Source organism: Symphalangus syndactylus, chromosome 4 (assembly GCF_028878055.3).
Source record: "Symphalangus syndactylus isolate Jambi chromosome 4, NHGRI_mSymSyn1-v2.1_pri, whole genome shotgun sequence".
Taxonomy (NCBI): Eukaryota; Metazoa; Chordata; class Mammalia; order Primates; family Hylobatidae; genus Symphalangus; species Symphalangus syndactylus.
Window position 1 is genome coordinate 101,006,824 of NC_072426.2, and position 541,924 is coordinate 101,548,747.

General features: G+C 41.7%; 5 protein-coding genes, 1 non-coding gene and 3 pseudogenes across 23 annotated transcripts; 7 read left to right on the forward strand and 2 right to left on the reverse strand.

Annotated features, from left to right (window-relative positions):
* The first annotated feature begins 8,152 nt into the window (after nt 1–8,152).
* On the forward strand, nt 8,153–8,433 carry LOC134736332 (non-histone chromosomal protein HMG-17-like; annotated as a pseudogene).
* A 10,632-nt stretch (nt 8,434–19,065) lies between these two features.
* On the forward strand, nt 19,066–291,619 carry LOC129481027 (calcium uptake protein 1, mitochondrial). 6 transcript variants are annotated; one of them, XM_055275813.2, is made up of 14 exons: nt 19,096–19,197; nt 80,322–80,483; nt 84,059–84,227; nt 95,826–95,988; nt 117,672–117,715; nt 126,639–126,650; nt 141,623–141,628; nt 142,755–142,869; nt 174,320–174,402; nt 176,270–176,467; nt 233,602–233,739; nt 249,329–249,437; nt 283,586–283,675; nt 290,603–291,619. In XM_055275813.2, exons 2-14 carry the CDS (start codon nt 80,323–80,325, stop codon nt 290,761–290,763), a joined length of 1,449 nt encoding a protein of 482 aa, XP_055131788.1. In that variant the 5' UTR covers nt 19,096–19,197; nt 80,322; the 3' UTR covers nt 290,764–291,619. The 6 variants fall into 6 exon arrangements, with proteins under 6 accessions (XP_055131790.1, XP_063493648.1, XP_055131786.1 ...); XM_055275811.2 differs by lacking the exons at nt 126,639–126,650; nt 141,623–141,628 and adding an exon at nt 118,300–118,467 and having other exon boundaries at nt 19,080–19,218; XM_055275810.2 differs by lacking the exons at nt 126,639–126,650; nt 141,623–141,628 and adding an exon at nt 118,300–118,467 and having other exon boundaries at nt 19,080–19,197.
* On the reverse strand, nt 86,621–86,840 carry LOC129480389 (cytochrome c oxidase subunit 7C, mitochondrial-like; annotated as a pseudogene).
* On the reverse strand, nt 265,938–266,043 carry LOC129481377 (U6 spliceosomal RNA). The gene has a single exon (XR_008657387.1). It is a non-coding gene; the product is annotated as a U6 spliceosomal RNA (small nuclear RNA).
* A 12,955-nt stretch (nt 291,620–304,574) lies between the features above and the next one.
* On the forward strand, nt 304,575–383,078 carry LOC129481039 (arf-GAP with GTPase, ANK repeat and PH domain-containing protein 11-like). Of its 3 annotated transcripts, XM_063637479.1 has the most exons (17): nt 304,575–304,809; nt 314,120–314,297; nt 315,703–315,848; nt 318,037–318,222; nt 318,339–318,418; nt 333,282–333,470; nt 336,586–336,725; nt 358,573–358,760; nt 359,131–359,199; nt 361,495–361,563; nt 364,205–364,239; nt 367,805–367,905; nt 370,510–370,543; nt 373,758–373,811; nt 374,431–375,971; nt 379,454–379,505; nt 380,136–383,078. In XM_063637479.1, the coding sequence occupies exons 1-17, from the start codon at nt 304,575–304,577 to the stop codon at nt 381,684–381,686; spliced, it is 4,848 nt and encodes a 1,615-aa protein (XP_063493549.1). In that variant the 3' UTR covers nt 381,687–383,078. The 3 variants fall into 3 exon arrangements, with proteins under 3 accessions (XP_063493549.1, XP_063493552.1, XP_063493551.1); XM_063637482.1 differs by lacking the exons at nt 304,575–304,809; nt 314,120–314,297; nt 315,703–315,848; ... (5 more) ...; nt 379,454–379,505; nt 380,136–383,078 and having other exon boundaries at nt 356,666–358,760; nt 374,431–376,459; XM_063637481.1 differs by lacking the exons at nt 304,575–304,809; nt 314,120–314,297; nt 315,703–315,848; ... (8 more) ...; nt 367,805–367,905; nt 370,510–370,543 and adding an exon at nt 367,916–369,595 and having other exon boundaries at nt 373,760–373,811.
* Nucleotides 383,079–398,618: 15,540 nt separating this feature from the next.
* On the forward strand, nt 398,619–403,042 carry LOC129480309 (protein FAM25A). Of its 2 annotated transcripts, none has more exons than XM_055274038.2 (3): nt 398,619–398,722; nt 400,643–400,705; nt 402,855–403,042. In XM_055274038.2, exons 1-3 carry the CDS (start codon nt 398,650–398,652, stop codon nt 402,986–402,988), a joined length of 270 nt encoding a protein of 89 aa, XP_055130013.1. In that variant the 5' UTR covers nt 398,619–398,649; the 3' UTR covers nt 402,989–403,042. The 2 variants fall into 2 exon arrangements, 1 of the variants encoding a protein (XP_055130013.1); XR_008656983.2 differs by lacking the exon at nt 398,619–398,722 and adding an exon at nt 399,741–400,039 and having other exon boundaries at nt 402,855–402,927.
* A 3,160-nt stretch (nt 403,043–406,202) lies between these two features.
* LOC129481041 (annexin A8-like) lies at nt 406,203–422,443 on the forward strand. Of its 5 annotated transcripts, none has more exons than XM_055275842.2 (12): nt 406,203–406,442; nt 410,438–410,528; nt 411,682–411,776; nt 413,071–413,184; nt 413,944–414,034; nt 414,693–414,772; nt 415,261–415,320; nt 415,866–415,959; nt 416,197–416,292; nt 418,239–418,297; nt 419,046–419,168; nt 421,527–422,443. In XM_055275842.2, exons 1-12 carry the CDS (start codon nt 406,422–406,424, stop codon nt 421,584–421,586), a joined length of 984 nt encoding a protein of 327 aa, XP_055131817.1. In that variant the 5' UTR covers nt 406,203–406,421; the 3' UTR covers nt 421,587–422,443. The 5 variants fall into 5 exon arrangements, with proteins under 5 accessions (XP_055131817.1, XP_055131816.1, XP_055131820.1 ...); XM_055275841.2 differs by having other exon boundaries at nt 406,233–406,442; nt 411,583–411,776; XM_055275845.2 differs by lacking the exons at nt 413,944–414,034; nt 414,693–414,772 and having other exon boundaries at nt 406,238–406,442.
* A 24,543-nt stretch (nt 422,444–446,986) lies between these two features.
* On the forward strand, nt 446,987–448,098 carry LOC129480145 (heterogeneous nuclear ribonucleoprotein A1-like; annotated as a pseudogene).
* A 10,576-nt stretch (nt 448,099–458,674) lies between these two features.
* INTU (inturned planar cell polarity protein) lies at nt 458,675–531,360 on the forward strand. 6 transcript variants are annotated; one of them, XM_055275847.2, is made up of 16 exons: nt 458,675–458,923; nt 469,255–469,790; nt 476,311–476,396; nt 483,063–483,266; nt 488,692–488,810; nt 493,848–493,937; nt 497,959–498,036; nt 501,207–501,396; nt 514,644–514,697; nt 518,859–518,921; nt 520,232–520,453; nt 521,141–521,623; nt 523,210–523,307; nt 525,536–525,725; nt 528,537–528,694; nt 530,919–531,360. In XM_055275847.2, exons 1-16 carry the CDS (start codon nt 458,778–458,780, stop codon nt 531,028–531,030), a joined length of 2,829 nt encoding a protein of 942 aa, XP_055131822.1. In that variant the 5' UTR covers nt 458,675–458,777; the 3' UTR covers nt 531,031–531,360. The 6 variants fall into 6 exon arrangements, with proteins under 6 accessions (XP_055131822.1, XP_063493588.1, XP_055131825.1 ...); XM_063637518.1 differs by having other exon boundaries at nt 488,695–488,810; nt 501,270–501,396; XM_055275850.2 differs by having other exon boundaries at nt 458,677–458,923; nt 501,270–501,396.
* Nucleotides 531,361–541,924: the final 10,564 nt, after the last annotated feature.

Sequence of the window (541,924 nt, forward strand, 5' to 3'; positions counted from 1 at the left end):
TATTATGAATATGACTAATAGGAGGATAACACTTCCTATTTGAGGTTTGAAAAATATCCCAAAGCCAAACTCCCCAAGAGCCAAGATTTAACCAGTTAAATACATCAACTGATTGTGCCTTTCCAAAATGTTGTAATATTTGGGTCTGATCTAAAGGATCAAAATCTCTAAGATTTTGGGCTATAATTCCTGACTTATTAATAGAGAAACAGCATTTTTTTTCTTTGATAGGAGCACAAGCTCCTCCTTGAGCAGTTAGGGTATCACAAACTCTCCTATTCTAGAGTACAGCTAAAGCTAAACTACTCACGGATTCTATTACTTGAAAGTAAATTAAGATATCATTAAAACTCTTTTTGAGAGTTATAGAAATACTGATAAGTGATTTTTCTAGTTCAGAGACTCCTAGTTGAAGGAAGAGTACTCCAACAAAAGGATGAAATCCAGAGCTCATGCGTATAACTGGATTTCAAAGCTCATAAAAATTTTTTTAGTGGGAGATTACTTTATGTACAAATGATCCCAAGTTAGTAACTTGACTAGTATTTAAAAAGTCGGCCAGGCACGGTGGCTCACGCCTGTAATCCCAGCACTTTGGGAGGCCAAGGTGGGTGGATCACGAGGTCAGGAGTTCAAGAACAGCCTCGCCAATATGGTGAAACTCCATCTCTACCAAAAATACAAAAATTAGCTGGGTGTGGTGGGGCGGGCCTGTAGTCCCAGCTGCTTGGGAGGCTGAGGCAGGAGAATCACTTGAACTGGGCAGGTGGAGGTTGCAGTGAGTCGAGATTGCACTACTGCACTCTGGCCTGGGCAACAGAGCAAGACCCTGTCTCAAAAATAAATAAATAAATAAATAAATAAATAAAATAAAATAAAAAAGTCATATTTGGTTATTTGGGGTGAGAGATATCCTGTACCATAGCATCTAGATCATTCGGGTAGGAAACCTTTGTCCATGTATCTTATTACAACAAAGAATGAATAACGCAGTGTCACTGATGTAAAGTTATGGTGGATCCCATTACCAAAAAACCGGATGCGATACAAAAATCACGATTACTTTTAATCATGTTGTCATCTGTGCATTCCTAGTTTGAATGACCGTGGTTTAAACTAGGATAGGAGAAAAAGACATTTCTATGGCTTGATAAAGTAATCCATGTGTACCATTACCAATTAGGTAAGACTGGTTCTGTTTCCGGATGCGACCTGAATTTTGATCTATCAGTATACAAAACTGTTGGTAACCTTATATAATGGTATTAGAGAGGCATTTAACTTGCCTTTAGAGTTTCTATTAAACCAATGCATGGTTTCAGTGACCTCTTTAATAGTGTGAATGAGGGTGTCATTGCCATTTTCTGTTTTTATATCTGTCTCATTATATATGAGTCCAGCCTCTACCATCTGAATCAAACCAGAGGGTTTGATTACAGGAATCTGGGAGCTCACCTAAGTCAGGCCCAGCATCATTAAGTATTTCTATGTGTAGAGAGAAGTTACCAGTAACAAATTTTTTAGTATTTATGGGCCATACTTTGGCTTCTAATGTTTCTTTCCTATGCCAAAACAGTTGGCCATAAGTATTAGTTAAATGATTTGATTTGCTAGCAGAAGGATGCCAAACCTTTTTGCAAAGGCATTTTCCCAAGTTTATCACCCAAGTGTGTATGGGGGCTAGTTCTAGTATTAACTGAGATTCTTCCCAAGCATTTAAATGGTGATATAACCACCATCACTCTGGTTAGTAAGGAAGGCTATATGCTTAATAGTAGACTCTAGTGAGTGTTCAGCCTGTGTGATGAAGGCCTCTAACCAGGAGTAGGAATATGAGTTTAATCATTTTGTCTTAGTTTGCAAAGTAGCAGGATTACAATAATTATAATGGAAATAGAAAATCTTGACAAAATAAAATAAAATCCAATGGGTTCTTGACCCATGTTCTTTAGTGGAAGCTGTCAACCTCATGTTGTCATCTGCTTCTGGGGAAAACATTTCCCTAGATATCCTTAATTTTAAGTCAGCTGTAAGTTAACAGGTCCAGGACTTTGTGAGAGTTTTGTTTTTTTTTTCAGATGGTGTCTCGCTCTGTTGCCCAGGTGGGAGTGTAGTGGCGCGATCTTGGCTCACTGCAACCTCCACCTCCCAGGTTCAAGAGATTCTCTTGTCTCAACCTCCTCAGTAGCTGGGATTACAGGCACACACCATCATGCCCAGCTAATTGGGAGCTCTTTTTCATCAAGAAACATGAACCCAAGGTTCAATGAGTTGCAACTTGCTGTGTGTGAGGCTAAAAGAACCTGATAAGGTCCCTTCCGGGAAGGTTCAAGTGCAATTTTCTGTTGATTTTTTTCCCGGAATATCCAGTCACCCGGTTCCAATGTGTGGGGTACAATGTCCTTGAGGGGAAGAATGCCTCTGAAGGCTCCTTGTACCTGGTGGCAATAAGCTTTTGAATACTGCATTAGTGCTTTACAATATTGGATCATATCAGAGTTTACAAGAGTTGATGAACATGGGGTTCTATCATTAAGGGCATAAGTTATCCAGTGACAATCTCATAAAGGGTTCATTTATGTTTTCCAAAAGGTAGAGATCTTATTGATATAAGAGCTAGGGGGAAGTATTTTAGGCCAGGGTAGTCCTGTTTCAGTTAGTTTTGCTAATTTTAATGCACCATTGGTTCTTTCTTTCTACCTTTCCAGAAGATTGGATGTAATGGGGCAATGGTAATGCCATAATGCTTGAATGGCCTTAAGATTTTGACTTGTTTTATGACTTTTTTAGTGAAGTGTGTCCCTCCATCATTTAAAATTTTGCTGGAAATTCTCCAAAGTGGAAAACTGTTCTCTAGTAACTTTTTGGCTATAGTAATTGCACCAGTGCTTTCAGCAGGGAAAAGCTTCTACTCATGCTGAGGAGATACAGACTATGATAAGTATATACTGATAACCCATAGAGGTGAGCAACTTAATGAAGCCCATCTGTGGGTATTCAAATGGCCCTGATGGTGGGGCAGTTATTCCAGGGGCCACTTTAATGGTTTTTCCAGGGTTATGGGTTTCATAAGTCAGACATTGATCATAGACTTGTTTAGCTGCTTTTGAAAAGTTTCCTCATCAATGCTTTGTTACAATCTGAATAATTTTATCCACCTCTTGGTAAGTAAAAAAATTAAATGCTCAGAGGAATGGCACTTTTGAAGGATTTGAGAAGTAATAAGCAGCCACCTGGGCCCTCCCAGAATCCCTTAATTATCTTGCATCCTTTATTTCCCTAATTTTGTTTTTCAGTGTCTGGGGCATTATTCTGTCATTCATGTAAATGTTGGATTTCTTTAATGTCTTTTGAATGAATCTCATTCAGAGCATACAACTTACTTTCACTGGGTGGCAGGTTTAGTATGAAAATCAGCCATAGTGGCTGGGTATGGTGGCTCACGCCTGTAATCCCAGCACTTTGGGAGGCCTAGGCAGGTGGATCACTTGAGCCCCAGTTGTTCAAGACCAGCCTGGACAACATGGCAAAACCTCATCTCTACAAAAAAAAAAAAAAAATTAGCTGGATGTGGGGTGTGCACCTGTAGTCTCAGCTACTCAGGAGGCTAAGGTGGGAGGATCACCTGAGTCTGGGAGATCAAGGCTGCAGTGAGCCATGATCATGCCACTGCACTGCAGCCTGGGCGACAGAGTGAGACCCCGTCTCAAAAAGAAAAGAAAAGAAAATGAACTATGGCATTTCCTTGATATTTAGGGTTGGTTTTAAGAGTATGAGCTTCAGTTTTTTTTTTTTTTTTTTTTTTTTTGAGACAGAATCTTATCTGTCTCCCAGCCTGGAGTGCAGTGGCAATCTCATCTCACTGAAACCTCCACCTCCTGGGTTTAAGTGATTCTCGTGCCTCAGCCTCTCGAGTAGCTGGGATTACAAGCATGTGCCACCACACCCAGCTAATATTTTGTATTTTTAATAGAGATGGGATTTTGCTATGTTGGCTAGGCTGGTCTTGAACTCCTGACCTCAAGTGATCTGCCTGGCTCAGCCTCCCAAAGTGCTGGGATTACAGGCATGTGCCACCACACCCAGCTAATATTTTGTATTTTTAATAGAGATGGGATTTTGCTATGTTGGCTAGGCTGGTCTTGAACTCCTGGCCTCAAGTGATCTGCCTGGCTCAGCCTCCCAAAGTGCTGGGATTACTATGCCTGACCAATTTTTTTTTTTAAATATAGAGATGGGGTCTCACCATCTTGCCTATGCTGGTCTTGAACTCCTGGCCTCAAGTGATCCTCCTGCCTTGGCTTCCCAAAGTGCTGGGATTACAAGTGTGAGCCACCACACCTGGCCGAGCTTCAATTTTTATAATAATTGTTGTAATCATAAGGCCATTATAATTGTAAGTTATAATTGTAAGGCCATTAATTTGTTTGCCTGATGATTCCTTTTTTGGCCATGCACCAGGGGAGAAAAGAGAGAAGACCCTAAGAACTTTCAGAGAAAAAAACATTTAAAAGCTCAAGAAACAAAATTACATTGTACTTCTTGAAACCAACACTGGAAACTAGAAGACAGTGCTGCAATATCTTGAAAATCCTCAAGGAAAAGTATTTCTAATCTGGAGTTCTATTCCTAGTCATACTATCAGCTAAGCACACAGCTGGACTAAAGACATTTTCAGACATATAAGATCTCAATCGTCCTGTTGCCCAGGCTGGAGTGCAGTGGCATGATCTCAGCTCACCACAACCTCTGCCTCCCGGGTTCAAACGATTCTCCTGCCTCAGCCTCCCAAGCAGCTGGGACCACAGGCGTGCACCACCATGCCCAGCTAATTTTTGTATTTTTAGTAGAGATGGGGTTTCACTATGTTGGCCAGGCTGGTCTCCAACTCCTGACTTCGTGATCCGCCTGCCTTGGCCTCCCAAAGTGCTGGGATTATAGGTGTAAGCCACCAAGCCCGGCCTATTTATTTGTTTATTTATTTATTTTTTTGAGATGGGGTCTCACTATATTGCCCAAGCTGGTCTCAAACTCCTGGACTCAAGCCATTCTCCTACCTTGGCCTCCCAAAGTGCTGGGATTACAGGCGTGAACAACCACACCTGGCCAAAAGGGGTAGCTTTTCTGATGAGTTTGAACATTTTATAAGAAAATACATTCATTCACAATGAATATTTATTGAGTACCCACTTTGAGTCACAAACATGGAGCCACTTTCAGGGAGCATTCATTCTAGCAGGGGAAGTAAGATAATACATAAGCAAACTGTGTAACATATTAGAAGGCAATAAAGGCTGTAAAAAAAGACAAAGTAAAGCAGGGGAAGGAGGATTAAAACTGCTGTAGATGGGGAGGTGGTAGAGTGTGTATTACAGCTTTAAATAGGATGGTCAAGATAGACCTCATTGTAAAGTAACATTTAAGCCAAGACCTGAGGGAAGTTAGGCAATTAGTCATGTGGATATATGGCAGAACTTTCTAGGAAGAGGGAACTGCCAGTAAGGGTGAAGAAATATAAGAGGTAGAGATGCAGGAGCAAAAGAAATGAGGTCAGAGAGGTACAGGGTAGGGGGGATATGTCAGATCCTGTGGGCCTTATAGATGACTGTAATAACTTGCTTTGCTTCTGAGGAAAATGGAGAGCTGTTATAGAAGTGAAACAATTAGCATACATTTTTACAAGGTTCACTCTTGCTTCCATTTGAGAATAGACTATTGGCAGACAAGGGTGGAAACAGAGATAATAAAGAAGCAACTGGATTGCCTAATAAGGAAGAAATTATCCCAATAATTCAGACGAAAGATGTTGGTAGCACAGACTACAGTGATACATCTGTTAAAGAGTTGAAGGAAGAATTAGTGATAGACACAGAGAAAACTAAGCAAAGTAAATAAAGGAATCAATTACTAAGTGTAGATAAACCAGGAAATGGCATAAAGAAAGACAATTATAGCAGTCCACATGAATCAGTTGTGAATAACATTTACCTAGTGCTATGGTTTAGATATGCTTTGTTTGTCCCCAGAAAACTCATGTTGAAATTTGATCCCCAACTTGACAGTGCTGGGTGGTGGGGCCTAGTGGGATGCATGTGCATCATGGGAGCAGATCCTTCATGAATGACTTGGTGCTATTCGGTCAGGCAGTTAATTTTTGCTCTTGAGAAACTGTATTAATTCTCTCAGGAATGGATTAATTCCTGAGAGAATGGGTTGTTATAAAGTCAGGATGCCCTCAGGTTTCCCTCTCTTCACATGTGTCTACTTCCCCTTTAACCGTCTCCACCATGTTGTGAGAAAACCCTGGATAAGGTGGGGAGTGGTGGCTCACGCCTGTAATCCCAGCACTTTGGGAGGCCGAGGTGGGCGGATCACCTGAGGTCAGGAGTTCAAGGCCAGCTTGACCAACATGGTGAAACTCCGTCTCTACTAAAAATACAAAAATTAGCCAAGCGTTGTGGCACCCACTTGTAGTCCCAGCTACTCGGGAGGCTGAGGCAGGAGAATCGCTTGAACCTGGGAGGCAGAGGTTGCAGTGAGCTGAGACTGCATCATTGTACTCCAACCTGGGCAACAAAAGTAAAACTCCATCTCAAAAAAAAAAAAAAAAAGGAAAATTAATACCTCATGGAGATGTCACATTTTTACCTAACCAGATTGGCAAATATACAGAATTTTTATAATACATTATGTTGGGGAGGATAATGGGTAAACAGACATTCTCTTACATTGCTTGTGGAGTATAACTTGTCATGTCCTCGACCAGCGTGGTGGCTCACGCCTGTAATCCCAGCACTTTGGGAGACTGAGGCAGGCAGATCACAAGGTTAGGAGTTTGAGACCAGACTGGCCAATACGGTGAAATCCTGTCTCTACTAAAAAAATACAAAAATTAGCCAGGCGTGGTGGTGGGCACCTGTAGTCCCAGTTACTTGGGAGGCTGAGGCAGGAGAATTGTTTGAAACCAGGAGGTGGAGGTTGCAGTGAGCCAAGATGGCGCCACGTACTCCAACCTGGGCGACAGAGTGAGACTCTGTCTCAAAAAAAAAAAAAATAAATAAAAATAAATAAAAATTAACTTGTCAGGTCAATTTAGTAAAATTATAAAAATTAGAAAATGTAGATACCCCTTTCCAGAAAGATCTTGTTGCCCCAGCTGCTAGGAGTTCTGTCAGCAGACAGTCTTCATTTGTCAGCCCCTTCAAGTTTTGCCTCAGCAGCAAAGAGCTGTCTCACCCAAGGATATGCTTTTCTGTGGCAGCCCACATCCAGTGACTGATATAAAGGCCTTGCCATTTCCCCCCAGTGCAGGATAACTCTGCTGAGTCATTTCAGCTCCACAGCTTTCCTATGGGGTTATCTTAGGCTACATGAGTGCATCACAGGCCAGCTTCCGCTTCTGCCAAATTCCGTCTCCCTTCTCCCTTTCATAGCTGTTGAACCCAAGGATACCTCCCAATAAATGTCTGGAACTCTAAATTTCTGTCCCAAAATCTGCTTCCAGGAGAAATCAGTCTGTGAAACTCATGGCTCCACAGTTTCATTTCCAGGAGTTTACACAGACTCACACATAGGCAAAAATGGTGTATATTTAAGGTTATTTATTGCAAAACAATTTTTTGACACAGGATCTTACTCTGTAGCCTAGGCAGAATGCGGTGGCATGATCATAACTCACTGCAGCCTCCAATTCTTGACTCCAGTGATCCTCCTGCCTCAGCGTCCCAAGTAGCTGGGACCAAAGGTGCGTGCCACTATGCTGGCTAATTTATTTTTATTTTTTGTAGAAATGGGGGTCTCTCTGTTGCCCAGGCTGGTCTTGAACTCCTGGCCTCAAGCAATCCTCCCGCCTCAGCCTCCCAAAATGCTGAGATTACAGGTGTGAGTCATGCACATGACTTATTACAGATTATTTGTAAGAGCAAAAATTGGAAATAAATGTTTGATTACATAAATCAGGTGACTGATTAAATAAAGGCATATGTATACAATGAAATATCATGTCACAATATAAAAAGCAGATAGCTGATTATATAATGATAGGAAAAGATCTTCAAAGTGGAGCAGTGTGAAGAAGAGGCGAGAACGACCCCCAATTGACCAAAGCCTATGTGCCCTGCATCCCTGCAATCAGTGCCTATGTCCCGCCACCATGGTTACCAAGCCCAAGAGAAGGGTTGAAGGGTATGTTAAAGGAGATACAGCTAAGGTGAAGGACAAACCTCAGAGAAGGTCTGAAAGGTTGTCTGCTAAATCTGCTCCTCCAAAGCCAGAGCCCAAGCCTAAAAGTGCCCTGTAAAGAAGGGAGAGAAGGTACCCAAAAGGAAAAAGGGAAAGGCTGTTGCTGGCAAGGAGGGGAATAAACCTGTGGAAAACGGAGATGCCCAAACAGACCAGGCACAGAAAGCTGAAGGCACTGGAGATGCCAAGTGAAGTGTCTGCAGTTTTTTTTTTTTTTTTTTTTAGACAGGGTCTCACTCTGTTGCCCAGTCTGGAGTGCGGTGGTGTGATCTCGGCTCACTGCAACGGTTCAAGCGATTCTCCTGCTTCAGCCTCCCCAGTGGCTGGGACTACAGGCACCTGCCACCACACCCAGCTAATTTTTGTATTTTTAGTAGAGAAGGGGTTTCACCATGTTGGTCAGGCTGGTCTTGAACTCTTGACCTCAGGTGATCCATCCACCTCGGTCTCCCAAAGTGCTAGGATTACAGGCGTGAGCCTCTGCGTCTGGCTTGCATTTTTTTTTTTTTTTTTTTTTTTTTTTTTTGAGATGGAGGCTCGCTCTGTCGCCCGGGCTGGAGTGCAGTGGCGCGATCTCGGCTCTCTGCAAGCTCTGCCTCCCAGGTTCACGCCATTCTCTTGCCTCTGCCTCCCGAGTAGCTGGGACTACAGGCATGTGCCACCATGCCCGGCTAATTTTTTTGTTTTTTTTTTGTTTTGTTTTTAGTAAAGATAGGGTTTCACCGTGTTAGCCAGGATGGTCTCAATCTCCTGACCTCATGATCCGCCCGCCTCGGCCTCCCAAAGTGCTGGGATTACAGGCATAAGCCACCGCGCCCGACATGGCTTGCATTTTTTATAACTGTGTACTTCTGGTGACTATACAGTTTGAAATACTATTTTTAAGGGCGGGTGCGGTGGCTCATGTCTATAATTCCAACACTTTGGGAGGCTGGGGTGGGAGAACTGCTTGAGCCTCAGAGTTCAAGACCAGCCTGGGCAACATGGTAAAACCCTGTCTGTACAAAAAAAAAAAAAAATTAGCTGTGTGTGTCTGTGTGTGTGGTGGCACATCTCTGCAGTCCCAACTACTCAGAAGGCTGAGGCAGGAGGATTGCCTGAGCCCAGGAGTTTGAGGGTGCAGTGACCTGTGATTGCACAACTATACTTCAGCCTGGGCAACAGGGTGAGACCCCATCTCTTAAAAAAAAATGTGTGTGTGTGTGTTTGTATATGATTGAAAGATGCATTAAAACTGTAATTGGTTGCCTATGAGTAGATTTGGGTGTCTCAGGAACAAAGGTGGAAGGGAGGCTTTTCTTTTTTTTTCCTTTCTTTCTTTCTTTTTTTTTTTTTTTTCTGAAATGAAGTCTCACTCTGTTGCCCAGGCTGGAGTGCAATGGTGTGATCTTCGGCTCACTGCAACCTCCGCCTCCCAGGTTCAAGTGATTCTCCCTGCCTCAGCCTCCCAAGCAGCTGGGATTACAGGCGCCTGCCACCATACCTAGTTAATTTTTGTATTTTTAGTAAAGACTAAAAATACAAAAATACAAAAATTAGCCAGGCATGGTGGCGGGCGCCTCTAATCCCAGCTACTCGGGAGGCTGAGGCAGGAGAATCGCTTGAACCTGGGAGGCGGAGGTTGCAGTGAGGCAAGATCGAGCCATTGCACTCCAGCCTGGGCAACAACAGTGAGACTCCATCTCAAAAAAAAAAAAAAAATATTGTATAGAATGAGGGCCAGGCATGGTAGCTCACACCTGTAATCTCAGCACTTTGGGAGGCTGAGGCAGGAGGATTGCTTGAGGCCAGGAATTTGAGACTAGCAACAAAGTGAGACCCTATCTGTATATATATATACACAACACCTGGCTGGCTATTTTATATATATTATATATATTATATATATATATTAAGGTTAAACAAGGGAGAAAAGCCACCGCGCCCGGCATGGCCTGCATTTTTTATAACTGTGTACTTCCGGTGTACTTCTTTTATATATATATGTACTTCTGGTGTAGATATATATACAAGTACTTCTGGTGTACTTCTTTTTTATATATATATATATATATATATATATATATATATATATATATATAGTATAGCCAGCCAGGTGTTGTGGCATGTGCTACTTGGCAGGAGAATCGTTTGAACCCAGGAGTTCAAAGCTGAAGTGACCTATGATCTTACCACTGCACTCTAGCCTGGGCAACAGACTGAGACTCTATCTCTAAAATAAAAATAAAAATAATGAAAAAGAACCTATTGTACAGAACTACTCCCATTTGAAAAAAAACTGTGTAAATAAACAGATACATACATTGATATAAGCACAAAGAGTTTAGAAGGATACAAAAACTTGGCCTGGCGCGGTGGCTCACGCTTGTAATCCCAGCACTTTGGGAGGCCGAGGCGGGCGGATCACGAGGTCAGGAGATCGAGACCACAGTGAAACCCCGTCTCTACTAAAAATACAAAAAATTAGCCAGGCGCGGTGGCGGGCGCCTGTAGTCCCAGCTACTCGGAGAGGCTGAGGCAGGAGAATGGCGTGAACCCAGGAGGCGGAGCTTGCAGTGAGCCGAGATTGCGCCACTGCACTCCAGCCTGGGAGACAGAGCGAGACTCTGTCTCAAAAAAAAAAAAAAAAAAAAAAGAAGGATACAAAAACTTAATAGTAGTTATCTCTGTGGGTAACATTAGAGTGTTAAAATATAACACTTATAATAAATAACTTTTATTTATTTATAACTTTTATATAATAAAAAATAACTTTTTATTTCTAATGCTCCTTAATTGTTTGAATTTAAGCATCTGCATACCTTTGTAATAAAAAGGTTTAAATTTATAAGAGACAAAATTTAAAAATAGGGAAAAAACCAATTTAGCAATTCTTTTAGAGGAAACTTTAGATGATGCTTACAGGAAGCCGAAAACTAATCGCCTAAAATAAGAAAACTGGAACAAGTATACTAACTTTGCTTTTTCTCCCTTGTTTAACCTTAATTATTCTGGGTAATTGGCTCAACTAATCAATTTCTTAAAACATCTAGAATTAAATTTTAGTTGCAAATAAGAAAAGTTCCTGTAAGAGGGATTGGGAAATGTTTTGGTCTTTTGTAAATTCAGCAGGTTTTCTTCTTATTGGAAGTATATAATCAACTAAAATTATAAAAGATAACTACCACATGACTTTACTAATAAAAGTGGAAATAAAATAACTAAAATCAATTAAAGAGTTGATGATGAATGTTCTGTCCCACTCTGGAATAATGTCTAAGACAGCAATTATTTTAGAGGAAAGTTTAGATGATGCTTATAGGAAGCTGGGGAGCCGTTGACTTTTTTTTTTTTTTCTTCTGAGATGGAGTTTTGCTCTTGTTGCCCAGGCTGGAGTGCAATGGCGCAATCTCGGCTCACCGCAGCCTCCACCTCCTGGGTTCAAGTGATTCTCCTGCCTCAGCCTCCCGAGTAGCTGGGATTACAGGCATGCGCCACCACGCCTGGCTAATTTTGCATTTTTATCAGAGACAGGGTTTCTCCATGTTGGTCAGGCTGGTCCCGACCTCCTGACCTCAGGTGATCCACCACCTACCTAGGCCTTTCAAAGTCTGAGATTACAGGTGTGAGCCACCGCACCTGGCCTAACCTTTTTCTTTACAAAAACTATTTAAATTTATAGAAAAAAGTGCAATAGCAGAGAACTCCTGAATATCATTTCTTTATATTCACCAATTTCAGACATTTTCTTCCATTTGCTTTATCATTTTCTCCCTCTGGATATTTTGATTTATTTTTTTCTGAACCATTTGAGAATAGGTTGCTTATGGCATGCCCCTTTCCTCTTCATACTTTAGTGTATACTTACTAAGAAAAAAGATATTCCTTTTAATAATCACCACAGTTGTCAAATGTAGGAGCTACTTTTTTCGAATCTGTGGTCCACATTCCAATTTTGTCAATTGTTCCAACGGACATTTTATAGCATTTGCCCCCTCTGGTATAAGTTCCAATTTAGGATTATGTATTGACTTTTTTTGGTCAAGTCTCCTTAGTCTCTTTTAATATGGAATAGTTAGTTCCTCTGCCGTTTTTTTCCTTTCATGATGGTTATTTCACAGAATGCTCCTCAATATGGGTTTGGTTGATATTTCCTCATGATTAGATTCAAGTGATATTGTGTCCTTCTCAGAGTATTATATCATAGGGATCAAAGTGTTGCATAGTTTCTTTATTATATAGTTACCATTTCCTTTTGTAAAAAATATAAAATCTGTGGGGAGATGCTTTGAAACATAAAAATATCCTGCTTCTCATAAAACTCCCTGCCCAACCCCTGCCAGATTTAATTGATAATGTTTGCCCAAACCAATCTTTACCATGATAGTTGCAAAATGGTGGTTTTCCCAACTCCACCACTCTCTTTGGATTTATCAGCGAGAAGTCTACTTTAAGGAAAGCCACTGTCTGATTTCCCCATTTCTCTTTCTCTCATTAATATAGATTCTTGGATTCTTATTTTATTCAGTGGCTATAACTTGTTACTGTTCTTTTTTTTTTTCTTTTGAGACAGTCTCGCTCTGTTGCCAGGCTGGAGTGTAGTGGTGCGATCTTGGCTCACTGCAACCTCTGCCCCCGGGGTTCAAACCATTCTCCTGCCTCAGCCTCCCGAGTAGCTGGGACTACAGGCACGCACCACCACGCTCAGCTAACTTTTGTATTTTTTTAGTAGAGATGGGGTTTCACCACGTTGGCCAGGATGGTCTCAATCTCTTAACCTTGTGATATGCCAGCCTCGGCCTCCCAAAGTGCTGGGATTATAGGCGTGAACCATCCCGCCCAGCCACTTATTACTGTTCTTATGTTGGTACTCCAATTATCCCAGATTTGGCCAGTGAGGGGCCTTCAAGCTGGCTCCCTTTGACATGTCCTCATTTTATTTTCTGAGTGCTTCCTTACTTTTGGACACAACAAGTTGTTCCAGGTCATCTTGTACATTCCTGCCGTAGCCCTGAAACCAGCCCTGTTTTCAAGAAGACTTAGTTCCTTTTTGTGGAGAAAGGTATCTCAGAAATCAAGATCTGGGCAGAGACTCTTTAATTTTGAAGTTAGTTGCAATCATAAAATCAAGGAGAATATGTTTCAATTTTTATAAATCATCATGTTTATGCCATCCTCCCACCTCCTAGTGGTAAAAAGCCAGGAAACATTTAAGCTTTTTAAAAAAATTTTTCATATTTACTTGAACATAATTAATTTTGGCTATAATTATTAGAGAAGAATACTCAGTGCAAGAACAACTATGGGTCATAAGTCTCTAGATAGCTACTCAAGTACAAAATAACTTCAAAAAGGCTGGGCGTGGTGGCTCATACCTGTAATCTCAACACTTTGGGAGGCCAAGGTGGGTGGATCTCTTGAGCCAAGGAGTTCGAGACCAGCCCGGGCAACATAATGATATGTTGTCTCTACAAAAATTACAAAAAATTAGCCAGGCGTGGTGGTTCACACCTGTAATCTCAGCTACTCAGGAGGCTGAGGTGGAAGGATCACTTGAGCCTGGGAGGTTGAGGCTGCAGTGAGCTGAGATGGTGCACTGCATTCCAGCCTGGGCGACAGAGTAAGACTCTAAGACTCTCTGTCTCGTTGTTTCTCTGTCTCTGTCTCTGATATATATATATATATATTCTCAAAAGGAGTTTGTGATGGACAACTGCATAGGTTTTGAGATACCATAATCTATGGAACCCTGAAGATAAGTGTAATAAAACAAAGACCATCTCACTGAATTCATTTTAAAGAAACTGAATGAAAGCTTTAGAAAATAAACTTTTTGTAGTCTGATACTTGTTGCAAAAGATGTTTTGTTTTTTACAGTGGTCTGATATGTTGGAGACTGCTGTGGTAACACATTATTATTTTAATGTGATAAAAGCAGATGAACTATAAAATGTTTGACATAAGGACACCAATTTCTATTTTTAGTGAATGAAATTAAATACTGTCCCTTGATAACACAGATCTTTCAACACAACACACTTTTGAAATACTGAAGATGAAATAAATAAACATTATATTTTACATATGATAGTATTATCATACGTCCTGGGGGTAAAGATCAAATCTATTTATTGGTCAAGTATACAGGACTTAGTATTCATTCCCAATCCTATCATTGCAGGGGAATCACCTGGGACTTTTATTTATTTTTATTTTTTTATTTTTTTATTTTTTTTTTGAGACGGAGTCTCGCTCTGTCACCCAGGCTGGAGTGCAGTGGCGCGATCTCGGCTCACTGCAAGCTCCGCCTCCCGGGTTCACGCCATTCTCCTGCCTCAGCCTCTCCGAGTAGCTGGGACTACAGGCGCCCGCCACCACGCCCGGCTAATTTTTTGTATTTTTAGTAGAGACAGAGTTTCACCGTGGTCTCGATCTCCTGACCTCGTGATCCGCCCGCCTCGGCCTCCCAAAGTGCTGGGATTACAAGCGTGAGCCACCGCGCCCGGCCTCACCTGGGACTTTTAAAATCCAGATTCCAGAGCATCACCTTGGTTCACTGAAACAGTGTGTCTCATTAACCAAGAATCTGTATTTTAAAAATCTCCTCAGATAATTCCCAGGCATTTGATCACCAGACTGGTTTGGGAACTACTGAACTTGTTAAAAAATACATTTTTACAGTGGTGCAAGTCTCATTATAGATACAAGTTGCCCAAGGGCAGGAATCGAGCTTATAAATTTTTACAAGCCCAGCACTAGTTGTGAGCATTACATATATTAATAGTAGGCATTCAATATATGTCTGTGAAAGAATTTTGACTTCAGATTTTATTGGTCACCAGAGGAGTCTTATTATTAGTTTGTACAGGAGATATAAACCTTCATTAGTGATATCATACATTTATGTGACTCGGAACACATTGCATAGCATCCTGAAAAACAATATTGAATTGATGGACAGATTTCTAATGTAGAATATAACCGTGTTTGGTTATGACCTTGAATTCTGCTAACTTACTCTATACTCTTGGAAATGAAGAAAGAGCTAGATGCGGTGGCTCACACCTGTAATCCAAGCCTTATGGGAGGCTGAGGCGGGTGGATCACGAGGTCAGGAGTTCGAGACCAGCCTGGCCAAAATGGTGAAACCCTGTCTCTACTAAAAATACAAAAATTAGCTGGGAGCAGTAGCGGGCACCTGTAATCCCAGCTACTCAGCAGGCTGAGGCAGGAGAATCACCTGAACCTGGGAGGTGGAGGTTGCAGTGAGCCGAGATTGTGCCACTGCACTCTAGCCTGGGTGACACAGCAAGACTCTGTCTCAAAAAAAAAAAGAGAAATGAAGAACGAATACTCACATCTCATATTTATTTGTATAAGATTGGCCTAGTCTCTGTTTTGTAAATTGTCTCTGTCTTGTTCTCCTTTCCATTAAATGTTCTACTTGATGCCAAAATGACTAGACAAAATATACAATAGCATTTAACATTTGTATGGTTTAAAACAGTGGTTCTCAAAGTGTGGTCAAAGACTACTCGGGGTTTCCTGAAACCCTTTCTAGTAATCTGTAAGGTCAAGACTGTTTTCTTACTAATACACTGTTATTTGCCTTACCGCTCTAATTCTTTCTTGAGTATATGGTAGAGTTTGCCAGAGGCTACATGATGTGTAAGAGTGCAAACATTTAATGCAGAAAAGATACAATAATCTGTCTTCTATTAAGCCAGACATTAAAGAAATTTGCAGCCGGGCACAGTGGCTCATGCCTGTAATCCCAGTACTTTGGGAGGCTGAAGTGGGTGGATCACGAGGTCAGGGGTTTGAGACCGGCCTGATCAACATGGTGAAACCCCGTCTCTACCTAAAAATACAAAAAAATTAGCCGGGCGTGGTGGCATGCGCCTGTAATCCCAGCTACACAGGAGGCTGAGGCAGGAGAATCACTTGAAACTGGGAAGCAGAGGTTGCAGTGAGCCAAGATCGTGCCACTGCACTCCAGCCTGGGCGACAGAGTGAGACTCTGTCTCAAAAAAAAAAAAAAAAAAAAGAAAGAAAGAAATTTGCAATAATGTAAAACCATGCTACTCTGTTTTTTTGAAGTTGTTTTTCTCAAGAATACATTATTTATGTCAACATATAATGGATCTATTATTTTTAAATGACTAAGTACACATTAAAATAATTTCAATTTTAATTTTCTTTCTTTTCTTTTTCTTTTTTTTTTTTTGAGACCGAGTCTTGCTTTGTCACTCAGGCCCAGGCTGGAGTGCGGTGGCGTGATCCTGGTTCACTGCAACCTCTGTCTCCTGGATTCAGGCGATTCTCCTACCTCAGCCTCCTGAGTAGCTGGGATTACAGGCGTGCGCCACCATGCTGGGCTAATTTTTGTATTTTTAGTAGAGACAGGGTTTCACCATGTTGGCCAGGCTGGTCTGAAACTCATGACCTCAGGTGATCTGCCGCCTCTGCCTCCCAAAGTGCTGGGATTACAGGCGTGAGCCACTGCACTCGGCCTCAATTTTAATTCCTCATATGCTAAATTAAAAAAAGTTTATAGAGACAGGTTCTTGCTCTGTTGCACAGGCTGGAGTGCAGTGGCATGATCATAGCTCACTGTAGCCTCAAAGTCCTGGCCTCATGTGATCCTCCCATCTCAGCCTCTCAAAATGCTGAGATTATAGGTATTAGCCTCTGCCTGGCCGAATATGGTAAATATCGATAGGTATAACGCACATAAATAAAAGTTATTTTGAGTCCTCAATAATTTTTAAGTGTATAGGGGTCCTAAGACCAAAACGTTTGAGAAACAATGATTTATGTTTTTAAATGTTATTTAATAGCTAGTTTGATGATTAGTTTTATATACACAAATGTTGCCTAAAATTAGAATTGAATTTCAGCAAATCTTTTTTTTTTTTTTTTTGGGATGGAGTCTTGCTCTGTCGCCCAGGCTGGAGTGCACTGGCATGATCTTGGCTCACTCCAAGCTCTGCCTCCCGGGTTCCCGCCATTCTCCTGTCTCAGTCTCCTGAGTACCTGGGACTACAGGCGCCCACCACCACGCCCGGCTAATTTTTTGTATTTTTAGTAGAGATGGGGTTTCACCGTGTTAGCCAGGATGGTCTCGATCTCCTGACCTCGTGATCCGCCCGCCTCAGCCTCCCAAAGTGCTGGGATTACAGGCGTGAGCCACCGCGCCCGGCTTGAATTACATCATTTAAGAGTAGAAGCCTCAGAGGCCTTAGGTCAGGTCTATGTCCCGCTACTGCATGTACTGCATTATCTAGGGGTGTTAGCCCGCTTCCCTACCTGCAAATGAATAAAACAGTATCCATCCTAGAGTGGTTGTAGACAAACACTGGGTTGTATGTAAAGCGCTAGCACAGCGCCATGAACACAGTCATTTATTGTACTTAGGTTAGTTGGGTCTGAGAAGAAATGGAGAAAACAGAGTTGATTCTGCTTACTTCACAATTTACCCCAGGGATGGTTTTGTTGGCTTTGTTTCAATGGTTGTTGCCTTTTCCACAGCTCTGCTACGTAAATTCTTGAAAAAAAAAATTATTTGAAACTTCTCTGGGACCGGCGCGGTGGCTCGCACTTGTTAATCCCAGCACTTTGGGAAGCCGAGACGGGAGGAGTTTGAGACCAGCCTGGCCAACATGGCGAAACCCCGTCTCTACTAAAAATACAAAAATTAGCCGGGCGTGGTGGGACGCGCCTGTAATCTCAGCTACTCGGGAGGCTGAGGCATAAGAATCACTTGAACCTGGGAGGAGGAGGTTGCAGTGAGCATCACTGCACTCCATCCTGGGTGACAGCGAGAGACTCCACTCCGTCTGAAAACAAACGAACAAACAACCAACAAACGCGCCCCTGACCCCCCCCCACCCCCCGCAAATTCTCTGGTATTATAGTCATATTTCCATCCTATTTCCACAGCAGGGGTGAGGATCCTTTCCTATCCCATTTTTCTGATAAAAACACCTTCTTCAGCTGGGCGCAGTGGCTCACGCCTGTAATCCTCGCACTTTGGGAGGCCGAGGTGGGCGGATCACCTGAGGTCGGGCGTTCGAGACCAGCCTGACCAACATGGAAAAACCCCGTCTCTACTAAAATAACAAATTAGTAGGGCGTGGTGGCGCATGCCTGTAATCCCAGCTACTCGAGAGGCTGAGGCAGGAGAATCGCTTGAACTTGGGAGGCAGAGATTGCAGAGAGCTGAGATCGCTCCATTGCACTCCAGCCTGGGCATCAAGAGTGAAACTCTATCTCAAAACAAACAAACAAACAAAAAACACATTCTTCAAGGGAAAACATATTTTTTTAGTGGCTTCTAGAGACTATAAACTCTGCAATAATATTAGTCTGCAAATAAAACACCTGAAAAACTCATCCAGTAGAGGAAGTGGTGAAGGTTTCTAAATCCAAAAAAGGCTCAAGGTTCTGAAACAGGAACATTTAATCTCTGATAAAATTTTATCTCTGATAAAACCTAAACGGAGTTGGAAAGAAACAATTTCCAACGCACTGTAGTCCAGTTTTCTTTTCACGAACTCCTTTTTGCTTAGCCAACACGAAAACGGGTACCGACAAGGTGTTACAAGCCACAATAAATTTCTCAACAGATTCCTATGACCCTTGTGGAGGGGAAAAAAAACAGAAGAAATGCCCGAGAGTTTCTGGGAGCGATCCAGCTTTCCCGCCTAAACGCTGAGGGGAGTAAGGGTGAGTGACGGGGCTAGGGCGGGGCCCGAGGCTGGGGCGTGGCGCGTTGCTTTCCTCGCCCCTCCCCATTCCTTTTCCTCTGTGCCCCTCCCACACGCCTGTCGCCACGATCCCGACAGGCCCAGCGGCTAGGAGAGTCACGTGAGAGTGGGCGGAGGGGGTGGAGGTTTGTCTCGGCTGTTTCATCTCTATGGCTGTCAGAGGTGGGCGGCTTTGACCGAGAAGCTGCTGGAGCTCGTGTTTGGACGCGTGAGTCTCGGACTCTGGAGGGTATGAGGAGACAGCAATTTAGGGAAGGCGAAGGGGAAGGGGGTTGGCGAGACAGCCTTAGGGAACTGGGCTCCGAGGCTGGCCGTTTGTCCGCCCCGGGCATCCGGCTACTTCTCGCGTCTGGCGGGATACCTGTCTCTCCCTGATGCGCTCAGCTTTTGGTGATGAGAGGAGTCCGTAGTCTTGCTTGCCTCCCGTCCTCCACTTTCCTTCACCCCAACCCATCCCTTCTCCCGTCCCGGGAGAACTTCTCCCAGTGCCGGGTTCCCAACTTGGCGCCGACGCCCCCCTCCTCACAGGCGACTGGGACACTCTGGTAGCCTTGACCGGCTCTCCTGGAATTTGTGATGTGGTTGGAAGTGGGTGCGGGAGTTCACAGATGGATTTCTAATACGGGGAAATATTAACCACTGAATCGAAATAACTGGAAAATCAGTGAGGACTCAAAGGAGCGGGCTACTCGGACTGTTCAGTTTTTATCTTTCCCAACGCCTTTCCGTTTTCATTACGTTCTCCCTGTTTTCTTTTCACCGTCCCATTCTGGCCGGCCATAGGCTGTTTTGAGAAAGAGCTAGATGTTATTGACTCTATGTGAATGTTGGGAGAACAGTTTAAAACAAACTGAGTAAAATATTTTGTTCTCCCTGTGGTACCTTAGAAACGCCCATTTTCTTCCTATTTATCAATAAATGTTTCTATCGCACTTGTTTGGGTGGCTTCTTTGATACGCCTTTGTTTATATTAGAACATCACTTTGGGGCACGTAGGGAAGTGATCGAGCAGTATAAGAAAGGAGTTTGCGTTTCATTAGTTGAAACAAGTTCGGTGTTGATAGCTGTAGGAGAGTTTAGGTTTCATTGGACCATATGACAAATAATAAACGTCAGCATCTTGAGACAAAGGTGTTGGCCAGAATGACCCACCTACTGTGTTTCTGGTGTGGACCAGGTAATGACCTTTTTGAATATTGCCTTATCCTAAAAACTTTAGAACCCATTGCCACTTGTCTGTAAGAAGGTGGCTTTTGCCTCAAGCTACTCTTTGTCCCCACCGTTGGTTTGTCCCTGATTGTCTCTTCCACTTAAGAACATCACTCTGGCTACCTAATATATCAAGCAAGTGTCTCTGACATCTTCTGAGTGTCCTTACTGAGAGTCATAAAACATAATATTAACAAAAAGTGAATATTCTGGAGTGGCTTGTGTGCCTGGGGAGAAAGGGAAAGAATGATAGAAACTAATAAAAGCTAATAAATGCAAGAGAACAAAAGTGTTTATTGCTGTCTTCCTTTATATTTACTATATTCAGTAGATTGTTTACATTCCTAAGAAGTGCATCTTGAGACTAACTTTCCTGTATTTAAGAATAAAACAGGCTGGGTGTGGGGTCCCAGGCCCATAATCCCAGCACTTTGGGAGGCCAGGTGGATCCCTTGAATCCAGGAGTTTGAGACCAGCCTGGGCAACATGGCAAGACCATCTCTATAAAACACAAAAATTATCTGGGTTCATGCCTGTAGTCCTGGCTACTTGGGAGGCTGAGACAGAAGAATGGCTTGAGCCCTCGAGGTTGAGGCTGCAGTGAGCAGTGATCGTACCATTGCACTCCAGCTTGGGCGACAGAGCGATACCCTGTCTCTTAAAACAACAACAAAAGAATAAAACGATATGAAATTTCTCCATAATGCAATATTATGCAAAATAATTATAATTGAAATATTTAACTGACCAACTCCTTCAGATCTTATGCTATTCGGAGTTATGGGACTAATATAATTGATAAAGCTTTTTTGAACCCAATTTTGCCACTTTCAGTCTTTAAAGTTAGCTTTATCTCTTGAGCCATTTTTACAATGGCTGCAGCACTTGCTGAACATTAACCATTTTTTCCATATACAGTTGTTTAATGTATCCCTTTTAGAATGAGAACCAGTTTTTAATTAATTAATTAAATGGAGATGGGGTTCAGCCATTTTGGCGAGGCCAGTGCTTTTGTTGGGGGGTGGGGTCGGAGTCTCACTCTGTTGCCCAGGCTGGAGTGCAGTGGTGTGATCTCGGCTCACTGCAACCTCTGCCTCCTGGGTTCAAGCAATTCTCCTGCCTCAGCCTCCCAAGTAGCTGGGACTACAGGCGCGGCAACACATCCGGCTAATTTTTGTATTTTTAGTAGAGATGGGGTTTTACATGATGGCCAGGCTAGTCTCGAACTCCTGACCTCAGGTGATCCACCTGCCTCGGCCTCCCAAAGTGCTGGGATTACAGGCCTGAGCCACCACACCTGGCCTGCCCAGGCTAGTCTTGAACTCCCAGACTCAAGCGATCCTCCTGCCTTGGCCTCCCAAAGTGCTGGGATTATAGGTACAAGCCACCATGCCTAGCCACTAGAACCAGTTTTTTTAAAAAGGTTTACTCAACTGTTTTTTCCACTCATATTTTCTTTTTTCTTTTCTTTCTTTCTTCTCCCTCTTTCTCCCTCCCCTCCCCTTCCCTTTTATTTTCTTGTCTTTTTTTTGAGATGGAGTCTCGCTCTGCCTTTCTTGTCTTTTTGACGAGTTTCACTCTGGTTGCGCAGGCTACAGTGCAATGGCGCGATTTTGGCTCACTGCAACCTCTGCCTCCGGGGTTCAAGCGATTCTCCTGCCTCATCCTCGCAAGTAGCTGGGATTACAGGAGTGCGCCACCACGCCCGGCTAATTTTTGTATTGTTAGTAGAGATGGGGTTTTACTATGTTGGCCAGGCTGGTCTCGAACCCCTGACCTCAAGTGATCTGCCCGCCTCAGCCTCCCAAAGTGCTGGGATTAGAGGTGTTTACATTATGGAAAATACAATATTGAAAGTCAAAGTCCTAATTTATCTTTTCTCTTACTACCAGGTAACCACTAGTTCCCTTTGCATATTTGGGATTCAGTGTGCAAAAGTAATTAAGGCTCTGGAGTCAGATTCCCCGGGAAAGATTGTAATACCAGCACTAGGCTTACTTCCTTCAACCTCAGAAACCCAAGAAGAAAGAGAACTTCCCTTTCTCTATAGTTCTAGTGCACCACTGTATGGTAGTTTCATTGACCTAACTTGGGTCTTTGCCCATCCTAGAGGCAGTCCCTGTGGCCAGAGTGATGGAATGCTTTGTGTGGCCAGGCTTGGAATTTGTCCCCAGCCTGGAGTGGGGAGGAGAGGGATATAGTTTGAAGCCATTTGAATTAAGGTGGGTGACAGTTCCTAAAGAAAAATTGAGGTGATACTTTCTGGAGAAGAGAGATTGGTTGCTGGACAGGCAGAAACAACAGATGTTCACTAAAATAATTTTCATGGTTTTTTTTTTTTCAATTAAGAGAACTTGGGGCCAGGCGCAGTGGCTCACGCCTATAATCCCAGCACTTTGGGAGGCTGAGGCTGGCAGATCATGAGGTCGGGAGATTGAGACCATCCTGGCTAACATGGTGAAACCCCGTCTCTACTGAAAAAAAAAAAAAAAAAAAAAAAAAAAAAGCCGGGCGTGGTGGCGGGCACCTGCAGTCCTAGCTACTCCGGGGAGGCTGAGGCAGGAGAATGGCATGAACCCCGGAGGCGGAGCTTGCAGTGAGCCGAGATCATGCCACTGCACTCCAGCCTGGGTGACAGAGCAAGACTCTGGCTCAAAAAATAAATAAATAAATAAGAGAACTTGGTTTCCTTTTGTAATATAAAAAATTGTATTTACAGTTTGTATGTTGATTTTTTCTGTTTTTAATGCCTATTATTATAATAACTTAAAGAACTTGAAAAAATTTAAACTCTTCCAGTGTGTGTATCTGTACTGTTATTACATGTTTAGTACCTCTGCTCTGGAATATTCAGGTTTTATAACTTTAAATATATTATGTATTGGCCAGCTTGTTAAAATAAATTCTTGATATTTTTATTACTGTGGGTGAACTTGATTAGTAACTGCAGTTAATAAATAGTAAATAAAAATGTTTTAAATATTTAAATACATGTTGCAGATATGATTAAATGCTTGGTTCTTTTCATTATTTTATGTTTAAAAATCTGTTAGTATAGAGACCACCTTATTTTTTTATTATTATTTTTTGAGACGACACTTGTCGTCCAGGCTGGAGTGCAATGGCACGCTCTTGGCTCACTGCAACCTCCGCCTCTTGGGTTCAAGCAGTTCTCCTGCCTCAGCCTCCCGAGTAGCTGGGATTACAGGCACCTACCACCACGGCTGGCTATTTTTTTTTTGTATTTTAAGTAGAGATGGGGTTTTACCATGTTGGCCAGGCTGGTCTTGAACTCCTGACCTCGGGTGATCTGCCAGCCAAAGTGCTGGGATTACAGGCGTGAGCCACTGCGCCCATCCAAAACCACTTTATTTTGGACGTGTTATGTAAAATAAATTACCATAATTATAACTAATTGTTGTTACTGGGTGTTAACTTTAAAATTATAGTTAACACTAGTTTTGTATCTTTATGCCTTATTCTGATGGTTTATCATTAAAACAATTTTTTTTTTCTCTAGAAACAGGGTCTCACTATGTTGCTCAGGCTGGTCTCAATCTCCTGGGTTCAAGCATTCCGCCTGCCTTGACCTCCCAAAATATAGGGATTATAGGCATGAGCCACCATGCCTTGCCAGTCATGCTTTAAGAGCACGACAGAGTGGATACCTGTAGATAAGATACCTGTGGGTAAAACAGGTAACAGAATGTTAGTTGAAAAAACAAAAAAAGGTAGCTGTGGAATTGGACAACTGTGAGAAGTGATTGACATTAAATATAATAACCTGTCGTTGAAAAGTTAAATATTGCCACATCGTGGGAGAGGTGTTTTAGTTCTGTTTATGAGGCAAGAAATGGCTAGAAGTAGACTCATCTTTTTTTCCCCAAACTAACAGGGTGATCAATTTTTTGCAGATCATAAATGTTTCCTAGACTAATATTAAGTTCAAGATGGGTTTTACTATGAGAAAAGTAAAACTTTAGTGTAATATTTGAAAAAGATATCCTCAACAGTTAAGGATACACATAATGCTTGCATTTCTCTTCAAAGTGATTTAATGTTGCTTATTTAAAACTTGAAGTGCTTGGCCAGGTGCAGTGGCTCATGCCTGTAATCCCAGTACTTTGGGAGGCTGAGGCGGGAGAATCACTTGAGGTCAGGAGTTCGAAACCAGTCTGGGCAACATGGTGAAACCCTGTCTCTACTAAAAATACAAAAAATTAGTCAGGCATGGTGGCACACTCCTGTAATCCCAGCTGCTTGGGAGGCTGAGGCATGAGAATTGCCTGAACCCGGGAGGCGGAGGTTGCAGTGAGCCGAGATGGCACCACTGTCCACCAGCCTGGGCGACAGAGTGAGACTCCATCTCAAAAACAACAAAAACTTAAAGTGCCTATTCTAATAACCTTGCTTGGACAGTTAATTTGGATTTGGTGTCTGTTATAAGCAAAATTTATAATTTAGAATTTGCTTTTTAAAATTTGTTCTTTGAGTATGGGAATTAGCAAGCTTTTTTTTTTCCTTTTTTTAAAAAAAGTAAACATGAGTACTTTGCCTACCATCCTAAGAAGATTGAGTCAGCACTGTAATACAGCACAAAAGGGTATTAGAATCTAGCTCTAATGTATCCTTCTCCCCTTTTTACTCATTTTCCCATGTTCTAGTCAGAATGAGACACTTTTTGCTCCCCGTGTTCGCCGTGTCTTTTTGTGTCTTTATGCCTTTACATAGGCTATTTGTTGTTCTTGGAATGCCTCTCCACCGTTCTGCCATCTCCCAACTGGTGAGCTGCTGTTCATCGTTAAGCTAGATTAATGAATTATTGTTCAGTATGTAGAACCTCCCTCTACCCTCAGGTGGTTATTTTCCTTGTTGGTTCTTATAATTTACTTTATCTGTTTAAAGTAGTCTTCTTACTTTGTGGAGCAATTGTATGTATTGTCTGTTAGATTGAGTGATTCTTGATGCCAGAAACTGGGTCTTATTCATCATCATATCCTGAGTACATAACAGAGTCTTTGTCAAATATATAAGCTCAGAGCATGTTTGGTGAATAAATGAGTAAGTAAGATATTTCATCTGCTTTATTTATTTATTTATTTTTTTGAGACAGAGTCTTGCCCTGTTGCCCAGGCTGGAGTGCAGTGGCACATTCTCGGCTCACTGCAAACCCCGCCTCCTGGGTTCACACCATTCTCCTGCCTCAGCCTCTTGAGTAGCTGGGACTACAAGTGCCTGCCACCACGCCCGGCTATTTTTTTTGTATTTTTAGTAGAGACAAGGTTTCACCGTGTTAGCCAGGATGGTCTCGATCTCCTGACCTTGTGATCTGCCTGCCTGAGCCTCCCAAAGTGCTAGGATTACAGGTGTGAGCCACTGGGCCTGGCTAATATTTCATTTGTTTTAAAAGTCAGAATAGAAAAAGGATATAATCCAACAAAGTAAGTCTGTACTTTGTAACCTTTATCAGTCTGATATATTTAGAGAATTTATCTGGACACATCTAGAAAATTCCATCCACATATTCTACCACATATCAACAAACAGGTTTCTAATATGTATCGAGACACTGAAAGGAGAGATGGAAATATGTTCTATTCTTCAAGGACCTTACAGCCTAGTGGGGGAAAACAGACAAATGAACCCATAATTACAATTTAAATTTAAGCTCTTTAAAAATAAAATAAAAAATTCAGTTTCTCTTAGTTTTACCAGACATATTTCAGATGCCCAGTACTCACATATGGGTAGTGGCTATTGTATTGAACAGCACAGATACAAAATATTTCTGTCATCACAGCATGTTCTACTTGACAAGAGCTGCGATGGAACATTATAATTAAACGAATCTGCATTCTCTAGTTTGAGATGATAGTTAATTTCATTTCAACCAAGTTTCTTGTGCTTTTTCAATTAAAATTCACTTTTAGATTTGAAAGTTGTATTTCTTAAAATTTTAGGCAGATTTTATTGTAATATATTTCAAATAAAATAGCATTATTATTTTTTTCAGGTCTTTGACCTGTAATAGCATTTAAATTAAGCAATCTTAGAATTTGATTTTCAATTTAAGCATTGATATTATCTGATATTTTATGCTAATAAGTCGTGAGATGGTATTGAAGCATAATGGTTAAGTGCAATGCCATTGGGAGCCAGGGGCAGTAGCACACACCTGTAGTGTCAGCTATTCTGGAGGCTGAGGTGGGAGAATTGCTTGACCCCAGGAATTCAAGACCAGCCTGGGCCACATAGTGAGACCTCATTTCAAAAAAATAGTAAACATACACAATTATTTTTAGAAAACAATGTGTTTGTGATCAGAGAAACCTGCCCCTGCCATGCTATAACCTTAGGCAAACTGGTAGTTGTGTTTTGTTTTTTTTTTTTGAGACGGAGTCTGGCTCTGTTGACCAGGCTGGAGTGCAGCGGTGTGATCTCGACTCACTGCAGCCTCCACCTCCCAGGCTCAAGCGATTCTCCTGCCTCAGCCTCCCTAGTAGCTGGGATTACAGGCATGCGCCACCACTCCTGGCTAATTTTTGTATTTTTGGTAGAGATGGAGTTTTACCATGTTGGCCAGGCTGGTCTCTAACTCCTGACCTCAAGTGATCTGCCCACCTTGGCCTCCCAAAGTGCAAGGATTACAGGCTTGAGCCACTGTGGCCAGCCTAGGCAAACTTTTTAACAGATTGGAGCTTTGCTGGTTTTTTGTTGTTGTTTTGAGTTGGGGTCTCGTGCTGTCACCCAGGCTGGAGTGCAGTAGTGTGACCACAGCTTACTGTACCTTCAAACTCCTGGGCTCAAGCAATCCTTCCATGTCAACCTCCTGAGTAGCTAGGACTATAGGTGTGTGCCACCACGCTTGGCTAATTTTTAACTTTTTTGTAGAGACACAGTCTTGATATGTTGCACAGGCTGGTTTCAAACTCCTGGCCTTAAGTGACCCTGCCGCCTCGGCCTCCCAAAGTTCTGGGATTGTATTTTTAGTAGAGACAGGTTTTCTACATTACAGGTGTCAGCCCCCATGCCCAGCAAGCTTTGGTGTTCTTATCAATGAAATGGGAGTAATAATATTTACCCCAAAGGATTACTGAGGATTAAATAAGGTAATGGATATCAGGTACTTAGCATAGTACCCCTCACAGAGTAGTGTTTATTAAATGCTAGGATTAAAAAGAATTTAAACTATCAGTTGTTCAATTTTTTTTAAATTGAGGAAATTGGAGTATGGACTGGTGTTAGATCATACTAAGGAATGGTTAAATTTGTTGAGTATAACTGACATGATTATGTGGGAAAAAAGTCCATATTTTTGGAGAGACATACAAAAATATATAGCAGTGAAATGATATAATATTTGAGTTGCCTTAAAATAATTCAGAGAAAGAGATGAATAAAAGGGACAAAAAAAATTGGTCTTCCATTTCTGGTGAAGAAGTAGTAACAGGGACTAGGTTTACCTTCCTGCCTGAAACAGCTAAAAAAGCAGACAAAAATGTGTAAAACAGTGGTTGTCTAGATTTTGAACATTGTGCAGCAAAGGAGAGTAATCCCTGAAAGATAGAAATGAGATGAGGTATATGATTGCTCTGGCTTGCTGCCTAGACAGTTTTCCAGCTGCAGAACAGGGACAGGGAACCCAGGCAGAGCACAATAGTTTCCCTTAATTGAGGGAGTCTGGGGAGGCCAAAGTATCTGGAGTTTGCAGGGCAGAAAACTGGAGATAGCTGCAGAGAGGGAGAACTTCAGAGAACTGCAGAGGATCCCTCTCAAGTATTCTGCTGAGAACCAATCAGTGGATATATGTGAGGAAACTTTCTGAGGCTAGGAAGATAGTCACTTGAAAAGATCAGATAAAACAATGCTTGCCAAATTAGGAATAGTGGTGTTTTTTTTTTCAGCAACCAGAGTGGAAACCATCCTTACAGGTCATTACATTATGTAGAGTCTTTTTTTTTGAGACGGAATTTCGCTCTTGTTGCCCAGGCTGGAGTGCAATGGTGTGACCTCGGCTCACCGCAACCTCTGCCTCCCAGGTTCAAGTGATTCTCCTGCCTCAGCCTCCAAGTAGCTGGGATTACAGGCGCGCACCACCACGCCTGGCTAATTTTGTATTTTTAGTAGAGATGGGGTTTCTGTGTAGAGTGTCTTAAGGGTTTTGCCCTAACAGTGGGTAAATTAGCCTTGAACTAAATGCATCTCCAGCCCAGGCTGACAAAGATTAAAAGCAAGACCTGAAAGGGCCAAAACTGTTCCCTACTAATTTAATCATGGCCCAGAAGAAAGCTTAAAAACAGTTATAGGAATACAAGAAAGCACACAAGGTGAAATTCACAATGTCTGGCATCCAATCAGAAATTACTAGGCATGCAAAGAAGTAGGAAAATGTGACTCATACCGATGAGAAAAAAATTAGAAACCAAAACAGAAGTGACACAGATGATAGAATTAGTAAAGAGGGATTTAAAACAGGTTTTATAAGCATATTCCATATGCTCAAGAAACTAGAAGAAAGATTGAACATTTTTTTTTTTTTTGAGATGGAGTCTCGCTCTGTTGCCCAGGCTGGAGTGCAGTGGCACAGTTTCGGCTCACTGCAAGCTCCGCCTCCCGGGTTCATGCCATTCTCCTGTCTCAGCCTTCCGAGTAGCTGGGACTACAGGTACACGCTGCACGCCCGGGTAATTTTTTGTATTTTTAGTAGAGACAGGATTTCACCGTGTTAGCCAGGATGGTCTCGATCTCCTGAGCTTGTGATCCGCCCTCCTCAGCCTCCCGAAGTGCTGGGATTACAGGCGTGAGCCACCGTGCCTGGCTAAGACTGAACATGTTAAATAGAGACATGGAAGGTATAAAAAGACTCAAATTGAACTTTCGGAGATGGAAACTATAATGTCTGAGATGAAAAATACATTTAATGGGATTAATGGCAGGTTAGACATCAGAGAAAAAAGCCTAAGCCCAGACTCATGAAATATAGAAAATAATCTATGCAGAATTCTTGCCAAAAATACTTAATTTGACTGTGATCTAACCTTTAGATGTAACTTCCAGTTTACAGGGAAAAAAAGGAATAGAGAAAGATTTAATACCACAGCACAGTGTGCCGTGGTGCTGTTGCTCACACCTGTAATCCCAGCACTTTGGGAGGCCAAGGCGGGAAGATTGCTTGAGGTCAGGAGTTCAAGACTAGCCTGGCCAAAGTGGTGAAACCCTGTCTCTACTAAAAATACAAAAATTAGCTGGGCATGGTGGCACATGCCTGTAATCCCAATTTCTGGGGAGGCTGAGGCACAAGTATCACTTGAGCCCAGGAGGCAGAGGTTGCAGTGAGCCAAGATCATGCCACTGCACTCTAGCCTGGGCGACAGAGTGAGACTCCATCTCAAACAAACAAACAAAAAACAAAACCACACCACAAGGAAGCAATCAGACAAATCCACAGTGTGAAAAATGCTGCAATATATTTGCCCTTTTCAGAAATTAGGGTTGTGCTGTGATTGTACAACATGGTGAGTGTATATGCCACTGAATTGTATGCTTAAAAGTGGTCAAAATGGTCAATTTTCTGTTATGTGTATTTTAGCACATCTTAAATATTTACCATTTTAATAATTTCTAAGTGTACAGTGGCATTAAGTACATTCACATTGTTACGCAACAATCACTGGCATTCATTTCCAAAACTACTTCCCAAACTGAAACCCCATACTCATTAAATGCTCATTCCTCATTTCCCTCTCCCTGAAACCTCTGGCATCCATCATTCTACTTTCTCTCTCTATGATTTGACTATGCTAGGTGCCTCATGTAAGTGAAATCACAAAGTATTTGTCTTTTTTGGATTGGCTTGTTTCCCTTAGCCTAGTATTCTTCAGGTTCATCCATGTTGTAGCATATGCTAGAATTTCCTTCCTTTTGAAGGTGAAATGGCATGATGAAATTTTGCCATGATTAAGAAAAAAGAAAGGCTGAATAATATTCCTTGTATGTATGTGTCACATTTTATCTATTCATCCATCAGTGGACACTTGGGTTGCTTCCACCATTTGGCTATTGTGCACAATGCTGCTTTGAGCATGGCTGTACAAATATCTATTCAGGTCCCTCCTTTAAATTCCTTTGGAAATATACCTAGAAGTGGAATTGCTGGATCATATGGTAATTCTATGTTTAATTTTTTGAGGAGCTGCCATACTTTTTCTATAGTGCCTGCACTATTTTATATTCCTATCAGCAGTGTACAAGGGTTTCAGTTTCTACACATCCTTGTCAACACTTGCTTTTTTTTTTTTAATTTAAATAATAGCCATTTGAATGAGTATGGGTACATTTTGTATTATGCATTTTTTTGTTTTGTTTTGTTTTGTTTTTTTTTGGGGGACAGAGTTTTGTTCTTGTTGCCCAGGCTGGAGTGCAATGGCGTAATCTCGGCTCACTGCAACCTCTGCCTCCTGGTTCAAGCAATTCACCTGCCTCAGCCTCCTAAATAGCTGGGACAGGCGCCCGCCACCACGCCCAGCTAATTTTTTTGTATTTTTAGTTGAGACAGGGTTTCGCCACGTTGGCCAGGCTGGTCTTGAACTCGTGACCTCAGGTGATCCCCCCACCTCAGCCTCCCAAAGTGCTGGGATTACAGGTGTGAGCCACTGCGCCCAGCCTATTATGTATATTTTAACACAACAAAAACTAGAGTTGTAAGGGGAGAAAAAGGTCATGTATGAGGAACTCTTCTACATTAAGAGAGACTGTCTAGAGAAAACCAAAGATAATGTGTCATATTTGTATGGATCCTGGTTTGAAAAATCAGCTGTAAATTTTGGGGAAGTTTATATGTGTTCTAGTATTAGAAGATATTAGGTAATTATTATTTGAATAAATTTGATAATGTAGTTATGTAGGAGAAAATATTATAGTTGTGTAGGAGAATATTAAAATATGTAGGGGTATAGCCAGGTGTGGTGGCTAATGCTTATAATCCCAGAGCTTTAGGAAGCTGAGGTGGGAGGATTGCTTGAGGCCAGGAGTTGGAGACCAGCCTGGACAACATAGTGGGACCATGGCTCTACAAAAAATAAAAAAAAATTAGCCAGGCATGGTGGCACATCCCTGTAGTTCCTAGCCACTCAGGAGGCTGACACAGGAGGACACTTAAACCTAGGCGTTTGAGGCTGCAGAGTGCTATGATCATGCCACTGCACTACAGCCTGGGTGACAGAGCAAAACCCTGTCTCTAAAAAAAAAAAATTAGGGGTAAAGTGTTTCTCCTAATGATGTCTGTAATTTACTTTGAAATGATTCAACATAAAAAATAGTTTGATGACTAGCTATATAGATAAATAGATGAAGCAAGTATATCAAAATGTTAATTGTTGAATTTAAGTAATGCACATAGGGTGTTAATAGTAGTCTGAAATTTCCTGCGTGTTTGAAAGTTTTAAAATAAGCTATAAAGGTTTGATGTTAATATTTTTTTCTGAAAAAGAGGCCATTTAAACAACTTGCTTTTTATTTTTATAAATAATTACTTTTAATCTTTAAAATTTCTAGTTTTTCTTTATATTATGGATTTTGTCTTATAGATACTGCATCTTTTCTCTCTCTCTTTTTTATTCTTTGTATGTCGTTTGTATGCATTTTAGGAAGTGAATTGTGTGTTGTCTTCACCAGTGGAGTATGCATTCTTCATATATATATCCCAACTTTTTTTTTTTGAGACAGGGTCTCACTCTGTCACGCAGGCTAGAGTACAATGGTGCAATCATAGTTCACTGCAGCTTCAAACTCCTAGGCTCAAAGGGTCCTCCTGCCTCAGCCTCCTGAACAGCTACGACTACATGCATGTGCCACCTTGCCTGGCTAATTTTTTAAAATTGTTTTTTGTGAGACAGGGTCTTGCTATCTTGCCCAGGGTGGTTAGGAACTTCTGGCCTCAAGTGATCCTCCTGCCTCAGCCACCCAAAGCTCTGGGATTATAGGCATGAGCCACTAAGCCTGGCTATATTCCAACCTTTTGAAGGAGCAATTTGACTGTCAAAGCCTTGGCATGACTCCCATTACTCTTTTAGCCTAGAGGTTTTAATTTCATGCTCTATAGGAAAATGGCTTCTAACTCATTAATAATTTCCTTTTCGACTGCATGTTGTCTTTAGGCTCAGATTAAAGTCTGGTCAGCTCCTGAAATACTTTGTGTACTGTGTTAAGGTTCACGAAGTGTCATTTTTCTTTGGTTAAGAAAATAGATGGCAGACTCTAGTGCTACTGTGGGAAATCTGGAGTTCTACTATAAGAAATTAAACATTTTAGCCTAATGAGTCTGGGATTTTATTTATTTCTTTAAGCCTGTTTACTAGTTGATTTTCCCAATATTAAGCACATACACAGATTTCTTTCTGTAGCGTAGTTTGATAGGAAGACAATTAGGAAAGGAGTTACCAAATCTGGTTTCAGTTTCCAGTGTCACTATTATCTAGCTTTGTGATTTTTTTTTTTTTTTTTTTTTTTTTTGGTTTGGTTTTTAAGAGATAAGGTCTCACTGTGTTGCTCAGGCAGGAGTGCAGTGGCTATTCACAGTCACTGTGTAGCACTGTAGCTTCAAACTCCTGGCCTCAAGCGATCCATCTGCCTCATTTTCCCAAGCAGCCGAGACTATAGGGACACACCGCAGTGCCCAGATAGCTTTGTGACAGTGATGGAGCTGCTTATCACCTCCCTGGCCTGTTCCCTCTCATACTGAAATTTTGAAAAATGTTAAGGTCTCTTTCAGCTGTAATATTCTAGTATATTACTCTTTTAGTCTTTTATTCTCAGTATTTCAGAGTATTGGGGCAGACCATGTACCTGTCATCAAAACTGGGTTTTTTTCTTTCTTTCTTTTCACTTTTATCTTAATTCTTAACGCAGGACTTTCTTTTTAGGGTTTTCTTTTTCTTTTTTTTGAGATAGAGTCACTGCAGTCTTTGCTACCTGGGTTCAAGCAATTCTCCTGCCTCAGCCTCCCGAGTAGCTGGGATTACAGGCACGCACCACCACACCCAGCTAATTTTTGTATTTTTAGTAGAGACAGGATTTCGCCATGTTGGCCAGGCCGGTCTCCAACTCCTGACCTCAGGTGATCCGCCCGCCTCGGCCTCCCAAAGTACTGGGATTATAGGTGTAAGCAACTGTGCCTGGCCTTTTTTTTTTTTTTTTTTTTTTTTTTTTTTTTTGAGAGGGAGTCTTGCTCTGTCGCCCAGGCTGGAGTGCAGTGGCACGATCTTGGCTCACTGCAAGCTCTGCCTCCTGGGTTCCCACCATTCTCCTTCCTCAGTCTCTCGAGTAGCTGGGACTACAGGCGCCCGCCACCACGCCTGGCTAATTTTTTGTATTTTTAGTAGAGATGGGGTTTCACCGTGTTAGCCAGGATGGTCTCGATCTCCTGACCTCATGATCCTCCCACCTCGGCCTCCCAAAGTGCTGGGATTACAGGCGTGAGCCACCGCGCCCGGCCTTGTTTTTTTTTAAACAACAAAAATCTTAGTATTTTAATCCAGTTACTTGCCTACTTTTTTGTGGCAGCAGGAAGTTTTTCTTTGTACTGATAAATATATTTATTACAGTTTTTCCTTTGGCTAGTAAAGTAGAAATACAAGGTAAAGTAATGTATCATGTTGTATTACATAGTCTCCATTTGCCCCTCTGTATTCACCCTCTAACCTTCTCCACTCAGCTTTATGCTCCAAGAGGCTGCCTTTTGTAAACTACATCCATAAACTCTTTTCCTTTTGTTATCCAATAGGGTTTGGCAAAGACAGAAGGTGGGAGGACAGTAATGCCTGAGTGTGTATTTCCCTGGCTCCCTCCTTGTCAGTTGGTAATAATTGTATTCCTCTGCTGAAGGCCACACAGCTTCTGTCAGCTGTTTCCCAAAGCTGTAGCTACAGTTGACTGAGTTCTGGTAATTCCAGTACTACCTTCCCTGGCCCACTAAGGCCCACTAAGGCCCACTGTCTTCCCACTGTTTCTTATGTTCAGAGTGCTTTACTATCTCTTGTTGGTTTTTGTTAACTCTGCTTGTGTCTTTGCAAACCGTCTTTTTAGTAAATTCTCTCTAATTACACCATCCTTGGCAGTTTTTGTCTCTTAAAATTTTAAATCTCAGATAAATGATGAATCAGTTGCCATATTCTACATAATTTGGACTAGATATATTTTTCTTTAAAAAAAGTGTCATAAAATATATATAACATAAAATTTACTTTTTTAACTGCTTTTTTTTTTTTTGGAGGGTATGTCACTCTGTCACTTATGCTGGAGTACAGTGGTGTGATCATAGCTCACTGTAGCCTCAAACTCCTGGACTCAAGTGATACCCCTGCCTCAGCTTCCCGAGTAGCTGGGACTACAGGTGTGTACCACCATGCCAAACCAAGTTTTAAAAAATTTTTGTAGGGATGGGGTCTCACTGTGTTGCCCAAGCTGGTCTTTTTTCTTTTTTCTTTTTCTTTTCTTTTTTTTTTTTTTAGATGGAGTCTCGCTCTGTCGCCTAGGCTGGAGTGCAGTGGTGCGATCTTGGCTCACTGCAACCTCCGCCCCTCCAGGTTTAAGCAATTCTCTGCCTCAGCCTCTGGAGTAGCTAGGATTATAGGCGCACACCACCACACCCAGCTAATTTTTTGTATTTTTAGTAGAGACGGGGTTTCACCATCTTAGCCAGGCTGGTCTTGAACTCCTGACCTTGTGATCCACCTGCCTAGGCCTCCCAAAGTGCTGGGATTACAGGCGTGAGCCACCGCGCCCGGCCACCTTTTTTTTTTTGAGACGGAGTCTGGCTCTGTTGCCCAGGCTGGAGTGCAGTGGTGCGATCTCGGCTCACTGCAAGCTCCGCCTCCCGGGTTCAGGCCATTCTCCTGCCTCAGCCTCCCGAGTAGCTAGGACTACAGGCGCCCGCCACCATGCCCGGCTAATTTTTTGTATTTTTAGTAGAGACAGAGTTTCACCGTGTTAGCCAGGATGGTCTCGATCTCCTGACCTCGTGATCCGCCCGCCTCAGCCTCCCAAAGTGCTGAGATTACAGGAGTGAGCCACCGCACCTGGCCTTCAAGCTGGTATTAAACTCCTGGCCTCAAGTGATCCTTCCCATCTTGGCCTCCCAAAGGGCGGGGATTACAGATGTGCGCTATCATGCCTGGCATGACCACTTTTTAATGTGTACTTCATTGTCATTAAGTACATTCAGCGTGTCATGCAGCCATTGCCACTATCCATTTTCAGAACTTTGTCATCTTCTCAAACAGAACCTCTGAACCCATTAAACAATAACTTCCCATTTTCCCTCTTCCAAGCTCTTGGTAACCATTAGTCTACTTTCTGTCTCTGAACTTTTACTATTTTAGGTACCTCATATAAGTGGAATCATATGGTATTTGTTCTTTTGAATCTATCCATATTGTAGCATATGCCAGAATTTCCTTACTTTTAAATGGCTGAATAATATTCCATTGTGTATACATACTGTTAAAACACTTTACACAAATTAAATTTAACAGAGCTTAATTGAGCAAAGAATGATTTGTGAATTGGCCAGCCCTCAGAACCAGAATGGATTCAGAGCAACTCTGGGGCTGCTTCATGGTCAGATAACATTGATAGAGAGAAAACAGGAGTGAGGTCCAGAAATGGCTGAATTGGTTACAGCTAGGAGTTTGCCTTATTTGAACTTGGTTTGAACAGTTGGGTGCCTGTGGTTGGATGAGACTTGGGTACTTGTTACAAGAGTAGGTGTATTTATACATCGTTAGGTTATAGCTAAGTATGGAGAAACATTTAGGCCAATCTTAAAATATGTACGGAGGCAGCTTTAGGCCAAACTTAGTTCGACTAACAATAGCTGCATTATTTTACATTCCCATCAACAATGCACAAAGGTCCCAATTTCTCCACATTTTCTCTGGAAAATATTCTAGTTTTTTGATAATAGTTACTCTGTTTTGGGTGTGAGTAATACCTCATTATGGTTTTAATTGGTTTTGATTTGCTTTTACCTAATGACTGATGATGTTGAGCATCTTTTCATGTGCTTATGGGCCATTTGTACATCTTTGGAGAAATGTCTATTCAAGTCCTTTCCTCATTTTTTGACAAGTATTCAAATGGTATTTAGATTAGACAAAAAGAAGCATTTCGGCCAGGAGAGGTGGCTCACACCTGTAATCCCAGCACTTCGGGCTGCCGAGATGGGTGGATCACTTGAGGCTAGGAGTTTGAGACCAGCCTGGCCAACATGGCAAAACTTTGTCTCTACTAAAAAAAGTACAAAAATTAGCGGGGCTTGGTGGCACATGCCTGTAATCCCAGCTACTCGGGAGGCGGAAGCAGGAGAATCGCTTGAATCCAGGAGGTGGAGGTTGCAGTGAGCTGAGATCACACCACTGCACTCCAGCTTGGGTGACACAGTGGACACCCTGTCTCAAAAAAAAAAACAAACAAACAAAAAACAAAAAGTTTATTTGATTAGAACAGTATAAAGGAAAAAACAATCTGCATAAGAAAAACAAAATTTTCTTCCTCTCTTTTTTTTTTTTTTTTGAGACAGAGTCTCGCTGTCGCCCCCGCTGGAGTGCAGTGGCGCGATCTCGGCTCACTGCAGGCTCTGCCCCCCAGGGTTCACGCCATTCTCCAGCCTCAGCCTCCCCAGTAGCTGGGACTACAGGCGCCCGCCATCTTGCCTGGCTAATTTTTTGTATTTTTAGTAGAGACGGGGTTTCACTGTGTTAGCCAGGATGGTCTCAATCTCCTGACCTCGTGATCCACCCGCCTCGGCCTCCCAAAGTGCTGGGATTACAGGCGTGAGCCACCGTGCCCGGCCACAAATTTTCTTCCTCTCTTTACTCTCACTCATAACACGTAGTCACTCAGCACTTCACTGCCTACACCAGATGTGTGGATTGTTTCCCACACTAACCAATATCTGATACTAGTTGAATGTCCTACAATTCAGTTCAGTTCTGGTACTAACTAGAGTTAGTGTAGACCCCCCCACAGGTTAATGGTTAGGTCTCACTAAACTGTTCCCCCTTAGATGCTAATCACGTGCAGTAGGCTCCCAAGTTACCCAGTTCTGTCCAACCTCACTGCGAATTGGAGGTTCCCACAACCTCCTTCTTGGGTTTGGTCATTTGCTACAGCAGCTCACAGGACTCAAGAAAGCACTTGACTTACTATAACTTGCTTATCTTTTTTTTTTTTTTTTTGAGACGGAGTTTTGCTCTTGTTGCCCAGGTTGGAGTGCAATGGTACGATCTTGGCTCACCTCAACCTCTGCCTCCCAGGTTCAAGCGATTCCCCTGCCTCAGCCTCTTGAGGAGCTGAGACTACAGGCGCACCACCACGCCCACATAATTTTTTGTATTTTAGTAGAGACGGGGTTTCACCATGTTGGCCAGGATGGTCTCGATCTCCTGACCTCGTGATCCACCCGCCTTGGCCTCCCAAAGTGGTGGGATTACAGGTGTGAGCCACTGCGCCCAGCTCCCTTTTTTTTTTTTTGAAACAGAGTTTCACTCTTGTTGCCCAGGCTGGAGTGTAATGGTGCGATCTCGGCTCACTCCAACCTCCGCCTACTGGGTTCAAGCTATTCCCATGCCTCAGTCACCCGAGTAGCTGGGATTACAGGCTTGAGTAATGACGCCTGGCTAATTTTTGTATTTTTAGAAGAAACAGGGTTTCACCATGTTGGCCAGGCTGGTCTTGAACTCCTGACCTCCTGTGATCCGCCCGCCTTGGCCTCCCAAACTATTGGGATTACAGGCGTGAGCCACCGTGACCGGCCTATAACTTGTGTATCCTAAAAGGATAAAACTAAGAAACAGCCAGATATAAGAGTTGCATAGGGCAAGGTATAGGGGAAGGGACCTGCCAGGCTCCTTATGCCTTCATGAGTTCACCAGCCTGGAAGCTGTTGGAATGGTCCTTTTAGGTTTTTATGGAGACTTCATTATGTAGGCATGATTGATTAAGTCGTTGGCAAGGATAATGTGCTCAATCTTCAGTCTCCCTCCTTTCCCTGGAGGCCAGGGCTGAAATCCCACCCAGACTGAAAGTACCAACTTTCTAATCACATGGTTGGTTGCACAGGAAACCAGCCCTCTCATCTTGGGATTATTTAGAAGCCCCCAACCCCACCATCAGTCGTCTCATTAGGATAGAAAAAGACACATCACTTCAGAGGTTTCAAAGGTCTTAGGTGCTGCCAGGAAATGGGATGAAGACCAACATATATATTTCTTATTATAAATCACAGTATTACAAATAGCAAGGATAGGTAAGTTCATGATTAAGTCTTACTTAAAGAAAATTTTTTTTTTGAGGCGTCGTTTTGCTCTTGTTGTCCAGGCTGGAGTATAATGGCGTGATCTCAGCTCACTGCAACCTCTGCCTCCTGGGTTCAAGAGATTCTCCTGCCTCAGCTTCCTGAGTAGCTGGAATTACAGACGTCCACCACCACACCCGGCTAATTTTTTGTATTTTCAGTAGAGATGGGGTTTCACTGTGTTGGCCAGGCTGGTCTCAAACTCCTGACCTCAGGTGATTCACCCACCTCAGCCTCCCAGAGTGCTGGGATTACAGGCATGAACCACCGTGCCTAGCCTTACTTTTTAATTTTAATTAAATATTTGCATTGAAGGGAAGATATTTAGGTTTACATAGTTATGTAACATTTTAGTGAAATTTCTTTTTTTTTTTTTTTTGAGATGGAGTGTCGCTCTGTCGTTTAGGCTGGAGTGCAGTGGCGCAATCTTGGCTCACTGCAACCTCCACCTTCCAGGTTCAAGCGATTCTCTTGCCTCAGCCTCCTGAGTAGCTGGGACTATAGGCATGCGCCACCATGCCCAGCTCATTTTTTAATTTTTAGTAGAGATAGGGTTTCACCATGTTGACCAGGCTGGTCTTGAACTCCTGACTTCAGGTGATCCACCCACCTTGGCCTCCTAAAGTTCTGGGATTATAGGCGTGAGTCACCACGCCCAGCCAGTGAAAATTATATTACTTAAATTATACAGTAGTTCCATGATATCTGTGAGGATTGGTTCCAGGACCCCCTCGGATACCAAAATCCACAGATGCTCAAGTCATTTAGATAAAATTGTGTACTATTTGCATATAACCTATGCACATCCTCCTGTATACTTTAAATCATCTCTAAACTACTCATATCTACTACAGTGTAACTGTTAGGTAAATAATTTAAATTATTATCACCATCAGCAGCATTCTTTCATATTACCTATTACCTTTCAAACTATCATAGGGCAAACCCCACAGTTGGGATTCAACCCAGGAGGCCATGTGGATTCTTGGCTTTGCCCAAGAAGGAATTCAAGAGCAAGCATAGAGTAAAGTGAGCAAGTTTATTAAGAAAGTAAAGGGATAAATAGGTGACTACTTCATAGGCAGAGCAGCCCTCATGGGCTGCTGGCTGGCTTTATTCATGATTATTTCTTGATTATATGCTAAATATGGAGTGGATTATTTATGAGTTTTCTAGGGAACTGGGTGGGAAATTCCTGGAATTGAGAGTTCTTCCCCGTTTCTGACCATATAGGGTAACTTCCAGACATTGTTGTGGCATTCTTAAACTATCCTGGCGCTGGTGGGAGTTCCTTTTAGTATGCTAATGCATTATATTTAGCGTATAATAAGCAGTGAGGATGACGTTAGGTTGTTTTCGTTGTCATCTTGGTTTTGGTGGGGTTTGGCTGGCTTTACTGCATCCTGTTTTATTAGCGGGGTCTTTGTGATCTGTATCTTATGGAACCAGTCCTGCCAAACTTCTCAAAACAAGTATTCATAATTTGCTGCATGTTAGGCATTGTACTCAGCATTTTACAAGTATTATTGCATTTAATTCTCATTATGGTCATTTGTGATAGTGTTATCATCTGTTTATGAAAGCACAGAGTTGCCATGTCAGGAATAAAACACACTTCTGATTGACTGCAAAACTGGTGGCCAACAAGAGGTCAAGCTGGTTACGATCTGGTATCTAGAAATGATTAGCTAGATTACCTAGAGTAAGACACTCAACTTTCTGAGCCTCAGCTTATTGAAACAGAACAAAACAAAATCTAACAACAGCAACACATATTTACCTATATGTTCAGTAGCACTTTCATTTGTGATCTTCTAATTTTGCTTTAAGTCCCAGAGTTTAAGACAACATCTTCAAGTAAGCAAGGGAGATTCTTGTTAAAAAGTACTTGAGCAATTAGAAATTGGAGTAAGTGTTAAAAAAAAAAAAAAGGCAGAAGGCCGGGCACACTGGCTCACGCCTGTAATCCCAGCACTTTGGGAGGCCAAGGTGGGCAGATCGCCTGAGGTCGGGAGTTTGAGACCAGCCTGACCAACATGGAGAAACCCCGTCTCTACTAAAAATACAAAATTAGCCGGGCATGGTGGTGCATACCTGTAATCCCAGCTACTCGGAAGGCTGAGGCAGGAGAATTGCTTGAATCCAGGAGGTGGAGGTTGCAGTGAGCCGAGATCACACCATTGTGCTGCAGCCTGGACAATAAGAGCAAAACTCCGTCTCAAAAAAGGAAAAAAAAAAAAAGGCAGGAAAGTATCCTGTGAAATACCTAATGTTGTTATCAAGCCATGAACCTAGGTTTGTTTCTAGAGAGACTATAAATATAGATTGTTACAAAAGAGTATCTATAAAGATGTCTGTTGCTTTGAATGCTAAAAAAGTTCCATGGAATTTTTATGTATATAGGAAGAGACTTCCTTTAGCAGATGTGTGTGTGTGTGTGTGTTTGTGTATAAAATCCTTACAGATTGGCCCATACTACTAATTAGTTATTTGCTGTTAAATGAGACTATAACATGTCATCAACTCAGAGTGTTGAATTTCTGCCACAGAACTTAACTCTTTCAACCAATTGCCAATCAGAAAAATTTTAAATCTACCTATAACCTGGAAGCCCCTGCTTTGAGTTGTCCTGCCTTTCCAGATCAAACCAGTGTACACCTTACAGGTGTTTTTTGTTTGTTTGTTTGGTTTTGTTTTGTTTTTGAGACAGAGTTTCACTCTTGTTGCCCAGACTGGGGTGCAATGGCATGATCTCAGCTCACCACAACCTCTGCCTCCCAGGTTCAAGTGATTCTTCTGCTTCAGCCTCCCGAGTAGTTGGAATTACAGGCATGTGCTACCACACCCAGCTAATTTTGTATTTTTGGTAGAGACGGGGTTTCTCTATGTTGGTCAGGCTGGTCTCGAACTCCCGACCTCAGGTGATCCATCCAAAGTGCTGGGATTATAGGTGTGAGCTACCGTGCCTGGCCGACTTACAGGTATTGATTGATGTATTAAGTCTCCCTGAAAAGTATAAAAGCGAGCTGTACCCTGATTACCTTGGGCACATATTGTCCAGGCCGCATCCTTAACTTTGGCAAAATAAACTTATTTATTTATGTACTTTTTAATTTTTTGAGACAGAGTCTTGCTCTGTTGCCCAGGCTGCATTGCAGTGGCGTGATCTCGGCTCACTACAACCTCCATCTCCCAGGTTCAGGCTATTCTCGTGTCTCAGCCTCCCGAGTAGCTGGGATTACAGGTGTGCAACACTGTGCCTGGCTAATTTTTGTGCTTTTAGTAGAGACGGGGTTTTGCCATGTTGACCAGGCTGGTCTCAAACTCCTGACCTCAGGTGATCACCCACCTCGACCTTCCAAAGTGCTGGGATTACAGGCGTGAGCCACTATTCTCGTCCAGGAACAGAGTCATTGGTGTGATCTCAGCTCACTGCAAGACAGGATCTAATTTGCTGTGACTCCTGGATTCACACCATTCTCCTGCCTCAGCCTCCCTAGTAGCTGGGACTACAGGCACCCGCCACCACGCCCAGCTAATTTTTTGTATTTTTAGTAGAGACGGGGTTTCACCGTGTTAGCCAGGATGGTCTCGATCTCCTGACCTCGTATCCACCTGCCTTGGCCTCCCAAAGTGCTGGGATTACAGGTATGAGCCACTGTGCCTGGCCGCAAAGTGGCATTCTTAAGTATTGATTCTTTCATTTTGTCTTCATATTTTTATTTCTAAATTACAGTAGGATTTAGAGCTCTTATTTAAAAAAGGAAGTCCATAAGGTATTCTGCATGTTCAATGGTATTTATAATGTATTATTGTTGATTACTATTTTATATTTACCTTATTTCTTTAAAATTTTCTCTTAGAGTCAATCTCAGTCTTTGAAGAGCTTGGCTTAGTTGAAACTTTTTTTTCCTGTACATTCCTAGGTTAAAGCTTTATAGACAAAGCATATTGTATCCCAAACAGACATGATTAGCAAATCATAAATGAAGATATTTACATAGGCCATTTAGGTTTATTCAGTTGTATGATTTTTTTTTTTTTTTTTTGAGACAGAATCTTACTTTGTTGCCCAGGCCGGAGTACAGTGGTGTGATGTTGGCTTACTGCAACCTCCCCATCCTGGGTTCAGGCGATTCTTCTGCCTCAGCCTCCCGAGTAGCTGGGATTACAGGTGTGCACCACCACACTCGGCTAATTTTTGTATTTTTAGTAGAGTTGGGGTTTCACCATATTGGCCAGGCTGGTCTTGAACTCCTGACCTGAAATGATCCACCCACCTCAGCCTCCCAAATTGCTAGGATTTGGGAGAGAGCCACTGTGCCTGACCTGTTGTATGATTAACTCATCCTAATAACAGCTTTTGTATGGTGGTGTGTCATTAAAGAAATTTAAAATATTACGCCAGGCGTGGTGGCTCACGTCTGTAATCCCAGCACTTTGGGAGGTCAAGGTGGGTGGATCACGAGATCAGGAGTTCGAGACCAGCCTGGCCAATATGGTGAAACCCCATCTCTACCAAAAATACAAAAATTAGCCTGGCATGGTGGCACTCTCCTGTAGTCCCATCTACCCAGGAGGCTGAGGCAGAAGAATCGCTTGAACCTGGGAGGCAGAGGTTGCAGTGAGCTGAGATCATGCTACTGTACTCCACCCTGGGTGACAGAGCGAGACTCTGTCTCAAAAAAAAAAAAAAAGAAAAAGAAATTTAAAATATTTTATATATTGTATACAGTTATATTCCTCCACAACTGTCCACTCTTCATCAAATTTGGGCATATTAATACACATGCTTTCTTGTTTCTTCAGCTCCTCATTTCCTTGTGAGGACTCCTGTGTCACAGAAAAATTATGTTAAATAAATTTATATGCTCTTTTGTTGTTAACCTGTCTTTTGTTGTAGGGGCCTCAGCCATGAACCTGGGATAGATGGGGGAAAGATAAATTTCTTTTCCTACACATACAGAGGGAAGACTACATGAAACATATATATATATATATATACTTTTTTCTTTGTTTTTTATTTATTTATTTATTTATTTATTTATTTTATTATACTTTAGGGTTTTAGGGTACATGTGCACAATGTGCAGGTTTGTTACATATGTATCCATGTGCCATGTTGATTTCCTGCACCCATTAACTCGTCATTTAGCATTAGATGTATCTCCTAATGCTGTCCCTCCCCCTTCCCCCCACCCCACAACAGTCCCCGGAGCGTGATGTTCCCCTTCCTGTGTCCCTGAGTTCTCATTGTTCAATTCCCACCTATGAGTGAGAACATGCGGTGTTTGGTTTTTTGTCCTTGCGATAGTTTACTGAGAATGATGTTTTCCAGTTTCATCCATGTCCCTACAAAGGACACGAACTCATCATTTTTTTTTTTTTTTTTTTGTGAGACGGAGTCTTGCTCTGTCGCCCAGGCTGGAGTGCAGTGGCGCAGTCTCGGCTCACTGCAAGCTCCGCCTCCCGGGTTCACGCCATTCTCCTGCCTCAGCCTCTCCGAGTAGCTGGGACTACAGGCGCCCGCCACCGCGCCCGGCTTATTTTTTTTTTATACATTTAGTAGAGACAGGGTTTCACCATGGTCTCGATCTCCTGACCTCGTGATCCGCCCGCCTCGGCCTCCCAAAGTGCTGGGATTACAAGCGTGAGCCACTGCGCCCGGCCGAACTCATCATTTTTTATGGCTGCATAGTATTCCATGGTGTATATGTGCCACATTTTCTTAATCCAGTCTATCGTTGTTGGACATTTGGGTTGGTTCCAACTCTTTGCTATTGTGAATAGTGCTGCAATAAACATACGTGTGCATGTGTCTTTATAGCAGCATGATTTATAGTCCTTTGGGTATATACCCAGTAATGGGATTTTCTTTGTTTTTTCATTCATTCTTTCTTTTCTTTTCTTTCCTTTTTTTTTTTTTTTTTTTTTTAAAGACAGGGTCTCATTTGCTCTGACTCCTAGGCTGGAGAGTAGTGGCACAAACATGAAACACTGAAACCTTGACCTCCTGGACTCAAGTGGTCGTTCCACCTCAGCCTCTTGAGTAGCTGAGACCACAAATGCTCACCATTGCACCTGGCTAATTTATTTTTAATTTTTGTAGATACAGGGTCTCCTTATTTTGCCCAGGCTGGTCTTGAACGCATGGGCTCAAGCAGTGTACCCAATCTGGCCTCTCAAAATGTTGGGATTACAGGTCTGAGCCACTGCACTCAGCCTGTATGTACACTTGAGGAATAATTATAAAAGTGAACTTTATAGATACCCATCATCCAGGTCCAAAAAGAACATTTCCTTCACACCAGAAGTCCCCTGTGCACCCTTTCCTGATCACAGCTTCTTCTTCCCCTGAGGAGATAAATTACCATCCTGACTTTTGGTAATAATCATTATCTGTTATCACCAAACATAATTTAGTTTTGTGTGTTTTTGAACTTGAATAGATGAAATTATGCTGTTTACAGTAGTTCCCCCTTATCTACGGGGGGATATGTTCTAAGACCCTCAGTGGATGCCTGAAACAGCAGATAGTACAGAACCTGATTGCTGTCAATGGAAACATGTTTCTGTTTGTCTTCTACTCACAGATTTAATGCTTTTCACATTTTAACTAAGCACTTATCATGCATGGTGGCCATGATGTTTGCAGTTTAAGGTGTGACAGCAAAACTAGCATGAATTTTTTTCTTTTTTTTTTTTTTTTTTGAGACAGAGTCTCTCTGTCACCCAGGCTGGAGTACAATGGCATGATCTTGGCTCACTGCAACCTCCGCCTCCTGGGTTCAAGCAATTCTCCTGCCTCAGCCTCCCGAGTAGCTGGGATTACAGATGTGCGTCACCATGCCCAGCTAATTTTTGTATTTTTAGTAGAGATGGGGTTTCATCATGTTGGCCAGGCTGGTCTCGAACTCCCGACCTCAGGTGATCCGCTCACCTCGGCCTCCCAAAGTGCTGGGATTACAGGTGTGAGGCACTGTGCCTGGCCATAAATTTTTCTTTCCTCACAATTCCACAGAAAGAAGACTCATTTTTATTGTAGATCTTTTTTTTTTTTTTTGAGATGGAGTTTTACTCTTGTCACCCAGGCTGGAGTGCAATGGCATAATCTTGGCCCACTACGACCTCCCCATCCCGGATTCAAGCAGTTCTTCTGCCTCAACCCCCAGAGTAGCTGGGACTACAGGCGCCCACCATCATGCCCCGCTAATTTTTGTATTGTTGGTAGAGACGGGGTTTCACCATGTTGGCCAGACTAGTCTTGAACTCCTGACCTCAGATGATCCACTGGCCTCAGCCTCCCAAAGTGCTGGGATTACAGACGTGAGCCACTGTGCCTGGCCATGAATTTCTTTTTCTTTCCTCACAATTCCAGAGGGAGAAGATTCATTTTATTGTAGATCTTAGCAGCCTCGGCATATGATTCTTTTTCTTTTTTTATGAAGTCAAAAACTTCTATCTTTCCACTTACAAGAAGCACTTTAATAAAGTCTAATGAAGTCTACCAGGGCATTATCACTTTGTTTGAGAGTGTGTGTTTGTGTGCATAGGCGGGTGATAAACTTGGAGAATGAATTTCATACATTGGTATTGTGGTACATAATAGAAGTTGCCAATGTAAGTAAGAAAGAGAGGAAGGAAGGAAGAAAGAAGGCAGGAAGTAAGGAAGGAAGAAAGGGAGGGAAGGATGGAGGCAGGTTTTGGGTGATGCTAGCTTTACTGTTTCTCTTTAACAAATCTGAATTGCTATCATCACTACTCTTGGGCTTTAGGGCCTTTATTAAGTAAAATAACATAAGCACTGTGATGCTGAACAGTTGATCTGATAAGCCAGAGGGCTCCTAAGTGACTCTAAGGGGCGTGTAGTGTGTAGAGCATGGATATGCTGGGTAAAGGGATGATTCATGTTCCAGGTGGGATGGAGTTGCATGGTTCAGGGTTTCATCTTGCGACTCAGAACAGCGCCTGATGTAAAACTTATCAATTGTTTATTTCTAGGAATTCAAATTTAATATTTTAAATATTAATATTTAAATGTTTGCATTTAATACTTTTTAAATTCTGCATTTAATAATTTGAATTTAAGACTTGTAAGTCCATTGTGCTTCATTGTTTTACACATTATTGCTCTCTTCTCTCTTTTGGTGTTTAGGAATGCTTTGTGTTAACATGAAGGCCAGGGTGAGAGCTGCAAGCCAGGGAAAGATGAACCGAGGCATTTGGATTACCACCTACATTGGCTTGCCAAACAGAAGCTCTGCCTGGGGATAAAGATGAGGATAAACATAAGGCATTTGGTGTTTCCTTTGTGTCCTGACTTAGAAATCTGACCATGGACGATGGAACAGGAAACTCACATTTTAGGGTGTATTAATAGCTCTCTTTAGTCTTGAGAAATATCAGTGAGGCTGAAAGTGCCTTGGAATGACTTTGCAGGTTTAAGATATGAATAGGAAAAAAAAGAAAAAGGGAAGAAAAGGAGTAAGGAGAAAAGAAAAGGAGGGATTGGGGTTACATTTCATGGGGCTGGTAGAATGCTCTGAAATAGTTTTTTCCAGACCCTAATATTTAGGAATAAATTTTAAGGTAGTATTATTTTTGTATTTCATTTTTTGGGGTTATTCCTCGTTTAGGATCTAGTAAAAATAATCCTGACCTTTTCACATAACCATTGTCAGGATTTCCTCTTGTAAGTGATTATATGCACCTCAGGAAAACATTAATGGTTATTCTCTTTTTGTGGATATATTTGATTAAGCTAATCTGTAGGGGATAGCAGAGACAGCTTAAGAATATATTTTGAGGCCTGGCACGGTGGCTGACACCTGTAATCCTAGCACTTGGGAGGCTGAGGCGGGTGGATCACTTGAGGTCAGGAGTTCAAGACCATCCTGGCCAAATGGTGAAACCCTGTTTCTACTAAAAATACAAAAATCAGCCGGATGTGTAGGTGGGTGCCTGTAGTCTCAGCTACTTGGGAGGCTGAGGCAGGGGAATTGCTTGAATCCGGGAGGCAGAGGTTGCAGTGAGCCAAGATCATGCCACTGCAATCCAACCTGGGCGACAGAGCAAGGGTCCCATCTCAAAAAAAAAAAAAGAATATATTTTGAAAGATGAAGTTTAAGTAGCTCTACCTCTCTTACCCCAGTGATAGATATGTTATTTTTATTTTGTTAATTCCTCTATTCTTTACACAAAATAGGAATGTGATGACGAATAGTATTAGCTACTTTTAATGCTTTTAGTTCTGGTTAGTTTTTCATATCTCTAATAGTAATTCTCAACTGGGGTTTCATGTCTGAACCACAGAGTGCAGGGAATGATTTCAGTGGTTATTTTCACATTTCTCCTTGGATTGGTACATAACTACAGATTGAGCATCCTTAATCCAAAAATTTGAAATCTGAAATGCTCCCAAATCTGAAACTTTTTGACCACTGACATGATGCTACAAGTGGAAAATGCTACACCTAACCTCATGTGACTAGCTGCAGTCACAAAGCAGGTGCACAACACACAGTTTATTCAGTGGCCTCAGGGGAACGGAGACCAATCCAGCCTCCTTCAGCTGCAATATATCTTTTGTGCACAATGTACTCAAACTTTGTTTCATGCAAAAATTACAAAAAATGTTGTATAAAATAACCTTCAGGCTATATGTATAAGGTATATATGAAGCATAAATGAATTTCATGTTTAGACATGAAATTTTATCTGTACACTTCTGAACCATACACTTAAAAATGATTAACACAATAAATTTAATGATATATATTTCATGTTCTATTCCTAAGTTATCTCATTATGTATTTACATATATTCCAAAATGCAAAAAAACTAAAAGTCCAAAACACTTACGATCTCAAGCATTTCAGATGAGGGATACTCAGCCTGTAGTACCGTTCTAGATGCATAAGCCCAAGAATGCCTTAAGTCTCTCATGGAACCCCTGTTGAGAAAAGCTACAAGATGTCAGTAGCCATGCTTTGCGGTTGACTCTCCACTATAGCAACATAGGGATGACATATACTGAAACAGATGAAAGATTTCAAGTAGGAAGGATTATGGGAATTTTTACCTATTTCGTACTGTTTTGGAGAACAGTGTGAGCAATTGTGGGTGTAATTGAGTATTCCTCAAGGAATATGAAATACGTATATTCATTGTGATAGAATCTGGGTAAATGATGTTTATAAATGGAAAATGCCATACAGTGTGAAAAAAACTTTTTTAAATTAATAGACTTTTGGGGGAGCAGTTCTAGGTTTATAGAAAAAACTGGGCAAAAAGTACAGAGTTCCCACATACCCCTTCATTTCGCCCCCCAATTTCCCCTATTTTTATCTTGTGATACATTTATTAAAATTGATGAGCCAATATTGAAACATTATTATTAACTAAAGTCCATAGTTTACATCAGGGTTTACTCTTTTTGTTGTTTGTTCTTCGTGTTGGTTTTTTTCTTTTCTTTTTTTTTTTTTTTTTGAGACGGAGTCTTGCTCTATCACCCAGGCTGGAGTGCAGTGGTGCCATCTCAGCTCATTGCAACCTCTGCCTCCTGGGTTCAAGTAATTGTCCTGCCTCAGCCTCCCGAGTAGCTGGGATTACAGGTGCCCGCCATCATGCCTGGCTAATTTTTGTATTTTTAGTAGAGATAGGGTTTCACCATGTTGGCCAGGCTGGTCTCGAACTCCTGACCTCAAGTTGGTCCACCCACCTCGGCCTCCCAAAGTGCTAGGGATTACAGGTGTAAGCCACTGTGCCTGGCCTGTTGGATTTTTGTTTGTTTTTGGATTCTTATTGTGATAAACATATAACATTAAATTTATTGTCATAATCATTTTTAAGTGTGTGGTTCAGAAGTGTTAAGTATAGTCACATCTTACAGCAGATTTATAGAACTTAAGAAAATCTTTTTTTGAGACAGGGTCTGTGTGTCACTCAGGCTGGAGCACAGTGGCATGATCAGGAGTCCCTGTAGCCTTGACCTCCTGGGCTCAAGCAATCCTCCTGTCTCAGTCTCCAGAGTAGCTGGGATTACAGGTATGTACTACCATGCCTGGTAATTAAAAATGTTTCAGCTGGGCACAGTGGCTCACGCCTGTAATCCCAGCACTTTTGGAGGCTGAGGCAGGCAGATCATGAGGTCAGGAGTTCGAGACCAACACAGTGAAACCCCATCTCTACTTAAAATACAAAAATTAGCTGGGCGTGGTGGTGGGTGCCTGTAATCCCAGCTACTTGGGAGGCTGAAGCAGGAGAATCACTTGAACCTGGGAGGCAGAGGTTGCAGTGAGCCGAGATTGTGCCACTGCACCCCGGCCTGGGCAACAGAGCAAGACTCTGTCTCAAAAAAAAAAAAAATTTTTTTATTGTGGAGGCACAGTCTCACTGTGTCGCCCAGACTAGTTTTGAACAACTGGGCTCAAGCGATCCTTCTTCCTCAGCCTCCCCAAGTGTTGGGATTATAGGTGAGAGCCACTGCACCTGGCCTAGAATGTTTTCATCCAGAATTTTAAAAAAGCCTCTATGGGAAAGGGAGCTAACCAGTGGTAGTGTGTGAGAAGATAATCTTTTCTAGAAATTGAGATATCTTCCTTTAGCTTGTCCAGACCTTTGTGGCATACTTCACAGGTTTATTTAAAGATAGCAAAAAGTTATTGCCTACAATTAGCGGGACCAAGAGCTTTGTTTTTGTGAGGAAAGTAGTCAGAAGTGTGGAAGAAGTGGTTATTTAGATTGGCATGAATGAAATAGCTATGTTAGCCATTTTTCCAGATTCTGCCTGTATTTCTGCTTATCATTTTGGCATTATTCCTCCAAATACTGCTCTTATCTTTGATGTATATGATCTTTTTTTTCTTTTCGAGACAGAGTCTCTGTCGCCCAGGTTGGAGTGCAGTGATGCGATCTTGGCTCACTGCAACCTCCGTCTCCTGAGTTCAAGTGATTCTGCTGGTTCGGCCTCCGGAGTAGCTGGGACTTCGGGCATGTGCCACCCTGCCCGGCTAATTTTTGTATTTTTAGTAGAGATGGGGTTTCTCCATGTTGGCCAGGCTGGTCTCAAACTCCTAACCTCAAGTGATCTGCCTGCCTTGGCCTCCCCAAAGTGCTAAGATTACAGATGTGAGCCACGGTGTCCAGCCTGATGTATGATCTTATGACAGGCATGATCATTTCTCCCACTAGGTCTCTATTCTTGGATTTACACACGGAAAAATACAGAATTTCAGCTCGTTTCTTTATAAGGACAGTGTTCATAAATTTATATGGATCTTCTTGTTGATACTTCAATATGCTTATATAAATGTATCATACCTAAGTCTTGTATTCTATTTTCTTTTTGATGTTTTCTCATTTTTCATTGGTTCCTCTTCTTTTTTTTCGATTGTACTTTTTTTGAGACAAAGTCTCACTTTGTCACCCAGGCTGGAATGCAGTAGCACAGTCTTGGCTCACTGCAGCCTTAACCTCCTGGGCTCAAGTGATCCTCCCTCCTCAGCCTCCCCGGTAGCTGGGACTACAGGTGCATCATCATGTTCAGCTAATTAAAGAAAACATTCTAAACATTTTTTGTAGAGACAGGGTCTTGCTATGTTGACCAGGCTGGACTTGAACTCTGGGCCTCAAGCAGTCCTCCTACCTCGGTCCCTGAAAGTGCTGGGATTGCAGATGTGAGCCACCACACCTGGCTATCTTTTTACTCCGTTGATAGTGTCTTTTGATGCATAAATTTTTAAATTTTCATGAAGTCTAATTTGTCTATTTTTTTCTTTTGTTGCCTTTGCCTTTGGAATCATATCCAAAGAAATCATTGCCAAATCTAGTGTCATGAGGCTTTTTCCCTATCTAGGTTTTCTAGGAATTTTATGATTTTAGGTGTTACATTTAGGCCTTTCATCTATTTTGAGTTAATTTTTGTATATGGTGTTAAGTAAGGGTTCAGATTTCTCTTTTGCATCTAGATACCCAGTTTGTTCTGCACCATTTATAGTACTTTCTTTTTATGTGGATCTTCTTGTTGATACTTCAGTATGCTTATATTTGTCCTTTCCCTCATTGAATGATCTTGACACTTGTCAGAAATCATGTGACCACGTATGTGAGGACTTGTTTCTGGACTTCATTCTATTCTATTGGTCTATATGTTTGCCTTTCTGCTAGTACTACACTGCTTTGGATTGCTCAAGCTTTGTAATAAGTTCTGAAATCAGGAAGTGTGAGATCTCCTTATTGTTTCTTTTTTTCAAGCTTATTTTGGCTATTCAGTCTCTTGAGATTCCATGTGAATTTTAACATGGGTTTTTCTATTTCTTCAAACAATGTCATTGGGATTTTGATGGGATTGCATTGAATCTGTAGATCACTTTGACTAATATTGTATCTTAACAGTATTAAGTCTTCCAATCCACGAGCTTGGGATATGTTTCTACTTATTCATATCTTTAATTTCTTTCAGCAGTGTTTTGTAGTTTTCATTGTACAAGTTTTTTACTTCCTTGGTTAATACCTAAAGATCTGATTATTTTTGGTGCCATTGTAAACGGAATTGTTTTTGTAATTTCCTTTTCCAATTGTTTATTACTAGTGTATAGAAATGCAGTTCAGTTTTGCATATTGACTTTGTATCCTGCAAAACATCTTGCTGAATTCATTTATTAGTTCTAACAGTTTTTTGGTGCAATCTTTAGGATTTTCTACATATAAGATCATGTCGTCTGTGAAGAGATAATTTTACTTCTTCCTTTCCAATTTGGATGCTTTTTGGTTTTGTTTTTTGTTTGTTTGTTTTTTTTTTTTTTTTTTTTTTTTTTTGAGGCAGAGTCTGACTGTCGCCCAGACTGAAGTACAGTGGCACGATCTTGGCTCACTACAACCTCCATCTCCCAGGTTCAAGCGATTAGAGCCAGGGTTTTGCCGTGTTGGCCAGGCTGGTCTTGAACTCCTGACCTCAAGTGATCCGCCTGCCTAAGCCTCCCAAAGTGCTGGGATTAGAGGCGTGTGCCACCACGCCTGGCTGCTTTTTGTTTCTTTATTGCCTCCCTAATTGGTCTTGCTAGAACTTAGTACCATGTTGAATAAAAGCAGTGAAAGTAGACATCCTTGTCTTGTTCTTGATCTTAGAGGAAAAGCTTTCAGTTTTTTACCATTGAGTGCGATGTGTGCTCTGGGTTTTCCATATATGGCTTATTTTGAGATAGTTTCCTTCTCTTCCTAGTTTGTTAAGTGTTTTTATTATGAAAGAGTGTGGAATTGGGTGGGCATGGTGTCTCATGCCTGTAATCTCAGCACTTTGGGAGGGCGAAGTGTGTGGATCACCTGAGGTCAGGAGTTCAAGACCAGCCTGGCCAACATGGTGAAACCCTGTCTCTACTAAAAATACAAAAGGAATTAGCCAGGCATGGTGCCAGGTGCCTGTAATTTCAGGTACTTGGGAGGCTGAGGCAGGAGAATCGCTTGAACCGGGGAGGCAGAGGTTGCAGTGAGCTGAGATTGCGCCATTGCTCTCCAGCCTGGGCAACAAGAGTGAACTCCATCTCAAAAAAAAAAAAAAAAAAAAGAAAGAAAAGAAAGTGTATGGAATTTTGGGAAATGCTCTTTCTGCACAAATTGAGATGATCATGTAGATTTTTCTTCATTCTGTTAATGCTGTATATTATTGCATTAATTAGTTTTCATCTGTTGAACCATCCTTGGATTCTAGGAATAAATCCCACTTTGTCACAGTGTCTAAGTGTTTTATTATGCTGCTGCATTTGGTTTGCTAGTATTTTGTTGAGGATTTTTACACCAGTATTCATAAGGGATATTGGTCTATAGTTTTCTTGTAGTGTCTTTGTCTGGCTTTGATATTAGTGTAATGTTGGCCTCGAAGAATAAGTTAGGAAGTGTTTCCTCTTCTGCAATCTTGTGGAAATGTTCTTAGTAGGATTGGTGTTAGTTTTCCTTTAAATGTTTAGTAGAATTCACCAGTGAAACCATCTGGACCAGGAATTTTCTTTGTTGGGAGAGTTCTTTTTTTTTTTTTTCCTGGAAACAGGGTCTCAGGCCGGGCATGGTGGCTCACACCTGTAATTCCAGCACTTTGGGAGGCTGTGGCAGGCGGATCATGAGGTCAGGAGTTCGAGACCAGCCCGACCAACATGTGAAACCCCGTTTCCACTAAAAATACAAAAATTAGCCGGGCGTGATGGCAGGCGCCTGTAATCCCAGCTACTCAGGAGGCTGAGGCAGGAGAATCGCTTGAACCTGGGAGGTGGAGGTTGCAGTGAGCCGAGATCGGGCCACTGTACTCTGGCCTGGATGACAGAGTAAGACTCTGTCTCAAAACAATACAAAACAAAACAAAAAAAAACAAAAACAAAAACAGGGCCTCACTTTGTCGCCCAGGCTGGAGTCCAGTGTTGAATGTTGGCTCACTGCAACCTCTGCCTCCTAGGTTCAAGCAATCCTCCTGCCTCAGCCTCTCAAGTAGCTGAGATTACAGGCGCACGCACCACGCCTGGCTAATGTTTGTATTTTTGGTAGAGATGGGGTTTAGCCATGTTGCTCAGGCTGGTGTGCTCAAGTGATCCGCCTGCCTTGACCTACCAAAGTGCTGGGATTACAAAGGTGAGCCACCACGCCTGGCCTTTATTGGGAGAATTCTGACTACTGATTTAATCTACTAATTAGAGACCCTTTTATTCTAATTTGGGGTGATTTAATCATGGTGGTTTCTGTGTTTCTAGGAATTGGTCCATCTCATCTAGGTTTCCCAATTTGTTGGTATGCAGTTGTTCATAGTACTGTCTTATAATCCCTTTTATTTCTGTAAAATCTGTAGTAATATCCCCACTTTCATTTCTGATTTTGGTCAGCCAAGGCTTCTCTCTTCCTTCTTAGTACATCTAGCTAAAGGTGTGTTGATTTTTTTGATTTTTTTCAAATAACCAGCTTTTGGTTTTATTGATTTTTCTCTATTTTTTTTTCTCTTTTTCATTCTTTTCTGCTCTAATCATTATTATTATCTTCCTTATGCTAACTTTAGATTTAGTTTGTTCTTCTTTTTCTAGTTCCATGAGTTGTAAAGTTAGGTTGTTCAGCTGAGATCTTTGTTGTGCTTTTAATGTACTCATTTTGTACCTTTAAATTTCCCCCTTAGCACTGCTTTTGCTGCATCCAACATGTTTTGTTTTTGTTTCATTCATCTCTAAGTATGTTCTAGTTTCTTTTGTGACTGCTTCTTTGATTCATTGGTTAAGAGTGTATTGTCAATTTTCACAAATTTATGAATTTTCCAGTTTTACTTTTGTTACTGATTTCTAACTTTATCCTATTGTGGTCAGAGAAGATAATTTATAAGTAATCTATGTTTCAAAATCTATTGAGACTTAATTTGTGGCCTAACTTTTAGCTTATTCTCGTAAATGTTCCACGTGCCCTCGAGAAGAATGTGTATGCTGTTGTTGGGTAGAGTGTTCTGTAGGTGTCCGTTGTATCTGGTTGGTTTACTGTGTTGTTTGTCTTCCGTTTTTTTTTTTTTTTTAATTTTTATTTTTTTATTTTTTGAGACGGTCTGTCTCCCAGGCTGGAGTGCAGTGGTGCGATCTCAGCTCACTGCAACCTCCGCCTCCCAGGTTCAAGCAATTCTCCTGCCTCAGCCTCCTGAGTAGCTGGGATTACAGGCACACCCTACCATGCGTGGCTAATTTTTTGTATTTTTAGTAGTGACGGGGTTTCACCACACTGGCCAGGCTGATCTCGAACTCCCGATCTCGTGATCCGCCCGCCTCAGCCTCCCAAAGTGCTGGGATTACAGGCGTGAGCCACCGCACCCAACCTGTCTTCTGTTTTCTTACTTATCTTCTACATGGTTGTTCTATCCATTATCGAGAGCAAGGTTTGCAGTCTCTACCTATTACTCTAGAACTGTCTATTTCTACCTTCATTTCTGTCAGTTTTGCTTCATATTTTGATGGCCTGTCATTAAGTGTATAAATGTTTATAATTATTATATCTTTTTGCTGTTTTGAACCTTTTATTGATATGTAATGTGCTTTTTTGTCTCTTGTAAACTTTTTTGATTTAAAGTCTATTTGTTTGATATTAGTATAGCCACGCCTGCTCTGTTTTGGCTACCATTTGCATGGAATATCTTTTTCCATCTTTTTATGTTCAGCTTCCTTGTGTCTTTGGATCTAAAGTGAGTCTGTTGTAGACAGTACGTAGTTAAGTCATGTTTTTAAAAAAAATCTGTTTTGCCAGTATGTCTTTTGATTGGAGAGCTTGAGCCATTTATATTTAAAGTAATTACTGATAAGGAGAGACTTATATGCTGATAGATTTTTTTTTTCTTTCCGACAGTATCTCACTATGTTGCACAGGCTTGAATGAGGGGCTGTTCACAGGCGTTACAGTGTATTGCAGCCTGAAACCCAAATACAGTGTGATAAACTAATAATTTTTTGAAATGCATTAGTCTTTTAAATTGTGTAGGAGACAAAATATGGCGTTAATAAACCAAAATTACAAGAGCACTAGCTTTTAGTCTAATGATCGTTTAAAAATATTGGTTATTAAAAAAATCTATCTTTGCTCCTATGGTTTTATCATTTATCAAATTTCTTTATGTATTTCAGTCTATTTCTGGTCTTTCTATTCAGTTCCATTGACCTGTTTTTGTATTCATAAATATCATAGTTCCCTACTCTTAATTAGAAGGGCCTTATTATATATTTTAATGTCTTATAGGGCTATTCCCCACCCCCATTCTCTAAGGGTTTTTTTTTCCTTCAGTATTTTTCTGGCTATTTTTCCATGTTTGTTTTTCGTATAAACTTGTTTAACTCCATAACAAATAAAGCATATTGGTATTTTTACTGAGACTACATTAAATCTATACATTTGCTTAGCAAAAAGGGTTTATGATGTTGAGTTACCTTGTCTAAGTAAAATGTAGGCTCCATTTGAGTCTTCAGAAGAAGCATTTCCTCAGTTAGAATTGTTTATTCCTATTCGATCTAATGTGTTGCTGTTGTAACTGCAATTTCCACTACCATTATGTCCTTTTTTTTTTTCCCTGAGACGGAGTTTCAGTCAGTCGCCCAGGCTGGCGTGCAGTGACGCAATCTCGGCCCACTGCAACCTCCACCTCCTGGGTTCAAGCAATTCTCCTGCCTTGGCCTCCTGAGTAGCTGGGATTACAGGCGTCTGCCACCACGCCCAGCTAATTTTTTGTATTTTTAGTAGAGACGGGGTTTTACCATGTTGGCCAGGATGGTCTCAAACTCCTGACCTCAGGTGATCCACCCACCTCGGCCTCCCAAAGTGCTGGGATTACAGGCGTGAGTCACCGCGCCCAGCCCATTGTGTCCTGTAACAGGTTATTGTTTTTATACATGAAGGCTATTGATTTCTCTACATTAATTTCATGTCTTGCCATCTTAGCAGGATTTTTTGTTGTTTGAGTTAGTTTTACAATGAATTCTTTAAGGCATTGGCTCAACCTGGACTGATTTTTCCCCCAAGGGGAACTTGTTAATGTCTAAAGACATTTTTGGTTGTCATAACTGGGTGGAGATGGTGCTGCTGGCATCTAGCATGTGAAAGCCAGAGGTGGTGCTAAACATCCTACAATGCATAGGACAGCCCCCCACAGCCAAGCATTATCTCCTCAAAATGCCAATAGTGCCGTGGTTTGGGAAACTGTGTTTTCCAGGTTTACTATCATATCATTTTCGAATAGGAATAGTTTTACTTCCTCTTTACCAATTCTTATGTCTAATTGAGTTTTCTTGTCTAACTACACTAACCAATTCCTATTATATTATGTTGAGCAGTGGTGGAAATAGTGGCCATACTTGCATTGTTCCTTTTCTTAGTGGAAATGCCTTTGGTATTTCTTCATTAAAGAAGATACTGGCTTTAGAGCTAAAGTATGTGTAATTGGGGAGAAAATGTAAGTTGTTTTTTTCCTTTCCCTCATAGATTCTTAGTTGAGACATTCTATTAGTCCATTCTTGCACTGCTATAAAAAAAAAAAAAAACCTCAGACTGGGTAATTTATGAAGAAAAGAGGTTTAATTGACTCACAGTTCTGCAGGCTATACAGGTAGCATGGCTGGGGAGTTCTCAGGAAACTTTCAATTACAGCAGAAGGTAAAGGGGAAGCAGGCTCGTCTTCACATGGCCGGAGCAGGAGAGAGAGAAGGTGAGGGAGGTACTACACACTTTTAAACAGCCAGATCTCATGAGAACTCACTCACTGTCACAGAACAGCAAGGGGAAAATCTGCCCCCCATGATCCAGTCACCTCCCACGAGGCACCTCCTCCAACACTGGCAATTACAATTAAACGTGAGATTTAGGTGAGGACATAAATCCATACCACATCACTCTCCAAAACAAAAATCAGATTAACAAGAAAAAGACAGAAGTTTATTGACCCATGCTATACCCATCACACAGGAGAAGCCTCAGTTTAAAAGTGTTTTGCTCTCAAAGAAGTGGCTTAGGGATCTTGCTTAAATAGTATTTTATTAAATTAAAATTTTATTTATTTATTTATTTATTTATGATAGAGTCTCACTCTGTCGCCCACGCTGGAGTGCAGTGGTGCGATCTCAGCTCACTGCAACCTCCACCTCCAAGGCTCAAGCCATTCTCATGCCTCAGACACCCAGGTAGCTAGGATTACAGACGTGCACCACCATGCCCAGCTAATTTTGTTGTTGTTGGCGTTGTACTTTTAGTAGAGACAGGGTTTCACCATGTTGCTCAAGCTGATCTCGAACTCCTGGCTTCAAGTGATCTGTGTGCCTTGGCCTTCCAAAGTGCTGTGATTACAGGTGTGAGCCACTGTGCCTGGCTTTTTTTTTTTTTTTTTTTTTTTTGAGACACACTGCCACTCTGTTGTCCAGGCTGGAGTGTAGTGGCATGATTCCTCACTGTAACCTCAAACTCCTGGGCTCAAGAAATCCTCTCACCTTAGCCTCCTGAGTAGCTAGGACTACAGGCACACACCACCATGCCTGGCTAATATTTTATTTTTTGTAGATGTGGGGTCTTGCTGTATTGGCTAGTCTTATACTCCTGGACTCAAGCAATCCTCTTACCTCAGTCTCCCAAGGCACTGGGATTACAGACACTTTTGATAAAAAGTATTTTCAGAGTTAATGTAGACTTACTTTTACTTGAGATACTTTTCTATTAACCTTAGGCTCTATTGCTAGTTCTCTTCTTTATTCTTCATGACATTTTTCTCAGTCTGCCTTTGCTCACTGCCTTTGCTCAAAGAGCCTTGAGGTGAAAGGTGTAGAGGAGGAGCATGAGAGGCCATGCCCTGAGATTTGGTGCTTTTTCTCTTTCTGCTTAGTATTATTTTGAAGTTTAGGCATCCTGTCTTCAAAACATGCTAGGGATGTGGTTTTCACGCAGTGTTATTTTCCCCTTACGGTTTTTGCATTGTTTTTGGAGAAAATAATGGAAGAGAGAGACATAGGCATGTGCCATAGTCTTCAACTATACCTGTTGTCTTTCTTTCTTTTTTTTTTTTTTTTTTTACCTGTTGTCTTTAAAACACACACATTTCATAGAAAAACCTCAACCAAACAAACTGATTTCATATTTTGGTTTGATGATTAAGATTTAAATTAATATTCCAGGAGGCTTTAGGTCTAGGAAATCCCAGGTGAATAATCAAATACAGTCAGCTATTCATATCTATGGGTTTTTTCTTTGAGATGGAGTCTTGCTGTGTTGCCCAGGCTGGAGTACAGTGGCACGATCTTGGCTCCCTGCAACCTCCATCTCCTGAGTTCAAGTGATTCTCCTGCCTCAGCCTCCCGAGTAGCTGGGATTACAGGCATGCACCACCATGCCTGGCTAAATTTTTATATTTTTAGTAGAGATGGGGTGTCACCATGTTGGTCAGGGTGGTCTTGAACTCCTGACCTGAGGTGATCCACCTGCCTTGGCCTCCCAAAGTGCTGGGATTACAGGTGTGAGCCACAGTGCCTGGCCTTTATCCATGGGTTCTTTATTCATGGATTCAACCAACCATGGATTAAAAATATTTGATGCTGGGCATGGTGGCTCATAACTGTAATTCCAGAACTTTGGGAGGCTGAGGTGGGAGTGTGGCTTGAGCTTAGGAGTTTGAAACCAGCTTAAGCAACATAGCAAGACCTCATCTCTACTAAAAATATAAATAAAAATTAGCTGGGTGTGGTGGTGTGCACCTGTAGTCCAAGCTACTTGGAGGCTGAGTCAGGAGAACTGCTTGAGCCTGGAAGAGAGAGGCTGCAGTGGGCTATGACCATGCCACTGCATTCCAGCCCAGGCAACACAGCGATACCCTGTCTCAAAAAAAAAAAAAAAAAAAAAAATTGAAAAAATAACTCAAAAACAATACAATGAAAAGTAATACGAATTAAAAATACAATGTATAACAACTATTTACATAGTATTTACATGGTATTAAGTATTATAAGTTATCTAGGGATGGTTTAGAGTATATGACAGGATGTGCATAGTTTGAATGCAAATATTATACCATTTTACATAAGATACTTGAGCATCTGGGATTTTGTCTACGAGGGTCCTGGAACCTATCCCTTGCAGATACTGAGGGATTACTGTATTGGTTAACTGGTTAACAGCACCTTATTGGATTAACCCTGTAGTAAGAGTTGTTTAAACAGAAACATTTAAAATGAATTTTTTTTTTTTTTTTTTGAGACAGAGTCTCACTCTGTCGCCCAGGCTGGAGTGCAGTGTCAGCCAGGCTGGAGTGCAGTGGTTCAAGTGATTCTCCTGCCTCAGCCTCCCGAGTAGCTGGGATTACAGGCACACGCCACCATGCCTGGTTAATTTTTGTATTTTTAGTAGAGACAGGGTTTCACCATGTTGGCTGGGCTGGTGTCGAGCTCCTGACCTCAGGTGATCCACCTGCCTCGGCCTCCTAAAGTGCTGGGATTACAGGCGTGAGCCACCGTGCCCGGCCTAAAATGATATTTTATGTTATATACTAAGATTCTGTCACTGCTGATGTTGCTACAAGGTATACAAAGTGAGGATAAAATGTTTGAACTCTAAAACAGGGTTTGAAGTTGAAATGTATCTTAGCTTTAGATAAAAAATGAACTTACTAAAAATACAAAAATTAGCTGGGCATGGTGGTGGGCACCTGTAGTCCCAGCTGCTCGGGAGGCTGAGGGGTGAGAATTGCTTGAACCAGGAGGTGGAGGTTGCAGTGAGTGAAGATTGCACCACTGCACGCCAGCCTGGGGGACAGAGGGAAACTCTGTCTCAAAAAAAAAAAAAAAAAGAACCTAAAACCAAAGATGTTTGAGAGAGGTGGAGAGTAAAAAATGGTTTTCCACAAATGCTTTCTTCCAGACTATTCCTCTGTCCTTTTGCTTCTACCCACCCTGACCTTTTCCTTGTGCAAGTCAATACTTTCTTGGCTCTAATTTCCTTTGGAGTGGTGTTTAAATTTTCCTTATTGATAGCTCATTTTTTCATCCTGTAGTTTTTTAATGGCTCTTAGGTACATTAAAAAGTATTTATTAGGCCCAGTGTGGTGGCTCACACGTATAATCCCAGCACTTTGGGAGGCTGAGGTAGGCAGATCACTTGAGCTCAGCAGTTCAAGACCAGCCTGGGCAACATAGTGAAACCCCAGCGCTTCAAAAAATGGCCAGGTGTGTGGCATGTGCCTGTAGTCCCAGCTACTCAGAGGCTGAAGTGGGAGCATTGCTTGAGCCCAGGAGGTGGAGGCTGCAGTGAGCCATCGTTGCACCACTGCACTCCAGCTTGGGCAACAGAGCGAGACCCTGTCTCCAAAAAAAAAAAGTATGTATTAACTATTAAAGCTCTGTAGCTACTTAATTTCCAAGACTTGAGCTGAAAATCAAATTGAAGATGATATTTTATGGAAATTTTACATATTGAAACCTTATTTATGATCTGAACACATTAATACATTACAGAGGTTTTAGACATCATTGTTTCTGTAATTACCTGAATGGTTGGTTTTTGCTTTAAATAAGTGTATCTTTGATTGATTTATTTTTTCTTTTTCTTTTCCATATTTTGTTTTTCTGTGCAGTTATTTGGAAGGGCAGATTTTCACCCTTTACTACTTCTTCCTTCACCAGATGTAAGTTTCAGGTTTTATTGTCGCAGTAAAAAGGCTGTATGGTGTTTTAAGAAGGTGAATCATGGAGGTTCTTGGTGGATAAAGGACTGTTTCAGAGAGTATCAGAAGGTGAAGTACTGTGGAATGTTGACCTGCTTTTTGATAGCATCTTTCCTTAACAGAACATGTGCAAAGCTTCTGTCTCAAACCTAACATTTCTGTGAGATGATTCTTGTTTCTACAATTATCACTTTATACTGTAGAGACTTGTGTAACTTAAATTAACTTTACATTCTCATCCAGATCATTTAAAATAGCTTTCTCTGCTGTTGGAAGATATTCGCTTCTCAGAACAGGCTTAGCTGGTGTGAGCTTTTCTCATTTATTGTGTCACTAATGTCACTTTAAGCTATGAAATATATCTTTTCTGGACATGAACTTTAATCTCTACTGTATTTTGGCAGTCATTCTAGTGTCTTCAATGAAGAACTTGCAATATTCATTTCATCTAAAAAAATCTATAGAGATGTTTAAAAAATGATTTGGCATAATTAAAATCTAATATAGTGTCATGTTTTGAGCAGTATCTTAGTTGTACAGTACACATTGTATTTCTAGTAGCTTATCCCATTCCTCGAATAATTTCACATATGTATTATCATCTAGCAATAAAATGTTAGAGGGCTCTAAGGTAATGCATTCAGGCCAGGTAAGGTGGCTCACACCTGCAATCATGCCTTGGGAGGCCAAGGCAGGCGGATCACCTGAGGTCAGGAGTTCAAGACCAGCCTGGCCAACATGGTGAAACCCCATCTCTACTAAAAAATACAAAAATTAGCCAGGTATGGTGGCACACACTTGTAGTCTCAGCTATTTGGGAGACTGAGGCAGGAGAATCACTTGAACCCGGGAGGCGGAAGTTGCAGTGAGGTAAGATGGCGCCACTGCACTCCAGCCTGGGCAACAGAGGAAGACTCTGTCTCAAAAAAAAAAAAAAAAAAAATGCATTCAGCTAAACTATTTTGTGAAGAATAGTTAGCGCTTTCCTACCCTAAGTAAATCTTCCTTGAAGCCTATGTTGAGCCCTTTCCACTTGCCAACCTAATGTAATTGAATCCCTGTTAATATGTTCTTGTAGCCCTTGCTTTTTTTTTCTGCCTTGTATGACGGCTATTTTTGTTTTTTCTTTTTTGTTAACAGACAGGGTCTCGCTACATTGCCCAGCCTGGACTGCAGTGCTGTTCACAGGCCCAATCCCACTACTGGTCAGCATGGGAGTTTTGGCCTGCTCTGTTTCTAACCTGGCCTGGTTCACCCCTCCTTAGGCAACCTGTTGGTGTTACCATATTGACACTGAACTTATTGTGGACACCCGATGGGCATGTAGCACACTATAGCCCAGAACACCTGGGCTCAAATGATCCTCCTGCCTCAGCTTCCTGAGTAGCTGGGACTACAGGCACGTGTCGCAATACCCAGTGGTTCTTTTTTTTTGAGACAAGATCTTGCTCCATCACCCAGGCTGGAGTGCAGTGGCATGATCATGGCTCGCTCACTGTAGCTTTGACCTCCTGGGCACAAGTGATCTTCCCACCTCAGACTCCTGACTAGTGGGGACTACAGGCTTGTGCCACCATGCCCAAGTAATTTTTTTAAATTTAATTTTAAAAAGCTAAATTTCTTATAGAGACAAGGTTTTACCATGTTGTCCAGGTTGGTCTTGAACTTGAAAAGGTTCAAGATTGCTTGAGCTCAAGCAATTCACCCACCTTGGCCTCTCAAAATGCTGGGATTACAGGGCATGAGCCATTGCTCCCAGCCTCATTATGGTTATTTGAATAGTTATTTTATCTTCACTACTAAATTATAAGGTGTTTGTGGGCAAAGACTATGTCTTGTTCATCTTTGTGCCTCTTGCTGTGTCCTCGCAAAGTACTTTGCTCAATAAATAATGATCTGAATGAAATAATGACAATTCGACATTTTAGATTATGATTTGCTTAAATGAATGAGACTAATATAGGATACTGTCTCATTAAAAACCACTCAGGGCTGGGCATGGTGGCTCACACCTGTAATCCCAGCACTTTGGGAGGCTGAGGCAGGCGGGTCACCTGATGTCAGTAGTTCAAGACCAGCCTGACCAACATGGTGAAATCCCATCTCTACTAAAAATACAAAATTACCCAGGCGTGGTGGCGCATGCCTGTAATCCCAGCTACTAGGGAGGCTGAGGCAGGAGAATCACTTGAACCTGGGAGGCAGAGGTTGCAGTGAGCTGAGATCGCACCATTGCTCTCCAGCCTGGGCAACAAGAGTAAAAACTCCATCTGAAAAACAAAAACCAAAAAACAAAAACAAAAACACTCAGGATGACCTTGTTTCTCCAAAATGTACAAAGTACCTTTATATTTTATTTTTGTGAAATGAACTTTTAAAACTGGAAAAGGACTTAGAAAGTCTTTTTCTAAGACAAAATAAAAAGATGCACCAGTGCCCTGCATCTTCCAGAATATAGTCTCCATGAAGAAGGCTTTTACTGGTCACATGGCTGGCTGGTAGTAGAACTAGAATGATAAGCTAAGTTTTTTGTATTTACTCTAGTGTAATTGAGCAGTAACTCTTGTTAGTTCTGTTGGTAGTAACTTCAGATGCATTAATTGGCACTGGGAATGCTAAGAAACCTAAAGCGAACTTTATATCTGGGGTGTGCAGTCTCCTTTGGCAAGTTGGCAGGTATTCTTAAAAATGGCTTAATAAGCAAGGTACCATAATAGTGGCACAAAATGTTCTACAGAAATTCAGGGGAAGAAATCAACAGTGGTAATGACTTTATATCTTCTATGGATGAGGTGAGATATCAATTAAATCTTAAGGAGAACTGGTTCTAGGAATAGTATAGAAAAAGAATAGTGTTTGTCATGTTGCATATCTAAGGGATGCACCTAGAAGCAGTGATAAAACCAAGCCAGAAACATGATTTTCAGTTTTCATTCCCAGTCCTATAATCTATTTATCATATACTTATATTTAAAATTATTTAACATTATTAAACTTGGTATATTTCTATTTTTTATTTTTATTTTAAAAACTTTTTTTTGTGTGTGTGTAGAGATGGGGTCTCACTCTGTTGCCTAAACTGGTCTTGAATTCCTGGCCTCAAACAGTCTTTCCATCTCAGCCTCTCAAAGTGTTGGGATTACAGGCATGAACCAATGCACCCAGCCTGTATTTCTATTTAAGTCAGAAAACATTTGAATATCTTTAATGCTCAAAGCATTCTATTAGGCTTTTTGCCTTTTACAGTACTCATGCTTCAGCTGTCATCAGATACTTAAGCCTAGTTTAGTGAGCTCTATAGAATATAAACTCTTGGGTATGAAATCAATTATGAAAATATGTCAATTACAATAATTATTATTATTTTTTTTGAGATGGAGTCTCGCTCTGTCGCCCAGGCTGGAGTGCAATGGTGCAATCTCGGCACACTGCAACCTCCGCCTCCTGGGTTCCAGCGATTCTCCTGCCGCAGCCTCCCAAGTAGCTGGGATTACAGGCACCCACCATCATGCCCGGCTAATTTTTGTATTTTTGTAGAGATGGGGTTTCACATGTTGGCCAGGCTGGTCTTGAACTCCTGAACTCAGGTGATCCACCCACCTCGGCCTCCCAAAGTCCTGGGATTACAGGCTTGAGCCACCGCGCCCGGCAATTACAATGATTCTTATAGGTTGCACATGGAATCTTGGCTGGCCAATTTGAAAGTCCTTAAATCTGCTCTTATAAATCACATTGTCTTTTTTTTTTTTTTTTTGAGATGGAGTCTTGCTCTGTCGCCCAGGCTGGAGTGCAGTGGTGTGATCTTAGCTCACTGCAACCTCCGCCTTCCAAGTTCAAGCGATTCTCCTGCCTCAGCCCCCTGAGTAGCTGGGATTACCGGCAGGCACCACCATGCCCAGCTAATTTTTGTATTTTAGTAGAGACAGGGTTTCACCATGTTGGCCAGGCTGGTCTCAAACTTCTGACCTCAAGTGATCTGCCCGCCTTGGTCTTTCAAAGTGCTGGGATTATAGGTGTGAGCCATTGTGCCTGGCCTCATTAAGTCTTAAATACAGGCATAACAGATGCTAACTTTTTTCACTTTTCTCCTAGGTTCATGGCAGCTATTGTTATCATAGATGGCAAATGTTTTGTGATAACATACGCCCTTTGCAAAAAAGCAGCATTGCACATATCAGTGAAATAAATGCATTTGTTTATGTTTGCACTATTGCCTAGTGTGTATTTAATAAGTTGTTCTAGGTTGCAGTTTTAATAAAATAGATTAAGAAAAAGTGCATCCATCTGTGTTGTGGAGCACTAAGGTAATTATGTTACTACTCCTCAGTTGAATTGGGCATACTGTAATTTTTAGTATGGAGTTTGGCATCTTGTTTGCTATTGTAATTCATTCAGATTTTCCGTTGTCTTTTTTTTTTTTCTGTTTTCAAAGGTAAATGTGGCAGAATAATAATTATGTTTTCCAGTAATTTGTGAAGATGAAACTTCTGGAATATTTTTGAGAACCTTGTTGCTGTTTAGATTAAATCATTGTTTTCCATAGTGAAATGAATGGATAATTTATTCAAGTATTTTGAAAGTATAGTCAACCATTAGAAAGCAAAAGCTTGGCTGGGCACAGTGGCTCACGCCTGTAATCCCAGCACTTTGGGAGGCTGAGGTGGGTGGATCACCTGAGGTCAGGAGTTCAAGACCAGCCTGGCCAACATGGTGAAACCCCGTCTCTACAAAAAATACAAAAGTTAGCCAGGTATGGTGGCGCACGCCTGTAGTCCCAGCTACTCAGGAGGCTGAGGCAGGAGAATCACTTGAACCCAGGAGGTGGAGGTTGCGGTGAGCCAAGATCGTGCTGTTGCACTCCAACCTGGGTGACAATGTGAGACTCTGTCTCAAAAAAATAAATAAATAAGATAAATAAATAAATTAGCAAAAGCTTGGATGAAAATCTTCCAGTCAGTAGTGGTAGAGCTCAGATTGAATTGGAAAAGTATTGAAATGGTTTAAGTTGAGAATGTTTTAACCTTTTCTGGGTGAGTAGAGTGGGGTGGGGTTGTTTAATAAAAATAACGTTCCACTAAAAAATAACATTGGATGGAATAGTGGGTCTTACATCATACCTAGACATATTATTTTACATTGAAAACAATGTCCCACTTTTTACAATGAAGAAAAGATGATGCCTCAGGGCTGGGAATAGACTGGAATTAAGTAAAATAAATATAACTGAATATTCCAGTAGCTCTCATAACAACAGTGATAAACTCTTGAAAAATAAAGATTGTAAAATTCTCTTACTAAAGTGAATATACAAATTAATTTAGATGTCATTTTTTAAAATCTATCATATAAATGGAAAAGATTGATGACAGAGGTTGATTATCTTTTATTTGAAATGCTTGGGACCAGAAGCATTTAGATTTTTTTTTTGATTTTTGAATATTTGGATATACATAATGAGATGTCTTGGGGATGGGACCCAAGTCTAAACACAAAATTCATTTATGTTTCATATGCATCTTATACATATAGCCTGCAGGTAATTTTATACCATATTTTTAATAATTTTTTTGCACGAGACAAAGTTTATATACACTGAGCCATCAGAAGCATAGGTATCACCTTGTTATCATGAGATTGCATCCACCCATGTGGACATTCTGTGGTTGTTTGGCATAACCATTGTTGCTGACTCTGAATTTATATGCTACCAATTAGCAATCATCTTATGCTTATTCACACATATGTACTTAATGGTAAAAAAAAAAAAAAAAAGACATGCTATTAATAAAATGAAAAAAATGTGTCAGGTATGAAATTTTCTACTTGTAACATCATGGCAGCACTCAAAAAGTTTTGGATTTTAGGGTATTTCAGATTTGTGGATTAGGGTTGCTTAACTTGTATCTAATACAGGAACAGGAGTTCACTCATACACTGGTGGAAAGTGTAAATTGTAATGTTGGTATTGAAGGAGATTAGTGCTCTTTAAGAGGTCGAAAGGCACTGCCTTGCCTCTCCCACCAAGTGAGGAAGCCATGATAAGCCTGTGTCTATGGGGAACAGGCCCTTACTAGACACAGAATCTGCTGGTGCCTTGATCTTAGACTCCCTGGCCTCCGGAACTATAAGCAATAATTTTTTGTTGTTTATGAATTACCCAGTATAAGGTGTATTGTTACAGCAGCCAGAACAGACTAAGACAATGTACAATATTATTTATATGTAAATACATAGAAAAATTTCAGGAAAGATGTATACTAAACTGCTTTCTGAGGTTACTTCTAGGGAGAGTGATGGTATTTTAGGTATAGGTGTACCTTATCGCAGGTTTGTTCCAGACCACTGCCATAAAGCTAGTGTCACAAAATAGCAAGTCGTATGAATTTTTTGGTTTCCCAGTGCATATAAAAGTTATGTTTATACTATAGTGTAGTCTATGAAGTGTGCAGTAACATATCTAAAAAACAGGCTGGGTGCGGTGGCTTACACCTGTAATCCCAGCACTTTGGGAGGCCAGGGTGGGCGGATCACAAGGTCAGGAGTTCAAGACCAGCCTGGCCAATATGGTGAAACCCCGTCTCCACTAAAAATACAAAAATTAGCTGGTTGTGGTGGCAGGTGCCGGTAGTCCCAGCTACTCAGGCGACTGAGGCAGGAGAGTCGCTTGAACCTGGGAGGTGGAGGTTGTAGTGAGCCAAGATTGTACCACTGTACTTCAGCCTGGGTGACAAAGCGAGACTCCGTCTCAAAACAACAACAACAGCAGCAAAAAAAATGTGTACATGCCTTAATTAAAAATACTTTATTGGGCCAGGCATGGTGGCTCACACCTGTAATCTCAGTACTTTGGGAAGCCGAGGCAGTTAGATCACCTGAGGTCAGGAATTCGAGGCCAGCCTGGCCAACATGGTGAAACCCCGTCTCTACTAAAAAAAAAAAAAAAAAAAAAAAAAAAAAAAAAAGCCAGGCATGGTGGCACACGCCTGTAATCCCTGCTACTCTGGAGACTGAGGCAGGAGAATCACTTGAACCCCAGAGGCGGAGTTTGCAGTGAGCCAAGATCGCGCCACTGCACTCCAACTTGGGCGATAGAGTGAGACTCCGTCTCAAAAAAAAAATATTTATTGCTAAAAAATGGTAATAATCATCTGAGCCTTTAGCAAGTGACCATCCTTTTGCTGATAGAGGGTCTTGCCTCCATGTTGATGTCTGCTGACTAATCAGGGGTAGTGGCTGCTGAAGACTGGGGTGGCTGTGGCAATTTCTTAAAAAAAGACAACAATGATGTTTGCAGCATCAATAGACTTTTTCTTTCACAAAAGATTTCTCTGTAGCATAGGACACTGATTGATAGTGTTTTACCCAGGTAATTTCTTTCGAAATTTTTTCAAAACTTGAGTCAGTTCTCCCAAACCCTGCTGCTGCCTTATCAACAAAGTTTATGGAATATTGTAAATCCTTTATTGTCATTTCAGCAATGTTCACAGCATCTTCACTGGGAGTAGGTTTCATCTCAAGAAACCACTTTATTTGTTCATCCAGAAGAACAAAGTTCATCCATGTTGATGGCTGCTGGATGAACATGGATGAACTCTTCATCCATTCAAGTTTTGCGATGAGATCACAGCAATCCAGTCACATCTTCAGGCTCTACTTTAAAAAAGATTTTTTTAATTGAAATTTACAAAAACAATTTTTGTTTTTTTGACGCTAGCAGGACTCAAACTTGCAACTTTTGAATTAGAATTCCAGTGTGCTATTTAGGCTCCACTTCTAATTCTAGTTCTCTTGCTGTTTCCTCCACATATGCAATGACTTCTTCTACTGATCAGATGAGATTGGGTGCGTTCAGGGTAGTATGGCCGTATACTTTTTTTTTTTTCTGAGACGGAGTTTCGCTCTTGTCGCCCAGGCTGGAGTGCAATGACGCGATCTCAGCTCACCACAACCTCTGCCTTCTGGGTTCAAGCAATTCTCCTGCCTCAGCCTCCCAAGTAGCTGGGATTACAGGCATGTGCCACCATGCCTGGCTAATTTATATTTTTAGTAGAGACGGAGTTTCTCCATGTTGGTCAGGCTGGTCTCGAACTTCCGACCTCAGGTGATCTGCCTGCCTCGGCCTCCCAAAGTTCTGGGATTACAGACATGAGCCACCATGCCCAGGTTTCAATATGTAGTCTTTTATCCCTCACTCCCCTCCTACCTGTCCCCCCAGAGTCCATTATATCATTATTATGCCTTTGTGCCCTCATAGCTTAGCTCCCACTTATTAGTGAGAACATACAATATTTGGTTTTCCATTCCAGAGATACTTCACTTAGAAGAATGGCCTCCAGCTCCATCCAAGTTGTTCCAAAAGCCATTATTTCATTTTGTTTTATGGCTAAGTAATATTCCGGGGTGTATATACGCCACATTTTCTTTATCCACTTGTTGGTTGGTGGGCATTTAGGTCGGTTCCATATTTTTTTGCAATTGCAAATTGTGAGATATAGCATAATTCTTATGGATCCTAAGGATTTTCAGAATGATGAACGCGCGTTGCCTTCAACTTAAAGTCACTAGGTACATTAGCCCCTAACGAGAGAGTCAGCCTGTCCTTTGAAGCTTTGAAGTCAGGCATTGACTTCTCTGTAGCTGTGAAAGTCCTAGATGGCATCTTCTTCCTAGTAAGGCTGTTTTGTCTACACTGAAAATCTCTTGTTTTGTGTAGCCACCTTCATCAAATGATCTTAGCTAGATCTGGATAACTTGCTGCCTCACCTTGCACCTTTTATGTTATGAGGACAACTTCTTTCCTTATACCTCATAAACCTGTGCTAGCTTCAAACTTTTCTTCTGCAGCTTCCTCACTGCTCAGCTTTCATATAATTGAAGAGAGTTAAGGTCTTTCTCTGGATTAGGCCTCGGCTTAAGGGAACGTTGTGGCTGATTTGATCTTCTGTCCAGACCACTAAAATCTGCCTCACATTAGCAGTAAGCCTGATTCACTCTTTTATTCTTGTGTTCATTGAAGTAGCACTTTTAATTTTTTTCAAGAACTTTTCCTCTGCATTTGCAGCTTGGCTAACTGCTGTAAGAGGCCTAACTTTTGGCCTATCTTGGCTTTTGGCTTTTGACATGCCTTCCTCATAAGCTTAATCATTCCTAGCTTTGTTTTTTTTTTGGTGTTTTTTTGAGATGGAGTTTCACTTGTGTTGCCAGGCTGGAGTGCAGTGGCACGATCTCAGCTCACTGCAACCTCTGCCTCCCGGGTTCAAGAGATTCTCCTGTTTCAGCCTCCCGAATAGCTTGGATTATAGGCTCCCACCGCCACGCCCAGCTAATTTTTGTATTTTTAGTAGAGATGGGGTTTTGCCATGTTGGTCAGGCTGATCTCGAACTCCTGACCTCAGGTGATCCACCCACCTCAGCCTCCCAAAGTGCTGGGATTACAGGTGTGAGCCACCGCGCCCGGCCCACTTCTAGCTTTTGATTGAAAGTGAGATATGTGAAATTTGTCATTTCACTTGAACGTTCATTTAGAGGCCCTTGTAAGGTTGGTTGTTAACTGGCCTAATTTTAATATTACTGTGTCTCAGGGAACAGGAAGGCTTGAGGAAAGGGAGAGAGACGGGGAAATGACGGGTGAGTGAAGCAGAACATACACAACAGTTACCAATTACGTTTGCCATCTTTGGGCGTGGTTTGTGGTGCCTCAGAACAATTAAAATAGTAACACCAAAGGTCACTGATCCTAGATCATGATAACAAATATAGTAATAATGAAAAAGTTGGAAATATTGCAAGAATTACCAAGATGTGACACAGAAACACGAAGTATGTGTATGCTGTTGGGAAAATGGCACCAATGGACTTGTTTGAAACAGGGTTGCCATAAACCTTCAATTTGTGAAAAATGCAGTATCCATGAAGTGTATAATAAAGTGAGGCACAATAGAATGGGGTGTGCCTTTATTTGAAGAAGACTTACTCTTTTTATGTGCTTCTGTATAACATTTTAGACAATGGAAATTTATTTTTATATTATTTGTACAATTAAATCTATTAAAAATGTAAAAAAATACAAATGTTTGTGAAAGTTACAGATATTAGGATGAAACACTTTTGTTAGATCCAAACAAAATAGGGCAATGAAGGCCACAGACAGAGGAGACTGCTGCTTACATGTGTGAGATGAGTGTTTCCAAAAAGTTGGGCATGGTGGCTCACACCTGTAATCCCATGGACTTGGAATGCTGAGGCAGGATGATCGCTTGAGACAAGGAGTTCAAAAGTAGCCTTAGCAATACAGCAAGACCCCATCTCTGTAAAAATTGAGAGAGAGAAAAGAAAGAACCATTTTCAGGAGCTTTCTAAAAATCCCACAAGAAACTTTGACATCATCTGGGCATCTCCTATTTTGACAAGGTTTATTACTAGACATTCTTTACAACTAGTAATAAACCTAGTCCTTTTTTTGAGCGTACTTGTCCAGTGCTCTCAAAAGAACACTTGCCCAGTCATGGCATCTTCACCAGTGAACTAACAACAACAATGGCTTTGGGCCTCTGGAACAAGTGAACTCTGTTTCTAAGCAGCTTAAGTGAATCTCTGCCTTTTTCCTAATAAAGCTTCCCTTTATCCTTTCCTCACTGGATACACTGGTGACTTGCCATCCCATGCATTCCAGATTATAATTCTCATTTCTCATTCCTGAATAAACTCAACATATTTGGGGATAATTTTCCTTAGTGTCTTTTTTTTAGACTGACATACTCTTCTTGCTTGTGCCACACAAAAACCTGTATAATGCCCAATAAATCATTATTATCATTATTATCTCATTATTTCCCCATCTTTATTTTTTATTTTATTTTATTTTTTTGAGATGGAGTTTCACTCTTGTTGCCCAGGCTGGAGTGCAATGGTACAATCTCAGCTCACTGCAACCTCCGCCTCCCGGGTTCAAGCGATTCTCCTGCCTCAGCCTCCCGAGTAGCTGGGATTACAGGCATGTGCTACCATGTTTGTATTTTTAGTGGAGATGGGATTTCACCATGTTGGTCAGGCTGGTCTTGAACTCCTGACCTCAGGTGATCCACCCACCTCAGCCTCCTAAAGTACTGAGATTACAGGTGTGAGCCACCACGCCTGGCTGACATTTTATTTAACTGAGTTCTCACTTTAATTGGTGGCTAGATTTGGGTAGATCTCAGGTATGTTTCTTGGCCACAGAGTTAGCGGGTGCTGCTTTCAACAACAGTGTCGGGTAATAGTTGGTTAATAGTACAGGAGAGGTTTATTTAGGCCAGTGCAAGGATTGGAAGAGCCAAGCAGTCCTTCTCTAAATGTGCAGTTGTCAGGGGTCAGAAATATAAGGGGGTAAATCAAATATAAAAAGGCAAGCAGAAATTTTAAGTCAGGATAAGGATATGGTCTGGAATTGTAATAGTTTGCTAATTTGTGTAAGAATGTGCCAGTACTCAAAATAAAAGGATATGAGCTTGATTTACATAAGGTTTATCTCACTAGGGAAGCTTGCCATAATGTGCCTTGATTGTTGAGACATTATTGGGCCTGAGCTCAGTGGTGGGGCTGGTAAGTGACAGTTCTTGGCTGAGGGGAATGCAACAACTGCCTTCTGGGCCTGCCTTTATTTTTACTTAAATGAAAAAGTTTAAATAAAATCCCTAGGGGAGCATTAAATTTTATTTGTCTAATTTAAATTTTATTTATAAATAAAAAATTAACTATGCGATTATATATTTTACAAAGTTTAATTGGCATGTGCATATTACCTTATATTCTTCCTTTAAACTTAAATGAAAATGCTTATATGAAATACTGTACATTTGTTTGCATGGATAAATACATAAATTTTGTTTCAAATGAAATAGCATATCATAAAAATCTCTCTGTATGTTATCTTATTTCCAACTCCCACCAGCACCACTACTATTACTTTTTGTGAGTGTGTTGTTAGTTAATAAGTACATATGCATTCTTATTTTCTCCTCTTTTTATATGAAAGGTGGCATACTGTATGTGGTATTCCACATGTTGCCTTAGTTTTTTTTTTTTTTTTTGTAGTGTTGGGGGTCTCACTATGTTTCCCAGGCTGGTCTTGAACTCCTGGACTCAAGTGACCCTCCCATATTGGCCTTCCAAAATGCTGGGATTACAGGCATGAGCTACTGCGGCTGGCCTATTGCTTTTAAAAAGATAACACTATGAACTCTTTTCATGTTTTTACATAAAGTTTTCTCATCCTCTTTATTGCTATGTGGTATTGCTTTATATAGATTTATCATACTTGAACCAATCTCTCTTGGTGAACATTGGGGTAGTTCTTAGTGTTTTGCTATTATAAACTATGATATAATAATTATGCACCATATACATGTGCATAATTTCACAAGTGTGCAAGTACATTAGTAGGGTATATTATTAGAAGTGGGATTTCTAGGCCAGTATATGCAGATTATATGAGTAATTTTAATGCAAATTACCAAATTGCCCTCCATAAATTGTACAGATTTGCATGTTCATCAGTAGTGTCATTCTGCAACATTGTCAACAAATGTGTTTTCAGACTTTTTGATTTTTGCCCGTTTGATGGGTGAAAAGAAGTATCTGAGTATAGGTTTAATTTGCATTATTTTATTATGAGTGAGATTAAGTATCTTTTCACAGTTTTCAGAGCCATTTTTATTTATTTTCCAACTGTCTTTTTATATCTTTACCCAACTTTCTGTTGGTTTGTGAAGTAATATTTTAATAATATTTTATTATTATCATTTTTAATATTTACATTCCATTCCATTATGTTATTATAGCATCGTTTATTTTTCTGTAGTTGGGCATTTGATCTACTTTTAGAGTGTGGCTGTTATATTTTTTCTGTTGAGAACAGTTATTAAACAGGTTTTTCTCATTAAGTTTATTTGGGAGTCAAAAATGCAAGGATCTGTTATAGGTTTTTGTACTAATTAGCTATGAGGAAATCACATAACTTATCTGGGTCTGAGTTGGTAAAACTCAGAACTTTCAAAGTTTGAAATCTGCTAGAGCCATAGCATATAGAAATGGATTGCCCAAACTAATAAATCTTGAATACTTAATATGATCTTAGTCTTTTCCCCTAAATGAAATTAATTAATTTTTGTTATAGTGTTTTCTACCAAAGATATGAGAGTGCTAAAGAGATGAAAGGAACCCTAAGCTCACCTACGCAATTCTTTCATTTTACCAGTGGGTGAGCTTTTTTCCCAAGGAGGAGGGATGAGCTTCTTTAGTATGTACAGCTAGCTGTTGAGTAGTACAGTTGAGACCAGATCTTGGATCATTGGATTTCTACCATACTACTTAGTGTTTGTTTTTTTTTTTTTTTTTTTTTTACCATACTACTTAGTGTTGTTATTGTTTTAATTTTTCTCCTTTTTATCTTCCATATCTCCTGTGCAGTTAGATATTAATATGTGTTTGATACTGATGTCTTTATCATTTTTTTTTTTTTTAGAGGTGGGGTTTTACCATGTTGCCCATGCTGGGCTTAAACTCATGGGCTCAAGCTATCCTCCCACCTCAGCCGCTTTAAGTAGCTGACATGTGCCACCATGCCCAACTACATTTTGTTTTTCTTTGGAAATTTTTTGTTTGATTCTGTTTTTTATTTCTACACTTATCATAATCTAGGCACTCATCACTCAATACCTAGCTTATTAATGCCTTCTGGCTGTACTCGTCACTTTCCTGTCAGCTCTCTCTGCCTTTGCTTTTTTGCAGTTTATTCCATGCACTGCTGATAGATAGACTGATATGCTTTAACCCATGTCTTTACCATCATCTCTTCCTATTAAAGAACTTGAGTGGCTTCCTATTTTACATATGCTCTAAATTCTTGGTCTGGCATTCAAAGGTTCTTCTCAAGTGATTGTGGCTTACTTAGTTGATCATAAGTCTAGCTGTTCTCTACATCTGATCAGATGTTGTAAATTTATCATCCAGGCTTATATACCCCTTGCCTGTTAGAACTTTTGGCTTTTTGAGGTAGGATCTTACTCTGTCATCCAAGCTGGAGTGCAGTGGCACAATCTCGGCTCACTGCAACCTCCGCCTCCTGGGTTCAGGTGATTCTTTTCCCTCAGCCTCCTGAGTAGCTGGAATTACAGGCGCCCGCCGCCACGCCCAGCTAATTTTTGTAGTTTTAGTAGAGACAGGGTTTCACCATGTTGGCCAGTCTGGTCTCGAACTCCTGACCTCAAGTGATTTGCCCGCCGTGGCCTCCCAAAGTGCCAGGATTACAGGTGTGAGCCACTGCACCCATCCTGTTCCAACTTTTGAATTGGCTATGTTATTTATTTTAAATATTGAAAACTTCCAAGTGTCTGTTCTTTCTGTTGTCAGCGATGAATAATGTTTCCTTCAGATATGCATGTTTTAGTTTAGTGCTCATTTTTGCTGTAGTGAAGAGCAGTGCTATTTATGTGAATGTACATGTGGATTTGAGAAATGTTAATTTTGAAATGAACCAAAAAAAAAAAAATCAGAAGTTGCCAGACAGGAAGAAAATATAATAGACAGCCTCCTGGGTGCTGGATTTTGCTAGAGTATGTGCAATAAAATGAGATGATTTCTGGGATTGGGGAAGGATGTAAGAATTGTGTTACTAAAGCTTAGGTCATGGAAAATAGGAGAAAAGATTAACAGTTTTTCCATTTTGTCTATATGAGGGCAGGATTTAGGTCCAATTTTGAAATTGGACCTAGATTGGATGAAGGGAGCTAGGAGCAAAGTTTACATAAGAGATTATAGGTATAGGTCCCAGGGAAGAGTTAATAGTAACCAGCTCATTGATTTTAGGAGATACCTAAGTAGTCTAACCTGACTTGAATCCAAATAATAGAAGACAGTTTTCTAAGTAAATTAGGAACTTAGAGTATACTTAAATGTTAGGAGCAAGTACCTGTATAGTTTGTACACAGACATGTGAAAGTAAAATGGTTAAGTATTTAAGCACTAATAATGTAACAAGTCCTGTGCTAGACTATGTGTTTACAACGTGAAAAAAAAATAATAATTTGGGCCTTGGGGCAAGGGGAGAAAAATTTACGTATGCCATAGGAAGATATGTACAAAGTACAAGGTAGTTTAAATTAGGAATCAGTGGGCTGGGCATGGTGGCTCACACCTGTAATCCCAGCACTTTGGGAGGCCAAGGCGGGCAGATCACTTGAGGTCAGGAGTTCAAGACCAGCCTGGCCAATATGGTAAAACCCCGTCTTTACTAAAAATATAAAATTAGCTGGGCATGGTAGCACACGTCTGTAATCCCAGTAACCTGGGAGGCTGAGGCAGGAGAATTGGTTGAACCCAGGAGGTAGAGGTTGCAGTGAGCAGAGATCATGCCACTGTACTCCAGCCTTGGCGACAGAGCAAGACTCCATCTCAATACGCACACACAAAAAGTTAGGAATCAGCAAACTGTGCTTTGAGAAAAATCAAAGGGCATGGATTCTTTGTATCATTTGAATGAATTACCCCTACAAAAAAGTGGAACTGTAAAGAAATGCCTCTTCTTCCCTCAGCCCATCTGGTGTATTAAAACAGTGAGGTACTATACTGAGCCCTGAAAGTCATAATCTAGAGGGAAAAAAATCATTTACATTAATTCTCTGGATGGAGGTGCCTGAAATGATCCTATGGTTTTGGGGGTGTCTCTTGACATTTCTCTGACTTAATCAAAATTTTACACCATTCTGAGGCTTAAGACTAAACAAAAGCTTTTGCTGACTAACCCAGTCTCAACTTAATCTTTTTTATTTGTAGTTTTCTGTCATTTCTATCATAATATTTTTATACTTCAAGATATAATTTTAGGCCACGTGCAGTGGCTCACGCCTGTAATCTCAGCGCTTTGGGAAACTGAGGCAGGTAGATCACCTGAGGTCAGGAGTTTGGGACCAGCCTGACCAACATGATGAAACCCCATCTCTATTAAAAATGGAAAAATTAGCCAGGCATCATGGCATGCGCCTGTAGTCCCAGCTACTCGAGAGGCTGAGACAGGAGAAATGCTTGAATCCGAGAGGCAGAGGTTGCAGTAAGCTAAGATCATGCCACCACACTCCAGCTTGGGCAACAGAGCGAGACTCCATCTTAAAAAAAAAAAAAAAATATGTATATATATATATATATATATATATATATGATTTTAGAAATGTATTGTTTTAAAAGTGTTTTATATTTATCTTGTTTAATTAGAACGTAGATAGTTTTTGGCTTTCTGGGTCTCACATAGGGCTGTACATACAGTATGAATTTAATAAATTTTTGTTGAATAAGAACTTCCCAACCAGGCGCAGTTTACAGGTTCATGCCTGTAATCCCGGCACTTTGGGAGGCCAAGGCGGATGGATCACTTGAGATCAAGAGTTCGAGACCAGCCTGGCCAACTTGGTGAAACCCTGTCTCTATTAAAAAAACAAAAATTAGCCAGGTGTGGTGTCGTGTGCCTGTAATCCCAGCTACCTGGGAGGCTGAGACAGGAGAATCGCTTGAACCCGGGAGGTGGAGGTTGCAGTGAGCTGAGATTGCGCCACTGTACTCCAGCCTGGGTGATAGGGCAAGACTCGATCTCAAAAAAAAAAAAAAAAAAAGAATAAGAGCTTCCCAGTAATTATCTTGGATGCTGAATTAGTTGGCTTTTGATGGGGCAACAAACAACACCCAAATCTTTGTGGCTTACAGTAACACACATTTATTTCTCACCAGCATTCTACAGGTCAGCTGTGCTCAGCTGGCTCAGCTGGGCTTGACAGTGGTTTATTCGAGGCTGAAGTTTGTTCATTATGGATGCCAGTTTGAAGGATCAGTGTCTCTTTGGGACATGGTCTTCCCTCGGTGGAGTGCAGGAACACAAGAAAACTAACAGCAGCACCTCCTAAAAGCACTTCTGGAACTGGTCCACATTCCATTGGTTAGAGCAAGACATATGGCAAGACATACACCAAAAACTTAAAGAGAAGGAAATTTATGACCTGGTATTCGTATGCAGAAGGGGAAGAAAAAAGTAGAAAAGTAATTTTGCCTAAGGGATGGGGGATGGAAGAGTATTTATTGAACAGTAATATGCATTAATACAGATGTTTCAGATTTAAAACAAAATATTAAAAGAATTTTTTTTTAAGTGAAGTTTGAACTATAGAGAATCTGGTAGGGAGGAGGGCTTCCAAGGACCTGGGTGTGAAAAAGATTTAATAAAAACTTCAAAGCAGTATCAGCATTATAAGGTAGGGGCAGCAAAGTCTCCCCTCCTAGGTTGAAGTCTTCCCACCTAACTCCGAGACATTGAAGTATGGAGTTAGTCCTCCCTAGATTCAAATTCTAGATCCATCACTTCCTACCTTTGTACTCTTGAGCAAGTTATATTTTAGATCTGTAAAATGTGGGTACCAGTTGTCTTTTTTCATTTCAGCTCTAAACGCATCTTTCATTGTCCCGTTTGTGATACTGGAAGTGTTTCCCTTGCCAGTTACTGTTAAACTTTGTCAGTAGAGAGACTAGAAGGACCCTGGAGGAGGGGTGTTTCTTGCTGAGTCTAGTGTGCCCTTTGTGGCTTGCTTCTATAGCATGCAGGAACTGGTGGGACACTCAATGGCACCCAACTCCTAAGGAGTTTCAGTGGCAACTCTCATATGCAATTTCCTAGTGAAACTGCCTCCTCATGGGTGGCTTCCCCTGGCATCGCAAAGGTCAGCTTCCCAACAAATTCCACTGGCATGAGTTGTCCAGTAGATGACTTGTTCTGGCATCACAGAGAGTGGCTTTCTAGTGCATTTTGCTGGCATGGCACCTTAGTAAGTTTCTCTGACGTACATAGCTGTGCCCTCTCCACACAGTCTGATCTCTGCCTTGTGAGTGAGAGTAGACCTTTTATAGACTGGTCTTTTCTTGGTGCTCTGTGTCAGATCTAGAATAGTAACTGCTCCCTATATCTGCTATTTCTTTAACTTCTGAGTAGTAAATTTCCTGTTGTAACTAATAATTTTTTATTTTTTATTTATTTTATTTATTTTTTTGAGACAGCATCTTGCTCTGTTGATCATAGCTCACTGTCGCCTCAACTTCCTGGGCTTAAGTAGTGCTCTCACCTCAGCCCCCTGAATAGCTGGGACTACAGGTGCATGTCACCATGCTTGGCTGATTTTTTTTGGTAGAGATGGGGTCCTACTATGTTGTCCAGGCCGTTCTTCAACTCCTGGGCTCAAATGATCCTCTCTCCTTGGCCTCCAGAATGCTAAGATTACAGGCATGAGCCACATACCTGGCCTTAATAATGTTTTATATTAAAAGTTTCTTACTCAAATTATCATGTGGTTTCTGTCTTCTAATTGTACTTTGACTAATATATCAGGTTTATAAGTAGTACTTTTCTCATAAGATTATTCTGAGGATTAAATGGGATAATATAAGCAAATTGTTTAGAATAGTGCCTGTCATAGAGCAATTACTTTAGTGTTTATTAGAAATGTTGGTAGGATCATCATCATTGTCATCGTAACTACCACTAGCTAAGAGTGACATTTCTACTTATTGTCCACAGGATGTTTCGTCTGAACTCACTTTCTGCTTTGGCAGAACTGGCTGTGGGTTCTCGATGGTACCATGGAGGATCACAGCCGATCCAGATCCGGCGAAGACTAATGATGGTGGCTTTCCTGGGAGCATCTGCAGTAACTGCAAGTACTGGTCTTTTGTGGAAGAGGTGAGTGTTATCCAACCATCTTGTTCTTGCATATACTTTTATTCTTCCAGTCATCTCTGTTGTCAGAAAGCAGTTGATTTCTGGCTTAACTCTGTATCAGAATTTCTTGCCCAGATCATTTGGTATTATTAATATTCGTCTATGAAATAAGATGTTTCAAAGAATTCAACATGCCAAGGCAATACTTAAGAACACTGTGCTTCAAGGTCTGCCTGTCTCCTCTGCTGAACATTTTAAATAATGGGATAGGGATAGCAATAGCAGCTTTAGAAAATGAATGCTTTCCGGCCAGGCGCGGTGGCTTACACCTGTAATCCCAGCACTTTGGGAGCCCAAGGTGGTCGGATCACTTGAGGTCAGGAGTTCGAGACCAGCTTGGCCAACATGGCAAAAACGCATCTCTACAAAAATACAAAAAATAGCCAGACACAGTGGCGTGAGCCTATAGTCCCAGCTACTTGGGAGGCTGAGGCAGGAGAATTGTTTGAACCTGGGAGGCAGGTGGAGGTTGCAGTGAGCCAAGCTTGCGCCACTGCACTCCAGCCTGGGTGACAGAGAAAAACTGTCTCAAAAAAAAAAAAAAGAAAATGAATGCTTTCTGAGACTTCACAATTTGGTGACCCTGTGAAATTAACTAAGGAAACTTGGTACTTTAGTGTCCCTGATAATTTTTTTCACTAGTTATGGAAACTTCCTTGGAGAGAAGAGAAAATGTAGCGAGCCACAGTCTTCTCTTTCTTAAAATACATAGGTACTGTTTTTCTGACTCTGTCACTCTCTGTTTTTCATTTTTGTTTGTTTTTTGAGATGGAGTCTTGCTCTGTTGCCCAGGCTGGAGTGTAGTGGCATGATCTCAGCTTACTGTAACCTCTGTCTCTGGGTTCAAGCAATTCTCAAGTAGCTGGGATTACAGGTGTACACCACCATGCCTGGCTGGGATTATAGGTGTGCACCACCATGCCCGGCTGGGATTACAGGTGTGCACCACCATGCCCAGCTAATTTTTTTTTTTATTATACTTTAAGTTTTAGGGTACATGTGCACAATGTGCAGGTTAGTTTCATATGTATACATATGCCATATTGGTGTGCTGCACCCAGTAACTCATCACTTAACATTAGGTATATCTCCTAATGCTATCCCTACCCCCACCCCACAACAGGCCCCGGAGTGTGATGTTCCCCTTCCCGTGTCCATGTGTACTCATTGTTCAATTCCCACCTATGAGTGAGAACATGCAGTGTTTGGTTTTTTTGTCCTTGTGATAGCTTGCTGAGAATGATGGTTTCCAGCTTCATCCATGTCCCTACAAAGGGCATGAACTCATCCTTTTTTATGGCTGCATAGTATTCCATGGTGTATATGTGCCACATTTTCTTAATCCAGTCTATCATTGTTGGACATTTGGGTTGGTTCCAAGTCTTTGCTATTGTGAATAGTGCTGCAATAAACATACGTGTGCATATGTCTTTATAGCAGCATGATGTATAATCCTTTGGGTAATTTTTTTTTTTTTTTTTGTATTTTTAGTAGACATAGGGTTTCACCATGTTGGTCAGGCTGGTCTCAAACTCCTGGGGTCAAGTGACATGCCCACCTCAACCTCCTGAAGTATTGGGATTACAGGCGTGAGCCACCATGCCCAGCCTCTAGAGCTAACTTAGCCCTATTAATATAGCATGATCTTTCTGGGATGTTACTAAATGCCTTGGGTGTTCAGTGAGGTTCCTCTAGTCTGACTTGGTAGAGCTCGATTGTTTCCTGCTTGTGAGCTCTGGAAATTGACTGGCCTGTGGCTCCTTGGCAATTATTTTGTGTAGTTTCATCCTAAGAATGCACTGCTTAGTGTTGACTTAATACTCAAGAGTGTTCTGTATACATTTTTGGAGCTCTTTCTCTGTGTGACTATTTCCTTTTGAGTCCTCTGCCTCACCAATTCCAGGCACCTCAGGTTTTCCAAACTTTGATCTCTGTCACTTTAATTTAGCAAGATCACTGTATTTGGCTTGGGATCCTCTTTGTGGTCTAGAAAATATTTTCAGACAGAAATTCTGGGCAATTACAGGCCTCCATTTTTCTTTTCTTTTTTTTTTGAGATGGAGTCTCACTCTGTCACCCAGGCTGGAGTGCATTGGTGCAATCTCAGCTCACTGCAACCTCTGCCTCCTGGATTCAAGACATTCTCCTGCCTCAGCTTCTCAAGTAGCTGGGACCAGGCAAGCACCACCACACCCGGCTAACTTTTGTATTTTTAGTAGAGATGGGTTTTTGCCATGTTGGCCAGGCTGGTCTCGAACTCCTGACCTCAAGTGATCCACCCACCTCGGCCTCCCAAAGTGCTGGGATTACACGTGTGAGCCACCACGCCTGGCCAGGCCTCCATTTTCTTAGAGAGTTGCATACTGTGCAGTGTCTGAAAGCAATCATTTGATATATTTTGTTCAATTTTCTGTATTTTTGCCCTGGTGGGAAGTCAGATCTGTTATCGTTTGCTCCATTACGGCTGTAAGCAGAAGTCTTCTTTTGTACATCATTGTATTTCATCAGTTCTGTAATATTTAATTAATTTAGTATTATATCATTACAGCAATGGCTTCAACTACCAGAAATACTTATATTATTTTTTAAAAGAGAAATACTTGTATTATATTATTTTGGTCCCCTATTCTTTATTTATGTTCCTTTTTATTGTAGTGAAAGGTGCATAACTTACATCTTAACCATTTTTTTTCTAAAGACCTTGATATTCCACCCTTTCAGTTACAGTTGGGACAAGGGGAGAATGAGAATGGGAAGAGTTGGAGTGAGATGAAGAACAAGGAAGGAGGGGCTTTATGGCTGGAAGTCTAGTCCATTTAGTTTTTGTGCTGGAAGGGCTCATCGTCTCTGGTTTCAATGAGAAGATGTGTGGATGAGGGCTTCTGTCACATGTCTTCACCATTTTAAAATATGCAGTTCAGTAGTTTAAAGTGTATTCACATCATTGTGAAGCAGATCGCCAGAACGTTTTCATCTTGCAAAACTGAAACTCTACTCATTCAAGAGCAACTTCCTTGCTTCCCCTTCCCTCAGCCCATGAAAACCCCCCTTCTACTTTCTGTTTCTGTAAATTTAAATATTCCAGGTAACTCATGTAAGTGAAGTCATACAGTATTTGTGGTTTTGTGAATGGTTTATTTCAGTTAGCATAATGCCCTCAAGATTCATCCATGTTGTAGCTTGTGACAGGATTTCCTTCCCTTTTAAAGCTGAAAAATATTCCATTATCTGTATATACCACATTTTGTTTATTCATCTGCCAATGGACTTTTGAGTTGTTTCCACCTTTCAGCTATTGTGCATAGTGCTGCTGTGAACATGGACATGCAAATATTTATTTGAGACACTTTCATTTCTTTGGAATATATAACCAGAGATCATGTGGAAGTTCTATTTTATATTTTTTGAGGAACTTCTTCATGTAGAATATTTGACAAATTTCATTGCTGTTGCTCTGCTAAGCTGTATCTTTTTCCTTATTTGTCTAGTATGATGGACGTTCAGGATTAATCCAGATTTCTTTTTTGCATATCCAGGGCCCATGCAGAATCTCCACCATGTGTAGACAACCTAAAAAGTGACATTGGTGATAAAGGGAAGAATAAAGATGAAGGGGATGTTTGTAACCATGAGAAAAAGACTGCAGATCTTGCGCCTCACCCAGAAGAGAAAAAGAAGAAACGTTCTGGATTCAGAGACAGAAAAGTATGAAACATAGTCTTATAAGTTGATCAGAAGTATATCTTAAAGTAGAGTAATGCAGTTCAATCTTTTTAATCATGTTTCAGATGATTCCTCTTCACTTTCCAGTTATCACTTCTTTGCTATTTTCCATCATGTTCTAAGCCAAAAGTACTCTTGGAATGTGAAGTTAAAGGAGGTAGTTAAAAGGATCTGGGACCAATAACCACAATTAGCATATTTTTTCTTAGTTCTTTCAGTTCAACTGCCTAAGGTGATTCTTTTTTTCTGGATCTTCCTGATGCTAAATGTTATCATATATGTTAAGTTGGGTCTTTGTGGTATTTCTGATATCAAGTTGTAGAGAGAGAATAAAATCTCTTTGGAAACATAACTTCTAGAAGACCAAGTAACTTTGAGGACAGCACAAACTTCAAATGACTATCAAGATTTTATGTAATTAGGCCCCACACAGTGGCTCATGCCTATAATCCCAGCACTCTGGGAGGCAGAGGTGGGCGGATCACCTGAGGTCAAAAGTTCAAGACCAACCTGGCCAATCTGATGAAACCTTGTCTCTACTAAAAATACAAAAACTAGCCTGGCATGGTGGCATGCACCTGTAGTCCCAGCTACTCAGGAGGCTGAGTCAGGAGAATTGCTTGAACCCGGGAGGTGGAGGTTGCAGTGAGCTGAGATTGTGCCACTGCACTTCAGCCTGGGTGGCAAAGCAAGACCGAGTCTCAAAAAAAAGATTTTATGTAATTAACACAACCCGCTGTTATGTAGCTTTGCCTCAGCGAAGTTTCAATTCCACTACAGCAGTTCCTATGATATCAGGTATTTGAGGTCAGCAAACATGAGTGATGAACAATGAAAAGGATGGATTTCTTAGATATTTTGCATGTCAAGGTTAAAATTCAGGGAGTTGCCTTCAATTGCTAAACTATAGCTAATAATGCAACAAGATAATTTGAGTTATTTTTGTGTTTTGTGTGTGTGTGGTTCGTGTATTTGCAAGAAGAGTTCTTTGTAAAATCTGGATCTTCTGTCTGGTTTCATCTGTTAGATGAAGTTTTTTTTTTATTTTTGGAGACAGAGTCTCCCTCTGTTGCCCAGGCTAGAGTGCAATGACACGATCTTGGCTCACTGTAACCTCCGCCTCCTGGGTTCAAGTGATTCTCCTGCCTCAGCTTCCCAATAGCTGGGATTACAGGCATGCACCACCATGCCCCGCTAATTTTTGTATTTTTAATAGAGATAGAGTTTCACCATGTTGGCTAGGCTGGCCTCGAACTCCTGACTTCAGGTGATCCGCCTGCCTTGGCCTCCCAAAGTGCTGGGTTTATAGGCATGAGCCACCATGCCCAGCCTAGATGAAATTATTAAATGTGTTTTCTCTATACCCAGATTCATTTCTGATAGAGGTGAATTTGAACAAAAGTTATGCATCACAAGTCAATTATCAAGTGTCCTTGTTTTTCTGTCAGGATACATTTATTTATTGTTTTTCCCTGAGTGAATTCAAAGAAAGCACAACTTTACTCTGTGCCAGCAGTTTCATCTACAGGCCAGTCACACTTTCCATTTTGCAAAATACAGCTAAAATGTCCCAAATAAACATTTATTCTGAACTTCCATTTTCTACTCCTGCCTTCTGCTCAGCAGATGAGCATGTCTCATACTTCATAGAAAAAATTAAAGCTATCCGTGTGATTTACTCAAATTCCAACCCTTATAGTTAGAAAATCTATCTAATCTGTATTTGAAATAATTCTTATTTCTTTCACTGAAGTTTCAGAGGAAGAGCTCTTTTCCCTATTCAAGGATAATTGTTTTAATGTCTTTCTGTATCTCTAATAATCTATTTCATCACTTATTCTGTCTTCATTCTGTTTTTTCAGTCATTCTTTGTATATTCATTCTTTTACATAATCTATATAGACATGTTAAGAATTTATCTATAATTTAAGAAATAATAAACCACATTTTTATGCCATAAGTTTTGTGTTTTGTTTGTTTGTTCATTTTGAGACGGAGTCTCGGTCTGTCGCCCAGGCTGGAGCGTAGTGGTGTGATCTAGGCTCACTGCAACCTCCGCCTCCCGGATTCAAACGATTCTCATGCCTCAGCCTCCTGAGTAGCTGGGATTACAGATGCCCGCCACCATGTCTGGCTAACTTCTGCATTTTCAGTAGAAACGGGGTTTCACCATGTTAGCCAGGCTGGTCTCAAACTCCTGAGCTCAGGTGATCCACCCACCTTGGCCTCCCAAAGTGTTGGGATTATAGGCATGAGCCACTGTGCCTGGCTTATGTCATAAGTTTATTAAAAACATATCTATTATCCTATGTAAATTCAAGGGTTTGGTTTATTTTTCAGAGTTTGCACCTCTTAAAATGCTCTTCATATCTGTTTCATGGATGAATTAAACATCCGTGTTTCTTAAGCAGTTGGTGTCTTACTGTAAAGAAATGTGCATAAAATCCAGATCCAAAGTACAAAGTCATTATAATTAGTAACCACCACTTATTTTCTACTGAAAATAGCATGTTCTTCCCTGAGCCCTCTTTATAGTGCCTCATGCCTCCTGTGGACCACAGAGGTTGTGAACCTCTGGATGCCCTGTTCCAACATGATGCTATTGGAAGTTCAGTGAGAGGTGCATAGACTGAAGGCAGGAGAGATGGCAGCACCACACCAAGTCCTCCTTAAACTGCATTTTATAATCCCCTTTTTCTTCTCCATTTTGATCATGTATTTTTCTCTTGCTACTTTCCCATTAATTTTTTTCCCTCTGGTCTGGTCCTGTGATGTCTACATCAGCAGTCCCCAACCTTTTTGGCACCAGGGACTGGTTTTGTGGAAGACAGTTTTCCTGCAGACAGAGTGGGAGGGGATGGTTTGAGGAGAAACTGTTCCACTGCAGATCATCAGGCATTAGATTCTCATGATGCACGCTACCTAAATCTCTTGCATATGCAGTTCACAATCGGGTTCATGCTCCTATGAGAATCTAATGTTGCCTCTGATCTGACAGGAGGCGGAGCTCAGTCAGTCATGTTCCACTGCTGCTTACCTCCTGCTATGCAGCCTGGTTCCTAACAGGCCCTGGACCAGTACCAGTCCATGGCCCGGGGCTGGGGACCCCTGCTCTACATGTTGTCCTTCACATTCTCACTTTTCTTTTTCTTTTAACTTTTTTCTTTTTAAAAATTTTATTTAAAAAAAATTTTATTCATTGTAGAGGTCTCAATATGTTGCCCAGGCTGGTTTCAAAATTGTGAGCTCAAGCAATCCTCCCACCTTGGCCTCCCAAAGTGCTAGGATTACAGGCATGAGCCACTGTGCCTGGCCCTCTCATTTTTCATTTATACTTTTGTTCTTTTATGTTCTCTTAATTTTTATTTAATATTTCAAATATTCAGAGAAAAAATAGAGAATAATGTTTTTATATTTTATAAAATTATATAGTCTATAGTTTATAAAATTTATATAAATTTTATAATTTTATAAACACCCAACAGTCAGTTTTATCAAGTTTTAATATTGTATTTACTTCAGATTGTTTTTTAAAAAAGAAATGAGTATTAAAAATACATTGCTTTTATACTCCCCTTCAGTCCCTTTCCTCCATCTTCCATCTTCTTCAGAGGTAAACTGGTATCCTAAATTTGCTTTTTTGTTTTTTATGGGTTTTTTCTTGTTTTTGGAGAGAGAGTCTCGCTCTGTCACATAGGCTGGAGTGCAGTGGTGCAATCATAGCCCACTGCAGCCTCGCACTCACAGGTTTAAGCAATTCTGCTGCCTCAGCCTCTGGAATAGAGAGGACTACAGGTGTGTGCCACCATGCCTAGCTCATTTGAAAAAATAAAATTTGTAGAGTTAGAGTCTTGCTCTGTCACCCAGGCTGGAATGCAATGGCATGATGAAAGCTCACCGCAGCCTCGAACTTCTGGGCTCAGGTAGTTCTCCTGCCTCAGCCCTATTAGCCAGGACTACAGGCATGCATCTCCATAACCAGCTAATTTTTTAAAAGATTTTTTATAGAATGGGGTCTTGCCCAGGCTAGTCTCAAACTCCTGGCCTCAAGAGATCTTCTTGCTGCTGCTCCTTTTTGTTTGTTTTGCTTACTTTTTCCTATTTAGTGCTTGAGTGGCTGCTTTCTCTCACTGGCTAGGTTTTTTTGTTCAGAAGTAGGCCTTATATTCATAGCTCTGTGCTTCATTGTATTGAAGATCCAGTCACTGAACCCAACAACAGTTTGGCAAAGGTTCTGGGGCAAAGCTGCGGAAAATGCTCTAAATGAGCATTTTCTCTAGGTAGCAGCTTACTAAAACTTTACCCTCCTTTCATGGTCAAGAGAAGCCCTGCCATAGCTTCTTCTGGTTTATTCAATGAATTTAGCTCTGGTTCATGCCTCCTTTTCTGCACACTTACTGCTCTTCATCTCATGTACTATGAGCCCCTAATTGCTTTGCCTGTTTTCAGACTGAAGCCCAGAAGCCTACAACTTCATTTCTTCCTACCACAGTATGTTTCTATGTAGTCTCTGATCCACAGAGATGGTGGCTTTTTTTTGAATTGGTTATGCCTTTTAAATTTTTCTCAGCTTTAGGTTTACCAATGATTTCTGTATTTTTAGAGCACAGGCTCAAAAACCAGAAAATTCTAAGTTTATTGAAATCCCACTGTCATTTCTGTACTTTTCAGATATAAAATTGCTCTTTGAATTGTGGGATCCGTTTACAGAAAGTGTTGCTGTTTTTTAGACTCTTGCTTAGTAAAGATCTGGTTTGTTATTTTTATATTTCTGATAGCTTTGCCTGCATAGTTGTTTCTGAGCTATTTGTTTGATTGAGACTATGTTTAGTAGCATCTTCATTTTAAAAAGCCAAATTATTTAGTTCAATTTGTTGTAATTTTAAATTGATTGATAGGAAAACATGAATATTAAAAGATGTAAAATGTGCTATATATGCCAAACAAAATGCTGAAGAAAGTAGTCTGCTGCTGGACACTCGACTCAGTTTACTTATTTACAAACAACAGAATGAATAGAAAAATGGAAGGAAACTATTGAGCATTTTCTGTGTGCCATAGTATATATTTATATGAATGCATCTATATATGTATGTATATCTATGTTTGTGTGAGTGTGTATGTAGACATTCACTTATATACATATATAGTTTATTGTGTGAAGGAATTTAGTAGCTTGCCTAAAATCATACAACTGGTTACTCATAGAGGCAGGAATAAAATTTAAGTCTGTCTGACATCAAAACTCTTGCTCCTTATACTGCATTCTTTTAACATTATGTCTTCTGGTCACAAGACTTTGTTCATGGTTTAACCTTGGTCAGTTATTGTCGTGTCATTTCAGTGATCTTAGGATTTCTAAATGTGATCTTGAGCCTTGATTTTTCACTGTATCCCACTGTGGTGGAGATTGCTAGTTGTCCAGTGAATGGAAGTAATTTGAACCACGTCTAGGCCTGGCTCCTGAGTGATTTGAGCCACTTCTGGGCCTAGCTCCTAAAGCCCCCACAGGGTTTTTCAATGCACTTTCCCCTTTTCCTGAGAGCTGGAATGGTAATGAGCTGAACTGACCTTGGAAGCCATATGTTGGCTGCCTTGAGCTGAGTACATGAAGGAACTTATCAATTCCTGCCAACCAGGAATGTGCACTGTGGATTGTATCTTAGTGAGAAAGACAATTTCATTTTATTGGAGATATTGTATTTTGAGGTGTATTTGTAATAGCATTTTAACTTACCCTAACTAATATGCTTGTTTTAAAAGAAAGGCCAAGAATCAAGGCCATAGAGATTTTTCTTTTTCTTTTTTTTTGGGGGGGATGGAGTCTTGCTCTGTCACCCAGGCTGGAGTGCAGTGGTGTGATCTCTGCTCACTGCATCCTCCGCCTCCTGGGTTCAAGTGATTCTCCCTGCCTCAGCCTCCCAAGTAGCTGGAATTACAGATATCCGCCACTATGCCTGGCTAATTTTTGTATTTTTAGTAGAGACTGGGTTTCACCATGTTGGCCAGGCTGGTCTCGAACTCCTGACCTCAGGTGATCCACCTACCTTGCCTCCCAAAGTGCTGGGATTACAGGCGAGAGCCGCCACGCCCGGCCAAATTTTTTCAACATGGGCAAAATATGTTGGAGAAGAAATTTTTACAGACATGCTTTTACCATCAGTAAGATACAACAAATGAAAAAATATATTATTTAGTAATTTGGGGACTTATTTTGACCAACAGTTAAGAACGTTAATACGGGGCTGGATGCGGTGGCTCACACGTGTAATCCCAGCACTATGGGAGGCCGAGGTGGGTGGATCACCTGAGCTCAGGAGTTTGAGATCAGCCTGACCAACCTGTGAAATCCCATCTCTACTAAAAATACAAAATTAGCTGGGCATGGTAGCACATGCCTGTAATCCTAGCTACTTGGGTGGCTGAGGCGTGAGAATCACTTGAACCTGGGAGGCGGAGGTTGCAGTGTGCTGAGATCGTGCCATTATACCGCAGCCTGGGCAATAAGAGTGAAACTCTGTCTCAGAAGAAAAAAAAAAAAAGAATGTTAATATTGGAACTTATGTATATTATTACTATTACTGCCAAAAATTAATTTACTTTATTAATTTACTTGCTGAGATGAGTGTCGTAGAACTTGGAATTGCATAGAACCTTAAGAGGTCATCCTATGACAGATGTTCATTATTAAGGATGGCCAAAAATTGACTAGCAAAAGGAGAGGGAGTCTCGAAAATGGAGGACAACTGTTAGGTTACAGATTAGGTTATGTCACCTCTTGAGAGAGAGTGTGCCGGCCACATGATATATTTACAAAACCTTTCTGCCTTCTACCTTTTCCAGGTGTGGCCTCAGTGTGCATCCCATGCCTATGCATTATTTCTGACATCAGGGTCCACAGGGATTTACTGTCACTTGCATTATCTTGGGCTCAAGACATTATATCCATGGTTTTCCTTGGGCATGCTACCAAAATTAAGCCATAAAACTGGTATCAGGACCAAGGGAAAATATGTCCCTTTTAACAATAGAAAGAGCCCATTCTTCCCCTATCCTCTCCTCTTATTTAATTTGTAACCCAACTGAAACAGACAATTAAATATAGACCTTTGAAACAGAGGCCTGTGGTGGTGATATGGACTACCATGCAAGTAGAGGCATCAGTTGCTCATCTCATCTAATCTTCTATCCATGGTCAAAAGATAGGTAATCCTTTGCAGGAATGTGGTTGATGATGGGAGCAGTGTAACTCCTCTTGGACCATCTATTAACTGTGTGTGGTGTCATTCAAGGAGCAAGCCCAGGAGTAGTTTTAAAGCGTTGTTTGAGTGAGTGAGGTACTCATCACAGTCAGTACTACCAACTTGGGTAGACTCATTCTTTTTATATTCCTTTCCCCTTGCTTCTGCCATTAAATATGGAGGAGTGGTGACATTCACCACTGTCCATATCACTTAAGTTGTCAAATCACAGAAAAAATTAACATTTTTCTTCCTTAAGATTTTTTTTGTATAGTTATAACAATGTACTTTTCCTTTCTAAAACTGAAGTCTCAAGCTGGGGCTTACTTTTTATTGGTTGGCCTGCTTTTTTGTTTTGTTTTGTTTTGTGAAGTTAAGTAACAGTAAAAGATGACAGCATTTTGTAAACACAAGATTTTACAATGATCCTCATAGCCCCTCTTTCTTAGGGGAAATAATTATGATAATGACTTTATGTTCTTCTTCATCTTCCCCTTGCTGGGGAATTATTTGCTTCATTTTGAAATACTATTCAGAGTTCTTCCTCACGAGTCTAGTTTTATTGTTCAGCATCACATAGAATGTCTGTTTTTTTGTTTGTTTGTTTGTTTTGGGGTTTTTTTGTATGTTTTGTTTTGTTTCGAGATAGAGTCTGTCTCTATCACCCAGGCTGGAGTACAGTGGCACGATCTTGGCTCACTGCAACCTCTGCCTCCCAGGTTCAAGAGATTCTCCTGCCTCAGCCTCCCCAGTAGCTGGGATTACAGGTGTGTACCACCACAACTACCTAATTTTTGTATTTTTACTAGAGATGGGGTTTCACCATGTTGGCTGGGCTGGTCTCGAACTCCTGACCTCAAGTGATCCACCCGCCTTGACTTCCCAAAGTGCTGGGATTGCAGGCATGAGCCACGGCGCCCTCGAAGTGCTGGGATTACAGACAAGGTTAACAGGCCAATGTCTGTATTTGAAAAAAAAAATTGTTTTACTGTTGTTTTACACAGATATAGGAAACCTAAAATGATTTTTACAGTAACCATTTCTTTTTGTTCTTCATAGTTTTTTTACTCCAATGTTTATTCCTAGACATATAGTTTAATCTTGCTTATTTTGTTTGATGATTTATCTTTAAAGCCTCTTAATCTACAAGTGACAGAATGCAGGCCATTTAGCCCATAAAGTTTCCTAGAGCCTAGGTTTTACCGATGCTTATTCTCAGTGCAATTCAGCATGTTTCTCTTTTCTCTATATTACCTAAATATTGGCAACTGGATTCTGAGGCTCTGTCAGACTCAGGTTTTGATCCCTGCAGCAAGATTAGTGGTGGTATTATGTTATTTTATCATAAGACACCTAATGTCTAGTTGCTTTTTTTTTTTTGCAGTATTAACAGCTATTGATGTTCATTGCCTATATCTGTTAATTCATTGAAGTTGCAAAATGATATTCTAATTTTATCAAATCTTTTTCATTTATTAATTGGAATATTTTATAAACAGACACTATCCCTCATCTACTATTTGGTTATAAATTCTCTTTGGCTACTCGTTGATGCAGTTCATGTAGGAAAAATAATGCCCAAATTTTGATCCAATTAAGTCTAGCAGTATTATTGAAGACAGATGTCTTAATAATGCTCAAGAAAGTCTTATAAGGTATATGACTGAATGAACCATCATAATTCTCTTAGTATATCTTTTCTCAGGCTAAACATCCCAAAATCCTTCAACAGTTTTCTATATATCTCTGCTTCCAAGCCTTTGTTATCTTGGATGCTATATTCTGAACTCTTTATATGATAGTTTGTTGTTCTTTTAACCAGGCTAAGATACAATGCTAAGTGGAAAAAAAGCAAAATATATACCATACAATAGGTCTATACTAAATTCTACCAATGTGGGAGTATACTAAGTCTCTTAGTTTCTTTGATCTATTATTTAAAAAACGAATCTGGTTTTGTCTTAAATTCTTGATTTTTAAGTTCTTATTTTTCTACCTTTATGTATATGATTGACTTAAATTTTTAATTCACAAAGTCACAAAGTCCTCATTGGTAGTAATTGCTGCTCATATACCCCAAACATTCCAAATGGTTTCTTTTTTGTTGTTGTTGTTCAGAGGAAGAATAAAAATACAGATGGCCTAAAGAAAAGTATTTCTGGCCGGGCGCAGTGGCTCACGCCTGTAATCCCAGCACTTTGGGAGGCCGAGGCAGGCGGATCATGAGGTCTGGAGATCAAGACCATCCTGGCTAACACGGTGAAACCCCGCCTCTACTAAAAATACAAAAAATTAGCCGGGTGTGGTGGTGGGCACCTGTAGTCCCAGCTACTAGGGAGGCTGAAGCAGGAGAATGGTGTGAACCCGGGAGGTAGAGCTTGCAGTGAGCCAAGATTGTACCACCGCACTCCAGCCTGGGTGACAGAGCGAGACTCTGTCTCAAAAAAAAAAAAAAAGAAGAAAGATTTCTTTTGTAGCCATTATTTCCCAGCAGACAGTTGTTGTGTAATATAAAATGGCTTTAAAACTTGTAGCTATGTCTGAAGGCTGCTGAGAGGTTGCAAAACTCTTTACTGTGTTTGCCACATGCGCAATCTTTTGATAAAGTCTCCTGTGAAATCTATTCAGATTGTGTTACAAGTTAGCATTGAAAAAATTCCTATCATATGTGGTTACAAATTTGCAGTCTTTTCTCAGTTGCTAAAATCACATGTGGTAGTGGAATTAAGAGCCTTGTTAAACAGCTGCTGCCAGTGACTTCAAAGTGACATCTTGCCAGGACTGACAGTTATAGTAATTGCCATGTTAATGTGGCAAATTTAAAATATCAATAAAGGCTGGGCGTGGTGGCTCACGCCTGTAATCCCAGCACTTTGGGAGGCCCAGGCAGGTGGATCACTTGAGGTCAGGCATTCGAGACCAGCCTGGCTAACATGGTGAAACCATCTCTAGTAAAAATACAAAAAATTAGCCGGATGTGGTGGCCGGCACCTGTAATCCAAGCTACTTGGGAGGCTGAGGCAAGAGAATTGATTGAACTCGGAGGTGAAGGTTGCAGTGAGCCGAGATCACACCATTGCACTCCAGCCTGGGCAACAAGAACAAAACTCCATCTCAAAAAAATAAATAAAAAAAATAAAATAAAACATCAATAAAGTTTTTCTTAACATTGGTAAATTGCTTTATGGACATGAAACTGATGAGATTATAGGTTTTATTGCCTTGACACATTTTCTAGCCAGTTATTTTTAAGATACTATTTATTGTTGGCTATTTCAACGTGTAAAATTCAGGTATGAGATAAATTATTTTCACTAAAATATTATGTGGCTGGTGTAGTATTTTGTATGTTCCATGTACAGAATGGGGGCTTGTATACCAGATAAGGGAATGAACTTTCATGTTAACTAGACAGCCTTTTAGTTAAATATATGCCATACTTGATTTTGTTGCTATTCCAACACTTGCTTGTGTGATTCCCAACTTTGCTGCTTTCTAAATATGCCATATGTAAAGGATCTCTGGCAGTTTGCTTAATTTTATAATCAAAAGTCTGTTGCTTCAGACCTGTTAATAATTGAGTTTCCATGATATGTAATTTTATTTTTCTATGCCATCATTGAATGTCTTTGAAGACCTACTAGCTTTTGAAACCTATGAAATCTAAAGTCTGTTTTGTTTTAGGAATTAGGAAATTGCATAGAAGTAGAAACTGTAAAATCAATCCCTTTGTAAAAACTTGGTATTCAGGCCAGTTGCAATGGCTACTTCCTGTAATCCCAGCACTTTCGGAGGCCATGGCGGAAGGATCACTTGAGCCCAGGAGTTTGAGGCCAGCCTGGACAATGTGGCGAGACCCTTCCTCTACAAAAATAAAGATCATTTTTAAAAAAGAGAATGTTAAAAAAATTCTTCTGGGAAGGATTGTAAAAAATAGAAAAAAAGACTTGGTATTTGAGAACCTATAGGTTGGCATATATATGGCATTGTACCCTATTACTGAAATCTTCTGAAATTTCTTATGACATTTAAAAATTTTGCTAGCCTTCAGTGATTTAAAACATTAGAAAATTCTTCAAAAAAAGTTTTAAACAAAAGTTACATGAGGATTGCCTCAACTGGAATATGAATGGTATATTGCAAGAAATAAAAAATTCCAAGAATATTAAAAGTTTTTGATATTCATTTGTAATATTAAAAAACTAAGTATAGAAAAAAAGATAGAATTTCTTCCCAAAATAAGATGGAAAATATATGAGAATTGATGAGCAGTGATAATAATATATGAGCATATGAGCATTGCTTAATATAGTAACACTTTCTAAATTTCTAACTTTAGGTGATGGAATATGAGAATAGGATTCGAGCCTACTCCACGCCAGACAAAATCTTCCGATATTTTGCCACCTTGAAAGTCATCAGTGAGCCTGGTGAAGCAGAAGTGTTTATGACACCAGAAGATTTTGTGCGATCCATAACACCCAATGAAAAACAACCAGAACGTAAGTTGCTAAAGTGAAATATAAGACTGTGATATTTATTTTGTTATAAGCTACTTTGTCTCTTTCTACATAGTACTGAAATCTTACAGGTCCTTGTAATAATGATATGAACAGTGTGGCTATTGAATATCAGGCATTGTGCTAGGCTTTAGGAGTACAAAAGAGAAGCCTGCAGTCTAATGTGGCAATCTGTAACCAGGGTAAGAGGTTGAGGAGATTGTCCCCGTCTGGTTGAGATTCACTGCCTGTAATTAGAATGTTCTTGAAGGCAATACATTACACATATAACTGCTGTCAAGTCACTCTTTAGTGAGGAAAACCAGAAAACTTATAAAGTTTGAAATTAACACACTTTTAAACAACCAATGGATCAAATACATAATCACAAAGGAAATTAAAAAATGCTTTCAGTTGAATGAAAAGGAATACAGAACCTCCCAAAACTTATGCAGTACCACAAAAGCAGTGCTCAGAGGGAAATTTATAGTTATAAACACCTATGTTTAAAAAGAAGAATGATCTAATCAATATTCTAACTTTCACACACATAAAACAAAGTTATATATTGATTGGTTATGAAAATGTTGTGACCATAGTCTCAAAGGAGCTTAACCCTGAATTTCCCCAAGAGCAATAGGTTGATATTCACTAATTCATTGTCCACAGTGACTGTATAGAACATAACCACAAATAGCAAGAATTGATTGTACCGTCATGGGCCACTTAATGATGAGGATATGTTCTGAGTAATGTGTCCTTAGGTGATTTCATTATTGTGCAAACATCATGGAGTACTTAATGCAAATCTAGATGGTATAACCTACTACACATCTAGACTATATGGTATAGCCTATTGTTCCTAGGCTATAAACCTGTATGGCATGTTACTGTACTGAATACAGTAGGCAATTGTAACACAATGGTAAGTAATTGTATATCCAAACATATCTAAACATAGAAAAGATATAGTAAAAATATGGTATAAAAGATGGAAAATAATGCACCTGTAGACTTTATAAACGTTGTACACTTAGACTATACTAAATTTATTTTAAAAATAAAATAGTTGTACTACGATGTTATTATTGGTACAAAGTCACTAGGCAACATGACTTTTTAGCTCAATTATACTCTTATGGGACCACCACTGTATATTCAGTCCTTTGTTGACCAAAACATCATTAAGCAGCACATGACTGTATATGGTATAGGAGTAGGATATAAAGAAACTAATTCTTTTTTTTTTTTTTTTTTTTTTTTGAGATGGAGTTTCACTCTTGTCACCCAGGCTGGAATACAATGGCGCAATCTCAGCTCACTGCAATCTCCACCTCCTGGGTTCAAGCGATTCTCCAGCCTTGCCTCCTGAGTAGCTGGGATTACAGGCATGTGCCACCATGCCCAGCTCATTTTGTATTTTTTAGTAGAGATGGGGTCCGACCATGTTGGCCAGGCTGATCTCAAACCCCTGACCTCAGGTGATCCATCTGCCTCAGCCTCCCAAAGTGATGAGATTACAGGCGTGACCCACTGCACCCGGCTAAGAAACCAATTCTTTAGAGAGTATATAGGAAGCCATCCTAAATGGAGTGCTATTTGATTGGGTTTTGAAAAATGAATAATAGCTCATTATATAGAGGAGAAAGAGAAGGCATCATTCAGAGTGAGTAAATTATGTGGTCAAAAATACAGACAGATGGGCCAGGCACTGTGGCTCATGCCTGTAATCCCAACACTTTGGGAAGCCAACGCAGACAGATTATTTGAGCTCAGGAGTTGAGGACCAGCCTGGGCAACATGGCGAAACCCCATCTCTACGAAAAATAAAAAAATTAGCCAGGCACGGTGGTGCGTGCCTGTAGTCCCAGCTACTTGGGAGGCAGAGGTGGGAGGATGGCTTGAGCCTGGGAGGTGGATGTCACAGTGTGCCGAGATGACAACACTGCACTCCAGCCTGGGCAATAGAGCCAGACCCTGTCTCAAAAAAAAAAACCAGACACATGAAATAACAAAGTGAGCTTAGGGAACCAAAAACATTTATGTCATTTTCTAACCAGAAAGTTCATAATATTTTGCCCACATTATTAACATTCACATACCTCTAGGTCAAATAAAAACTATATAGAACCATCACCCCTCCAAAATGTATGAAATTTGCTATTTAAAATTTTTGTTTGTTGGCCAGGTGCAGTAGCTCATGTCTGTAATCCCAGCACTTTGGGAGGCTGAGGCAGGCAGATCTCTTGAGGTTAGGCGTTAGAGACCAGCCTGGCCAACATGGCAAAACCCTGTCTCTAATAAAAATACAAAAATTAGCTGGGTATGGTGGTGCACACCTGTAATCCCAGCTACTCGGGAGGCTGAGGCAGGAGAATTGCTTGAACCCAGGAGGCGGAGGTTGCAGTGAGCCAAGATTGTGCCACTGCACTCTAGCCTGGGTGATAGAGTGAGACCCTGTCTCAGAAAGAGAGAGAGAGAGATAAAAATACAATTTTTGGTTGTGGAAATTTTCAAACATGAAAAGTAGAAAATATAATCAACCCATATGTACACATCACTTAGCTTCAACAATTATAACACATGGCCAATCTTGTTTCATCTATAACCTCTTTTACTTCCTTTCCTCACCCCAGATTGTCTTAAAGCCAATTCAAGACATGCAGTGCAACCTGTAAATACTTTTGCATGTGTCTCTAAAATATAAGAACTTTAAAAACAATAATACTTTTTAAGTATTGCAATTAAAAACAGCAGTTATTCCTTAATAGCAAATATCCAGGCACTGTTCAAATTTTCCTATCTAAAAATAACTGTTACAGTTGGTTTGTTTAAACCAACCTCTACACTGCATTTGATTGATATGTCTCTTCAGTCTTTTATCTACCGTTTTTTTCGCTTTCATGTTTTTTTATTGCCATTTATGTGAGACATATTTTATGCCTTGTCTCACATTTCTCAGTCCACCTTTTTTCTCAGGTTGCTGCTGCAGCAGTTAGTTGTACAGTGTTGCAGCCTGACAGGATGAAACCTCAGCTATGTTGTGTATCTGTTGCTTTCTCCTATAGGGCATCTCTGCTGCTATAGCATGGGACACCTGTACGAGCACACTCAACCATGTTGGCACATGCACACATTTGGAGATACAAAGGCATTAACACTTACTGCTGAGAATTGGTGGATACCCTCTTCTCCATTGTCTTGGATGATCAATTCTGATATACAAACTACATGGTTTCTCAGATGGGCCAAGGGGAGTTGAGCTCTGGTTGTCTACAGTGGTAGTCAACTTAATAACATACCCTTGAATTGGCTTTTTCTACTGACCTGTTTCACTTTTCTTAGTCCTTCCACACTGATACCTTGCTTTTAAGGAAACGAAACTAGACACCATTTATTTGTGAAAGAATGTAGGTCATTTGTATTATAGAATTTTCCACATGCTGGATTTTACTGATTGCATCCATAAGGTGTTGTTTAACATGTGTCTCTATCCTTTGTGCTTCACCCATATGTAAAATACATAGAAAGTAACTTATTACCAGAAATTATTTTATTCTTCTTTGTACGTTTATTTTCTAATAGACTTTATATATATATGTGTGTGTGTATATATTCATTCAACATGTATTGATTGATAGTGATGAGTTAGAGAACATTCTAGGTGCAAGAAATACAGTAATAAAATGGACAAAAAGTCCTGCCCTCATAATCTTTTATAATTAGAAAGAAATTAAAGGTATATAAAACTTCTCATTAATTGCATTGAGCTTTTAATTCAGAGCATTGGCTGGGTACTGTGGCTTAAGCCTGTAATCCTAGCACTTTGGGAGGCTATGGCAGGAGGATCGCTTGAGGCCAGGAGTTCAAAACCAGCTTGAGTAACATAGTGAGACCCTGTCTCTATAAAAATAAAAGTAAAAAAATTAGCTGAGGCCGGGTGTGGTGGCTCACGCCTGTAATCCCAGCACTTTGGGAGGCCGACATGGGCAGATCACGAGGTCAGGAGATCAAGACCATCCTGGCTAACATGGTGAAATCCCGTCTCTACTAAAAATACAAAAAAATTAGCTGGGCATGGTGGCGAGCGCCTGTGGTCCCAGCTACTCAGGAGGCTGAGGCAGGAGACTGGCGTGAACCCAGGAGGTGGAGCTTGCAGAGAGCCGGGATTGCACCACTGCACTCCAGCCTGGGCAACAGAGCAAGACTCTGTCTCAAAAAAAAAAAAAAAAAAAATTAGACCAGCGTGGTGGCTTGTGCCTATAGTCTCAGCTACTTGGGAGGCTGAGGTGGAGGGATCACTTGAACCCAGGAGTTTGAGGTTACAGTGGGCTATGATCATGCCACTGTACTCCAGCCTGGGCGACAGTGTGAGACTCTGTCTCAATAATAATAATAATAATAAATTTAGATCCCTTTAAATTAGCTTCAGCACCTCCTTTTGTGATATTGAAGGAAGAAAGTAAAGAAAGCTTGCATGTAGATAAAATCTTATTTGCGTTAAGAGAAAAACTTTAGGTAAATTTAACTGAGTTTAATTGAGCAAAGAACAATTGGCAAATCGGGCAGTCCCCAAATCAGAACAGGTTCAGAGAGGCTCCAGTATAGCCACATGGTGGAAGATTTATGGACAGAAAAAGGAAAGTGATGGACAGAAAATGGAAGTAAAATACAGAAGCAGCCAGATTTGTTACGGCTTGGAGTGTCCCTTATTTGAACATGGTTTGAATAATTGGCTACAACTTGATGATTGGCACAAGAATATGTTACACATACGCAGTTAGGTTACAGTTCACTATGTACAGAGGAAGCTTTAGGCTGAACTTAAAATATATAAGGAGGCAGCTTTAGTCTAAACTTAATTTAACAATTCTCCTCTTTTGGTCATCTCAATGGAGAGATTGACCGAAACTTTAGTCATTGATGTCACTCTGTCATCATTTGCTCAGACAAAGGAAAAAATGGTATAAGTGAAGCTCAGTTAAGACAAGAAAAGTGCACCAGCACTTTGGGAGGCCTAGGCGGGTGATTGAATGGACCCCTCCCCTTAGCCAAAGGGATTCCAAAGATACATGAGAAACTGGTTCAGGCCATGATGGGAAGGGGGTTTGGACATGCCTCATTATACTCTTTTGCTGGAAGTCAGGCTTAACTGATTAGCACTAACATTAAAACAGATATTTAAGACTGACAAAACAGACTCTTTGTAGCAATAAGATACCACATTCCAGCCTGACTAATATAGCATCACATGACAGAGAGCAGGCCCTGAAAGAAATCAAAGTATTTTACTGCAAAATATGTTTATTTGACACATTTTGAAATGGCCCTGCAAAGCTGTCTCTTCTGGGGGAAATTTACATTCTGTAGAGAATCGCTTTCCCTTTTTCTGGTCTTTGTCTGATCCTGAGGAAATTAGCTGAGAGTCTAGCAGCTTTTAAAGGCTTGAGTAGGAAATTATTTGCCATCTTTTGTCCCTAGCAGCGGCCACCTATGAGACTTTATTTACATAGTAAGAACCTTGGTTCTCCGCAACCCCTATCTTAACCCACTCCTTTCTGTTGACTCCAGATCTTACATAATAATTTAACTCTTTCAACCAATTGCTAGTCAGAAAATCTTTGAATCTGCCTGTAAGCCCTTTCCCTACTTCAGATTGTCCTGCCTTTCTGGACCAATCCAGTGTATACCTTACATGTGTTAACTGATATCTTATATCTTCCTAAAATATGTAAAACCAAGTTGTAATCAAACCACCTTTGGTACATATTCTCTGGACCTCCTGAGGCCGTGTCACTGGTTATGGTCCTCACATTTGGCTCAGAATAATCTCTTCAAATATTTTATGGAGTTTGTTTTCTTCATCAACAGTAATCATGAGGAAAGTCTGATATATTGAAATGAGATTCAGTGGGAAATTTGGCTTCGTTTTCATTTGCTCATGAACAGGAATTTCCAGAAATGTTGATGGAGCAGAAATAAAAGATATATTATTCCTATGTAGGTTGAGATAAGGAAAAAAGTGAGGCTGTAGATTTTTTGTAGTTTGAATTTCTATCAGAAATGGCTGGACTCTAGCCAGTAGCTCATATTTCAACTTTATTTTGTTGTATTTTTCACACATACTGTATCCCAGGATACCTAACAGATCTAAATTTGTAAGTTTTACTTTTAGAACAGTTCAAAAATAATCATGAAGCACAGACTACATGAAGCCCTAAAATTAAGCAGTTTTAAAATGAATAGGGAGCAGATGAACTTTAGAGTGCAAGATGAATAAGAATTCTTCTGTACCGAATGTCAAGAAAGTTTGGAGTAATAGTTGAGTAGGACAGACATTAAAAGGAAAAAAATATTCTGTATGATTTGAATATGTCCCATCTCCCTCTCTGTGAAGTCTCAATGTTATTGCCATCCCTAGGTATAATGAGATAGATAGTTGCTTCAGGCTCTGGGCTTTGAGTGGTGCTTGCTATTGTAGTAACCAGCTCTGCATAGCTGGCCAATTATTTGAGGCAACAGTGGCATGGGGAGAATTTTTAAAGTTCTATATAGAAAAACTTGAGCTTTCCTTAGAGCAAAACAGCGTATTGCAAAGAGGATCCCTATTTTCTTTCCACCATATCCAACTGGCTGACCTTATTATCTTGATGTGATTTCATCTTCATTGGAGATGAAAAGGGTGTAAAAGAGGGAAACACAGATCATATAGTGATTTACTTCTCCTGGACTCCATATTATCTCTAGGATGACCCCTTGTAGCAGGACATGCCGCAGACAAAACCCCTCAGACACCGGGTTAAAGAAGGAAGAGCTTTATTTGGCTGGGAGCTTTGGTAAGACTCACGTCTCCAAAAACTGAGCTCTCCGAGTGAGCAATTCCTGTCCCTTTTAAGGGCTTACAACTCTAAGGGGGTCTGTGTGAGAGGGTCGTGATCAATTGAGCAAGCAGGGGGTACGTGACTGGGGGCTGCATGCACCGGTAATCAGAACAGAACAGAACAGGACAGGGATTTTACAGTGCTTTTCCATACAATGCGTGGAATCTATAGATAACATAACCGGTTAGGTCAGGGGTTGATCTTTAACTACCAGGCCCAGGGCGCAGCGCCGAGCTGTCTGCCTGTGGATTTCATTTCTGCCTTTTAGTTTTTACTTCTTCTTTCTTTGGAGGCAGAAATTAGGCATAAGACAATATGAGGGGTGGTCAGCATAAGACAATATGAGGAGTGGTCTCCTCCCTTAGCCTAAGTATCCTTTTTTTTTTTTTTTTATTTTGAGATGGAGTCTCGCTATGTCGCCCAGGCTGGAGTGCAGTGGTGCAATCTCGGCTCACTGCAAGCTCCACCTCCCGGGTTCATGCCATTCTCTTGCCTCAGCCTCCCAAGTAGCTGGGACTACAGGCGCCTGCCACCATGCCTGGCCAATTTTTTGTATTTTTAGTAGAGCCAGGGTTTCACCATGTTAGCTAGGATGGTCTCAATCTCCTGACCTCGTGATCTGCCCACCTCGGCCTCCCAAAGGGCTGGGATTACAGGCGTGAGCCACCATGCCCAGCCCTAAGTATCCTTAATAATAATCTTACATACAGTACTTGATTGATTGATTGATTGATTGATTGATTGAGATGGGGTCTCGCTATGTTGCCCAGGCTGATCTGGAACTCCTGGGCTCATGTGATCCTCTTTCTGGGCCTCCCAAAGTGCCGGGATTATAGGTGTGAGCCTATAGGCCCTATAGCCTATTATAGGTGTGAGCCATGCCCAGCCCCTTAGAGCAATTTTAATTTGGTTAATAATTTTTCACATGGTTATATACATGGAATATATTTTAAAAACATTTTTGCACTAATGTTTTTTTCCAAACAAGATAAGTACCTTCAGTAAAAGGTCCTTGTGTTCTACCGATAGCAACAAGAGGCAGAAAAATTCTAGGCAGACAGGGGCAGGTCCCTGACAAAACCCCACCTTCAAGCCGAAAAGCCTGAAACCTTCTATTCCAGTGGCCCGCTCAAATGTTGCCTTTCCTAAACTACCCATGGCCCACCCCCATCCTGTGCCTATAAAGACCCCAGACTCAGAGAAGCAGCTGAACATTGGAGAGAAGTGACTTGACTTCAAGGGACAGCTTGATGGCTTGACTTTTTGGTGAAGAGTCCAGCCAGAGACAGCTGGACTTGAGAGGAAGATTACCTGCCCATCCCATCCCTTTTCCAGCTCCCCTTCCTGCTGAGAGCCACTTTCATCGTTCAGTAAAATCCTCTGCATTCACCATCCTTCAGTTTGTTCATGCGACCTCAATTTTCTTGGATACCAGACAGGAGCTTGGGAGCCAACAAGTGCAGATACCAAAAAAAGGCTGTCACACTGGCCCTTTGCCCTTGCTGGCGGAGGGCAGCTGTCCCACATGATGAAGCAAAGGGCCCACTGAGCTGTTAACACTTAAGCCATCTGTGGATGGCAGAGCTAAAGGAGTACTGTAACCACCCTCTGGGGCTTCAGGAATCGCAGGCACCCCCATCCAGATGCTGCTGCATGGCCCGTACGGCGTTTGCTCCTGCTGGCACCCAAAAGCAGTTGGCTGGTTCCTGCACTTGCTTGCTCTGGTTCCTGCACTTGTTCGCTTGCACACTCCCTCCCGCAACGGGTAGACAGGGGCAGGCTAAGCAAACAAGGCACCCCTGTCGTGAGTCCTGTGAAAGGGTCAAGATGATATCCTGCTTCACTCCTTTTGTTTTTAATCCTCTGTAGTGCTGCTTAATACAGAGCAGGGATTGGCCATCTACAGCCAACTGCCTATTTCTGTATGGCCCATGAGCAGAGAATGGTTTTTACATTTTTTAAATGGGTGAAAAAAAATCACAAGAAGCAGCTTTGTGAAACTTGAAAGTGACATGAAATTAAAATTTCAGTGTCCATAAAAGGAGTTATCTGCAATCCCATTTCACTCCCATTCTTATTAGAGATAACCAATGTTATTAATTTGGTGTTTATCATTTTTGTTGAAGACTATAACATCATGTATATTCATTGTCCTTCCCTAGGGGATGATTATATTTATTATTGCAGCATGACTACTACATTTCCCTTACTTTTGTATAAGTTTTATAAGTTTCCCTTACTTTTATGTAAAGAACAGGTAGCTGTTCTTTTATTTTCACTGCTATAAGTTGTGGATATTATTTGTATAAATTTATACAAATATGCCAGTATATGATTTATTAGTCAGTTATTGCTATGTAACAAACAACTAGAAAATGTCAGTGGCATAACAAGCATTTATTTAGCTCATGCTTCTCTGTAATTGCCTGACAAGTTCTTGTTGCCCACTGCACAGATAGAGCTGATTAACTGAGACAGCAGTATTGCAGTAAAGAGAGTTTAGTTAATGCAAGGCCAGCCAAGTAGAAGGACAGGAGTTTATTATTCATCAAGTCAGCCTCCCTAAGGACTGAGAGGCTAGGGTTTTTATGGATAGTTTGGTGGGCAGGGGGCTAGGGAATGGGTGCTGCAGATTGGTTGAGGATGAAATCACAGGGGTGTGGACAACAGTCCTCATGCACTGAGGCTGCCTCTATGTTTGGGCCACAGGATGGGTTCAGTCATGAGTCATGGGTCTGGGTGGGGTCATTCAGTTGCCAGAATGCAAAAGTCTGAAAAATATCTCAAAAGATCAATCTTAGATTCTACAATAGTGATGCTATTTATAGAAGCAGTTGGGGAAGTCACAAGTCTTGTGACCTCTGGGCACATGCCACCTGAGTTGTAAGGGATTAGAGAAACTATGCCTACATTTTAATGGAATTCAGGCCTCTTCCATAATCCTAATCTTGTGTCCTTTTACTAGTTTTACAAAGGTTGCTTTGGTCCCTGAGCAAGGAGTTTTGGGGAGGGACTATTAGCATTCTTGCTTTCAAGTTAAACTATAGTCTAAATTCCTCCGATTCCCAGGCTTTTGCCCGGGAATGAGTAAGGACAGCTAGCCTGTGAGACTAGAAGCAAGATGGAGTCAGCCATGCTAGACTTCTCTTGTTGTCATAATCTTTGCAAAGGCACTTCATCTGAAGATCCCATGAAGTGCTCTCTGCTGTTCTCAGCTGAGCTCTGTAGATAGGCTAGAGGTTGTCTAATTAAGCTAGGATAGCTCTGAAAGTTTGTCAGCAGATTTGTCAGCCTGCTTTATGCGTTTATCACTTTTTAGACCACTGGCCCATCCAGGATATATTTTTCTTATAGATGGCCAAGATATAAGAAAGAAAGCCAACCTCAGAAGTCCATTTTAAGGATGCTTATGTCCCATCTGTTAATATCCCATTGGCTAAAACAAGTTACACAACAAAGCCCAAAGTCAAGGGCTTTTCCATAGAGGTCAATGAGAAGGAAGTAAATATTTGAGATCAGTAATCTAATCTACCATGCCAGTTTTTTGTTTTGTTTTGTTTTAGAGACAGGGTCTTGCTCTGTTGCCCAGGCTAGAATGCAGTGGCATGTTCATAGTTCATGTAACCTTGAACTCCTGGGCTCAAGTTATCCCCCACTTTCACTTCCTGAGTAGCTAGGACTACAGGTGTGTACCATCACACCAAGCTAATTAAAATTTTTTTTGTAGAGACAAGTGTCTCACTGTGTTGCCCAGGTTGCTCAAACTCTTGGCCTCAAGTGATCTTCCCACCTCAGACTTCCAAAGTGCTGGGATTATAAGTGTAAGATACCACATCTGGCTCCATGTCAGTTTTTTTTTTTTAATCATTACCATACTGCACTGAATGTTCTCCTATATGTGCCCTGGTACATATTTGCAATAAGTTATTTTCTTCTCTTTTCTTTTTTTTTTTGAGATGGAGTTTCACTCTGGTTGCCCAGGCTGGAGTGCAATGGCACAATCTCGGCTCACTGCAACCTCCATCTCCTGGGTTCAAGTGATTCTCCTGCCTCAGCCTCCCAAGTAGCTGGGATTGCAGGCATGCACCACCATGCCTGGCTAATTTTGTATTTTTAGTAGAGACAGGGTTTCACCCTGTTGGTCAGGTTGGTCTTGAACTCCTGAGCTCAGGTGATTCACCTGTCTCGGCCTCCCAAAGTGCTGGGATTACAGGCATGAGCCACCATGCCCAGCCAAGAAGTTATTTTCAGCATATACCTGGAACTGGACTTGCTGGCCCATAGAGTATATTCCTCTTCACATTTGCTAGACATTGCCAAATTGATTTCCAGAGTTGATACAGTAATTTATCTTCTCTCCAAGAATATATCAGTTTCTTCCTCTGCATTCCTGCCAACACTTGGTATTATCAGATTTAAATTTTAACAAACTTATGAAAGTAAATTATTGTCTCTTTTTGCTTTTTCTACTCTCTATCTGCTTTAATCTTTATTATTTCCTTCCTCCTACTAATATTTAGTTGAGTTTGTTCTTGTTTTTCTAGTTCCCTAAGATGCAATATTAGGTTGTTTATTTGAGGGCTTTCCTCTTTTTCAGTGTAGTGTTTATTGTTATCAACTTCCCTTTTAGAATTGTTTTTGGTATATTGCATAGCAAAAACATGTTGTGTTTCCATTTTTGTCTCAAGAAATTTTTTAAATTTTCTTTTTAATTTCTTCATTGATCCATTATTCAGGAGCATATTGCTTGATTTCCACATCTTTGTAAAGTTTCCAAAGTTCCTCCTGTTATTTATTTCTAGTTATATATCATTGTGGTCAGAAAAGATACTTGATACAGTTTCAGTCTTAAATTTGTTAAGACTTGTTTTGTGGCCTAACATATGATCTGTCCTGGAGAAGTGTTCATGTACAGGTGAGAAGAATGTGTATTCTGTAGCAGTTGGATGGAATGTTCTATAAATCTCTCAAGTCCATTTGGTCCAGAGTACAGTTTAAATCTGATGTTTCTTTATTGATTTTCTATCTAGATGATCTGCCCATTACTGAAAGTGGGATGTTGAAGCCCCCTACTATTATTGTATTGCAATCTCTCTCTCTTTTTAGATCTATTAATATTTGCTTTATATTTAGGTGCACTGAGATTGGGTTCATATATATGTACAATTGTCATATCTTCTTAATGAATTGACTCCTTTATTACTAAATGATACCTTCTTTGTCTCTTCTTACAGTTTTTGACTTATACTCTATTTTATCTAGGTATAGCTACTCCTGCTCTCTTCTGGTTTCTATTTCCAAATATCTTTTTCCCTTTACTTACTTTCAGTCTGTTTGTGTCCTTACTGGTGAAATGAGTCTCTTATAGGCATCATATAGTTGGGTCTTTTTAAAAAAAATTTATTCAGCCATTCTATGTTTTTTATTTGGAGAATTTAGACCATTTATAGTCACTGTTATTATTGATATGTAAGGACTTTATTATAGCCATGTTGTTCCTCATTTTCTGGTTGTTTTGTAACCCCTCCCTTCCTTTTTTTCCTTTGTTACTGTCTTCTTTGTCTTCCTTTGTGGTCATTTTCTCTGGTAGTATATTTTAATTCCTTGCCTTTTATTTTTAGAATATCTATTACAGGATTTTTCTTTGTGGCTACCGTGAGGCTTACAAAAAACATAACAGATTATTTCAAGCTGATAACAGCTTAACTTTGATCACAGACACACAAAAACTCTACACTTTAAAGTGTTTTAAAGATTTTTCTGGTTTTATTTTACATTTCACTAATGACTAGTGAGGCTTATCATCTCTGCATGTTATTGACTACTTACATTGCCTTTTCTATGAATTGCCTGTTTATAGTCTCTGCTCATTTTTCCATTTGATTATCCTTTTTAGTAAAGTAGTTTATATATTCTCACTGAAATCTGTTATATACATTGCAGATCTCCTGTCCTAGTCTGGGGCCTGTCTTTTTATTTTGTTTGTGGTGATTTTTAATGCACAGAAGTTGTCAATATTGATATTTTCAAATGTTTCAGTCTTCTCCTTGATAGTTTGTACTGTTATTTTTAACTGCTTTATTAAGATATAATTAACATAAAATAAATAGCACATATTTATAGTGTTTGATGAGTTTTGACATACTAGTCATATGTATATTCTAGTGAAACCATCGACACAATTAATATAATGACAAGTTTATCACCCCATGAGTTTCTTCATTCCCATTTATAATATTTCTTTACATTTTTTTCCTGCCCTCAAAGTCCCAGGCAACCACTAATCTGCTGTCTGTCTTCCATATCCTAACTGATTCAGTCTACTTTCTCTATCAATTATTGAGAGAAGGGTGTTGATTTCTGACTTTAATTTTGGATTTGTCTGTTCATACTTTCAGTTCTATCAGTTTGGTTTTTTTTTGGTTTGTTTGTTCATTTTAGAGATGGGGGGCCTCACTATGTTGCTCGGCTGGAGTGCAGTGGCTGTCAATAGACATGATCATAGTATACTGCAGCCTCGAACTCCTGGCTCCTGGCCTCAAGTGATCCTCCTAGTCTCAGCCTACCAAGTAGCTGGGACTACAAGCACATGACCCTGTGCTAGGCTCTAGTTTTTGCTTCACATATTTTGAAACTCTCATATTAGGTACACACATTTTTAGGATTATTAATATTGTTTGGTGAATTGACCCTCTTATCATTACATAATTGATTCGCTTTATCCATGCGAATTTTTTTTTTTGCTCTGAAGTCTACATAGCCTGATATTTATATAGCCACTCCAGTTTTCTTCTGATTATTTTTTTCATGACACCTTTTTCTATCCTGTTACTGTTAACCCCCTTATTATATTTTAAATGGGGGTCCTTAGAACTTGAGGATAAATTCAAATAATACAAAATAAAATAGGGTTCTTGTGGACAACCTGTAGCCAGATCTTGTTTTTTATACAGTATGATAGCCTCTATCTTTTAATTACTGCATTTATTGATATGCTTGAATTTAGGCCCACCATTTTATTTGTTTTTTTCTTATTTCTCCATCTTTTTTATGTTCTTCTTATCCCCTTGCCTGCCTTCTTTTTGGATTATTTGAACATTTTTTAGTATAGTGAATTTGAATTAATCTTTTGAGTTAACAATATTTCTTTGTATATCTTTATTCTACTTGTGTCTATAGATATTGTAATATACATAGTTAACTTTTTACAGTCTATTAAGAATTTATATTTTACCACTTTCAGTGGAATATAGATAGATATCTTATCACCATGTAGGTCTCTCCTAACTTTATGTTGTTGTGTCCTATGTATTATATCTACACACATAAAAAATTCTACTAGACATTGTCTTGATTTTCTTAGTAACTATCATACATAAAGAACTTGCAAGGAGAAAATATTATATATGTCCAGATAGTAACTATGTCTGTTGCTCTTTTTAAATTTTTTTAAGTTCCTTTGGTGTCATTTTCTTTCTCCCCGAAGAATAAAATATCCTTTGGAGCAGGTCTCTTGGTGACAAATTCTCTTGTTTTCCTTCATGTTAGAATTTTTTTTATTTTGTTTTCATTCATGAAAGCTATTTTCACTTAGATAAAGAATTCTGGGATGAAATTCTTTTCTTTCAGCAGTTTAAACTGGCTACTTCAAAGATTTTTAAATATATTTTAAAAAAATATTAAAAGGTTTTTTAAATGAAATTGCTGAGGCAAACAGCATAACTGAGGAGAGATGGGATCCAAGGATGAAATTCTAAGAAGTGCACATATTTAAGGGATAGGTAGAATAATCATCAAAGGAGTTTAAGAAGAAGCAGACAAGACTATAGGAAGATAATTATGAGAAACTGGAAATACAGATATATGATCTTAGGCAAATTTTTTAACATCTCTAAATCTAATTTTCTCATTTGTAAAACTGAGATAATAGCAACTAATTTGTATGGTTATGAAAATTAACTCATATATCTATTATGTACATACTTCTTCATGGCCTACTTCATTTCAGTATTTGCTTATAAAATGACAAGAATTCTCAGTAAGTTCCAGGCTGTACTCCCATGCCCCTTGCCCTGACTTTTTTTTTTTTTTAACTATAATGAAGATATATAAAGCATCTATTACAAGGCCTACAAAAATGCTCAATAAATAACTTATTACAATGATTATTAACACAGAAGATAAAACCAAGTGGCTTCAATGTCTCTCATATGTGATACACTGGGACTATACTTTGTTTTGCTAGCTTACATTACCTTGCATTGCTGAAAAATATAAACATTTTAATACATTTTTAGATAAATTTTAGTGCTAAACACATGTAGAATAATGAAACTGGATCTTCCATCTCTCACCTTATATAAAAATCAACTCAAGATGCATCAAAGACATAAATCTAAGATGTGAGATCATAAAAATTATATAAGATAACCTTGGAAAAAATCTTTTGGACATTGGCCTAGGCAAATAATTCATGACCAAGACTCCAAAAGCAAATGCAACAAAAATAAAGAAATGGGACCTAATTAAACTAAGGAGCTTCTGCACAGCAAAAGAAATAATCAGAGTAAACAGATAGCCCATAGAATGGGAAAAAATATTTGCAAACTATGCATCTGACAAAGGACTAGTATTGAGAATCTATAAGGAAGTCAAACAAACCAACAAGAAGAAAGCAAATAATCCCATCAAAAGGTGGAAAAGGATATGAATAGACATTTCTCAAAAGAAGATATACAAATGGCCAACAAATTATGAAAAAATGCTCAACATCACTAATCATCAGAGAAATGCAAATTAAAATCACAAAAAGATACCACATTACTCCTGCCAGTAATTAAAAAGTCAAAAAACAATAGATGTTGGCATGGATGTGGTGAAAAGGGAACGCTTTTATACTGCTGGTGGGAATGTAAATTGGCACAACCTCTATGGAAATCAGTACGGATATTCCTTAAAGAACTAAAAGTAGGCTGGGTGCGGTGGCTCATGCCTGTAACCCTAGCACTTTGGGAGGCTGAGGTGTGCGTGTCACGAAGTCAGGAGTTCGAGACTAGCCTGGCCAGCATGGTGAAACTCCTTCTCTACTAAAAATACAAAAATTAGCCGGGCGTGGTGGTGTGCGCCTGTAGTCCCAGCTACTTAGGGGGCTGAAGCAGGAAAATCACTTGAACCCAGGAGATGGAGGTTGCAGTGAGCCGAGATTGTGCCACTGCACTCCAGCCTGGGCAACAGAGTGAGACTCTGTCTCAAAAAAAAAAAAAAAAAAAAGAACTAAAAGTAGATCTACCATTTGATCCAGCAGTCCCACTACTGGGTGTCTACCCAAATAAAAAGAAGTCATTATATGAAAAAGACTCATGCACATGCATGTTCATAGCAGCACAATTCACAGTTACAAAGATACGGGCCAGGTGTGGTGACTCATACCTGTAATTCCAGCACTTTGGGAGGCTGAGGCGAGTGGATCACTTGAGGTCATTAATTAAAGACCAGCCTGGCCAACATGGTGAAACCCCGTCTCTACTAAAAATACAAAAATTAGCCAGGCGTGGCAGTACGTGCCTGTAATCCCAGCTACTCAGGAGGCTGAGGCAGGAGTATTGCTTGAGCCCAGGAGGTAGAGGTTGCAGTGAGCCGAGATCACACCACTAGACTCCAGCCTGGGCGACAGAGCAAGACTCTGTCTAAGAAAAAACAAACAAACAAACACAAAAAAAACAAAGATATAGAACCAACATAAGTGCCCATCGACCAATGAGTGAATAAAGAAAATGTGGTATGTATACACCATGGAATACTACTCAGCCATGAAAAGGAACAAAATAATATCTTTTGCAGCAACTTGGATGGAGCTAGAGGCCATAATTCTAAGTGAAAAGTTAACTCAGTTGTTGAAAACCAAATACTATATGTTCTCACTTATAAGTGGGAGCCAAGCTATGAGGTTGTAAAGACATACAGAGTGAGATAATGGACTTTGGGGACTTGGAGTTAGGGTTGGAGCGCAATGAGGGATTAAAGAGTACATATTGGGTACAGTGTACACTACTTGGGTGACGGGTGTGCTAAAATCTCAGAATTCACCACCGTAGAACTCATCAGTGTAACCAAAAACCACTTGTACTACAAAAGGTATTTAAAAAACTTAGTGTTAACAAAAAAAGAATCTCTAAATTTTGAGAGATAGCTGGGACTTCTTAACTACAATTATTCAGTTTCCATTTACCTAAATTCTAATTTGTAGATCTTGAAATGACATATTTGATTCATTTGCCCTTGTGTCTTTTGACAAAATGAGTTTGACAAAGTCAGTTGCCATTGTCTTTAAACAAGTCTTTTAAATGTTCACTCTGAGGCTTAAACTGAGACAATTCTTAACAGTATGTGTGTACTTTTATACATACTCTACTTTTACACACGTTTATATTATTTTGGGTGTGGACTCAAGAAAAGAGGCAACTGCCATAATTAGAAGATTATTAGAGTTAAAATAAAAAAAACAGTCATTTAACCTTCTGAACATTGGCTTTCTTATCAATAAAAAGGCAAAGGTAGTGTTTATATCACACTATGAGCATTAAATGAAATGACTGAAAGTTCTTTGAATAAAAGTTTAAAAACCATAGGAAACATCTCAGTGAAAACAACATAGCTATAGTCTGGTGTTTCTAAGCTGGGACCAAAGGGTTTGGGTAGCAAACTGAAAGGGAAATGTCATATGGAAGTCACCTAAGTATTTTTAAACTACACATGCTATTTTTTCTCCTTTCATTCTCCATGCTCTCCTTGCCCCCAATAATTGGGCCTATTTGATTTTCTAGAGGAGTAGTTAGGGACAATAGCTTGAATTACTTCATCCGTCCACATTCTCCACACTCCACTTCCAACCATTTTAAGAACTGATCTAATCCAACCATCTCCTTCATTTGGCAGGTAAATAAATCAAAACATAGCAAGGTGAAATAATCATTTCTTTCAACCTGAAATCGTGAAACTCTTGGCCTACTTCATGTCAGTATTTGCTTATAAAATGACAATAATTCTCAGTGAGTGCCAGGCTGTCCTCCCATGCCCCTTCCCCCTCACCATTTTTTTAATATAATGAAGAGCATAAAATATAAAACATAAATATGTTCCATCTTCTCCATCTTCACAGTTCATGTCACAGAAGTAACCACCTTTAAAATTTTAAGTTAACGTTTTGAGTTATTCTGGGTATTGCTCTGATAACCTAAAATCTGTGCTATCTAATACAGTAGCCAGTAGCCATATTTGGCTACTGAGCACTTGAAATGTGGCAAGTCTGAGTTGAGATGTATTATAATTACAAGATACACTCCGATTTTGAAAATACAGTATTAAAAAATGTAAAACATCTCATTAATATTTTCTCTTGATTACTACTTAAAATGATACTATTTGGATATATTCAGTTAAATAAAGTATTAAAATTAATTTCACTTGTTTCTTTTTGCCTTTTTAAAAATTTAACGTTATTTTTGTCCGGCACGGTGGCTCATGCCTTTTATCCCAGCACTTTGGGAGGCTGAGGCGGGTGGATCATGAGGTCAGGAGATCAAGACCATCCTGGCTAACAGGGTGAAACCCTGTCTGTACTAAAAATACAAAAAAAAATTAGCCAGGCATGGTGGCATGCTCCTGTAGTCCCAGCTACTCAGGAGGCTAAGGCAGGAGAATCGCTTGAACCCAGGAGGTGGAGGTTGCAGTGAGCCAAGATCATGCCACTGCACTCCAGCCTGGGTGACAAAGCGAGACTCTGTCTCAAAAAAAAAAAAATTAATTAATTAATTAATTAACCTTATTTTTAAATTGACATAATAATTGTACATATTTATGGGGTACATAGTGCTGTTTTGATACATATAATGTATATAGTGATTAGATAAGAGTAATTAGCATATCACCATCAAACATTTCTTTGTGTCAGTGCCTTCCTTCTAGATATTTGAAACTGTATAAATATTGTTGTTAACTCTACAATGCTATAGAACACTAGAACTTATTCTTCCTATCTAGGTGTAATTTTGTATCCTTTAACAAATCTTTTCTAGTCCCTCCCATTTACCCTATCCTTCCCAGCCTCTGGTATACCCTGTTCTACTTTCTACTTTTATGAGATCAACTTTTTCTGGCTTCCACGTAGGAATGAGAACATGCAGTGTTTAACTTTCTGTTCCTGGCTTATTTCATTTAACATAATGTCAACCAGTTGTATCCATGTTGCCTCAAGTGACAGAATTTCTTCCTTTCTACCTTTTTAAAGATGGCTGTTAGAAAATTTTAAATTACACATGTGACTTGCATTTGTTATTCACACTATATTTCTGTTGGACAGTGCTGATGCAATTAGTAAGCATATATCTGCCTTAGTTGATGTACCAGGTTTTACTTGTGAGACATCTGATTCTATTCTGATTCTCATGCTTTTGTAAGGAACCAGGAAGATTTTTTCCTGAAAATCTTTAGGATTTTTTTATCCTTGGTATTCTGAAATTTCACAAGCATACACTGAAGTGTGGGTAGTTTTTTTTGTTCAATATGCTTAGAACACTTGGTAAGGTCTTTTAGTTTGTCTCTCTATAGTTCTGAGAAAGTTTCTGCTAGTATTTTTTGGATTATTTTCTCCCTGTTTCTGAATGAGAAAGGTCCTGTAGGATACTAAACCTCTTGGATTGAGTCTCTGTTTTCTATAATTCTGTCTTATATTTTCTATTTTCTATCCTGCTGTCCTTTGGCAGTAGTTTGGGAGGTTATCTTATCCTCATCTTTTGACAGTATATTAAAAAATAGGGCTGGATGCGGTGGCTCATGCCTGTAATCCCAGCACTTTGGGAGGCTGAGGCGGGTGGATCACCTGAGGTTAGGAGTTCTAGACATGACCTTGTAGCCTGGCCAACCTGGCAAAACCCCATCTTTACTAAAAATACAAAAATCAGACAGGTATCGTGGCACACACCTGTAATCCCAGCTACTCGGGAAGCTGAGGCAGGAGTATCACTTGAACCCAGGAGGTGGAGGTTGCAGTGAGCCAAGATCGTGCCACTGCACTCCAGCTTGGGCGACAGAGCAAGACTCTGTTTCAAAATAAATAAATAAATAAAATAAAATAAAAAATAGGGGGAGACAGGCAATCAAAGTTTTAATTGTCTAGAACTCTTTCTTGTTCTCTGTTCTTTTATCAGAAGCCTGTTCTGATAAATATCAGCCTTTATGACTTACACTCTCTTAAATATCTGTCAGGTTGCAAATTAAAATTGTTTCTAACATTTCTTTCTGTGTCATAAATTATCTGTTTCTTTTATAGTCAATAGTTCAGTTTGTTTAGGGCTGGCTTCTGGAAGATGAGGCACATTTCAGATAAGAAGAATGTATAACCAAATGTTTAAATTAGAAATGCAAAAAGCTTTTTCTGGGAGCAATGATAATCTGATGATTGTAATACTGTGGGCATAGTGAGGTAAGGGCCTAAACTAGTGACAACTGAAAGAAAAGAACTGAATAATTATGCAAGAAAGTAAGTGTAACTGAGTACTAATTTCTCCACTCTCAAAACTCCCACAGCACCCTTTTATTGAACTAATTGTATGCTCCCTTGTAATGTTAATTATTATATCCGTATGTCTTTCTAACTAAATTGTGACTTTTCAAGGCAAGGACTGTTTCTTATTCATTCATTCTTTTACAGATATTTATTGATCAAGCACTGTTCTAAATGCTGGGGATAAAGCTATGTGCAAAGACAAAACTATCCCTGCCCTCAATGCCACCGAATATACTCACTTAATTTTTCACTGTGCACAGAATCCAAAGCTAGGTATTCCCAAGTAAATTTTTAAATTTGACCCAATTTTAAAAGGTCACTATTCACAATAGCAAAGAGTTGGAACCAACCCAAATGTCCAACAACGATAGACTGGATTAAGAAAATGTGGCACATATACACCATGGAATACTATGCAGCCATAAAAAATGATGAGTTCGTGTCCTTTGTAGGGACATGGATGAAACTGGAAAACATCATTCTCAGTAAACTATCGCAAGGACAAAAAACCAAACACCGCATGTTCTCACTCATAGGTGGGAATTGAACAATGAGAACTCATGGACACAGGAAGGGGAACATCACGCTCCGGGGACTGTTGTGGGGTGGGGGGAGGGGGGAGGGACAGCATTAGGAGATACACCTAATGCTAAATGACGAGTTAATGGGTGCAGGAAATCAACATGGCACATGGATACATACGTAACAAACCTGCACATTGTGCACATGTACCCTAAAACCCTAAAGTATAATAAAAAAAAAAAAAAAAAAAAAAGGTAATGTTAAGATGGTCTGTTTGTGTCTGTTTAGGTGTATAGCAATAGTTTTTTTTTTTTGGTATTTAATTATTTTCTTTGAACTTGATACAAAAAAAATTATGCATTCAGATTAAACTAACATTCCTTACCTTAATGAAAAGTAATATAGCACCTTGACATAATGAAAAGAGCACCACCTTGGGAGGAGTCCAGAGTTCTAACTGGACTCTACTGTTGAATAGGTTTGCACATTTTTACCTTCTTAGAGCCTTACTTTTCTGATATGTAAAATAAAAGGATTGGTATCTCTTAGCACTCACACTTTAAATCTGAAAATGGGGCAAAATATTCATTCCTGCGGCCTTTGAATAAATGTTTTGTACTTTTAATTGAATGACTGGAAACAAAACCAAGAGCTGTCATTTTATATATTTCACTTGAGTTATAATCAGTAGCTAAATGTTTTTTCCTTTTCTTTTACAGACTTGGGTCTGGATCAATATATAATAAAACGCTTTGATGGAAAGGTGAGCAAACTATGACACTTCTATACATATATCCTATCATTTACTAAGAAGATTTTTAAGTTCCTCTATAGTTATGTGTGAGAAATCACTGAATACCTGTTTATCTTATCAAAAGAGCATGCTTAGGGTTAGGGGGTCTGTGCCTCCACATACCTCTACAGAAAGAGGCAAAAGGTTCTGTATTTTTCCATGTAGGGTAACTCTCATGTATTGCCTGCTGTTTATATTAAGGGCTAATTCAGTGTTTGTTGACTTTTGAATGTTAACTCAATAGTCATCATAAAGATTAATAAGCCCCCCAATACTGTATTGGCATTTCTTACAAAACGCTTCCCTGATTTGACCTTTCTCAGGCTTTATGATAGTGTCTAGCAATAATCTTAACTAGAAAATTACAAAGGTCCTTGTAGTGCTTTTGTAATAATTATGAAGACCACTCCAGATTTGCCTATAAGTTTGCACTGTACTTATTTTTAATTATTTATACCTGAATAAATAATATAACAAATTATTCTTAGGTATAGAAAATGAGACTTTCAGTTTTATTATCTCATAAAGCAGTCAAACATGTTTTTTCCTTTCAGGCCAGATTCTCCAAAAAGAAAATATTACACAGGGTCAGAAAGAAAAGTAAAGGGTCAATTTTACAGAGGAGGAAGAAAGCACTTCAGAAAGAAGAAAGAGCCAGGCATGGTTCTACAAAGCACAATGAACAGGAAGTCAGAAGGAAAATCATGGAGTGGCTGGAAAAGGCAGGATCACAAAAGAGGGTCTAGATGGGGAGAGGTCAGAGTTAGTAGAAACTGATTTTGCAGAAATATGCCAATTCCTGCATTATTACATAAAACTCCATATCCTGGTAAGGTGGAGAGATAAGTGTTGAGCTCTTTTATACAAGTGAAAAGAATGAGTAGCTGCCTTAAGATTTGAGAGAGATCTCAGCTAAGGCCACCTGCCTAAAAGTTACCTTTCCTATTAAGGTGGCACAGTGCCTAAAATGCCTCCATCTGTGAATATCCTCTTTTTAAAGTCACATATTCTAAAAGAATGATCAAAAAGGAAAGGTGCTGAACTAGATGTTAGGAGACCTTGGCTCAAGGTCCTAACTCTGCTTTGGGACAGCTTCATCTTTTCTCTGATCCTTGTTTCTGCTTTATCTATAGTAAAGTACCCTATCCAATGTGAGGACTTACTGCAACATTTCTGATTTCAGAGTCTTTGGAGGGTCAGGTCCCTGTCTTACCTGTTTTTGTGTCACTCAGAGTCCAGCATGGGCCTGGCACACAGGAGGCAAACAATAAATGTTTAATGACTTGCAAAAAATCAACTACAGTAGTCAATCACATATTCCTTGATGGAGGTCTGACTCATTAAGTCAGTAATAACTTACAGCAAATTCATTTTAATAACTTTTTTTTGTTTGAGATGGAGTCTCGCTCTGTCGCCCAGGCTGGAGTGCAGTAGAGCAATCTCGGCTCACTGCAAGCTCCACCTCCTGGGTTCACACCATTCTCCTGCCTCAGCCTCCCGAGTAGCTGGGACTACAGGCTCCCACCACCACGCCCAGCTAATTTTTTTGTATTTTTAGTACAGATGGGGTTTCACTATGTTAGCCAGGATGGTCTCGATCTCCTGACCTCGTGATCTGCCCGCGTCAGCCTCCCAAAGTGCTGTGATTACAGGCGTGAGCCACCACGCCCAGCAATAAATAACTTTTTTTGGTTATTTGGAGAATCACTTGAACCCAGGAAGCAGAGGTTGCAGTGAGCCAAGATTATGCCATTGCACTCCAGCCTGGGCAACAGAGCGAGACTCCGTCTCAAAATAAAGAAAGGACTAAAAAAATAATAATAATAAAACCTTATGTAATGAATAAATTCATTTATTGTTTGATCAGTTTAAAAGTTTTCCATGTTTTTTCGTTATGTATGAAGTCTTTCGCTTGATAATTGTAACTGTCAGTACTTTCTCAACTGTCAGTCTTTTCATTTTTCTTTCTTTCTTTTTTTTTTTGAGATGGAATCTCACTCTGTCGCCAGGCTGGAGTGCAATGGCACCATCTCAGCTCACTGCAACCTCCGACTCCCTGGTTCAAGCGATTCTTCTGCCTCAGCCTCCTAAGTAGCTGGGATCACAGGCATGCACCACCACGCCCAGCTAATTTTTGTATTTTTACTAGAGACGGGGTTTCACCATGTTGGCCAGGATGGTCTCGATCTCCTGACCTCATGATCTGCCCGCCTTGGCTTCCCAAAGTTCTGGGATTACAGGTGTGAGCCACCATCATTTTTCTTTAGATCTTCATGACTCTTTTGTTCTCTCATTCAGAAAATCTTAATTCTTAAGTAGCTGCTTCTAGAATATATGAATTCTAAGACAATTTTCTGTTAAAAAAAAAGATGTGTGTAATGATATTATAGTAATTTTATGCATTATGGCCAGAAATGTAGTTAGAAAGCTAAACACCTAAGAGGAATTTCCTTTTAGACTTGGTTTGATTTTTAAATGGATAATTTTTTTCCCTCTCCGTTTTTTTTTAATTTGGAAGATAAACTATCTATTAAATGCTTAGAGAAAGAATTATTTACTTCTATTGTCTTAGCCCCCATTATCTTAACTTGTAGCACACCATTTAACAAAGTCCAAAATTTGACCAGTAACAAACACTAGCTTATAATTGAATTAAACTTCAGCCTTTTTATCATTGAAAGAACAAATGTAAAAATAATATTTTCCTGGGATGTTTTAAATTTGTACCCGAATAATGGAACCTCCAGATGCAAAATAGGAAAGAGTGGCCCAACTGATATTGACAAATTATTGGGTCGTTATTTCTTGTTTTGCTAAAATCTTTTTTTCCTGATCTGTTTAATTAACTAGAAGGTTCCCTGTAAGAAGTAAATGAGACATTACTATTTCAAGTGATAGTCAGTGAGAACTGAATTTAATTAAGCAGCTTTTGAATTTGTAGTTGAATCTTTTTCCAGAGCCCATTATTACTTTATGTTAATGGACGCTAATACTTTCAGAATACTAGCAATTTCCCTTGTAGGAAAGTTATGAAATACATTATTATTGGCACTTGCATAGTCTATTGCATTTCCAAACCATCTACTATCATAGGTCTTGTATAAAGAATGGTAACAGCTATGGTTACCACTGGTTTTAAGAATATGTTTCGTAGATAAGTGATATTATTTTGAAAATATGAGATTAGGTTTAAAAGTTTAAAACTTCAAATCTTGAAAGAGTTCGGATTTTCTCTTAGAAGACATTTGAAAATTATTATCGCTTATTAGCATTATTATAGAGATGGTAATACAAAATATATTCTGGCATTATTATTATTATTATTATTATTATTATTATTATTATTATTTTGAGATGGAGTTTCGCTCTTGCCATCCAGGCTGGAGTGCAATGGCGTGATCTCGGCCCACTGCAACCTCTGCCTCCTGGGTTCCCAAGCGATTCTCCTGCCTCGGCCTTCCGAGTAGCTAGGGTTACAGGTATCCACCACCACGCCCGGCTAAGTTTTTTTGTATTTTTAGTAGAGACGGGGTTTTACCATGTTGGCCAGGCTGGTCTTGAACTCCTGACCTCAGGTAATCTGCCCACCTTGGCCTCCCGAAGTGTTGGGATTACAGGTGTGAGCCACCATGTCCGGCCGGCTTTTGTTTTAATGTAATATGTCATAGATTCTTTCTAAATGCACCTTCCTGTGTTGAATCCTATTTGTGGAAAAAAAAAAGCACCTTCCCCTAGTATCCATGTATTCTGCTAACAATTTGTCGATACAGTCATTTCATGAATTTGGATTATTTATTTAATGAAAACTATATTTTTTCTTTGTTTCATTTATCATCTTTTATGATTTTACCATCTAGTTGGCCTATAAAACAAAACAATTATTTCTAAGTGGAGGCTTTATTTTACATTATTGTGAAATATTTCTTTCATGTCATCATTTAGTTGCTCTCTTTTATTTGCATGATTTATTTCAAGTGGTTTGTAGCCTTCTTTATTTTCCCATTTTCTCTTACCCCTTTTTTCCCCTCAGCAAACCAAAGATAGAAATTGTATTTTGTATTTCCTGTTTCTATTGCATGTAATAGACAACTTTCTCCACATCAAACATCACTGTGTTTTCTTATAAAGTCACAGAATAAAATTTCCTGGTATAGATAAAATTGTTCCTTAAGCAAGGAATACCAGTTTCCGCAATGTTGGATACAATCCTCTTATGTCTTCTAAAAACTATAAAGTTTATACCCTATTTTCACGCAATAAAGTTGTCTATTGAAACTAATTATTCATTATCATCATACCACTATGTATTTCTTTTTTAGAGAATAGATTTGTTATTCTTTCCTACCTATTGATTCCCCTTTCCCCCAACCTCTACCTGAAAGTTTCAGAAATGCTGCCTCTGAATTGAGTTTTTTCCATTATTTGTAACTGCAGTCCCCTCAGAACCTTGACAATCTCTCAAACTTGGAAGAAAAAATTAATGTGTATTTTATTTCCACCTCCTTTATGTTATCTACAAGAATATTTGTTTACATGGAACAAGAAAACATTTTACATCAAATAAAAATGAAATATTATCCACATTTATCTGTAAAGAGATAAAAGTATAGTCAAAATCAAGAAAGGGAAGTATTGATTATAGTGTTTATAACAGACAATATGATTAGTAGAGGAACAGATGGAAGTCATAGTTGAAAATCAAAGCTTTAATATTACTACATTCTCTTTTACTAGGTGAAAGGTCTTTTTGAAAATATTAACAAATTAACTTTAAAATACCATTCCTTTTGGGGGAAATTGTTGGTTCTTCTAAAGAGAATATGAACACATTTTTTCCTATAATGTAATACTTCTTGGTGCTTTATTCCAGTTCTGATTGTTTATTTCTCAGATAAAATAAGACCCTAGAATAAGGTCAAGTGTAGTTTTACTCCTTGACATATATAGTAAGTTAAGAAATTTTCTGTCTTTTAAGAGTTAAATGTATTGAAGATTGAGGAAATGTAAATTAGGACATAGGGTACTAAAAGTCTCATGGGACAGGGTTTGATGAATTCTCCACATTTATTTGAACTACTCTAGTCAAATTTAGATAACAGGTTATAATGTGACATGTAATTCTGCATTGTTAATTAGCCATGTCTTTCTTTCCCTCTCTCTCTTGGCTTCCGGAGACCTGAAACCACTCAAGTGGAAATTCTTGGTTGATTAATATATTTATCCAGGTTTTTGGCTAAATATGAATATGTAAATATAATTTTGTTAGTCTTCTTGTTATCTGTGTTTTCATTTGCCCTATCCCATTTTTAAAGTAGGGTATATAGTTTATGTTTTCTTTTTCTTTATATAGGGAAATTCTTGCCTTAAAAATACTGTAACAGATGCCAAGGGAATAAAAGTATTTCTTTGAAGCCAGAAGTTCCTCACAGATATTTCAAAGTCACATGTTACTTTGGGCATGATGACTGGGCCCTTTTTTAAAACCCCATTTTCACTCATTGGTTGTCAGTGGTTTTTTTTTTGGTTTAAAGTGAAATTTCTGGGCTAGACCCAGAGGCTCAGGCCTGTAATCGTGGCACTTTGGGAGGCCGAGGCAGGCGGATCACTTGAGGTCAGGAGTTCGAGACCAGCCTGGCCGATATGGTGAAACCCCATCTCCACTAAAAATCTAAAAATTAGCTGGGCATGGTGGTGCACACCTGTAATCCCAGCTACTCGGGAGGCTGAGACAGAGAATAGCTTGAACCTGAGAGGTGGAGGTTGCAATGTGCTGAGTTGGCATCACTGCACTCCAGCCGGGCAACAGAGCAAGACTCCGTCTCAAGAAAGAAAAGAAAGAAAAGTGAAATTTCTAGTGCTTGACTGTATTTGTCTTGTGGGAATTATCGCCAATAATAACAAGCTTTTTGAGTGCTTATTATGTTCCAGGCTTACACATAATTACTCATTTAGTGCACACAACCACTATCTTAAGCTGTCTATTTTTATCATCATTTTACGGATTGAGAAAATAGGGGCTGGGCATGGTGGCTCACGCCTGTAATCCCAGTGCTTTAGGAGGCCACTTGAGCTCAGGAGTTCTGGACCACCCTGGGCAACATGGCAATAGCCCTTCTCTACAAAAAGTACAAAAAGTTGCCAGGTGTGGTGACGCATGCCTATAGTTTCAGCTACTCAGGAGGATAAGGTCGGGTGACTGCTTGAGTCCAGCAGGTAGAGGCTGCAGACTGCGCCACTGCACTTCAGCCTAGGCGACAGAGTGAGACCCTGTCTCCAAAAAAAAAAAAAAAAAAACAAAGAAAAGAAAAAGTACAGAAAAGATAAGTAACTAGCCTAAAATCATATAGCTAGGATTCCAAATTCTCTTGAACACTATGTGATGCCACCTTCTGAATGTCTAATCCAGTTGTCTATATGACCTTTTATTAAAATTTTACTGCCTTAATACTGTTTGCTCAAAAAAAAACCTTGATGTTTCAGTTTCTTTTTGGTAAGAGTTGAAGTTAATCTTTTCTGCTTTGACAAAGTACAGCTAGAAATTCATACTAACCTGAGAAACCACATAACACTTCATTTTATAGAAAGAAAATATGGGATATATACATTTTAATACCTGAATTTAAAAATCAGAATATCAATTTTACTGTTATTGGCTCCATTATTGTTTCATATACCATGAGCACCACTTGACATTTTCAGAAGTGCTTTCTTTTTTTTTTTTTTTTCTGAAGCCATTACTCTTAAAGTAAGCACTGTCACCTGTATTTGAAAACTTGGATCTTTGCTGATTATAATCAGGGTTTTTTTTTTTTTGAGCAAAGAGTATTAGGTAAGGTAGTAAAATTTTTAAGAGGTTGTATACACAACTGGATTAGGCATAGGAAAGGCGGTATCATGTAGTGTTTAAGACAATTTGGAATCCTGTCTCTACAATTTACTATTATAAACTAAATAATTTATTAACTCTTTCAAATATTGATTAATTTTATGTTAAATATAGCATCATTTGAATGGAGCTGCCCATTATAGTCTTTAGACAAGCAAAATTTAGGATGTAATTAATTTACTGGCCGGGTGCAGTGGCTCATGCCTATAATCCCAGCACTTTGGGAGTCCGAGGCAGGCAGATCACTTGAGGTCAGGAGTTCGAGACCAGCCTGACCAACATGGTGAAACCCTAACTCTACTAAAGATACAAAAATTAGCCAGGCTTGGTGGCAGGCGCCTGTAATCCCAGCTACTTGGGAGGCTGAGGCAGGAGATTCACTTGAACCCGGGAGGCGGAAGTGCAGTGAGCCAAGATTGCACCACTGCACTCCAGCATGGTCAACAGAGTGAGACTCTGTCTCAAAAAAAGAATGTAATTAATTTACAAAAGTGAATTGAGGAACAAATTCAACATTTCATATCCTTTCACACCTGCTGGAATTTTCTGTTTTATTTTTAGTTACAGATTTTGCCGTCTTCCTTCTTTCCCATCCAAAGTTCTTTAAATTATTTTAAAAACATTTACTCAGTTTTAGCTCCTCTTTCAAATTAGCAACTTTAGTTCTTTTCTACATACCATAACCCTAAAAAAAAAATATCTGGCTTTGGTATCTGAAATATTTTCCAAGCCATTTCCATTTTGAGTATCTCAGTACTCTGTTTGGCAGCTGTGTGTAAATGGTTAGTAGATGTTATAAAGTATGCTGAATTGGTATGAAAAACATAGTCTTGTGGATTGCTGAACTTCTTTATGTGTACTAGAGTGGGATGAAGAGTGTGGACTTTGGATATAGACAGTCCTGTATTTAAATATAGGCTCTCCCACATAGTTGATGGGTAACCTTGAGCAAGAGACCAGTTAACCTGTCAGTTACATTCTCAGTAAAATTGGGACAATAGGTAAAGTATCTAGCTCTACAAATTATAGCTATTTTGCATGACTTTGAGCCCTTTACTCAGTTTATGAAAGGAGTTCTCTGCTATCATATATATGATTTTCTTTCTTCGTTTACGTGAAAAGCTGCAGACTAGTATTTGTTCTCTCCACTGTCCTTTCCTTCCCAGTTTAATTAGCTATAAAAATCTCCTGTGCTATCTCTGTAATGAGCAACTAGCCCAGGTTAAATACCAAGTCCATTAACTAAAGAGAGGCCTCCAGTTCGATTTCACATATCGGAGTTGTCCTGTGTTCACAGTGATTCATCTCATTCCTGTGCCGTAAAATCCCTTGGGCTCTGTCACATAAGTTCCAGCTGTAGGCTTGTAAATTGTTAATAGCATCTATTTTTCAGTCAAGAAATTTTACAATGCTATTCAGTGTGGTTAGAATAGGATGGTAAATATAGGTCAAATTTTATTTCCTGGTCAGTGAAGTTTATTTATTGAAAAAAATCTTTAAAACCATTTGCTATTTGAAAATAGTTTGGAGTGGTACCCAGCTAAATTAGCTAACAACAACTGCTTGTCCAAATGCCAGCCTTCAGGATGACTGTTTTTTTTTTTTTTAATACCAGTGTGGATATCACTTTATTTAATGCAGCATAATTTTGGAGGAGATCTTTTTCTAAGGAGCCATTCTGTACTCTTTCTTAAGTAACTAATTATCTGAACTCATCCATATTTGATTGCCTATATTAGTATGAGTGGCAAAGCAACTATTTTGCCATGAAGTTAAAAAAATATTAAGAACTGGTAATGAGACATCCTTGTTTTGTTTTGTGCCTACCAGATAATATCTAAAACATTTCTATGTATTCCTCATTTCCTACTTCCAGGTGTTCAGTGATATTATTACAGGTTTTAACTGTTTCTTTGTATATTATGTTTTGTGACATGTATATTTGATCGGTTTGTTCATATAATCAAACAATGTCAATGTTTTTTCTTTTTCTCATCTTCTGATTAGGATTTCTGGCAGGTACTGACTCAGCAGCATGTGCTTTAAATTACTTAATGCTCCAAAATCCATAGTAATGCTTCAGGAACAAAGGTTCAGTGCATGATGCATATGTCCTTGCCCTGCTCCCTTCAGAATGATTTCGTTCCTGTCACTTTAAATTAACATACTTTATCTTTAATATGACAATCCAAGCACTGCACAAGTCCTTGAGAATTTGATACGCAGCATGATTTAAAAGGAAGTTTTAATGTTATATGTTACACAAAAGGTTAAGAAATTTTGTTTTAATCACTCTTATTAAGTATAAGAGATACTTAATTAACTGAGTCACTTAAATAGTCTTACTTGGAGGCTAGGTCTGGTGGCTCATGCCTGTAATCCCAGCACTTTGAGAGGCAGAGGCAGGAGGATCGCTTGAGCAACCAGGAGTTCATGACCAGCCTGAGCAACATAGCAAGACCTCATCTCTATGAAAACATTTAAAAACAGTAGTAGTCCTAGCTACTCAGGAGGCTGACGTGGGAAGATCGCTTGATCCCAGGAGTTGGAGGTTATAGTGAGCTAAGATTGTGACACTACTCCAGCCTGGGTGACGGAGTGAGACCCTGTCTCTAAAACAAAAACAAAAAAGTCTTATTTGGGATATTATGTTCCTACTTGAACTGTAACAGGACTGATGAAACAACAGTAACTTCAAGTTAAAAATTAATCTTTTTTTCTTTTGAAATTTCTTACATAATAAATACAAATAAGCAGTTGCTTGGTTGCACTTTGCTCAGTAAAATGGCTTAAGGGGAAACAAATGGGACACCTAGAAAGACTTTATTATTTTGCTTTTCTGAGCTAATCAATGACTTTAACTTGGAAAAGCAACTAAATATTTGGAGAAAACCATGAAAAGAATATATACTTACAGGCTGGCCAAGGAGATCTTCAAGGACACTCCTAAAGGTACTTTTTAAATTGATCTTTGAAGGCTTGGGCTCTTTAATGGTAGTTTATAAATTATTAAAATTTATTCATTAAAATATTACTCTCATTTCTGGTGGTTGGCAGTCCTAAAAATATAAATTAAACTGAGTTGTAATTAAATATAAATTAAGCTGAATTATAAACATCTTTTTGTTTAAAATAACTAATACAACTAACGAAGACCATAGGGTGCTCTTTATTTTTACAGTACATTTTTTCTATACTCCTTTGTTTGAAAAATGGGGTGTAATTTTTGGTAGTCCCTCTTACCAAACCCTCAAATTAGGTATCTTATTATTGGTACAATAGATTATCTTCCTAAATACCTTTACCTTTAACTGCATTCTGAACCAAACCAACAAATACATTAAAAATTATGTCAGAATAATGTATGGGCGATTCCATTATCAATGTTTCTAATCCTGAGAATTCGATTTTAGAACAGCCATGGAACAAACATCATACAGAGTACCGAGTAGATCAGACGAGATACTAACACCTGTGATTGAGGCCAGCCACTTCCAGTTCTCTAATTATGGTAGGACAGTTTGTAGCGGGTAGCTAAAAACTCTTCCTCTCCTTTAATAATTGTATGGCTTACGGCTGGAAGATTTAAAATGGCTGGACTTGGTTAGGTATCCTTACTAATTAGGAATAGATTAGAGAGGCAGGAGTTGGTAAGTGCTTAAAAGTCTCTGGAATCTGCAGCATTAAGTAGTCAACCACATTAGGTGACAAAAGAGCACCAGTCTTCTTTAAACTTTCACTATTTAAGGTAATGTCCTTGGTTGATCAGGGATTCAAAATCAAGCTTTTCTGCATTCTTAAGGCTATCTTATGAATAAACTTTTTACATTAAAGAATAATAATAAACCTTTTTCTTAGGTAGTGGGAGAATTGTTTACCTACATTGTGTTCTATGAATATCACTCATTTTGGTGACACTAGTATGAATCCTTTAAGCTTCCAAAGGTCAATGAACAGTTACTTTGTAGAAGAGGCATTTCTTGCTTGCTTCTTTGCAGTGACTTGTTCTTTGCATGCTAAGTTTCTATTGCCTGTGGAAAGTCTGGGATCATTTTGTTTTCCTGGTAGCATAGAATGCTGTTCTTCAGATGCAGTTTATTAATGCTGTCAAATACTTAGACTGCTGTGAGGAGTATCCATAATGTCTCTTTCCAGTCTCTGAGTTCCACCACTACTAAAGTTTGTTAATCTAACCCATGTGTTTGATTATTCAAGTTGAGAAAATAAATAATAATGCAATCATTAAGTGTGCCAAAGGAGGGTGTAGTTTTACTTAGTTGTCTCAAATATTCAGACGCCTATTAAAATATCTTTAAATCCATTTTTATTTTAGATTATGTTGTATTTGAATTTGGGATCAGTGAACCCATTTGATCTATCATTGTTGATTTGAAAACATAAACATGACTAACCATTGCATTTCTTACACCTTCATCTTTAGCTTTTTCATCATAAAACAAGATTCAAAAATCACTTTGCTATCAGAGAACTTTCCTTAGTTCCAGGCCAACTTCTTTTTTCTTACATTTTGGCACATTCTAGCATGTTTAAGGTCACACAAATAAAGTTCTATAAGAGTATACTAAACAAGTTATTTCTTCTTCTATTCTGGTAAAACGAGTTCTCAACTTAGCCTGACTATCTATTTATAATCTTTGGTTGTAGGGAATGTGTGAGGATAGTCCTTTATTTGCATATTTGTTTTTGGCATGATGTATTTTTTAAAATTCTAAACTTGAATAAAAAACTTCACCAATTACAGATTAATCTAACATTTGTTAATTAAAAATTATAAAGAACATTACACTCTTGAAGTGATGCACATTTCAAAATGATTGAAATATGCATTTGAGTAAGTGAAAGCCTTAAAAAAAATGTGCACCTATATCATTGGCTTGGACTTTCCTCTTCAACTTCAAGTTAACTTAGTGAATACAAACTAAGCCCCAAGGTAAATATTTTATGGTAGTGTACTATTTCAAAAATATTCAGTCCCGATTAACATTTTCCAGAAATTGTGAACAGTATAGATACCCAGTGTGTTCCTGTGCAGTTGATACAATGTAACATATAATGATTCATGACATGGGCTCTGGAGTCTCCTGCCACTTAATGGTATTGTCACCTTTGGCTACTTATGTGACTTCTCTAACCCTGAGTTTTCTTATCTATAAAGTGCAGATAATAATATGCAATGAGGACTTAAAGAGATAATGCAAATATAAAGTACCTAGCACAGTGCCTGGCATTTACTAAAGAGAATAAATCAAATGAGATGCTGACACCTGTAATTGAGGTCAGCCACTTCCAGTTCATATACTTCCAGAATATGCGAAGTATAATGCTTAAGTTTTTCATGGTCTTTAATGGTGTCTTTAATGGTCATTGGTGCTTAAGGGATACCTGTAAATGTTTGTTTGCTTTCAAAATTGCTTTTAAAATCCTTCATCAACACAGTTTCTTGGGAGGTGATAGTTACTAAAGCAGTTTAGATCAAGGTTGTGAACGGTGATCCTCAGAGTGAAACTTTAATTTTTGTTCTTATGATGCATTTTTTTCTTATACAAATTTTTTCTAAGTGAAAGAAGGTGAAATCACTATATTGACTTATTTTTCAAGATTTTTACTTGAGATTGTTTTTACATTAAGTGGTAGAGACACCTTTTGTAACCCAAGTGACTAAAACCAACACTGCTGCTGATCTCAGGGCGTTCTTTTTAGCACCGATCCATTTGAGTGGCCAAAGTTCAAAATTAAATTCTTAGATTTACATAGCAGATAATCAAGTCATAAAACATAGATTCCCCTGCTCAAAGCTGCTTTGAAGCTAGTATGCAGAAATAACATGCTAGAGTTGAAGATTTTCTCCTTCTAGAGTTTTGATAATACCTCATTCAGATACTGAGGATTAAAACAAACCTTTTCAGTAAAGTTGTATCATTTCCTTAAAGTTAATGCCATTCCAGTAGACTTTTAAAATGTTTTATTATTGCTTTTTAATCAAATCATCTGCCACTGTGTTTTAAAAACATCTTCATTTGTACCATCTTCTCTGAAGCCATCTAGTTAATGAGATAAGAAAACCTTTGCATTCCAGGTATTTGGAATTGTTCTCACAGCTGAGGTGGTTAGAATTGGGACTGAAAAGAGAATTGCTTTCTGGCATAGTGAAGTTTACAGTATCTTAAGCATTCACCTTCCAGTTTGTTGCACAGTAATTTATGTATGTTTGCCTCAAATGCGATACTACCTTTGAAAAGCTTAGAAGAAAATTTGAGTCAGAAGGAGGAATCATAAACTACTTCAAATTAGAAACATTTTGATTTCATTGTTGTCTGATATATCCCCAAATTCTACCCTTCTTCAAGTTCAGAGATGGGGTGGGGAATGAGAATAACATATTTTAGCCGTGCAACATTTTTAATTTGATTGGAAATAGTGTGATTGTTTAAGATTGATGTTTTACCAAGGCTTTGGCATCAATCCATGCACCAACTAGATAATGAAGTGAAAGCATTAATTGCATGGGAATATTGCTGAATTTTCTCTTCCTTTCTAACACCCCACCACATACTTTGACCCCAACCTTAGATAGAAATACTATTTGTCATTTGGAAATGATATGCCAAAATTGTATTTTCCAGAAGAAGCATATTATCATTAATTTGTTTTTGATGTACAACCTCAAATATTACTCAAGGGATTTAGATAGACTTTGAATGTATTTCAGCAATGTAGTGAAATATTAATACTAAAATAATCCAAAGATTTCAGCCCCATAAAGGATGATGCTTTAATTTAAATAGTAAAGCTGTGTTCTTCATCAGATTTTCTATATGCCAAAGATGTTTTGAATTTCTGGATGATATGTAAACATTGATTTTGCAGACATAGTCCATTAACTTCTATTAACTAGAAAAAGCTTTTTTGAACTTTATAACTTGAAAATTAGATCTTAACTAGAAGAAATAAGTTTCTAGATGTGATTTTTCTCTTTGGCTTCATATACTTGAGTCCCAGAAGGCAAAATTACTAACCATATTTTGATCCACCCTGTAACTAGCTAGGATTTACTGTTTGAGCACACTTAGCACTCATGAGTCTGGAAATCCCAGTCCCAGTGCCCCTCATGGCACTGGCAACTTTAACCATGTATTTTATAAGTTTATATGATTGGTCAGAAACTAAAGTGTGAGTGCTTCTGCATAAAGTCATCTGGTACAACAATCTAGGTTTTTGACTCACTGTGAAGCGTACCAATTACACATGTGTAGTGTATAATTTGCTATATAATAAGTTTACTTTCAAGTCTTTCTGCTTATCTAAAAAATGAAAATATCCAGGATATGGTGCAGTTGAGATCAATACCAGAAACCTATAATAATGTCCATTTGCCTTTACTTGAGATCAGTAATTTGAATGGGTTGGTGATACTGTACCTATAACTACATTTTAAATTTTGAAATAAATAAGATCTAAGACTAGGTCATATCAGTGAATAGTAAAACAGTTATATTTTGTTAATTTAAGTTAGTGAGCACATTGCTTTAAAATATTTTGCATAATTTTCTTCTCTAAGAAGAGGTAACATTGGTCAGTAAATTAAATAGAAATGCTATTCTTGTCATTTGACCTGCATTCTGCTTCCATACCCTTAATTTCAGAGATTCAAGTGATTGGAATCAAGTTTGAAATGTAACTTCTAAGCTGCATAAAACAACATAATGTATACTGAAGGACTGCTAGAGTCTTACCTCAGGAACTTGAAGGTGAAACAAATTTCTCACAGACCCTTACTAAATTTTTTTTAACTGAACTGATAATTTATTACCTAATCTCACATTATATACCCTTACAATAGAATTGAAGTGTGTTCTATTTCTTTCAACTTTTATATTAAAAAATTTCTTTCTTATAGTTTATTATATTTGAATTTACTACATATATTGAATTAAATATAAATTCTTAGGTTATACTTTCTAGTAAAAATTACATATTAATATGTGTATTAATAACAAAAATTTTTTAAAAAAAGAAAACACACCAGGCACGGTGGCTCACGCCTGTAATCCCAGCACTTTGGGAGGCCAAGGCAGGAGGATCACTTGAGGTCAGGAGTTTGAGACCAGCCTGGCCAACGTGGTGAAACCCTGTCTCTACAAAAAAATACAAAAATTAGTTGGGTGTGGTAGCACATGCTTGTAATCCCAGCTACTCAGGAGGCTGAGGCAGGAGAATCGCTTGAACCCGGGAGGCAGAGGTTGTGGTGAGCTGAAATCTCACCGTTGCACTCAAGCCTGGGGGACAGAGCAACACTCCATCTTAGGAAAAAAAAAAAAAGAAGAAGAAGAAGAAAAGAAAACAACAACAACAAAGTAACAAAAAATTAAAATAACTACTTCTGGGGCAGTGAGAGAAAATGAACATTATTACCAGTCTGATAAGATTATGTTCTCCTTGGAATGTGCCTCCATATCACCCCTGAAGTGTATAAGTGGTGTTTGCTTAGGGGAAAGAATGACTTAAAATTTAGTAAAAGATTAAACACCATCCAAAAGATTAAATGAAGGATCATTTTACTTGACATTTTCTTTCTTTTTTAAAAAAAAAAAAAAAAAGTTTTATTTCCATAGGTTTTTGGGGAACAGGTAGTATTTGGTTCCATGAGTAAGTTCTTTAGTGGTGATTTGTGAGATTTTGGTGCACCCATCAGCTGAGCAGTGTACACTGAACCCAATTTGTAGACTTTTATCCCTCACCCCCTCACCCTTCCCCCCACCCCCAAGTCGCCAAAGTCCATTGTATCATTCTTATGCGTTTGGATCTTCATAGCTTAGCTCCCATTTATGAATGAGAACATACAATGTTTAGTTTTCCATTCTTGAGTTACTTCATTTATAATAATAGTCTCCAGTCCTATCTAAGTTGCTGCAAATGCCATTAATTCGTTCCTTTTTATGGCTGAGTAGTATTCCATCGTATACATATTCCACAGTTTGTTTATCCACTTATTTATTGATGGGCATTTGGGCTGGTTCCACGTATTTGCAATTGTGAATTGTGCTGCTATAAATATGCGTATGCAAGTATCTTTTTTGTATAATGACTTCTTTTCCTTTGAGTAAATACCCAGTAGTGGGATTGCTGGATCAAATGGTAGAATCAGGTCTTTGGTTTTAAAACACCAGCTAAGAAGCAGCCATAGGCACAGAATAATCTAAAAGTTTGTTTTCTAGTAACTCCTATTTCCTCCCAAATTTTGACATATTTATTTGATGTTCTTCCTAGCTTTGAGTAACTTGGATCAAATTTGAGGGTTTTATGATAATTTTTGTGTCTGTAATTACTATGTCATGAATTTTGTAAGAATCTTCCTCAGAGTTTTGGATACTCTATAAATTCACTTATAAATTCTTAAGAGTTAGTAAATAGATACATAATCCTAAATTTACCTGAACCACTCTTTAACAAGAGCATGCCTCTGAAAACATACAAGTAACTTCTCTCCCTCTCTACTTCTTTACCACCCCAACTGCAAAAGCATGGAAGAACAATGTAGACCTTTTTACTAAAGAATTAGAAACAGCACATCACAAAACGACATATAGACCAATGGAACAGAACAGAGACCTCAGAAATAACACCACACATCTACAACCATCTGATCTTTGCAAAACCTGACAAAAACAAGCAATGGGGAAAGGATTCCCTATTTAATAAGTGGTGCTGGGAAACCTGACTAGCCATATGCAGAAAACTGAAATTGGACCTCTTCCTTACACCTTATACAGAAATTAACTCGAGATGGATTAAAGACTTAAATGTAAGACCTAAAACCATAAAAACCCTAGAAGAAAACCTAGGCAATACCATTCAGGACGTAGGCATGGGCAAAGGCTTCATGACTAAAACACCAGAAGCAATGGCAACAAAAGCCAAAATTGACAAATAGGATCCAATTAAACTAAAGAGCTTCCACACAGCAAAAGAAACTACCATCAGAGTGAACAGGAAACCTTCAGAATGGAAGAAAATGTTTGCAATGTATCCATCTGACAAAGGGCTAATATCCAGAATTTACAAGGAACTTAAATAAATTTACAAGAAAAAAATAACCCCATCAAAAAGTGGGTGAACGATATGAACAGACACTTCTCAAAAGAAGGCATTTCTGCGGCCAACAAACATATGAAAAAAGCTCATCATCACTGGTCATTAGAGAAATGCAAATCAAAACCACAATGAGATGCCATCTCATGCCAGTTAGAATGGCAATCATTAAAAAGTCAGGAAACAACAGATGCTGGAGAGGATGTGGCAAAATAGGAACGCTTTTACATTTATTATATATTTTAATTTTGTAATGATCAGAATGAAATACTACTCAGCAATAAAAGTGAACTACTGATGATTACAGTGTGGATGAATCTTCCCCACATTATGCTGAGCCAAAGAAGCAGGACACCAAAGTATATACTAGTGATACCATTTATATCAATTTCTAGAACAGGCAAAACTCATCTATGGTGAAGATATGGTAGGAATTTATTATGGAGGGGCATAAAAGAACTTTCAGAAGTGATGGAGATGTTCCATATCTTGATAAAGACGTGTATTATACATTAGATTTTTGCGTTTCAACATATGTAGATTTTCCTTAAAAAAGTAACAAATGTTGAACTCTAGATGATATAGTTTGTTTTCTGCAGAGATGGGATTAGCAGTTGTGAAACTACTTTTTGTGTATTCTAAGCTTGAATAAATATATTGATGATAATGGGAACCAGGTTTCTCATTTTTGGAGAAGGTAGTAACAAGTGTATGAGGGATAAGACTAAATTGTATCCTAGAAAGGAATTATAGGTATCAACATGAATTCATAGTTTGTGATAGCTAGATATGAATCTAATCACAAAGAAACATCAGCCTAATTCAAAATGAGAGATATTCTACAATATAACTCACCTGCGCCTTTTAAAACTGTCAAGGTTAAGAAGTACAAAGAGATAAAAAATGACACAGCAGGGAACTCCAAAACCACATCCCGCCATTAAACCAAAAATTAAGCTGCCAAAAACTGTCAGTCAACTTGTTCAGATCTCTAGAATCTAATGAAAGACTTGAAACAACCAGGAGAATGCTTTAAAAGAAAGAAGCTGCTAAAATTTGTTCACAAAAGATTGCATTTTAACATACCTTGTGGCCACCCCAACTCCCCAGTGCAATGGCAGCCATAAGGATGGCGGCCCATGTTCCTGACGGAGCTTGCTTGTGTCAGAACGAGCAATGTGGATCATGTTCTTGGATGACTCTGGATGTGGGCATCAACCTGTCTGGTGGCTCCCTAAGGAATCAGCTTTGAGGCTTGCCTTTGTTTCACCTGCTTCAGAGCTTTTAGGGGACTGGGGCAGCATTTGTCAGAAAGATTTAAAGGTAAATAATACTCACTGTAGCAGCTGGGACAAGCAGCAGACAAACCAAATAGCCTGGGAAGGAAGAGGCTTTGTAAGGAGATACATGGGAGAACAAGTGATTTGAAATGCTTCACCATATACAGGGGGGTCTAGAAGGCTTAGGGTTGAATGAATGTTCAGAAGAAACCTTAGAAGATACTGAGCTTTCATGTCTGGCTGACATTTAAGCCCCATGCAAGCAGGAATCTTAAGGCTAAGAGAGAGTTGCAAATGGTCTTGCTAAGTAAGCACTGAAGAAATGCCCAATAGAGAGCCAATCTGAAAAGATCCAGAGAGCATTTTTCCCCCTTTGGCTCCAGGCATTTAAGGAAACCTGTCAAATCACTACTTGCTCACTAAGGTGAGCAGAGACTAGAGTGACGACCTATGACAAAGGTCACAGGTCTTTACGAGAAGAGTTTAATAAAGTCATTAAACAAACAACTGCAACCCACAGTAAGTAGCAACAACAAACCTGAGGAAGGGGAAGAATGCGATTTTGAGAGTTAACCACATTATAATATACAAAATGTCCAGTTTCAACAAGAAATTATGCATACATAGAAACAATAAATTACAGCCCAATCACAGAAAAAAAAAAAAATAGGAAGTATCCTTGAGGAGACAAAGACATTATATGTACTACTCAAAGACTTTAGATCAACTGCCTAAAGTATAGTTAAGTAGCTAAAAGGATGATGTATGAACTAACAGAAAATTTCAATAGATACATAGAAATTATTTAAAAGGTACCAAATAGAAGTTCTGGAACTGAAAAGTACAAGAGCTGAGTTGAAAAATTGACTAGAGGGATTCAACCAGCAAACTTGAGCGGGCAGAAGAAAGAATTAGTGAACTTAAAGATACAGGTCAATTAATGTTATCTAGTCTGAGGCAGAGAGGAAAAATAATGAAAAAAAGATGGACAGAGCTGAAGAGACTTATCCTTTAAAATGTTTATAGTGGTAAATTTTGTTATATGCATTTTACTGCAATTTTTTTTAAATTATAAAAATGTAAACGATGTGGTACTGGCATAAACACAGACAATGGGAGAAAATTGAGAGTCCAGAAATAAACCCACACATCTATGGTTAATTGAATTTCAACAAGCATGTAAGACAGTGGTAAAAGGTCATACCATTTCAACCAATGGTATAAGGTCCACTAGATATTCACATACAAAAGAATGAAGGTGAACCCCTTACTTCACATTATATACAAAATTTAACTCAAAACGGATCAATAACCTAAAAAAGAAGAGCAAATGCTATAAAACCCTTAGTAGAAAAGTAGGGGTAAATCTTCGTGACCTTGGATTGGTAATGAAATATTAAACATAACATCAAAAGCACAAATAATAAAATAGGTAAATTGGACTTCAATATTTAAAACTTTTCTGCCTCATAGGACATTATCAAGAGTGAAGAGGCAACACACAGAATAGGAGAAAATATTTGCAGATATATCTATGATAAGGATCTAATATCCAGAATATATAAAGAACTTAGATTAGAACTCAACAGCCAAATGAGAAATAACAAATTCAAAAATGAGCAAAGGATTTGGATAGACATTTCTCCAAAGAAGATATACAGATGGTCAAAAAGCACATGAAAAGATGCTGAACATCATTAGGTATTAGGGGAATGTAAATCAAAATCACAGTGAGATACCATGTCATATCCATGAGGATGGTTATAATTTTTTAAAGAAGAAGAGGAAGAAGTATTGGTGAGGATGTGGAGAATGTGGAATCCTCTTACATTGCTTATGGGAATGTAAATGGTGCTGTAATCCCAGTACTTTGGGAGGCTGAGGTGGAAGGATTGCTTAAAGCCCAGGAGGTCAAGGATGCAGCCTAGATCCATGATTGCGCCACTACATTTCATCCTGTGCGACAGAGCAACCTCCTCCTGTCTTAAACAAAAAACCAGCTGGGCATGGTGGTTCGTGCCTGTAACTCCAGCACTCTGGAGGCTGAGGCATGCAGATCACTTAACTCCAGTAGTTAAAGACCAACGTGGGCAACATGACAAAACCCCATCTCTACAAAAAATACAAAAATTAGCCGAGCATGGTAACATGTACCTGTAGTCCCAGCTACTGGGGAGGCTGAGATAGGAGGATCACCTGAGCTGAGCCCCAGAGGTCAAGGCTGCAGTGATCCAAGATCATATCACTGCACTCCAGCCTGGGTGTCAGAGTGAGACACTGTCTCAAAACAAAACAAAACAAAACAAAAACCAAAAACATAGAGCTGCCATATGACCCAGCAATTCCTCTCCTTAGTACATACCAAAAGAATTGACAACACGTACTCAAACAGATACTCATACATGAATAACCAAAAGGTGGAAATAACCTAAATGTCTTTGAGCATATGAATAGATAAACAAACTGTGGTATATACATACAGTGGGGTTTGGATCATAATCTCAAAAGATACGATCCCAAAAGATCAAAATTCCTTACCTTGTTATCTTTATTTGGAGTTAAGTATGGCTTAAGGAGCTGTGAATGGGGGCCAGGCGTGGTGGCTCACGCCTGTAATCCCAGCACTTTGGGAGGCCAAGGTGGGCAGATCATGAGATTAGGAGATCGAGACCATCCTGGCAAATATGGTGAAACCCCATCTCTACTAAAATACAAAAAATTGGCCAGACGTGGTGGCGAGCACCTGTAATCCAGCTACTTGGGAGGCTGAGGCAGGGGAATCGCTTGAACCTGGGAGGCAGAGATTGCGGTGAGCAGAGATTGTGCCACTGCACTCCAGCCTGGCGACAAAACGAGACTCCGTCTCAAAAAAAAAAAAAGAAAAAAAGAAAAAAGAAAGGAGCTGTGAATGGATGCCAGATTGATAAGGGATGAACTTGTGGACTTAATTTTAGGTATCAGTAATTTTAAATGTCAACTTGACTAGATTAAGGAATACCTAGAAACCTGGTAAAGCATTATTTTGGGTGTTAGGGTGAGGAGATTAGTGTGTGAATCTGAGTGGATTTAGATGGGGACGGTCTGCCCTCAATGTTGGTGGGCACCACCCAATCAGCTAGGGATCTGGAGACAACAAATGGGTCTTTCTGAGAGCTGAGGCAGACTTTTCTGCTGCTGCTTTGGATATCAGAAATTCGACTTCAGGAAAGTGTATTATCACAGTATTGATTGTGTGTAAGCATTGTGCGTTTATGTAAAAACATTGAAACTTCCTCAATAAATGAAGAAATGACCTTTTTTGTACTTCTGCATTTGTGAAAGATAAAATTTCTCAAGATCTCAGCTCTTTGGGCAACTATGTATGCAATAAGGACCCATTGTGGTTTTTAATTGATCTCATGAAAAAACTTAGGTTTGTTCTCAGGGTATTTCAGATGACTGCCGTTACAACTGGGGCATATATAATTACTAACTATAGTGATAGGTGTTTATACATTTCCCCTTTGAGCCATTTTTTTATGAACATGGTTCTTCTGCTCAAAGTGTTCTGTCACATTTTTATGTTTCTCAAATCTCCTTTAAAAATGTAAGCAAATGTTTTTAAAGAATTTTTATGTTTTCCAAAATTAGGATTTTAGACTTTAGGGATTTTGATCTTTGGGGATTTCAACATTCGGGAATGGTGTTCGGTGTATATTTTGGGGGGATTATGATCAGCATCCCATACAGTGGAATATCATTTGGCAATAAAAAGGAATTAAATATTGATTCATGCTACAACATGGTGAACCTAAAAAACATTATGTTCAGTGAAAGAAGGCAAACCTAAAAGGCCCACGTACTGTGTGGTTAAATGGTTAAAATGGTGAATTTATCACAATCAAAACCAATAAACCTCTACAGGAAAAAATAAAGAAGGACAAAGAAAGGCTGTTCCCTATTAATGGAGACTAAAGAGACATGATAATAAATGCAGTTTATGATTGTGGATTACATCCTTGATCAGGGTGAAAATAGCTATAAAGGAAATTATTGGGACAGTTTGCTAAATTTGAAAATGGACTGTATTTGGCTGGTCACAGTGGCTTACATCTGTAATCCCAGCACTTTGGGAGGCCAAGGTGGGTAGATTACCTGAGGCCAGGAGTTCAAGACCAGCCTGGCCAACATGACAAAACCCGTCTCTACTAAAAATACAAAAATTAGATGGGCATGGTGGTGTGCATCTGTAATCTTAGCTACTCAGGAGGCTGAGGCTTGAACCCAGGAGGCAGAGGTTGCAGTGAGCTGAGATCACGCCACTGCATTCCAGCCTGGGTGACAGAGTGAGACTCCATCTCAAAAAAAAAAAAAAAAAAAGGACTGAATTAGATAATAGTATGTGTATCGATACTAAATTTCCTGGTTTTATTAAACATATACTGTACTATAAATTATGTATCAGAATTACATTTTGGGGATTTTAGGCTTTAGAAATTTTGATCTTTGGGGATTTCAACGTTTGGGATTATGGCATTTTGGATTGTAAACATTAGAGAATGTCTTTGTTCCTGGGAAATCTATGCTGAGGTACTTAGGTATAAAGTGGCATGATGTCTCCAATTTACTTTCAAAGTGGCATGTTGAAAAAATACAAGGCAAATTGTGTAATATGTAAACTGTTGGTGAATTGGTAAAAAATATATAATAGTACTTTATACTAATCTTTCAACTTTTCTGTGAGTTTGAAGTTATATCAAACTCAAATTTTGTTACCAACAAAATTAGATTTGTCCTTATGTTACCTTCTCAGCATCAGTATGGCCTGGATGATTTTTAGAAAAATAATGTTAAGTTTGCTTCTTTGGCTTAGCTTCCTCATTTCACGCTATCCTTAGACTTTTGTCTGTTTCTCAACCTGTGGCTTCCACTATGTTATTTATTTTAATTATAGCAATTTCCCCATAAGCTTATTACATCATTATTATTAAGTATTAGCTTCTATACACATTTATTGTCATGGCTGGTAATGGTCAGCCTTTGGGGACCTATTCTCATTTTGTGTATTTTTTCCTGTTCACATACTTTACCTTTGCAGTATCTTGGGTAACGTAAAAAATGCAACTTTTTTTTCTTTTTTTTTGAGAAATTTAAATATTAACTTCCTAGTGGAGGGCTTTGCTGTTCCAATTCTCATCCGGTAGCTTTTCTGGTCTGAAATTTCTGTTCAGTCTCTTGGTAGAAGATCAAGTGTGGTATGAGATCTAACCTTAATAACATACTGGACTATACTCATTTTTGTTGTCAACTCAAAGAAGTAATCTCTAAATGCCATCAAGCAGGACTATGCCTCTTGTCAGCCACAAAAGAAGTCAGCAAAGTTCTCCTAAGTAGAAGCGCCATCAAAACCTAGTACTGTGTTATTGGTATTCACCTATGGACTTTAATCTGTCCATAGCTACTGTTTCTTATGAACAAGTAAATATCTAGTGGAGGCTATTTTGAATGAGTTTATTGAGAAGATCAAACAAACTGACTTCACAATGATTCGTGTGGTACTTGTATTTTCTGTTGGTTAACCAGTTTTCTTTCCTTTGTGGTTTATGATGGGATCTCCACTAGACAGAGGTAACCCATTGGATAGTTGTGTAACTGGATGCTGGTGTGATGGTGCTTGTAGTTTTCATGATACTCCTCTTGAAGTTATGCCTGCAATGCTTTCTCTTACTTTATGCTTGCATGACATTATTACTTTGATTGTGCTTTATTGGTTTGGGTTTTTAAAATCTATTTTTTTATACTCAGAATAATTCCTTAAATATTTTTGGTGGTCTAGAACTTGTGGAAATTAGTTTCAAGTCTAACTTTTTGGTGGATCCTTTTCAGTTTTTGAAAATATGTTCAATATCACAACTAAGTTTATGCTTTGGCTAAGAATTCAGAAAACGGAGTAAGTTTTTTTAAACACCCAGGAAGAGAACCACTTGCCAGGCAGACAATTACCAAAGCTGAGAACTAACTTTCTTTGTGAGATTTATAGATTAAAGAAAAGAAATATATATTTAGAGTAAAAACTAAGTTGTAGGAGACAGTTTCATCAAATAGCTGACATTTAGGAGCCTCCATTAAAGTAACAGTAGATATGATTAAATTGTGCCGAAAGTGTGTATGACTGATTTGGCATTATATTTCATAGATGCTATTCACTCTGCATATTGTTCTGTATTCTGAAGCTAAGATTCTTGGGGTTATAAAGTAAAATTAGTTTTTCAGAAATTAGTTTTCTGAGCATTTGTATAGGCCTTGGAAATAGTTGCTCACTTCTTTCTTTCTAATCACTATCAGTCTAGGTTTTCTTGGACAAAACTGGTTTCCTTTTAGTTTTTTCATGTGTTTGTTTATTTGTTTACTACCACTTATACCTCTGTAGAAGAAGGTGGATTGTTTTTCAAACTAAGAAACAAAACCTGTTCTAAAGTGGGCCTGTATATGTGCAGTGGCAGAGGGTTCTAACAATGAAATTATTTTCCAATGTTCATACTGAACTAGTGTTGAAATGAAAACATAATTTTTGTCTTGAAATTTTCATCATCTTGAAAACTGTAAAGGATCCATTGATTTTGAATGGCCATGAGAGAAACGCTTATGATAAATAGCATAAAACTGTCAGATAAATGGTGATTCATCTCTTACTATTTATATTCTAATTCACTTATATATTTTTGTCTTTTGGTGGGACCCATACATTTTATAGAAAATTTCCCAGGAACGAGAAAAATTTGCTGATGAAGGCAGTATATTTTACACCCTTGGAGAATGTGGGCTCATATCCTTTTCAGACTACATTTTCCTCACAACTGTTCTTTCCAGTAAGTATAAACGTTTTCTTTTTCCATTTGTAGAGCGGATACAGGACTATAAACATAATTGTTTATATGTTTATAAAACAAGACATATTGGTAGAGTTAATGAATTATAATGAATTATAAGTTACATAAAATTTCATTTGTTTTTAATTTACTATAACTTGTGTATAGAACCACCTGAGAGAGGCAGAAAAAAGAGAAAACTAAAGTATCAAAGTAAAGTTGAAAACAAAACAAAACGCCCGGGCACAGTGGCTCACACTTGTAATTCCAGAACTTTGGGAGGTCAAGGTGGGCAGATCACTTGAACTTGGGAGTTCAAGACCAGCCTGGGCAATGTGGTGAAACCCCATCTCTACAAAAGCGTACGTGTAATCCTAGCTATTCAGGAGGCTGAAGTGGGAGGATAGCCTGAACCTGGGAGGCAGAGGTTGCAGTGAGCTGAGATGAGGCCACCACACTCCAGCCTGGGCAACAGAGTGACACCCTGTCTCAAAAACAACAGCTGCAAAAAAACTAAGAAGTGACATCTACCTTTAACTGTCTGTCACTCTATATTCTGTCAAGGTGAGTCATGCATTGCCTACTACTACATCCTTCATTAACTTACTGCTTCTCCAATAAAACATATTTTGATCTATCATTTCCTCCACTAAAGAAGAAAATTGGCTTGGTTGACCTAATTGAGTTGAATATTTGTTTTTTAACCTTGGAGGAGTACTTCTGAAGACACAAAACTCAATTTTGACTCACTTAGAGCATTGAGGAGTTTCTGATTTTTTAAAACTATCAATAGCTTTGTTGATTAGTATGCTACTCTAAGTGATTTTAAATTTTATTACTTTTTGGTGTGACTTTTTTTAACCATTCAGAAAAACTAAACAAAATGTTATGTTCATAGCTCTCCATGTGTAGTCTATTAAAATCTACCTAAGGTGAACCAGAGTTCAGATTTGTATGTTTGAAATAAGTGATTTTCAGTTTTTTTTTTTTTGGTCTGGGACATATCAAACAAAAATAACCCTCTCTTTTTCACCTTCTCCAAGCCAGCCATTTGTAAACATAAAGCTACCAGAAGATAGTTTTTAATAAGTGGCATATACATGTCCTGCCATGACTGTGACCACTTTCATTCTTATTCCTCTGTGTAAGTGTGTAAGGATTGACAAGGAAATTATATATATATATATATATATGCCTTGCCACAGCTGACTTTGGGGCACCAAAGTGTCTAAATAAATTCATACGGTGGAGCAGTACCCTGGCAATGAAAACACACATTGATTTGTTATGAAAATCCAAAATAACTCCAACAACATACAACTTAAGATCATAATGTGCTTTTAAAAGCATCTCTAGTTCAGATCCTAGCCCAACCATTTCTTAGCTTGTGATTTGGGGGAAGACAATAGATTTGTTCTTCTGTTGTGTCTGTAAAATGAAGAGGGCAGTAATATCAAATCCAAATTATTTATTTGAGAATGATGACATTATGAATATAAAGTAGCTATTAATAGTTTAGTGCCTAATATTTAGTGGAAATCTGTCTTGGTTTTTATTTTTTTATTCCGTCACAACATGTTACTTTGTGTCTGATTTTTAAAGATCCATAAACCTTATCTTTTTAAAAAAAATGACCCAAATTGGTGGGAATTTTTAAAACATTTTTGTGACTTTGGACAGAATTTATTATACAGCAAATAGGCGTGATGTAGCAGAAAGACTATGGCATTAAATGAAGAGAACTGCATTGGTATATAATGTATACTTGTAAGTAGTTCTAGCAAATGTTTGTTGAGCTGAAATAAGCTTTGAACGTGTATCCACTGCTTAGTCCTGTTACCTTCATATCTTTCCAAATGTCAGAAGGAACACAGAACAGAACCTTCAGAGTATCTGGTACATCGCGTAGCTCCCTTAACCACTTAAAAGCATGTTTTTAAAAAGTCACAATGACCCTTGGGTTCTAGAAACCCCTCCAAGTAGCTCTGCCATTCCCAGCACATTTACTTTATGGTGCTCAATTCCTAGTTTGAATGTGGTGAGTGATTTACAATAAAGTGCTTACTTTGTAAGTTACTTTCTATGTTTGTCAGGAATGAAGAAAATAGAATCAGGGTATGATTTTAAGACTCTCTTTATCACTAGTTTTTTTTTTTTGCTTGTTTTTTGTTTTTATAATTTCAGCTTTTATTTTAGATTCAGAGAGTACATATGCAAGTTTGTTACATGATATTGGGTGATGCTGACGTTTGGGTATGAATGATTTCATTCCCAGATGGTGAGCATAGTACCCAATAGGTAGGTTTTCAGCCCTTGTCTCCCTCCCCCTCTACCCTCTGTAGTAGTCCCTAGTGTCAGTTGTTCCCATCTTTATGTCCACATGTACCCAGTGTTTAGCTCTCACTTATAAATGAGAGCGTGCAGTATTTGGTTTTCTGTTCCTATGTTAATTCACTTAGGATTATGGCCTCTGGCTACATCTATGTTGCTGCAAAGGACATTATTTCATTCTTGTTCATGACTGTGTAGTATTCCATAGTGTTGTGTACCACATTTTCTTTATCCAGTCCACCAATGATGGGCACCTAAGTTGATTCCGTGTCTTTGCTATTATGAATAAATCTGCGATGAACATACCAGTGCATGTGTCTTTTTGGTAGAACGATTTATTTTCCTTTAGGTATGTATCCAGTAATGGGATTACTGGGTCGAATGGTAGTTCTGTTTGTAGTTCTTTGAGAAATAGCCAAACTGGTTTCCACAGTGGCTGAACTAATTTACGTTCCCACCAACAGTGTATAAGGATTACCTTTTCTCTGCAGCCTCGTCAGCATCTCTTTTGTGTTTTTAATAATAGCCATTCTGGGCTGGGCATGGTAGCTCATGCCTATAATTCCAGCATTTTGGGAGGCCAACGCGGGCAAATCACTTGAGGTCAGGAGTTCAAGATCAGCCTGGCCAACATGGTGAAACCCCATCTCTAATAAAAAAAAATACAAAAATTAGCCAGGTGTGGTGGTGGGCGCCTGTAATCCCAGCTACTCAGGAGGCTAAGGCAGGAGAATCACTTGAACCTGGGAGGTGGAGGTTGCAGTGAGCTGAGATCACACTCCACTGCACTCCAGCCTGGGAGACAGTGCAAAACTCCATCTCAAAAAAAAAAAAATAATAATAATAATGATAGCCATTCTGACTGATGTGAGATGGCATCTCATTGTAGCTTTGATTTGCATTTCTCTGATGATTAGTGATATTGAGCATTTTTTCATGTTTGTTGGCTGCTTATGTGTCTTCTTTTGGGAAGGATCTGTCCATGTCCTTTGCCCACTTTTAATGGGGTTATTTGTTTTTTTGCTTGTTGAGTTATTTAAGCTCCTTATAGATTCTGGATGTTAGACCATTGTCAGATGCATAGTTTGTGAATATTTTCCCCCATTCTGTAGTTTGTCTGTTTACTTTGTTGATGGTTTCTTTTGCTATGCGGAGACTCTTTAGTTTAATTAGGTCTCACTTGTCAATTTTTGCCTTTGTTGAAATTGCTTTTGGGGAATAACTCATAAATTTCACCCCAAAGTTGATGTCTAGAATGGTATTTCCTAGGTTTTCTTCTAGGATTTTTATAGTTTGAGGTCCTACATTTCAATCTTTAATCCATCTTGAGTTAATTTTTATATATGGTGCAAGGTAGGGGTCCAGTTTCATTCTTCTGCATATGGCTAGCTAGTTATCTCTGCACCATTTATTAAATAGGGAGTCCTTTCTCCATTGTTTATTTTTGTCAGCTTAGTTGAAAATCAGATGGTTGTAAGTGTACAGCTTTATTTCCGGGTTTTCTATTCTATTTCATTGGTCTATGTGTCTGTTTTTGTACCAGGACCATGCTGTTTTGGTTACTGTAGCTTTATAGTATAGTTTGTAATGTGATACCTCGGGGTTTCCTCTTTTGCTTAGGATTGCTTTGGCTATTCAGGCTCTTTTTTGATTCCATATGAACTTTAGAATAGTTTTTTTCTGATTTTGTGAAAAATGACATTGGTAATTTATTAGGAATAGCATTGAATCTGTAGATTCCTTTGGGCAGTATGGTCATTTTAACAACATTAATTCTGCCAACCCATGGGTATGGCATGTTTTTCCATTTGGTTGTATCATTTCTGATTTCTTTCAGCAGTATTTTGTAGTCCTCCTTGTAGAGATCTTTCACCTTCTTGGTCATGTATATTCCTAGGGTGTATGTGTGTGTGTGTGTGTCTATTGTAAATGGAATTGAGTTCTTGATTTGGCTCTCAGCTTGAAAGTTATTGGTGTGTAAAAATGCTACTGATTTTTGTACATCGATTTTGTATCCTGAAAGTTTAGTAAAGTCATTTTTCAGGTCTAGGAGCCTTTTGGCAGAGTATTTTGGGTTTTCTAGGTATAGAATCGTATTGTCAGCGAAGAGATAATGTGGCTTCTTATTTTCCTATTTGGATGCCTTTTATTTTTTTCTCTTGCCTGATATTACCACTGGTTTTAAACGTTTGATTATAACATGCCTTTAGGATTTCTCACTCTTAGCACTGTTGATCTTTTGGGCAGATAATTCATTATTGTGAGGGCTGTCCAGTTCACTTTAGGATATTTAGCAACATTCCTGACCTCTATTTGCTAGATGCCAGCAGCACAGCCTACACCCTCCCCCAGCTATGACAAGCAAAACTGTCTCCAGATATTGCTAAATGTCGTCTATGTGCTGGGGGTGGGAAAGAATCATCCCTGTCTGAGAACCACTCGTTTATTTTTGGCACATGTTCTTTTTAATTATGATGTGCCTTGATGCAGTTTTCTTCATGTTTCTTGTCTTTGGGTTCATTGAGCTTTTTAGACCTGTGCCTTTATATGTTTCTTCAAATACTTTTTCTATGATCTCCCTTCCTCTCCCTCTGAGACTCCAGTGACATATTTTCCTCAAATCAACCCTATAATGTTTATGCTATTGTTACTTTCATTTTACAAATGAGGAAATTGAGGCATACAGAGGGTTAAAGAACCTGTCCCTAGACCCACAGTGAGTAAGGAGACAGTTTAGGATTTGAACCCAGGCCAACCCCGGCATCTGGGCTCCTGTCACTTGACATTACTGCTGTGGTCACATATTCAGCAGTGTTAAGCTATAACTTTAGTGCTGCTTCTTTCTCTAAGGCTGAACTACGGAAAGGCTGGTCACAAACTCTCCTATAGATAATGGGCAGTTCAAGCATCCTTACAATCTGAGTTTTGCACACTGCATTGTCTACTTTATCTATTATAACAAGATGGGGAGAAATATGAGAAATGACACTGAGATCAGTTCTTTCCCATGTTCAGATTGCCGCTAGGATGACAGGAAATGAGGCACTCAGTGAATCTCCTTTCTTGTGGGTAACAATGGATCATTACAGTCTAAATACACTAAATGGTTCCCAAGTCATCTGTGAGAGGGCACCCAATACCCTAAGGAAAATCTTTGCCAGGGAGTGGCTTGGGAATAGGGAAAGTATATTAGCATATGCATTCGTCTGTTACTCTGGTGGATAGCAGGGCCACAGAAAACCAGCTAGAACAGTGCGAAGGGCTTCAGCCAGATGCTGTGGGACCGCCATATTTCTGAGGAGCTGTTTTCATTCAAAGTTAACAGACTCAGGCTGGGCACGGTGGCTCACGCCTGTAATCTCAGCACTTTGGGAGGCTGAGGTGGGCAGATCATTTGAGGTCAGGAGTTCGAGACCAGCCTGGCCAACATGGCGAAACCCCATCTCCACTAAAAAATACAAAAATTAGCTGGGCATGGTTATACATACCTGTAGTCCCAGCTACTCAGGAGGCTGAGGTAGGAAAATTGCTTAAACCTGGGAAGCAGAGGTTGCAGTGAGCTGAGGTTGTGCCACTGCACTCCAGCCTGGGGGATAGAGTGAGACTGACTCAAAAAAAAAAACAAAAAAAACAACAACAACAAAACAAAGTTAATGAACTCATAGGTGTTCAAGAAATCGCCATCATTTTGAAGAATATGAACACTGTGCCCTAATGGATTGAACTTGAATCCTCAAAGTAGCTTATGAACTACTATGTGGTCTAAAATAAAAGTCAACAACTACATATAGGAAATCATCTGGGTTTTTTTCTCGACTTAAAAATAAAATTAAGAAAGCTGTTTTTCTTAAGAAAGCATGTTATGCAATATAATTTCTTCCATTAGAGTTAATTCTTCTTATTTAAACTTTCGGAAGTTTGGTTTTTCTAAGTAAGAGTTTCTAGGACACGTATCCAGAATAACAATCAATCTGGCAGAAATATCTTGTGCTTACAATGAGCAGTGGCATGAATTTCTTACTCTTCTCTGTACGTGATTCGGGTAATGGGCCTTCCTTGGCCAACCTACACGTTTAAACACCTTTTATTCCATTTCACTCATACAACACACATCTCCTAAACCTCTTTCTTTATTTTTTCTCCTTGGCACATATCACTATTTAACATTCCATATAATTTATATTTTATACTGTTATTGTCCATTTTCCAATCTAGAATATAAGCTGCATGACTGATTATAAATTTGTAATGATATTCACTACAGACATATCTATATTAAGCATGGTGGCAAGGTAACAGAGCAAGAATATAACATATGTTGTTTTTTTCATTTTATTAAAAAAAAAAAAACTTTAGCAAACTTAAGACTCTACTTTGCTGTTGATATCCTTATAGCTATTGATGTCTTCAGTCTGTACCCGGTACCAGTGAAATGAGGAAAATATGTATTTTAATTAATCTATTCCCAAACAAGCTTGGTTTCTTATAATTCAGAATTCATATATTTGTATCCCCTTTTTACTTCTAACTCATACATTCTATTGCTTTAAACCCTATCTGTCTAATCAGCTTTGATGAATTAACTTGAAGAATTTTCAGCATGAGCCATAGCATCCATATTAAATAGAACATTAAGTATTTACTAGATAACTACTCATTAATAAAATGAATTCATATTCATTCTAGGCAACATGAAGAGACGGTTAATAATTATTATTAAATAATTTCCAAGGACTGCTGATTCTTAAAGTAAGTTAATAAGAATTGAGTGGGAATAAACAAGCATGGTTATAAGTAGCTTACTTCTCTGCACTAACCAACTGGAACATTAGCTGATGGTCTTAAATTTTATACACAGAAGTCAGAGATTTTTCTGCATAACTAGATATAGAGAAGGATTATCAGAATTTCTTTGGAATGCTAAATATTATTTATTGACTTGGATCATTCTTACTAATGCTAAGATTCACTAGGTAATGGTAATATAACTTAGAATTTGGCCCTTGGCCATTGACAATTATGAAATATTTTTGTGTGTTCTTTGTCTTCATATATGTTTGATCTAAAGTTATTAACCCTGTGGGCTAATAACATGAAAACAATTCTAGATAGCTTGATGGGGAGGCAATAATAAAACATTTATAATTGGGCACAGTGGCTCATGCTTGTAATCCCAGCACTTTGGGAGGCCGAGGCAGGAAGATCACTTGAGGTCAGGAGTTGGAGACCAGCCTGGCCAACATGGTGAAACCTTGTTGCTACTAAAAATACAAAAATTACCTGGGTATGGTGGTGAGTGCCTATAATCCCAGCTATTTGGGAGCTGAGAAACAAGAATCGCTTGAACCCGGGAGGCAGAGGTTAGTGATCCGGCAGTGAGCTGAGATCACGGCACTGCACCCCAGCCTGGGCAACAAAGCAAGACTCTGTCTCAAAAAAAAAAAAAAAAAAAAATATATATATATCTATATATATATATGTATATGTATATACTAGTATATACATATACATGTATATGTATATACTAGTATATACATATACATGTATATGTATATACTAGTATATCATTAAGCAACTTCCTTACTGTTTACTATTAATCTTTGAAAAGCTCCCAGAAAAATCAAAGCAAAAATGTTTGGTACCCAGGGCTTTAAAGTTTGGAGGCAGACTTAATGAAAATCTGGCATAATTCATTGTATTCTCATTTTGATTATCTCTTTAGATTTCAGAGAATCAGTGGAGAAACTGAAATTAAGTGTTTTCACAGTAGCCAGATTTGATTTACTGAAAATTAAGCTACATCCTCATTATGATGCATCTTTCTCACAAATATACAAGCCTTTTGAGATATTACAATAGCATTCAAGTGAAGTTGTATAATATCTTATTTCTCTTGCCATGCTGAAGTCAAGAGCAGATCACAAAGTGTATGTGACTTGGAAAGTGTGGTGCCGATCAGTGCCATTCCATCTAATGAAAATGTTATAAAAGTTTTCGATAAAAATAAGTTTTTCAGGTCGAGTGATGTATTGAAAAATATGGGCAAGGCCTAACAGCTGAGATGTATCAACAGGTATAAAGCAGTTACACATCCTTCTTACTGGGACATCAGAGTTGGGGAAGTTACACAGAAAATTTGGTTTAGCTATTATCTTCATAATTTCTATGTCTGGAAATTATCTGCCATTGCTAAATTGATGTTATGAAGAATAAGATTAAGAAGGTGAAAGGCTGATCTTTTTCAGTGTTATTTAAGCCTATGAGAGGTGCTTAGAATTTCTGAAATACTCATTTGCATATTGTAAGGCCAAAAGTATTGCAATGTGTTATTTACCAATAACTTCCTTCTCTGGCATAACCTGTTTCTGTGGTTAATTCATTGGTTTTTTGATAATGCAGCTTCTGTCAAAACATTAAAATAATGCTTTGAAATATATCAAGTTATTTATAGATGATGTTGAATTCATTCAAGCAAGAAAGAAGTGGCAATTGTGTTTAATCTCTCAAATCTGCTTGTGACTATTCTAGAATGTTTAAATATTTTTTAATCTGAAAAAGGAAATTTATCCTTTGGGAATAATTGCTTGTGATTTGTTCAAGGCTAAGTAGAGAACAGAGAGGGCAAAGAAGCAAATTTATAAGAAAAATAAGATCTAAATGTATTTTGACTGTATCTTGAGGGAGATTTTATAATTTTTTACCCTTGAAGTTCTCCTAATTAGCCTTTCATACTTGTATTTTATTTGAATCAGTCCAACCTAATTGTTTTAAAAATAACAATAATGTAATAAAATTCTAATATTCATTAAAATGTTGTGGAAATATAGTTACAGACACGTGATTTCTGGAGCCCTACCCTTTTAATACAAATAGTCAAGATGGGGCTATGCTCTAAAAAGAAAGGAGTATGGAACGAGGTGGTCAGGAGTATGCTATATGGGCTGATACTGCCACCAGAATTATGTCTGCATAAATTTCGTCTTCTCTTGAATAGCATATGTCGCCCTGTAAAGCTTTCTGTGATTTTTCCATGGAATCAATTCCTTGTGGTATCTGAGGATCAGATGGGAGATACAGAAGAGGGGAGGTTTGCCCTTGGTTCTCCTTCTCTGCTCCTTAGGCTCTCAGAAAGGAAAGCCTAACAGGAAAGCAGGGAGTAAATCCCAAGCCTTCTTTCTTTCTTTTTTGATACAGAGTCTTATTCTGTCACCGAGGCTGGAGTGCAATGGCGCTATCTCAGGTCACTGCAACCTCCGCCTCCCGGGTTCAAGCCATTCTCCTTCCTCAGCCTCCCGAGTAGCTGGGACTACAGGCACGCGTCACCACACCTGGCTAATTTTTGTACTTTTAGTAGAGACGGGGTTTCACCATGTTGGCCAGGCTGGTCCCGATCTCCTGACCTCAGGTGATCCGCCCACCTCGGCCTCCCAAAGTGCTGAGATTACAGGTGTGAGCCACTGTGCCCGGCCCAAGCTTCCTCCTTTCTTAGGCCTCATTTATCAGTGGGAGAAGGTAGATGGAGCAGGAAAAGTAAAACTTCAAAACAGGCTGAATTTTCTGCCTTCTAGAAACTGACCTAACATGTAAAAGTATTCCTTCTTCTCATCTGACTTGTCCAATCAAAATTATCCTTCTCCTAGGATATCTCAACTAGGATTTTATTTTTTGTCATAATTTAAAAGCAGTGTTCACATTAAATCATGAATGAATGATGGTGTCCCATAACAGCTACAGAAATATTTACATGAAAGTCCTTGTTAATTCAAAAGAATCTCTAAGTAAGAAGAAAACTTAGGCAGTGGATAGGACATCACTAAATAATATCTTGAAGTGGGAACTATGTTATATGGCTTTGTATTTCCAGCATTATTGTATTTAGCTAGTAGTAATTCTAAAAATATTTGAATGAAAGCATATTTGAAATGTGGCTTCTCTGAGTTCCTTCTAGGTAGAAAGGAGACCCAGGTACCCATCTATCACTATACCATTGATTACAGTGTGAAGTGGACCTCAGTGGGCCTTTCTGCCATAGTCTCCCCTTCATTACCCTAGAGCAAACTGTGGAGACTTGCCCTCATCCCAGTTCCTTAGAACTCTTCTCACTTATCCTATCTTCGTCAGCCTCTGCTCTGTCCTGTTTTTCTTCTACTGATGGTTGGGATGGCTCTGAAGAAATTTAGCCCTCAATAATTGATGATGTTTAAAGATGATGTTTGCTTCTGGTCTGTGAGCCCCACATTTTCACATTGTCTGCCTCTTAGAAGCGAGACTGGAATCAAATGTATTGGTCCATCTGTATAGCTGGACCTTTCATTTTAAACCCTCAGCTTAATAGTGTTTGATTATGCTTACGTCTTATCATGGTGTTGCTTACCTGCTCCTGGAACAACTTATAAAGATGCTTATTTGGGCTGGGCGTGGTGGCTCACTCCTGTAATCCCAGCACTTTGGGAGGCTGAGGCGGGTGGATTATGAGGTCAGGAGTTCAAGACAAGCCTGGCCAAGATGGTGAAACCCCATCTCTACTAAAAATACAAAAATTAGCTGGGCGCAGTGGCATGTGCCTGTAATCCCAGCTACTCAGGAGGCTGAGGCAGGAGAATTGCTTGAACCCAGGAGGCGGAGGTAGCAGTGGGCTGAGATGTGCCACTGCACTCCAGCCTGGGAGACAGAGCAAGACTCCATCTCAAAAAAAGAAAAAGAAAAAAGAGAACTCTTATTTGTTTTGTTGGGGAATTTAAAGGGTACACAAAGGGAATCAAGGCAGGAAATAGTGGTTGTCATTGAATGGTTTGCCTGATTACTGCCTATTTTGGAGAAGATATTGAGGTATGGATACAGCACATTGTCTGGCATATAGTAAGAATTCCATATATATTTGTTGGCTAAATAAATATCTGAGAATTTTTCTGGCCGGGCACAGCGGCTCACTCCTGTAATCCCAGCACTTTGAGAGGCCAGAGCAGGTGGAACACTTGAACCCAAGAGATTGAGACCAGGCTTGGGAACATAGTGAAACTCTGTCTCTATTAAAAATACAAAAATTAGGCCAGGCACGGTGGCTCACGCCTTAATCCCAGCACTTTGGGAGGCCAAGGTGGGTGGATCACCTGAGGTCAAGAGTTTGAGGCCAGCCTGGCTAACATGGTGAAACCCAATCTCTACAAAAATTAGCTGGGCAGTCAGGCATGGTGGCCCACACCTATAATCCCAGCACTTTGGGAGGCCAAGGCAGGCGGATCACTTGAGTTCAGGAGTTCAAGACCAGCCTGGCCAACGTAATGAAACCCCATCTCTACTAAAAATACAAAAATTAACCAGGTGTGGTGGCGCGTGCCTGTAATCCCAGCTATTCAGGAGGCTGAGGCAGGAGAATCGCTTGAACCCAGGAGGTGGAGGTTGCAGTGAGCCAAGATTGTGCCATTGCACTCCAGTCTGGGTGTCAGAACAAGACTCTGTCTCGGAAAAAAAAAAAAAAGGAATTAGCCAGGCGTGGTGGCACTTGCTTATATAATCCCAGCTGCTCAGGAGGCTGAGGCAGAATAATTGCTTGAACCTGGGAGGTGGCAATTGCAGTGAACCGAGATTGTGCCACTGCACTCCAGCCTAGGCGACAGAGCAAAACTCCAATTCAAAATAAATAAATAAATAAATAAATAAATAAATGAATAAATAAGCCTGGAGTGTTGGTGTGTGCCTGTGGTTCCAGCTAATTGCGAGGCTGAGGTGGGAGGATCGCTTGAGCCCAGGAGACAGAGGTTGCAGTGAGCTGAGATCACACCACTGCACTCTAGCCTGGGTGACAGAGGAGGACCTTGTCTCAAAAAAAAGAAAAAAAATTCCAAATGATGACTTACTATGAATACCATAATTTGCCATAATTTTGTATTGCTCCAGGCATCCTCAGCATCCTGCCTAGCATTTTTAAATGTCTTAAGGGACTAGTTATTCTCTATGTATGTATACATGATAAAAGCTGGAAAATTAGACTATCTAAATTTTTCTGTTTGAACACTAAATTGAAAACAGTTTTTGGGTGAATGCCAAAATTAGTCACATGTAAAGAGCGTCCTTCAAATTAGCATAGGTTAAGTAATAAAAATCTAATTTCTTTATTACAGTAGCTAGTTGTCTTTTTTTTTTTTTTTTTTTTTTTGAGACAGAGTTTCACCCTTGTTGCCCAGGCTGGAGTACAATGATACAATCTTGGCTCACTGCAACCTCTGCCTCCCAGGTTCAAGTGATTCTCCTGCCTCAGCTTCCAAGTAGCTGAAATTACAGGCACCTGCCACCACGCTCAGCTAATTTTTGTACTTTTAGTAGAGACCAGGTTTCACCATGTTGGCCATGCTAGTCTTGAACTCCTGTCTTCAGGTGATCCACCCACCTTGGGCTCCCAAAGTGCTGGGATTACAGGCGTGAGCCACTGCACCCAGCCTAAAGTAGCTAGTTCTAAGCATCTATGCAATAAATTGCATCTTGGCATAAGCCGTCACTTTGGCTATTATTGAGAACATGGTATGAAATAAAAAACCACATAAAATGAAATGAAATTCAAGCAGATTTTTTTTTTTTTTTTTTTTTTTTTTTTTAGATCTCTGAAGTTAGGGATGGGGGTCTATTATGCAGACATATGTAATATGGGCATAAGATAGTAACATGAATTTGAAGAAAATATATTCCTAAAGTAGAAAAGCACTGGCTTGCCTTCTAGAATCTCTCACCCAGGAATTCTTGGGAAATCCAAGCTTTTTGACATCGCTGATATTGAATAATCTTTCTATAACACAACTGTCAAATAACCGTGTAAGGAAAACCAGTTTAAATAAAAGACTGTTTCCGGCAGCTCCCTGAAAGTCATCTAATAACTGAGGCTGAGATAAAGCTCATAGGCTATATACTGTGAACTAGAAACATCAGATATTTCTTTTCTTTAGATGTGAAATTATACATGGTTTTGTTTTTTTTTGTTTGTTTGTTTTTTTAGAATCAAGGCTGAAGTGTATTTTCTGGAAAAAATGTAAATGAAAGAAAAACAGTTGTTAGAAGGAATAAATGCCTGTACAGCCAAAGCCTTGCTGGAGGAATTCAAGAAAAGTCTCACAATCTTCTTATGAAATTTTAAAACCCTTTTGTTGTTGTTGTTCTTTTTTTTTTTTTAATTTTATTTTTGGGTTCTTAACATGTAGTATTTCATATTATTTAGGAAAACTTGCCAATTGCCATTAAATAGATCACACTGATAACGAATAAAGAGCTCTTTTTAGCCATTGCAGAGATAATATGTAATGATAATAAGCTCATAGTAACCATCCTATGTAATTTCATTGTCTTAGGATTTTCAAACACTAGCAAGACTGAGTTCCATATGAATTTTAAGTCTGTTTGGAGAATATACATTTATAAGTGTTTTTTCTTTATGTTCAGGATTTACTCGAGTAGAAACATGGGTCGCCTGACTAGATTGTCCCTAGAAGTCTGCCAGAAACGGCAACTTAACTGCCTGCCTCCTATTTTAATGGAGACTGACTACCCTTTGACTGTCTGTGGACCAGAAGATCCCAGGGCATGGGCTTGTCTAAGAGCTATGTGAAATGCTAGCATTCTGGCTCTATCTTATGTCTTAGGCAGCTTTACCCCCAGGTCGGCCCTAAGGTTAAATTGTCCTAGAGTTGTGCCCATTCCCCACAACTGTATGAAGTAAAGTCTTTCCTAAGCTTAGACCACTCCCAGAGGTCTAAAGAACTCCAAGAAACTCAAATAAAGATTAGGATTGATTACCTCTTTGAAGAGGCAATTTTCCTCCTCTCATTCCACTACCAAATTTATAGTGTTCCCAAAACCATTTGTATGCCAGGATTAACTATTGGAATTGGCCCTTAAATTTAATTAACTATATAGTATTGGTGAGAGCATAAATTATTGGCAAAACCTTTTCAGAGTCTTGATGGTGTTTACCAGACACTTTCAAATTTTGGTCCAGCAATTCCTTTTCTACATGTTTAGGCTAATAAAATAATCACATGTATAATGATGTTGATGGTCAAAAAATAAACTAGAAAGAACTCAGGCCAGGCATGGTGACTCACACCTGTAATCCTAGCACTTCGGAGACCAAAGCGGGCAGAACGCTTGAGCCCAGTAGTTCCATCAAGACCAGCCTGGGCAACATGGCGAAACCTTGTCTCTACAAAAAATACGCAAATTAGTCAGGCGTGGTGGTGGGCACCCGTAGTCCTAGCTACTCAGGAGGCTGAGGTGGGACAATCACCTGAGCCCAGCAGGTCAAGGCTTTGATAAGCTGTGATTGTGCTACTGCACTCCATCCTGGGTGACAGAATGATACCCTGTTTCAATAAAATAATAATAAAGTAAAATAATTAGAAAATACACACATAAAAATAAACTAGAAAGAACTCAAATATCAAACAATGGCTAAACCAGTTAAAATAAATCTATGCAATGACATTTTATATAGTTCTTAATATAATGTATGTAATGCAGAGATTTATTAGCATAGAAAAATATTCATAATGATGATTCAAAACATACCTATTATTCTGTTTTGGAAAGTGGGGGAAAAAGTGTCTGTGTGTGTGTGATGTGTGTGTGTGTATACACATGTACATGCATACATATACATCTTATTATTTTTTGAAATGGAGTTTTGCTAATTACTGCTATTTCACAATACTAGTTAAGGATGTTTGGGGGGTGGGTAAGCAGGCTGGAGTACAATGGCACAATTTTGGCTCACTGCCGCCTCCACCTCCTGGGTTCAAGTCATTCTCCTGCCTCAGCCTCCCGAGTGTCTGGGATTACAGGCACGCACCACCATGCCCGGCTAATTTTTGTATTTTTGGTAGAGATGGGGTTTCACCATGTTGGCCAGACTGGTCTCAAACTCCTGACCTCAAGTGATCCGCCCACCTCGGCCTCCCAAAGTGTTGGGATTACAGGCGTGAGCCACCACACCTGGCCCATATACATTTTATTTTATTTTATTCTTTTTTTTTTTTTTTTTTTTGAGACGGAGTCTCGCTCTGTCACCCAGGCTGGAGTGCAGTGGTGCAATCTCGGCTCACTGCAAGCTCTGCCTCCCGGGTTCATGCCATTCTCCTGCCTCAGCCTCCGGAGTAGCTGGGACTACAGGCGCCCGCCACCACACCCGGCTAATTTTTTTTTGTATTTTTAGTAGAGACGGGGTTTCACCGTGGTCTCGATCTCCTGACCTCGGGATCCGCCCGCCTCGGCCTCCCAAAGTGCTGGGATTACAAGCGTGAGCCACCGCGCCCGGCCTTTATTCTATTTTTATTTTATTTTTTTTGAGACAGAGTCTTGCTCTGTCACCCAGGCTGGAGTGCAGTGGCGTGATCTCTGCTCACTGAAGCCTCTGCCTCCCGGGTTCAAGCAATTCTCCTGCCTCAGCCTCCCGAATAGCTGGGATTACAGGCATATGCCACCACACCCAGCTAATTTTTGTATTTTTATTAGAGACAGGGTTTCACCATGTTGGTCAGGCTGATCTCGAACTCCTAACCTCAGGTGATCCATCCTCCTCAACCTCTCAACGTGCTGGGATTACAGGCAGGAGCCACTGTGCCCAGCCCATATACATTTTAAAAATAATCTTATTAATTGTATTTCCAATCTGTCAGCAAAATTGTCATTTCTACCATGAAGTAATCCAGAACCCCACCATTTTTCACTACACTCGCTATTACTACCCATGTCTAAGACATTCTCATATCTCTCTTGGATTATTTCCGTACCCTCCTGATTGGTTACCACTTTTTCCCCCTTGCTTTTCTAGTCTACTTGCAATACAGCAGAGAGAATGATCTTGTTAAATTTAAATAAGATCATTCCACTGCCCAAAAATCCCTCAAAGACTTCCAGTCTGTCTCAGAGTAAAGCCAAAGTCTTTATTTGCAGTGGCCTACAAGGACCCATCTGTTAGTCTAACCACCATTCCTTTTAAGAAAAATCATATACTGGTGGACACTAGAATTGACTATGCTGTTTTCTTTTTTCACTTAAACACAGTGAAAAGAATAGCTACTCTAATTACTGCTAATTCACAATACTAGTTAAGGATGTTTGGAGGGGGGTAAGCATAGTTTATTAAGCCTCTCTAATGGTTTTTTAAACTTTTATATCTTTTTTTAACACCTCATAAAGTTAATTATTTTTTAGTGTTTGCAAAGCCTATCTTTTAGTCACGCCTGTGTTTATGGTACTGTAGAATTCCAAAAGTTCATTTTACTAGTATCTCAGTACACAGAAATTAAAAAAAAAGGAAAGAATATTAGATTCTTACAATGAAGAAACATAGTGATTTAGAGTTACACTTGAATGTATGTATGTACCTAGAGTACCTCCATGGGCTAAATACTTTGAATGGCTAATCTGTTATATAGGACCAGATCAGTTACATTAACTCTCGAACTCCTGGCCTCAAGTGATCCACCTGCGTCAGCATCCCAAAGTGCTGGAATTACAGGTGTGAGCGACTGCACCTGACCCAAGTTACATTAACTCTCTAAGGCCCCTAGACAATTACATAATTAATGTTAGTCTTTCTGTGCTCACTTGTCTGTCACAGAGTTGCTTTTAAGCTGGGTGAATATGAATCCATGGGAGAGAGGATTTTGAGTGCCTCCTTTTAAGAAAAGCAATGGTCCCAAGTTCAGATATATGAAGCAGGTAAATTCAAGGGTAATTATTTTTCCACAGACGGAGTCACTGCAATGTTTTCTTAAATATTTTCTTTCCAACTCTAGGCTATGTGTAAAGTAATATTAATATTTAACTGTATTTGATTCTAATGAAAAGAAATTGGCTTACAGACTTAGGAGAATAACAAATTATCTATTGGGGCTTATTGTAAAATAAGTGAATCATCCAACTTGTCTCAGCACCCAGAGACGAAACTGTTTAAAGCATTGAGCATTGTTTTATCTTGACCACATTGGTCTCACAGACAGGGTCATCGGTCTTCTTGTTCTATGGTAAATTGATCAGGAAATCCTCCTTTGGCCTTTTATGGGACTGTCCCGGTTCATAATTCTGTTTGGTGTTTGGCTCCTTAGGCTTTCCATTGGTGGAACATCAGTGAAAAACACAGGCTTCCTTTGGGGTCTTTCCACTAATAGGAGGAAGCCCTCAGATCTGGACGAAGACAAATTGAGGGGAAAAAACGGGTCCTTGGTGAAATGTCAAAGGAGATTAAACTCGCTGCCTCCTAGGCAATTCTTCATCTAACAAAATTACTTGTTCCCGTTTGTTGTGCAAAGGGCACACGGACACACATACCATTGGTACGGTGTAGTGTAAACACAATCTAAAATAAGGTCTAGAGGGGAACTCACAGGCAGAAAAGCAGCAAAATTGCCCAACCCCCATCCTCTTGCCATTGTGCAGGAGAGTGTGCTTAGTTGGGTCAGACAAGCTAGAACACATCATGGAAAGGACCCCCATAACTCTCTCTGTAATTACAAGGACAGGAGGCAGGAAACATCCAGGAGTCTATGGAACAAAGGGAACTTTGTGGGTGACAATGTGGTCTTGTTAGAAAAAGGGACCCTCCAAAGCTCCACAGGTGGTATCAGCCTCTTCTTCCATTGAGCTAATTCAGATCTACAGTGCGAACTTTTTGCTGAGGTACCAAAGATACATCTGTATTTATCTGTTCTCACTCTTCCTTCCAGATATTTTTCTTAGCATTATGCTCTACTTGACATCAAAATCATGTGTCTAAAGGGAAAGTTTTGGAATAAAACTGATTTGTTTTTCCCTTAGTTCTTTCACCTACATCTTGTTCAGCAAGTAATAAATATGTGCATACATACATATACATACATACATATACATATATATATGTAGAGCTGCTACAGTCCAATGGAGGGGAGGAGGCATATAAAATAATGATTGATAGATTTTAAAAGTGCATCTTAAGTCCTGTGTGTAAATGAGTATTGTCCTCCTCATAGTAATTTCTTCCTTTCCCACTATTTGGTCCCTCCCTGCAAACACAAGGCATTTAGTCAAGGACTTAAAGGCAGCTTTACATACTAAAAAATACCAACATTCTTCAACTTCCAAAACTGTCTGAACCAATCATTGGTTTCATGTGGTGTTTTTTGTTTCCAAGAAATTTCGGAAAGATGACTTCCCAGTTGTATTTATGTACACCATATCTCCCAGATGTGGCTTAAATTTCTCAGTGATTTATCTTCCTATTCTTCAAGCTAATCATTCAAGTATATCTTTTGTGTTGATTGTGGTCATGGCAGTAATCATTTAATTTAACAAGTCCTGGCTTTTTTCTATTGTTGAGGATTTCACATTTAATTCTGATTATTAGAAAAACATACAGGGTGGAGACCAAATGAAAAATGTACCTGAAAGCAGAACTGAAAATGAGGGGTGGACTGATGGGTCTTAAATATAAAAATGAGTTTTATATTCAAGAGACTTAAGTTTGCAAAGTTGTAAACTATCTAGCCTTATTGTACCCTTTTGTAGCAAAGAATATCCCTTTTTAGTTAATTCAGCCTGTTATGTATGTGTTTCATCCTGACAGCCATTCATCAGGGCTCTGGATCCATACCACCGGTGTTCATATCCCAGCTCTACCATTTATTGGTCATGTAAATAAACCTCAATTTCCTCATCTGTAGTATTACTACAACTATCTACCTTATAGAGTTGTTATGAGGATTAAATGGATTAAGATATATAAGTTACTTCCTTTCTCTTTTTTTTATTTTTGTGTATGTGTGTGTGTGTGTATGTGTGTGTGTGATATAGTCTTGCTCTGTCACCCAGGCTAGAGTGGTGCAGTGGCACCATCTCAGCTTACTGCAACCTCTGCCTCCCAGGTTTAAGTGATTTTTGTGCCTCAGCCTCCCAAGTAGCTGGGATTACAGGCATGTGCCACTATACTCAGCTAATTTTTTATCTTTTAGTAGAGATGGGGTCGGGGTTTTGCTATGTTGGCCACGCTGGTCTTGAAGCCTAACCTCAAGTGATCCACCCGCCTTGGCTTCCCAAAGTGCTGGGATTACAGGCATGAGCCACAGTGCCCGGCCTTGTAAGTTACCTCTAAGTAACAGTGCCTGACCCACATGGTGAGCCCTAAGTAATTGTTAGTTATTATTTTTAAATTAATGTAATATTTCTAAGAACCCTAAATGATTATTGCATGAAGAGAATAGATCTTTTTATCTGGTATAGTCTTGGGCTTGAACCCATTTCAAATCCTAATTCCTCCATACTTTCTCAATAACTCCAGACTTACCTTGATCTTGCCTCAAAAAACATTTTATTTTGTCAATAGAAACTATAGGCCAAGAGGGAAGAGGAGTAATTAGGAAGATGCTGGTGCAGCTTATCGAGTATTTTAGTTTCCCAGTTTAAAATCTGTTACATCTCCCTTGACTGGAGCAGTGCGGAAAAAAAAATCCGTTACATATGCATTTTATAACTGAACCTGTTACTGCTATTAGCAATTCTGAAAGCTTTGGTTCATTTTCTTGGATTTTTTAGCAAGACATTTATAGTATCTGCAAATAATGATAATATAATATTTTTCTCTTTCTAACATGTATACTTCATTATATGTTGCTTTGGCTAGAACTTTCAATATAGTAGCAGTAGTAATGACCATACTGACTTTGTGGATTGTGTTAAAATAAATGTGTCTGGCATTTTTCAGTTAAGCATATGGTAAATCTTAGTTTCAGATAAATATTCTTTGCCATATTACAGAAGTACTTTTTCAAAAAGTGCTCTTAAACTTTTTAATAAAAAGATATGCAAGTAGGAACTTATATATGTTCAATTTTTTTTAATTTTTTTTCTTTTTTTTTTTTGAGATGGAGTTTTACTCTTGTTGCCCGGGCTGGAGTGCAATGGCGCAATCTCAGCTCACCGCAACCTCTGCCTCCTGGGTTCAAGCAATTCTACTGTCTCAGCCTCCCGAGTAGCTGGGATTACAGGCATGTGCCACCACGCCTGGCTAATTTTGTATTTTTAGTAGAGATGGGGTTTCTCCGTGTTGGTCAGGCTGGTCTCGAACTCCTGACTTCATGTGATCCACCTGCCTTGGCCTCCCAAAGTGCTGGAATTACAGGTGTCAGCCACCACATCCAGCCTTTTTTACATTATTAACTGAAGAAAAATGGATGCCCTTTACAGGTATTTTTTAAGATTAAGAAACAGAAAGAAGTCAGAAGGAGTAGATCAGGACTGTAAGGTGGATGTCTAATGACTTCCCATTGAAACTCTCACAAAGTTGCCCTTGTTTGTTGAGGAATAAGCAGGACATTGTTGTGGTAGAGAAGAACTCTGGTGAAGCTTTCCAAAAGGGTATTTTTCTGCTAAAGCTTTGGCTTTCTCAAAACATTCTCATAAGGAGATATTATCATTCTCCTTCAGAAGAGATAACATCTCCTTTGGCCCTTCAGAAAGTCAGCAAGCAAAATGCCTTGAGCATCCCAAAAACTCCGGCCATGACCTTTGCTCTTGACTGACCCACTGGTCTTCGGCTTGACCACTTCCATCTCTTGGTAGCCATTGCTTTGTGCTTTGTCGTCAGGACACACTGGTAAAGCCATGTTTCATCTGTGGTTACAGTTATTTGAAGAAATGCTTTACGAACTTGATCCTGCTTGTTTAAAACTTCCATTGAAACTCTGCTCTTGTCTGTAGCTGATCTGGTTGCAACGGTTTGGCACTCATCAAATGGAAAGTTGGTCAACTTTAATTTTTCTGTCAGAATTGTATATGCTAAACCAATTGAGATGTCTGTGGTGTTGGCTGTTGTTTGTGCTGTTAATCATCATTCCTCTTCAGTCAGTGCACAAACAAGATGAATCTTTTCCTTGCAAATTGATACGGATGGTCTGCCACTGTGGGCTTCATCTTCAACATCGTTCCGTCCCTTCCTAAAACAAGTTTTCCCTTTGTAAACTGCTGATTTCCTTGGGGCATTGTCCCCATAAACTTTTCATAAAGCATCAATGATTTCACCCAAGCTTCACCATAAATTTGATGTTTGTTCTTGCTTCAATTTTAGCAGAATTTATATTGCTCTGATAGGGGCTTTTTTCTAACTGATGTCTTCCCCTTCTTAGTGCTTCAAATTAGATCCTATTCAGACATGTTACAAGTTAGTATGAGTTTATTTTGGTGCAAATTTTTTTTTAAATCCGTGCATAGGTTTTTCATAATATGCATTTTCCATAAACCTTTTGAAGACCCTTTGTGCACGTGTGTATGTGTATATTAAAAATTAGGCTGTGCTCAGTGGCTCATGCCTGTAATCCCAGCACTTTGGGAGGCCGAGGCGGCAGATCACTGAGATCAAGAGTTTGAGACCAGCCTGATCAATATGGCAAAACCCCATCTCTATTAAAAATACAAAAATTAGCCAGATGTGGTGGCTCACGCCTGCAATCTCGGCTACTTGAGAGGCTGACTCAGGAGAATCTATTGAACCCAGGAGGCAGAAGTTTCAGTGAGCCATGACTGCACCACTGCACTCCAGCCTGGGCGACAGAATAAGACTCTGTCTCAAAACAAAACAAAACAAAAAAACAAATTGAACTGTGGTCAGTATTTATAAACTCTCCATGGTCTCATTAAATTTTCTACAAAATATGTCAAAAACTGAGATAGTAATGTTAGTCAGTTTGTCCTTTATATCTAACTAATGTTTTGTTGCATATTTTGATGTATTGTGCTGGTCCTAAAGATACATATTTGTTGTATTGCCATATTCCTACTGGCAATCAACAATACTGAAAATGGCCTTTGTTCTTATTAATCCTTATGCCTTTAGTTCATTTCCACTTGATGCTTATATTACCACCCTGCTTTATGTTTTAGTTTTCTTGTATTTCCCTTATTATTATCTTCTTGCATTTTATTTTTGATATGTTTATTATAAATAACATAATTTGAGGAACTTAGTTTACTTGAATTTGGGGAGATTTATTTGGTCTTCTTTTACCTTATTTTATGTTTTTTATGCTTCTTTGTCACTTTTTTTTTTAGGTCTTTTGCATAATTTATTTATTGGGTTTTTCTCCCTGGTAATTTCAACTCTATTAATGGTGACCTTTGAATTAAATTCACACATAGGGTGTGTGTGTGTGTGTGTGTGTGCGCATGTGTGTGTGTGACTGACCTTTTTACCTCGGATGAAGCCATCCATATCTTTGGATGTCTCCTATTGGAAGTTGAAAATTTTAACTTCCTTTCACTTTCTTTTCCCCACTCAGTTTTTACAATGCCTCAATCTGGCATTTTTTATTCCAAGTTCTCTTTATTTTTAAATAATTTTATGTTATATATGTTCGCTTTTAAGAAGTATTTTCCATACTTTATTATTTTATAACCATTTTGGTATAATAGCTAAGAGTGCCTGCTCTAGTAGACTATTTGGATTTGAATTCCAGCTCTATGACCCTGGACATACTCTCTACTTTAGTCTTCTCTTTTTTTTTTTTTTTTAACTGGAGACGGATATTAATAGTACCGACGTCACAGAATGGTTGGGAGGATTAAGGGTTATATATATAATCCTGGTTATATATATAATAACAGGTTAATTATATAATCCTGATTTATAATAAGCATGTCATAAATGTCAGGTGCCATTATTATTATTGTATTAATAATGATTATTTGGCCAGGCAAGATGGCTCACACCTGCAATCCCAGCACTTTTGGAGGTCGAGGAGGGAGGATCACTTGAGCCCAGGGAATTGAGACCAGCCTGGGCAACATAGCAAGACACGGTTTAAAACAAAACAAAACAAAACGATTATTTAAACTTAAGACTGTTTTACTGATTTTATTTTATTACCTAATTTATTGCTCACATCTTAATTTACCTCATTTTCCTGTCTTTATTTCTTTATTTTGATTAATTTTTCTTCTTCTTGGCTGAATAATTTTCTCAGTAGGATTGGCAGACTTTTTCTTAAAGGGCCAGATAGCAAATATTTTAGGCTTGTGGGTGATAATGTCTCTGTCACAACTACTCAATTCTGCCCTTGTAACTCAAAGGCAGCTATAGACAATACATAAACAAATAGCTAGCCAGCAGGTTACCAACCATAGTTTACCAACCTTTGTTCCAGACTTTTGTTACTGTTTCTTGTGGAATTTTTATTAGGAAGGTTATGTGGATTATACAATTTCAAAGTCCTTGCGTGTCTGAGAATATCTTCTGTTGCTAATGTGGGTAAATGATGACTTCACTTTTGAGGGGGGGACTAGAAGTGGGGAGGTAGACAGGGTCTCGCTCTGTTGCCCAGGCCGGAGCACAGTGACATGATCACAGCTCACCACAGCCTCAACCTCCCAAGGCTCAGATGATCCTCTGACCTCCTGAGCTCAAGCAGTCTGCTTACCTCAGCCTCCCAAAATGCTAGGATTGCAGACATGAGCCATTGCACCTAGCCTGACTTTCTTTTATGGAATTCTTAGATTACAGTTGTTTCCCCTCAAAACTCTTTGGAACTTGCTCTGTAGGTTTCTAGTGTTGTGGAGAATTATGATACAACCTAATACTTTCTTCTTCCTGATAACTAATTTCTTTTCCTCCTGGATGACTGAGGATTATTTTTTTTTTGTCCTTGGCATTCATCATTTCACCAGGAGAATTTTTTTTTCAATTCTGTGTTAAAGGAGCAGGGCTAAGAAGAACTAGATTAATGCATTTACATATCATTAATTTTAGCTACTTTAGATTGCCTTATTGTCTTGTTCTCCCACTAAGGAAATTTCTGGATATTGTATTCCGAAAGTTAGCCATGGAAACTTCTTACCATTTTATCATTTCAAATTGCACATCATATGGGAAACTAGATATTTTAAATGGCAGAATGCTGTTTTACATTATATAGTCTGGTCCCCCTGTAGCACAGTTTCATGGGAGTATATAGCTGCACAACCACAGAAAGCATATTTAGGAAGTAGTCTAATTTACTCTTGTTTGAGGATATTAAATCACTAAATGGTTTGAAACTAAAACTTATGGTATAATCAAAACATTGTTAACAGTGTTTTAAATTATAATTGTAGCACAACCAGAAGAAAGAACCTTGATTTTAATTTTATTGAATAACACAGTGTCTTTTGTAACCAATTACAGTCTATGTGGGTTTTTTGTTTTTTGTTGTTTTTCTGAAGCAACAAATCCACAATAGGTGACCTCAGTACTGGGGCTGTGCACAGCAGGATGTGGGGCAATAGCCCAGCAGTAAGCCTCCCAGGGTTCAACTGTACTAGTCCGCTTCCCTGCAGTGGCCTTCTTTGCCTGAATATAGCTCTGCAGGTGACAACCACAGAATCAGAATCTTCTGGGCGAGCACATGACTGTCCCACCATGCCCATCCTCCTCCTAAGTTCCTGAACCAGCCCTGTCATGGCCGCCATGCTTCCTCCATGCTTCCTCAGTGGCTGGCTTACTAAGCAATATCAGAATTACACAAAGTCCTGAATAATCACCTGGATAATGTGGTTGATCTCCTGTTCCAGCTGCTTTTCTGCCTTAGGGCTTGGAGAGCAAGCAGCATTGGGATGAAGCATTCTAGGTGCAGTTGACCTGCAGCCCCCGGACAGTGGCACTGGAGCCCAGCCATCCTCCCAGCACCACTAGCAACACAGACAGAAGGCACAGAAGCCACACATTGACCAGAAGCTGGACGACCAGGAGCCAGCAAAGCAAGATGCCCTCCAGCCATCTGCTTCTGGCTATTCAATGGGTTATTGAGGCTATTGCTAGACCCAGCTGGGGTCTCCTAGAAGTGGGGCAGTTTCCTTGTCTTCATGGCTAAAAGGACCCAGTGGCTCCCTGAGATGACTGCCCTCTTTCTGTTTTATTTTAGAATTAGGGAAAAGGGGCCAGGCGTGGTGGTTCATGCCTGTAATCCCAGCACTGTGGGAGGCCAAGGCGGCTGGATCACTTGAGGTCAGGAGTTCGAGACCAGCTTGGGCAACATGGTGAAACCCCATCTCTACTAAAAATACAAAAATTAGCCAGGCATGGTGGCGCATGCCTGTAATCCCAGCTACTTGGGAGGCTGAGGCAGGAGAATCGCTTGAACACGGGAGGCGGAGGTTGCAGTGAGCCAAAATCACGCCACTGCACTTCAACCTGGGCGACAGAGAAAGACTGTAAAAAAAAAAAAAAAAAAAAAAAAAATATATATATATATATATATATATATATATATATATATATATATATAGTGCATTTATGGGGGCATTGACCATTTAAAGTACCCCCCAGAAGAGGGCTATTATGATGTTGAAGTTTTGGAAGCAAGTTCTAAGAAGGCTTTTTAGAGACATGATAATAGTTTATATGTATTCAGAGGGCCATCATATAAATGAAGAAGCAGATTTATTTCTCTAGAAGATTAAACTATGACAGTTTTTAGGAGCTACACAGAGTAGATTTGGACTGTGAATGAGGAAAAAAAACAGCTCATTTAATATGGTCAACAATGTTTACACCTCAGAAGTGGTGACCTCCCCCTCAGAAATAATCAGAGGCTGTGTGATCATCCTTACAAATTCAGTGGAAAGCTCATCATTGAATAGAGGAACATTCTGGAAGTTTTTTTCAAAACTCAGATTTCTCTGACATTGCATATCAGTTACCTCATTTATCTTCTAGCATTCTAAAACAGGAATGGGACAGGTAAGAATTCTTTGATAGGAGAATCAAACCAATAGAAAATAAGAAACTTGTTTAGAATCTAACCTATTCATTTTTTCATCATTCCATCAGTGCTACCAAAAAATAATGTAAGGCGGCAAATGACTCATTAGGTTACTGGAAAAGCCAGAATTAGAACTTTAGTTCAACCATTCCTGCCCGTACCATTCCTTATGCATTTTCTATTAAAGAACAGTGAGAGAAATAGCCATGAAATCAACCAGTGAAAGTCTCAGGACAGCTAGTGTTTATCTGATTATGTGACTCAATACACATAGAAAAAGATGTTTTTTCTCCTTACTAAAAACAAAAAATATGCTTCAGGAAACAGTGTAGAGTTGTCATTATTATTATCATGATTGTCAATGGTGGAATAATACTGTAGAAACAGACTTGTAACCAGAACAGACCTAATGTAGCTCTGTATCCTAGTAGCAAAGATTGTTAAGGAAATCTAAGTGAAAGGTGTATAGAAATAAACTTTGTGTAGGGTCTTATTGTTCAAATCAGTTTCAACACTTGTTGAGACCATTTTGGAAATCGTGTAGAAAGTAAATTATGCTGTTTTAGCAGGGGGGAAAGCCTCACTCTTCACTCTAAGTAGCCTAGCATTCAAAAGAATTCCTCTTTCAGGCTGGGCACCATGGCTCACGCCTGTAATCCCAGCACTTTGGGAGGCCAAGGCGGGTGCATCACTTGAGGTCAGGAGTTCTAGACCAGCCTGGCCAATATGGTGAAACTCCGTCTCTACTAAAAATACAAATACTAGCCGGGGGTGGTAGTGTGCTCCTGTAATCCCAACTACTTGGGAGACTGAGGCACGAGAATCACTTAAACCTGGGAGGCGAAGGCTGCAGTGAGCCAAGATCGTGCCACTGCACTCCAGCCTGGGCAATAGAGCAAGACTCAGTCTCAAAAAAAAAAAACAAAACAAAACAAAAACCAGATTTCCTCTTTCAGAACCTTTCTATGGAAACAGGTTATGAGTTAGAATAAACACAGGATACCATAAGTTTTCCAAAACAACTAGACTTAAAAATTGCCCTGAAGGCTACATTTGAGAGGAGACAAGTTTACAAGAGAATCGCTTGACATCATATTCTGTGTAGCATGTTTCACTTAAAGCAAGCTTGTTTTCGGCTTGTTTGTCCCATATGCTTTGACATGATCAGCAAATGAAATTGAATAGGCTGAGAGCTCTTTCCAGAAAGACTGGCCCTGAGAGGCTGGTGAGGCCCAAGTGAGCATGTCCAAGGCTGCAGCCCAGCTTGCCTCAGCAGTGGCCCAAGCACAGGTTCACGGCCTCTGTGGTGTCAGCGCATGTACTTTAACAAGCACTCTCAGTCACTCCACATAAAGCCAGTACTCTGAAAGTAACCATACCAGGATAAAAAGACAGAGAAACCTCAAGCATTACAGGGTATACTTTGTTTGGTAAAATGTATTTAACCTTAGTTGTAGGAGGTGATATTAACCATAATTTGCTAGAATAACTCATTCAGTTATTTAAATGATCTGGGCACATGCCTTCATGGAACTCACAGGACAGTAAGACTACAAGATCCTGATAAAGCTGAATTTGTAAGCAGTCTGTGTCACCTCTGTAATTGTGGAGAGAGGGAATGGGGATACTGCTTTAATTCATGTATGGGAGCATATTGACTTGGCTCTTACCAAATGTTTTCCTATTTCTTTTTTGAGACGGAGTCTCTCTCTGTCGCCCAGGCTGGAGTGCAGTGGCGTGATCTCGGCTCACTGCAACCTCCGCCTCCCGGGTTCATGCCATTCTCCTGCCTCAGCCTCCCGAGTAGCTGGGACTACAGGCGCCTGCCACCACGCCCGGCTAATTTTTTGTATCTTTAGTAGAGATGGGGTTTCACAGTGTTAGCCAGGATGGTCTCGATCTCCTGACGTCGTGATCCACCTGCCTCGGCCTCCCAAAGTGCTAGGATTACAGGCGTGAGCCACCGCGCCCAGCCAATGTTTTCCTATTTCTATTAATTTGGGCTGTATTCCTCCTGATATTGTGATGCCGCTTCCTCTGTCACTGCTTCCTTTCCTTTTCATTGCACTTTAAACATTGGCTTCCACCTGCACTCTACCCTTTTCTTGACCTTCTCCTCACTCCTCAGTTCTGCATGGGCAACTTCCTTTCAGGTTCTTTGCAGCTAGCCACTTGTATGCCCATAAATCCTAGCTTAGACCTCTCTTGCTGAGCTTTAGACCCATATTTCCAACTGTCTCCTGAACATCTTCATCTGCATAAGCTGAGACCCCTTGAATTTAGCAGATCCCATCTGAAATCATTTTATTTCTCAAACCTTTTACATCTATTTGCTCTTTCTTCATGCCATGCAAGCTACACAGTAGTCTAAGCCAGTCATGCTGTCATTCCTTTTCACTCTCAACTCATCACAGCTAACTAATCATTAAGTTCTATAATTTCTGCCTTCTTTGGGTATCTCACATGTGTTCCCTCCTCTCCATTACCACTGCCATCACTGCAGTTTGCATTTTCAACATTTGCAAGAGCTTCTGATCTTGTCTAAAGCTGGCCTTTCTTTTCCAACTCATTCTTCACGCAGTAGCTGGAGAAGTCCTTTATAATTGCTTGATTGTGTCACTCTCCTACTTAAAACCTTCAGTGGCTTCATACTTTCTGCCATTGTTACATTCTCGAGTATCTACAGGAATTAGGCAAATAACATATATGAGTGAAGTGGGCCAAGTGTGACACAATAAGGAAGAATAAGAGAGGACATTTCTGCCTGAAGAAATTTATAATCAGAAGTTTAAAAAACATGACAAACCAGCCGGGTGCTGTGGCTCACACCTATAATCCTAGCACTTTGCGGGGCTGAGGCAGGAGGATCATTTGAGGCCAGGAGTTTAAGACCAGCCTGGGCAATGTAGTGAGACCCCATCTCCACAAAACATAGAAAAATTATCCAGGCTTGGTGGCACGCACCTGTAGTCCTAGCTACTCCAGAGACTGAGGCAGGATTGCTTGAGCCCAGAAGTCTGAGGTTGCATTGAACTATGACTGCCACTGCATTCTAGCCTAGGTGACAGAACAAGACCCTGTCCCAAAAAACAAAAACACATGACAAACCTATCAGAGAGTTTAATGTTGCCTGTGGATCTTCCATTTACCACAGTCAAGCCTAAACTCCCGAGCATAACACAGGCAGTGTTTCTGTGATACTGGTTATCTCCTTGAGATGATCAACTTGGAATGTTCAGCTTTTGCAGAGACTGACATAACCAGTGAGTCATGTTTTGTTGCTTAGTTTTTAGGTCAAATCATGTTAGCATGAAGAGTGTGCGTTTATCATTTTAAGTACCTCTATGTTCACATTAGAGGCCGTGGAACATAAGGAAAGTTTGTAGGCTTTGGAGTCAGTGTTGACTTAAGTTCTATTCCCAGTTCTGCCAAAAAGGATCTGTGTGATTTTTGAGCTAGCCATTTAACTGCTTTGAGCCCCAATATCCTCCTCTGTTTAAAAAATAAAGAAATGAAAGTTTTCAAGATTGAGAGTATGAAGTCAAATGATAAACACCTCCAATTATCTAGCTCAATGCCTGCCACATAGTAACTCCTCAGTAAAATGTAACATTCAGACAGATAGCAAAAATTTGAGAAGTGACAATAAATATACAAAACTAATTCCCCCAGCTGCATCCTTCCCAGCAATTGAAGGCTGGGTATGGTGGCTCACACCTGTAATCCCAGGACTTTGAGAGGCCAAGGTGAGAGGATCACTTGAGGTCAGGAGTTCAAGACCAGCCTAGCTGACATGGTGAAACCCTGTCTCTATGTGGCCTAAAGGAAAGCAAACCTATTGGAAGTCAATATCAAGTGAAGCAGACAATTGGAAGCTGACACACACATGATTTACCCAGGCCACTAAAAACCAGGAGTTTCCAGCCTAGCTGCCTAGCTACCTGAAAATGGAATTTGAGCCCAGAAAGTGTTGCTGTTGACAAATTCATGAGCAGGATGGGAATATGGCCTCTCTAACAATTATGCATAATATACAAAGTTCATTTTACTTTTTTCTCTGCATAAAATCTTTACTTTTTTCATGTAAATGATATTAACTGAAATTTTAATTCAATAGTATAAGGACACATAGAATATTTATTTTGGTTTATTCTCTAGAGCTGTATAAATTTGAAGCACCAAAGGAAGGAAGTAAACAACTTAATTTTCTTTACCAGAACATTTTGTGTGGTAAGGGAGGAGGGTTATTGAGTTTATGTTTTATTTCAATGCACAGAGTATATTAATGATATTATGACTGATCTAGGAACACTAAAGAAACCTTGAAGAGCTTTCATCATTAAGGGAAAGCTTTGTAAAGCTTTGCGTTTTTTCATTTTGTTATTTAAACTTCAGCTTAATTTTACCATTTAATTATATTTAGTAATTTGTGTATGCAGCTGACATGATTGAAATAGGGGACTGAGGCCAGATGCGGTGGCTCACACCTGTAATCCCAGCACTTTGGGAGGCCAAGGCGAGTGGATCACTTGAGGTCAGGAGTTCAAGACCAGCCTGGTCAACATGGTGAAACCCCGTCTCTGCTAAAAATACAAAAATTAGCCAGGTATGGTTGTACATGCCTATAATCCCAGTTACTCGGGTGGCTGAGGCATGAGAATCACTTCAACCCTGGAGGAGGAGGTTGCAGTGAGCCAAGATGGCACTACTGCACTCCAGCTTGGGCAACAGAGTGAAACTGTCTCAAAAAAAAAAAAAAGAGGGGGTGGTGGCTGAGTACCTTACAGTATACTTTTCTGCCTTACCATAGAGCTGTAGTGATAATGAATAAACTAATAAAAGAAACCAACTTGAAATTATCCATGTTGGCAGGGTGACATGCCCAGAACTCCTGACTGTACTTACAATAAAGAGACTAGAAGGAACAAAGTAGAAAGCTGGCTTGTTGTGAGGGCAAGACTAAGATGTAGTGTTTCAACTTCTTACTTTGCAGCAATATGTCTCACCCTAGACACACTTTCTTGCCCAGATAAGTAATACCATATTCAAGCAACAGAACATTAATATTACACAGCTAAGAAGATGGTGTCTCTGAAAGCAAAGCTAAACCATTTAAGACAAAGAATGTTTAAACAAAAAGATAGACAAGTGCCGTCTTTACTGACCATAGTACTACTCTTCTTCGGCTTCAAGGAGTATTCCTAAAAGGGTGATCTCAATAAAGCAGTTTCATTTTCCATTTATTGAGACTTTGACTCAGTCACTTTTATGGTGACTTTGATATTACATTTTAGTGTTTAGCCTTTTGTTTTTCTTTAAAAAGGGATTTATTTTTGGTCAATGCCTTTTAAATATTTTTTTTCTCTCCTCTGCAGCTCCTCAGAGAAATTTTGAAATTGCCTTCAAGATGTTTGATTTGAATGGAGATGGAGAAGTAGATATGGAGGAGTTTGAACAGGCAAGTTGTCCTGGAGAGTTCCTCTAAATACATTAATATTTAAAATGCATTTTCATGTGCCTTGGAGTTACCTTAGCCTTGGTCAGTATACTCAGAGGCTATTCCAATTTTTGAAGTACCTAAAATGTCATTTCTCAAAATAATTCTTTGAACAGGTGGGTTGGTTTTATTTGTTTGTTTTCACTCTAAATGTAATGAATTATTTGAACATACCATTAAGGTCACGGTTGCTCTGATTCTCCAACATAAATTAGGTTATAATGCCTCTAGCTGGGAAGCTAAATTATGGCAATTCAACATTTACCAAAAAGCTGCTATGTGCTAGGCAGTTCCAGAATACAACGACTACATATTTTCTTAAAGGATTTCTATAAGAGAAGGAAAAATGGTGCCATACCTTTGACTATAGTAGGTGACAATTTCTAAATCCTAGGAATAGATTACATTTCCATAGAACTTCTGCCATTGGGGAACCATGGTGCTTCTCCAGATACAGTTATTATGATTGCCAGAAGTGGTCTCAAAACAGAAAAACTGTATGTATAGGAAAAAGCATTTTTTGTATTCTCAAAATGAGGAAAGGGGCAAATATTCCAAGAAGTGGGAGAAAGTATCAGGTACATTATATAAGGTAAGAAACTGGGCTGGGCATGATCACTCATGCTTATAATCCCAGCACTTTGGGAGGCGGAGGCGGTGGGGGGACCACTTGAGGCTAGTTTGAAACCAGCCTGGGCAACATAGTGAGACCTTATCTCTACAGGGGGAAGAAAATTAGCTGGGATTGGTGGTATGTGCCTGTAGTCCTAGCTACTCTGGAGGCTGTGGTGGGAGGATCACGTGAGCACAGGAATTTGAAGTTGCAGTGAGCTATGATTGCGCCATTGCACCCCAGCCTGTATGACAGAGCAAGATCCTGTCTCTTTTTTTTTTTTTTTTTTGAGATGGAGTCTCGCTCTGTCACCCAGGCTGGAGTGCAGTGGCACAATCTTGGCTCACTGCAACCTCCACCTCCCGGGTTCAAGTGATTCTCCTGCCTCAGCCTCCTGAGCAGCTGGGATTATAGGCACCCACCACCATACCCGGCTAATTTTTGTGTTTTTAGTAGAGATGGGGTTTCACCATCTCGGCCAGGCTGGTCTTGAACTCCTGACCTCAGGTGATCCCCCCACCTCAGCCTCCCAAAGTGCTGGGATTATAGGCATGAACCACCACACCCGGCCATGAGAGAGTTTTTGAGTCTCCAAAACAAATGTTCATCCTTTCCTGAACAGAGATTTTCTAAGAGGATCCCAATTATAAAGTTGTCAGGCTGTCTGTGTTAGAACCCTAATTCTGCTACTTGCCAGCCACTTGACCTTGAGCAAGTTATTTAATTCTGTGTGCTTCAATCTCATTTATAAAATAAGGATAATAGAACCTATAAGATTATTGTAGGCTGGGCGCGGTGGCTCACGCCTGCAATCCCAGGACTTTGGGAGGCCAAGGTGGGAGGATCACTTGAGGTCAGGAGTTCAAGACCAGCCTGGCCGACATAGTAAAACCCCATCTCTATTAAAATACAAAAAGTTAGCCAGGCATGATGGTGCGTACCTATAGTCCCAGCTACTCAGGAGGCTGAGGCACGAGAATTGCTTGAACCTGGGAGGTAGAGGTTGCAGTGACCTGATTTTGTACCACTGCACTTTAGCCTGGGTGACAGAGACAGACTCTGTCTCAAAAAAAAAAAATTGTTGTAAGCGTTAAAAGAGATAATTATAATACAGAGTAGGCAAACAGTAAACAATAGTTCTGATTCTTACTTTTCTATGTTTATGTTTTTTCACTTCCTAATATTTTTCTGGATGCGGGTTTGATTCTGTATTAGGTTCAGAGCATCATTCGCTCCCAAACCAGTATGGGTATGCGCCACAGAGATCGTCCGACTACTGGCAACACCCTCAAGTCTGGCTTGTGTTCAGCCCTCACAACCTACTTTTTTGGAGCTGATCTGAAGGGAAAGCTGACAATCAAAAACTTCCTCGAATTTCAGCGTAAACTTCAGCATGATGTTCTGAAGCTCGAGGTAGGTCTTCCTTAGACTTAGTAGATCCATCACATGTGGAACTGATGGGCAGGAGGGCCTGTACTATAGGCATTCTTTCCATTTACCTCCAGCTGTGAGAACTGATTGGTTTGAAGCTTATCAGTGATTTATAAACTGACAGCAGATAGGAAACAACATGTTCTGTGAAAATGTCATGAAGTGAAGTATTTCTGGAATCGAAAACCAAAAACCTCTAAATTGAAAATCTTAGCTGTCTTTGTATGCTCCGTTTGTGGAGAAAGAAACTCAGGGGTCACAGCAGTTCTCAATCTGAGCATATATTCCTGCTTTTTTGTTTATTGTATGGAAGACACCAGAAGATGGAGATGAAGAAGGATGGATAATTGCAAAGGTAGTAAGAGCTGGAAACACACAATGTCAGAATAAAAATATGTGTGCTTAATATAAAATATATGTGCTTAACCAGACACAGTGGCACACACCCATAGTCGCAGCTACCCGGGAGGCTAAGGTGGGAGAATCGCTTGAGCCCAGGAGTTTCAGAGCAGCCTGGGCAACACAATGAGATCCTGTCTCTTTAATTGTTTAAGGCAATGTTGCTGAGATTTGCAAAGGTATCTTACTGTGTTTGGGGATTTACAAGTTTACTTTTCCATTTAAAGTTTAGACTATCATGCTATTCTAGCTATTTATTCTATTCCATTCAAAACATTGATCAAATGCCTTCTATATGTATTTTTGTTTGGAGACAAAAATCTAGTCTCTAATTTCTTGACATTTTTAAAAATTCTCTTACACTGGTGTTTCCCAACCTCTTTTTCTTTTTCTTCTTCTTCTTCTTTTTTTTTTTTTGAGACAGTCTTACTCCATCAGCAAGGGTGGAGTGCGGTGGCATGATATGATCTTGGCTCACTGCAACCTCCGCCTCCCAGGTTCAAGCAATTCTCCTGCCTCAGCCTCTCGAGTACCTGGAATTAGAGGCATGTGCCACCACACCCGGCTAATTTTGTATTTTTATTAGAGATGCGGTTTCACCATGTTGGCCAGACTGGTCTTGAACTCCTGACCTCATGTGATCCTCCTGCCTTGGCCTCCCATAGTGCTGGGATTACAGGTGTGAGCCACTGCACCCAGCCTCTCTTTTTCTTTTAACACATGCCCTACCTTAATATTATTTGGAATTTCAAAACATTAAATACTGTAACTAAAACAGGTGAAAATATTGGAGAAAGGTGCTATCTGCTTTCCCATGTTTCCCCAAGATTCTTATATAGGATTTCACCTTTTCCACCCACTTGTCTCAATTGTGTTGTTTCGTTCAATGTCATTTTGTTGTAACAATGATGAGCGGGAACAAATCGATTTCCCCCTAGAGCCACTGTCTGTGCGGAGTCCCCTGTCTGTTTGAGTTTTCCCTGAGTACTCCAGTTTCCTCTCATATCCCAAAGATGTACATGTTCCGTGCACTGGAGTGTCTAAATGGTCCCAGTCTAAGTGAGTGGGTGTGTGAGAGTGTGCCCTGAGATGGAGCGGCATCTTGTCCAGGGTGGGTTCCTGCTTTGCACCCAGAGCAGCCAGGATAGTCTCTGATCATCTTCCATCCTGAACTGGAATAAGCATGTTAGAAAATGAAAGAATGCAAATTATTGTGAAATAAACTCATAAAGTAGATGATAAACAACACAGTGCAAAAGCTCTCAGTGAGCCTGCCGTATTGGTTATTGTTTATGTTTGAACTTCATGGTAGGAGGAGGTACTTATTACAGTTTTCACTTTACAAACATTTATTTCTTGATTTAACCCACCACCACTATGACCACCGACATCTAATCACTAAAAATTGGGTAAACGACTATCTTACTTGTTTTTATCAATCTTTCTTAGATCTATATATAGCTCACATTTATTTCAGTGTTTACTATTAGAAGTGTTTTGGGTCTTTATTTAGAAATTTGATGATGCTTTTGTTTTCATTTTGAGATGGAGTCTTGCTCTGTCTCCCGAGCTGGAGTGCAGTGGTGCGATCTCCACTCACTGCAGCCTCCACCTCCCAGGTTCAAGCGATTCTCCTGCCTCAGCTTCCTGAGTAGCTGGGATGACAGGCGTGTCCCACCACGCCCAGCTAATTTTTGTATTTTTAGTACAGTCAAGGCTTTACCATGTTGGCCAGGCTGGTCTCAAACTCCCAACCTCAGGTGATCTGCCCACCTCGGCCTCCCAAAGTGCTGGGATTACAGGTGTGAGCCACCACTCCCAGCCATGGTGATGTTTTTGTGACCAGAAATATGCCATAGGAAATTAACTCTCATCTTTATCAATTAGCCTATGGTAACATTGGTTTTGTTATGCATTGTTTCACTTAAAGTCTCAGTTTCCTAGAACCTAGTGAAGACTTACTGTATAATAAAAGGTCAGTAAATGTTTGCCATGTTCAAAAGTTTTACAGCTTCCCTATTCCTTTTTTTCTTTCTTTTTTTCTTAACTAAATATTGTATAGGATTTTCTTTTTTTCAATACCTTTACATGAACCAAACACAGCTTCCCTATTCTAACTTCCTTTGCACAGCTGGATAGATAACTTCTCTGTCTAGTGAAAAGCTCAAGGCCAAGTAAGTATCAGGAAAGGTTAAGTGCTTAGACTTCAAAGGGTTTTTTCTTCATCGCATACAGAGGAATGTGACACATCAGCCTAGAAAATCACTTGAAAAGATTTCAACAATAATAGAAGCAAAAGACATTATCTGGTCAGCTCTCAGTAAACCAGAAAATTAGTCATAAATTAATCGTAATACCTCAGTTTCTAAATATTCTAGTTAGCGACATTTTCCTTTTGTCTAGTTGTACATAGAGGGCCCTATCTTCAGAATAACCACAGTACTCTTATTTTTTGCCAGTTACCTTGCCACAGTAAACTGTAGCAGATCATGGAGTTCAAAATATAACTTCACAGAATGAAGAAAATGTATGTCCAATAGCATTTAAGTATTATGCTTCCAGAGCTTTATTTGGAAATGGTAACATTACTATTTTTACCCTAGGAAAACAGATACTTCTGAGGCAGTGAATTTTATTTTGTTCACTGATTTATATTGGGTATTTTTATATATAAAATATACTAGATATGTTACAACAAATACACACATACACACACACACACACACACAGGCATAGTGTTTACCTTTGTGAAATTTGCATTCTTATAGGAGTGTTCCAGTATACTCCTCAGAGTACAGAAGAAAGAAGTAGACCTCATCTAACAATGTTTATGTAAGAGTTAGTATGTACTAGGCTTCAAGTCATATGCCTTGCCTTCTTAGTATGCATATATACCCAGACTGGTCTTCTTTGGGAGTATTTGTTTTTTTTTTTTTTTTTTTTTTTTTTTAATTATACTTTAGGGTTTTAGGGTACATGTGCACAATGTGCAGGTTTGTTACATATGTATCCATGTGCCATGTTGATTTCCTGCACCCATTAACTCGTCATTTAGCATTAGGTGTATCTCCTAATGCTGTCCCTCCCCCTTCCCCCCACCCCACAACAGTCCCTGGAGCGTGATGTTCCCCTTCCTGTGTCCATGAGTTCTCATTGTTCAATTCCCACCTATGAGTGAGAACATGCGGTGTTTGGTTTTTTGTCCTTGCGATAGTTTACTGAGAATGATGTTTTCCAGTTTCATCCATGTCCCTACAAAGGACACGAACTCATCATTTTTTATGGCTGCATAGTGTTCCATGGTGTATATGTGCCACATTTTCTTAATCCAGTCTATTGTTGTTGGACATTTGGGTTGGTTCCAACTCTTTGCTATTGTGAATAGTGCCGCAATAAACATACATGTGCATGTGTCTTTATAGCAGCATGATTTATAGTCCTTTGGGTATATACCCAGTAATGGGATGGCTGGGTCAAATGGTATTTCTAGTTCTAGATCCCTGAGGAATCGCCACACTAACTTCCACAATGGTTGAACTAGTTTACAGTCCCACCAACAGTGTAAAAGTGTTCCTATTTCTCCACATCCTCTCCAGCACCTGTTGTTTCCTGATTTTTTAATGATGGCCATTCTAACTGGTGTGAGATGGTATCTCACTGTGGTTTTGATTTGCATTTCTCTGATGGCCAGTGATGAGGAGCATTTCTTCATGTGTTTTTTGGCTGCATAAATGTCTTCTTTTGAGAAGTGTCTGTTCATGTCCTCTGCCCACTTTTTGATGGGGTTGTTTGTTTTTTTCTTGTAAATTTGTTTGAGTTCATTGTAGATTCTGGATATTAGCCCTTTGTCAGATGAGTAGGTTGCAAAAATTTTCTCCCATTGTGTAGGTTGCCTGTTCACTCTGATGATAGTTTCTTTTGCTGTGCAGAAGCTCTTTAGTTTAATGAGATCCTATTTGTCGATTTTGGCTTTTGTTGCCATTGCTTTTGGTGTTTTAGACATGAAGTCCTTGCCCACGCCTATGTCCTGAATGGTATTGCCTAGGTTTTCTTGTAGGATTTTAATGGTTTTAGGTCTAACATATAAGTCTTTAATCCATCTTGAATTAATTTTTGTATAAGGTGTAAGGAAGGGATCCAGTTGCAGCTTTCTACATATGGCTAGCCAGTTTTCCCAGCACCATTTATTAAATAGGGAATCCTTTCCCCATTTCTTGTTTTTGTCAGGTTTGTCAAAGATCAGATAGTTGTAGCTATGCGGCATCATTTCTGAGGGCTCTGTTCTGTTCCATTGATCTATGTCTCTGTTGTGGTACCAGTACCATGCTGTTTTGGTTACTGTAGCCTTGTAGTATAGTTTAAAGTCAGGTAGCGTGATGCCTCCAGCTTTGTTCTTTTGGCTTAGGATTGACTTGGCGATGCGGGCTCTTTTTTGGTTCCATATGAACTTTAAAGTAGTTTTTTCCAATTCTGTGAAGAAAGTCATTGGTAGCTTGATGGGGATGGCATTGAATCTATAAATTACCTTGGGCAGTATGGCCATTTTCACGATATTGATTCTTCCAACCCATGAGCATGGAATGTTCTTCCATTTGTTTGTATCCTCTTTTATTTCATTGAGCAGTGGTTTGTAGTTCTCCTTGAAGAGGTCCTTCACATCCCTTGTAAGTTGGATTCCTAGGTATTTTATTCTCTTTGAAGCAATTGTGAATGGGAGTTCACTCATGATTTGGCTCTCTGTTTGTCTGTTATTGGTGTACAAGAATGCTTGTGATTTTTGTACATTAATTTTGTATCCTGAGACTTTGCTGAAGTTGCTAATCAGCTTAAGGAGATTTTGGGCTGAGACAATGGGGTTTTCTAGATATACAATCATGTCATCTGCAAACAGGGACAATTTGACTTCTTCTTTTCCTAATTGAATACCCTTTATTTCCTTCTCCTGCCTGATTGCTCTGGCCAGAACTTCCAGCACTATGTTGAATAGGAGCGGTGAGAGAGGGCATCCCTGTCTTGTGGCAGTTTTCAGAGGGAATGCTTCCAGTTTTTGCCCATTCAGTATGATATTGGCTGTGGGTTTGTTGTAGATAGCTCTTATTATTTTGAGATACGTCCCATCAATACCTAATTTATTGAGAGTTTTTAGCATGAAGGGTTGTTGAATTTTGTCAAAGGCCTTTTCTGCATCTATTGAGATAATCATGTGGTTTTTGTCTTTGATTCTGTTTATATGCTGGATTACATTTATTGATTTGCGTATGTTGAACCAGCCTTGCATCCCAGGGATGAAGCCCACTTGATCATGGTGTATAAGCTTTTTGATGTGCTGCTGGATTCGGTTTGCCAGTATTTTATTGAGGATTTTTGCATCAATGTTCATCAAGGATATTGGTCTGAAATTCTCTTTTTTGGTTATGTCTCTGCCAGGTTTTGGTATCAGGACGATGCTGGCTTCGTAAAATGTGTTAGGGAGGATTCCCTCTCTTTCTATCGACTGGAATAGTTTCAGAAGGAATTGTACCAGTTCCTCCTTGTACCTCTGGTAGAATTCAGCTGTGAATCCATCAGGTCCTGGACTCTTTTTGGTTGGTAAGCTATTGATTATTGCCACAATTTCAGAACCTGTTATTGGTCTATTCAGAGATTCAACTTCTTCCTGGTTTAGTCTTGGGAGGGTGTATTTGTCGAGGAATTTATCCATTTCTTCTAGATTTTCTAGTTTATTTGCATAGAGGTGTTTGTAGTATTCTCTGATGGTAGATTGTATTTCTGTGGGATCGGTGGTGATATCCCCTTTTTCGTTTTTTATTGCATCTATTTGATTCTTCTCTCTTTTCTTCTTTATTAGTCTTGCTAGCGGTCTATCAATTTTGTTGATCTTTTCAAAAAACCAGCTCCTGGATTCATTAATTTTTTGAAGGGTTTTTTGTGTCTCTATTTCCTTCAGTTCTGCTCTGATTTTAGTTATTTCTAGCCTTCTGCTAGCTTTTGAATGTGTTTTCTCTTGCTTTTCTAGTTCTTTTAATTGTGATGTTAGGGTGTCAATTTTGGATCTTTCCTGCTTTCTCTTGTGGGCATTTAGTGCTAAAAATTTCCCTCTACACACTGCTTTGAACATGTCCCAGAGATTCTGGTATGTTGTGTCTTTGTTCTCGTTGGTTTCAAAGAACATCTTTATTTCTGCCTTCATTTCATTATGTACCCAATAGTCATTCAGGAGCAGGTTGTTCAGTTTCCATGTAGTTGAGCGGTTTTGACTGAGTTTCTTAATCCTGAGTTCTAGTTTGATTGCACTGTGGTCTGAGAGACAGTTTGTTATAATTTCTGTTCTTTTACATTTGCTGAGAAGAGCTTTACTTCCAACTATGTGGTCAATTTTGGAATAGGTGTGGTGTGGTGCTGAAAAAAATGTATATTCTGTTGATTTGGGGTGGAGAGTTCTGTAGATGTCTATTAGGTCCACTTTATGTAGAGCTGAGTTCAATTCCTGGATATCCTTGTTAACTTTCTGTCTCGTTGATCTGTCTAATGCTGACAGTGGGGTGTTAAAATCTCCCATTATTATTGTGTGGGAGTTTAAGTCCCTTTGTAGGTCACTGAGGACTTGCTTTATGAATCTGGGTGCTCCTGTGTTGGGTGCATATATATTTAGGATAGTTAGCTCTTCTTGTTGAATTGATCCCTTTACCATTATGTAATGGCCTTCTTTGTCTCTTTTGATCTTTGTTGGTTTAAAGTCTATTTTATCAGAGACTAGGATTGCAACCCCTGCCTTTTTTTGTTTTCCAGTTGCTTGATAGATCTTCCTCCATCCCTTTATTTTGAGTCTATGTGTGTCTCTGCACATGAGATGGGTTTCCTGAATACAGCACACTGATGGGTCCTGACTCCTTATCCAGTTTGCCAGTCTGTGTCTTTTGATTGGAGCATTTAGCCCATTTACATTTAACGTGAATATTATTATGTGTGAATCTGATCCTGTCATTATGATGTTAGTTGGTTATTTTGCTCGTTAGTTGCTATAGTTTCTTCCTAGCCTCGATGGTCTTTACAATTTGGCATGTTTTTGCAGGGGCTGGTACCGGTTGTTCCTTTCCATGTTTAGTGCTTCCTTCAGGAGCTCTTTTAGGGCAGGCCTGGTGGTGACAAAATCACTCAGCGTTTGCTTGTCTGTAAAGTACTTTATTTCTCCTTCACTTATGAAGCTTAGTTTGGCGGGATAGGAAATTCTGGGTTGAAAATTCTTTTCTTTAAGAATGTTGAATATCGGCCCCCACTCTCTTCTGGCTTGTAGAGTTTCTGCTGAGAGATCAGCTGTTAGTCTGATGTGCTTCCCTTTGTGGGTAACCCGACCTTTCTCTCTGGCTGCCCTTAACATTTTTTCCTTCATTTCAACTTTGGTGAATCTGACAATTATGTGTCTTGGAGTTGCCCTTCTCGAGGAGTATCTTTGTGGCGTTCTCTGTATTTCCTGAATCTGAATGCTGGCCTGCCTTGCTAGATTGGGGAAGTTCTCCTGGATAATATCTTGCAGAGTGTTTTCCAACTTGGTTCCATTCTCCCCATCATTTTCAGGTACACCAATCAGGCGTAGGTTTGGTCTTTTCACATAGTCCCAAATTTCTTGGAGGCTTTGTTCATTTCTTTTTATTCTTTTTTCTCTAAACTTCCCTTCTCTCTTCATTTCATTCATTTCATCTTCTATCAGCGATACCCTTTCTTCCAGTTGATCGCATCTGCTACTGAGGCTTCTGCATTCTTCGCGTAGTTCTCAAAACTTGGCTTTCAGCTCCATCATCTCCTTTAAGCCCTTCTCTCCATTGGTTATTCTAGTTATCCATTCTTCTAATTTTTTTTCAAAGTTTTTAACTTCTTTGCTATTGTTTTGAATTTCCTCTCGTAGCTCAGAGTAGTTTGATCATCTGAAGCCTTCTTCTCTCAACTCATCAAAGTCATCCTCCATCCAGTTTTGTTCCGTTGCTGGTGAGGAACTGCGTTCCTTTGGAGGAGGAGAGGTGCTCTGTTTTTTAGAGTTTCCAGTTTTTTTGGTCTGTTTTTTCCCCATCTTTGTGGTTTTATCTACTTTTTGTCTTCGATGATGGTGATGTACAGATGGGTTTTTGGTGTGGATGTCCTTTCTGTTTGTTAATTTTCCTTCTACCAGACAAGACCCTCAGCTGCAGGTCTGTTGGAGTTTACTAGAGGTCCACTCCAGACCCTGTTTGGCTGGGTGTCAGCACCGGTGGCTGCAGAACAGCGGATTTTCGTGAGACCACAAATTCAGCTGTCTGATAGTTCCTCTGAAAGTTTTGTCTCAGAGGAGTACCCGGTTGAATGAGGTGTCAGTCTGTCCCTACTGGGGGGGTGCCTCCCAGTTAGGCTGCTCAGGGGTGAGGGACCCACTTTAGGAGGCAGTCTGTCCGTTCTCAGATCTCCAGCTGCGTGCTGGGAGAACCACTACTCTCTTCAAAGCTGTCAGTCAGACAGGGACATTTAAGGCTGTGGAGGTTCTCGCTGAGTTTTTGGTTGTCTGTGCCCTGCCCCCAGAGGTGGAGCCTACAGAGGCAGGCAGGCCTCCTTGAGCTGTGGTGGGCTCCACCCAGTTCGAGCTTCCTGGCTGCTTTGGTTACCTAAGGAAGCCTGGGCAATGGCGGGCGCCCCTCCCCCAGCCTCGTTGCCGCCTTGCAGCGTGATCTCAGACTGCTGTGCTAGCAATCAGCAAGACTCTGTGGGCATAGGACCCTCCGAGCCAGGTGCGGGACACAATCTCCCAGTGTGCCGTTTTCCAGGCCCGTTGGAAAAGCGCAGTATTAGGACGGGACTGACCCGATATTCCAGGTGCCGTCTGTTTCCCCTTTCTTTGACTAGGAAAGGGAACTCCCTGACCCCTTGCGCTTCCGGAGTGAGGCAATGCCTCGCCCTGCTTCGGCTCGCGCACAGTGCGCTTCACCGACTGTCCTGAACCCACTGTTAGGCACTCCCTAGTGAGATGAAACCGGTACCTCAAGCAGAAATGCAGAAATCACCCATCTTCTGTGTCGCTGGGGCTGGGAGCTGGAGACCGGAGCTGTTCCTATTTGGCCATCTTGGCTCCACCAGCTCTTTGGGAGTATTTGTAACATATTCTGGGAATGTAAGTGATTTACCTTATTAATTATATAATTACAATTAAACAGAGTATAGGTCCAAAAAATGTAGTTAAAGAAGCACAAACTAGGGTAATACTTTTAGCAAAAACAAAAACAAAGAAATTTAAAAAAACAATAAAAACAAACAAAAAAACTTTTAGCAAAAACATACAGGGTCAACCAGAGCACTGAGCAGGTGCCAGCCTGACCACAATCTAAACCAACACTTATTCCTAGAAACACAAATGAGAGCCTAGAGAAACAGAGCATAGGACTTTTGTCTTGCATACTGAGATGCTATAGAGTTGAAAGCCCACTAACATATTGCGTAGAAGGCCGGGTGCAGTGGCTCATGCCTGTAATCCCAGCACTTTGGGAGTCCGAGGCGGGCAGATCACAAAGTCAGGAGATTGAGACCATCCTGTCCAACATGGTGAAACCCCGTATCTACTAATAATACAAAAAACTAGCTGGGCATGGTGGCGCGTGCCTGTAGTCGCAGCTACTCGGGAGGCTGAGGCAGGGGAATCGCTTGAACCGGGGAGGTGGAGGTTGCAGTGAGCCAAGATTGTGCCACTGCACTCCAGCCTGGTGACAGAGTGAGATTCTGTCTCAAAAAAAAAAAAGGAACATATTGTGTAGCATGCCCATGAGGGAAAATATTATAAAGCAGATTAGGGGTTTCATACATGTGTTCCTACACATAGCCTACACCCAAATGCAGAAGAAAAGAGATGTAAAAGGCAGTCGTATCTAAGATACTTACTCTAGAAGCCTCTCTTTTGTTTGACATTGATGTGGAACTATTTGTAGGCTTTGGACCAAGACGTGCTAAGACTGTTCCTTTTGCCAGTCAGCAGTTCGTCATGTGAGGAGACAAATAGACTCTTGTGAAAGAATGCAGCTTAACATGTAGTTAAGTGTTCTGTAAGTGGCTAGTAATACTGAATCCATTCTTCCCATATCATGGTGTAAGTCTAGTGCTATGGTTTCATTATACACCACCCCACCCCCCCCAACCAAAGTTCATGTATTGGAAATTTAATTGCTGTTGTATCACTGTTAAGAGGCAGGGGCTTTAAGAGGTGATTAGGTCATGAGGGCTCTGCTATCATAAACGCATTAATGTCATTTTCATGCAAGTGGCTATTACTGTGGTAGTGGGCTCCTGATTAAAGGGTAAGTTTGGCCCCCATTTACCCTCTGTCTTACATGTTTGCTTGGCCATCCACCATGAAAGGACCCCTGCCAGATATTGGTGCCATGCTCTTGGACTTCCCAGCCTCCAAAACCATGAGCCAAATAAACTTCTGTTCTTTATCAATTATCCAATCTGTGGTATTCTTTTATACCAGCAGAAAATGGACGAAGACGTCCAGTAGAGTAAGTACCTTCTTATTGACGACCTCCTTATATAAAATTTTATCAGTCAGTACTGTGTCTTCTCAACTACATTTGTACTTCTTTGAGGAAGCATGACTAGCAGCAAGAGTATAGGCTTTAGTGCTAATGAGGCCTTGGTTAAAATTTTGGTTCCACCACTTACTGGCTATGTGACATTTGATTAGTTATTTATTCTCTCAGAGCCTGGCTCCTCATTTGTAAAACAGGGCAATGGTTAAGTGAGATGATGTTTGTAATGGGATGAATTGTGTCCCATCAAAATTCCAAAATTCCTATGTTGATGTCCCAACCCCCAGTATCTCAGAATATGACTTTACTTGGAGATAAGGTCTTTAAAGAGGTGATTGCATTAAATGAGGGGTAAGAGTGGGCTCTAATCCAACCTGACTGGTGTCCATATAAGAAGAAGAAATTTAGGCATGACAAAAAGACCCAAGAGATAATCATGTGAAGAGGCAGCCAGAAGGCAGTCGCAGTCAGAAGGCAGTCGCAGCCAGAAGGCAGTCGCAGCCAGAAGGCAGTCATCTGTAAGCCAAGGAGACAAGCCTCAGAGGAAACCAACCCTGCTGACCCTTTGAACTTACACTCGCATAGCCTCCAGAACTATAAGAAAAAGTCCCAGTCTGTAGTATTTTGCTATGGGAGCCTTAGCAAACTAATAAAACATTTCATACCTAACACCACCTGGCATGCACTGTGCCTTTAATAAGTGTGTTCACCTTCCCATTTATACCCACTGCCACCTAGTATGGCAACAGGCATATAAATAGGTCATCTCTCTTGGATGATTGAAAGGCCTTACTTTGATTTTGAAATAGTTTTCTGATAAAACATCTGGAAAATGGCAGCAATTTTTGTTTTTATGAAACACTTTTAATTTCACTTTTCTAAGTTTGGGTAATTTCTCCTCTCATTGAGTATGAAATATAATCTCATCATCACAGCCAAGAGGAAAACAGAAATGATTAATAGTATCTTAATAACTTTTGTATGGGTTTTATAATTCCACCATTCTTTCTGTCCATCTCTCACTAGCTTCATTTCATTACTTACCTACTTTAAAACTTCAGATCCAGGAGATTTATTGTTCCATTTAGTTATTGCTGTCTTTTTCTCATCACAGTAGCTTTGAAAGTGAAGAGAGTGCTATTTCTCTCTCAAACTTAATTTCCAGAGGGGTCAGAGAAAAGGGATAAGTTCATGATCATTTACTGAGTACCTACTATGAGCCAGGCACTTTATATACATTACATGCCTTCTTTATTTTAATTCTCAACAACCCTGTCAGGTTTAGTGATGTTTTACCCATGTTCTGGTTGTAGAAACTGAAACACAAAGAGGTAAAAGTCACAGGACTATTATATGGTAGAACTAGGATTCCAACTCGGATCTACTTCACACTGTCTTTCGGACTGAACTATTTCTGTTCTTTGTCTGATTAAGTTATTACTTTTAGTCTGAAATGGCATTTCTGTACCTGATTTATTTGGGACTCTAAAGAAAAATAAAATTTTCTGAATTTTAGAGACAGAAAAAGACCAAATTTCTGGAATATGTACAGTCTACCTTCTTCAGAATCATCTTTTACCAATTTTTTTGCCACTCAAGTCTTACGACTGTGAAGAAATACACCGTTCTTTTGTGCTTGCAAGACACTACCTAAACTAGCCATTTAATTATATTTAATCACAAGAATTATTAGGTGCTGGATTTTACAGCTATTTTAATGCTCTTAATTCTGATCTTTTTTTTTTTTTCATTCTACCCTTTTTTCTTTATTTGGGAACTCAAAAAACAGGTTTAAGAGAATGACTTAAGAATATGTTTGGTTTTTAAAATTCTCTTTTAAGGTTATTAAAAATTTCATCTAAGGCTATTGAGAACTATTGAGTTCCTTGGAGATAGGTGCCACATCTAATTCCAGTTAATATATTCATTGATTTCTTAATAAGTGTAGCAAGTAGGATGTCAGTCAAAACTGAAAGGTATTAGAAAATTATTTGAAAGATTATAGGTTAATTTTAATTTGAGAGGGGTAAGGGGGGAAAGGAGCTGTCATGTCAAAAAAAAGCAAAAACTAATTTGTAGAAGAAAGAAGCAGCCAACTCCAGAATATAAGACAAGGACACTGAAAAGGTATTATCTAATAGAATTCCAGTCTGTAGCATGATCTTGCTTATAAGCTGGGATTCACATGCTTATCAAATAACCAATAAAATTGTTATATTTTGGCCGGGCACAATGGCTCATGCCTGTAATCCCAGCACTTTGAGAGGCCAAGGCAGGCAGAATAACCTGAGGTCAGGAGTTGGAGACCAGCTTGGTCAACATGGCAAAACCCCATCTCTACTAAAAATACAAAATTACGCAATGTGGAGGCACATGCCTATAATCCCAGCTACTCGAGAGGCTGAGGCAGGAGAATCACTTGAACCCAGAAGGCAGAGGTTGCAGTGAGCCAAGATTATGCCATTGCACTCCAGTCTCATGCCACTGCACTCCAGGGCGACAAGAGAGAAACTCTGTCTCAAAAAAAAAAAAAAATTGTTACGTTGTAAGAAGCATGAGTGTCAATTATCTAAAGGTAAATCAGGTATGATTCGGAGGATAACAGTAACTGATTTATATTTCAGTCACTGATTATATTTCAGTCTTCAAGAAAAAATATTGAGGTTAACTAGATTTGTTCAATCAGAAAGAAAAAGAGAGATATAAAGAACTATGTTAATTATTCTCATCTGTCAATAAGAATAGAGACAAGGCCGGGTGCAGTGGCTCACATCTGTAATCCCAGCACTTTGGGAGGATGAGACGGGCAGATCACCCGAGGTCAGGAGTTCGAAACCAGCCTGGCCAACATGGCGAATTCCTGTTTCTATTAAAAATACAGAAAATTAGGCTGGGAGTGGTGGCTCATGCCTGTAATCCCAGCACTTTGGGAGGCCAAGTAGGTGGATCACCTGAGGTCAGGAGTATGAGACTAGCCTGGCCAAGATGGTGAAACCCCATCTATACTAAAACTACAGAAATCAGCCGAGTGTGGTGGCATGTCCCTGTAATCCCAGCTGCTTGGGAGGCTGAGGCATGAGAATTGCTTGAGCCCAGGAGGCGGAAGTTGCAGTGAGCCAAGATCGCACCATTGCACTCCAGTCTCGGCAACAGAGTGAGACTCTGTCTCAAAAAACAAAACAAAACAAAAAAACAGAAAATTAGTCAGGCATGGTGGCATACGCCTGTAATCCCAGCCACTCGGGAGGCTGAGGCACAAGAATCGCCTGAACCCAGGAGGTGGAGGTTGGAGTGAGCCAAGATCGCATTACTGCACTCCAGCCTGGGCGACAGAGTGAGACTTCGTCTCAAAAAAAAAAAAAAGAGTAGAGACAAAAAAAAAAAAAAAAAATGAAGGTATTAAGTTAAATATCAAGGAGCTTTTTTAAAAAATTATAACTACAACTAAATGATTAAAAGTACCTAAAGAGATTCTAGAATCACCCACCCTTTAAATCATCAAGTTGACATCTTTCTACCCATCTTTTTAAAGTGCTAAGGTAGAATTACATCTGTCTGATGCAACAAATGACCATATCAAGGGACATGCCTCAGCTCCTTTCCTGGCCAAAATATTATAGAAAAGGAGACCAGAAGGCAAGAAGGCTTTCAATCAAACACTTGCTGGAACTAGAACACTCTTTGGCAAAGTAGGTTTCTTTTTGCACTGATAGCCCAGTTTTGTTTGTTTTGTTTTCTGGGGAAGTGTAAACTAAATGATGAGACCTGACTCTTGACTTAATTAAATCCAAGAAACAAAATGATATGTTCAATGACATTTCCTTTAGTTTTGTACTTCCACTTTGCCTCTACAAAGCAGAATGTGGGTAGTTTCTTATTCCATCCTTAGAGGTTTCCAGTTTGACTTTTCCAAAAATTGGAAGAGTTTGTTAAAGAGTACAGTAGTCCTCCCTTATCTGCAATTTCTCTTTCTAAGGTTTCAGTTACCTGCCGTCAACTGTAGTTCAAAAATATTAAATGGAAAATTCCAGAAATAAACAGTTCATAAGTTTCACATTGCATGCCTTTCTGAGTAGTGTGATAAGATCTCATGAGGTCCCACTTGTTCCGCGGGGACATGAATGATCTCTTTGTCAGCATATAGAGGCTGTCTGCACTGCCCACCCCTTAGTCACTTAGTAGTCATCTCTGTTACCAGATCGACTGTTGCAGTGTTGGAGTGCTTGTGTTTAAGTAACCTTTATTTTATTTACTAATGGCCCCAAAGCACAAGAGTAGTGATGCTGGCAATGCAGATGTGCCAAAGAGAAGCTGTAAAGTACTTCCTAAAAGGTTGAAAGTTCTCAACTTAATAAGGAAAGGAAAAAAATTATATGGTAGAGTTGCTAAGATCTATGGTAAGAAAGAATCTCCTAGCTGGGAAATTATGAAGAAGGAAAAAAAATTATGCTAATTTTGCTGTTATATCTCAAACTGCAAAAGTTATAGCCACAGTGTGTGATAAGTGCTTAGTTAAGATGGAAAAGGCTTTAAATGTGTGAATGAAAGACCTGAACAAGGGCCAGGCATGGTGGCTCATGTCTGTAATCCCAGTACTTTGGGAGGCCAAGGCAGGCGGATCACCTGAGGTCAGGAGTTTGAGACCAGCCTGGCCAACATGGTGAAACCCTGTCTTAACTAAGAATACAAAAATTAGCCAGGTGTGTTGGCGGGTGCCTGTAATCCCAGCTACTAGGGAGGCTGAGACAGGAGAATCACTTGAACCCAGGAGGCGGAGGTTGCAGTGAGCCAAGATTGTGCCACTGCACTCCAGCCTGGGTCACAGAGCGAGACTCTATTTCAAAAAAAAAAAAAAAAAGACCTGAATAGAAACATGTTCCATGTGATGGCAAATGGGTTCAGTACTATTCTTGGTTACAGGCATCCACTGGGTATCTCAGAATGCATCTCCCAGGGATAAGAATGACAGCCATACTTGTTTCTTTTGGGTATTTATAACTTCAGTGAGCCAAATATATGTTTAAAGGTTTTACAAAAAAAAACAAAACAAAACAAAAAACAACTATGGGCTGGGCATGGTGGCTCATGCCTATAATCCCAGCACTTTTGGAGGCGAAGGCAGGAGGATCACTTGAGGCCCGGAGTTCAAGCCTGGCCAACATGGCAAAACCCTGTCTCTACTAAAAATACAAAAAATTAGCCAGGCGTAGTGGTGCACACCTGTAGTTCCAGCTACTTGGGAGGCTGAGGCATGAGAATTATTTGAACCCAGGAGGTGGAGGTTGCAGGGAGCCAAGATCACACCATTGCACTCCAGCCTGGGCGACAGAGCAAGACTCCATCTCAAAAAAAATTTTTTTTCTTCAGGAGTTTTTATGTCAGTCACCCATGTCTTGATATCAACATTCTTTGAAACTAATTCTATTTTCTCTATATATACACATCATGCGGTAGGTCCAATATCTTGCCCTGATGAGATCAGGTTAGCTCTCAGGGTGAGCTAGTTTAATGAGAAAATGTATAAAATCCAAAGCCAAACTCTGATTTAATTTCTTGCAATTACCTTTATTCTCTCCAGCTCAAGTTTGCTATCATTTGTGGCTTATAGGTTCTCTGCTTGTAAAGTCAAACTGAGAATACTATATAGTTATGTATCGCTTAGTGAGAAATGCATTGTTAGATGATCTCGTCATTGTGCAAACATCATAGAGTGCATTTACACAAACCTGGATGGTATAGCTATATGGTATATAGGTATACCATAGGCTATATGGTATAGCCTATTGCTCCTACGCTACAAACCTATACAGCATGTTACTGTACTGAAATACTGTATTTTACTAGTACAGTATTTTTAGAAAAACATAAAGCATTTAGTCAACATGTACTGCTTTCTCCTTGTAAAAATCCGGTGAGGAAATGCCACAGCAAGCATTATTTAACCTAATGTGTATACGTATGTGTGTATTGTATACGTGTGTGTGTGCATGCGAGCACACGTGCATGTGTATAAAAGAACTGTAACAATTCTTTTTTTTCTTTTTTTTGAGACAGAGTCTCGCTCTGTCACCCCGGCTAGAGTGCAGTGGTGCAATCTCGGCTCACTGCAACCTCTGCCTCTTGGGTTCAAGTGATTCTCCTGCCTCAGCCTCCTGAGTAGCTGGGATTACAGGCGTATGCCAACACGCCTGGCTAATTTTTGTATTTTTAGTAGAGACGAGGTTTCACTATGTTGGCCAGGCTGGTCTTGAACTCCTGACCTCAGGTGATCCACTCGCCTCAGCCTCCCAAAGTGCTGGGATAACAGGCGTAAGCCACCGTGCCCGGCCAACAATTCTTTACAAAACAAGGCAATTGTAAAACAATGGTAAGTATTTATGTAAGTAAACATATCTAAGCATGGAAAAAGCAGAGTAAAAAGATGGTATAAAAGATAAAAAAAAAAAATGGTACATCTGTAAAGGCACTTACCATGAATGGGGCTTGCAGGACTGGAAATTGGTTTGGTTGGGTCAGTGAATGAATGATGATGTGTGTGGTCTAAGACATTGCTGTACCTTACTGCAGACTTTATATACACTGTACACTTAGGGTATACTAAATTTATAAAACAAAGTAACTGCATTGCAACCTCACAACATCACTAGATGTTAGGAATTTTTCAGTTCCATGATAATCTTATGGGAACGCCATTATATATGCAGTCTGTCATTGACTGAAATGTCCTTATGCAGCACATGACTGTATATGGTTGAATTTCCATGGTTATGTAAAGTTCCTTTGTAAATGCAACCTTGATAATATCTTGATAATTATTCAGTAAAAGTGTGCCAAAAAGTGCTTTTTTGTTTCATACCTTTCGGAGAATGGAGGAAAAATTTTAAGAGTGACGCTTTGTAGCTTAAATATATTATGTGGGCAAAGTTTTTTAAAGGCATTATCACTTCTGAATCTGACCTTTCAGATGGATCATTAAAAGTGCGGCCGGGCGCCGTGGCTCACGCCTGTAATCCCAGCACTTTGGGAGGCCGAGGTGGGCAGATCACCTGAGGTTGGGAGTTCGAGACCAGCCTGACCAACATGGAGAAACCCCGTCTCTACTAAAAATACAAAATTAGCCGGGCGTGGTGGCACATACCTGTAATCCCAGCTACTCGGGAGGCTGAGGCAGGAGAATCGCTTGAACCCGGAAGGCGGAGGTTGCGGTGAGCCGAGATCGTGCCATTGCACTCCAGCCTGGGCAAGAGTGAAACTCCGTCTCAAAAAAAAAAAGTGCAGAAGACTCATAGAGATTGATATTTTTCTTTGATTTGCAGATAGCTTTGCAATTCCAAAGTCAATGATATGTTAGTGATGCCTTTGTAATATTTGTCAATCCCCAGGATTTTCCTGTTATCAGATATCTTTAATGTTACATTTTAAGTTCATTTTAAACTGGCCACAAGATAAAAGGAGCTCATAAATAAGTCATGAAGCTTTGATTTTTCTCCATGGAAACTTTTCCTCAATCAGTCTTTCAAATAGTCTTAGCAACATCTTTTTAGTAGAACCCAGGTGCTTCTCAACTTATGAATAAGCTCTATACCAGTGTATAAAAAGTTCTTAGGTCATTTATTTGGAATTCAGAATGCAGGAATAAATTTTTAGTCTCACATACAACAGAATATTCAAGGTACCACAGAAAGGTAATACAGTAAAATGAAAAGTAGTATAGAAGAAGGTGATTACAAATTTATAGTTCAGTGTTTCATCTATATATACACTTCCAGCTACAACAGTCCATGGCTACAGACTTCTGTCAGTCTCGAGCATATGTGTAGCATATATTCAAACAAAAGTTTGAGTACATACTACATAATAAAAATACTAGCTAGCACTTCCTGAGAGCTTACCATAAGTCAGACACTATTCTAAGTGCTTTATGTACAGATGCTCCTTGACTTATGATGATATTTCAGTAAATCCATCATAAGTCAGAAATGCACTTAACCAGCTACTTGGGAGGATTAGGTGGAAGTATTACCTGAGTCCGAGGAGGTCAAGGCTACAGTGAGCTGTGATTGCCCCACTGCACTCCAGCCTGGGTTAAAAAAAAAAAAAAAAAAAAAGAAAAGAAATACATTTAATACCCCAATAAACCCACCATAAAGTTAAAAAATTGTTAAGTGGGACCATTGTAAGTTGGGGGCTGTCTGTACGTTGTTTCATTTGATCTTCACAATGCTATGAGGTTAGTATTTAATAAATGAGGAAATTGAGGTACAAAGAGGCTAAATAACTTGCTCAAAGTCTCACACATGATAAAGGTGGAGCTGAGATTTGATTCCAGGCAGTCTGGCTCCAGAGTCTTTTTGTTGTTGTTTGTTTGAGATGGAGTGTTTCACTCTTGTTGCCCAGGCTGGAGTGCAATGGCATGATCTCGGCTCACTGCAACCTCCGCCTCCCTGATTGAAGCGCTTCTCCTGCCTCAGCCTCCCGAGTAACTGGAACTACAAGTGCCCACCACCACACCCAGCTAATTTTGTGTATTTTTAGTAGAGACAAGGTTTCACCATGGTGGCCAGGCTGGTCTCAAACTCCTGACCTCAGGTGATCCTCCTGCCTTGGCCTCCCAAAGTGCTGGGATTACAGGCACGAGCCACTGTGCCCGGCTCAGAGTCTTTTCTTAACTACTAATAATTTACACTAGTTTTCCAGGAACTGTGCTAAATGCTTAAGATACAAAGATGAGAAAAACATTGTTCTACTTTCAAGAAGCTTATAAAGGTAGGATAAATGAACAAGAAATATTTGCACAGTGCATAAGTAAAGTACAGTTGTAGAGATATGTATATGGTACAATGAGAACATAAACTGGGACATGTGAATCAGTCTGTGAAGTAAGAGATCAGGGGACTGCTCAGTTTTCTCAGAGGTGGCATTATTTGAGTCAATTCTAACTCTGAAATTGATTCTGTCTAAAGATCATGTAGTGGATTTTCATTTGCTCTTTGTTACAGTTGTGGAATACCCAAGAAGAGGCATTAGAGCACTCAGTAAACTCTGGGACTGGAGCCAAGAGACTGTGAGAGAGAAATGACCTTTCTTATCAAGTTTGTCCCAAGCCAGGCTTAAATTGATGTATTGTCTAGGTTTTCTGATGCTGGTAAAGAGACTCTGTGCCTCAGGGCCAGGTCTGTAAAGATCATTAAGAAACAGATTAAAATTAGGGAGCAAGACGAGACAAGAGAAAGTTTCTTTAGGTTCTCCCAGACCTTTCTGGGCCTATAGGCAGATCAAATTTGGCCTCTAGATCAGCTTGGACAAAATGATGTCCACGGTATCTGAGTAGGTCTTTTCGTTTTTATCCCTCTTATAGCCATCTTTAGCTGCAGGTGCCTTTTAGAGTTACGGTCTTTGGAACTTAGGGACATTTTAAAATAAAGAATGATTGCTCATGATGACTGTACTTAATGAGTGGAAAGAAGCTTGCTTTTTTTTCTTCTTTTATCTAACTTAGCCTCAGTTAACTAGTAGATGTAATTTTTTTTTCTTTCTTAGAAGAAAAAGATTAAAAAAAAAAATAGATCTGGCCTCTGGCTTGCTACCCAGCCTTGGAGGAGTCTAGGAAGTTTAGACAATGTCCTAGGAGCCAGAGCCAGCTCTGCAGTCATTTGTGAATGAATTATGTATCATATGCAGACTTTTGAATTCATACTTTGAGCAAATACCACTTTAAAGGGTCATAAATTACATCAGGTTATTATCCTCTGAATCATTTAACAGCACAGAAATGAATATTTGTCAAGTCTCTTTTATTTCTCATTATTTTTCTTACTATTGGATGCCTTTTCTCCCTCCCCACCCATAATCTCTGTATCTGTTTTGTATCAATCTACCACACATTAACATGAATGTTTTTTTTTATTAAAGCTACATGACTAATGAAATATAAACTAGTTCAGTCATTTCTAAGCATGAGAGAGAGGGAGAGAGAGAGAGAGCTGTGCAAAATAAAAACAAAAGTACATTCTAGGTTACAAGCTATCTTTTTAAATAAATAAAAGTGCATTCTAGGGAAATAGAGCAACCAACGCAAAGAAGGAAAGAAAAAGATAGTGCTTTTGGGAAACAAAAACAAAATGCAATAGCCAGGTCATGAAGTGTTTTGAATGGTGCACTGCAGATATTTGGACACTTTATCCTAAAACCTACAGGGAACCATTGAAAGGTATAAAGTGAGAAGTGGCATGATCAGATTTGGTTTTTTAGAAAGATCACTCTAGCAACACTGTAAAGTATGGATTAGCAAAGAGGGAAAATAGATAGTTATTGCAGTTGTCTAAGGAGAAAATCATAAGGTAGAGGAGTCTTAGGAAAGGGGAGAGAGAAAAGGGAGTCGATTTGGCAATTGGCCGTTTGGCAATTAGTATGAAAGAGTAGAATTCAGGTAATCCCATTCACTGAGATAGAGAACATAGGAGGAGAAGTAGGTTTGCTTAAAGAAATGTTGAGTTCTCTCTTGGACATTTTGAGTTTGAAGTATTCATGAGACACCTCAATATCTTTCTCTATAGGCAATTGGATATATGAATTTGGCAATCAGTGATGTGGGTGGAACTAGAGATATGGTATTATTAGAATTAGAGATATGGTATTATTAGCATATAGGAGTCGGTTGATACATTGGGAATTGATGAGCTCACTCAAGACAGTGTATAATTTACTTGAAGCCAAAAAGAAAGTGAGGGACAGAGTGCTATCCTTATATTTAAGTTGTACAGAATAAAGTAAATGAGCCAGGATGGGCCAGAGATCAGAATGATGGGTCTCAGCCAGATCACTCTCATATCCAGCTAAGGACGTGAAGCACAAGGGTAAAGAAACAGGAAACTGCTGGTATTGGTGAGATAAGGTTGTAAAGAGACAGCTGTAAAAAATGTTTTCAGGAGTAAGTGCACAATAAGTATTTGTCAAAAAACTAATCAATATACAATAAGGTTATTTGTTGTTTTGGTTTTTTGTTTTTATTTTTGTTTTTGAGATGGAGTCTCGCTCTGCCGCCCAGGCTGGAGTGCAGTGGTGTGATCTTGGGTCACTGCAACCTCCGCCTCCCGGGTTCAAGCAGTGCTCCTGCCTCAGCCTCCCAAGTAGTTGAGACTATAGACGTGCGCCACCACGCCCAGCTAATTTTCGTATTTTTAGTAGAGATGGGGTTTCACCATGTTGGCCAGGCTGGTCTTGAACTCTTGACCTTAAGAGATCCACCTGCCTTGGCCTCCCAAAGTGTTGGGATTACAAGCGTGAGCCACCACTCCCAGTCTAGGTTTCTTTCTTAATGAAGGCTAGGTGCAGTGGCTCATGCCTGTAATCCCAGCACTTTGGGAGACCAGGGCGGGTGAATCACTTGAGCTCAGGAGTTTGAGACCAGCCTGGGCAACATAGGAAGATAATGTCTCTACAAACAAAATACAAAAAAAAAAAAAAAAATGGTAGCTGGGTGTAGTGGCATGCACCTGTGGTCCCAGCTACTTGGGAGGCTGAGGTGGTTGGATCAGTTGAGTCCAGGAGGTCTGAGGCTGCAGTGAGCCATGATCGTGACACTGGACTCCAGCCTGGGCAACAGAGTGAGACCCTGTATTTATTTAAAAACAAAAAACAAAAAAAAAACAGGAACCGAATTTGAATTCTTCTGTGACCCTGGGAGTCTTATTAGGAGAGGAGTTAAGGAAGAATCATTGACCCATACCTCCTGGCATCTCTGTCCAGTCTTAATACTGTTTGCAGCTTTCTACCCTTTAAAGTTTGAAAGTCTTCCAGAAAATTGCCAACTTCACAATCATCATGTTGATCAGAGTTTTAATCCCAAAGCAGTGATTTCCAGTATACCCAACTGGAAAAATAAATGAGGTATATATATTAAATTCATTGTGCTGGATTATATTGATCAGTGAGATGTTTTGATAATATTTTCCAAGTTTCCATGTAGATATATTATGGAGCGCATGTCAGAAATTAAGGAAGAAACTAAAGTAGTTTCCTTGAATGTAGGATATTGGTCATGTTCTCTTTATTGGACATCATATAACATTAATACAGAGTGTTGCAGTCATCATTGCTAAGTGTTAATATGCTGTTATTAATATTATTATGCTATTATTTTCTTTCCAATATAGAGATGCTTTTCTTTTCTTTTTTTTCTTTTTCTTTTTTTTTTTTTTTTTGAGACAGATTTTTACTCTTGTTGCCCAGGCTGCAGTGCATGGCATGATCTTAGCTCACTGCAAACTGCCTCCCAGGTTCAAGCGATTCTCCTGCCTCAGCCTCCTGAGTAGCTGGGATTACAGGCACGTGCCACCACGCCTGGCTAATTTTTGTTTTTAGTAGAGACAGGGTTTCACCATGTTGGCCAGGCTGGTCTCGAGCTCGTGACCTCAGATGATCCACCCGCCTTGGCTTCCCAAAGTGCTGGGATTACAAGCATGAGCCACCGCACCCGGTCTAGAAATACTTTTCATGGAATTTCTTTGCTATTAAGGTTGGGCAAACAGCAAACTGAGAAATTTTGGAAGCAGATTATTTGCTGTAGTGGAATTACCGTACCCATTGGTGTTTTTTTGTTGTGGTGGTGGTGACTATCTCTCTCTCTGTCTCTCTCCCCACTCTTTCTCTCTCTCCCTCTCCCTCCCATCCCTTTTTCTCTGGTAAAATGCTATTTGGGATGAATTAAAGCTAATAGGGTTAATTGAACAGTTGTACTTGTTCAAGATAATGTGGCTCATTCTGTGACCCCAGCTTGGTGTTGGTGTTGCTCCTCCTGCTCAGGCACTAGTGGTTCTTAAAAGTAGGAAGCAAGCCCTGGTGTGATGGCTCATGCCTGTATTCCCAGCACTTTGGAGGCCAGGGTGGGAGGATCACTTGAGTCTATAGAGTTTGAGACCAGCCTGGGTAACATAGTGAGACCCATCTCTACTACCAAAAAAAAAAAAAAAATTGGCCAAGCACGGTGGCATATAACTATAGTCCCAGCTACTTGGGAGGCTGAGGCAGGAGGATTGCTTAAGCCCAGGAGGTTGAGGCTGCAGTGAGCTGTGATTGCACCCTGCACTCCACCCTGGGTAACAGAGTAAGTCCCTGTCTCTTAAAAAAAAAAAAAAAAAAAAAAAGTAGGAAGTAAGACAGTTTCTAACCCACTCCTTCTAAATTAGAGCTCTACAACTGTATTAGCAACCTATTATTGCATAAGAAATTACCCTAGGCTGGGCGTGGTGGCTCATGCCTATAATTCCATCAATTTGGGAGGCTAAGGCAGAAGGATCGCTTGGGCCCAGGAGCTTGAGACCAACCTGGGCAATATAGTGAGATCTCGCTTCTACCAAAAACAAACAAAACACACACACACACACACACACACACACACACACACACACACACAAAATGAGCCGGGCATGGTGGTGCGTCCCTGTAGTCCCAGCTACTTGGAAAGCTGGGGTGGGAAGATTGCTTGAGCCTGGGAGGCTGAAACTGCAGTGAGTTGTGATCGTGCCACTGCATACCAGCCTGAGTGACCGAGCAAGACCCTGTCTCAAAAAAAATAAAAAGAAAGAAATTACCCTAAAACATAGTTTAAAACAGCTAACATTTATTATATCACATAGTTTCTAAGGGACAAGAATCTACAAGCAGCTTAGTTGGGTAATTCTGGCTATCTCTCATGAGATTGTAGTCCTCTAAAAGCTTGACTAGGCCTCTTCTAAGCTCACTCACATGGCTGTAGGCAGTAGGCTCCAGTTCCTCCCTTAGTGAACCTCTTCATAGGGCTCTCATGACCTGGCAGCTGGCTTCCCACAGCACAGCCAACAGGGAATCCACACTGTCTTGTATAATCTGATCTCAGAAGTGGCATTCCATCACTTCTGCCTTATTCTTTTGGTCACAGACAGCTTCTGGTCCGTTGTGGAAGGGAATTACACAAGACTGAATGTTAGGAGTAGGGGAACATTGGGAACATTCATATACAGGTTACCTCCTATACATACTCACCGCCTTCTTCAGATTATAGGATTAGCTCAGGAGGGCTGTGTCAAAACCAGTTCCAGCATCATAGTGTTAGACTCATTGCAAAGACCATGCCAGCAGTTTATCTTGCTACCCAGTGGTGATTTTATTTCAGACCTCGTTGCCTTTCTCAACCCACCGGTGCTGTTCAAAGTCACCACAGTCCTCCCCCACATGATTCATTAGCTTTGAGTCTAGTTAATAGAGAGTTGCAGCCTCATTCCCTTCCTTCCCAGAAGACACTTGCTTCCTCGTAGTATTCCAGCACTGTAGATCAGTAGTTTCTCCCTGTGTCACCAGTGCCCAGCTGCATATTCTTATGATAGAGACTATCCAATGCTTGCTGTTTTCCAGTCCCAGTCCCTTCCATCTCCAGAGAAATGTGTCCTCCTATGCAGCTTTTGAATTGATGAGGAAAGCTCCTAGGATTGCTTTTTTTTTTTTCAGGATATAGAGGTTTAGTCCCTATTATGCTATGCACCATGGTTTATTGTTGCCATTAGTAGCAGAAGTATTGGACGTTTTAAATGTCATTTTACAGCCAGAAAGATATTTTATGTTTCATTTCTAGCTTGTAATTTGTTCCCTCAATTTGAAACAAATGTCTGTTAATATCACTTGGAAATTTAGTATCCATCATGGCAGTATCTTGTAGCTTATTTTCTGTGATACTTTATAATAAACTTGGGAAATTCCCACTGTGATACATTGATAGTGTGTAAAAAACTTAATAGATTACTTTTTACTCCAGATTCAAGGATTATATTCTCATGATACATAGAACACATAACATATAAAAACACTTGAATAATGTATCACTTAATGAGAGCCCTCTGGGTGTCTGAAGTTTTTATTTCTTTGGTCTAATGAACTTTTATCTTTTTTTTTTTTTTTTTTTTTTTTTTTTGAGACAGAGTCTCGCTCTTGTTGCCCAGGCTGGAGTGCAGTGGCACCATCTCGGCTCACTGCAACCTCCACCTCCCGGGTTCAAGCTTTTCCTGCCTCAGCCTCCTGAGTAGCTGGGATTACAGGCGCCCACCACCACATCTGGCTAATTTTTGTGCTTTATCAGTAGAAACGGGGTTTCACCATGTTGGCCAGGCTGGTCTCCAACTCCTGACCTCAGGTGATCCACCTACCTCGGCCTCCCAAATTGCTGGGATTACAGGCGTGAGCCACCGCGCCTGGCCAAACTTTGATCTTTTTATCAGAAACTTGCTACTGTTTGGTTATCTTCTTAGCTAATTTCCAAGTATTCACTTAGGTGCAAACTCTGATCTTACTCATCTCTGATACTAACCAAAGTAATTGGAACAAACTCTGAGATCTGTTAGGTATTCCCTTATCAGCTTATACTGAACTAGGTTTTTCTCAAAACTCCTAGCATTTCTCACTCAGTAGATGTATATCAACTTGAATTTGATTGTGACTAGTTTTTGTTTATATTTTTTATTTATTTATTTTTTTTAGATGGAGTCTCGCTCTGTCACCCAGGCTGGAGTGCAGTGGTGTGATCCTCAGCTCACTGCTACCTTTGCCTCCCAGGTTCAAGCAATTCTCCTGCCTCACCCTCCTGGATAGCTGGGACTACAGGGGCACACCACCATGCCTGGCTAATTTTTTTTTTTTTTTTTTTTTTTTTTTTTTTTTTTTGAGACGGAGTCTCGCTCTGTCGCCCAGGCTGGAGTGCAGTGGCGCGATCTCGGCTCACGGCAAGCTCCGCCTCCTGGGTTCACGCCATTCTCCTGCCTCAGCCTCTCCGAGTAGCTGGGACTACAGGCGCCTGCCACCACGCCCGGCTAATTTTTTTTGTATTTTTAGTAGAGACGGGGTTTCACCGTGGTCTCGATCTCCTGACCTCGTGATCCGCCCGCCTCGGCCTCCCAAAGTGCTGGGATTACAAGCGTGAGCCACCGTGCCCGGCCTGTATTTTTAATAGAGACGTGGTTTCACCATGTTGGCCAGGCTGGTCTCAAACTCCTGACCTCAGGTGGTCCACCCGCCTTGGCCTCACAAAGTGCTGGGATTACAGGCATGAGCCACCGTGCCCGCCCCACGACTACAGTTTTTTTGTTTGTTTGTTTGTTGTTGTTTTTTTTTAATGTGAAACGGAGTTTCACTCTTGTTGCCCAGGCTGGAGTGCAATGGCATGATCTCAGCTCACCACAACCTCCACCTCCCCGGTTCAAGCAATTCTCCTGCCTCAGCCTCCCGAGTAGCTGAGATTACAGACATGTGCCACCACACCTGGCTAATTTTGTATTTTTAGTAGAGACGGGGTTTCTCCATGTTGGTCAGGCTGGTCTCGAACTCCTGACCTCAGGTGATCCGCCCACCTCAGCCTCCCAAAGTGCTGGGATTACAGACGTGAGCCACCACGCCCGGTCCACATGACTGCTTTTTAAATTTGAATCTAAAGTAATGTTGGGGCCGGGCGGGGTAGCTCACGCCTGTAATCTGAGCACTTTGGGAAGCAGCAGCAGATCACCTGATGTCAGAAGTTTGAGACCAGCCTGGTCAACATGGTGAAACTCCATCTCTACAAAAAATACAAACATTAGTTGGGCATGGTGGTGTGCACCTGCAATCCCAGCTACTCAGGAGGCTGAGGCAGGAAAATCGCTTGAACCAGGGAGATGGAGTTTGCGGTGAGCTGAGATCACACCACTGCACTCCAGCCTGGGTGACAAGAACAAAACTCCATCTCAAAAAAGAATAAAAATAAAGTAGGCCAGGCGCGGTGGCTCACGCCTGTAATCCCAGCACTTTGGGAGGCTGAGGTGGGTGGATCACTTGAGGTTGTGAGTTGGAGACCAGTCTGACCAACATGGTGAAACCCTGTCTCTACTAAAAGTACAAAAAATTAGCCCGGCGTGGTGGTGCAAGCCTGTAATCCCAGCTACTTGGGAGGCTGAGTCAGGAGAATCGCTTGAACCTGGGAGGCAGGGGTTGCAGTGAGCCAGGAATGTGCCATTGCACTCCAGCCTGGGCAACAAGAGCAAAACTTCGTCTCAAAAATAAATAAATAAATAAGTAAAATAAAGTAATGTTGGGATTTTTCCAGTGCTGTGGAAATTGTACTGCTTGGTTTACTGATCTTGTCTTATGCTGGCTTCAAAGAGCCCGTGAGTCTTTTTTTCTCCACCTGGAAAGGTTAATTAAAACTCTGCTAGTATAATAGCTCCACAGCTTGTCATAGAGAATATTGTGGTATATTCTTGTGCTAACTGTGGATTCGAATTAAGTTTTATAGTTCACTTTTAATATATATCTCATCTGACAGGGTTATGATAGCTGGGGGAACAATATCTTTGGTTTTCCTCACTTGTGGGTATGTATAACCTCAAAGGTGATGTTAATGTGGTTTTGCATTCAACTTCTGCCAAAGAAAAATAATAAATTGTGGAGTTGCTTGATCTGGTGAGTAGACTAAGCCCATTTATTTGCACATGTAATCATTTATTCCCTGAAGCTAATCACATTTTACACACACTTTGTCAGCTGGGCCCAGGAGCCTCCTCTGCCTAGTGAAACATAATTAATTTCAAACTGGCATAATGGGACACACACCCTTCCAGTCTCCTCTAGATCTGCTTTATAGAGGTCATCCGAAAAAGACTCACCTTCCCACTCAGGTTTTCAGCAGTCACTAGGTCCATCTGTCAGACGACTCGACAGGGCAGATCCTGAGAGGAGAGTAACAGTTATATGATTTTAGTAAATGAATACTGCCAGGCTATAATTAATGTATGTCAAACCTTATTTATGAGATAGCTTCAAATACGTATGCATTGCCTGGCAATGGGGATACATTCTGAGAAATGCATCATTAGGCGATTTCAGTGTGCAAACATCATAGAGTGAACTTACACAAACCTAGACAGCCTGTTGCTCCGAGGCTACAAACTTGTCAAGTATGTTACTGTACTGAATACTGTAGAGGGCAGTTGCAACACAATGGTAGGTAATTGTGTATCTAAACGTATAAACCATCATCTGTGCAGTCTCAGTGATCAAAACATTGTTATGTGGCACATGACTATTTGAAATACCTGCCTCTCTCTGCTGGAATGTGACAGAAGAATGTGCCATTTCCTCATTACGTTACTATGGTGGCATCATTTTTAGTGTATTCAGTTAGGTAGCTCTGATTTAAAATACTGATTAACTTCCCTGCCTCCAAAATAAAAACAATGTGATATATAATCTTGGCCTCATGTTTTTGTGGCAGTCTTCTCTGGTATGGTAAGGCCATAGATAGCATGTATCCTCCCTAGATGATTTGGGGCTTGTTATTGCCTCCCAGCTTCCTGACAGCTAGAGGAAGAAAAGTGAGTATTCGAATTGTAGTGAAGGGATGGAATTGAAAATAACTAACTGGCCAGGTGCAGTGGCTCATGCTGGTAATCCCAACACTTTGGGAGGCCGAGGTAGGCAGATCACCTGAGGTCAGGAGTTCAAGACCAGCCTGGCCAACATGGCGAAACCCTGTCTCTACTAAAAATACAGAAAAAATTAGCCAGGCATGGTGGCAGGCGCCTGTAATCCCAGATACTCAGGAGGCTGAGGCAAGAGAATGGCTTGAACCCAGGTGGCAGAGGTTTCAGTGAGCAGAGATCGTACCACTGCAGTCCAGCCTGGGTGACAGAGAGACACTCCATCTGAAAAAAAAAAAAAAGAAAAAGAAAATATCTAACTAATGTTAATATCTTCGGCCAGGCACAGTGGCTCATGTCTGTAGTCCCAGCACTTTGAGAGACCAAAGCAGGAGGATTCCTTGAAGCCAGGAGTTTTAAGACCAGCCTGGGCAACAAAGCGAGACCCTGTCTCTATAAAAAATTTTAAAATTAGCTGAGTACAGTGGCAAGTGCCTATAATCCCAACTACGTGGGAGGCTGAGGTGGGAGGATCCCTTGAGCCCAGGAGTTCAAGGCTGCAGTGAGCTATTATGGTACCATACACTCCAGCCTGGGTGAGAGTGAGACCCTGTCTCAAAAAACAACAAAAAAGAGTATCTTCATCTTCTGTGTTACATCTAGTTCTTCAAATCTGATACTCTTGAAGGTAGATGTCTGCTGCCTTTGAGAGCTATGGGAGATTTTGGGAACAGCTTCTTTAATAGTTGCCACTGCCTCTATTATCTTATATTGGCCGTTCACATTGATGCATCAGCTGTTGCAAGCCTATTAGGACCCCAAGAAGAGATGATATTAAAAACAATTTAAAGATTTAGGCCAGGCATGGTGGCTCACGCCTATAATCCCAGCACTTTGGGAGGCTGAGGCAGGCAGATCACAAGGTCAGGAGATCGAGACCATCCTGGCCAACATGGTGAAACCCCATTTCTACTAAAAATACAAAAATTAGCTGGGCATAGTGGCACGGGCCCATAATCCCAGCTACTTGGGAGGCTGAGGCAGGAGAATCACTTGAACCAGAAAGGCAGAGGTTGCAGTGAGCTGAGATCATGCCAGTGTATTCCAGCCTGGCAACAGAGTGAGACTCTGTCTCAAAAAAAAAAAAAAAAAAAAAGATTTAGGGGACTGGGCACAGTAGCTCACACCTGCAATCCCAGCACTTTGGGAGGCCAAGGCAGGCAGATCACCTGAGGTCAAGGGTTCAAGACCAGCCTGGCCAACATGGTGAAATCCCATCTTTACAAAAATTAGCCAGACGTGGTGGTGCACACCTGTAATCCCAGCTACTTGGGAGGCTGAAGCGGGAGAATCGCTTGAACCCGAGTGGTGGCAGTTGCAGTGAGCTGAGATCGCACCATTGCACTCCAGCCTGGATGAGAGAGTGAGATTCCATCTCAAAAAAAAAAAAAAAAAAAAAAAAGAATTAAAAAATAAAGATTTAAGGAAGTATAATTTCAAACATGAGAATATTCTGCTAGCACCAGCCAGAGAAAGACCTACAAGGCAGAAACGAAGCATGATCTGACTTTCTTTTAGTAAAGGTTTAAGATTAGCAGTAAGAAAGCCATGCAACCACAGGCTTTGCAAGTTGTTAGAGTTAGTTCCCCGGAATGTGTATGAAGCAGAAAAGAACCTGTTTGGCACTGATACCTTCAGTCACCTCCATTCCCACAATCACTGTCAGAAACATCTCATCTGACCACCTCTCTCTGTCTCCACCACCATTCTCGTCTTTTGCTTGGGCTACTTCAGTTGCCGCCTAACTACGTGATTCATCTCATCAATCACTCTTAACTAAGAGCCTTTGCACCACTATTGATTTCCCTGGAGCTCTCTTCCTTCTTCTTCACCGAGTTACCTTGTTTTTATCGCTCAGAGCTCACTTAAACCTCACTCATATCTTTTCCTGCTTCACCACCTCTCCACCCCAAATTAGATCACATTTTTGTTACACATTTCCAAAGGACTCTGTACTTTTTTTTCAAATCACTTAATTACATAGTCATTTCATTGTTTGTTAAATACCTGTCTCTCTGCAAACACTCCCTGAGAACTTTCACGAGAGTGTTGGGCCCACCATTATTTCCTTAGTGCTTGGCAGACACAGAGCACAAACCAGATTTTCAGGAAATAGTGTTGAATTAGTAAATATCAGATGTGGACGAAAGCCTGGCAAAAGTACACATACATGTTGATGCCCACTCCCTCTCCTGCTCTCTGTGGCACCTTATGGTCTAGTATATTAGGCACATTTTGGGGTATCAGCCCTGCTTTCAACAATTCCGTCTTCTCCAGGATTTTGCCCACTCCACTTCCCAAACATATGTGGGAACTCCTAAAAGCCATGTTTGTAAATGTGAAGTTCAATCTAGAGACAGACCAATATACTTAAGCATGAAACATTCCTCATTAGCTGTTTTTTTTTTTTTTTTTTTTTTTGAGACGGAGTCTTTCGCTGTCCCCCAGGCTGGAGTGCAGTGGCGCGATCTCGGCTCACTGCAAGCTCTGCCTCCCGGGTTCACGCCATTCTCTTGCCTCAGCCTCCCGAGTAGCTGGGACTACAGGCGCCCGCCAACACGCCCGGCTAGTTTTTTGTATTTTTAGTAGAGACGGGGTTTCACCGTGTTAGCCAGGATGGTCTCGATCTCCTGACCTCGTGATCCGCCCGCCTCAGCCTCCCAAAGTGCTGGGATTACAGGCTTGAGCCACCGCGCCCGGCCCATTAGCTGTTTTAAAAATGAAAAAGTACCACAAAATTGAGAAGTATTGTTTATGTCTCTTAAGTTGCGTTTAAAAAAAAACCTAAAGAAAACCTTAATTAAGTTGATGACCAGAAAGAAAAAAATAAAAAAATAAAAAAACGCTTTAGTGCTGCAGGATTTAAAACATAACCTGACTTAATGGTCTCTCTGTGGTACTCTAAGAAACTTACCAGGTGCGGTGGCTCATGCCTTTAATCCCAACACTTTGGGAGGCCAAGGTGGGAGGATTGCTTCAGCCTAGGAGGTCAAGACCAGCCTGGGCAACATAGTGAGACCCTGTCTTTACAAATTTTTTTTTTTTTTTTTTTTGAGACAGAGTCTTGCTCTGTCGCCCAGGCCAGAGTGCAGTGGTGCAATCTAGGCTCAGTGCAACCTCTGCCTCCTGGGTTCAAGCAATTATTGTGCCTCAGCCTCCTGAGTGGCTGGGATTACAGGCACCTGCCACCATGCCTTGCTAATTTTTGTATTTTTGGTAGAGACAGGGTTTCACCATGTTGGCCACACCAGTCTCAAACTCCTGACCTCATGTGATCCGCCCGCCTCAGCCTCCCAAAGTGCTGGGATTTCAGGCATGAGTCACCATGCCCAGACTAAAAAATTTTTTAAATTATCTGGTCATGGCGGCAAATGCCTGTAGTCCCAGCTATCCCGGAGGCTGAGGCAGGAAGATCACTTGAGCCCAGGAGGTCGAGGCTACGTGAGCCATGATAACACCACTGCACTCCAGCCTGGGTGATGAAGTGAGACCCTATCTAAAACAACCAAAACAAAACGAACAAACAAAGCTTAATTGTCTAGCAAGGGACAGCTAAACTTATAATTAACCAATAGGTTACAGCACTGTAAAAGAAATCTTGCAGATTTTCTCCCTAGCTATTTTTTACAATTGTTATCATTAAAGGACTTCATGGTTTTCCTGTTCTTAAGGGGGAAAATATTTTCTTTTTTTTTCCTTTATGAAAGGAGAATGATAATGATACAGTGTGGCCTATTAGACCCTTTGCCATTCACCTGCCTGTGTTTGGACTGTTCTCACTTTGTGTATTAAAGCTTCCTTAAGCTACATGTTTCTTAGCCTCAGTCTCCCAGTCTTTATTGCATTTTTCCTAATGCTTGTCAGTCAACTTAATCTGAATTCTAATTTCTATATATTGTGTTCCGATCTCTAGCTCTTCCTCTTCTAAAAAATGGGCACTTTCCAATGTAATGTTTAGTGTATTAAAAAATATTAACTTGGCCAGGTGCGGTGGCTCATGCCTGTAACTGCAACACTTTGGGAGGCCAAGGTGGGCGGATCACTTGAGGTCAGGAGTTCCAGAACAGCCTGGCCAACATGGTGAAACCCTGTCTCTACTAAAAATACAAAAATTAGCTGGGCATGGTGGTGGGCACCTGTAATCCCAGCTACTCAGGCGGCTGAGTCAGGAGAATCACTTGAACCAGGAGGCGGAGGTTGCAGTGAGCCTGGGCAACAGAGCAAGACTTTGTCTCAAAAAAAAAAAAAAATACACACACACACACACACACACACACACACACACACACATAAACTTTTTCCATGGTGCCCAATGTGAATGAGCTCATCACTTATGCAATGGCTTTCTGAATGGTGAGAATTAAAATGGATGATAAGATTAAGCCAATCAAAGAAGGGGTGAGTCATTACAAAAAGTGAGATCAACTGGGATTTGAGCTCTGGATACCGAAGAATAATGTGTTACTAATTTTACAGATAGTGTCCTCAAAATGTAGGTTTTTAGTGTAGGCAGAAATTTGAGAATATGCAACTTCATAATTTAGCTTAGTTCATCCAGGTAAAAGCAGATACAACCTTAACTGTTTTATCGTTCTAATATAATAGACCTCTGTTCCTCTCAGTTAAACTCTCCAGCTTTTGTGGAGCATAGCAAGACTTTTCATGATAGATTCATTGAACATGGCCATTTTTCTAACTGATGCACAATTGATTTTTTCATATCTTTTTTTTTTTAACTTCTGCCAGTACACCAATGATTTTTTCATATATTGCATCTGTGAAATTGTTCCTATAGAAAACTTCAAGTAGTAACTATTTTTAACAACATTGCCTCCTGGTTATAAACTAGCAGTTTAACATATAATTGCCTACCTAGGTTTTCTTTTTCTTCTTTTTATTAGGAATAGATATGTATACTTACAGTTAGTCTGTAATCATGGGCTTGTTAAGTCATTCATAGAAACAGTAATATACAATTTTGTCATGACTATAATCATGCCAATAATATATATCCATATAGAGTAATTTTAAAACCCTCTAGCCTGTATCATGATCTTGGTGTTATCCTATTATCTCTTCAAATCCTAGGTCCCTCTAGGCAGTAGCTATTATGCCTACTTCAAAGGTTATTATGAGACTCAAATGAGAGAGTGAATCAGAAGCATTTTGTACATTATTATCCCTCAACCTATTTGTGCCCCATACGTAGTAACTTCAGGCCTTATAGTTTATCCCTACTGCTCCTGTTTCCATAAACCTTTGCAGAAATCTGGTTTTTACAGGGAAAGAGAGTTTATAATTCAACTTTCCATGCTCTAAGCATAGTTCCAGTCTTGCCCATCTCTTTTATTTCTCTTCTTACAAACATGCAAAATGTGCATGTGAAGAGTAGAAAGGAGAGGATTAAGAGAATTACTTACTTATAGTTTTTCCTTCCTTTCTCAATCTTATTTTTTGTTGTCTTTGTAGAAGACAGAAAGTTTATTTCTCTTTAAATAGAGCTGAAGTTAACAGAAGCAAGTGTGACCACAAATGTATTACTTGTAGCTTTTGTTCATTGTTCTTACTATCATTATTAATAGCAGCCAACATTTACTGAGCTCTTAGTATGTGCCAGGCATCCTACTGCCATATTTCATTGAATCTAAAAGAAACATTGGTTTGAGACACTATTATTTTATTAATCACTAAGAAAAAAATGCTGTTGAGCAAACCATGACAAAAATGCTTTACACTAAAAATATTTAGTTAATATCTATTAAAATACTCCATTAGGGCTGGGCATGGTGGTTCACACCTGTAATCTCACCACTTTGGGAGGCTGAGGTGGGTGGATCACTTGAGGTCAGGAGTTCGAGACCAGCCTAGCCCAAAAGGTGAAACCCCGTCTCTACTAAAAACCAAAATTAGCCAGGCACGGTATCAGACACCTGTAATCCCAGCTACTAAGGAGGCTGAGGCAGGAGAATCACTGGAACCCGAGAGGTGGAGGTTGCAGTGAGCCGAGATCACACCACTAAACTCCAGCCTGCTGGGCGACAGAGTGAGTGACACTCCATCTCGAAAAAACAAAACAAAAATACTCCATTAGGCTTAGATTTTTATTTTATGGCATTCTTGTACATACATATAAACAAAATAAATAAATTGGTCTAAAATTTCTTCATACTCAGGATCCAACTCTTCTGAATTTTTTTTGACTCTGAATCATGGAAGTCTATGTTTTTCCATACAATATTGTTCTCAGAGCCATCAAGAGCATTGGTGGTGCAGCGTTTCTGAAAAGAATAATCCGTTTTTAGCTGATATTTTTTTCCAAGCTACTGACACTCATTCTGCAAGCTCTGACATACTTGTACAGTCAGTGAAAACAGTGCCAACTGCTCCTTAGCCAATAGCAATTTTAAGAAGCATACAGATTTCAGAGATACTAAAATGTGAAGAAAAAAAAAAGTAAATGCATCTTAAGAAAGATGAATTAGGACAACAGTTAGTCCTTGGTTCTTATCTCCTAAAATTGGGGCTTTTATATGGTTTCACATCTATTATCTAACTTTACCCTCACAGTAATCCCAAGAGGGAGGTACTGCTTTTATACCGATTTTATAGATGAGGGAACCGAGGCTTAGAAAGGTTAAAAATTGCCCAGAAGTACACAGTTGGTACATAACCAAGGAAAAAAAACCAAACCCAAGTCTGCCTAACTGCAAATCTTATATTTTTGCCACTGTACTAGCTTCATTTATATTCCCCAAATAATGAACAGCCTTGATATGGATGCAAGAAGAATCCCCCAATCTTTCCAGAGAGCCAAAACAGGGAATATATCGTGCTGCAAAAAGTATTAACCAGAAGCTACCAAGCTAGAATTTTAGTGAGTGAAGACTAAATGAAAGGATTCCTACAAATATCAGCTGAGTATGGATCCTTCAATTCAGATTTCTAATTTAGATGAGTGGATCCCTCTGTGTTTTGATCAATATTCTCATTTTCATAATGGGCTAAAGTGTGACTATAATGATTTTCAGACGTCTACCCTGATTTGAATTTTATGAAAATTGAAGATACAGTAGAGTTTTCTAAAATCAAGTGACAGAAGAAGGGCAACCTTACTGATAAGATTTTTTGGTTTTCACTTGAATAAATAAATGTACCTACAATTTTTACCTAATTTATCCTTCCAGCATAGTTTCAGACCCTGGGTACAAATTGTTTTGGCCTACAAAGTCTGACGTTGCCTATCCTGCCTGCATGCTTCTTGACTCACTTACCTGCTTTTTTTTGTTTCTTTCAGTCTTTTAGATGTGAGCTGAATATTATTGAGAACTTTATATATAACTGGACTCAGGCAAAGGAGCAAATGGAGCTTTGTAGCAGAGCCCACAGCCTATCATATCCTGGAAAGTTCAGGAGCAGCTTTAGGATTTTCTCCTCTGGGAATAATTACCAATTCTAATGAAGTATCACAGTCTCTCTGTAGGTATTTAAGAGTGTAGACTGGAAAGTGTGTCTTGTGCTTCTATTAGATGATTAATACAGAATGGGTAGGTGACTTTCTAACGAAGCAGAGATTTAACCAGTCAACCACAATTATTTATTGAGCAAATGCAGTGTGGCCCAGCTCTGTGTGCGACACAGACACAGTAAACAATGCAAGGCTGCTGGGCATGGTGGCTCACGCCTGTAATCCCAACACTTTAGGAGGCCAAAGCAGGTGGATCATCTGAGCACAGGAGTTCAAGACCAGCCTGGCCAACATGGCGAAACCCCATCTCTACTAAAAATACAAAAATTAGCCAGGCGTGGTGGTGCACGCCTGTAATCCTAGCTACTGGAGAGGCTGAGACAGGAGAATCTCTTGAACCTGGGAGGTGGAGGTTGCAGTGAGCCAAGATTGCACCACTGCACTCCAGCCTGGGGGACAGAACAACACCCTGTCTCAAAAAAAAAAAAAAGGCAAAGACTCTCACATAGAAGTATATAAGGTAAGAAAGAGAAAACTATTTTCAAAAAACAAAGGACAGGCCAGGCACTGTGGCTGATGCCTGTAATCCCAGCACTTTGGGAGGCTGAGGCAGGCAGATCACCTGAGGTCAGTAGTTCGAGACCAGCCTGGCCAACATGACGAAACACCGTCTCTACCAAAAATACAAAAATTAAACGGGTATGATAGCCCGTGCCTGTAGTCCCAGCTACTCAGGAGGCTGAGACAGGAGAATTACTTGAACCCAGGAGGCAGAGTCTGCAGTGAGCCGAGATCACACCACTGCACTCTAGCCTGGGTGACAGAGCAAGACTCCATCTCAAAAAAATAAAATAAAGGACAATATAACGCAAAGCATACTCTTCTGTTAGGTCTAGACCTTACCTACTGTAATAGCACTGAAAACTGAGGAAAGTTTAATATGATTTGGAAAAATCAGTAAGTAGGGCATTTGTACAAATAGATGAAGGGGAACAACATGCCAGGCTAGGAAAATGACATAAAGAAGAGCACAAATGCTTAGCATAAAACAAGTCGTCTTTTAGAGCCAAGTCTTGTCCAAACTCATGAAACTTTCCTTTGGAATACATGTATAAAATAGATTGGATTCTCCTTACTGTAGAAGGTCTTATGTTTATATTTTATTGCTATGAAAATTGGCCGGGCGTGGTGGCTCACGCCTGTAATCCTAGCACTTTGGGAGGCTGAGGCGGGCAGGTCGCCTGAGGTCAGGAGTTCAAGACCAGCCTGTCCAACATGGTGAAACCCCATCTCTACTAAAAAATACAAAAATTAGCCAGGCATGGTGGTGTGCGCCTGCAGTCCCAGCTACTCGGGAGGCTGAGGCACAAGAATTGCATGAACCTAGGAGGAGGAGGCTGCAGTGAGCCAAGATTGCACCTGGGTGACAGAGTGAGACTCCATCTCAAAAAGAAAAAACATTAGGCACATGATTATAGTTTATATTGCATATTTTAGTGAACCGATGACTAATTTGCTTCATGCTGGAGCCCACTGAAAATGGATACCCTCTTTGCCTCTATTAGACAGGTTTCGATATTCTAATCATTAGGTTGTAGTCTACTGACTTAGAGAGTTTTCTGCTTTTACCAATAAAGGTGACAGATGAAGAAATATTTGCCTCTCTCAAGTTGCTTTTTAAAGATATTGACTTGAGACCGGGCGTGGTGGCTCACGCCTGTAATCCTAGCATTCTGGGAGTCCAAGGTGGGCGGATCATTTGAGTACAGGAGTTCAAGTCCAGCCTGGACAACATGGTGAAACCCCATCTCTACTAAAAATACAAAAAAATAGCTGGGCGTAGTGGCGCATGCCTATAGTCCCAGCTACTTGGGAGGCTGAGGCACAAGAATCACTTGAACCCAGAAGGCAGAGTTTGTAGTGAGCCTAGATCGTACCACTGCATTCTAGCCTGAGCAACAGAGTGAGATTCTGTCTCAAAAAAAAAAAAAAAGAAAAAGAAATTAAAAATAAGTGAATAAAGATATTGACTTGGTTTTTCATTTTTATTTTTATATACTTTAAGTTCTAGAGTACATGTGCACAATGTGCAGGTTTGATACACAGGTATACATGTGCCATGTTGGTTTGCTGCACCCATCAACTCATCATTTACATTAGGTATTTCTCCTAATGCTATCCCTCCCCCAGCCCCCCACCCCCCAACAGGCCCCGGTGTGTGATGTTCTCTGCCCTGTTCAAGTGACCTCATTGTTCAGTTCCCACCTATGAGTGAGAACATGTGGTGTTTGGTTTTCTGTCCCTGTGATAGTTTGCTGAGATGGTTTTCAGCTTCATCTATGTCCCTGCAAAGGACATGAACTCATCCTTTTTTATGGCTGCATAGTATTCCATGGTGTATATGTGCCACATTTTCTTAATCCAGTCTATCATTGACGGACATTTGGGTTGGTTCCAAGTCTTTGCTATTGTGAGTAGTGCCGCAATAAACATACGTGTGCATGTGTCTTTATAGTAGCATGATTTATAATCCTTTGGGTATATACCCAGTAATGGGATTGCTGGGTCAAATGGTAATTCTGGTTCTAGATCCTTGAGTAATCGCCACACTGTCTTCCACAATGGTTGAACTAATTTACACTCCCACCAACAGTGTAAAAGTGTTCCTATTTCTCCACATCCTCTCCAGAATCTGTTGTTTCCTGACTTTTTAATGATCACTATTCTAACTGGCATGAGATGGCATCTCATTGTGGTTTTGATTTGCATTTCTCTGATGACCAGTAATGACGAGCATTTTTTCATGTGTCTGTTGGCTGTATAGATGTCTTCTTTTGTGAAGTGTTTGTTCATATCTTTTGCCCACTTTTTGATGGGATTGTTTGTTTTCTTCTTGTAAATTTGTTTAAGTTCTTTGTAGAGTCTGGATATTAGCCCTTTGTCAGACGGGTAGATTGCAAAAATTTTCTCCCATTCTGTAGGTTGCCTGTTCACTCTGGTGGTAGTTTCTTTTGCCATGCAGAAGCTCTTTTGTTTAATTAGATCCCATTTGTGTATTTTGGCTTTTGTTGCCATTGCTTTTGGTGTTTTAGTCATGAAGTCCTTGCCCATGCCTATGTCCTGAATGGTATTGCCTAGGTTTTCTTCTAGGGTTTTTATGGTTTTAGGTCTAACATTTAAGTCTTTAATCCATCTTGAATTAATTTTTGTATAAGGTGTAAGGAAGGCACCCAGTTTCAGCTTTCTACATATGGCTAGCCAGTTTTCCCAGCACCATTTATTAAATAGGGAATCCTTTCCCATTTCTTGTTTTTGTCAGGTTTGTCAAAGATCAGATGGTTGTAGATGTATGGTGTTATTTCTGAGGCCTCTGTTCTGTTCCATTAGTCTATATATCTGTTTTGGTACCAGTACCATGCTGCTTTGGTTACTATAGCCTTGTAATATAGTTTGAAGTCAGGTATCGTGATGCCTCCAGCTTTGTTCTTTTGGCTTAGGATTGTCTTGGCTATGCAGGCTCTTTTTTTTTTTTTGTTCCATTTGAACTTTAAAGTAGTTTTTTCCAGTTCTGTGAAGAAAATCATTGGTAGCTTGATGGGGATGGCATCGAATCTATAAATTACCTTGGGCAGTTTGGCCATTTTCACAATATTGATTCTTCCTGTCCATGAGCATGGAATGTTCTTCCATTTGTTTGTGTCCTCCTTTATTTCACTGAGCAGTGGTTTGTAATTCTCCTTGAAGAGGTCCTTCACATCCCTTGTAAGTTGGATTCCTAAGGTATTTTATTCTCTTTGTAGTAGTTGTGAATGGGAGTTCACTCATGATTTGGCTCTCTGTCTGTTAATGGTGGATAGGAATGCTTACGATTTTTCACATTGATTTTGTATCCTGAGACTTTGCTGAAGTTGCTTGTCAACTTAAGGAGATTTTGGGGTAAGACAATGGCGTTTTCTAAATATACAATTGTGTCATCTGCAAACAGGGACAATCTGACTTCCTCATTTCCTAATTGAATACTCTTTATTTCTTTCTCTTGCCTGATTGCCCTGGCCAGAACTTCCAACACTGTTGAATAGGAGTGGTGAGAGAGGGCATCCTTGTCTTGTGCCAGTTTTCAAAGGGAATGCTTCCAGTTTTTGTCCATTCAGTATGATATTGGCTATGGGTTTGTCACAAATAGCTCTTATTATTTTGAGATATGGTCCATCAATACCTAGTTTATTGAGGGTTTTTAGCATGAAGGGCTGTTGAATTTTGTCAAAGGCCTTTTCTGAATCTATTGAGATAATCATGTGGTTTTTGTCATTGGTTCTGTTTATGTGATGGATTACGTTTATTGATTTGTGTATGTTGAACCAGCCTTGCATCCCAGGAATGAAGCCAACTTGATCGTGGTGGATAACCTTTTTGATGTGCTGCTGGATTTGATTTGCCAGTATTTTATTGAGGATTTTCGCATTGATGTTCATCAGCGTTATTGGTCTAAAATTCTCTTTTTTTGTTGTGTCTCTGCCAAGCTTTCATATCAGGATGATGTTGGCCTTATAAAATGAGTCAGGGAGGATTCCCTCTTTTTCTATTGATTGGAATAGTTTCAGAAGGAATGGTACCAACTCCTTTTTGTACCTCTGGTAGAATTCAGCTGTGAATCTGTCTGGTTCTGGACTTCTTTTCGTTGGTAGGCTACTAATTATTGCCTCAATTTCAGAGCCTGTTATTGGTCTATTCAGAGATTCAACTTCTTCCTGGTTTAGTCTTAGGAGGGTGTAAGTGTCCAGGAATTTATCCATTTCTTCTAGATTTTCTAGTTTATTCGTGTAGAGGTGTTTATAGTATTCTCTGATGGTAGTTTGTATTTCTGTGGCATCGGTGGTGATATCCCCTTTATCATTTTCTATTGTATCTATTTGATTCTTCTCTCTTTTCTTGTCTTGCTAGCAGTCTACCAATTTTGTTGATCTTTTCAAAAAACCAGCTCCTGGATTCACTGATTTTTTTGAAGGGTTTTTGTGTCTCTATCTCTTTCAGTTCTGCTCTGATCTGAGTTATTTCTTGCCTTCTGCTAGCTTTTGAATTTGTTTGCTCTTGCCTCTGTAGTTCTTTTAATTGTGATGTTAGGGTGTCGATTTTAGATCTTTCCTGCTTTCTCTTGTGGGCATTTAGTGCTATAAATTTCCCTCTACATGCTGCTTTAAATGTGTCCTAGAGATTCTGGTACACTGTGTCTTTGTTCTCATTGGTTTCAAAGAACATCTTTATTTCTGCCTTCATTTTGTTATTTACCCAGTAGTCATTCAGGAGCAAGTTGTTCAGTTTCCATGTAGTTGTGCGGTTTTCAGTGAGTTTCTTAATCCTGAGTTCTAATTTGATTGCACTGTGGTCTGAGAGACAGTTTGTTGTGATTTCTGTTCTTTTACATTTGCTGAGGAGTGCTTTACTTCCAATTATGTGGTCAATTTTAGAATAAGTGTGAGGTGGTGCTGAGAAGAATGTATATTCTGTTGATTTGGGGTGGAGAGTTCTGTAGATGTCTATTAGGTCCGCTTGTTGCAGAGCTGAATTCAAATCCTGGATATCCTTCTTAACTTTCTGTCTCGTTGATCTGTCTAATATTGACAGTGGGGTGTTAAAGTCTCCCATTATTATTGTGTGGGAGTCTAGGTCTCATTGTAGGTCTCTAAGGACTTGCTTTATGAATCTGGGTGCTCCTGTATTGGGTGCATATATATTTAGGATAGTTAGCGCTTCTTGTTGAATTGATCCCTTTACCATTATGTAATGGCCTTGTCTCTTTTGATCTTTGTTGGTTTAAAGTCTGTTTTATCAGAGACTAGGGTTGCAACCACTGCTTTTTTTTGCTTTCCATTTGCTTGGTAGATCTTCCTCCATCCGTTTATTTTGAGCCCATGTGTGTCTTTGCACGAGATGGGTGTCCTGAATACAGCACACTGATGAGTCTTGACTCTTTATCGAATTTGCCAGTCTGTGTCTTTTAATTGGGACATTTAGCCTATTTACATTTAAGGTTAATATTGGTATGTGTGAATTTGATCCTGTCATTATGATGTTCACTGGTTATTTTGCCCATTAAATTATGCAGTTTCTTCATGCTAATCAATGGTCTTTATAATTTGGCAAGTTTTTGCAGTGGCTGGTACCGGTTGTTCCTTTCTATGTTGAGTGCTTCCTTCAGGAGCTCCTGTAAGTCAGGCCTGGTGGTGACAAAATCTCTTGGCATTTGCTTGTCTGTAAAGGATTTTATTTCTCCTTCACTTATGTAGCTTAGTTTGGCTGGATGTGAAATTCTGAGTTAAATTCTTTTCTTTAAGAATGTTGCATATTGGCCCCCACTCTCTTCTGGTTTGTAGGGTTTCTCCTGAGAGATCTGCTGTTAGTTTTATGGGTCTCCCTTTGTGGGTAAGTCAACCTTTCTGGCTGCCCTTAACGCTTTTTCCTTCATTTCACCCTTGGTGAATCTGACAATTATGAGTCTTGGGGTTGCTCTTCTCGAGGAGTATCTTTGTGGCATTCTCTGTATTTCCTGAATTTGAATGTTGGCCTGCCTTGCTAGGTTGGGGAAGTTCTCCTGGATAATATCCTGAAGAGTGTTTCTCAACTTGCTTCCATTCTCCCCATCACTTTTAGGTACACCAAACAAACGTAGATTTGGTCTTTGCACATAGTCCCATATTTCTTGGAGGCTTTGTTCGTTTTTTTAGTCTTTTTTCTCTGACCTTATCTTTTCGCTTTATTTCATTAATTTGATCTTCAATCACTGATACCCTTTCTTCCACTTGATTGAATCAGCTATTGAAGCTTGTGCATGCGTCACGAAGTTCTCGTGCCATGGTTTTCAGCTCCATCAGGTCATTTAAGGTCTTCTCTACACTGTTTATTCTAATTAGCTATTCATCTCATCTTTTTTCAAGGTTTTTAGCTTCATTGCGATGGGTTCGAACATCCTCCTTTATCTTGAAGAAGTTTGTTATTACCGACCTTCTGAAGCCTACTTCTGTCAACTCGTCAAAGTCATTCTCTGTCTAGCTTTGTTCTGTTGCTGGCAAGGAGCTGCCATCCTTTGGAGAAGATGCGCTCTGATTTTTTAGAATTTTTAGCTTTTCTGTTCTGGTTTCTCCCCATCTTTGTGGTTTTATCTACCTTTGGTCTTTGATGTTGGTGACCTACAGATGGGGTTTTGGTGTGGATGTCCTTTTTGTTGATGTTGATGCTATTCCTTTCTGTTTGTTAGTTTTCCTTCTAACAGTCAGGTCCCTCAGCTGCATTTCTGTTGGAGTTGGCTGGAGGTCCACTCCAGACCCTGTTTGCCTGGGTATCACCAGCGTAAGCTGCAGAACAGCAAATATTGCAGAACAGCAAATATTGCTGCCTGATCCTTCCTCTGGAAGTGTCGTTCCAGAGGGGCAGCTGCCTATATGAGGTGTCTGTCAGCCCCTACTGGGAGGTGTCTCCCAGTTAGGCTACATGGGGGTCAGGGACCCACTTGAAGAGGCATTCTGTCCATTCTCAGAGCTCAAACGCCATGCTGGCAGAACCACTGCTCTCTTCAGAGCTGTCAGACAGGAACATTTAAGTCTGAAGAAGTTGTCTGCTGGCTTTTGTTCAGCTATGCCCTACCCACAGAGGTGGAGTCTAGAGGCAGTAGGCCTTGTTGAGCTGTGGTGGGCTCTGCCCAGTTCAAGCTTCCTGGCTGCTTTGTTTACCTACTCAAGCCTCAGCAATGGCAGACACCCCTTCCCCTGCCCAGCTGCAGCCTCACAGTTAGATCTCAGACTGCTGCGCTAGCAGTGAGCAAGGCTCCATGGGCGTGGGACATGCTGAGCCAGGCATGGGAGAGAATCTCCTTGTCTGCCGGTTGCTAACACCTTGGGAAAAGCACAGTATTTGGGCGGGAGTGTCCCGTTTTTCCAGGTAGTCTGTCACGGCTTGGCTACGAAAGGGAAATCCCCCAACCCCTTGTGCTTCCCAGGTGAGGCGACACCCCGCCCTGCTTCAGCTCATCCTCCGTGGGCTGCACCCACTATCCAACCAGTCCCAATGAGATGAACCAGATACCTCAATTGGAAATGCAGAAATCACTCATCTTCTGCATCAATCATGCTGGTAGCTGCAGACCAGAGCTGTTCCTATTCAGCCATCTTGGAATGCCTCCCACTTTTTTTTTTTTTTTTTTTTGAGACGGGGTCTCACTGTGGCCCAGGCTGGAGTGCAGTGTCATGATCATAGCTCACCACAGCCTTGAACTCCTGGACTCAAGTGATCCTCTCACTGCAGCCTCCCAAGTAGCTGGGACTACAGGCACATGGTACCATGCCCAGCTAATTTTTAAATTTTTGTAGAATCAGGTCTCACTGTGCTGCCCAGGCTGCTCTCGAACTCCTGGCCTCAAGCAGTACTCCCACCTTCCCTCCAAAAGTGCTGGGAACCCAGGCATGAGCCACCATACCTGGCCTTTATTTCTTCATTTTTATTTTTATTTATTCAGTTACTCACGGTGATGAGGAGATAATCAACTATGGATTACTAAGCCCAAAGTAAATCCTATGTCTTAATTATTATCATTACATCCTAACAGCTTTTCACATTAGTTACTGTTTTCCACAATTTGCCACATCTTTAGGAAAAATCAGCCTATCAAGCCTGGTATAGGGGTCTTTAGGTGTTGAGTATATGAACAAGCTAAATTTCCAGCTCTCTTATGAATGCTGATAAGCTGTCAGCAATGCTAGGACAAAAGGAGTGTGGGAATGTGTTGTATTAATATTTTCATCTAAGCAATAGATCCCAGAGTGCTCTTTGATGGAGTTAGAGGAAAGCAAACTGGCACTTAGGTGAGAGAAAATAGCAGTTCGCTTTCCTACTACAATTAGTCCTTGGTTCTTAACTCCTAAATTTGGAGCTGTTATATTTTGTTCTAACAGACAGTCTCTCTGTTTCCAAAACTCTTAACAATCCCATATGAAAAGAAGAACGTCTTTGAACTCTGAATAATGTTGGGCCTCCTAAATCTCAGAGAAGTATGTAACACAAGACTAGGGTTTTTTCATGTTATTGAAAGCAGAAATTGGATATAAGAAGATATTCTGCTTGCTGAAGAGTCATCAAAAAGGAAAATGGCATGAAATTTTTAGCAATTTCATGTGGAAACATTAACTGCATAGATTGGTTGGAATATTAAATAGCAGTTAATTCTGCCAGAGTTTAAGGCTTGTTCATATTGATCAAGGTCTGAAGGAAAGATAACCAACAAGTTTTATGTAATTTAAAATGCTCTGTGAGTTGATGGAAAGCACTTAGTATAGGCTCTAGTACATAATAAGTGCTATGTAAATGTTTGCCATTATAAATGATAGAATATGGATTGTTCTTTAACCATCTAGAGAATTTTCCTAAGTAAGGAAAATGGCCCGTTTAGGCCTTCTTTGCTTTGGAACTGAATTACTATTTCCCACTTTCTCCATCTCTCCATACCTAATGACATACATTTCAACTGGTTAAAAAAAAAGAAAAGTTAACTGGACTGGATTTACTCAAGATTATTCCCTCCACAAAGGGAATGTGATTAAATTAGACGTAAATGCCCCCATTCTATTCCAAATTCCCAATTCAGTAAAGTTAAAGTCAGGGTACTGGAGGACTTTTTAAAACAAACTGAGCTGATGATCTGCTGTTTTGTTCCAAGGATTTAATCATCATCATTGATGGATATTGAGGAATATGTTTTAATATTTTAAGTTATGTTTCCTTGTTTAAAATAAAGAAACTGTAGGTCAATATTTAATTACTTTCTTATCTAATGAGGAAAGATTCCCTAGAATATAAGCCAATGAAAAAAGTTGTAGGCTGGGCACGGTGCCTCATGCCTGTAATCCCAGCACTTTGGGAGGCTGAGGTGGGTGGATCACCTGATGTCAGGAGTTCGAGACCAGCCTGACCAACATGGTGAAATCCTGTCTTTACTAAAAATACAAAAAAATTAGCTGGGTGTGGTGTCAGGCACCTGTAGTCCCAGCTACTTGGGAGGCTGAGGCAGGAGAATGGTATGAACCTGGGAGGCGGAGCTTGCAGTGACCCGAGATTGCACCACTGCACTCCAGCCTGGGCAACAGAGCAAGACTCCATCTCAAAAAAAAAATACAAAAATACAAAAATTAGCCAGGCATGGTGGCGTGCACCTGTAATTCCAGCTACTTGGGAGACTGAGGCAGGAGAATCACTTGAACCCAGGAGATAGAGGTTGTAGTGATGAGCCGAGATTGTGCCACTGCACTCCAGCCTGGGCAACAGAGCGAGACTCTGTCTCAAAAAAAAAAAAAACAACAAGTTGCGAAGAAAAAGATCCACAGGCCAGGCGCCAGTGGCTCACACCTGTAATCCCAACACATTGGGAAGCCAAGGCAGGAGGATGACCTGAGGTCAGGAGTTCAAGACTAGCCTGGCCAACATGGTGAACCCTCATCTCTACTAAAAAATACAAAACAGTAGCTGGGCATGGTGGCGCAGACCTGTAATCCCAGCTACTCGGGAGGCTGAGGCAGGAGAATCACTTGAACCTGGGAGGCGGAGGTTGCAGTGAGCTTAGATCGCATCACTGCACTCCAGCCTTGGCGAGACTCTCTCAAAAAAAAAATAAAGGAAGAAAAAGATCCACACATTTGACTACAATAAAGATTTTAAATTTCCACACATAAAACAGACCTAAACAAAATTAACAGATGGGCAAACTGAGTGATATGGTTTGGATATTTGTCCCTTACAAATCTCATGTTGAAATGTGACCCCCCAATGTTGGAGGCTGTGCCTAGTGGAGGTGTTTGGGTCGTAGGAGTGGATCCCTCATGAATGGCCTGGTGCTGTCCCCATAGTAATGAATGAGTTCTTGCTCTCGTTCACATGAGAGCTGATTTTTTAAAACAGCCTGGAACCATCCCCCCTCTTTTCCTCACTCTCGCCATGTGATATGCCTGCTCCCACTTCAACTTCCACCATGCCTGTTAGCTCCCTGAAGCCCTCACCAGAAGCAGAGGCTGGCACCATGCTTCCCCTACAGCCTGCAGAACCAAAATAAACCTCTTTTCTTTATGAATTACCCAGCTTCAGGTATTCCTTTAGAGCAATGCAAATGGACTAATACACTGGGCAAAAAATTGGCAGGCATGGTGGCTCATGCCTGTAATCCCAGCACACTGGGAGGCCGAAGTGGGAGGATCACTTGAGGCCAGGAGTTTGAGACCATCCTGGGCAACAGAGGAAAACCCTGTCTCTACAAAAAGAAAATTTAGTTTTTATATTTATTTGTATTAAATTTTTTAGAAACATAGCTGGGCATGGTGGCACACGCCTGTAGTCCTAGCTACTCAGGGGGCTGAGGTGGGAGGATTGCTTGAGCCCAGGAAGTTGAGGCTGCAGTAAGCATTGATCACACCACTGTGCTGCAGCCTGCGTGACAGAGTAAGACCCTGTCTCAAATTAAAAAAAAAAAAAAAAAGCAATACATTAACAAAAAGCAAATATTTTTAATCTTAAGCTAATGAGACAAATATCAGCATTGCTATTTTTAAAAATAGACAAAGAACATAAAAAATTCACAGACAAAGAAATATAAATGACCACTACATATGTTAGAAAAATGGTCAACCTAGTAATCAAAGAAATACTAATTAAAATGAGTTGTCACTTTTCCTCTAGCAAAGATTTTTTATTATGTTTGATTTTGTTAAGGATACTAAGAAATGCATATTCTCATATATACTAGTGGGATTGCAAATTGATACATCTTTCTGGAAATTAATTTGGCAGACTACATTGGGAGCATTAAATAGTTTATCTCTACCATTTTTAGACCGAAGAGACTGGCAAAAAATAAAAACCGACAATACCAAGTGCTGGTGATGATGCAAAGCAGTGGGCACTCTTATACATAGCTGATAAAAAGTGTTGGTGAGATTATTTTGCAAAATGATTGGGCATTATCTTGAAAAGCCAGCAGTTCCACTTCCAGATATATACCCTAGTCTCAGAACTCTTGTTCTTCTTTCATCAGCACAGTTATCTAAGAATGTTCATAACAGCATTGTTCCTAATAGCAAAAAGCTGACAATAATTGAGACATCCATTTATAGGAAAGCTGATACGTAAATAGTGGTAGAAGCTGGGCACGATGGCTTACACCTGTAATCCCAGCACTTTGTGAGGCCAAGGTGGGAGGATCACTTGAGGCCAGGAGTTCGAGACCAGCCTAGGCAAGATGGCGAAACCCCATCTCTATTAAAAATGCAAAAATTAGCTGGCGTAGTGGTGCTCGCCTGCAATCCCTGCTACTCAAGAGGCTGCGGCATGAGAATCACTTGAATCTGGGAGGCAGAGGTTGCAGCGAACCAAGATCACACCACTGCACTCCAGCCTGGGTGACAGACCAAGACCCTATCTCAAAAAATAGATAGATAGATAGATAGATAGATAGATAGATAGATAGATAGATAGATAGACAGAGGTATATTCAAAGCAGTAGAAATCTGTAACAGTAAAAATGAAAGAAGCACAGTTAAATGTAACACGTAGGAATCCTTGAAATATAATGTGGATTAAAAAAAAAATTGCAAAATAATATATCCACTGTGATACCATTTTATAAAGTTAGGAAGCAAGCAAAAGTAAGCAATATATTGTTTAGGAATACAAGGTTTTGTTTTAAACTATTGAAAATAATAAGCCAGGCACGGTGGCTCACACCTGTAATCCCAGCACTTTGGGAGGCTGAGGCGGGTGGATCACCTGAGGTCAGGAGTTCGTGACCAGCCTGCCAATGGAGTGAAACCGCGTCTCTACTAAAAATACAAAAATTAGCCAGGCATGGTGTCGCATGCCTGTAGTCCCAGCTACTCAGGAGGCTGAAGCAGGAGAATTGCTTGAAACTGGAAGGTGGAGGTTGCAGTGAGCCAAGATCACGCCATTGCACTCCAGCCTGGGCAACAGAGTGAGACTCTGCCTAAAAAATAATAATAATAATAATAATGTACTAGAAAAGGGAGGCAGGGCATGGGCTTCAAATGGAGTGCTGATGCTTCCTTTCTCAGGGTAAGTGGGAGGCTCGTGGTGTTTGTTTTATTATGCTTCATAACTTGTCTGTTATATGTATTATTATGTATATGTCAAATATTTCACAATAAAATTTTAAAGGTTCCATAATTTATATTTCAAAATTTTGTTTCTAGGGATCAATTCCTAAAATAATGATGAAAAATTAAGTTCAGCAAAAGTTTATCAGAGTGGTATTTATCATAGACAAAAAATGAAACAGCCTAGATGTCCAATACCATTTTTTAAAATCTTGCGTTTTTCAAGAAGGGATTTCAGAAAGTCATAAAAAGTACAGGCAGTGAGACAAAAGTAAAAACTTGCTGAAAAATTAAAGTTAAAAGAAAGAAGAAAGCAAAAGAAAGCCTAACTTTCTTTTAAGAAAAGTTAAGTAAGGTTAGTATGAAAAGTGTAAGTCATAACGTCTCCTATTCTAGAAGAGGCCCACAAACTTGACTATAAGCTTTCCAGTAACCAGGATAAAAAGGAAAACATGATTCATGTTGACTTTAAAATAAGAACATATCAACTGTTCTGATACTGAGACCAGAGAGAAATTTCTCTCCACATTAACTGTGTGGGCAAGTTATTTCACTTTTCTCTGTCTATGAAATAGAATCATACTATTACCTATTGATATAGCATTGCGAGAATGATCAAAGGTTAGTTCCTAGGACGGCACCTGGCAAGTATAAGCACTCAGATATGTTACTGATTAGCCAAAATGAGTGGCATTCTCAAGACTATCCTTATAGAAATCAATATCATGGAGGTAGATATTAAGAGATAAACATAGAGATATTCCTTGCCTTCGACAGGAAAGCCTCCCAACGATAGGACAGAAGTGTTGTGAATTTTCTGGTGTTTTGTCTGTGTTCATTCAATACATGTTTATTGAGCTCTTTATGCCAGGTTTTCTGTTTTATAATTACGGCCAGGGTACAGGTTATTAAGTTGGTGTTCTGCTTCAAGCAACTGTAAGTAGTTTAATCTTGAAGTCATTCTAATTTGTTGAATAATAAATAAAATTAATTGCTACATTTATTGAATTTTTTTCTTTTTTTTTTTTTTTTTTTTTTGAGGCAGGATCTTACTCTGTCACCCAGGCTGGAGTGCAGTGGCACGATCTTGGCTCACTGCAACCTCCACCTCCCAGGTTCAACTGATTCCCTTGCCTCAGCCTCCCAAGTAGCTGGGATTACAGGCACACACCACCAGATCCGGCTAATTTTTATATTTTCAGTAGAGACAGAGTTTTACCATGTTGGCCAGGCTGGTCTCAAACTCCTGGCCTCAAGTGATCCTCCCACCTTGGCCTCCCAAAGTGCTGGGATTACAAGTGTGAGCCACTGCGCCCAGCCCATTTATTGAATGTTAACTGGGCCTCAAATTCTGTACTAATTTCTTTACATATATTATCCCATTTAATCCTTACAACAACACGTTGAGGTCACAAATATTATCTCTATTTTTTGGTAAGATTTGAACCCTCGGAACGGGCAAGCCACTTCCTTGAAGTCACAGCCAGCAAGTATGGGTTCAGGCCAGAATTTGGATCCAGGCCTTCCTGATTGTAAAGTCCATATTCTTAGTCACTTCAGTATATTACCTTCTGTGGAATGAAACTGAAACATATCATACCTTGAAACCTTTTGTTCCAAATCTAAAATATTTTTCCCTGACACCCTCAGTCAAATAGTTCCTGATTGTTATTATCTTGTAATAAATTCATGCATTAATCTTATTATCTTCGTGGTTTTGGCTGTCAGGCTGGAGAGTTAATCTTTCCCTGGTCTGACTGTTGTGATTGGTACTCATCATTTAGTCAGTTGATTTGATCACCAACCTGAAATGTTTTCTTAAAAACCATTTTTAAATGGAAGGAGGCCAGGTACAGTGGCTCACGCCTGTAATCCCAGCACTTGAGGCCGAGGCGGGTGGATCACCTGACGTCAGGGGTTCGAGACCAGCCTGGCCAACTTGGTGAAACCCCATCTCTACCAAAAATACAAAAAATTAACTAGGCATGGTGGCGAGCGCTTGTAATCCCAGCCCACTCGGGAGGCTTAGGCAGGAGAATTGCCTGAACCTGGGAGGCAGAGGTTGCAGTGGAGATCGTGCCATTGCACTGCATCCTGGGCAACAAGAGCAAAACTCCATCTCAAAAATAAAATAAAAATAAAATAAAAGGGAAGGAATGTTTGGATTGGAAGTAGAAAGCTCTAGCAGTTGAATTTGGTAATCTATAATCTTATGGGCCAAGACTCTAATGACTTGTTTTGGCCCCTGCTGAGGGCACTAAACTGTGTTGCCTCTGTTCCAGATTGTGAACCTTCTTCCTCAGTTTGCCAGCTAGTCAAAAGACAACCTTGTTAGTGTTTGCAATAAAGCTGCCTCTTTAAAGATCAAGAAAAGTCAGACTCCTGACAGTCTGACCTGGGCTCTTGAGTGTCCCTTGTCAATTGCAGTAATATAGATTGCAATTCAAACTATGAAATGTGTATGTCATGCTTACCAGGTAGGTTTACAGTCGAGAACTTTGCCTGTAATCGTTTTCCTTCAGATGGGCATAACACAGTTATTCTGAGACTCCTGATAGTAGCGGCAGTGGCATGGTTAGGACCTCAAAAGCCACATACTATCAGATTAAAAAACACAGATGTGTTCAGCTCAGCAGCTTGAGGTGACTATGCAGTCTTGCATTGCACAGTTCAGAAGCCTATCAAGAAATTTATCATTCTTTTATATATATGTGTATTTTAGAGATGAGGTCTATGATGCTGAAGCTGGTCTTGAACTCCTGGGCTCAAGCGATCCACCCATGTCAGCCTCCCAAAGTGCTGAGATTACAGGCATGAGCCACTACACCTGGTCCCCAAAATTTATCATTCTGAAAACTTGTATGAGGAGAGGATTTACTCTGGGGGATGGACAGAGTCTCTTGAAAGATAGAATGAAAGAGAAGAAGGCTGAAGTTTACATTTGTTGGATACATTAACCTCAAAAGTCTTCAATAAATGAAGACCCACTTGCAGATACTGATTTCTTTTTCCTTTTACTATGCTTCTAACCTTACTTTTGGCCTTTGTTCATAATACATGTTTTCTTCCTTTCCTGGCTTCCCATTCTTAAGTCATTTCATCTAGATACGTGTAGACCATCTGTCCTTCCAAAACGACAAGGGACAGGGGTGGGAACAAGAGGTGCAGTGTGAACAGAAAGCCAGGAAAAACCTTGCAATTTTTTGGCTCCTCTTTGCCTATCCTGCAGCCCCCTGGTGAACAAGAGGGAAACAGCTTGTATCCATTTGAGAAAGTGGCAATGGCTGCAGAAGGGGAAATGTGAGGCTGTTAAGCTCTCTTCCTAGACACGGAAAAACAATGCAGATGGTGGGTGGCGTGCTGGAATACACACATGCTGTGCCTCAGAATCAAACACAGTGGAGGCTTTTAATTTTCATTGAAGTAGAACATCAGACGTTCCAACATTAGTGGAAAATAGGTTGGGTGAAGTAAAATATAAGCCAGTAATTTCAATTGCTTCCAAATATGCAATTAGAACTTTTCTACATTATGATAATTTTGTAATAACCTGTATCTTTCCTCAAAAGATCCTCCCACAACCTTGGGGATTGATTACATGTATATGGCACTCCAGGAGTGCACCCACAGGATTGCCCCAGCTTAAGATGGCGGTTGAGTATCCCTTATCCAAAATGCTTGGGACCAGCAGTGTTTCAGATTTTGGAACATTTGTGTTACACTTACTGGTTGAGCATCAGTAATCCAAAATTCAGGCCAGGTGCTGTGGCTCACACCTGTAATCCCAGCACTTTGGGAGGCCTGAGGTGGGCAGATAGCTTGAGCTCAAGGGTTTGAGAACAGCCCAGGCAACATAGGGTACCCCCATCTCTACAAAAAATACAAAAATTAGCCAGGCGTAGTGGTGCATGCCTATAGTCCCAGCTACTCAGAAGGCTAAGATGAAAAGGTCACTTGAGCCCAGGAGGTCGTGGCTGCAGTGAGCCATAATTGTGCCACTGCACTCCAGCCTAGGTGACAGTGCAAGACCCTGTCTGAAAAAAAAAAAAAATCCAGAATGCTCCAATAAGCATTTCCTTTTTGCATGATCTTTGAGCAACGTGTTGGTGCTCAAGAAATTTTGGATTTTGGGCCAGGTGCAGTGGCTCACGCCTGTAATCTCAGCACTTTGGGAGGCCAAGGCAGGCAGATCACCTGAGGTCAGGAGTTTGAGACCAGCCTGGCCAACATATAGTGAAACCTTGTCTCTACTAAAAACTACAAAAATTATCTGGGCATGGTGGCACATGCCTGTAGTCCCAGCTACTTGGGAAGCTGAGGCAGGAGAATCACTTGAACCCAGAAGGTGTAAGTTGTAGGGAGCCAAGATCATGCCACTGCACTCCAGCCTGGACAACAACAAAAAAAGTCGCTCAACAACAACAAAAAAAGTTTTGGATTTTGATGCATTTCAGATTTGGGGTTTTTGGATTAGCAATGTTTAACCGTGCATACACTTGACCCCTGTAGCCACATGATGTCTAGCTATTGCCCTTGAAAATTTAACCCTAATGAAGGTCCTTGAGATACTACCTTCAAAGTTCCCTAGCCTTAGCATAGTGGTCTTCAGTGAATAAATTTTGAACAAATAGGACATTAGTTCAAGTCTGTTTCCATTAGCTGTTTTGTGTGTAAAGAAAAACAGCTCTCCATGGCTCCCTCAAGCCGTGTTTAAGACCTCAGAAATAAGGGGGTCCTGCCTCAGAAGAGCCTAAAAACCTAAAAGCAGAGGTGCTGCCCAAAATCAAATTACAGAGCTGAAGTAGTAAGCTTCGAAGTGGCCATATGACTTGGACAAGCAGAAGTTGATTGTTTTTAAGCCCTTTCAGATTCCAGTCACTTAAAAATAATCATAATAGAACCCATTACCAAAAGACAAGTCTGAGTTTTCAAAGAACATTAGTAAAAATGCTAATCTGAGCATTGGAATGGTTGCTTGGGCATCTGCACTGGAAATTGACCTTACCGTCTGAAACAAAACAGAGGCGAGGCCTCGTGCCCCTATGGAGAACAGAGAATAAAGGCCTTTTGTAAGCCTTGAGCAAGCTGCAGCTGCTGCCAGTGTTACAAACAAGAAACTTTTCAACCATGAATCTACCTGGTGAGATAAAGCTGAAAATTCATCTAATTCCAACATATGGGATTGCCCCATAGCTGTGAAACCTCCCAGATAAGAGTAGAATGAACACTCTAAATCATTAAAGTTGGCCCTGGAGAGCAGGGAGCACAGCCTTGTTTCACATGCCTTGAAGAAGCCCATAGGTGAACTTTTACCCAGGTTTCAGATTTCACTGAAAATCTGATTTAAACGTTGCAAAAAGTATGCCCATTTAGAAGATTTTGTCAGGATAGTAAATTGTTTCAGGATAGTAAATTGAGTCATAAATCACACTTAAATTGAATCCTGAAAACTTTTGGTATTGTCAAAAATTTATCAGCTCTGTAGAATGATGGTGTGACAGACATCAAATATTGAGTGGCAGTGTTGAAAAAGAGGCTTTCACCTAATATTGATGATGTTGATTTCTTTGGACATAGTTTTGTGTCTCATTTAAATGTGACTAAGCCCCATGGCTGTATAAGTTTATCCAAAACAACACAGTGCTATTCTACAGGAAGCGAATGTACTACTGCTCAGAAGTAGGAAATGGTGTGGTGTTGAGAGATAGTCTTTGGACCCAAATAGGGCTGAGTTCAAATCCCAGCTCTGTCACATGTAGCTGCATGTTACCTCAGTTTTCTCATCTGCAGAGTGGAGCTAATAGCAGCTGCTCCATAGGCTGTTATAGTGACTATATGAGGCCAGACACAGTGACTCACAGTGACTCACACCTGTAATCCCAGCACTTTAGGAGGCCAAGGCAGGCAGATTGCTTGATCCCAGAAGTTCGAGACCAGCCTGGCAACATAGCAAGACCCCCATCTCTATTTACAAAAAAAAAAAAAGGTAATTAAAAAAAAGAACATAACGGTGAAGTACCTGGCCCATAGTACATACTCAGTAAATGGTCACTGTTAGGCCAGGCATGGTGGTTCATGTCTGTAATCCCAGCACTTTGGGAGGCCGAGGCCAGTGGATCACCTGAGGTCAGGAGTTCAAGACCAGCCTGGCCAACATGGTGAAACCCTGTCTCTCCTAAAAATACAAAAATTAGCCAGGCGTGGTGGTGCACGCCTGTAATCCCAGCTACTCAGGAGGCTGAGACAGGGGAATCGCTTGAACCTGGGAGGTAGAGGTTGCAGTGAGCCAAGATTGCACCATTGCACTCCAGCCTGGGTGATGAGTGAAACTCTGTCTTAAAAAAAAAAAAAGGGAAAAAAAATGGTCACTGTTATAGGTTGATACAAAAGTAATTGTATTAAAATACAGTTCTATGTCTTGCTCATTGACACAGTCCCACTACTGAGGAAACAAATTTAGGTCTCTGTCAACTTACTGAGCTAGCTGAAGAAATGAGATCTGAAAGAGAAATTCACTCTTAACTTTATTTCGTGTCTCATATGTAAGTCCTATCTCTTATCAATGTCCTAACATTTTATTGCTATTTTGGGGAAACTTGAAAATATATTACTCTTCTTTAAAATTATGCTCTCAGACCTTTATGAATTTTTTAGAAGAGTAATCAATATTATTATCTTTAAAGCAAAATTAGGAATGCTTCCGTTCACAAGGTATCAGGATATCGGGACATTGCTGAGTCTGGGTCTGATCAGTAAATGTTATCAATCTGTTCCATTAACCATAAACATCTAGAGGCTAGGAATACCTAACTTCCTGGGAATGCAGCCCAGCAAGTCCCAGCCTCATCTTTCCTAGACCTTACTCAAGATGCTGTTGCTCTGGTTTGACTGTCTCTGACAATAGTAAGTGGCAGATCTGGGATAAGAACCTAGATCTTCTGTTTCTTAGTTTTTGAAGCTCTTACTGAGAATTGTACCTCAAAAATATAGTCCCAGTCATCAGCTGTTTTCTGCCATCAAACACAGCTGATCATCCCATGTTCCATGTCAAAATACTTTTCCGTTGACCCCAGGAACATTCTTTCTGTTTCCCTCCCAGTTTGAACGCCATGACCCTGTGGATGGGAGAATTACTGAGAGGCAGTTTGGTGGCATGCTACTTGCCTACAGTGGGGTGCAGTCCAAGAAGCTGACCGCCATGCAGAGGCAGCTCAAGAAGCACTTCAAAGAAGGAAAGGTAGGTAGCTTTGGCTGGAGGAAGAAAAGAAACCGTGGGAATGTATGGTTATTATTTAATATGAAGGTATTAACATAATAATGAGAGTATTTCATGAACCAATGATTACACCTAATTCATTTCTGGTACCTGAGGTCCAAAGGGAGAAAAGAAATAAGCAATGGGTGAGGAAGAGGACAGCGTCCAGAATCACCCCAGGTTTCTTGTTCAGGAAAGGATGGCACCAACTGAGATTGAGAATTTTAAAGGAGAGACTGGTTTAGATGGGAAAATAAAGAATTCAGTCATGGGCATCTTAAATTTAAGATGCCTGTGGACTATCCAAGTAGAGATAGTTAGCAAGCAGCTGCATATTCACATTACCTTAGAGGTCTGTGATAGATTTGGGAATCATCAACACATGTTAGAATTACAACCAGAAGAACAGATGAGATTACCCAACGAGGGTATTTTACAGAAAAGAACTATGGGCCAAGGACAGAATCCAATGGGACACAAACATTTAAGCAGCTCAGGAAGCAAATCTAGAAGAAATGGTTAGAGAATACCTAAAGAAGCCGGGTGCAGTGGCCCACACCTGTAATCCCAACACTTTGGGAGGCTGAGGCAGGTGGATCACTTGAGGTCAGGAGTTCAAGACCAGCCTGGCCAACATGGTGAAACCACATCTCTACTAAAAATACAAAAATTAGCTGGACATGGTGGCGCATGCCTATAATCCTAGCTACTCGGAGGCTGAGGCACAAGAATCACTTGAAACCGGGAGGCAGAGGTTGCAGTGAGCCAAGATTATGCCACTGCACTCCACCCTGGGCAACAGAGTGAGACTCCATCTCAAAAAAAAAAAGGAATACCTAAAGAGAGTAGTGAAATCAAAGCCAAGGAAATAGAGGGTTCAAGAACTGAGGGGTCTACCATGTCACATATAACAGCGAGGATCCAGTAAGCTAAAGGTGGTAACATCCATTGGTTTTGGTGAAATGCCAATAATTGGGTGACCTTTGAGAGGGCTGTTTCATTAGAGTGGTCTAGTTGGAAGGCATATTCGATGAAAAGTACAGAAGCAGAGAAAGGAGAGAGGTGGAAGAGGAAGCTCTGGAAAGTGGGGAATCACATAGGCAAATTCCAAGGGGCAGTGTATTAGCCTGCTGGGGCTACTGTAACAACATACCACAGACTGGGTGGCTTTAACAAGAAAAATTTATTTTCTCACATTCCTGGAGGCTGGAATCCTGTGATGAAGGTGCCAGCTGATTTGGTTTCTGATAAGAGCTCTCCTCCTGCCTTGCAGGTAGCTGCCTTTTCAATGTGTCCTCACACAGGCTTTCCTCAGTGTGTGTACATGAAGAGAGGGAGAAATCTCTTTGTGTTTCTTCTTATAAGAACACTAATCATAGCAGATTAGGGCCCCACCCTTGTGACCTCATTTAGCCTTGTTATTTCCTCTAAGGCCCCATCTCCAAATACAACCACACTGGGCACAGTAGGGGTTAGGGAGGGCTTCAACATATGAATGGGGTAGGGGGTGGGGTCAGTCCATAACAAGCAGGAAAAACAAACCTGGCATGTGTGAAGAACTGAAAAGGGACTAGTTTGTATAGAAGGTTCTGAGCAAAAAGGAGAGTGGCCTGAGCTGAGCTCAGAGAGAGATATGAGGAACAGAACATGCAAGACTTCATAGGAATGGAGGGAGTTTGGAGTTTACTCACAGTGCAATGGAACGCCATTAAAGAGTTGTGAGTAGTGAAATGACATGGTTGTATCTACGTTTGAAGAGACAATACTTTCCATTGTCTGTTTTATGTTTTTTGGAAAATAGTTTTTTTTTGTTTTTTTTAATGGAAGATAGTTTTATGGAAGATAGTTTGGAGAAGAGCAAGCATAGAAACAAAAAGACTGATGATAAGGCTATTAGAATTTAGGAGATGAGTTAGAGTTTTTTGAGCAGCCTTGAGGTTAGAGACCATGGATTTGTGGAACACAAGCAACACTGCTCTCTGGTACCTTTCAACACCAGCTGCCCCTGGTACAAGGAAAGAAAAGATGGTGGCTGCGCACGGTGGCTCACGCCTGTAATCCTAACACTTTGGGAGGTCAAGACATGCAGATCGCCTGAGGTCAGGAGTTCAAGACCAGCCTGGCCAACATGGCAAAACGCTGTCTCTACTAAAAATACAAAAATTAGCCAGGCGTGGTGGTGGGCGCTTATAATCCCAGCTACTCAAGAGGCTGAGGCAGGGGAATCGCTTGAACCCGGGGAAGTGGGGGTGCAGAGGGAGGCAGAGGTTGCAGCGAACCAAGATTGCACCACTTCACTCCAGCCTGGGAGAAAGAAAGAAACTCTATCTCAAAAAAAAGATAGAGAGAAAGAAAGAAAAGATGATAGGACTGAGTCAGTGAGATGAACAAACGGAAGCAGAGACCAGTTAAAAGGTCAGGCCTCATCGGGCATGGTGGCACATACTTGTAATCCCAGCATTTTGGGAGGCCGAGGCAGGAGAATCAAAGTTTAAGACTTGCCACAATGTAAGACGTGTCTTTTCTTTTTATTTTTCTTTTCTTTTTATTATTATTATTATTATTTGAGACGGAGTTTCGCTCTTGTTGCCCAGGCTGGAATGCAATGGCGCGATCTCAGCTCATCGCAACCTCCGCCTCATGGGTTCAAGTGATTCTCCTGCCCAGAAGATCAAGACCAGCTTGGGCAAAGTGGTGAAACCTTGTCTTCACAGAAAATATAAAAACTAGCCAGGCATGGTGGCACATGCCTGTAGTCCCAGCTACTCAGGAGACTGAGGTGGGAGGATCACCTGAGCATGGGGAGGTTGAAGCTGCAGTTAGCTATGACCATACTACTGCACTCCAGCCTGGGTGACAGAGTGAGACCTTGTCTTAAAAAAAAAAAACAAATCCAGGCCTCTAAGAGAACACACACACACAAACACACAAAGCAGTGCTAAGGCTAGAACCCAGATCTTCTCATTCCCAGCCCAATACTCTTCCCACTGGACAATGGCTACCATCTGACCATGACCAAAAATCTAACCTGGCACTAAAAGTGTTCCATGAGAGATTTCCAAGTATATTAGTCCATTCTCATGCTGCTAATAAAGACATACTGAGACTGGGTAACGTATAAAGGAAAGAGGTTTGATTTCACAGTTCCACATGGCTGGGGAGGCCTCACAATCATGGCGGAAGGCAAAGGAGAAGAAAAGACATGTCTTATGGCTGGGCGCAGTGGCTCATGCCTGTAATCCCAGCACTTTGGGAGGCCTAGGCGGGCAAATCACCTGAGGTCAGGAGTTGGAGACCAGCCTGACCAACATGGAGAAACCCCCTCTCTACTAAAAATACAAAAAGTTAGCCTGGCGTGGTGGTGCATGCCTGTAATCCTAGCTACTCAGGAGGCTGAGGCAGGAGAATCACTTGAACCCAGGAGGCGGAGGTTGTAGTGAGCCGAGATTGCGCCATTGCACTCCAGCCTGGGCAACAAGAGCAAAACTCCATCTCAAAAAAAAAAATGAAAAGACATATCTTACATTGTGGCAGGCAAGAAAGAGAGCATGTGCAGGGGAACTCCTTTTTATAAAACCATCAGATCTTGTGAGACTTACTCACTATCACAAGAACAGCACAGGAAAGACCTACCCTCATGATTCAATTACCTTCCACCAGGTCCCTTCCACGACACATGGGCATTATGGGAGCTACAATTCAAGATTTGGGTGGGGACACAGCCAAACCATATCACCAACGTAGTGTGGCATGGTAGGCATGAAGATGGAAAACTTGAGATCAACTTCTGCCTCAGAGGTTTCCATAGTCATTAGACAAATCACTTAACCTTATTGGCCTCATGAATTGAGAGGCTTATCCAAGATGCTTGCTGTAAGGGCCCTTCTAGCTTTAAAGATTCAATAATTGAAAATAAGATAGAGGATTGCTAGTGCTTGTTCCAGTTTTCCTAGTTAGTCTTTGTGCAAGAAATGTTGCATGCATAGCATTGCCCCAACTTGGTGGAAAACCATTCTTATCAGCCAGACTTTTTCCTCCTTGTCTTGGATATTGAAAAGTTGAAAGGACCTCTGAACCAGGCTGTGGGCTGAAAATGAAGGCAGGCTGGCTCTGAGAGGAAGTGTCAGCTTCTCTGAACTCAGTCCAGCCTTTTCCCACAGCAGGTGTTCTCTTGGCTGTGGGGAAAACTCATCATTAATGGAAAGTGACAGAGAAAAAACATTTATCTCCCATAGAGCACTTCTGCACTACCCAATACTTAGCTCATATCTGTTGGAAATCATAATTTCAAAAAACTGATTACGAATGTATAGGTGGATTTTTTAGCCCCTATCCTGGAAGAATAGTGTTTACATTCAGATATGCTCGTTTATTTAGACCACGCTTATTTTTAAAGGTTGGTCCAGATATTGATTTGACTTTAATTATCTATCATAATAGGTGAATTCATATTTCATTATGAATTTATACTTAAAAGCAATAAGGGGCATTGGAGGCATCTCCCTTGAAGGAATAGAGTATTTGAGCATTGACAGGAGTTAATTTAGGATCTGAAGACCTTGCAAAAGAGCTCTAAAATGAAAGGACAAATTTTGTCAGATGATGAAAATCTGCGGTGTTAAATTACTTTTGGCCCAGAATTCCTAGCCTGTGTTAGCAACGAGATTAAGATTGATTGTCTTCTCATGTTGATTAAATAGTTTGTGAACATAGCAATTAACTGAAGTGAGTGTCAATGAAGGGCCTTTGCTCCTAAGGTTACGAGTCCATCTCTCTAGGGCCATTTCCTATAAAAGGGGAATCACCATCTGCTTTCTCGTTGCTTCTTTTATTCCACTTTGGATTTGTTAACATGAAAATGTAAGTTTTCATTTGGCTGACATTAATCAGTTTCTGTGTGAGGTTCTATATCAAGATATCAAACAAGACCTAAGAGATTGAAGGTCCTAGTGGTGGTATTAAATTTTTGTATATAAATTAATGATCATGCAATGTTTCACAGCCATTTTTCTCTTTCTTTCTAACAGCCTTGTTAGACTGTGCTTTTGAGAATATAGAGACAGAGAAGTTAATAACCCATTCAGAGTCTGGTCTAAAATCCAAGGCTTCCTATTCCAGATCTTGTCTTTTCCATAAGAAAGTGCTGTTTCTCCTAATCATACTCTTCCTGTAAAGCAGAGCTTCCCTACAATAGGATCACTTGAGGAATTTTTAAGGAATGTGGTTATTTGGGCTCTCTTCAAATCAATTAATCAGAGGCTCAGTAGGTGGGTCCGGGCATCAGTGTTTTGGGGTTTTCTTAACCCTCTGCATGAGAAATTCCAGAAGTGTTTCTTAAAGGGTAATATGGTTTGGCTGTGTCCCCACCCAGATCTCATGTTGAATTGTAGTTGCCATAATCCCCATATGTCCTGGGAGGGAACAGGTGGAGATAATTGAATCATGAGGCAGTTTCCCCCATCCTGTTCTCATGACAACAAGTTAGTTCTCATGAGATCTGATGGTTTTATAAAAGGCTTCCCCCTTCACCAGGCACTCATTCTTCTTCCTGCTGCCATGTGAAGGATATGTTTGCTTCCCCTTCTACCATGACTATAAGTTTCCTGAGGTGTCCCTAGCCCTGCAAAACTGTGAGTCAATTAAACCTCTTTCCTTTATAAATTACCCAGTCTCAGGTATGTCTTTATTAACAGCATAAGAACGGACTAATACAAAGGGTCCTCAGGTAAATCTAATGTGCAGTGAGACTTGTGAGCCACTGCCCTAGGGATGCAATGCTCCATCAGTGTCTCTAGCTGTTTTATCCCTAAGTAATAGTTTGAAGAACTGGGGAACCTGCCATGCTCGACAAAAATTACTCTATTGATGCTCTGAACAACCACCATGCTTTTATTTAACAAGGAGTTTTCTGAGACTTCATAAATATAATTCACAGTGGTGATCCTCTATGTTTATGAGTGCAGAAGCTACTAACTAGTAACTTCTTAAGGATGAAATTGAAAATTATAACTCAGTTCAATGGCAGACATTGCTGTGTGCAAGACACTAAGCCAGGTGCTGTGAAAAAGACCATCCCTTATCCTTACAACTATATATATATATAATTATATATATTATATGTAAAATATATATAATATATAATATAAAATATATATTATATATTATATTATATATATAATATATATGTTTAAATTATATATATATATATTTAAAAATATATATATATATTTTTTTGAGATGGAGTCTCGCTCTGTTGCCCAGGCTGGAGTGCAGTGGCCTGATCTTGGCTCACTGCAAGCTCCACCTCCCGGGTTCATGCCATTCTCCTGCCTCAGCCTCCCGAGTAGCTGGGGCTACAGGTGCCCACTGCCACGCCCGGCTAATTTTTTTGTATTTTCAGTAGAGACGGGGTTTCACCATGTTAGCCAGGATGGTCTCGATCTCCTGACCTTGTGATCCACCCGCCTTGGCCTCCCAAAGTGCTGGGATTACAGGCGTGAGCCACCACACCCAGCACAACTATATATATTTCTTAAGTCTGTAATAATCTAGTAAGAGAAAAATATGTATGCAAAGAACTCTATAATTCTATATTCACATGTATATTCAATATTTATTGAGCACCCACTATGTGCCAGGCACTCTTCTAAATACTGGGAATGCAGTAATGAGCACACCAGTATCTGCTTCATAGAACTTAGCATTCCTACTGGAACAAAACAGATTTTAAGCAAATATAAAGCAAGGCAACTCACTTAGCTTTGAGCTTCTTGAGAGCAGTGCCTTGTTAATCTTTGCATGTCCTCTGTATGGTGGTGGTAAATGCTTGTCAAATGTAATGATAAATGTGTTGATTACTCTATTAAAGGTATGAGATCTTTTTGAATCACTAAGGAGGAAGATTAGAGCCAGCTGAAGAGACCGAGTAAGATTTCTTGGAGGAAGTACAATTTGAACTTGGCCTTAAACGTGGAGTAGGATTTTGACAAGCAGAAGCTTATAAAGACATTTGCTTTTGCTAAGTGTTTCCCGTCATAGCCCTATCCCCAACAGCCTTCTGTGTGTATGATTGCTTATTAATTCTGCTACTAGCCATTAAGCAGTTAGTACTTATCAAACAGTTCTAATAAAACTATTAGATGATTAAGTTTTCATATCATCTGTGGATAATATATGTGAGCTCTCTTTTTTCACTTATTCTCAGATATTTGAACCACATTAGTCATCTGTGGAATATCAGATTCTAGAAATTGCTAGCATACCCCTTGAAAACTCACTAACTCCAAATATTAGGTGCCCACCAGTCACTATGTAGTATAGCATGTGAAATGTGGCCATAAAACTAAAAAGACTAGAACTCTTCTTTTTTTTTTTGTTACTAATTAGCTTTGAAACCTGTACTTCCCCCAAAGGAGTACTAAGCTATGAATTACTGTAGGAGATTTAGTTTTATGAGTTTTCCCTCTATTATTTTCCCGTTTTTTCCCCACAATGAATTTCATTTACATCAACTTTTCCCCTATTCCCTATCCCTCAAGATCCTACACATTCCAGAGAAGACAGCCTACTTCAGAGCTTAGTAGAATAAATTCATTATCACTAGTTCTGTAGTAATGAGCCTGCCAAATTACTAAGGACTCATACCTACCACTTACTGAGTACTTTCTGTGTACTAGACATTTTACATGTCTTTTCTGTCTACCTGCTTGGTAGATACTAGGTAGAATTATAATTTTTCAGATGAAAAATAGTCCTCTGAGCCTTAGTTATTAACCTGAGATCAACACTGTCTTAGGAAGGCGGCACCAGGGTTCAAAGCTTTATTCTTATTCCAGAGTCCATAGCCTTCCTACTAATCATCCTGTTTGTTGCCACTCCTTATTCTCCATGGCTTAAATAAGCACAAGTTTTTAGGCAAACAAAACCAGTGTTGCCAGATGCCAGCCTAAGATTCTTAGGAAGATAGCTAAAAAGGTTAAGTTATGGAAGCAGATGGTGGAAGACCGTAAATCCCAGGCTAAGAAGTTTGGGGGTTTACCCAATTGACAGTAGGAAATCATGGACATATTGTGAGCGGAAGGGATGAAGATATGAAGAAAGTGATGTTTCAGAAAGATTAGATACCTGTAGAAATATAAGTAACAGAAATGGTATAATTTCCCCTGCTGCCAGGCAACAGTTGAAGAGAAGTCTGGGGTTTGCAATAGGAATATGCTTTATTAGAGCAAGACAGGCATAGTAATACCTCTGAAAGTTACCCAAGAAATAGGTAACATGGACCACATGTAGGACAGGGTTCAGAAAGAATTGCTTTGTACCTGGTATAAAAATATTAATTGAAATTGTTTTAAAACTAAGCAGGAGAGGCTGGGTGCAGTGACTTACGCCTGTAATCCCAGCACTTTGGGAGGCCAAGGTAGGTGGATCACCTGAGGTCAGGAGTTCAAGACCAGCCTGGCCAACATGGCGAAAGCACATCTCTACAAAAAATACAAAAAATCAGCTGGCCATGGTGACAGGTGCCTGTAATCCCAGCTACTTGGGAGGCTAAGGCAGGAGAATTGCTTGAGCCCGGGAGGCAAAGGTTGCAGTGAGCCAAGATTTGCTCCATTGCACTCCAGCCTAGGCAACAGAGCGAGACTCTGTCTCAAAAAAAAAAAAAAAAAAAAAAAAACTAAGTAGGAGATTGAGCAGAGGATACATGACAAGAATGGTGAGAGGCATGGGATATAAGGAAGGAAGGAGACTGTTTTTTTCAGTGGGCCATAGACAGAACTTGGGCAATTAGATTGGCTTCTGGTAGATGGATTTGCTATGACTGATTAAAAGGCAGGATGAGGGAATCATCCGTTACAGTGTGTTTGCACTCATCATGGCCTGTCAGCATTAGGTATCTTGCTTTACAGCTGACTCCAAAGGAAGCTACATTTTCCTTTTCTCATCTACTCTGACTGCTTCGTATTTTTTAACAACTTTTTTGAGGTATAATTTATATATCATAAGTTATCCATTTTAACTGTACAATTCAATGATTTTTAGTAATTTTAGTGAATTTTAGTAAATTTGCAGTTATGCAATTATCACTGCCATTCAGTGTTAGAACATTTCCATCACCCCAAAAAGATCCCTCCTGCTAGCTTTCAGTCAATCCTCATTTCTACCCTACCCCCAGGCAACTATAAAATGGCTTTCAGTCTGTATAGACTTGCACTTACTGGACATTTCATATAAATACAATAATATAATAAGGTAGTCTTTTGTGTCTGGCTTCTTTTACTTAGCACAATATTTTTAAAGTTTATGTAGATGCTTACATTAATAGTTCATTATTTTCTATTGCAGAAGAGTAGTATTTTATTGCTTGGATATACTAAATTTTATTTATCCATTCACATTTAGATTGTTTCCAGTTTTGGGCTATTAGGAATAATGCTGCTGTGAACATTGGATACAAGTCCTCCTGCAGACCTGTGTTTTCATTTTTGTTGAAGATTCCTAGGAGTGAAATAGCTGGGTTGTATGGTAAATTTAATTTTTTGAGAACCTGCTACACCGTTTTCCAAAGTGGCGGAACCATTTCACATCTCCATGTGAATGTACGAGAGTTCCAGTTTCTCCACACCCTCATCAACACCTGTTATTGTCTGTCTTCTTTATTACAGTCATTCCAATAGGTGTGTAGTGGTATATCATTGTGATTTTAATTTGTATTTTCTAATGATACTAAGCATTGTTTCATGTACTTATTAGCCATTCACTTGTTTTGTTTGGTAAACTGTCTATTCAAATCTTTTTTTAAATCAGGTTGTTGGTCTTCCCATATATTGAGTTATAATAGTTGTTTATATAATTCTGGATACAAGTCCTTTTTTTTTTTATTTTTTGAGACAGGGTCTCCCTCTGTCACCCAGGCTGGAGTGCAGTGGCACAATCTCAGCTCACTTGAACCTCTGCCTCCCAGGTTCAAGCAGTTCTCCTGCCTCAGCCTCCTGAGTCGCTAGGATTACAGGTGCCCACCACCACAGCCTGGCTAATTTTTGTACTTTTGGTAGAGACGGGTTTTCACCATATTGATCAGGCTGGTGTCAAACACCCAACCTCAGGTGATCCGCCCACCTTGGTGTCCCAAAGTGCTGGCATTACAGGCATGAGCCGCTGCGCCCGACCTGGATTCAAGTCCTTTACCAAATATATGATTTTCAAGCATTTTCTCCTAGCTTGTGATTTTTCTATTTTCTCATTATTTTGAAGCACAAATTTTTTAAATTTTGATGAAGTCTAACCAATCAGTTTTTTTTCCTTTATGGATTGTGCTTTGGGTGTCATCCAAGAACTCTTGCCTTAGTCAAGGTCATGAAGATTTGCTCCTATGTGGTTTTTTTTGTTTTGTTTTTATTTTTGTTTTTGGTCTTTTTTTGAGACGGAGTTTCACTGTCGTCCAGGCTGGAGTGCAGTGGCACGATCTCGGCTCACTACAACCTCCACCTCCTGGGTTCATGCAATTCTTATTCCTCAGCCTCCCGAGTAGCTGGGATTACAAGCACATGCCACCATGCCTGGCTAATTTTTGTATTTTTAGTAGAGACAGGGTTTTGCCGTGTTGGCCAGGCTGGTCTCAAACTTCTGGGCTCAAGTGATCTGCCCGCCTTGGCCTCCCAAAGTGCTGGGATTACAGGTGTGAACCACTGTGCACTGTGCTCAGCCTCTCCTGTGTTTTCTTCTAAAAGTTTTATCCACTGCTTTTTTTTTTTTTTTTCTGGAGACAGAGTTTTGCTCTTGTCGCCCAGGCTGGAGTGCAATGATGCGATCTTGGCTCACTGCAACCTTCGCCTCCCAGGTTCAAGCAATTCCCCTGCCTCAGCCTCCTGAGTAGCTGGAATTACAGGTGTGTGCCACCATGCCCAGATAATTTTGTATTTTTAATAGAGACGGGGTTTCACCATGTTTGGCCAGGCTGGTCCCGAACTCCTGACCTCAGGTGATCCACCCACCTCGACCTCCCAAAGTGCTGGGATTACAGGCATGAGCCACCACACCTGGCCCTGCTTTTAGTTTTGAAAGACAATTCTATTTACTTGCTTAACAACTTTCTAATGTTAAATTCATTTTTCTACATCCTAAAGAAATATCGCTGTTGTCTACAAACTATTATTAATCTTATCTTCTTTTTATAGTCACCTAGTGCCCGGTTTATATAAATCTGTCTTTCCAAAGGTAGATAGATAACCAGTTTGTTGAACAATTAGTCACAGTAACTCCTCTAAGAGACAGTTCCTTTTGATTATTATGTCTGCAGTTCTAGTCACCTGCCAATAGATTGTTTCATAAGCTGTAGCCTTCTTGTCCAAACAACTCAATTTGCAATAAGCATATCCTTTCTCTTTCCATCTTTCCAGCCACAAAGCTCATGTTATCATCTTACTCTAGCTTTCTTCTAATAGCCCTCTAGATTTTTACCATAGTAGTTACCAAAAAAATAAGAATTTTGTGACTGACATCATCTTCTCTTTAAGGAGGCCTATCTAAATAGTAAGCTCCATAAAATCAAGGCCTGTGTCCAGTGCAATTTCCCTCACTGTTCTTGGCATAATGCTAAGTGATTAGTAAGTGCTCAATAAATTTTTTTATTATATCTTCATGATAAAAGTATAGTGATGTATATTTAGATTTAATAGTTATATAATGTGATTTGCAGCCCACTGTTTTCCTAAATCACCAAATGAATAGCCATTCAGTTTAGATTGTTCTCTCTCTCTCTGTCCTCAGATAATTCTCAGCATAAGCACTCTGGTCTTGAACTGTAGTATTTGATGTTTCAGAGTGTTTGTTAGAAACTAACAAATTTAGAGGTTGTTTATCATCAGAGTGGGACACATTTCCTCTACCATGCCCTAACTGTTTTTAGGAATTTTATGTTAACCTTTTAGCCTCAAATACCCTTTCAATAACTTAGTCCCCTCTCTAACTCCTACAGGATTTTATACCTTAATAAGAAAAGTAACTGTAATCCCAGCACTTTGGGAGGCCGAGGCGGGTGGATCACGAGGTCAGGAGATCGAGACCATCCTGGCTAACACGGTGAAACCCCGTCTCTACTAAAAAAAATACAAAAAATTAGCTGGGTGCGGTGGTGGGTGCCTGTAGTCCCAGCTACTCGGGAGGCTGAGGCAGGAGAATGGCGTGAACCCAGGAGGTGGAGATTGCAGTGAGCCGAGATCACACCACTGCACTCCAGCCTGGGTGATAGAGTGAGACTCTGTCTCAAAAAAAAAAAAAAGAAAAGTAAAAGAGCTTTAGCATGTTGTGTGTGTGTGTGTGTGTGTGTGTGTGTGTGTGTGTGTTGTGTGTGGTAAAATACACATCTATTTCCAGAACCCGTTCACCTTCCCAAACCGGAACTCCTTACTATTAAATAATAGTTCCTCATTCTTCTCCTCCCAGCTCCTGACAACCACCATCTTTGACTACTCTCAGTACCTCATTTAAGTGCAGTCATATAGTATTATCTTTTGTCCTTTTGTGGCTAGTTTATTTCACTTGGCATAATGTCTTCAAGGCCCATCATCCTGTAGCTTGTGTCAGAATCTTCTTCCTTTTAAAGGCTAAACAATATTCCATCGTGTGTATATGCCACATTTTGCTTATCTATTCATCCATCAGTAGACTATTGGGTGGCCTCCACCTTTGTGTGTCTTTTGATGGTGGGGAAAGGAAGATTATTAGTGTGTCCATCCACAAGCAATGATATTGTACAACCTGTACTTCTAATCCTATGGGATTCTCTTCTAAATTTGATTCTAGCTAGTGCCTACATTAAATAGCATACTATGGCATCCATAATGAGACCTAACTCTGGGTGCTCTAAGGCAAAGCCAAGAGAGTGACCTCAAATTAGGGAAAAAGCATATAATATAGGCCTTCCAGTCCACTACCAAAAATTACAACACTTGGTACATAGTAGGTACTCTATAAATGTTTTTGTTTTTTGGTTGTTTTGTTTTGAGACAGTTTCCCTCTTGTTGCCCAGGCTGGAGTGCAATGGCGTGATCTCAGCTCACCACAACCTCTGCCTCCCAGGCTCAAGCGATTCTCCTGCCTCAGCCTCCCAAGTAGCTGGGATTGCAGGCATGTGCCACCATGCCTGGCTAATATTTTTGTATTTTTAGTAGAGACGGGGTTTCTCCGTGTTAGTCAGGCTGGTCTCGAACTCTCGACCTCAGGTGATCTGCCCACCTCAGCCACCCAAAGTGCGGGGATTACAGGCATGAGCCACCGTGCCTGGCCAGTACTCTATAAATGTTTGAATAAATGCTAAGTACAGATGCACCACTGTTCATAATTGCCAAAAATTGGAAACAGCCCAAATAGAATGGATAAACAAATTGTGGTATAGTCACACAATGAAATACTTTACAGCAATAAAAATGAATGAACTACAGATACACACAAAAACATGAACAAATCTTAAAGAGAGAAGCCATATATAACAGAATGCCTACTGCATGATTCCATTTCTACTGTTCCACAACAAATAAAATTAAGCAACAGTTTTTGTAAGTATGCTATTTACATATAAAAATGCTATTTTTTTTAAAAAAGGAAATGAATTCCCTAAAAGTCAGAATAGTGGTTATTGTCAGTAGGGGTTGGTCAGGGGCTGAAGTTTATGATTAGGAAGGGACATGTTGTGGGGAGAGAGGAGGCTTCTGAGATGCTGATAATAGTCTGTTCCTTGACCTAAATGAAGGTTCTGTGGGTGTTCACTTTGCAAGAGTTTGATAAGTTGTACATTTATGTTTTATGCACCTTTCTATATAGTCATCATATTCCACAATAAAGTTTTTTAATTTATATGATTCTAAGGAAAAAAAATTATAAAAGATCATACAGTCTTTTTTGTTGTGTTTTGTTTTTGAGACAGCGTCTAGCCCCGTCACCCAGGCTGGAGTGCTGTGGCATGATCTCAGCTCCCTGCAACCTCTGCCTCCCAGGCTCAAGCGATCCTCCCACCTCAGCCTCCCAAATAGCTGGTACTACAGGCACATGCTACCACACTCGGCTAACTTTTTAAATATTTTTTGTGGAGATGAGGTTTCGCCATGTTGCCCAGGCTGGTCACTGAGCTCAAGTGATCCTCCTGCCTTGGCCTCCCAAAGTGCTGGGATTACAGGCATGAGTCACTGCACCCAGCCTCATACAGTCTTTTAGCTTTCAGTTTGATAAGACGAGAAACATACAATTGACCCAGTTTGGAGAGTACCGGGAAAGAACTGTAGATTGTATTAGGATTTCCTTATTACTGATTTCCTGATGTGAGTTCCTGGGCTCTGTAGTTTGGGAAAATGAAAATTGCAGGAGGAGCAGCACTAAGTGGAAGCCAGTCTACATCTGCAGCCCTTTAAGGACCTGATGCTTCATTAAAAGGTATTAACATCAGTGTCTGGGATATCTAGGACATTTCCCAGTGTTTTCCCTTCTTAGAAACTGCATTCATTTCCATCACAGCATGATGTGTGGGAAGCGGGGAAAAGGCAAATAGGACAAATCTTCCCCCCTATAAAGGAAATCACAGTGGCCCCTATTTCTATAACTACTTTTTCTCGATGCATCATAGAAAGTAGAATTAGAGATCAGCAAATCTTTAAACAGCTTTTGAAAAAAAAATCTTCATTCACAGAATTTCATTAGATTAAAGTTAAGTGGCAAATTACTTTGTGAGTAGCTTTTAAATTGAGATGGCGAAGAGCTTCCCCATTACTTGGGTTTTGCTAAATACCAACACCCTTCCCCTGTATATCACTGACTTTGGTGATTCTTTAATTCGCTTAAGCCTCAAAAAGCTCAGCTGGCCTGTGAGCAGACTATTAAACTGGAAGTCCTGACTCTGATTTTACTTCTTAAGATGTATAACAGGTCAAGTAGCTATAGCCCAATTAGGAAGTGTCATAATTGATAGTGTGTCTAATTGGAGAGCACAGTTAGAAATATTTTCATTAGGCCAGGTGTAGTGGCTCAGACCTGTAATCCCAGCACGTTGGGAGGCTGAGGCAGGTGAATCACTTGAGGTCAGGAGTTCGAGGCCAGTCTGGCCAACATGATGAAACCCTGTTTCTACTAAAAATACAAAAATTAACCAGGCGTGGTGGTGCACACCTGTAATCCTAGCTACTCGGGAGGCTGAGGCAGGAGAATTGCTTGAACGTAGGAGGCGGAGGTTGCAGTGAGCCAAGATCATGCCATTACACTCCAGCCTGGGTGACAGAGCAAAACTCCGTCTCAAAAAAAAAAAAAGAAATATTTTCATTAAGATATTCAGCCATCACTGTAAGCAGCTTTCTCAGATTTTACATGTGAGAGGGAAGCAACTAGCCAGTTTGCCTTTCTCAGGGTAGAATTCAAGAGTTTTGTTCCCCTGCTATTTATGAATTTGACATTCCTTGACTAATGTATTCAGTTTCTGTTCTAGACATGAGCATGAATTTCTGATTTGCAGACGTGAATCACTGCCTATGCATATCGTGCTGCTTTTTGTTACAGGTCCTGCCTTACCTTGCTCTCTCTCCTCTTTCAGGGTCTGACATTTCAGGAGGTAGAGAACTTCTTTACTTTCCTAAAGAACATTAATGATGTGGACACTGCATTGAGTTTTTACCATATGGCTGGAGCATCTCTTGATAAAGGTAATGAAACTCAAAAAGTGTTTTTTTTGAAGGTATGAACATTGGGTCTGTAATCTCTTAGTGACTGCCCCTCCTGAACAGTAAAAGGTAAGTTTTTCTTGGCATCCTTGAAATGTGTTTTGATTTGTTGACATTGTATGAGCCTTGCATTTTACCCTGAGATGCCAAGTTCAGTGAATATATTTTCTTGTGCTAAGGCCGTAGTCTGGGCAGGTGCCCATCTTTAAATGACTAACCTTGAAAATAAGCATCTAAGCTGAGGCACAGGGCATGAAGCTGCAGAACTTCCCCTATCTGAGCCAGAGTCATTATATATACAATGTGAAGCTAAAGTCACTATACAACTTAAGTTACGTCTTTGATGAGAAGGAATACTTTAGTTTATTTCTTATATTAAGACTTTTTTTAAGACAGTATGACTCTGAGAATAGCACCCCGCTCCTTTGGCTTACTTCATAGAAATTCAGTTACAGTTTGTACAGGCAACGTGAGAGCACGGAGGAATTGAAAGCACAATTTTTCCCTCAACATTTCATTATGAAAATTTTTAAACATTCAGAACAGTTGAAATAATTATCTAAATAACATCCACATATTCAGCTCAACTGACATTTTGCTATATTTGCTTGATCGTATGACTATGCATATTTTCATCTCTCTAAGTAATCATCAATCTTATTTGACATGTTCAAAGTAAGTTGCAGATGTAAGTATACTTCACTCCCAATTACTTCAGTATGAATATTAACTAAAGTTCAAGATTCATTTAAAGTTCTTTCAGGCCCCTTCACAGTTTTTGCCCCCACTCACCAAGAGGCAACCTTTGTACTGTATATTTTTCCACCATAGATTAATTTTGCTTTTTCTAGAACTTCATACATTGGAATTATATAAATGTACACTCCTTCTAAGGTTTCACTCAATGTTTTTGAGATCCATCTCTGTTGTGTGTCAGTAGTTTAATCCTTTTTTATGATGAGTAGTAACCCATTGTATGAATATAGTCAGGCATGGTGGTTCATGCCTGTAATCCCAACACTTTGGGAGGCCGAGGCAGGTAGATCACCTGAGGTCAGGAGTTCGAGACCAGCCTGGTCAACATGGCGAAACTCCATCTCTGCTAAAAAAGCCAAGCGTGGTGGTGTATGCCTGTAGTCCCAGCTACTTGGAAAGCTGAGGCAGGAGAATTGCTTGAATCTGGGAGGCAGAGGTTGCAGTGAGCCACGATTGTGCAGGATTGCTTGAGCCCAGGAGTTTGGGACCAGGCTGGGCAACAAAGTGAGACCCCATCTCTCTTTTTTTTTTTTTAATAAGGGGTATATGAACATATATGAAAGTCCTGAAATGTCAGCTATTGTAAATGCTGCCAACTTGGTCTTCTTTTTCAAGATTACTTTGGATATTCTAGGTCGTTTGTATTTCCACATAAATTTTAGAATCAGCTTGTCACTTTCTACGCCAAAAGAAGTGGAATTGTGATTACAGTAACATCGAGTATGTAGATCAATTTGGGAAGAATCAACACCTTAGTGTAATATAGCATCTTATAATTCACGAGCATAATATATCTCCCCATTTTTTAAGGTCTCATTTTCTCTCAGCAGTGGTCTTATAGTTTTATTAATACAGGTCTTGCACATATATTTTTAAAATTTATGCTTAAGTATTTTATGGTTTTCGATCCCATTATAAATGGAATTGGTTTTATTTTATTTTCTAATTGTTTGCTGCTAATATTAAAATATAACTGATTTTTATATATTAATTTTATATTCTGTAATTTTTCTAAATTCACTTATTCTTCTAGTTGTTTTGTAGATTCCTCAGGTTTTTCTATGTAAATAATCCTATCATCTTAAAACAGAGATAGTTTCATCTCCTTTTTAAAAAAAAAATTTATGGCTTTTTTTTTCCTGCTTTATTGCACTTGCTTACCCCACCAATACAATATTGGATAGAAGTGGTGAGAGTGGACATCCTTGGCTTCTTTCTGAACTTTAGAGAAAAGTATTCAATATTGTACCATTAAATTGGATATTAGATTAGATTTTTCATAGTTGCTCGTTGTCAGATTAAGAAAATTATTTTCTCTTATTTGAAAAGGGTTTTTGTCATCAATGGCTCCTGTATTATGTCAATATTTTTTCTATATATATTGAAATGGTCATATGGCTTTTCTGCTTTATTATTTTAATATGGTAGATGACATTGACTGTTTCTTATCCTGAAATAAACCTAATTTGTAATGATGTATTAGCTTTTTTAATGTATTACTAGACTTGATTTCCTAACATTTTGTTAAATATTAAGAGATATTGGTCTGTAATTTTATTTTTTTTTTGTAATGTCTTTTCAGGTTTTATATCAGAGTATTCTATCCTCATAAAATGAGTTAGGGACCGGGCACGGTGGCTCACTCCTGTTATCCCAGCACTTTGGGAGGCTGAGGCAGGTGGATCACCTGCGGTCAGGAGTTCGAGACCAGGCTGGCCAACATGGTGAAACCCTGTCTCTACTAGAAATACAAAAAATTAGCTGGGCATGGTGGTAGGTGTCTGTAATCCCAGCTACTCAGGAGGCTGAGGCAGGAGAATCACTTGAACCTGGGAGGTGGAGGTTGCAGTGAGCCGAGATCACGCCATTGCACTCCAGTCTGGGCGACAAGAGCAAAACTCTGTCTCTAAATAAATTAATTAATTAAATTAAATAGGCCAGGCATGGTGGCTCATGCCTGTAATCCCAACACTTTAGGAAGCTGAGATGGGCAGATCACCTGAGGTCAGGAGTTCAAGACCAGCCTCGCCAACATGGTGAAACCCCATCTGTAACTAAAAATAACAAAAAGTAGCCAGGCGTGGTGGGACATGCCTGTAGTCCCAGCTACTTGGGAGGCTGAGGCAGGAGAATCACTTGAACCCGGGAGATGGATGTTGCAGTGAGCTGAGATCGTGCCACTGTACTCCATACTGGGTAGCAGAGCAAGACTCCATCTCAAAAATAATAATTAAATAAGTAAATAAATAAAATGAGGGAGTTTTTCCTTCTCTATTTTCAGAAGAAGTTTCTGTAAGATGAGTGTTGTTTCTTTCTGAGCTGTATTTGATAGAATTCATCAGTGAAACTATCTGGACCTGCCAATTTCTTTCTGAAAAGGTTTTGATAATTTAATTTTTTAAGTAAATATGTAAGGTTTGTATTTTATATGAATTTTAGGTTATATTTTTGAATAATTTGCCCATGTCATCTACGTTATTGAATTTATTGACATGAAGTTGTTCATAATATTCCATTATTATCCCTTTGATGTCTGTAGAATCTGAAATTCCTTTTTACTCCTACTGTTGGCAAATTATGACTTCTCATTCTTTTTTAAAAAAATATTTCTTACTCAGTCTACCTAGGGGTTTAGCAATTTTGTTAATCTTTTCAAAGAACCAATTTTTGACTTTGTTACTTTTCTCTATGGTTTGTTGCCTATTGAGTTGATTTCTGCTCATACCTTTGTTACTTATTCCTTCACTTATTTTCAGTAAATATTATTTTGTTTTTCTAAGCTTCTTAAGATGGAACCTTACTTACCTTTTCTAAGGTAAGCTTGTGAAGCTATAAATTTCTCTATAAACACTGCTTTAGTCTGGGCGTGGTGGCTCACGCCTGTAATTCCAGCACTTTGGAAGGTGGGTGGATCACTTGAGGACAGGAGTTCGAGACCAGCCTGGCCAACAGGGTGAAACTCCATCTGTACTAAAAATACAAAAACTAGCCAGGCAAGGTGGCACGCACCTGTAATCCCAGCTACTGGGGAGGCTGAGGCAGGAAAATTGCTAGAACCCAGGACGCAGAGGTTACAGTGAGCTGAGATCTTACCACTCTACTCCAGCTTGAGAGACAGAGGAAGACTCTGCCTCCAAAAAAACAAACAAAAAACACATAACCAAAAAATAAAAAACACATACACTGCCAGGCGTGGTGGTTCACGCCTGTAATCCCAGCACTTTGGGAGGCTGAGGTGGGCAGATCACGAGGTCAGGAGATCGAGACCATCCTGGCTAACACAGTGAAAGCCCGTCTCTACTAAAAATACAAAAAATTAGCCGGGTGTGGTGATGGGCGCCTGTAGTCCCAGCTACTTGGGAGGCTGAGGCAGGAGAATGGCGTGAACTCATGAGGTGGAGGTTGCAGTGAGCCGAGATCGCGCCACTGCACTCCAGCCTGGGCAACAGAGCGAGACTCTGTCTCAAAAAAAAAAAAACACACACACACAATTTTGGTATGTAGTATTTTTTATATCATCCTGTTCAAAATATTTTCTATTTATTAGGTAAATTCGTGGACTATTTAAAAGTATGTTGTTTAACTTCCAAATATTTTGGTTTTAGCTGCATGTGGTGGCTTACACCTATAATCCCAACAGTTTGGTAGGTCAAAGCAGGAGGATCACTTGAGGCCAGGAGTTCAAAGCCAGCCTGGGCAACATAGCAAGACCTTGTCTCTACAAAAAATTTAAAAATTCAAATTAATTTTTTTTTTTTTTTTTTTTTGAGACAGTTTCACTCTGTCGCCAAGGCTGGAGTGCAGTGGCGTGATCTCGGCTCACTGCAACCTCCGCCTCCCGGATTCAAGCAGTTCTCTGCCTCAGCCTCCCAAAAGCTGGGATTACAGGCGCCCACCACCACACCCGGCTAATTTCTTTATTTTTAGTAGAGACAGGGTGGCCTGTCTCTCCTACCTGGGTCACCATCTTGGCCTGGGTGGTCTTGAACTCCTGACCTCATGATCCACCCACCTCAGCCTCCCAAAGTGCTGGGATTGCAGGCGTGAGCCACCGTGCCCAGCCCCAGCTCAAGTTTTTATGTAGTATCACTTACCATCAATCTGAAGAACTTATCTTTATTTGTTTATTTATGAGACAGGCACCTCAGCTCAAAATGGTGCCATCTTGGCTCACTGCAGCCTCCATGTCCCAGGTTCAAGCAATCCTCTCACATCAGCCTCTGGGTTAGCTGGGACCACAGGCTCATGCCACCACGCCTGGCAATTTTTTTTTATTTTTTATAGATAGTTTCACCATGTTGCCTAGGTTGGTCTTGAATTCCTGGGCTCAAGCAATCTGCCTGTCTCAGCCTCCCACAGTGGCTAGGATTACAGGCATGAGCCACCATGCTGCCCAGCCGAACTTCCTTTATCATTTCCTGTAGTGCAGATCTGCTAGCAATGAATTCTTTTACTTTTTTTTTTTTTTTTTTGAGACGGAGTCTCGCTCTATCACCCAGGCTGGAATGCAGTGGCCCAATCTCGGCTCACTGCAAGCTCCGCCTCCCGGGGTTCACGCCATTCTCCTGCCTCAGCCTCTCCGAGTAGCTGGGACTACAGGCGCCCGCCACCACGCCCGGCTAATTTTTTGTATTTTTTAGTAGAGACGGGGTTTCACCGTGGTCTCGATCTCCTGACCTCGTGATCCGCCCCCCTCGGCCTCCCAAAGTGCTGGAATTACAAGCGTGAGCCACCGCGCCCGGCCAATTCTTTTACTTTTTGGGTTATCTAAAAATGTGTTTATTTCACTGTTGATGACCACAATGTTTGATTTTTCAGTCTTTCCAAAGCACTAAGATTTTATCAATCATTTTTTGTTTTTGTTTTGTTTTGTTTGTTTATTTGTTTGTTTGTTTTTTTTTAATATACCTAGAGTTTATCTGGGCCAAGTTTGAAGACTGCAACCTAGTAGCATGGATTCAAGTTGCCCTGAATATACACTCCAGTTAGCAGCAGTTACAAGTGGGTTTTTAAAGGAAAAGAAGAGATAGTTTCTAATTTGCTTACCAAGAATTTACATTAAAATAACATAAGCTATTGATTGTGTATACATTGTTCTTTGTATCACAGATTCCAGGAACATGAAACTAACAGGTAAGGCAGCTAGTCAGGAACAAAATGCCTTTAAACAATTGTGCCTGGCCATGGAATCGGGGACAGGGTTGTGACTGAAGTTCCATACTCCTGTCTCTGGGCTTGATAAATTGTGCACACTTCACATACCTCAGGCTGTTCTGAGTATGTTTCTTTTCTCATTCAGCCACTTTTTTTTTTTTTTAATCAGAAATCTTCCCATGGAAGCATTGATCAATCTCAGCTTATGAGACTGATAGACATTCTTCATCCCTGGCACTGGGAAGACTCATTACCAGATGGTCCAGTCCTGCTGGGGGCTGGGGAAGATATAGAACAATCTTGCTTATTCAATTTTTTTTTAGCGGATTCCTTAAGATTTTCTAATACAAGATCATGGTTCTCACTTATATATGGAATCTAAATAGAGTTGAACTCATAGAAGCAGAAAGTAGAATGGTGGTCCCCAAGGGCTACAGGAGGCAGGGAAATGGGGAGTTATTTTGTTCAAAGGGTGCAAAGCTTCAGTTAGGCAGGATGAAATAGTTCTAGAGAGCTAGTTTACACTCTGGTGACTATAATTAGTAATCCTATTGTACACTTGAAATTTGCTAAGATCTTAAGTGTTCCTTACGATATACATACACAAAAAGGTAACTATGTGAAGTGATGGAAATGTTTTGTTTTTGTTTTTGTTTTTTTGAGACAGGGTCTCACGCTGTTGCCCAGGCTGTAGTGCAGTGGTGCAATCTCTGCTCACTGCAACCTTCGCCTTCCAGGTTCAAACGATTCTCCTGTCCCAGCCTCCCAAGTAGCTGGGACTACAGGCAGGTGCCACCACACCTGGCTAATTTTTGTATTTTTAGTAGAGATGAGGTTTCGCCATGTTGGCCAGGCAGGTCTCAAACTCCTGACCTCAAGTGATCTGCCCAACTCAGCCTCCCAAAGTGCTGGGATTACAGGCGTGAGCCACCGCACCTGGCCTGAAGTGATGGAAGTGTTAATTAGCTTGATTGTGGTAATTATTTCACAGTATATACATATGTCAAAATATCACATTGTATACTTTAAATATATACAGTTTGTATTTGTTAATTACACCTCAGTAAAGCCAGGAAAAAAATACAAGATCATTCCATCCACAAATAGAGATCATTTTACTTCTTCCTTTCTCATCTCAATGCCTTTTATTTCATTTTATTAATCCATATAACTTCTTAAAATAGCATCTGTTTGTTTAAATTAGTACTTCCAAGCTGGGCTCAGTGGAACACACCTGTAGTCCCAGCTACTCAGGAGGCTGAGGCAGGAGGATATCTTGAGCCCAGGAGTAGTTGAAGGCCAGTCTGTGCAACCTAGCAAGACCTCATCTCTAATAATAATAATAATAGCATTTCCACTGATCTTTGCAGAATCTTTTGAAAAACAAGTTAATATCATATAGGGCATGTGTGTGTGTGTGTGTGTGTGTGTGTGGGTGTGTGTGTAGCACCACCAGATCATTTCTCTAGAATAGCTTTGGTTTTACTGCTCTTTCACAAAACAAAGTTTGACAGCATCTGCAAATCCAAAGATATAAGATTTGAAGTCGGCCGGGCGCGGTGGCTCACGCTTGTAATCCCAGCACTTTGGGAGGCCGAGGCGGGCGGATCACGAGGTCAGGAGATCGAGACCACGGTGAAACCCCGTCTCTACTAAAAATACAAAAAAATTAGCCGGGCGTGGTGGCGGGTGCCTGTAGTCCCAGCTACTTGGAGAGGCTGAGGCAGGAGAATGGCGTGAACCCGGGAGGCGGAGCTTGCAGTGAGCCGAGATTGCGCCACTGCACTCCAGCCTGGGCGACAGAGTGAGACTCCGTCTCAAAAAAAAAAAAAAAAAAAAAAAAGATTTGAAGTCTTTATTTATGTATTTTTTAGATGGAGTTTTGCTCTTGTTGCCCAGGTTGGATTGCAATGGCACGATCTCGGCTCATTGCAACCTCCACTTCCTGGGTTCAAGCGATTCTCCTGCCCCAGCCTCCCAAGTAGCTGGGCTTACAGGTGCCTGCCACCACTCCCAGCTACTTTTTGTATTTTTAGTAGAGTCGGGGTTTCACCATGTTGGCCAGGCTAGTCTTGAATTCCTGATCTCAGGTGATCCGCCTGCCTTGGCCTCCCAAAGTGCTGGGATTACAGGCATGAGCCACCACACATGGCCAGTCATCATTTACTATAAAAACAAAATTAATAAGCTCCTCTTTATTTTTGCATACCTTCTTTTTGAAAAGCCCAACTAAAGACAACAAAAGTTCATTAAAGTACAATTATATAGGATGAATCACTGTCTGTGTTAAAGTTATAGGGCGTACAAAATAGAATGATTCAGGGTAGTGTTAGCAAAGGGAAATTGCAACCTAGTGATTAAAAAAAAGAAAGAAAAAATGTTTCTTTCAAATGACTTCAGGCCATTTGCTGGAATTTGTAGTCTCCATGTAGTTCATGCCTCATTATCCTTGCTAATAGAGGCAGTGGTACAAATTGCACAGCCATATCTGACATCCAGAAATACATGTGGCTTTGAGATGTATGTTTGGGGTTTGTTTTTTGTTTTGTTTTGTTTTATTTTTGGTAAATACGTACATACATTTAATTTTGTACTGAGTTGGAAGGGGGAAAAATCTGCCTGTCGATCTTTTTGTTCAATTTATTCTTTTTTGTTTGTTTGTTTTGAGATGGAGTTTTGCTTTGTTGCCCAGGCCGGAGTTCAGTGGCGCAGTTTCAGCTCACTGCAGCCTCTGCCTCCTGGGCTCAAGCAATTCTCCTGCCTCAGCCTCCCAAGTAGCTGGGACTACAGGCACCCACCACCACACCCCGCTAATGTTTGTATTTTTAGTAGAGACGGGGTTTTACCATGTTGGCTAGGCTGGTCTCAAACTCCTGACCTCAAGTGATCTGCCCACCTTGGTCTCCCAAAGTGCTGGGATTACAGGCATGAGCCACTGCACCTGACCTCAAATTTATTCTTTTTTTTATTTTTTATTTTTTGAGATGGAGTTTCACTTTGTCACCCAGGCTGGAGTGCAGTGGCGTGATCTCAGCCCCCTGCAACCTCTGCCTCCTGGGTGCAAGTGGTTCTCCTGCCTCAGCTCCCCAAGCAGCTGGGATTACAGGCACGTGCCAACATGTCTGACTAATTTTTGTATTTTTATTTTATTTATTTGTTTATTATACTTTAAGTTCTAGGGTACATGTGCACAACGTGCAGGTTTGATACATAGGTATATATGTGCCATGGTGGTTTGCTGCACCCATCAACTCATCATTTACATTAGGTGTATCTCTTAATGCTATCCCTCCCCCAGCCCCCCACCCTGCAACAGGCCCCAGTGTGTGATGTTCCCTTTCCTGTGTCCAAGTGATCTCATTGTTCAGTTCCCACTCTATGAGTGAGAACATGTGGTGTTTGGTTTTCTGTCCTCGTGATAGTTTGCTCAGAATGATGGTTTCCAGCTTCATCCATGTCCCTGCAAAGGACATGGTTTGCATATGTTGAACCAGCCTTCCATCCTAGGGATGAAGCTGACTTGATCTTGGTGGATAAGCTTTTTGATGTGCTGCTGGATTTGGTTTGCCAGTATTTTATTGAGGATTTTCCCATTGATGTTCATCAGGAATATTGGTCTAAAATTCTCTTTTTTTGTTGTGTCTCTGCCAGGCTTTGGTATCAGGATGATGTTGGCCTCATAAAATGAGTTAGGGAGGATTCCCTCTTTTTCTATTGATTGGAATAGTTTCAGAAGGAATGGTACCAACTCCTTTTTGTACCTCTGGTAGAATTTGGCTGTGAATCCTTCTGGTCCTGGACTTTTTTTGGTTGGTAAGCTATTAATTATTGCCTTAATTTCAGAGCCTGTTATTGGTCTATTCAGAGATTCAACTTCTTCCTGGTTTAGTCATGGGAAGGTATATGTGTCCAGGAATTTATCCATTTCTTCTAGATTTTCTATTTTATTTGTGTAGAGGTGTTTGTAGTATTCTCTGATGGTAGTTTGTATTTCTGTGGGATCGGTGGTATATCCCCGTTATCATTTTTTACTGTGTCTATTTGATTCTTCTCTCTTTTCTTCTTTATTAGTCTTGCTAGCAGTCTATCAATTTTGTTGATCTTTTCAAAAAAACGGCTCCTAGATTCATTGATTTTTTTGGAGGGTTTTTTGTGTCTCTATCTCTTTCAGTTCTGCTCTGATCTTAGTTATTTCTTGCCTTCTGCTAGCTTTTGAATTTGCTTGCTCTTGTTTCTCTAGTTCTTTTAATTGTGATGTTAGAGTGTCAATTTTAGTTCTTTCCTGCTTTCTCTTGTGGGCATTTAGTGCTATAAATTTCCCTCTACACACTGTTTTAAATGTGTCCCAGAGATTCTGGTACGCTGTGTCTTTGTTCTCATTGGTTTCAAAGAACATCTTTATTTCTGCCTTCATATCGTTATTTACCCAGTAGTCATTCAGGAGCAGGTTGTTCAGTTTCCATGTAGTTGAGCGGTTTTAAGTGAGTTTCTTAATCCTGAGTTCTAATTTGATTGCACTGTGGTCTGAGAGACAGTTTGTTGTGATTTCTGTTCTTTTACATTTGCTGAGGAGTACTTTACTTCCAATTATGTGGTCAATTTTAGAATAAGTGTGATGTGGTGCTGAGAAGAATGTATATTTTGTTGATTTGGGGTGGAGAGTTCTGTAGATGTCTATTAGGTCCACTTGGTGCAGAGCTGAGTTCAGGTCCGGGATATCCTTGTTAACCTTCTGTCTCGATCTGTCTAGTATTGACGGTGGGGTGTTAAAGTCTCCCATTATTATCGTGTGAGAGTCTAAGTCTCTTTGTAGGTCTCTAAGGACTTGCTTTATGAATCTGGGTGCTCCTGTATTGGGTGCATATATATTTAGGATAGTTAGCTCTTCTTGTTGAATTGATCCCTTTACCATTATGTAATGGCCTTCTTTGTCTCTTTTGATCTTTGTTGGTTTAAAGTCTGTTTTATCAGAGACTAGGATTGCAACCACTGCTTTTTTTTTTTTTTTTTTTTTTTTTTTTGCTTTCCATCTGCTTGGTAGATCTTCCTCCATCCCTTTATTTTGAGCATATGTGCATCTTTGCACATGAGATGGGTGTCCTGAATACAGCACACTGATGGGTCTTGACTCTTTATCCAATTTGCCAGTCTGTATCTTTTAATTGGGGCATTTAGCCCATTTACATTTAAGGTTAATATTGGTATGTGTGAATTTGATTCTGTCATTATGATGTTCGCTGGTTATTTTGCCCATTAATTGATGCAGTTTCTTCATAGCATCAATGGTCTTTGCAATTTGGCCTGTTTTTGCAGTGGCTGGTATCAGTTGTTTCTTTCCATGTTTAGTGCTTCCTTCAGGAGCTCTTATAAGGCAGGCTTGGTGGTGACAAAATCTCTCAGCATTTGCTTGTTTGTAAAGGATTTTATTTCTCCTTCACTTATGAAGCTTAGTTTGGCTGGATATGAAATTCTGGGTTGAAAATTCTATTCTTTAAGAATGTTGAATATTGGCCCCCACTCTCTTTTGGCTTGTAGGGTTTCTCCTGAGAGATCTGCTGTTAGACTGATGGGCCTCCCTTTGTGGGTAACTTGACCTTTCTCTCTGCTGCCCTTAACACTTTTTCCTTCATTTCAACCTTGGTGAATCTGACAATTATGTGTCTTGGAGTTGCTCTTCTCGTGGAGTATCTTTATGGTATTCTCTGTATCTCCTGAATTTGAATGTTGGCCTGCCTCGCTAGGTTGGGGAAGTTCTCCTGGATAATATCCTGAAGAGTGTTTTCCAGGTTGGTTCCATTCTCCCCATCACTTTCAGGTACACCAATCAAACGTAGATTTTGTCTTTTCACATAGTCCCATATTTCTTGGAGGCTTTGTTCATTTAACTCTGTTTTCTCTAACCTTGTCTTCTCGCTTTATTTCATTAATTTCATCTTCAATCACTGATACCCTTTCTCCCACTTGATTGAATCGGCTATTGAAGCTTGGGCATGCGTCATGAAGTTCTCGTGCCATGCTTTTCAGCTCCATCAGGTCATTTAAGGTCTTCTCTACACTGTTTATTCTAATTAGCCATTCGTCTAATCTTTTTTCAAGGTTTTTAGCTTCCTCGTGATGGGTTTGGACAACTTTTAGCTCGGAGAAGTTTGTTATTACCAACCTTCTGAACCTACTTCTGTCAACTCATCAAAGTCATTCTCCATCTAGCTTTGTTCCATTGCTGGTGAGGAGCTGCGATCCTTTGGAGGAGAATAGGCACTCTGATTTTTAGAATTTTCAGCTTTTCTGCTCTGGTTTCTCCCCATCTTTGTGGTTTTATCTACCTTTGGTCTTTGATGTTGGTGACCTACAGCTGGGGTTTTGGTGTGGATGTCCTTTTTGCTGATGTTGATGCTATTCCTTTCTGTTTGTTAGTTTTCCTTCTAACAGTCAGGTCCCTCAGCTGCAGGTCTGTTGGAGTTGGCTGGAGGACCACTCCAGACTCTGTTTGCCTGGGTATCAACAGTGGAGGCTGCAGAACAGCAAATATTGCTGCCTGATACTTCCTCTGGAAGCGTCCTCCCAGAGAGGCAGCCGCCTGTATGAGGTGTCTGTCAGCCCCTCCTGGGAGTTGTCTCCCAGTTAGGCTACACGGGGGTCAGGGACCCACTTGAGGAGGCAGTCTTCTGTTCTCAGAGCTCAAATGCCATCCTGGGAGAACCACTGCTCTCTTCAGAGCTGTCAGACAGGGACGTTTAAGTCAGCTGAAATTTCTGCTGGCTTTTGTTCAGCTATGCCCTGCCTATAGAGGTGGAGTCTAGAGGCTGTAGGCTTGTTGAGCTGTGGTGGGCTCCACCCAGTTTGGGCTTCCCCGCTGCTTTGTTTACCTAATCAAGCCTCAGCAATGGCGGATACCCCTCCCCCAGCCAGGCTGCTGTCTCACAAATCAATCTCAGACTGCTGCGCTAGCAGTGAGCAAGGCTCTGTGGGCATGGGAGCCTCCAAGCCAGGCACAGAAGAGAATCCCCTTGTCTGCCGGTTGCTAAGACCTTGGGAACAGCACAGTATTTGAGTGGGAGTGTCCCGTTTTTCCAGGTAGTCTGTCATGGCTTCCCTTGGCTAGGAAAGGGAAATCCCCTGACCCCTTGTGCTTCCCAGGTGAGGCGACACCCCACCCTGCTTCGGCTCACTCTCCGTGGGCTGCACCCACTGTCCAACCAGTCCCAGTGAGATGAACCAGATACCTCAATTGTAAATGCAGAAATCACCCATCTTCTGTGTTGATCACGCTGGGAGCTGCAGACCGGAGCTGTTCCTATTTGGCCATCTTGGAACGCCCCTCTCAATTTTTGTATTTTTTAGTAGAGATGGGGATTCACCATATTGGGCAGATCACAAGGTCAGGAGATCAAGACCATCCTGGCTAACAAAGTGAAACCCCGTCTCTACTGAAAATACAAAAATTTTTGAGATGGAGTCTCACTCTATTGCCCAGGCTGGAGTGCAGTGGCACGATCTTGGCTCACTGCAAGCTCCGCCTCCTGGGTTCATGCCATTCTCCTGCCTCAGCCTCCCGAGTAGCTGGGACTACAGGCACCTGCCACCACGCCCAGCTAAATTTTGTATTTTTAGTAGAGATGGGGTTTCACCATGTTAGCCAGGATGGTCTCGATCTCCTGACCTCGTGATCTGCCTGCCTCAACCTCCCAAAGTGCTGGGATTACAGGTGTGAGCCACCGTGTCTGGCCAGATAGTTAGGTTTCTAAAAGAAAAAAAATCAGGCTGTTAACAGATAGTTACATTGTCTTTTTCTTTTTTATATTTATTGTTTATTTTAAAAAACAGAGATGGGGTCTCACTGTTGACCATGCTGGTCTTGAGCTCCTGGTCTCAGAGGATCTTTCTGCCTTGGCCTCCCAAAGTGCTAGGATTATAGTGGTTGGTATTGTCACAGTTAAATTCACATTTTTTGTTTGCTTTTATTTTTGTAGACTACATATGGGTGGTTTTTTATTTTATTTTATTTTTTGATACAGTCTTGCTCTGTCACCTGGACTGGAGTGCAGTGGTGTGATCTCAGCTCACTGAAACCTCTGCCTCCTGGGGTCCAGTGATTCTCCTGCCCCAGCCTCCCCAGTAGCTGGGATTACAGGCATGTGCCATGACACCTGGCTAATTTTTGTATATTTAGTAAAGACAGGGTTTCACCACATTGGCCAGGCTGGTTATGAACTCCTGACCTCAAGTGATCCACCTGCCTTAGCCTCCCAAAGTGCTGGGATTACAGGGGCCCAGCCTCATATGGGTAATTTTTAATTCTTGGTTGCTGTAGTGGGTTAAGGTGGCCCCCAAAAGGATATGTCTGCATCTTAGTCCCCAGAACCTGTGAATGTGACCTTGTTGGACACAGGGTCTTTGCAGATATAATTAAGTTAAGGTCATTGAGATGAGATCATCCTAGGTTATCCAGCTGGGCTCTAAGTCAGGCGTGATTACAGGCATGAGCCACCATGCCAAGGCAATAGATGTTTATTAATTGAATTACTCTTCAAATATTCAGGAGCTCAAAAAAATAGGCACTATCAGCTGGGCTCTTTGGCTCACACCTGTAATCCCAGCACTTTGGGAGGCCAAGGTGGGCAGATCTTGAAGTCAGGAGATCGAGACCATCCTGGCCAACATGGTGAAACCCTGTCTCTACTAAAAATACAAAACTTAGCCGGGTGTGGTGGCGGCAGGCACCTGTAATCCCAGCTACTCAGAAGGCTGAGGCAGGAGAATCGCTTGAACCAGGGAGTCGGAGATTGCAGTGAGCCAAGATCATGCCACTGCACTCCAGCTTGGTGACAGAGCAAGACTCTGTCTCAAAACAAACAAACAAACAAAAAAATAGGTACTTTCCTTTATTCCTTAATCTCACTCACATATTTATTTCTTCAATAAATCCTTGACTTTACCTCCAGAACATACCCTGCATCTGCCTCCTTTTCTCTCTCTCTCCTACCACAGCCCTCGCCTCTTTACTGACTGTGGCTTTACACAGGGCTACCTATGCCATGGCCCCTGTATACTCTCTGAGTTCATAAAATATCGTTTTTTTCCCAGTTCACTCCACTCCACATTGTTCTTTTTACATTCCAAATACACCAAGCTCACTGAAGGCCTTGGCTATTGGAGTTAGTTAAGGCCTTTGTAGTGGTTCTTTCTACCTCAGGTGCTCTTGCCTGGGATCTCCATGTATTTAGCTCCTTGTAACTTAAGTCTGGTAGAAGTCATTTCCTCGGGAAGACCTTTTCATTCTAAAGTAGTTCCATCATCCTGTATCATATTATCCTATTTTTTATAGCATTTATCACTCCCTGATATTTTCTCAGGTTTATGTGTTTGCTTATTATTTGTTGCACCTTACTAGAACGCTTATCTGTCTTGCTCATGCATGTATTCCATGTGCCTAGAACAACACCTGGGATAGAGGAAGAACTCAATAATTATATGATCAACAAATGAATGAGTGAATGAACGTATTGATATATCTGAACAAGACATAAACCTCTACCCTTCTACCCTTCCCAGCAGCCCAGGGAACAAACTCATCATGTTCTTCTGTAACCCCCATCCTTGGACTTGACATGTGTTTCTCCTTCTTTCATGTTAAAGAGGTGATGATAGTAGTAATTTTAACTGTTCACCTGCTAAGGTGTGCACAGAAGACTAGCATGCGCTCAGCTAGCCTTTCCAAGTCCTCCCATGCTCCCAGATGTCCCTGTCTCTTACAAGCTCTCCTTGGGCTCTGCCCAGGCCTTTGCTTTTAAACCTCCCTCCTCCTGACCAGGACTAGTGATTTTTCCATTGGTTTGAGTTCTACATGAATGACAGGCCTCTCCTCCTTGCTCCACAGAACCAAGGAATTTTACTGCTGAGATGAATCTTAGAAAAGAGGAAGAAATATGTAGTGGTTAAGAGCAGAGGCCCCGAAGTCAGACTGCCTGGATTTGAACGTCTCCATCATTTACTAGCTGGGTAGCTTTGAGCAGTTTCTGAACTTAGTTTCTGTGTTTATTTTATTTTTATTTTTATTTTTTTAATTTTTTTGAGACAGGGTCTCACTGTGTCACCCAGACTGGAGTGCAGTGGTACGATCTTGGCTCACCACAACCTCTGCTTCCCAGGGTCAAGAGATTCTCCTGCCTCATCCTCCTGAGTAGCTGGGATTACAGGCACATGCCACCACACCTGGCTAATTTTTGTATTTTTAATAGAGACGGGGTTTCACTATATTGGCCAGGCTGGTCTTGAACTCCGACCTCAAATGATCTCCCACCTCGGCTTCCCAAAAGGCTGAGATTACAGGCATGAGCCACCGTGCCCGGCCCTCTGTGTTTTTTAAATAAAGATAAAAATAGTTGTCCCTTGGTATCTTCAGGGGTTTGGTTCCAGGACCGCCTCCACCCCCCACCTCCCCACCACACACACACAGAGTTAAAAAATCTTTGGGTGCTCAAGTCCCATATATGAAATGGTTGCATAGTATTTTTGTATATAACCTGCACATATCTTTCCATATACTTTATTTCTTTATTTTTAAATCATCATCAAAATATGGAACACTTCACGAATTTGTGTGTCATCCTTGCACAAGGGCGATGCTAATCTTCTCCAAATCATTCCAGTTTGAGTATATATGCTGCCGGACGAGCACTAGATGCGGGTGACCCTTGAACAGTGTGGGATTAGCTGTTTTCACCCCACACAGTTGAAAATCTTAGGATAACTTTAGACTCCCCAAAAACTTAACTACTAATAGCCCACTGTTGACCAAAAGCCTTACTGATAACATACAGTCAATTAACACATAAACTAGTATCTATATATTTTTTATGTATTCACTGCATACCCTTTTCCTAATTTTTTTGGTACTTCTATGCTGTGTGGTCCATCTATGAGGTTTTTCCAAATTGTCGTAAGTCTCCAAAAAGTTTTCCAATGTAATTTATTGAAAAAAAAATCTGCTTGTAAGTGGACCTATGCAGTTCAAGCCTGTGTTGTTCCAGGGCCAACTGTACTTTAAATTATCTCAAGATTACATATAATACCTATTACTATGTAAATGCTATGTAAATAGTTGTTATGCTGTATTTTTTAATTTGTAATAGTTTATTACTGTGTTGTTACTTTCTACTGGTTTTCTTTTCTTAAATTTTATTTTATTTATTTATTTATTTATTTTGAGATGGAGTTTCGCTCTGTCGACCAGGCTGGGCTGGAGTGCAGTGGCGTGATCTCGACTCACTGCAACCTCCACCTCCCAGATTCAAGCCATCCTCCTGCCTCAGCCTCCCGAGTAGCTGGGATTACAGGTGCCTGCCACCACGCCCAGCTAATTTTTGTATTTTTAGTAGAGACAGGGTTTCGCCATGTTGGCCAGGCTGGTCTTGAACTCCTGACCTCAGGTGATCCACCCGCCTTGGCCTCCGAGTGTTGGGATTACAGGTGTGAGCCACTGCATCCAACATTTTCTTAAATATTTTTGATCTGCAGATGGTTGAATCCATTGGTGTGGAACCTACACATATGAAGGGCCAACTGGACCCACCTCATAGAGTTGTGAGACTAAATCTACATAAAGCACTTAACTTTGTGGCTGTCATGTGGTGAACGATTAGTCAATGTCAGCTGCTTCTATTATGAAGTTGATAATTTAAACAAAATTTAGTGTGGCTCAAGTATTTATTCACCCAAAAGTAATAGGTACTGTAGTAGGCACAGGGTTCCACCCTCAAGAAGCTCAGAGTCTAATGGGGGAGAAAGGTAAGTGTAGAAGCAGTTCCAGTTGGGTGTGATAAGTGCTAATTAGAATAAGAGGATCTAGGAGCTTAAAAGTGGGGGCCCTAATTCATACCAGTGGTTGGGAAAGAGTGAGGCCAGAGTAGAGATGGGAGTACTTTTTGTCTGGCTTCTCCTGTGAGTCTCAGCTGTCTTCATTTTTTCCCAAAAGGTTAGAACCTTCAGAAATTGGCACCTTCTAGGCCCTGGCACTGTCTCTTCCTTGGCTATTTTAGAGGTTACAAACCAGTCTTTAGGCATAATTTAGCACAGAATTTCCCAAACAGCATTGTGAAGAACACTGTATACTGCAATATGATGATGGTTCTGTGGATTTAAAAAGAAAAAAAAAGTATTCCATGGTTCAAATAAGTTTGGAAAATGCCAGAGTTATATAGAATTTCTTCCTGCAGGCCGGGCGCGGTGGCTCACGCTTGTAATCCCAGCACTTTGGGAGGCCGAGGCGGGCGGATCAGGAGGTCAGGAGATCGAGACCACGGTGAAACCCCGTCTCTACTAAAAATACAAAAAATTAGCCGGGCGTGGTGGCGGGCGCCTGTAGTCCCAGCTACTCGGAGAGGCTGAGGCAGGAGAATGGCGTGAACCCAGGAGGTGGAGCTTGCAGTGAGCCGAGATTGAGCCACTGCACTCCAGCCTGGGTGACAGAGCAAGACTCCATCTCAAAAAAAAAAAAAAAAAAAAAAAAAGAATTTCTTCCTGCAGCACTCCTGCTGCCAACTTTTTAATATGTGAATGTGCATTATTAATCTCCGGAAGAGGGATATAGTTTACAAATTTGATTTACCCCAGACCATCTTTTAATAACTTACAGAGTTAATGTTCCTCGGAATAATCTGAAAGATCCAGGCAGGTGGCCACTGCAGATTTACCGTATTAGAACATAGTACAGTTCCTCCAGAGTAAAAAATGTCACATTTCTTTTTTTTCTTTTTCTTTTTTTCATTTTTTCTGTTTGCCCCTCCTACCATTTGCAAAAAACATCAAATTTAATTGAGGCTATTTCTTTAGTTCTGCATGACCCATGTGAGAATAACAACCATCAGGTAATAATGAAGCGTTTTCAATGAATTCTAACCATCTGAAGAAAGAACCTTTCTCCATGAAATACTGTGTGTCTCCACTATCAGGCGTCTCTTTGTTTAGCACTTAAGAAGAACTGGTTCTATTACTCATTCGCACACACACTGGGCATAAAATTAGATCTATGACCCCTCAGCGGCTGGCTGATTGATTTAAGTGGTCTGCTGAAGAAGGTAATGGAAAATTGAACATGACTCCTTTCCCAATGGCTTCCTATGATGAAAAAGTTAGAAATTATTTGAGCTGGAGCTCTAGAGTGAGCTTCAGCCCGTATAACTCAGAATATTCCAATTTTTGCCAGGAGAATAAAAGATTTCCAGGTACAATAAAGCTCCACTGTAAAGCATCTCAGGATAGTACAGACGCAGTAAACCTTGGGTTCAGTTACGTCCTCGGTGTACTTTGAACTATAAAATCAGAAAATAATCACACAAATAGAGTCCCTGGTCTTTACTATTCATGCCCCTGCACAATTCTACTTACACTGAAAATTATAATTTATGGCATAGTTGGCCTTGATTCTTTGTAGTTATTCTATACGTGCAGTTTACCTTATTCTCTGACAAGCCAAGAGAACAAATAATAAAATCTATGGCATAACTCCCACAGGAGCTTTCTGCAACCCCAAGTATTTTTTCTGAAGTTTTAGTCACATCTTCAAATGGTCTCAGTTTCTTTTTTTTTTTTTATGTGTTTTTTTTAAATTATTATACTTTAGGTTTTAGGGTACATGTGCACAATGTGCAGGTTTGTTACATATGTATCCATGTGCCGTGTTGGTTTGCTGCACCCATTAACTCGTCATTTAGCATTAGGTATATCTCCTAATGCTGTCCCTCCCCCCTCCCCCCACCCCACAACAGTCCCCGGAGTGTGATGTTCTCAGTTTCTTTTGTCTCTGGAGAGACAAGGATGGCAGAGATGACCTCTGAGAACCTTTGCAGCTTTCAGATTCTTTGAGTCTAATAATTGGAATGAGTAAGGGAGCCTCAAGTCTTTTGTCATTTAGGCTCTGACTGGATTGTTGGGGAAGTCAGAAATTACTGATGGAGTCAGCAATTTCTAGCACACAACAAACTCTTATATTCTGAACAACTCTCTTTGACAGACAAGCTGCCACCCACTCCTGAACCCTAACAATCCGGTAGCACTGTCCTATCAAGGACTGTGAGGCCATCACACATCTGGAGCACTAACAGCAACTCTCATTTCATAGTAGTTTCTCTGTAGCAGGCACAATGCTTAGTGCTTTATGCATGTTATCGCTTTTAATCTTTAAAACCTGAATTATCCTCATTCATCTTCACTTTATGGATGAGGAAAATATCAAATGAAGCCACTAGATCATGGTTACCCAGCTAAGCGGCAGAAGAGCCAGGATTCAAGCTCAGGTCTCTCTAGTTCCAAGTCTGTGTTCTTTCCACATCATGTTGCCTTCTCAGTATACTTCACAATTCTGTTACAGTCTGAAAATCTTTGCTGAAGCACAATCCAGGGGGCACTGTGGCTTTACCATTTCAAACCATGCTTCACAGTAGCATTGGGAAGACAGACTCTGGGCTACTTTTTCCCAGTCGCTTTTGGCTAAGAGTTGACCATTCTTAGGGTGAGAATAAAGTCCTTTTGATTAACTATGATGTTTTGGAGATAGTGCCCTTCTCTTGAATATGAAATGTGACCTTTTTTTCCCCTACAGTTGTCTGTTCTGTTCTACAGCTCAGACACAGACATCCATAGCCCTTACCTTACAGTAACAGACTCTTGGAGTTGTCTAATCTAGATTCTCGTCCTGCATAGGAATGCCTTAGTAGACACATCTGTGATCTTTACCCTTGGAACCATATTACTTTTCACTGAGGAAACCAATACACAAAAGCCTAAAGTCACTTAAATAAAGTCACGCAGCAGGAAAGCTGATATCCTTTTAAGGGATACCACAGACCAGAAAAAGGCATGTATGCTAAGCTGCGCTTTTCTCAACATCAAAATACAGGATATAGATACACCTTCCAGTGACCAAGGTGTTCCTCACCACCTCCGCTCATTGGTAGACCAATGCTCTGTTGCACTTTTAGATACTGTTCTAACATCTAGCATTTATTGAGAGTTAACTATATGCAAGAAATTGTGCTGAACATAAATTTTGGTTTTAAGTTAAAACCTGAGTTTGAATCCCTGCTATTCACTAGTTTTGTGACCTTGAACAAATTCCTTAAGTTCTCAAAGCCTCGGTTTTCAGATCTGTAGAATGGTGATAGTAGAATACTTGTTTCAGGGTTATTGTGAAAATAAAAAGAGGTAATACTATATTAATATACTAGGTTGACATTAAAATTATACCAAACTGCCTGTTCTGGTTTTCAACCCATAGGTGCTGGCTTTCTTCTGCCTGTTTATCTTATTAGGGGGCTGGAAACAACCTATACCAACATGGCAACATCATAAAAAGTTTTTTTTTTTTTAATCACCCTTTAAAAAAAAAGCACCAGATAAGGCTCTTTGTTCTCTGAGGAAGTGGAATCTACTGCTTTTTTTAGTCACTTTTGACGTTTTTATTAGCTTAGAAGTTCTAAGTTGTTTATACTCATTAATGAGGATTGAAGCTTCTAGGTTCTCCTAAGTTTCATCATTCATCCAAAAATTATTGGTGTCTCTGCCTTCAGAAGGCTTTATTTAAAAAGTTCTCTGTTCCTAGGAATATCTAACCCCTATTGATACATCTCGTATCTTCAGCATTCAACGGCGAATTCATTAGACTGTAAACTCTCAAAGACTTGAACCATGTTTTCTATATCTTTGTGTCCTATTCAGAGCCTAGAACAATTCTTTGTATAAACAGATGCTCGTTTATGTTATGTAAATGAATTAATTCTAGACCTTTCCAGATCCTGCAAAGGATGATGAAATACTCAGTAAGAGCGTAGGGTGAGGGGAAGAGTGTTAGGACTGTAGCACCTTCCCATGTCATTAATTTCCTTTGACTCCTTGAGGAGGTCACTTCTCTGACCCTCAGGTTGGAGTTGTAAGTATCTCAAAGGGTTCATGCAGATTTGAAATTGTATGATTATAAGTAAATCAGCTTTTTACTGAATGAAGTAATGTTTTAAGTGACATGTCATTGCCTAAAATTATATCCAAATCTATGGCCTCACAGAGACTGTTAGCCCAACTTGTTTATGTGAAATCTTTGTGAAAGTGAACTGACTTATAATTGTCAGGTACATTTGAAGTAAGAGCAAGACTTGAATTCCCAAAAGAAGTGTGGCAGTTTTATTTCCTTGTTAGGAAATGTACAACTTAATTAGACCTTGGCTGGTTTCCCTGTAAGATCTAATTTATGGAGTTTGGTATAGTAGGTAAAACAGAATGATGGTTCTGTAAAGTGCACCCTGTCAAAAAATGAGTGCAGGCCAGGCACAGTGGCACAACCCTGTAATCCCAGCACTTTGGGAGGCCAAGGCGGGTGGATCAGGAGGTCAGGAGTTTGAGAACAGCCTGGCCAACATGGTGAAACTCTGTCTCTACTAAAAAAAAATACAAAAATTAGCCAGGCATGGTGGCGCCCACCTGTAATCCCAGCTGAAACAAGAGAATTGGGAGGCTGAAACAGGAGAATTGCTTGAACCCAGGAGGCAGAGGTTGCAGTGAGCCAAGATCGTGCCACTGCACTCCAGCCTGGGCAATAGAGCAAGACTCCATCTCAGGGAAGAAAAAAAACTGAATGAGTACAGGCTGGGGGCAGTGGCACAACCCTGTAATCCCAGCACTTTGGGAGGCTGAGGAGTTCCAGACCAACCTGGGCAACATAGTGGGACTCTGTCTCTACAAAAAATACTTTAAAATTAGCCAGGCATGGTGGCACACACCTCTAGTCCCAACTACTTAGGAGGCTGAGGCAGGAGGATCTCTTGAGCCCAGGAAGTTGAGGGTACAGTGAGCTATGATCATGCTACTGCACTCCAGCCTGGGTGACAGAATGAGACGCTGTATTGAAAAAAAAAAAAAAAAAAAAAAAAGGTGGCGGGGGAAGAGGGATGAGTGTGGCTCTATATAAAGTAGAAGTTGAGGAACTTCAAAAAGACATTCCCTCGTCCGGGCAAAATGGCTCACGCCTGTAATCCCAGCACTTTAGGAGGCTGAAGCAGGCAGATCACCTGAGGTCAGGAGTTCAAGACCAGCCTGGCCAACATGGGGAAACCCCGTCTCTACTAAAAATACAAAAATTAGCCTGGTGTGGTGGTGGGCCCCTGTAATCCCAGCTACTCACAAGGCTGAGGTGGGATAATTGCTTGAACCCAGGAGGCAGAGGTTGTATTGAGCCAAGATCACGCCACTGTACTCCAGCCTGGGCGACAGAGCGAGACTCCGTTCCCCTCCAAAAAAAAAAAGACATTCCCAATCATAAATGCCTTCCCCACTGGCCAGTTTCTGTGATTCAGAGTGTGGGCACAGCATAGCTGGGTTCTCTGCTCAGGATCTTAACAAGGATGAAACCGCAGTGTTGTTGGGGGGCCTTCATTTTCATCCGGAGTTCAGGGTCCTCTTCAAAGTTCTTTCCTGCTGTTGGCAGAATTCAGGTCCTTTCAGTTGTAGGACCAAGGATTCTTTTTCCTTGCTGGCTGTTGGCCAGTCATTGCTCTCAGCAGGTGACTACAGCTCCTTGCCACCTGGCGCCTCACAGCATGGCAGCTCACTTCTTCAGAGCCAGCAACAGAATCTCTCGCCTCAGTCTGCTAAGATGGATTCTTACATAACATAGTTATGGGACTGACTAGCCCATCACCTTTCTCATATACAGTAACCTCATCACAGGATTATCGTAGTCACAGGTTCTGCCCACCTGAGGAGAGGGGATTACACAGGATATGTGGACCAGAGAGTGGGAATACTGGGCGGGGGGCACCTCAGAATTCTGCTCAGCACACCAGCCATCATTTTAGAAACCTACACCTTCGGTTTTATTAATCAAGGGCTTCTGAAGATAGGGACATTTTAACTGATTTAAATTTTAGGGCTGGAAGATAACTTAAAAATCATTTTGTTTAAACCCTTACTTTGTTTTTTTGGTTTTTTGTTTGTTTTGTTGGTTTTTTTGAGACAGAGTCTTGCTCTGTCACCTAGGCTAGAGTGCAGTAGCGTGATCTCAGCTCACTACAACCTCCGCCTCCTGGGTTCTAGTGATTCTCCTGTCTCAGCCTCCCAGGTAGCTGGGATTATAGGCACGTGCCACCACGCCCAGCTAATTTATATATTTTTAGTAGAGACAGAGTTTTACCATGTTGGCCAGGCTGGTCTTGAACTCCTGACCTCAGATGATCTGCCCAGCTCGGCCTCCCAAAGTGTTGGGATTACAGACGTGAGCCACCGTGCCCGGCCTGCTTGTTTTTAACATTCATGAAGGGAAATGACTTGCTGAAATCACAGACCAGAAGTTCAGGTTCAGCGACTTCCACACTAGGGTTCTCATTAGTACCCTGGCACCTACTGCTGCTAGAAGGACCTAGAGAATTACATCGAGGACTCAATGATTTTATGTGATGCCAGAAAGTGGGGCAAATTCACAGCAAGAATGTAGGGAGAGCATCCCCCAGACAGCCAAGACATGGCAGGAAGGCAGGAGTGTCACAAAGACATGTAAGGAAGAGATTACAGCAGGAAAAAAGCTCCTATTTTATAAATTAAACTTTGTGGGAGGCAAGCTCTTGCACTTCAGTTCATCATTACATTTGGTAAAAACATTTATATGTGAAGAGGAGTGTTGGCCAGGATTCCATTCCTTTAAGACAGAGTCATCAACTTTTAAAGCAAAATTATTCATGATGTAGGCAAGGAAGCTCAAATTCTGAAATAAATGTTTGCTTTATGAGGCATTTTCTCTGCAGAGACCTGGTTTATTTTCCCAAATTTGAAGTCACTTAGCAATTCTAAAGATTGATTCTGGCTTATGATCACTTTGACTATATTATGATTTAGTAAAATTAGGTAAGTGCCTTAAGGAGGAGGAGAGCTGCTTTAGGTTTTCTTGATTACCATCATGAATTACATCACAAAGAGAAGAGATGGGGGTAGGATAAACTGTTAAAGCATCCACATAAATAGATAAGGAAAGACAAAATCAGCCAACATTACATCCCACTGAGAAAAAGATCAGAAAAAGAATGGTTACTAGAATTACATCAATATTGGGAAAGTGTAGAGAGGAGCCTTTATTATAAGCATTGCTTCTTTGGGGGTTTCAAGGTTTACTACCTTGAGAAGCCTGGGAAGGTTTAATAAGACACTGTGGCTGGGCCCAGTGGCTCATAGCCTGTAATCCCAGCACTTTGGGAGGCCAAAGTGGGTGGTTCCTTGAGCCCAGGAGTTCAAGACCAGCCTGGGCAACATGGTGAAACCCCGTCTCTACAAAAAAACACAAAAATTAGCCGGGCATGGTGGCGCGAGCCTCTAGTCCTAGCTACTTCCGAGGCTAACGTGGGAGGATCATTTGAGCCCAGGATGTTGAGGGTGTGGTGAGCCGTGCCCTCACTACTGCACTCCAGCCTGAGCAACAGAGCAAGACCCTGTCTCAATTTAAAAAAAAAAAAATTTTAATAAAAATTTTTAAAAATGCAAAAACTAGCCAGGTGTGGTAATCCACACCTGTATTCCCAGTTACTAGGGAGGCTGAGGTGGGAGGATCAGGAGCCCAGGAGGCAGACGTTGCAGTGAGCCATGATCTTCCCACAGCACTCTAGCCTGAGCAACAGAACCAAGACCCTGTCTGAAAAAAACAAATAAAAAAGACACTTGTAAAGGTGACTAGTTAGTCTTTAATTTCAACAAACGGAGTTTAAATACATCAGTTGCTCTCAGTTTAGCCATCAGAGATTCAGACTCTGTTATAGCTGACCCCCACAGACCACAAAGGAAATAATTCTTTAAAGAGAAGGGGAAAAGGTACCTTCTTCTCAAGATTGAGATAAGAATAAATAAGGAACTGGTTAAATAAACAAGTAAATTATGATCCATCCTGTCAGTGGAATACTGTGCAGCTATTGAAGGAAGCTGCTCATGTCCATCTGGAATTATTTCTAAGATATGTTTTAAGTGAGTAAAACAAAACAATATTTAGTACACCACCATTTTGTGGGAAAAGGGAAGAAGCGAAGAGTACATATTTGATTTTCTATCTACAAAATATTTCTGGGGAAACTAGTGATATTGATTGTCTCTGAATGGCTGGGTGACTGGGGTATAAGGTTGGGAGAGAGACTTCACCCCTTTTGTACCATTCAAATTTTGAAGCAGATGAATATATTAGCTAATCAAAAACATCTTTTTTTTTTTTTTGAGACAGGGTCTTGCTCTGTCGCCTAGGTTGGAGTACAGTTTTGCAGTCACAGCTCACTGCAGACTTGAACTCCTGGGCTCAGGTAATCCTCCCGCCTCAGTTTCCCAAGTAGCTAGGACTGCAGGAGCGCACCACCGTGCCCAACTAATGTTTTTTAAAATTTTTCATAGAGATGGAGTCTTCCTCTATTGCCCAGGCTGGTCTCATTCTTGGCCTTCCAAACCACTAGGATTATAAGCATGAGCCACTGCACCTGTCCTAATTAAAAACAACTTTGTTTTTTATTTTATTTTTATTTATTATTTATTTTTTATTATTATACTTTAGGTTTTAGGGTACATGTGCACAATGTGCAGGTTTGTTACATATGTATCCATGTGCCATGTTGGTGTGCTGCACCCATTAACTCGTCATTTAGCATTAGGTATATCTCCTAATGCTGTCCCTCCCCCCTCCCCCTATCCCACAACAGTCCCCGGAGTGTGATGTTCCCCTTCCTGTGTCCATGAGTTCTCATTGTTCAATTCCCACCTATGAGTGAGAACATGCGGTGTTTGGTTTTTTGTCCTTGCAATAGTTTACTGAGAATGATGTTTTCCAGTTTCATCCATGTCCCTACAAAGGACATGAACTCATCATTTTTTATGGCTGCATAGTATTCCATGGTGTATATGTGCCACATTTTCTTAATCCAGTCTATCGCTGTTGGACATTTGGGTTGGTTCCAAGTCTTTGCTATTGTGAATAGTGCCGCAATAAACATACGTGTGCATGTGTCTTTATAGCAGCATGATTTATAGTCCTTTGGGTATATACCCAGTAATGGGATGGCTGGGTCAAATGGTATTTCTAGTTCTAGATTTTTGAGGAATCGCCACACTGACTTCCACAATGGTTGAACTAGTTTACAGTCCCACCAACAGTGTAAAAGTGTTCCTATTTCTCGACATTCTCTCCAGCACCTGTTGTTTCCTGACTTTTTAATGATGGCCATTCTAACTGGTGTGAGATAGTATCTCACTGTGGTTTTGATTTGCATTTCTCTGATGGCCAGTGATGATGAGCATTTTTTCATGTGTTTTTTGGCTGCATAAATGTCTTCTTTTGAGAAGTGTCTGTTCATGTCCTGTTCATGTCCTGACCTGAGGTCAGGAGTGCGAGACCAGCCTGGCCAACATGGCGAAACCCTGTCTCTACTAAAAAAAAAAAAAAAAATCAGCTGGGCGTGGTGGCAGGCGCCTGTAATCCTAGCTACTAGGGAGGCTGAGGCAGGAGAATCACTTAAACCCGGGAGGCGAGGTTGCAATGAGCCGAGATCGCACCACTGCACTCCAGCCTGGGCGACAGAGCAAGACTCCGTCTCAAAAAACAAAAAGAATTCAGATCGAAAATGTAACTCGTACCAAATACACACTATTCCATTATTTCCCATATGTGTATATTAATATATCTGATATCTATCTCTTCTGTGTTTCTCCATCTTAATGTGTGTGTGTGTGTGTGTGTGTGTGTGTGTATGTGTGTGTGTATAGATGTATATATACACAGTCTCCTCCACTAAACTGTGATTGTCCCATGGGTGTGTCCGCTGAAATCATTGACTACCTAATGGTGCTTGCAGAAATGCTAGCCCTTTGTGGAAAAAATGTGATGGGGATTTTTAATAAACCCAGATACAATACTAGACAATGGCAATAAATCTTACTGCCAAGTTAGTTTGTACCAAATTAAGCGTGTAAGCCCATTGAAGCCATCATCTGGGATGATGCTCTCAGGCTCAGAAAACAGATCTTCTCCGTAGTGTGTCCTGGAAGTTAGAAGCTAGGACTAGCCAGCATCACCTCTGACAGTCAGGCAGCCTGAGTACACAAGGGGTCAACGGGCATAGGGCCTAAGAGCACCGTACAGAACAAGGAATTGTTATCATTTCCATTACTCATAGACTGCATTGCTCTTGGCTCCTTAAATTGCTAGTTCTCCTAAATGTTGTCCTTTCCCCTCCCCTCACCCCGGAACCAGGTTAAAATGTGCATTTGTATTAACAAAAGATCATGGAAGGAGACACAAAAGACAGGACACATGCTCTTTAAGGAAATATCCTCCCCCTTGTTCCACCCAAAGCCATCTAGGGATGGACTTAAGAAAACAAGACATCTGCATCAGCCTTTCCAGGGCTGAAGCAGAACCATCTCCCCTCACTTAACCTTGGCCGTCACCAGCCAGCTTTTTTGATTTTCTCCACTGCAGTCCGGTAAGGCAGGAATAGTACATGGCCACACAGCTTAGAGACTGTCAGCCCAACTTGTCGTACCAGCTTTCCAAACACCTCTGCATTAGGAAGAGGCAGGTAGCTCACAACTGGGTCATGCTGCCTAAAGCTGTATCTGTGCATCAGAGGCAGCAGTGGAGAAAAACTCCCAGGGCCACATTTGTTACATGTGCTTTTCATTGGATTGCTGTTGAATACACTTTTTAAGTTGTCCCTAAAATTGTCGGCATGAGTTCCTAGGGAATACTCAGTGTCTTCCACTGTAGGGGGTAGTCAGATCCACGGCCAACCTATAATTAATGCTGGTGCCTCACAACTCCCAGTTATTCAATTGTTCATCCGTCACCAAAAGGACTTGAGTATTTCCCATGTGACTTTTCTTTAATCTAAACCCTTTCTCCTTAGGGTGACAGATTCATGGAGGAATTGATATTGTCCATATATGGAAGGGATGGTGTGGACCCAGTGTGTATAAGGAAAGGGCACCAGCCAAAATCTGAAACCCAGCTCTGTTACCATCTAGCATTGTGACCCTGGGCAAATTATTTAACTTCACATTTCCTCAGAGTTATCTTCCAGTTCTAAGATTCTCTGATTCCAAGTGGACATTTGGGCTCTCATCACTCCAGAGCTCTTCTGTTTAACTATTGTGAATAGATTTATGTATGTAGTTTCTGATATTATATCACACAAACTCAGAGTTTCTTTTTACTGTTGAAACGGCCAGTCATGAATCATGCTGGAGAGTAAATTGGGGACCTGACACAACTCGGATTCTGCCTGGACTTTGCAAAAAGCCAGATGGTGCCAGATTTTTGAGTACCAGTTGAGCCCACTTCTACAAATTCTCTCCCATCCCAATCTAATAGGAATCACCCAATCGCACTTAAACCCATTGTTCAGGCAGCTGGGCCAGATTTGTACAAAAATACATAGTATTTAGAAAGCTAGGCCTTCGCTGGGGTGCCTTCATGCTCCCTGTAGACATCTTTCAGATTGGGAGCTGGAATCCCTACCATCAGTCAGCATCATCAAATAGGGAGGCCAGAATTCCAGTACCAACAACTGGTCTGCATAGAAAAGTCGAGATCTGGGAGGAAAACTTGTTCTGCTTGCTGTGATTATGACCGGATTCAGAGATATTGGAAGCAAATATGAATGAACCAACTCTCAGGACCAGCTGTCAAGCACTTGGCTTGTAATCTGCCGTCATCCCACTCATCCCAGGTGCTCCTAGTTTGACAGCTCACCAGCTAGTTAAATGTTGGCTTCCGGTACGACTCTGACTCATACCCCAGGGGCCTATAATGAGGCTCTTGTACCAGGAAAGGGGACCCCAGCTAGGCTGTTTGCTGGCTAACATCCCAGTGGTTTGGGCTACAATAACTTAGCAGCCCTAGTTCTTCCTCCTATGGTAGGAAGGACACCAGAGCCCCCTCCATGTGAGATGGAACATAATCTATAACTTTCTGTGAAGAGATGGCATCTGTAATGAGGCATTCTTGCTGGCGGCCTCCAGAAGTCCCTATTCTACAACCACTTAATACCAATTTAATGAGCCTCTCACTAGAAATTGTCAAGAGCTCTCACTGACATCCTTGAGTATTATTTAATTAATGATTTATTTACAGGAAAGGGCACCATCTTCATGGGGAGAAGCTGAGTACTTGAAATATCAAGACAATTGCAGAAGGCTGTGCCCTGAGAGAATGGAAGAACTGGGAAAGAGAAAAGGAAGTTAGAAGCTTAAGGTTGATGTGAAATGCAGAAAAAGGAATGGTTAACAGAAAGTGTTCATGTTTATCTAATACAGAACAGGTTCTGATCCCCTTCTCAGGACACATTTCTGTGGCAGTGAAGAGTAAAGCTGTAGGCAATCACAGTTTAAGTGCTTCCAGTTCCTTCTGATCTCATTCTGTTTTCACTGAGTCATCTTTTGAGGTTAATCTTCTGAGGTGAATGGAGTTTCCTTAGTAGCTTTCCTACTGAGAAGTATAATGACCAGCTGTCATCATTGTAGTTCTCTTAACAGTTACTATTCTTATTGCAAATTGGCCTGATTTCTGTTCCTTCTGTGGACAGTTTAGTTAGCAAGAATAAGTTCTTCCTGAGCCAAATCAAGTATCTAGATTTGTGAGGCTAAATTTCTAAACTCTAGAGCGCTACAGTCTTGTAGATTTCCCAACATATGTCTCATGAATATCCACCACAATATCTTATACTTCAGTCTTTTAGTACCAAGGAATGTTAATTTCTTCTTCACCGTTAACTCAGATCCTGGGAGAAAAGATGGTATATTTCCACCCCATCCTCACCCTCAGATTCTAGATGACACCAATAAACCCTTCTTTGTGCTAGTAAGCCGCCTCAGCAGTTGTCTGGTAGCATCCCTCCACTTGAACGTGAGAAAATTAAATCTAAAGAGATCAAGTGACTCCATCCGGGTCACACAGCATGTCGGTGGTGGGGCCAGAACTGGAGCCCAGGTCCCGTTACTCCAAGTGTTGTTTTCTACCGCATTACCTTGCTCCTCTGCATTGCTCCGGTGTTTGCATCTGCTGACATTGGGGGCACTGTGGTGATGTATTAATTAATTCTTGCATTGCTATAAAGAACTACCTGAGACTGGGTAATTTACAAAGAAAAGAGGCTTAATTGGCTCACAGTTCCACAGGCTGTAAAGGAAGCATGGCTGAGGAGGCCTCAGGAAACTTATAATTCTGGTGGAAGCCGAAGAGGAAGGAGGCACGTCTCACATGGCCAGAGCAGGAGGAAGAGAGAGAGGTGGGAGGTGCCACACACTTAAACAATCAGATCTCATGAGAACTTGCTCATTATCATGAGAACAGCAAGGGGGAAATCTGCCCCCATGATCCAGTAACCTCCTACCAGGCCCCTCCTCCAACACTGGGGATTACCATTTGTTTTTGGTTTTTCGGGTTTTTTTTGTTTTTGTTTTTGTTTTGTTTTTATGAGACGGAGTCTCACTCTGTAACCGAGGTTGGAGTGCAGTGGCACAATCTTAGCTCACTGCAACCTCCACCTCCCAGGTTCAAGCAATTCTCGTGTATCAGCCTCCTGAGTAGCTTGGACTATAGGTGCGCACTACCACGCCCAGCTAATTTTTGTATTTATTTTAGTAGAGACAGGGTTTCACCATGTTGGCCAGGCTGGTCTCGAACTCCTGACCTCAGGTGATCCACCTGCCTCGGCCTCCCAACGTGCTGGGATTACAGGTGTGAGCCACCACACCTGGCCTGGGAATTACAATTTGACATGAGATTTGGGTGGGGGCACAAATCTAAACCGTATCAGGTGAATATATAGAGGTGATAGAGGCAAAGTGAAAGATCAAATGCAAAAAAAATGACAAGATGGGCCGATAATAGGAACTGAAATTATAGGAATGCAATAAACAAGGCACAGTGGTTCTAGTTTAAGTTCACTTGGTTTCTGGATGAATCTAATGTGATGATTATAGAGAGCTCTTCATTACTAGCATAAATGGAAATTAATCCTTTTCTGTCCCTCATATTTTACCTCACTTAAGAATGTGTCCAGAAGCAATAACATGATTTATAAGTGTAGCTAGACCAGGTCTGAGGATAAATGAGAGAGAAGGCAGTGGAAATTGCCTAGTCCTTCCTGTCTTGTCTTTCATGAGAACCCAATTCTAACATAATTGCTAGTGTTTGACAGTAAATGTCAGGGAAAGAGAAAACAGCAAAAGAAAAGTGATTTTTTGCTAAGGTCTAAAAATATATATTTTTTTAAAGAAAGATATGCATCCTGGACTATTGGCCGGGCACACTGGGTGTGGTGGCTCACGCCTGTAATCCGAGCACTTTGAGAGGCCGAGGTGGGCAGATCACCTGAGGTCAGGAGTTCGAGACCACCCTGGCCAACATGGTGAAACCCTATCTCTACTAAAAATATAAAAATTAGCCAGGCGTGGTGGCGGGCACCAGTAGTCCCAGCTACTCAGGAGGCTGAAGCAGGAGAATCATCTGAAGCCAGAAGGCAGCGGTTGCAGTGAGCCGAGATTGTGCCACTGCACTCCAGTCTGGTGGACAGAGTAAGACTCTGTCTCAAAAAAAAAAAAAAAAAAAAAGAAAGATATGCATCCTGAACTATTAAGACAAGGGCCAGTGCATATCCCAATGGGCTCAGTTGGAAGAAGTCTGGTGCAAAACCAGTAGGGAGCAGGGACAGAGCTGGGCAAGGAGGGCTCACTGTGCAGGCACTTAGCTGTCATTCAGCCACTGAGGCGTGAAGCCTTAGTGTACTCACACCACAGACAAGCCTCCTTATTCCCACCACCCATTTATATATTTCTATAAATATATGTATACTATATTAAAATATATATGGTATAAAATGTGCCATTATAACCATTTTTAAATATACAAGTCAGTGGAATTACATTAATTACATTCACAATGTTGTACAACCATCACTATTTTCAAAATTTTTCTATCACCCCAGACAGAAATTCTGTATACATAAAGCACTAACTCCCCATTCCCCTCAGCCCATGATAACCTCTAATCTACTTTCTGTCTATAAATTGAATATCAGGCACTTCTTATTTTTTGAGACAGTGTGTCACTCTGTTACACAGGCTGGAGTACAGTGGCGCCATCTCAGCTCACTGAAACCTCTGCCTCCTGGGCTCAAGCTATCCTCTCACCTCAGCCTCCCAAGTAGCTGGTGTGCACCACCATGCTGGGCTAATTTTTTGCAGAGACAGGGTTTCGCCATGTTGCCCAGGCTCGTCTCGAACTCCTAAGCTCAAGCAATCTGCCCCCCTCGGCCTCCTAAGTGCTGGGATTATAGGCATGAGCTACAATGCCTGCTATAGGCATTCTTTTTTTTTTTTTTTTTTTTTGAGACGGAGGCTTGCTCTTGTTGCCCAGGCTGGAGTGCAATGGCACAATCTCAGCTCACTGCATCCTCTGCCTCCCATGTTCAGGTGGTGATTCTTCTGCCTCGGCCTCCTGAGTAGCTGGGATTACAGGCACCTGCCACCATACCCAGCTAATTTCTTGTATTTTTGGTAGAGACAGGGTTTCACCATGTTGGCCAGACTGGTCTCGAACTCCTGACCTCAGGTGATCCGCCTGCCTGCGCCTCCCAAAGTGCTGGGATTACAGGTGTGAACCACCACGCCTGGCCAGCCTTGGCATTCTTAATTAACTATATATACCTCCTAAAGTGTAGCAGCAGTAGAAAGGAACAGAACTGGAGGTGAAAAGCAGGGAGGTTATGAATAAAAACTCAATTATCATTTTCTTTTTTTTTTTTGAAACAGAGTCTCACTCTCCCAGGCTGGAGAGCAGTGGCGTGATCTCAGCTCACTGCAACCTCCACCTCTCGGGTTCAAGCAATTCTCTGCCTCAGCCTCCCGAGTAGCTGAGATTACAGGCACCTGCTACCACCCCCGGCTAATTTTTTGTATTTTTAGTAGAGACAGGGTTTCCCCATCTTGGCCAGGCTGGTCTTGAAGTCCTGGCCTCAGGTGATCCACCCTCCTCGGCCTCCCAAAGTGCTGGAATTACAGGCGTGAGCCACTGTGGCCAGTCTAACTTACCATTTTCTTAAATGTGACTTAAATGCAGTTGAAAACTTGTATTATGACTGAGTCGTTTTATCCCCTGAATCAGAGAAAGCAAAATGAAAGTCCCTCTGCTGTGCTAATGCACCTCTTTCTTTTTTCAGTGACCATGCAGCAGGTGGCCAGGACAGTGGCTAAAGTGGAGCTCTCAGACCACGTGTGTGATGTGGTGTTTGCGCTCTTTGACTGTGATGGTGAGTGGGGCCCTCTGGAGCCGGGAGGGGAAACAGCCTGGCTGCCCTTAGAGGCCCTGTGTATAAGGAGCCTTGCAGACAGCATCGGTGAACCAGCCCATCCTCTTCAAGCTACCCACCTTTCCCACATCAGCAGCTCAGCCCTTGGCATGATGATACTGAGAAATCGAACCCCTGGCCCTGGCTTCTGTTTTCCATTTCTTCTTCTTAGAATTCCAATATGCCTATAGGCCTAAATTAATTTATGACCATAAGCATCTTAAAAATGGAAACAAAAATGTCAGACTCAACTTGCTACTTAGCAGATACGGAGCACTCAAGTATCTGAGTGTCTTTAGAAAGAAGACAGTACTGATCTCTCCACCACCCAGGGCACATTCCAGCCAGTCACATTTCATCTCCATAGCATTCCAGCTCCACACAGTGGTCTGTTGTGTCTGTGGCCACTCTGCTCTGTCATTTATCCCATTCAAGAGATCTGGTTCTGGTTTGACCTTGGCATTACTTTTTAGGTATGGTAGCTGATATACTAATAACGACAATAACAATGGATGCTTACACTTTTTCGATGCTTACTATGCGCCAGAAAGTTAATCTGCTCATTTAATCTTCTGACCTAGGTATTGTTATTGACCACTTTTTACTGATGAGAAAGCTGAGACTCAGAGAGGTTAAGTAAATTTCCTAAGGTCACAAAGATAATAGTATTCAGGAGGCTGAGGCAGGCGGATTACCTGAGGTCAGGAGTTCAAGACCAGCCTGGCCAACATGGTGAAACTCCATCTCTATTAAAAATACAAAAATTAGCCACGCACAGTGGTGCGTGCCTGAAATCCCAGCTACTCAAGAGGCTGAGGCAAGAGAATCACTTGAACCCGGGAGGCAGCAGGGAGCAGAGATCGTGCCACAACACTCCAGCCTGGGCAACAGAGCGAGACGCTATCTCAAAAAAAAAAAAAAAAAAGATAATAGTAGATGGCAAAAGCAGGATTTGAACTAAAACTGTACTGCCCCCTCTGTTTTATTTACTATATTACCACCCTCTCTTACCCCACAGCCAATATTTGTTGTTCATCATCCTCCAGAAAGCTGGGCTAATGGAATTCAAGAGCCTGCTCAAAAGCTCCAGCCTATGGACCTTCCCTTTTAGTCCCAGCATAACAATCACTTCTGGGCTTTTTTATTCCTTAACCTGGTTCCCTGAGCTTTTTAAGGGTAGTTGCAAGTCCTTTTCACCTTCCTACCCCCCATAGGACCTTGGATAGTACTTCTCACATAATAGGTGTTCATTAACTTGAATTATTTATGTTATTAAGTTGAACTTGAGTTATTTAAATCTCTAGCCTTGGCCTGGTGTGGTGGCTCATACCTGTAATCCCAGCACTTTAGGAGGCTAAGGCAGGAAGACTGTTTGAGCCCAGGAGTTTGAGATCAGCCTGGGCAATATAGTAAGACCTCATCTCTACAAAAAAATTTAAAAATTAGCCAGGCATGGTAGCACATGTGTGCCTGTAGTCCCAGCTACTCAGGAGGCTGAAGTGAGAGGATCGCTTGAAGCTGGGAAGTCAAGGCTGCAGTGAGTCATGATCGCACCACTGCACTCCAGCCTGAGTGACAGAGTGAGACCCTGTCTCAAAAAATACAATTAAATAAATAAAATAAATCTCCAGCCTATACCCACAAAACCAAGGTTGAACTCAAAGGAAGCCCTAGGGCTAGGTTAAAGAGATGGCCTCACTCTCAGTTAGGGGCGGGTTTATTCTCTAGAGCTGCCCTGTCCACAGTATGATACAACCAAGGCACATGTGGCTATTAGCTACATTTAAATTTAAACTAGCTAGTGGCTACTGTATTGAATAGCACAAATATAAAACATTTCCCACATCGCAGAGAGTTCTAATGCACAGCATTGCTGTAGACATATATTAACTTTCTCCAGACTTTTCTTTTCACTCCAATCACTTCTAGGTGGTTTAAATTTTTTCCAAAAAAACATTTATTTGTATTATTTTTATAATTTTTGAAGCCAATATCCAAGAGCTGGTCTGTGAAGTAAATATGGGAATAAATGCAACTAGCTTCTCAAGTCCCCTGTTTTCCCTAGAAGTCCTGGGAAATGATGTTTGATTTTCTAGCTTTTTAGAAAAAGGCTCTGTCAATATCTGCTTAAATCACCTTTGGAAAATTATTTAACATCTCTGAGATTTATTTTCTTAATCTAGAAAGAAAAAAGTATACTTAATAAAAAGCCGTTGTTATTTTTACCACTGCAAGATCTTAGGTCAAAATGCCAAAGGAAAGCCTGTAGAATGGCTCACAACCGTAATCCCAGCAACTTGGGAGGCTGAGATGGGAAGATCGCTTGAGGCCAGGAGTTCAAGACCAGCTTAGGCAACATAGCAAGATCCCATCTCTACAAAAAACAAGTTTAGCCAAGGTGTGGTAGTGTGTGCATGTAGTTCTAGCTACTGGAAAGCTGAGGTGTGAGGATCACTTGAGTCCAGGAGTTTGAGACTGTAGTGAGGTATGATCCTAGCACTGCACTCCAGCTTGGGCAACAGAGCAAGACCTCATCTCAAAAAAAAAAAAAAAAATGAACAAACAAAATAAAGTGCCAGGGGATGGAGAATTCGATTTTCAAATAGACTTCTTCATCACAGATTTTAGAATTGAACTCACAAATCACACATGCATGCCAATAACACAGAGTTATAGACCTGGTCCATAGTAACAAAATCCACTCATAGTGGTCATGTGGTCATCTCTGTCCTTACGGAAGCAGAAGGTAAACCCATAGTAGTTTGAATGAAGTGACTTCATATTTTTTCATTTTCAAGCTTCTTTTTCTTTTTCTTTTTTTTTCTTTTCTTTTTTTTTTTTTTTTGAGGCTCACTCTTATTGCCCATGCTGGAGTGCCACAGCAACAGCACGATCTTGGTTCACTGCACCCTCTGCCTCCTGGGGTCAAGCTCTTGTTGCCCAGGCTGGAGTGCAATGGCATGATCTCGGCTCACTGCAATCTCCACCTCCTGGGTTCAAGCGATTCTCCTGCCTCAGCCTCCCGAGTAGCTGGGATTACAGGCGCCCACCACTACGCCCAGCTAATTTTGTTTTTGTATTTTTAGTAGACACAGGGTTTCACCCTGTTGGCCAGGCTGGTCTTGAACTCCTGACCTCAGGTGATCCACCTGCCTCAGCCTCCCAAAGTGCTGGGATTACAGGTGTAAGCCACCGCACTTGGCCTCAAGCTTCTTTTCATACAAAGTGTAAGAATCCTGTTTAGAACTTTCTGTTCTCTTAATGACATTTTTTTTTAATTTGTTTTTGTTTTTTGTTTTTTGGTTTTTTTTGTTTGTTTGTTTTTTTTTTTGAGACGGAGTCTCGCTCTGTCACCCAGGCTGGAGTGCAGTGGCGCGATCTCGGCTCACTGCAAGCTCCGCCTCCCGGGTTCACGCCATTCTCCTGCCTCAGCCTCTCCGAGTAGCTGAGACTACAGGCGCCCGCCACCACGCCCGGCTAATTTTTTTTTTGTATTTTTAGTAGAGACGGGGTTTCACCGTGGTCTCAATCTCCTGACCTCGTGATCCGCCCGCCTCGGCCTCCCAAAGTGCTGGGATTACAAGCGTGAGCCACCGCGCCCGGCCTGTTTTTGTTTTTTTAGAGAGAGGTCTCACTATGTTTTCTAGGCTGGCCTCAAACTCCTGACTCAAGTAGTCCTCCCTTCTTGGCCTCCCAAAATGGTGGGGTTACAGGCGTGAGCCACCGCACCTGCTCTGTCACCTGGCGGGAGGTGGTGCGATCATAGCTCACTGTAACCTCAAACTCCTGAGTTCAAGTGATCCCCTCACCTCAACCTCTCGAGTAGCTTCGGAGGCACATGCCACCACACCCAGCTAATTTTTTTTTTATTTTTTTTTAGAGAAGGGGTCTTGCTATGTTGCCCAGGCTCGTCTCAAACTTCTGGCCTAAAGCTGTCCTCTTGCTTTGGCCTCCTGAGTTGCTGAGATTACAAGCATGAGCCACCACACCTGGCCTACATTTCTTTTTTCTTTTTTTTTTTTGTTGAGACAGCATCTTGCTCTGTTGCCCAGGCTGGAGTGCGAGGGCACAATGTTGGCTCACTGCAACTCCCGCCTTTCAGACTCAAGCAATTCTCCCACTTCAGCCTCCCAAGTAGCTGGGACTACAGGCACCTGCCACCACGCCCAGCTATTTTTTTTTGTATTTTTAGTACAGACGGGGTTTCACTGTGTTAGCCAGGATGGTCTCGATCTCCTGACCTCATGATCCACCCGTCTCGGCCTCCCAAAGTGCTGGGATTATAGGCGTGAGCCACTGCACCCAGCCCAAGCAAGGCTATTTTTTAACTTTTTATTATATTGCAATATAATATACATATGGAAAAGTACGATTTTTTTTTTTTTGAGACAGAATCTCACTCTGTCACCCAGGCTGGAGTGCAGTGACGCCATCTCTGCTCACTGCAACCTCCACCTCCCAGATTCAAATGATTCTCATGCCTAAAGTACAAATATCTTAAGTGTACAGCTTGGTAAATTTTCAAAAAGCTGAACACACTTGTATAACCAGCATTATTTAGAAACATCACATTACCAGGACCACAGAGCCCCACTTGGTACCTCCAGTCACTTCCTTCCCCAAGAGTCACCACTTTTCTGACTTCTGGTAACACAGTTTTACCTTTGTACTTTATATAAATAAGCCAAGGGTTTTTTTTGTTTTGGTTTTGGGTTTTGTTTGTTGGGTTTGGTTTTGGGTTTTGTCTTGCTGTGGGGGTTTCCTGTCTCTGAGGATGCCCATACTCTCTTCAGCCAGAAAACATGAGCCAGTTTAGGTTTTAGGTACTCTACAGAAGTAAACCATTTATTCTTTCTTTCTACACTCTTCCCAGACCAATCATGAGTAGAGGTAGGTTTGTGGGTTTCCTGCTATCTTATCACCACCGGTAATGGGTGTCATTCTTTTAATCAACAGGCCCCCGGGTGTCTTGCAAAGGGTGACTATACTTCTGCTATTACAGTGGTTACTGTTCTGCGTGGCTTGGGTGGTTTCTAATTAAAACAGATGCTCTCAGCCAGGCGCAATGTCTCACGCCTGTAATCTCAGCACTTTGGGAGGCCAAGGCAGGCGGATCACGAGGTCAGGAGATTGAGACCATCCTGGCTAACACGGTGAAACCCGTCTCTACTAAAAATACAAAAAAAATTAGCCGGGCATGATGGCGGGCGCCTGTGGTCCCAGCTACTTGGGAGGCTGAGGCAGGAGAATGGCATGAACCTGGGAGGCGGTACTTGCAGTGATCTGATATCGCACCACTGCACTCCAGCCTGGGTGACAGAGCGAGACTCCATCTCAAAAGAAAAAAAATATATATATATATATACAAAAATTAGCCGGGCATGGTGGCACGTGCCTCTAGTCGCAGCTACTCGGGAGGCTGAGGCAGGAAAACCGCTTGAACCTGGGAGGCGGAGGTTGCAGTGAGCTGAGATCGCGCCACTGCACTCCAGCCTGGGCAACAGAGCAAGACTCTGTCTCAAAACAAACAAACAACAACAACAACAACAAAAACAGATGCTCTCCAAAGTTTCTTCCAGCCTTCTGACACTGAAGAGGGTGGCTTGGGAAACCATGAGAAAATGGGCTCGATCCAAAGCCAAAGTCTGATTTTGGTTTTCACCACAAAACCCCCTCACCATCTCTCCATTACAGCAGAAAGACTATTGCAGCAGTCTCCTAACTGACCCCCATATTCCAGGTGTGCCACCTTCCAGTCCATCCTCACACAGCCAGCCAGAAAAATCTGTCCAAAATGGAAATCTGCCTACTTCTTACTCCCCTGCTTCCAGTTTTTTTTCTGATTTTCCATTGCCTGGAAGAGAAAGTGCCAGCCCTTTAGGAGCAATACAGACCCTGGGGGACCTGTCTCCTCCCCACCTCTTTTTTTTTTTTTTTTTTTCCAAGAGACATGGTCTCACTGTGTCACCCAGGCTGGATTGCAGTAATCATCATAGCACACTGCAGCCTTGAGCTCCTGGTGACTGCTGCAATCACCGAGTGTTAATCAAGCGATCTTCCTGCCTTAGCCTCCCAAGTAGCTGGGACTACAGGTGTCCACCACCATGCCCAGTTAATTTGAAAAAAATTTTTAGAGACTGGGTCTCGCTATGTTGTCTGGGCTGGTCTTAAACTCTTGACCTCAAGAGATCTTCCTGCCTCAGCCTCCAAAGTAGCTAAGAAATCAAGCACAAGCCACCACACTCAGCTCCCTGCCTTCCTCCTTAGTTTACTTCCCATACACCTGCTTCTTTAGTGTCCAGCAATACCTAACTGCCTACTTGCAGTTCCGTGGCAGCCATGCTGTATCCTGCCTGTACCCATGCTTATGCCACTTCTCCTCCCTGGAATGCCTCCCCCATCTCCCCTTAACTTGGCCAATTGCTGCTAATCCTGTGAGATTCTACTCAGGAGTCACTTCCAGGAAGCCTTTACTATCTATACTTGCATTACCCTCAGCCAGGGTGGGAGATTCTTCCTCTGTGCCCCCATAGCATCCTCTGTTTACCCCACACTGTGGTATAATAATTTGTCTCTCCTACAACCTGGGAGTATTTCAAGGGACAAAGCACAAAGCTCATTTATCTCCTTGTTCCAAACACTTGGCACAAGACCTGGCATATACTGTATTTTCATTCAACTTTTGTCACACTACACTGAACTGTCACTGAGTTGCAGTCAGAAATATCGAGGAAGGAATAAACTAATGAACTCTAAGATAAGAGAATTGAGTTTGGCTGTTGAGAATGTCTGGGCTTTGGAATCCACTTTGTGTGGACAATGCAATTTTCTCAGTGGCATTGTTCCAAGGCCAACACTTATCCCTGTTGTGTTTGCCTCTTCCTCTAGGCAATGGCGAGCTGAGCAATAAGGAATTTGTTTCCATCATGAAGCAACGGCTGATGAGAGGCCTGGAAAAGCCCAAAGACATGGGTTTCACTCGCCTCATGCAGGCCATGTGGAAATGTGCACAGGAAACTGCCTGGGACTTCGCTTTACCCAAACAGTAACCCCACACTGCAAGAGGGGACCTCTCCACCCTCAGTACCCCAGACCCCCTCCGCAGAGTCTTGGCAGAACCCTTTGTGCTGCTGCTTCTGGAAGTAGTCTCCCTTCCTCCCGGGACGACCTCAGGACTCTGTCGGTTTCCCGTCTTTACCCTTCCCCGTCCCCGTGTTCTGCTGGGCTCTGATTCTGCCCAATGAGTATCCCCATAGGTTCTCAAAAACATGAACAAGTCTGAAAAGCTCAGACATTTGTCAGCCTCAACAGCACTACCCATTCAAGCATCCTGTGGATAAAGAATGCTGGGAACCATCCACACACCTGCCAACCCTGGGAAGCATCCAGTTCTCAAATGGTTTTTGCTATGGATTTATATTAACAAGAACATTCCGTGACTTCCCTCCTGCTGGTATTTTAAAGCCACAAGTAGGGAAGATATCTAGCAGGCAGAAAGAAGTCTGTGATGATAAATAATGGTGAGGATGACCTAGGCACCCTACGCTAGTGTGAGAAGCCTGCGCCCCAGGAAGGATCTGTGTTAGTCCCTGGGATGGCTCCGAGGCCTGCTCTAGGAAGGCAGTGTGCTCAGTGGGAACACAGCAAGATTCAGAATTTAAAGTAGTTGCTTCATGGCTCTGTGCACTCCCTTTTCTTCCTCGCAGCCTCCCTAAGATGACTCTAGTGTGACCCTGTGCTTAGTGAGCAATAGTGATTGAGCTCATGTTCCCTGCCAGTGCCGTTTCCCCTCCAGGATGGGCCTCTAAAGCTGAGGCCTGGCTCAGAGCCTGTTTGCCCTCTGTCTTAAACAATTGTAAAATATCACTTTAATTATAACCATTTGCAATAAACATCCCCAAAGTTCCCTGTCTCCTTTATTTTAGGGTCCTCTAGGCCCTTTTCATTTCATGTCCCCACTGGGTTTGGGATCTTGCTAGAAGCAGACCTGTTTTCTTTCTACCAGAGTCTGGTTCTTTCTGATGAAGAGCAACTTTAGCCACAGACAAAAAGTGAGCTTTTGGAGGTTAGTGGTGGCATTGTCCCCACACAGTTTGGTTAGCATTTCATTCTGGGCCAAGGTACACCGTCCTTGCTTATTCATGCCCCACAGTAAAGAACTAAGATGGGGAGTATGTGAGGAATCATCTAGTATGGTGGACCTAAGTTGTGTGGGGTGTTTTGTTTTTGCTTTTGTTTTGAGACAGGGTCTCTCTCTGCAACCCAGGCTGGAATGCAGTGGCGCAATCCTGGCTCACCACAACCTCTGCCTCCCAGGCTCAAGCCATCCCCTCACCTCGGCCTCCTGAGTAGCTGGGACTATAGGTGCACACCACCACACCTGGCTAATTTTTGTATTTTTTGTAGAGACAGAGTTTTGCCACGTTGCCCTACGCATTTCACCATGAGGACCTAAGTTTTAAGAACCATAACAACCGGCTGGGCACAGTGGCTCTCACCTGTAATCCCAGCATTTGGGGAGGCTGAGGCTGGCAGATCACGAGGTCAGGAGTTTAAGACCAGCCCGACCAAGATGGTGAAACCCTGTCTCTACTAAAAAGCTGGGCATGGTGGCATGTGCCTGTAATCCCAGCTACTCAGGAGGCTGAGGCAGGAGAATCACTTGGACCTGGGAGGCGGAGGTTGCAATGAGCCGAGATCGCACCATTGCACTCCAGCCTGGCGACAGAGCGAGACTCTGTCTCAAAAAAAAAAAAAAGAAGCATAACAACCAGTGTTGTATGGTGGACCCAATTTTGCCACTAACTCAGTGTGGTCTTGAGCAAGTCATTTCCCACCTGTTTCCTCATCTATAAAATGACAGCTAGGGATGGGCTAAAGGAGCCTTGAGGTTTCTTCCAGGTCCCAAAGCCTCTGCTTCAGCTCTCCTCCAGAATGCCTGCAGCCCCCAGAACCTCCAGGTAATGCTTCCTGGCATGTCTCCTTGGCATGGCCAACATCATAGAACCACCACACCAAAAACTCGGCCCTTCCTGTGAGGCGGCAGCTCTGAATGTGTTAGTAGGGAGTGCTTGTCAGCCAGAGAAGAACAGAGGCCTGGCTCTGCACCTGTGGCTCCACTGGGAAGGTACTAACCCCAGCATTTACAAAGCAGTTTAAGAACCTCCTTTTTTTTTTTTTTTTTTTGAGACAGAGTCTTGCGAGTCTTGCTCACTCTGTTACCAAGGCACGATCTTGACTCACTCACTGCAACCTCCGCCTCCTAAATTCATGTGATTCTCCTGCCTCGGCCTCCTGAGTAGCTAGGATTACAGGTGTGCACCACCACACCCGGCTAACTTTTGTATTTTTAGGAGAGGTGGGGTTTCACCATGTTGTCCAAGCTGGTCTCAAAACTCCTGACCTCAAGTGTTCTGCCCACCTCGGCCTCCCAAAGTGCTGGGATTACAGGCGTGAGCCACCACACCAGGCCACAACCTCACTTTTAACATCCTTTCTGGGATATTAGATTATCTCTCAAAGGAGCTGGCCACTCTCCTACTTTATCTATCTGCCACCTTTTCCCTCTTGGGGTGTCCCTGGTATCAAAGCAAAGGCTTTGCTCCTCTCATTGCTCCAGGCCTGGGGCATAAGCAAAATGTGAGCTTTTCTTAAATTTGTCCCAGAATCCTAAAATCACTCTTTCCTTTGACCCTCCTTTCTCCAGCCTGAAAGAGGAGTCTCATTCACGGCCTTTGTGAGACATTCATTTCCCTACAAGAGAGCTGCTGATTGGCCTGGGTTTGCTAAAGCTGAAAGCTGGAGCATGGCAGGAGAGGGTCAGGATCTCACATGCAACATCTTGAAACCCAGGGTCAAGGGTACCTATTACAGGTACGTGGAATTCCAAACGAACTCCACCAGCTCCTAGGAGTGCCTGAGGAAGCAGAGGGTGGTCCAAGTCCTCAAGAAGATGTGACAGCCGCACTTTGGCACAATAGGTTAAATGTGCAGGTGAGAGGTACAAGCTAAGTCACCCAGAAGAGACCAAGTTCCCCCAAGGAAAAAGTCCTCGGGCAAGGTGACATGTGAGCAGCCGGAGACGATTTTAGTAGGCAGAGTTTTTGATGAGCTGGGGAGCATATGGGAACACACAGGGTTGATTTCTGCTTCGCTTGTTATTCAGATTGTTGCTTCTAACCTAGATAGAATAAGCCTCCCCTCCTCCAAGACTCAGCTCATCCAGCATGGTGGCTCACATCTGTAATCCCAGCACTATAGGAGGCCGAGGTGGGAGCATCGCTTGAGCCCAGGAGTTTGAGCCCAGGAGTTCGAGGCGACACAGCGAAACCCCATCTCTACAAAAAATTATAAAAATTAGCCAAGTGTGGTGGCACACACCTGTAGTCCCAGCGGCTGAGGTGGGAGGATCACTTGAGCCTGGAGGCGGAAGTTGCAGTGAGCCGAAATCACACCACTGCGCTCCAGCCTGGGCGACAGAGTGAGACCCTGTCTCAAAAACAAAGAATGTGTATACACAATCTTTAAGTGCCCCGCCTAGTTTTAGTTCTGGCTAGAGCATATGCTCTATAACCCTGTTGGACTCTAAGGCAAAGGAGAGGTCCAGGCAATGACTGCATCCAGGCAAGGAAGCAGGCACGGCAGCTTGGGAGCCAGGAGTCAGGCCCGGCGGCGAGGGCATCCGACTGCAAGCCTTAGCAGGGCCCAAGCAGGGTTATGTGCCCTCTCAAGAAACAGAACAGGAAAGAGGAGGAGACAGAGTCTGGTTTAGCTTTCAGGCTTCAAGTGCCACCTGCTGGCAAGAAGGCTCAGTGCAAGGACTCATTGGCCCAGAGCCAGGGAAGGGGAGGCTGCGCCAGTCCAGCCTAGTAGACCCAGCCCTACTCCAGAGAATAGGCCTCCCCAGGGACCTGAGTCGCATGGAGTGGAGTGGAATGAACGGCCAGAGACGGATCATAACCATAAAGAGTGACACTATTGGGAGGCCGAGGTGGGCAAATCACGAGGTCAGGAGATCGGGACCATCCTGGCTAGCACAGATTAGCACAGACTCTATTAAACTCTACTAAAAATACAACAAAAATTTGCCGGGCATGGTGGCACATGCCTGTAATCCCAGCTACTCGGGAGGCTGAGTCAGGAGAATTGCTTAAACCCGGGAGGTGGAGGTTGCAGTGAACCGAGATCCAGCCTGGCGACAGAGCAATCTCAAAAAAAAAAAAAAAAGAGTGACACTAGGGATCTGAATGTAATTGCGCAGAGGAAAAGAGCTATTTATGCCCATGAGGTATTGTTTGTTTCCTGTGTCCTAAGAATGGGAATTCTTCCTAGGAATTAAGAAGGTATAATTCACTCTCTTCATTCTACAACTCTACTGATCGCCTACCACGGACCCAAGCACTAAGCAAGGTTTTCAAGGAGTTTGCATTCTAGTGAGGAAAACAGAAAATAAGCCATAAAGTTAAGTACAGGCTGCTACAAGAACACTTAGAAGAGCAGGAGCCAGGTGCAGTGGCTCACACCTGTAACCCCAGCACTTTGGGAGGAGTTCAAGACCTGAGGTTAGGAGTTCAAGACCAGCCTGGGCAACACAGTGAGACCCCTGTCTCTAAACAAACAAACAAAAAAAAATTAGCCAGGCATGGTGGCACACGCCTGTAGTCCCAGCTACTCAGGAGCTAAGGCAGGAAGATTGCTTGAGCCAAGGAGGTTGAGGCTGCAGTGAGCCAAGATTACACCACTGCACACCAGCCAGGGTGACAGAGCAAGACCCTGTCTCAAAGGCCATCTAATGCAGACTTGGGAGTTCAAGACAGGCTTGCAGAGGAAGTGGCTTGGTTTTGTTTATATAAAAAAGTGGCCGGGCGCCGAGGCTCACGCCTGTAATCCCAGCACTTTGGGAGGCTGAGGCGGGCAGATCACAAGGTCAAGAGGTTGAGACCATCCCGGCCAACATGGTGAAACCCCGTCTGCACTAAAAATTAGCCAGGTGTGGTGGCGTGTGCCTATAGTCCCAGCTACTCAGGAGGCTGAGGCAGGAGAATTGCTTGAACCTGGGAGGCAGAGGTTGCAGTGAGCCAAGATTGTGCCACTGCACTCCAGCCTGGAGACAGAGTGAGACTCCATCTCAAAAATGATAATAATAATAATAATAATACTATGAACTTTATACCAATAAATTTGAAATTGATTGTTTCCTGGAAAATATAATTTACCAAAAAAAACACAAGGCAACAAAATCTAAACAGACTATAATAAATTGAATCAGTAGTTAGAAATCTACTTACAACAAAAAGTACCTAATTCAGATGGCTTTATATGAGGGAGAAAAAAAAAAAAAAGAATCAGATTCTGTAGGGCCCTGTAATCCCCAGTGAGGAATTTGGACGTTTATCTTAATGATAATTATAAGCCACCGAAGGGCTTTAAGCAGGAAAATGACATAATGAGCTTTGATTTTTAAAATGATGGCTTTGCCTGCATCCAGGTTGGCATGTGATCCAGGCTGGAGATTTATAATCAGTTTTAAAATGCTGAAAGCGGCTAGGTTTGGTGGCTCACGTCTGTAATCCCAGCACTTTGGGAGGCCAAGGCAGGCGGATCACCTGAGGTCAGGAGTTCAAAACCAGCCTGCCAACATGGCGAAACCCCGTCTCTACTAAAAATACAAAAATTAGCCAGGCGTGGTGGCGGGAGCCTGTAATTCCAGCTACTTGGGAGGGTGAGACAGAAGCATCGCTTGAACTCGGAAGGTGGAGGTTGCAGTGAGCCGAGATCGCACCACTGCAGTCCAGCCTGGATGATGGAGCAAGACTCCATCTCAAAAATAAAATAAAATATTAAAATGCTGAAAGCATTGATTAAGGCACTGCCTGCAGAGCTGGAGGAAAGGATTTAGGAGTTGTTTAGGTCTGAGTGATTTGGGCTGAGGGGTAGGCATGAGGGTAATAAATTGGAGGATGATGAAGGGAGAATGAATAATTTAGGATGAAACCCAGGTTTCTGTTTGGGTAACTACGTGTATGGTGGTGCTCTTCAGTGGGACTGGGAAATTGGGAGGAGAGCCAAGTTTCAATAGATGATGAGGCCATTTTTCGCTTGTTGAGGTGCCAAGAGACATCCAGTGGAATTATCTGGTAGGTAGACAGGAGGGTCTGGGCCCAGGAAAGAGGTCTAGGGGGAGATATGGTTTGGGAATCTCCTATAAAACCTGGGTTTTGGCCAGGCACAGTGGCTCACACTTGTAATCCCAGCACTTTGGGAGGCCAAGGTGGGCGGATCACCTGAGGTCAGGAGTTCAAGACCAGCCTGACCAGCATGGTGAACCTGTTTCTACTGAAAATACAAAAATTAGCTGGCGTGATGGCAGGTGCCTGTAATCCCAGCTATTCAGGAGGCTGAGGCAGGAGAATCGCTGGAACCTGGGAGGCGGAGGTTGCAGTGAGCTGAGATTGCACCACTGCACTCCAGCCTGGGTGACAGAGCGAGACTCCATCTCAAAAAGAAACCCCAAAACCTGGGTTCCTTCAATTTCAAGGTCAACTGACCGTGAAGACATGAAATATCCAGATCATTTTCCCAACTGTAAAATATTAATAATACCAGCTCCATCTCCTCCCCCAAGGGAAACTGGAAATAGAAATCATTAAAGTGCAAGGACTTTAACCAAAAAGCCTGTACTTGATGGGATATCCAGGAGACAGACCAGGTTCGGTACAGAGGGCTGTGGTTGGCCTGTGCCCTTATCTCTCCAGTGTCTAGCCTCTGACTCTCCCTAGGTATAGAAGGCTTCTTCTCCAGGGAGGAGGAGAGAGCAAGGGACTAAAGTGGGGGTCCAGAGGTGCAGTGGGGGAATATTCACATGTTCATTCAACAAATAATTTATTGAAGCTCAAAGTGAAAATCCAATTACCTATCAGTTATTCAGTCTTGGGTGAATTATTTTCATCATCTGCAATGTGAGGTTTAGCTTGGTTGTTTGTTTGTTTACAGTTTTTAAAGAGGTAAACATCCACATAGTTCCAGAATCAAATATTGGGAATCCACCGGCATTTGATTCCAGAATCATCCACCGAGTGCGGAGGCTCATGTCTGTAATCTCAGCACTTCAGGAGATCAAGGAGGAAGGATCGCTTGAGCTCACAAGTTCAAGACCAGCCTGGGCAACATGACAAAACCCCATCTCTACTAAAAATACGAAAAAATAACTGGGCGTGGTAGCATGTACCTGTGATCCCAGCTACTTGGGAGGCTGAGGTGGGAGGATCGCTTGAGCCTGGGGAGGTTGAGGCTTTAGTGAGCTTTGATTGTGCTACTGCACTCCAGCCTGGACAACAGAATGAGACCCTGTCTCAAAAAAAAGAAAAGGTGTATACATTGAGGTCTCATTCTCAGCCATCCCCACAGCTGCATGGTATTCCATTATATACCATAGCCTAGTCGAAAGGGTAGTTTATTGAGGGAGAGATTTTGGAGCCTGGAGTTTTTTTTTTTTTAAAAAAAGAGGCCTTGCAGGGTCACATTTGGAGGCAGAAAGAGACACTGGGGAGCCAGGGAGTAAAAGACCAAAGGCCATGAAGTGGGGCATATTCCACCGACTTGGCCATTCTTCCTGAAGCCTTAGGAAGGAATCTAGCCCCCTGACTTGCTCAGGGGAGCTCTGGATAAAATATGTGAGGACAGAAAAACCTGTCTGTGGGATTCACTTATTCTATTCATTTAACAAATATGTATGAACCTCTATTAGGTATCAGGCCCTGTGCTCGGACCATGGGGGAACACGGGGGCAAGATCTCCAAATTGGTTTAGCTGGAGACAGAATGTAAATAAACTTGCAAGCAAAGGCAGTGAAAGTGGGAGTCCATGGAGGGTCTGGGCTTAATAAGTGCTATGGGAATTCAAAGCAGGGGGAGTTCCTGAAGAAGCCCCTTTCTCAGCCTCAGACCCTGGCTCACATGTCATCTCCCACAGGAAACCTTTCCAGTGCTACACACATAACTGACAACTCTGTCTTCTGAGTCGCTGGAGTTTACACAGTCCCACTGTCCTTACCATAGTACCCTGTCATTCTTTCCAATCTGTTTCCCTTACTAGACTGTGAGCTCCCTGATGGCAGGTTCTGTCCTTATTCATGGTGCATCTCTGAATCCCTAAATCTCTGCACAGTGCCTGGCTTTCCGTAGAGACATATGACGATTAAATTCTCTCTCACACAGAGGAGATAGGGTTTAAGCCAAGCCCTAAAGAATAAATTAGATTTGGACAGATGGGAAAGAATTAAAGCCAACAGGCATATAGATAGGAGTGAGGTGAAGCATTAGCTCAGTAAAGATGGGGAAGGTGCAATGGGAAATAAAAGCATGTTAAAAAGACAGATTGTGAATTCTTGGTACCCCCAGAGGAGAGAAATCTAGAGGCTGGTGGTCACCCAATACAAAGGTGGTTTTAGGTCTAGGAGCAAAATGAGGAGATGCTGAGATTCATTGGTAGATTCCTTTTTCCAGTGACTTCTGGATGTCTGTGAAGGTGGCAATGAAAGGTTTTGGGTTTTTTTGTTTTGGTTTGGTTTTTTTAGAGACTGTCTCTTCCGTTTGTTGCCGAGGCTTGAAAGCAGTGGTGCGACCTCGGCTCAGTGCAACCTCTGCCTCCCAGGTTCAAGCAATTCCCGTGCCTCAGTCTCTCAAGTAGCTGGGATTACAGGGTTGAGCCACCATGCCCAGCTAATTTTTATATTTTTAGTAGACACAGTATTTCACCATGTTGGCCAGGGTGGTCTTGAACTCCTGATCTCAAGTGATTTGCCCACCTTTGCCTCCCAAAGTGCTAAGATTACAGGCATGAGCCACAGCGTCCAGCCTTTGTCTCTCTTTTTAAGCCTCATCCACCCACAGATACCATGATCCCAGCTAGTCAGAATGGATGTTTCCAGTTTTTTTCCCTTAGATCAAAATCATGACATCTTGATTTCAAAGATCATCAAGGAGAGAGTGTAATTTCAAGTCATCCCCAGCATACCAGCTCCATGACCAGGGACTATAATGTTTAACATGAACTGAGTGGGGTGGGGGCAGGTGTCTCTCTTTCGTGGCCTTTGGACTGAGAGGGACCCATAAAAAGTCAAATTAGCCTCAGGACCAAAAACAAGAGAGCCAGTGTGACTTAGATTTGTAAGAAAGGCAGGGGCTCCTTAGACCAGCCTTCAGGGTCAGTTCATAATCCCTTCTGAAACAGCACAGCCTTTCCGAAAATAGACAGCTTAGGGAGGCCCTGTGTGGCGGCTCACACCTATAATCCCAGCACTTTGGGAGGCTGAGCTGGGCGTATTACTGGAAGTTAGGAGTTCGAGACCAGCCTGGCCAACATGGTAAAACCCCTACTTTTTGCATTTGGTTAATCTCTACTTTTTGTATTTTGTGGAAATACAAAAATTATCCAGGCATGGAGATGTATGCCTGTAATCTGAGCTACTTAGGAGGCTGAGGCATGAGAATCGCTTGAACCTGGGAGGCAGAGGTTGCAGTGAGCTGAGATCGTGCCACTGCACTTCAGTCTGGGCAACAGAGTGAGACTCCATCTCAAAAAAAAAAAAAAAAAGCAAAAGGATACAGCAGCCAGGCACGGTGGCTTATGCTTGTAATCCCAGCACTTTGGAAGGTCAAGGCAGGCAGATCACCTGAGGTCAGGAGTTCCAGACCAGCCTGACCAACAAGGTGAAACCCCATCTCTACTAAAAATACAAAAATTAGCCGGGCATGGTGGCGTGTGCCTGTAGTTCCAGCTACTCGGGAGGCTGAGACAGGAGAATTGCTTGAACCCGGGAGGCAGAGGTTGCAGTGAGCCGAGATCGCACCACTGCACTCCAGCCTGGGCGATGGAGCAAGACTCTGTATCAAAAAAAAAAAAAGAAGAAAGAAAAAGAAAGAAACAGCTTAGGGACCAAGCTGAAAAGCAGAGGGGGGCAAGGAGAAGAATGCAAAAATACGGCATAAAGGGCCCCTACCACAAGCAGCCCGCTTCTCCACATCCTTACTGATCTGGACCCTGCCAATCAAGCCAAAGCACTGACCCACAATTTAAATAAGACTTTGTCATTTTATATGAATTGTAGGAAAAGAGGAGGGCTCACCCGCCAGTAGTTGGCCAATCACAATCCAGTTCCCTAACACAACAAAATGACAGACTTTCTTTTCTACTTGAGTGCCTTCTTCACAGTGTGAAGTACAGTCATACACCACATCATAACATTTTGGTCAACTACAGACGACATATATGACAATGGTCCCATAAGATTATAATGGAGCTGAAAAAGTCCTATTGCCTAGTGACATTCATAGCCATCATAAGGTCATAGCACAATGCATTACCTTTTCTAGGTTTAGATACACAAATACTTCCCATTGTATTCGGTACAGTAATGTTCTGTACAGGTTTGTAACCTAGAAGCAACAGGTCATACCTTAAACCCTAGGTGTGTAGTAGGCTATACCATCTTAGGTTTGTATAAGGACTCTATGATGTTCGCACAGTGATGAAATCACCTAACAACACTTTTCTCAGAACATATCCCCCTCATTAAGTGACACATGACTGTATCTTGTAGTCAGCAGGAGAAGACAGGCCTCATGATAGGAAATGGAAGAGAAGACTTCATGATTCTTAGCAGGAGACAGGAAGATAGAAATTGTCGTGCTAGGTCAACAAACCTCAGAGAGGCTGTTTGAAAAGGATCCCAGCATTTATCCGTGGACACATTAGGGACCTATCATTTTGTAGAGAATTTAAATTTCTCCAAGTGTAGCACTAGGACTGTCTTATCAAGGAGGGTCTGTACCAGGCCAGCATGGAGTCGTAAGGGTTTGCATTGGAAAGGGAAAAATGGGAATGGAAAGGAAGGTTGGATGTGAAAGAATTTTCCAAGGAGCATGTATAGCTGAGGAGGCCATAGCCTTGCTTCTTTCTTATGTGTGTATTTATTTATTGAGACAGGGTCTGACTCTGTGCCCAGGCTAGAGTGCAGTGGGGCAACCATGGCTCCTGGCAGCCTCGACCTCCCAGGCTCATAATCCTCCTGGGTAGCTGGGACTACAGGTGCATGCCACACACCTGGCTAATTTTTGTGTTTTTTTAGTAGAGATAAGGTTTCACCATGTTGGCCAGGCTGGTCTTGAACTCCTGACCTCAGGTGATCCACCCACCTCAGCCTCCCAAAGTGCTGGGATTACAGGTGTGCACCACTGCGCCCAGCCACCTTTACTCTCTTGAATCCATTCCTGTTGGGTTTTCACCCCTGACACACACTAAAAGCAATTTTATGGCCAGGCACAGTGGCTCACACCTGTAATCCCAGCACTTTGGGAGGTTGAGGTGAGAGGATCACTTGAGCCCAGAAGTTTGAGACCAGCCTAGGCAACAAAGTGAGACCCCATCTCTAAAAAAAACTTAAAAAAAACTAGCCGGGTGTGGTGGAGCACTCCTGTAGTCCCAGCTATTCAGGAGGCTGAGGTGGGAGGATTGCTTGAGCCCAGAAAGTTGAGGCTGCAGTGAGCCATAATCGTGCCACTGCACTCCAGTCTGGGTAAGAGTGAGACCCTGTCTCAAAAAAATAAAATGAAATAGATAAAAGCAATTTTGTCAAAGTCAACACTGCCCTCTACACTGCCAAATCCATTGGTCATTTCTCAGGCCTCACATTGCTTGGCCTCTCCACAGGATATGACAAGTTTGACCCCCCTCCCTCCCTTTTTTTCTAAAAAAACTTTTTGTAGAGACAGGAGGTCTCATTATGTTGCCCAGGCTGGTCTTGAACTCCTGGGCTAAAGCAAGCCTCCCACCTCAGCCTCCCCAAGTGCTGGGATTACAGGCATGAGCCACCACACCTGACCTACTCATTTCCTTACAACCTGCTTCTTCACATTCTCCTTTCCTGGATTTTCCTCCTCTTCCAGATCTTTAAATGTTGGCATTTTGTGAGGCTCAGTAATCAGACTTCTGCTCTTCTCCATCTACACTCACTTCCTTTGTGCATATATATATATCACAGCTCACTGCAGCCTTGACCTCCCGTGCTCAAGTGATCCTCCCACCTCAGCCTCCTGAGTAGCTGGGACTACAGGCGTGTACTACCACACCCAGCTAATTTTTTATTTTTTTGTGGTGATGGGATCTCACTCTGTTTCCCAGGCTGGTCTCAAACTCCTTGCCTCAAGTGATCCTCCCACCCCTGGCCTCCCAAAATGTTGGGATTACGGGAGTGAGCCACTGTGCCTGGCCCCACAATTATATTTCCAGCTCCTTTTTGCCTAAACTCTACATATGTACAACATCCTAGTCCATATCTCTGCTTGATTCTAAAAAGCATCACAAACTGAATCAAACACTTAATATTCCCCCACCAAACTGCTTTTATAGTCTTTTCCATTTCCTTGTTTTAGTAAATAGAAATTCTCTTCTTCCAGTTATCAAGCCAAAAACATTGGAATCATCCTTGAATCCTTGCTCTCACAGCCCACATCCATTGCGTCATTCTGTCTTCAAAATATATCCAGAATTTTACTACTACTCACCACCTCCGCCATTACCCTTATCCAAGTTACCATTAATTTTCACCTGTATTATAATAGTAGCTTCCTGACTCTCATCCGGATTACTGTAGTAGCCTCTTACCAAATCCTGCCCGAAAGGCCAAGCAATGTAAGGGCTGACAGATGACTAGGGGATTCGGCAACGTGGAGGTCACTGGTAACCTTCACAAGATTGCTTTCACTGGAGTGATAGCCCTCGAAGAACGGGATAATGATAGAACTGGATTACACTCTGTAGTAGAATCTTTTTTTTTTTCTTTTTTTTAGATGGAGTTTCGCTCTTGTTGCCCAGGCTAGAGTGCAATGGTGTGATCTTGGCTCACCGCAACCTCCGCCTCCCAGGTTCAAGCGATTCTCCCGCCTCAGCCTCCCGAGTAGGTGGGATTACAGGCATGTGCCACCATGCCCGGCTAATTTTGTATTTTTAGTAGAGACGGGGTTTCTCCATGTTGGTCAGGCTGGTCTCGAACTCCTGACCTCAAGTGATCCGCCCGCCTCGGCCTCCCAAATTACTGGGATTACAGGCGTGAGCCACCGCGCCCGGCCTGTAGTAGAATCTTTATGCTCCCTAGAATGTATTCGCCTTCTTGATCCTGTTATAACTCACCAAGAGAATTCCCTTTTCAGAGCCTTTGCACTTGCTGTTCCTCTGGCCTGATCACCCTTCCTCCAGACAGTCACATCTACCTGTTATCATTCCTGAATTCTGGTACCTGTTAATGACAACTTCTGAGAGGTTTCTTTTATCGCGCTGTTTAAATTAGCGCCTCCCACTCTCTATCCCTGTGTTTTCCATAATTTTTCTTCAGAGCTTTTATCACTATCTGAATCTATCTGGAGGGCTCCCCCAGCCTACACACACTGGAATGTAAGCTCCATGAGAGCAGGGGCTTTGTTTTGTTCATCCCTGTATCCCCATCATAAAACCATGCCCACAAACAGTGGGCACTCAGTATCTCTTCAGTGAATAAATAACCTTCATCTGAAACGTATATGGTTACATTACGTAGATAGATTACCACTTAGTAAACCGTCTGGGAATAACAGGCACTCCGAAGGCCCCAGTCTCATCCCTACGGCTACCACGTGACCTTCCTGAGCTTGGGTTTCCTCCTGGGGAAGATTAGAGGGTTGGCGCATACTCAATTCTAAGACCTCCGGAACATGGAATCTGGGCGTGCACCATTATTGACACCTACGCCAGCCGTCCCTTTCTTAGAAGACATACGGTAGCGCTGCCACCCTCGCTCAAATCTCGGGAAAGGAGGGGCGGAGGGTGGATGTCATCACTCCGCGCCCCGCTGCCCGCGGCGCGCCGGCGGGTGGTGCAGCCGTTCGCTCGCCCGGCCTCCCCCTCCCTGGTTCCGCGCTCTGGTTCCGCCATGGAATCCAACAAGGATGAAGCTGAGCGCTGTATCAGCATCGCCCTCAAGGCCATCCAGAGCAACCAGCCCGACCGGGCGCTCCGCTTCCTGGAGAAGGCACAGCGGCTGTATCCGACGCCGCGAGTTCGCGGTGAGTGTGAGGTGCCGGAGAGACTGGGGACATTAGAAATGATGGGGGGAACACGGGAACGGACCGACGGGAGCAGTTGGAAGAGGGGGAGGGGTGGCGAGGCGCGGCTTCGCCTGCGCACTGAGGCGCGCGGTGGCTGCTGGGAGGCGTAGTTTTTCCCTCGAGCTCCTCTGCGGGATGCGAGCCGTCTGGAGACTCGGGTGGCCGGGACTTCAGCTTTCGGGGTGCTGGCGGAGCTCCCTGGGGTTTGAGGTCTCCGAGAATGAAACGCGCTGGCAGCCGGGACGAAGGGAACTTACCTGGAAGTGAACTCGAACTACTTTTCCTAAGGGGCCGTTCGGTGGCCCAGGCCAGTCGCCGGCCTGGGAAATATTATAGTTCAGGAAAATAAACATTACTCCTTTGAGGGGGAGAATGGGCGCTAGACAGGGAGAGACTTCTGTCCTTCGGGCGCCAGGGAAAGGCGCTTCTGTATCTTCACTCCCTCTCACGTCTCGGGCTGAGGGTCAGGGACCACTCTCCCAAAATGCGAGCCGTCCTTTGTACCCACCCCAGTCCGCCGCCTCGGACTGTCCTGAGGCCGGGCCCCTCACTCCTGCCGATGATGAGATTCGGAGCGGGTAGCCTGGTGGGAGGTGCTGACCTCAGCCACCGCCAGTCCTCCATCGCCCGCAAGAGTCCAGCGGCGGCCGGCCATGTGGACGCCGAGGCTGCTGAGTGGCCCTGGACAGGAGCCTCCTGAGCCAGGGAGGGAAGAGTGAAGCTGGCTTTACAACTCATCACCTCGCTTCACCCGGGAGCCCTTTGTTTTTTCTTTAACCTAAGTTTTCCAAGGAGTTTTTCTTAATCCACGCTAGAGAGGAGAGAGACACCGGGTGGTGCTTGTGACCACCACTTAGTAAACCGTCTGGGAATAACAGGCACTCCGAAGGGCCCAGTCTCATCCTGACGGCTACCACGTGACCTTCCTGAGCTTGGGTTTCCTCCTCGGGAAGATTAGAGGGTTGGCGCAGATAATGTGATTGGCAATAATGGTATTTTGGGCTTTGCAGTTTAGGAAGCTCCTTCGCCTGTGCCTTCTCACTTGAGCCTGCCAGTCAGGGAAGCAGAGCAAAGATCATTATCTTTATTCTATGGGTGAGGAAAATCTCTGAGGTAAGGGATGCCCAAGATGACACAGCTAGAAAGTGGAAAGTTCTGTGACTCTGTAAATGTTTATGAAAGAAAAGAAATGAAATTGAGGAACAGCAGTCAGCCTCCTAACCGGCCCTGCCTGCCTGATGAGATTGAGAAGGCAGAACGCTGGCGGAAGAGGTAGCCTGGACTGCTGAACTTTCCTCCCTCCGGACTCTTGCAGGTTGATCTTTGGCCTGTTTGCCTCCCCTTGTTGAGGGTTTCGGGCTGTATTTGCCAGGACGCCTGAGGTAACCTGCTCGAGGAGCCTCCCTGTGAATTAATTCGTATTCGGTGGTGGGGTGGTATCCTCCAGCTGTCAGAATTCTGCCTGACACTGATGCTGCTGCGGGCTCAGGAGCAGGCAGCCAAGAAAGGATGGGCCACAGGGTCTCGGGATCTTTCTGTCAGCAGGTCCCCTGCACCAGTTCAGGAGCTTGAAGGAGTGTCCTCTCTGGGGCTCAGGCTCTGGAATTTGTTGAGACAGAAGAATCACTTGCCTGCATATTTGTCATATTTGTGCTTTTCTGGAAAGACCATGAGACTATACGCCTTATGCATCCATGTAAACTTTACCATCTGCAGCCCTCCACTGAGCTGACAAGACCTGGGATTAGTTTAGGTCTGGGACAGGGAAAGATTTTACTTCAAAAATAAAAGGCAGGGCTACCCACTGGGCTACCTGCCTCCCCAGGGGAGTAATACAGATATATTAGGTGGCGGTCTATGGCTTTGGGTTTAGGCTCATCCCAGATGCTCATTCAATGCAGCAGACTTTTGTTGAAGATCATTTATGTTTTGTTTGCAAAGTCCTCTGCTTGGTGCTAGCAAGACTGGTAAAATGTGATCCCTCATCTCGAAAGAGCTTATAATCTAGTGAAAGAGACAAACTTACAGAAACAAATATTACAAGACAGAACCGTAATTAAATAAAAAATAAGCCCAAGGTTAGATGCTGAGGACTTAAGGACAGGCATGAAAAAATCAGTCCCCATCATCCGTGGGTTCACAGTCTGATGGTGGGGAGGAGGTGTGGAGGACAATCTCCTGAACATTAAATTATAAGCAGTGTAGTGAGTGCTGTAGCAGGTGCATAAAAATAATGTTTTCTCACAGCAAGGGAATTCTTTGGGGACGACAGGAGTTAGCATTTGAACTGTGCTTTGGAGGAAGGTGTGAGACTTGAGGAAAGGCATCCTGGAAGAAGACAGAGGACCTGAAAGTTGTAACGTTTGGGGGAAGAGATCAAAGTATAGCAAGATTTAGAGGCAGTGGAGGTGGTAATTCGTATACAGAGAGGATTAAGTTTGGAAAATAAAATGGGGCCAGATCATAGAAATCCTTTTCTACCAGGCCAAGATATTTTTACCTTATTCTGTAGTTAGTGAGGAAACCATTGAGGTTCTTGATAGCAGGAATAAAGTACGGGCACTGTTGTTAAAGGAGAACAGCATGAAAGGTTAATGAGAGGCAAGAGAGACTCAGGACAGGAAGCCAATGGGAGAGAATTGCCTTGAGCAGGTTGGATATTCTGAGAGCCTGGGACAAGGCAGTATGGATGAGGCTGAGGTCCCTGGAAAAGAGGCGCCAGGCCTGTGTGAGAGAGAGGTGCAGAGCAGAATCAGATGGGATGCTGGGGAATCAGAATCGAAGCCCCTGTGACCAGGAAGAAACCAAGCTGAAGAACTGGGATGGGAAGAGATGAGCAGAGTGGGAGGTGCCAGTGGGACAGTCCAAAGGAGCTATCAGCCTGGAGCTCACTGGAGTTGTGCATGGCTGAGGTCACTGTGGGAAAGTACAGACCATGGAGAGAGTTGCTGCAGGCACAATGGCAGGCAACACCTGCCCTGAGCCCACAGGCAAAGGCAGAGGAAGCAACAGATTGAGACAGAGCAACGAGACAAGGCAGTCTCCGGAGAGGGCAGCGTCCAGGTAGCCATGGAGAGGTAATGGCAGCAGGTGGTGAGCAGCCCTGTGTGACGCTGCAGGCACCGCGTGGGAAAAGGACAAGTTAAGAGTTGAAAAGGGAAGGATTGAGAGCATGGGCAGAGGATGGTCTTGGAGAGGTGGAAGGGCAGAGAGGGGAGAGTCAGGAGAGAGGGGAGGCTCAGAGCAACCTTGAAAGGATGAGGGACCTCACACTGTTGGCCTTTGCAGCAAAAAGGATGTGAGGGGACTTGAAACTCCTGCTGCAGGAGGTGGACAAGGAGGCACTGAGTTAAACTGCAAAGCAGTAGCTGGGCCCTAAGCTGGGAGGTCACAGGCTAGAGCTGGTGGAGCCAGTCAGTCCCTTTCTGGGAGTTTGTGTCCAGCAGCTGGCAGGCTGGTAGCCACTGGCTTTGACTCAGGCTTTGTAACAAATGTGGAAGGTGCCAGATTTCCCAGCGAGCTCACGAGAGCATTTGTAGGCCTCAGTTTCCCCAGCATACAAAGAGAGGATTGGCCGGGATGATTCTGAGGTTCCTTGCGGCTCAGGCTATCAGATGTTCTGTGAAATGGTTGACTCTGGGCTAAGTCAGGAAGGCCAAGCTGGGAAGGCCAGCCCACAGGAAAAGGAGATGGGTTGCTGAGGGATTCCGCACTCAGAGTCCAGGAGTGAGAGATGTTCTGGTGCTGGCGAGGTCCGGGGTGGGGTTGTTCCCTTCAAGTCAGTCAACCTTCATGAGCCCCACTGTGCACTTAGCCCCCTTCCATTCACTGTATTTCACAGAATCTTATTTACCTCTCAGAGCACTCCTATGAGAGCAGAGATCGTCTCTCCACTGAGGAACCAGCTAACCTGGCAAGGCCACATGGCTAGCCAGCAAAGACGCAGAACTGTCCATCTCCAATCCCAGGCCCTTTTCTGACTCACTGTAGGTACACAGAGCCCAGAAACTCAGCTACTCACTTACTAACAAAGTCACAGTCAGAGACAACACTGTATATTTGTTGGGCATTGGGCTGAGTTTTTTGCTGGCATTCACTCATTTCCTCTTTTAGCCTGTATGACGGAGATAGAGTTTTGCACAGATGAGCTAAGTTACCTTGTCCAAGATGACCCTTCTAGCAAATGGCAGAGCTAGGTTTGAACCCATTGGGCAGTCTAATTTTTTTTTTTTTTTTTGGGACAGGGTCTCACTGTGTTGCCCAGGCTGGAGTGCAGTGGTGCAATCACAGCTCACTGCAGCCTCAACCTCCCAGGTCCAAGTGATCCTCCCACCTTAGCCTCCCAAACAGCTGGGACCACAGGCATGCGCCACCACACTGGGCTAATTTTTTTATTTTTGTAGAGATGGGGTCTTCCTGTGTTGCCAAGGCTGGTCTGGAACTCCTGGGCTCAATCCATCCTCCTGCCTTGGCCTCCCAAAGTGCTGAGATGACAGGTGTGAGCCACTGCCCAGCCAAGTCTAACTCTAGTCTGGGTTCGGTGGCTTTGGCCATAGAAATCCTCTCAGCTCTACCTCAGGTGCCTCTCCACCGCAGCTCTGTTCTCTTCTATCAAATTCCCTTCCTTTTCTAAGTCTGCCAGCTTTACTGAGAAGGGACAGAACCAAGGTAACATTAAGCTGTTCTGTCTCCTTTTGTGACATTGCCTGTCAGCCTCTGTGCCATGAGGGATGTAAGCATGAAGCTGTCACATCCCCCAGGCCAGAAGAGAGACCCTACTTGCCAGCAACCGGAAATCTTTAATTTCCAAGTCAAGCAGAAAGCTTCCATGTGACCCAGGGCACCCCCATTCTCCTTTGGGCTCTCTTTCTTTACTGTAGGGAAATTAGAGTGGCTGATTCCCTGTAACTGCCCTGAAAAGCTTCCAGAATCTTCTCTGAGAGGTACGAGAGAGAGCCTGTCCCATCTCCTGGCTAGTGCTCCTGCTCATCTCTGGCAGTTGAATAACTGGTTATTTTGCCCTTAGGATCTGCCAGGCTCAGCCTGGGCCACCAGAACTTCCAGAGGAACTGAAATAAAGAGCTTCTTGAAAAGCTCTAGGAAACAGCATACTGCCTCCTCCTCCTGCCCCATCTTGACCAATATCTCTTCATCTTTTGGTTTCTCTTGCCATCCCCTTGGTGGCTGGCATGGACCTGGTATCTGGGATGGCCTGAAATCTCATGGTTACTACTGGTTCCAGAGTCTGCTGAGCGCTGAGCCTTTGCCTTCCTGAGCCTTGGAGCTCCCCGGCTACCCAGCCCTCCTCCTCCCCACCCCCCACCACAGGTCCCCTCACCTCCCTGGCCAGCCCACTTCCGTGGCCAGACACTTCATCAGCCTTGAACCTTCACTCTCTGTCAGACTCGGCACAGGTGCTTACTCACATTATCTCATTTCATCCTCCACCACCGTGAGGAAACCAGGGTTCAGAGAGATTTCATAGATCAGCCAGGGTCACACTGCTAGGAATGGCACAACTGAGATTTGAATCTGGGCCTTTCTGAATTTGATGTCTCTTCTATGCTTTTGCTTGGATCCCTGTCCCCAATCCCCACCCCCACCCCATCAGACATGTGCAGCCCAGGATAGCAGCATAGTTAAGAGCATGGACCCTGGAGCTGGACGTCCTGGGGTTCGAAGGCCCCTCTGCCTCCTAACCAGCTGTGTGGTCATGGCAGGAGTCTGCCACAGTACCCTCTTCCTACAGTGGGGTGGGGTAGGTAATGAGACCTACCTTCTAAGGCTGCTGTGGCAATTAAATGAGCTAATGCAGATCACTGTGAAAGTACCCACCTGACACACATCACTGGGTAAGAGAAATGATTGTTGCTATTGCTCCTCCCCAAGCACCCTCCCATGGTTTGCTACAGGAGCCCGCCTCCCTTTTTCAGAGCAACCCCGGCTGTGAGCTCCTGTGTTTGGATTTCCCAATTGAAGACTCAGCAAGATCACACAAGCGCTCAGTGCAGAAGTAGTGGCCCAGGGCACAGTGCTCCACTGGAGCCCCATACTCTGTTCCCAGTGAGACTGGCTCTCAGCCCGTTGGGTCAGACCTCAGTGCATCGCACTGGTGGGTGTGGCACCCAGGATGGCGTCTTCAGGCCAGCAGGCACCTGGCGTGTTTGAGGGAATGTGCTGGGATGTGCTGCTGTCCTTCCTTAGCACAGAGGGATGCTGCGTCCCTGCAGTGATCCAGATGCCTGTTTCCCAGCTGGTCAGCTTGTCAGAGGCTTTAGGATTTTACTACCCGGGGCGCTGGGGCCCAGGCCTGGCTGAGGTTTCTGAGAGCTGGTTTTGTGCCTGGAATAAATGGACACAGGGACCTGCTGCCAGAGACTTGGGCCCTTCCTCATTTAATCTGCAGGAACCACAGGCTTGTTTTTGCTTGCTTTTGCTTTTTTGAGACGGCGTCTCGCTCTGTTGCCCAGGCTGGAGTGCAGTGGCACGATCTCAGCTCACTGCAACCTCTGCCTTCCGGGTTCAAGCAATTCTCTGCCTCAGCCTCCCGAGTAGCTGGGATTACAGGCACCTGCCACCACGCTGGCTAATTTTTGTATTTTTAGTAGAGATGGAGTTTCACCATGCTGGCCAAGCTGGTCTCAAACTCCTGACCTCAGGCGATCCACCCGCCTCAGCCTCCCAAAGTGCTGGGATCACAGGTGTGAGCCACCACGCCTGGTGGGCTTGATTGTTTTTGTTTTTTTGAGATGGAGTCTCATTCTGTTGCCCAGGCTGGAGTGCAATGGCATGATTTCGGCTCACTGCAACCTCCGCCTCCCAGGTTCAAGCCATCCTCCTGCCTCAGCCTCCCTAGTAGATGGGATTACAGGCGCCCACCACCACATTCGGCTAGTTTTTGTATTTTAGTAGAGATGGGGTTTCACCATGTTGGCTAGGCTGGTCTTGAACTCCTGACCTTGTGATTTGCCTGCCTCAGCCTCCCAAAGTGCTGGGATTACAGGCGTGAGTCACTGCGCCCGGCCAGGCTTGGTTTTCAATAACCATGATGCTGCCAAGGGTGATAGTTAATGTCCTGTATAGACTCCAGACATTGAATAGGACATTTGGCATGGCCAACCACTTGCATTAGAAAAATGTGAAAAATAGCAAGTAGTGAGCACAGCAGATACTTCTTTTGGTCTCATACCATCCGTGTCCCCCTTGGGCAAACTCATTTCCCCCATTCCTCTTTACAGCTAAGCAAAGGCCTCCAGGAAGGCTTCCTGACTGATCCCACCTGAAACAGATGGTCCTGCTAAGTGGGGTCCCCTTTGCAGGGTACTTTGCCCAACTTGGCACTCAAAATGCCAAGTCTGTTAAACTCACTACTTTGAGATCCTAAAAATCTGAAGGGTTGACTGGGTGCAGTGGCTCACGTCTGTAATCCCAGCACTTTGGGAGCTGAGGTGGGTGGATCACTTGAGGTCAGGAGTTCGAAACCAGCCTGGCCAACATGGTGAAACTTGTCTCTACTAAAAATACAATTAGCCCGCATGGTGGTGTGCACCTGTAATTCCATCTACTTGGGAGGCTTGAGGCAGGAGAATCGCTTGAACCTGGGAGGCGGAGGTTGCAGTGAGCTGAGATCATGCCATTGCACTCCAGCGTGGGCAACAGAGCGAGACTCTGTCTCAAAAAAAAAAAAAAAAAAAAAGCCGATGGTAAAAATAGGGAATAGTGCAGTGGGTTGAATATTTTACTTATTCAAAATGTGGTGCAATGCAAACATATTTGCAGATTTGAATGAGTTCAGTAGAAAAAATGGATTCATAAGTTGGATTCATAAAAGCAAAAAGCAGAGTAAAACCAAATACATTGAAAGAAATAGCAACTAAAGTAGTATTAAATGAACTCTAGCAAGGCACGGTGGCTCATGCCTGTAATCCCAGCACTTTGGGAAGCCGAGGGGGGCAGATCACTTGAGGTCAAGAGTTCGAGATCAGCCTGGCCAAGATGGTGAAACCCCATCTCTACTAAAAATACAAAAATTAGGCCGGGCACGGTGGCTCACGCCTGTAATCCCAGCACTTCCGGAGGCCGAGATGGGTGGATTGCTTGAGGTCAGGAGTTCAAGACCAGTCTGGCCAACGTGGTGATACCCCATCTCTACTAAAATACAAAAATTAGCTGGGCATGGTGCTGGGCGCCTGTAATCTCAGCTACTAGGGAGGCCGAGGCAGGAGAATTGCTTGAACCCAGGAGGCAGAGGTTGCAGTGAGCTGAGATCATGCCACTGCACTCCAGCCTGGGCAAGAGAGCAAGACTCCATGTCAAAAAGAAATTAGCCAGGCGTGGTGGCACGTGCCTGTAGTACCAGCTACTTAGGAGGCTGAGGCATGAGAATCGCTTGAACCTGGGAGGCAGAGGTTGTAGTGAGCTGAGATCGCACCACTGCACTCCAGCCTGGGCAACAGAGTGAGACTGTATCTCAAACAAAGAAACAAATAAACAAAAAATAACTCGAAATAAAGTACTGTAGGGTTTATTAATAAAACCAAGTGGGCTTTTGGAAGACTATCAGAATATCAGAATTCTGCCTAAATTTATTAAGAAAAGAGATACATGTATAAGTATACTATCTGAAAAATAAAGCAATTACTACAGATTTATCCGTGAGTTATGTAAATTTTATGTCAATTTTTATTAACAAAATTAATTTTGTTCATATAAAAAGAAAAAGACCTCTATCCTGCCTACTTTTTTTTTTTTTTTTTTGAGACAGAGCCTCGCTCTGTCGCCCAGGCTGGAGTGCAGTGGCACAGTCTTGCTTACTGCAATCTCCACCTCCTGGGTTCAAGCAATTCTCATGCCTCAGCCTCTCGAGTCTCTCGAGTAGCTGGGATTACAGGCACCTACCACTATCTCCAGCCAAATGTTTTTTGTTTTTTGGGTTTTTTTTTTTTTTTGTATTTTTAGTAGAGATGGAGTTTCACCATGTTGGCCAGGCTGGTCTCAAACTCCTGACCTCAGGTGATCTGCCCGCCTCAGCCTCCCAAAATGCTGGGATTACAGGTGTGAACCAGCGCGTCCGGCCTATCCTGCCTACTCTTAAGGACTGTGGCTTTCAAGAGAGCAGATGACTGTGCCCCCAGCACCCACAGGCCTAATCAGGGCAGGAGCTGGTGGCTTTGCTGGGAGGGGAAGCGAGTGGGAAGCAGCGGGCCGCCCGGCGAGGCACGCAGCCTGCTGGAGCAGGAGCTCTGAATGGTTTCCTTGCCTTGCACAGCCCTGATTGAGTCCCTCAACCAGAAACCACAGACTGCCGGTGACCAACCCCCACCCACAGACACAACCCGTGCCACCCACAGGAAAGCAGGTGGGACCGATGCCCCCTCGGCCAACGGTGAAGCTGGAGGAGAGGGCACCAAAGGCTACACTGCAGAACAGGTTGCAGCTGTGAAAAGGTAGACGGGTGGGCAGGGGCTGGAGCCTGGGGAGACTGGGGACATCTAGAGGCTTCCTGGAGGATGGAGAAGCTCCAAGTGTCCAGGCTCACCAGGACCTCTCCTTATTTCCTTCAAGGCCCAGGAGTACAGTGTGGGAACTGGGGCTCCACCACCCCTCCCGCCAAGACAACCCACAGCAGAGCCTGGAAAAGCTGACACTGCCGGCTTCCTCTGCCACTGGCCAGGCAGGCCCCAGGCCTCTTTACACAGCTCTGTTTGTCAGCAGAGATAGAGCCTTGTCTCCCCTTCCACATTCTACCCCAACCCACACCCTAGCACCCAACAAAGACCCTTTTAGATCAGAGCCTGCATGGGGTAGAATGGAGACCAGAGGCAGAGTTATTGCCCCATGGCTGTGAGCAGGCCCCACGCAGAGTAGCTCGCTACCAGGCCAGAGACCACCCAGCCAAGGCTCCTCAGGCTTAGACGTTCCCAGCTCCCATTTCTCCCCAGGTCTCCCAGCAGCTGGCCTTGGGAATCCCCCAGGGTCATGCCACGCTCCTGGCAAGCTTCAGGACCGAGGCTGCCTGTGTGAGACTGAGCGTGACTGCTGTTTGCCATAAAAGTGTAGGCGAGATCTGTACTTCACTGACTCGGCAAGGTCCATTGTAGGCAATAGAAACTGATGTATGAGGGATTGGGAAGGCCTAGAAACGGCCAAGAACCAGGAGGTCTCCAGGGGCACGGAGAGGAAGAATTGGTGAAAGAGAACCAGGGTCTCTTTAGGCCCTGTGCTTGGGGTGAACAGTCACCTGCCACTTCTGGCCTTCATGTTACCCACTCAAGACTCAGATTGGGCTGGGCATGGTGGCTTATGCCTGTCATCCTAGCACTTTGGGAGGCTGAGGCGGGAGGATCCCTTGAACCCAGGAGTTTGAGACCAGCCTGAGCAATTAGAAGACCCTGTCTCTATCTTTAAATATTTAAAATTTAAAAAACTTTTAAAAATTAAAAAACAAAAGACTCAGATTGCCAGGAGAGTCGGTTGGCTGAGTTTGGGAAACCACTCTGGGTGATGGACACCGACAGTCCTCCTGAGCTCATCCCATGGGGAAGCTGTCAGCAGAACAGGGGGAGATAGATAGATACTGGCCTGGTGAACCCCGCATATGCCCTCCTAAATCCAAGAATCCAGACAGTGTTCTTCTGTTTCCCGTGGTCCTGCCCAGCTCTGCATCACATTTGGTGCCCACTGTGGCTCCCTTGTCCCTGGTGTCACACAGCTGACCCAAGGAGCTGTCAGCCTTGCCCTGTTGGTCCCCTGCAGCCTGCCCAGAGCTGTGAGCCCCACACGGCCTGTTCCTCGCCCCCCTCACACAGACCCATGTAGAGCACCCCCTATCACGGTCTCCTTCCTCCCCAGGGTCAAGCAATGTAAAGATTACTATGAGATCCTGGGGGTGAGCAGAGGGGCCTCAGATGAGGACCTGAAGAAGGCCTACCGCAAACTGGCCCTCAAATTCCACCCAGACAAGAACCACGCACCTGGTGCCACTGAAGCTTTCAAAGGTAAGCTGGCCCTGCTTTCCTAGCATTTTGGTGTGTTCATCTCCTGTCTATGGCAGGGAATAAGGGACCAAGACAGCTTTCCCAGGAAGCGGGGAGCAGGAGGAAGTGGCCTCGGGCCCAAGTTGCCCAGGCTTGGGAGCCGCTTCTTGGGAAAAAGGTTCTAGTAGCCACCTCTAGCTATGTAGAGTTTGTCAGAGCTCAAATAGCACCATTCCTGCGCCCGCTTCCTCTGCATTTCCTGGGGTTACAGTAGTAGAGCTGAGGCAAGAAAGTTCTAGTAGCTTCTCCAAGGATTCTCAGTGATTGAGTGACTCACCGTGTGCGCTTCCCTGTCTTAGAGTCTCATAGCTGCCCACTGGGGTAACTGTTTCCCTGCTGAGGGGCAGGGTAGCCCCAGGTCAGGGGCCTCAGGCCTGGTGGCCACCTCAATACCAGCAGCCACAGCCAGCTCCCCCGCCATACCTATACACCTGGGGCCTGCAGTGGGGACATGGCAGTCTCTGGCTTCAGGGCCCACTGGCTCAGGGATGGGTGCTTCATTTCTGGCTGAAATCGTAAGCTGCCCTTTATTCATTACATTTTCATTTAACCTGTCAGGCGCTCATGTGTACTGACTCTGTGCACTGCAATTTCTCATTGCCCCAAACATCACTGCCTTCTCTCATTTCCACCAGGTCCTCCTTCTCTCATTCCCACTTCATCCACCTCCTTGGGAAATAGCATGGTGACTAGCCCGCACTGGCCTGGGTGGGGTGCGTGCTGTGCTGCACCCACAACCATAGCCAGCTGGAGAGCCTGTGGCAGAGCAGACTCCGAGACCTGGTGTGCAGTGTCCCGGGGCCCCGGAGGAGGAGAGTGGGAGTGGGGGGAGGCAAGGTAGCCCTGTTGAATGTTTCTCCAGCCCCAGCCTCTGCCTGCAGCCTGCTCCAACTGTACTGAGAGGCCAGCTCTGGCCTCTGTTCAGAATTGGCGGAGGAGAGGATTCCACCCTCCTTATTCCCAGGGGTTTCACGATGGGAATCAGATGTGGCTTGGACCCACTCCTTGGAGTCAGTGGCAGCTTGAGGAGAGGGAGTGAGAGACTGAGGAAGTCAGAGCTGGGGTCCTTCAGGGCATAGCCGTCCCGGCCAGGGGACCCTGGTGGGAGGCTTCAGGCCCAGATAGGAAATAGCGGTTGGGGCCTGGACCCCAGAGAGTGGGGGACTCATCCCGGCCGCATCACCAGGAGTGGAGGAGTCTCCATAGAGCCCCGAGATTTGGCCCTTCCCCACAGCTCCTGCTGCCTTCCAGTTCACAATAAGGATATTGTGTGTCTGTCTGGCCTGCATGTGAGACTAAGACTTCAGGTTTACAGAACCTCCAGAAAGGGACGCCCATCCTATTGGGCACCTCAAGAGAGAATGAGGAAAGAGGTTTTTGGTGGTTTTCATAAAGTCGGAGAGAGAACTTGAAGCAAGAGACACCTGCTTTTGTTTGACTCCCGGCTCTGTAACATGTTAAAGCTGTGTGAGCTTGGGCAGTCACTTCTCTGAGCCTCAGTTTTCTCATTGGTGAAATGGAGATAGGGTTGCTCTTAGAGGTAAATGAGTTGACCTGGTGTGGTGGCTTATGTCTATAATCCCAGCACTTTGGGAGGCCAAGGTGGGAGGATCCCTTGAGCCCAGGAGTTTGAGACCAGCCTGGGCAACTTGGCAAGACCTCATCTCTACAAAAAATACAAGAAATTAGCTGAGTGTGGTGGTTCACACCTGTAGTCCCAGCTACTCAGGAGGCTGATGGGGGAGGATCGCCTGAGCAAAGGAAGTTGAGACTGCAGTGAGCCACAGTTGCTCCACCGCACTCAGCTTGGGTGACAGAGTGAGGCCTTGCCTCAAAAAATAAAATAAACAAACAAAAAAGTAAATGAGGCCACGCTCCTAGGAGGCCTGGCACATTGACAAAGTTTGACCATTGTCTTGAGGAGAGCAAGGGGCCTGCGTTACCCTCCACCCAGCCAGGCTGCCCAGATCCACTGAGGGGTCTTCCTGCATGCCCCCTCCTCACACTGGCCAAGCTTCCTGCCCACCCCAAGGACGTCTGCTTCCTAAAGCACGGCTTGAGTACCCGAGAAAAGTGCGTACTCGGCTGCCATGGGAGCCTCCCCCCGCACCCCTGGATCCTCAGGCCTGACCTTTCCCCTCCTCTCCAGCCATTGGCACAGCATATGCGGTACTCAGCAACCCGGAGAAGAGGAAGCAGTATGACCAGTTCGGCGATGACAAGAGCCAGGCGGCCCGGCACGGCCATGGGCATGGGGATTTCCACCGCGGCTTTGAGGCCGACATCTCCCCTGAAGACCTCTTCAACATGTTCTTTGGCGGCGGCTTCCCTTCTAGTAAGTTCCCCACCCTCCCCACAGCCAGGTATCCCTGGGGTGATGGTGGGGATGGCATGCCAGCCTCTCCCTTTCCCAACAGACCTGGCTCCTGACTCAGCCCCTCTGACCCCCAGGTAACGTCCACGTCTACAGCAACGGCCGCATGCGCTATACCTACCAGCAAAGGCAGGACCGCAGGGACAACCAGGGTGACGTGAGTGAGGAGGGCGCCCGGGACAGTGCGGGGAGGGCACCAAATCCACCCCAGGGAGGGGGCTTGGAGGAAGGAGTTCCCTCCCACACTGTCCATTCTGGGACCAGCAGAGTCTCCACAACTCTCAGCCAAGGAGCCCTCTGGGCCTCCCTTGCCATTCTGCTGAATGATACCAGAGGGCGCTACAGGAGGGAGCCGTGCTCCACATTGCCGGCAGGAGCGTGGCTTTGCTGGCCTGGCTGGAGAATGGAACCAGAAACCCCACCCGCAGCCAGGTTTGAGTGTGAGGCTTCCATGCAGGCCACTCGCTGGTAAGGCCAAAGTGGCATCCTCTAAGCAATGGAAAGTTACACTTTTTGAGAGAAATTTATTTTTCATTTTTTTCATAGGTCTCAGCTATTTTCTCTCAACTTTGTGAGAGAACTTTTTTTTTTTAAATTGTGATGGAGTCTTGCTCTCTTGCCCAGGCTGAGTGCAGTGGTGCAATCTCGGCTCACTACAACCTCTGCCTCCTGGGTTCAAGCCATTCTCCTGCCTCAGCCTCCCGAGTAACTGGGATTACGGGTGGGTGCCACCACGCCCGGCTAATTTTGTATTTTTAGTAGTGACGGGGTTTCACCATGTTGGCCAGGCTGGTCTTGAACTCCTGACCTCTGGTGATTCACCCTCCTCAGCCTCCCAAAGTGCTGGGATTACAGGCGTGAGCCACTGCGCTCTGCCAGTGAGAGAATTTTAAAGGATGACAGCATAGGTGCCGACTCTTCTTGCTAAAAAGCCAAAAGATACTTTTAAAAAGATATTTACAAAAATTTGGGAGGCCGAGGTGGGTGGATCACCTAAGGTCAGGAGTTTGAGAGCAGCCTGGCCAACATGGTGAAACCCCGTCTCTACAAAAATACAAAAATTAGCTGGGCATGATGGTGGTGTGTGCTTGTAATCCCAGCTACTTGGGAGGCTGAGACAGGAGACTGGCTTGAACCTGGGAGGCAGAGGTTGTAGTGAGCTGAGATTGCACCACTGCACTCCAGCCTGGGTGACAGAGCAAGACTCCATCTCAAAAAAAAAAAAAAAAAATTGTTCTGGCTGGGCGCAGTGGCTCACACCTGTAATCCCAGCACTTTGGGAGGCCGAGGTGGGTGGATCACCTGAGGTCAGGAGTTCAAGACCAGCCTGGCCAACATGGTGAAACCCTGTCTCTACAAAAATACAAAAATTAGCTGGGCATAATGGCGAGTGCCTGTAATCCCAGCTACTTGGGAGGCTGAGGCAGGAGAATCGCTTGAACCTGGGAGTGAGCCGAGATGGTGCCACTGTACTCTAGCTTGGGTGACAACAGCAAGATTCCATCTCAAAAAAAAAAAAATTAACTGTGCTTATAAATGGGAGCTAAATTAGGAAAAAAATAAAAAGTAAAAAGAGAATGAAAATGAAAATTTTAAAAATATATTAACAAATTAACTGTACTAAGGTAGGATTCTTTTTTTTTTTTTTTTTCGAGACGGAGTCTTGCTCTGTCGCCCAGGCTGGAGAGGAGTGGCACAATCTTGGCTCACTGCAGCCTCCACTTCCTGGGTTCAAGTGATTCTCCTGCTTCAGCCTCCCGAGTAGCTGGGATTATAGGTGCCCGCCACCATGCCTGGCTAATTTTTGTACTTTTAGTAGAGATGAGGTTTCACCATGTTGGCCAGGCTGGTCTTGAACTCCTGATCTTGTGATCTGCCTGCCTCCGCCTCCCAGTTTTGGGATTATAGGTGTGAGCCACCACACCCAGCCACTAAGATAGGATTCTGATCTCACCTGTATGTTATTTATTATGCCTTTCTTTATCTTCATTTTAAAATAGAGGTCAGGTTTTTTGTTTTCTTTATATATAAAGAATGGCACATTCAGTTATTCATCATTCAAGATGCCTTGCCATTCAGCTCTGTTTAATGATGTAGACCACCCTCTAGAAAAGAAAATCTTTATCCTATCTTGAGCATTTTGCTTTTGAAACTTTTAGATCAATTGTAATTTCAGTATGGTGTTAGAGGATAATAAGAAAGGAAGTGTAAGGTAAAAATTGGGGCACATCTATAATGCTGTTAAAAACAGACATAACTGAAAAATACACCAGAGAAGCAAAAAGTACCTTCTCCTTGAGCATTCTAGAGGTGTTGCAGAAGAAACAGACTTTAGGTGAAGCATATATGTGAGTATAGTTATGTTGCGCTTGCTTCTTAGTGAAAGACATGTCAGTGAAGGACTAGGCACAAGGTAGAGATGCTGATAATGTTGAGTCAGCTCAGGAAATTGGACCTGAAGTAAGAAGATAGAGATTCTTTAGGATGCCTTGACCCTCAAGTAGCAATATCCAAATAAAAATGGCTTAAAGGAAAGCCATAAACCAAGATAACATTATCTAACAAGAAGTCTGAAGGCAGGGCTTTTCCATTGTCAGTCCAAGGGCTCAGTGATACCATCAGATACCTACTCTGCTCTTCTCTCTGTTACACATTCAGCAAGTTTGTGATGTCTTTCCTAAGGGTTGTAAGATGGCTTCAGCAGTTCCAGGGGTCACATGTAGCCATAACTAAGTTCTATGGAGAAACAGCAGTTTCCTCCTGTGCATATCCTGGTATTAGTGAAGAAACCTTTTCCAAAGGCCTGCCAGCTACCTTCAACTCTCTTAGACCCTAGTAGCTAGGGTTGGGTTGGTTACATGCCACGCCCTGGTTGTAAGGGAGGCTACAAGGAAGACTTACTGGCACTTTTGGCCTCTGAAGTACAGGCAGACTGTGCCAGCCAGGAAGAAAGGTAGAAAAGGAATAATTGGTTTTGTTTGTTTGTTTATTTGTTTGTTTTGAGACAGAGTCTTGCTCTTGTTGCCCAGGCTGGAGTGCAATGGTGGGATCTCGGCTCACTGGAACCTCCACCTCCTGGGTTCAAGCGATTCTCCTGCCTCAGCCTCCCCAGTAGCTGGGATTACAGGCACCTGCCACCACGGCTGACTAATTTTTTGTATTTTTAGTAGAGACGGGGTTTCACCATGTTGGCCAGGCTGGTCTTGTACTCCTGACCTCAGGTGATCCACCTGCCTCAGCCTCCCAAAGTGTTGGGATTAAAGGCATGAGCCACTATTCTCGGCCAGAAGGAATAATTGTTAGACAATTCACAGTGTCTGCCATATTTGCCACAGAAAATAACTGACTTGCTCTCTGCTGTCTTACTGTGATAATATATTTTTTTAACGCAATTTACAAGAGAGGGGGAACATTCTTAAATATGAAACTAGGAATTGTGATATTTGCAGTTTCATATTGTATACAGTAAACAGTCTAGTTCTCCTTGAGATCTTACACAATGATAACAGTTTTAAAATTATGCCTTCTGTTTTTTGAACAGCTTTTTACTATTGACAGCTTTTAAGGAAGTAGTTTTCACGTTGTCATGTTTACTCTCTTACTAGACAGGAAGAGAGAACAGAAATCCATCCTCAACTGGGGATAATCTGAGGATTATAATGAAATATCAGGTGCTTAAATGATTTCAACAGACTTTCAGATGAAGTTGCCATTAGCAACTTGTTATCATCAATGTAACACACAGGCAAGTGGATTAAAATAAGAGGGCTAAACTGGCCTTTATGTTGAAATTAGAAGTTTCGTTGTCCTACAGGCAGAAATGACAGTTTCATCGGATTCTCTATGTTATAGTAATATATCATCAGAAGGATAGCTTGGGATGAGACCATTTTGAAGATACATGGGGGTGGATATTCAAAGTGCCCTTTACATAGTTACTGTCCTTCACAGTTTCCCCATTAAATGTGGAATCCTTGTGATTGCATTCTTGGAGGGCCATCGAAAACCAGTGAAGCACAGACAGACTAATTTTTTTCTATAGATATTAATCTAAAGCAATAATTGGCAAAAAAAAAATATGAGATTTAAAATGTAGGATAAAGGCCAGGTGCAGTGGCTCATGCCTGTATTCCCAGCTACTGGGGAGGCTGAGGCAGGAGAATTGCTTGAACCTGGGAGGCAGAGGTTGCAGTGAGCCGAGATCTTGCCACTGCACTCCAGCCTGGGCAACAAGAGGGAAACTCCATCTCAAAAAAAAAAAAAAGAAAAGAAAAAAGAAAAAAAACAATATGGTGCTGTGCTATGGGATAACGGGGAATACCTACTTTATATAGGGCGTTCAGAGAAGGCTTTGAAAAGAAACATTTAAACTGAAATTAAAGGCTGAGTTGAAGCAACGTATTAAAGAGCTATGGGAAAGGCATCTTAAGTGAAGGAAATGGCGTGTGGAAAAACTGTGATACAGAAAAGACCTTGATATGTTTTAGGAATGGACAGAAATCCAGTGTGACTGTGGTTGTCCTAGTGGAGAATGTTGTGATTTTGGACAGGTGGATCATATAGGCAAGTGCTTTACATTTTACCTTTATGTGCAGTGGAAAACCCAATTGGAAGTATAGTAGGCATAAATTTTGTAGACTACAAAGATGTAATTTTCTTTCTTGTTTTTTTGTTTTGTTTTGTTTTGTTTTTTTTTGTTTGTTTGTTTTTTGAGACGGAGTCTTGCTCTGTCACCCAGGCTGGAGTGCAGTGGCGTGATCTCGGCTCACTGCAAGCTCCGCCTCCCGGGTTCACGCCATTCTCCTGCCTCAGCCTCTCCGAGTAGCTGAGACTACAGGCGCCCGCCACCACGCCCGGCTAATTTTTTGTATTTTTAGTAGAGACGGGGTTTCACCGTGGTCTCGATCTCCTGACCTCGTGATCCGCCTGCCTCGGCCTCCCAAAGTGCTGGGATTACAAGTGTGAGCCACTGCACCCTGCCGTTTTTTTTTTTTTTTTTTGAGATGACTTTTTTTTTTTTGAGGCAGTCTCACTCTGTCATCAGGCTGGAGTGCAGTGGCGCAATCTCGGCTCACTGTAAACTCTGCCTCCTAGTTTCAAGCAGTTCTCGTGCCTCAACCTCCCAAGTAGCTGGAATTGCAGGTACATGTCATCGCACCTGGCTAATTTTTGTTTTTTGCTTTTTTGAGACGGAGTTTCGCTCTTGTTATCCAGGAGTGCAATGGCGTGATCTTGGCTCACTGCAACCTTCTCCTCCCAGGTTCAAGTGATTCTCCTGCCTCAGCCTCCCGAGTAGCTGGGATTACAGGCATGCATCACCACGCCAGACCAATTTTGTGTTTTTAGTAGAGACGAGGTTTCTCCATGTTGGTCAGGCTGGTCTGGAACTCCGGACCTCAGGTGATCCACCCGCCTTGGCCTCCCAAAGTGCTGGGATTACAGTCTTGAGCCACTGTGCCTGGCCTAGAGATGAGGTCTTGCTATGTTGCCCAGGCTGGTCTCCAACTCCTGGGCTCAAGTGACCCTCCCACCCCAGCCTTTTAAAGTACTGGGATTACAGGTGTGAGCCATTGTGCTTGGCCAACTTCATTTCTAAATAACTAAAATTTCCTCAGCTCTGTTTCTACTAGGTAATAGAGAACAACCCTGCTAAACAATCTTGCTGCTTTAGGATAAAAAGTCAGTAGCTTCTGGCTTAACTAAATTAATTACATGTTACTCTAAACCCTTGATAAATACTTGGTCCTTTGGATAAATATTCAGTTTCCTCATAGAGCCCACCCCTTCCCTTTTATTTCCTATGGTAGATGGTATTGGCAGAGAAATCTTATAATTTTTCCTGGCATTAAGGGAGAGTCATCTTATCTTTGTGCTGTCCTCTGTCCTTCTGAGCCATTGCAAATGACTGTCTTGGTCTTGAATGGGATTGTCTGCCTCTGCCACTTCTGAGGATGATGTCGCTGCTACTACTGTAGCCCCTGGGCAACACATCTGTGCATGCTGGGTCCTCCTTAATCCCAGGCTCTTTTGGGTATACTGGCCCAATGGTGAGTGCTGATATGCTTGGGACCCTAATAAAGCAGCTTTTCAGGAATATGGTTTGGGCATGTCATTGGCTATTATGCCTTTAGCAAGGCATGATACTGTATTAGGTGCAAGGTTTTGCTAAATGGCTACAGTCCCTGGACCATAACTTGGGAAAAGGGAAACACAATTATTTCCCATTCTGGATCCTTCCCCACAAACACTGGAGATTTTTCTTACCCTTCCGCAAATAGGATTTTTTTATTTTTTTGAGACGGAGTTTCATTCTTGTTGCTCAGGCTGGAGTGCAATGGCTCGATCTCAGCTCACTGCAGCCTTTGCCTTCTAGATTCAAGTGATTCTCCTGCCTCAGCCTCCCGAGAGCTGGGATTATAGGCGCTTCTACCACACCGGGCTAATTTTTTGTATTTTTGGTAGATACAGTGTTTCGCCATGTTGGCCAGGCTGGTCTCGAACTCCTGGCCTCAGGTGATCTACCCTCCCTGGCCTCCCAAAGTGCTGGGATTACAGGTGTGAGCCACCTCACCTGTCCCCTCAAATAAGATGTAGCTCCAGATAGGACAGGAGGTAAAAATTCTAAATTTACATCCACTCTTTCTTTTAACTCTTGTTTTTCTTTGAACTCCTCCCCCAAGTTTTTATGTCATCTTGATCAGTGTGAGAGAACTGTACTTATGTCATCACCTGCCTTTCCTCCGTGCTGGAGTTTACATGACAAACTCTGCCATGAAAGTTTTCTTTATTTGGTTGGTGATAGTTAAAATCACAGTTTTAGAATTTAAAAAGTTATCTTGGCCGGGTGCAGTGGTATGGTTCTGAGGATTAATTTTATATACATACATATAAACACTCACACACACATTTGAGTTCGGAATGTATGTTACTACATTTTACAAAGGAATAAGTAATTTCATAGATTCTATATCAATATTAAATCTTGGCTGGATGCAGAGGCTGATGCCTGTAATCCCAGCACTTTGGGAGGCTGACACAGTTAAGATCACTTGAGCCCAGAAGTTTAAGACCAGCCTAGGCAACATAGTGAGACCCTGTCTCTACAAAAAATACAAAAATTAGTTGAGCATGTTGGCATACACCTGTAGTCCCAGCTACTCAGGAGGCTGAGGTGGGAGGATCGCATGAGCCCAGGAGGTTGAGGCTACAGTGAGCTATGATTCTACCACTGCACTCCAGCCTGGGCAACGAGAGAGAGACCCTGTCTCTCAAAATAAATAAATAAATAAAAAGTTCTCTTTTGGCTAGGCACAATGGCTCATGCCTGTAATCCCAGCACTTTGGGAGGCCGAGGTGGGCGGATCACAAGGTCAAGAGTTCGAGACCAGCCTGGCCAGCAGGGAAACCCTGTCTCTACTCAAAATACAAAAAATAGCCGGAAGTGGTGGCGGGTGTCTGTAACACCAGCTACTCGGGAGGCTGAGGCAGGAGAATCACTTGAACCCGGGAGGCAGAGGTTGCAGTGAGCTGAGATTGCGCCATTGCACTCCAGCCTGGGTGACAAGTGTAAGACTCCATCTCAAAAAAAAAAAAAAAAACAAAGCTGTCTTTTCTCTTAAGCCTGTAGGTCTTATAACTGAAATTCTGAGCTTTCAAGAATTATCATTTTAATGGATCAAAGACCTAAATATAAGAACTGAAACTATAAAACGCTTAGAAGAAAATGTAGGTTTAAATATTCATGAACTTGGATTTGGCAGGTTTCTTAAATATGACTCCAAAAGTGCAAAAGAACAAATAGATAAATTGGACTTTATTAAAATTAATTTTTTTTTTTTTTTGGTGAGATGGAGTCTTGCTCTGTTGCCCAGGCTGGAGTCAGTGGCGCCATCTTGGTTCACTGCAACCCTGCCTCCCGGGTTCAAGCGATTCTCCTGCCTCAGTCTCCCAAGTAGCTGGGACTACAGGCGCGCACCACCACGCCCAGCTAATTTTTGTATTATTAGAAGAGACGGGGTTTCACCATATTGGCCAGGCTGGTCTCGAACTCCTGACCTCATGATCTACCCACCGTGGCCTCCCAAAGTGCTGGGATTACAGGCATCAGCCATTGCGCCTGGCCCTTAAAATTAAACATTTTTTTAAAGTTTTTATTTTTTTGAGACAGGGTCTCATCATGTTGCCCAGGCCGGAGTACAGTGGTGCCATCATGGCTCACTGCAGTTTCAACCTCTCTAGACTCAAGCAGTCCTCCCACCTCAGCCTTCTGAGTAGCTGGGACTACAGGCATGTGCCACCACATCCCACTAAGTTTTGTATTTTTTGTATTATAGAAATGGGGGCCAGGCACAGTGCTTTACTCCTGTAATCCCAACACTTTGGGAGGCCGAAGTAGATAGATCACTTGAGGTCAGGAGTTTGAGACCAGTCTGGCCAACATGGTGAAACCCCCTCTCTACTAAAACTACAAAAATTAGCTGGGCATGGCACGCCCCTGTAATCCCAACTACTTGAGAGGCTGAGGCAAGAGAATCTCTTGAGTCTGGGAGGTGGAGGTTGCAGTGAGCCGAGACCGTGCCACTGCACCCCAGCCTGGTTGACAGGGCAAGAGTCTGTCTCAAAAAAATAAAAAAGAAAGAAAGAAAAAAAAAGAAGTGGGGTTTCACCATGTTGCCTAGACTGGTCTTGAATTCCTGGGCTCAAGCAACCTGCCTGCCTTGGCCTCCCAAAGTGCTGGGATTACAAGTGTGAGCCACTGCACCTGGCCAAAATTAAAAACTTCTATGTTTCAAAAGACATCATTAAGAAAGTGAAAAGACAACCTACAGAATGGGATTAAATATTTGCAAATTGTGTATCTGTTAAGGGTCTAGTATTTAGAATATGTAAAGAACTATCACAGCTGCATAAGAAAAAAGCAAATAATCCAATTTAAACAATGGGCAGGCCATGTGCGGTGGCTTACACCTGTAATCCCAGCACTTTGGGAGGCCAAGGTGGGCGGATCACGAGGTCAGGAGATTGAGACCATCCTGGCTAACATGGTGAAACCCTGTCTCTACTAAAAATACAAAAAAATTAGCTGGGTGTGGTGGCAGGCGCCTGTAGTCCCAGCTACTCGGGAGGCTGAGGCAGGAGAATGGTTTGAACCCAGGAGGCTGCAGTTGCAGTGAGCAGAGATCGCACCACTGCACTCCAGCCTGGGCGACAGAGCGAGACTCCATCTCAAAAAAAAAAAAAAAAAAAAAAGGCAAAGAATTTGAAGAGATATTTCTCCAAAGAAAATGTACAAATGGCCAAATAAACACATGAAAAGGTGTTGAACATCATTATTCATTAGGGAAATGCAAATAAAAATCACAGTGAGGCCAGGTGTGGTGGCTCATTGCCTGTAATCCCAGCACTTTGAGAGACTGAGGCAGGAAGATCACTTGAGCCCAGAAGTTAGAGACCAGCCTGGGCAGCATAGGGAGATAGGCGTGGTGGTTTGTGCCTGTAGTTGCAGCTAGTCGAGAAGCTGAGGTGGGAGGATCTGCTTGTGCCTGTGCCGTTGAGGCTGCAGTGAGCAGTGATGGTGCCACTGCACTCCAGCCTGGGCAGCAGAGCAAGACCCTGTCTCTAAAATAATAATGATAATAATAATAATAATAATAATAGAGATACCAATTCACACCCACTAGAATGACTATAATAACTTAAAGAAAATTTCAACAAAAAAACCCCAAAAAACAAAACCCCAACAACTGTTGGTGAGGATGTGGAGAAATGGGAACCCTTATAGGGTTCCTTACTGATAGGGATGTAAAATGGTACAGATGCTATGGGAAACAGTCTGGCAGTTCCTCAAAAAATTAAACATACAGTTGCCATATAACAGCCATATGACACATATGCCATGTGACACATATGACACATATAAAACAGAGCAAGACCTAAATGTAGATCAGCTGATGAATGGATAAACAATATGTGGTCCAGCCAGGCGTGGTGGCTCACACCTGTAATCCCAGCACTTCGGGAGGCCAAGGCAGGTGGATCACCTGAGGTCGGAAGTTCAAGACCAGCCTGACCAACATGGAGAAACCCCCATCTCTACTAAAAATACAAAATTAGCTGAGCATGCCTGTAATTCCAGCTACTTGGGAGGCTGAGGCAGGAGAATTGCTTGAACCCGGGAGGCAGAGGTTGCAGTGAGCCGAGATCATGCCATTGCATTCCAGCCTGGGCAATAAGAGCGAAACTTTGTCTCAAAAAAACAAAACAGATACAAAAACCAGTATGCGGTCCATCTGTACAATGGAATATTATTCAACCATAAAAAGGAATGAAGTATAGATTTATGCTGCAACATGGTAAACCTTAAAAACACTATGCTGAGTGAAAGAAGCCACGAAAGATCACATATTATGTGATCCCACTTATATGAAATGTTCAGAACAGGAAATCCATAGAGATAGAAAAGAGATAAATGGTTTCTAGGAGATGGGGAGGGAGGCAATTGGGAATGACTGTTAATAGGTATGGGGTTCCTTTTAGGTGACAGAAATATTCTGGAATTAGTGTAGATGGTTGCAAAATGTGAATACACTAAAAACTACTGAATTGTATACTTTGAAATGGTAAACTGTATGCTATGTGAATTTTATCTCAATTAAAAAAAATTACAGGCCGAGTGCAGTGGCTCAAGCCTGTCATCCCAGGCTTTGGGAGGCCGAGGCGGGTGGATCACTTGAGGCCAGGAGTTCAAGAACAGCCTGGCCAACATGGCGAAAACCCATCTCTATTAAAAAAACAAAAATTGGCTGGGCGTGTTGGTACATGCCTGTAATCCCAGCTACTGGGGAGGCTGAGGCACGAGAATTATTTGAATCCAGGAGGTGGAGGTTGCAGTGAGCCAAGATCACACCACTGCCCTCCAGCCTGGTCAACAGAACGAGACTGTCTTGAAAAAAAAAAAGATAAATTTTTAATGATGGTTCATCATTATCCATCCAACAAACATAAAAGGAAAACTGTTTCCACTCACACACTTCTGACACTAAATGTGTGGGTTTTCCACACTAAGCAGTTCTCCAGTTCTCTGCAGATACAAACTGGGTGTCCTGCAATTCACTTCTGAATTGCCATCAACTGAGATCATAAGACTGCTGAGCAGTTGATTTGAGAGGGTAGATTCTGAGTTCTGTAGGGCATATCACTTTGGAAATGTCCATTAAACATCCAAATGGATATGTCATGGAGGAAGCTGGAGTTCAGGTTAGAGGTCTGAGTCACTGATAAAACTTTGGGAGTTGTTGGCAAATGATAGCGTATTGGTCAGAGTCCAATTAGGAAAGAGAAGCTACACAGTCATTTGAACAGGAAAAGTGTACGTAGGGAATTGTTAACTGCAACAGGGAAGTCGAGTAACCAGGCACAGACTAGTAGGAAGTATAGGAGGAACAGCCACTAGTCTAGGGCTGAGGTAGAGAACTCAGGAGAGTCCTCCCCTCTTAGTGCCCTGCCCCTGCACCTCATCAGAGGAACCCAGCCATGGCCCTCTGCTTGTCAGGAGAGTCACCGGTGCTACACCACTGGAACTTACTAGAAATACTTCCTTAGGTGCTGGGGAAAGGAGCGGTGTCTGAGAAGAGTTACTCTATAATAAAACTGCCTGGAGCTGGTGGGAGGAGTGGGACCTGCTGGGCACTGGCCACTGTGTCCCTGGAGAAATCAACCACCTGCAGGAGCCAGGCGAGGGAGCATAGGAGAACCAGTAGCAAAGACGGCTTTGACCTACAAAGTCTCTCCATTGCTCTAGATAGGAGGTGGTGGTCAGAGTGGGATACTGTGAGGGTTGCAGTCCTTGGACCTGACAAGGTCTAAGGTCTGATCATGGAGGGAGGGGGAAGCTGAGATAGGGCAGAGGACAAGAATGGACTTCATGAGACCAAAAGGATGTTAGAAGGATTATTTACCCGGATACTGACATCTCCAAGAAGAGGCCTAGTGTGAAGAAGTTACAACATCCTAAGCTCTTCAGGGATAAGGGAAGCATGTGCCACGTGGGTAGCCTCCCTAGTCCAGCACCCAGTATATAGCCTATGCAGAGTGAATACCTGGGGGCTGCTGGGGGTGAAAACAAGGTCCCTGTGACAGGACCTGAAGCCTGGGGGTCTTGGTGACAGGAGTGGGCCTAGTTTTTTGGTGTAGAATTGAGCCTGGCATGCACCGGTGGGATCATATTGAAAAGAAACCCTGCAAGACTAGAGGAAGATGCATCCTCTGAGAATGTACGCTCTGTAGGCGTCCCAAGTAGCTGGACTGGGGGTTAGATGTGTTCCAAGGCATTTCCTTGGGTGGAAATGGGCGGATCCCTGGGAAAGCAAAGCTGTGCGGGAAGAAAATGGCAAGATGCTACATTCCCTCAGGGAAAGCCCTTTTCCTGGGAGCAGGGAAGGCGAGGCAGTTTAGGCTGGGTCAGTTGGTCCCTGCCCTCAGTCTGTTGGTCCCGAAAAAAGAGGGCCTTATTTTATTTATTTATTTTTCTTTGAGACTGTCTTGCTGTCGGCCAGGCTGGAGTGCAGTGGCTCGATCTCAGCTCACTGCACCCTCCGCCTCCCAGGCTCAAGCGATCGTCCCACAGAGTAGCTGGGACCACAGGCGCCCGCCACGACGCTGGCTTTTTTTATTTTTATTTTTGAGAGACGTAGCCTCCCTATGTTGCCCAGGTTGGTCTTGAACTGCTGGGCTCAAGCAGTCCTCCTGCCTGGGCCTCCCAAAGGGCTGGGATTACCGGCGTGATCCACCGCTTCTGGCCAAAAGAGGGCTATAGGGCCCCCCCAGAACGCGAGATCTCCCTCGTCTGTCATCTTTACAGAGGAAGTGGACTCCCAATCCAGCCATAGTCCATTCGTCCCGGGCCCGGTGAGTCCGGGGCGGCCAGAACCAAATGTGTCTCCTTGTGGCTTTTGCACGGCATCAAGTAACCCGCGCCAGGCCGCACAGCTGCCCTGGCTTTCAGCGAGTACTCTGCGAGCGAGGTGCAAGCTGCTCGGGAGTGCCACCGCAGGAGTTGAGGCAGCGGATTCCGAGGGCGGGGTGGGGCTGAATCGGGAGGGACGCGGACCCGGTGGAACGCACGCCGGCGCCCGCACTCAGCTATTGACGAGTCTTCCCGCTCTCCCCTGAAAGTCGTGCAGGCAGCGGTCTCTTTTTTTCTGCCTTTTTGTTTCCCTCCGGCCAGTCGGCGCGAGGGTGAATTTCCGTTTCCGGCGGTGTCCAAGCAGACCTAAGGAGTCGCAGTTGTGAGCAGGTTCGGTGCCGCGGGCTGGGTTAGGCGGCGGTGGGGTTCCGTGGCTCTAGGGCACTGGGAAGATCGCGAGACGTGCGCATGGGAAGGCCCTCCCCCGGTCCTCCGGGTCATCTTTGCTCTCGAGGAGCAGCATATTTCGCATCTGCCTGAGGTGTGCCCGGGGGTCGTTGGGAGAGTGACGGGATGAATCCCTGCAGAGAGCCCGGACTGGGAGGGAAGGTGTCGGGGAGACGTCGTTTCCTGGCGACCTGGTCCTGGCAGGCGACTTAGACCTGAGCCGAATCTGTTGACCCCAAATTGTGCTTTTCCCACCAAGAAGAAAAGGGAGAGAAACATTAGTACAAGTTCGGCAGTAAAATATAGTAGAGAAGCAATATAACCTCTGAAATCACACAGCTATTCAGTTTCAAAGCGTTCCTAGTGCCCACCTTTCCTAACTCCCGGCCAGTGTTCCTTGACATTATGGTGATATATAAAGACTTTCTGTTTCCGCTCGTGTGTGTGTCTGTGGGAAGCCTCTGACACCTCTGTGCTCCAGTAGCACCCTGTGCAGCCTTGCAATGTAGCCCTTATTGCATGGCACGGAAGATACTAGTTTGGATTTCCTCTGCAAGTCGGATCATAGCTATATCCATTTACTGGCACAGTGGCTAAGCACATCATAGACAGACACAAACACTTATTTTATTTTATTTTTTTGGAGACGGAGTCTCGCTCTGTCACCCAGGCTGGAGTGCAGTGGCACGATCTTGGCTCACTGCAAGCTCTGCCTCCCGGGTTCACGCCATTCTCCTGCCTCAGCCTCAGCTGAGTAGTCCCAGCTACTCAGGAGGCTGAGGCAGGAGAATGGTGTGAATCCGGGGGGTGGAGCTTGCACTGAGCCGAGATCGTGCCACTGCACTCCAGCCTGGGCAACAGAGTGAGACTCCGTCTCAAAAAAAAAAAAAAATTGGTCTTATCTGCTTATATCTTCTTATAGACTACCATTCATCATAATCTTACTGTTTTTTTACTGAATTCTAAACTGTTAGCTGTTTAAAATATTTCTGAGCAGTTGAGTTATACAAATTAACGTACAAGATAGAGGTTTCCATTGCATACTTCCCAGCAAAAAAACAGATTTTTTGTTTTCTGTGAGGAGATTGAAAGAAGAGATTGGTTTTCTGTACCTATTTAATATATTTCATTGATTATCACTTTGTTCCCATTCTTTGGATGTCAGAGACCTGTTATTTGGCTTAAAAATACGTTACAGAAAACTTCATTCCTTTAAATTAGGATTTCTTAGGTAAGGGCCAGGTTAGACCCAGCCTTTTCTGAGTTACTTCTCATGCATTAGAATTCTTAAAATGGAAGTTTATATCCTAATGGTCATTGTCTTATGGTTGCCTTTTAGAGCAAGTCAGAGGGTGGTGGTTTCTCTGTCTGGGTATTGCCTGTGTAGTCATTTGATTTAGTCTGCAGTAGGACTTTTCTTTCGAGGGCCAGGTAGTGAATATTTTTGGCTTTGTGGACCATATCTTTTGCAGCTGCTTAGCTCTGCAGTTGTAAGTGCACAGGCAGCCATAGACGATGTGTAAATGAATTAATGTGGCTATGTTCCAATAAAACTTTAGTCACAAACACAGGTGATGGGCTGGATTTGGCCCGTGGGCCAGTTGCCAACCCCTAGTGTAGGTGGTCTGTTTTGGTAGTTTCTTTGAGAAATAATGTGTTCTGCTTGTAGGTACTGATGCTTATAGATGCCAGCTTTGGGTTTGAAATGGAAACGTTTGAGTTTCTAAACATCTGTGAAGTACATGGCTTTCCTAAAATTATGGGAGTTCTCACCCACCTCGACTCCTTCAAGCATAATAAGCAACTGAAGAAGACAAAGAAGCGATTAAAACACAGGTTCTGGACAGAAGTTTACCAGGTAGGAAGAGAAATAATTGTTAGAAACTACAGTATAATCCTTTTAAAGTAGACTGAAGAGGCTGGGCACAGTGGCTCATGCCCGTGATCCCAGCACTTTGGGAGGCAGAGTCGGGCGGATCACTTGAGGCCAGCGGTTTCGAGCTCAGGGCAATATGGCCAAACCCTGTCTCTACTAAAAAGGCAAAAATTAGTCGGGTGTGGTGGTGTGCACCTGTAATCCCAGCTAGTAGGGAGGCCGAGACGTGAGAATTGCTCAAAGCTAGGAGGCAGAGGGTGGAGTGAGCTGAGAGTGTACCACTGCACTCCAGCCTGGGTGACAGAGTGAGACTCTGTCTCAAACAAACAAACAAACAAAAAGACTGAAGAGATGTTACTAAACGTCTCTCTAGGAATTGCCTCCTGAATTCGCTTTGTGTATGTGTTCCCAGTCTCTGGAAGGTTTCCCTCAAGAGAGTGGTTATTCTGGGCCTCTTGGTGTATCTCATTTGTCTCCATACCTGCTGCACCAGGCAATGCCTGGGTGTTTTGGGGTCGGGACTTAATAGAGTACATCAGAAGTTTCTCCCAGGTACAGGACCAGGCACTGCCCCTTCCTTTCCATACTGCTCTGGTCCATCGGCCACAGAACCGTTTCTGTGCTCAGATGCCTCACCTCCCTCTCCTCACCATACTTAGACGGATGCCCTGGCTCGGCTGCAGAGCAGTCTGCCTCTGTGGGTTCTAATAAGTCCTGAAGGAATCCAGCAAGGCTCTGGAAGCCTCAGGACAGTGGCTTTGCTGGAAGTCTCCCTTCTTAGGATTGCTTCTTGTTTGGAGCTTTTATTTTGTTGCAGTATTGACGAGAATTTAATTGAAATTTAATTTTTAATTTTCCTTTAATGTTTATGTTGCCAAGCTGTTCTACCTTTCTGGAATGGTGCATGGAGAATATCAAAACCAAGAAATCCACAATCTGGGCTGTTTTATTACAGTTATGAAGTTTAGGCCTCTCACATGGCAAACTTCTCACCCTTATATCCTGGCACACAGGTAAAAGGTGATTGTAAACTTTTTCTTCCTGGGCCATATATTTCAAAGCTAAAAAGGCTAGAAAAAGAACAGTGATAGGATTTATTTTGTGCCTCTTTGAATAGTGCGGGTAGAAGTGTAGTTGATGGAAAATGTCTACTTATATCATTGCTCAAAGATGCTGTGCCTTTGGGAGTAAATAAATTATGAGATGTTTAGGAAAATGGGAGGACTTGGAAGCATTTAAGGCTACAGGATGTGGCCCCATCCTACGTTCCGCCTCAGTTTTCAGTGATGCTGCCTTCGTGCTCGGGTGCTTGAGTTCTTCCTGTGTGCCTTGAGTTTCCTTCCTTTGTGCTCTTCTTTGTGCTGTGGTTTTCTCAGCCTGGAATACTCTTTTTCCACCTGCCAGCATGCAAGCCACAGTACAAATCCCAGAGCACAGGCTCTCCCTCTTCCAGAAATGGATTTTCTGAATGTGTTCTTTACTCTTCCCTGACCCCAGGTGGACGTCATCTCCCTGTCTGGTGTCTTATGAAATGAATGTCACTTTCAGCCTAGAGACACAGTTGTGTGCCTGCCCCTTTTCCTCTGCCGGATGGTGAACAGTGTTTCCTTATTTCTGCATTTTCTAGTTTCTAAATGATGTGCTTAGTGGACAAGAGTGTGATGAGTCATTGACACATGAAAGGAGGTATAGGAACTTTGGCATTCATTTCTGCTGTATGATTGAGTTTATTTTTCTAGGATGGAAGATTTGACAAACCCGGAGGATATCTGAACACGCATCAAATGTGACCGGCAGGTGTCACTTTATGGTTATTTAAGAGGAGCGCACTTGAAAAATAAAAGCCAAATTCACATGCCAGGTATTCTGTTGTTGTAGAACATACTAGAATTACACATAGGATTCTTGGGATGGCTTCATTTCTCAGGAAAACTGAAAAATGACCAAACAAGGGAAGATGGCCTTGCTGGAGGTTTTAAAAGTAAGCCAGCTATGTGTAGGCCTGCAAAGGTGTTACCGAATCCCTCTTCTCTGACCTCTTGTCTTGTAGCTAGAGGGCCACTGTTCCAGTGTGGCACAATGCCCTTCTTTAGGGTCATGGGTTAAGCCCTTGGACTGTGGATCGTTTTTAACCCCCTAGTCAACAGTAGATAGTTACTGACTTCTTGTCACTTGAAGCTGGCTTTTTGGGTCCTGTCTTCCAGGGGTAGAAGATTTTGCCATGAGTGACGTCAGTTTCCTCCCAGACCCTTGTGTTCTTCCTGAACAACAAAAGAAGTGCTGTTTAAATAAGGAGCAGCTGGTTTATGCGCCTCTTTCTGGAGTTGGGGGTGTGCTGTATGACAAAGACGCTGTCTATGTAGACCTTGGTGGCAGCCACGGTTTTCAGGCATCAGTGAGGCAGGAGTCAATGCCCTGAATTCTCATTATTCTTTTCAAATCTATTTTTTAATCAAAAAAGTAATGTAGTCAGCTTTTATATATTGAAGATTTTTCTCTTGTACTTATAATAAAGGCCCAAATGCATATTGTCAATATGTAGAATAAAAAGAATACCTTTTTTTCATTGTACCAAGCAGAAGAGTCCTGTCCTCCATGCCTCCTTGATTCGTGGCCCCAGCAGGGGCACTGCTGCCAGTGTGGCACCTGCACGGCTTATTTCTGTTTCTACAAAATCAGTGTGCTTTCCAGCGCTCGTTTGTCTTTTTCTTTTTCTCATTCACAGTGGTCTCCTCATTATTTTAAAGTGGATTTCCAATATTTATTTCTTAGTTCTGTAGTTGAATTTTATTGGGTTAAAAGCAGGGTTATTTAAAAATGTTAGAAAAGCTAGCATTGTTGTAGCACTGGAACTGAGGTTTTTCTAGCTAGGTGTTTAGGTTATCAGGTTATATACTCACTGAGCTTTGGAAAAGTTTAATGAAGATGGGGATCCATTTCAAGCTTTGTTGTAAGGATTTTCTTCTCTGGTTTCTGTGGCATTAAGAAAGGTTCTCAGGAAATGTGTCTAAGATAATTTTGAGAAACTGAGTGAAACCAGTGTCTCTCCAGGATCTTTGTGCTTTCCTCACGTGCCCTTTCTTGGTGGCCTTGACAGGACGAGGTGGGGCCCAGCCATGAGCTGGTCCAGAGTCTCATCTCCACCTACTCCACCATTGATGCCAAGATGGCTTCAAGTCGAGTGATGCTGTTTTCCGATTCCAAACCACTTGGGTCAGAGGCTATAGATAATCAAGGGTAAGTCTGCTTTTTTTCTATTTTTAATAAAAAGATATATTACAGAAGATCATATCACCCATGATTCTGCCATTATAACACAATTTGGTGGGATTCATTCTATGTTGTTTTGTTTTTCTTTGTGTGTGCATGTGAGGGCTCTTCACTTACCTGACATTACGAGGGAGTCTTATCTTAAAAAAAAATACAGGATGCATTTTTCAACAGACCTCAAATATTCCTCAAATACGATGCCATCTTCCATAGGTTGCTTTTTTGGTTTTTAAGAGACCTGATGCCACTTGACTTCTTTTGGTGGCCAAAACACTAGAGCAGAGTCAGGGAGTTTGTGGCTGCCCAGAAGCCACATGCCTTGTCTCTGAAAGTTTTATTTAGATTATGTTGTATTATCTCCCATGGGTAGGTTTCCACTGATGTGTGGCTTAAGTGAATTATTTTTCAGCCTGGGTTGGGAATTTGTATACTTTTATGCTTAGTGGATGTTTGCAAAACATTGATTTTGTTGTATTGATTTATGACTCCCAGTAAAATTTATCTGAATATTTTGAGATAACGTAGTATGTAATTTGTTACAATGTGCATAAACTGCCTACCACAGTGCCTGACATAATGAGTGTTATTAGCTATTTTCATTTTTGCATATCCTTCTAGTCATCCTTGTCTACAAGAATACTCTCTTCTAATATAGTTACAGGTAAAATACATAATTTTATTTCTATATTCTGAGCATTTTTTTCTATACAGTCTTTATGTAGTCATGATTTTGTTGTTACCAATTTTTTTTGTTATTGTGGTTTCTTTGTTTTTGTTTTTGTTTTGAGATAAGGTCTCACTTTGTCTCCCAGGCTGGGGTGCAGTGGCGTGATCTTGGCTCACTGCAGCCTTGAACTCCCAGGCTCAAGTGATCCTCCCACTTCAGCCCCACAAATAGCTAGGACTACAGGAGTGCACCACCACTCCCAGCTATTTTTTTTTGTTTTGTTCTAGGGATGAGTTCTCACTATGTTGCCTAGGCTGGTCTTGAACTCCTGGGCTCAAGCAATCCTCCCGACTTGGCCTCCCAAAATCCTGGGATTACATATGTGAGCCACTATGCCTGGCCTGTCATTCCTGTATTCTAACTTATCCATCTCTTATGGTATGATTTTTAGTTTTTTCTAATTTATGTTTTGATACTTTTATCTACTGTGCTACGTTAAAAAGCTTCGTATAGTTTTCTTTCATCCAGTGATTTTAGCTCCCTGATGATCTTCTCTATCAGTTATGGCACTGGTGACTTAAAATGGATGTTATTCCTCTGTCATTCCTTCTACGTTTTTTACCTGGCATTTTTAACAAAGAGCTTTCTCTTCTCTCCTTTATTCTGGTATCACTGCTGACTAATGCACTTGCATTTTATTCCATGGGTTATTTTCCATCACTGTCATCGTTCTTTCTGATGCCTATGCTGTCCCAGATTCGGCTGCAGGAGCCTTCAGCCTGTCTCCTGTGTCCTTTCAACTGTCTCTGTTAGTCTTTGAGCATTTCTTACTTTCTGACAGAACAAGAGGATCCAGGCTCATTTTGTCCTCTTCCTGCCTTAGGCCTGGACTCAGCCATTTCTCTTAAGGATCATGTGTTTTTAGCTTAGAAATTAATCAGCTTTCCAGAAGATCTACAAAACACTAACTTTCCTTTTCAGCAATTTTTTTCTAAAATTCGATTTTTTTTTTTAAGGGTTATTCCTTTATTCTCTCTGTAAGTTCTTTTGAAGTGTGGTGTTAGAGAACCATGCCTGAGTTTGCTTATTAACTCTTCCAGTGTTTATCAGATAATTTTTTCCCTATGCTACGTCATCTTAAACATTTCTTTTGTATTTTCATTGACTATATTGCCACTTCTAGATTAGCTGATTAATGTACAAATTGAATTATTTTGCATTTCCTTGGTAATATAGGCTGTTGATGCCAAAGGAGGAAAAACAAATGGACTTGAAAACTGGTCGAATGCGTCGGAAAGCCATTTTTGGAGATGATTCTGTGCAAACGTCTTCTCTCCTTTCTTGATCTCTTAATTTTTTTTCTTACCCAAATATATACCAGTTGATTTTGTCTTTCTAGAAGATCCAAGATCTTTGGTTTAGAGCTATATTCTTTTAATGTTAACTGGTATTAGAATACTCTTTTCTGTATTTTATTTCAATACATTTAAAAATAGAAATGATTGTATTTTCTTTTAACTTGTGAAATAGAGCATGGCATACAAATGTTGTATTCTCAGTATTTCAAAAAATTTCCTTCTTAGTGTACAAGTTGTATTCAGCATATAAAGTCCATCCAGCTTTGTTGTAGATGCAGTGCGATTATTACATGTTGATAAGGTGTGAATTGGAGATGGGATCCAAAAGTACTGTACTTACTGTAATTTTTAAGCTAATTGTAGGTTTGGTGGTGAATATTTTACTACTGCAAAATGAAAACAGCATTTCATCAGAAGTCGTTTTATGGTCTTTCAGGCATTTTATTTTATATCTTTGGCGCTTTTTGCCTATGAAGTATCTCTTTTGTGTGTGTGTGTGTATGTGTATTGATCTGCTGTAAGTTTCACAGCGCTCATTGTCAGGGATCATCAGAATCAGGCCTAGACAGAGAGCTGAGCGGTACTCTCAGTACGTCTCTGTGTCCTGGTTGCCACATTATCTCTGTTGTTTATTTGTAAATTGGAGAACTCTCTGACCTGTAACAAAGGTTGGATAGATCAGAGACAATTGGAAGAGGAATCCTTTACTCTATTGTCACCTCTTCTTTTTCTATTCACACATGTCACATAGAGACATGCGTGTTGTAAATTATTTTGTCAGAATGAAAGCCTGGCAGATTAAATGCTTTCTTCTTACTGTATTTGATATCGATCTCTTATTCATTTCTTGATAATATGTTTGGTAATTTTTGTTTTCATTGCTTTTAGTGTCAGAGATGGCGTTAGATTCCCCGTTCTGTGTGCTCCTGTCTGGCTCCTGAACCCAGCTGGAGATGTGTGTCAATCCCAACTGGTGAAGTACTGAGAGGAAGCTACACAAAAGGCAGCAAGGTATTAATAAAGGTACCTCTGACATTTTAACCATCTCTGACTTTTCCATGGAATAGACAAGTAGTAGTCTCTGTCAGAGCTATGTTTTAAAGGAAAAAAAGAAACTTGAAGTCGTAAACTGTTTATTAATTTATGCTGTTACTTTGTGTTTGCTCAACTCATTTATATTGATTTGTAAATTAGTAATTTATGAACTACTATTCATCAATTCATTGCCTACATGTCAGCAAACAAGTTTTCTTCTTAATAAAGAATCCAGTGGCTGGGCACAATGGTTCACACCTGTAATCTCAGCATGTTGGGAGGGCAAGGCAGGAGGATTCCTTGAGGCCAGGAGTTCAAGACCAGCCTGGGCAACATAGCAAGATTTCATCTCTACAAAAAAAATGAAAACATTGGCTGGGCATGGTGGCTCATTCCTGTAGTTCAGACTACTCAGGAGCCTGAGGTAGGAGGATCACTTGAACCAAGGAGTTTGAGGCTGCAGTGAGCTATGATCCTAACACTGCTCTCCAGCCTTGGTGACACACCGAGACACCATGTCTTCAAAAAAGGAATCTAGGGGCATCAGTGTGTGCACACAGCGTGACTTGTGAATGCGGAAGTGCCTGTGTGCATAGTTGTGCTCAAGAATGTGCTGATGATTATACCTTCTTAGAATTAAAAAAATTCTTTTTTTTTTTTGAGATGGGGTCTTGCTCTGTCACCAGACTGGAGTGCAGTGGCGCTATCTCAGCTCACTGCAACCTCTGCCTCCCGGGTTCAAGTGATTCTCCTGCGTCAGCCTCCCGAGTAGCTGGGACTACAGGCAGACATCACCACTCCTGGCTAATTTTTTGTATTTTAGTAGAGACGCGGTTTCACCATGTGGGCCAGGATGGTCTTGATCCCCTGACCTCGTGATCTGCCCACCTGGGCCTCCCAAAATGCTAGGATTACAGGTGTGAGCCACTGTGCCTGGCCTGAAGGTCACTTTTATAAAGATCTCTCTACGTCTTAGATTTGATTCTTCCTTTAAATATTTTTCTCATTGACATTTGAAAGCACCTGACCATATATCAAATGAAGAATTTTCATAACTCCATAAAAGGAGAATTATGACATCATCTACTATTTCTTTCTCGTCTCTAAATCTAAACCATCAACATGCTTATTTTTGTATACTGTCACATTGTGTATTCCCTGCATTGAATGCCTTTCTATTGACATTGTCTATAAAAATTGTGGGAAGTTTTCTGCACCCTAAATTTTCTGTTATGGGATTAAATATCCACTATCCAATTTTTTTCCAAGTCTTAGAGCAGAAAGGGTAAATATAGCCCTCACAGCAGCCTGTTGTTTGTCCTGCAATTGTGTTTCCATCACTTTACACAAAGCCTCTTTGTCTTCGTGGTGGTACCCTACTAATAAGTTTTTTTTAATTATGTAATGTGTGTATATACAAATACCTATATGTATGCGTGTACACATACAGCTGATATCTGCTGAGATTATGTATGCATGAACTATAGAATTAGCTTTTAATTTTAAGAAAATAAATTATTTTGTAAAGATAAATCTCATGTTTAAGAAGGGGAATTACGATTGAATCATTTAGGGATGCCTCAGCCTAAACATAATATGGAAAAAGCCATAACCAAAAGTCATTTTAGAGTACTGCTAGGTTACTCAACCTATCATCACATTTAATTAAAATGTCAGTTTGAACCATGGCCAGTCTATTTTCGTTAATATGTTATTTAAATCAACTTGTGAAGTCTTCATTTTAAATATAGAATTTGTGTTAATGAACTGGAAAATAACATTCTATTGCTTGGAAGATGTGTTAAAGCCTAAAGATTTATGACTTTGTAAAAGAAGAAAACCAGCTGGTGATCAGTTGGCATTAGTACATGAGGATGTACTCATATTTGGTAATAGCCATTTTTTTCTAACTGGAGTAAGGGAGTTGGGAATGGGAGGCAGAAACAAGGACACAGATATATAAAAAATCGTAGAACAAAACTGTATTGAGTTCTGAGTATGGGTCTGTGATCCATGGTTCAGTTTGAGAGGTTCGTGTGTCCCTTATGAGAAGGGACAGGAAAGCCAGGAGGACAGGAGTATGTTTGGGACTGTGCCTGTGCTTCCACCACAGAAGTCAGCAGCTCTACCTTTCTCTTTTCTCCTCTTTATCTAATAATTGTCTCCTCTTCAAATTTGGGAAATGAGCTTAATCAAAGATTTGTTGTGTTTTTTGTTTGTTTGTTTTTGAAATGTGGCCTCAGTGTGTTTGCCCAGGCTGATCTTAAACTCCTGGGCTCAAGTGATCCTCCCTCTCAGCCTCCTGAGTAGCTGGGACTACAGGCATGTGCCACCACACCCAGCTAAGTTAGTGCTAATGTATAGTTTATCTGCTTCAATTTTGAAGGGCAGGATATATATATATATATATATATATATATATATATATATATATATAGTTGCGTGTGTGTGAGTGTGTGGTGGGGGGGTAGTGTGTGTGTGTGTGTTTATATATATATTTATATATTACTAGTCCATTGCTGCTACAACAAACTACCACCATGTCAGGGTGTAAAACACATTTATTATACTCCTGTATGTCAGAGTGTGATGTGGATCTCACTGGGCTAAAATCTAGGTGTTGGAAAGGCTACCTTCATCTCTAGAGGCTGTAGAGGATCTTTTTTCTCGCCTTTTCCACATTCTGGAGTCTGCCTGCATTTTTTGGCTTTGGGCTTTTCTCCACTCTCACCATTAGCAGCCTTGCGTCTCATGGACCCGTCTTCTATGGCCACATGTCTCTGTGGCTCTTTCCTTCCCCCTTCTCTTCCATTGTTAAGGACTCATGTGCTTACTTAGTCCTGAATGGAGACACCGTCATCATCCACATGAGCCCACTGTCCTAATCCATACAGGCTGCTACAAGGAAATGCATTAGACCAGATAGCTTATAAATAACAGAACTTTGTTTCTCACAGCGCTGGAGGCTGAGAAGTGCAAGGTCCAGGTGGCGGCAGTTTTGGTGTCTGGTGAAGGCTTGCTTTCTCATAGAGGTTTCCTTCTTGCTGTGTCTTCACATGGTGAGAGGAACAAACAAGCTCCCTTGTGCCTTTAATAAGGATGCTAATCCCAGTCATGAAGGCAGAGTCTCCCGTAAGGCTTAACCTCCTAATACCATCACCTTGAGGGTTAGGATTTTAACACATGAACACTGACGGAACACAACGTTCATTCCACAGCACCAGAGTAGTCTCCTCATGTCAGGGTCTTTACCTGAATCACATGCATGATGTACCGTTTTCATGTAAGGTTCTAGGAATCTGTGGACACCTTTGGGGGCCATTATTTTGCTGATCACATATTACATATATTTTAATATTCTAGACTAGTATGAAAACAATGCTACTTCCATTGCTTTATATATGTATATATATACACATTGTCTAATGCTATAATTAAAAAAAAAGTTGTAGACACAAATATACCCATTTTTTAAAAAAAAAACATTTTTTGCTATTTTACTTCATACTGCCAACTCCTTTTTCCTGAAACTGCTTCAAGTCTGGAATTCTTTTTTGTTATTAGTTTTATTTTATTGAAATATTCATGAATGAGCATACACTTGTATATGGATTTAAAATTCACAGTAATGTTCTCATGAATTCATCTGTGAATAACATTTTATAGACAAAATGTCTCCACTAGGACAAGAGAAAGATTATAATTCCCTTGTTCTAAGGTACCGCTATTCATTGTTATTATTTTAAAATAGGAGTGTTGACTGATGTTAAAACACAAAATGGGGCTGGGAGTGGTGGCTCCCGCCTGTAATCCCAACAATTTGGGAGACCGAGGTGGGCGGCTCACCTGAGGTCAGGAGTTTGAGACTAGCCTGGCTAACATGGTGAAACCCTGTCTCTACTAAAAATACAAAAATTAGCTGGGCATGTGTTGCACGCCCATCATCTTAGCTACCTGGGAGACTTGAGTCAGGAGAATCGCTGGAACCTGAGAGGCAGAGGTGCAGTGAGCCGAGATCACACCAGTGCCCTCCAGCCTGGGTGACAGAGCGAGACTCTGTTCTTCCCCCCACCCCCCAAAAAAACACAAAAAGGGATAATTGGCCGGGCACAGTGGCTCACGCCTGTAATCTCAGCACTTTGGGAGGCTGAGGTGGATGGATCACCTGAGACCGGGAGTTTGAGACCAGCCTGACCCACATGGAAAAACCCCATCTCTACTAAAAATACAAAAATTAGCTGGGCATGGTGGCACATGCCTGTAATCCCAGCTACTCAGGAGGCTGAGGCAGGAGAATTGCTTAACTCTGGGAGGTGGAGGTTGCTGTGAGCCAAGATCACACCATTGCACTCCAGCCTGAGCAACAACAGCAAAACTCCATCTCAAAAAAAAAAAAAAAAAAAAAAAAAGACAGATTTATAACTGGGCACTGGAATTGAAAATCATTTAAAAAAGTATCCAAAATACCTAAGGAACTTGTATAAATAAATAGGAAAAAAAAGAGAAAAACATCAAGAAGCCCACAAAAAAGCAGATTTGTAAATGGGCAATGGATTTGAATAGACATTTAGCCAAAGAAGACATCCAGTTGGTGAAAAGGCATATGGAAAGGTGCTCAACATCACTAATTATCAGGAAAATGAAAATCAAAACCGCCATGAGTGCTTTAGACCGTAGCGGCATGCATGAAAGTTTTCAGGCCTCCAGTTGTTAGGAGTGGCTGAGGAGACTGGGGAGCTTTTGTCTGAGTTGGAAGAGTGGAGTCTCAACAGGAACCAGTGTATTCTGGACATGTGTGGGCCCTGGAGTGTGCATGGCTGGATGCCTTGTCTGCCTGTGCCTTACAGAGTGACACCATTGTGGTGTGGTCGATCAGAGGGGCAGGTGGCTTTCAGAGGGAGTGGAAAGTGGTGGGGCTTGGTATGTTTGCCCATGGATGACAGCAAAAGTGAGTTGGCTTCCCAAGAACTTTTACCAGTAGCCTGTTTTGCTACAATTCTAGACCCAGACTGGGGTCCCAAGGCATCATAGCCCACAGCTTCTTAGCAAGTGCATGTTCAGTTGGATACCCCAGCTCAGCCTGGGTCATCCCCACCTTCTGCCTCTTGGGCCATGCATAGCTCAGCTCTGCACTGAGCCATCATCCCATGGTGAGCAAGACCCCATTCTTGGGCTTCAGTCTCTTTCCCTGCAGCATGCAATCAAGGTGGTGGCTGGAAGGGGCCAAGGAGCCACATCTCACAGTGCCCTGCTGCCTGAACAAGGACCAGAGGCCTGTGGAACACATGGCTCTCAGATTTCTCCCGTTTGATGACTCATCAGCTGCCCCCACATGGCTTTCTAGCTCACAGCAGATCTAGCCTTCTCTGAGCAGTGAAGATGGGATGTTTTATGGTCATTTTCCCTGGTGTGCAGAGCCCAAGTGGAGTTCTTCAGCACACCCTAGACCATCCCCTCACTAACACCCCCACCTGTCCAGTCTTACCTGCCTTCATATCAAAAGCACTCAGGTAACCCAGAGGGCTTCAGCCCTGCCCTGCCTGACTTTCTGGGAAACCTCCCTCTCTACCCACCCTAATCAGACACTGTCTGAAGGTTCCCCCTCATCATTGTAAAAGTGAGAGGTGACAGCGTGCTGGCAGTCCTCACAGCCCTCACTTGCTCTCGGCGCCTCCTCTGCCTGGGCTCCCACTTTGGTGGCATTTGAGGAGCCCTTCAGCCCACGGCTGCACTGTGGGAGCCCCTTTCTGGGCTGGCCAAGGCGGGAGCCGGCTCCCTCAGCTTGCAGGGAGGTGTGGAGGGAGAGGCGCGAGTGGGAACCGGGGCTGCACGTGGCACTTGCGAGCCAGCTGGAGTTCCGGGTGGGCGTGGGCTTGGCGGGCCCCTCACTCGGAGCAGCCAGCCGGCCCTGCCAGCCCCGGGCAATGAGGGGCTTAGCACCCAGGCCAGCAGCTGTGGAGGGTGTACTGGGTCCCCCAGCAGTGCCAGCCCACTGGCGCTGCGCTCAATTTCTCGCCGGGCCTTAGCTGCCTTCCCGCAGGGCAGGCCTCGGGACTGCAGCCCGCCATGCCTGAGCCTTCCCCCGCCTCTGTGGGCTCCTGTGCAGCCCAAGCCTCCCCGAGGAGCACCACCCCCTGCTCCACGGCGCCCAGTCCCATCGACCACCCAAGGGCTGGGGGTGCGGGCACATGGCATGGGACTGGCAGGCAGCTCCACCTGCAGCCCTGGTGCAGGATCCACTGGGTGAAGCCAGCTGGGCTCCTGAGTCTGGTGGAGCTGTGGAGAACCTTTATGTCTAGCTCAGGGATTGTAAATACACCAATCAGCACCCTGTGTCTAGCTCAGGGTCTGTGAATGCACCAGTCGACACTCTGTATCTAGCTACTCTAGTGGGGCCTTGGAAAACCTTTATGTCTAGCTCAAGGATTGTAAATACACCAATCGGCACTCTGTATCTAGCTCAAGGTTTGTAAACACACCAATCGGCGCCCTGTCAAAACAGACCACTGGGCTCTACCAATCAGCAGGACGTGGGTGGGGCCAGATAAAAGAATAAAAGCAGGCTGCCCGAGCCAGCAGTGGCAACCTGCTCGGGTCCCCTTCCACACTGTGGAAGCTTTGTTCTTTTGCTCTTTGCAATAAATCTTGCTAGTGCTCACTCTTTGGGTCCACACTGCATTTATGAGCTGTAACACTCACCTCGAAGGTCTGCAGCTTCACTCCTGAAGCCAGCGAGACCACGAGCCCACTGGGAGGAACGAACAACTCCAGACGAGCTGCTTTAAGAGCTGTAACACTCACCACGAAGGTCTGCAGCTTCACTCCTGAGCCAGCGAGACCACGAACCCACCAGAAGGAAGAAACTCCAAACACATCCGAACATCAGAAGGAACGAACAACTCCAGATGTGCCACCTTAAGAGCTGTAACACTCACCGCGAGGGTCCGCGGCTTCATTCTTGAAGTCAGTGAGACCAAGAACCCACCAATTCCGGACATAAAAGGAAGAGAAATTTTTCTGACACAGAGGTTCTGGTGAAGTGGCCAGCTCCCACATCACAGGGTGATGGCGATTTGGGCTGGACCAGGATCAGACAGTGCTGTCCTGGGGCTGGCTGGCTGATAAGGGGCTCCAAAAAGGGCAGTGGTGGACCCCTGGGAGGCTTTCTGCTCTCCTGATTGCAGGTTTTTGGTGAGAGGACCTATTGGCCACTAGAGTGTCTGCAGGTGTGTGTGTGTGTGTATATGTGTGCGTGTGTGTGTGTGATGTGTGTTTACTTGGATTGACTTCTTTCAGCGTGAAGCCCACTGTTGTGCTGAATGTATCCCACTGTTTCCTGAAACTCAGTACATTGAGCTGGCTTAAGGGTCCTGGGACCTCGCTGTGTCATATTTGCACAAGCCTAGTGTCTGTGCAGACTGTACACTGGAGTTCAGTTGTAAGACCCTTTTGATCCCTTATTCTGTTCCTGTAATAGAAAAGCCATTTCACTCAATGGAATAGAAACCCAGATCTAATGGAGAGATGTTCTAATCTGCCATACACTGGGGCAGTGGCCAGTGATTTGGACTTTGTGGCACAGATGGAAATTTCCAGGTTCTCTAGGTGGTAGGCAGAGGCCTCACTTTTTTATTTATTTATTTATTTATTTATTTTTTTAATTTTTTTTTTATTTTTATTATTATACTTTAGGTTTTAGGGTACATGTGCACAACGTGCAGGTTTGTTACATATGTATCCATGTGCCATGTTGATTTCCTGCACCCATTAACTCGTCATTTAGCATTAGGTATATCTCCTAATGCTATCCCTCCCCCCTCCCCCAGCCCCACAAGAGTCCCCGGAGTGTGATGTTCCCCTTCCTATGTCCATGAGTTCTCATTGTTCAATTCCCACCTATGAGTGAGAACATGCGGTGTTTGGTTTTTTGTCCTTGCGATAGTTTACTGAGAATGATGTTTTCCAGTTTCATCCATGTCCCTACAAAGGACATGAACTCATCATTTTTTATGGCTGCATAGTATTCCATGGTGTATATGTGCCACATTTTCTTAATCCAGTCTATCGTTGTTGGACATTTGGGTTGGTTCCAAGTCTTTGCTATTGTGAATAGTGCCGCAATAAACATATGTGTGCATGTGTCTTTATAGCAGCATGATTTATAGTCCTTTGGGTATATACCCAGTAATGGGATGGCTGGGTCAAATGGTATTTCTAGTTCTAGATCCCTGAGGAATCGCCACACTGACTTCCACAATGGTTGAACTAGTTTACAGTCCCACCAACAGTGTAAAAGTGTTCCTGTTTCTCCACATCCTCTCCAGCACCTGTTGTTTCCTGATTTTTTAATGATGGCCATTGTAACTGGTGTGAGATAGTATCTCACTGTGGTTTTGATTTGCTTTTCTCTGATGGCCAGTGATGATGAGCATTTCTTCATGTGTTTTTTGGCTGCATAAATGTCTTCTTTTGAGAAGTGTCTGTTCATGTCCTTTGCCCACTTCTTGATGGGGTTGTTTGTTTTTTTCTTGTAAATTTGTTTGAGTTCATTGTAGATTCTGGATATTAGCCCTTTGTCAGATGAATAGGTTGCAAAAATTTTCTCCCATTCTGTAGGTTGCCTGTTCACTCTGATGGTAGTTTCTTTTGCTGTGCAGAAGCTCTTTAATTTAATTAGATCCCATTTGTCAATGTTGGCTTTTGTTGCCATTGCTTTTGGTGTTTTAGACATCAAGTCCTTGAGGCCTCACTTTTTAAGAAACTCCCCCACTCCACCCCTGCCAATGAGGACGTTGCTTAGAGATATTTCTATCAGTGTTGAGTAGAAGAGATCATTTCTTGATGTTGAATTTCAGGTAAGGATGCCAGCTTCTGCATATCAGGGTGGTGATGCTTGGGCTGAGACAGGTCTAGACGGCACTGTCTGAAAGGGGGCTCAAGGAAGTAGCTGTGAAAGGCTCCTGGGATGTTTTCTGCTCCCCTCTCTGCAAATTCCCTGGAGGGAGATCCTGTTAGTCACTATGGGGTGTGTGTGTGTGTGTGTTCATCACTTGTTGCTTCGGGGTGGGAAGAGACAACAAAAGCCTACAGAATCTATAGTTCTCAGTTCATCTCCCATCCTAGTCCAATCATGGCCTAACATCCTTAGCTACTGATCGCAGAGGAGACTCTGCGCATTTGTCTTCATGTGGCCTGGGATGTTGGCAGATTCAGATTGGTGCCCCAGGCATCTGTGCCTGTAACTGCAGTTTCAGCAGGCTCAGGACCAGGCTAAAGGGCCTCCAAGCTTCCTCCAGTTTCCTGGTGCATGCATGTGCAATATACTCCCCTGGCCTGGGTCTTTCCTGCCGCTTCTTGCCAGTTGGGTCAGAACTAGCTTATTAACCAGTTTTTTCTGAGCTTTAATCGAACTGGCTCCAACCAGTTGGGGACTTGAAAAGGGCTACATGATAGTTATAGATTTTTAAAGATATATTATTATTTTAGAGTAGTTTTGAGTGTACAGTAAAATGGAATGCAGAGTCCAGAGATCTCATATGCCCTCAATTCCTGTACACTCTCGGGTCACTCCACCAACAACCTCCTATACCAGAGCCACTTTGAAACATTAGAAAATATATTTGAGCATCAGAAATGTATAAACTAGGCAGCCCCAGACTGCAAGCAGCTCAGGGGTCCAACAGAGAGGCTTAGGGAGGGTGGGGGAAGAATTTTATATGGTGAACGTGGAAGAAAAAGAAAATACTTGATTGGGTAAAGTGGAGCAGTGGCCTCATTTGGAACGTTACAGTGGAAAGTCTCTAGTTAGATGTTAGTTGGTGGTTTCTGATTGGTTAAGCTTAAGTTTCCTTTTATTATTTACACTGAGTCAAATTTTGGTTTATTTAAGGAGGAATTGAGTGCACTGCCACCGCCTCAGCCTCATGGCCACCTGTTTATTTGATTATTTTTAACAGAGAAGATCCTTTTAAAAGTGTCTGTTGCCCTGGCTGGAGTGCAGTGACGTGATCACGGCTCACTGCAGCCACAACCTTCCAGCTCAGGTGATCCTCCCACCTCAGTGCTCCCCACCCTGAGTAGCTGGGACTACAGGCATGTGCCACCACACCACCATGCTAGGCTAATGGTTTGTATTTGTTTGAGAGTTGCAGTTTCCCTAAGTTGCTTAGGCTTCTTTCAAACTCTTAGACTCAAATAATCTGCCTGCATTGGTCTCCCCAAGTGCTGGAATTACAGGCCATCTAAATCTTTTATCTCAGATTTGCCTTGTGACAAAAGGAGGGGTACTTTTTCTGACATGATGAGGCTGAGAAAGGTGAGGTGGGCGCATCCTGTGCATATTATTTTCTCAGGTGATGAGAATATGGTCGGCTCTTGCCTAATGGGATATATATTCTCTTTGAATGATTTGGCAACATATCAGATGAGAGAAGTTGAATAAATGTTAGAAGAACATAGAAAAAATAGGTTATACATGTTGGGTTTCTGAAGAAATGATGTCATTGGAGAAACAAAACTTTTATTGATTTCTGGAAACATTTAGGGCCAATTTTTGTGTAAGTAATTTGAATTTATGATGATATCTCTGACCACTTTTTGATATTTTTTCTGGTTCAGCTGAGTGGTGTCATTGAGCAAACACAAAGTGGGGCTCATCCAGGGATGAGATTTTGCCAGAGAGAGGACGAGCAGCAAGTCAGGGAGCTTAAGGTAATTATGAGAAAGTGACTATCTAAAATTGCTTAGGTAGAAGGAGACAGATTAGATTTTTGTGTGTTTGGTATTTTGGGTAAGAGGGATGTGGGTGTGTACGTGAGATGTGTTGTTTATTCTCTCTCTCTTTTTTTTTTTTTTTTTTGAGAGGAAGTCTTGCTCTGTCGCCCAGGCTGGAGTGCTGTGGCACAGTTTTGGCTCACTGCAACCTCCGTCTCCCGGGTTCAAGGGATTCTCCTGCCTCAGCCTCCCAAGTAGCTGGGATTACAGGCACCTGCCACCACACCCGGCTAATTTTTGTGATTTTTTTTAGTAGAGACGAGGTTTCACTATGTAGGTGAAGCTGGAAGCTGGTCTCGAACTCCTGACCTCAGATGATCCGCCCACCTCGGCCTCCCAAAGTGCTGGGATTACAGGCGTGAGCCACCGCGCCTGGCCTGTTTATTCTCTTAAGAGAGAAAATGAGGGGATTAATGGACTGTAGTTCTGGACAAGGTGGAAAACAAAGTGGAAGTATTGGGGCAAGGGCTCTAACAGGCTAGGATGGTGCAGTCAGTCCCTTCACCCACAAATCAGTAGAATGTTAGCAGTTCAGACTCAAACCTTGTGAAAAACAGGTGGTGGAAAGGAAATCCCTTGCAGCAACTGGCACCATAATCAAGACAGAATGTTTGCAGAATAAATGGAGTTACCTGCTTTCAGCCCCAGGTAGTAGCTATTGTCTGCCCTGATGATATGTGATAATAATTTGTGATCCTGTTGTCTTAAAATGGGGTCACTCATCTCCAGTAGAATTAAGTCCACAGTGAAGTTGTCCCCCGATCCCCAAAAAGATAAACATATATGAATGAACTCACGTGATAACAACTACTGCTGCCTGGGATCATGAGAGACCTGAACTGAACTGATAGGAAGTGAAAGGTGGCTGAGATAATGAGAATAGACCCATCTGCAGAGAATCGTAAAACCAGCAAAGACAAGGTCTTGTCTAAGATGCCTTCACAAGCTTTGTCCATGAGAACTCTAAGGATTTCTCCCGACCTCTTGGCTGCTGCTGTGATCTCTGCCCAAGAGGAGCCTCTGACCAGCATCCAAAGGGCTTCTGGACCCACGGGACTCTTCTGGAGGTACATTGGTCTCCCGAGCCATGGCTGTGGTTTTTTACTCCCTTTATCACTGCCTGTGTGTAGAATGATAATTGCATAATTGATAGTGTGAAGACCTCTTGATAAATGGTAAATCTGAGCATATGTATTTGGCTGACATGTCATTGTGAAACCTCACAGCTTCAGTCAGTGTCAGCGCAGCTAGGGAGCATGTATCTAATGCACATGTCACTGGGCATAGCCTACAGGCATCTAATAACTCAGGTACCTTAACTGTCACTAATGAGTGTATCTCCAAGGACTAAACAATGGAAGACTGTAGAAGATGCCGTTCATTAAGATATCTCAAGAATATGGAAGATTATTATTCGCTTCTATTGGGACAGGACTTTATATGGCACCTGAAAAAATTCCCATGAAAAATCACTTTTACAAAATGTCAGGTTATGATATCCAAGATGAAACCAATAAGCCACAACATTCGCATAATACACTGTACAACCCTGATCTCTTGACTGTCATCAAATGTTTCTTACCTCTAAACCAAAGTTTCATTTTATAATTTGTTTTTTCTGTTCTCTTAGCTTAAGAAAAGATCATTACAAACTTTTTGTATGTTTTTCCTATATGCTTGCAAAGGGTTGTAAGACTTTATTGTGATTATTCTTGCTTTAAGCTGAAACTTCCCTAATCTTTTTTTAGAGATTGTGGCATAGCATGTTAGTTTCTTTTCCATATCCAGTTGTTTTCTGTAATGAATACAGAAATACAGGCACTATTTTGTAACTTTAAATAGACATCATCTCAAGTCTACAAGAATTATCCAAAATGGTATTTAATGACATTTCTAGGTCTTCAGACACTATTAATGCAGATTGTAGCCTCTAGGTCCTGAAGATTTTACTAGATACTGGTTACTGAAACTGAGCTTTCTTGAATTCTTTTACCTTCCACTGTGGTTTCCCGCATTTCAACATATCACCTATTTTTGTCCTCAAATGTTACTTAAATTTTTTCCACAGAATTAAATAAAATATGAATCATCCCTCCTCTGATTTTCGAAATGACCCTTTGCTTCCTATGATGATGATTCTTCTGGTCCGTTTTGTAGTTATATGTTAGAGTTTGTAAATATTCACACATTTTGCAACTGCAAATAATTTTCTTATTATTTTTTCCTCTTCCTCTAAAGTTGCTGTTATTTCTTTTAACTTCTTGTGGGAAAAGTAAAACCTATCTTTCACTTTGTTGATATACTTATTTATAATTGAACTCCTTGATTTTTGCTCAAATTGCTTTTTAAGTTACCCACTTTTAGAGAAGACATTGTTTGGGTTTTGTTTGGTGTATCAGGCTTTTTTTTAGTTAGTTGTATCAAGAAGTGTAGACTTTTCTATACATAATATCCTTTTTCCCACAGTAGTTTTTTTTTTTTTTTTTTTTTTTTTTTTTTTTAAAGTCTGTAGCCGGGCGCAGTGGCTCACGCCTGTAATCCCAGCACTTTGGGAGGCCAAGGCAGGCGGATCACGAGGTCAAGAGATCAAGACCATCCAGGCTAACACGGTGAAACCCCCATCTCTACTAAAAATACAAAAGATTAGCTGGACATGGTAACGGGTGCCTGTAGTCCCAACTACTCAGGAGGCTGAGGCAGGAGAATGGCGTGAACCCAGGAGGCAGAGGTTGCAGTGAGCCGAGATTGTGCCACTGCACTCCAGCCTGGGTGACAGAGCAAGACTCCATCTCAAAAAAAAAAAAAAGTCTGTTAAAATAAAGGTCATCAAAAGATCTTTTCCTAAACCTTTCCTTTACCAGAAATATCTCTAGAGTCACATGGTCCTTTCTCCCTTCTTGCTTTTGTAGGAGTCTAAAGCTAATCTGTCCCTGATCTGGATTGCATGCACCTGTGCCTTTTGGGGCCCTTCTGCATTCATTCTTCCTTCTCTTATAACCTCAAAAATGTGTTTTCTCCGTTGGCTCTTTCCCTTTAACATAGAAGTTTACTCACACTTTTGTTGAATCTTGGAATAAAAGGCTTCCTTTACCACATATCTCCCTTTAATACTACATCTCTCTTCTCAGCCAAATACTTGGGAAAAGAAGCCCTGAGTTTGTGTCATTGTTTTCTCACCTCCAGTTCACTACTTTACCCACTGCCTGACATCTAGCTCTCTCACACACACACACACAAGCCCAATCACTAAGTTGCCATAGCTGATTTGTAGCTTTCCTGCCCTCCTGGCAAAATTTGACTCTGCGTTGGGATAATACGTGTTGAGTACCCATTGAACAGGCACTGTGCTAGGTGCTGCTGTTATAGAAATGAAAAGAAGGCATCACCTCCTTTCTGACAACTCACAGGAGCAGCCATTCCTGATTCATACACGTCTCTTGACTCTCAGTGCTCACTTTTGCAAGCTTCACTTAATGCCGTGTAAATCACCCTATTCTCTAGGTCTTCTTTCTTCCCAGTTCTCCTTACTGTACACAACTTCTCAAGGCAGTCACCTCCACGCCCATGGCTTCAGTTGCTTTCTCCATTCTCTGAGAACAATAGAATTTTAAATGCTTTTTTTCATGTATTAGCTTTATTTTATACAAGATGCCTCACTTGCTATAACCATAGATTCAAAGTTGCTCCATGAAAGTAATAAATGAAAAATGGTGACATTTTTAGCATGTAAATTTTAGGAAATTTCCTCAGTTACTCTTAATGGCTTGATTTAGTATGTGTGTTATTTTTGAAAACATATGTTGGGATGTCACAAATGGGCTTAGCCTACAGAGGTTTATATTCAACTTTTGACCAGAGAGTTCCATTTTAATGTGACACTGAGAGTAAAAAATTATCTTTTCCTCCTTACCCATTTCTCTTCCTACATTCTCTGCCAGGAGGAAGGCACTGCTACATACCCAGTCTTCCCCAGCAGAGCCTGAGCAGCTCTGTTTTCCCTCTACTTCCTGTCTTCTTTCACATCTCATGACCAAGCACTTCCTATTCTGTCTCCCAAATGATCACAGACTTTTCCTCCACTTTTGTCACTGCCACTGCCCTTAGCATTACTCTGCCTTTAGAGAAAGTCTCTTAATTGGTTTGATTGCTTCCTTCAGTCCTTCCTTGTTATACAGACCACTACACACACATCTGACAGAGACTTTTCACCTTTTTATGGTTCAATGACTCAAATTCCCAGAATAAAATTAAAACCACCCCAGGATCAAATTTGAGGTCAAATAGAGGTGGGTTTGTATCCCAGGTTCATATACTGTCCAGCAGTATGGTCTCAGAAAACTGACTTCCTTAAGCTTTTGTTTGTGTATCTGCCTACACTCATTGAGAGTTGGGACTATTTCACACATACAGTGTGTGGCATGTAGAAGGGACTTAATCAGTGTTGAAAGAAGGAGAGGCATTTTAAAATCCACATCAAAAAAAAGTTGTTCTGTTCGGGAGTGGTGGCTCACGCCTGTAATCCCAGCACTTTGGGAGGCCAAGGCAGGTGGATCACCTGAGGTCAGGAGTTCGAGATCAGCCTGAACAACATGGTGAAACCCCATCTCTACTAAAGATACAAACATTAGCTGAGCATGGTGGTGGGCTCCTGTAATCCCAGCTACTTAGGAGACTTAGGCACTTGAATGAGAATCACTTGAACCCAGGAGGTGGAGGTTGCAGTGAGTAACGATTGTGCCACTGCCTGGGCAACAGAGTGAGACTCTGTCTCAAAAAAATAAAAATAAAAAAATATGAAAAATTCTTTTAAAAATATACTAATCTGGCTGGGCATGGTGGCTCATGCCTGTAGTCCTAGCACTTTGGGAGGCTGAAGCGGGTGCATCACCAGCCTGACCAACATGGAGAAAGCCCGTCTGTACTAAAAATACAAAATTAGCCAGGCATGGTGGTGCATGCCTGTAATCCCAGCTACTTGGGAGGCTGAGGCAGGAGAATCACTTGAGCCCGGGAGGCAGAGGTTGTAGTGAGCCAAGATTGCGCCATTGCACCCCTGCCTGGGCAACAAGAGCGAAACCCCATCTCAAAAAAAAAGAAAAAAAAATAGTGTTCAGCAAGGCTGAAGCATAAAAGGTTAATAGAATCATTTATCACTTGTATTTCTATACATCTGCAAGACACCATCTGAAAATGAAATCAGAGAAACAATTTCATTGGGTAACAAGAGCAAAACTTCGTCTCAAAATAATAATAATAATCTACAATGTCATCTCCCTTCCAAGCTTGACTTCCACCTTTACTTTCTGATATGGTTTTGCCGTGTCCCCACCCAAATCTCATCATGAATTATAATCCCCATAATCCTGATGTGTCGATGGAGGGGCCTAGGGGGAGGTGATTGGATCATGGGGGCAGTTTTCTTCATGCTGTTCTTGTGATATTCAGTAAGTCCTCATGAGATCTTAATGGGTTTTGTTTGGTTTGGTTTGGTTTTGTTTTTTGGGATGGAGTCTTGCTCTGTTGCCCAGGCAGGAGTGCCATGGCACGATCTTGGCTCAGTGCAGCCTCTGTCTCCTGGGTTCCAGTGATTCTCCTGCCTCAGCCTCCTGAGTAGCTGGGATTACAGGCATGCACCACCACACCCAGCTAATTTTTGTATTTTTAGTAGAGACAGGATTTCACTGTGTTAGCTAGGCTGGTCCCAAACTCCTGACCTCAGTTGATCCACCTGCCTTGGCTTCCCAAAGTACTAGGGTTACAAGTGTGAGCCACCATGCCCAGCTGAGATCTGATGGTTTTATACATGTTTGACAGTTGCTCCTTCACATGTTCCCACTCTCTGTGCAGCCACCATGTAAGTCGGACCTTCCCTTCTGCCATGATTGTAAGTTTCCTGAGGACTTACTGCCCTTCTGCCATGACTGTAAGTTTCCTGAGGACTTACTGCCCTTCTGCCATGATTGTAAGTTTCCTGAGGACTTACTGCCCTTCTGCCATGATTGTAAGTTTCCTGAAGGACTTACTGCCCTTCTGCCATGATTGTAAGTTTCCTGAAGGACTTCCCCTTCTGCCGTGATTGTAAGTTTCCTGAGGACTTACTGCCCTTCTGCCGTGATTGTAAGTTTCCTGAGGACTTACTGCCCTTCTGCCGTGATTGTAAGTTTCCTGAGGACTTACTGCCCTTCTGCCGCGATTGTAAGTTTCCTGAAGGACTTCCCCTTCTGCCATGATTGTAAGTTTCCTGAGGACTTATTGCCCTTCTGCCATGATTGTAAGTTTCCTGAGGACTTCCCCTTCTGCCGTGATTGTAAGTTTCCTGAGGACTTACTGCCCTTCTGCCGTGATTGTAAGTTTCCTGAGGACTTACTGCCCTTCTGCCGCGATTGTAAGTTTCCTGAAGGACTTCCCCTTCTGCCATGATTGTAAGTTTCCTGAGGACTTACTGCCCTTCTGCCATGATTGTAAGTTTCCTGAGGACTTCCCCTTCTGCCGTGATTGTAAGTTTCCTGAGGCCTCCCCAGCCATGTGAAACTTTGAGTCAATTAAACCTCTTTCCTTTAAAAATTACCCAATCTCAGGTATTTCTTTATATCAGTGTGAAAACAGACTACTATACTTTCTGATAATCATGCTTAAGGAATTAGGGAATTCAGACTACCTGAGATCAAACTGTGGCCCCACCCTTAGCAGTCGTGTGACCTTGGGGAGGTTACTTACCTTCTCCATCTCAACAACTTCTGTAAAATCTGTAAAATGAGATTGTTTCTGAGGGTTAAAAGAGCATAGCACAGTGGGGACACTGTCAGGCACACACTACTTGCCAGATGTTGAGTATTCATCTTTATTGAAATAGGACTGTGGTAACCCACTTTATGGTTCTCGATTTTGTATGACAAAATCATGCTTAGTGCCTTGTTAGTAAAAGAAAGAAAATCTGAAAGTCCCTGCCATGGAAGGAAGAAATAGCGGGGAGAAAAGGGAGTTGGTAAGTTTCAGCATTTCAGAGCTTGGAGGGACAAGTTAGGTTTCTATTTTATGGAGAAGGAGGTGGAGGCAGGATGGGTCATTCAAGACACACAGCCATAACTCTTTATTGAGAGTAAGTTAGGGCCCCAGGGATTGCTGTGGTTAAATTGCAGACAAAAACAACCACTCACTGGAAGACAGGAGAGGAGTGTTTACTAACAAAAGCCGTCAGCAATTCAAGGTTATTTATATTCAGTCAGCAAATAAAAGTTGTTCAACTTGGTTGCTAATGGGACCCACTCTACTGAGGCTTTGTATAGAACTCATAGAGGAAGATGGCTTCAAGTAGTGAACTACCCTGTGCTTTTCTTAGAACTAAAATCTCAGGAAGCTGGTGATGAATGAAAACCTTAGTCCCACTGGCACTGCACGAGGGGCCAGGAGAGCAGCAGCATCATAAGGCACAGGGTGGGGCAGCCCAGGCAGGGGCATTCTGAGCTGTTGGGGGAGGGGTGGCAGTTAGGGTGGGGCATTGTGAGCTGTCAGGGAGGGCATTGTGAAGTGTGAGGTGGGGCATTGTGTGCCACATGCCTGGGCTCCCACCTGGGCCAGTGGGCTTCAGTCTGTAGGTGACTACAGAAGGAGGAGGAGCTCCGTCTGTTCTCTCTTCAGGCAGTTGTTGTGTCTCTCAGCGCTTGTTGGGTTCACAACCTATTAAATAAGCCGGCTGGTCTTCACCCTCCCAGACAAGCCAACTCAGGGGAGGCGGCAGGGTGCGGGCCTTGGCCCACAGCCCTAGCCAGGGCCGGGGCCAGGGCCGGTGCCCGGGCCGGTGCCCGGGGCCGGGCTGTGAGGTGGGCAGGCAACAGCGGGCAAGACCATCTCTGCAAGTGCAGCATAGCCTCGGCCTAGGACAGCCGGAGTGCGTGGCCAAACCTGTGAGCAGAGGCACAGGTGGTGGCAGACAGTAGAGGCACCCCATGGGGAACATACTGACCTATCGTGTGCGCCCCAGGGTCGACCTCGAGTTTGACCAGCAACAGGGGTTGCTGTGTCCCTCTGAATCTGAGATCTATGAGGCAGGAGTTGGGGACAGGTTGGCAGGAGCGCCCATGGCTGCTGCTGTACAGCCTGCTGAGGTGACTGTTGAAGTTGGTGAGGACCTCCATATGCACCACATCTATGACCGGGAGATGCCTGAAGGTAAGGAGGTGACAGGTGCCATCTGCCCTCGGCTTGCCTCTGGCTGCTGCTGCCCCCAAGGTTCCCTTTGAGGCATCCCCCACTTCGAGCTCCTTTCTGCCTGTAGCCAGCTTTCCTGGGGGCTGGCCAGGAACAAAAAGCTGGCTCCACCTTGCATTCCCACCCCTTAGTCTTTCCCCACTGAGTCCAGTCAGTTTCTTTTCGCCTCCCCTCCCAATCGCCCAGTTCTTGCTCTCTCATCTCATTCTCCCAGGCTGGTATGGGACCATTTATTTATGGCTCTTGTCGAATAAGCAGCAGTGGAATAAACGAGTTGATAAATTTTTATAAATGATTACATCTTTTTTCTTTTCTGCCTCTATACATATAGCTTTGGAGTTTAACCCTTCTGCCAATCCAGAGGCAAGCACAATATTCCAGAGGAACTCTCAAACAGATGGTGAGACAACATTGTCTGTAGCTCTATTTATTATCCTGTGGGACTTTGTTTAGGCTTCTTTGGACTATTCCTTTTCTCAATGAAAACTCAAATATCCCAACTTTTCAGTACCCATCTTATTTTTTCTTTGTACCTGTCCAGATGGTACCTAAGTGAAGGAACCAGGTAAATGCCTAATTGTTTCCTTTGTTAAAGTAGCTAAATCTCAGGACAGTTCATATTCAAATGTTTGGGGATTTCTTATTTAAAATCAGAATAGAGGTTGCCATGGGAGAGGCTATATGGTATTCTTAATGGGCTGCTTTAAGTCACCTTAATAGAAGCTGCTTAGTTTCTTCTAACTGTAATTTGAACACAGAAGGAAAAAGAAAAAAGGAGAGTGCTTAAAATAATTGTGAAAGGTGTGAAATGGCACAGCCAGGGCTGCAGATAAATGGTTGTGTGTGTGTGTTTGGGGTTTCTCAAAGGAGTTTACCCATGAGGCTCTTTAGTAACTCTGGTTACTTTAAAATTCTTACTTTAACAGAAAATGTGTCTCCAGATTTATTCTGGTGACTTAACAGACTTTATTTACCTCCTTGTTCTAAAAGAGAGGTGGGGATTGGTTCATGGTCAAAACTTTCAAAAGACATGAAATGTCAGTGTAGACTTTTAATGTGTAATATGAAGATTGCAGGTTAAAATGTCAGACCTTCCCTGTAAGAGTGTTTGTTGCCATGGCTCCCCCTTTGTCCTTTCCCCTCCTGACAATAGCATCTCGTTCAAAGATAAGAAAGTTAGAGTTTTGGCCGGGCTTGGTGCTCACGCCTGTAATCCCAGCACTTTGGGAGGCTGAGGCGGGCGGATCACCTGAGGTCAGGAGTTCAAGACCAGCCTGGCTAGCATGGTGAAAAGCTGTCTCTACTAAAAAAAAAAATACAAAAATTACCTAGGTGTGGTGGGGCATGCCTGTAGTTCCAGCTACTCACAAGGCTGAGGCAGGAGAATTACTTGAGCCTGGGAGGTGGAGGTTGCTGTGAGCAGAGATCACGCCAATGCACTCCAGCCTGGGTGACAGGGCGAGACGCCGTCTCACAGAAAAAAAAAGGAAAGAAAGTTGGAATTTTTTAGTCTCTACACTGCTGGGAGAGGTGGGGGATGGGAGGTGGTAGAAAAGAGAAAACAGTTAGTTGGTTTGCCTCTAAAATTTTGCAAAGAGATGAATCTAAGTAAAAGTAATTCTGGGTAATAATATGGTTCTTGAATAAAAACTAAAATTTTCAAAATAGAAAACATTGCATCATAAACATATTAAATCCAGTTGGCTTATTGGTTTCATTTAAATGCCAGAGATTTCATTACTGTAGAGGAAATGTCTTATAGCTCTTCTATTTAAACTTTGGGCTCTTACTTTTTAAAGAGGTAGGATAATTAAGACTCATTATGAGTGTGATTTTGTAGCTTGGAAGTACTATCCTCACTTTTCAAGATATTTAAGGATTGCTTTAGAATAAACAAATATATTATGTGAATTAATTGATTATACCTTTATACACAAAGTGTGTAAGTACTTGTGTAAACTTATACTCTGCTTGGTGATGTGAGGAAAGCCTCTGAGTGATGTTACACACCAGTTAGTAGATGGGTAGTGTTGGATGAGAGCCCAAAAATGACTCTTTATTGTCATTCTTTAGGATTACAACACAGTTTATGTATGTCTCACTTGGCCCTTTCCAATACAAATAAGGCCAGTGTATGTTCTCCCTGTGTATTGCTAATGAAGAAGTGAAGACTTAGAGATATCACATGACTATGGAAGACAGCTACTTAACAGAACTAAGGTTCTGTGTCCTCAGAATGACATGGAAGTGACAGATATGCTGAATTTACTTTTTAAAAATTTTAAAAACTCTAGAATACATCTTATATTTTGCCTATAAAATAGACCTGTCTTTTAAAACTTACTGCTGTCTTGATTTATTTTATGCAAAGTTGATTTTATACAACTCAAAGCCAACATTTACCTCTACATTTTTTTTTTTTTTAAATAAAGGAGGGTGTCATTATGTTACTCACGCTGGCCTCAAATTCCTGACCTGGGTTCAAGTGATTTTTCCATCTCAGCCTCCTGAGTAACTGGGACTACAAGCATGTGCCATCTTGCCTGGCTCTGTCTTATGTCTATACATTCATTTCAATGGATAAGAATAAAAGTAGAGATAGTGAAATAGCCTAAATGCAGCAGTCGAATAAACGAGTTGATAAATTTTTATCAATGATTACATCTTTTTTTCTTTTCTTCCTCTGTGCATATAGCTTTGGAGTTTAACCCTTCTGCCAATCCAGAGGCAAGCACAATATTCCAGAGGAACTCTCAAACAGATGGTGAGACAACATTGTTTTTTCCGTCAAGAGAAAGAATAAAAGCTCTTGTTTGATCAGGTTATAGAAAGTATTTAGAAAAACTCATATTAGTTTAAATTTGTCACCTTTTCACATGTTCACTTGTCTTATTTTAATGCGTGATATGCTTTCCTTTAGGTGTTATGATGTTAGTGAAAATGTGTAACCTTTTTGTTTATACATTTTGCCATCTTTTTATCGACACAATTAATTTGTCATGTGATGGAGGAGTCATGGATTTCTCTTTATAATTCTTGGATTTATCTTTATTTATAATTAATGGATTTATCTTTATTTATAATCCCCTTTCCCTTGCTCCAAAGAGTACATTTTAAAGATGAATGATAGAACTTAGGCTTCAGCTTGGTTTTCATTTAAACAAATTAAAAAACATAGTTGTTTATCATCAGGGATTGAATCTGTGATTTGGGCCTCCTCTTACACAGTCCTCTGACCACATTCATTTACCTCATCCAAGTTTATGCTACTCAAAACTTTTGGGTTATTAACCTTTTCATTTGATGTAATGTAAATTTAAACATGCCCTACTCCTGCTTATTTCCCTTAATGTTATGTTAAATCCTCATTTATTTGCCAAGAAGCCATACACAGCCAAGTTTTCCAGTTGACTTAAACAGCAAGAATACAAGTGAGGGTTCTATAATAATATGCGAAGTAATGCAGCACAGTAAAACATGGGAGTTTCTAACCTTTGTTTTTATAGTTTGAGTAGACTTTGCCCATCTTGAGTCAGTTATTTCTGGTTCGAATTTGTCTTCATTTTTTACATTACTATAAAGAGATACCTAAGGCTGGGTAATTTATAACAAAAAGAGGTTTAATTGGCTCAAAGATTTTCAGGCTGTACAAACATGGCTTCAACATCTGCTTCTGGTGAGGGCCTCAGCAAGCTTACAATCATGATAAAAGGCAAAGGGGAAGCAGGTGGTTCCACACAGTGAAAGAGGGAGGAGAGAGGGGAAGGGGGAAGGTACCACACTCCACACTCTTATTTTTTGAAATGGAGTCTCACTCTGTTGCCCAGGCTGGAGTGCAATGGCGCGATCTCGGCTCACTACAACCTCCGCCTCCCAAGTTCAAGCAATTCTCCTGCCTCAGCCTCCCGAGTAGTTGGGACTATAGGCAGGCACCATAACACCTGGCTAATTTTTGTATTTTTGGTAGAGACGGGGTTTCACCACGTTGGCCAAGCTGGTCTGAAACTCCTGACCTCAAGTGATCTGCCTGCTTCAGCCTCCCAAAGTGCTGGGATTACAGGCTTCAGCCACCACACCCGGCCAGTACCACAGTCTTTTAAATATACCATAATGAGAATTTGCTTATTACGGTGGGGATGGGACCAAGCCATTCATAAGGAATCCACCGCCATTACCCAAACACCTCCCACTAAGCCCTATCTCCAACATTAAGGGTCACATGTTCACATGAGACTTGGAGGGGAAACATATCAAAACATATCAGAATTGTATTTCCCAGTTCCTTCCAGAGCCATGGGCTTCTCACACCTAGAGAGCGTGGAAGCAGTAAAAGAGAAGCTACTCCATGTCCCTCAGTCTTCAGTGGTAGGAACTTTTGCCTACAAGGCCCTTCCAGCATCAAAGGCAGAGGCAGTGTCGGAAACAAAGCATGGTCCAAGTCCCTCTTGGGGCTTTTATTATTCTGGCCTTTTTTTAGGGAAAAAAAAAATGATTTTTTGTGCTGCAGACACCATGTCCAATTAGGTTTGTATACTCATTTTAACATTAAAATTTAGGCCAGGCTCTGTGGCTTACGCCTGTAATCCCAGCTCTTTGGGAGGCTGAGGTGGGTGGATCACGAGGTTAGGAGATCAAGACCATCCTGGCTAACACAGTGTAACCCCGTCTCTACTAAAAATACAAAAAAAAATTAGCTAGGCATGGTGGCACATGCCTGTAGTCCCAGCTAGTCAGGAGGCTAAGGCTGGAGAATCGCTTGAACCTGGGAGGCAGAGGTTGCAGTGAGCTGAGATCCTGCCACTGCACTCAAGCCTAGGTGACAGAGTGAGACTCCGTCTCAAAAAAAAAAAAGAAAAAAGAATTTAAGATAGGTTACTTTCCAGTTGTGTAAAGACCCTTTTTTAATTTTGTTTTGTTTTTAGTGACATATTAGTAGATAACCACTAAGTGTGGTGCAAGATGCTTACAGGGATTCTGTTGCATCTAGAGATAGGTGCCTGGTCAGGAAGTAGTTCTTAGAGCTGTTAGCTCTTAGAGTCTGATAATTAATGTAAATGCAGAATGAGAGAATACTAATGGATCATGGCTCATATATGCAAGAGTTAAACGTTTTATTAGCTAAATTTTTCATCTGGCCTAATTTTTTTGCCCTTTTCTTTTGTACATGAGGATTCTTTCATTTGTATGTAATAGAAACAAAAAGTAAACTAAATGAAAAGCTAAGTTTTTAGATTTGACTTTATGAAATTAATCATGCCAGATAATTTAAATTATAAATTATTGAAAATTATTTTTTAATGGAATTTTGTTTCATTTTATATAGCAGTAATCAGTAAAATGTTAACAACTACTTTTATTTTATGGTATTTGTATCAGAAGTGACCAGTTTTTTTTTTTATTCTTAGTTGTAGAAATAAGAAGAAGCAACTATACAAACCATGTAAGTAAACACTCAAATAGTTAAGAAATTGATATTTTGACATAAAAGGATGTCTCTCTTGATTTCTTTAAATTACAATGTGGACCTGGTGGTGGTAGCATGGACCTCTTTTTGTGGATTTTCTAAATCTCTTCTACTTTCCTAAGTATTAAATTTATCCAGAAAAGTCTTTAGCTTAGTGTGTCCACCTTTTAAAGATTTCTGACTTTTATGGTTTCAGGTCATAGATTTATGTCCTTGATCCATCTTGAGTTGCTTTTTGTGTAAGGTGAGAGTTGAGGATCCAGTTTCATTCTCCCGCATGTGACTTGCCAATTACCTCAGCACCATTTGTTGAATAGGGTTTACTTTCTTCACTTTATGTTTTAGTTGGCTTTGTTGAAAATCAGTTGGCTATAGGTATTTGAGTTTATTTCTGGGTTCTCTATTCTGTTCCATTGGTGTATGTGCCTATTTTTATACCAGTACCATGCTATTTTGGTGACTATGGCCTTTGAAATCAGGTAATGTCATGCCTCCAGATTTGTTGTTTTTGCTTAGTTTTGTTTTGGCTGTGCGGGTTCTTGTTCGGTCCATATAAATTTTCGGATTGTTTTTTCTAGTTCTGTGAAGAAGGATGGTGGCATTTTGATGGGAATTGCATTGAATTTGTAGATTGCTTTTGGCAATATGGTCATTTTCACAATATTCATTCTACCCATTCATGAGCATGCGATGTCTTTCCATTTGTTTGTGTCCATGACTTCATTCAGCAATGCTTTGTAGTTCCCAACGGCATATCAGAAAGATAATCCACCCAGGCACGGTGGCTCACACCTGTAATCCCAGCACTTTGGGAGGCTGAGGTGGGCGGTTCATGAGGTCAGGAGTTCGAGACCAGCCTGGCCAACATGGTGAAACCCCATCTCTACTAAAAATACAAAAGTTAGCCGGGCATGGTGGCACTCACCTGTAATCCCATCTACTCAGGTGGCTGAGGCAGGAGAATTGCTTGAACCTGGGAGGCGGAGGTTGCAGTGAGCCAAGATCACCCCACTGCATACTCCAGCCTGGGCAACAGAATGAGACTCCATCTCAGAAAAAAAAAAAAAAGATAATCCACCATGATCAAATGAGTTTCATTACCAGGGATGCAGGGATGGATTAACATACACAAGTCAATAAATGTGATACACCACATAAACAGAATTAAAAACAAAAAAATCGCATGATCATCTTAATAGATGCAGAAAAACATTTGACAAAATGCAGCATCCTTTTATGATTAAAACCCTCAGCAAAATTGGAATACAAGGGTCATAGCTCAATGTAATAAAAGCCATCTATGACAAACCCACAGCCAACATAATACTGAAAGGGAGAAAAGTTGAAAGCATTCCCCCCGAGAACTGGAACAAGACAAGGATGCCCATTCTCACCACTTGTATTCAACATACTACTGGAAGGCCTAACCAGCACAATCACACAAGAGAAAGCAATAAAAGGCATCCAGATCAGTAAAGAGGAAGTCAAACTGTTGCTGTTTGATGATGATATGATCATAGACCTAGGAAACCCTAAAGACTCCTCCAAAAAGCTCCTAGAACTGATAAATGAATTCAGCAAAGTTTCAGGAGACAAAATTAATGTACACAAATCAGTAGATCTGTTGTACCCTAGAAGCGACCAAGCTTAGAATCAAACCAAGAAATCAACCCCTTTTCTGATAGCTGCAAAAATAAATTAAACTAAAATAAAATACTTAGGAATAGACCTAACCAAGGAGGTGAAAGATGTCTACAAGGAAAGCAACTTTAGTATTTTTAATGGGTTAAAATGAGAGGCAGCAGGTACAGCAGGAGAAGTCAGTGGGTGGGCATCGGCATCCAACGGGTACTGCACCTTTGATGGTAAGGCTTTGGTTTTGACTTACTAAATTAGTAGGTACGATTATTTTCTAGTTTTTGTCATTAAACCTTAAAACTACTAAGTAACCCCTTCCATTTCTTGTTAAATATCGTAAAATTTCATACTCTGATTTATGCTGACTGACGTTAGATTATTTGTTTCTATTTGGTGACTACCTTAAATAATACCTATAAACAGTAAACTGTTAGTAGTGTTTTTGCTGTAATTAAATGTAGTAAGACTTATCTTCCAAATGATAACTGAATTGTCAAACACTTGTCAAAGTTTTGGATTTACTCAAAATTCTATGCTCAGCAGCTGGAGGTAGGAAGAGTAAGGGCCCTCCCTTACTCCTATGTAGAGGCATACTTTCTCATGAGGGGAATCCTCTGCAGGAATTAGTATCTTGTAAGCAGTGGTGAGTTCAACTAATTAGTGTACAAAAATACATTTTTTGGTGTGGCTGCCGACAAAGAGATCCAAGAGGGTAGCTGGAGTCAAGCTTGCTGAAGCAAGGAAAGAGAAAAGCAGTATTCCAGGCAGAGCGCAGGGGTAGAGCAGGAAAATGGCTAGGTGCAGGTCAGATGATCTATAGAATGAAATTGATCAAGTTTTGAAATGAATGCAAAGTATACTCTGAGAGTCTCATTTGAGTCATGTCATGGCAGTCTTATTTAAACATGAAGTGAAAGTTAGATTTTTTAAGTTGTCATTTGTTTTCAGGGTGTGAGAGAATATTTAAGTGATACTCTTTTTATCCTCCACATAAGAAAATAGGACTAGAGAAACCTGTGGCTTCCTCACTTGTTGGTGGCCTAGCAGCCCTGGCACACAGAGCCTCTGAATCTGAAACACTTCTTTTGTAACAATATCACCTGAAATAATACATTTAGGATTAGTAATTTAGTAAATGCATTAGTCTTGTATTCACTGCAATAAAATGCTCTTGTAGCAGGATTATTTAATACATTACATTTTATCATAGTAAATAAATAATAGAAGGGCCGGACGCAGTGGCTCACGCCTGTAATCCCAGTACTTTGGGAGGCTGAGGCAGGCGGATCGCGAGGTGAGGAGGTCGAGACCATCCTGGCTAACACGGTGAAACCCCATCTCTACTAAAAATACAAAAAATTAGCCGGGCGTGGTGGCGGGCGCCTGTAGTCCCAGCTGCTCAGGAGGCTGAGTCAGGAGAATGGCGTGAACCCGGGAGGCGGAGCTTGCAGTAAGCCGAGATTGCGCCACTGCACTCCAGCCTGGGTGACAGAGTGAGACTCTGTCTCAAAAATAAATAAATAAATTAATTAATTAATTAAATAATAGAAATTCTCGGCTGCTTTATATAGCTGTAGAAAAAAACAATGAAATCTTATTTTAAACTTTATTTTTTTTGAGACAATGCGAAGCCGACTTTTCCCATTATTTTTAACGGTAATTCATAAAATCCTTGTTAGGTTTGATGACAGGTACCATATTAAGGGCAACATTTTATAACCCATATCTTAAACATCATCTCTGGAAGTTGAGAGCCTCCAATGGGTTTTCTATAGAGTGCACATGATACCACTCAGGCAGTTCATAGAGTGTGAGAAATATCTTAGTGCTTTGTCATTTGACATTTTAACTGAGAAAAAAATACACTTTGGTAAGTTTGACTTATACTTCCCTTCCCATTCAGGTATCTACTGAGCGTTTCAGTCAAAAATGCAGCTCGTGTTTGACAATATTCCTTGATGACAGCACAGCCAGCCAGCATTATCTTACAATGCCAATAATATCGTGAGTACAACTATACTGCCGAGGGACAGATTCCTTTATTCTAAAATTATTTCAGCCATTTGGTTGTCCTCTTCAGCAATCAGTTTAAGAAATTGGAATCAACCATATATTGATATCCAGATTCTAAATAGTAAGTATCAGTTTCTCTTTTAATCTTAGCCGTCGTGGTGGAAGGAAAAATCAGTTAGCAAAGAAGCAATCCCAGAAACAGTGTATCTTTTTGATGCCTTTATGCCTTTAGACAATGTTGAACACAGTGAGAAGGGTAGGTTCCCTTTATTGAATGTTTTTTGTGAAAACTTAGTTTTTCAATGCATTATAGGCCTAAATCAGTGTGCACTACTTTGGACATTAGCCTTGGAAGAAGGAACAGCTTTTCTTCTTCTGGCACCACAGTGTATCTGCATTTGAATTTCTCCCATTGTGCATGAGCACCTCGTGGGCCACAAAGATGCGCTTTGAGAGCACCCTGAGATGAAGTTTATTTTAAAAGGAACAACAACCAACACCACCACCAGCTCCATAGGGGCTGTCCAGTGTACATTATTCTCATCTCCTTGGGTTATTAGTCTTGATTTTTAGAACACAGTTTGGAAAGTGCTAATTTAGAATATTATTGTCTTTATCTTTAATTTTACTTTTCATTCTGTAAACGTAACTAGCTTATAAACAATTTTGTTTCAAATGCACTAGCCTTTTTAGCTAATTCAATTGTCAATAACTTTTACTTCAATTAAAAGTGGCAAGTTTACACTCATAATAATGTCACTTTCCTCCCTCCGTTTTAACAATAGTTGAGAGGAAATTGTGTTTCGAACAAAAACTGAACTCAAACTCTGTCTCAAGTCCTGAGCTTTGGGACCTATTGAGTAATCACTAAATGTCTGTAGTCAGCCAAGTCTCTTAAATCTTTGAGCACACATACACAAAAATTACTTTGACTAGAGTCCCTGGCTTCTTTTGACTTCCAAAGATTTTGATATGTTAGCATACAATTCAAAAGCAGCTTTGAAGATTAATTTTGCTCAAACAAATTTCGTGCTTTTTTCCTGATTATTCTACTTTTTAGAAGTCTACTTTTGAAAGTATAGTAAGTTTTAATTTGCCATCAGCAAATTTGAGAAATAATCATTTGGTGTATTCACTATTGGTGAAATAAAGGTTTATTGAGCAAATTAATAGGGCAAATTGGCTTCAAGAAAATATTTTGTAAAATGTTTTTTCATGAATCAGTAGTGCACTGTTGTCAGTGGGATAGGTAGAACTCACTGAGATCACTTATGCAAGGTTTTTTTTTCAAAATACAGGTCTGCAAACACACGTATCTTCCCATCTCCACTTTCCCTCTATCTCTAGGCACTGAGAAGACTTTCAGGAAAATAGGGATGGATGTGAGGCATCTTTCTGTGAAGAAAAGCATCCCAGAAGATTCTGATTTTCACCCCAGCTCAATCATTCCAAACTTTGCTGCACATTGAAATCACCTGGGAAACTTTTACCAACAACCTTGATGCCCAAAGCCATACCCAATACTAATTAAATTAAAATGTCTCATGTTGAAGATGAAGCACATATTAAAGCTTCTCAGGTGGTTTTAATGTGCAGCAAAGTTTGAGAGCCACTGCTTAATTTGAGTTTAGGATGAGAAACTGCTCCTATTTGGTGGGACCTTGGGCAAGTCAGTTTTAAGGTTTGTTTCCCTGATCTGTAAAATGAGTGTTGAATTAAATGTCACATAAGGTCATTGTTCCTTTCCAGCATGTAACTTTAAATTCTGTGATTTTAAACTTATTTCAGAGATGAAAACTACTTGAAGCACTACAGACATACCCGTCTTACATGCTAATGTTACGGGCTTTTTAAAAAGTGCTAATATTGTGTAGACCTATTACTAAAATTGAGATTTGCCTTCCCTCGGTTGTTTTGAGCCTCACTCTACAAAATTAGCTGAGTGTGGTGGCACATGCCTGTAATCCCAGCCACTTGGGAGGCTGAGGCAGGAGAATCTCTTGAACCTGGGAGGCAGAGGTTGTGGTGAGCTGAGATTACACCATTGCACTCCAGCCTGGGCAACAAGAGCAAAACTCCATCCACCCACCCACCCCGCAAAAAAAAAAAAAAAAAAACAATTACCTGGACATAGTGGCGCAAACTTGTAGTCCCAGCTTCTTGGGAGGCTGAGGCATGAGAATCGCTTGAACCTGGGTGGTGGAGGTTGTGAGGAGTCAAGATCGCACCACTGCAGTCGAGTCTGAGCAACAGAGACAGACTCTGGGTCAAAACATAAATAAATAGATAAAATAAATCGCATGGGACGAAAGGTTTCGTGGGTAGAAAAGCATATAACGGAAATCTGTTATTATTTATATATTATAATCACCAACAGAAACACGTCTTCTAATGGCATATTTCCTCGCATTTTGGTTCTCATATTTTTGTGACAAACGAAGAAATGAAAACAAAGTGCCCTTATGGTACTGTTCTGATCCAGAAAATTTGAATTTCAGGGCCACTAGGAGAGTTTCCTCTGCCCCCCTTTTAAAAAATGTCTTCAGGCCTAAAAATGATAACATCTATTGTTATGAATTTTTTTTCCTTCCACAGTGTGACCTTGGAGATACCTCATCATATCATGCAAAGCTGAGCTTTTTAGAAACCTGTCTTGTTATTCTAGCTAATTACTTTGCAAGATATCAAGCTCAGTGTTAGGTCACAGCTTTAGACATCATAAGCTGTATTGTGCCTACTAAAATATCAAAGCAAATTATTTGTCTTTTCTTTGTTCCTTAAGACTCTTAATTGTTAAATGATTGAGAATCTCAAAGAGTATGTGTTTATATTGATTATATTGATATTTACTGTGGTAGAAATATACAATTGAAATTTTTTTCAAAATCTATTTTTCGTTTAGATTTCACAGCCCTACCACTGTTGATATTATGGGCTAGATAATGCTTTGTTGTGAGGACTGGCTTGTGCATTGCAGAGAGTTTAGCAGTATTCATGGCCTCTACCAACTAGATATCAGTAGTAACCCATGACGCAGGTTGTAAATATTCCTTGAGAACAGTACTGTTAACAGAAATTTTTCTTTGAAAAATAACTTTTCTACAACAAAAAGTTGAGTAAAAAGTGTGTCATGTATTTATATTATTTAAAGTCTCTCATGTTGAGCTTAATAGGAGACAAATGGATTCTCTAGAGCTTTCTTTGCAATTTACTTTAAAGAAGCAATAAGAGGCTGGGTGCAGTGGCTCACGCCTGTAATCCGAGCACTTTGGGAGGCCGAGGTGGGCGGACCACAAGGTCAGGAGATCGAGACCATCCCAGCTAACACGGTGAAACCCCGTCTCTACTAAAAATACAAAAACTTAGCTGGGCATGGTGGCACGCACCTGTAGTCCCACCTATTCTGGAGGCAGAGGCAGGAGAACCGCTTGAACTTGGGAGGCGGAGGTTGCAAAGAGCTGAGATCATGCCATTGCACTCCAGCCTGGGTGACAGAGCAAGACTCTGTCTAAACAAACAAACAAAAAAAAGCAATAAGCTGGTGGGGCGCGGTGGTTCACACCTGTAATCCCAGCATTTTGGGAGGCCGAGGTGGGCGGATCACTTGAGGTCAGGAGTTTGAGACCAGCCCAACCAACATGGTGAAACCCGCCTCTACTGAAAGTACAAAAAATGGCTGGGCATGGTGGTGCATGCCTGTAGTCCCAGTTACTTGGGAGGCTGAGGCAGGAGAATCACTTGAACCTGGGAGGCGGAGGTTGCAGTGAGCCGAGATCTCGCCATTGCACCCCAGCCTGGGTGACAGAGGGAGACTCTGTCTCAAAAAAAGAAAAAAAGAAGCAATAAGATGACCTCACCTTATGCAAATATGTAGTTGGTAGAAGGTATATTTTTAAAGTTTTCAGACAGTTGTGGGTATTTGTTAACACTAAATCAAAACTTCACAAGTGGTGGTTTCTTAAATTAGTTACAGTGGCATTTTACATATTAATAAGTTTATTCCATCAGTACTCATTGATCTTTCTTGCACAGTAAATGGATCTCTTGCTCCATACTTGCATTTATAATATCATGCATTAATTACTTGGAATATATTGGTTTATGTTTTATTGTGTCAAAAATCACTTTTAGTTTAACCACCAATCTTACTTTAACACACCTTTAAGTATTGAAAAGCTGTCAAGCCTACAGTAGAAGGAACAAGTTTTTCAAAGTCCTCAGGAAAGCTTAAATTTTATCATTGGGAACAAATACATATTTCCCTTGAAGTGACCACCTCTCACTTCATTTATTTTTGAGAATGATAATAGAACTTGTTTTTTAGACCGAGTTTCACTCTGTCACTTGGCTGGAGTGCATTGGCATGATCTCAGCTCAAGCAATCCTCTCACCTCAGGTTCCTGTGTAGCTGGGGCCACAGATGCGTGGCACCACGCCAGGCTAATTTTCTTGTATGTTTGATAGAGACAGGGTTTCGTTATGTTGCCTAGGCTGGTCTCGAACTCCTGAAGGAGCTCAAGCCATCTGCCTGCTTTGGCCTCTCGAAGTGCTGGGATTCTACAGGCGTGAGCCACTGCGCTGGTCCAGTTGTACTTTTAAATAAAAATGATGTTCTGTGAAAAAAGTGATTTTTCAGTTCACAATTAAATCACGAATTCTTTAAAAACAACAAAAAAAGCGCTTCTCGTTAACTTTCCACTTATTCAGAATATTAAAGAGACATGTCAAGATTTAAAAACATTAATTTTTACTGCTTCATCAAAGACATTCTTAAGAAATTCAGGCTATGTTTTTTTAACTGTAGGGGACAGTGAAGAATAGAATGACTACTAATATAATTGGTACCACTGCCTTGATTTATGCTGAGAAACCAGCCGTTGTACCCACTTTTGCTTTTATACCATCATGGCAAGTGTCAGTGAAAAAGCAGGCAATGACTTTGTATTACTTTTACAAATTTTTAAAATTTTTCATCAGCTTTCTCAGGTTTAATTAGTATTATTCAGAACAGTGTTGGCCAGGTACAGTAGCTCAGGCCTGTAATCCCAGCAGACTGGGAGGCCGAGGCAAGTGGATCACCTGAGGTCAGGAGTGGTGGCAGGTGCCTGTAATCCCTGCTACTCGGGAGGCTGGGATAGGAGAATCAGTTGAATCCGGGAGGCAAAGGTTGCCGTGAGCCGAGATCGCACCATTGCACTCCAGCCTGGGCAACAAGAGTAAAACTTGGGTCTCAAAAAAAAAAAAGAACAATTATGACCTCAGGCCTTCTGGAAGGGGTCTTGGGGATCCCGAGAGGTCCACAGAGCACATTTGGAGAACCACTGGTTTATACACAGGCACAATGCATTAGTTTTACAAAGTTTAAAGTTCATCAAAGACTGGCCTCTTAAAAAGGCAGATGAGTTTGTCATTCAAACAACAGAAAATACATAAATACATCATGAGTGTATACTACAGAGAGCTAAAGAGAAAGGCAGCTAGGAAATCTGAATCACATTTACATTTATTAAAGTTTACTACTACTGCTTTGTAGAATATTCTTGTGTTTCAATGTGTGGTTAGAAAAGTGAAAATATATTTGGTTTATTGCCATTGCCTGTTAGGGAGAGTCAATACTTATGGGCATTTCTGACTGGTTATCGTATAAAAGACTTCACGGTACAGGCCATGATGTGCTGAGAAAGAATAAGGCAGGACACCCTCTGCAAGTCAGGATCCAGGAGGAGAATTTGTAAAAGCTGCTTTGGTAAAGTAAACACCAAAGCACACAGGAGGCAGTATTTTACTAAACAAATATGCTAAGATATTAACAGTTTTTAAAGTAATGCACATTCTTATTTTACAGAGATGCAGATAGATCTTTGAGCATATTGGATGAACGGTTATGCTCATTTACGGTAAGTGGCACTTTTATTGAGGTTGTATTTTCATCGTACACTTATATCTGTTTCATGCTGAAGTCAAAGTCATCTTTTTTTAAATCTTCCCCATTTCATGTTGCATTTAGTCATCTTAAGTGTTGTAAAAAGAATGAGCTGGAATAAGAACTGATCTGCAGCTCTGTTAGTGAGCTAGTATGAGTAAATATACTATCCAAACAACAGAAAATGTATCTTTTTTTTTTTTTTGATGGACTCTCTTTCTGTAGCCCAGGCTGGAGTGCAATCGTGGGATCTTGGCTCACTGCAGGCTCTGCCTCCCAGGTCCCTGTTCAAGCAATTCTCCTGCCTCAGCCTCCCAAGTAGCTGGAATTACAGTCATGTGCCACCATGCCCAGCTAATTTTTTTTTTTTTTTTTTGGCAAAGACAGGGTTTCACATGTTGGCCAGGATGGTCTTGAACTCCTGATCTCGTGATCCACCCGCCCTGGCCTCCCAAAGTGCTGGGATTACAGGTGTGAGCCACCGTGCCTGGCCCAGAAAATGTATCTTTTTAAAAGGTAATTGTGAGCTGTCTATAGGACCCTGCAAGTCACTACCCAATTTTCAAAGCCATTCCTCCTTCTGTTCCACACAGGTTTCCACCGTGCCCATTACCCAGACAAGAAATGGAGGTGGGAGTTTAAATAACTATTCCTCCTCCACTCCATCGACTCCCAGCACCAGCCAGGAGGACCTTCACATCAGTGTTCCTCCCACTGCCAACACACCCACGTCCGTTTGCAAGAAGTCCGTGCGCTGGTCCAACCTGTTTACATCTGAGAAAGGGAGTGACCCAGACAAAGAGAAGAAAGCCCCGGAGAGTCATGCTCACACCGTCGGGAGCGGCAGAGCCATCCCCATTAAACAGGGCATGCTCTTAAAGCAAAGTGGGAAATGGCTGAAGACATGGAAAAAGAAACATGTCACCCTGTGTTCCAATGGCATGCTCACCTATTATTCAAGCTTAGGTGATTATGTGAAGAATATTCATGAAAAAGAGATTGACCTTCGGACATCTACCATCAAAGTCCCAGGAAAGTGGCCACCCCTAGCCACATCGGCCTGCGTGCCCATCTCCAGCTCTAAAAGCAGTGGCCTATCCCAGAACATGAACGGTCTACGTACCTCAGCCAATTCAGACACTGGGCTGGGTGACTCCATATGCATCAGCCCCAGTATCTCCAGCACCACCAGCCCCAAGCTCAGCCCACCCCCGCCTCCTCATGCCAATAAAAAGAAACACCTAAAGAAGAAAAGCACCAACAACTTAAAAGATGATGGCCTGTCCAGCACTGCTGAGGAACAAGAAGAAAACTTTACCATTGTGTCCGTCACTGGCCAAACGTGGCACTTTAAAGCCACGACGTATGAGGAGCGGGACGCCTGGGTCCAAGTCATCCAGAGCCAGATCCTGGCCAGCCTGCAGTCATGTGAGATCAGTAAAGGCAAGTTCCGGCTGACCAGCCAGAGCGAGGCCATGGCCCTGCAGTCGATCCAAAACATGCGTGGGAACTCCCACTGTGTGGACTGTGAGACCCCGAACCCTAAGTGGGCCAGTTTGAACTTGGGAGTCCTCATGTGTATTGAATGCTCAGGAATCCACCGCAGTCTTGGCACCTGCCTTTCCCGTGTGCGATCTCTGGACCTGGATGACTGGCCAGTTGAGCTCATGAAGGTTATGTCGTCTATTGGCAATGACCTAGCCAACAGCATCTGGGAAGGGAGCAGCCAGGGGCAGACAAAACCTTCAGCAGAGTCATCAAGGGAAGAAAAGGAGCGGTGGATCCATTCCAAATATGAGAAGAAGCTCTTTCTGGCCCCAGTACCCTGCACTGAGCTGTCCCTGGGGCAGCACCTGCTGCGGGCCACCGCTGATGAGGACCTGCGGACAGTCATCCTGCTGCTGGCACATGGCTCCCGTGAGGAGGTGAACGAGACCTGTGGGGAGGGAGACGGCTGCACGGCGCTCCATCTGGCCTGCCGCAAGGGGAATGTGGTCCTGGCACAGCTCCTGATCTGGTACGGGGTGGACGTCACGGCCCGAGATGCCCACGGGAACACAGCGCTGACCTATGCCCGGCAGGCCTCCAGCCAGGAGTGCATCAACGTGCTTCTGCAGTACGGCTGCCCCGACGAGTGCGTGTAGTATCTGTTTTATTTGACTGCAGTCTCCTTGGTGCAAAAATAAAGTGGGAAAAATAAGGATAACTCATAATTTCAAAAGGAAATCACAAATTCAGCTAATAATAGCATTTTCAGTACTTTTCGTAAACTAAGTAAATACACAAAATGTTGATTTTTCTGACCATAAGACATATTTTATGTCCTTTTGCCAAGGTGGATGTGTTAGTCTTAGGCCCTCCTGGGCCACATTGCCCAAGTCACACAGGCTTCTGTATTACGTATTTAGATAAGATGTGTGAAAATAGATTTGAAAAAACGTTCATAAATATGCATTGATTTTTGTACACATGGCACCTCTTTGTTTTTTGTTTTTTTTTTTGATGGTGTTTTGCTCTGTCACCCCGCCTGGAGTGCAGTGGTGCGATATCGGCTCACTGCGAGCTCTGCCTCCCGGATTCACACCATTCTCCTGCCTCAGCCTCTCAAGTAGCAGGGACTACAGGTGCCTGCCATGACACCCGGCTAATTTTTTGTATTTTCAGTAGAGACGTGGTTTCACCATGTTAGCCAGGATGGTCTCGAACTCCTGACCTCGTGATCCACCTGCCTCGGCCTCCCAAAGTGCTGGGATTACAGGCATGAGCCACCGTGCCCGGCCCATGGCACCTCTGTTAGTTTATAAATTGAATTGGATGTGAACTAATAATGTCAGCTAGTTGAGATAAGAGGGTTACAGATGGCTGGGCGCAGTGGCTCACACCTGTAATCCTAGCACTTTGGGAGGCCTAGGTGAGCTGATCACCAGGTCAGGAGATTGAGACCATCCTGGCTAACACGATGAAACCCCATCTCTACTAAAAAATACAAAAAATTAGCCAGGCATGGCCAGGCATGGTGGCTCACACCTGTAATCCCAGCACTTTGGGAGGCCGAGGCGGGCGGACCACAAGGTCAGGAGATCGAGATCATCCCGGCTAACACGGCGAAACCCCGTCTCTACTAAAAATACAAAAACTTAGCTGGGCATGGTGGCACGCACCTGTGATCCCACCTATTCTGGAGGCTGAGGCAGGAGAACCGCTTGAACTTGGGAGGCGGAGGTTGCAAAGAGCTGAGATCATGCCATTGCACTCCAGCCTGGGTGACAGAGCAAGACTCTGTCTAAACAAACAAACAAACAAAAGCAATAAGCTGGTGGGGCGTGGTGGTTCACACCTGTAATCCCAGCATTTTGGGAGGCCGAGGTGGGCGGATCACTTGAGGTCAGGAGTTTGAGACCAGCCCAACCAACATGGTGAAACCCGCCTCTACTGAAAGTACAAAAAATGGCTGGGCGTGGTGGTGCATGCCTGTAGTCCCAGTTACTTGGGAGGCTGAGGCAGGAGAATCACTTGAACCTGGGAGGCGGAGGTTGCAGTGAGCCGAGATCTCGCCATTGCACCCCAGCCTGGGTGACAGAGGGAGACTCTGTCTCAAAAAAAGAAAAAAAGAAGCAATAAGATGACCTCACCTCATGCAAATATGTAGTTGGTAGAAGGTATATTTTTAAAGTTTTCAGACAGTTGTGGGTATTTGTTAACACTAAATCAAAACTTCACAAGTGGTGGTTTCTTAAATTAGTTACAGTGGCATTTTACATATTAATAAGTTTATTCCATCAGTACTCATTGATCTTTCTTGCACAGTAAATGGATCTTTTGCTCCATACTTGCATTTATAATATCATGCATTAACTACTTGGAATATATTGGTTTATGTTTTGTTGTGTCAAAAATCACTTTTAGTTTAACCACCAATCTTACTTTAACACACCTTTAAGTATTGAAAAGCTGTCAAGCCTACAGTAGAAGGAACAAGTTTTTCAAAGTCCTCAGGAAAGCTTAAATTTTATCATTGGGAACAAATACATATTTCCCTTGAAGTGACAACCTCTCACTTCATTTATTTTTGAGAATGATAATAGAACTTGTTTTTTAGGCCGAGTTTCACTCTGTCACTTGGCTGGAGTGCATTGGCATGATCTCAGCTCAAGCAATCCTCTCACCTCAGGTTCCTGTGTAGCTGGGACCACAGATGCGTGGCACCACGCCAGGCTAATTTTCTTGTATGTTTGATAGAGACGGTTTCGTTATGTTGCCTAGGCTGGTCTCGAACTCCTGAAGGAGCTCAAGCCATCTGCCTGCTTTGGCCTCTCAAAGTGCTGGGATTCTACAGGCGTGAGCCACTGCGCTGGCCCAGTTGTACTTTTAAGTAAAAATGATGTTCTGTGAAAAAAGTGATTTTTCAGTTCACAATTAAATCACGAATTCTTTTAAAACAACAAAAAAAGCGCTTCTCGTTAACTTTCCACTTATTCAGAATATTAAAGAGACATGTCAAGATTTAAAAACATTAATTTTTACTGCTTCATCAAAGACATTCTTAAGAAATTCAGGCTATGTTTTTTAACTGTAGGGGACAGTGAAGAATAGAATGACTACTAATATAATTGGTACCACTGCCTTGATTTATGCTGAGAAACCAGCCGTTGTACCCACTTTTGCTTTTATACCATCATGGCAAGTGTCAGTGAAAAAGCAGGCAATGACTTTGTATTACTTTTACAAATTTTTAAAATTTTTCATCAGCTTCCTCAGGTTTAATTACTATTATTCAGAACAGTGTTGGCCAGGCACAGTAGCTCAGGCCTGTAATCCCAGCAGTTTGGGAGGCCGAGGCAAGCAGATCACCTGAGGTCAGGAGTGGTGGCAGGTGCCTGTAATCCCTGCTACTCGGGAGGCTGGGATAGGAGAATCAGTTGAATCCGGGAGGCAAAGGTTGCCGTGAGCCGAGATCGCACCATTGCACTCCAGCCTGGGCAACAAGAGTAAAACTTGGGTCTCAAAAAAAAAAAAGAACAATTATGACCTCAGGCCTTCTGGAAGGGGTCTTGGGGATCCCGAGAGGTCCACAGAGCACATTTGGAGAACCACTGGTTTATGCACAGGCACAATGCATTAGTTTTACAAAGTTTAAAGTTCATCAAAGACTGGCCTCTTAAAAAGGCAGATGAGTTTGTCATTCAAACAACAGAAAATACATAAATACATCATGAGTGTGTATACAGAGAACTAAAGAGAAAGGAAGGTAGGAAATCTGAATCACATTTACATTTATTAAAGTTTACTACTACTGCTTTGTAGAATATTCTTGTGTTTCAATGTGTGGTTAGAAAAGTGAAAATATGTTTGGTTTATTGCCATTGCCTGTTAGGGAGAGTCAATACTTATGGGCATTTCTGACTGGTTATCGTATAAAAGACTTCACGGTACAGGCCATGATGTGCTGAGAAAGAATAAGGCAGGAAACCCTCTGCAAGTCAGGATCCAGGAGGAGAATTCGTAAAAGCTGCTTTGCTAAAGTAAACACCAAAGCACACAGGAGGCAGTATTTTACTAAACAAATATACTAAGATATTAACAGTTTTTAAAGTAATGCACATTCTTATTTTACAGAGATGCAGATAGATCTTTGAGCATATTTGATGAGCGGTTATGCTCATTTACGGTAAGTGGCACTTTTATTGAGGTTGTATTTTCATCGTACACTTGTATCTGTTTCATGCTGAAGTCAAAGTCATCTTTTTTTAAATCTTCCCCATTTCATGTTGCATTTAGTCATCTTAAGTGTTGTAAAAAGAATGAGCTGGAATAAGAACTGATCTGCAGCTCTGTTAGTGAGCTAGTATGAGTAAATATACTATCCAAACAACAGAAAATGTATCTTTTTTTTTTTTTTGATGGACTCTCTTTCTGTAGCCCAGGCTGGAGTGCAATCGTGGGATCTTGGCTCACTGCAGGCTTTGCCTCCCAGGTCCCTGTTCAAGCAATTCTCCTGCCTCAGCCTCCCAAGTAGCTGGAATTACAGGCATGTGCCACCATGCCCAGCCAATTTTTTTTTTTTTTTTTTTTTTTTTTTTGGTAAAGACAGAGTTTCACCATGTTGGCCAGGATGGTCTTGAACTCCTGATCTCGTGATCCACCCTCCTTGGCCTCCCAAAGTGCTGGGATTACAGGTGTGAGCCACCGTGCCTGGCCCAGAAAATGTATCTTTTTAAAAGGTAATTGTGAGCTGTCTATAGGACCCTGCAAGTCACTACCCAATTTTCAAAGCCATTCCTCCTTCTGTTCCACACAGGTTTCCACCGTGCCCATTACCCAGACAAGAAATGGAGGTGGGAGTTTAAATAACTATTCCTCCTCCATTCCATCGACTTCCAGCACCAGCCAGGAGGACCTTCACATCAGTGTTCCTCCCACTGCCAACACACCCACATCCGTTTGCAAGAAGTCCGTGCGCTGGTCCAACCTGTTTACATCTGAGAAAGGGAGTGACCCAGACAAAGAGAAGAAAGCCCCGGAGAGTCATGCTCACACCGTCGGGAGCGGCAGAGCCATCCCCATTAAACAGGGCATGCTCTTAAAGCGAAGTGGGAAATGGCTGAAGACATGGAAAAAGAAACATGTCACCCTGTGTTCCAATGGCATGCTCACCTATTATTCAAGCTTAGGTGATTATGTGAAGAATATTCATAAAAAAGAGATTGACCTTCGGACATCTACCATCAAAGTCCCAGGAAAGTGGCCACCCCTAGCCACATCGGCCTGCGTGCCCATCTCCAGCTCTAAAAGCAGTGGCCTATCCCAGAACATGAACGGTCTACGTACCTCAGCCAATTCAGACACTGGGCTGGGTGACTCCATATGCATCAGCCCCAGTATCTCCAGCACCACCAGCCCCAAGCTCAGCCCACCCCCGCCTCCTCATGCCAATAAAAAGAAACACCTAAAGAAGAAAAGCACCAACAACTTAAAAGATGATGGCCTGTCCGGCACTGCTGAGGAACAAGAAGAAAACTTTATCATTGTGTCCGTCACTGGCCAAACGTGGCACTTTAAAGCCACGACGTATGAGGAGCGGGACGCCTGGGTCCAAGTCATCCAGAGCCAGATCCTGGCCAGCCTGCAGTCATGTGAGATCAGTAAAGGCAAGTTCCGGCTGACCAGCCAGAGCGAGGCCATGGCCCTGCAGTCGATCCAAAACATGCGTGGGAACTCCCACTGTGTGGACTGTGAGACCCCGAACCCTAAGTGGGCCAGTTTGAACTTGGGAGTCCTCATGTGTATTGAATGCTCAGGAATCCACCGCAGTCTTGGCACCTGCCTTTCCCGTGTGCGATCTCTGGACCTGGATGACTGGCCAGTTGAGCTCATGAAGGTTATGTCGTCTATTGGCAATGACCTAGCCAACAGCATCTGGGAAGGGAGCAGCCAGGGGCAGACAAAACCTTCAGCAGAGTCATCAAGGGAAGAAAAGGAGCGGTGGATCCATTCCAAATATGAGAAGAAGCTCTTTCTGGCCCCAGTACCCTGCACTGAGCTGTCCCTGGGGCAGCACCTGCTGCGGGCCACCGCTGATGAGGACCTGCGGACAGTCATCCTGCTGCTGGCACATGGCTCCCGTGAGGAGGTGAGCGAGACCTGTGGGGAGGGAGACGGCTGCACGGCGCTCCATCTGGCCTGCCGCAAGGGGAATGTGGTCCTGGCACAGCTCCTGATCTGGTACGGGGTGGACGTCACGGCCCGAGATGCCCACGGGAACACAGCGCTGACCTATGCCCGGCAGGCCTCCAGCCAGGAGTGCATCAACGTGCTTCTGCAGTACGGCTGCCCCGACGAGTGCGTGTAGTATCTGTTTTATTTGACTGCAGTCTCCTTGGTGCAAAAATGAAATGGGAAAAATAAGGATAACTCACAATTTCAAAAGGAAATCACAAATTCAGCTAATAATAGCATTTTCAGTACTTTTCGTAAACTAAGTAAATACACAAAATGTTGATTTTTCTGACCATAAGACATATTTTAGGAGGGTGGAGCCAAGATGGCTGAATAGGAACAGCTCCGGTCTCCAGCTCCCAGCCACAGCGACACAGAAGACGGGTGATTTCTGCATTTCTGCTTGAGGTACTGGTTTCATCTCACTAGGGAGTGCCTAACAGTGGGTGCAGGACAGTTGATGAAGCGCACTGTGCGCGAGCCGAAGCAGGGCAAGGCATTGCCTCACTCGGGAAGCGCAAGGGGTCAGGGAGTTCCCTTTCCTAGTCAAAGAAAGGGGAAACAGAAGGCACCTGGAATATCAGGTCAGTCCCATCCTAATACTGCGCTTTTCCAACGGGCCTGGAAAACGGCACACTAGGAGATTGTGTCCCGCACCTGGCGCGAAGGGTCCTATGCCCACGGAGTCTCGCTGATTGCTAGCACAGCATTCTGAGATCAAGCTGCAAGGCGGCAGCGAGGCTCGGGGAGGGGCGCCCGCCATTGCCCAGGCTTGCTTAGGTAAACAAAGCAGCCAGGATGCTCGAACTGAGTGGAGCCCACCACAGCTCAAGGAGGCCTGCCTGCCTCTGTAGGCTCCACCTCTGGGGGCAGGGCACAGACAAACAAAAACTCAGCAAGAACCTCCACAGACTTAAATGTCCCTGTCTGACTGACAGCTTTGAAGAGAGTAGTGGTTCTCCCAGCACGCAGCTGGAGATCTGAGAACGGACAGACTGCCTCCTAAAGTGGGTCCCTCACCCCTGAGCAGCCTAACTGGGAGGCATCCCCCCAGTAGGGACAGACTGACACCTCATTCAGCCAGGTACTCCTCTGAGACAAAACTTCCAGAGGAACTATCAGACAGCTGAATTTGTGGTCTCATGAAAATACGCTGTTCTGCAGCCACCGCTGCTGACACCCAGCCAAACAGGGTCTGGAGTGGACCTCTAGTAAACTCCAACAGACCTGCAGCTGAGGGTGCTGTCTGGTAGAAGGAAAACTAACAAACAGAAAGGACATCCACACCAAAAACCCATCTGTACATCACCATCATCAAAGACAAAAAGTAGATAAAACCACAAAGATGGGGAAAAAACAGGGCAAAAAAACTGGAAACTCTAAAAAACAGAGCACCTCTCCTCCTCCAAAGGAACGCAGTTCCTCACCAGCAACGGAACAAAGCTGGATGGAGGATGACTTTGACGAGTTGAGAGAAGAAGGCTTCAGACGATCAAACTACTCTGAGCTACGAGAGGAAATTCAAAACAATAGCAAAGAAGTTAAAAACTTTGAAAAAAAATTAGAAGAATGGATAACTAGAATAACCAATGGAGAGAAGGGCTTAAAGGAGCTGATGGAGCTGAAAGCCAAGTTTCGAGAACTACGTGAAGATTGCAGAAGCCTCAGTAGCAGATGCGATCAACTGGAAGAAAGGGTATCGCTGATGGAAGATGAAATGAATGAAATGAAGAGAGAAGGGAAGTTTAGAGAAAAAAGTATAAAAAGAAATGAACAAAGCCTCCAAGAAATTTGGGACTATGTGAAAAGACCAAACCTACGTCTGATTGGTGTACCTGAAAATGATGGGGAGAATGGAACCAAGTTGGAAAACACTCTGCAAGATATTATCCAGGAGAACTTCCCCAATCTAGCAAGGAAGGCCAGCATTCAGATTGAGGAAATACAGAGAATGCCACAAAGATACTCCTCGAGAAGAGCAACTCCAAGACACATAATTGTCAGATTCACCAAAGTTGAAATGAAGGAAAAAATGTTAAGGGCAGCCAGAGAGAAAGGTCGGGTTACCCACAAAGGGAAGCCCATCAGACTAACAGCTGATCTCTCAGCAGAAACTCTACAAGCCAGAAGAGAGTGGGGGCTGATATTCAACATTCTTAAAGAAAAGAATTTTCAACCCAGAATTTCCTATCCCACCAAACTAAGCTTCATAAGTGAAGGAGAAATAAAATACTTTACAGACAAGCAAACGCTGAGTGATTTTGTCACCACCAGGCCTGCCCTAAAAGAGCTCCTGAAGGAAGCACTAAACATGGAAAGGAACAACCGGTACCAGCCACTGCAAAAACACGCCAAATTGTAAAGACCATCGAGGCTAGGAAGAAACTATAGCAACTAACGAGCAAAATAACCAACTAACATCATAATGACAGGATCAGATTCACACATAACAATATTAACGTTAAATGTAAATGGGCTAAATGCTCCAATCAAAAGACACAGACTGGCAAACTGGATAAGGAGTCAGGACCCATCAGTGTGCTGTATTCAGGAAACCCATCTCACATGCAGAGACACACATAGACTCAAAATAAAGGGATGGAGGAAGATCTATCAAGCAAATGGAAAACAAAAAAAGGCAGGGGTTGCAATCCTAGTCTCTGATAAAATAGACTTTAAACCAACAAAGATCAAAAGAGACAAAGAAGGCCATTACATAATGGTAAAGGGATCAATTCAACAAGAAGAGCTAACTATCCTAAATATATATGCACCCAACACAGGAGCACCCAGATTCATAAAGCAAGTCCTCAGTGACCTACAAAGGGACTTAAACTCCCACACAATAATAATGGGAGATTTTAACACCCCACTGTCAACATTAGACAGATCAATGAGACAGAAAGTTAACAAGGATATCCAGGAATTGAACTCAGCTCTACATAAAGTGGACCTAATAGACATCTACAGAACTCTCCACCCCAAGTCAACAGAATATACATTTTTTTCAGCACCACACCACACCTATTCCAAAATTGACCACATAGTTGGAAGTAAAGCTCTCCTCAGCAAATGTAAAAGAACAGAAATTATAACAAACTGTCTCTCAGACCACAGTGCAATCAAACTAGAACTCAGGATTAAGAAACTCACTCAAAACCGCTCAACTACATGGAAACTGAACAACCTGCTCCTGAATGACTATTGGGCACATAATGAAATGAAGGCAGAAATAAAGATGTTCTTTGAAACCAACGAGAACAAAGACACAACATACCAGAATCTCTGGGACACGTTCAAAGCAGTGTGTAGAGGGAAATTTATAGCACTAAATGCCCACAAGAGAAAGCAGGAAAGATCCAAAATTGACACCCTAACATCACAATTAAAAGAACTAGAAAAGCAAGAGCAAACACATTCAAAAACTAGCAGAAGGCTAGAAATAACTAAAATCAGAGCAGAACTGAAGGAAATAGAGACACAAAAAACCCTTCAAAAAATTAGTGAATCCAGGAGCTGGTTTTTTGAAAAGATCAACAAAATTGATAGACCGCTAGCAAGACTAATAAAGAAGAAAAGAGAGAAGAATCAAATAGATGCAATAAAAAAGGAAAAAGGGGATATCACAACCGACCCCACAGAAATACAATCTACCATCAGAGAATACTACAAACACCTCTATGCAAATAAACTAGAAAATCTAGAAGAAATGGATAAATTCCTCGACAAATACACCCTCCCAAGACTAAGCCAGGAAGAAGTTGAATCTCTGAATAGACCAATAACAGGTTCTGAAATTGTGGCAATAATCAATAGCTTACCAACCAAAAAGAGTCCAGGACCTGATGGATTCACAGCTGAATTCTACCAGAGGTACAAGGAGGAACTGGTACCATTCCTTCTGAAACTATTCCAATCGATAGAAAAAGAGGGAATCCTCCCTAACACATTTTACGAAGCCAGCATCGTCCTGATACCAAAGCCTGGCAGAGACATAACCAAAAAAGAGAATTTCAGACCAATATCCTTGATGAACATTGATGCAAAAATCCTCAATAAAATACTGGCAAACCGAATCCAGCAGCACATCAAAAAGCTTATTCACCATAATCAAGTGGGCTTCATCCCTGGGATGCAAGGCTGGTTCAACATACGCAAATCAATAAATGTAATCCAGCATATAAACAGAACCAAAGACAAAAACCACATGATTATCTCAATAGATGCAGAAAAAGCCTTTGACAAAATTCAACAACGCTTCATGCTAAAAACTCTCAATAAATTAGGTATTGATGGGACATATCTCAAAATAATAAGAGCTATCTATGACAAACCCACAGCCAATATCATACTGAATGGGCAAAAACTGGAAGCATTCCCTCTGAAAACTGGCACAAGACAGGGATGCCCTCTCTCACCGCTCCTATTCAACATAGTGCTGGAAGTTCTGGCCAGAGCAATCAGGCAGGAGAAGGAAATAAAGGGTATTCAATTAGGAAAAGAGGAAGTCAAATTGTCCCTGTTTGCAGCTGACATGATTGTATATCTGGAAAACCCCATTGTCTCAGCCCAAAATCTCCTTAAGCTGATTAGCAACTTCAGCAAAGTCTCAGGATACAAAATTAATGTACAAAAATCACAAGCATTCTTGTACACCAATAACAGACAGAGAGCCAAATCATGAGTGAACTCCCATTCACAATTGCTTCAAAGAGAATAAAATACCTAGGAATCCAACTTACAAGGGATGTGAAGGACCTCTTCAAGGAGAACTACAAACCACTGCTCAATGAAATAAAAGAGGATACAAACAAATGGAAGAACATTCCATGCTCATGGGTTGGAAGAATCAATATCGTGAAAATGGCCATACTGCCCAAGGTAATTTATAGATTCAATGCCATCCCCATCAAGCTACCAATGACTTTCTTCACAGAATTGGAAAAAACTACTTTAAAGTTCATATGGAACCAAAAAAGAGCCCGCATCGCCAAGTCAATCCTAAGCCAAAAGAACAAAGCTGGAGGCATCACGCTACCTGACTTTAAACTATACTACAAGGCTACAGTAACCAAAACAGCATGGTACTGGTACCACAACAGAGACATAGATCAATGGAACAGAACAGAGCCCTCAGAAATGATGCCGCATAGCTACAACTATCTGATCTTTGACAAACCTGACAAAAACAAGAAATGGGGAAAGGATTCCCTATTTAATAAATGGTGCTGGGAAAACTGGCTAGCCATGTGTAGAAAGCTGCAACTGGATCCCTTCCTTACACCTTATACAAAAATTAATTCAAGATGGATTAAAGACTTATATGTTAGACCTAAAACCATTAAAATCCTACAAGAAAACCTAGGCAATACCATTCAGGACATAGGCGTGGGCAAGGACTTCATGTCTAAAACACCAAAAGCAATGGCAACAAAAGCCAAAATTGACAAATGGGATCTCATTAAACTAAAGAGCTTCTGCACAGCAAAAGAAACTACCATCAGAGTGAACAGGCAACCTACAGAATGGGAGAAAATTTTTGCAACCTACTCATCTGACAAAGGGCTAATATCCAGAATCTACAATGAACTCAAACAAATTTACAAGAAAAAAACAAACAACCTCATCAAAAAGTGGGCAAAGGACATGAACAGACACTTCTCAAAAGAAGACATTTATGCAGCCAAAAAACACATGAAGAAATGCTCCTCATCACTGGCCATCAGAGAAATGCAAATCAAAACCACAGTGAGATACCATCTCACACCAGTTAGAATGGCCATCATTAAAAAATCAGGAAACAACAGGTGCTGGAGAGGATGTGGAGAAATAGGAACACTTTTACACTGTTGGTGGGACTGTAAACTAGTTCAACCATTGTGGAAGTCAGTGTGGCGATTCCTCAGGGATCTCGAACTAGAAATACCATTTGACCCAGCCATCCCATTACTGGGTATATACCCAAAGGACTATAAATCATGCTGCTATAAAGACACATGCACACGTATGTTTATTGCGGCACTATTCACAATAGCAAAGACTTGGAACCAACCCAAATGTCCAACAACAATAGACTGAATTAAGAAAATGTGGCACATATACACCATGGAATACTACGCAGCCATAAAAAATGATGAGTTCGTGTCCTTTGTAGGGACATGGATGAAACTGGAAAACATCATTCTCAGTAAACTATCACAAGCACAAAAAACCAAACACCGCATGTTCTCACTCATAGGTGGGAATTGAACAATGAGAACTCATGGACACAGGAAGGGGAACATCACACTCTGGGGACTGTTGTGGGGTGGGGGGAGGGGGGAGGGACAGCATTAGGAGATACACCTAATGCTAAATGACGAGTTAATGGGTGCAGGAAATCAACATGGCACATGGATACATATGTAACAAACCTGCACATTGTGCACATGTACCCCAAAACCCTAAAGTATAATAAAAAAAAAAAAAAAAGACATATTTTATGTCCTTTTGCCAAGGTGGATGTGTTAGTCTTAGGCCCTCCTGGGCCACATTGCCCAAGTCGCACAGGCTTCTGTATTACGTATTTAGATAAGATGTGTGAAAATAGATTTGAAAAAACGTTCATAAATATGCATTGATTTTTGTACACATGGCACCTCTTTGTTTTTTGTTTTTTTTTTTGATGGTGTTTTGCTCTGTCAACCCGCCTGGAGTGCAGTGGTGCGATATCGGCTCACTGAGAGCTCTGCCTCCCGGATTCACACCATTCTCCTGCCTCAGCCTCTCAAGTAGCAGGGACTACAGGTGCCTGCCACGACACCCGGCTAATTTTTTGTATTTTTAGTAGAGACGTGGTTTCACCATGTTAGCCAGGATGGTCTCGAACTCCTGACCTCGTGATCCACCTGCCTCGGCCTCCCAAAGTGCTGGGATTACAGGCATGAGCCACCGTGTCCGGCCCATGGCACCTCTCTTAATTTATAAATTGAACTGGATGTGAACTAATAATGTCAGCTAGTTGAGATAAGAGGGTTACAGATGGCTGGGCGCAGTGGCTCACACCTGTAATCCTAGCACTTTGGGAGGCCTAGGTGGGCTGATCACCAGGGCAGAAGATTGAGACCATCCTGGCTAACACGATGAAACCCCATCTCTACTAAAAAATACAAAAAATTAGCCAGGCATGGCCAGGCATGGTGGCTCACACCTGTAATCCCAGCACTTTGGGAGGCCAAGGCAGGCGGATCACGAGGTCAGGAGATCAAGACCATCCTGGCTAACATGGTGAAACCCTGTCTCTACTAAAAATACACACACACACACAAAATTAGCTGGGCGTGGTGGCGGGCACCTGTAGTCCCAAGTACTCGGGAGGCTGAGGCAAGAGAATGGCGTGAACCCAGGAGGTGGAGCTTGCAGTGACCCGAGATTGCACCACTGCACTCCAGCCTGGGCGACCGAGCGAGACTGCATGTCGAAAAAATTAAAAAAAAAAAATTAGCTGGGCATGGTGGCGGGCGCCTGTAGTCCCAGCTACTTGGGAGGCTGAGCAGGAGAATGGCCTGAACTCGGGTGGCAAAGCTTGCAGTGAGCAGAGATTTTGCCACTGCACTCCAGCCTGGGCAACAGAGCGAGACTCACTCTCAAAAAAAAAAAAAAAGAGGGTTACAGATCATTGCACACGGAAAATATTCCCCAGCAGTAAACACTTCCATTAATGTGATCTACAGCTTTTAAAAAAGGAGCATCTCAGAATAAGATGCTGGTACAATTTGCTTATTGAGAAAGGAAAAAAAACACACACTGGAGTATATTAAAAAGGGAAAAGAAGGAATGTGATTTCTCATGATTGAAAGCTTGATTTAGATTGCATACAGCTTTTGCTACCCAAGACCAAGCAGCTCTGGCAAGACTGGGTGGTTTTCCGAATGCCAGACCGAGGTGCCTTATGAAGGCAGCTGCCGATGGTTCCAGATGTAGAGAGATAGGTGATGCAGGAGGGAAAGCTGGATTGGAAAAGGGAGAGTTTTGTAAACGGGCTGTGCTCATTGTGCCTTTGAAAGAGCAGAGCCGGCAGCCTCTAGTCATCATTTGGATATACAGGACTAGAGCATGAATCTGATGTAGAGCTACAGAATGAAGAGCAACAGCAGCTGTTTAAATACCAAGAAAGTGTGTAGAACGAAACCGGACAAGCCAAGCATGGTGGTTTCATGCCTTTAGTCCTAGCTACTTCGGAGGCTGAGGTGGGGGAATTAATTGAGCACAGCAGTTTGAGTCTAGCCTGGGCCAGATGGTGAGACCCTGGCCTTAGATAGGTGAGACCTTTCTTATCTTAAGAAAAAATAAGACCAGGTACAGTATCTCATGCCTGTAATCCCAGCACTTTGGGAGGCCAAGTTGAGAGGATTGCTCGAGTGTAGGAGTTCAAGACCAGACTGGGCAATAAAGAGAGACCCATTTCTACCAAAAAAAAAATCAAGAAATTAGCTGGACATGGTGGCACATGCCTATGGCCCCAGTTACATGGCATGGCAGGCTGAGGCAGGAAGATCACTTGAGCCCAGGAGGTGGAGGCTGCAGTGACCCGTATTCGTGCCACTGCACTCCAGCCTGGGCAACAGAGTGAGACCCTGTCTCAAAAACAGATAAAGTGGACAGAAAATAGGTCGGTAAGGACTAATCATTTAAGGGACAAACCCCCAGAGGAGTGGCTACTAGAGTGGTAGGAGGAAAAGCAGAAGAGGATAATAGAAGGAGAAAGAGTTGAAGATAGGCGAGGCTGTGGTCACAGTGCTGAATGCTGCCAAGAAGTGACTTGATTCATGAACACTCACTGGATGCTGACTCTGTTGCTCTTCTAAGTGCTGGGGTAGAGGAGAGGAGAGGTGGAGCACAGTTCTTGCTTTTATGAGCTTATGTTCTAGGAAGTTCAAACTTAAGTATTTTTTCAGGTAGTATGAAATAGCAGGAAGAAGAAGCAGGCTAAAGGGACACAGAGTGGTAGGGGGCTATTTTAGGTAGAATGATAAGGAAGAGCCTGTCTAGAGAGCTATTTGAACAGTGACCTGACTGAAGGGATGACAGAAAGCGGTGCTGACATTACAGGCAGCAGGATGACTGCCAAGACAGAAACGCATTTCACGTGTGTTTGAGGAATAAACAGCAAGGTGACCAGCATGGTCAGACTGAAGAATGAGGGAAACCTTGAATGAGAATAACGCAATTCCATCTTGGATGCTAATCTGCCATGTTCTGATTAATCCCAGTTCCAAGAATTCATCTACGATTTCTATTTTATCTTTTTAAAAAAATTATTTTTTATTTTTTATTTTTTGAGATGGAGTCTCACTCTGTCTCCCAGGTTGGACTGCAGTGGCACAATCTCAGCTCACTGCAAACTTCACCTCCTGGGTTCAAGCAATTCTCTTGCCTCAGCTTCCCGAGTAACTGGGATTACAGGCGCCTGCCACCACGCCTGGCTAATTTTTGTATTTTTAATAGAGACGAGGTTTTACCATGTTGGCCAGGCTGGTCTCGAACTCCTGACCTCAGGTGATCCGCCCACCTTGGCCTCCCAAACAGCTGGGATTACAGGCGTGAGCTACCGTGTCTGGCCATACACATCCCTACTGAAGCACGCATTACCCTTTCCCTATGCTATATAAGCCCTGGGTCGGGGAGGTGGGGGTAATGGCACAGGGATCCACCATCTTATCTTGGTGCCATCCCTGACTTGGCTTCTGTTCATAAACACCTATTAAATGTTTCTTTCTGAGAAACTGGGTTTGTCAGCCTCTTTCTTTGATATCTCAGGTTCCTTGGCCTTTGCGGGTAGGTTTATATAGACCTGCTCAGCACAGAACAGGCAGTTTCTCAAAAAATTAAAAATAGAATTACCAAATGGTCTAGCAACATCACTTCTGGGTATATAGCCAAAATAATTGAAAGCAAGGTCTCATAGAAATATTTGTACACTGATATTTATAGCAGTGGTATTCACACTCGTCAAAAGATGGATGCAGCCTAATTGTCCATAGGCAGATGAATTGATAAAATGTGGTATATACATACAATAAAATATTCTTCAGCCTTAAAAAGGAAGGAAATTCTAACACATGCTACAACATGGATGAACATTGAGGACATTATGCTAAGTGAAATAAGCCAGTTAGAAAAAGACAAATACTGTGTTCTTTCACTTATGTGAAGCGTCTAGACTGAGTAAGCAAACTAATAGAAATAGAAAGTAGAACGGGGGTTGCCAGGAACATGGGGAAGGGAGAAAATGGGAAGTTGCTTAGTGGATATAGAGTTTTGGTTTTGTCAGATGAAAAAGTTCTGGAGATTGGTTGCATGGCAATGTGAAAATACTCTACATTACCCAACCCAAGGGCTCCCCTTGACCCCTGTTCCAACTGTCACTTAAAAGTGGTTAAGGTAGTAAATTTTATGTATATTTTACCACAATTCAAAATAGAATTATTATTATTATTTTTATTATAATTTTTTGAGATCCCTCACTCTGCTCCCAGGCTGGAGTGCAATGGCACCATCTCAGCTCACTGCAACCTCCGCCTTCTGGGTTCAAGCGATTCTTCTGCCTCAGCCTCCCAAGGAGCTGGAACTTACAGGCACATGCCACCATGCCCAACTAATTTTTGTATGTTTAGTAGAGACGGGGTTTCACCATGTTTGCCAGGCTGTTCTCGAACTCCTAACCTCAGGTGATCCACCTGCCTTGGCCTCCCAAAGTGCTGGGATTACAGATGTGAGCCACCATGCCCTGCTGTCAAAATAGGTTTTTTTGTTTGTTTGTTTTTGTTTTTGAGATGGAGTTTTGCTTTTGTTGGCCAGGCTGGAGTGCAATGGCATGATCTCGGCTCACGGCAGTCTCCACCTCCCGTGTTCAAGCAATTCTGCTGCCTCAGCCTCCCGAGTAGCTGGGATTACAGGCATGCACCACCATGCCCAGCTAATTTTGTATTTTATCTTAGTAGAGATGGGGTTTCTCCATGTTGATCAGGCTGGTCTCCAACTCCCCACCTCAGCCTCCCAAAGTGCTGGTATTATAGGCGTGAGTCATCGTGCCTGGCCTTTTTTTTTTTTTTGTGATGGACTTTCACTCTTGTTATCCAGGCTGGAGTGCAATGGCACGATCTCAGCTCACTGCAGCCTCTCCTCCCGGGTTCAAGCGATTCCCTTCCTCAGCCTCCTGAGTAGCTGGGATTACAGGCATGCACCACTACGCCTGGCTAATTTTGTATTTTTAGTAGGGATGGGGTTTCTCCATGTTGATCAGGCTGGTTTTGAACTCCTGACCTCAGGTGATCCACCCGCCTCAGCTTCCCAAAGTGCTAGGATTACAGGCGTGAGCCACTGCTCCTGGCCTGAAAAAAATTTTTAAAGTTTGAGAAAATACAAAATTTTCATAGTCTCCAAGTATTTCTCCTAAGATCTTTCCCCCTACGAGGGGGAAAGATAGTAACTTTACAATGGAGAAACCCAGCAGAAACCTGAACCAAATGAACACGTTCAACATCATCAATAAGAAGAATTATCAATGCCATAACTCTGGTGGAATGCACTGGGAAGGATTCCACATCGTTTTTGTGCCGTAATTGCCAAAAGTGCGTAACTTCAGTCCAATCACGGAAATACATCAGACAAACCCAAATCGAGGAACATTTGACAAATGCTGATCGGTACTGGTTCAAAGTGTCACGGTTATGAAAGATAAGGAAAGATTGAGGAACTGTTATTGCAGTCCTACAAAACGGCGAGAGACTAAGAAATAACTAAATGCAGCATGATCCTGGGTGGAATTTGGGAACAGAAAAAGGAGATGAGTGGAAAAAGTGGTGAAACTCCAATAAGGTCTTTAGTTTAGCGAATATGTTCATTTTAAATTAGTTAAATTATTTAAATATATTTAAACATTATTTAAATGTATTTAATTAAATTAATAAAATTGGTTATTTTGTGAAATTTTAATATACTTAAATATAAGAATGTGAATTTCCTGGTCCTGATCACCGTACTGTGGTTACGTAAGAGGTGAATGTTCAGGGAGGCTGGGGATGGAATAAATGGAAATTATGAAGAGAGAAACCTACCCCATCAGTCACGAAACCTACCCCATCAGTCACGAAACCCTCACACTCATGGCAGTGTGTGGGAGGTTCCAGTATGAATGGAATTTCCCAGATGTCAGTGCGAGGTCTCTGTGGAGGGAGTGGGGCTACCTGGGAATCTAGTGGAGAGCATTCGGGGCTCCCTTCCTCAGGAGCCTGCCCTTCCTGCACAGAAGCGTCAGCCTCACCTCTGTACCACTGCCCCTCTGCCTCTCAGAACCCACTCGGCTTCAGGAAGTTTCTACTGCCAGCCTCCTTTCCCGGATGCAGCCTCCAGGGACTCAGCCCTGCCTTCCCAAGTGTTCCTGCCTCTCTTGGGAAGGGGTGCTCTGAGATCCCGCATCCCTGGACTTCCCCGGGCACCACCTGCTCCTTCTTTCTTCACTTCTCCAGCTCTGCGTTCTCACTTTGAGGGTCCTCTCCTGCTGGGAGTGTGTGCTGCTGGCAACAATGAAGATTCCCCCCTGGGTCGCCCCCCATGCCCTGTTCTTCTGCACTTCCCTGGCTTCCTGCATTGGTTCTGCTGGTGTCACCTACTTTGGGGTTTACGTGGCTTCCCAGCTTCCTAATTTCTCTTAAGTTGAGTTTGATGTGTGTGTTGATGATGGGCTTTTTCTTCCTCCTCCTCCTCCTCCTCCTCCTCCTCCTCCTCCTCCTCCTCCTCCTTCTCCTCCTTCTCCTCCTCCTCCTTCTCCTCCTCCTCCTTCTCCTCCTCCTCCTTCTCCTCCTCCTCCTCCTCCTCCTTCTCCTCCTTCTCCTCCTTCTCCTCCTCCTCCTCCTCCTCCTTCTCCTCCTCCTCCTTCTCCTCCTCCTCCTCCTCCTCCTTCTCCTCCTTCTCCTCCTTCTCCTCCTCCTCCTCCTCCTCCTTCTCCTCCTCCTCCTTCTCCTCCTCCTCCTCCTCCTCCTCCTCCTCCTTCTCCTCCTTCTCCTTCTCCTCCTCCTCCTCCTTCTCCTCCTCCTTCTCCTTCTCCTCCTCCTCCTCCTCCTCCTCCTCAGTCTTGTTGTTGCTCCATATAGTTTCCAGAAGGAGAAAAGGGACACTGTAAAATTAAGCTGCTGCAGGCCGGGCACAGTGGCTCATGCCTGTAATCCCAGCCCTTTGGGAGGCCGAAGCAGGCATATCACCTGAGGTCAGGAGTTCAAGACCAGCCTGGCCAACATGATGAAACACCATCTCTACCAAAAATACAAAAATTAGCAAGGCGTGGTGGCATGTGCCGGTAATCCCAGCTACTTGGGAGGCTGAGGCAGGAGGATCTCTTGAACCCGGGAGGCAGAAGTTGCAGTGAGCCGAGATCATGCTACTGCACTTCAGCCTGGGTAACAAGAGTGAAACTCCATCTCAAAATAATAATCATCATAGTAACAACAATAATAAAGCTGCTGCCATGTTTCTATCAGACCCAGAAATCCCGCAGAGTGAGCTGGAATTCTCTGTTTCTCTGTTTCCCCTCCACACCCACTGGCTCCTCTCTGCCCACTGCCTCTTGCACTGCATCACCAGGGTGCCTCACTTTCTGGCCCTAGTGGAATTCAGACAGTGGGGGATGTCATAGGAGGTGGGAGAGAGAGAGGAGAGGTGGTTATTCACTCAGATTCTTCCTTGCTGGTTTGGCAGTGGCCACATCTTTCTACTGATGGCTGCAGCTTCTAATGATCCTCCCCTACAGCCACAGCTCTCTTCAGGGTCTGTGGACACCTTTCCTGTCCCTCTAGACCCAGGGAGATAACAGCTCCCACTCTTGCTGGTCCAGGGCATTCCTCATCTCTTATTGGTTCCCTTAACTCTGTCCACACTTCTGTGAACAGCCCCTTTCCTCAAGTACCCATTCGAATATGTCCTCTGGCTTCCACCAGGAGCCTGACTGATACCCACAGGTGGGTGAATGCTGGCGTGCTGCTGGGCCCCTCTTCCTCTGGTGACTGGCCAGCCAAGTCTCTAGGAGTCTTGTTAGGGTGGGCAGCGGTCGGCACAGCACAAACTGTGAGCTCAAATCCACAGAACAAAAGTGGGAGAAGAGGAGAAGACACTGGCAGGATGGACTGCCACAAAAGTCTTGGCATTCATGACGTCTGTCCTTTAAATCATGCAAGGCATCATCATGCTTCAGACATGAGACAGCCTAAGTATTTAAGTATTTCAAATAAACAAATTGTTTTTCAGAATTGGTAATTGCTAAGTTGGCAAATTGCTATTGGAAACATTGGCTCTCCTTGACTCAATGATTCAGCCAGCTAGTCCCTTGCCAAACTAGTTTGTTGGGCAAATTCCACCTTGAGAATTTATCTGCTCCTGTCAAAGCCAGATTCTCCCTGCCTGAGGGGAGGCTGGACTTGACCTTCTGACTCAGGATATGCTGACTTGGGTCCCTAGGTCCAAAGATGGCCCTCTTGGGCCCATTGTGGGCTGGTCCTCTTCCATGATGGGGTGGTGGAGGGCAGGCCCCACCTGATTCACCCTTGACCTCATCCAGGCAGGTGAAGTTCCCTGCAGGAGTCACCTGAGCCCAGCCCCTCAGACCAAGATCCATCATGTTTAGGAGGATTTGGGGCTATCTCAGGTTCTTTGACTAGAAAGGGGTCCCACTCTTAGGGGTCTGCCCTCTGTGGGGCACAGATGGCTTGCTGGGGCCCATGGACTGGGCTGGGTGGACGGGAATCTGGTCACAGCAGCAGCAGCTGGAAGGCCAAGTGGGAGGGCACCAGGACCTGGGGCCCGTGTCTGGTCCTGGGCCTCCCCAGGCCTCTTGCCTTCTCCCCAGCAGGCATTTGGGATCTGTGTCTGGACCCAGCCTTGCCCGGGAGGTCTGGGGCCATGGAGTGTTGTTATTAGAATCACAGTGCTCACACCAAGGCAGTGCATTAAATTGGCAGGGCAGGGTCTCATGGGCAGGGGACCATGTGGAGGGGGTGGGGGGAAGGGCAGTTGTCCCCAGAGGCTGTGGTGGGCCTGGCTCTGGGCTGGGCAGTGGGCCAGGGTCCTGCTGTGTGGCTGAGCTCTGACAACAGGCTGTCTGGGTCTGGTGAGCTCCTGAGGGCGGGGACCGGTGGAGAGTACCCTAGGGTGGGAGCTCATGAGGAGGGGGTCTGTGGGGTCTGGAAGCCATTCTAGAGCAGGCAGATGACATTTATCAGGGGAACAGCCATAGAAAGGACCCTTGTGCGAGTGGGGGACACAAGCCTCAGAAGAAACAGGGAAGGGGCTTTGACGGGTCCAGGGAGAATCCCTCAGGTTTCCTAGAACAATTCCCACCAGCCATGTCCCAGGTGTACCCCCACCCCCCAACCCTCTGCAGTGCCAGCCCAATGCCCTGGGCAAAACATCCTGGACTCTGGCTGTTACAAAAGGAGGACAGAGTCGTCTGGACCCGCCTGAGCTCCAGGCCCCCCACTTTCACAGCCCCTTCTGGGTCCAGAAGTTCATACGTATATAAATGAAAAATGTGCACGAATCATATTATTGTATTCTTTTTCATAAAGAGGGCCCCTCTAAATTGTTTAAGCCCCAATTCACCCCTGCCCAAAGGAGATAGCAATGGCACGTGTGGGGCCGTGGTCTTGAGACCCAGAGGTCCTGCTGCCCACGGTACCCACTGTCCACCCTAGGGGGACAGGCCGTAGCCCTGGAGCCCCCAAACACCACGCAGGAATGCCAGAGGGCCTCAGCTCCTGCGCCCCACGCTGGGAGGGCCCACAGTCCAGTAAACTAATCAGGCGCCAACACACCCAGGAGAGCAGCTCCAGGAGCCTGCACTGGGGAGAGAGCCTCAGACCACTGCCCCAGGCCTGCACCCCAGAAGTAGGAGCATGGGAAGACCTCTCCTTGGCTCCTGGTCAGCGGAAGTCACATTCCCCAGCCCTCTGGCTCCAAGGCAGCCTCATGTCCCAGTCACTCCTTGGCCCATCCTACCGGTTGGTCAGAGCTCACTGCCAAAGTGTGCCTCAGTGATGAGTGGAGGGAACAGGTGTTTACCAGGAGCTTGCATGCTTTGTCTCAGGGACGATTAGTGACACAGCCAGGAAGGCACACTATCCCCATTTTACAGATGAGGAAACGGAGGCTCAGGTTGGGCTGGTGACTAAGGGAAGCAGCATGTGGCAGGTGGCTTGAGGCATGTCTGTCCATCACGAGTAACTAGGGAGCAGCCCTGCCACTCCTCATGTGATGCACCAGGAGCCAGGGAAGCTGCTTTCTAGGGGATTCTAGGTGGGGCCAGAAGCATCTCCCTGAGTGGTGGTGGAGGCCTCTGTCTACTCCTCCAGGACTGCCAGCGGATAGGTGGGCACCGCTGACCTCATAGACACTCTTGGGTGAGTGAGCATCAGCTGAGTGATGCCAAGTGACTACACTTCTGCCCAGTGCTGTGCCCCCTTCTTCCTTGGGCAAGGCACAACCCTGAACGCCCCACCTGTCCCATGGAGGCTGCAAACTGCTCTGCAGAGCCAGGGTCTCCAGGAATGGGGAGGGCAGTCACCCTTAATCCACTTGTGTTCATGACCCAAAGGACTGCCCAGGTCTCCAGGCCCATAGAACCCCCAAACCTCTTACTGGGCCACACTGGGGACCTTGAGCAGCAGGCTTGGAATCCTAGGCCTTGTCTCCAGGTATATATCAGTACCCAGGCTTGGGAAGCTTTGGTCTCAGGGGGACTGGCACTCAGGCACTCTGCCTCAAGGAAGAGTCATGTCCAGATCTCTCCTGTCCAGCCTCAGCCCTGCTCCCTGCCCCTATCCTTCACAGGGTCCCTAGGACAGGGTTACAGAAGTCTCATGCTGTCAGGGGATGCTGCCACCCCAGTGCCAGGGTGGCTCCGCCCAGCCCCTTCCTGCTGCCACCCTCGCTGACTCACCTGTCCAGCCTCCTACTGGGCTGGGGCGAGGGCTTATTGCCCCAGAGCCTAGACGGGCACCAGAGGCAGCTATAAAAGCATGCTGGGCCAGTCCTCAGCATCCTAGTTGGCCACCGTCTGCTGCCACACGATGCTGGGAGGCCTGGGGAAGCTGGCTGCCGAGGGCCTGGCCCACCGCACCGAGAAGGCCACCGAGGGAGCCAGTGAGGACCTGGGGCTCCTTTCTATCCGGGCTGGGGGGATCTGGGGCCGACTGGGTCTGTTGGAGGCGGATCTTAGTAGGCAGGTGAGGACCAGGGGGGAGGCCTTGGCCCCTCAGGAACCCTGGCTTCCAGCCCCACCAAGTCAGCACGGAGTTGAGGGGTGCAGAGCTGAGGAGGTCTCCTGGGGGCAGGGCATGAGTCCTGGTGCTGGGTGAACACTGGCAGCTTGGACCCTTCCCTCTGGAAATCTGGGGAGCCTTTCTTGTCAAAACAGCCTATTCTGAATAACCTATGCAGGAAAAGGAAGATGGATTTTTATTTTTACCATAACTTTAAAGCTTCAAAGATTTCTTAACAAGTCACCAAGTCTGTTCAAAGTCAAAAAGGGCATTTTCAATTTCATCCAAGTCCCCTAAAGCATGTTTATTTTTATTTTTATTTGTATTTGAAATGGATTCTTGCTCTGTCACCCAGGTTGGAGTGTAGTGGTGTGATCTCAGCTCACTGTAACCTCTGCCTCCTCGGTTCAAGTGATTCTTGTGCCTCTGCCTCCTGAGTGGCTGGGATTACAGGTACCCACCACCATGCCCGACTAATTTTTGTATTTTTAGCAGAGATGGGGTTTCACCATGTTGGCCAGGCTGGTCTCAAACTCCTGACCTCAAGTGATCCATTCCTCTTGGCCTCCCAAAGTGCTGGCATTACAGGTGTGAACCACCGCACCTGGTCCCGAAGTGTATTTTGTATTCAGAGGTCAGCAGCTGTGTGTGGGGAGGACCAGCCAGGCCCCACTCATGGGTCATCGTGTGGAAAACAGTCTTGCCTGAGTTTGTGTCCTCTTTCTAAATGGCAGCAGACGCGTATTTTGTTTTTGACTCTGCAGCTGGTGTGGACCACCTGCTTTAACCTTTCACCAGCCTCTGAGTTTTGTATGATTCTTGTTGGGAGAAAAGCTGAGTGTTGGGAGAGAAGCTGAGGCAGGGCTTGCTAGATTTGCTGGCTCCTTGCTTCTAGCATTCCCATTATCTCAAGTAGCCATATGTTTCTCATTCACTTGATACACCGTTTCCTTTCAACCCCCACATCCTCACCACCTGTTTCTTTGTTAGATCACCAATAAATAGCGTGGGCTCCCAGAACTCGGGGCCTTCGCAGCCTCCACACTCGCGATGGTGCCCTGGTCCCATTTTTCTCTCTCAAACTGTCTGTTTCTCATTCCTTTGACTCCGCTGGACTTGCCGCCCCTGCGACCTGGTGTTGGGTCTCATCACCCCAACAGATTCCCATTCTAAAGATGAGGGAACCAAGAGGGGGAAGGTAGAGTTAGAATAAGGACCATTTCTTCTGACTCCAAAATCTTTCAGTTCTAGCATGCTACCACCCACACTATAAAAAACTCTGAAGTAGGCAGAGAATTCTCTCTCGTTGGAGGAATTGCTTTGAGAGACCTGGTTTTACCGGATGAGGCTTTGGAAACCAACCTGAGGCAGGCGCCAGCACATCCTGAGAGGGGTGTGACCTGGCACACAGGCCCAGCCTGGGCTTCATGTCTCAGCTGGCAAAACGGCCTACTCATTGCCATTCCAGGCCAGACAGGGCCAAGGGGCTTCAGGGACCCATGCCCTCATGGGGCTCACTGAGCTTGTCTGCCAGCAGCCAGGGCCCTGGCATCTCCGAATGAAGCCAGCTGTGGGGGAAGGTCCTTCTCATGAGCCAGTCTGTCCTGGCTGGGGGTGGCATCCCAGAGCCCCACCTTGGATGTCCAGGGATGTATAGGTCTGTTGTGAGGATAAGTGGGTCAGCACTGAGCCCTCACCCTGGACTGGGAGGGCAGCGGGCCTGCTCTGAGCCCTCACCCTGGACTGGGAGGGCAGCGGGCCTGCTCTGAGCCCTCACCCTGGACTTGTCTCCTCTGTTCAGTTCATGCCGTGGAGGAAGTGGTGAAGGAGGTGGTGGGACATGCCAAGGAGACTGGAGAGAAAGGTACAGCCGGCTGAGGTCGGGCAGGGAAGGAGGGAGGGAGGAAGGGAAGCTAGGTGCTGGGCCAACCTGTTCTTTGACTAACCAGGTCAAACTCTGCCCTTAACGTTGCAGCCTTTCAGAGCCTCTCGGCTGGGGCAGTTATCTATGCTCATCAGAGGCCACAGACTGTACTGCGTTAGGGCACTGTCTAGATGGTTCTGTCTGTGGAATAAGAAGACAAAGTCACAAAAGACTGTGTGACAGCACACTGGGACAAAACATTTAACATGGCAGGGTGTGATGGCTCACGCCTGTAATCCCAGCACTTTGGGAGGCCGAGGAGGGTGGATCACAAGGTCAGGAGATCGAGACCATCCTGGCTAACACGGTGAAACCCCATCTCTACTAAAAATACATAAAAATTAGCCAGGCGTGGTGGTGGGTGCCTATAGTCCCAGCTACTTGGGAGGCTGAGGCAGGAGAATGGCGTGTACCTGGGAGGCAGAGCTTGCAGTGAGCCGAGATCGCGCCACTGCACTCCAGCCTGGGCTACAGGGTGAGACTCAGTCTCAAAAAAAAAAAAAAAAAATTGCTGGGCGCGGTGGCTCATACCTGTAATCCCAGCACTTTGGGAGGCTGAGGTGGGCGGATCACGAGATCAGGAGATCCAGACCACGGTGCAACCCCGTCTCTACTAAAAATACAAAAAATTAGCTGGGCGTGGTGGCAGGCGCCTGTAGTCCCAGTTACTCGGGAGGCTGAGGCAGGAGAATGGCATGAACCCAGAGGGCTGAGCTTGCAGTGAGCCAAGATTGCACCACTGCACTCCAGCCTGGGCAACAGAGCGAGACTCCGTCTCAAAAAAAAAAAAAAAAAAAAATTTAACGTGTAAAATTCTATGTTAAATGTTAAATTGATGTGTATGAGCTATGAGTAGAACTATGTACAAAGCATGTGTATATCTCATTCCTTTTCAACAAAATAGATTCCGGGTAGATGAAGGACTTAAATTTACATAAATGTATTTATTAACTTACTAGGAGATAACCATCTTAGCTCAGGCTGCTATTAAAAAATACCATAGGCCAGGTGCAGTGGCTCATGCCTGTAATCCTAGCCCTTCGGGAGGCCAAGGCGGGTGGGCCACCTGAGGTCAGGAGTTCAAGACCAGCCTGACCAATATGGTGAAACCCCATTGCTACTAAAATTACAGCTGGGCGTGGTGGCACATGCCTGTAATCCCAGCTACTCAGGAGTCTGAGGCAGGAGACTCCCTTGAACCTGGGAGGCGGAGGTTGCAGTGAGCTGAGATTGCACCGCTGCACTCCAGCCTGGGTGACAGAGCAAGACTCTGTCTCAAAAACAAAAACCATAAACTGGGCGACTTAGAAACAACAGAAATTTATTTCTCACACTCCTGGAGGATGGGAAGTCCAAGATCAAGGCACTGGCAGATTTGACATCTGGTGAGGGCGTCTTTCTGGTTTGTGGATGGGCCTAGCTCTGTCCTCACATGGTGGAAGGAGCTAGCTCTCTGTGGTCTCTTTTCTGTGGGTGCTAATTTCAACCTCCCAAAGGCCCCACCTCTGAATACCATCACATTAAGGCTGAGGATTTCAACATATGAGTTTTGAGGGGGAAGACATCATAAACATTTAGACATAGTAATAACATAAGAGACTTTGGCCTAATCTTGGAGAGGGGAGAATCTTTAGAACTATGACAAAAAACCAGCAGCCATAAAGGAAATATTAAGTAAATCTGACAATCCAAAACTGAAATTTTCTATAGCCAAAAAAAAAAATACTATAAACCAAGCCAAAAGAAAAATTACAAACTGATGAAAAATATTTGTCATAAAAATGATAATCCAATATAACAACCCAATATAAAAATGGCCAAAAGACATAAGCAGGCATTTTCCAGAAAAAAAGGATAAGCAGGCAATGTACCCATGAGTAGATGCTCAGTCTCACTCACAGTTGAAGAAATACAAGTTGTTGGGGAAAATTAAAACCAAATTCAAATTCATTCTGCAGAAATCCTGCTGCCCTTGGTCCCATCGGGCCACTCCAGAGACTAATCCATTAAGATGGCCACATCCCACAGGCCACTTAAGGGGACACAAGTTCAGCAGGTGGATCACCCGCTTCCTCTTTCTTTCCAACAGCCATTGCTGAAGCCATAAAGAAAGCCCAAGAGTCAGGAGACAAAAAGATGAAGGAAATCACTGAGACAGTGACCAACACAGTCACAAATGCCATCACCCATGCAGCAGAGAGTCTGGACAAACTTGGACAGTGAGTGCACCTGCTACCACGGCCCTTCCCCAGTCTCAATAAAAAGCCATGACGTGTACATCGAGCCCTGGATTTATTCCCATTTGGATGGAAACACTAAGCAAAGTATTTTCTTGTTGATATAACATATTTTACATATTTATGGAGTACATTTAAGTATTTATTACATGCACAGAATGGTGATCAATCAGGGTGTTTGGGATGTCTATCACCTTGAATATTTGGTGTTACTATGTGTTGGGTACATTTCAAGTCCCCTCTTCTAGCTACTTTGTTCTTTTGTTTTTGTTTTGAGACAGAGTCTTGCTCTGTCACCCAGGCTGAGGGCAATGGTGTGATCTCGGCTTACTGCAACCTCTGCCTCCCAGGTTCAAGCACTTCTCCTGCTTCAGCCTCCCAAGTAGCTTGGACTACAAGCGCAGGCCACCACGTCCGGCTAATTTTTATTATTTTTATTTTTTTATTTTTTTAATTTTTAGTAGAGATGGGGTTTCACCGTGTTAGCTAGGCTGGTCTCGAACTCTTGACCTCAAGTGATATGCCTGCCTGGGCCTCCCAAAATGCTGGGATTATAGGCATGAGATACTGTGCCTAGCCTTCTAGCTACTTTGAAATATGCAATACATTGCTGCTAACTATAGTCACCCTAGGTGAAGTATTTTTCAACAGAAACACTTTGCATGTCCCCCATGTCTCCTCTGCGGAGGTGGACACCGGCACTGGGGCCCCTGCTGCTGGTTGGATAGGTCCCCATGATGAATCAGATGCTTCTCTGTCATGCTAAGTAAGATCTTTCATGTCAGGAAGGGGATCTTCTGGAAGAATAGTTAGTATCTGTGCTATATTTCCTAAAAACTGTTTCCCCAGAAACTATATATAACTTTCAGGTGCCTCAGTGCTTCAAGACATGCTAAAGGAGGACCGTCATTTGTCTTGCATGTTTTTGGGATTTTTCTTGAGATGTTCTTGGAGGACTCAGGGCAGATAATGGACCAGCTTGATGAAGAATTTAGCAAGGAAGGCCCCCACTGAGCTGCTTCCTGTTCTCGCAGAGATCAGATAAGCATTTCTGCCGGACAGTTACAGAATCTGGTCAAGAAGAGACTGAGTCACACTGCTCAGTCATCCTAGAAGCTGCTGCTGATTTTTTTTTTTTTTTTTTAAGACGGAGTTTCACTCTGTTGCCCAGGCAGGAGTGCAGTGGCATGGTCTTGGCTCACTGCAACCTCTGCCTCCTGGGTTCAAACAATTCTCCTGCCTCAGCCTCCCCAGTAGCTGGGACTACTAGTGCCTGCCACCACTCCCAGCTAATTTTTTGTATTTTTAGTAGATATGGGCTTTCACCATGTTAGCCAGGATAGTCTCGATCTCCTGACCTCATGATCCACCTGTCTTGGCCTCCCAAAGTGCTGGGATTACAGGTGTGAGCCACCGTGCCCAGCCCAGAATATTTAGCGACTGATGTCAGGCCTAAATGTTGATAGTGGGTAGTAGTGGGCAAGAATGCTTGGCCCTGTCTCTCTCTTCTCATGAGCAAGTCAGTATCATAGAAGTTAAACATATCTTTAAGTAGCATTTAACTTAAAATTTTTTTAATTAAAAAAAAGAGAAGTAATTTGTAAAAATATTGCATCCCCTATTTCTCTTGCTGGAAGCTATTTGTTCTTAGCAGAAATGGGAAGAAAAGGTGTTTTGCTTAAAAAATAAGTGAGTTGCTCACCATACTTCTGGATCTCATCTAGAATTGGCCTCACAGTTTGTGAACAGCCCAGGTATAGCCAATGTCTTAGCTTTAGAATGTTTGCCACTTTCCAGCTACAGCTGAACCTTATATCCTGGTTTGGTTCCTGATGACTTTCAAATTCTCCTGATCCAAACGCAAGCTCAGAAGCACAAGCACATTGTTGGTAAGGGTAGTGAGTGTGCGGAGGAGAAGTGTGGGTTTTGTATTTTCAAACTGTCATTTTATTTTTAGGTTGTTGGATATGGGACTGATGTTGCAGTATAGACTGAAACATCCTCTTTGGATAGCAGTTTCTCTCACAGGACTTTATTCTCCAGGTGTGCACAGGCACACACGGGTGCCCAAAGGATAAACACACAGATCTATTGTAGCATATTTGTATTACTGAGAGATTAGAAACATCCTAAAACGTTAACCAAATCACTTCGATGAAAAGTTTTGCTCTGCTTATTAGGTTTGGCATACGACATGGAGGTGACATCTATTACTTCCAGTGTATTATAGATACTTTAGCTCGAAAAATGAGACCTGTACCTAGATGGGCACCAAAAGGGACTGGTTAACAAATATTGCATATACAGGGGTATGGGGCGGCTCCGGGGCTGGGGATGGCGGCGGCCAGGGTTGCGGCGGCTCCAGGACAAGCGGGTGGATCCCGGGAAGCGCTGTGAGCTCCCGAGCCAGCTGCGAGGACACTTACTGCAGCTGCTCAGAAGCACCACTGGAAGCTCAGATGTGGGCCCCCCAGCCAGAAGCAGAGAGGGGTACAGGGAAGCCCCTCCTGATGCCCCAGAGAGCAAGCCGACTCCTTCCAGGCTCCAGAAACACCACAAAGCAATATGAAACCTGTTCATGAGAGGAGCCAGGAGTGCCTTCCACCAAAGAAACGAGACCTCCCCACGACCAGCGAGGATATGGGGAGAACTACCAGCTGCTCCACTAACCACACACCCTCCAGTGATGCCTCTGAATGATCCCGAGGGGTTGTGGTGGCCAGGCAGAGCCAGGCAGGAGCCAGAGTCAGCCTGGGGGGTGATGGAGCTGAGGCCATCATGGGTCTGACAGTGGACCAGTATGGCATGCTGTATAAGGTGGCTGTGCCGCCTGCCACCTTCTCACCATCTGGCCTCCCATCTGTGGTGAATATGAGCCCCTTGCCCCCGGGGAAAAAAAATAATATTGCATATGCAATTAATTAAATGGCATACTCCATGGCTATTAGGAATGATGAAAATGGGCTGGGTGCGGTGGCTCACGCCTGTAATCCCAGCACTTTGGTAGGCCAAGGTGGGCAGATCACCTGAGGTCGGGAGTTTGAGACCAGCCTGATCAACATGGAGCTGTGTTTACTGAGTGGGGCTTTCGCAGGCTGGAGCTAAGAATTTCCAGTATGCGTAACAGCCACAGCCCAAATATCTGACAGTGAGTTGTGTAATTCCCCAGAGCAGGCCTGGGCAGTGTCTGGGTGGGGCCTGGGAGCCATAGGAGATGCCCAAAGCCAGGCAGAGCCCGGGGGCGAGGGGGCGGCAGGCAGGTGTGGCGCTGGGTGCAGCCCAGGGCGGGCTTGCACCCCCACGCCCAAGTGAGTGGCCTGCTCACTCCTCAGCTGCAGGAGCCAGATGTGTGGAGTCCCAGCGGAGGCCAACCTGTGTCTCTTCATCTCCCTGGGAAAGGTGCCCCCGAGGTGAACGAGATGGCCTGGTGGAAAGCCTGGGTAAGTGGGAGCTGGCAGGAGATTTGGGTTCCTGCATGGTGTTGGGTGCTGGTCACCAGGGAGTCCTGAGAAAGGTAAAGTCACCCTTGGCTGGGAGTGGCTCAGTCTACATTTGGCTGCCTCCTTGGCCAAGCATGGAGGGTGGGGAGGAGCCGAGAAGAAACAGTCCCAGGCCTAGAGTGCCCACGGCAGGGATGGGACCTGGGCCGGGAGACAGGCTGATGAAGAAATCTAGAAATGTAAGGGGAAAGCTGAGGTTTGAGAGGAGTCCAGGGCAGGGACCCTTGCAGGGGTGGGGCCACTCAAAGGAGAGGGTATCATGGTTGAGCCTTGTGTGTAAATGTGTATGGGGTGCACACACGTGTGCATTTGGGGAGAATCAGGCATACTGCTCCTGGCAGAGGGAACTGTGTGCAGAGGGTCAGACGGTGGGGAGCTTGGCTTTGAGGGAAGCTGCTCAGCACAGCTTGAGGGTCCTGGTTCCAGAGGAGATGGACCTGGGGAAGCAGGCAGGGCCAGGTCCTGAAAGGCCTTGCCTGGCAGGCTGAGGAGTTCAGGCTTTACCTTAAGAGCAGTGGGAAGGCACTGAAGGGCTTTGAGCGGGAGAGTAACCTGAACCTGCTGTTGGGGACCCATCAATGCTTTCACCTCAGGGATCAATGATGTTCATTTGTCAAGACTGGAGAGGGAAGAGGGGAAGCAGGAGGACCTGGCCTGCTAGAGCCTGGAGGAACCCGGGGCTCAGGGCAGCCCATCCCCAGCAAAACTGATGCGTGCTCGGGAGCTTTCCATCTATGCTTGAGCCTGAGGCCATCGTTGTGCTAAGGAGTTGAATATCCAGAAGGGGACAGAGGTGACATCTCCTGGCTGCCGTCTCCGCACGTCCTTTTCCTTTCCTCCCAGGCAGCCTCAGGATGTCAGGGCTGCACTCTCTGTTTTGCAGATGAGGAAATGAAGGCTCAGAGACACTGAGTGACTTGCTGGGGTCCAATGGCCAGCAGGCTCCAGTCAGAGAGCAGTTGGGTCTCTCTGCCCAGCCCCAGGCTCTCTGTGAGCTTTTGTGGGATACCCAGGCTTGTCCAGCTTCAGAGAATCTCTGGATCATAGATGTCGCAACCCAGGCAAGGGTCCTCAGGGTCAGACATGCTAGGTTCTGGACAGGTGGGACACAGAGGAAGCCAGGGTGAGGTGGGGCAGCTGTCCTGGCCCCCAGGGAAGCAGCCATCTTCCAGGACAAGGGGCCATGGCGGCCTCCAGCTTCAACCAGGCTGCTGGGAACCTGCCTTTGAGGAGGTGGACATGGCAGGGAGAGCCCAGTGCTGGGTGGTTTCCAAAGTCAGTTGCTGGCCAAGACAGTCTGACACTGGGCCTTGCACCCAGTGCAGCAGGACAAAGGGCTCTCCATGTAGGGACCTGCCAAATTAACAGGATCACTGTGACACTCACTGAGTCCCTATTGTGTGGCGGGACCCTCCTCTAAGCACCTCACATTCAATATCTCCCGTGAACTTCACAAGAAGTCTACGAAGTAGACACCAGTATCCTTATCCACAGATGAGGAAACTGAGGCACAAGTAGGCTAGGCAGGTGCCTGAACTCACTAGTAAGTGTCAGAGTCTAGGTGAGAATCTGAACAGCCTGACTCCAGGGCCAAAACTATACCCTGGTCGTCCATGCCCCATGTGAGCGCTGGCTCAGGGCAGCAAGTTCACAGGTGGACCCCACCTGCAACAGCTGAGCTGCTAGAGACGACCCAGTGTTCTCTGGGCACAAAGCTGGGCCAGGAACGGGCTGGGAGGGGATGAGGGAGCCACTGGAGAGAGATCTGTCTGCAGGCAGGGCCCATCTGCACCTCTCTTTTTGGTGTTGCCTTTTCCTCTGTGTCTCTCATAGAGACAAACCCATCTCCCAGGCCTCTGGGCAGCCGCATAGCAGGGAAAGGCCAAGGCGTGGCAGCTCCCCTGTGCCTGTCACAGAACAAGTTATATTAATAGATGTGGTCACAGGCTGGTCTGAGTCACCTTTTCAGTGAAAATGTGCCTGTCTGGACTAGCACAGCCCTGGGCAAGACCCTGCAGGAGCCTGAGGCTGACCCTTCCTTCTCAGCAGGAGGTCTGGAGCTCCAGGACTCCACACTGATAGCCAGGGCTCCGATTCCCAGAACACTTATTTTCTAAAACCTTAGAGTGGGAAGTGAGACAGAGGCTTCTCAATGCAGCAAAATCAGAACCAGCCCGGGAGCTGCTTACAAATGCTGCACCTGAGCCCTACCGCACCCCTGCGGGACTGCATGCTCCTCAGGGATGCGGTTACACAGCCTGGCCACTCGCTGGTGCCCCATAGCCCCCGAGTGCTGGGGCAGAGGGAAGCCGGCAGGCACTGAGAGCTGAGATGCCTCCCACATTCCCAGACGACCTGCATTCCTGTGGGTGAAGCTTCCTTCAGTGGAACGTTCCAAGAACACTCATTGCCTGGGAAAGGTTGAGTCATCAGTAGGGCAGGGGAGGTAGATAGGGCTCAGCTTCTGAGTCAGGATGGGGAGTCCCAGCAGCATCGCTTACTAGCTGTGTAAGGGAGTCCAGCTCCCTTTCTGTAAAGTGAGGCATCAGTACTTACCTAGCACAACTGTTGAGGAAGCCATGACATAAGCATTGCATCTAAAGCACCTGGCCCAGGTCTGGCACACACAAGGGGCTCAAAGTGCTAACAAGAGTAATAGCAGAGCGTTACTCCACAAGCAAGGGCTATCATGTGTGTGTACACCGATGAGCAATATCTGGGACCACACTGGCTCTCTCTGGATGGAATTTCCATAGGAATTATTTCTAACAATTTCTGCTGTGAAACATGGTGTTAAGAAATGACTCAGGAAGATCTGTCACCAGACATTTGAAATTAAAGCAAAGGGTTCAGAAAGATGCCTTACCTCTTACTCAAAGGAAAGATACTTAGAGATATACCATCCATGGGAATCTCTGTATTTTCAGAATGTAACCCAGGGCTTGGATGGATGGATGGATGGATGGGCAGGTGCATAGATGGATGGGTGGGTGGATGGATGGATGGATGTGGAAGTCACATGGATAAGTGGGTAGGTGGGAAAGTAGATGGGCAGATGATGGAGGTGATGGAAGGAATAAGTGAACAGGTAAATGGAAGACAAGACTGCATGGGACTAAACTCTTTCATCCTGGAGGATCTCTGAGTCTCCCTCTAATTCAATACCTATCTCCAATATCCCTCCACTCTCTACCATTCCTCCACCCAATACATACTTATGTCTGTGTTAATCATCTGAGAAATTCTGCAGGGCACAAGTTTAAAGAGCCCTCAGGCAAGCCCTGAACTGGAGGCTTGGAAGTCAAGGGCTCAGGCACTTGGTTATCTGGTTTATTTCACAGTCTGCAGAGCATTGTGCGGGTTTTTCTAAACCTGACGCTCTGAGCACCATGGGCCTGTGGACTTGCAAACACCCTGAACTATCAGGATGCTCAGATGGGCCCCTGCCCTCTAAGTTCCTGTAAGTCCCAACTCCCCAGGAAGAGGGCAGACTGAGCTCAAACCATTCCTCAGAAAGGCGGAACCATGCCCAGCCTTCCAACCTCATCTGCACGCTCTGAAGGCGGTGCATGCAGCTCCAGGAAGCCTTTGCTTAAGTGTTCTTGCCCCTCCTAACTTTGGGTGAGTTTGTCCCATCCTGCTGCTGGTGGGTGATGCTGGAAGGAGCTGGGTGTGGCTGGAGCTGCTGTCTGCCGTCAGATGGCACAGACAGGGACAGGAAAGGTTTCGTGGCTTCTCCCCACAAGCTCTGGCTCTGGCTACTCCACCCTGTTGGCCAAGGGGCTGAAGGGCGGAGCACTGGCCTGCAAGGGCTGAGCAGATCGCCATGCCCAGGGAAGGGGCTCACCCTGTCAGGGCGGGCTACAAGATGGGCTGGGAGCCTGCTCTGCCCTCCCTGTCCCTGCCCGCTTTGAGCAGGCCTGGTTCTCTTGCAGATTGAACAGGAGGGTGTCACAGTGAAGAGCAGCTCCCACTTCAACCCAGACCCTGATGCAGAGACCCTCTACAAAGCCATGAAGGGGATCGGTGAGTGGGTGTTGGCAGCCTTGCCACCTCTGCCAAGACCCCTCTGCTCACAGCCCTGGAAAGTGGGTGCCAGGGGACATCTGGGGAGCTGGGGTGTCCCATGATACTCTGAAACTGACTCCCCTACCCAGAGAATCACACAGCCCTCTGTTTCTGCAGTGAGGTCAGCACCCACCCTGCAAGACTGGACAGGAGGGTGCTGCGTTTCCCTGGGTAATGGGAGTGGGGAGGTCAGCTGTGTGTCCCTGTGAGTGACTTCCCATCAGTCTCAGCTTTCTCACTTGTAAAGTGGCCCCAAGAATTCTTGGCCTCGTGTGTCACATGAAGTGTGAAGGGGTGGTGCTGTATGATGCCAGGCACAGAGCTGCTGGGGCTGTGAGGTGTGGGGAGTTTGTGGGGCTGGCTCAAGGCCCCCTTGCCCCATGTCGATGGCCACGGGGCCAGCTCCCTTTCCATCTCCTGCACTTGCCCAGTGCTGTCCTCAGCACTACCGTGAGTGGGCGAGGGCTGGCCTGAGGCCAGATTTAAACAGCTTGCCCAGAAAGCCCTCCTGACCTGAGAGCAGAGCATGCACCCTGACCTCACCCCAGGTGGGACTGACCCCTTAGCCGGCTCTGCCTGAGGATCAGGGGCATTAACGAGAACTGCCACTCCTGACGAGCCCAGAAAACGTTCTCATGCCCTCTGCTTTCTGTGAAGCAGAAAGTTATCTCCACTTCCCAAATGAGAAAACGGAGGCCCAGGGAAATGAGGCTGGCTGCCCAATGCCACGCAGTTGCTGGGCCAGGCCTCGGATCCAGGGGTTGAACTCTTAGTCTTGACCTTCCCCTACTGCGACCAATACAAAGGAGGGCAGGGCTGGAGATCTCACTCGGCCAAGCTCCAAAGGCCCGGGCTGATGTCCAGAGCCACCCAGACCTCAGATTCCATCTTGTGAGGCTGGCCTTGGGCACGCCCCAACATTGTGGGGGTGTGGGGTGGGAAATGGGGAGGCAGATTTCCTAAGGGTCTTGTTTACACCACGAAAGTGGTCCGGGGGTTTGGAACTATCCAGGTGTCAGGTCCCAACTGCTCAGCCACCAAGCAGCTGCCTCTGCCCTCACCAGTGTGTCACCCTGGGGGCAGCAGGGTCACTCGTGCTGTATCCCTGCAGGGACCAACGAGCAGGCTATCATCGATGTGCTCACCAAGAGAAGCAACGCGCAGCGGCAGCAGATTGCCAAGTCCTTCAAGGCTCAGTTCGGCAAGGCAAGGGGAAGGCTGGTGGGGGTGGGGATAGGTGAGCCTTGGAGTTGGGGGTACAGCCTGGGAGGCAGCTCCATTCTGGACGACTTTCCCCTAGAGCCAGCCCACTGACAGCATGGGCACATGGAACCTGTTTGCACGAAAACAATTGTTCTTTATTGAAATTCAAATGTAACTGGCAGCCCTGTGTTTTATCTGGCAGACCTACTTTTAGGTGTCAGAGCCCAGGCCGGGGGCTGGCCTTCCCTGCTTCCTTTCCTGCCTCCTCTCTCACAGCATTCCTTCTCATGCACCCAACAGGCCCCACTGGAGGTCTGTCTCCCTGCCCCCAGGCTATCTCGCCCTGCCCCCAAGCCCAGACCACCTTCTCTTTCCCATGCCCCAGGCATGCAGGTCTGGCTTCACTCTGTTCTGGGGCGTGGGCACGCTTTCCTCAGTCGAGCTGCTTACACCCACACCTCATCCCTTCTGCCACCTGGGAATTATAAGAGCCTGGAGCAAGCATGCCAGACCCTTTGTTTCTCCTCCCACCTGCCCTCCACCCGTAGGACAAAGCCTGAAATTTGGGGGTACATAGTAAACACAGGATTAAATATGCGCATAGCCATGGTTGCCTGAAGCCTCTGGTGACTCAAATCATTGGTTTGGAGATTTAACGAAGGAAGATCAGCTCAAATATTCTCTTGGAGAACCCAGTGTGCATTTTTACAGTTTCCCTCTCTTAGTCCTCACAGCTGTACATTATTCTTTGTATTCAAACATTTGGGGAAACTGGCGCTCAGAGAGGTTGTAAGTTGCCCAAGGTCCCAGAGCCTGTACTCAACAAGGTGGGGATTAAAATCCAGGTCTGACAAAGCCGTTGATCTCTCTGCTGCTCTGTAGATCAGCTGATGTAGCCTGGTGGCTCCTTGTAGCAACATGTGCCCTACGAAGGAGGCACAGGTATTTTATGGTGATGCCACACTCAGAGCTTGCAGTCTAGCTAGCAACGCCAATTTCATTTTACTGAGAGTTTATAATGTGCCCAGCACTGCACTGAATGCTGAGTTGAGTCACACACATCTCTCTATCAACACCCTAAGCAATGGGATGAAGCAGGAGTATGTTCATCTCCGTGCAACTGGTAAAGATACTGATGCTCAGAGAAGCTAAGGAGCTGGCCCAAGAAACCCAGCCAGCACGTGGCAGGGCCCACGCGGAATCCAGCCCAAGTCCCTGGGCCCAGCCACCACTCCGCTGCCTGCACTCAGGTGGGCCTGGCTTATGACAAATACACCTTTCCCTGTTCCTGCATTAGGACCTCACTGAGACCTTGAAGTCAGAGCTGAGTGGCAAGTTCGAGAGGCTCATTGTGGCCCTTATGTACCCACCATACAGATATGAAGCCAAGGAGCTGCATGACTCCATGAAGGTAACTAGGCAGACGGGGCAGGGCAGTGGCAGGGGTGCTCACATGACTGGGTAGGGGCAATGCGGGGACCGGGCACCGGCAGCCCAGAGCTCCCCTTGAGCCACTGTTTGGAATGGCCACATGGGCCATAGCTGGGCCCAGTGAGCAGGCGGCCTGCTGCTCAGACTGCACCCAACACCTGGAGTCACTGGTCCCTAATTGACATGTTGAATGGCCGTGATGAAGCCAAAATCAGTACTTCTCAGAACCTCACGAGCTCAGGTGTACAGTGGTATTGGAAACCCACCTCTACAGTCTCAGGCACAGCCCCCTGGGTTTCCCTTTACCTCTCACTACTCTTTGCTTTTGCAGATTAATAAGGATGGAGACCCAGTAACTATAGTCATTTTGTTTGAAAAGACACTTGCTGCGTGGGCACTGCCAGGCATTTTACACCCATGCTCCCTAATCTACCTTTGGGGCAGGGGAGGCTTCTTTTTCCTGTTTATGGATCGGGATGCTTAGGCTCCGGGACATGGAGCAGCCTGTCTGAGACCACCCAGCTAAGGAGGGAGAGCTGAGACAGGGCTTCCCCATCACAGCACTTGCCCTCAATGTCCATCACTGAAGACAAGCATGTGATTTTCTCATCACATCCTCCCACTCCAAGTGGGCAGAGCAGTGAGGTCCTCCCTGAGGCTCAGGCATCTTGAGAAAAGGTGTGGACAGAGCAGAAGGTCATGGCACAGCACTCCAGCGGGCAGAGGTTTCTGTCCACAGGGCTTAGGAACCAAGGAGGGCGTCATCATTGAGATCCTGGCCTCTCGGACCAAGAACCAGCTGCGGGAGATAATGAAGGCGTATGAAGAAGGTAAGGGGTGGCACAGATGGAGGGGCTGGGGGTGGCCACAAGCTTTGGCAGCCTGGCAGGGAACAAGGATCAAGAATTAACCTGGGCCACACTAGAAAGGACCCTTTGGGGACTTTTTTACCCACAGGTGCTGAGCACCTACTGTATGCCAGGATCTGTGCCTGATGGTGACACTGAACATGAGTCAGACTTGATCTGCAAGCTCACCAGCTCCTCTTACAGGGCAGAGAGGCACGCGATCAACTAAAATCTCTGCCCTTGAGGACCGTGGTAGTAGGGGGTGTGGACCCCAGGCTAGCAGAGGCCAGTCAGTCCTCCACATCGTGTACCCAGTGGGGAGTTTTCCTGGAGGCTTTGGCTTTGCCAAGCCTTGAGATGAAATGGAGCTTGGTTGGCAGCCCCTAGCCTGGCTCTCTGACCTGGTCCATCTTGTGCTCTGAGCTTGGTTGGGTATGCATGTCGCTTCTAGTTGTGAACCACCACCCAGGTGACAGCCACTTGGACACCCGGGCATTGCATCCATGCCCTGTGCCAAGGACTTTCTTTCCTAGAAGGCTTTCGCAAGGAGAAGTATGGGGAACAGGGCTGGAGGGAAGAAAGCAGGCCCTGGGTAGGCTGTGGGCTTCTGCCTGTGCCTCATGGTCCTGTTTCCCTGCAGACTACGGGTCCAGCCTGGAGGAGGACATCCAAGCAGACACAAGTGGCTACCTGGAGAGGATCCTGGTGTGCCTCCTGCAGGTATCACAGCCCAGGCTCTTGGGAGTGCCTTGGTTTGGAAGTCTCAACAGCTCCACCCCAGGGAGCAGCCCTTGAATAGAGCCACAAGAGTCAGGGCAGGGGCATGGGATAGCCCGGCAGCCAGGGCTCACTGGGTGTGTCTCAGCATGGTTAGAGGGTCCCGACTGCAGAGCCCCCACACCTGTCCTTACTCAGCCATGTGAGAGCATCCTGGAAGTGGGAGGAGAGCAGGTCCTTCGTGCAGGCCTCATGCCAGGCACTTTGCTTACCTTAGCTCACTGAATCCCTCAAGCCTTATGAGACAGTCCTTACCACCACCATTGCACAAATGAGGAAACCAAGGGCTGAAGAGAATAACTGGCTTGTCGAAGTTTCCACAGCCAAAGAGCAGCAGAGCCATGCCTACCCTCCAAGCCCAGGATCCCCCCTCTGCCCTTAATGCTCTGGTCAGCTGGCCTGCCTTACAGAGCCACCTCCTCTGTTCCTAGGGCAGCAGGGATGATGTGAGCAGCTTTGTGGACCCGGGACTGGCCCTCCAAGACGCACAGGTGAGGCTGTGCCCAGCTGGCCATGTGGCCCCACCCCGTGCCATCTGGACTCCAGCTCCTCTGCCCACGGGGGCTTTCTCTGACACTAGGCTGGGACCCACCCAGCTCAGCTCCCTATAGGCCTTTGTCCTGTGGTGTCTGGGGAGGAGAGTGAGGGTGTTGGGGGACTCAGGAGGAAGGAGTGTGACTTGGGGGTGGGGGAGCACTAAAGCTCTGTCCTGGCAGGAACAGCCCATGAACCTGGGGGTGCTAGGCCCCAGTGCTGGACACATGTGTCGGGGTCTCTGTAGGTCTGCCTGCTGGCAGAGGGAAGTCTGGGGACCAGGGAGTTCCTAGAGCAGCTTGTGGCCCAGGATAGAGAAAAGATTCTAAGCCAGAGCTGCTAGAGAAAGGGGAGCTTCTGTCAGAGATGTCCACGCAGGGGAGCATGCTGGCCTGGCAGAGTGGACAGGGCCGGGCCGTGGCCACAGCTCTGGGACTCTGGGGCTCAGTCCCTCACCTCCCTGGTCTGCCTCATCAGCTTATTGTGGGTGTCCCAATGCTAGGATCTGTATGCAGCAGGCGAGAAGATTCGTGGGACTGATGAGATGAAATTCATCACCATCCTGTGCACGCGCAGTGCCACTCACCTGCTGAGAGGTACCAGGGAGGGAGGGGCTGGGGCCGGGGCCACAGAGGGTGTCCTGGCCGTGAGCCTCTCCCTCGTGCTTCTGCCTTGTCAAGTCTAGAGTTAGGGAGAGAGCCAGGGAGCCCAGGACTTTTTCCCCGGCCACCAAGTGGGAGGTCAGGGCGGCAAATTGATGTGTAATCTCTGATCCGAGACACTGAGGGGCACCACGAGGTCTGACCATCCCCTGAGCAGAGCCCTCTCCACAGTGTTTGAAGAGTATGAGAAGATTGCCAACAAGAGCATTGAGGACAGCATCAAGAGTGAGACCCACGGCTCGCTGGAGGAGGCCATGCTCACTGTGGGTAAGAGCTCAGACTTGCACATTTTTCAGGCCACAGGGCTCACCGTGGGGCAGCACCAAAGAACAAAGGGCCTAGGGATGCAACCGCAAGAGAAAGAATCCCTGTGTCACCTTCACGGGATGTCCCCTCAACTCACACTCTGCCTGTCCTCTTCACCCAGGGACTGCTCCACCTCTAGAGTCCCAGTGTGTGCTGCCAAGGATTGCTCTCTGTGCTGCCCACGTGGTGCCCAGTGCTGTGTGGGTGTGTCTGCATGAGTGTGTGTGTGCATGAGAGTGTGTGTGCATGAGAGTGTGTGTGCATGAGGGTGTGTGTGCATGAGTGTGTGTGTGCATGAGTGTGTGTCTGCATGAGTGTGTGTGTGCATGGGAGTGTGTGTGCATGAGGGTGTGTGTGCATGAGGTTGTGTGTGCATGAGAATGTGTTTGCATGAGTGTGTGCATGAGAGTGTGCCTGAGGGTGTGTGTGCATGACTGTGTGGGTGGGATGTGAGTGTGTGAGACAGTGTGTGTGTGTGTGCACACACAGATGCATACGCCAGTGATTATGCCAGCCCCAACACTGTGTGTACTCATGACAGCCATGCAGGGAGCACTCTGGCTGTGGTTGTGAAGCCCTGGCCAGCACAAAGTCATCTTTCTGGACATGAACCAGGGGCCTGGCCCCTGCCTTCATTGCCAGTTGAAGAAACAGTGATGTGTGGCTTGAGTCCAAACTGAGTGACGGATGGTCTGATGCTGAGAAACACTGGGGATCTTCCCCACAGCAGGAAGTCAGGGCCACTCAGGAGGACCCACTCCAGAGCTCTCACGGGTTCCAGGGCTGAGATCACAATGGGAGGAGTCACTGCAGAGTAGAGAGCTGAGGCCCAGGGCAGAGGGACATCTCTTCTCCCACGTACACACAGAGCCCAGGTCCGGACTCCCGGCCTACAGCTCTCACCTCCACACCAGGCTGCCTCCATGCAAAGCCCAGCAGCCAGCAGGCTCCCTGCTGTGTCCTAGCCTCTCTGGGTGGACAGGGCCATCTGAGACACCCCAGCTGGCCTTGGATGCTGTGATTACAATCCAGTCTATGTCAGGGCATCTAATCACAACCCTGCTCCAATCTCAGCTTCCAAAATCCACCCCTGGATCTGGCCTGAACCCACCAAGAATGAAGTCTGCCAGCAGGCAATAGTGAAGCGATGCAGTGCTCCGTCATGCTGGCCCTTCCTGTTCACTTCATCTTGAAGCCTCACATCAGTCTCACTTCCCAGATGAGTCAGGGAGGTCGAGTAATGAAGCCATACTGCACCATCAAGGCAGGAAGTGAACACATGCCTACCTCACTCAAAGCCCACGCTCCTTCTGCAGCCCTAGGTGAAAATGCCAACCTTCCCCACCCAGATGCCAAGTCTCTGAGCAGTACCCATGGGAGCAAGCATGGGCCCACTCTCTGGACCAGATGCCCCCAGGTGCCTTAGTCCTGTGGGGCCAAACTCCATTTGTCACATGGGAATTCAAAATGCAGGGTTCCTGCTGATAAGTGAGAGAGAGGGCACTCTGAGGCCAGCAGCGCCATACCATGGTGCTTCTGTGGAGCTGAGAGGCTGGATTTTCGGTGGAGGTGTCTCTGGGTTGAGAGCCCAGGGCCTGTCCTGAGTCTGAGCTGCCCTTGGATGGGCTTGAGCTGGTGTCTTCAGACGAGCCCCACAGTCTGGTGCATTTCACATCTTACCCTTCTGCCTGCCTGCTTGGGCCTTTGGAGCTGTGCTCAGGGCCCCGGGCTACCTTCCCTGTCCCACGCCACCTGACACAAAGCCTCTCACATTGGGAAAGGCAGGGCACAAAGAAATATGCCAAGCCTTGCACAACACTGACCCTTAAGACCTAAGGCAAGACATAAAGTTGTAGGCAGTGCCACCTACCAGCTCCAGACATTAACACAGCTTTCTTGTTTGCCAGTGAAATGCACCCGAAACCTCCACAGCTACTTTGCAGAGAGACTCTACTATGCCATGAAGGTAACTGTCCTGTCTTCTGCTTCCTGATGCTCACCCTACATAGCACCAAGTGCAAAGCCAAGGAGCTCAAAGCCACCAAGATCCTCCACACTGGGGAGTTATCTTACCCAAACCTGTTGTGGATCAGAAAGGTTTTAGTTCTCAGAGGTGAAATTGAGTCTGGGAAAGGGACGCTGCATCTCCAGAGGTGAATAATTCCCTGAAACTAAAACCATTGCCCGTTTTCTCTGATTGATGGTTGCTGATATCCCCTGAAGTTAGTTCCACACCCGAAACCCAAGCCCTGTGGCCACTTCTGCCCAGGAAATGAGAGACGGCATGCAATTCCCTTGGCCATGTGGCCCCAGCTGACATGAGACTGGTCAGGGATGAAGGTGAGCAGGAAGGCCCTGCCTGTGAAATTCCTGGCTGAGCTGACTGCTGCCATTGCTCTAGTAGGAAGTCTTGTTCCTGGAGCAGTGAGTACTTTGTGCCTAGAATCTGATGTGGCAAAGCAAACATACTGCAGTTTGGAGCACTTGGCATCATAAAGGAAGAGTTCTGGGCAGTGGGTGAGAAGGGATTAAGGGAGTGGACACCCTAAGCCACCAAAGCTTCCCACCTAATGCTTCCCTAGCTGAAGCACAGGCTCCTTCCCACATCTCCCTCCCTCTAAAAGCCCCAGAACCCAACCACACAGATCCGTCCATCACTCACAGATGGACAGGAAAGGTGAGGCAGGATTGTTGATGGCCACTGTCTTGCCCAGGGAGCAGGGACGCGCGATGGGACCCTGATAAGAAACACCGTTTCAAGGAGTGAGATTGACTTAAATCTTATCAAGTGTCACTTCAAGAAGATGTACGGCAAGACCCTCAGCAGCATGATCATGGTAAGCAGGCATTCCCAACGCTGAGGCCAGCCTGAAACCTAGACATTCGGGGAGACCTGGAGGCTGTGGCCAACACTACGTGAGCCCCTCCCTTCCCAGTGGGCACCATGCGCTTGCATTCATGACCATGTGGTGTGTGCAGGGAACAGCAGAGGTCAGTGTGGCTGGATCCCAAGGGGAATGGGGGGCAGAGGGGAGATGCAGAGACCAGGGCACAGAGGCTCCCCTGTGTCCCACTCAGAAAGTTGGTTTCACATTTGAGTTATGGTTGCTCCTTGGAAAAGACACCAAATCCTTGCAGAAGAAGCCACCTCTGAATAGTCAATGAGATGAACTAGTCCGGTAGGAATTGGGCCCACCACTCAAATCCAGATTTAAGCAGTCCTGGTGGCCAACTTCTAAGGAGATAAGTCAGATGAGCACCAATAGACTATCTAACCAGATTCCAATTAGCAAAAGTTCTGGAGCCCTCAAAACACAGAGTGATTATCACACTGCGATAATTGAGAGAAACAGCTTTTCTGGGGGTGTCTGCAAATTGAGGTCTTGATTATTTCATTAGCAGAAGTCACATTAGGACAAATATATCCCCAAGTCTTCTTTGGCTACTAAGTCAAGTCTCTAGCTCTTCTGCAAATGTCATTGTTAAGTGCACTTTTCAAGAAACACATAGCTGACAATAGGTGGAAAAGACATTTCTGTTTCCAGATGTTTCAAGATGGGGCAGCAGGTGGGCAGGGGCAAGGGAGGATTGGAATTATTCTTGGTTTCACTTTAGACTCCCCAGCCAATCTTGTCGGGAGACAGGAGGGCAAGGGACACACCAGCCTGGACTGCTGCTGTCACCTGCAGACAGTCTGAGCTGATTGTCATTAACCCTTTTAACCACACATGGTAACTTAATGGCATCAGAGAGATTTCTACAGATACATGAAGCCACGCTCTTCAAATTTTATCTAATGTTGTTACTTAAGAAAATCGAATCAGGAATACGTTGATCAAACATTTTCTTTTTAGTGTAGACGTCATTTAATGACATAGATGTCATTAAAGCAAAAATGGTTTTCAACACTAATATGAGTTAAAAACTCCTGCATTGAAATTAAGAGGCAAATGTATAAACACTCCAAGTATAACTCATGTATTTGAAAAAGTAAACAAAATTAATGCTTTTCTTTCTAAAAACTATTACAAAAATTGTCTTCAAAATAATAAAAATCACCAGGCATGGTGGCCCACACCTGTAATCCCAGTGCTTTGGGAGGCCAAGGCGGGAGGATCGCTTGAGCCCAGGAGTCCAAGGCTGCAGTGAGCTAGGACTGCATCACTGCACTCCAGCCTGGGTGACAGAGAGAGACTGTGTCTAGAAAGAAAAAGGTTAAAAAAAATGTAATTGTAGTTTGAAACCGGTAACAAGATTTCAGGCTCAAAACAGTCAAATTTTACTAAATGGTGAAAAGTAGACAATAACCATGAGACCTAAACTGGTCCAGAGTGTGGAAAGTGGGTCTAGCCCCAGTCTACCCCTTACTCACCGTGCCGTTGTGAATGAATCCACTCCCCTCTCTTGACCCCGCTGTCCTCAACTGCATGAAGAAGAATCTGGGTGATCTGACCTGGCCCATTTCCCAGCTCTGTGTGCAGACCCCGGACTAGCCAGTCTCATCAGGACCTACCAGTATCTAAGAAACAGGGCTCCTCAGCCATAGGACCACAAGGTCAGTCTCAACAGGAGACAGACACTGTGGACCCGATGTGAGCCAGCTGCAGGGCAGACCAGCTCGCCTTCCTCCTGCTGTGCCCTCACCACGTCTCAGCAAGATGCACAGCAGCACAGCATCAATCTCATTTCATAGATGAGTCCCACAGAGGTGAAGGGGCTTGCCTCGGCCACACCGTCAGGGCACAATGGTCCAGGCTCCCTCCACCCCCAGCCCTGCCCCCCAGGTGTGTGCTGGTGCCTCACTCTCAGCCTTGATTCCCAAGCTGCCACAGCAGGTGTTGAATAATGATGCATCGTGTTGTGCAAATGAATGGCTGGGCACCCCTGACTCCTGAATAGAAGAACCCTGGGACAGCTGACCCCTTCCTTGTTTAGGAGTGGAACTGTCTCTGATTCACTTTCCACATCAATCCTGCATGTAGTTGGTAAGAGAATCAAAAGGAAATGTAAAGGAATAGCCTGAAATTAAAAACAAGGAAAGAGGGGTGACGGCACAACCCCTGCGGCTAGGAACCCTGGAGGGCCGGGCCAGGTGCAGGCCAGGGGCACAACTCTTAGTCATAATAACACAGCCACCATTGCCCAGCCAGGCACAAACAAACCCCTTCTCAAGCTCATGCGCCTCCTGCCCGCAGGAAGACACCAGCGGCGACTACAAGAACGCCCTGCTGAGCCTGGTGGGCAGCGACCCCTGAGGCACAGAAGAACAAGAGCAAAGACCATGAAGTCAGAGTCTCCAGGACTCCTCACTCAACCTCGGCCATGGATGCAGGTCGGGTGTTGGGGGGAGGTCCCAGCCTTTCAGTCTTCTATTTCCCTATTTCCAGTGCTTTCCAGCCGGGTTTCTGACCCAGAGGGTGGAACTGGCCTGGGATCCTCTTCCCAACTTCCTCCAGGTCATCTCCGAGTGTGAGCACAATGCCAACCTTAGCATTTCTCCAGCCAGACAGATGCCTCGGCATGAATGGCTTGGGGACTTGTGGGTCATTCCTTCCTCCCTGCAGGAGCTTCCCAAGCTGGTCACAGAGTCTCCTGGGCACAGGTTATACAGACCCCAGCCCCATTCCCATCTACTGAAACAGGGTCTCCACAAGAGGGGCCAGGGAATATGGGTTTTTAACAAGCGTCGTACTGATATGCTTCTCTATCAGGCAGCCGGAGAGCTGGCTGGGAGCCCTTTTGTTTTAGAACACACATCCTTCAGCAGCTGAGAAACGAACACATATCCATCCCAACCGAGATGCCATTAACATTCATCTAAAAATGTTAGGCTCTAAATGGACGAAAAATTCTCTCACCATCTTAATAACAAAATAAACTACAAATTCCTGACCCAAGGACACTGTGTTATAAGAGGCGTGGGCTCCCCTGGTGGCTCTCCAGGTCAGTTGCCCTGGCCTTGCACCCCTCTGCATGCAGCACAGAAGGGTGTGACCATGCCCTCAGCACCACTCTTGTCCCCACTTAACGGCAACTGAGACTGGGTACCTGGAGATTCTGAAGTGCCTTTGCTGTGGTTTTCAAAATAATAAAGATTTGTATTCAACTCAAAGTATCTTTGGATGTTTAGCAGGGACCAGTGTAGGACCAATTTAATTTGTCAGAAACAGAGCTTTGGGGAGCCACGAAGCCTGAGCACCTTGTGGGCATCTCCCAGTGGGAACACCAGGTGGGCTGCACCCACCACCGCCCTGGGGACAATCCTTGCAAATGAGGGTAGATTCTATTCACCTCCTGATGTGTAGGCTACATCCTCATATCTCAGGCTTAGAGAGGGATTTAAAGTCAGCTGGTCCTGTTCCAACCTGTGGCCTGACTGCCCCCTTGGCATCCACCCAGGGGTGGTCCTTGGTGTGCTTGGGGTGCACTTGGGTACTCAGGGTGTACTGGCGGTACTCAGGGTGCAGCTGAGTACTCCAGGTGCACTTGGCTGCCTCCAAAGATGGGACTCACTGCGTCCTTTGACAGCGCAATCTTTTTCCAATGGATGTGACCAGCAAAGTTCTTGCTTTACCTGAACCAAAATCAACCACATCAGCCCACACCTCTGCCATCTAGGGCCACAACACTTATTCCCTCCCAGTAACAACACTTTGGATATCTGAAGAAGGCCCACAAATTCTGCGAGTTTGACTTCTGTCAAAGCCCAGTGTCCCCAGTCCCTTCAGTGGTCCCTCCTGGAGCCTGTTTGGGGCCATCACCCCTGAACATGCTCTAGTTTGCAAACTTCCCCTCAAGTGGCCCTGAGGGGTAAGCGTGTGCCCAGGAACCAGCCTGATCAGGGCGATGGGAATAGCGTGGGCTCTGAATTCACTTGGATGGGAGGCAGATTCTGGCTCTGCCCTGCGCCAGCTCCATGACTTTGACTGTGTTAGGCTATTCTTGGGTTGCCATAAAGCAATATTTGAGTCTGGGTAATTTATTTAAAAAGGGGGTTTAATTGGCTCACAATCCTGCAGGCTATATAGGAAGCATGGTGCCGGCATCTGCTCAGCTTCTGAGGAGGCCTCTGGAGGGACCTTACAGTCATGGCGGAAGGTGAAGGGGGAGCCAACATCACGTAGCGAGAGTGGGAGCAAGAGAGGTGGGGGGAGGTGCCACACACTTTTAAACAGCCAGATCCTGTCAGAGCTCAAGATGGTGAGGACAGCACCAGGCCATGAGGGATCCGTCCCCCTGACTTAAATACCTCCCACCAGGCCCCACCTCCAACACTGGGGATCACATTTCAACATGAAATTTGGAGGGGACATCCAAACTATATCAGTGACTGAGTCACTTACTCTCTCTCTGAGCCTCAGTTTCCTCACATTTCTATACAGGGTGGGCTCCCAGTTACAACTGCCGCCTTTCGAACCACCCCAGAGCCAGTGGCATAAAATCCTCGTGTATAATATTCACAGATTCTGTGGGTCAGCAGTTCTGAAGGGCACAGCAAGGTGCTTGTCTCTGCCCCAACCAGTAAGGGGACTCAGTCTCAGTTGGGAAGACCTGAAGGTTGGGGTGACTCTAGGGTAGAGGGTTGCAATCATCTGGATGCCTCTTCACTCACATGTTGGGCCCCTGGTGAGATGGCTGGAAGGCCAGGCTCAACTGGGACTGTCCCCTGCACTCCTACATGTGGCTTCTCCAGCATGGTGGCCTCAGGGTAGCAAGTGGTAGGGCTCCACGGTCTCCCAGTGGACAAGAAGGACACCACATTGCCTTCTGTGAGTTAGTGTCAGGAGTCACATGGCATCACTTCCCCAGTGCCCTATCAGTTGAAGACATCACAAGCCACCCCAGCTTCAAGGAAAGGGGACACAGACCCAATCTGTCAATGAGAAGAGTGTCAACGAATCTGGGGACTGTTTTTAAATCCACCACAAGTTGCTCAGAATATTTAACAACTGGTGCAGCACAACCCACTCACCTGAATGGCTGCTGTCTGCAGGGGTGGAGCAGAGCTTGAGTAGTGGCCCCTGCAGCGCCAGGCCTCAACCCTTAGTGCTGGATGGCAGGGTGTCTGTGGGGCCCCAGGGGAGGCTCCTGGGTGTTGGGGGTGCAGCAGCTATTCACCAACATGTCTTAGTCTTTTCAGACTGACATACAAAATACCATAAATATGTAAATAGGTGGCTTAAATAACAGACACTTATTTTGCACAGTTCTGGAGGCTGGGAAGTCTAAGATCAATTCAGTTCCTGGGGAGGGCCTCTTCCTGGCTTGCAGATGGCTGCCTTTTTGACACGTCCTCCCATGACCTTTCCTCTGTGCTTACACCTGGTCATGCGGGGGAAGAGTTCTCTCTCTCTCTCTCCTGCTCTTTTCATAAGATCAGTATATCATCATGAGGGCCCCACCCTCCTAACCTCATCTAACCCGAATTACCTTCCAAAGGCTCATCTCCAAACACCAGCAAACTGGGGGTAAGGGCTTCAACAACACACAATCAGACCATAACACAGCAAGATGGGGGCCCTTCAGGAGTTTAACAACCTTTTAGTAGCTGTATCAGTGTGTGTCTCTTGGATCCCAGCCCTGGGTGAGAATTCTTTTTCCTTTTCTTTCAGTCCAAGTCCTGCTCTGTGTGCAGACTTGCTTTCAGTGCTGAGCCATTGCCTAGCTGCTTTCTGCCAAAGCCCTTTAGAAAGGACTTAGAGGGGCCAGGTGTGGTAGCTCAGTCTGTAATCCCAGCACTTTGGGAGAACGAGGCGGGCAGATCACAAGGTCAGGAGATCGAGACCATCCTGGCTAACACGGTGAAACCCTGTCTCTACTAAAAAATACAAAAAAATTAGCTGGGTGTGGTGGCAGGCCTCTGTAGTCCCAGCTTACTCGGGAGGCTGAGGCAGGAGAATGGCGTGAACCTGGGAGGCGGAGATTGCACTAAGCAGAGATCGTGCCACTGCACTCCAGCCTGGGTGACAGAGCGAGACTCTGTCAAAATAAAAACAAAAAGAAAGAAAGAAGAAACAAAGAGAGAAAGGGAAGGAAGGAAGGAAGGAAGGAAGGAAGGAAGGAAGGAAGGAAGGAAGGACTTAGAGGATCTCTCTGCCCTGCAAGCCCCCGTGACCACTGGTTCGATGGGTTATTTTGCAGCCCACCCCAAAACAGGCTTCACGTGGCCAAACAGGAGCCTTGAGAAGAGCTGCAGCCAAGGAAATTTGGTCAAGTCCAAGTACGTGCCCAGCAAGGGGATCTGCTTAAGCAGAGTCATGAAGTTGATCATCTCCCCTGATGGGGCAGAATGGACATCACCCCCACTGCCTCCCTGCCAGCAGAGAAATCTGGGACAGGCCTGGAAGCAAGAGGTCTCCTCAGATTAGAGGGGAAGCTCGCTCTGCCTGGGGTCAGAGCTGGAGCAGCATGGGTGTAGGGGGTCACGGCCCCATGTGCTGACTCCCACCAGGTGACCCCCATGGCACCTGGGGAAGGAAGCAAAGGGGACCTGGCCAGGACACCAGTAGCATCCATAGCACCTGCTAATCATTTTTGCTGGAGTAACATTTTGGGCACTTCTGGTAAAGCAGACACACTCCACAGGTGCTTTTGCAATTGCTCTTTGGAATTTTTGAAAAACACACCTATGTTTTTAAAGATAATTTGGAGTCTGCCTAGTTTAATTTCAGCATAGGGGAAAAATAAGGGAGTAGTGACAAAGTTTCTTTGCTTGAGCAAACTTGAGTCAGGCTCCTGAACCTTCTGGGCTCATCTGTGTACTTTCTTGTAAAATCCAATTTGAGCAAGAACCCCACTAAGTCAATTCAGCGAGACTCCCCTTGTTCCTATCTGACCACTCCCAATATCTGCTCAGGGTCCTCATCCTCCACCTTCCCAGGTGATGTCTGGTCACCCTGGCCTTTCTTCAGCAGGTCTCCTGTTGGGTCAGTTCAGCCAGCATCACCCTCACCCCTGGCATTTCCTCTTGGTAATTTTCCATCTTTCAACTCCTACCTGCTCCGTGGCTCCGAGTCTCAACTTCTCATGCTGTTTTTAGAATGAGCCTGACTGTATATTGAGGTCTCTTTTCGCTTATTGCAATAGTCCTGAATAAAATCTGGTTTTACTACTTTATCGTCTAGCTCTGGTTTTTCTTTGCCGTAGGTATTCCCTACTTGTAGCCTTGCCATAGTTCTATCATCGTTGCTTTTTAATTCCCTCCAAGAGATGATATCTACATATACGTGCTCTCTAGCCTCAGATCAATGTTTTGCATTTCCTAGGAGCTGAATTCCTTTTCTTCCATTGCAGCACTGGCTGGGAGAGAAGGCACAACATGGTCCAGCATACTGAGCCCCAAGTTTGTCCTGCAGCATGATTTGAGACACAGTGTTCATGCCACACAGACTTCTGTGAGCCGTCCAATGGCCTTTCATACATTTGTTTTCTGCTTAAACTACAGAGTAGATGCTCTTGTTAGCACCTAAGAACACTCTCTGTTACACAGAACTACACCCTAATGACATTTTATCTGTTTACTTGTCTTCTCAGAAAAGCTGTGAGCCCCTTGAAGGCAGGAACTTTGTTTTTAAACATTCAGGGCCTAGTAGATAGCAGGCTTTCAACGAATATTTTTGAATAACAACAAACAAGAGTATGGACTTTGGGAACAGGAGAGCCTACTAGCCAGCGAGCCTGAGCCAATCCTTGATGGCCTCCAATTCTGAGAAGACTCTCTGGGCCCCCTTAGGCTCCCTGTGGAAGAAAGCTTACCCAGCCAACCCTAATAAAAATACTCCTGAGACAGATCTAACAGGACAAAGTGGAGTCTCTCCACTCTTTCAGTAGCTCCTTCACCCCGGGTGCTGTTTGGCATTCTGACACTGCCGTGGCATGGCCAGCAGGATGGCCTCGAGGGCTCCTGGGGCTGCTCTGTAAGAGCTTCCCACCCCTGACCTGCAGTCCGTGAGGGCAAGGCCAGAACCGGGCACATGCCCACCCGTGTTGGTCTCATGCTTTCAGGGGGTAGAGCTAGTGTGTTGGACTTGGCATGTTTAGGGTCACCTCCCTGAGGGTTGACAACCTGGACAAAAGTAGCATTCCCTTGGCAAGGAATAAAGGGGGAATGGATTTGTGGTCAGCTACCCACATTGTTACCATGGCCAAGCATTCTGCCTGCAACAGGGTAGGGCTGGCCAGGGAGGCTCCTCAGGGAAGGCGATAGCTGTGCAGAGTTTTGCAGGATGACTCAGTGCTTATCAGGTAGACAGATACGGAAAAACATTCCAGGGAGAGGGAGGAACGCTAACAACAGCAGGGGGTCTGGTCTGTACTAGACATGCCAAAAGAATGGTGTGTCCATATCAACAGAGGGGGGAGAGACAGGAGAGAAAGAGCTTGTCAGGGCCTGAGTCAGAGCGGGCTCATGCTGTGGGGCTAAGAAGCTCAAAGGATTTCCAGAGACAGTGGGGAAGCTTTACGGGGACAGGCAGGGGAGGATCTTAGCCCGGCTTTCGTAAGCCTCTGGCTTGAGTATGGAAGGTGAGTATGGGACAGGGAGCCCAGCGCCGAAGTGTTGCAACACTATAGGGAGACATACAGACCAATTCCCTCCCACCTAACAGCCCTGCGCTTTGGGGTCCTGGGTTAATTTCCTGGGAGAAGGCTGGCCTTGGCTACCTCTGTCCTTGACCAAGGACGTCTTTTTAAATATTTGTGATGTGTCCTAGGCCACTGCATCTCTGTCCCTGTAGTGAGGAGCAGATACTGATTCCCCAAGCTCCCACTCTGAGACCACAAATATCTGCAACACCTCGGTAAGCCCTAGGCCTGAGTGTGAGGTTGCAGGCACTTCCATGGCCCCATGCAGGTGTCCAAGTTCTCTCGTGGTATTTGGCCAAGGTGGGCCCTGTGTGATGCCCTAGCGTGGTGACTACCTGTGTTCCTGGCCCATGGGCATCTTCCACGGAATTCCGGGCTTGGCCTGGGGATTCATGCGGGCGCATCTCTGTGATCTGCTCTGGAGCAGGATGTACATCAGGTCTCTCAGACCCGAGTCCCTGGTGCCTGGCGCTCAGCCTTGACTGAAGTGCTCGGCCCACCCTGCTGGGCCAGCCAGCTCCTGCTCAGGGCCACAGCCCTGTAACCACGGCTGCCTCCCCAGGACTCAGGAATTCTCTCACTCCGGAATGCCTTGCTGCTGGGGTGACCAGGTCTTCACTTGTGAAAAAGGAGTCAGCCACCTCAGCCCTGCGCCTGGCCTGGTGGAACATGGGTCACCGCCCCAACCTGGGGGCAGCCGCCTCATCCCAACGCAGTTGCTGTCGCTCTCCATGCCTCCCTGAGCCCAGCTAACCGGGGGACTTGGTCCCTGGGAAAACCTTGGGTACCCAGGCTGCCTTTGGTTTCAGCCCCTACTCCTCTTCCCGGGCTGCCTTTGCTCCCCGGACGGCCCCTTTGCCCGGGCTGTGTTCACATCGGCTGGGAAGGGTCCCCTGCAGACAGATCTTGGACCAGGCAGGTCATGTCCCCCATCGTGACCAGCAAACTCCTAAAAGCGGCCCCTGCCCCAGAGCCCCTGTAGCCTCCAACCGGCAGTCAGGGCGCAGCGCCGCCTCAGTGCCTCTTAGTGGCGCCAGGCGTGCCTGGAAACCCGCTCCCGCAGCGCCCTCTCGTAGCCGCCTCCGCCCGCAGAAAGACTTTCTCCGGACACAGAAGGGGACGCGCGCGCGGGGGCGGGCGCGCGGGACCTTGCAGGAGAACCTGACTCCGCAGCAGCAGCAGTGGAAGCCGGAGTGACGCGTTCTGTTGAACACCAGTTTTCTGGAGCGCTGTGTGTTCTCACAACTCAGCAGTCTGTTTCTCCAATCAGGTTTCAAAGCCACTTCACTGCACTGGCCCCTGTGGGTCACTGCTGCACCGCCCTGGCCCATGTGGGTGCCAGAGGAGCGACCTGCCGGGGCCACGTGGCTGGACGAAAAAGACACACCTTGGACTTAAGCCGTGAGAAAAAAAAAACTTCATCAGTAAGAGACAAGTCAATAGACAAGTCAAAGACTAGGAGAAAATATGCATAAAACATGAAAAAGTGACTTGATTCCTGATTCTGGAGTATTTAAGAATTCCTATAACTCAACAAAAAGTTCAATTTTTTAAAATGAGCAAAAGGCTTGGGTAAATTATTCACAAAGGAACGTAGACAAATGCCAGTACACACACGAGAAGCGCATGCACATCCACAAACTTCAAACAAGCCCACCTCATATATTTCTGGCGAGTAAGGAAAAGAATGCAAACACTTTTGAAAATGGTTTTGTTGTTTCTTGTAAATTTAAGCAAATACCCTGTTATATTATCCAGCGAGTCCATCCTTAGGTTTTTATCCAAGGATAAAGAGGTGAAAACTCATATCTAACAAATAGACTTATAAAAAGATCAAAATAGAAGCTTTATTCATAAAAGACAAAAACTAGAAATAACCCAAATATTCATTCACAGGAGAATGAATAAACAGACTAGGTTGAATCCATACAATGGAATGTTAGCAGACAATAAAAAGAAACTGAACTATCGATACCCCCTACTACACAGCAGAAGCTCTGAATCGTGTTCCTGAATGAAAGAAGTCAGGTATGAAGGAATAAACATTGTATGATTCCATTTATATGAAAATGAATCTGTGATTTAAAAATCAGACTAGTATTAGGTTGGTGCAAAAGTTAATTGCGGTTTTTGCCACTTTTTTTTTAATAGTTGCTTTGGGGTTTACGGATGGAGTGGCATGGCAGAGGTTAGCTGAAGGGGGCATGAAATAACTTTTTGGGGGTGCTAGAATGTTCTAAATCTTACAGTGGGGAAGGGACAGGAGTGCAGGCATTTGACAAAACACACTGAATTGTGAAATTTAAGATTTTTGAATTTCGTTGTATGTAAATTACCTGCCAATAGAAACACGACGAATAGAGCAGTTATGAGCATTTGTGTGTAGGTTTTTGTGCAAACTTAAATTATAATTTCTCTGATAAAAGCCCAGGAATGTGATTGTTGAGTAATATAGTAAGTGCATGTTTTTTGAGAAACCGTCAATCTATTTTTGGGAGTGGCTGTGTGTATCATGTTATATTCCCACAAGCAAGGGATGAGAAATTTGGTTTCTCTGCATCCTTGCTAGCATTTGGTTTTATCATTACGTTTTTATTTCAACTGCTCAAGTAAGTGTGGAGTGATTTCTCATTATCTCAATTTACCTTTCCCCAAAGGCTAATGATGTTAAATATATTCCCACATGCTGATTTGCCTCGGCCGTGAAATGTCTCTTCATGTCTATTGCCCAATTTCTTATTAGATTTTTTTTTACTGTTGAGTTTTGAGAGCTCTTTATGCATTGTAAATGTGAGTCCTTTGCCAGATACGCAGTTTGCAAATGTTTTCTCCCCTCCATAGCTTGTCCTTTCATCATCTTAACAGAATATTTTGCAGAGGAAAAGTTTTTAATTTTGATGAAGTCCAATGTAACAATTCTTTCTTTAATGAATCGCACTTGGGTGCCATGCCTATGAACTCATCCTCAACTCCTAGGTCCAGATGATTTTCTCCTGTGTCCTCCTATCATAGCCAGAAACTAGAAAAGAACCACAATGTCCCTCACTAAGTGAATGCTTAAACTAAGTGACACATCTATGCCAGTATTCAGCAATAAAACGAAACAAATTATTGATGCAGATAACTAAATGGATGGATCTCAAGAGCATTAGGCTAAGTGAAAAAAACCAATCTCAAAAAGTCACATACTGTACGATTTCACTTGTATAACATTCTTCCAGGGGCAAAATTATAAACAGTGAAAACAGATTAGTGGTTGGCAGGCGTTAGAGGCGGTGGTGGGGAAGTGTGACTACAAAGAGGTAGCAGGAGAGATCTTGGGGTGATGGGATAGTTTTGTGTCTTGGTGGTTACAGGAATCTACACATGTGATACAATGTAATAGAAGAACGCACATTGTGCTAATGTCAGTTTCCTTGTTTTGATATTGTTCTATAGAATGTAAAATGTAAACAATGGAGAAACTGGGTGAAGGATATTGGGACCCCTTCACAAATTCTTGTCAATCTACGATTATTTGAAAATTTAAAAGCCTAAACATGCATAAAATAAAAACCTAAAAGTCAAAAAAGTAATGCATGCACTTGATAAAAATCAAGTAGTACAAAAGAGTAAGTGGTGAAAATAAATCTCTGCACCACTCCAGAGACCCCAGCCAAAGTCCTCTCCAAACTCTCTCACAGTTATTAAGTTTCTTGTATGTGCTTCTAGAAATTCATCTTGCATATGCTTCTAGAAAATCAAGTAGTACAAAAGAGTAAGTGGTGAAAATAAATCTCTGCACCACTCCAGAACCCCCAGCCAAAGTCCTCTCCAAATTCTCTCACAATTGTTAAGTTTCCGGTATATGCTTCTAGAAATTCTCTAGGAATACGCAAAAATATATGTACTCTCCCTACTTCTCTAGCTTTTGTCTAATGCTAGTCTTCTTTCTATTTTAAATTATATGTATTTAATATATCTTTAGGAAAAATTAATACTTTTTAATAGCAGTGTAAGATTTCATTGTGAATGTACCATAATTTATTTAACCAATCTCTACTCATTTAATGTTTTTGGTTGTTTAGGCTGGTTTCAGTAGCTTGTTATTGGAAGTTATTGCAATAAACATTCTTACATTACTTTGTATCATCATAGGATAGACTCCTAAAATACTGTGTTTAGATCAAAGGGCATGTGGAATTGTACTTAAGATAGATTTTGTCAAGATGTCCCCATTCTCATCAGTACAGAAGGAAAATACCAATTTCCTAAACCTCTTACTGAGACAGTACATCTTCAAAATTTGATCCTCACTCATCTGGTGGACAAAGTATAGTAATTCAGTGTTTTAGTTTGACTTCCCATGATGACAAGTGAAGCTTTAAACATGATGCTTTTTATATATTTAAAGGCCTTTTGTGTCATTTTCCTGTGAACTGTTGGCTCAGGTCCGTCCTTCAGTAGAGTTTAGTGAATCTGCCTCGTTTCCCTAATCAATTCTCTCTCTTACCACTGGAAAGGAATACCACAGTTGTTTACCCATTCGTTAGTTGACAGACATTTGGATTGTTTCTACTTTTTGGGTATTACGAATAATGCTGCTTTGAATACACTTGTACAAGATATTGTGTGGATATATGTTTTCAGTTCTCTTGGGTATGTATCTAGGAGTGGAATTCCTTGGTCATATGATAATACTACACCCAACTTTTTGAGGAACTACCAAACTGTTTTCCAAAGTGACGGCACCATCTTCTGTTCACACCAGCAATGAATGGGGTTTTCAATTTCTCTGCATCTTCACCAACACTTCTTATTGCCTGTCTTTTTCTATGAAAGCCATCCTAATGGGTGTGTAGTTGTATCTTATTGCGGTTCTATTTGCACTTTCCTAATGACTAATAATGTCAAGCATCTTTTCATGTGCTTTTTAATCATGAGTGTATCTTCTTTGGAGAAATATTTATTCAAATCATTTGCCCATGTTTTAATTAGGTTATTATCTTTTATTGCTGAGTTGTTAGAGTTCTTCACATATTCTGGATATAAGTCGCTTATCAGATTATATATATATATATATATATATATATATTTGATTTGCAAATACTTTTTTCCCATTCTGTGGGTTGCTTTTTGACTTTCTTGATGGTGTCCTTTGAAGCACAAAAGTTGTCAATTTTGATAATGCCCCGTTTATTTTTTTTTGTTTGGTCACTTCTGCTTTTGATGTTATGTCTAATAATCCTTTTACCAATCCAAGGTCATGAACATTTGCCTCTATGGTTTTATAGTTTTAGCTCTTAGATTTAGAACTTTGATCCATTTTGAGTTAAGTTTTGTGCATGATGTAAGGTAAGTGTCCAGCTTCCTTCCTTTACATGTGGAAATCCAGTTGTCCCAGCATCATTTGTTAACGCTTTTTTTTAATCCTCTTGAATTGTCTTGGCACCTTTGTCAAAAATCAGTTAACCATCAATGAAGGTTTAGTATTGGATTTTCAATTCTATTACATTTCTAGTATTGGGCTATCTTGATTACTAGACATTGGTAGTAAGTTTGGTTTTCTTTGGGGTTTGGGGGGGTTGTTTTGTTTCATTTTGTTTTTGAGATAGGGTCAGGGTCTTGTTCTGTTGCCCAGGCTGGAGTGCAGTGCCTTGATCATAGTCACTGTATCATGGACCTCTTGGGCTCAAGTGATCCTCCCACCTTGGCCTCTCAAGTTGCTGGGACTACAGGCACACACCACCACGCCCAGCTAATCTTTTTTTATTTTTTGTAGAGATGGGGTCTGATTATGTTGCTCAGGTTAATCTCAAACTCCTGGGCTCAAGCAATCCTCCCAACTCAGCCTCCCAAAGTGCTGGCATTACAGGTGTGAGCCACTGCACCCAACCTGTAGTAAGTTTTTAAATCAGGAAGTGTAGTCCTCTCTCTTTCAAGATCATGCTGGCTATTCTGGGTCTCTTGCATCTGCATATGAATTTCTGAGAAAAAGGCACACAATCTTTCAATCAAGATTGCATTGAATCTGTAGACCAATCTGGGAAGCATTGACATCTTAACAATATTAAGTCTTCCAAATCCATGAACATAGGATGTTTTTTCATTTATTTAGGTCTTCTTTAATTTCCTTTAGTGGTGTTTTATTGTTTTCAGTACGTACAAGTCTTAGACTTATTTGTTGAATTTATTCATAAGCCTTTTATTTTGTCTGATGCCACTGTAAATGGAATTCTGTTCTTAATCTTATATTCAGATTATTCATTGCTAGTATGTAGAAATATAATTGTTTTTCATATTGTTCTTGTATCTGCAATCTTGCTGAACTCATTTATTAGTTGTAATAGTTATTTTGTGAATTCCTTAGATTATGTCATCTGTAAATATAGTTTACATCTTTCTTTTCTATTTGGATGCTATTTTTTAAATTTACATACTTACTTATTTGCATAATTGCCCTAGCTCAGATCTCTAATACAATGTTGAATAGAAGTGGTGAGCATGGACTTCCTTTCCTTCTTACTGGTCTTAGAAGGAAAGTATCCACTCTCACCCTTTGGGATGATGTCAGTTGTGGTTTTTCATAGATGCTCTTTATTAGATTTCATAAATTCTCCTCTATTTCTAGTTTTATGAGTGTTTTATCATGAAAGGATATTGATTTTGTCAAATGTTTCTTCTGCATCTATCGAGATTAGGTGGATTTTGTCCTTCATTTTATTAATGTGGCATATTAATTAGATTTATTTTATTATGTTAAACCAACTTTGCATTCCTGAAATAAATTTCACTTGATTGTGTTACATAATCATTTTTATATGTTTCTGGGTTTAGTGTGCTAGTATTTTGTTGATAATTTTTGTATTAATAGTCATGAAAGATATTGCTCTGTTCTCTTAGAATGTCTTTTGTTTTGGTATCATGATAATAATGACATCATAGACTCAGTTGAAGTTTGTTTCTTCTATTTTCGGAAAAGATTATGAAGAATTGACAATAATCTTTTTTAAATGTTTGGGAAAAATAATCAGCGAAACTGTTTGGTACTGAGCTTTTTTGTGCATGGTGAGTTTCTTAATTACTAATTTAATTCCTTTACTTACTAAGGTCTATTGAAATTTTCTATTTGTACTTGATTCAGTTTTGGTAGATCCTGTCTTTCTAGGAATTTTTCCATTTCACCTAAGTTAAAATTTTGCTGTCTTACAATTGTCTATAGTATTCCTTTATAATCCTTTTATTTCTATGAGGTGGTAGTGGTGTGCCCTATTTCATTCTCTAAACATTAATAATTTAATAATTTAATTCCCTATACATTAATAATTTAATAATTTAATGTAGAGGGAATGAAATAGGGCACATAACTTTTTTCTTGTCAGCCAAGCTAAAGGTTTACTAATTTTATTGCTCTTTTCAGTGGAGCAATTACTCTTGTTTTTTCCCTTAGTGTTTTTTCTATTCCCTGTTTTATTTATTTCCACTACAATCTTTATTATTTTCTTCTTTTCTGCTTGCTTTGGGCTTAGTTTGTGCTTCCTTTTCTACTTTCTTAAGGTGGAAGTTTGGGTTATCGAGATCTTTCTTCTTTTTAATATTGGCATTTACAGCTATAAAAGTCTCCCTAAGTATTTCTTTGACTGCATCCCATACACTTTGATATGTTGTGATTTTATTTTCATTCATTTCAAATAATTTTCTAATTTTCATTGTGATTTCTTCTTTGACCCATTGATTATTTTGTAGTGAGTCGTTTAATTTCTACATATTTGTGGACGCCCGAAATTTCTTTCTGTTTTTGGTTTTGAATTTCACTTCACTATTGTTAGAGAACATGTTCTATATGATTTCAATTATTTTAAATTTACTGAGTTTTGTTTTACGGCTGAATATACACGTCTGTGTTTTCTATTGCTGCCATAACAAATTACCACAAATTTGCACCTAACACAAATTTATTATCTTGTGGTTCTGAAGATCAGAAGTCTGACATGTCTTACTGGGCTAAAAATAGGAATTTGTATGGTTGTATTCCTTTGTGGAAATTCTCGGAGAGTTCCCTTGTTCATTCGAGTTGTTGACAGATTTCAGTTCCTGCAAGTTGTAGGACTGAGATTCCCACTTCCTTGCTGGCTGTCAGCTGAACTGTTCCCAGCTTCTAGAAGCTACCCACATTCCCTTATTAATAGTCCCCTTTCTCCATCCTCAAAGGCAGCAACGGTGGGTCAAGTCCATCAGTTTAGTAGTCACTTAAACCTTTCTCACACCTCAGTTGTCTCCTCCTCCTTCCATTTCATCTCCCTACCATGGTTAGGAAAGTGTCTCCACTTTTAAGAACTCATGTATTTTGATTGGGCCCACCCAGACAATCCAGGGTAATCTCCACATCTCAAGGTTTATACCCTTAATCATATCTGCAAAGCCTCTTTTGTCATGTAATATAACGTGGTTCCAGGGATTAGGGCATGGATATCTTTGGGGGCCACTATTCTTCTCATGACAAGATTTACTCTTGAGAAAATTCCATATACACATGTAAAGAATGTCTATTCTGTTGGTGGTGGTGGAGTGCTCTGTGGGTAACTACCGGCTCTAGTGGGTTTACTATTTTTTTCAGATCTGCTATATCCTTGTTGATCTTCTGACTAGTTGTTCTATCCATTGTTGAAAGTGGAGTAATGATGTCTCCAACTATAGCTGTTGAATTTTCTATTTCTCACTTCAGTTTTTGCTTCATGTATTTGGATATCTGCTATTAAGTGCATATATATTCTTAATTGCCATGTCTTCTTAATAGATTGAAACTTCTTTAACAATTATAAAATGTTTTTCTTTGTCTCTTGTAATAATTTTTGTCTTAGAGTCTATTTGGTCTGCTGTTAGTGTAGCCAGCCACTCCAGCTCCCCTTTGGTTACTACTTTCATGGTTTATCTTTTTCCATCCCATTACTTTCAACCTATTTGTGTCTTTGAATGTAAAATATGTCTCTTATAGATAACACATAGTTGATTCATTTTTAAAAATCACAACCTCTGCATTTTGATTGGTATGTTTACTCTATTTTCATTTCATATGATTTACTGAAAAGATAGGCTCTACACCTTCCATTTTGCTATTTTTATATGTCTTAGATCTTTTTTGTTTTTCTTTTCCCTCGTTACTGCCTTCTTTTAAATTCAATTGATATTTTCTAGCATATCATTTTAATTCTTTTGTTTCTTTTACAATATATTTTTAGTTATTTTCTTATTCTTGCCCTGGGGATTTTATCATAAAACAATCTAATCCATATCAATCAAACTTAATTTCAACAATATATTAAAAGATTGCTTCAATATAGGTCCATTTCCTGCCCCCTTCCTTTGTGTTAATATTATCATACAAATTACATCTTTATACATTATAAGCCCAACAACCCAGTTTTATAATTACTCATTTATGTAGCTATTTTTAAATCAGATAGGATAAGAAAAGAATTACAAATAAAAATACATTATACTGTCTTTTTAATTATGTAATTACCCTGCAGTGCTCTTTATTTCTTTGTGTGGTTGAAGTTACCATCTAATGTCCTTTCATTTCAGCCTGAGAGACTCCTTTTTGTATTTCTTGTAGGGAAGATCTACTCATGATGAAGTCTCTCATTTTTCATTTATCTGGGCATTTCTTCTTTTTTTTTTCAAAGATACCTTTGCTAGATATAGAATTCTTGGTTGATAGTCATTTTCTTACAATACTTTTAATATGTTATCCCATTGCCTTCTTGCCTGAATGGTTTTGATAAGAAGTCAGTTGTTAATCTTATTGAGGAATTTGAAGCTAGAGTGTATATATGCTGAGTTATTTTTCTTTTGTAGCTTTCGAGATTCTCTTTTGTCATTGGCTTTTGATAGTTTGACTCTGATGTATCTAGGTATGGATTTCTTTCTTTTTATACCACTTGTAGTTCACTGAACTTCTTGAGCATGTAAATTAATGTTCTTCATCAAATTTGGGAAGTTTATGGCAATTATTTCTTCAAATATTCTTTCTGCCCCTTTATCTCCTCTTCTTTTGGGATTCTCTTTATATACATACTGGTATGCTCTCTGAGGCTCTGTTCGTTTTTCTTCATTCTTTTGACTTTCTGTTCCCTGGATTGTATAATCTCAATTGACCCATATTCAACTTACTGAATCTTTTTTCTGCCTGCTCAAATTGGCTGTTAAGCCCCTCTGGTTAATAGTTTTTTATTTCAGTTGCACTTTCAACCCAGAATTTTATTTTGTTCCCTTTTTTATATAATTTTCTATCTCTTTATTGATATGCTGTGTTTGGTAAGACATCATTGGCATGCTTTTTAAAATTCTTTAAACATGTTTTCCTTTAGTTGTTTAAACACGTTTTTAAGACTTGTTCTAAAGTCTGATAGTAAGTCCAATGTCTGGGCTTTCTCAAGAAAAAGTTTCTAATGGCTGCTTTTTCCCTGTGAATAGGCCACACATTTTGTTTCTTTGCATTTCTCATATTTTTTTCTTAAAAATTGAATGTTTTAAATAAAATAATGTGGCATCTCCAGAAATCAGACCTCACCCCCCTTCACAATTTGTTGTTGCTTCTGTTTGTTGTTGTTGCTGATGCTGCTATTTCTCTCTGTTTAGTGAATTTCCTGGACTAAGTTTTAATGTATACTTTTTGTCATGTGTAGCCACCAAAGTCTTTCCTCAGTTTAGTTGTCTGTTAATTTTTGGACAGAGATTTCTTTAAATTCCTTGCACAACTAAATCTCCCTACCTTTGCTGAGGAGCTTTGTTTGTGTTGGGCCATGCCTTCAATGCTTCAGCAAGCAGCTGACAACTCTGCCTCAGAGTTTACTTCCTGCTTGCACAGAGCCTCAAAACCAAACAAAAGTTAAGCTCTAGTTAGATCTGTCTTGGACATGTGTACAACCATGCACATGCACATGGCCTTCTAGGTTCTTAAGAATATGTCAGAGCTTTTCCAAAGCCTCTATGAATACCTCATTCCCCAGTTTTTCCTTGTAACTGTTTTGGTCAGCCTCTCATTAGCCCCAGCTGGTACTGCCATCTCAGGCAGTTGCAATGTAAAACAATTTTTGCTGATTGTTTTTGACAGATTCCCTCAGGATAGGGCTGTTCACACAGACTAAGCTCCAAACCATGTTAAGCAAAGACAATCCCTAAGAATGTGCCTTTTCCAGGGAGCTGTCAGACAGATCAAATAGTAACAACTTTCTGAGGATGGGATTTTTTTGGAGAGCTCCAAACCTATTCTGTTCTCCCCAGTGGCTACCAGGCTGCTGGTTTTCACAGCTGTCATGGTTGTGAGAATGTTAATTGTGTGTGTGTGTGTGTGTGTGTGTGTAAAGACAGAAGTTGTCTGTGTGTTGTCCAGACTGGTCTCAAACTCATGGACTTAAGCAATCCTCCCATCTCAGCCTCCCAATGTGCTAGGGTTACAGGAGTGAGCCACCATGCCTAGCTGAGAACATTTATGTTCAAGTCTATCATAGAGCTTGGAAAAGAAGACTACGAATAAGGCAAATTAAAACACCACAAAATTTGCTATTCTTACTGAGATTCAGCTATGTTTCTTGAATAAATCTAACTTAGATTGCTGAAAGCCTTTGGTTAATTTCCAGGACTCTGAAAGTGTTAATTTTGACATTTTTGCCAGTGCTTTCATTGTTGTTAAGGAAGGATTTTCAGAAGTCCTTATTCTGACATTCTGCAAGTGTTTCTCTTGGTTTGAGTTTTCATGTGATTGTTTGGGGTAGTTGTTTTTATTTTTGTTGTTGTCTTGATTGGTTTTTGGAGAGATGGTTTTCTACTGGATATTCCTAGGATTCTTTTCTTTGAAGTCCAACATTCATTTTGTTAGGATCTGTCATCTCAGCATTGACTTCTCTAAATCAATTTACCCTTCAGTCAGAAAATTCAAGTCTTCCTTTATTTCAGGAAAGTTGTTCTGAATATTGACTCTAACATTTTTTTCTATTCTGTAGTTCAGGTTTCCTAACCAGGAGACAGAATGTCCTCCTCTGCACTGAATGGCCTCTGCCTTTGTCTACTGAAGACTGCCTGAGTATCACTTGCAATTTAAAACAGGGCCAGTCTGTAGAGCCTTCTCTGTACCCAGGACAGTTTAGAGGCGTGTCTGTGTTTCCACACCAATAGTAATTATAGTAATAATGATTACTACAAGGTGAGCATCTAATGCTTCAAAATCTGATATCATTTAATGACCCCAGCTACGCTGTGAGGTGGGTATTATCTTCATTTGCAGATGAAGATACTGCAGCTTAGTCAGCAGACTAAGTCACCCAAGTGCTCTGTCAGAAGCAGAATTTGTACTCAGGAATGTCCAACTGCAAAGTCCATGTGCTTGAACAGTATGGCATACTGATACATGCACCTGCCATGACCAGAACACAATACAGTGATCTGGCAGCACTTAGTGGCTCATCATCTCTGCTATACTGATAACAACTTGAGGGCTGGACCTACTTATCTTATTTAACAAGCACCCTCTCAGAGGTTAGGGTTGCCCAGTGCAAAGATAGCAAGTCATGTGGCACATGGGCCACCTCACCCCTCCTGCAGCCATCAAGAACTTTCTCTTTTGAACATGGCATTCTTTCTCTCTAAGCCCAGTTAAGAATTCAGAATCCTTCTAGGCCCAGTTTTTAAAGCAACCACCACCAATCTATTGGTGCTGACATGAATTCAAAAGATACTTCCTATCCCTTATCTAAATAGTTCATAAGATGATGAGGCTGAACCATGGAATAAATGTAGTCCATCAGAGATTTCTAGAAAAAAAAAAAACAACTCTCAATAGTCCTAGAAGTTTGGAAATGAGTATTAATCCCAGGATAATCCAGACACATCTTGTCTTATGGCCTGATGCCAAGTGATGTGGCCCTTATCTAATAGCACATTTGCATTTTAAATGAGTAAAGCTGATTAAACCTCTTTTTCTAATTTCAGCTTTTATTTTATCTACAGGGGCCTAATAGACATTCACTCCACCCAACAACCACAGAATATACATTCTTCCTATCTGCACACAGAACATATTCTCAGATCAACCATATGCTGAGTCATAAAGCAAGTCTCAATAAATTTTTAAAAATTGGAATTATACCAAACACACTCTTGGACCACAGTGCGATAAAAATAGAAACTAATATCAAGAAGATCTCTCAAAACTACACAAATACATGGATATTAAACGACTTTTTCCTGATTAACTCCTAGGTGAAAATCAAAATTAAGGCAGAAATTAAAAAATCTTTGAAAGTAATGAAAATGGAGATACAACTTCATAAAATCTCTGGGATGCAGCCAAAGCAGTGTTAAGAGGAAAGTTTATAACCTTAAATGCCTTCACCAAGAAGTTAAAACATTCTCAAATTAACAATCTAACTTTGCACCTAGAAGAACTAGAGAAAAAGAGCAAACCAACCCCAAAGCTAGCAGAAGAAAATAAATAACTAAAATTAAAGAAGAACTTCATGAAATTGAGATGCAAAAATCCATACAAAAGATAAATGAAACCAAAAGTTGATTTTCAAAAAAATAAACAAGACTGAGAGACCACTAGCTAGATTAACAAAGAAAAAAGAATTTCCAAATAAGTACTATCAGAAATGACAAAGATATTACAATTCATCTTCATTTGCAGATGAAGATACTGCAGCTTAGTCAGCAGACTAAGTCACCTAAATGCTCTGCCAGAAGCAGAATTTGTACTCAGGAATGTCCAACTGCAAAGTCCATGTGCTTGAACAGTATCGCATACTGATACATGCAGAAATACAAAAGATCCTCAGAAAATACTGTGAGTATTTCTATGCACACAAATTAGAAAATCTAGAGGAAATGGATAAATTCCTGGGAACATACAGTCTCCCAAGATTGAATCAGGAAGAGACTGATAACCTCACTAGACCAATATCAAGCTCTGAAATTAAACCAATAATAAAAAACCTACCAACAACAACGACAACAAAAAGCCCTGGACTAGATGGATTCACAGCTAAATTCTATCAGACATACAAAGAACTGGTACCAAGCCTACTGATTAAACCTCTTTAGGTTCCGCTTTTTGTATTGTTAAAATCTTCACTTTTGGTTTTCTAACAGTCTCTGATTCAACATTCGTTACCAATAAACAATCCAGGTAGCCTCACCCTGAGTGGCAGCCTGGCTGGGTGAGTTCTAAAAATGCCCAGGACCTCCAAGACTAGGTGAGATCTGAAGTCATGAAATGCCTCCATTCACTAAAGGCCTGAAATTGTCCTGACTGCCCCAGTCCCACGGACCAAGAAGAGCCTTTCAAGCTGTGATCCCAATACTTGTGGCTGCTGTGAGAATAAGGAAAGCAGCCTAGGCCTCCTGTGGGAGGATCAGATGTTTGCCCTTCATACCTCAGAGAGCCTTCATCCAAGTAAGATGGGTGGTGAGGAGCTGTGGATGACAACATGACGGATGAGGACTGATGCAGCAGCCATAAGTAGATTATAGGTTTCCATGGGATGTGCCATGACTGCTTACAAATGGGGCCCAGCCATGGAATTGAGTTATCAACTAAGCTGATTCCTGAGGCACAGATCATCCTGTCCTCCACAACATGATTAAAGACTACATGATACTCGGGAAGACCTCTGCAGCTGTGTGCTTGGAGGAATGTGTTTTTCCTGCTAAAGCATAAGAAAAAAGAGACCAGCAATTATTATCTTAGGCCTTGCAGCATCCTTTCTGGTCCTGCAAGTTTGAGAAGGCAGGTGTCTGTGTGTGTGTGTGTGTGTGCATTTGTGTTTGTGTGTGTGCACACGTCCACATGCATGCATGATCATACAATGGAAGTGGGTAGGCAAAAGTTGATTGCCTATATACCCTCCCCACAGCCGGGTGTATAAGAGTGTTCTTTGAGAATGAGAAAGCAGGAAGGAGCACATCCCACACCTTAGCATTCATGTAGCCAATTAGCAAACTCCTGAGCTCCCATGACATGCTAGACCCTGGGTTCAGCAGTGGAGCTCAGACGTGTCCCAAACCGGGCGATGGAAGTGGTGGGAAGCAACCACTCATGGACAGCTTCCCGTGTGCCAGGCGTGTGCCAGCATTGACATTATGCCGTCTCTCACTCCTGCCCTCCATCACATTAGTGATTCTGCCATGAGTGACTCATTCCTTTGGGTTCCTGTAAGTTCCTGTGGAAGGGTCTAGCCACAGCAGGGGAAAGAGCACCGAGGGAGCTTTTAGGAAACTCTGCTCCAGGTCAGCTGTGCGATGCTGAAAAAATGGCTCACCCTCTCTGGACCTGTTTCCTCTTTTGCACAATAAGAGGGTGGTGTTCTCCAAGGTCCCCTTGAAAATCCGACTTATCCTTGGTCATCACTTTGCAGAGGGCAGGTCCTGTCCCCAAGCCCACCAGAGTGGAGCTGGGAAAAGTTCCATGGTGGAGAAAAGGCAGGGGACACACCTCTGAGAGTCATTCCTTTGAAGATTGAGCCCAGAAGCCTCGGTTTCTGGATTGCATGGGGCACCTTGGCTTTCTCTGCTGGAGCCACACACCCCTGGTGTGATAGTTTCTGCCCTGCCCAGACTCTGGTCCCAGAAGGTTGACATAATGAGGAGGGAATGAGCTTGCTAGCTCTGCCATGACCAGCAGGTAGCCTTGGGCAAGTGCTTCACTTCCCTGAGCCTCACTTCCTCTGCTTCATCCCTTCTCAGAGACCACTCCTCATTTACCATCCTAAAGTCTGACCCGTCCTGACCACCATTATTCTCTCTCCATTCTCTGATTTTTCTCTTTAGGACAGTTACTGCATTCTCCATCTCTTGTTGTTTCTTAGGTGGAGGAGGTACCTGCCTCCTCCCTACCTAGAACGTGAGCCTAGTAAAGGGATGGGCCTCACCTGTTTCAGGTTTGACCTCCAATGCCTGTCACATAGAAGCTCAACACCATTTCCAATGCCAGAAGTGACAGGACAACAGCAACAATAGCAATATTTCTGTACCACCCCCCTCACTTTCCAAAGAGAAGTAATTCCCAGCTTGGACTCTGCCTTGCTGGGAGGCGTGCCCAGGTGCGGCCTCTCTGCGACCTTGGACTCTGGCTCCAGCTTATGCCAGCGTGGCCTTTCCCCAGGGTAGGGAGCTGGCACCCTGGGCATTCCCCAGCCAGCATCCAGCCTTCTTGGGCAGGGCCTTTCCACACCATTCCTCCCAAATCCTCACTGGCCCACCCTGGAACAAATGCAGGTGGAAGCTCGCATCCCCACCTCTGCTGTTTCTGCTGGGTCCTCAAAGAGCTTTCTGGCCAGTGCCTGCTCCTTTTAGGCCCCACAGTAGGGCACGGGGTGGGCCTCGGTTGGCCTTAATTTTCCATTCACCTGAGGAGTGGCTCAATCTCACTCACTCTCATTGCAGGTGGATGCCAGCCAAACTGGATGCATAAGGCTTTTGTGATTTAGTAACTGCAACAGGGGAGATAAAGCGCCTAGGAATGTCCTCGGTTGGAAAAAAGGGGCACGATCCTCACATTCTGTAACCTGAGCACTTTATCTCCTCTCTCCCCTTCCCTTCACTGATACAAGAAAGGAGACTCCAGCACTAGTTTCCTCAGTCCTTCTGCACGGCGGCTTTCTCATGGCCTCAAAGTCATGGAGAAGAGTGTGCACGGGACACCTCACTTTAAGCAAAGCCCATAGACCATATTTGAGAAAAGGAGTTAAATAAAGAGGCAGCCACCAACAAACCAGAGCCTCGTGGTCACTTGGGTCCCACAGACTCTAGAGGTCAAAGGGCCTCTGAGCATTTGAGAATCAGAGAGGGCAAGTAACTTGGCTGATATCACACAGCACGAAGGTGGCAGAGCCAGGATTCCACCTGCTGGCCTCCCAGATGTCTTTCCTGTTGGACCCTGCTTGCTGGCCACTCCTGGTGGGGTCACTCCACTGTTAGTGTGTTCATCAAACTGACAGTTGTGGTCCAGATCCCCTGCCTCTGGTGTGCCCAGCACCTTAGCTGGCACCTCCCTCAGCAAACCCAGCTCTCGCCATCCTCCCAAGCATACTTCCCAGGGCTGTTTTGTCCATCACGGTTCCAGAATATAGGCCTTTGGGTTTTTTCAGGGCCTGTAAAAAGGTTTGAAACATGAAAAACACACTGGGAGTTCCAAAATTCTCAAAACTGTAGAAATGCCTTAGGAATTAAATATGTAATTAGATGTGAACACTTCATTACACGCCTACAATTAGTCACATGCCTACGATATGGGAATAACGTCAGGTCAGCTAGTGAACTGTTATATAGTAATTGCGCATCACTTATACAGATATACACAAAGTGCACTTACTGACTTGGATATGTGTGTTTCGTTGTTTGAAGTGGCGTGGATGGAGGCTCCAAAAGATAAAAGAATGTAGGGGCGGTGACTCTTCAAATGGCCTTCACCCACCCCTTACCCTCAGCTCACCCACCATGAAGCTTCCCCCTCCAAGGAGGACACACCTCCTTTCCTAGAACATTCTTCAGTGCCACAGGCTGCTCAGTCAGCCCTGATTCTGGAGTCTCCAGTGAGCGAGGCCTGGGATGGCCCCAGCGGGATGAGCCACACTCCCCACAGCACTCAGCCTGGATGTGGCACCGGCTGCACATAGCAAGAGGCAGCTATTGGACACCTGCTTGTCACATGTTCTGTCTTATCCTCCCAGCAACACCGAGTGAGGGAGGGAGTGTTAACCCACCATTCACCAGGTTTACCAGAGCCCAAGCCCAGGCTCTCCCCACTGCACACTTTTAAAAGGGTCCTTTCAGCTTCCCATTAAAGAGGTTTGTTCCTTTGTTCCTCCTCTCTTGTTCTTCCTAAGACATCACTGAAATTTAAGCTTATAAATTTAAAATGGAGTAAATCTATAAGGGAAAAGCATTAAAAAAGAGAGAAAGATGGCTTACTAATGGATGAGAGTCCAACACATTTCTGGAAGACAAGGTTCATGAGCAGCCTAGCACTGTGGCTCCCACCTGTAATCCCAGCACTTTGGGAGGCTGAGGCAGGAGGATGGCTTGAGGACAGGAATTCAAGCCTGCAGTGAGTTACCGTCACACCACCCTACTCCAGCCTAGGCAACAAAGCGAGACCCCGTCTCTTAGAAAAGAAAAAAGAAGATTCACAAGAGGGTGTGGCAATATTAGACAGGCTAAGCCCACAGGTGTACCCAGTGTAACCACAAGGGCCCTTCGGTGGAAGGGAGAAGCAGAAGAGGTCAGAGTGAAGCCACACCTGCTGTGACAATGGAGGAAGAAGGTGGCTGGCAAAGGAACGCCATCAGCCTCTAGAAGCTGGAAAAGGCAAGGAAATCGTATCCGCCCGGAGCCTCATGGGAGCACCGCCGCCTCATGGGAACACAGCTGCCCTGTGACACTGATTTTAGCCCCGTGAGACCCGTGCTGGACTTCTGGCCTCCAGAACTGTAAGATTTGTGATGCTCTAAGCAAATCATAAATTTGTGGAAACTTGTTACAGCAGCAACAGAAAACTAGCACAGGCAACCTACGTGCTAATTCTCATCTTACCTGAGAATTCTCATCTTACCCTGAGGTGGGGTGTACAATACACCCAGTGTTAGTTGGAAAGCTGAAAGAATTCTCTAATGCGAATACTGAAATCGTCAGGTCAGTGTAACTGTGACAGTCTGGAAGCAATGGAGGCTTCAGTGAGCAGGACCGGCTGCCTTTCTCACCACCACAGCTTGATCTCTCTCACAACTTCCTCTCCACCTCCACTGACCTCTGGGTTGGTTTTCTCCTGCATGATCTTTCCACATGTCAGGAGCCTGGAGGCCCCCTACAAGAGCCGATTTTACATTTCCTTCCTAGAGGTAATCCCAGAACAAAAGAGAGCCGTTTTATTTATTTTTTTTCAAGAGAATTAAATTGTTTATTGATTACACATGATAATGGATGACACACAAGCTTCATTCCCATCTATAATTTTATCTGGTACCATTATTCAATTAGATATATTGCATAGGATGTGCCAACAATTACTTTTATAACCAATAATTCCATGATTTTGCTTGAGTAATCCCTTTTAATGGTGATTGAAATCATGACTGACCGAGGCAGTGGCAAGAAAAGGGGCTTTGCCTTTGTAATCTTTGACAACCATGACTCCGTCGATAAGATTGTCATTCAGAAATACCATACTGTGAATGACCACAACTGTGCGATAAGATTGTCATTCGGAAATACCACACTGTGAATGACCACAACTGTGAAGTTAGGAAAGCCCTGTCAAAGCAAGAGATGGCCAGTGCTTCGTCCAGCCAAAGAGGTCGAAGTGGTTCTGAAAACTTTGGTGGTGGTCGTGGAGGTGGTTTCGGTGGGAATGACAACTTTGGTGGTGGAGGAAACTTCAGTGGTTGCGGTGGCTTTGGTGGCAGCCGTGGTGGTGGTGGATATGGTGGCAGTGGGGATGGCTATAATGGATTTGGTAATGATGGAAGCAGTTTTGGAGGTAGTGGAAGCTACAATGATTTTGGCAATTTCAACAATGAGTCTTCAAATTTTGGACTCATGAAGGGAGGAAATTTTGGAGGCAGAAGCTCTGGCCCCTATGGCGGTGGAGGCCAATACTTTGCAAAAGCATGAAACCAAGGTGGCTATGGTGGTTCCAGCAGCAGCAGTAGCTATGGCAGTGGCAGATTTTAATTAGGAAACAAAGCTTAGCAGGAGAAGAGAGCCAGAGAAGTGACAGGGAAGCTACAGGTTACAACAGATTTGTGAACTCAGCCAAGCATAGTGGTGGCAGGGCCTAGCTGCTACAAAGAAGACATGTTTTGGACAAATACTCATGTGTATGGGCAAAAAACTCGAGGACGGTATTTGTGACTAGTTGTATAACAGGTTATTTTAGTTTCTGTTCTGTGGAAAGTGTAAAGCATTCCAACAAAGGGTTTTAATGTAGATTTTTTTTTTTGCACCCATGCTGTTGATTGCTAAATGTAATAGTCTGATTGTGATGCTGAATAAATGTCTTTTTTTTAATGTGCTGTGTAAAGTTAGTCTACTCTGAAGCCATCTTGTTAAATTTCCCCAACAGTGTGAAGTTAGAATTCCTTCAGGGTGATGCCAGGTTCTATTTGGAATTTATATACAACCTGCTTGGGTGGAGAAGCCATTGTCTTCGGAAACCTTTGGTGTAGTTGAACTGATAGCTACTGCTGTGGCCTGAAGAGAGCAGTTTTAGTAGTGAAAGTCCTGGAGGATTCTTAGTGGTCAGGATTGGGGAGCATGCCTGCATCCCACAGTGGCCAGGGCCCAGGACATATGCCTGGCCCTGTGACTGGCTGGTCATAGGCACAGGCCCCCGAGAGGGAGGGGAGAGTACTTTCAGAAGAAGGGGAGGGTATGGGAACAGACCCAACCTGGCCGCCCCAGACCGTTACCCTCCCTGAGGTGGATGGAATGCAGAATCAAAGTACAATTATATGGTTTAAAGTTTTAAAAGTAAATAACAGAAAACTAAAAATAATTATGCCAAAATGATAAAACTTTGGAAGGGTGAAGGGAGGAAGCAGAGATGCATAATGAGGCCATTTCTTTTTTTTTTGAGATGGAGTCTCACTGTGTCGCCCAGGCTGGAATGCAGTGGCGCGATCTCGGCTCACTGCAAGCTCCGCCTCCCGGGTTCATGCCATTCTCCTGCCTCAGCCTCCCGAGTAGCTGAGACTACAGGCACCTGCCACCACGCCCGGCTAATTTTTTGTATTTTTAGTAGAGACTGGGTTTCACTGTGTTAGCCAGGATGGTCTCGATCTCCTGACCTCGTAATCCGCCCGAATGAGGCCATTTCTTATGCTCCGTCACAGGAGGTAGATAAATTTTCTCCAGATGAATAAAAAAATAAGGGTGCCTATACATGCTACTAAGCATTGTGGAGGCACCCACCAGAAGTACTAAAAATGGAAATGTTTACAAGAAGTTGCCTCTGGAGAGTGAGGCCAGGACTGGGGAGGGGAGAGGATAGAAACTGCTTTCTGTCGCCATAAACCCTTCTCTCATGTTTGATTTGTTCCTGTCTGTTTGTTTTACATTGATCACAAGATGTGCTGTGAGAGTGAAAGATTTTTAAATATTTAGATGGATGTCTTGAGCTTTGATATGAAATGCTAATCTGATCAATATCTAATATTATAACTCCATTTGGGATAAAATTTTAGGGTCATGGGGAAAAAAACATAATTTGGAATCATCTTCATTCATATGCAAGTTATGCTTTTTAAGGAAACTCCTTGATTCTCATCTGCTGTGCTGAATCTTTAGGAGTTTAACCTGCTATGTCACATGTTTCAATAAAAGAGAGATGTCCCCAGCCTGTTAAACAACAAACTCTCCTGCTTAAATCAAAAAGCAATTACAAATGAATGAATGAACTCTCGTCATCACCCTCTGTCCAGAAGAGAGTAAGGCACATTCATTCTCACAAGAAGACCTGGCCTCGCCCCATTTCTCTGTTTCCCAGGCATATGGCTCATCTGCGTCCAGTATATGTTTGGCCGGGACACTGGACATGTCCCACTCGGCTCCTGCCTCTTGCTCCTGCCAGTCTGGCCTACAGCCCTGGGCCTGAGGGGAGGACTGGGAGCCATCAGAGAGAGCAGCTGGCCAGGATTGGATTTGCCTTTGCATCTCTGGGATCTGGGTTGGAGCCCAGACTCTTTCCCTAGATCCCAACTCTGCTTGCCCAGAAGTCTTGGCCTGGTACCCAAGTTTCCTACCAACTCAGAGGTCACAGCCACCCAAAACTCCAAGGCTAGGAAGCTCACTAAGGCCACCTGCTCCCATCCACATCCATCTCTTACGTTCACATCCCGTCTTTATCAGCCCTGGTCTTTCAGACGGCCGGGAGCACCATCCCTCCTGGTGGCTGCTCATCTCCAGACGTCTCCAGGTAAATCAACATTCACTGCCAGGCTTCCCTCCATTCCTGCAAGGGGCAGCACTAGGTCCAAGCTATGGGAGCCACTGAGGCAGAACTCAGCCTGCCCTGCCAGCAGAGGCCTCAGGCAGCCAGCTGTGGCCCTAGGATGCTGTTCTGCCGTGACCCAGGCCTAGTGCTCGATGCAGAGTTACTCTTCAGGCCCCAGCTCCTTCATGCAGGGCTCCCGGGCCACATATTCAGAGTCAGATTCCCCACCCTCCCCCAGGGATTTGGGTCATTGACTTACACCAAAGCTGGAAGCCATAAATCAGGAGCCTTCATTGGTCTCATTCCTGAACCCACCCCTGCAACCTTTGGTCATCGCCCCATAGGCCAGCCCTGGCCATCCACCCATCTCCCTGATGCTCCCTCCATCCTTCTCTGGGACTCCTCTCCTTCCTGCTCTTCCACCACTGCTGACTCTGCCTCCTCGTCACTGTTCCATTGGGAGGCCCATTTCAGAGCAAATGAGCCTTCTGTGTCATCAGCCTCTCTCTCCTCACCTGGGGGCACACTCCTTTGCCCTAGATGGGGGCTTCTCACTCTCCCACTTCCAACTTGGCTAAGGACCCAGCAGGACAGGGAGCCTCTTCCTCTTCCCCTTTGCCCTCCTCCCACATCCCATCATCTTTCGCTCTCTGGAGGTTGGGGGGAGGGGCAGGGTGGAACCATTTCCCCGGCTTCTCACTCCCAGGACCTCCCCTTCACGATCACCATCTCCCTCTCCTCCCTGAGGCTGGAAGCCTGGCCATGCCCGTAGGACAACGTCTCCCCAGCTTGGCCTCAGTGCTCTGGGACCTCCCCAACTGCACAACAGGCTCCCAAGCCAGGAATGCTTTTGTCTCAGCTCCCCTCTAGACTTGGGGAGCCCTCCGTGGAAAACCGCAGTCAAAAAGTGGATTTAGCATCTGCATTGTTCAGGGTCATGGCAAGAAATGGCATTGAATGGTTCAAATGATGAGACTTCAATGGCAGTAGTCCTTACAGAAGTGTGGCCAGGTGAAGAGGATGAATAAGGGATGTTGAGAAGCACGAAGACAAACAACTCTAGGATGCTGTTACCCATGGGGCTAACGAGACAGAGAGGAATAGTGTTGCCAGAGCCAGTAGGAGCTGGAGATGTGGAGAAGGGGCTTCCAGCAGGAGCTGATGTCTTGGAGAGACACAGCCTTGGGCAGGGGCAGTGGGGACGGGGTGGGGGGATACTTTGACCACTCTCCCTCTCTTCCTATACTTTTGCCTTCCAGCTAGAATCTCCCACTGGCTAATTCCAACCTCTGCCCAGTCAGTACGAAAGCCCAAGAGGCAGCTTAAAGAAGTCAGGTTCCTGGGGTCAAGCAGGACACGTGGCTGTGGGGGTGGGGAAGGAGAGTGGGCAAACACCCTGAAACTAAAAGGAGAGTAGCAGTGCAGAATCCAGGGCCACTGAAAACAGTTCCCAGAGTCCAACTCCTTCATTTTGCAAATGGAGAAGCCAAGGCTGGAAAAGGTTAGTGATTTTCCCGAGTCACACAAAGTTGGTGGCCAGGCTGAGCCCAGACCCCAGATCCCCATCCCCCTTGCTGTCTGTCACACAGCAAAAGCCTTGACACCAACACTCCCTTCTGTGGAGTCTCTTGTAGTGTTTATGCACTAAAAATCATTTTTAAAACATTTTAATAGGGTATATTGCTTTGAATCCCTTCCCCAACAAGAAATATGCTGGCTGGCTGGCAGAAGGCTCAGCAGCTGACCTTGAACTCCCTTGCCCTCCCCACATCCAGGCTGAGATTTTCCATCCAACGGTATTGCCAGAGCCCAAGCTGAATGGAGGAGGCTGGAATTAAACAGTAATAGCCCCTTCCAGTTATCGTTCTGTAGCCAGCAGCTAGATGAATATTCAGAAAAGATCGGAGGGGAAATCTAATTGAATTCAAACATAATAAATTGAAGCCTACTCACTGGATTTATGGTCATGTCTTCTGGCATCTTTTAATTTTGCATCACACTCATTTGGAGGCAATCAAATTAGGGCGCTCATTAGCGGCCGAGGGAGGGGAGGCTGGAGCCACACTCGCTGCGGTAATGAGATCTCTGCAGTGGGATGATTCAGAAGTCGGTTGCCGGGGAGGCTGCAAGGGCACAGTGGTCACTGCCTCCTTTCAGGAAAGTTGTTGGGAGGAGCAGGAGGTTGATTGTAGGAGGGAGCAAGGGTGGAGTCCAGCCCGGCTACTCACCGGGCAACTGTGGCCTTCACCGCCCACAGTGTCAGACTCCTCCTCGGTGGGATAGCGGCAGTGCCTGCCTCCAAAGGCTAAATGAGTAGGAAATGAGATAAGAGGTAGAAACCATGTCTTCCTCCAGCCCTGAGAGTTTGATAACCTCTGCCCTCTCATCCCATTATGGCCCCATGGACAAAGCTCCTTGGCCCCCGATTCTCACCCATGGACCTCTGGCTCGTACTTGTGAGAAACAAACTTACCCGTCCAAACCCAAAGAATGGACTCAGAGACCCGGAGAACAGCGAAAGCGAAACTTTTAATGATGATCTTGCAAGATCGGGTGTCTGATGGACAAGCACACCCAGCAGTTTCGACAAGCAGTTTCTCCCTAGAGTACGGGTCCCTCCCCCAGTTGCTCATAGACTGAGTACTACGGGGTCAAAATCTTCCCGGATGTTGCCTATTGATTGTTAGTCAGGGGCTTTAGGTGTTTTTTTTAGGATTGTCTTGCTGCATTTTGTTCAGCTCACAATGCATTGCAATCCTAGTCAGCTCAGGGGCTCTTCAAGTATTTGACTTACGACCTAAGTAGCTAGGCAGGCTGACAAGAAGAGACAAATCAAGCTATCTTGCAGACTAATAAACTTTTATCTTAAACTTCTTTGGTTTGGGTGAGGGCAACTAAGTGGGTGGGGAAGAGGGAGGAAGAGGGAGGCTGAGAAGCAGGCATCAGCTATCCAAGCAGGGGCCTACTATGTCCTGTTGCTTCTATAGTTTGCTGACCTAAGCCGATTCAAGGCACTTGGTCTTAGGAATGGACCACTGTATACATTATTTCCTTCAGATGCCCACCATGGACACAACGCTCAGCTCATCCTGGCAGCCTGGTGAGATATGGCCTTGCTGCTAGAGCCGTTCCAGGCATCCCTACCCCAGACCAGGGGACTGGTCCAAGAGACCTGAGCTGGAACCTGAGAAGAACATCCAGGCAGCAGCCAAATAGGTGCCTGGCGCAAACAGGTGTTCAGGAAACATGGGCTTTCTCATCCACCCCAGTCCCTGCACAGGGCCGAGGAGGAGGAGGGCAGGCAGCTTTCTTGTCTGACACAATCAAACATTCACTTATCGAACACCTCATATGCCTGTGGTACCAGGCAGGATGCAGAATGTTATCCCATTCCATCCTCACTGACCATAAGGGAAGTATGAACACATTTCACTTTGTTAGATGAGGAAACTGAGTCCCAGTGCGAATAGGCATTTGCTCATGGCCACACAGCAGGTAAGAGATGGAGTCAGCAGTCAAACTCAGGTCTGACTGACTCCAGAGCCTGCGCACTCTCTGACAAGCAGCTCCACAGAACCATGGCTGCCCAAGCAGGTGACTCCACAAGAGCCTGGAGCCTCTGGGACCCGGACAGGGAAGTAGATTGTAGCCTTGTGAGAGTTACGTCATGTGATGAGGGCTTTCTGATCCCACAGTCTACAGAGGGAACCGCAGCTGGAGCTGAGCAAAGCCAGCTCATCCAGGCAGGGGCTCCAGTGAGTGCGCCCTGCTGCTCGCCAGGTGGTCAGCCTTCCAGCTTCCCCAGGGAGTACCTACATGTCCCCCCAATGCTTACTGCCCACTCCCAGGAGGGGCTGCGTGTCAGAGCAGGCCAGAGCACCAGATGCCCTGTAAGGGTGTGTCTCTGTGTGTTTGTGTATGTGTGTGCACACACATGCACGTGGAAATGTGCGTGGGTGTGTATACACTTGTGTGCATGCACAGAACTGTGTGTGCTTATAAGTGTGTGTCTCTGTGAGTGTGTGAGAGTGTGTGTGTGTAAGTGTGTGAGGTAGGCCAAGCAATTCCAATCACTTATTTTCTGAAATGTCCTCAGATCCACCCAGGTGAAAGGAGCTAATAAATATGTCATTATGATCACATTTTTGACTTAAAACACAGTCCTGATTATATTTGCAATGACGACAGTTTACTTTACCCAACAAAGTCGGTGATTCAATTAAACCTCTCCCCATCTATCCTTGGGCAGCCAGACAGGCCAGGCTTTCCAGCCACAGGGAGAAGAGGAGGCAAAGGTGACACTCCCATGAGCGCGTACTCTCTCATCACATTCTTGATGCTTCCTCTGTCTTGGTTTTTTGAGGCCCCCAGAGCTTGGCCAGGTGTCTGCTCATTAACATATTAGGCCTGAGTTCAAATCATGAGCCCCATGAGCTGAAATGCACTCCAGGCCCCCTGCCCACTCCACAGAGCAGTGCACCTGAAGCACAGACCTGACTGATTGAAGAAAGTCTTGACAGTAACCACCTGATGTTAGCACAGATGCCACAGACTTAGGGCCCCGCAGGATGCCAGCTGCATTCCCAGTGCACCCACACTTCCAATCACTGGCTACCAAGATAGAGGCTCCCACTCGGGGCTTCAAGTTGAATAAATAATTCATTAGAATGACTCACCAACCTCTGTACTTACAATTCCAGTTTTATTGATTGGTACAAATCAGGACAAGCTAAATGAAACGATGCACAGGGAGAGGTCTGGGGAGATTCTCAAATGCGAAGCCTCCCAGAACATGGTTACACGATTACCAACCAGGGTGGCTCCACTGAGCTACCATGTCCAGAGTTTTTATTGGGGTTTTGTTACCTAGGCATGATTGATGAAATCATTGCTTACACCTTTGTACTCAATTCCAATATCCACTCTCTCCCCAGAGGTCAGGCTGATATCATGTGGCTCAAAGTCCTGACCCTTTATTCACATGGCTTGTCTTTCCATGGTTGGCCAGCCTGCATCCTGAAACTATGGAGTCCCACCTTGAAGCACCTGGTCAGCATAAACTCCGGTGTGGCCCCAGGGACCCATGATGAATAGCAAAGACACTCCTGCCACCCTGGAAATGCCAAGGGTGTAGAATCTCCCTTCCAGGAACCTGGGACAAAGCCCAAATGCTTCATTTTACAACACCATGGGCCCCCTAAAGTGTCTGGTGGCTCTTCATTGCCTTCTGGGTAGATCCAGGCTTCAGCCTTGCCTGGAAAGCCCCTTCCTCCTTGTCTGCCCTCATCTCCCAGCTCTCTGGCCAGGTGCCTTTTGTTCCAGCCACACTGGCCTTCTTCACTTTCCAGACATACCGGGCCCTTTCCCATACCTCTGGGGTGATAGCCTCCTCATCCTTTCCCCTTTCTTGATGCTTCCACTGTCTTGGCATATGTGACATCTGCTCACCTCTCCATCTCCCTAATGAGGCTATGAGCACCCAAAGGCACCCTCAAGGCCCACACATTTTAGCTGTCCTGGATGACCTGAAGCCACACAGTGCAAGGTCTGCAGAGATGGTGCCATTCAGAATCCCTGAGGCCCTTGGCTGGGAGCCATATTAATGGTCCTTCCCTGGCCTAGAGAGACGCTGCACCATTCTTGCGTCCTAAGCATGGCATGGCCACAGTATTTGCATTCACTTTTATTTCCGATCATGAAGTTGAGCAAGCAGCTGACTCAAGGGCCAATGATCCTGCCAAGGTCTTCCTACAGGTGTTCCCAGCAGGCCTGCTGGCCAGGGGTGTGGTGCCACAGGTGCTTATCATGGGCCCACTGCAGGATGGCTGGTCCCCAAGCAGCCCCACCCAGAGAAGCTTCCACCACGATCCTGAGGCAATGCCTAAGGCCTCTGGAGAGTGAGGTGACTATCACTGTTGGGGGGGCATGACCAACACAGGGTGCAAGTCAGTTTCTTGGTTGCTTACAATGTTCAATTATTTAATCTGAGTGCTGGTGACATGGTTCCCTTGGCAAAGATTAATCGAACCATATAATTGTAATTTGTATATTTTTGTATATGTCTGTTCACTTCAACAAAAATTTACATAAAATGTCCTATTAAAAAAAAAAGCTACTCTTGCCCCAGCTTCTTAGCATATGCATAAAGCAATGCTCAGAAAGCATCTTACTGATCAGGAGAGTTACCCCAAGGGGTATGCAGCCCAGTAGGTCTCAGCCTTATTTTACCTAGCCCCTATTCAAGGTGGAGTCGCTCTGGTTCAAATGCCTCTGACACTCCTTTTGCCTATTACCCCTTTACAAACTCCTCCTCCTGATCTTCACCTTTAGTAACATGTAGACCTCTTTTAAGGAAAAAACTCTTGTGGATTTCCATGGATGACTTAAGTTTTTTAATTATAATTTTAAATAAATGAGGTATAAACTGTGCTTTATAGCTCCTATATAAGACGAAAACAATTTTATGAATTAATACAAATAAATTACAAAATGTAATAGCTGTTACAACACTATAAAAAGCACATTTAGAAATTAAAACAAAACCATAAAACCTAGGAAATTCAAATGTATATAGTTTAATGTACATTTGTACATGTAATGTACAAATTCACATGTACATAGTTTAATGTATATTTGTACATGTTATGTACAGTTGATGTAAATACAACTAAACTTCAGCTTAAAAGTATAAGCTGCATACTGCAGCTTGTTTGGCTGTGAGGGAGGTAAAATATACTATCCTGGCCATTTAAGTTTAATACACTTGAAAAACAGCAAGTGCCTTTGTGCTGTTTCTTAAAAGCAGCAGATGAAGCTCCCATGTGAAAGACACCCTCCCTATACTAGAAAAATGTAACATTCTTATTCTCAAGGGCATAGAAGTGAAACCAAGAGAATTCTGTACAGACCTTGTTAAAATAACTTATCTTTTAAGCTTCCCAATTTAGTTTAGTTGCTTCTTCACAACTAACTATTCTTTGTCCAATCCAGTATATAAGTTAACGACTAACTGCTTCTTTGGGTCTTCATTTCTTTATGAGGGCTCCCCTGCCATGTAAAACTTGGATTCTAGAGCAAGGAGAGAGGTCTGTCTGCCAGGCTCAAATTCGCGAGATGGGAGTGGGTTCCAGCCTATTCAGGGAATGGCCAGTTGGCCTGTATGTATGAAGCACAGAACTAAGAGAAAATTTAGGGCAGTTCCCCAAGTTTGCTGAATCACAGGGGGCACTTGTTTGAAATAGAGATTTCCAGGCCCCTCCCCTGGAGATTCTGATCCTGTTGATGTGGAGCAGGGCCTCAAAATCTGTATAACGAGTTCCAGTTGCTTTTTCTTTTGTTAATCTATTTTAGGTAAGTTTAATTCTCAGGCCCAGCTGGGACCCTAAGAAGATGGAGGTAGAGTTTTTCTGCCCCTGCAACAGCTACAATTCAGGTTCCTTTGAGTTCTCCATGCGTATACCCATACCGGCCATGTGATGACTCATCTCCCATTACTCTTTCTCTGTTGGAACCATGCCATAATAACAATACAAATTAATACTTCCTCTAAGAAATTTGTCATGGCCTCACGTATACTACTTTGGTTTTTTCTGGATATTCCATTAGAACCTTGTATTTACTGTAATACTTATCTCTATGTTATAATTGCCCATTAGAGAATCCCCAGCACCTAGCCTTTGAGATCATAAAATAACATTATATCCTTTTTTTACATGCTGCAACATGAACATTTCCCCCATGCTTTACTCTTTGAACACATTCTAGTTATAATCATCATATTTTATATATATTTAACTTTTCCCCATTGTTTGACATTTTAAGATTGCTTTCAGCTTTTCAGTTTTACAAATTTTATAAATTTGCATCCTTTCTCAGAGTAGATCTCTAATAGTTGAATTACTGGGTTCTGAGGGAGGAACTTTCATGTAATGGTTATTGACTTAGGTTCATTTCTTGGTTGACTTCGTTGACTGCTAGCCATGTAACCATTAGTAAGATGCATAACTTCTCTAAAGCTTAGCTTCCTTATTTTAATATAGAGAAAATATTTACTTCATAGTATGTGAATGCTCAGCATTGTATATGAATAAAGTAAGCAGAGCCAAGGCTGACTCTCAATCAATGCTAGCTGTTATTTTTGTACTTAAAAAATACTTGATATAGGTATTCATAAATAACAGGTAGATTTTACCTGTTTACACTTCCAACTTTAGTAATGAGAACACTTAATTAGATTATAAAATTTTGAGTTAGAAAATGAACATGAAGTTGATTCCACAGGATTGCCACTCATTTGTGGCACTCTACAATACCCACTTGGGATAACCGTGAAAATGTTTGCAATTGCGAAACAATACGAAACCCATAAAACAATGGAGCGTATTTACATTAACACCTAGATCGCGTTGCTTAAAAGCGTCCGTTACTTGCACGGATGAGGTCCTAAGGAAAGCTAAAGTGCGGTTTCCTTCACCTCGAAGGAAATCCAGGCTGACCGACGGCTGTTAGGCATTAGAAACACAGGACAAAGAGCAAACTGGATATCCAGCACTGGAAGAAAAAGGGGAAAAACGCAGTGGATCTCCGCCTGTTTTAACAAGTTATGCTGCTCTAAGGAAGAGCGTTCCGGGGAGCGTAAGCGGTGAAGTTTTAGCTATTTCTATCCTTCCAACCGAGAAGCCCTCCTCGAAGTTTCAGCCCATTGGCTGCTTTCTGTCCTCCTTGTTTCTTCTGGGAAGCTTCCCCGTCTCCCTGGCAACGCGACCTGCCACCAATTGCAGCTAAGGATTGGTGGTCACATGGCCTCTGCCGCTTCCTAAGCAGAGGCAACATGGCGGCCTCAGCAAGCTGTAGCTGCGAGATTTGAATTACTCCACTCCTAGCTATTACATTCCTGACGATGGCCTCTGTGGCTTCGTGCGATTCGCGTCCGAGCTCAGACGAGCTCCCTGGAGACCCCTCTTCACAAGAAGAAGATGAGGACTATGATTTTGAAGATCGGGTCAGCGGCTCGGGTTCATATTCCTCAGCGAGTAGCGATTATGAGTAAGGTTTTCAAAGAGGGACAATTAAGCCCATCCCTTCAATCCAGAGAATATACACGTGGGCTGGGGGAACTGCAAGGGTGTTGGCGTGGTTGGAATCGAGTATATGGGGTTCTATAATAAATGGGATTTAATTGCACCACATTCGATTGTATGGTGGTGTGAGCAGAAATGACGATGCCATTCTTTGCTACTGTAGGTTTTGTTTGTTTCTTTGTTTTTTAATGATTCTTAGATGAGGAGAATCTCCTCTTTTTGGTGATGGGCTCTGTCTAGGCCATAGGAGGATATATCTGTAACAGTGTTCAAAAAACTCTGTTCCGATGGCAGTGTCTTCTTGCTTCTTTGGTGTGACCTTTGTGGCTTAATCTCTTTAGTATTTGGAGTGGAGAGACACCCTACACGTTTTATAAGGCAGTTGTTAAATTTATGTAGCTTTTATCCGTTATGGAAATGAATAGCTATATAACAGAAGGAATGCCCACCCATAGTCTCACCATCAAGGACAACCTCTCAGCACTTCTGGATATTTCTGCTCTATTTTCCTATGCATCTCCATGATTTTCTTGTTTTCCAGTTTACGTCATAATTTAATTTTTTAAAATACAGATACCTAAAGGTTTTCACCTTCTTAATAATGCCATGAAAAGGTTATTTTGATTCACAGTACTCAGTGCTACTTCATTTTTAAGAAAAATCTATCCCTTACTGCTATGGATTAAGAACTTTAGAAAAGTCAACTAGCAGTAGCTTGAAGTGAATGACTAATCGTGAAAAAGTTTTGGTGCCAAAATGTCAACTAACCCAGTAATGGACAACCATACCTGGTCAGTTTTAGGATGACATTTTATGTGTATTTAGGAACAACAGTTACAAATCATTTATGTGTGTGTAGGAGCAACAGTTATTTGGCAATTGTTTTTACCTATCAGTATGTAAAAGATTTTTATCATTGTCTTTAAAAGTATGGTGGGGAAACCTGTTTAATACATTCTTGAAGACTTAAACAAATTTTAAAATATCATTTTTTTGTAATCTGTAGGCATTAAAAAAATAATTTTAAAATTCATGATTATTACACAAGGCTGCTGGAAGGAAATATGAATTACATAGAACCTCGTTTGGTCTTGGTATGTGAAGCCATAGACAGTGTAAGACTCAAACTCTTGGCTTCTCCACATTTTAGAGTCACATACTTTTAGCCCAGAGAGAATCTGTAAGTCATGTATGGTTGCACAGCTGAGTGTTGTCACTGTGAGAATTCAAGACACCTGATACCTAATGGGCCACCATGACTTTGATGGGATTAAAATAATGAACTTTGTTTCCTAGGAAATGACCAATCTGAGAACCTTGTGATAGAAGAACTTGTCACTTAAAAGAGTAAAAGTATTTCATGATTCAAAATACATGGATATGTGTTATATTTTAGCTTTTTAAAAATGATCATTAAGCTTTTCATGTCACTAATCACGCCAAATGTTCTAGTGTCTTTATCCTCCTAATAATAAAGGTATAGAAAATCCCTATCATAAGATGTTTGCTGGTCTGTATTTCAAGCCCTACCAAGTTTCAAATTTTAAGTCTGTCCCTTCTTGATTTGTAGGACATGAGGGTTAATTTGCTGAACTTACCAGGAAGGCTTATGTTCGGTTCTTCCCTTATGGTAGAGGTTTACTTCCCTAAGCTGCAGTCATCATTATAAACAGTGGCCTTCCCAACTTGCACAGAACCACTCTTTAATCAAAGGTACAGGACTGCCAACCTTAGTCTTTCTCATTAAAGCAAAGACATGAATTTCCTATTGTATTTCATGGACTACATGAAGCTTACTAAAGAAGTTGTACTGCATATTGACTCACATAAAGTATCCTAAATTTTCAAGGTTTTAGTTACCTGCGTGTTCTTTTTAGAAGTTACTGTTTCATACATGCTTTGTACCTGAGCTGTATGTGATTGTCAATATAGAATTTAAAAGTTTATCATCTTTGAGATAAAATTACATTATGGTAAATTCTGGTAGAGTTCTTTTAATAGGTTTGTTTTAGGTTTATTAAAGAAGAAGAGTTTATATTGCTGCAGTATGTCTTAAGTTGGCACTGGGAGGCTTCAGAGATAATACTGGTGGATTGGTTGGGTTGAGGGAGCCATTAGCTAGTTTTAGTATTAAGATAACAGAAATTACACATTCACCTGCAACAATGCCAAGTTACCAGCTAATATGCCTAGTTCATGTTACAGAGAGTTCGTCAATGTTGTGACTTGGATTTTTAATTTTTCAAAGTGAATTTTTTGTTGTTGTTACATCAGTTTTAAAACTGGCTGATGGAGAGAAACGAATAATTTTAAATGAGATATTAGCTGTTAAAGCTAAGGAACTTCTACCTAAAACACGAGGATTGGCTGGAGAAGGGAGGTATGTCCTTTAAATTTTTTTCTGGGACTTTAAAAATAGCTTCATTGAAGGATAATTCATATACAAAAAACTGCACATATTTTAAATGTACAATTTGATGTTTTAACATGTATACGTCTGTCAAGAAAATGAACATATCCATCTCGCCTAAGAGTCTCCCCATGTACCTACTTAAGTCCATTTATGCCTCTCCTATAACCATTTATCTGCTTTTTGTCACTCTATAGGAGTTTGTAGTTTCTAAAGTTTTATAAAGATGGAATTGTACAGTATGAATGTTCTTTTTTGTCTGCCTTCTTTTACTCAGCATATTACTTTGAGATTCATCCATGTTGTTGCCCCAATTAATAGATCATCTCTCGGCCAGGTATCCTGCCTTTGGGAGCCAAAGCAGGAGCATTGCTTGACACCAGGAGTCAGAAACCAGCCTTGGAAACATAGTGAGACCCCCATCTCTAAAATAAAAAATAAAAAAATTAGCCAGGCATGATGGTACATGCCTGTAGTCCTGCACCTTGGGAGGCTGAGGTGGGAGGATCACTTAAGCTCAGGAGTTCGAGGTTGCAGTAAGCTGTGATCACACCATTGCACCCCAGTCTGGGTGACAGCAAAATTTTGTCTGAAGAAAAAAAAAGTTCTTTTTTTTGTACAGTGAAGCCCTATCATCATTGTATACTAAAGACCTATTCTGAGCTGGGCTCACACCTGTAATCCCAGCGCTTTGGGAGGCCGAGGTGGGCGGATCACCTGAGGTCATGAGTTCGAGACCAGCCTGGCCAGTATGGTGAAACCCCATCTCTACTAAAGATACAAAAAATTAGCCGGGCATGGTGGTGTCCGCCTGTAATTCCAGCTACTCAGGAGGCTGAGCCAAGAGAATCACTTGAACTCAGAAGGTGGAGGTTGTAGTGAGCCAAGATCGCACCATTGCACTGCAGCCTGGGTGACAAAGTGAGACACCATCTCAAAAAAAAAAAAAAAAAATCTGTACAGCAAAGCCCTAACACAAAATATTTTGCTGGTCTATGATTTTTGTTCTGCCAGAGTTACATCATATCCCCAACTCAATGATGTGTAGAAATGCTGACATTCCTCTCTTTCTTGAATTTTTAACATGGGAACATACTACTTGTGAAGCATCAAAATATTTCATTTAGACTCATGATGCCATACTATTAACATTCAATTTAGGATAGTGTTTCCTACTTTTTCTTCTGCTGTGAACCCTGACTCCTTTTTACTTTTAATTTAATACAGATTAAAAAGACACATGGTATATAACTAGGTTTATGATGAAAAATGGTAATAACCTGCTGTCATCTCTACTTCCAGCTCAGTGTGTGAAGAGAATTCATTGTCTTCCATTTCTCCTCTAAGGCTACCCGTCTCATTTACTGACATCATTATCTCCTTACTCTTGTCTTCAGATCTGATGTCTCCAGTACTATTGACTTCCTTCTCTGGTTTTTTCTTCTCCATTCTCACAGGCACTGCCTTACTTAAAAGGTTTGCCCCTTGCCTCTTGCCTGTTTCCCATGCACCAGTGGAGTTGCCTCCTAACTAATCTGCATGCCTCTGATTTCTCTGGTTTCTGGTCTTTCTTCCATACCACTGTCAGTTTGCTTTCTAAAACACAGTTCTAAATCATTTTTCTACTCTACTCAAAAGTTTGGTGGCCTTCCAAATAAATTCTAGGTTCCTTAGGATGATTTTTAAATTTTAGAGCTGTTCCAAGTCTTTCCTGTCTCATTTCTATTGATCTCCCTGTTCATTATTGAAAATGATTATCCACTCATTCTCAAATTGACCACTTGCTTTCACACCTACACCTTTATGTACTTTGTTCTCTCTGTTTGAAATACCATTTCTTCCTATCTCTACTTGTCAAAATCATTCAAGGTCCCACTTAAGTTCTACCTTCTCCTAGAATCTTTTCTGGTCTCTCTTAGACTATCTCTCCATCCTGTCCTCTAGTCCTATAGCAGTCTTTATTCCTGAGTGTTGGCACTTGCATTTCAGCCATTTGATTAGCTCTCTGTCCCATCTGACATCTTTAAAAGTACAGTAAAGTCCTATCACAAAATGTTTTGTTGGTGTATGACTTTTGTCCTGCCAGGGTTAGATTGTATCACCAATTTAGTGATGCATAGGAATGCCCTGTTTAGCTGAGGGGGCAGGTGGTAGGAAATGTGACCCGGGGAATGAGGTCACTATTAGATGTGTTCCTGATGTAGAAATGTATTACCTGCAGTGAATGAACAGTTATGCATTTATTGACTGATCCCTTTGCCTTCTTTGACATGCTTAACAGTTATTCTAATGTTGCTTAGCAAGAAGAGCTTCAGCTCATCTGAGACTCCCTACCCCTAAGCTGCTGTATCATCCAGCATACATTTTAATGATTGAAGTTCATGGTGTTCCTTTAGAAAATGATCAGAAGACCATCAAGAGTGAAAATTAGATATCGTTGGTAGACAGAACACAGAAAAGAAAACACAGAAACGCATAGGCAGGCAAGTGCTTACTGAATAAGTGCCAGATAGAATCCATATTAATTTGTCAGTGTTTTTATTGTGTGTGGTTTTTCTCTGTTCCTAGAATTGTCCTGTTATACCTATTAGCACCACATAACTATATGTGTTGACCACTTTGGTAAAGTGCATTGTGCTTTGCCCACTGAGAAAAAAAGAAAAAAGTATACTATAACAGATTTGGAATAGTAACAAGTGTTTATTTTCCTTAACTAAGGAAATGTACCAGTAGGGCTGGCTGTTTTATAACTCTTTTCTTGTGGTAGTTAAGGAAATTGCTGTACTATTGCAAATGATGAAAAAGCTGGCATTAATGCAAATAAAGACCTGAGAGATTCAAATAACCATTAGAGGGGTATTAAAAGATTTAGTGTTGACCTAGATATTTTTGAATACATCAGGAATGAGACAATTATTAGCATTATCTGAAGTTCATTTCCTTTAATATATTTATGTTACAGTTTATGTAAGTGAACTTGCTTATTTGCAAATTAGCAAGTCTTTCTTTGGGAAGAAGGGCTCTACTCCTGTTTACCACATCATTTAGGGCCTTGAATACCAATTAAAGTGCCCTAAAACGTTGCAGGCAGGCTATAAACATACAGTTATTCTGCTTAAGGCAAAGCAGAATAAACAAAATAAGACTCATTGAAAGAAAATTGAAAAACATTTACACAATAATTCTGCAGCTTGTACCATAAGGTCTTAGAAAATTTTGAAGGAGTATTTATATTAGTGCTAAAATACGACCCATGTACTACAAAGATCTGAATTAAAACTGCTAGATTTAATTCCTTTCATTAATTTTCTTTTTATTTTTGAGTAAGTTTAGATTTACACAAGAGTTCCAAAGATAGTACAGACTTCCCATAAATCCTTCACCCAGTTTCCCCTGATGTTAACATCTTACACAACTATTATGCATTTGTCAAAACAAGACATGAACATGGTCATTTCTGTTAACTAAACTCCAAACTTTATTTGGCTTTCACCACTCTTCCATTAATGTTCTTTTTCTATTCCAGGATTCAATCCAGAATATTGTATTGTCTGCTTAGTCTCCTCTGGCCTGTAACAATTTCTTAGTCCTTTCTTGTTTTTCATTACCTTGATCACTGGTTACGTAAGGTAGTGTCTGCCAGGTCTCTTCCCTGGAAAGTTACTATCTTTCTCTTTCCATACTCTGTTCTCTGGAATAGTATAGTCAGTAAGTCTATACTCAAGGGGAGGAGGGATTAAACTTCATCTCCTGGAGTGGGGATTATCTGTATATATTAATTTCTTTAATTTGGGGAAGTTGTAATGAAAGGTTAGGTTTTTGTGTTTTTTGTTGTTGTTGTTGTTGTTGTTGTTGTTGTTAACACATCCCCTTTCTTCTAATAGGGCTAGAAGAACTAGTTTGGGACAACAGTCATTAGAATTCTATTAAAATTTCTTAATACACTAATCATTTATCCTCTTCTTAAAAAATTGACATAATAATTACACATATCTGTGGAGTACAATGTGATATTTCAATAGATGTATACATTGTATAGGGATTAAATCAGGACATTTGGCATATTTATCACCTCATATGTTTATCATTTCTTTGTGATGAGAACATTCAAAAATCCTTGTTCTAGTAATTTTGAAATATACACTATAATATTGTTAACTATAGTCTCCATACTGTGCAATAGAACACCAGAATTTATTTCTCCTATTTAACTGTAACTTTGTACCTGTTGACCAATCTCTTGATGCTTATCTAACTCGGAACTATTCCTCTGGAGTAGGAATAAAGAACCTTCCAGGAATATTGAACTATAGGGTCCTTAAAGGTGGTGCCTAGCTTTGCTTCTTGTGTCACTATCACCTACCCTGAAACCTGGCAAACTGAGATCATTAGAGACACCTTCATTTAATGCCAGTTAGAAAAATACAGAAACACAATAGTTATATCTAGTAAAAGCAAGAGGAAGAGAACTGATATTTATTTGGAACTTAACCATGCCAGGAACAACATTATTGTATTTTCTATTGACAAGAGTCCTGTGAGGTAGCTATAATCTATTTTCAAGAAGAGGAAAACTAAAGCAATCAATCAGTCAATCTTAGAAAGGTTAAAATCATAATAGAACAAAATTTGAACTCAGCTCTTCATGATTTCTCAGTTCATTTGCTTTTCAGTATAAGTTGCCCTTCTGTGTGGGGTCTCTTATGTACACTTCCCTATCTCTACCTCTTTATCTTCCTTTTAGTTTCTTCCTCTTTTTAAAAAATGTCTTTCTCTTCTTAAAATGATGTATTTTTAAAAATCTAGACATTAAGAGAGTGGATCATCGCTAGTGAAAATATAAATTGGTATAGTCTTTTGGGTAAAGATATATATATATATAGATATATATAGATATATAGATATATATATATACATACATACACACACACACACACACGTGTATATTGATGGTTCCTATAACTTTGTGGTGGAAAAACAAGAACTGAACACAAAGCTTATCAGTAGGTGAATGACCAAATGTCCTACATCCTTGATATCGAATATTATGCAGCCACTAGTAATTTCTAAGCTGTATTGTTAAGTGAGAAATTATATAATTAAAGAAATTATAAAGTGATTTCTAAGCTGTATTGTTAAGTGAGAAATTATATATGTACTTTATATAGGTACATGTATAATGATTCCACTTTTTCAAAACAGTGACAGAATAACCCTATATGTATTTTTATATGATTATAAAGCATGGATTTTTTAACAGTGTTCATGTGAGAGAGAGATAGTAAGAGAAGTATTAAGATTATGTTCCCATGTATTACAATGAGTCTGCACATGGGTATGCACAAAAGGATCCATGAAAGTATAGCCACCAACTAGAAATCTAGTCAACGTGAATCCTGCTCTCTCTCTCCCCACCCAATCAGTCTCGAAGTTCTGGTGATTTTCAAGAGTTTCTCAAATGTTTTTCCTACTTTCCATGTCTTCTATTATTGCTTTATTAGTCATTTTTGCTTCAACTACTGAAACAGCCCCCTGACTAGTCCTCCTGCCTTGAGTCTTGTCCACCTCAAATCCACCAACGATTTACTTGCCAAAGTAGGCCTATCCAGGGATATCTAACACGTAAACTCTCTACTTAAAACTCTTTGTTGATGCCTTCTTACCTGCAATACAAAAGCCAGACCCCTTAGGGTGCTCTAAAAAGCGTGGCAAAACTAGGGCTTGACCACTTCTGTCATTCCCCACCTTCCACATTTACTCTGGCAACTGCAGACTGCTAGTGGTTCTCCGTCTAGGCCATGGGGACTATCCTCAGGTCATTGCTTATGCTGTTACTCCGTTTGAAATCTCTTCACGTCTTTCCCTTCAGCTCCCCACCTCTCTCCCTTCCTCATTTATCCTTTCAAACTAATTTCTGGAGTCTTCCTGATCTCCCCTCAACCTCCAGCTAGGCTAAGCTGGGTGACTCTCCTGTATGGCTAAGCTGGGTGACTCTCCTGTATGGCTAAGCTGGGTGACTCTCCTGTATGCCTCTGTCTTGTACTTACCCTGTGTACTGTCATGAATTCTTTCTCACTTTCTCTTCTTTACTAAGCAAGGGCGGGAACTGACATTCTCGTCATTATAATTCTGGTACTTACCATAGTTCCTGGCGCTGTTTAGTTGCTCCACAATTGAATGCCAAGATGCTATCCCCTTGGCCCCCACATGCATGGATCTTTGAATCATAACCAAAAGTGATTTCACATTCAAACTTTAGAGATTGAAATGAATCATCTTCATATTTAGTAAGTGGAAAAAAATGTTTCTTTTACATACCTCTAATACAAATAACAGGTTAAATGGGTGAGATAATAAGGCTGATACACTTTATTCATTGTTTAAATTTATATACATATTAAATTGATACATATGTTTTTAATAATTAATGTGCTATCATGGTATTTACACTGTAGCAATTAAAATCAAGGTAGCTTTGTTATCTAAATGATTATGGTGAGGATATAGTTATTTAGACTCTCAAGAGTAGAACTGCATAGTTATTTAAATACTGATTCTGTGGGTACAGATAGGTATGGTTGAAATAAGCGATATTTGGTTAATAATCTGCAATAAGTGAGGCTTAGTGCCTATGATGATGCCACACACTGGGAACCAACAAGTCCCAAAGAAATGTTAGTTTTGATATTTTCAGCTTGTTAGGCATTTTTAAAAATGACTCATATGTAGCTGAAAATTCTGTATTAATGACCAGCCACAGACGAGGGCAGTGGTTAGTTTGAGTTGAGTAATAGAATAGTATATTTTGGGGGCTAATTTTCAAAGTGTTTAGAAAGAGACATTTGACTTTTAAGTTAAGAGAACTGGAGTTGCTAATAAACACTGCAGAAAACAGAAATGTCTTCTGTCTGATTTAATGATTACAACACAAATTATACTCTTTCAGGCCAGGATATTACAGCTCATGTTTCTAAAAAGACTCTCTACATGTTAATTTTTCCACTATTACTAGTTTCACTTTAAAGAATAGCAGTTTGAAAGGTAAACTGTTCATAACATTGAACAGGGTAGAGTTTAGGTTTGTTACCGTGAGTATTTTTGCTCCTTAATGCTATTTCAATCATTTTAATAGCAGTAATTTTGTTTTTTTTCAGTGGCATACGTCCCAGTTAAAAATATTTTTTATAATCACGATGAATTATGTAATATATGCTTTGTTTTTTTCTACTACAATTTTTCATAAAAAGGAGTTTATGGAAATTATAGACAGTAAAGTGATCATTACTATATTAACTGTGATTATAAACGGGTTGTTTTCAGGACAGATTTTAGTTCATGGTGAAGTGAATGTTTCTTTTTTGAAAACTTATGTAAAAGTCTGTTAAAGCTGGCTTTAGCTTTCATTTTAACCTGACAGCCATCCTAAATAATTTCTATGCAAATAATAGATTTTCATGTACAATTTCCAAAGGGCATGCTTCTGTGGATATAATTGCATAATCAACTGCTAATGCAAATTATCATTCGGTGAAATTGTTTAAAGGGAGCAGTAACCACACAGTGGTTGATTTAATTTTTTTCAACTTACAGATTCTATAAGGGGACTATCTCTTTTTCATTGGTTTTCCTTTCTATTGCTATGCGTTTTTGATTCCTTCTCCCCCAACTCCTATTCTTCAAAGCTCTACAAAAAAAGCATCCTATATGAAATAATGTTGAGGCTCACAATAAATTAGAAATAGTAAGGATAATTTGAAATAATAAAGAAGTTTCACCCTTTCCCATCTTCCTGCTCCCCAGCCCCAACCCTCACCCCCATGCCAGGATGACATACCTTTTTTTATATATTGGGCTGCTATTAAGATTATCTTTTCTCTCTTTCATAGTGATCTTGAGCCTGAATGGCTGGACAGTGTGCAGAAAAATGGAGAGCTGTTCTATTTGGAATTGAGTGAGGATGAAGAAGAAAGCCTCCTTCCTGAGACACCAACTGTGAACCATGTCAGGTTCAGTGAAAATGAGATTATCATTGAAGATGATTACAAAGAAAGAAAAAAGTATGAACCCAAACTCAAGCAGTTTACCAAAATTTTAAGAAGGAAAAGACTTTTACCCAAGCGCTGCAATAAAAAAAATAGCAATGACAATGGACCAGTATCCATTCTAAAGCATCAGTCCAATCAGAAGACAGGAGTCATTGTCCAACAACGGTACAAAGATGTGAATGTTTATGTAAACCCCAAAAAGCTAACTGTCATCAAAGCCAAAGAGCAGCTGAAGCTTCTGGAAGTGCTGGTTGGAATTATTCATCAGACCAAGTGGAGCTGGAGAAGAACTGGAAAGCAGGGTGATGGAGAGAGGCTTGTGGTCCATGGCCTGCTGCCAGGGGGATCTGCTATGAAGAGCGGTCAGGTACTCATTGGTAAGTGTTGCTGGTACACATCCATCCTTGTTTACAGAGATACATGATTAATGATGACACCTTGTGGGAAATGTGATAAAAACAATTATATACAGTCTCCACAGATAAAGAACTGATTAATGACATTTGGTACAGTAGAGAAATGGTTACACGTGGTACACTACAAGGCACAGTGTTCTCAAAATAACCAGTTCAGTGTGTTGAATATATGTGTGCCTTGTTCAGGCCAAGAAATAGCTTACCTAATTTTCAAGTTTTGAATTATATAATTTTATTTCATCTTGGTTATATTTGCTGACAAGAAAAAAAAGTTGATCATAGAGTGATAATTTAGGTTTGAATGGCTATATCTAGTAACAGGATACAAAAATATATAATTTATGAATAAAAATACTTTTAAATTGTATGTTTGCACTTGAGTACACTAAGTTCTTGGAGTGGTTTTCAACTATTTCGTTTGGCATATTTAGCAACAGTGGTGTTATACATAAATTTCCTTTTAAGGGCATGTGTCATAAAATATATCTGTCATAAAATAGCCCACCAATTTTCAAGAAAAATAAACCCACAAGTTATTCTGAACGTATATTAAGATGAACATTTTGTGTTGCTGATAAATTTTAAGCTGTCAGATACAATGAGTTAATAGCAATCTAATTACTTAAAGATAAATGAGTCAAATTTGAGGATATATTATTACTAAAATGTAAAAGTAATAACAGTTCTAAAAGCTGACAGTCTTTTAAGTTTATCTAGCATAAGAGGTTTAAATGAAGAACATTTACAGATACATTTACAAATGTTTCCAACTTTAAATCTGAATTTCATTTGTTTGTTCACTGATTTGACAATTTGTTTTTTTATCATCTGCTAAGTGCCAGGAATACAAAGATTACTTTACTGATCCAATTATTTCTTGAAAGGAGCTATGTTTTAGTGGAAGAGATGGGTTACAGATAGGCAGGCAGCTCCTCACTGTCTGATAAGTGTCATCATAGGGGTTTACAAGGAGGATCATATGGAATCTTGTAGGAAGCGCATCTGTGGCAAAGTATGTGTTCCAGTATGATCTCAACAGGATCTGCACACTTTCTTAAAATGTAGTGTTGATACTCCTCCCACGGAGAGTTGTGCTCTGTGTCATTGAATCTGGGTGGGCTGGTGACTACAGCTTAATTGGTGTCATGTGACTTAAGAAGTTGGATCATAAAAGGTGATGCAGCTTCTGCCTGGTTAGTTTGGGGATACTTGCCCTTAGAACCCAGTCACCATTGTGTGAAGAGGTCAAGACACCAGTGATCCAGCTGATAGTCCCAGCTGAAGCCCTCGCCACCAGATGTGAGTGAGAAGCCTTTAAGATGACTCCAGCCCCAACCACCATCTGGCGTAACTGCATGAGGAATCCCAAGTGAGAACCACAGCTGACCCCAGTTAACCCCAGAACCAGGAGAGATGATAAATTATTGTTGTTGTTATATATTTTTTTATTTTATTTATTTATTTATTTATTTATTTTTGAGATGGAGTTTTGCTCTTATCGCCTAGGCTAGAGTGCAATGGTGCCATCTCAGCTCACTTCAACCTCCACCTCCCAGGTTCAAGCAATTCTCCTGCCTCAGCCTCCCGAGTAGTTGGGATTACAGGTACCCACCACCATGCCTGACTAATTTTTTTGTATTTTTTAATAGAGACGGAGTTTCACCATGTTGGTCAGGTTGGTCTTGAACTCCTGACCTCAGGTGATCCACCCACCTCAGCCCCACAAAGTGCTGGGATTACAGGCGTGAGCCACCGTGCCTGGCCAGTTGTTGTTGTTTCAAGCCTCAAAATTATTTGGATAGGCCTGGCGTGGCGGCTCACACTTGTAATCCCAGCACTTTGGGAGGCCAAGGTAGGCAGATCACTTGAGGCCAGGAGTTTGAGACCAGCCTGGCCAACATGGCAAGACCCCATGTCTACTAAAAAATACAAAACTTAGCTGGGCCTTGTGGTGCATGCCTGTAATCTCAGCTACTGGAGAGGCTAGGGCACGAGAATCACTTGAACCTGGGAGGCAGAGGTTGCAATGAGGCAAGATTGTACCACCGTACTGCAGCCTGGGGAACACAATGAGACTCTGTCTCAAAAAAAAAAAAAATTTTTTTGGATGACTTATTATGCAACAATAGATGACTGGAACAGGGGATAATACATACTTAAATTCCCTTGGGCCCTCTACTTTCCTTCTTCTGAAATGATAGGATAGAACTAAATATCTCTACGGTTTGTTCTTTTAGTTCTGTAAAAGGAGCCAGAATTCATTTAACATGCCCCACTTTCAGTGGTATTTCCTATAAGTTGTTAGTTAGATCTTGAGGCCTATCAAACATATTTTATAGGTGGTCTGTGTGCTTCCATCAGGAACAACATATTATCTGCTGTTTTTCTTTTTGTGATATTAACAGTTATTGATGATCATTGCCTAGATCCATTAATTCATTAAGGGACTGCAAAATGGTGGTATTCCAGTTCTGTCAGTCTTTCTTGATATTTCAGTTAGACTACTTTCATAAAAAGAAGCTCCCCCTCACCTCTGTTTGGTAACCTTGACATATGGTTCAGACAGGAAAGGCAGGATAAATATCTGATTTTTCTTCATTTAACAGTTTTCACAAAAACAAGCTGGTACCATTATTCAAGGACTTCTAGAATGGTAGGTTGGGAGGGGCCTTAATTCTCTCTAGTTTAGTGCCCACATATTATAGACGAGGGGTTGAGATTGAAACTCAAAAAAAATAACAAAATTTATTGTTAGTAAATGCATTGGCAGAAAACATTGAGTTTTGAATGTATAAAATGGCAGTATAGTAACTGCTTTTCAAAAACCAGATTCCCTTTCCCTGAAGTCAAATTTGGCTTAATTTAAAGGATCAATTTAAATTCACAATTTGATCTCATTTTTCTGTCCCATACATACGTGCCACTCCTTCTATCCATAAATCCCCACCTCTAACAAGCAAGGCTGATTTATTTTTTTCCTAACTGACCTCCAGATATGCCTTGTATGTCCATCTTTGCTTTTTAGCATTCATGGTTCCTTTTTTGGTGCATCACAAAGATTGCTTTGTATTATTAGGCTAGTGCATTCATCTTCTACTGCTGCCGTGACAAATTACCACAAACTTAGTGGTTTAAAACAATACAGATTTATCATCTTGCAATAACGTAGGACAGAAATCTGAAATGGGTCTTCTTGTATGAAAATCAAGGTGTCCACAGGGCTACATTCCTTTTGGAGGCTCCAGGGAAGAATCTCATTCCTTGGTCAGCTTTCAGAGGCTACCTGCATTCTTTGGCTTGTGGTCCTGTCCTCCATCTTCAAAGCCAGCAGCATAGCATCTTCCAGTCTCTCTCATGCTGACCCTGACACTTCTGCCTTCCTCCTATAAAGAACTTTATCTTTACCTGACTGACGATCACTCGGATAATCCAGGACAGTCTTCCAGTCTTTTAAGTTAATTACAACTGCAAAGTCCTTCTTGCTGTGTAAGGTAGCATATTCAGAGATTTCAGGGATTGAAACATAGACATCTTTGGGGGACAATTATGCTGCCTACCACAGTGGGGGGTTTTTTGGCAAAATATGAGTTTTTTTTCTTTTTGCGATAGTAATAATATACCTTCATTGTAGACAATTTAGAAAATACAGTTAAGCAAAAAAGAAAAATTCCATATACCCAAAGACAACATTTTGATATATATCCTCCCCTTTTCCTACATTTATATACAATAATTTTTTGTCAAAAATAATTTAAGTTGTATATTCATTTTATATATAGTATAAACACCGCAGTAAACAAACTTTTGCATATATATTTTCACAGCCCTTGGTGCCTTATGTAGTAGCCCTTTAGTACACATATGTTGTTTGATGTTAAGTATATACTGAGAAGTTGATGGCTTTTCTCACATAATTTAACTTTACATTGAGGAACTGTGATAAACTGAGCTCTTTTTAAAATATTTTAAATATTTTAATAAAAATTTTCTCTTATTTCTACCCAGGCCATTTCTTATTTAACAATGCAAACCAATCATGTAATTCATTCCCTTTTAGCCTTTGAAATGGGACAGATCATATTAATGACTACCGTGTACTCATGGAGAAAGACCTTTCCTGGAGTTTAGGATGTCCACTGCAGAGGTGTGATGTCCAGGAAGCCAGCCATCTCTGAGTCACTTCACAGAAGTGTTCAGAAACACTAGAGGAAAACAAATGTCCGGGAGAATGAGACGTGGATATAATATTTATTTCATAGAATGGGAAAATTTTCTACTAAACATTTAAAAATATTGGGTGTACTACACTTGCTTTCAAAATTTATTTTCATATATTTTTATGATGAACCATCTCCTCGTTTTAGAGGTTTGTTAGACTTGATAATTTTAGATAATACTCCCTATAACACTCAGCTACAGGAATGTATTCATTAGGATTTGGAGAAAAAAGCCATTTGGCACATCATCCAATGGAGTTTTAGTTTAAAGTAACAAATTTAAAATGGTTTTACTATTTCTGTGCCCTGAGGATAACAAACTATAGACAACAGAACTAATCATTAGGATAGTCCAAAAGTGGTTTCATTTACATTGACACAGCTATACTGTGTCCATCATTCCTTTATTTTTTTTAAATCACTACAGCTATAAGTAATTTGATATAGTACTCTTGTGTAATCTCTTATATAGGAGAAATTAAACAGGCATCTTGTTGTGTTTTTTTTTTTCCGAGTGGACTTCAAGTTGAAAGTTTATTTTAGTCTGCAAGTTCTTAATTTTAAGAAAAGTTTGTCCGAAGTGCTGTAATGGTTAACTGTCATAACGACCTGGTGCCCATGCTTGCAAAACTCTCATCTGAGTTGTATCTCTTGAGCAGCTAAACCTAGTTCAAGCCTTCACAGTTGGCCTAAGAAACTACTTCTGCTTACTCTGCACTTAACCCCATTCTCATTCAATAGAGTATCAAGGAGAGGAAGGAAAAAAAGGAGGAATAGCAGTACCTACAGTGGCAACATTTTCATCTGTTTGCCAACCCTACAGATGGCCAAGTGATGCCTAATAATGGGTTGCCTTAAAGGAAAGGAACTCTGAACTTAGGGAACACCAATCTTTTATAAAGAACAGTTATTAATAATAAGATATTGAGCACAGCATTGACCTTATTATACCATTCAGTAAACAAGCTTGACCTTTGCTCAGGGTGGAAACACCATCTCTGTTGTCCAAGGCTGTTCATTACATGAACGTCTTTGAAAAGAGTCTAGAACAAAGACTTTCAATGCCTCGGTTTGTAAGATGTACAGAAACATGAGACTCATGAAGAATTATCTACCAACACGATTCTATATATACAGGTTGAGTACTTCTTCAAAATACCTGGGACCAGAAGTGCTTCCGATTTTTTTTTTTGAATATTGCATTATACTTACCTGTTGAGCGTCCCAAATCTGACAATCCCAAATCCAAAATGCTCCAATGAGCATTTCCTTTGAGGGTCAGGTTGGTGCTCAAAAAGTTTTGGATTTTGGAGCATTTTGGATTTTCAATTTTTGGATTTGGGATACTTAACCTGCATACATGTTTATTATCCATCTTCCCCAAAGAATATTAAGCTCCCTGAGAGTAGAGATTTTGTCTTTGTTCAATTCTTTGTCTCTAGTGCTTAGAATAGTGCCTGGCACACAGTAAGTGCTCAGTAAATATTTGCTAAATGAATGGATGAATATGAATTATTTCATCAATTTCCTAATAATATATTTAGGAATGATGAGAAAAATAACTTTGGTATGTCTGTGTTTCTATTAATATAGCTAACTGGTATTTTGATAGTATAATTATATTCTGAAAGTAAATTTCCATTTTAACACTGATATTTATTTTATTATCAGATTTGGAAAACATACACATTTCTTTTAAAGTACATGGAAAAGGAAATTTTTACCAAACATGCAGTGTATTTTGATATGATTGGGGCCTTTGAAGCAAAGAACTGTGTGTAGACATAGATCAGTAACAGAAGTGAATACCATAGTATATTGTGTTATGATGTGCCACATGGATTTAATTAGAATTTCAGCTGGGTTTTTTTTGTTTTGTTTTGTTTTTACTGTGGGTCTAAGTGGTTAGATTCAATTTTGTCAAGTACGATATTTGGTTTATGCTACAAATTTTCCATTTGTTTTTGGGTTTACATAATTCTCCCAATTGTATCAAGAATAAAAATATTTATTTTTTAAAATATTCATAGGTTGTATTATTTATGGTACAATAATGGGCAGTATTATAGATTAAGAAGAGTAAAGTTAGGAGATTAGCCCTGCCACCAGTAAGCTCTATAAACTTGGACAAGTTCCTGCTTGTCAGTACCACATTTCTCACTGTACTTTGAGGAGGTCAGAGTAGCTGTTTAATGTTCCAATTCTAGACCTCTATGGTTTTTAGATATTCATAAAACTATCTTTTATTGTTATTCTGGTTTCAGGTGATGTCCTTGTTGCTGTGAATGATGTTGATGTTACTACTGAAAACATTGAGAGAGTTCTGTCTTGCATTCCTGGACCTATGCAGGTATAGACATTCTTTTTCTATATTTTATGATGTTACATAAAATAAATATATCGTGCACTATTTTCGTTTTTAAGCTTCTGAAAAGTATCATGTATAATGGATGAGTTACACTGATACTTGCCTATTTAAGAAAATTTAGCTCTTGCTAATATTATTAGCTTTTGGAGATTATTCTAAAAAGAGAAAAATATCTACAAGTAAAATTCTACATAAAGCAGTAACAGCAACAGTAATGAAAACATACATAATTGCAAACTTGCCATTATAACTACCATATATGCTTGTGACAATCTAGTTCCTAGAAGAGTCGTTTTAAATAGTCATGGAGTTTTCTGTTCTCTGACTTACTAAGATCACTGTTGCTATAATGTTTTTTTTTCCAATGTGATTTTATTTTAAAAACAAATCATACAAGTTTCTTGATTTTTTTTGTTATTTAATTAAGATTTTCTCCTGGACTTTTGTTTGGCTACTTAACGAATTATTTTTCAATCCTTGTAGATAGAGATAAATTTATTTTATAAAAAGTCATTTCGATACCCTAAACATTGACATTGTGTATCGTAGATGATGTTTTTCAGTTATTAGGGGTATTTTGCAAGTGCTATACCTTTTGGTAACAGAGTATACCATGAATACTCTGTTCTAGATAGCATCAGGAATTAGCGTTCTCTTTTTGGGGGGATAGGGAAGATGATATGCTTTATATGGGTTAGAGCAGGGGTCCCCAAACCCTGGGCCATGGACTGGTAGTGGTTCGTGGCCTGTTGGGAACTGGACTCCACAGCAGGAAGTGAGCAGTGGGCAAGTGAGCAAAGTTTCATCTGTATTTACAGCTGCTCCCCATCGCTCACATTAGTGTCTGAGCTCCACCTCCTGTTAGATCAGGGGTGGCATTAGATTCTCCTAGGAGCACGAACCCTATTATGATCTGTGCATGTAAGGAAGGGATCTAGGTTGTATGCTCCTTATGAGAATCTAATGCCTGATGATTTGTCACTGTCTCCCATCACCCCCAGATGGGACCATCTAGTTGCAGGAAAACAAATTCAGGGTTCCCACTGATTCTACATTATGGTGAGTTGTATAATTATTTCATTATATATTACAATGTATTATAATAATAATAGAAATAAAGTGCACAATAAATGTAATGTGCTTGAATCATCCCGAAACCATCCCCCAACCGTGGTCTGTGGAAAAATTGTCTTGCATGAAACCAGGCCCTGGTGCCAAAAAGGTTGGAGACTGGTGGGACAGAGGACCCGTCAGGCAGTGAGAGGATGAAGTCGTTTTTGGATTGGTCAGGTTGAAGAATAGAATCCCTGATAAATCAGAATCTCAGCTGCATCTGATTTGAGATTCTGAAATAATAAGGCACATGATGAAATTCCTTATTTTCTGGGAAACAAGATTTCCCTAATCCCCATTTATTTGTTTTAAACATACTTTGTATGCACATGTTTGTGTGCGCATGCACACACACACACACAGATGCTCTGTAAATTTAGCTATCTTTGGAAATGTAAAATGAAAGTGCTGGGATAACTATGGTAGCTGAGACCAGCAATGCCTAGGAATGGATAGCGAGATGTAGATGGAGATGGGGTGGTGTTTGAAATAGTAACAATCGGGGACATCAGCCAGCCATGGTGCTAGAGTAGGTTGTACTGTTACCCACTTTAGTCACTAGATGTGGGGAGGTCCAAGGGAGGGTACTAGGGTACTTCAGGGTGCTCAGACAGCAGCTACTTATTGATTAGTGGTGAAGAACTGCAGTATTTTAACAAGTGAGTCAGCTTCCTCCAAGTCGAGTATTATCCCTGAGTGAGGGATCCGCTTTTCTTGCCTATGTTGGTTGCAGGTGTGCTTCCAGTATTGCCAGAGTTCAATCATGTCTATTCTTTCTTCAAAAATATGAAAAGTTATGTTTACAGCAGAACCACATTATACTTATATTTAATTAACCTTTGCAAATTCAACTGTGCACACTTAGCAGAAGAAAAAGGGAGAGAAAGAAATTAGGATTTAAATACTTTGGACCAGTTCCATCCACAATTAACCCATCCTTGTTAAACACGCAAGAGGAGTCAGGTATACATTTATTGTATACACAATTTCTATTAGTATGAAATAATTATACAACTCACCATAATGTAGAATCAGTGGGAGCCCTGAGCTTGCTTTCCTGCAGCTAGATGGTCCCATCTGGGAGTGACAGGAGACAGTGACAGATTATCACGCATTAGATTATCATGAGTGCACAACCTAGATCCCCCACATGCGCAGTTCACAACAGGTTTTGTGCTCCTGGGAGAATCTAATGTCACCACTGATCTGACAGGAGGTAGAGCTCAGGCAATAATGTGAATGATGGGGAGTGGCTATAAATATGGATGAAGCTTCGCTCACTGACCACTCGCCTCCTGCTATGCCACCTGGTTCCTAATGGTTCTGGTACCTGTCCGTGGCCTGGGGGTTGAGGACCCCTGGTGTAAGAAGATGCCCTTATCCTTAGGAGATACCTGCTGAAGTACTTAGGGACAATGTATTAAAATACCTGCAAATAATTTGCAGGTTCAGCCAAGAAACTTAAAAAATACATATAGAGAAGGGAGGAGTATGGAAGGAAAGGAAAGGAAGACCAGAGAGAAGAGACAAAATGAAGCAAATGTGACAAAATGTGAACAATAGTGCCATTAGATGTGGCATTATGAGCAATCATGGTTCTCTTCTTACAACTTTTCTGTAGTTTTAAAATTTCTAAAATAAAATGTTGATTTAAAAAAGAGCTTTTCGAAATTTTAAATAACAAGAACAAAGGTGCAAATACCCATCTAATTGCTGACTTTTGTGACCCTGATCCATTTCTGCAGCTCTGTGCTCTCATTTATTTAACAGGTACATAATCATGCATGTAGTACATTGTCTCCTCCCATCTTTATCCGGGAGCTTGGGTCCAAATTTTGCAGATGACCAAGACTGATTTCATTTAGTACTGGGCCATATCTGGCTTTGTTAGAGCTTTGGAGGAACCTAACTCCTTTTCTAGGAGAACAGCCTGAAGATTATTAGTCTTGGACTCTTCTCTCTCAGGTAGTTCTTCGGCCTAAAGGAGGGGCCAAAGCCTTCTTAAAGGAGATGATTCTTGAGTGGAATGTTTTAATTTTTATTATTTCCTTGTTACACAGAAATTATACATATACTGTGGAAAAATTAGAAAACAAACTAGTAAAATTTTTAAAATATTTGTAAATCTATTCTCAGAACCCAGAAGTAACCATTTATATCAACATTTTAAAGTGCAGGACTTACATGCAAATCAAATTTGCATTTTAGGAATATATCACTCTGGATGGGGGAGGCATATGCAAGACGGGAGGTCAGGAAACCAGGTGGTTGGGTTTGCAGTAGTCCAAAAGAGAGATGATAAAGGCGTGAGCCTTTATTGACCAGGATAGAGGAGGAGGAGATTAGATTTAAGATAGAGAGGAAGAAAAGAGGACAATACTTTCTACAGGAGAGAGAGAAGTCCAAGAAGCCTTCCAAGTTTTGTCTTGAGTCACTCAGTGAGGTGGCCCAAGAAGAGAAGAGGATGGAGGAGAGATAATCTGCTGAGCCAGTCAGACTCGATTCCCTCAGAATTTTGACTAAGGAGTATTGAAAGCATCTGCCAGCTGTTAGCCAGCAGAGAAAGGACGAGACATGCAGAGAGTAGTGTAGATGATGGGAGAGATGGTGCAGACTGAAGCAGAGGTGAGAGACTGGTCAGCTTCCACAGCTGCTGCAGATCCTGACAGCTTCCCCAGGTCCTGTCTGTGAAGAGGATGGTAGCTAAAGGGAAATCAGAGGATTTCTTTGTTTGGTAGATGATTTCTTTGTTTGGAAGAGACATTGCTTTTTAAATAGGATGAGCTAAAGCCTGAAGTAGAAAGAAAAGACAAAGCGACAAGACTTTGGAAGTGATGAGTCATAGAGAATGCGTCCTTGGGTCTGAGGAAAGGCTGGGCAAACCGCACAAAGAAGAGGGACATAGGACACGAAGGATCCTGAACCTTGCACCAGGTTAAAGTCTCACCGAGTAATAAGAGAAAACCCTTTATAAGAAGCTTCATGTAAACTCACTTACATTAAGTATCATTTAATAAAAGTTTTTCCCTTTAAAACACATAATATCCCTAATATTTATGTATATCAACTCGTTTTTCAAAATAGCACTTAACTGTTAATTTGGTTATCTGTCTCACCCCTTACCATTTTATCAAAGCAACCAGATTTCCTGACATTTGTAGCTACTTAACATGTAAGCTTTTAAAAATGTCTTTTTAAAGTATAATTTTATTTATATTATGGAGCCAACTTTACTTAAATCAGAAGAATAATGGCTGAAATAGTTCCTTAAGGAATTTTAATGGATGGTTCGGTGGTGTGTGTTTTTGTTTGAGTTTTTGTTGTGGTGAGACAAAAAGGTCCTTGCACCACAGAAAAGAAATGATGTTGTTTGCCAAGTATAACAGTAGTTTTCAAGTATGTTGTTTTTCACCAAGCATAGCAAACCAATCTTAAATTTGAGGTTGTTGCTGCTGCCTGAAGAAAATTGGTGAATTTTTAAGTCTATTTTTGGTAGACTTAAAAATTTCCCTTTTTTATTTTTGGTAGGTTGCATCCCATCTTTTGACCTCTCCACCCATAGGAATCTCAACTTGGAAAGATGCCTTCCCTGTTCTGAGATGTGTTTCTTTCTCTGAGGACCCACTTTCTCATCACCACTGCTTATGCACAACTCTCATAGACACTCCAGCTTCATCTCTGTGACACCTACTTCCCTAGGATGTGACTCATCTCATGCTCCCTCTGATCTGATTTCTCCCCGTCTGTACCACTCACACATCTCCACTCAGAGCTCCTTCCTAAAGCCCAATGCCAGGGGACAATCTTCAGAGCTCCCATCTGTGTGTCACAAAGTCTGTACTCAGGAATTCCCCAGAGTTCTCAAATTTCCAGGGAACACCACCAGAGGCTCCCATATACTTTCTTTTGGGTACTCCTAAATCCTCATGCTCAGATAAAGGAATTTGGGGTAGATACCCAGTAGGGGGGTTGCTGGATCTAATAATAGATCTGCTTTTAGTTCTTTTAGAAGTCTTCATACTGTTTTCCATAGAGGTTGTACTAATTTACATTCCCACCAGCAGGGCATAAGCATTCCCTTTTCACCACGTCTGCTCCATCTATTGTTTTTTGACTTTTTAATAATGTCCATTCTGGTTGGGGTAAGGTGGTAGGTACCTCATTTTATTTTAACTTGCATTTCCCTGATGATTAGTCATGTTGAGCATTTTTTCATGTTTGTTGACCATTTGTATATCTTCTTTTGAGAAATGTGTATTCAAGTCATTGGCCCACTTTTTAATGAGATTACTTTTTTCTTGCTGATTAGAGTTCTTTAGAGATTCTGAATATTAGTTTTTTGTCAGATGCACAGTTTGCAACTATTTTCTCCCATCCTGTAGGTTGTTTACTCTGTTGATTATTTCTTTTGCTGTGCAAAAGCTTTTTAGTTTAATTGGGTCCCATTTATTTATTTTCATTTTTGTTGCATTTGCTTTTGGAGTCTTAGTCATAAATTCTTTACCTATGCCAGTGTCCAGAGTACGTTTTCTTCTGGAATTGCTATGGTTTCAGGTCTTAGATTTAAGTCTTTAATCCATCTTAAGTTAATTTTTGTATACGATGAGAGACAGAGTTTCATTCTTCTATGTGTGGCTATCCAATTTTGGTGCTTCTTTGAAATGAATGAGTTATCTTTGACCAGTTGGTATCTAGACAAATATTTCCTTTTCCAAGGATAGGTAATTTTAATACTTCATCCCTAAGTACTTTGGCATGTATCTCCTAAGAATAAGGGCATCCTCTTATACCAGGGGTTCCCAACCCCCAGGCCACAGACCAGTACCAGAACCATTAGGTAATTGAGAAATGGAGGCTACCTTTCCATACTTGTGGAAAATGGCCACATTCTGGGCTCTTACCAATCTTGACATCAGGCCATGAAATTAAAACTGTCTTGATAAAATTGATAATCTTCTTAGAGCCATGTTGGTCTAAGATCCAGCATGTTAATAGTGTTTACTCTCCTTGGCCTTTGTTTTAAAGAACCAGAAAGAATGTCTGAGAGAAGAATATTTGAAATACCACCTTATTTGGAAGGGGAGTTAACTTTGGTTGTGTGAAGTCACTCTTAATGCTGAATCTCTTCCTTCTGTCTTCCCAGATGAGCCAGTGCTGTCAGCATTCATATTGTGGTGTTACTCTTTTTGCACTATCAGATCATACTAATTTCTGGTTTTTGGTGGCCTTTCTTATTTTTATAGTCAGCAATTTAGACTACAATGATTATGTTTAATTAAATGAATTTTTATACAGAACATTATACATTCTTATTCAATAAATATTTGTGGTAATATGTGTCAGACACTCTCCTAGGAGCCGAAGATACAAATATAAATAGAATACACAGCCCCAGCCATCAGGAGCCCTCACTCTAGGATGATTTATATATACTGTACATACCTGGGTGTATGTACATGCACAGATCCTTCATTGTGAAAACTGCAGCTGATATTCCCTTGTTGAAAAGTCAACACATTGTTTTAATTTTTAAAGGTGAAACTGACATTTGAAAATGCATATGCTGTGAAAAAGGAGACATCCCAACCAAGACAGAAAAAGACACAGTTGAACACAAGTGATTTAGTCAAGCTTCTCTGGGGAGAAGAGGTTGAAGGTATCCAGCAGAGCAGCCTAAACACTCCTCATATCATTATGTATCTCACGCTACAGTTCGACTCAGAAACCTCAAAGGAAGAGGTGAGTGTCCTCAAAAGTCCAAAGGAAAAAGTAAGGAACTTTTATCGTATTCCCAGTAAATAGTGAGTATATTTGATTTAAGGAAGAGACAAAAATGAATTAACTGTTGTTCTTTAAAATTGTGTATCTAATACTCTGTTATAGATATGAATATTTCATACCACAAATGTTTTTAAAATGAAAACAAATTATTCAGTTATTTCTGTAGGAAAAGAAAAAAGAGGAAGGTATCGTTGCAATATCTTTTAACTTAGAAGCTAAGGTCTTTTTAGGTTTTTTTGATGTGTTTCATTGAAGTATTACTTATACATAATAAAATTCAACAGTTTTAAGTGTACAATTTGATGAGTTTTGACAAATATATTACACTTTTGTAACCAGTATCACAATCATGATATGGGACATTTTTATCACCTCAAAAAATTTCCTCTGTGCCCTGTTATAATCAATCCCCTCCTACTATTAATAGCTTTTAATGCAGGGGGATGTAGCATTAACTTTCTTACATAGGTTGTAAATAGTTTTTATGTTTTACTTATTTTTTAAAAATTCATTTTCAATCTTTATTGAATACCTACTTTTTGTCTAGCATAATATCAGATACTGGGTATTTTTATTTGCAGGTAAAGGAAATAATCCTAGTAAAGATAAGTAAAATGTTTAAGTTCACATAGCTAGTAACTGACAATTTCTATTTAAGCTGAGATGTTTCCAATCTGTGCACTTTCTTTGATACCAGGTTACCTTTCAACATCAATGTTTTGAGGCTGTTGCTTTGTTCAAGTTTTATCTTTTATTATAAAAGATTTCTTGTCTGCTTTGCCTATTCATAATTAATAAAGATATAGAAATCTCCCCCTCTGATGAAGATTTGTCCATTTTTCCCTCCAGTTCTAAATATTTATGCTTTATATATTTTGAGACAATTTTGTTAGGTGCATTAATGTTTAGAATTATTAAATCTTCCTGGAGAAAACTGAACTTTTTGACATCATGATATGATCCTCTCCACCTTAGTTTGTTTCTGTCTTAAAGTCCTTTTTTAACATTAACATTTTAAAAATAATATTTAATATCATAGAGCTTTATTTTGTAAGTATTTGAATTTTTTTTCTTTCTTTTTCTCAGTCTGTGTCCTTATGTATTTGACATATCTTTTACACACAGCCTATTTCCAATCTGGCAGTGTCCGTCTTCTAACAGACGAACTCAGTGAGTCCATTTATAGAGATTACTGATATATTTGAATTCATTTCTGCTATCTTCTTTAAAAATTTCTACTGGAACTGCTTTTTCTGTGATATTTTTCTTAACTATTTTTTCATTGCTTGTATCGTTATTCTTGCTATATACTCTTTCTGTTTTTTAAATGATTACACTTAAAATTTTATCATGATATTTGTCTTAACAGATTCTAAAGTGAAACACTATTTTAACCCCTTTTCAAATAATTCAAAGCCTTTAATACACCTTAGCTTCAGTTACCCTTCCTTTACTCGTGCTATTGTCATCAATATTTTAGTGCTATCTCTTTCCTCCATCATCTATAATTATACTACTACTACTTATTATTATTACATTTTATACACCATAAAATTTATAAATTAAGTATATATTATACAATACATAAATGATATATTATAAAATTTATAAATATAATTATATATTAGATATATTTATGTTTTTAATATAAATATTATATATTTCATACAGCTGTACCTAGTTTAAATTTACAATTGTGCCTTATTTTTTCTTTACTCACCATCCTCTTACATTGGAAACTGTCCTTATTGGATCATTATTTTCTTCCTAAAACATATATTTTAAACATTTCTTTTTAGTGAAAGTGTGTTGGTGATCAATTCTTTTTGTTGTTATTTATCTGATGATGTCTTCTTTTACCCCTTCCTGAAAGGTAGCTTGATAATTCTAGATTGTATTCATCTGGGTAGGCTACTTGCTATAACAAGCAATCCTAATGTCTCAGTGGCTTAACATGATGAAAGTTTAGATCTCATTTCATTTAACTATTCCTGGTCATGTGGCTCAGTGACTCTAGCCTTTCTTCTAGTGTTCCTATTATTCCCAAGGGCTTAGGAGTCCTCTGTTAGATCCTTTGCATCTAGCTGGCCAATGAGAGAAGAGAGAAGGCAGGCTGTATCACATGAGACATTTTGGAGACCTGACTTGAAAGAAGTAACATCATTTCTGCTCATGTTCCATTGGGTAGAATTAGTCACAGGGTCTATCCATATGCAAGGAAGTTAAGAAATGTAGCCTTCTTGTGTGGCCAGGAAGAAGATCAAGTGAATACATGGGATTGCTTGTGACACCTAAGTAGATAGTTATTTTCTCTAATCTATTTGAAGATAGTATCCCTTTGTCTTTTGACCTCCATTATTGCTGTTAAGAAATCTACTGTCAGTCTATCATTCCTTTGTAAGGAATGTGCCTTTTCTAGTGTTTGTTCAGCTTTTTACTCCTGTGCCCAAACTGTTGTTTAATCTCTCCATTGTGTTTTCTATTTAAACAATTATGTATTTATTTTTAGAAGTTTCTGAAAAGTGTTTAATCAGCATTTCAAATCTGCCGTGATATTCCTGGTAGTCTCTTGTTGCTTGCTCGTCTTTGTGACTCTATACTTGTAGACTGTATTCTATATCTGCCCATTCTACTAGCTCTAGTCCTGAGAGGATTCTCACTTGTAATGGCTTGCCTTCTTATGTCCTTGGGGATCTTTGACTAAACTTATTGCTTGATGTTATCTTTGGGAGTCTTGTTCTAATGAGGGGATGCTCTCCTCCAGAGATAATTTGTTTCTTCTGCTTTTGCCACTGACCTAGGATGTTTCAGCCTTACTTGAGGGTATGGGCTTAACACAGTGGTACTAGGCTCAGCTCACCTACCTTGTTCCTAGCCCAGTACTCAGTGTCCTGACGGAAGCTGTCGTGGGAATCAGCCCTCAGGACAGCCCTGCTTCTGTCTTTCTGCCCACCACTCAACACTCCCAGCAGAGGCCCTAACTTGCTCTGCAATAATGGAGGAGATTGGAAGGTTTTCCTTGGAAACCTCTCTGCTTCTTCTTGCATGTCAGCAATTTGACAAGTATGTTCTGGCCATGGATCTGGTTTTACAGCGCAAGGGTCTCTCAGAGCATCTAGTCAAACATAATGCTTTGAACAGAAGTGAGATTTAAAATGTTTTTAACTAATCTGTATCTCTTTCTTTTTGAAATCCTTCCAGTCTGTATTCTCAATGCTAATGCTATTTTATCCAAAAGGATGCATTTCCTTGTGTTGCTTCATATATCAAAATTTAGTGAATAATCAAAATGGCAAAGAAGGAATTTACTTAGACACATTTTTGTTATTTTCTGTGTTCTGAAAAATACATACAGACCTAGAGTTAATAATTCTAATTTATTGTGTGTAGTACTGATCCTTTATATTTTTAAAACAAATGAAATATTTAAGCATTTGTTATATAAAACATACGACAAATTTCCAGGATGATAACATCCTGAATCTTTCTAAGTCATTTTGGAGTAAGATACTGCTAAGACCTTTTGTGATCCTTGCCTTTCTTTCCATGGGAAAGTGTGTAGATGTTTCTCAAAAGAACAGGTTTCTGTCTGTTGCCAGCCCTGTATCAACACTGTAATTAAGAGAGGCTTTTATTCTCATTGAAAGAGTGGAAGCTGCTGCAAATGCATGCTACTAATAAGTGCTTAAAAATACAGCTAATTAAATTGGTTCGGAACCGTAGAGCTTGCCAGGTCTTTAACAGTGAGGCTTTTATGACTGGAATAGAGACCTTCTCAAATGACCTTTTTTAACTGGTATGGCTTAATTTATAACAAAATGTCATGAGGTCATTTTGTTTTCTGTGAGTTACATATTTAATAAAAGCTTATCTTCTTCGGGCTACAAGATTTCAAAATGTAAAGACCATAAGCTTGGAGATTTTGAAAAACTATTCAAAGAGTATATGGGGTTTTTTTTTGTTTAAAGTAGTGTATGGTATTTTGGCTACATGTAATAAAATTATTTATTGGCCAAGATTTAAATATATTAAGTAGAAAACAGAAGATCTTAACTGATATTTAACTTAATTTCTAGATATAAAATAATGTTTTATAACTTTTTTACACTAGAATTACTGCAATAAAATTTTAGTTGTTAGGCAGAGTGTATTTGGCCAGCATATTCTATAGCAATTTGCATATATTGAATGTGCTTACTAAGTATAAAAAGCAGATGTCTCCAATTTATTTATATTTGTCATAATGTAAAAGTTGGCAAGACATGGAGACCATATCATGTAACTATTTATTGTATAGCGAGACCACAGCAAGATATATAATACTCTTTAGAGAGATGGAGAACCAGAGAAAATATATGATACTATTTAAGGAGTTTGGCTTTTCAATAGTGGCAATATTAATATTTATGGATACAGTCATTAAACAGGGCAACTGGAAGCCACTGAATTCTTCATGGTTCCTATCTTAACATTTTCATTTTGCCTGCTTTTAATTTTCCTTGTGAGAGAAATAAATGTTGCTTTAAGTAACAACAAAAAATGAGATACAGAATGGTTCATCTCTTTGTATGAAAGTATTAGCACAATGCACATCCTGATTTTGAAGTTTGTCATTTTATTTCGTAAAAACTATCTGTTTCCTGGGACATGCTCTTCTTGAAAATAGAAAAATATAAGGCATTTTGTGAATTATCTTGTACGTCTAGTATTTTCCATGATTTAAAATAAAATATGCTCTTTTAAAGTTTGAATTCAGATTAGTTTGTGGTATACACAGTGTCTCTAATTTGACAAATAAGATTTTATAATATTGTGACACTTTTTTCTTATTATCTATTTTATAATTTAGTTCTGTATTCTCACTTTGTAAGTTTAATTGCTGTCTTGGCTTGGATTTAATGATTTCACCAAAAATGTTGAATACTGTCTTTTAAAAAATAATATAAAAGTAATTAAATTTAAAGACTCCTAATAGTTACTTGTGGTACCTGTGTAGCTATGTAACCACAGGGGATGAGAATAACTGTATAGTATTAACAAAGTATAATAAAATATTAGTATTATAAATTATTATTAAAGAGATTAAAGTTTAAAACTGTTTTAAATGAATTGTAGTTTAAATTAATCAGTATCCTACTTAGTATATTATTTGTTATTATGACTAATTTTGGCAGTCTCTAACTTATTTTCAAATGTAGTATTTTACATGCTAGTTAATGTGTTAAAATTCCAAGCATAGTTCTCTCCTTATGTTTGAACAAAACTCCCACTGAAGCTGAAAGGATTCATTTTTTGTTCTTTTCTTAATGCAAAGTTTGAACTTGCCCTGACAAAGATAATGGTTGGAAAATTGGATGGTTTGATCATTTGTTTCATTTAACAGCAGGAAATTCTTTATCATTATCCAATGTCTGAAGCATCTCAGAAACTTAAAAGTGTGAGAGGGATTTTTCTCACACTCTGTGACATGCTGGAAAACGTAACTGGGACACAAGTTACTAGGTAATAATTTTTATTTAGCTTTAATCCTGTTTTTTTCAAGTTCTTTTATTTCACCCTGACAAATAAAATGCTAAGACAAGTATCTGGTATACAAATATACTTGTATCTACAATGTATGTATTGTATACATTATAGTCTATAATGTATGTATTATATACATTACAGTCTATAATGTATGTATATACACGGATATATCTATACATTATAGATAGCGAGCTCTGAAGAATGTCTGCAGATTTTTGCTTCATCTAAGTTATTTCTACCAGTCATCTATTTGAAGTGTAGATTCTCAACACAGCTGTAGATCTGGGTGTTTTGGCACATTTTAAATAACAGTTGGGCCTATATTTATTATTCTTTCATGAAGGTGTATCTTTTAAGCATGGCATTATTATGAATCTCAGCTTTTTCATGTTTCTGTCTTGATTGTTAACTTCCTAGGCAATACCTTTGTGGCAAACAGAATTGGCAAGAATGACTGAACACCAAAATTGGTCATATAGTTAGGACATATTCTGTTCTTACAACAATGATAGAAAAATACAGAATGTTCTTTAGGAGGGCTATTCATAATCTGTGAATTTTCCTACCCTTCCACCCTTCAAAATCTCCAATGTCTGTTATTCCACACTCTATGTCCATGTGTACACATTATTTAGCTCCCATTTGTCCCTTTAATCTAACTTGATTTAGGTTAAAGGCTTAAAAGTAAGACTTGACACTATAAAAATGCTAGAGGAAAACCTAGGAAAAATGCTTCTGGACATTGGCTTAGGCAAATAATTCATGACTAAGACCTCAAAAGCAAATGCAGCAAAACCAAAAATAGACAAATAGGATAGATGCATTCATCATCAGTGTAGTTACTCAATGATGGATGAGCAAAATTGATGTCAAACAATTTTATATTTTGAACTCTTAATATAGTCAGTTATAGAGTCAAATACCCATTCCATTGATTTATTAAGCCCTGATGTTGAAATGCCATAGTTAATTTATGTGAGGAAGAGGCTCAAAGCTTTTAGGTTTTGTGTTTTTTTTTTCATAAAAGAAATCTAAGAATTATAAACAATTTTTCTTCCTTAGTATTTCAACAATTTTAGACTTTACAAAGAAATTTTATCTCAAATTTCAACAGCCTCCATAATACTGAGAAAATATCAAGTTGGATTTTCTAGGCTTTAACTTTTTTCCCCCATATTCAGGTAGAAATGACATTTCTATGATTTTAAAAGAGGTAGAATCTACAAGGCAATAGAAAGAAGAATTTTATGTTTTAACTAATTAAAAGTCATGTTTAACTATGTGACTTTAATATAGTGTATATACAAACTGTTTGTTTATTTTCAATACAGTAGTACTGGAGGCTCTATTTAGTTTATAAATTTGGGTTCATAAAAGCATATTACAGGCCTCTTTTTATTTTTTAAAAATCTTTATTGAGATATAGTACATAAGTGATACAATTCACCCATCTGAAGTGCATGTGTAATCCTAAAATTTGTATGGAACCAAAAAAGAGCCTGAATAGCCAAAGCAGTCCTCAGCAAAAAGAACAAAACTTGGAGGCATCACATCACCTGACTTCAAATTATACTACAAGGCTATAGTAACCCAAAACACCATGGTACTGGTATAAAAATAGACACACAGATCAATGGAACAGAATAGAGAACACAGAAATAAAGCCACATGTCTATAGCCAATTGATCTTTGACAGAGTTGACAAAAATATACACTGGAGAAAGCACACCCTATTCAATAAATGGTGCTGGGAAAGTTGGATAGCCATATGCAAAAGAATGAAACTGAACCCATCTCTCACCATATACAAAAATGAACTCAAGTTAGATTAAAGACTTAAGTGTAATGCCTGGCACTATAAAAATGCTAGAAGAAAACTAGGAAACACTCTTCTGGACATTGGCCTAGGCAAATAATTCATTAGTAAGACCTCAAAAGCAAATGCAACAAAACCAAAAAATAGATAAGTAGGACTTAATTAAACTGGAAAGTTTCTACACAGCAAAAGAAATAGTCCAGAGTCAATAGATAGCTTGCAGAATGAGAGAAAATATTTTCAAATTGCACATCCACCAACTAATATCCAGAATCTATATAAGGAACTCAGACAACTCAACAAGAAAACAACAAATAACCCCATTAAAAAGTGGGCGAAGGACATTAACAGACACTTTTTAAAAGAAGACATACAAATGGATAACATGCATATGAAAAAATGCTCATCACTAATCATCAGAGAAATGCAAATTAAAAGCACAATGAGATAACATCTTACACCAGTCAGAATGGCTATTATTAAAAGGTCAAAAAATAACAGATGCTGGTGAGGATGCAGAGAAAAGGGAATGCTTATACGGTGCTGGTGGAATTGTAAATGAGTACAACCTCTACAGAAAACAGTATGGATATTTCTCAAAAAACTAAAAATAGAACTACAATTTGATCCAGTAACCCCATGACTGGGTATATACCCAAAGGATAAGAAATCATTATATCAAAAAGATACCTGCACTCATATATTTGTGAGTGCTATTCACAATAGCAAAGATAATGGAATCAATCTAAGCATCCATCAACAGATGACTGGATAAAGAAAATGTGGTGTATGTATATACGATGGAATAAAAAACAAATAAATAAATGGAATAAATTAAATAAATAAATGGAATAAATAACAGAGAATGAAATCATGTCATTTGCAGCAATGTAGATAGAACTGGAGGCCATTATCTTAAGTGAAACAACTCAAACAGAAAGTCAGATATTACATATTCTCACTTATAAGTGGGGGCTAAATAATGTATACACACATATGTAGAGTGTAAAATAACAGACACTGGAGATTTTGAAGGGCGAGAGAGGAGTCAGAAATGAGAAACTACTTAATGGATACAATGTACACTCCTCAGGTGATGGTTACACTAAAAGTCCAGACTTCACCACCATACAGCATCCATCTATTAAAACTGTACTTGTACCCCCTAAATATATACAAATAAATAAATTTTAAAGTGTACAAGTAAATGCTTTTTGGTGTATTCACAGATATGCGCAACCCTCATCAAAGTCAATTTTAAAACATTTTTCTCACCTCAGAAAGAAACCCTATACCCTTTAGCTCAGCCAGCCCAACCCCTGGGCAACTGCTAATCTACTTTCCATTCCTATAGATAACCCTGTTCTGGATATTACATATGAGTGGAATCATTTAATGTGTGGCTCTTTGTGACTGGCTTCTTTCATTTAGTATAAGGAGGTGCATTTCATTTAGCATAAGGAGGTGCATTCCTCCTTTTCAGTCTTATTAGAAAGAAAATTTAAGTTTCTCTGTGCGGTGCTGCTTTTTTTTTTTTTTTTTTTGCCTTTATTTTTTCTACTGTAAAGGATAGATGTTATTTTACCTAATATTTAGATTTTGTTATTAACCATGAGATACGGGTTAAATGTGGAAAGCAGTAAATACAACTAGAAAAACTTTTCTGAGAAGGTAATAAATATGAAAATTATTTTAGGGGTTCCTTAGCAATGTGCGTATCTTTTGTTGCATAAACACTTTTTAAACTATAGTAATATTAGTATACTACAAGAGGCTGATATTTGTCTAAAAGTGTATGCATTTCTAAAAGTATTAAGGCAAAAGCAATGTTCTGTGTGAAAAAATTCATTTTATAATTTATATTTTAAATTCCACACACTTAAGTTCTCTATATTATCATAGTTCATTATTATATCTCTTTTTAGAACATATTTAAATTTTTAAAACTTCGCTGAAGTATAATGAAGTAAACTGAACATATGTAAAATGTATAATTTGATTAGTTTTCACATAGGTGTATACCCTGAAACTATCAACGCAGTGAATACATTCATCACCCCAAAAGTTTCCTTGAGAACACATTTAAATCTGACTTACATTTTGGTTACTTGTTTATATATTCGTGTCCCATACTGATTGTCATCTCAGCTGGGACTACATCTTCCTTTCTTTAGCAAATCATCTTCATAAATAGGCAGTCACAAAATATTTGTTAAATTAACCAACTGAGATGAAGCTTTCTTTTTTTGTTTTGTTTTGTTTTGTTTTGTTTTTGAGACAGGGCCTCGCTTTGTCGCCCATGGTGGAGTGCATTGGTGCAAGCATGGCTCACCGCAGCCTTGACCTCCCAGCCTCAAGTGATCTTCCCATCTCAGTCCCTAACCAAAGTAGCTAGGGACTACAGGACCACTCCACTACGCCCCGTTAATTTTTTTCTTTTTTTAAGAGATGGGATCTTACTTTGTTCCCCAGGCTGGTCTCAAACTCCTGGGCTCAAGTGATCTTCCCACTTTAGCTTCCCTTAAGTGCTGGGATTATAGGTATGATCCACTGCACCCAGTTTTGAAGCTTTCTTTTGGGAAAAAAAATTATATTTAGTCACTTAATGTTAGCAAGAGAATTTCAACTTTTTTTTTTTTCTATAATGGGTCTACTTTTGTTTGGCCTAGAGTTTTCTTTTTTCTTTTTTTGTGATAGAGTCTCACTGTGTCACCTAGGCTGGAGTGCAGTGGCACAATCTTGGCTCACTGCAACCTTCGCCTCCCGGGTTCAAGCACTTCTCGTACCTCAGCCTCCCGAGTAGCTGGGATCACAGGCATGCACCACCCCACTAGGCTATCTTTTGTAATTTTAGTAGAGACAGAGTTTTGCCATGTTGGCCAGGCTGTTCTCGAACTCCTGACCTCAAGAGATCCATCTGCCTTGGTCTCCCAAAGTGCTGGGATCATAGGTGTGAGCCACCACGCCCAGCGTGGCCTACAGTTTTCTGTTTTTTGTTTTTTTTTTAATATGTTGGAGTATATTTTTACTGTCATATAATTCCTTGCGTTTTTTGTGTGACAGATATATGAAAAGAAATCTACTTATTAAGTATGTAGTTCTTAAATCATACCATATGCAATCTTTTGTGAATTATACTTACAATTTTATGACATTTAAAGATACTCTAACCTTATTTTGAATTTATTGTTTCTTAGCTCATCCCTCCTTTTAAATGGAAAACAAATTCATGTGGCTTATTGGAAAGAATCTGACAAGTTGTTGCTAATTGGCCTGCCTGCTGAAGAGTAAGTTGAGGTTTTTGCTTACCTTAAGATCATTTCAAAATAATGTTAACTTTTGTTTTGTTAAAATTATTACATTTTTGTCAAAAGACAAACTCCTTGAACAGTTTTACAGTTTAAAGATCTATTGCACTAGTAAAATAGTTACCTGTGTTCGTTTGGTATGAATAATGCAGAAAGGTGCCATGAAGCCTCAGCTGGGCCAATCAGTAAGGGTGGGGCTGTCAATACACTTGCTTCTTTTGTGGTCAGTAGAGAGGTGGCTGAGAGATGAACTCTGCCTCTGCTTAAATTTTTGACAATATTGTGATTTGGATTTTGCACACTTACAATTTTTTACTGTTGGAGGTTTTGGAGAATTAAGGGTCAGCAGAAGGGTATTTTGCCCTGATGTTGAGCATCTTTGACAAAATAAGGTATATGTAACTCTAAAGTGACTTCTCTAATGGTACATCTTATATTATCATGGTCTCCCTCTTAACTTTTTTGTGAGTATTTTGAAGTATACATTATTTTAATAGTTGGAGGTAAAAGCAGGATTGACATTATAATAAACTGACCTTGTGCTCCAGGGACTGCATTAGGTACTTTACGTTTATTAAATTCTTTTAATCTTCAAAATCACTTCCAGACATACTTAGTGATTATTGGCTCCATTTTACATATGAGGAAAGTAAAATCAAAAGAGGGTTCAGTAACTTGCCAAAGCTCGCATAATCAGCAAGAGGCAGGATTGGAAATTGAATGAGGGTCTGTCTGACTTCTTTCTACAACATTGATTCCCTAATGTCATAGGACATCGAAAACTAAGGGAGAAATAGACTACAAGTATGGAGAATGGCCCTAAAGAGATGGACTTAACTACTATTATAATAGTGTTACGTTCCTGTTCAATGGCTTTTAAAACTTGTAATTTAGACTTTTGCCTACTTTAAAAGGTATTCAGACAACTTTTATTAAGTAATTAAACACACTTTAGTTTTCTCCTTTGGTCTGTAGAATCATAGCATATGGTCTACAAAATAGGAATCAAATATCAAAATAAATACTATAATATGTGATGGATACAACTTCAGAGAATACCAGTTGAGATAAATTTTCTCTTGATGTTGCTTCAAGCTTCCCAAGGAAGAAAAAGATGTACCAGAAAGATGCATTATCTAGCCAATATGAATGTGAATATGACTATTTTTTATTACTAATGAATTTGTTAACCGGATTTCCTTCATTATATAGCAGTGTATTCATTTTTTATTGCTGTGTAACAAATTGTTCCCAAAAACATAGGGGTAATTTAAACTTAAATAGTAAACATTTATTAACAGAAAGGTGTTTTCGTGGTTCAGGAATCCAGGAGTAACCTAGCAGGTAGTTCTGCCTCAAGGTCTTTTCTTGAGGTTACAGTCCAGTGTTGGCCAGGGATGGGCTTATCTGAAGGCTTTAACTGGAGCTGGAGAATCTGCTTCCAAAGTGGCTTACACACATGGCCATTGTCAGTTTCTTGCCACATGGACCTCTCCATGTAGCTGCTTGGGTATCCTCATAACATGTCAACTGGCTTCCTCCAAAGTGGCGAGCCGAAAGACGGAAAGAGGGGGATGCTACAAGACCTTTTATGGCTTAGCCTTAGAAGTGATACACTGCCATTTCCACAATATTTGTCATTTCCACCATTCTGTTTGTTAGAATTGAGTTACTAAGCTCAGCCCACACTCATGGGGAGAGAAATTAAGCCCCACTTCTTGAGGGGAAGAGTATCAAAGAATTTGTGGACCTATTTTACCATCACAAACAGGAATTCCAAAGATGGCTACAGTGAAAAATATCAAAATGATTATGTTTTGAAGGTAACTTTAATTTTGGACAGAAAGAAATATAATCTACCATAAATGTGGGGTTCAAATCTTTTAACATGGGGGGATAATAGCAATGTGACATATACTAGATGAGGGCACTCTTTAACCAGCCACACAAGAGAAAAATATGTGTTTTTCTGTCTAAAATAGGATACTGAACCCTTCTCAGAGACTGTCCTTTGGGTTTGGATTATGAGGAACAAAGGAGTTGTTTAGAAAGTATGGGTCTACAGCCAGGCAGTGGCTCACACCTGTAATCCTAGCACTTTGGGAGGCCAAGGCTGACGGATTGCTTGAGCTCAGGAGTTCAAGACCAGCCTAGGTAACATGGTGAAACCCCATCTCTACAGAAAATACAAAAATTAGCCAGGCATGGTGGCATGCACCTGTAGTCCCAGCTACTTGGGAGGCTGAGGTGGGAGGATTGCTTGGGCCTTGGAGGCAGAGGTTGCAGTTAGCTGTGATGCTGCCACTGTACTCCAGCCTGGGTGACAGAGCAAGACAGTCTCAAAAAAAAAAAGAAAAGAAAAGAAATAAATTATGGGTTTACAAGGATTGGAGAACATCCAGAATGAGATGATTTAGGATGTAGCAGCAGAGTAAAACATGTCTCTTTAAGACTTTTGTAGCAGCCCAAAAGGCAAAAGAGAAGAAAGAAAATACAGTGGTAAGATAAAGGTAGCATAGGCAGTTAGAGGGAGGAAAGGCAGACCTGGATAAGGAACTGAGCAAAGGCTGTTCAACCACACTCTGATGACACCAGCCGAATCAGCTAGGCAGAGACAGTTTCCAGGTGAGGTTGTATCCTGAAGCCAACAAAGGACTGTCACTGCTGAGCTCTGGACCAAGGTTGTGCCACATGAGGGATGCTCTAGCCAATTTCTCAATCTTTATTAATCAGGATGGGGGAAGGGAGGCCATCTTCCCTAAATATTTATGTCATTCCTATTCTAAAGAACTTGGCTTGATAAGTTAGAATTAATTTGAAGATCCCCTTTATTCTTTCCTGAGCTTCCAGTGAAAAATAAGCTTGAGCCATCTCTTTACCCTTCTCTTAAATGCTCACACCAACCCTCTGTTCCAGATTATTTTCCCCCAGATTATTTTCCCTCTTCTATCTCATATCACATAACTAAAAGATAGGTAGTATTATTCTCATTTATTCAAACTTGGAAATAGAGTATTGAGAGATCACGCATAAGCACCTCTTCAGTGTCAACTTACATGTCTTCGTATCACCAACATTTTGCACGTGCTTTGTAATTGAACTCACAGCCCTGGGATTTTCTCCTCATCAATCTCAGTGCCACAGACTGCGTGTTTCCCTCCTCACCTCTATGCCTTTTATAAGCAGGGTGAGAAAAGTGCTGTCCCACAGAATTTAGGGTGGGGCACATGATCGAGGGACATGTGTTTTCAGATGGGAAGATCACATTCCCGTGATGGCTGCAGTGAATAGTGGAAACCTAACCAGGAGGACAGTGTGGGGTAGTGGGAGAATAACTTTGGGTCTAAGAAGATGAGTGCTCACCGGCAGGCTCTACTCCCTTTCTACCCTTGCAGAAATTATGTAATTTCTTGGACTTCTGTTTACTCATTTGTATAATGGGAATAATAAGAGCTGCCTTATAAAATTCTTACAAGGCTTCAATGAGAAAATATAAGTCCATTTCTTTATTTCCTTTCTCCTACTTTCTTCCTATTCTCCATTTCAATTAAGAGTGTGTCTTTGTCACAGGATTTGGAGGCCCAGTTGATATGTGGGTAATACTAAAAAGTGTCAAGAATTTAGCATTTCTTTTTATGGGCCCAGGTCTTGTAAAAACTAGTTTATTTGCATTAATTTTATTTAATCCTCAGAATCAATCTGAGAAGGGCTTGGTGACTATTGGCCTCATTTTACAGATGAAGAAACTGAACTTTAGAGAGAGTTACATGATTTACAAATAAATGGTATTATAAAATCCCTGTTAGATTCATGCTGGAACTAAATCTAGAATAAAGTGATCAATGGTCATCGAAAGCGACCGTTTTATACAGCTTTACTCAGAGTTGACACACATACTTTTCACATTCCGTATGTATAAAATTCAAGGATGATCTGCTTCTTTTAGATAAATGTCATTTGATTATGTTGTAAATTAATACGTGTAATTTTTCTTTTTTAGAGTTCCTCTTCCTCGGCTAAGGAACATGATAGAAAATGTCATCCAAACCTTAAAATTTATGTATGGTTCTTTAGATAGGTAAGTACTTCTTCAAATTGAATCTCAAGTTTTAATTATGTGATTCTAAGTCGCCTTTTGCATTTAAGACCATTTCTTGCTTGACAGGTTAGTTGTCTCCTTTTCTCCTCCTCTTCCTCCTCCTCCTTCTTCCTTCTCCTCCTCTTCCTTCCCCCTTTCTCTTTCCTTATTCCTCCACCTCCTTCTTTTTCTCCTTCCTTTTCTTATTTTCTCCTTTTTTATTATTGGCTTTTATGTTACAACAGTAGACAGTTTTTCATTTGATTCATTTCCTTTTTTTTTTTCCTTTTTGGTCTCATATATGACTTTAGTGAAATTTCTAAGTGAATTAGTAATATAACCACAACTGTGTCCTGATTTGATATATTTCTGTAGGGGCAAATGTAAGAGTATTTCTTCATAACAGATACAGACAAGAGAAAGACTTAAAATACATTTTTATGTTTTTCTTTGCTTATAAGACCATCAAATTCACCATCCTGAAATATGCTTCTTTCTCAAAAAAATTACTTTAGTAAAAAATTTATGCACTATTATTTAAAAAGACATACAGTAGAGACGGTATTGACTGGTTTTGTTTGTGTCCTTCCATATATTTTCTATACAATAAAAATATACATATTCCCTTTTTAATAAAAATATGCTGTTATGCATATTTTTCTGCTTCTTGCTTTTTTAACCTTCTTGATTGGAAGGCAGAAATTTGAGGTAACATTTAACATTTGAGCACATGAAATTGGGTATGGGAAATCGATTTTTCTCTTAGTGACTTTTGTTCTTGTATTGCTGAGGGCTAAAATGGTATCTTTATGTTTAAAGCCTTAGGAGTATATCAATACAAAAATCTAAAGACAGTTTATACATTTTTCCAAACCATAGTGATATCAGCTCTCTGTTTATCTATAGTGGATCTTTGTTCTCATTGTTCTCACAGTATCATGAAGGAATTTTCTGTGATTGTGTCATCTGGGAAAATTATCTAGTTTGCAGTGTTCTCTAGAGGAACCGCTGAGGAGGTACATCCCTGTCAAACCTGATTGCTTACCAACATTTTCCAAATGAGTGAGCTACAAAGAGCTGGGCATCCATAAATAGTGCTTTTACCTTTTACTAATAAGGAAATTTTTAACCAATGAAGAGTAAGAATGTGGTTATGAACTGCCTGTTTAAGTTTACTCAACAGAAGCAAACTTTGCCATATTTTGCCCTAATTGAAGCTTTCTGTTTTCATAAAACCAGAGATTATCAAAGATTAAATTTTTGCAATGAGTTTCATACATGAAAATAGTCCATTGGAGTTGTCCTACAAATTCCATTAGAGTAGACTGGGGACAGAGGGACTTAATTTCTCTTTCATCTTGAAATTTATCTTCCATTGATAGTGGAAGTATCTTTTTGATGGCAGCAAATTTAACTCTTTTCTACTTCAAGTGAGAATTTAAAGAGCAAACTACAATAATAAATGTGAAGATCCATTGAGTTCTTAAAACCAAGAAGCACAGTGAATCCAGGATGTTATTAATAGACATTTTGTAATAATTTTTTATAACAACTTTTTTTCTGATTATGAAAGATATTAAGGGCCAACTGTGAAAAATTACAAAAAGACCAAAAAGTGTAGAGACTTAATTATCTTTTTAAAGTTGTGAGCTGGTTAATTCTCTATGAGCCACAGAAAACTGACTATATACTAACAGTTTAATGTTGTGACCAAATTAAAGCTATAACAATTTCCTTCACCATTCCCAGCTAATTCATCAGCAAGTCGTGATCAGTCTGTCTTCAAAATCTCCAATCTGTCCATTTCTCTTTATCTTTACTATTGCCCTGTCCAGCCACTGCTATCTCTCACACACTACAGTAGCCTCCTAACTGGTCTCCTTCCCTTCATTCTTGCCACTTGAACTAATTTTCATATAGCAATTAGCATGATCTTTCTACATTATTATCTGGCTCCTACCTACCCCTCGGACTTGAGATATCAAACCACGCGTGCCTCCTCTGCACTGTATTGCAAACACCCTGGCAAAGCTTTTCCCTAGCCCAGGGCTTTTGTACTTTTTCTTCTTGCTGGATATTTCTGACATTGGAATATCAGCTCAAATGCCCTTTCTCAGAGATTCTTCTCTAGCCATTCAGCCTAAAATAGCCAACCTGTCACACCACTCATTCACATTGTGCTATTTTCTGCATAGTCCTTTATAGGAATTCATGTTTTTTACCGTTTGTTCATTTGCTGTCTTTCTGCATTAGAACATAAGCTTCATGGGAGCTCATTGTCTTTTGTCTTGATATTTTTACTGCCATACCTCCAGCAATGAGAATAGTGCCTGGAATGTAGTAGTCACTCAAATATTTGTTGGATGAATCAGCAAATATTATTTTGATATGCCAATACCATATGTACCTGCTATTTTGTCATTCAGTGAGCTGTTCCAATAAATGCTTGCAGTCAATGCTGTGTTACTTTTATATGGCTAAAACCAAGTATTTCGGTTTTTTCTGTCATTTTGTTTTTTGAGTTCTTTGATGTTATACCTTCAGTAGTAAAGAGGGGAGGAAATAACGTATGCTTATTATGTACTTACTGTTTACCAGTAAATAATAAGCATAATAAGAACTTATGCTTGTTATGTTCTAGGCATTCTTCATGTGAGCTAGATTGTATTAACCCTATTTTTACAGAGTTGGAAACCAAAGTTAGAGAAAGGTTAGGTGATTTGCCTGTGATAGCTACCTAGAAAGAGCTGTGATAAGCCAGATCTGTTCTATTGCAAAGTCCAAAGTCTCTTTATCATTCCACGTTGCCTGAAAGATTTCAGGAGTTATAAATGGTGAAAAGATAGTCAGAGGTAAAAACAACCTACATTTTTTACAAAAAGGGTACTTCAGCCCTTTCTGTTATAAATATGTCACTTGTGTTAGCCCTGTGGTTCTTCCACAGAGCCATCTGCTCGACACACTTGAGAGTAGGTTTTAGGGTAAAAAGTATGGACAGGGTGAATTCCTTTACACAATCCGTCAGTAACATTCTAGCTATTCTATTGAAGGAAGAGAGGAGTGAGGAAGATAGCCTATGTAGTTGGGAAAGATCCAGTTCCCTTAGGAGCACACAAAAAATGACCACCATTTCCATATGTTGTTCTAACTTACAGCTCTTATTTCTCCAGTGCCTTTTGCCAGATTGAGAATGTTCCTCGTTTGGATCATTTTTTTAACTTGTTCTTTCAAAGAGCACTTCAGCCTGCGAAACTGCATTCCGGTGCCAGTCCCAGTGCTCAGCAGTACGATGCTTCCAGTGCAGTACTTTTAGACAACCTCCCTGGAGTCCGGTGGCTCACACTTCCACTGGAAATCAAGGTAATCTTAGGTATTATAAAGAAGAACCAGAACCAGTTGCCTTATTATAATCTTGTATCTTCTCTTTTTTTCATAGACTTTTTGTTATTTTTGGAATTACGGTTAAAAGTTAAAGAGGCAATTGGTTGACAAAGTAGGAGGTCTAGTGCAATAAACCCAGAAAGAGAAATTATTCTTTATAAGTAGAAATTAGCTCTTTCCTCTTACTTTTAAATTTAAGCTTTGTCCAAGCTGGGACTACTTTTCAGAAATCGTAATTAAATGGTGTGTCTTACTTTGGAATTTTGTGACTTTGATTTTATAATGTAAGGTTATCAAGTTAGAATTATGTTTCTGTACAACAAAAAAAGTGGATGACATGATTGACTAACAGTATTCTCAGTTAAAATACAAAGTCCACTCTACCAAAATCTTTTTTTACATGAACATAAGTGATTAGCTTTTGGCTTATCCCATGTATCGCATACCAATAGTAAGACTGTATGACGGTTAAGAATTATCAATATGATTTTAGTTATATCTGTAAACCTAGAATAACTTTATTATTGAATGATTGACAAGATTATTTCAGACATTTTCATCAATGTAGATCACCATATCATCTATTTAGTTACAGCATTTGTATTAGTATTAAATGAGGCATTATGCCATAGCCACTTCTCTGCTCATGAAGAAACCTAGGCTATGTTACAGAAGAAACCTAATTCAAGTTCCTACTCTTCATAAGACTCTACAATGTATGATTAAATAAATGCCTTTTTGACAGCTTAATAGTTATTTAAATTGATGTATCAATCACTTTGCTCAGTTTCCTCATTTGTAAAATGGAGGAAATAATAGTCCGTACTTCATGGAAGAGTTATGAGTTATTACATGTGAAGTATTTAGAATTGTGCCTGGCACATTGTAGTTGTAGTTATGGGAGCATTATCATACAATTACTATTTGAAAGGAGATGAGGTGTTAGAGCATGTTCAAAAGATGCTTTGCTTTCTGGTATTTTTTTTGTCCTTAGCTCTATCAACTGCCTGGTCTTTTGATATTTCAAGACAATAATTACCTTTTCTTTCTTTCTCTTTCTTTCTTTCTTTCTTTCTTTCTTTCTTTCTTTCTTTCTTTCTTTCTTTCTTTCTTTTTCTTTTCTTTCTTTCTTTCTTTTTTTTTTGAGACAGGGTTTCGCTTTGTCACCCCAGCTGGAGTGGGAGTGCAGTGGCGTGATCATAGCTCACTGCAGCCTCCACATCCCAGGCTCAGGTGATCTTCCCACCTCAGCCTCTCAAGTAGCTGGGACTACACGTGCACACCACCATGCCTAGCTAATTTTTGTATTTTTAGTAGAGACCAGGTTTCTCCATGTTTGCCAGGCTGGTCTCGAACTCCTGAGCTCAAGCAGTCTACCCGCCTCAGTCTCCTAGAGTGCTAGATTACAGGCATGAGCCATGGCACCTGGCCTACCATTTTCTTAAATTGTATAAAAAACTAAAAAGTACGAGATATATAATTCTACCTAATGTTTTCATAAGAATATATGAGCATTGGCTGGGCATGGTGGCTCATGCCTGTAATCCTCATGCTTTGGGAGACTGAGGCGGGAGGATCACTTGAGGCCAAGAGTTCAAGACCAGCCTGGACAACATAGGGAGACTCTGTCTCCACAAAAACTTTAAACATTAGCAGAGCATGTTGGCACATACCTGTATTCCAGCTACTCAGTAAGCTGAGGTGGGAGGATTACTTGAGCCCAGGAGTTGGGCTCCCCACTCAATCACAGTTGCGGTGAGCTATGATTCCACCACTGTACTACAGTGGGGCCACAGAGTGAGACCCTATCTCAGGAAAGGAAAGGAAAAGGAAAAAGAAGAGGGAAAAGGGAAGAGAAAAGGAAAAAGGAAAGGAAAGGAGAAAGAAAGGAGAAAGGAAAGGGGGAGGGAAGAGGGAAGGGAAGGGAAGGATATAAGTGTTCAATATAGATAGAAACATAGAAAGTAACTAGATAACTTTACCTTTAAAAGAGAAAGACCCTGGTTCCAAAGACTGTCTCATGCCCATTCTGGGGTTTTTTATCCTCAGTCACAGGGCCCATGCCCACTTCATGAGTCAGAAGGTACCATCTTGTGAGGCCTGCCATTCTACCTGGCCATTACCTAGGTTCTTGCCCCTGTGTCAGAATTTCTTCATTAAAGAAACCTCTTCCCTCAAAATATGTAGTCCCTTTTTTCTGTGATAATAGAGGTACTTAATGTTTTAGGGGCAGTGTGTTTTGAATTTAGATACATTAAGATTAAATATTATCTTCCCTCGAAGAAGTTTAAGATGTTCTAAAATATTGTCTATTTGGGGCTTACAGATTCCACGTGAAGGCTACCTCTTTTTCATGGAGATTTTTGTTAATTTAGCATATATTTCATTAAAAGATTTATATGGTTTTCTTTATTTCACCCTAAAAGAATATCAAATTAAGAAATCACATTTTCTTAATCCAGTCTATCTTTGTTGGACATTTGGGTTGGTTCCAAGTCTTTGCTATTGTGAATAGTACCGCAGTAAACATACGTGTGCATGTGTCTTTATAGCAGCATGATTTATAGTCCTTTGGGTATATACCCAGTAATGGGATGGCTGGGTCAAATGGTATTTCTAGTTCTAGATCCCTGAGGAATCGCCACACTGACTTCCACAATGGCTGAACTAGTTTACAGTCCCACCAACAGTGTAAAAGTGTTCCTATTTCTCCACATTCTCTCCAGCACCTGTTGTTTCCTGACTTTTTAATGATGGCCATTCTAACTGGTGTGAGATGGTATCTCATTATGGTTTTGATTTGCATTTCTCTGATGGCCAGTAATGATGAGCATTTTTTCATGTGTCTTTTGGCTGCATAAATGTCTTCTTTTGAGTGTCTGTTCATGTCCTTCGCCCACTTTTTGATGGGGTTGCTTTTTCTTGTAAATTTGTTTGAGTTCACTGTAGATTCTGGATATTAGCCCTTTGTCAGATGAGTAGGTTGTGAAAATTTTCTCCCGTTTTGTAGGTTGCCTGTTCACTCTGATGGTAGTTTCTTTTGCTGTGCAGAAGCTCTTTAGTTTAATGACATCCCATTTGTCAATTTTGGCTTTTGTTGCCATTGCTTTTGGTGTTTTAGACATGAAGTCCTTGCCCATGCCTATGTCCTGAATGGTAATGCCTAGAAAATGTGGCACATATACACCATGGAATACTATGCAGCCATAAAAAATGATGAGTTCATGTCCTTTGTAGGGACATGGGTGAAACTGGAAATCATCATTCTCAGTAAACTATTGCAAGGACAAAAAACCAAACACCGCATGTTCTCACTCATAGGTGGGAATTGAACAATGAGAACACATGGACACAGGAAGGGGAACATCACACTCCGGGGACTGTTGTGGGGTGGGGGGAGGGGGGAGGGATAGCATTAGGAGATACAACTAATGCTAAATGATGAGTTAATGGGTGCAGCACACCAACATGGCACATGGATACATATGTAACAAACCTGCACATTGTGCACATATACCCTAAAACTTAAAGTACAATTAAAAAAAAAAAAAAAGAAATCACTGTGTGAATTCTGGTATATAGTTTTAATTCATTGCCTTAAACCATAGCTATTGCTTATCTTGCCAATGCTTTGGCTGCTTTTATCCTTGTTACATCTAACACTACTGTGTGGAGATCAGTGTTCATTGGGCCGGTTGCTCTAGTCTGTGCCATGCTTTGCAGAATCCAGAAAAACCTCTAGATGTTCACAGTCAAGTTGAGCAGGTGAAATTAATACACAGGAAACAGTGAGGATCTGGCTTAGATGTTTTCTACATTTTGTAGTCCAGTTAGGAGATTAAGAACAATACTTTTGGGAAGAGAGTTAGATACCTTCTGCTAAAGTAGTCTAAAGCTCTATTTGATTAATATAAAATTTGAATAACAATAACATTTGAAGTTTTTTTTTTTATTCTATTGTTTACTGCAGTTTTAGGTTCACAGTAAAATTGAGAGAAAGGTACAGATTTCCCACATACTCCCTTCCCCCATACATTACACATGCATAGCCTCTCCATTATCAACATTCCCCACCACAGGGGTATAGTTGTTATAATTGATGAACCTACATTGACATATCATAATAACCCAAAGTCTATCATTTACAGTAGGGTTCATTCTTGGTGGTGTACATTCTGTGGATTTAGACAGATTATAAATGACATGGATCCATCCTTTTAGAATCATACAGAGTAGTTTCACAGCCCCAGAAATCCTCTGTGTTCTGCCTGTCCCTCTCATCCTTCCCTTTCCATTAACCCCTGGAAACAATTTATCTTTTCACTGCCTCCATCATTTTGCATTTTCCAAATTGTTATATAGTTGTAATCATATGGTATGTAGCCTTTTCAGATTGGCTTCTTTCACTTAGTAATATACATTTTAAGTTCCTCTTTGTCTTTTTACAGCTTGATAGCTCATTTCTTTTTAATGCTGAATAGTATTTCATTGTTCAGATGTACCATAGTTTATTTATCCATTCGCTGAAAATCTTGGTTGCTCCCGCGTTTGGGCAATTAATTCTTGGTCAAATAGCAAGAGAATGTTTAGTTTTGTAAGAAACTACCAAACTGTCTTCCAAAGTGGCTGTATTTTGTATTCCTACCAGCAATGAATAAGGGTTCCTGTTGTTCCATATCCTTGTCAGGACTTAATTTTGTCAGTATTTTGGATTTGGGTCATTCTACTGTGTGTCTAGTTCTGTCTCATTGTTATTTTAATTTGCATTTCCCTGATGACCATATGATGTGGAAAATCTTTTCATGTGCTTATTTGCCTTCTGAATATCTTCTTTGGTGAAGTGTTTGTTAAGGCCATTGGCCCATTTCTTTTTTTAATTCAGTAGGTTTTTGGGGAACAAGTGGTGTCTGGTTACATGAGTAAGTCCATTAGTGGCGATTTCTGCGATTTTGGTCCACCCATCACCCAAGGAGTGTACACTGTACCTAATGTGTAGTCTTTTATCTCTTGCCACCCCCTGCTCTTTCCCTCAAGTTCCCAAAGTCCAATGTATCATTCTTATGCCTTTGCATCCTCATAGCTTAGCTCCCACTTAAGAGTGAGAACATATGATGTTTGGTTTTCCATTCCTGAGTTACTTCACTTAGAATAATAGTCTCCAATTCAATCCAGGTTGCTGCAAATGCCATTATTTTGTTCCTTTTTATGGCTGAGTAGTGTTCCATGGAATATATATATGCCACATTTTCTTTATCCACTCGTTGATTAATGGGCATCTGGTTCCATATTTTTGCAATTGCGAATTGTGCTGCCATAAACGTTTGTGCAAATATCTTATTCATATAATGACTTATTTTCCTCTGAGTAGATACCTACTAGTGGGATTGCTGGATCAATCAGTAGATCTACTTTTAGTTAAGGAATCTCCACAGTGTTTTCCATAGTGGTTGTACTAGTTTACATTCCCACCAACAGTATAAAAGTATTCCCTTTTTGCCCCATCCACACCAACATCTATTTTTTTTTTGTTATGGCCATTGTTGCAGGAGTGAGGTGGTATCACATTGTGGTTTTGATTTGCATTTCTCTGATCATTAGTGATGTTGATCATTTTTACATATGCTGGTTAGCCATTTGTATATCTTCTTTTGAGAATTGTCTGTTCATCTCCTTAGCCCACTTTTTGATGGGATTGTTTGTTTTTTTCTTGCTGATTTGTTTGAGTTCCTTGTAGATTCTGTGTATTACTCCTTTGTCAGATGTATAGATTGTGAAGATTTTCTCCCACTCTGTGGGGTGTTAACTCTGATGATTATTTATTTTGCTATGCAGAGACTTTTTAGTTTAATTAAGTCCCATCTATTTATCTTTGTTTTTGTTGCATTTGCTTTTGGGTTCTTGGTCATGAAGTCTTTGCCTAAGCCAATGTCTAGAAGGGTTTTTCCAGTGTTATCTTCTAGAATCTTTATGGTTTCACATCTTAGATTTAAGTCTTTGATCCATCTTGAGTTGATTTTTGTATAAGACTGAGAGATCAGGATCCAGTTTCATTCTTCCACATGTGGCTTGCCAACCACCCCAGCACCATTTGTTGAATAGGATGTCCTTTCCCCACTTTGTGTTTTTGTTTACTTTGTCAAAGATCAGTTGGCTGTAAGTATTTGGCTTTATTTCTGAGTTCTCTGTTTTGTCCCATTGTTCTATGTGCCTAATTTTTATACCATGCCATTTTGGTGACTATGGCTTTATATTAGAGTTTGAAGTTGGGTTAATGAGATGCCTCCAGACTTTTTTTGCTTAGTAATGCTTTGGATGTGAGGGCTCCTTTTTGGTTCCAAATATTAATTTTAGGATTCATTTTTCTAGTTATGTGGAGAATGATGGTGGTATTTTGATGGAAATTGCACTCAATTTGTAGATTGCTTTTGGCAGTATGGCCATTTTCATAATATTGATTCTACCCATCCATGGGCATGGGATGTGTTTCCATTTGTTTATGTCGTCTATGATTTCTTTCATGAGTGTTTTGTAGTTTTCTTTGTAGAGGTCATTCACCTCCTTGGTTCAGTATATTCCTAAGTATTTTTTTGCAGCTATTGTGAAAGGAGTTGAGTTCTTGATTTGACTCTCAGTTTGGTCACTGTTGGTGTATAGCAGAGCTACTGATTTGTGTACATTAATTTGGTATCCTGAAACTTTGCTGAATTCATTTAGCAGATCTAGGTGCTTTTTGGATGAGTCTTTAGGGTTTTCTAGGTATACAGTCATATCATTAGCAAACAGTGACAGTTTGACTTCTTTACTTATTTAGATGCCCTTTTTTTTCTCTCGTCTGATTTCTCTGGCTAGGACTTTGAGTACTGTGTTGAATAGAAGTGGTGAAAGTGGGCATCCTTGTCTTGTTCCACTTCTCAGGAGGAATGCGTTCAACTTTTCACCATTCAGTATAATATTGGCTGTAGGTTTGTCATAGGTGGCTTTTATAACCTTAAGGTATGTCCCTTGTTTGCTGATTTTGCTGAGGGTTTTAATCATATAAGGATGCTGGATTTTGTCAAATGCTTTTTCTGCATCTATTGAGATGATCATGTGATTTTTGTTTTAAGTTCTGTTTATGTGGTGTATCATTTATTGACTTATGTATGTTGAACCATCCCTGCATTCCTGGTATGAAACCCACTTGATCATGGTGGATTATCTTTTTTATATGCTATTGGATTTGGTTCACTAGTATTTTGTTGAGGATTTTTGCACCTATGTTCATCAGGGATATCATTGTGTACTTTTCTTTTTCTGTTATGTCCTTCCCTGGTTTGGGTGTTAGGGTGATACTGACTTCATACAATGGTTTAGGTAGGATCCCTCTTTTTCTGTCTTTCAGAATAGTGTCAGTAGGATTGGTACCAATTCTTTTTTGAATGTCTGATAGAATTTATCTGTGCGTCTGTCTGGTCCTGGACTGTTTTTGTTGGCAGTTTTTCCATAACCATTTCAATCTCACTACTTGTTATTTGTCTGTTCAGAGATCCTATGTCTTCCTTGTTTAATCTAGGATGGTTGTATATTTCCAGGAATTTATCCATCTCTTTTAGGTTTTCTAGTTTATGCACTTAAAGGTGTCCATAGTAGGCTTCAGTAATCTTTTGTATTTCTGTGGTATCAGTTGTAATATCTCCCATTTCATTTCTAATTGAACTTATTTGGATCTTCTCTCTTTCCTTGGTTGATCTTTCTAATGTTCTATCAATTTTATATATCTTTTCAAAGAACCAGATTAGTTTAATGAAGTCTAGCTTATCAGTTTCATGGATTGTGGTTTCGGTGTTGTCTCTAAAAAGTTAGTGTCACACCCAGTGTCATCTAAATTTTCTCCCATGTTCTAGGAATTTTATAGTTTAGCATTTTACATTTAGACGTATGATCCACTTAGAGTTAATTTTTGTGAAGGGTGTATGGTGTGTGTCTAGATTGATATTTTTTATATGAGTGCCCAGTTGTTCTAGCACCATTTGTTGAAAAGACCATCTTTGCTCTTTACATTGTATTTGTTCGTTTGTCAAAGATCAGTTGACAGTATTTATGTGGGTATATTTGTGGACTCTCTGTTCCATTGACATATTTGTCTGTTCTTTCACCAATAATACAATGTCTTGATTACTGTAGGTTTATATTAAGTCTTAAAGTAGGATAGTATCAGTCCCCAGACCTTGTTCTCCTCATTCAATATTGTACTGGCTATTCTTTGTCTTTTGCTTCTCCATATAAACTTTAGAATACCTTGTTGGAATTTTGATTGGGATTGCATTGAATATATAGATCAAGTTATGAAGAACTGACATCTTGACAATATTGAGTCTTCCTATCCATGAACATGGAATATCTCTCCATTTGTTTAGCTCTCCTTTGATTTCCTTTATCAGAGTATGGTAGTTTTCCTCATACAGATATTGTATATACTTTGTTAAATTTATAACTAAGTATATTTTATTTTGGGGAGTGCTAAGGTACACGGTATTGTGTTTTTAATTTCAAATTCCACTTATTCATTGCTGGTATATAGGAAAGCAATTGACTTTTATGCTGGGGTGCAGTGGCTCATGCCTGTAATCCCAGCACTTTGGGAGGCTGAGATGGGTGGATCACCTGAGGTCAGAAGTTCAAGACCAGCCTGGCCAACATGGTGAAACCCCACCTCTACCAAAAAATACAAAAATAAGCCGAGTGTGGTGGCACATGCCTGTAGTCCCAGCTACTCAGGAGGCTGAGGTGGGAGAATCACTTGAATCTGGGAAGTGGAGGCTCCTTATATACTGATGCAGTATATAGGGTTAATATAGAAAATTGTAATATATAAGATTGTGTCAATTCTTTCAGATTTTCTGTGTAAACAATCATGTCATCTGTGAACAAAGACAGTTTATTTCTTCCTTCCCAATCACGTATTTCATGTTCTTGCCTTATTGCATTAGCTAGGCCTCCCACTATGATGTTGAAAAGGAGTGGTGGTAGGGGACATCCTTGCCCCTTTCTGATCTTAGGAAATATCTCATTTTTCACCATTAAGTATGAAGTTAGCTGTAGGTTTTTTGTAGATATTCTTTATCAAGATAAAGAAGTTTCCCTCTATTCCTAGTATACTAAGAGTTTTTATCATGAAGGGGTATTGGATTTTATCAAATGCTTTTTCTGCATATATTGATAGAATCATGTGATTTTTTTTTAAGCCCATTGATCTGATGGATTACATTAACTGGTTTTTGAATGTCAAACCTGCCTTGCATACCTGGGATAAATCTCCCTTGGCTGTAGTGTGTATTTCTTTTTAGACATTGTTGGATTCCCTCTGCTAATATTTTATTGGAGGTTTTTGAATCTATGTTCATGAAAGATTCTGGCCTGTCAATTTTTTTTGTTTTTTTCTTATAATGTCTTTGTCTGGTTTTAGTATTAGGGTAATGCTGACCTCATAGAATGAGTTAGGAAGTATTCCCTCTGTTTCTGTCTTCTGAAAGAAATTATAGAGAATTGGTATAATTTCTTACTTAAATGTTTGGTAGAATTCACCAGTCTACCCATCTGGTCCTGGTGCATTCTGCTTTTGCAAGTTGATTAATTACTGATTCAATTTCTTTAATAAGTATAGACCACTTTATAGTATCTGTTTCTTCTTGTATCTTTCAAGGAATTTGTCCATTCCATCTAGGTTATCAAATTTGTGAGCATGGGGTTGTTTACAGTGTTCTTCTTCTATCCTTTTAATGTCCCTGGACTCTGTACTAATGCCCCCACTTTCATTTCTGGTATTAGTAATTTGTGTCCTCTCTATTTTTATCTTAGTTAGGCTAGAGGCTTATAGATTTTATTGATTTTTTTCAAAGAAACAGCTTTTCGTTTCATTGATTTTTCTCTATGGCTTTCCTGTTTTCAGTGTCATTGATTTCTCCTCTAAGTTTTATTATTTCTTTTCTTCTGCTTATTTTAGATTTAATTTGCTTTTTGTTCTAGTTTCTTAAAATAGAAACTTAGATTATTGATTTTAGATATTTCTTCTTTTTTAATATATGCATTTAATGCTATAAATTTCCCCCGAGCACCACTTTTGCTGCACCATATAAGTTTTGATAAGTTGTGATTTCATTTTTTTAGTTCAAAATATTTTTAAGACCTTTACTTTATACTGAAACATTCTGAGACATGAGAGTAAATTATTAAACCTCACTGTTTTAGACCAATAAAGCCCTATCAGTTTAAATTGCCAATTACTTCATTTAAGGCAGTATAGCACAGCAGTTTAATAGTCAAGATTCTCTACTCAGTGTATTTTAAAATTTCAACTTGAACAGTAGTTACGTGAACTTAATAAGTTCTTTTTCCTTAATGGCTTCATTGAGATATTTCACATATCATAGAATTTTCCAATTTAAAATGTACAATCCAACATTTTTTAGCCTGTTCACAGAGCTGCCTAACCATCGCCACAATCAATTTTAGAACATTTCACCATCTAATAAAGAAATTCCGTGACCATTAATAGTTATTATTTACTTCTGTCTTTCCTCTCCCAATTTCTTCTTCTCCCTACCCCTCCAGCCCCAGGCAGTCATTTGCATAGTTTTCATTTCTGTAAGCTTACCTGTTCTAAATATTTTTTTTAAATTTGACTCCTCTTATCTGTGATTATATATCCTTTGACCAACATTTCCTCACTTACCCTCTCCCCTAACTACCCAAGCCTTTGGTAATCACCATTCTACTCTCTCCTTCCGTGATACCAGCTTTTTTAGGTTCCACATATGAGTGAGATCATGTGGTAGTTGTCTTTCTGCGACTGGCTTATTTCATTTAACATAATGCCCTCTATGTTCATCTGTGTTGTCATAAATAACAGGATTTTGTTCTTTTTATGGCTGAATAGTATTCCATTATGTATATATGGCACATTTTCTTTATCCATTCATCTGTTGATGAACACTTAGGTTGATTCCATTTCTCTTGAGATTTCTCATTGTATTAAAAATAGTAGGATTTACTGAGTATGTATCTTCTAATGGAAAATATTAAGGAATTTAATGCCTTAAGAAATCTAGTTAAAGGCCAGGCATGGTGGCTTATGCCTGTAATCCCAGCACTTTAGGAGGCTGAGGCAGACAGATCACCTGAGGTCGGGAGTTCGAGACCAGCCTGACCAACATGGAGAAGCCCCGTCTCTACTGAAAATACAAAATAAGCTGAGTGTGGTGGTGCATGCCTGTAATCCCAGCTATTTGGGAAGCTGAGGCAGGAGAATCACTTGAACCCGGGAGGCGGAGGTTGCGGTGAGCCGAGATCACGCCATTTCACTCCAGCCTGGGCAACCAGAGCGAAACTATGTCCACAAAAGAAATCTAGTTAAAAACGTGTATGAGGCCAGCCACGGTGGCTCACACCAGTAATCTCAGCACTTTGGGAGGCCGAGGTGGGCGGATCACAAGGTCAGGAGATCGAGACCATCCTGGCTAACACGGTGAAACCCCATCTCTACTAAAAATACAAAAAATTAGGCGGGCGTGGTGGCGGGCGCCTATAGTCCCAGCTACTCGGGAGGCAGAGGCAGGAGAATGGTGTGAACCTAGGAGGCGGAGCTTGCAGTGAGCCAAGATTGTGCCACTGGCACTCCAGCCTGGGCAACAGAGGGATACTCCGTCTCAAAAAAAAAAAAAATCGTGTGTGAGGTAACTTATGCCTGGCAATTTTAGGTGGAAATAGTTATTTTTGCTTGTTTATTTTTAAAAACAAACTAAATAGTTATTTTTAACTTGGAAAAAACTTACTTGTTCCAGGTTTAGTATATGATGAGGTCTTACTTTAGTTTTTCTTACCAGGTATTTGAGAATTTCCTCATTTTGATGTTTTTTTTTTTTAATCATATTTTCCTAGGGTACAGTGAAATAATTAAGAGAAAAGATATTTGTATGTTTTCGTTTAAGGAATATAAACAAACATATATATTAATCTTGTACATTAATTAGCCTGTAGAGTTTAGTAGCAGGAATAGCAACTCATTGAACAGTTTCTGAGATCAAATACCACAAATTGGTAATTTTTTGTCCTGTGGTTTTTCACAAGACAGACTAAGAGCCACAAAAAAACGGAACCTGAAGTATTTGCTAAATGCAGAAAAATGTAGGTCACCAATGAGTAATAACTCATACTGTGTGAAAAGCATTGAAAGGCATGACTAATATTTCAAAAGCTTTTGTCATCTCAGTAAGACACAGTTAGTGTGTCAAACAGTCCTGCAGAGAGTGTCTTGGCCTTTAAAGAAAAAAATACTCTCTGGGAGGCGGATTGCAGTGAGCTGAGATCACGCCACTGCACTCCAGCCTGGGCGACAGAGCAAGATTCCGTCTCAAAAAAAAAGGGATTCTTATTCACAAATAGCATGTATGCTACAAAATTCAGTTGCCAATAGTTTTGATTTATATATATATTTGTATTATAGATTAAACTTCAGATTAAACTTATTCTGTTTTTAAATTTGGAATGCTTCAAAGAAGAACAAAGGTGATACATGAAAGAGTTCAGGCAATTTCCATAGAAACAAAACCCAAATCCTAATAAGAGATTTTTTTTCTAATAACTCTGTGGGGTAGTTGAACTGTGCCAGATGCCAGAGGAACACTTGCCTTCGTGTTTTAATCTAGGAATAAAGATTGACAACCCTTGAACGCAAAACATTGTGTCCAGGAGAAAGACAGGGAAGAATGTTGATATTTTTTAAGAATCCAGCTATTGAGTAATGTGCAAGAAATGGAGAAACGAGAAAACTCAAAATAAGTTGGCTACTTTAAGACTGATTGTCATTTTCTTCTACAAAATCAAAAGGGTTAAATTAATTTCTAACTTAAAACTGGAAAGCAATTTTTGAAGCTCATAAATTTACTATGCATTGAATATATGTGAAGACCATTTTGCAGTTGAGATTTAGTTGAAATATGCTATGTTAAATGAGTAAGTTGTTTTATATTTGCAAAGCTTAAAAACAATATGTTAAACAAGTAAACTGTTTTACAACAGCAAAGCTTAAAAACAATATGTTCCATTTTGAGACATTTCCTAAGTAACACAAAGGAGAAAGACACTCAATTTTTCAAGTAGTAATTAAGCACTTTTTATATGGCCATTACTAAAAAAGTAACTAATACGAGTCAAATATTTATGTTACTTTTTTTTTTTTTTTAACATAGATGGAATTAGACATGGCATTAAGTGACTTGGAGGCTGCAGATTTTGCAGAACTGGTAAGAGAAGGAGGGAGTTTTATAAAAGGCTCAATGTTGAGTTCTTATTTTGTATACCAGTCATTATTCTAAATATTTACCAAGTGGATATACAATAATCTTGAAGTACACATTAGGCCTCTGTTTTGACAGTGACAAAATCTATTTTGCTTGCCTTAGGATTTTCTACTCAGTTGAAACAGTTGTTACACAATGTATATTATGGGATTAAAAATGATTAATTACACTGGTGTCACTAAGAACTAAGCTTTTGAGGAAAATAAATATAGATGTAATACTGATTAAGTTAAATAAGAACCCTGCAGAGCTGTACTTAAATTGGAAGTCTCAATATGGTTTTTAATCTTTTAATTATTGTATTTCCTAGCTATGTCCAATGAAAAGGCCTAGCAATAGTGACCATCGCAGTAGCAATAAGTACCACTAATACCCAGACCATGGTGTATAAATAACATTTCTCACCAAAAGGAACCAGTACTCCTCAAGAATTGGCTCATTCAAAATTGGGGCTGAAAATGCACAAGATAAGTCTGAGAACATCTTGTCATATCAGAAATTCAGAAAGCTTTCCAAAAATTAATAGGGTTATAGTAGAACTCAAATTGTCATGAGACAACTTGAAGAGGCTCCCTGTTGAACATCTATAAGGAAATACCTACAACAGATTGAAACACATCAGATATGTATAAGTTCATGAGTGCATAATGATACTAAAAAAAAAAAAAGGAAACTTACTAGTCAACTTTGGAGAATATGAGGGCACTAACTTGTTTTTGTGAAAACTGTTAAATGAAGAAAAATCAGACATTTATCCTGCCCTTCTTGTCTAAACCATACGTCAAGTTTACCAAACAGAGGTGAAGGAGAGCTGCTTTTTATGAAAGTAGTCTAACTGAAATGTCAAGAAAGACTGACAGAATTGGAATATCATCATTTTGCAGTCCCTCAATGAATTAATGGATCTAGGCAATGGTCATCAATAGCTATTAATATCACAAACAGAAAAACAGTAGATAATATGTTGTTCCTGATGGAAGCACACAGACCACCTATAAAATATGCTTGATGAGGCCTCAAGATCGAACTACCAACTTATAGGAAATACCACTGAAAAGGAGGCATGTTAAATGACCCCATTTTCGGAAGAGAGGTTGCAGTCAGCAAAATCCAGACTGGCAAATACTGCAGGACAGTTTCTTCTCCAAATAAATTAGAAAAGGTTAGTGTGAGGTGGGGGAGAAGGGAGAGAAGTTGAGAGAGAACTCAGTTACCAGAGACTGCATATTATCAACCAAGTGTATGTATGTCCTGTCTTAGATCCTAATTCAAACAAACTTTTAAAAATATCTATGAGACAACGAATCTCATAGATGAGGCTGAATCTATTCATAAGTCTCATACATTCAAGGAAATGTAAACACTAATGACTGGGTATTAGATGAAAATAATTCTTTATATTGTGATAATGGTATGATTATATATATTTTAAGATTCCTTCTGTTTTATACATACATTCTGAAGTGTTTACAGATGAAATGATATAATATCTGGGATTGGTTTTGAAATAATTCAGCAGGAGGAAGGGAAGATGATGATACAGATGAAACAAGATAAGCCATGGACTGGTCATAGTTAAACCTGAGTGATGATAGCTATACAGGAACTAATTATACAATTCCCTTTTTGTATACACTAAAATTCTTAGTAATAAAAATTCTTCTACAAAGTAAATGGGAAGTAAGGAGGTAAAAGCCATGAGGTGTGGATTATTCTCAAGAAGATTGCCAGTGAAAGTGGGAGGAGTATGTTAGCTTGAAGGGGTAACTGAGTTTTAACAAACACCCTGAACAAATGGAAGGGTGTTTTGTCTGTAAAAATAATAGAAATTTAGGCATGGTAAACTCTTATGGCTCATAATTTTTTGAGTAATGGAAAATGTTTAGATGGATATTAACTATTAGGAGCAGTTCAGCTCTAAAGTATTAAAATATCTGGTTTTTGGAACTTACATCCAAAATGTTTAATTTAAAAATCTAATTCCTGTCTTTATAGAACACTATTTTAATGAGCAGTGGAGTTAACAATATTTTCTATGGTTAAAAAATAATCTATTGGGATTCCTTAGATACAGTAAAAAAAAAAGAAAACCATAATTCATAAGAGAAAAAATGGATAAATTGAGAATGTAAAATGGTACAACTACTTTGGAAGACAGTTTGGCAATTTCTTAATAACCTAAACATATACCTACCATATAATTCAACCAGTCTGTTCCTATCTTTTTAAACCAAGAGAACTGAAAGCATATGTAATACAAAGACCTATATACAAAGCAACTTTATTTGTAATAGCCAAAAAGTGGAAACAACTCAAATAACTTAACTGTCCATCAGCAGGTGTGAATACCAAAACAAATTCTGGTATATCCAGGAATGGACTACTACTCAGAAAAAAAGTTGGTGTAGGGAGGTGTTGAGGGAACTGTTCTACATCTCGATTTTGGTGGCACTTACATAGCTATATGCATTTGTCAAAACTCACAGAACACTTCACATTGAATTTTGCCTTTAAAAAAATATGAAAATAAGGATCTATTCTACACTTTTGGTGAAATTAGATTAAAGATTTAATCTTATATCCTAATGCTGTGTTTTCCTTAGTTTTTAAAAAATATTATTAAGGTATAATTTATGTTCAGTAAGTTCTTCTGTCACCTTTATAGTCAACCCCTCTCCATACCCCCAACCTCTGGCAATCACTGATCTGTGTTCTGTCCCCATGATTTTGCCTTTTCCAGGATGTCATATAAAGTGAATCATCCTGCTCAGCCTGGCCCTAATGCTGCTCTTGGTTGCTCAGCACACCTCCTTTTACCTTCTCATACCTGGGCATCCCTGCCCTATTCAGCCCCACAGTTCCCAACTATTTGGTTCCTGCTCCAGGGTCGGGCCTCTGACAGCCCCTTTGAATAAACCAGACACTCCACATGTGTCTTGAGAATTTAAATAAATAAATAATCATACAGTAGGTAATTTTTGTGTCTGGCTTTAACTTAGCATAAATGGATTTAAGATTCATTCCTGCTATTGTACAGGCAGTTCAGTCCTTAATATTGCTGAATAGTAGTATTCCATCATATACATGTATCACAATTTGTTTATCCATTCCCAATTGAGGAATAGCTGGGTTATTTCCAGTTTTTAGTTTTCTTTAGGTTTCACTGGGTTTTTTAAAAAGAAAAAAAACTTATAGAAGTAATGTCGTATACGGGGTGAAGCTCCAAGCATGGTTATTAAAAGCAAATACCTTCACTTATCCCTTTCTCTCACTTCCATCCCCAGGTGTAACTGCTCTTATGGATTGGAATGTTTCCTTCCAGACCTTTTTCCATATACGTACATTCCCACACACAAACCAACACACATGTATATAGTTGGTGGGGATGCTATTTTTAACAAAAATCAGATGATAACGTATATTTTGTTCTGCAGCTTGCCTTCTTTGCTGAGCAGTGTATCCTAAAACCTTTTATGCCTGCTCGTATAGATCAATCATATTTTTTAGCATATGTATGATATTCTGTGGTATATCTAGTTTTACTGGCCATTCCTTCATTGTTGAATTTCATGTTATCTCTAATTTTTCCATATTACAAATAATCGAACTGTTAACTTTTTATATAAAAATCATGATTCCACTGTTTGAGTGTTCCTGTAGATTTCTAGAAGTAGAATTACTCAGAGGGTATATAGACTTAATTTTTTTTTACATACCACTCAGTTGCTTGCAAATAGGTTGCATCAATTAGTCCTTTCAAAAATAGCTTATGGTAATATTGGATACTGTAGATGATGTAGAATAAAAGTTTTTTGTCCTAAAAAGATATGTTGTAAGAAATCCCTCATAGAGTGACAGATTTTATGTTCTTAATGTCTCTAATCAAGCATCTTAAAAGAATAAAAAATAAGATTGTTCTCAGTGAAGTAAACATATGCATATTATATTTCATCCTAATACTCTGCTTATTGATTTCTAAAGGTGGCACTATGAAAAGTTTAGTTACTAAAGAATATAATTTTCATTTTAACTATTATAGCTTAATTGGAATTTTTATCACAAAAAAAATAAAAATGTAAAATCCACTATGAATTTTTCCCCCAGTCCGAAGATTACTATGACATGAGGCGGCTGTATACAATTTTGGGGTCTTCTCTATTTTACAAGGTAAGTTGAAGCTTGAAGTCTAAATGTCCAGCTGCTGTATAAACAGACCTAAATTTTCAAAACTTTTACAAACATGAAAAATACATTTATCTCTTTTCTTTTAAATGTAGGTACCATAAGATTAAGATCTTTCTTATTTTAGAGACAGGGTCTCGATCTGCCACCTAGGCTGAAGTGCAGGGTACAATCATAGCTCACTGCAACTTCCAATTTCTGGGCTTAAGCAATTCCCAAGCTCAAGCAATCCTCCTGCCTTGGCCTCTCAAAGTACTGGGATTACAGGCGTGGGCCACCATGCCTGACCAGATTAAGACCTTAAAACAAGATTTGCATCTACATACTTGTAAATATAATAAATATTTATGGTTTCATTGCATTCTAAAGCATTTATAAAGTATTACAAATGCGGACAGGAGAAGCAATACTCAAAGAACCAAGTTTGTAAGAGAGAAGAACAATATTTTTCTGGATTTCCTTTTGAAAGAGTGTATTTTTTATCCTGTGTTGAAAAGTCAGCTGGGCACAGTGGCTCACACCTGTAATCCCATCGCTTTGGGGGGCCGAGGTGGGCAGATCACCAGAGGTCAGGAGTTCAAGATCAGTCTGTCTAACATAGGAGAAACCCCATCTCTACTAAAAATACAAAAAAAAATTACCTGGGCATGGTGGTGTGTGCCTGTAATCCCAGCTACTCGGGAGGCTGAGGCAGGAGAATGGCGTGAACCCGGGAAGCAGAAGATGCAGTGAGCTGAGTTCGTGCCACTGCACTCCAGCCTGGGTGACAGAGTAAGACTCTGTCCCAAAAAAAAAAAAAATAGTAACCTACATCTTTTAAATAAATCTTATATAACATTTAGTTCATGTCCATGTAAAGCAAAGCATCAAATGAATTTAAGTACTTTTATTTTTAAAAAAGGATTTTTAAACACAATATAAAACCCATCTAACAAAGAAGCAATAGGGAAGGGTGCACAGTGAAAATTAAGTCTCTGTCATGACCCCTGCTTCTTGACTTTCCATTCTCAGAATTCAGTTCTTTTCTAATTTTGTCAAATACTGAAGCTATGCTGTGCAGAAGGCCTCTTGCTTTGTGCTGAAGTCTACCTGTTGGTACACCTTAAGTTATCATTTGAGCTCTACTTTGACCTCAAGAAAAAAAAACATTTACTTTTACTATATCTTCATTTACCCCATTTGAAACTAGAATATTCTAAACCAACGGAAGAAGTGTTTATGAAACTCTTAGAAATATTATGGGACTATTGCTTTATATCACTGGTAGACTTTTGCTCTTTGTGGTTAAATTCAAGGGTTATTTGATATGCAGCCATTTGCCCAAGGATGATCTTATTGATATTGCCGTATACTGTCGCCACTATTGCCTGCTGCCTTTAGCAGCAAAACAAAGAATTGGTCAGTTGATAATATGGAGAGAAGTGTTTCCTCAGCATCACCTCCGACCTTTGGCAGACTCAAGCACTGAAGTCTTTCCGGAACCTGAAGGAAGATATTTTTTGCTAGTTGTTGGCTTGGTAAGTTTACCTCAGCTTCTTTCTTAGGATTTTTCTTCTTTTCTTTTCTTCTTTTCTTTTTTTCTTTTCGGCAAGGGTTGAGGGATGCAGCAGTAGGTAGGTATCTATTGACTGTCTAAATAAATACACAAACAAACATGCTCATGTAAAATTATTAGTATGTCTAATATCAGTATTCAAGGAAATGTTAAATGCCCCCTTATTCCTTTTCTTTTGCATCCATTTAATACTCATGGACAAATATTAATAAAATCTAAGAAAAGATTTTAGCAGGTTTTTAAAGTCTTTTGTTCCCCTTTCTATAGTGGTTTTATCCATCGGCTTGTTTTGGGAGATAGAGGGAGACATGAAAATAATATAGAATCAGAAACAGAATAAATATACAATTGTAGATGAAAGAACTTCCCAGTAACTGAGGCTCTTGACAGCTATCTTAGGGAATTCTGTGTCTCAAAAGAAGTGGTTTGATGGTATATCAAGATAAGGCAATGTAAGATTGTTTTCAACTGAGATCAAGAAGCATTGATAATAACCAAAAAGGAAAGATGAGGGAGGAATTTTTAATAGTCATCACATGATTATGCCATATGCCTGTATGTCTTCGATATTTATAAGTTTATACATGCACATTTTATGTAAATATTTTCATGGTAGCTAAACCTGCATTTGTAATTTTTTTCCCTATAGAAACATTATATGCTATGTGTACTATTAGAAGCTGGAGGTTGTGCATCCAAAGCTATTGGGAGTCCTGGACCAGACTGTATATATGTGGATCAGGTCAAAACAACTCTTCACCAGCTGGATGGAGTAGATTCTCGCATAGATGAACGGCTAGCATCTTCTCCAGTCCCCTGTTTGTCTTGTGCTGACTGGTTCCTTACTGGATCACGTGAAAAAACAGATAGCTTGACCACTTCACCTATTCTCAGTAGGCTACAAGGTACTTCCAAAGTAGCAACTTCTCCAACATGCAGAAGAACCCTTTTTGGTGACTATTCCTTAAAGACACGTAAGCCTAGTCCTTCCCGTAGTAGTGGAGGATCTGACAACGGTTGTGAAGGTGGAGAAGATGATGGCTTTAGCCCCCATACTACACCGGACGCAGTACGGAAGCAAAGAGAATCTCAGGGCTCTGATGGTTTAGAAGAAAGTGGGACCTTGCTTAAGGTGTGTGCTTATTCAAGTGTGTACATTCTGGGACCTAAGTTGTCTCTCCAGTCCTTGTTTTATAATTGCAAGACATTTTTTTTTAGTGGCATACCATTCTTCATTTGACATGGTGGTTATTTCAGTCACTGCTGGCAACCCAATGATTTTGAACCAAAAAGAAAAAGAAATATCAGGCCAGGTGTGGCAGATTGCTAGAGGCCAGGAGTTCAAGACCAGCCTGGCCAATGTGGCAAAACCCAGTCTCTAATAAAATTACAAAAAAATTGCCAGGCATGGTGGTGCACACCTGTGATTCCAGATGCATTGGGAGGCTGAGGCACAAGAATTGCTTAAACCCAGGAGGCAGAGGTTGCAATGAGCCGAGATTTGTGCCACTGCATGATTTGTCACTCCAGCCTGGGTGACAGAGTAAGACTCTGTCTCAAAAAAAAAAAAAAAAAAGAAATATCAAGTAATAAGACAAGAGCCCTTTGACATCCATATCTGTTTAACGGTACTTAGAAATAGGAAAACTTTAATTTCAATTTCCGTGTTCATCTCTTCCCTATTTACAGTGACAACAGAGAGCATCCAAGCTGTGGGGCCTGTTGGGGGCTGATCTGACTAAATAGCCAATGAAATATTCAGCAAAGAGAATCAGAACGCTGTATGTGTGTGTGTGTGTGTGTGTGTGTATGTCTCTGTGTGTATTATCCTATTTTTATAGATTTTAAAATCTGAAACTTTGTAACACTTAAAGATTTAAAAGTTGACTGTAAAGAGGATATTCATTTTTCAGATCATTTTTCCTGATTTTTTCCATGAAAATACCATAAAATATCCAAATGATTATCAAAACATTCACCCTGGGAAGCTTTGTACTTATTCTAGTGATGCTGTCATCTTTCAAAACATTTTTGAAACTTGTCATTTGGGTGGATGGAGGTGACACCAGATGAGGAGTCTGAGAAGGAGCACAAATAAAATATGAAATGCTAGTAGCATGGCATAAATAACCAGATGCAATCTCCTCATACCAAACAATAGAATACTTTTGGACCCCTAAGTGGGGTGTATTTGGAAGTACTTACATCAGTACCATACCTATTATCACAGTCGATGGAATTGGTAGGAAATAGTCTAAAAAGATTTGGACAGATTAAAGAATTACCAAGCCATGAATAGCTCCTAAGAGAAATTGAGTTAACCTTTAAGATTCAGCCGTTCAACAAATGTTGATTGAATACCTACTAAGTGCCAAGGGCCATACTACACAAAGGAGATACAGAGATGAATAAGACACAGCCCCTGACTTTGAGGAGTGCAGAGTCTAGGGAGGGGAGACAAGTATGCATACATAGAAATTTGGTAATGGCTCTGGTAAGAGGTTTTCAGGGAACACCATCATGCCCTCCCAGGACATGACCCTGGGATCCCTGTCAGCCATGGATAAGCCAAGAGGTACAAGTTAGCATCAAAAATATTTAAAGGAAGCATTGCAAATGGTAAGTAGTTCCCTCAGAAGGATGTTTAATTTTTAAATCATTTCTGCTATATGATTCCATTCTTAGATATAAACTGATCTACTTAACTATATTTTTCAGGTCACTAAAAAGAAGTCTACTCTTCCAAATCCATTTCATTTGGGAAACTTGAAAAAGGACCTTCCAGAAAAAGAATTAGAACAGTATAACACAGTGAAGTAAGAAACTTTCTTATTCTTGTTCACTTAAACTCTTTCAGGAAGTTTTACAGTGAGAAAGTACAATTTTATAACATGTATTTTACTCACAAATGTAATTCTGATATGTCTTACATATTAAAGGTAATATCTGTGCTATTTCTTTAATATTTCATTACACATTTAGGAAAATGACCATATTAGTATTATAAAAGAGAAAAACACACAAGGTAATATTTCAAAATGTGAAAGTCCCCCTTTATCTCTCCACAGGTAACCTCCCTTTTGTATATTTAATATAATTTTTAAATTAGAGTTTACTATATTTTAGAGTGTTTGGTGGATGCAGTGGTGTGCTGTCCAGTTACACCTTAGCTCAGGGTATTCCTTCCCAACATTTAAGAATGGTGGCTGCTAATGCCTGACAGCTCCCCTAGCCTTGTTACTCCCCTAGCGGTGTCCTACATGGAAACTTGTTGACTCAGCTAAGGTTACATTCCTCCCTGGGAGGAGCCCACTTCTAATGACTAATAAATAAGTGAGTACAAAGGCTTGGCCCCTTGCCTAAATTGAAGACAACTCTGAAAGGCCAGCCAAGCTTCAGAGTACCCAGTGGTATCGGCTGAGACTTGTTGCCACTGCAGCACAGTTCATCTTCTCCCTCTGCTCAATCCTGCTCAGTCACTACACCCCTACAGCTGTTTTTCCCAAGAGTACTTCCTAATAAGTTTCCTCCCGGCATATCTCACTCTTAGAGTTTGGGTCCCAGGGAACTGGTCCCATAACACTCTCTTTAGAAAATAGATATAATTTCAAACATGCATTGAGTAGGGAATTCTGAGGTAAAAGAAACTGAGTGAGGAGAGAATGTTTAGCAACTTAAACTGTCTGTAATTATTATAATATGAAATGTTACATATTCACTTTTTGTGCACTTATTATGTGGTGACCCGCAGGTCTGCCTGTGCCTTGGCAGGTATTTAATTACGACATCATGTGTGGGATCAACTGGTGTAATAAACTCAATTGCATACTTTTATTTGAACAACTAGACACGTACTAATAGAATTCACACACACACACAGTACAGAGCTACCACATTCTTAATCACCGAAACACTTTACAGTAGGTTCAAATATATGTGTTACAAAGTTGTTAGAAAATTCTTTTTTTCTCAAGTCAAGACAAAAACAAAGTAACTTGTCTGCATAAAATAATACATTAGAAATCTGATGTGTTAAATTTTAGTATTTAATGCCTCCAAATATGAATGTTTAATTTTTTGATAGTTAAACATGATTTTAAGACAAATAAATTGGAACCAAACCTTTTATGGAACCCAAAAGTACCTTCACAAAACTCTAGTCTTCCATTTAACAAAAACTATTGCTCTGAAATTTTATTAACTCCATATCAGAATTTTAAAAATATGTATGTTGTGTTGGCATTGTCTCTAGTAAAAGGAGACTATTTTTTCAAGTTCAATGGTTTAAACATAAATTCACATGTGGTGTAAATCATAGGCTCTCCTATTTTAAAAGGTGCCAAAGATGTGTGTTTATTCTCATTATTGACATGCAAAGATGTTTTCATATGATGTAGTTCATTTTAAAAGCATGATATAAAACAGGATGTAATATATTATCCTAACCTTTTATGCACCTTTGTAAAATACAATATATATAATATATTGAAAATAATATATATAAAACATCTCATTCAGTAACTAAGTCCTACCCATTCTGCATTCCAGTAGTTCTTGAGGAACATCAGTTTGACTATCCTGGTAAAATACTTTAATGCTACTAACTTAAATGTATTTAGTTTGTTGGAAGGTATTTTTATATGTGGTCTACCCTAGACTGATATCTTGTTTATGGCTTATAGCTATCTGGGCCTGACACGAGCTGAATTATTTAATACCAACCATGGAAAAAGAGACAGTTAGCCAATTAGGGTTGTTTAGCAAAGGAATGATTAAGTTACTTGCAAATGAATTGATGTTTACTTATCCTTGCATAACATGCAGTATTTACCTCCATTAAGGGAATTAATCACCCTAGCTTGTACTTCAGTTAAGGATGAAGAGGGAATTAAATGTTTAGCCCAGTTTCCCATCCCTAATTATACTACTAATATGATATTGTAGATAAAAGCTTATAAGAAGTCTACTAAATTCAAAATGAACCAATATTTTAAAATTTACTAAAATTTCTTTTTTCTTCTCTTTGATTTTTTTTCTTTTTAAGACTGACATCTGGTCCTGAGAACACACTTTTCCACTATGTTGCCTTAGAAACAGTGCAAGGAATCTTTATTACTCCTACCCTTGAAGAGGTGGCACAGCTAAGTGGCTCTATCCACCCTCAGCTAATAAAGAATTTCCATCAGTGTTGTCTTTCCATTCGTGCAGTTTTCCAACAGACATTGGTGGAAGAGGTAGGGCACTGCTATAAATACAGTTTTCTGCCAGTTTAATTTCCAGATCTCTAAGCATTCTATTATCTAATCAATATGCCCAGCATTGTTTTCATTTAATTTTTTTTAAATAGTCACTCAATCTAACGTGGGTGCTCAAACAATTATACTCACAGTACTTCAAGGTTTTATTTCATACTGAATTTGATGTCTTGGGTTACTTTTCAGGATATGGTAGACCTGTGTTTTCTACAGCAAAGCAAAATACAGTCATTTGTAATGTAAATTAACCTTCCGTATTTGATATCTGTGACTCAACCATTACTTGAGTAATAATATCTACCAATTGGTTCCTAAAATAACTCTGATAATTCTTTGAGTATTTAGCCAACAGTATAAGGTATTTTGGAATATAATGGATTAAGGCAGGGGTCCCCAACTCCCCTGGGCCACATACCAGTAGCTCTCTGTGGCCTCTTAGGAACCAGGCTGCACAACAGGAGGTGAGTGGCAGGCCAGGGAGCCTTACCGCCTGAGCTCTGCTTCCTATCAAATCAGCAGCGCATAGGAGTGCAAACCCTATTATTGTAAACTGTGCATGTGCGGGATCTAGGCTGTGCACTTCTTATGAGAATCTAATGCCTGATGATCTGAGGTAGAACAGTTTCATCTTGAAACCATCCCTCCCCCAGAAATTGGTCTCCAGTGCCAGAAAGGTTGGGGACCGCTGGGTTAAGGTACAGCTATAGACACAAGACTAATGCAAATTTTTTGGCATTTGGTTGGTTGATTGCTTGCTTGCTTTTCTATCCAGGATGAAGTTTCATTGAATGTTGTTATCTGTTGAATAAATAATAATGCTGTATACAATTACAATATCAGATTATTTAAATGGCAGGAAAAGATAGGTGTTGATTTCCTGAAAAGGATAAAACATACAGCGGTTTACTTGTGACGTTATACAGCCAAAAAACCTCTCTGAAAATGGTTGTAATGTATATAGCAATACATGTGTTAGGGATGCCAAATTTGTGAAGAACTTGGGTTTAAAAGTGGAAGAACATTGGACAAGGAATAAGGAATCCTGGACTGAGCCTCACCTCCTATTTCCTTGGCTATGAAGCAAGTGGGCTGAATTACGTCATCTCTCCAGGTTCATTCAGCAGTAAAATTCTATGTCTTATAGGATTTTTTTTTTGAGTCCTCAGAAATTGTTATTCTGTAAAAATACTGTGTTTGACCATATATTCCTATATGCTTTGGGTTCTTATGCTCCTATTTCCCTTTTTAACGTAACTGATAAATGTTATAAAGGAATATTTCATTTACTTATTTGATAATATTTAGTAATATAAATTAGTTTTCTCCATCTTATTTAAACATTGAGGTACCTACTCTGCACCAGACACTATTCTAGGAACGTGGGATACAACAGTGGACAAAACAAAGTCCCTTCCTTCATGAAGCCTATTTTCTAATGGGGGAAAGAAAAGAATTAGAAAATAGTATGCTGAGAGGAATCAGTGTCAAGCAAAATAATAAAACATGGTAAGGATGAGAGGTGGGAGTGACTATTTTGAAAGGTCTCTCTGATCGTGTCAAGTGATACTTGAACAGAGACCTGAATGAAGTGAGGGAGCAAGCCATGTGGCTCTCTGGGAACAGAGCTTCCAGCAAGGGGAACGGCAAATGCAAAGCTGCAGGGCATTACCGCCTGAGGTCTGCCTCCTGTCAGGTCAGCTGCGGCATTAGATTCTCATAGGAGTGCAAACCCTACTATGAACTGTCCATGCAAGGGATCTAGGTTGCCCACTTCTTATGAGACTCTAATGCCTGATGATCTGAGGTGGAATAGTTTCATCCCAAAACCGTCCCCTAGGGGCTGGGAGAGTGCTGGAGCAGACCGAGTGAGAAGAAAGGGGAAGAAGAGATCACAAAGGTAGCAGGGCCAGCTTATGCATGGCTGGATAGACTATGATAAGGACTTTGGGCTTTGTTCTGAAAGAGATGATACATTCTTGAACAGTTCTGCCCAAATAAGGGACATGATCCGTAATTTTTTTTAAAGGATCACTCAGGGTAGAACAGGAAACAGAATAGCAAGGGTGGAGGCAGGGACCAGTTAGGAGGCTTTCAAAATTCTCAAAGCAAGATTATGGCTTCTGGACTCTGGATATATTTTGGAGGGCAAACCAAAAAGATCTGTTGATGGATTAGATAAAAGCTATGAAGGAAAGAAGAGGATCAAGGATCACTCCACTGTTTGGCCTGAAACTTATAAGAAGTCTTTATAGTCCAAATGAGTCATTGTTTTGCTAATGCTTTAATCAGTATGAAATTTAGAGATTATGGGTCAAAGGAAGACAAAATACTGTTTTAAATATATATATTTTTTCAATTTATGACAGAATTATCTGTTCATTTAGAACACATTTATTAAGCACCTACTATGATCCAGGCACTGCTGGTTTTAAAACACACAAAGAAGATTGCATATTGTCTCTTCCCTGGGGAAAAAAGCTTATAATTTTCTATCTTCCACTGTGGAAGACAGATCTATAAACTGCTAATATAATATAGTGTACATACTAATAATATAGGCCTGTGAACAAAGTGTTCCCTAGAAAAGTCAAGGGACACTTTATCCATGAAGTCTCCTTTAGGATATGGTATTTAAGTATTGAGGAAGGGTAGAAATTTTCCTGCAGATAAGAAGAATGTCATTGCAGGCACTTAAGTATTTGGATCAGCCAATTCAAATTACTCTGTGAAAACATTTTAAGGTAACACTAGTAATACCAGTTAATACTAACAATACTTATTAATTTACAGAAAAAGAAAGGACTAAATAGTGGAGACCATTCAGATTCTGCAAAGTCGGTGTCTTCTCTTAACCCTGTTAAAGAACATGGTGTGTTGTTTGAATGTTCGCCTGGAAACTGGACTGATCAGAAAAAAGCACCACCAGTTATGGCTTACTGGGTAGTAGGGTAAGTGGGAAAAAAAAGTATTTGAAAGTAAAGTGTTAGAAGAGTGAAAGAAAAGTGGTAAAGGAGATTAACATTTTAAAATGTAGGCATGGAATTTTTTATCTAGCTATACTATTTTAATATATTTTATTTTATTTGCTAAGTATCTCCTTTAAATCCCTCCCAAGTATTTTTCTATTGAAAATTATCTTACAAAATTAAATTTCAGTAATACACTGAAAGAATAATTCCACAGTTTTTCTATTCTTCCCTTTTTCCCCTGCTTCCTTCATTTCTTCCCCCTCTCTCCTTTCTTTCCCTTTTTCCATCCTCTCCCTTTTCTTCCCTTCCCCTCTCTCTGCCCCCTGCCACAAGACCATGCCCAATCAGGACCCTGCCCACCTTTGTTTCCATCTCCTGTCTCCTTCCTCTTCCATCCGCTGTGCACCAGCTGCACGAGCACCAATCACATCTTGTTTCTGTTGTTCTTTCTGCATGGGATATTCTATCCCTTGACCTTTGCACTTCTGGATCCTTGATACCTAGACCAGTGCTAACAGGTCATCTTGTCAGAGAAGATCCATTATCTCTTTCCCTCATCAAAGTGGCTACTCAGTTATTCTCTATATGACTCTTTTATTGTTTATTTTCTTGTCCTTCTCCACCCCCCACCCTCATTACAATGTCAGCTTCATGAGGTCAGGAATTGTATCTGTCTTGTCCACCACTGGCACCTGCAACAGTACCTGGCACATAATATAGTCACTTGATAAATATGTGATGGCTGAGTAGGTGAGACTGTGCCTGGAAAATGTGAAACTGATGGTGGGGTGGGTGGGCAGTGGGCGGTATGGCAAACACAGAGACATAGTCATTGCCTCTAAGGACCTTATATCTAGCAGAAGAATGAAACATGCTCAAATATCTATATATTTATATATCTGTATTTATAGATATAGAGAGAAATCTTATATATATGTGTGTGTATACATATATGTAAAATGAATTAGATGATACAACCAAATACTATAGGAATTCTGAGGAGGGGGCAAAATCTAATGAACAAAGATGCGAACAGTGGAAATTATACAGCACAGCAGTGAACAGACTGGTTTGCCAGGATGGTAGAGGAATGACATATACAAAGATTAAGTGAAAGATCAAGTTGGGAACCTAAGTTAGGACCACTGCAGAAGGTTATTTGAGTTGGAGTAAAGGTTGGTGGAGGAAAGGGTACAGAATTAGTTGGGAGTAGGGGTAGTGGACACATACCATGTATATTAAGCTATATGACAGACACTTTACAGACATTATCCAAAGCAGAAATTCCCATGTGCTGGTCCATGGGATTTAGAATCACCTGAGTCACTTGTTAAAATCCGAGATGCCTGGGACCCAGACCTACTAAATCAAAATCTATGAGAGTGGGAATCTGTGTTTTTAGTAAGCTCCTTTGTGATTATCATGTGAACCAGGCTTGGGAACATCAGTGTGAGCTTAATTTCATGTAGTGTAATCAGAGTTGTACTACTGGAAGATTATAAACTGGGAGCAGCCAATGGAATGATGTGCACATGAGAGACTAGAAATGAGAAGACCAGTTAGGCACACATGTAGCTGTTCAATGGAGTGTAAACTACGTTCATGACAATTGGAATAGAAAGAATCAAAAGATGTTGAATTATGATAATGCAGATTTATGCAGAAGAGAAATTTAAGAAAATCAGGCAGAACTATCTCCACTTTAAATAGATCAATTTATATACATTAGTATTGATTAAATAGATTTGAATTTTAACTCTTTGAGAAAACCAAACAAAATTTCAATGTTAATTCCAGTTCAGTTCTATTTGCCAAAAAAAACTACCATATATTTAATGGTTTAATAAAAATTAAACATTAGAAAGTAAAGAGCAATAAAATAATAATTATTGTGCCTGTGATACTAGTGCTATTGCCTTTATTGTAATAACTAGATTTACTATTTAAAAACTGAATGGTATCATAATACATATTGATAAAATAGATTACACTCTAGAGCAATAAAAACTAATTGACCTAAGACATATATTATTTATTTAGAAATAAATCTAGCTGCTTTCTCCCTAGTACAGATTTAGATTCATGGATTTTAAATTTACTACTGATGCTTTCAGAAACAAAAATTAAATTAATTGGACAGTTAGAGTTTTTGTTGTTGTTGTTGTTTTAATTTCTGAAATGAGTGTGTTCTTTTCTTCTGCAGGAGACTTTTTCTTCATCCAAAACCTCAAGAACTTTATGTCTGTTTTCATGACTCAGTCACAGAAATTGCCATTGAAATAGCTTTTAAATTGTTCTTTGGGTTAACCTTGTAGCTGTGCTTTCTTGACGTGTAGAAACACGTGCATAGAGGATCAAACACTGTCAGAAATCAATACACAAAGAGATGAAGTTTAGCTTCTTTTTACTTTTCAATATTGAACGTAATATTGTTAAGTGTTGAGATGAAATGCTGTTGGATTTGATACATTAAATCTTAATGTAATATTTTAAGACTTTTGAGAATATACTTGATTAAAATGTGAAAGAAGGGATTGTTAACTTATTGCTATTTTGGTATATAATGTTAATTTATTGACTAGTTTGAAATAATGTGAAGTGTTTTTTATATAAGATTAATATAGGAAATGTTTATTCTTGAAAAATACCCAATTTGTTGTTTATTTTTCTCAAAATTCATACTGATATCTGGTGAAACAATTATGAAATTGGGAGGAGGTGACCAGGTGCTGTAACTAAGTAGTGCTATGACCATGAGCAAGTTTTTGTACCTCTCTAAGCTCAGAGTTTTCATGTAAAATGAGATGAGTGCATTGAGGTTTCAAAAATACCTCTTAAGTAGAATGTGCTTTTATTTTATTTTAGTTTTAGTTTTAGTTCTGGGTACATGTGCAGGATGTGCAGGTTTGTTACATAGGTAAACGTGTGCCATGGCAGTTTGCTCCACCTATCAACCCATCACCTAGGTATTAAGCCTAGCATGCATTAGCTATTTTTCCTAATACCCTCCCTACCTCCACAACAGGCCCCTTTGTCCATGTGTTCTCATGGTCAGCTCCCATTTATAAGTGAGAACCTACAGTGTTTGGTTTTCTGTTCCTGCATTAGTTTGCTGAGGATAATGGCTTCCAGCTTCATCCATGTCCCTGCAAAGGACATGATCTCATTCCTTTTTGTGGCTGCATAGTATTCCATGGTGTATATGTACCACATTTTCTTTATCCAGTCTATCACTGATGGGCATTTGGGTTGATTCTATGTCTTTGCTATTGTAAATAGTGCTTCAATGAACCTATGTGTGCATGTATATTTGTAATTGAATGATTTATATTCCTTTGGGTATAAACCCAGTAATGGGATTGCTGGGTCAAATGGCATTTACGGTTCTAGATCTTTGAAGAATCACCACACTGTCTTCCACAATGGTTGAACTAATTTACATTCCCACCAACAGTGTAAAAGCATTCCTATTTCCTCACAGCCTTGCCAGCATCTGTTATTTCTTGACTTTTTAATAATGGCCACTCTGACTGGTGTGAGATGATATCTCATTGTGGTTTTGATTTGCGTTTCTCTAATAATCAGTGATATTGAGCTTTTTTTTCATATGTTTGTTGGCAGCATGAATGTCTTCTTTTGAGAAGTGTCTGTTCATGTCATTTGCCCAGTTTTTAATGTGGTTCTTTTTTTTTCTTGTAAATTTGTTTGAGTTCCTTGTAGATTCTGGATATCAGATCACTGTTGGATGGATAGATTGCCAAAATTTTCTCCCACTCTGTAGGTTGCCTGTTCATTCTGATGATAGTTTCTTTTGCTGTGCAGAAGGTCTTTAGTTTAACTAGATCCCATTTGTCAAGTTTTGCTTTTGTTGCAGTTGCTTTTGTGATTTCATCGTGAAATCTTTGCCCATGCCCATGTCTTAAATGGTATTGCCTAGATTTTCTTCTAGGGATTTTATAGTTTTGGGCTTTACATTTAAGCCTTTATTCTATCTTAATTTTTTGTATAAGTTGTGAGGAATGGGTCCAGTTTCAATTTTCTGCATATGGATAGCCAGTTCTCCCAGCACCATTTATTAAATAAGGAATCCTTTTCCCCATTGCTTGTTTTTCTCAGGTTTGTTGAAGATCAGATGGTTGTAGATGTGCAATCTTATTTCTGAGTTATCTATTCTATTCCACTGGTCTATGTGTCAGTTTTTGTACCAGTACCATGCTGTTTTGGTTATTGTACCCTTACAGTACAGTTTGAAGTTTGGTAGTATGATGCCTCCAGCTTTGGTCTTTTGGCTTAGGATTGCCTTGGCTATACAGGCTCTTTTTTTGGTTCCATATAAATTTTAAAATAGTTTTTTCTAATTCTGTGAAGAATATCAATGGTAGTTTAATGGGAATAACATTGACTCTATAAATTACTTTGGGCAGTATGGCTATTTTCATGATATTGATTCTTCCTGTCTGTGAGCATGGAATATTTTTCCATTTGTTTATGTCCTCTCTGGTTTCCTTGAGCAGTGGTTTGTAGTTCTCCTTGAAGAGGTCCTTCACTTCCCTTGTTAGCTGTATTCCTCAGTATTTTATTCTCTTTGAAGCAATTGGGAGTAGGAGTTCATTCATGATTTGGATCTCTGCTTGCCTGTTGTTGGTGTATAGGAATGCTGGTGACTTCTGCACAATGATTTTGTATCTTGAGACTTTGCTGAAGTTGCTTATCAGCTTAAGAAGCTTTTGGGTTGAGACAATGGGGTTTTCTAGATATAAGATAATGTCCTCTGCAAACAAAGACATTTTGACTTCCTCTCTTCCTGTTTGAATACCCTTTATTTCTTTCTCTTGCCTGATTGCCCTGGCCAGAACTTCCAGTACTATGTTGAATAGTGGTGACAGAGGGCATCCTTGTCTTGTGCTGGTTTTCAAAGGGAGTGCTTCCAGCTTTTGCCCATTCAGTATGATATTGGCTGTGAGTCTGTCATAAATGGCTCTTATTATTTTGAAGTATGTTCCTTCAATACCTAGTTTATTGAGAGTTTTTAACATGAAAGGATGTTGAATTTTATTGAAGGCCTTTTTTGCGTCTATTGAGATAATCATGTGGTCTTTGTCTTTAGTTCTGTTTGTGTGATGAACTACATTCATTGATTTGCATATGTTGAACCAGCCTCACATCCTGGGAATGAAGCCAACTTGATCGTGGTGGATAAGCTTTTTGATGTGCTGCTGGATTCAGTTTGCCAGTATTTTATTGAGAATTTTTGCATTGATGTTCATCAGGGATATTGGCCTGAAATTTTCTTTTTTTGTTCTATCTCTGCCAGGTTTTGACATCAGGATGATGCTGGCCTCATAGAATGAGTTAGGGAGGAGTCTCTCCTTTTCATTTGTTTGGAATAGTTTCAGAAGAAGTGGTATCAGCTTCTCTTTGTATTTCTGGTAGAATTCACTGTAGATCCATCTGGTCCTGGGCTTTTTTTGGTTGGTAGCCTGTTAATTACTGCCTCAATTTCAGAACTTTTATTGGTCTATTCAGTGATTTAACTGCTTCCTGGTTCAGTCTTGGGAGGGTGTATGTGTCCAGGAATTTATCCATTTCTTCTAGATTTTCGAGTTTATTTGCACAGAGCTGTTATGGTATTCTCTGATGGTTGTTTATATTTCCGTGGGATCAGTGGTAATATCCCCTTTATCATTTTTTATTGTGTCTATTTGATTCTTCTCTCTTCTCCTTTATTAGTCTGGCTAATGGTCTATTTTGTTAAACTTTTGAAAAAAAAAAAAAACCCAGCCCCTGGATTCATTTATTTTTTGAAGGGTTTTTCATGTCTCTAGCTCCTTCATTTCCACTCTGATTTTGGTTATTTTTTGTCTTCTGCTGGCTTTTGGGTTTGTTTGCTCTTGGTTCACTAGTTCTTTTAGTTGTGATACTAGGGTGTCAATTTGAGATCTTTCTAGCTTTTTGATGTGGACATTTACTGCTATAAATTTCCCTCTTAACACTGCTTTAGCTGTGCCCCAGAGATTCTAGTACATTGTCTCTTTGTTTTCATTGGTTTCAAAGAACTTCTTGATTTCTCTCTTAATTTCATTATTTACCCAGGAGTCATTCAGGAGCAGGTTATTCAATTTCCATGTAGTTGTGTGGTTTTGAGTGACTTTCTTACTCTTGAGTTCCAATTTGATTGCGCTGTGATCTGAGAGACTGTTTGTTATTACTTCAGTTCTTCAGCATTTGCTGAGGAGTGATTTACTTCTAATTGTGTGATCAATTTTAGGGTAAGTACCATGTGGCACTAAGAAGAATATATATTCTGTTGTTTGGGGGTGGAAAGATCTGTAGATATTTATCAAGTCCCACTTGATCCAGAGCTGAGGTCAAGTCCTGAATATCTTTGTTAATTTTCTGTCTCAATGATCTAATATTGACAGTGGGGTGTTAAAGTCTCCCACTATTATTGTGTGGAAATCTAAGTCTCTTTGTGGGTCTCTAAGAACTTGTTTTATGAATCTGAGTGCTCCTATATTAGGTGCATATATATTTAGGATAGTTAGCTCTTCTTGTTGAATTGACCCCTTTACCGGTATGTAATGCCTTTGTCTTTTTTTCAATCTTTGTTTGTTTAAAGTCTTTGTCAGAAACTAGGATTGCAGGCTCTCCTTTTTTCTGTTTTCTTTTTGCTTGGTAGATTTTCCTCCATCCTTTTATTTTGAGTCTATGTGTGTCCTTACGTGTGAGATGCGTCTCTTGAATACAGCACACTGATAGATTTGACTCTTTATCCAGCTTGCCTTCTGCATCTTTTGTTTGGGGCATTTAGTGCATTCACATTTAAGGTTAATATTGTTATGTGTGAATTTTATCCTGACATCATGATGCTAGTTGGTTATTTTGCAGACTTGTTTATGTTTTTGCTTCATAGTGTTACTGATCTGTGTATTTCAATGTGTTTTTTGTAGTGGCTGGTAACAGTTTTTCCTTTCCATATTGAGTGCTTCCTTCAGGAGCACTTGCAAGGCAGGCCTGGTGGTGACGAATTCCCTCAGCACTTGCTTGTCTGAAAAAGATTTTATTTCTCCTTCACTTATGAAGCTTAGTTCAGCCAGATATGAAATTCTAGGTTGGAAATTCTTTTCTTTAAGAATGTTGAAAATCGGCCCCCAACCTCTTCCAGCTTATAAGGTTTCTGCTGAGAAGTCTGCTGTTAGTCTGATGGGCTTCCCTTTATAAGTGACCTGGCCTATCTCTCTGACTGCCCTTAACATTTTTTCCTTCATTTCAGTCTTGGAGAATCTGATGATTATGTGTCTTGGGGTTGATCTCATGGAGTATTGTATTGTATTGTATTGTATTGGGGTTCTCTGGATTTCCTGAATTTGAATGTTAACCTGTCTTGCTAGGTTGGAGAAGTTTTCCTGGATGATATCCACAAGTGTGTTTTCCAACTTGGTTCCATTCTTCTGTCTCTTTCAGGTATATCTATCAGTTGTAGGTTCAGTCTTTTAACATAACCCCATAGTTTTCAGAGGTTTTGTTCGTTCCTTTTCATACTTTTTTCTCTAATCTTGTCTGCCTGCCTTATTTCAGCAAGATAGTCTTCAAACTCTGATCTCCTTTCTTCCACTTAGTCTATTCGGTTATGGATACTTGTGTTTGCATTATAAAGTTCTCGTGTTTTGCAGCTCCATCAGATCATTTACGTTCCTCTCCAAACTGGTTATTCTATTTAACATCTCCTATAATGTTTTATCATGGTTCTTAGCTTCTTTGCAGTGAGTTAGAACATATTCCCTTAGCTTGGTGAAGTTTGTTATTTCCCATCTTGGATGGATGATTGACATTCATCCATCTCAGCCTCAGCCCAGTTCTGTGTCCTTGCTAGAGACATGTTGCAATCTTTTGGAGGAGAAAAGGCACTCTGGCTTTCTGAGTTTTCCGTATCCTTGCATTCTTTCTCATCTTCATGGGTTTATCTACCTTTGATGTTTGAGGCTGCTGACTTTTGGATGGGGTTTTTGTGGTGTCTTTTTTGTTGATGTTGTTGCATTCTGTTTTTCTTTTAGCAGTCAGGCCCCTCTTCTGTAGGGCTGCTGCAGTTTGCCTGGGGTCCACTCTAGTCCCTATTCGCCTGGGTCTCTCATCTCCCTGGAGATATCACCAGCAGAGGCTGCAGACCAGCAAAGATGGCAGCCTGCTCCTTCCTCTGGGAGCTCTGTTCCAGAGGGGCACTGCCTGATGCTACACGGAATGCTCCTGTATGAAGTGTCTGGAGACTCCTGTTGGGAGGTCTCAGTCAGGAGGAGTGGGGTCAGAGAACCACTTAAATAAGCAGTCTGTCTGCCTCTTGACAGGGTGGGTGTGTGACACTGTGGGGAATCCCCCTCATCTGGGCTGCCTTGACTCTCCAGAGCCAGCAGGCAGAGAAGACTAAGATCACTGATCTATGATACTGCAGCCATCCTTCCTCCTAGGGGCTCCTCTCAGGGTTATCAGTGTTTTGTCCACAAACCCCTGGCTGGGGATGCTGAGATTCCCACAGGGAGGCCCTGTCCAGTGAAGAGGAGTGAATCTGGGTTCCACCCCATCTCGCTGGTGCTAGCAGCAAGGGAAAGTGGCCAACTGGAGCCACAGTGATGGCAGCCTCCCCTCCCTTCTCCCCCATCTCCTTCCCCACTTCCAGAACTCAGTCTTAGGCAGTTTCTAGCTGGTGGGGGAGGATTACAAGCCAGTGGTTTTAGCTTATGGAGTTTTGGAGAGCAAGGCTGCTTGGCTCCCTAGCTTCAGCCCCTTCCCCATGAGAGTGGACAGATCTCCTGCCTCACGGGAGTTCCCAGAGCCAGAGTATGCAAATACTCCAGTGTCTCAGTGCCTGCTCAAAGCGGCTGCCCACCCAAGCACAGATTTGTGCTTGGGACCCAAAGCTCTGGTAGCATTGGCCCAGGAGGGAATCTCCTGATCTACAGGTTGCAAGGATCTGTGGGAAAAGCCTGGTTTTCAGGGAGGGGAAGCAAAATCCTTCACCGTCTCCCTTGGCTGGAGGAGGGAGTTCACTTTGCTGCGTGCAGCTCCTGGATGGGATCTCGCTCCACCCTGTTTTTGCTCGCTCTCCGTGGGTCATGCCAGCCACCTAGCAGTCCCAATAAAAGAACTTCAGTACCTCAACTGAAGATGCAGAGTTTACTCACAGTTTTCTTCCTTCTTGGTGGGAGCTGCAGAGCAGAGCTGCCTCTCTTTGACCATCTTGGCTCTCTGTTCTACTTTTTTTTTTTTTTTTTTTGCCTCTTGCATGTTGGTCACCTCCTAAATTAGTAATGTGTAAGTACTTATTCCTTATCAGATACTTTTCATTAATTTAACTATCCTAGTACATACCTCACTGTGGGGAAAGGGGAAAGATGAAAATTAAACTTACTTTTTATTTATTTGATTCTCTTTAAGTTTCAGGTAAGCTCGATTTTGACTAGAATATATATATGTGTGTGTGTATATATGTGTATTTTTTAAACTATTTGTCAACTTTCATTTTTTTTGTTTTTGTTAAAATACATTCAGCAGCTGGGCTTGGTGGCTCATGCCTGTAATCTCAACACTTTGGGAGGCTGAGGCAGGTGGATCGCTTGAGTCCAGGAGTTCAAGACCAGCCTGAGCAACATAGCAAAAATTCCATCTCCACAAAAAATACAAAAATTAGCCGGGTGTGGTAGCACTCTCTTTTAACAGTCCCAGATACCTGGGAGGCTGAGGTGGGAAGATCACCTGAGCTCAGTCGGTTGAGGCTGCAGTGAGCTATGATCATGCCACTGCACTCTAGCCTGGGCAACACAGTGAGACCCTATCTCAAAAAAAAAATCACATTCAAGTATATTTCACATGCATTTTATATACTTCATGAATTTCAGGAAAGCTGCATGTAAATCTTCTTTTAAAACTAAATCATGTTAAAGACACTGAAAAAGTTAACTAAAATTATATGGTGACTTCTTTTATAAAATACTAATTTTTGGCCGGGCGCGGTGGTGGCTCACGCCTGTAATCCCAGCACTTTGGAAGGCCGAGGTGGGTGGATCATGAGGTCAGGAATTCAAGACCAGCCTGACCAACATGGTGAAACCCCATCTCTACTAAAAATACAAAAATTAGCTGGGTGTGGTGGTGTGCACCTGTAATCCTAGCTACCTAGGAGGCTGAGGCAGGAGAATCGCTTGAACCCAGGAAGCAGAGGTTGCAGTGAGTCAAGATCATGCCACTGCACTTCTGCCTGAGGAACAGAACGAGACTCTGTCTCAAAAAAAAAAAATACTAACTTTTATCTTAGAAATATAGATCATTATGCATTGGGTTTTTTCAAAGGGGGAACACTTTAGTGAACAATAGTTTACTTGACCTTTAGTTGGAAAAGAAAACTAATGGTGGAGAATTTTTTTTTTTTTTTTTTTTTTTTGAGACGGAGTCTCGCTCTGTCGCCCAGGCTTGAGTGCAGTGGCACAATCTCGGCTCACTGCAAGCTCCGCCTCCCGGGTTCACGCCATTCTCCTGCCTCAGCCTCTCCGAGTAGCTGAGACTACAGGCGCCCACCACCATGCCCGGCTAATTTTTTTGTATTTTTTTTTTAGTAGAGACGGAGTTTCACTGTGGTCTCGATCTCCTGACCTCGTGATCCGCCCGCCTCGGCCTCCCAAAGTGCTGGGATTACAAGCGTGAGCCACCGCGCCCGGCATGGTGGAGAATTTTCTTTGGCTGTGAGAATTTGGTAGATTGAGAGGAAGTAAGAACATCAATACTGCATTTTTACTTGACATTTACCCTGTAGATCCTTCTAGAGGTTCAATGCCCCCAAGACATTCCAACACTGAGCTGTTTCTTCTCCAGGTCTTAAGCTTTGAAGACAAGCTATACCAGCACATCTAAAATCGGTCTCTACATTTTTCCATCTTAAACATGAGCTGTCGCGCTTAGTCAAAACTAACTGCAAAACACTGGATGTACCATTTGAGTCACTTGGTCTTAAAAGAAACACTACTATCACTGTGTCATAGTTTGAGAGATTTTCACCTAAGCATTTAAGTTGCAAACCACTACATATTTGTCCCATTAGTGACTAGTGGGCCTTAATTTTGGCATTCAAATTAGGGTAAAAAACCTTGGTTCTTGAAATGCTATAGAAAATAGCTTGAGGCCAGGCACAGTTGCTCACACCTGTAACTCCAGCACTTTGGAAGGCTGAGGCAGGCAGATCACTTGAGGTCAGGAGTTTGAGGCCAGCCTGGTCAACATGGTGAAACCCTGTCTCTACTAAAAATATTAAAAAGAAAAAATTAGCCAGGCGTGGTGGCAGGTGCCTGAAGTCCCAGCTACTTGGGAGGCTGAGGCAGGAGAATCACTTGAAGCCAGGAAGCAGAGGCTGCAGTGAGCCTAGCTCATGCCACTGCCACTCCAGCCTGGGCAACAGAACAAGGCTCTGTTTAAAAAACAAAACTTGAAATATCCTCCCCTTAAGATCACAATATTGTCATATGCTACCATTTGACTCACAACTGCTGTCTTAGGACTGCTTATTTACATATATATGTATTAAGACACTTTGGTTAAAACAATTTATTAAATGTCTTAAATTTCTGGATATGTCCTTGAAAATACCATGAACTACTTCTAATACTGATAATTATGAATAAATGTAGCTGTTGATCACCTCAGGTTTTCATACAAACTGAACTAAGATAGGGTTTTATCACAGGAGACTTTTTGTTTCATTTAATGAAATTTTGATGTGTTGAACTGCTTTCCTGGTATCAGAGAAACATGAGACCATCGCTCAATAATGGAAATAAAAAGGCAGAGCAGACTACTGATCTTAATAAAAGGAAAATTATTTGCTGTATCGTTGATGTGCAGTAATTTCCATGTTAAAGAGGCACTGCATTTTTAAGAAATAAAATCACACATCTTATTTTTTCATTTCTAAATGGATATTGAACTAAGCTCTGTAGGCAAACTTAGCTGCCTATTTTTCCAAATATGTATCAAACTGATTATCAGACAATAAAGTGCCTATTACTTTATTAAATAAAGGGAGACAGGATGACAGTGCAGATATCCTAGAAATATGCTTTAGAAGACATAGAAACATTGGTAAATTGGATTTTATTAGTATCATGCAAATATTCCCTTCCACCAGCAACTATTAATGTGAAAAACTATATATAGCTAGCATTTTTTAAAATATCAAATACTGTCTCATTATCATATGTTTTAGCCCCCCGAAATTACATTTTAGACTCTTACTTTCTCTCCCTCTCCCCTTTCTTTAGCTCTTGTTTTTGTCTTGCCAGAGAAGTGTACCTTGTAAGGGAATGTTTCTTATTTGTGCCAAGGAACTATTGATGATGCTTTATAACGGCAAGATAGTATTTTGTAATACCTGCTTTTTTATATTTCTAATACAAATGGGCAAAGCTGTAAAACCAATTTACTAGGTTTTTCTGCTTTGGACATTACTGTACATGTTAATTCTCTCTAAACAGTGCCTGGCACATATTACATGCTATAAAAGTGTTAGCTACTACTGCTACCATTTATTATTATCATTATTAAATATCCATTGGTTGAAAAACCAAGTAGTCAGCTAAATGATACCTGCTACTGTACAAAATGTTGGGGAAAAGCTGAGAAAATCATTTATCAATAAACAGTTTTCAAAACAAGAATTTATACTTCGGATATTTTTAAATTATTAAATGTTACTGAAACTTTATGCACCAAAACTGTATGAAATAATTTAATTTTGCAGAGTTGTGTTTCTATATTCTATGTAATTAAAGCTATTTTTATACTATATGATAGTTTTAAATAAAACTGGTTTGGAGGTTTGTTTGCAGTTGTATTGCCTTTTCATGCATTCATCCAACATGTATTTATTGCATTTCTACCCTGTGCCAAGCGCTGATGTGGAGGCAGAGGCTATGGCAATGAATAAAACAGCTAAAAATTCCTGCCCTCATGGAGTTTATGTTCCAATGGGAGAGGCATACCACAGACAAGATAAATAAGTAAAATATGTAAATGCTAAGAGAAAAAGTCGTGAAGAAAGAAAAGGGGATATAAGATGGGGCAGACAGGGTGACCAAGGAAAGGGTTGCTGAGGTGACTGTAGGCCTGAAGTGAGGAAACTAATCATGCTGATTTCTCCGGAGAGCAAAGTGAACAGAACAAAGATCCAGA

What these genes read in the sequence shown, in the direction of transcription:
- LOC129481027 (XM_055275811.2), top strand. Translation starts at nt 80,323, where the DNA reads ATGTTTCGTCTGAACTCACTTTCTGCTTTGGCAGAACTGGCTGTGGGT. An exon ending in ACTGGTCTTTTGTGGAAGAG is followed by an intron (nt 80,484 to 84,058) that starts GTGAGTGTTATC and finishes TTGCATATCCAG; the next exon opens with GGCCCATGCAGAATCTCCAC. An exon ending in CCTCACAACTGTTCTTTCCA is followed by an intron (nt 142,870 to 174,319) that starts GTAAGTATAAAC and finishes TCTCCTCTGCAG; the next exon opens with CTCCTCAGAGAAATTTTGAA.
- LOC129481039 (XM_063637479.1), top strand. Translation starts at nt 304,575, where the DNA reads ATGTCATCACTCCGCGCCCCGCTGCCCGCGGCGCGCCGGCGGGTGGTG. An exon ending in GAGGCTATAGATAATCAAGG is followed by an intron (nt 336,726 to 358,572) that starts GTAAGTCTGCTT and finishes TGTGCGCCCCAG; the next exon opens with GGTCGACCTCGAGTTTGACC. An exon ending in CAGTACGGCTGCCCCGACGA is followed by an intron (nt 375,972 to 379,453) that starts GTGCGTGTAGTA and finishes CTTATTTTACAG; the next exon opens with AGATGCAGATAGATCTTTGA.
- LOC129480309 (XM_055274038.2), top strand. Translation starts at nt 398,650, where the DNA reads ATGCTGGGAGGCCTGGGGAAGCTGGCTGCCGAGGGCCTGGCCCACCGC. An exon ending in GAAGGCCACCGAGGGAGCCA is followed by an intron (nt 398,723 to 400,642) that starts GTGAGGACCTGG and finishes TCCTCTGTTCAG; the next exon opens with TTCATGCCGTGGAGGAAGTG. An exon ending in CAAGGAGACTGGAGAGAAAG is followed by an intron (nt 400,706 to 402,854) that starts GTACAGCCGGCT and finishes TCTTTCCAACAG; the next exon opens with CCATTGCTGAAGCCATAAAG.
- LOC129481041 (XM_055275841.2), top strand. Translation starts at nt 406,422, where the DNA reads ATGGCCTGGTGGAAAGCCTGG. An exon ending in TGCCACTCACCTGCTGAGAG is followed by an intron (nt 415,960 to 416,196) that starts GTACCAGGGAGG and finishes CCCTCTCCACAG; the next exon opens with TGTTTGAAGAGTATGAGAAG. An exon ending in CCCTCAGCAGCATGATCATG is followed by an intron (nt 419,169 to 421,526) that starts GTAAGCAGGCAT and finishes TCCTGCCCGCAG; the next exon opens with GAAGACACCAGCGGCGACTA.
- INTU (XM_055275847.2), top strand. Translation starts at nt 458,778, where the DNA reads ATGGCCTCTGTGGCTTCGTGCGATTCGCGTCCGAGCTCAGACGAGCTC. An exon ending in GCATTCCTGGACCTATGCAG is followed by an intron (nt 476,397 to 483,062) that starts GTATAGACATTC and finishes TAATTTTTAAAG; the next exon opens with GTGAAACTGACATTTGAAAA. An exon ending in AAAGTGGGACCTTGCTTAAG is followed by an intron (nt 521,624 to 523,209) that starts GTGTGTGCTTAT and finishes TATATTTTTCAG; the next exon opens with GTCACTAAAAAGAAGTCTAC.